This window comes from Panthera leo, chromosome E3, assembly GCF_018350215.1.
Source record: "Panthera leo isolate Ple1 chromosome E3, P.leo_Ple1_pat1.1, whole genome shotgun sequence".
In the NCBI taxonomy this organism is placed as follows: Eukaryota; Metazoa; Chordata; class Mammalia; order Carnivora; family Felidae; genus Panthera; species Panthera leo.
The window spans coordinates 30,291,232-30,867,947 of record NC_056694.1 but is presented as its reverse complement, the minus strand read 5'-3'; the positions used below and the strand labels follow the sequence as shown (position 1 = coordinate 30,867,947).

Here is a 576,716-nt window from a genome sequence, read left to right as displayed (position 1 = left end):
TCCCCTCCCCCAGAAGACAGGTACACACCTTGCCAACACCACGTCTGCCACACCGCGCTCTGCGGGGCCTCACCCGGGTAGCAGTGGGGGCAGGCCCTGTGGAGGCTGGAAGCAGACTTCGTTGACAGTGCACGCCATGCCCTGGGACCGAACAGCGCCCCCAGCAGGCCAGGAGAGCCTCTGCAGGTGACTGGACTGAAGGAGGCAGCAGCCCGGACAAAACCGGGTGCATGCAGCTCGCCGAGGAAACACCCCTCGGCGCGCTGGGTTCTGGGGGCCAGGGGACCCTGCACTGCAAGGCCTACAGCACCCCTTATTCCTAAGATCTTTACTTCTGAGAGCACGAGATGTAGCTGACATTCCAACACACGGGACACAGAGTTGGACCGGAGGAGACAGAAGACTACATCCCAGAGGAAAGCACAGCACACAGTCGCAGATGAGATGGATACAAGTCATATGTCGGTAGAGAATTTCATGGTCATAACGATGCTCATTAGACTTGAAAAAACTGGAGGATATCCGTGAGTCATAATGAGATAAAAAAAAAAAAAAAACCCAGTCACAGATAATACAGTAAGTGAAATTAAAAATGCTCCAGATGGAATAAACGGCCACAGCTTCAGCAGCAAACAGCTCGGCCCCACAAGTGCTCCAGGGTCCAGCGTGGCAGCGGGCAGCAGCCACGCGAAGCCATCCCCCAGCTATGGAAGGCAGCTCCCAGCAAATGGAATATTGACCGGGTCTCTACACTTGGTTTATAAGCGAAATGAAAAGCAAATCTCTCTCAGTGGCCATTTTTCACCGATGAGCGGCTGAGACCATCGGATCCATGGCACCCATGTGCTGGGGCCTAGGACGCCACGATGGAGCACCCCAGTGGCTTATTAAAAAGAACGGGCAATCCTAGGGCTCCCGGCAGGTGCTACTCACGCAGACGTGGATTCCTTTGGTGCCGCGACAGTAGCCAGCGGGAGCAGAAGAGGGAGTTTCTGAAAGGTTTGCCAAGCGGACACGTCAGGTCCAGAAGACCCTACAGGTCAAGGAGTACGTACGTGGGGGACATCTGGGCTGTGTCCTGGGTGACCAGCAGTACTCCCTTCCAGCTGAGGGCCTGGGCCAGGCTCCGGCTGAGCGCCAGGTACACAGTGTCCGTCACCGGGACGTGATGTCCCCACAGAGCTCCCCGTCTCCATGACAGTGCATCCCTATGGCCCGGGAAGTCCACGTTTTGCAGGCCGGGGGCAGGAAGCTTCTCCACCGTGTTCTCCCTGGTCTCCCACTCACTGGTTGGAACACTCCATCCCCGCGTGGACCCCAGAATGGCTCCACCAGGACCAGAAGGACGGGACTCCACTTGGACCTGGGAGCCGTCTTGTCCGAGGCGAGATGAGCCCTGCTGGAGGTGGCAGGAGGGGACTTTTATCAAGCACCCAGAACGGTGCCGTGCTCTGTCACACAGACCTGCCAGAGAGGGTCCTGCAGCATCCTTCCTTGAACTCTTTTGTGCCATTTTGTAAAACAGCCTTGAGATGTAGTTCATGTTCCATGCAATTCAGGCATTTCAAGCATGCACAAATTACATTTTTATCATGTCCTGAAGGAACCCCGTATCTCCCCGGCTCCTGGCAGCCACATGCTTCCTGTTTCTCCAGATCGCGCTATCTGGACAAATGGAGTCACCGAGTACGCGGACTTTGGAGGCCGGCATCCATCACAGCAAGCGTTTGCAAGGTTTGGCCCTGCTGCGTCCCGCATGGAGGCGGCCCCGTTCCCCTCTCCCCCCGAGGGGTTTTGTTTGGCCTGAGAGGTCAGTTAGCACGTGCCCCCTGCGCGGGGGGAAACACGGATTCCTAGGTGTTCCGTGACACGGGGGCATAAGGAAGTAAAGACCCCACACTGGCAAGACCCACGTGCTCTCCTGTTAGGTATAAGAGTGAACTGGGTCCTGTGGGGATGCAAAAGGAAGAGAAGAATTTTAACAAGATCTTTTTGTACAGAACACTCCGGGCCTCAGCTTCTCCTCCTTGATCACACTGTGACTTTACTTGCTAGTAGAGAGGGGACGTCGTTCACGGGGGAGTTTTATTTTCTGCTTTTAAGGAAAAGGAAGGTCAGAGTCCTTTCCTTGCATTTGCCGCTCTCCGAACCCGTGGCCGCAGCGGTGTTCTGGAGCGGAGTTCTCTGCCACTTGTCACTCAGAGTTTCATTACTGCTGCAGCTGAGTGACAACACTGCCTTGTACGGCTAGGCCACGTCCTCCATTCTGCTGATGTTTGGGTTGTTGACGCTTTTTGGCCATTCTGACTAACGCTCAACCTCCAGCTTTCTGCATCGGACGTGTTTTCATTTCTCTTCGGCAAGCGTCGAGAGCTGCCAGGTCCTGCGGTCACTGTAGTCACTTGAACTGCTGGACCGTCTTCCAAAGCAGCCACCACACTTAGCATTCGCGCCGACGGGTAGTGGGGTTCTGCTTTCTCCACATCCTCCCCAACATTTGTTGCAGCCATCTTGGGGCTGCAGAGTGCTACTTCATTACGGTTTGGATGTGCGCGTTCCGAAAGCTGATGCCGTTGAGCATCTTTTCGCGTGCTTCTGGGATATGTGGATATTGTCCTTGGAGAAATGTCTTTTCAGATTTTGGCTCCTTTTGTAATTCACTTGTCTGAATGGCAGTTTTTACTAAGATCCAGCTTATGGAGGGGACTCGGAATCCCAGGGTGCATCAGTGACCTGTCTAGGTAGTCCAGCTGGTAAATGATACAGTGCAAGATTTCTGTCCCCAGGTCCCCTGCTTTTTCTACCCGGGCAAGGGGACAAGGTCATGGTCTCCCAGGAGACGCAGAACAGAGGAGAGACGCCCCTTCGTGCTGAAGTAGATCTAAAAAGATTACCTTGGGGCACCTGGGTGGCTCAGTTGGTTAAGCATCTGGCTGTTGACTTCTGCTCAGGCCAAGATCTCATGATTCATAGGTTCCAGCCCTGCATCAGGCTCCACTCTCTCTGCTCCTCCCCCAGCTCATGTGCTCTGTCTCCCTCTCAAAATCAATCAATAAAGTAAAAACAACAGCAGCACCAGCAATAATCTGCCTTATTTCAGGGCGTCTCCATCAGTGTGAGGCTTCCCGCCTCCCTGGACTGGCCTGTGCAACAACCTTGGCCCCAGCACTCTCGAGGGAAAGGACCCAGGGAGTGGGCAGCTCTCCTTCCCTCTCAGAGGGGCTCTGCTGTGCTCCAGGCACCGCACCCCCTGCTCCTCCCGGGTGAAACAGACCCACCGTCTCCGGTCTTGCCATACTATTCAATTGCCAGTGTTCGACGTAAAAATAATTGTACGCTGGTAAGAACATGTGATCTACCCTGCTCCGTTTTAAGAGTACAGTACGTTCTCGGGGGTTCACAGGGACAGTGTTGCAGCTAAGGGCTCTAGAAAGGATCCGGGTTTGCTTCCTAACTCCGCACTCAGGAAACTGCTTTTCCACTCTTGATTCCAGGACTGTGACCGTTTTCCACACCACCTGTAAGTGGAATCCCGTGGAGTTTACCCTCTGCAGACTCCCCTCACTTAACATAATGTCCTCCGGGTCCGTCCGTGGGGTCGCATGGGTCAGAATTTCCTTTAAGGCTGAGTGACATCCCGTCATACGTGTACACATTTTCTTCATCCATTCATCAGCCGCGGGCACTTAGCTCGTTTGCAGGTCTTGGCTGTTGTGCGTAAGGCTGCCGCGAGCCCGGGGGTGCAGATACCTTTTCAGCATCCTGATTTCAGTTCCTTCGGGTACACACCCCGAGGGATGGCTGGACTATGCGGTGCTTCCCTCTATAATCGCTCGAGGAAGCTCCATGCCGTCTCCCGTAGCAGCTGTAGTGTTTGACACTCCCACCGACAGTGTGCAAGGCTTCCGGGCCCACACTTGCCCAGCGAAACTCGGTGTCTTGTGAGAATTGCCATTCTGACAGGTGTGAGGCGAGACCTTATTGTGGTTTTCATTTGCGTTTCCCCAGTGACAGGACCATCTTGGCACAAAGTGGACGTTTCTCCAGAGACAACATGCAAATGGCCAACGGGTATAGGAAACTATTTGGGACAGTTTTTGACCTACAAAAACCGTGGCCTTAGAGGCTGCCAGCTCTTATCCAACTGCTTCTCCATCTCCCCAGCCATTACTACGGCTTCCTGCTCCCCCTGGACTTTCTCCGGAGGTCACACACTCAGTATGAGGCCAGCCACCCTCCTCCAGTGGCCTCCATGGCCCTGGGTTTACGGAAGTCACTGCAAAAGCTTCTGCCCATCGCAACCAGCAGTGCGGCCAAGCTCATGGTCACTGCTTGCCGTGGCCTTGAGGATGGAGCTGTCCCTGGCCCCAGTCTGGCCCCTGTCCCACCTACATTCATGGTCAGGCTCTCAGCCCCAGCGGCAATTCTGAGAGGCCACACGCATCATCCCAGTGATACCTCACTGCAGCCCCGTGGAAAATCCTGCCTCCTGAGGAGAAGCAGCTGGCCGTGTCTGGCAGGCTCCCACCCCTCCCCTCCTGGCCCAGGGCCCTTTGCACCATGAACCACACAACTCTCTTCTCATCCTTTTCAGCTCTTCCTCCTCTACCCACTGCGATGACCCAGGCTGGTGCCCTGCTCAGAACACCCTGTGTTTACCCCTGCTGGGGCAACTTCTCTGGGGTCCGCCCTGCCTGTCCCACGTGGGGCTGGGGGGCCCCTTTCTGCCTAACACAGTATCTGGCAACATAACTCACGTGGTCAGAGTGGCTAACTGTCCCTGGAACTCTCAAAATAGCTCCACCTTTAGTGTATCCTGGGAGCTAAGGTTCGAGAACAAGGCACTTGCCTGAAGAAGTGCAGCCAGCCTGTGGCTTTCCATGTGGCCGACTCCCATTCCTGGGCACAGCATCCTGACGGCCACATGCTCATCCCCCTGTGACAGGTAGGGGAACAAGGCTCAGACAGCAAGGCACCCTGCCCGTGGGCCGCAGGACTGGGACCTGACTCCCAGCCCGGGCCCTAATGCCAAAGGCTGTGTCCCCACACAGCAGATGCCATTTGTCGACAGAATGATGTTCCTACTGACTTGCAACTCTCCCTCCCAAGAGCCACTTACCTCGGGGCCAACAGGCTCTGGTAGGACTCCCTCACATGTCGTGCCCAATAACCGTGGCCACAGAGCGAGGGGCAGCTACTTGGACCCTGGATCCTGAACGGGCGGGGGGGTGGGGGTAGTTTCAAATGACATTTATATCCAAGTCCTCCTGAACAGTGCCACGATTCCTTCCATCATCTTCTACCCATCATGTAAGGGGCCTTCCGGGATAAAGAGACCTTTTGGTAACTCAGGTAATACTGAGAGAGAAGGACAGGCTGCCCTTGGGCCTATGGCCATATGTCCTTCTGAAGGAGGGTCGTGCGGCTAAGCAGCTGGCCAGGCCACAGGAATGAGGAGTCACAGCTCACCCTTGTTCAAGGTGTGAACAAGGGTCCTCTCCCTCTGCATACAGAGCAGAGCATCACCCCCCCACCCCCCACCCAACTCCTGAGGGAGAAGGGAGACACTCAAAGGAAGTTTTCATTTTGTCCTGGAGATGTTGTCCTCAACAAGGGACTTCTCACTGAGCACAACGGCTATGTCCCTCAACAGGCATGACAATCCTATCATTGTAAGCAAGACCAGTGCCGAGTGGCAGGAAGGAATTGGGAGACTGCGCAGAACTCACCGGGACCCCCGGGGGCAGAGGCAGATTCTTTTTGAACGTGAGCCATCCCCTAAGCCATCTAGATGGGGCCTGGCTGACCGGGTCTGCCACCTACACCTGGGTGGCCTCGGTCCTGCCGAGCCTCTGTGCTCCTCGGTGGATGGGCGGTCTTCCCTTGCAGAGTCTGGGCCGACCCAGGTCACACATGTGAAAAGATGCTGGCACAGGGACGCTCATGACCTGAGTTTCATCTCAGCCTGTTTTTTTGCAAGTATTTTGCGCCAGTAAGATGTATACTGTAGAAGTTTTTTCTTCTCATTTTTGAGCAGCTTAAGCTCACCCTTCAGAGACCACTGCTGTTCATGTACCAACTCTTAATGATTCCACTATTCAGTTCTCAGTCTTTGCCAGACAGGGTGACCCCAAGAATGTCCACGTCCCAGTCCCCAGAACTTAGGACTGTGTCCCCTTACGTGGTGCAGGGGACTCTGCAGATGTCGTTAAGGGTCTGGAAAAAGGCAGATGGCTTAAGTGGGCCTCGTGTGATCGCAAAGGTCCTTTGAACAGGGAGAAAGAACTGGAAGCGCTGAGGAAGCACTCTCGGCCGGGGCCTCCGGAAGAAGCCAGCCGTGCCGCCGCTCTCTGCTGAGCTCTGTAAGACCATTTTGGACGTACAGCCTCCACAACCATAAGACGGTACATTTTGCATTAAAGCCACTAAGTAGGGGGTCACAGGTTACAAGAACCGTAGGAAATAAGACCGAGTTCTCCACCTCTGCATTCATGGCCGCAGCCTGGACCCCTCAAGTCCCCCCTCCACCTGGCAGACAGGGGTCACTTTAAGTGCATCCGGACCGTGGCCTCCCCCGGCGAGAGCCTGCAGGCGGGGCCCCCTCACAGCCCTCCACCCTGTCCCCGGGAGCCTCCCGCCTGGGCCCGCACACCCTCTCGGGCAGCTCCTGCCCTCCTGGGGGCCACAGCCTCCTGCCCATTGCTGCTCTGGCCACCTCTGTGACTTATCTTATGTGTAACATCCACCTCCCCTGGGGCCTGGGGGGTTTTGTCCACTGTTGTAGCTGCAGGGGCTCGAACAGGGTCCCACCCACATGGGTGCTCAACCACGGAACAGAGGGACAAAGCGACACATCCCACAGGTTCTTCCTGTGCCTGGTAGGTCACACGCCCTTCCTGTTGCGTCCTGGGTCCTCATGACCCGTCCTCCCCAGTCAGTCTGTAGCGCTCCTGCTGTCCTGCTGTCACGTAGACCATTTGAAACCAAGTAATCGTCTCAGTTGGACTCTGGTGGCTTGTTGGCTCTTCGACACAACGCCGTGAGGCGCGTCCTCATAATTAGACATTGGTCTAAATCCGGGTTATTCTCTCAGGATGAGTTCCACCAGAAGCGCCCATTTTTGCTACACCCTCCTTGACGTTAAATGCAATGTTCTCCAAAGCATTTTCTTTTTCTCTCGTCTCCCAGCCAGGGCACGCTTCAGTGACGACGGGGGAGGAAAGCCACGGCCGGCCTGTTCTTTCACAGCCTTCAAACTGGGGCCAGAGCTAACCCCCCCAAAGCTAGTTGGACGCACACCTAACGCTCGGGGGCTTTTGAAGACGGAAAATGCGCATGATCCGGGTTTTCCATTTCCCCTGTTGCACTCACCAGAGCTGGGTAGCGACTGTCCCCTCTGAGACCACTCCTGCCGTCCTCACACCCCGCTGGTTGGACGCCCCGCCTGGAGCCGTTTGCATTTGGAAGCCCTGACTTAATCAGATTCTCCCCTGCTCTGTCTTACAGCGACATTACTCCTCCCGGAGAACCACTGACCAAGAACAGCCGACCCAAAGCGGCTTCCCGCTTCCCCAAGCTGTCCCGAGGTCACCCCAGAGAGACACGCAACGTGGAGCCCCAGAGCGGCGACCTCTGACCTCAGCAGCATCCCAGACTCGGGCCCTATGTGCCACGCCAGCTGCCTCTCCCCAGCAGCTCTGCGTCCGGCCTGGCCGCAGCGGCTGGTCCCTTACTCCCTGGAGTGACAGCCACGTCCACCCGGTGACCCCCAGGGAGCTCACCCTCCCCACCGGCTCCAGGACCCTAATTAAACTGCTCAGTCTCAGAGGGCAAGGAGGCTCCTCGCTGGACGGCCACACACACACTCTCCCAGGGCCAGCGCTGGGCAGCCCAGGGGCAGCGGGAGGGTGGGCGCCAGGTCGAGCTCACAGCCCTCTGGGTGACGTGCACAACTCTGAGATTCCATTGGGTCAGAAACCTCGTCTTGACTCTTTCCCACGTGGGAATTAGAAGGACTGTTACCCTTTTTCCTTTAATGTCACTGCCTGCTGTAACCTTTGGACACGTGGGGTTCAGAGCGGGAGGTCTTCCCCCTTCCCCTTTCGCTCTCCACCAGTGGTCATCAGACAACCTGCTGTGGCCCCCGTGGCCAGCAGTGGCCGACGCGGCCTCCTTGTGAAGGAGCCCTTAGCGATGCTGAACTGGGGTGCTTGCAACACTTTCCCTGCCTTCCTGGGTTGGCTTCTGGACGTACCGGCCCACGTAGGAAGCCTGAGGCCGCCCCGGGCCCACGCGCACCTCCGTGGGCTTGGTGGCACCTCCATCATCTGGGCCAGCCCTCGGCAGCAACCTAGGGACCCTAGGCTGGGCAGAACCCAGGGCCTTGACCTCACTAGCCAAGAGGCCTCGAGGTCATGAGAGACATTCCGTTCTGCGAACCATCGTGGAAGAGGCCGTGGCCCCGGGGCCTTGCACACCTAGCACCTGGGCCCTGCGGTGCTCACCGTGGCTCCCTGCGAACTTGGACCGTGTCCACTCTGAACAGATCGTGGTCCTTCCCTAAAGACACGCTCGTGCTGGACTCTCTACCCCCCACGTGCTCTTGGTGCCCCCGGCCCGGATTCTTCGGTTCCCCCATCTCAGAGCAGGCCCCGTGGGCTGGGGCGGAGTGGGGAAGGGGCTGAAAAGGAGCAGCTCTGCCCGGCTCACGCTCCACTGCTCCCACATCCGATCACCTGAGAACCAGAGCCCTTTCACAGTGTCAACGTCCAGAATCACACAACTGTCATGCTCAGCCGGTGCATATCGTCACGCGGAACTTGCGCCTTCGGGGGGGAAATGCTGACATACTAGATCAGATGTGAGACGGAGCAGGAGGAAGATGGGGCTTGAGGTGTTTGTGAAAAGCGGCCAGTGGAAGGCTGACGACATCCGCCTTCTGGGGCTGCTCGAGTCAGCCTGAGACTTGGCAAGCCACCCGGTAAGCATCGAGCCTTTTCCCGGTGGAGGGGAACTCTGGAAGGTCTGCGTGCAACCCCCTGCTCTCCAGAAGGAAGCGGAGACCGGGGACGCACAGCTCTGCAGGGCAGCCGATGGGCCCGAACCGCTTGTGAGGGGACGTTCAGCCAGGTGAGCCAGGCCCCGGTCCAGAACGAACGCCCTGTTGACGGCGGTCGGAAGCCAGAGGGGCCCTGCTGTGAGCTCCTGGGGGTTCAGAGGCCCTGAGACGCCAAGTCCCCGAATGGCACCACGGGGTGTTGTTGGCCAAGGTGCCCACTGCACATGCCTTGCTGTCACCTCCAGCCCCCACGGTGCCAGGCGGCCCCCCTTGCTTGCTGTGCCATCGGAGTCCTCGTGGACTGAATCAGGGACCATCTGAAAGCTCAAGCGGCCCCAGGCCTGCCTCCACCTAGGTCACTTGGAGGCAGGTGTGTGGTGCCCACAGAGAGACGGTCCTGCACCGCCAGCCTGGGAGCAGAACCCACCCCTGCGCTGTCCCCTGTTTGCATCAGATGCGGAGTGGAGCCCCCTGTGTCTGACCCCCCCCCCCCGCACCCCACGCCGCCACCCCCACCCACGGGCAAAGGGTTCCGATCACCCAGCCTGGTGAGGACCTGGCCTGAAACCAGTCTGCGTGTAAATCTGACCTCACCTTCTCTAAAACCCCTCCCAGGAACCGGCTTTGACACTCTGTGCAGGGATCCAAGTGCCCCGAACTGTACAGACAGAGAGATGCCAGGCCTGGATAAACACTTACACACTCAACCTCTATTTACAAAAAGAGAATCCCTGTCTTTTAAAGCTTAACTATTCATGGAGCACGGGCCCTGCACACAGACCACTGCCTCTGATTTCGGTTCAGACACGCACGTGACACACGACAGCAGCTCCTCTGAGCCTTAACTCTGGAGTCACGGAGAAGGTTCGGCTGTGGTTCAGTCTATCCAGCTGCTTAGGACCCCCTGCCCTCCTGTCTGGTGAGGCGGGATGGATGGATGGAGAAGCAGTGGAATTCTGGTTCCTGGAGAAAGAACCAGAGACCCGGGTCCAGCCCGGTGCAGGCTGGGATCGGACGCACAAGCCCCCCTCAGCCCCGTGCCCTGTCAGAAGGAAAGAACCAGAAATCGTTCCTGTCTCCTGGATCCAGTAAGATCCTTTGGTGCCTCCAAAGGTGGCATCCGAGGAAGGGGCAGCAGTGTTCCCCTGGGAGAGGACATTCTGTCCCCTGTTACCTTTAGCACCAATAACGAGGCACATGTGAGGGCTTTCTGGGTACAGAGGGATCACCTGACTGAGGTGTAAAGACGGAAACCATCGTATTAGGAGACCTGGCACGAGATGGGAACAGAGGGAGGGGTATGGGCCATGGTCTGTGGACAGGGTGTGACTGCACACGCCGGGCTCTGCTCCGTGGCTTGGCCCCGTGGAGTTCTTGGAGAACCACTCGGGGTTGGCACCGAATGCCAGGTGTGGCTTCTGCCTTTCAAAACAAGAGGCCGCCGAACCTGTCCACACCTCAGGCTGCATACAGCAGCAGCGGCCCATGCTGAGAGCCGACAGGCATGGCCGACCTGGTAATTGATCCACTTTGGGGCCGAGAGTCAGGAAACAGGAACGAAGAGCCACCAGCCCAGTTGCTCAGAGAATACCCTGATTGCCCAGCTCCCAGAACCCGGGTCACACTAAGTGTCCCCTTTTTCTCTCAGCTCCACAGGGGACAGTTTGCACGCCTGAGGCCCAGGTCTCTAGGCCTTGAACCACACCCCACCCCCACTCCACCCACTCCCCTTCACGTGGGGCACCAGCTAGCCCCCCACACGGAGGCCAGGCCTTGTTCTCTGAGGTCCCGGCAGCCACCCTCCCCACCAGGCTCTTCCAGAAGCCGTTATGCTTCAGCCTCTGGCCCCTCTGCACCAGGGGCAGAGCCCGTTCCCGTGAGGGGCTCCGCCTCCCCGGGAACAACTCGCCTTGCCAGGGTGTGGACCTGACGCAGAGAACAGGCTCCCTTTTCCGCCCGGAGCCGCCAGAGAAAGACACTGCGAGGGCCCCGCCTGCGCAGGAACAGCAGGCTGGCCCGGAAGTGTCCCCAAAGGGTCACACCTCAGGCTCCCTCTCAACCCCACAGGCAGTAATTGTCTTGAGCTTTCCTCAGTGTTTCACTGGGGCCTGCCACGCGTGGAGGACTCTGGAGGGGCTGCCCGCAGGCAGGCATCTGCTCCTGAGCAAGGTCTCGCACGGCGATCATTCTTCCAAGTATTTTGCATTGTTTCATTAAAGCGAACATTAAATATTTGCTGTTCGGCTTGGCTTCTGTGCTAATTTTGCACAATTGTAGCACTGTATATTTTATCTAACACTTCTGTGCCAGAAAGTTCATTTCCATGTTTCTGTAACACGTGGTCTTGATTAGGTTTCTTAAATACAACTTCAGCTACGGGCTCAGGAGGCAAGAGGGGGGAACACCGGTCCCCCCACCCCCCAGCCCCTGCTCAGAGCAGACCAGCTACAGGCTCACCCTGCCGCTGCCCCGATGCCCCCTGACCCATTCCCCTCCGGGTTTTACCCCTTGCCGTCAGCCTTGAGCCATTGCTGGGTACGGACTGGATTTTTGATAGCTGGGAGTTAGGCCCAGGAGTCTTTACTTCTGTGTCTAAATCCCAATCCCCATCCTGAATCAGTTTCCTTAGCGGAAAAAAGAAATCCGCTTTCTCTACAAGACGGTTGAGCCTCCAGCATGGATGAGCACACCCACTGGTAGAACAGGCTGAACTAATATCCTGAGGCCCAGGGGGTCAGTTCTTGGGGGCACATGAATGCTTCATCATAACTGGAAAACCACTACCGACCTGTCCAGGTACCACCCTTCCCCTCGGAACCAGGGCCGGTCTGCTTCCCACCTCGATGAATTAAGTGGAGTGGCCACTCCTTCACCTTGAAGATTCTTGATCACCATCAAGAGAGGCCGTGCAGGGGGGAGGCCCTTGCAAAAACTGGGACTGGGCCATGGAAGGATACAAAATGGCAGATTGCACATTTGCACCCAGAGGGGCTGAAATCAGCCTGGAGAGCAGGAGTTTCCAGGAGTGAGGGGGTGTGGACCTCCTGAACAGCTTTTATGATCAAGGATTCATCCTAGGAAGGATGGCTTTACTCCACAGCCTTAGTGGCACCATCCCTGGTGTGGTCATTTGGTACAACACTCTGATTACCTTAGTAGACACGGATGTCGCGGAGGAGGGAGATCTCGGAATGCAGGAGCCGTCACATCCTGGGGGAAGGACCCCCAATGTCTGGGTCCCCGTGAGCCCTCTGCAGGGGGGTAAGACAGCAACGTATCTAGAGCCTCATGCACTGTCTGGACGTGAGTGGGGCTAGCAGGTCACAGGTTGGCTCTGAAACGTGTAATAGTATGTTAACTACCCTCTTCTGTTAAAGTTTACACAATAGAATTTTTAAACAAATGTGTTTAATTTTCTAAAATCTCTTATATTAAAGTTTTCTTTTGGAATAAGTTGTGGTAATTTTGTTACAATCTGGTTGAGACACACCTCTTTACAATGACAATAAAAATGATCACGTTTTATAAATTAGATGGCCCACTTACGGTTGGCTTCTCTGTGTTCTTTTTCAGCAGTTGGGGATTAGGTGAACTTTCAGTATACACGTCATGAATATTTCCAGAAAGGTCATTCCCCCATTTCATAGGAGAGCCTGGAACCAGAATTTTCTCAAACCAACCTCAGCTGAAATGGAGCAGAATCCCATTTTGAGTCGTTAGCCCTGTAGAATCAAAATACCATACACAAAATCCCTCATTGAAGGTTCCTATTCACCTAGACCATTACTGGGCACCCAGTGTATACCAGGCGTGGGCATAGAGCAGAGGACATGACAGAGGCACACCCCCCCCCGCCACCATCTTGCATTTGTGTTCAAGGTGACACCATGAAGAATGAAGATTTTCTAATTCAGCCATCCAGGTAAGTACAGCCTGTGTTAGGTACCACGAAGTAATAGCTGGGCCTGGGGAGCCAAGAACAGGACCCGGGACCTACTCTGAACCACACATGTGGGGGTAGGGTCTCCTCTGTGGCGCTGTTGACCCTGGGGGCTGGAGAAGGCTGTGCCGGGTAGGCCAATTCCAGTAAGGAATTGAAACGAAGCTGTCCTAGAAGGGAGAAGAATATGATTCGTGTGCTGTAGGCGGCTCTGAGGGACGTGGCGATCAAAACTATTAGTAGGGCTCAGGCATTGGTATATGATCGTAAGGGCTTAATACCGAAAATATGCAACCAATTCCTAACTTAATACTGGGTTAATTGAACATTAGAAGCAATAATGCTAGTATGAGTAACAAGAAATGTTTCTCCTTGCATAAGCTTATATCAGAGCTGATAACCACTGATAGTTAACAAGAAGATAAAAATAACTATAAACTAAGTATGAAACCAGTTGTTGACCAATACAGGTATGCAATCAAAGAAAGATTAAAAGAAGTAAAAGGGACTCCACAAACACAGACCCCGCCTGCTTACCAATAACATCACCTCTAGCATTTCTAGTATTGGAGGCACTGCCTGCCCAGGGACATTTGTTACACGGCCGTGGTATCCTGACCGTACAAAGGTCGCATAATCACTTGTTCCCTAAATAGGAACTCATATGGATGGCTACATGAGGGTTTTACTGTCTCTTACTTCCAATCCATGAAACTGCACCCTACAGAGCATTAATTCACTGGCCCAAAGAGACTACACCAGTACAACCAACAGGGACCACAGACCTCCCCATGGGCCAACAATTTAGGTTGGGGTGACCTCGGAGAATAAAATAACCTCCGAGGGATTTAGATTTAGACTTAGCAGTCAAAAGTGCAATATCACCTATTGATCCAAAATACTTGATCAACAGAACAAGTTACCCTAAAGATAATAGTGCAACCCTATTTTAGAGTCAGTATTCACAATACGGTTTATGACCTCGATGTTGGATCAGGACATCCCGATGGCTCAGCAAAGTTTCATTTGTTCAACAATTACAGTCCTGTGTGATCTGAGTTCAGACCAGAGCAATCCAGGTCGGTTTCTCTCAAACAACTTGGTACTAATTCTTACATCTCCATATCTGTGATACAGAGATTTAATTCTTACATATTTTTTTCCTTTTTTTTTCTATTTTTTTCTACTTTTCTTCAAGTATGCCTGGGTGCTGGACAAGCTGAAGGCAGAGCAGGAAACACTGACATCTCCCTGTGGAAGTTTGAGACCAAGAAATACTATGCCTCACCATCATCGATGCCCCAGGTCACCATGACTTTATCAAGAACATGATCAGTCACCTCACAGACTGCGCTGTGCTGATTGTGGCAAGTGGTGTAGCTGAGTTTGAGCCTGGCATCTCCAATAAAGGGCTGACCCGTGAGCATGTTCTGCTGGCCTATACACTGGGTGTGAAGCAGCTCATTGTGGCAGTCAGTACGATGGACATCACGAGCCTCCTTACAGTCATGCACGCTTTGAGGAGATCAGCAAGGAGACGAAGGCCTAAGTCAAGAAGATCAGTTTCAACTCTGAAGCTGTCGCCTTTGTGCCCATCTCGGGCTGGCATGGGGACAGCATGATAGAACCCAGCAACAAGATGTCCTGGTTCAGAGGCTGGAAGATCACCAGGAAGGAAGGAAACATGGTGGGTGTGACCCTGCTAGAAGCACTGGACTCCATCATGCCCCCTGCCCTCCCTGTGAACAAGCCCCTGTGGTTGTATATAAGATTGGGGGCATTGGCACCATGCCCATGGGCCGAGTAGAAACAGGCTTCCTCAGGCTAGGCATGGTGGTGACCACTTCCTCCTGTAACACTACCATGGAAGTCAAGTCTATAGAGATGCAACACGGGGCCCTGGCTGAGGCCCTGCCTGGTGACAATGTGGGCTTCAATGTGAAGCTATCTGCAGGGAAGGAAACAGACAAATCCAAGAGGCACAGAGAACTCCCTTCGGATGTAACTTGCATCCATCCTCTGCATGACATATCATAGTGAAACTAGCAAAATACAAAGATAAGGAGAGAATTCTGAAAGCAACTAGGGACAAACGGGCATTCACCTACGAGGAAAGACACATAAGGGTAGTAGCAGACCTATGCACAGAAACTTAGCAGGCCAGAAGGGAGTGATAGGAAATATTCAATGTGCTGAATAGGAAAAATATTCAGCCAAGAATCCTTTATCCAGCAGGCTGTCATTCAAAATAGAAGGAGATACACAGGTTTCCCCCCCGACCAAAAAAACTGAAGGAGTTCATCACCACTAAACTAGCCCTATAAGAGATCCGAAGGGGACTCTGTGAGTGCAATATTCCAAAGACCACAAAGGACCAGAAACATCACTACAAGCATGAAACCTACAGATAACACAGTGACACTAAATCCATATCTTTCAATAACACTGAATGTAAATGGACTCAATACTCCAATCAAAAGACAGAGGTTATCAGAATGCATAAAAAAAACAAGACCCATCTATTTTCTGTCCCGTTTTAGACCTGAGGACACCTTCAGATTGAAAGTGAGGGGATGGAGAACCATCTATCATGCCACTGGAAGCCAAAAGAAAGCTGGAGTAGCCATACCTATATCATACAAACTAGATTTTAAACTTAAGGCTGTAACAAGAAATGAAGAAGGGTATTATATCATCATTATGGGGTCTGTCCATCAAGAAAAGCTAACAATTATAAATGTTTATGAACGCAATTTGTAGCACCCAAATATATAAAATAATCACAAACATAAGCAATCTTATTGGTAAAAATGTGGTCATTGCCAGGTGACTTATACTCCACTTACAACAATGGACAGATCATCTAGGCAGAAAATCAATAAGGAAACAATGACCCTGAATGATACACTGGACCAGATGGACTTGACAGATATATTCACAACTTTTCATCCAAAAGTAGCAGAATACACATTCTTCTTGACTGCACATGGAACATTCTCCAAGAAAGATCACATACTGGGTGATCACAAAACAGCCCTCAATAAATATAAAAGAACTGAAATCATACTATGCACATTTTGAGATCACAATGCTTTGAAACTTGAAATCAACCACAGGAAAACCTCCAAATGCATGCAGGTTAAAGAACATCCTACTAAAGAATGAATGGGTCAACCAGGAAATTAAAGAACAAATTTAAAAATATGTGGAAAGAAACGAAACTGAAAACATGACAGTTCAAACCCTTTGGAATGCAACAAAATGCAGTCCTAAGAGGAAAATACATTGCAGTTCAGACCTGTCCCAAGAAAAATCCCAAATCCAAAATCTAATAGCACACCTAAAGGAATTAGAAGCAGAACACCAAAGAAACCCCAAGGCCAGCAGAAGAAGAGAAATAATAAAGATTAGAGCAGAGGGGCGTCCGGGTGGCTCAGTCAGTTGAGCATCCAACTTCGGCTCAGGTCATGATCTTGCAGTTTATGAGTTTGAGCCCCACGTCAGGCTCTGTGCTGACAGCTCAGAGCCTGCAGTCTGCTTCAGATTCTGTGTCTCCTTCTCTCTCTGCCCCTCGCCCTCTTGTGCTTTGTCTCTATCAAAAAATAAATAAATGTAAAAAATTTTATGAAGAAAAGATTAGAGCAGAAATAAACAATATAGAATCCAAAAAACAGTAAAACAGATCAATGAAACTAAGAGCTAGGTTTTTGAAAAAATAAAATTGATTAACCCCTAGCCAGACTTGTCAAAAAGAGAGAGGACCCAAATAGATAAAATCAAGAATGAAATTGGACTTATCACAACCAACCCCTCAGAAATACGGTTATCAAAGAATACTATGAAAAATTTTATGCCAACAAACTGGACAACCTGGAAGAAATGGACAAATTCCTAAACACCCGCACACTACCAAAACTCAAACTGGAGGAAATAGAAAATTTGAACAGACCCATAACTAGTGAAGAAATTAAATCCGTTATCAAAAATCTCCCAACAAATAAGAGTCCTGGGTCAGATGGCTTTCCAGGGGAATTCTACCAGTTAATACCAATCCTTCTCATGCTGTTCAAAAAAAAAAAATAGATATGTAAAGAAAACTTGTGGATTCATTCTATGAAGCCAGCATTACTTTGATTCCTAAACCAGACAGGGACCCCACAAAAAAGGAGAACTATAGGCCAATATCCCTAATGAACATGGATGCAAAAATTCTCAACAAGATACTAGCAAATCGAATTCAATGACATATAAAAAGAATTATTCACCATGATCGAGTGGGATTCATTCCTGGGCTGCAGGGCTGGTTCATTCCCAAACCGATCAATCTGATTCATCACATTAAAAAACAAAGGAGAAGAACCGTATGATCCTGTTAATCGATGCAGAAAAAGCGTTTGACAAAATATGGCACCCTTTCTTGATAAAAACCCTCAAGAAAGTTGGGATAGAAGGAATGTACTTAAACATCATAAAAGCCATACATGAAAAGCCCACAACTAATATCATCCTCAATGAGGAAATACTGAGAGCTTTCCCCCTGAGATGGGAACAAGACAGGGATGTCCACTCTCACCGCAGTTGTTTAACATAGTGTTGGAAGTCCTAGCATTGGCAGTCAGACAGCAAAAGGAAATAAAAGGCATCAAAATGAGCAAAGAAGAAGTCAAACCTCCACTTTTCACGGACGACATGATACTCTACATGGAAAACCTGAAAGACTCCACCAAAAGGCTGCTAGAACTGATACATGAATTCAGCAAAGTCATGGGGTAAAAATCATTGCACAGAATTTGGTTGCATTTTTATATACCAATAATGAAGTAACAGAAAGAGAAATAAAGAAACTTATCCCATTTACAATTGCAACCAAGACCATAAAATACCTAGGAACAAACCTAACCGATGATGTAAAAGATCTGTATGCTGAAAACTATAGAAACCTTATGAAGGAAATTGAAGAAAACACAAAAAAATGGAAAAACATTCCATGCTCATAGATTGGAAGAATAAATATTGTTAAAATGTCAATACTCCCCAAAGCAATCTACACATTCAATGCAATCCCAATCAAAATTCCATCAGCCTTCTTCTCAAAGCTAGAAAAAAACAATCCTAAAATTTGTATGGAACCACAAAAGACCCCGAATAGCCAAATTAATATTAAAGAAGAAAACCAAAGCAGGAGGCATCACAATCCCAGACTTTAGCCTCTACTACAAAGCTGTAATCATCAAGATAGCATGGTATTGGCACAAACACAGACACATAGACCAATGGAATAGAATAGAAACCCCAGAACTAGACCCACAAAAGTATGGCCAACTAATCTTTGACAAAGCAGGAAAGAGTATCCAATGGAAAAAAGTCTCTTTAGCAAATGGTGGTGGGAGATCTGGACAGCAAAATGCAGAAGAATGAAACTGGACCAGTTGCTTACACTAGACACAAAAATAAACTCAAAATGGATGAAAGACCTAAATGTGAGACAGGAAACCATCAAAACCCTGGAGGAGAAAACAGGCAACAACCTCTTTGACCTCAGCCGCAGGTATTTCTTGCTCATCACGTCTCCAAAGGCAAGGGAATTAAAAGCAAAAGTGAATTATTGGGACCTCATGAAGATAAAAAGCTTCTGCACTGCAAAGGAAACAACCAACAAAACTAAAAGGCAACTGACAGTATGGGAAAAGATATTTGCAAATGACATATCAGATAAAAAGTTAGTATTCAAAATCTATAAAGAACTTAGGAAATCCAACACCCAAAAAACAAATAATCCAGTGAAGAAATGGGCATAAGACATGAATAGCCACTTTGCCAAAGAAGACATCTAGATGGCCAACAGACACATGAAAAGATGCTCAACATCACTCATCATCAGGGAAATGCAAATCAAAACCACACTGAGATAACCTCTTCACACAGGTCAGAGTGGCTAAAATGAGCAAATCAGGAGACTATAGATGCTAGCGAGGATATAGAGAAACGAGAACCCCTTTGCACTGTTGGTGAGAATGCAAACTGGTGCAGCTGCTCTGGAAAACAGCATGGAGGTTCCTCAAAAAATTAAAAATAGATCTACCCTGTGACCCAACAATAGCACTACTAGGAATTTACCCAAGGGATGCAGGAGTGCTGATGCCTAGGGACACATGTGCCCCAATGTTTATAGCAATGCTTTCAACAATAGCCACATGGTGAAAAGAGCCTAAATGTCCATCAACTGATGAATGGATAAAGAAGATGTGGTTTATATATACAAAGGAATACTACTTAGCAATGAGAAAGAATGAAATCATGCCATTTGCAGCAATGTGGATGGAACTGGAAGGTATTATGCTGAGTGAAATAGTCAAAGGAAGACAGATACATGTTTTCACACATAGGTGGAACTTGAGAAACTTAACAGAAGACCATGGGGGAGGGGAAGGGGAAAAAAAAGTTACAGAGAGGGAGGGAGGCAAACATAAGAGACTCTTAAACAGAACAAACTGAGGGTTGATGGGGGTGGGGGAGAGGGATAATGGGGGTTGGGCACTGAGGAGGGCACCTGTTGGGATGAGCATTGGCTGTTGTATGGAAGCAATGAATCACGGGAATCTACCCCCAAAACCAAGAGCACACTGTACTCATTGTATGTTAGCCAGTTTGACAAGTTATATTAAAAAGAACTACTTTGAGCCAAATGAAAATACAAAATACTTAAACTTCCGGGGCAGCAAAACCAGTGCTATGGAGGAAATTCATAGCTATATGCTCACATTAAAAAATAAAATCTAAAATCAACCTAACTTTACACCTTTAAGGAACTAGAAAAAGGACAAACTGAACCCAAAGCTAAGGGGGTGGGGGGACACAAATTGCTCAAATCAGAAGTGAAAATGGGGAAGGTATTATGGATTCCTTAGAAATAAAAAGGATAATGAGAGTGCTGTCAACAACTGCATGCCAGATGCTGAATAACCTACATGTAACAGACAAATTCTTAGAAACACAAAACCCTGAATCACTAAATTCTACCCCTGAAACTAATGTTACAGTGTATGTTAACTAGAATTTAAGTAAAAACTTGGAAGAAAAAAAAACCTACGGAGACTGAATCAGTGACCAAGTCTGACAGTGGAAAGGCCTGTACTCAATAGCTTCACTAGTGAATTCTGGTGAAGTTTTAAGGGAAAATGCCAAATCTCCATCTTTTTCCCAAAAATTGAGAACACTTCCTAACTCATTCTATGAGGCTAGCATTGCCATGAAACCAAGATAAAGACACTATAAAACAAAACAAAACAAAAGACCACCATCCCTAGTGAACATCGATGTAAAATTCCTCAAGAAAATACTAGCAAACATTCAGCAGCATATTAAGAGAACTATATACCATGACCAAATAGTATTTATTCCTCGAATGCAGGAATGGTTCAGCATATAAAAACAGATCAACGCAATGTGCCACATCAACAGAATGAAAGGAAAAAAGCACTGGATCATCTCAACAGGTGCAGAAAAAATGTTTGACAAAATCCAACACACCTTTCTTGATATCAACACTCAATCGGAGCGCCTGGGTGGCTCATTTCCTTGAGAGTCAGGCTTCGGCTCAGCTCGTGATCTCAGTTTGTGAGTTCCAGCCCCGCGCCGGGCTCACTGCTGTCAATGCCGAGCCCACTTTGGATCCTCTGTCCCCGTCTCTCTCCGCCCTTCCCCCACTTGCCCTCTCCCAAAAATAAACATAAAAAACTCAATAAACTGAAAATAAAGGAAACTGCCTCCACATAATAAAAGCCATATATGCGAAATCCACAGTAAACCTCATATTTAATGGTGAAAGACTGACCACTTTCCCTCTAAGATGAGAAGCAAGACAAAAGTGCCTAATTTCGCCACTTGTCTTCAACATGGTCCTACGAACAGAAGTGCTCTGGCTAGCGCTTCTTGTACCTACGGTGAGACATGTAGTCAAAAATCAGAGACAGGAAGCACAAGGGTTGCCCCGGGCTGGGGGGAAGGGATGGGAGTCGTCCTCTAACAACACAGAGGACACTTTGTGCAGGGTGGGGAGCCTTTCGAGAGGGAAGGGTGGGACACTTTTACCTAACAGGTTTATTTAACACTACTGAACGGTATGCTTTAAAGTGGTTAAGGGGCACCTGGGTGGCTCAGTCAGTTAAGCGTCCCACTTTGGCTCAGGTCATGATCTCCTGGTTCGTGAGTTCGAGCCCCGCGTTGGGCTCTGTGCTGACCGCTCAGAGCCTGGAGCCTGCTACGGATTCTGTGTCTCCCCCTCCCTCTGCCCCTCCCCTACTTGCACTCTGTTGGCCTAAAAAGTAAGCATTAACAAAAGTGGCTAATAAAAAAGATGGGAGTTTGCAACAGATCAGCTATAGAGCCTCAGGTCAGGCACCCACACCCCAGCCTCTGTTTCCTCATCCTTTAAAGGGACACCGGAGCTCAATACACTCCAGGCTGTGACAGGGAAGACCCTGCCAGTAGTGGGGATCCAGCTCCTGGCCCCTTGAAGCAGCAGCAGCCCCAAGGGGTCTCACCCTTCAGTCCTGGGCATCAGGCCCTCAGCTTCCTGTCCCCCATCCGTCATGCGCAAAACCCCAGCACCCTGGTGTCAGGGCTGGAGAAACATCTCAAGTGGGCATTACCATCGCTCAGATGCCCGGGCCAGCCCCCAGCACCCTGACCCTGGCTGGCTGATCGAGCCTGACCATGTGCATCTCCAACCAGCTCCCTCGACACCCCTTCCCCAGACCTGGGCACACGCTGGAGAACACAGGCAGCAGAGATCCCAGCGGTGGGGAGGGAAGGACCGGCTTTGGGCACCAACATCCACTGCACACCTGGGAGATCCTGGCTGGGCACTGAGCCTCTGTGTAAAGCATTCAGTGCCCACCACGCCCCAGTAAGACAGGCACCATTACTACCCCCATCTCGCAGATGGACAAACTGAGGCACAGGGAGATTAAGTCCACAGTAAGTGGCACTGCTGCAGAGTCTAAGAATATTTGCATCAGGGAGACTGAGGCTGCGAGGGGGAGGGCTCTCATGACTCCTCCCCCAGAGGCACCTGTTCCAAGGCTGTGTGGCCACGTTTCCTAGAGGGGGGGTCCTCCTAAAGGTCCTGTGTGTTTCTATTCCCTATTCACATGCTCTTCTGGTCAGGGACCAGTAGGTTGCAAGACATCTGGGTCCCTGCAGGGGCAATGGGGGTTATGGGAAAGGGATTCTATTTGGTCTTGAACCTGAACAACTCCATCCAAGCACCATTTACATGAGATTGGCACGGGGTGGGGTGGGGGTGAAAAACACCCCAAGGCCAAGCGCTGCCTCGATGCCCACAGGCCATGCTCCCCGGGTACTGGGGCTGAACAGCTGGGATAGGAAGCAGGATTAGCGCACAGCTGGGTCCCAAACCTGCACATTTCTCCCCAGGTGCATGGTTGCTTTACACTCACGTGACACGGGGAGGATTTAAGCCAGGACACGGAAAGGCTCTTTGGTGGCAGTGTTTAAGCTGAGGCCCAAAGGGGAAGAAGCAGCAGCTAATCTAGCACAAATGAGGGGAAGAGTAGTCAGGACGAGGGAACAGCATGTGCACAACCAGAGGGCGAAAACTCAACAAGGACCAAGTCTGCTTGCAGATTTGAACTGACCATTCTTTTGTCCCCCCCAGCTGCAAGGTCTTCAGGGCTTCAAAAGATCTTGGCTTTTTTGTCTAGCTCACTCTAGTAACTGTACTATATTTGGGTGCTGTGTGCCACACCCCGTTCTTAGCATAGAATGTGGACTGTTTCATTTAATCCTCCCCAAAATAGCTGAGGTAGTCGCAATTATTCCCATTTTACAGACGAACACGTGAGGCTCAGATGGTTTGAGCACCTGTCCCAAGGTCGCACAGCTAGTGAGTGGGTCATCGGGGATTCCAGCCCTCGTCTTCCCGATTGCAAAGATCACTGTACCCCAGCTGTAATCTGCCTTACCAGCAGGCAGGGTCTGTTTCCTACTCTGAACAAAGCCTTTCTCTGCGCCTTCCCATTTAACGCTCTGAGCAGCCCCATATGGTGGGACTCAGCATCCTCAGCCTGAAAACCGAATCAAGCCCAGGAAGATTAAGCCACGAGGGGAGGGAGCCGGACTCTGATCCCCGAGGTCTCGCATGCCCCTGTGCAGGTGCAGGGGTCCTCAACAAATCCTTGCATCATCACAAGGCTTGGAGTAAAGACTTCTTCCACATGTGGTCACAGGGGATGCCTCAACCCTCCACCCCACACCCACCTGTAGGGAGGGGAGAGGGCCTGAGGGGCCAGAATGGGGGCGGCCACTGGGAGGAGTCTCCAGGTGAGCAGATACTCAGCCAAGGTGGCTGGAAACTCGCCAAGTTCAGTAGGCAAGTCACCTAGACAGAGCAGGTGTCCAGCAGATACTCTTCGGACGTTTCAGAAGGTGGGAGGGTGAACGGGTCAGGGTCAGGAGCTGCATGGGGCTAGGGTGGAACAGGAACACCAGGATAAGAGCCTGAAGAGCTGGTGACTGGGAGAAGAGATGTTCAGCACTTGGATTTGGCTGGCTCTCAGGCACGTGACGGAGGGGCTGGGCTCAGAAGCTAATGAACCCCGGGCTTCAGGGCCTGGGTGACCACCCCCCTCTGCCCTTGCCCCTTCCTTTCTGAGGACTCGGCCATGCCCCATGTGACAAGGACAGAGCAATCTCTCCATGCCAGGCACGTGCTATGCCCCTCACATTCATCTCCAAATACCTCCACATCCCCCCTCCCAGGCAAGATTCCTGTGATCAGACAGGTTAGGGGATCGCCCAAGGTCGCCCAGATGGCAAGGGGTGAGGCCAGGACTGAAACCTGGGCCTGGAAACTCGAGAGCCGTGTTGGCATCTGGGGGACCCTCTGAACCTGTGATCACCGTTCCTACAAATCCTCCCTGGTGCACGCACCCCTCTTCAGTCCCCTGTGTTCATACTCTGGCCCCAGCCTAGTTCTCTAAACACAATTGTGCATTTTTCTCCTCTTCTTCTCATGACTCAAGTATGCCAAGCCCTCACCTACCCCAGTCCCTTTGCACAGGTCAGTCCCACCACCTGGATCGCTCTTCCTGCCCGGCCCCTTCCTCCTTTGTATCTTCAACATCACTTTCCCAGAGAAGCCTTCCCCCACTTCCCGGCCCCCTCTCCATCGTTGTCTTATAAACCCTGTAGCATATATGTACTTTGACACCAATAAATCTGCTTACTTGTAATGGCAGCCACCACTGCTCTAGAAGGAAGGGACTGTGCTGGGGTTATGCACCACTGCATCCCCGTTGCTAGAACATAGTTGACCTTGAGATATGGGACCACGAGCCCTCATTCAGCTTCATGCCCAGACTCCTCCAGACGGCTCCCTGCATTTTGTTCCAAGAGCATTCTGTGTCGGATGCAGAATAACTTCTCCTGGGAAGTTAGGGGGTGACTACTGATGCTGGACGAGGAACACAAAACCTCCGTCAACCCGAGGCTGGAAATTTCCTGAGGCTAACGGAACAGCTTTTCCGTTCTTGGAAATACGGATGTGTTTCCTGGTCCCACATGAAATGAATTAGATGAATTGTTGATTTGTCAATGCACATGAATGCATGGAATATAATTCTGACTGATCTCAGGGCAACTGCAAGGTCTCATCATGCCCCTTTTCTTTATGATTACGCTCACTTGCGTTTCTGCTTCTGTATATTTGAAGGCTCACAAATTCTGCTGGTTCTCTTCTCTTCCCTCCCGGCATTAGAGACCCGAGGTCAGGTGGCCGCCTCTTCCCCAGGGGATCTGATCCAGTAATTGGGACACCGTCTACACTCTCGTGACTCCCCAGTTGACTCATTCAGAGCCTTCCATGGGAATGTCTGAGAGCCATCTCAAACTCACTATGCCCCAAACAAAACCCTGGGGACCACCTCCCCCTACCCCAGCCTCGCTTCTCCTCCAGTTGTCCCATGGCGTGGTGAAAGGCCCCCAGTTGTTCAAGCTAGAATTTGAGTCACACTTGACTTCTATTGCATTTGCTGTGTCAGCAAATCCCTTCAGCTCTGGCCTCCTAAAATCTAGCCATACGGGTTGATCAGCGTCCTCCTAAAACCCGGGTCCACCCAAGGCTCAGAGTGTGGCCTCATTTGGAAACAGATCTTTGCAGGTATAATGAAGTCCTACTGGACTAGGGGGGTCTAAATCCAATGGGTTGGTGTCCTTCTGAGTGAAGAGGACCCCCGGATAAGGCACAGGAAAACGGAGGCAGAGGTCCAAGCGAGGCAGCCCCATGCCAGGGAGCCCCAAGGACCGCCAGAAGCCACCTTCCGGAAGCTGGAGGGGGACAAGGGAGGAATTTCTTTCCCTGAGCCTTCAGAGGGAGCATGGGGCCTTTGCAGATTCCTCAGTTTGGGACCTCCAGCTTCCAGAATTGTTGGAGAAGGAATTTGTTCTTTTAAGCCATCAGATCTGTGGCGGTTACAGCAGCCCTAAGGAGAAAGGGGGGCGGTATCCAGACCCATCCACCTGTGCCAGTGTTGTCTTCCAAGTTCCCATCAGCCTCAAACAGAACAGCCCCAACAGCCTGCCAGCTGGTCCCCATGCCATTGCCCCTCAGGACCTTCTCCCCTCAGTCGCCAGATGATCGCGTCTGTCATTTACACGCTGAATCAGGTGCCGCAAGGTTTAAGAGGGCATGTTGGCTTGAGGCGCCATTCTATCCCTACCGCTGGGACATACACACTCAGATGTTTGTTAAGCAAACAAATCCACAGGTGAATGAATGACACACAGCCCCAGTTTATGTGCACGGCCCGTCCCGCTCCAATGAACGCCAGGCTTCTGTTTTCTTGTTTTGAATGTTTGAGAAAGACAGATGGTGAGTTGGGGAGGGGCAGAAAGAAGGGGACAGAGGAGCCAAAGAGGGCTCCACACTGCCATCAGTGAGCCCGGGGTGGGGCTCGAACTCACGAACCGTGAGACCATGACCTGAGCCAAAGTCGGATGCTCAACCGACTGAGCCACCCAGGGCCCCCAAGCTTGTGTTTCCATCTGCTCACTTGGCAACTCCACTTGGTGGCCCCTCGACATAGCAAACTTAACACATCCACACAGAGCTTCTGATCTTCCCCTCAGATGGGCTCCACCCCTGGTCTGTCCCCACTCGCTGTCCCCGAGTCCTCAAGACGAGCAGAGGCCAGAGACGCTGGAATCACCTCTCACTCCTTCCTGCCTTTCCTGCCTCACGCATCCCACTTGGGAGCAGTCGCCGCCGAGGTACCTCCAGGAGGCCACCACTTCTCACCGTCTCCTTGGTTACCTGCTTGCTCCAAGCCACCTGGACTCCCACCCGGATTAGTGGTCTTGCCTCCTAACCGGCCCTGCTTCCACCCATACCCGGTGATGATCATTTTCAACCCAGCAGCCTAAAAAAATCCATCGGAAAACGTCACTGGTTAGCTCCCTCTATTTCTCTCAGAGTAAAATCCAAAATTCTTAACTAAAGCACATAATGCAGGAAACATCCAGCCTGACAACCCCCTGGCCTGGTCTCCTGAGATGCTCCCTTCATTCCTGTAGCCACACTCACCTCCTGGGGTGGGGGTGGGGGGTCACAGTCGCACCTCAGGGCCTTTGCAGTTGGTGTATATTCTAAGGTTGCTTTGACCCCAATCTGACCAGTCTCAGTAATGTGGTGGGCAGACTGCTAAGACCCCAGTGACCTTCTAGAGTAGAAGGAACCTAGGAAATGATGGTCTGTCACTCCCGTGTTACATGAAGCCAAAAGGGGATTTTCGGATATAGTTATGGTTCCTAATTAGTTGACTTAGAGTCAATTAAAAATGGAGATTATCGGGTGGGTCTGGCCTTATGAGATAAGCCTCTTACATCTGGCTCTAGAGGTGGGGGACAGAGGAAGCCAGAAATTTGAAGCATGAGCAGGATTTGACGTACCATCCACTGGCTTTGCAGGTGGTGGTGGCCATGTGGGAGGGGTACACAAGCAGCTCCCTAATCACAGCCAGCGAGGAAATGGGTGCCCCAATCCTACAGCCAACAGGGTACCGAGTTACTCCAGTGGCAAGGAGGAGCTAGGAAAGAGATTCTCGCCCCTGCCATCTTCCAGAGGAGAATGCAACCCATGGGACACCGTGATTTGGCTGTGGGATCCCCTGAGCAGACACCCCGGCCAGACAATGCTAGACTCCTGATGTAGAAGTGAGCCGATACAGGAGTGCTGGTTTAAGCTGCCATAGTTTGTGCTAATTCTATGTGCAGCAACCGAAAAAAAATACAGATAATCTTCAAACCTCTGGAGAGGGAGAAGATATTTTCAGTTCATAGACCCTAGAAGCTCAGATCCATAATATAAAGAAATTCTAAAGAAACAAAGAATGAAAGAATGAAAGAAAGAAAGAAAAGAAAGAAAGAAAGAGAGAGAGAGAAAGAGACAGAGAGAAAGAAAGAAAGAGAGAAAGAAATTGGAAGAAAGAAAGAAATAGAGGGAAAGAAAGAAAGAAAGAAAGAAAGAAAGAAAGAAAGAAAAAAAAAAAAAAGAAAAAGAAAAAGAAAAATACAGGCAACTCCATAGAAAAGGACCAAAACACCTGAAAAGACACTTTACCAAAGCGGATACCCAAGGGGCTAACAAACATCAGGAAAAGATGAAAACTGAAACGAGTTAGGACTCCACACCCACCAAAACCCACCAGTGACAAAGCGAAGAAATACCCAGCGTTGGCCAGGATGAAGCACAGCTGAGCTCCTCCTACACTGCTGGAGGAGGTCAGCTTGGCAAACATACTCTCAAGACGGAACGATCTACTGAACTTGAACCCACGGGTAACCTGTGGCCCAGCAGTCTGGAATGTGTATACTCAACAGACACGACTACACAATCCCATATGCCACACGCACATCATTCACAGTGACGTACAATGGCCTGGCCATCCGAGGTCTCTCCAACATTCCCTGGTCCCCACGCCTCACTTGGCTGCACCCCCACTGGCTTCCCTGCTGTTTCTTGAACGCAGCAGAAACCCTCCTCCCTCCTGCCCTGGCACCTGCTCTGTCCTCCACACAGCGGTCTCCTGCCCCAGAGCACTTCTCGACTGTGGTGTCGCTCGACATCCTGGAAGACAGTTTGGGAAGGTCAGGAAAAAGCTTTGACTTCCACACCTGGGGATCTGCTGCTGTCATCTGGCGAGCAGGGACCACGGATGTCACCACACATCCTACGATGCACAGGACAGTCCCCCCTCCCCCAACAGAGCATCCACAGTGCCGAGGTGACTAAGTCCACCCTGTGGATCACAATGGCTCAGTCCCCAACTTCCTTCAAGTCTGCTGGACTGCCACTCTCCCAGGGAGCCCTTCCCAAACCACCCTGGTTAAGATTTTACATGAGCCTTCAAGAGGGCACGCCTTGCCCACACCCTTTGTTTCTCTATAATAGTTACCATCAGCTGACACACTGTTCTACTTGTTACAGCCTCCCCTTTACCCACTAGAATATACACTCACAAGGCAGTGAGTTGTGATCACTCTCCACATCCCTAGCCCCCTACAACAGGTGCTCAACCGACACTGGTTGGATGGAAGGAAACAGTAAATGAGGAGGGAAGTCACCAAACTTCACCGTGTGCCTGGCACTTTTATTCATTCTCAATTGAAAGGTGCGCGAATATTGTTAAGATGCCAATACCCACCCAAGTCTTTGGGAGGAAGGCCTCTCCTCTGCCTGTATCCTACTCGTTCTAAGTAGTTTGCTTCCAAGGTCTGTGTCTTCACGACTGAAATCTGACTGTATTTTTTGTTCCAGGCAGATTATTGCCCATAAACTTGGGGTGGGGGAGGGAAAGGCAGAGGTAAAGACCACGCACATTCAGGAAACAGACAGCACTCTTTGGATACAAAGCCCATGAAGGCCTAGAGAGAAACTTGGTGCGGGATGGTGAGACTTGACCACACAAATGCTTCTGTTTCTTACGCTAATCATCTGGACTCCCTGAAGTAGCCAAGTGGGCACTTTAACACTGGTGTGGAAGACAAATACACCCCCTCTGTGATGGTGACATCCGAGTTTTAGGAGGGGTCTTGGTGAGAACCTGGGCCATCTCTGAAGGTCAGGAGCATGGGAAGGGTACAAGGGGCCTCAACTTGAAGGGCAAGGCTCTGACGTCAGCCTCTTTGATGCACTGCTTGCTTCCCCATGTCCTGGCTCACAGGACTGGTCTGCAGATTTCTAAGCATGAACTTGCAAAAGTTTCTTAAATTTAGAAGCGATGAGATGTGTTCGAAAATACTGTGCTATTTATAATACATACCCCCAAAGAGGCATTTTCAAAGAATGAGATTTTCGGAAGTGGAACTTTTCTATTTGTTGTTCTTCCCAGTGAATTGTCTTAACCGCCCTCTGTGGACGCAGACTCCGTCCTGGCAACCGATGCATTAGATGGAGATTCTCCTCTACTGGTACCGTTAAGAGCAATCACAGCAAATGATGTGGAGCCCAAGCAACCCACGTTGTGTCCTAAGAGGGTCATCAGCCTCACAGCTGTCACCAACCACATTCGGTCACGACAGGGACTCTGGACCTAAGAACAAGAGAACCTGGCGGGAGGGATCTGGGACCATTTCCATCCTTTCTTTTCATCTGTACCTCCTTGGCCTCTTCTTCCACCCCCTTCTAGAGCTTTCTAGGTTCTTGCCAAGAGGGTATAAGCATCAGTGATGTTTACGGTTTTTAAGTTTGAGAGAAAGAGAGAGGGAGTGCAAGCACACGCAAATGAGGGAGGGGCAGAGATGGGGAGAGAGAGAGAATCCCAGGCAGGCTCCATGCTGTCAGCGCAGACACTGATGCAAGGCTCGAACTCATAAACCACGAAATCATGACGTGAGCTGAGATCGAGAATGTGACACTTAACCGAATGAGCCACCCAGGCACCCCATGTTTGCGATTTCTTTCAAGGGAGAGATACTTGTCCTCCTCTTTCCCCATCCTGCTGGCTAAAATGTGGCCAGGAGGGGACACTTTCTTGGGCCACAAGGACAAGAACAATACATCAGGGATGGCAGAGGAACAAGACAGGAAGAGCCCAGGCCCTCGAACAACCTGCAGAGCAGAGATGGTCTCAAGCTGGCTTAGGCTCCTGTTATTTGGTGATCTTGTTTGCAGGTGAAATTATGTAACAAGACATTATTATGCTAGAAAAAATCCTGGAAAGGTCCACCAGATAATGTGGGGTTGGGAGCCTATGTCTTGATGTCTGAAGGCATTAACAGAGGTTTAGCTCAGGGGAGAGAAGATTAAGGCAAAGCTTGGCAGCTAGCTTCAGACGCCCAGACAGCTGTCCCCAGGGAAAGGGTGGTCTTGCTCTGGTGAGTTCCAGGTTTTTGTTGAATGGGTTGATGAATGAGTGGATAAAACTTGACATGTACAAGTTTCAGGAAGGCATACTTTGATTCCACAAAGAAAAGTCCCTTTGAACAATCGAGGCTAATGGGGAAGAATGTAATGTTTGAGGAACTACTGAATGCCAGGAAAGGCATTAGGTGCTCAGCATCCTGCTTGCGAGGCCATCCCATCCAATATGAAGTCCAAACTACAAATTCATTCACCGTGTGCACCTTAATTCAAAATCCTCCCTTTCTCCAAAGTAGACTAAGGGTCATTAAGCACATGAGAAGATTCTCAACAGCATTCATCATTAGGGAAATGCAAATTGAAATCACAATGAAACACCACTCCACACTTACCAGGATGGCTAAATTAGAAGAGACGACAGCAAATGTTGGCAAGAATTTCGAGAATTAAGAAAGCTCATGCATTGCTGGTGGGGTTGTGAAACAGGCTGCTTGGAAAAATCTGGAAGTTCCTCACAAGATTAAACATAGTCTCTATACAACCCAACTATTCTTACCTAGGAATACACCCAGGAAAACTAAAAATAAACACTGGTACAAAATTTATACGCAAAGGCATGTAACATTCACACGAGCCAAAATAAAAAGTAGAAACAACTTACATGTCCATAAACTGATGAACGTTTAAACAAAACGTGGTCCATCCATACAGTGGAACACTAGTTGGCCAGGAGAAGAAATAAAGCACAGCCACGCTATACAAAATGGGTGAACCTTGAGAACAAGCTACATGGAAGAAGCCAGATGCTCAAGGACAAATACGGTACGATTCCATTTCCATGGAATGTCCATAAGAGGCAGTTTCATGGAGACAGAAAACAGATTGTTGGTTGCTAAGGGCAGTAATGAAGGGAACTTTTTAAAATTAGATACTGATGATAGTGATCACAAAAACTGTGTGTCAAACTACTGAAATATACTTTAAAGAGGTGAATTATAGGTTATGTAAATCTCTCAATAAAGTGGGTTTTTTTAATCCTTTAGCTGCCATGCTGCCTAATGCTGTATCCATGTACACCATTATTTACCTAATATTTTCCTTTAAAGCCACTTAATTTTTTTTAAATGAAATTTTACAGGTTTCTGGGAAGATAGCAAAATAGGAGCATCCTAAGTTCAATTCATTCCACGGACACACTGAGACAACACCCATGTCAATGCAGCTAACCCACAAAATGACTTGAGGACCAGCATTAACAAACTTCCCCAGTTAATTGCAGACAGGAGGCCGTGTCAAAAAGGGTAGAGGGGGAAGACACACACTTGGGACCTAAATCCCTGGGGAGATGAACCATGAACAGGAGGGATACCATAAGCAAAGAGAAGGGAGAAAACAGATCTAACACCAGGCATCCCAGACATGGAGACCTGGACTGAGGAGGGAAGTCCCTGTAATATTTGGCTTTGAGAACCAGTGGGGCTTAACTTGATGAATTTTTTTAATCAGGAGAGCTTACAACTCTGGGGACTTAAAAACTGGTGAGCTTAGCTCTTGGAGAGCTGGAAGACAATAGGAAACTGAGTCCCATCATTTAAGAGCCAGTTACAAAGAACTGGGCTGAGATACAACATAGAAACAGGTGCCTTGGGTAAGAAGGAGATTTATTAATCTCAGAACATATGCTGGAGGGGCAAGGATCTTGAGATTTCTCCAACAAGAGCTGGCAGGCCCCAGTTCTCCACCCTGCCCCCAACCTAGACAGCCTGACAGTTGCAGGAACCAGCATGAACACCTCCAACCCCGACCTTGCTAACACTGCAGACCCCCCACCTCTACATTTCCCTGCAGATCTGTCCCATCCAACCTACACCATTCAGGAGGAATCCCTCTAAAGTGGCTCCTTGTGCATTGCGTCCTGTAAGCATCCCTGGCAAGGACCACCCACTCCAAAGAGACTCCTGCCCCCAGGAAGAGGGGAAGATAAGCACATATGCCAGGGTACCCACAGTCCTAGCAGCGACACTGGAGAGCTGGCAGTACAGAGAAAGCATTCTGCTAACTAGGGACTGCAGCCTCAGCAGGTGGACTGGGGCCAGGTGTCTGGTCTGAGTGCTCACATCACCCAACTACAAGTCTAAAGCAGCCTCACACTGGCTCCTTAACAGCACAGGGGCCCAAGTCTGCCTGATGTGTCAACAAAAGGGGCCACTGCAGATGACTGGACTGAAGGTGGATGTGGTTCAGCCACAATAGTAGGGCACACATAAGCCCTGAAGTGCTTGGTTCTGGTGAGCAGGGTCGTTGTGCTAAGGGACACCACAGGATCTCTTCTTCATAAGGCTGTTACTTTCAAGATCAGGAGATGTAGCTGACTTTCCTCACACGTAGAAGCAAACATGGAGTTACAGAAATTGAGGAGACAGAGGAATAGATCCCAAATGACAGAAGACGACAAACCCACAGCAAGTGAGTTAAGTGAAACCGATTAACAATACACCTGATGAAAAATCCAAAGTTATGGTCATAAAGATAATAGACTTAAGGGTGGGGAGGATCTCAGTGAGAACTTCAACAAAAATATTTTTAAAAAGATCCAATCAGATGAAGAACTCAGTGACCGAAATTAAAAATACACTTGATGGAATCAATAGACTAGAGGAAGCACAACAATAGATCAGCAAGGTGGAAGACAGTAACAGAAAGTAACGGAGCTGAATATCACAAAGAAAACGGAGTAATAAATGAGAGTTAGTTAAGAGAACTCCATGAAATCTTCAAGTGTGATAACATTCACAGTACAGAGATCCTGGGAAGAGAGAAAAGTGGGAAATAGCAGCTGTAAACTTCCCTAACCTGGGGAAGGAAGCAGACATCAAGATCTAGGAGGCACAGAGAACCCCCAACAAAATGAACCTAAGAAAGTCCACAGGAAGAAATATACCCATTAAAATGCCCCCACCCAAAATAGTGATAGAGGATTTTAAGAGCAACAAAAGAAAACCATTACATATAAGGGAAATCCTATAAGGCTATCTGATGACTGTTCAGCAAAAACTTTGCAGGTGAGAGAAGAGTGGCAGGATATATACAAAGGGCTGAATGGGAAACACCTGCAACCAAGAATACTCTGTGCAGCAAGGCCACACTTCAGAATAGAAGTGGAGATCAACAGTTTCCCGGACAAAAATGAAAGGAGTTCATCATCATTAAACCAGCCTTACAAGAAACGTTAAAGGGAATTCTTTGTGTGGAAATTAAAGGCTTTACAGGGTAAGGAAATGAGAGGGAAAAAAATTCACACACAAATGCAAACACAACAGACTAATCACTTAGGAAACCAGTACAGAGGTTAAGCAAAAATGCAACTTTACCTGTAAAAATCACTCACGGGATTTATCAAATAAAAGCATGTGAAGTAGGACATCATATATATATACGATGTGCAGTGGTGCAGTGGTAAAAATGTGCTTTTAGAAGGGGTTCAAACTTAAGCAACCATCAACTTAACACAGACTGTTACAGGCAGATGTTATATATGAACCAAATGGTAACCACAAATCAAAAACCTGTCATACTTCCACAAAAAATAAAAAGGCATCTAAGCAGATCACTAAAGAAAGCCATCAAACCATGAGGGAAAGGAGCAAAAGCAAAGGAACAGAAGAACTACAAAACAGCCATAAAACAAGTCACAAAATGACGTTAAGTATATGCCAATCAATAACTAAACGTAAAGGGACTGAAAGTTCTAATCAAGAGACAGAAGGTGGCTGAAAGGATAAAAAAGAAAGACCCATCTATATGCAGACTACAAGAGATTTACTTCAGAAATAAAGACTCCTGCTGATTGAAAGTAAAGGAATGGAAACCCATTTATTAAGCAAACAGAAAGCTGGGGTAGCAATACTGATATCTGATAAAATAGACTTTAAAATGACTTTAACACGAGACAGAGAAAGACACTACATAATCAAACGGAACAATCCAACAAGAGAATATAACAACGTAAGTATACACCCAACATAGGAACACCTAAATACATAAAGCGACTATAACAAACAAAAGAAAAAATAATACAATAATACTAAGGCTCTTCAATCCCCCACTTACATCAATGGTTAGATCATCCAGATAGAAAACTCAACAAGGGAACAGGGACTTTGAACAACACACTGGACCAGATGGACGAAACAGACACATTTAGAACATTCCATCCCCAAACAGTGGCATACATTCTTTTTGAGTGCACATGGAACATTCTCCAGAATAGATCACATGCTAGGTCACAAAACAAATCTCAATTCATTCAAGAACACTGAAATCATATCCTGGATCTTTTCTGAGCACAACAGTATAAAACTAGCAAACAACCCCCCCCCCCAAAAAAAAACCCAAGAACACAAATACATGAAGCCTAAAGAACATGCTACCAAACAATGAATGGGTTGACCACCTTATGCTGTTAGTCTCAAACTATTCCAAAACAGAGGAAGCAAAGCTTTCAAATTCATTGTAGGTGGCCAGCATTACCCAGATAACAAGACCAGATAAGGACACTACACAAAAAGAAAACTATAGGCCAGTATCTCTGATGATCATAGATGGGAAAACCCTCAACAAAATGTTAGCCAAACAAATCTGAAAATATATTAAAGGGGGATTTCTTCCAAGGATGCAAGGGTGATTCAATATTCACAAATCAATGTGATATATCACGTCAATAAGAGAAAGAATGAAAAAAAAGTATGACCATTTTAATACATGTACCTGACATCTGTCAGAATGTCTATTATCAAAAAAACAACAAAGGGGCGCCTGGGTGGCTCAGTTTGTTAAGCGTCCAACTCTTGATTTCAGCTCAGGTCATGGTCTCATGGTCATGGGATGAAACCCTGCATTGGGCTCTATGTTGAGCATGGAACCTGCTTGGGATTCTCTCTCCCTCTCTCACTGCTCCTCCCCTTCTCAGGCTCACTCTCTCTCAAAATAGATAACTAATAAAACATTTTTAAACACACAAGTAATTATTGGGAGGATGTGGAGAAACCACACAATTACTGTTGGTGGGAATGCAAGCTGGCACAGCCACCGTGGAAGACAGTATGGAGGTTCTTCAAAAAGGTACAAATAAAACTACCTTATGATCCAATAATCCCCTACTGAGTGCCCCAAGAACACAAACAACACTAATTCAAAAAGATAAAGGCACCCCTATGTTTACTGCAGCATTATTTAAAGCAGCCAAGATACGGAAGTGATCCAAGCATCCATCCATCAGTAGACAGACGGGTAAAATATAGGATGAAACATCACTCAGCCGTAAAAAACTGAAATCTTGCCAATTGCAACATGGATAGACCCGTAAGGTGTAAAGTTAAGTGAGAGAAGTCAGAGAAAGAAATAGCAGAGGATTTCACTCCTATGTGGAATTTGAGAAACGAAACAAATGAACAGAGATGAGAAGAGAAACAAAACAGACTCATAAATAGAGACAAGGGATGGTCGCCAGAGGGGAGGTGGGTGGGGGCAGGGGTAAAATAGGTGAAGGGAATGAAGAGAACACTTACCGTGGTGAGAGCTGAGTCACGTACAGCAATGCTGAGTCATTGTACACCTGACACTAATCTAACACTAAGTAAATTACACTCGAATAAAAAAGAAATGATCCAAACTGAAGCAGAGAGACAACAGCTACCTGGGTGGCCTGTGGGGGTGGGGTGGTAATCAAGTCGTCTAATATCCGTGCAATGGGAACGTCAGAAGAACAAAGACATGGGCAGCTTCCCTTCTAAAGCAGGGAATGGAAATCAGTTACAGAGAAAACGTAACAGGGAAAGGTCTTTAGGTTGATTCTTTGAAAAAGTTAACGTTAATACGCTACTAGCTTAGAAGGATTAACAGTCTAAAGGTAATACTACAAGTGAAAACACATCACTACCGTCTTATAGACATTAAAAATAATTTTATGAACACTTGTTTCAATAAGTTCGACAAGTTTTTTTTTTTTTTTTTAAGTCCCTACATTCCTGGAATTAAACTAATTACCAAAACTGACCAGGAAGAAATGTAAAGTCTCAAGAGTCTTTTTTTTTTATGTATTAAAGTAATTGAATCCATAATTTAAAAGCATCCCGCAGGGGCGCCTGGGTGGCGCAGTCGGTTAAGCGTCCGACTTCAGCCAGGTCACGATCTCGCGGTCTGTGAGTTCGAGCCCCGCGTCAGGCTCTGGGCTGATGGCTCGGAGCCTGGAGCCTGTTTCCGATTCTGTGTCTCCCTCTCTCTCTGCCCCTCCCCCGTTCATGCTCTGTCTCTCTCTGTCCCAAAAATAAATAAAAAAAACGTTGAAAAAAAAAAAAAAAAAAAAAAAAAAAAAAAAAAAAAAAAAGCATCCCGCAAAGAAAACTCCATGCCAAGATGGCTCTACTGGTGAATTTTGTCCATCATTTAAGGAATTTTACCAGACAAAAATGATGCCATACCAACGTCTTCATGAAAGAATATTCCCAACGCATTTTTAAGAAGCCAGCATCGTTCCAACACAAAACCAAGCAGAGACATTGCAAGAAACAGCTGCTACTGACCACTATTGCTTGGGAACAGATACACAAACATTCTCAACAAAATATTCAGAAAATTGAATCTTGCAATCAGGTGAAGTTTGATCCTGGAATACAATATTGGTTTAACATCTGAAAATTACAAAATTCATCACCTTAAGAGATAAAGGAATAAGGCCACAGAATTATTTCAATAGATGCAGAAAAAGCTTCGAAAAACTATCAATATACACTTATGACAACTGTCAGAAAACCTGATAAAGTGTATCCACAAAAACCTACAGCTATCATAATTTGGTGAAAAGACTGTGTCCCCCCTAACATCGGGAACAAGGAAAAGAGGTCTGTTCTGGCCAGTTGGATTTAACATTTTACTAGAGAGCGTAGCTAATGCAATAGAAAGAGAAGTACATGCAAGTCACAAAAGTTAGCAAGAGCTAAAACTTTATTTATAAATTATGATCATTGTGTATGTAAAAACTCCTAAGCACCCTATCAAAAACAGAACAAAGCCTGACTAGATATAAGAATCAAATTTAGCAATACTGCAGGAAAAGAGGTCAAAAGATAAAAATCCATTTTTTCCTAGGATATCAGCAGTGAATAGTTGAAAAATGAAACTTAATACCATTTAAAATAGCATCAAAAAAAACCACTCAAATAAATTCCAAGAGCTAGAAGAAGCTTCACTGAAAATTATGTCCCATCCCTAGAGAAGATCTAAATGAAGATCTCTCTTCTGTCATGGGTTGGAGAATTCGCTGTTAAGAGGTCAATTTCTTCTTCAATTCCCCTGCAGATCTAAAACAATCTCAAAAAGTACGGCAAGATTTTATGGTAGAAACTGACAAGATGAATGTAAGTTTTATAGGAGAAGACAGGTGACCTAAAACAACCCAAACAGTTTTGGAAAGCAGAGTCCTGACATAAGGACCAGTAGACCAACAGAATGACAAGCTGTGAAATAGACCCACACTTACAAAATAAAGTTCCGAAAAGAAGTTGCCGGACAATTTAACACAGAAAGGACAATTAACGAGCAGTGCAGAAACAACTAGGTATTTCTATAGAACAGAAGGGAACTTTGAATTCATAGACCACTTCACACACAAGGGTTAGAACAAGATGGACCAAAGCCATCCACAGAGATTCTAGAAACATAGGAGCATAGGGGCGCCTGGGTGGCTCAGTCGGTTGAGCGGCCAACTTCGGCTCAGGTCACGATCTTGCGGTCCGTGAGTTCGAGCCCCGCGTCGGGCTCTGTGCTGACGGCTTGGAGCCTGAAGCCTGTTTCGGATTCTGTGTCTCCCTCTCTCTGACCCTCCCCCCTTCATGCTCTGTCTCTCTCTGTCTCAAAAATAAATAAACGTTAAAAAAAATTTAAAAAAAAGAAACATAGGAGCATAACTTCATGATCTTGAGATAAAGATTTCTTCACCAAGAGGCAAAAAGACCTAATCACTAAAGTTGTAAAACGTTAAACTATACTTCATCAAAAACATATATACATATCCATGCATCAAAGGACCCTGGTTAAAAAAATAAAGTAAGCCATTAACTGGAAAAGAAAGTCATAACACATATACCTGACAAAGGACTTACATCTATGGCATATAAACAAATATTAAATAGGAATAAAAAGACAAAGAAAGAAAGGAACAAAAGACCTGAAGGCCCCTTTACAGAGGAGGGTCTAGGACCGTAAATATCACATGTGGACAGACATGTGGAGCCATTCACCTCCCCCGCCACCAGTGGAGGTGTGGAAAATGAAAATAGGACCAGAGAGTCCCTCGAGAAATGAAGATCCGTATCCAAAACCAGTCTTGTACAAGAAAGGCGTAAAGGTTCTGTGTCCAAATAGCCCAAAGCTGAGCACAACCAAATGTCCAAGAAGCGGTAAATACATTATGTTCACACTGCAATACCCTTCGGCAATTAGAGGGGGCACCTGGGTGGCTCAGTCGGTTGAGCATCTGACTCCCGATTTTGGCTCAGGTCATGATCTCCTGAGACTGACCCTGCATCGGACTCTGCACTGACAGCACGAGGCCGCCTTGGGAGTCTCTCTGCCTGCCCCTCCCCCACTTGCGCTCGCTCACCCTCAAAATAAACTTTTCAGTGGAAGAAAACATACTGTTGTCACCTGTATGATTTCAGGTCGTCTCGAGCAGAGATTCCTATGCAGAGAGTGCACCAGATCCTAGGCTCCTCGTCACAGCAGGTCACCCTTACTGAGCACGATGTCCCGGGCACTATTCTAAGTGACTCAGGGAGATTAACCGCCCAAGACTGATGAAGAGTCCCTGCGACATTCACTTTCCTTTAACGGGTGGAAAAAGCTGACCCACACATTCACACTGAGGGCCTCACCTGGGAGTCGCTTAATGAAGGCATTCAGTTAGTGACAGTGACCTAGCTCCTGGGAGGAACGGCTTTGCCGCTGGCGAGGTGATGTCACGCTTCGTATTGTACATCAGGTTCAGGACTTACAAGCCCAGAGTGAAACACAGGTTTTGTGGAGCCCAGGCTGTGTGGCTCCCCTAGGGAGAGGCTCCCCTAGAGAGCAGGACCCCATGCTTGGTGAGACAGGCTCCTCCTTGCCCGGGGACCTCAGGGGACATGTTTGGGCCATAACAAGTCCTCCCACAGCCCCACCCAGCCCATGAGGGACAAACCCAACCCAGCAGGCTATGGTGGAAGGAAGTGAGGAGAACCCTCAGGTCTGGGGCTATCGGTATGTAAATTTCCCATTGCTCTTTGGAAATCAATTATAAACAGAGCCCATTATTTTGAAGCACACGAATGTCCGTGTCCATTGCTACATGTGGCCCAAAATATGAACCAAGCGCTTTACGGTCCCTGTCTGCGTAGACGTAGGGCAGGCTTGCTTTCCAGGTCTCTGTTGGAGACTGGGGGGAACCTTGCCATGCTACCCTACATGCGTGGAGAGCTTCAGTCGCCCGTAACATGGCTTTGCGCAAAGGAGAAAGAAGGCGGCCTTTCCCCTGGCAGAGGCAGCCCCATGCACCCATGCAGGACCCTCGCCAGGACGAGAGAAACAGGGCTTGGATGCCATCTCCCACCTGTCGCACTGACAAGGCATCCTAGAGCTGAAGGTCACCTCCCCAACCACATGTGGCAGGCTTTACAGAGGCCACAGATTTCCACCTGAGGGGAGCTAATAAAACCCTTCAGAATTCCGCCTTCCATGTAGAGCTTGGCTATGGCAAGCATGCCTCTGTGAAACTGTCCTTCGGATGAAAGCCCTATTGAGACAACAAAAAAATCCACTCCTGGCAGATGGCTAAGGGGTTGTTGCTGCGTGGAGAACACTAGTGATGCGTAACTGGCCCGGCTCCAAGGGTCGCAGCGTGTCATCCTTTCTGGGCAGAGGATCAACGTAGCACCAAGCCCAGGCAGAGAGCCGGGCCTTGGTTCTGCAGAGTTCTCAAAGGTGCGATGGCTTAGCTCAGGGACCTCCTGCACTCCTTCTCATGCACAAGACTCTCTGTTCCCTGGTTCAGCTACGTCAGGCAAAGACACGCTTCTTGAAAGCACTCTGAGGGGACAAGGGAGATTCAGTAAGCGTGGGGCCGGGGCCACACAGCCAATCGATCCAAATTCAAACGCAGGGCTTTCGACTGCACATGTGGTGTTTTTCCCACATGCTTCCCCCGCGTGGGATCCAAGCCAGGAGGACGCCCCCAACGTCAACAACCCTTAAGAGTGCGGTATTGCTGCCTCTAAGCCCAAAACATGCCTCCAGCAAATCCGAGGTAAGAGGACCCACTTCACGCACGCCACGCAGGCAAAAATTAAGTCAAGCAACAGACTGTGATAGGTGTAAAAACAGCTCCTCAAGATACCCGTGCCTCCATCCCCACATCGGGGGTGGGTGGTGGGTAGGTCCTGCACGTGGCGAGGGGGAAGGAAGTACGCAGATAGAATTGCTGTGCCCAACATAATCGCAGGGGCCCGTAGAACAGAAGGGGGAGGCTGAAGGGGACAGAGAGGCCCAGGGAGGATTCTACCTGCGGGTACGGGCTATGGGGGAGGAAAGACCAGAGCCAAGAAATACAGGTGGCTTCTAGAAGCAGGAAAGGGCCAAGAAATGAACCTTGAGAAGAGAACGCGGCCCTGCCAACACCTTCGTTTTGAGCACAGCGGGACCTCGTTTCAAGCTTGTGCCCAACAGAACTGGAAGAGAAGTTCGCGGAGTTTTTCAGCTGCTGTGAAGGTGGCAGTCTGCTCCTACAGCAACAGGACATGAACGCGCCCAGAACCTTCCCGGGCTCCCTGGTGCTGGGTGCTGTGGGAACACAAGACCCCAGATGGAGCGATGGAAGTGCTGGTGGTACCGGGGTCACCAAGCCCATATGCTGGTGGCAAGCAGACCACGGAGGAGGCTGCCACAGCATCCACGCAGAAGGGGACAGGCCAGGACAGGTGCCGGCAGAGGATGAGACTCACGGATGGACCAAGGGGACAGTCGTGGTGGCTGCTCACAAGGGCTGTGGGTGGGCGGGGCGATGAAAGAGGCAGGTGGGGTCTTGTTGGAGGTTCTTGGCACATCCCTTTTACCGCAGGGGCTTCACCGGGTCCTATTGGGAGTCTCCAAAAGCTGTTCTGTACTCCTTAAAGCTGCTGCATGTCCCTGTCCCCAGAGGCACATGTGCCAGGGCACAGGGGTTGTCATTTACCATCTGCGGGGTGAGGCACCAGTGAGGGAAGAGGTGTGTTAGTTAGGAGGGGTGCAGGCGAGGGAGGAAATGACCACCATCTGCTCTGGCGCTTTGGGGGAAGGGGCAGGACAAGGACGAGGACACGGGCTTGGTGACCCCAGTTTAGTTGGAAGAACAGTCTTGAGGATGGAGCTTAAGGGACCCTGGTGTCTGTGGCAATGCCCTTAGCTGTCAGTTTGTGGTCCCCACCTGGAAAGCCGCCTTGGGCCTGCTCACCAAGCGGGGCCACCTGCCATGGCCGGTCCACACTGGGAGGCCACGGGCAGGGTGCTTGTGTGGGGGACCTTGACCGAGGAGGGGTATGGCAGTGCAACAAGGGATTGGCTGCCTAGAGAAGACGGTCCATACAGGGAGGTGGAGAAGGGGAGGCTGGCCCCAGGACACAAGGATTCAGGAGGGGGAGCCTTCACTTTAGACAATGGATGCTATTTCCAGCCACAGTTGGGAGGAAAGGGCTTGTATATCTCCAACACCACAGAAGTTCATTTGTTTGAGGTTCTTGGCATGAGACACGAGGTAGCCCAGGCTGAACAAGTCCTGCTGAACAAGTCAGCCCAGTAAGACTGGGATAGAGGCTCAAGAATTAGAAGAGGTCATCATGAGCCCAGAGGAAAACTCTGAAGATATAGGGAAGTTTTGTAGGGTACATTTTCTGTTTTTAAATACAATTTATTGTCAGATTGCTTTACATATAACACCCAGTGCTCATCCCAACAAGTGCCCTCAATGCCCATCATCCATTTTCCCTCTCACTCACCCCTCCTTCTACCCTCAGTTTGTTCTCTGCATTTAAGAGTCTCTTATGGTTTGCCTCCCTCTCTCTCTGTTTGTAACTCTTTTTGTTCCCCTTCTCTTCCCCCATGATCTTCTGTTAAATTTCTCAAGATCCACATATGAGTGAAAACATAGGTTATCTGTCTTTCTTTGACTGACTTATTTCAGTCACCATAATACCTTCCAGTTCCATCCATGTTGCTACAAGTGGCATAGTTTCATGTTTTCTCATTGCCAAGTAGTATTCCTTTGTATATATAAACCACATCTTCTGTATCTATTCATCAGTTGATGGAAATTTAAGCTCTTTCCAGAATTTGGCTATTGTTGAAAGCGCTGCTATAAACATTGGGGCACATGTGCCCCTAAGCATCAGCACTCCTGTATCCCTTGGGTAAATTCCTAGTAGTGCTATTGCTGGGTCATAGGGTAGATCTATTTTTAATTTTTTGAGGAACCTCCACACTGTCTTCCAGAGCGGCTGTGCCAGTTTGCATTCCCACCAACAGTGCAAGAGGGTTGCCATTTCTCCACATTCTCCCCAGCATCTATAGTCTCCTGAGTTGTTCATTTTATCCATTCTGACCAGTGTGAGGAGGTATCTCAGTGTGGTTTTGATTTGTAGTTCCCTGATGATGAGTGACATTGAGCATCTTTTCATGTGTCTGTTGGCCATGTGGATGTCTTCTTTAGAGAACTGTCTATTCATGTTTTCTGCCCATTTCTTCACTGGATTATTTTTTTTTCGGGTGTTGAGTTTAAGTTCTTTACAGATTGTGGATACTAGCCCTTTATCCGATATGTAATTTGCAAATATCTTTTTCCATTCCATCGGTTGCCTTTTAGTTTTGTTGATTGTTTCCTTTGTAGTGCAGAAGATTTTTATCTTCATGAGGTCCGAATAGTTCATTTTTGCTTTTAATTCCCTTGCCTTTGGAGACATGTCGAGCAAGAAATTGCTGTGGCTGAGGTCAAAGAGGTTGTTGCCTGATTTCTCCTCCAGGGTTTGGATGGTTTCCTGTCTCACATTTAGGTCTTTCATACATTTTGAGTTTATTTTTGTGTTTGGTGTAAGAAAGTGGTCTAGTTTCATTCTTCTGCATGTTGATGTCCAGGTCTCCCCCACCACCATTTGCTAAACAGACTGTCTTTTTTTCCATTGGATGCTCTTTCCTGCTTTGTCAAAGATGAGGTGGCCATACATTCATGGGTCCAATTCTGGATTCTCTTCCATTGGTCTGTGTGTCCAATTCTATTCCATTGGTCTGTGTGTCTGTTTTTGGCCAATACCATACTATCTTGATGATTACAGCTTTGTAGTAGAGGCTAAAGTCTGGGATTGTGATGCCTCCTGCTTTGGTTTTTTTCTTCAATATTACTTTGGCTATTCGGGGTCTTTTGTGGTTCCATATAAATTTTAGGACTGTTTTTTCTAGCTTTGAGAAGAATGCCAATGGAATTCTGATTGGGATTGCATTGGCTGTGTAGATTGCTTTGGGTAGTATTGACATACCAACAATCTTCTTTCAATCCATAAACTTGGAATGTTTTTCAATTTTTTAATATTTCTTTTTGAGAGAGAGAGAGAGACAGAGCATGGGCCGGGGAGGGACTAAGAGTGAGGGAGACACAGAATCCAAAGCAAGCTCCAGGCTCTGAGCTGTAAGCAGAGTCTGATGTGGGGCTTGAACTCATGGACCATTAGATCATGGCCTGAACCGAAGTCAGATGCTTAACCAACTGAGCCACCCAGGCGCCCGTTTTTCCTTTTCTTTGTGTCTTCGTCAGTTTCCTTCATAAGCTTTCTGTAGTTTTCAGCATATAGGTCTATTATATCTTTGATAGGTTTATTCCTAGGTATTTTATGGTTCTTGGTGCAATTTTGAATGGGATCAGCTTATTTCTCTTTCTGTTGCTTCATTATTATTGTATAAAAATGCAACCGATTCTGTACATTTTTTACCCTGTGACCTCGCTGAATTCATGTATCAGTTTTAGCAGCCTTTTAGTGGACTCTTTCAGGTTTTCCATGTGGAGTATCATGTCGTCCATGAAAACTGAAGGTTTGACTTCTTCTTTGCCCATTTTGATGCCTTTTATTTCCTTTTGTTGTCTGACTGCCGATGCTAGGACTTCCAACACTATGTTAAACAACAGCGGTGAGAGTGGACATCCCTGTCTTGTTCCCATCTCAGGGGGAAAACTCTCAGTTCTTCCCCATTGAGGATTATATTAGTTGTGGGCTTTTCATGTATGGCTTTTATGATGTTTAAGTACGTTCCTTCTATCCCGACTTTCTTGAGGGCTTTTATTAAGAAAGAATGTTGTATTTTGTCAAGTGCTTTTTCTGCATCTATTGACAGGATCACATGGTTCTTCTCCTTTCTTTTATTAATGTGACGTATCACATTGACTGATTTGTGAATATTGAACCAGCCCTGCAACCCAGGAATGAATCCCACTTGATCATGGTGAATAATTCTTTTTATATGTTGTTGAATTTGATTTGCTAGTATCTTGTTGAGAATTTTTGCATCCATGTTCGTCAGGAATATTGGTCTATAATTCTCCTTTTTTGTGGGGTCTCTGTCTGGTTTGGGAATCAAAGGAATGTTGGCCTTATAGAATAAGTCCAGAAGTTTTCCTTCCATTTCTATTTTTGGAACAGGTTGTAAAGAATAGGTATTAACTCTGCTTTAAATGTCTGATAGAATTCCCCAGGGAAGCATCTGGCCCAGGACTCTCATCTGTTGGGAGATTTTCTATAACTCATTCCATTTCTTCACTAGTTATGGGTCTGTTCAAATTTTCTATTTCATCCTGTTTGAGTTCGGGTAGTGTGTGGGTGTCTAGGCATTTGTTCATTTCTTCCAGGTTATCCAGTTTGTTGGCATATAATTTTTCAGAGTATTATCTGATAAATGCTTGTATCACCAAGGAATTGGTCATGATAAATCCATTTTATTTTTTTTTAATTTTTTAAAAAAATGTTTTCATTTTTATTTTTGAGACAGGGAGAGACAGAGCGTGAGCAGGGGAGGGGCAGAGAGAGAGGGAGACACAGAATCTGAAGCAGGCTCCAGGCTCCGTGCTGTCAGCACAGAGCCTGATGCAGGGCTCGAACTCACAGACTATGAGATCATGACCTGAGCTGAAGTCAGACACTTAACTGATTGAGCCACCCAGGTGCCCCGATAAATCCATTTTAATTTGTGACTTTATCTATTTGGATCCTCTCTCTTTGCTTTTTGAGAAGCCTGGCTAGGGGGTTATCAGTTTTGTTCATTTTTTCAAAAAAACACAACTCTTACTTTCATTGATCTGTTCTTTTTTTCTGGATTCTAAATAGTTTGTTTCTGCTCTGATCTTTATCATTTCTCTTCTTCTGCTGGGGTTTCTTTGGTGTTCTGCTTCTAGTTCCTTTAGGTGTGCTGTCTGATTTTGTGTTTTGGATTTTTCTTGTTTCTTGAGATAGGTCTGGATGGCAATGCATTTTCCTCTTAGGACTGCCTCTGCTGCGTCCCAAAGGGTTTGGGTTGCTGTGTTTTCATTTTCATTTGTTTCCATATATTTTTTAAATTTCTTCTCTAATTGCCTGGTTGACCCATTCATTCTTTAGTAGGATGTTCTTTAACCTCCATGCTTTTGAAGGTTTTCCAGACTTTTTCCTGTGGTTGATTTCAAGTTTCATAGAGTTATGATCTGAAAGTGTGCATGGTATGATTAATTCTTTTATATTTATTGAGGGCTGTTTTGTGACCTAGTATGTGATCTATCTTGGAGAATGTTCCATGTACACTTGAGAAGAATGTGTGTTCTGCTGCTTTAGGATGACAAGTTATGACTGTATCTTTCAAGTCCATCTGGTCCCATGTATCATTCAGGGCCACTGTTTCTTTATTGATTTTCTGTCTATATGATATGTCCATTGTTGTAAGTGAAGTATTCAAGTCCCCTGCAATTACTGTATTCTTACCAGTAAGATTGCTTATGTTTGTAACTGTTTTACGTATTTGGGTGCCTCCAAATTTGGTGCACAAATATTTATGACTGTTAGGTATTCTTGATGGATAGACCCCATAATTATTATACAATGCCCTTCTTCATCTCTTGTTACAACCTTTAGTTTAAAATCTAGTCTGAGTATGGCCACTCTAGCTTTCTTTTGACTTTGCAGGGTACTTCCAGACGTGGAACAGGGGTTCAAAAAAAGCCATCTCGTCTGGATCTTAAGGGCAAGAAGAGTCCAGCTGACTTCAGGGTCCACACCACAATATTTAAAGTTGACAAGGGGGCTGCTGTAGTGGAGGTGGGAATGGAAAGACCCAAGGAGCTCCCCCAAAAGTCCCTGGCTAGATGGTGCTTGGGGTTCAAATCTCTTAACCTTAAGATTTGATCATTAGAGTACAAGTTGTACCTTAAGTGAACATCCCCCTCAAGCCAGAAGGACAAGATCGCTTCTGGGCCTTTTGGTGAAGATCAAGGGAAGCCAGAGAGGCAGGAAATAAGGAACGTTATTACTCCAAGGGGAACAGTGTAGACCAGGAGGGGTTAGTTCTGTAACCTAGCACACACTTGGGTGCCTGAGCCCTTGACCTCAAGGACAGACATATGGGACTGTTGCTCATGTTTTTCTACACCCCACACCACTGCTGGCTCACCAGAAAACTTTCTGTGGCTGCTGTGTCTAGTGTACATGATCTACAGAGAGACTTCAAAGCATCGTGGTGCCTCAGGAGTAAAGGTGCAGCCACACTCAGCAGTTTGCTTCTGGGGCACACACGTGGGTTGTGGCAAGCTCGTGAAATACCAGTCTGTAACCACAGATGCGCAAGAACCCCGATTCTGAAATCTCATGCATGTTTCACAGTGTGGACTGGGATCTGGGCATGCATGGCCCCCAGTTTCTCAGGGACACAGTTCACATTTCCTGGTCAACTGTGACTCCTTCCAACAGGAAACAGTCCATGACCACGGTCTGCATCTTCAACGACCCAAGTTTTCTAACACACACAAGTAACTTCATAGTCCATGTGGGAGGTTATCCAACAGGATATACTCAGATACTCAACAGAGAAGGACTGGCAAAAGGGGGTAAGTGGTCCAAATGCAATTTATTTATTTCTGGCCCCAAAGATGGAATAAATAACAACAAGAGCTAGAGTAACTAAAAGCGGCCCAAATGTATTGGGTGCATACAGTGGGCAGGTTCTCATTGACCTGGAGGCTGGAAGTCCAGGATCAAGGTGCCAGAGAGCTGCTTCCTAGAGAAGCACTGTGAGCTCACACAGCCCTTCCCTTGTGTGGTGTGGTCCTAGTCTCTTCTTAGAGGGACACCAGTTGTAGTGATTGGAGCCACACTTTCAGGACCTCATGTAACTCTAAGTACCTCCTTAAAGGTCTGTCTCCAAATATGGTCACATTGGGGGTTAGGAATTTGTGTCACTGAGAAGACTATTCAGTCCACAGCACATGGATTCATCTACTCCTCACCATCTCGCGGGAGGTACTATTACCTCACATAGAAATAGAGGCACGAGGTACACAGTGGGCATTCGGGGTCCAGAGCCTGTGCTCCTGACCACCAGGTGATCCTGCCTTCCCTGGACACCAGTGCACTTCCGATAAGCACACTGGAGGAACATTCCCCGGCAAGGATACTTTGAAACATCTGGGAACCTTCCTAAGTGATCAGCCAAGTTGAGAACCAGGAGTTAAGAAACCTAGCCTCTGCCTTCTCCTTGGAGTCATCACATCTCCAGATGCTACACACAATCCTTAGTTTGCCTTGTGTAAACGAGGCATTGAACGAGGAGGGGACTCCTTCAATGCAGGACCATGGTGACATGGCAGATGTGGCACAGAGCCCTCAAACCGTTAGAGACGTGCAAATAGATGCCACGGTCAGTCCTCAGTCTTAGTTTTTAAAGGTTCGTGGCACTGAGAAAGACCTTAAATCTTTCTTGTCTAAATACAGCCATGCCTGGAGAGTCCCTTATTACAGCAGAGGGGAGCTGATGGGGTTCAGTGAACCCACAGCATGGTGGTCACCATCAGAGTTGGTGTTAGTTCATTTATCCAACAAAGAGCAAAAGGCCAAAGGCCAGAAAGCAAAGGAGGCAACAAACAAGGAAGAGAAGAAGTAAGAATGGGTCCTAGAATGGATGGTTTTCCCAACAAACTGAAAAGCCCCAAGTTTCTAGGTTAGAAGGCACAATTCTGAGAACATCCAGAAAGATAAAATGAAGGTTAACCACAAGAGGCCACAGACTTTTCTCCAAGAAAAGTTAAGAGTAACACAAAATCTGAAGGAGTTTGAGAGAAGCCTTGAGTTAACAATTTACACCCAGCCAAGCTGTTATTTGTGCATAAAGCAGAGGAAAAGGCATTACTGGAAGATTAAGGCAATAGTCAAGAAAAACATTAACAAGTGCAGTCTAAACCATCATATTATAACACAATATAAGGCTGCAAAAGATAGAGCAGTGGGAGGACAACCTAAGAATTAACCCTCCAGTCAATGGAGCTGAATAGCTTTAAAATGGGTCCCCAATAGAATTTTGTACAAGTTAGGTACACAGATTCATGGGATCACTATTTTTCAGGCTTATACTGGAGGCTATAACACACATAACAACTCCAAGAATCAGAAACAAAGTCTACAACATAGAATACAATCCTAAGAAGAAATTTACATACCATTTATAAATGAGAACAAAGTGGGCAGATGATAGACACACCCAAAAAGACGATAGAAAATTTAAGAATTGGGTAGCAATGAAACTTTAAAAAAGAGGTTAAAGAGACCAGGATCAAGCTCTCCTGATTACCAAAAGCCTCATTAATGGGATGGTATGTGTTCATGAAGGAGAAGACGATCACAAGAATGCAAGTTCTTTCTTCCCAAGTCATTTCATAAATGTAATACAGTCCCTGTTAAAGTCCCAGGAACATTTTTCATGGAGTGTGACAAGATTATTCTGAAATTCAAAACAAGACCCGGGACCAGTTTTGGGAAAACATAAACAAATGACACTGCTCTCACCAGATACCAAAAAGAGATTACAAAGCAGAAATATACCTAACTATGAAAGACAACACAGACCCAGGTGTGTGGGGGGGTATTGTGTTAAAGGAGGGATTTCACAGAAGCAGAAAAAGATTCTACTGTAACTTGTGTAGAGACAATTGGGTGTACTTAATTTTTTTTTAACGTTTATTTATTTTTGAGATGGAGAGAGGCAGAGCATGAACAGCGGAGGGTCAGAGAGAGGGAGACACAGAATCTGAAACAGGCTCCAGGCTCTGAGCTGTCAGCACAGAGCCCGACGCGGGGCTCGAACTCACGGACCGCGAGATCATGACCTGAGCCGAAGTCGGCCGCTTAACCGACTGAGCCACCCAAGCGCCCCATGGGTGTACTTATTTAAAAAAAAAAAAAAAAAAAAAAAAAAAAAAAAAAAAAAAAAGGTTGGAGCCCTACCTCATGACCCACAGAACTAAGTTTTAATAAAAACGAAAACTATTACAATAAAATGAACAAATGTTGAGGACTTTAGGGTTTTAAAACCCTTTACAAATAAAAGGTTTTAAGAGCCATGGAAGAGAAGACTGGTATTTGTGAGCATATGAGGACATTAGGGTTCCACAGAAGAAAAGCACAGTTCAGGGGTCCCTGGCTGGCTCAGTCAGTACAAGGTGTGAATCTTGATCTCAAGGTGGTGGGTTCAAGCCCCATATTTGGCATAGAGATTACTCAAAAGTAAAATCTTCAAAAATTTAAAAACAAAAATTAAAAAAAAAAAAGAAAAAAAGAAAAGTTCAAAGGCAAGGAACATTCCCCAGAAGATATTAACACATGTGACAAGCAATCCAAAATAATTATATACATTTCATTTGAGGGGGAAAGGGGATAAAGCTTCTTATGTTGAAAAATTATTTCACTCAGGTGCACCTGGGTGGCTCAGTTGATTGAGCATCCCAACCTGTGATTTCGGTTCAGGTCATAATCTCACGATTTGTGAGCTTGAGCTCCACATCAGGCTATCTGCTGTCACTGCAGAGCCCTCTTTGAATCCTCTGTCCCCTTCTATCTGCCCCTCCTCCATTTGTGTTCTCTCTTGCTCACTCTAAAAAATAAACATTAAAAAAATGTTTTTCAAATAATTTCATGCATATATGGAATTTTAGAAAGAAAACAGTGTTGGAAAAGCACTCCTCCTCCCTGAAAAAGGAGCTGGACAGAAAGCAGAAAAGTGAAAACAGCTGCAGAGACCGAACTAAAAAGGAAGAAAGGAGAAATTCCATTAAGACTCTACAAACAGGGGATGGCAGAGTCTGAAACTCTGCAGCTTGTTACCTGGCGCGGCTCTGGTGGGAAGGGCGGATCCCCAGGAGCAGAGTGAAGGCCAGTTATCCTCAGGCCACATGGGGAGAGGTGGTACCCCTGCTGGGAGGACATCTGGTGGAGGTTGTGTGGCCACCCGGTCCCAGCAGACCCTGGAGAACAACCACATTTGCTGGTGCTGGAACAAGGTCATTAAAGGCAAAGACTGTGGCCAGATGCGTGTTGTGATTTTCCATGATCCCTGAAACACCAATGCTACACAACAGTGTGAACTTTTCCTGGGGTGAGCTGGTGCCCAGCCGCAGTCTCTGGGCATCAGCAGGTCCCCAGAACGTTTCTGGGTGAGGCCAGCACCCGGCCATTGCTTGGGGAGACCCTCCTGCAGAGGATCAGAGCAGGTCCGAGCTGCAGTCCCTCAGAAGTGAGGGGTCGGGAAACACAGCCGCAACGGAAATAAAACTCAGGAAGGAAGTGCCGCCTGGCAACCTGATGGCTTGGTAATAGTCAGTGTAAAAGCAGGAGCGGAAAAAGGCGGAGACAAAGGCCGGGTATGTGATTGCTGCTCGGGGAGAACAGAGTTCTGATACTAGAGACTGGGTAATCGGTTGATACCATTTTCACTGCTCCCGCGCATGTGCATACACACCTGCAAGCGCCACAACAATCCCCTCCAGTGAGCTGAGCAGCGCCATCGAGTGGAGAACGAAGTCATTACACTAAGCCCCGCCCTACTGGGCCAACCTTGCTCTTCAGGAACACAAGTCTCTCTGCCTGCCTAGTTTATGTACTGTTAAAGCCCTTCATAGTTTGACTTCTAGGGGAAAACCAGGTAATTTCAATCATATTTCAGTCTGTTCACTGGACCATCTATTCAATTTTTTTTTTCGTTTCTTTTTTCTTGAAAACAGAAAAAATTTTTATTTTCAATTTTTATTAAAAATATTTTAAATTTTTTTCTAATATATTTTTTACTTTCTTGTGAAATTTTCAAATTCTATTTTACTTCCATCATTTCATTTTATTCTATTTCACTGTATTCATTTTTTCAACTTTTCAAACGTTTTCCTTTTTATATATATATATTTCTTTTTTTCTCTCATCTGTCAAGCTCCTTTCAACACCCAGACCTAAACGCACCTAGGATCTAGCATCATTTATTTGATGTGTGTGTGTGTGTGTGTGTGCGCGCGCGCACGCATGTGCGCACGTGCATGTGCCTGTGGGCCAGTGTGTTTTTTTAATTGTTTTAATTTTAATTGTTTTACCTTATTAATTCCTTTTCTTCCCTCAAAATGATGCAATGAAGGAATTCACCCCAAAAGAAAGAGCGGGTAGAAACGACAGCCAGGGACTTAACACAGATACAAGCAAGGGGTCTGAACCAGAATTTAGAATCATGATAAGAATACTAGCTGGAGTCAAAAATAGATTATAATCCCTCTCTGAGGAGATAAAAAAAGTAAAACCTAGTCAGGATGAAATAAAAAATTCTATAACTGAGCTGCAACCTCGAATGGATGCCACAGCAGCAACGATGGGTGAGGCAGAACAGTGATAACAAAGCACAAACTTCTGGAGAATAATGACAGAAAAAAGAGGAACACTTAAGCAAAAGAGCATGATTTAAGAATTAGAGAAATCAGTGACTCATTAAAAAGGAACAACATCTGGCTCATAGGGGTCCCAGAAGATGAAGAGAGAGAAAAGGGGGTAGAAGGGTTATGTGAGCAAATCATAGTGGAAAACGTTCCTAACCTGGGGAAAGACACAGACATCAAAATCCAGGAAGCACAGATGACAAAAATCGACCATCAACAAGGTATATCATAGTCAAATTCACAAAATACTCAGACAAGGAGAGAACCATGAAAGCAGCAAGGGAAAAAAGTCCTTAACCTACAAGGGAAGACAGATCAGGTTTGCAGCAGACCTGTCCGCAGAAACTTGGCAGGCCAGAAAGGAGTGGCAGGATGTATTCAAGGTGCTGAATCAGAAAAATATGAAGCCAAGAATTCTTTATCCAGCAAGGCTGTTATTCAAAATAGGAGAGACTAAAAGTTTCCCAGACAAACAAAAATTAAAGGAGTTCATGACCACTAAACTAGCCCTGCAAGAAATTTTAAGGGGGAATCTCTGAGGGGGAGAAAAGACAAAAAAAAAAAAAAAAAAGACCAAAAGCAACAAAGACTAGAAAGGACCAGAGAACCCCACCAGAAACTCCAACTCTACAAGAAACATAATGGCTACAAATTCATATCTTTCAGTACTCACTCTAAACATCAACTGACTAACTCTAATCAAAAGACATAGGGTAACAGAATGGTTAAGAAAACAAGATCTATCTATATGCTGTTTACAAGAGACCCTCTTAAGACCTAAAGACGCCTTCAGATTGAAAGTAAGGGGATGGAGAACCATCTGTCATGCTAATGGTCAACAAAAGAAAGCCGGAGCAGCCATACTACATCAGACAATCTGGACTTTAAAATAAAGACTGTAACAAGAGATGAAGAAGGGCATTATATCATAATTAAGGAGTATATCCATCAACAAGACCTAACAATTGTAAACATTTATGCTCCAAATGTGAAAGCACCCAAATATATAAATCAATTCATCACAAACATAAAGAAACTCATTGATAATAATACCATAATAGTAGGGGACTTAAATAGCCCACTTACAACAATGGACACATCATCTAAACAGAAAATCAACAAGGAAACACCAGTGTGTGAATGACACACTGGAACAGATGGACTTAATAGATACATTCAGAACATTTCATGCTAAAGCAGAGGAATATACATTCTTCTCCAGTGCATGTAGAACATTCTCCACAATATATCATACACTGGGACACAAATCAACCCTCAACAAGTACAAAAAGATCAAGATCATACCGTGCGTATTTTCAGACCACACGCTATGAAACTCGAAATCAACCACAAGAAAAAATTTGGAAAAATAACAAATACTTGGAGACTAAAGAACAACCTACTAAAGAATGAATGGGCTAACCAAGAAGTTAAAGAGGAAATTGAAAAGTACATGGAAGCCAATGAAAATGATGACACCACAGCTAAAACCTCTGGGATGCAGCAAACGGGGTCATAAGAGGGAAGTATATAGCAATCCAGGCCTTCCTAAAGAATGAAGAAAGGTCTCATGTACACAACCTAACCTTACACCTTAAAGAGCTGGGAAAAGAACAGCAAATAAAACCCAAAACCAGCAGAAGACAGGAAATAATGAAGATTAGAGCAGAAACGAATCCTATTGAAACCAAAACCCAAAAACCAGACAAACAAAAAACCCCAGCAGAACAGATCAATGAAACCAGTAGCTGGTTCTTTGAAAGAATTAACCAAACTGATAAACCCCTAGCCAGTTTGATCAAAAAGGAAAGGACCCAAATAAATAAAATCAAGAATGAAAGAGGAGATCACAACCAACACAGAAGAAATAAAAACAATAATAAGAGAATATTATGAGCAATTATACACCAATAAAATGGGCAATCTGGAAGAAAAGGACAAATTCCTAGAAATGTATACATGACCAAAACTGAAAGAAGAAGAAATAGAAAACTTGAACAGACCCATAACCGGTATAGAAATTGATTTAGTAACCAAAAACCTCCCAAAAAACTAGAGTCCAGGGCCAGATGGCTTTCCAAGGGAATTCTACCAAACATTTAAGGAAGAGTTAATACCTATACTCTTGAAGGTGTTGCAAAAAATAGAAATGGAAGGAAAACTTCCAAACTCTTTCTATAAAGCCAGCATTACCTTGATTCCAAAACCAGGCAAAGACCCCATGAAAAAGAACTATAGACCAATATCTCTGATGAACATGGATGCAGAAATCCTCAACAAGATATTAGTGTGCCTGATTCAACAATACATTGAAAAAATTATTCACCACGACTGAGGGGATTTATACCTGGGAGGCAGGGCTGGTTCAATATCTACAAAACAAACAATGTGATTCATCACATCAATAAAAGAAAGGACAACGTTAAAAAATAAAAAATTAAAAATGGGGCGCCTGGGTGGCTCAGTCGGTTAAGCGGCCGACTTCAGCTCAGGTCGTGATCTCGCGGTCCGTGAGTTCGAGCCCCACATCGGGCTCTGTGCTGACAGCTCAGAGCCTAGAGCCTGTTTCAGATTCTGTGTCTCCCTCTCTCTGACCCTCCCCCGTTCATGCTCTGTCTCTCTCTGTCTCAAAAATAAATAAACGTTAAAAAAATTTTTTAAAAATAAATAAAAGAAAGGACAAGAACCACATGATTCCCTCAATAGATGCAAAGAAAGCATTTGACAAAATACAATATCCTTTCTTGACAATAACACTCAGGAAAGAAGGGATAGAAGGAGCATACCTCGAGATCATAAAAGCCATGTATGAAAGACCCAATGCTAATATCATCCTTGGGAAAAACTGAAAGCATTCCCCCTAAGGTCAAGAACAAGACAGGGGTGTCCACTCTCACCACTGCTATTCAACATAGTACTGGAAGTCTTAGCCTCAGCAATCAGACAACACAAATAAATAAAAGGCATCCAAATCGGCCAGGAGGAGGTCAAATTTTCACTCTTTGCAGGTGACATGATACTCTATATGGAAAACTCAAAAGATTCCACCAAAAAACTGCTAGAACGGATCCATGAATTCAGCAAAGTGGCAAGATATAAAATCAATGCACAGAAATCAGTTGCATCCCTATACACCAACAATGAAGCAACAGAAAGAGAAATCAAGGAATTGATCCCATTTACAATTGCACCAAAACCCGTAAAATAGCTAGGAATAACCTAACCAAAGAGGTGAAAAATCTATACACTGAAAACTATAGAAACCTTATGAAAGAAATTGAAGAAGACACACAAAAAAATGGAAAAATATTCCGTGCTCCTGGATAGGAAGAAAAAATATTGTTATAATATCAATACAACCCAAAGCAATATACATATTCAATGCAATCCCTATGAAAATAGCACCAGCATTCTTCAGAGCTAGAACAAACAATCCCAAAATTTGTATGGAACCAGAAAAGACCCTGAATAGCCAAAGCAATCTTGAAAAAGAAAACCAAAGCAGGAGGCATCACAATCCCAGACTTCAAGCTATATTACAAAGCTATAATCATCAAGACAGCATGGTACTGGCACAAAAACAGACACTCACATCAACGGAACAGAATAGAGAACCCAGAGTTGGACCCACAAACATATGGCCAACTAATCTTTGACAAAGCAGGAAAGAATATGCAATGGAATAAAGACAGTCTCTTCAGCCAATGATGCTGGGAAAACTGGACAACAACATGCAGAAAAATGAACCTGTACCACTTTCTTACACCAGACACAAAAATAAACTCAAAACGGATGAAAGACCTAAATGTAAGACAGGAAGCCATCAAAATCCTTGAGGAGAAAGCAGGCAAAAACCTCTTTGACCTTGCCCACAGCAACTTCTTACTTAACACATCTCTGGAGGCAAAGGAAACAAAAGCAAAAAGGAACTATTGGGACCTCATCAAGATAAAAAGCTTCTGCACAGTGAAGGAAACAATCAGCAAAACTAAAAGGCAACCGACAGAATGGGAGAAGATATTCGCAAATGACGTATCAGATAAAAGGTTGGTATCCAAAATCTATAAAGAACTTATCAAACTCAACACCCAAAAAACAAGTAATCCAATGAAGAAATTTGCAAAACACATGAATAGATACTTCTCCAAAGATGACATCCAGATGGCCAACTGACACATGAAAAAATGCTCAACATCACTCATCAGGGAAATACAAATCAAAATCACAATGAGATACCACCTCACACCTGTCAGAATGGCAACAACAGATGTTGGCGAGGATGTGGAAAGAGGATCTCTTTGGCATTGCTGGTGGGAATGCAAACTGGCACAGCCACTCTGGAAACCAGTATGGAGGTTCCTCAAAAAATTAAAAATAGAACTACCCTACAACCCAGCAATGGCACTATTAGGTATTTATCCAAGGGATGCAGGTGTGCTGTTTCAAAGAGACATAAGCACCCCAATGTTTATAGCAGCACTATCCACAATAGCCAAAGTATGGGAAGAGCCCAAATGTCCATCAATGGATGAATGGATAAAGAAGATGTGGTAAATATAGACAATGGAGTATTACTCGGCAATCAAAAAGAATGGTATCTTGCCATTTGCAACTACGTGGATGGAACTGGAGGATATTATGCTAAGCAAAATAAGTCAGTCAGAGAGAGACAAATACCATATGACTTCACTCATAGGAGGACTTTAAGATACAAAGCAGATGAACACAAGGGAAGGGAAGCAAAAATAATATAAAAACAGGAAGGGGGACAAAACATAAGAGACTCTTAAATATGGGGAGCAAACAGAGGGTTACTGGAGGGGGTGCGTGAGAGGGGATGGGCTAAATGGGTAAGGTGCATTAAGAAATCTATTCCTGAGGGGCGCCTGGGTGGCGCAGTCGGTTAAGCGTCCGACTTCAGCCAGGTCACGATCTCGCGGTCCGTGAGTTCGAGCCCCGCGTCAGGCTCTGGGCTGATGGCTCGGAGCCTGGAGCCTGTTTCCGATTCTGTGTCTCCCTCTCTCTGCCCCTCCCCCGTTCATGCTCTGTCTCTCTCTGTCCCAAAAATAAATAAAAAACGTTGAAAAAAAAAATTTATAAAAAAAAAAAAAAAAAAAAAAAAAAGAAATCTATTCCTGAAATCACTGTTGCAGTATATGCTAACTAATTTGGTTGTAAATTTGAAAAAATAAAATTAAAAAAATTCTTCAGATGCCTATAAAAAATAAAATAAAATAAAATAAAATAAAATAAAATAAAATAAAATAAAGGGAAAAAAGAAGAGAGGGAGGAAAACCCTAAGATCTTTTTTTTTTAATTTGTTTTTGAGAGCGCACAGGAAGGAGCAGAAAGAGGGAGGGGCAGAGAGAGGGTGACAGAGGATGCGAAGCAGGTTCTGCATGACAGGAGTGAGCCCGATGTGGGGCTCAAACTCTTGAACCGTGAGATCATGACCTGAGCTCAAGTCGGACGCTCAACCAACTGAGCCACCCAGGCACCCACGTAAATGACCCTTCAAATAGAGCAAACTGAGGGTTGTGGGACGGGGGGGTGGGGATGGGCTAAATGGTGATAGGCATTAAGGAGGGTTCTTGTTGGGATGAGCACTGGGTGTTAGAGGTGAGTGATGAATCACTTAATTCTACTCTTCAAGTCATTTCTACACTACGTGTAAACTTGGATTTAAAGATTTTAAAAATTAGAGGTACAAAAATGAGCCAAAATAGAAGTGGGCAGTAGTGATGAATGAGCAGTTCAAAGAGCAAATCCAAGAACCCAACCATCACACGAAGAGGCATTCACCCTACTTAGCCGACAGAGAAATGCGAATTTAAACGAAGTAACATTTCTACCCATTACATTGCCAAAACCTGAAATACAGTACTTTCACGCATGGCTGGCCGGCAATTGCTAGAACCACTCTGGAGACCATGTCAGCTGTAATGCTATGTGCCTACCTAGGATGGAGCCATTCTGTTTTTCACGGTCTCCCATGGAAGAACATTTGCCCGCGTCAGCCCAGAAAGCCTGAAACACGGTGGTCATCGTATCACGTATAAAAGCGAGTCAGAGGACAACCCAAAGGTCCAGTGCTGGGTGGATGGCTGGATCAACCTTGGTATATCTGTACCATCATGTACAGCACAGCAGTTGTGAAGAAGGAAATAAAGCATACCGGTATACTGGTATACCTCAGATACCAGAGGTGAAAGAAATTTACCAATACATTCAGGATGGTCCTGTTGATAACAGGATCCTGTGGACTTTTGCCCACAGGAAGATGTCTGGAAAGGCACACACTTAACCATGGACAGAGAAGAGAAAGGTGGGAAGTCTGGATGGTGGCTAGTGGTCAGAGAGGACTTTGGTTTTGCGAGAACTTTAGAACATCCAGGTTGTAAAGAATGTAGTTGTCAAAAAGATTAAGAACTCACACTTGGTCAGGAGAGTTAAGATCTTGACCGGCATCTTCAGAAATATCTGCTGGTCTACTACGAATTTTTCCAAAGGATATAGGAGTACTGATTCACAGGGGCACATTGTAACCCAAGGTTTATAGCAGTGTTATCAACAATAGCCAAAATTATGGGAAGAGCCCAAATGTGCATCAACTGATAAGTGGATAAAGAAGATGTGTTTTATATATACAATGGAATACTACTCGGCAAGAATGAAATCTTGCCGTTTGCAACAACGTAGATGGAGCTGGAAGGTATTATGCTAAGTGAAATACGTCAGAGAAAGGCAGAGATCACGTTTTCACTGTGGAATTTGAGAAACTTAACAGAAGACTACGGGGGAAGGGAAGGGAAAAATTAGTTTCCAACAGAGAGAGAGAGGCAAACCAAAAGACACTTTTAAATACAGAGAACAAACTGTGGCTTGATGGGAGGAGTGGGGGAGAGGGGAAAGTGGGTGATGAGCATTGAGGAGGGCACTTGTTGGGATGAGCACTGGATGTTGTATGTAAGCAATGAATCCTGGGCATCTACTCCCAAAACCAAGAGCACACCGTATACACTGCATGTTAGCTAACTTGACAATAAATTCGATTAAAAAAAAAAAAGTATCTGCTTGTGTCCTAGAAGAATGGGCAAGGCATGGGAGCAGGAAAGTAGACTTTGAGATGTGGGAGGTTGTGTCTGCTTCAGTCGAGTAAATCAAGGTCAGGAGTAAATCACGCTTCTTTTTCAAAGTCATTCTAAGACAGTGTCATTTCTTCCGGCCCCTGGTGACACAGCAGGTGTCCGTTTACAAAAATCAGAATCCCATATTCAAGTCCCAATGGCACTTCTAAATGGGTGATCTCTAGGTGAACCGTTCATATCGCAGGGTCTATCATTACTATATACATAAAAGGGCATTCCAGGCCACCCTGTCTTCTTTCTGGTCACTTGGAGTCAGCTACAACATATGAAGAAGTTCTCTGAAAGCTATAAAAAACTCAACACACAACAGTTGACTCCTTTCCAAACACACACCAGGATAATGTGTATACCCACTGAGTAATTAAAGACACAGTTAAACTAGTTTTTCCCCCTCAAATTTCCCAGAAGTTCAATACCTCACACCAGATTCTAAAAGAATGCCCAGAGGACATAATCAAACACTAAAAATGCAATCATAAAAAGATCCAAATCCAAACAGTATCTCCTTTACATCAAGTAATAGAGGCAAAATAAGACCGACAACAAACTTTGAAAGCAACAGACCGCACATGTAGTACAGAAAGGCCTTCCACAAACCAATGTGAAAAACAAATTCTCTAACAGAAAAAGAGTTGCCAGAATTCTAAGCCAATCAACCTCAAAAAAAAAAAAAAATGGAAAGTGAAAAATCAAGGAAAGAACAAATTAGATGCTTTTTTTGGCTACCATATTGGCCAAAGTCAAAATACCAGTAATATTTAATACTGCCCCCAAATCAAGCAGGATGGACGCCTACAGGCATGCCATCCCAGGAGTTACCTGCCAGCCAGATATGGGATTTAACACTATCCAGGATTCATGTTAAACGCAAAAATAACCAAGCGAAATTTTAATATCTTTAACCCGATATAGCAAAAGTGCTATTTTAACTTGCTACGAAATTAAGATTCTTACATTTCCCCGCCCCCCTTTTTTGGGAGAGTACTGCTTCTTTGAAATTTGTTATTTTAGACTTACAGCATCTCTCAATCCAGATGCTAGACTTTTGTTGGATAGGTTTTGAGTTTCCTAAGATTTTCTGTAGAAAAGGATTCACATACCCATTTTGTCCCAAATATATTTAAGTCTCCCAATAACAAGATTGAGTATCAAGTTTTAAAATTAATTCCAGATTAATTAAAATTCAAACCATTCCTCAGTCCCCCTAGCCACGTTTCAAGCACCTGAAAGGCACGCACTGCTGGTGGGTACCTTTCTAGCGGACATCGCTCTGTAGGAAATCTGCCCAACTACCTTCCTGTCCCACCCGGCAGTGGGAAAAGGCCATCATACTTTTCTGTTCCTGCTGGGATGGTTTTCTAGGGGTCCCCCCAGCCCAGTCCTTAGTTGGTGGGCACCTATTTGGTTCTCATGCTAGAAAGAGGAAATAATGATGGGAATAAGGAAGATAAGAATACAAAGTGGTAGGTTCCATCTACTGAGCGGCCCAAGGTACTCAAAGCTTTCTATTTATCAGCCATCTGCACCCCTCCAGTTTGCAGTCAGGAGACTGGCTCAGGAAAGCAGCATGTTCAGGTCATGCTGGAAAAGTCTCACCACTAGTGGAGCCACATGCAGTTGGAACCAGAGCTAATGGCCCCCAGGCCCTTCCCAGGCTGTTCCCTGTTCTATGTTCAAGCTCCCTCCCCCAGTCACCAACAAGGGCTCCCAAATCTCCATGCAGGGTCAAGGGCACCCGGAGGCCCTCTGGGGCACTGCTTCTTTCCAGAACAGCATTAGGCCCAAACAAAGATGAAAACTACCACGTGAGAACCTACTAGGTGTTGGGCACCGTGCCAAGCCCTTTACGCAGACAATGCTCACACCAACTTGTGAACTTGGGACGGTCATTTCTACCATTTTCCAGAGAAGAGACTTGCCCAAGGGCAATCAGCAAGCGGGAGGGGTGGGATTTCAGGGTGGCACATGAGTCCCACGCTCTCCCCAGGTGACCGGTGCTGTGTGCATGCAAGACCACCAGGGTAGGGGGCACTGGGTTCCCCACACCTCAGTCCCCACCTCCGAGATGATCAGATACTGATCCCTGGGGTCTGCAGTCATGGCTGAGTGAGACCTGTACTTTGTCAGATGAAAGCATTCATAGCAGTTTTCTGCGTACTGTACATGTGATGAGCCATTTCCAAGACAAGCAGGTTGGGGGCGGGTTATCCGGCACCCACTGTGTGCCGGCTCTCTGCTAAGTATTCACATGGCTTTCACATCTGAGTCTCTTCACAAGTCTGCAGGTTGGGTAACACATCCCACAGAAAACTCAGGTATGAAAGGCAAAGAGACACATCGACGATGACCGAGTAAATGGCAGAGTCAGGATACAGAACCACCTCCCAAAGTGGGAGGGGCTTTCTCCAGGCAAGCATCATTTATCCAGCCACCTGTGGGTCCGGCACTGACGAGGCACCCAGGACCCAGAAAGGTAGGGCAAACATGATACGCAGTCCCAGGGGCTTCAGTCCCCCAGGTGGGGACTGTTTCAGTGTCTTTTATGGATGTCAGAATTCCATGACCACCTCCCTCCCTGATTTCCCCAGCCCCTCCGGATTCAGGTGGCTGGGACACGAACACTGCTTCCAGCCTGTAAGCCCTCAGTGGCAGTGAGGGAGGTCCCCTCCAGGCAGAAGCACACAGGAGTCGGACACGACCCAAATTCTCCTCGGAAGTCAGGTACGGACTGGTGGAACCAGCCTCCCCATGTGGAGGGAGGGCGAGGCTCCCACATGCCAAGCCAGGGAGAGGAGAGGGAGTGGCTGCAGGAGGGCCAAACACAGGCTGCAACACGGGGAGACGGGATCAAGTTCTACACAAAGTTGCATCATACCTTACAGGAGAAACGAGCACGGTGAGATTGTCACAGACTGCTTTGGTCTTGCCGGGGAAGGCAAGCGTCGGTAATGGGAAGACGGGGAAGGGGTCAGACAGACGAGGACGATGGCAGGTCCTGTTGGTTAACATGCCAGGCATAGTGCAGCTTTGTGAACATCTGAGCCAAAGCCAGGCTCGAAGAGCCTCACGTTTGGGAGGGGGTGGGAGGCTAGGAGGTTGGCCCCGGGCGTGTGGTTCATCAGGCACAGGTCACGGTCCGCTTTCACGGGTTTCACACCATGGAACAAGGGGCGTAGTGGAGAGGGAACCTTCAAGGAAAGCCTCGCTGGAGAGGTAACAGCTGAAGGCTGGAGGGGAATAGTGAGCTCTGGACCCAGGGACAGTCGGAGGAGGACATTCCAGGGGATGCCTGGTGGGTTTGTGAACCAGCAAGGGGCAAACATCTGACAATGCCCAGAGATGCCACCAGCTTCTGTGAGGCTGGGGGTGCTGCCCCAGGTCCTGTGATGCACAGGACGGCCCCATAGCAGAGGATGACCCGGTCCCAAGCATGGTCAGGGCTTGCTAGAGACTAGAGTGCAGAGAGAGAGCAGAAGGAGCCCAGTCAGGCTACTGAGTAATTCAGACAAAGTAGTGGCTTGGGCCAGGGTGGCAAGAATGAAATTCCTGATGCTCTTAGAAGGAAGAGCCAACAGCATTTCTGCAGGAGAATTCCAAGGGGAACGAGAGAGGGAGAAGTCAAAGACAACATCAAGGTTTATCATCAGAGCCAGGAAAGAGGCATTTATATGGAAAAAGGGTTCGTTGAGCACCTAATAGGTGCCAGAGAAACAGGTATTAAAAAAACCCTTCCCTCACTGACACCACTGAATGGGAAGGAAGCTGGCAGATAAGCCAACACACAGTAACTTCTAGTAGCATTAAGCCCTCTTAACTACGATTTGATACAAGACTTTACCAAGGGTACTTGGGAAGTTTCTTTGAGGAGCTGCCATCTGAACTCCCATCAGCCAGGAGATCTGGGGTAAAGACAGGCCAGGCATGGGGTATGGTGGGTGCAAATGCCCGGGGGCAGGAACGTGCGCGTGTTTGCAGAGCTGAAGAACAGCGTGGCTAGATGGAGCGAGTGGGAAAAGGGGGCACCGGGCAGGTAGAAAGAGGGACACAATCCCCCCGTCTTCCGGCTACGTCAGATTTGCTTTTCAGTACAGCTCTTTGCCATTTGATGATTGAGCTGAGAACCATATTAACTCACTCCTTCAAGGAGGTCTCCAAGCTGCCACCAGGGAAGGGACCCAGAGGGCATCAGGGGAAGCAGGGGGATCCACCAGGAGACTGAGCCGATGTCAGGAGAGGGGACATTCTCTCGGCCTCAAAGCCTGGGAGTCAGAGGAGCTCACAGAAACTCAGAAAGTAAGATTCGGACACCGGGCCGGGGCCCTCCGCCTCAAGGTGACCCCAGGCCTCCTCTGCACCCTTGCTGGGATCACGTGGCATTCTTCAAACAGCGACCATTCTCAGCCACAAAGCCCTGCTGTAGGGGTGCTCCCAGCATCAGGGGCTCAGGAGGCCAGAGGCCTGGGTGTTGGGTCTTGACCACCAGACCCCAGCCAATTCCGTGAGTTCTAACAGCCAGGGTGCTTTGGTGGGACATTCCCAGAGGTGTGCCAGTCAGTCTCGGCGTAGAATCTGGACCCCACCAGCCTGTGCTCTGGCCGAAGCAAAAAAATGTTTGCACCTGCCACTTATTGAAGGCAGTAGAGTGCCCAACACATAGCAGGTGCGATCCTCTGGTGTGGGGATTCAGGTACTGACATGTGCAACCTGCCCACCCACTTTCAGTGAATAAGCTCGAGGCCATAAGGTGTTGGATGGGAAGTCAGCAGGTCAGTCTTGCTGGAGCCGGACCTCAATGGGGGCTCGGGTGGCTCCTTTGATTCTGCGGAACCTCTGGACTAATCTGTACAGTGGTGGTAACACAGCAACTGCCTCCAGGGCGGAGGGGTGCCCTCGACAGACGAGCACCCTGAAGCAGGTTAGCGTCAGACTGGAGCTGAGACTGGGGGTGGGGCGCAGCCAGGCGAGTTTGAAAAGCTGGACACAAACTACACGGGGAGACTGGCTGCCTATGGTAAGCAAGCAACAGGTCCCCCTCCCAGGCATCCACATACACCGCGTAGAATCTCTGCACTCAGGCAAAGCCACGGGCCAACCCTGCCGAGGGCGTGGGATGAACGGTCCTACACTTGCTGCTTCCGGCACCTGCTGTCCTTCTGCTAACAACACGGAGGGCTATGGGCCTGTAGGCAAACTTCACCCAAAGCTGAGGATGCCCCCCTCACTCGCAAGGGCCCTTTCTAAGACCCAGGAACTGATTATAGGTCTAGGTGCAATAATTTTTTAAGTTTTTAAGTTTATTTTTTAATTTAATTTTTAGTTTAATTTTTTAAGTTTATTTGAGAGCACGCACACGTGAGCAGGGGAGAGGGAGAGGAGAGAATCCCAAGCAGCCTCCACCCTGACGCGGGCCTTGATCTCATGAACTGTGAGATCACGACCTGAGCCGAAATCAAAAGCAGGATGCTGAATTGACTGAGTCACCCAGGTGCCCCTAGTTTAAAGGATTTTCAAAGAGACCCAGCAAATTGCACAAACTCCAGGCCCTGAAGCATGTCCACCTGCTGTGGTCTAGACAGGCGGGTGACATTACCCAAGCGCAGACATTTCCATGGTTAAATAACCATGGCCGTGTTCCCCAGACTTTTCCATGCATTAAGCATCCCCAGGGGCGTCTATTAAAATCTATTTCATTAAATGCCACCCTCAGCATTTGAGGCAGATCCAGACGGGACCTGAGGAGATAGATTTCCAACAAGCTCCATAAATGATGCTGATGGTGCAGGATTGCAGTCTGAGAACCCCCGCGCTGGGAGGGTTCTTCCTACCGCCACCGGTCCCAATGCCTCAGCTAGAGCTGCTCTGTCAACCAGTAAATGCCCTCGACTTCTGCCTCCAAGGAGCTAAGGCCTAGCTTGTCCACCCCCTCCAGGAAGCCCTCCCTGACCTCGCAGGCAGGTCCTGGGGGTCCCCTCTCCCCCGAGGTGAGCCAGAGGGGGACCCAGGTGCCGCCAGAGCTGGGACACAGGTGTCTGTGTCTCGAGAGTTGAGCTGTGACCTGGGAGGCGGTGGCTGCTCCCCGCAGGGCAGTCTCGGGACACAAGCCTCAGTCTTCGCTCTCCCAGAACAGCCCCTAGAATGTCGAGCTGGCAGTGCTGAGAAGACCTCATCCAGCACCGTCTGGGGGCCTACCTTCCTTACCTAGCCATGTGGTCTATCCCTGCAGCCTACACAGGGACCGGGGCTCCTGCTCACTTCACCCGGTCCCCCACCCAGCTTCTCTCAGCTAACCCCCTCTGCTCCCCAAACTCCAGCAGCAAGGCAAGTCCCCAGACCTAGGTGAGCCTCCGAGACCCAGTATGAGGCTGGGTCACTGGAGACAAGGACACCCACGTGAGGCCCACAGAAAAGAGAAGAAAAACACCACTAACCTCTTTAGCTTCCAGGGACGTCCTCCTAGGCCTACGGAAGATCTGGAAAGGGCCAGCCGGGAAGGATCGGATAAGCTCGGCTTGAAGCCCGACGGACTGATAGGACGACCCTGGTGCAGATTTGCAGCCGGCCCCTCGGGCCCCAGGGCGGAGCCCTGACCTTGAGCACCTGGTGGAACTCACCCCAGACAGCCCCGCCCAAGACCCATGAGTCACGTGGGCATCTGCTTTTCACAAGCAACTCCTAGCAGGTGCCAGTGTGTGTATACACCCATATCCGGGGTAAAGTTTGAGGACCACTGTTCCCGGATCTGGATTGCCAGGTGTGAATTTTCAAGGCTGTTTATCATTACGGCATCTGAGGGGCCTCAGGTGTGAGGGGTGTGCTTCTTTCTTCAGGTTTCGTTGACCTGCGTTCTCTCAATGAGCAAAGACGGTGGCAGTCGTTAGCTCTCCCTGAGACCCAGACACTTTACAGACAAGGAAGCCACGCTGTATGATTACAAATCACCCCATTTAAAAATAGTCTCCTCCATTTGTTCAAGTCGTGCGTGGCCATTATACAGCCACTACAAAAATATTACACATTATAAAAATACAAGTGATCATCGCCTTATAATCCCACCAGGTACAATACCAACGCTCGGTGATATCTTGATACATTTCCATCCAGTATTTCTTCTATATGTTTGACATAATTGGGAGCTTATCAAATGCGTTTTTTTTTAAACAAGAAGCTCAATTAAGATATAGTTAACATATAATAAGCTGCACATACTTAATGTGTATAATTTAATATGTTTTGACACATATACACTTATGAAACATCACCACAGTCAAGAAGATGAATATTTCCATCACTTCCAAGTCAGTATTTTAGGTGGAGTTTTTATTTTGGAATAGATTTGGGTTTACAGAAAAGTTGCAAAGAGAGAGTTCCGGTATACCCCAGGCCCAGTTTCCCCTGACATTAATATCTCACGTCCCACGTATGTTTATTAAAACCAAGATTTTGGGGCGCCTGGGTGGCTCAGTCGGTTAAGCGGCCGACTTCGGCTCAGGTCATGATCTCGCGGTCCGTGAGTTCGAGCCCCGCGTCGGGCTCTGTGCTGACAGCTCAGAGCCTGGAGCCTGTTTCAGATTCTGTGTCTCCCTCTCTCTGACCCTCCCCTGTTCATGCTCTGTCTCTCCCTGTCTCAAAAATAAATAAAACGTTAAAAAAAAAACACCAAGATTTTGATATTGGTACATTAGTATTAATTCAACTACAGACTTCATTTGGATTTCACCGCTGAATTTTCCACAGTGCCCTTTTACCTCTTCTAGGATCCAACTCAGGATACAAACTGCATTTTGTAAAATGTAATTTTATACCTTATCTTCTGTTACTTAACATTATCCAAAAAAAAAAAAAAAACTTTGAAAACATTGTCTTAAATGACTGCTTTGTATTTCTTGATAGCAATTTATCGTATTGCTTGACTTAGGTGATCTCTAAGTTTTGTTCTTATAAGTGATGTTGCCATGAAAATCTCTGCACCTAAATCTTTGTTCACATCTTGTATTGTTTCCTTGGGATATTTTCTCTCCCCGCTCCCCTGGGTTTATGGAGATATAATTGACAAATAAGATTATTTTCCTTGAAATACAACTAGTAGGTCAAAGTCGTTTGGTACATACTTGCTTCTAGTTTTCTCAAGAAGGCAGTAAGCTTTCACAACCATCATAATACTTGTTTCAGGGCAGAATCATCAGTGGAAACCAAAATTAAAGTGTGAAGGCTTGGGGCCCCTGGGTGACTCAGTTAAGTGTCCTGAGATTTCGGCTCAGGTCATGATCTTGAGTTCGTGGGTTGGAGCCCCTCGTTGGGCTCTGTGCTGACAGCTCACAGCCTGGAGCCTGCTTCGGATTTTGTGTCTCCCTCTCTCTCTCTTTCCCTTCTCTCTCTCAAAAGTAAATGAACATTAAAAAAATAAAATGTGAAGGCTTGATGACAAATGGGATATTCACATGGTCTCAGACTAACTCCCCACATATTATTCCTTGATTACAAAGGAAGGAGTAGCCACTTTAAGCAGAGAAACCCGGCAGGCACCATCATAACTGAGTGATCAGCGTTAAAGACCTTGGAATGACACAGGCCAACATCTGAGCCTCCCTGCCTGACATGCAAAGAAAACCATGAGATCGATCTGTGACATTTGTGCCAGAGTTGCATCACCTGAATCTAATAAAGAGAAAACTTCAGGCAAACCCAAACTGAGGAACATTCTACACAATAATTGGCTGTACTCTGCAAAAATGTCAAGGTCATGGAAGGCAAAGGGAAGCTGAGGAACATTCTAGATGAAAGGAGATTAAAGAGACATGACCACCGAATGCAATATGTAATCCTGGCTTGAATCTTGAACCATTAAAAGAGGAACTTTTTTGAAAAAAAATTTACATAGAAGACATTATTGGGAAAATTGATCCATAGATTAGATAATAATACCATATCAATGTTAATTTCCTGAGTTTGATATATATATATATTTTATGGAGGAGGCAGTGTGGACTTCCAACTGTAAGGTATTCCGAAGAGACCTGATATTAGACTTTTTTTTTTTTAAGTGCTAAGAGGCATATTCTGATGCTTTAGGATTCTAGCATCAGAAAAGTCTTACTATCCCACCAAGGTGATGGCAAGATGCTTCCACAAAGCCTTGAAGTTTCCAATTTCCAGGAGTTGCAAATTCCAACAAAGAACTCCCATCTGCTTCTTACCCAAAACTTATTCAAATTTTAATAATTGCCCAATGATGCTTTTTAGCGGAAAACATCAAGTCCATGATCACACGTGTTGTAACCAAGTTTTACGTCTCTCCTGCCTCCTTCAATCTGAGCTGAATCAGGAAGGAAGAAAGAAAGGAGGGAGGAGGGGTGGGAGGGTTGGTCTAGATGTTTACAGAACCCTTTGTTTTCTCGACATCAAAGTTTCTGAGTAGGAAAATCTGGGAAACATAGCAAAGACAGAGAAGAAACTTCTCTCAGATCCACTGCACCAGATAAGCATTCTTCACTCTTGGACGAATCCCTCATTTTTTGTTCTCTGAGCTGTGTTTGAGACTGGAGTGAATATACACCATTTCAGGGGTACATGGCATTTCTTGGTGAGCTTGCTTAAAGTACAGATCTTTGTCCTTGCTCTACCCCAAGTCCACTGAGTTGGCATCTGTGGGGTTGTTTTTGAGGGGGGGCAAGGGCAGAGAGAGAGGGACACAGAGAATCTGAAGCACGCTCCATGCTGTCAGCACAAAGCCCAACATGGGGCCTGAACCCCTGATCCGTGAGATCATGACCTGAGCCAAAGTCAGATGCTCAACTGACTGAGCCACTCAGGCGCCCCTGGCATGTAATTTTAACTGTTTGCAGGGATGCCAATGCAGTTTAAGAATTTGAGAATCATCTTGGCATTATGTATTTGTCATTTAATATTTATTATGTCATAAACATTTCCCGTGACCACGAGACAGTCTTTTCAATCACTTCTATGAGCAGATATTAGTTATTTTATCCTAATGATTTAAAAAAATCTTTTAAAGACCAGCCATCCCGGATTCCTGGTTTATAACTTGTGTTCTAAGGATTTACCTAGAGGTGGACACACAGCAGGGGCTGAGGGAGGGTCTATGGAATCCCAGTGACACGGGACAGACGCACATTATCAGGAAACGGAGTGAAGCGGCACCCGACCCACAGACTCACACATTTGGGCGTAACAGTGAGCTCTGATGCCATTGTGGGGCAGGATCTGTTGAAATTAAAACTACACTTAGCCATCGGCCAGCGTTTCCATCAACAGGAATTGGTTTCTTGTGGATATTCTGCACATAGAAAGGCAGATGATCTAGGAAGCTCACTGCAGCATTGCCGGTAAGAGCAGATGACTGGAGGTGACATAAATATCTCCAAGTTCGAGATGGAGACCACGCCACAGAGGGCCGGGCAGCCTTGATGGGAATGTGCCCGTTTGGCATGTAGGGACACTAGGAGTTGGCCCTCATCAGCTGGGCAAAAACCTTCTGTGGATGTGTTTTTTTTTTTTTTCTAACGTTTATTTATTTTTGAGACAGAGAGAGACAGAGCATGAACGGGGGAGGGTCAGAGAGAGGCAGACACAGAATCTGAAACAGGCTCCAGGCTCTGAGGTGTCAACACAGAGCCTGACGCGGGGCTCGAACTCACGGACTGCGAGATCATGACCTGAGCTGAAGTCGGCCGCTTAACCGACTGAGCCACCCAGGCGCCCCACTGTGGATGTGTTTTAAAGGATTAGATGGAGACCTTCGGTGGCTCAGTCAGTTAAGCGAATTCGGCTCAGGTCATGATCTCACAACTCGTGAGTTCGAGCCCCGCATCGGGCTTTGTGCTGACAGCTCGGAGCCTGGAGCCTGCTTCGGATTCGGTGTCTCCCTTTCTCGCTCTCAATCCCTCCCCGGCTCGTGCTCTGTCTGTCTGTCTCTCTTTCTCAAAAATAAATAAATATGAATAAAAAACTTTTAAAGGATTAGAGGTAACTGTCTGTTTGCAGGTTTGTATATACCTAAAACATTTCTGGAAGGACACACGAGAGACTGTTAAGATAGTCGGGGCTGATGGGGGAGTGGCCTCAGAAGTCTGGGGCAAAAAGATCTGGTTCTTTATCGTATATTTTCTTGTGCTGTTTGAAAATTTCACCTTGTGGTTGTATGATCTGCTTAGGGGGGAAAACAAACAAACTAGCAACAAACAAGTAAATAAATGCTAATGAAATGTCAGCTGGAGGTGGGGAGGCAGTGATTTGGGTTGCATGCGGTGTGGCACGTGCCCTGGCATGGTATTTCCAGGTGATCCTAATGGGTCCTGACTGCAGTGTGTTGGCCAGTCTGAGATGCCTCTGTCATGTGTCCCCGCTGCAGCGGGGGCAGGAGGGGGAGAAATCTGCGTGCTGAGCATGTGCAATGCAGAGCCTCTGTGCTACCGGCTGGGGAGCTCAAGTCCCATCGCCAGGTTTCCACATCAGCTCCCAGACCCCTGGGCTTCTTCCCGCTGCTCTCGTGTGATCGGACGGGCCCTGCTGTGGCCCCTTCCTCCTGGGTTTATGAAGCGGCTCCTGGGCCTGAAGCCCAGCCCGTGTCCTGCCTAATGTGGTGGTTGTGAGTGGCAGCACAGAGGGCAGGGTGCAGGGTTCACGGCCCACTTCCACCGCCTACTGTGTGGCCTTGGGAAACTTAGGCAACTTCTCTGAGCCTTCCTTCCTCATCTGTAAGATGAGGTTCATACACATATCCATCTAAGATGGGGTGCGTAATCATATCCATCTATCTCGCCGGGCTGTGTTAAATGAGACACTCTGTAGAAAGAGCTTGCCGCTCCTCAGCGATTTATTCCATTCACAAACATTTTTCAAGCCCCTAGTAAACGCTACATCCTTTGCCAAGAACTGGGAGTTAAAAATGTGTTTAAAGACCTTTATTGTTAAGTAACTCAGGAAAAGGGGTAATTCATCATATTTAACAGCTACTTTTCAAAATGCTTCCACATTTATCTTCTTTAACTTTTGCTATAAACTCTATGAGGTAGCTATTATTATCCAGGTTTTTTCTCATATGTTTATTTGTTTACTTTGTGGCAGGGGGAAAGGGGCAGAGACAGAGGATTTCAAGCAGGCCCCACGCCTTCAGCGTGGAGCCTGATCCGGGGCTTGATCTCCGAAACTGGGAGATCATGACCTGAGCTGAAATCCAGAGTCAGAGGCTTCACCGACTAAGCTACCCAGGAGCCCCTTACTTTGATTTTTTTTTAATTTTTTTAATGCTATTTATTTCTGAGACAGAGAGAAGCATGAGGGGGAGAGGGACAGACACAGAATTGGAAGCAGGCTCCAGGCTCTGAGCTGTCAGCACAGAGCCCGACGCGGGGCTCGAACCCACGAACTGTGAGATCATGACCTGAGCTGAAGTTGGTCGCTCAACCGACTGAGCCACCCAGGCGCCCCCTCTTACTTTGATTTTATAGATGAGGACACTGAGGTTCACAGAGGGACAGAGCGGTGAGTGGGGGTGAAAAGGATGATGGAAAACCCTTGCTGGGCTCCTCCCCGCCCTCACTACCACCGCACCCCACTTCTGACGCCAGATGCGTGGCTTTCCCACGCAAGCAGTTGTCTCCCACGGCAGCCGGGCGGCCCACAGTTCCGTTCTGGCACTAGTCAGACCCCAAAGGTGAGAGGCTGTGTCTGTCCCACGAGCCTGTCCCCTACTTCGGGTGCCAATCACAAGCCATAGGTCCCCAGGCACTCACAACTTCTGTCCTACTTGGCTGCAGATCGGAGGTTCCCACAAGCCTCTCCTTGGATGTGTTGTCATTTGCCAGACCAGTTCACAGAACCCAAGCAACGGGTGATGGGTGGCATGGGGCACAAGTCCGTTTGGCAGCCCCAGTGGTGCTGGAGCGTGCAGAGGACAGACACGCGTGCTGCTAAGATCCCCACAAGCCGTCCGTCTCCCTGCAGCAAGTTCGGGGGCAGGGCCCTCCTGAGTGGGGGTGGGGGGCTGCTGAGGGCACTCACTTGGTAGTCAGGTGCCACAGCTGTGTCCCTCGGCCCCCTGGCCAATCCTCCAGTTCCCTTCTAATGATGGTCAGCAGCTTGGGCTTGAACAGAGTGCCTGGCTGAGAGTGGCCGAAGCCACCTGGACCTTTACCATGCCCTTGAATAAGCAGCCCGGGGATAGGTGGGTCCAAAGTTGCTTAACTCAGCCCTTGATGATGTCAACACGGGCTCTGGGAACTGCTTCTCTGCAAAAATTTTTTAAACTTTGCCCCCTGGAAGCGCAACCTCATGATGCCGTAAAGCAGGCAGGCTCTCTCAGAACATGTCTCACTTTGAACCAGGAGGGAAAATCCTTCCCTAGAGCTCCGGCAGACTTCCCCTTACATCTCATTGGCCAGAACCGGGTCACGCGCCCTTGCCGAGACCAATCGCCAGTGTCATCTAGAAGGCTCTACAAGGTCTTGGGTGCCGCCGCCCTGACCAGCCTCGCCAGATGCCCCTCTCCCCACAGCGGCTCTTTTCAGTGCCTTGAATGACGTGGCCCCCTCCTGATCTCCCCTGTTAATTCCAATGCACCCTGCCTGTCTTCAGTTTTTAAAGGAAGTTACTAACCTTCTCTGCCTCAGTTTCCTTCTCAGCTAAAGGCATTCGTATCAGTTGCTTCTACATTCTGTGGGGACTGCTCAGGCGGGCGGTTCTTTGGTCCCCCTTGGGGTGTCATGCAGCTGTTGCCAGATGGTGGCTATGGCAGTTGTGCCCAAGATGGCTTCACTCATATGGCTGGTACCTTGGAGGGGCCTGGAAGGCCGGACCTCGTGGCCTCTTCATACCCCTTGGACTTCTTTACCATGGCGGCTGGATCCCCAAAGCACAAAAGTGAAAGATGCCAGGTCTTCTGAAGGCTTGGGTCCAGAGCTAGCACGCTGTCACGCCTATTCACTTCCATATTCACTTGATTAAAATGGGTCACAGGACCAGCCCAAATTCAAGGGGAAGGGGTGCATGCAGGGTCTGAACACTGAGAAGCACAGGTCCCTGGGAGCTATCTTTGAAGACTAGCTTACTGTACCATTTTAACGGGCTACCTAAAGAGAATCGGTAGCTTCCAGAACCGATAAAAAATAATCCCTCAAGTTCACTGGTATCAGAAGATACGCTTTGCCAAATGAACAAGTCTGCTAAAGCCACACTTCTTCTAACCCTAGACAAGGTTCTGTTTCCCCAAAGTCCGTCTGGCATAGGAAGACAGCTAAAATAATAACCTAACCTTTTCTTTACAAGGGCCCAACATCTAAAATCCTTACTCAAAGAACTGATTTCTCTCTCTCTCTTTCTTTTTGGGGGGTGGGGGACGCAGGGGGGATCTTGAGACACAGCACTGACATTGAAAGAGCACTGGGGCAAAAGTCAGGAATTGTACATTATAATCCCAACTGGGCAACTAAATAGCTAAAGCTTGGGGAAATCTCTTCCCCTGTCTGAGCACAAGCCATTCCTCTACGAGGCACGGCCACATGGGGGTAAATAATATTGTCACTAACTGAGACAGTTATCTCATCTCAAACTTTTTTTCAGTCCTTCTGCTTATACCAAGGTACGGTATGTCTTTAACCTCTAACACATGGGGAGTAATCAGAATAAGTAAGATTAGCTGCTGTAACAACTCCAGGATCTTACTGTCTTACACCCGGATGGCAAACAGACCCACGAACAGATGCTCCACATCACTCATCAGCAGGGACACGCAAATCAACACTACCATGAAATATCACCTCACACCTGTCAGAATGGCTAAAATCAACTACACAAGAAACAACGGGTGTTGGTGAGGATGTGAAGAAAGGGGAACCCTCTAGCGCTGTTGGTAGGAATGCAAACTGGTGTAGCCACTGTGGAAAACAGAATGGAGAATCTTCGAAAAGTTAAAAATAGAACTACCTTATGATCCAATAATTGCACTGCTATATCGTATCTACTCCCCAAAATACAAATACACTAATGCAAAGGGATACATGAACCCCTATGTTTATAGCAGCAATATTTACAATAGCCAAGTTATGGAAGCAGCCCCAGTGTCCATCGGTTGATGAATGGATAAAGAAGATGTGATATAGGTATATAGACATATAGATCATATATATATATATATATATATATATATATATATATATATATACGTGTATATATATAGCCACACAATGGAATATTACTCAGTCATAAAAAAATAATGAATGCTTGTCATTCGCAACAACACGGATGGAGCTAGAGGGTATTATGCTAAGTGAAACAGAGAAAGACAAATACCACATGATTTCACTCATATGTGGAATTTAAGAAACAAAACAGGAGTGCCTGGGTGGCTCAAGTGGTTAAGCATCCAACTCTTGATTTCAATTCAGGTCGTGATCTCACAGTCATGAGATTGAGCCCTGAGATTCTCTCCCTCTCTCTTCCTCTGTCCCTCCCCTACTTGCACACTCTCTCTCTAAAAATGAAAACAAATTTAAAAAAAAAGAAAGAAAAATGAGCAAAGGAGAGACAGAGAGAAAGAGAGAGAGAGAGAGAGAGAGTGAGAGACCAAGAAATAGACTCTTAACTACGCAGAACACACTGATGGTTACCATAGAGGAGGTGGACGGGGGGTAGGGGGGGGATGGGTGAATAGGTGATGGGGGTTAAGGAATGCACCTGTCGTGATGAGCACCAGGAGATATATGGAATTATTGAAAGCACTATATTGTGCTCCTGAGACTAATATAACCCTGTGTTAACTATGCTGGAATTAAAATTAATACTTAATAAAAAAAAAAAAGAAGAAGAAGAAGAGAAAAAAGTCTAATGGCCTTAACTCAATAAAGGCTTAATTCTTGCTCATGTTTTGCTCCACTCAGTGACTCAGGCATCCCACCTCCATCCACCTACGGGCTCCACCGAACGCCAGGCATGGGAATCTTACTTAAACCTCTGCATCCAACTGGTAGGCAGAGGAAGAAAGGTAGCTTGAGGGGAGGATTACTAGAGAATTTCTGAGCTGCCCCTGGAAATGGCCTGTGTTGCTTCCTCCCATATTCTACAGGTGCAGGCTGCCATGGGACTTCACCCAGGACTAAGAGGCCTGGGGGGTAAGGCCTAACACCGAACAGAAGAGAGAGATCCTTGATATACTGGTGAACTGTTAGCCACCCACTTCCATACTTGCTAGTCTTTAGGGCCAGAACATTCTGGAAGCAACAGTATCTCAGCAGGCATTGTTCGGCTTTCAGCGTGGCCGTGTACACTGTTACCATCTCCTTAGGGTAAACAATGCTTATTTTCCATTTCAGTTGGTAATGTGAAATTCCCGTATTAAATAATTACCTTTTTAAAAAGGGAGTCGATGTGGCCAAAGTATACCAATGCCCGACATTGGGGAAACAGTGGTGGAGGGCAGCATTGTGCAGTGGAACTTTCTGCAATGATCCACATGTTCTGTTCTGTGCTGTCCAATATGGTGGCCACCAGCCACACGTGGCTCTTGAGCACCTGAAATGTGCCGGGTGCAACTAAGAACTGTATTTTTCATTTAATTTTACCACATAAGACAATGCAGATCCAGGGTCATAACTAAGATTGACAACGAACGCCTGGAACATGTCTGAAGGAGAATTCAGAGGCCAGTGGATTTTTAGCGTCTAGGATGGGTGTGAGAGAAAGGTGATGGTGAGTGTGCCATTTACTAGTCATCCCTATGCTTGATTTTCTTAGAGGGTCTTTCTAGCTCTAACATCCCAGTATTACAGATCCTTCTCTAAACCTTCCACAGAATTTAGCACTTACTTAATGATCTGTCTAACCCAAGATATACTGGAAATATTTCTCTCTGGTCTCTCTGTTCCTATTTAAGGCGTCTTACCATCTGCTCCTTTCCCGATAAGTGTAGAGACTATTGATTAGGGGGATTAACTTGCAAGTTTTTACTCATATCTATATGCATTTGCCCTGGAACTCATGATTTCAGGCCTGTGAGATGTGAGTCACCTTCTCTTGTTCTCAAGAAAGACATCAAAAAGCCACCTCTTTAGAGGCAAGGGGTCATTACCAACGGAAAAGGGAAGGACCCCTTCCGCTTAATGTACGGCTAAAAGGAGAAGGCTGGAAATAACCTTTCACCATGTGACGGCAGAGGTGGGGCAGGCTGTCAACAGGCTCTCGTGGTCTTGGAGAGGAACCCACAGTTTCTGCTGTAGAGAAAGGAGGCAGGAGCAGAAGCTGAGTGTCGGAAAGACTGGCAGCTTTTCCACAGCTCTCCCCAGTGTCCCTGTCGCGGCTGGAGGGATGGGTCACGGGGCTGACCCTGGCCGGCATTTCATACAGCTTCATAATTACGCTCTCTGTTCAACTTACCGTAACCTTCTGATCGGGTCTGAACGCATGTGTGTTTCAGATGTGTCCTTCGTCTTAGCCTGATCTCCTGATCTCCTGATCATTTTCTTTTCAGTTCCTCTCTGGCCTCCTTTATCACTTGGACCACAACCCTGGGTTGTAGGGGTCAACTCAGTTTCTCTTTCCTTCCACTTATTCCTATTACTGAATTACTCTGAACGAGCCCCATCATCTCCTGACCTCAGTTTCCCATTTGTGAAATAACACATTTTGATGGGATCATAAGAATCGGTGACAGACTACTCTTGACGTGGCTCACCTTGTTTTTGTCACCTGCTGTCGTCACTGCCTCCGTCCAAGTCTTCATCCTCTGTCAAAGTTAGGACCATGGTCCTAACACACCGCACGAGCGTCCCCCCAGGCACCTGGGCTCCCCTCCAATCCATTCTCCAACCTGAGCTGGAGTGAATCTTTTCAACACGTAACCTGGGTGGTGATTAGGTCACAAGAGTAGAGCCTTCATGGGGTTAGTGCCCTTATAAAGAGATAAGAAAGAAAGCTTGCTTTGTCTTTCTCTTCTCTGCCACGAGAGACCATGAGCAGACGGCGAACTGCAAACCAGGAAGGAGAATCTCACCAGACACCAGATCTGACAGCACCTTGACCTCGGACTTCCAGGCCTCCAGAAATGTAAGAAATAAACCGTTTGTTGTTGAAGCCCCCTAGCCGATGGTAATCTGTTATGGCAGGTCAAGCGAAGCAAGTGAGGCAGCTGGTTCTCCTCCCATTTAGCCAGCTTCCAGTGCTGTTGACGGCAGGAGAGCAGAGAGGGGAGAAAGCTGGACTTTGGGGTTTAAATACTCACTCTGACATGTGCCATCTGTAGACTCTAGGCCAATTATCACCTACAGCCTCAGTTTCTGCCCCTGTGAACTGAGTGTAAAACCAGGGAAGGAGTTCATAGTGTTCTAGGGAGAATGGAATAGAGGTGTATGTAAAGCTCGGGGAACAGAGCCTGCTGCTCCACAGATGTCTATGCAGCTGTTAAGTTTCTTAAGGACAGTGCAAGTGGGGGAAGTGCACAGAGAGAAAGAGACAAATACATACCCACCACCTAGATGCTACCTTTTCTGTAGAATTTTCTGTATTTGCTTTATCACCTCTGTCCACCCATCCATCCTTTTATCCACCCCTTAACCCATCTAATTTTTGTTACATTTCAAAGTAAATTTAGGGCGTCCACACCTCATATATTTGATCCCTAAATACTTCTGCATGCATATCATTAACTAGAGTCCAATGTCTGCCTGCAGCCTCTTTTGATGCATAATCTATGTACAGCAAAAGGCAGATCGTGAGCGTACCTTCACTGAGTTCTGACCAATGTATACACCTGTGTGACCAACACCCCTATCAAGACATGGAACAGTATTATCCTCAGAAAATCCTCTCTTGCCCCATCCCCGTCAATTCCTGGCCTCACCCTCAGAAGCAACTATTGTTCTCATAGTCTCCATTCTAGATTGGTTTTGCCTGTCCTACAATTTCATATATATGAACTAATACGGTGTTTGTACAGTACCCTCCTTTGTCCAAGTCTTCTTCATTCCACATATTGTTTTCAGGATTCACATCAACAATTTTTTACCACGGCATAGAAGGGTCAACTTGGGCTGCCATCCATAATACCGTGGACTGAGTGACTTAAACAAGTTTAGTTCCTTATAGTTCTGGGGGCTAGAAGTCTGAGATCGGCATGCCAGCGTGGTTGGTTTCCTGGCGAGGACTCTCTTACTGGTTCCCAGATGACCTCATTGTATCCCCATCAGCCACCAAAGGCCCCACCTCCTACTGCCATTACATTGGGCATTGGAGCTTCAGCATATGAATTTTGGGGAGATACAAACATTCAGTTATGGACAAGGTTAAGGTTTTTCCTTTCCATATTTAGACATCTCTTTTTTTTTTTAAGTTTATATACGTATTTTGAGGGGGGGAGGGGCAGGAGAGAGGGAGATCTTGAGAGAGAATCCCAAGCAGGCTCCTCACTGACAGAGCAGAGCCCAATGTGGGGTTTGAACTCACGAACAGTGAGCTCATGACCTGAGCCGAAATCAAGAGTCGGACACTTAACCGACTGAGCCGTCCAGGCAGACATCTCTTGAAACTCAACTGGCCAGGCTAATCCAGCCAGATCTCCTCAGATGAAAGATATCAACAGAGAGGAATATTGTTGTGCTATTAGATAGCTTATCATGAATTCAAAAGCTGTAAATGGCATAGATTTTGAAAAACATAAGAGTGCCTATTGTATTTGGCAGAATAAAGGCCACCCAAGTGGCAATCTCATGGCACAATAAAAGTACCTGGGGATTTTCATCTGTTTTGATGCTCAAGTAGGGCAGGGAGGCCCTGTGGCAACTGTTGCATGACATGAGGGTTTTGACCAGACATACAAGCCAGTGGACTTAACAAACAAGCAGGGAAGGGATTCCATCTCAGTTTTCCACTGCTATTTCCCTGGACCCGGAAGGGGGTTTGGAGTAGATGCTCAGTAAATATCTGCAGAATTAGTTGAGGACCACAAATGTGCATCTATGAAGCACAGGTTCATCCTCCCCAGTAGGTTGGTCCTGACATTCTGACGACTGTCCCATGAGTCTGCGCTGCTCCTGATCAGTCAGGACGCATTACTCCCCCGCCATGCCTATAATCCCCTTCCCCCAGCCTCCAGCTCTGGCTTATGGGAATAAGTTGCAGAGGTAGGATGGAGAAGACAAAGTGAGTCAGGCCAACAAGTGGGATGGTACTTTGGTCAGGTCTCTTTTAGTTTGTAAACAACAGAACACTGACTGAAGCAAAGAAGGAAAGCTGTTGAATTGTTTCATTGAGCAGTCAGGCACTGACTCGCTTCAGGCACGGCTGGACCCATGAGCTCATTTTGGTTTCTGGGGTCTGCTTTCTTGTTCCCTCTACCCTTCCCCCCATCTCTCTGCCCTAGTTTCCTTCATGATGCGTCATTCCCGGCAGGTTCTGCCACAGGTGGAGCCCCCAGCAGAAAGAGAGCCTCTCCTCCCAGTAATTCCAGCAAGAGTCCTGGGACTGCATCTGCTTGATCTGACCTGGGGCCTGTGGCCTTGTCTGCCACACTGGTACCAGAACCGTGGCACTCTGATTGTCACAGGTGTTCCTGCTTCCTCCGTGGGCAAAGGCCAGGAATCGGACCAGTGCAACCTAACAACATAGACTAAAGCGGGGGAGGGGAGGCCTCGCAAAGTAAAATCAGAAGGGGCAAATGGCTGCTGCACAGATAACAACAGATGTTAGTGGCATGTGGGTGGTTCACATGGCCACTAAGTCATCCTGGTTGAAGGTTAGACTTGATGGGGGGACAGGAAGACTGTTAATAAGGTCCCAAAGCCTTCCAAAAAAGAGGGATGCGTTGCCAGAAGACTGGTAGATGATGTCAATGACCAGGAGCCACGAGGTGTATCCCCAGGGCAGAGGACATGGCCGAGAATTAGTGGAATGAGCACAAGTGAGCAAAAAGCAGTGTGGGCACCGGGGTTGGGGATACGAAGCGGGTAACTGGCAGCACACCAGTGTCACCTGTGTGAGACGCGGCGGGGACGCGGAAGGGAGGGGACAGCTTGCACTCAGAGTAGGCAAATTGGTCAGCCACGTAGGAGGGGATGAGGCTGTCCCGAGCCCAGAGAAGGGGCTGCAGAGGCAGGTGGATTTGTTCCAGAGAAACAAGAGCTCCAGGGGCTTCGACGGAAAATTTTGACAGAGGGAGAGGGTATTGCAAGAACTTGGAACGAGCCTCCGTGGCCCTCTGACGGCGCGTGGCTTCTCTCTCTCAGATTTCCTGGAACTGAATCATTTGAAGCAGGAAGACGGCATTGTTGCCAGACTGACATTTTCAGGCCGTAATTAATTTTGTTAAACGTCTTTACTTCTCCAGAGCTCAATGGAGTCCTGCCACCGGGGAGATCAAATTATTCCCCTACCCTTTTTCCTTTTGAAACAAAAGCATATTGTGAAATTTACCAGAATCAATTAATATTTGTATCTGCTCTAATCCTTTAGGTATTGAACCGTTTTCCTTTCTGCTGGGTTTGATTTCATGACAATAGATGGTACCCAGGGGCATGATGATTGCACTGACAGTTTAATCTGAATTTCTGATGCTTGGCAGAGTTCATCCCAATGCAGATGATTAGCTTCGGAGCCCATGAAGAACCCAACTGAAGCCAAGAATGGCAAGGTGTCCTGAGTTCCTAATTTCTAGTTCCCCAGGATCTAGCGTTATCACCTTCAGAAAAGCCCATCATGCACCGAAAGGGTGTTTCAATTATCAGCCCTGTTGGGAAGATGTTGCCGAACTGTCTTCACAACATCAGAAAGCTTGTTTTCTTGAATGATAATTAGAGCGTCTCCATGGGAGGGCTAGTTCATAAAGACGCTCTCTATGAAACTGCTCCATCCACACAAACAAGCCAGACGGGGTACGGCGACCAGGAGAGCAGAGGCCGCCACTAATTAGACATGACATCAGCATTTATACTCCACTGGCCAATTATGTCGGGAGAAGTAAATAAAGCACATGAAACTTTCTTTTCATCTGTGCCAGGAGCTAGAGTCTCCCTAGGTGAGTACGGTTGGCCCAGACACCCCCCCTGCTGGAGATCTCTTAGGGAGTGTGTGACTTTATTGCCAGAATTCCTTGGAGAGGGGAAAAAAAAAAAAGTACTTGATTGGATAATTAAATAGATAAACTGCGTTCCATTTGTCAAGGAGAGGTAATTTTAGGATGGAAAGAATTAGTGTTCCAGTCTGTGACTCCAGAGGGACCTCCATGTTGGATGGAGGACAGGCCGGGGTCCTGTTTGGTAACAGGGTCCAGCCTGTGCAGCTAAGGGGGTACCTGTGTTGTTCCCCGCCTTACACCACACGGGGGTTGGGGGCTGCCCCAGGGAGAGACCCCCTCAGGCCACTTTGAGGCTTGTTACAGTGTGTGAGTCCTAGACTCTAAGCGCACGGCTTGGGTACGAATTGGCCCTGCCACTCTTGAGCTGTGCTATCCTGGGCAAGTTCCTTAATGTCTCTGTGCTTCAGTTTCTTCATCTGTAAAATGGGGGTAATAAAAGCACTTACCTTGGTGGGGTTGTCGTCAGCATTCGGTGAGTTCGCGCACGGCCAGCCGTGTAGCTGACGTAGCTGACGTCCCTGAGCCCGTGCGACCCCTCTCTGGTGACCAGAGGGCAGTTTCTTGTTTCCTTTGGAGGGTGCATTAGAAAAGCACCAACTGCTGCTTTGCTGTTCATCACAACTGCCTTTTCCGCAGCCCCGTTGTTTCCCGTTTTTGCCACCTGTTGTGTTTATTGGCGGCCATGTCACCTTAGAAATTCCGGAATATAATTCCATGTTTGAGGAGCCAGTCTGGGAGGCAAAACACATGAGGGGCCCTGCGATGCACTGTTGGGCTCTGCGCTGGGGTAGGGGTGGGAAACCTGGCGTGTGGTTTGATGATGGTCAGCATGTTATTATGACATGTCACGTGCTTACTCTACACCTAACAGTACGCTAATGTATTCAGCAATCAGCTCATTTAAACCTTATGGAGAAAGGTACTATATTGCACCCATTTTATAGAGAAAGAAACCGAGTCCCCCAAACAGGACATGACCCGCTCAAGGCCTCTGGGTTACTGGACAACGTTTCCTCCCTGGCCTGGAAGGGGCAAGACATTTTAGAAGCAGAGAGGCGACGGGGAGGAGGCCGTGGCAACGATTCGGTGACCCGAATGGCAGCTGTGGCTGTGGGGGTGACACTGATCGCTCACTGCGTTGTGGCCTTAGGCTAATGGCTCAACCCACACTGTTTCACTCCATCCTCATCCAGGTACACTATTATCCTCCTTTCACAGATAAGAGTGTGGACAAGGTTTGCAGAGGTTAAAAATACCCCAAGTTAGACCACCATTGGAGGCCCAGAAGGGATTTCGGGCCGGGGTCTGCCTTTGAAGCCCCTGCTGTCACCGACTGCACCAAGGATCCAGGGGCCACTGAGGCATCAGCAGCTGTGAGAGGTGGAACATGGCACCTGGACAGAGGGAAGAGGTAGACGCTGGGTTTCTGATGCCGGGCAGACGAGTGAGTGGGGGACGTTGCCACCTGCCAAGGTGAGGAAGAGTAGACAAGGAAGTGTTTTTTAGAAGGATGAACTCGATTTTGGAAACGGCCGAGTTGTCTTGGGGACAATGTTTCACTGTCCACTTGGCCTTTACAGTATATAATACAGAGGCTTAGACGTTCATCTCATCTTAAAAATGGTTTCTGTAGGATTGCCATCACACAAGCAGTCATTAAGGCTATTGGTACTGATTGTTTCCTAAGGACAGAAGGGAGCAGAGACGGCTGTCTGGAACGTAAGAAAATCAATATTTAAATTGCCTCGCTGAAGTCGAAGGCTGCTTTCTGTTCACCGGTGCTTGGCGCAGGCTGTGTGTTTGGGATGGATGAATACTTGCCAAGAAGGTATGTCAACAGATATTTATAAGGAGTGCCAGGTCCTGGGCCAGGGGACAGGAACACAGTGGCCAACGAGACACTGTTCCTGTCCTCGGGATCTTGTGCTCTCGTCCGACAAACCCTGGAGATCAAGAGAGTACAGGACTACGTGACAAGTACAGTACGATTTCATTTAAATGGCTTTTCAAAATCTGTGACAGCTAAAATATGTGCTTAGGGACACAATGTTCCAGTTTGGTAGTGTTAAAAAAAGCAAATCCAGAGAGCCTTTCAAAGATGTTATAAGAGATGAAATCATCTAATTTCTTCCTGAAAGCTTGAAAGAACAGTTTCAAAGCCCGGGGAGAGACTTTTTCTACAGCCAGGGAGTAAGCCACACCTTGCGTTCGTTCACTCTTCCTCAGCGTCTAAAATGCATCCCATATGGCCCACCTGGAGGCAGAGCTTCAGTGAAAGCCAGATGGTCACCGGTTCTATGCAGATGGTGGCTTTTGCCTGACGAGACGAAGGTGAACTGTGCATCAGTCCAGAAAGCCTTACCTGTTTCACAGCGAAGCACAGACACGGAGCCCTTCTGAGAAAGGCATCAGCAGGAAGTGGGCTATACCTGCCAGCCGGCCAGTCACGCCATGGCTCTGCCCATGTTCTCAGCCTTATCACCCGTTTTGGCCTCTTCATTCTTACCTCATGCAAGGCTGTGCTCCCAAGCCCATTTCTTTCCCCTTCCAACGCCCTTGTCCCACTGGGTATTGTCCCTTTCCACATCCACTTTCAGCCTTGTTCTCACTCGAGGCTGCTCAACCTGCACTTTTCTCCACTTACTCTCAGTCTCCTCCCTTCCTGTGTTCCCGGGAAAGGCTGGTCTCTGCTGACAGACACTTTTTCTTTCTCACCACTTGCCACTTGAGCAGTTTATATGCAGTGTGGCTTTCATGGGCACAGCAAGGTGCTCTTTCACAATTACTGGAGGGCCTCATCCCTTATCCTAGGGTCTCTTTTCTGTGACTGTGATGGCTGTTGGGTTGTATTCGTGGCATTTCTGTTTCTGGACAATGGGACTTATGATGCAGAATCCATTGAGGGCCTCTGGGTGAAAACTTCCTCTTGGATAGAAAAAGTGACTCTGGAGGTAGAGACCCACCCCACCAGCCCTTTCTGTCTTGGACTTAATGATGCTTGGGGTTGGGCGGCCATGTTGTCAGTAGGAATCACGGAGTCATCTACACAAAGCTGACACGCTTCACTGCTCAGACATCCCAGAGCCACCATCGGACTCAGGACTGATGTTGTGGGAGAAAAACAACCCCCTTACTTATCAAGCCCCTTCTGATCTGATATTGTTACCATCGGCTGGAAGCATCCCAACCGATGGAGTGTGCAGATACTGAGGTATAGGGAGGTTAGCGAGTCTTGCGAGAGAAACCATGTGAGCATGGTTCACAATCTGAGAGCCTGGGTTCAAACCTGGGTCTGTCTTCAGAGGCACAGGAGCTCTGGAAACAGGTACCTCACATGACAAAATGCCTCCTTGGCTGCAAATGACGCTCCTTCTGAAAACACTGCCTTTCCCCAAGCCGGATAAATCTCTCTTCTTTTTAAATTATTTTAAAACAATTTTATTGAGATACATTTTACTAAGCTGCACACATTTATTTCTTTTTTAAGTTTATTTATTTATTTTAAGAGAGAGACAGAGAGCGTGAGCAGGAGAGGGGCAGAGAGAGAGGGAGAGAGAAAATCCCAAGCAGGCTCCGCACCGTCAGCACAGAGCCCGACGCAGCGTTCAAAATCAGGAACCGTGAGATCATGACCTGAGCCTAAGATGGATGCTTAATCCACTGAGCCACTCAGGAGCCCAAAAAATGACTTTTTAAAGAGAAGTATCAGAACACAATAATGAAAGGTAACTTGTGATTATTCATGTTCAATCCACTTTATTTATATAGGCTTTGTTTTTGTTTTTGTTTTTTAATCTACATGGGTCCTTTGTTTTTGTTTTTTTAATCTACATGGGTCCTTTAGGATTTAGCTAAAGGAAACATCCTCAGGGCACTTGGGTGGCTCGGTCAATTAAGCATCTGACTTTGGCTCAGGTCATGATCTCAGGGTTCATGAGTTCAAGCCCTGTGTCAGGCTCTGTGCTGACAGCTCAGAGCCTGGAGCCTGCTTCATTTGGATTCTGTGTCTCCCTCTGTCTCTGCCCCTCCCCTACGTGTGCTCTGTCTCTGTCTCTTTCTCTCTCTCAAAAATAAATAAACATTTAAAAAAATTTTTAAAGGAATCACCCAAACTGTATATATGTGTATATGTGTACGTGGTCACTAATGGTAAAGAAATAATGGAAATAAAAATCCATGGAAGGAAAAAGAGAATTTAGTCAGTAAAACCTTTCCTAGAAAGATGTTAGAAGTCATTATTATTCCAAGAAAAGAATCATATATATATATATCCCTAAGAGCTCTCTAATGACAGAAGACAGTATTTTATGAAGTTATAAAAAAAAAATCAATATTACCTGTCAAGTACTATCTCCTGCATGTGTAACCCAAACTACTAAGGTTATGTGAAAGCTTTTAATAGAACTTGCCTTGATGATTTATTCCTAAATCTTCCTTTTCCCCCCAGCTCAATACAATATCGCTACTTAATTCCACGACGGCGCGAAGCTGTTTTAGACACTACTCGGGGAATAAGTATTAAGAGTTCAAGTAAATGCAAATGATGTTTTTGCTACCTTTCCTCAACAGATTTCGATGAGAATATAGACTATACTATTAAACTGTATTATGTGTAATACAGTTTCCACAGTTATATGTAACTTGGTGTCTTTTGTACTACATAAGGGAAATGGTCGTAGCATTATTCAGGCTTAAAACTAGGGTTTGCCCTGTAACTCTCTATCAGGGCCTGACAACCAGGTAATGCTGAAAATAACACAATGGTATGAAATGTTCTGTTTGCTTGCTTCCATAAGGTTTACTATAGACCTTTCCCCCCTGTTCTCCAACCTGAGGGCAAACAGGACGGAGTTCTAGACATACACTTACTTATAAAAAGGTGAACACAGTTAGGTATCTCCCCAACCCGTCCGCAAGCCCGCTGGAGTCTTGAGAACCCCATTTTAGGTCTCCTTAAATAATCTTCTCCTTTTAGCAGCCCTTATTTCTGCTCCAACGACGCATTGGAAGGGGAGCGTTGGGTGGCATTGCTTGCCTTGAGAGAGCCATGGCTTTCCTACTCCTGGGGGCAGGAACCACGAGCAAGCAGTGAGCATCATCCCACGGAGTACTTTACTGTTGTGGGCAGAGGTGTGTCCTGTGGCCTCCCAGACAGGAGTTTTCCAGTATCCTCGGAGAAAATTCTCTGCCTGGGACAACCTGGACAGGCTTTGCCACCCTGGATCTGGTACAGTCAGAGAAGGGGTGTCCGGGCTTTGCAAACCCTGGGATCAAGCCCCATGGCTTCCCGCTAACACCGGGTCATTGTCCAGCAAAGGTGGTCAGAGGTGCTGAATGTTGTCGTGTTGCCACAGGCTGAGCTGCTGCAAACCTCTCACTGTGAGAAACGTTTTCTAAGAGAGATGATAGTGTTAATAAGGAGCACGGGCTGGGCCGTCAGACTGCCTGCATCTCAACCCTTCCTTCCCCACGGGTGAGCTGTGTGACAGTGGCCAAGTGAGCCCCACCTCTCTCAGTTAAAGCACTGAAAATGTACTTAGCACATAATAAACATTCAAAATCATAGCACTTAGGATCATGGAGTATTTTATTGTTTTCCAGAGTATAAGGCACTTATTTTGTAATGTGTTTTTTTCTTTAAAGAAAAAGCAATCATAAGTGAGTACATTGGTAATTATCTATTATCAGAATGATACACACTCATCTACAAAATCAGTTCCTAACTTCTTCTGAACCAACTACCATTAGGGAATATTGGTGGTTACTTAAAAAACGGTTAGAATTTCATAGGATTCCCTATTCTTAGCATATCTTTGCTGTATCTTGAATCAATTGTTTTACATATTAGGTTTCTGGGGAAGGAGACTTAGACGTTTCCTTTCCATTGCTTTTAATTTAATCCATATCCTCCCCCAAATAAAATGAAACAAAAAGTTACACCTTTTACTGAACTGCTGTTCCTGACCTCCTCAATCCACACCTGTTGTAAAGAAAAATGGAACACAAATCAAGACTGCAGCAAAGTCCTAAAATAAGGGCATTCTAATTTTGAAAAATTCTAATTTTCTTGTGCCACACAGTGAAGAGCTATGGTGTATCACGGATCTGTAGTATAATTAACTTCTCATCTTTTTTCCTTATGAATTTACATATCCAATTATCTTCCTATTTAATGTCTCACGGTTTTGCCACATTGACTAAAACTCTGTAACACGAAAGTCTTGTGGTTTAATGGACTTTGCAGCCCATCTGTATGCGTATGCCAGCATACTACTGCACGGCGTTGTGAAATATTCCCGGCAGGACAGACAGCCCAGGCTCCCCGTCTGCCAGGGTGACGGACGAGATCGCGCCATGGTCAGTGGCGGTGGCAAAGCAGCAGCAAAGGAGATCACGTAAAAATGACACTGATTTCAAACCGCCCATGCTCCTTCGTCAAGGGATACGGTGCATTTCCTCAAAGCCAGGGCTGATTTAGATGATGGGGCCAAAAGCTCCACTCCTGCCCCACCAGAGTCTCTGCTTTGCTCCCTTGGAGAACTCCGCAGCAACTCCCACTTGCTCTGTCCAAGCGGACACAGCGAAGAGTCTCATAAGCGGAGGGCCACTCCCATTCCACGAGGACGCCAATCTGCAGGGTCGCCACGCTGTCAGACGTGAATGTGAACGAAGCCAGGGTGTGGGGCTTCAGTTCTAGTCTCTGTGATGAGGTTTCTACAGATGGCCCGTTCATGTGCCAAGCAGGATTTTCTTGTTACCCAGAAGGCAAGTTCAACTTTGACTTGTACCGACCGCGTTGTCAACAATGCCAGGAGTCTCAAAATTTAGTAGCAGATGTGGTCTACCCAGCTCCTTGTAAAAGCAAGCCTGCGTAGCTCTAATGGGTTACAGTCATGTGCTTTGTTAGGAAGGAAAGGAGATGACCCGTGTTTTGCCTAGCACTTTGGGAGTCGTGACCACAATTTAGTACGATCGGATGCGACCTGATCACAGAATTTTCAAAGACCACACTTGGCTATCAAGGTAGGATGGAGGTCGACAGGTAGACATTTATCACATGCTAATTCACAAGCACTAATTCACAAGCAGAGCTGAGGGACACAGCACTCGGAGAATTTATTCAAGCATCCAAGCAGAGAGACGCTAGAATCATTTATTCTTTTATTTTCCAGTTCCCCCAACTCCTCTCTTTTTTAAAGGGAGGGAAGCTCTACTTTGAATACAATTTAGGATAGGAGGAGAGGACCCAGCTCTCTGATTTATGCAAAAGGACAAAAATCCACACATCGGCTTGGAGTACTTTTACGTTTCAACAAGGGACGGTGCGTACCTGCTGCTTCTGGTAAAGTAAAAAACCAGGGGAAGTGAAACACGAGATCGCCAGCCACCATCACTTTTCCTTCATCAGGCCCATGAGGTCATCTTCTATCCCCTTCTCACTCAGCTCATCCAAGCTGTAGTAGCGGTGAACGATTTTCTCGGCAGTGACCACGACGACTCGGAGCCCGTGGGTGTCCTGGCCCAGCTGGCATCCGATGGCAGATGACACCACCATGTCCAGGTTCTGGTAGGTGCCCCCGGCATTCCTATGGTAGTGGCCTGAGAACACAGCTGTGACACCTGCGGGGGGAGGGAACAAGACATTAGGGGGCCAAGGATTTCCATGTAGGGAACTTGGGGGGCTCCCCTGTTTTCTTCTGGGAACAACACGGTATGTTATTAAATTAAGTGTGTAATATTGACTCAATGCCTAAGAAATGAGAAAGCAGCCTCGTGACATCCACAATCCTTTCAGAGAATAATTCATCGATATAACATATTAACACGTTTGTTATAACCGGCGCAATAAAGTGCCAGGGAACAAAGGGAGAGAAGGAAGATAAAGTGAATGACTTTGGGAGAGATACAGGAAGCGGAAGGAAATATTCTGAGGCCTGTTATCAACAGCCACAGGAGACAAGTTAAATGTCTACAAAAAATCATGTTTATGGGGTTCTAATCAAGAGAGTAGAGCATGCTCAGCATTTAATGTACCTTCTCCTCCCCACACTCAAGAGTCATGGTGGGTAAGATAGAAAAAAAAAAAAAAAAGACCAAAGGACAGAAGTCGCCTCAGCGCCGAAATAAAGAGCTCTGTGGATGAGAAACTAGACAGAAACGCAGAGTAATGAGCGGGGTTGCAGTATTGCTGGGAATGAAGCTCCTGTAGGGTAACAGAGACTGAAAGCAGTTTCTGTGAGATGAGCAAATAAAGCCCGGCCCCTGTTTGGAGAAGGGGTGGCCTGGGGACCTCTGTCTATGGAAGGAGGATGCAGAAAACCGTCGCTGTCTGGGGCCCGGGCAGTGGTGTGCAGGTGTCTTTAACAAGTACTCCAGAAAATAAGAGAACCGATCTGTAATGCTCACTCATTTCTGTGGGTGAATGCTCTCGTCATGGCTGCTATCAAATCACCCGCGTGATGTCACTGACCCAGACGTGGGAAAACATGCGGTGAGCACATCACTCTGTGGCGCCTCTCGCCACACAGATACAAAAGCCGTGAGCAACCTGGCAGCATTGTAATAGCAATAGGTAGCAAGGTAATTAGAAAAGAGTCAGTTTTGAGTATTTACTACCTTTGCTTTTCAATAGAATTTATTCACTGGTGAGTTCAGAGAATTTAATTTTTAGTAATTGTTGTTTGACAATGAGCTCACAGAATTCCTTAAAATTTAATCACTGGTTTTCGTGAGCTGGATAGGAGGAGCTGTCTTGAGCACACCACTGGGCTGGGGCTTGTAGCGATCTACGGGTCTAGGAAGGAAGGACAGACATAGGCTCAAGTCTAGGAAATGAGACATGTTTTCTCAGTGTTACCGTGGGCAAGGGCCTTCCAGCTCTACTGTAAGACCTGGTTCCAAATGGGGCTGGAGTGGAGAAGCCCAAACCACCAGGCAGGAGGAAGCTATTCAAGAGAGAAAGTGAAGGAAAAACCAAAGAAAAAAAAATTATGACTTACTCAAATTGAACCTGGAAGAAAATCCCACCACCTGTGAAGAAATCTCATGCTAAGTAAGACAGTCTACAGACTCCTCAATCAGGAATATGAATTCACTCCAGATGAAATGAATGATATAAAACTGCCTGACAAATACTTAAAATGAGTATGTTTAAGGCATCAAAAGGTCCTCGATAAAGGACTAATATCTACGAAAAACAACATGTTAGGAAAGAAAATAGGCATGAAAGAAATGAGAATAATTGGTAACAAAAGCTCAGAGATAAAAGACAAGCCATTAAAATATAAAACAAAGACAACTCTCAATAAATGGGATAAATTCTAGACAGGAAACTGTTTAGAGAGGAAATCAGTGAATTAATAGGCAGAATGCAGGCAGTGAACCAAAGACAACACAGAGACCCATACACAAGCAATAAGAACACGCAGTTCAAAGAACCCACAGAATGGATTAAGAGGTATCAATGGACGCTTAAGAGGAGCTGGAACAGGAGAAAGGAGGAAATGATAATAAGAATAACTTACAAAGGAATGACAGACAGCAGACACCCCTAGCAATAACAGAATCAAAGAGTGATACCTTCCAATGCTGAGGGCAAGCAACTATGAACCTCAAATTTTATATCCAGCTAAACCATCATTCAGATTGAAGGGCAAAATAAATACATGCTGAGGCATATAAAGAGTTTACCACTTCCAAACCTTCACTGAAAGAATTATTAGGAGATCTGTTTCAGCAAGGAAGGGATGAAATTAAAAAATAGTGATGAGCAAACACTAATAAATATATTTTGGTAAATTTAATTAACTACTGATTTCCCTTGAAAAAACTATTTTTTAATGTGAAAGTGAAACTAAAACTCATGAATGTCAGGATGGGAAGTTCAATGGATAATTAAAGTGCATGAAAGTTATTGTCATGTTTGGAAGGAATGCGAAAATAATAAATAACTTTGTATTTGCTAGGAAAAATGCATAATTAACATGCTTCTTAAAAATGGGCACAAGCAACCAAACTAAAAATAGACAAAGTGTACCTTTCAAAACTTTAAGGTTTTGTGCTTCAAAGAACATTATCAACAACGTGAAAAGATAACCCGTGGAATGAGAGAAAATATTTGCAAATCATATATCTGATAAAGATCTAATATCCAGAAAATATGAAGAGAAGAATATGAAAACTATGAAAAGATGTTCAATGTCACTGATCATTAGAGAAATGCAAATCAAAACCATAATGAGGGGCGCCTGGGTGGCTCAGTTGGTTAAGGGTCTGACTTTAGCTCAGGTCATGATCTCACAGTTTGTGAGATTGAGTCCTGCATCGAGCTCTGTATGGACAGTGCAGAGCCTGCTTGGGGTTCTCTGTCAGCCCCTCTCTCTGCCCCTCCTCCACTCACATGTGTTCCTTCTGTGTCAAAAATAAATAAACTAAAAAAAAAAAACAACATAATGAGATACCCCTTCACATCTACTAGGATGGCTATAAACAAACATGGAAAATAACAAGTGTTCACAGGGATTTGGAGACATTAGAACCCTCATATAGTGCTGGTGGAAATGTAAAATGGTACAGCCATTCTAAAAAACACTTTGGCACCTCCTTATAATGTTAAACATGGAGCTATCACGTGGACCAGCAATTCCACTCCTAGGTATGTACTCAAGAGAAATGAAAACACACAGCCATGTACGAACGTGTGTGAATGTTCACAACATTACTCACAGTAGCCTAAAAAGGAGCCTACATGTCCATTAATCGATGAGTGGATAAACAAAATGTGGCACATCCATACAATGGAAGATTATTCAGCTGTAAAAAGCAATGAAGTGAAAGAAGATTCTTGTATGTCAGGGGCTGGGGGAAGAGGGAAAGAGGAAGGGAGAGTGACCACTAACAGGCACAGCATTTCTTTGTGGAATGGTAAAAACTGTCTAAAAACGGTCTGGAATCAGTGATGATGGCTGCACTATTAAAACCAATGAATTTAGGAGTGTCTGGGTGTCTCAGTCGGTTAAGTATCTGACTCCAACTCAGGTCATGATCTCACAGTTCGTGAGTTGCAAGCCCCATGTCAGGCTCTGTACTGAAGCCCTGAGCCTGGAGCCTGCTTCAGATTCTGTGTCTCCCTTTCTCTCTGCACCCTCCCCATGCCCCTTCCCCCTGCCCTCGTTCATGCTCTCTCTCTCTCTTTCAAAAATAAATGAATATTAAAAAACCCACTGAATTTGTACTTTAAAAGGGGAAATTTTATGGTATGTGAATTATATAATACCTCAATAAAAAATGCAAAAAATAAAATGTGTGGGATGAGGAGGAAGCTAGAATGAACCATGGCGTAGTGGATTGGAGGTGGAGACATCAACAGGAATTCATGTTTACCTTAATATCAGATGCTAAAAACAGACGAGGACACCCAGAAACGTTTATAGAGGTGTACAGACACAGGTTAGTAAACAGGATACGTCCTTCCCAGCCTAGAAACAAGGGTGCACACTAGCAATGAGCACACCTAGTGTCCAGATCTTGGTTTCTAACACCATTCTCCAGTAAAAGGAGATGCAGATCCTTGGAGAAGTGACTGACGTAGGGCTCGGGCAGGAAATACACAAAATGAGCCTGGAGCAGCTTGTCAGGCCAGAAAGTAAGGAAGTGCTGAAGTTCTTAAAAGCTCACAATAATGGGGCGGGGGAGGGGGTGTCAGAAGGGACAGAGGGGTCAACTGAAAGAGCTCCCCATAGCCAAAGCTTAACAATTTGAGCAACAGCTAGTGCTGAATTATAACCCAAAGTATAAGAAATAGAAATCCATGAGTCTGTGTTAATATAAATAAACATGTAAATGTGGGAAAAAGGGACGAATCTCCCATAGAGAATAACAAATAATTTACTTAGATATTCTGCCCTCAAGCAGGGGGAGCATAACTCCCCACCCGTAGGTGCGGACTGTGCATAGGGACTTCAGTCCAAGAGTAACTTTATGGTGGAGACACTGACCGAACATCAGCAGGGATGACAGAGTCAGGTTGACTGCACGCATGCCACGATGTACCTTGACGACGGTGATGAGAACGGCACTTTACATTCGTGTGATCTTCCCCAAACCCAGGGCTCCAGCCTGAGAAAACCATCAGACCCATCCCAAGAGAGGGACATTCTATAAAATACCTGACCAGTACTTCTCAAAACTGTCAAGGTCGTCAAAAACGGTCACAGCCAAGAGGAGACTAAGGAGGTGTGATACAGAAGCGAGGTGTGCTATGCTAGATGGGATCCTGGAGCAGAAAATGGGCATTAGGTAAAAAGTAAGGGAACCTGATTATGGACTTCATTAATAAAAGTGTTATCGATATCAGCTCATTAATTGTAGCAAATGTGCTACTGGTATAAGACATAAATAACGGGGGAATCGAGGTACAGGGCATGTGGGAAGTCTCTGTATTATCTTTGTAATTTTTATGCAGATTTGAAGGTGTTCTAAAATTTTAAAGTTATTTAAGGGGAGCCTGGGTGGCTCAGTTGGTTGAAAGCCTGACTCTTGATTTCAGCTCGGGTCATGATCCCAGGGTTGTGGGATCGAGCCATGCATGGAGCCTGCTTAAGATCTCTCTCTCTCTCTCTCTCTCTCTCTCTCTCTCTGCCCCTCTCCCCCACTTGCATGCTCTCTATAAAATTTAAATAAATTTAAATTCATTAAAAAAATACGGATAATTTCCAAAAGAAAAAAAAAATGGAATATGTGACTTTCAATCAGCAAAGAGGTGGGGGGAAAAAATCACAATAACTATAACAAACGAAAAAAAACCAAACACGAAATTTTAAAATGTTACAGACACCAAATGCTGGCTCTGGTGCAGAGACACTGGATCACTCCCACAGCGCTGGTGGGAATGTAAAGTGACACAGCAACTCTGGGAAACACTCTGGCAGTTTCTTACAAAACTAAATGTGCATTTACCATTATGACCCAGCAACAGAACTCTTTGGGATATTTATCCCAGAGAAGTGAAAACTTAGGTTCAAATATGTGTACACAGATGTGTTCTACAGCTTTATTTGTAATAGCCGGAAACGGGGAACAACCTAAATGTCCTTCAGTGGGTATACGGTTAAACTGTGGCACAACCACATCACGGAATACCACTCAGCAATAAAAAAAAAAAAAAAAAAAAAGGAATGATCGACTGATACACACAACAACTACAACAGATAGCGAGGCAATTATGCTGACTTTGAAAAGCCAAACTCAAAAGCTTCCATCCTGTGTGATTCCATTGACACAGCATTCTTGAAATGATGGAAGTGTAGACACGGCTGCTAGGAGTGAGGCACAGGGGTTGTAGGGGTTGGGAGTGGGTTTGGCTATAAGAGGGATCCTCGTGGTGATGGAACCGTTCGCACTTAACAAGGATTCGAAAGGGCTGAAGGAAACACGTTCAAAAATGTTGACAGCAGCTCCTTCCGCTTAAGAGGATTTTGGGAGAGTCTGCACAGAGCCCTGTGACAAGAGCCGCCGTGTGCTCACAGTAGGAACGGAGACCCACCTGTGGGCAGGTGCGGCTGTCTGCCCGCTGAGGTCCACGCCTCGGGATGGGAAGGAAGGGGACCCAGGTTCTTCTGTTTAGAACAGCCGAGGGTGGCGAGGATCAGCGAGTTCCATTTACTGTTATCAGGATGCAAACAGATACAACCCATCTCAGAGAGGTGCTATCTTCTCACGTTTCCTGATGTGTTCCCCTTGACCCAACACCAGCAATTCCATTGAAATGCCCGGAGAAGAGCCCACAGATGCAGATGAGTTGCGTCTGGAGGCATAAATACATAGTGCAGTGTTTGTGATGCTCATTTACAGGAGACGGGATGGATGACGGGTGTATTTTACACAAGAGGTAGATTTACATGTGCCGGCATTGACAGTCACCAAATAGGTTAAGTAGGAACAGCAAGATGTTAAAAAAAAAGCATCGTGTGATCCTGGTTTTGTCGAAGAGAGCACATGCGTAGGAGGGTTTGTGCGCACTGGTCTGTATCCCCCAACCCAATGGGGCTATGTTCCCACTGCTCCCACGGGTGATTTCATGGAGACGGTGCGGGCGGGGGGGGCATGCTGGGATTAGTGAGGGGGCATCACCTTCTACTCTTTATTTCTGTGGTACAACTTTACCAGTGATCATGAACACACACGTCCAGGTGACCTGAACAGCGTGGTGGTGGCATGCCAGGTGCCCCGGGGGGGAAGGGTGACAGTAGGGAAGGGTGGAGGGGCCACCACGCCAGGGCCTGAGCTTGTGGGTCAGAAGCTGCGGGTGAGACCCTGGGTTGGGCGCCCAAAGGGTCCTCGCCACAAACGGAGGTTTGGACAGTCCTGGCCACACAGACTGGAGGACCGTGGACAAGGACCGTGGACGTGAACCTCTTCCTCGCCTTCCTGGCCTTTCAAAGCTGTGGGGCCTGGGCCATCGGACCCACCTCAGGGAGTTCCTAATGGCCAGACAGAAACCACTCAGTGTCGTTCTTATTTGGTTGTGTACTAGATTGTGTGCATGGAATTTGGCTCTTTCTGCCTAATTCCTAGCTGCAAACTGTAATATTCTGGAAGGCATGTTTGGCAATTTTAAGAGTGGCTCGCATTGGCCGTAATTAGCTGTAAAGACTCACCAATGATCAAGTTTCACGCCATATTTATCGGCGCCCACAGAGACAAGAGCATTAATGGGGACCGTTCGAGTGACCGGAGGGACTTTCAGAGCGGATCTCTGAGGACAGCTGGGCTGGGGGGGGGGGGGGGGGAGCTGCAGTGAGTGTGCTATCCATCGTCCTGCTGCAAGCCCCTTAAGGCTCACCATTTATTGCTAATGTCCCAAGTCACAGCCAATGTGACTGAATGATGATTCTGGCATTAGCAAGGATGCCTAAGAGAGCTAGCGATAACGATGGGGGAGTCTGTCGGTGAGCAGGGCCATCGTGTTCAGGATGTTCTCCCCTCTGGCAAGAGATTGTCTCCACCCCCACCACTGCAGTTAGAAACTTCACATCTTGGAGGCCTGAATAAGAAGCTGTGAGATATGGCCACGGAATAAGGGCACAAAGGGACGGTCAAGCAGAAGGCTAAAGTCTGCATCAAAAAGGAGGAGGGTAGGCCTAACTGTCCTTCCTGCTGGGTTCTGGTGCAGAGTTTAAGGCTCTGGGACATTCCTGGCTGGCCCAGAGGCGCGTGAGAGACCCTCTTCTTGGGCTGGAACCAGAACCAGAAGCAGCCTGGTGGCCGACAGATGGAGCTTCTATTTCCCACCTCCTGGCAAGTTCAGCAGTTTTGAACCCAGATCATGTTCTCCCAGTCCTGCCTCAAGTCAGGGCAGTATTGAGGCAGGATGAGAGTGGCTCAGAAGCAAGGACAGCCACAGGACGCTAGGGCCCTTCCATCCATCATCTCACTGAATCGTCCCAACGGAGGCTCGAATCACCATTTTTCAGAGGAAAAACCCGAGGCCAGGACAAGGAACAAAGAGGCAAAGTTACACAGCTGGGAAATGGATGTCAGAGCCTAAGTTCTGAACTGACCTTGCAGACTCTGTTTCTGTTCTTTTTCTTTTTGTTTATTTGAGTGAGAGAGAGAGTGAGCATGGGAGGGGCAGAGACAGAGGAAGAGAGAGAGAGAATCCCAAGCAGGCTCCACGGTGTCAGCGGGGCTCAAACTCACAAACCCGTGAGATCACGACCTGAGCTGAGATCGAGTCGGAAGCCTGGTTCTGTTCTTTGGGGACCTCGGGCAGGGTATTACTGACCCTTGAGAGCCTCCGTTCCCTGGCTTGTGAGACGAATAATGAAGAGGACTCATGGGTGGCAGGGAGGTTTAAAGGAGAGCATGGAAACAGGTACCACAGTAGATACTCCTGAACCTTCGGGGCTCCGTCTCGGGTGGGGTTGGCGGCTGACAGAGGACACAGACACCACGTGCTGGCCCTGCCACGTGGTCTCCTGTCCGAGTTACAATCCCCTCTCATGCCGACAGGCCATGAGGACCCATTTCTGCTTTTCTATTAGCCTTTGATGGGGAAGCATTGATTCACAACTCAACGGAGGTAGGGGATGCATTAATAAATCACAGTTTCCTTGACGGGGGATTGATTCTAGTGGTGTTTTCAGGAGTTGGGCAGAGTTTCCATCCCGGCTATTCATTAGTCATCTGTGGCCAACATGCTCCTACAGTTCCTTAATTGACTGTTACGTATGGATTGTTTTTGAATTATGAACTGCTGTAAGGGGATGACAAGCATCTTCTTAAATTACCACCAGAGGAATTCCCAAGCAAAAGGCAGCCCCTGTGCATCAGGGGAGGACCACTTCTGTGGCATTCGCTTCACGCTTATTTCTCCATGGTATCAAGTCGCAGAGATGGTATAAAAGCTATTTTTAAGCTGTCTTGATTCAAATTCATGTCAAATCAATTGGGAAGGGAATGCAATCTCCATGTAATTTAATATTCGAATACTGGAAGTGTGCCTCAAATCAGTCAGGAAATCAGGAGGCTCCCCAGTACAATTCTAGTATTAAGAACCAGCTTCCTGAATGCCTTAGTGTTACTTAAGCCTGGAAAGAGTGAACAGATTTAAATTGGACGGCTTTTGCTTTTATCCTGAGTAGATACACTTTTATGAAAATGTTATGCATCCTTCACATCGCCGGCTGGAATAGTGAAAATTGTGTTGTAAATCATTAGTCACAATTCCCATTTTTCCTGCCTCAGTGGTAAGGAAAAAAATGCGCTGGAAGGAAGGAAGGAAAGAAAAGAAAGAATGAAGGAAAGAAGGAAGAAAAGAAAGGAAAGGAAGAAAAGGAAAAGAAAAAGAAAAGGAAGGAAGAGAAAGAAAGAAAGAAAGAGAAAGAAAGAAAGAAAGAGAAAAGAAAGGACAGAGAAAGAAAGAAAGAAAGAAAGAAAGAAAGAAAGAAAGAAAGAAAAGGAATGAAGAGAAAGAAAAGGAAGGAAGGAAGAAAAAGAAGAAAGAAAGAAAGAAAGAAAAGAAAGGACAGAGAAAGAAAAGGAAGGAAGGAAGAAAAAGAAGAAAGAAAGAAAGGAAGAAAGAAAGAAAGAAAGAAGGAAAAAGAAAGAAAAGGACAGAGAAAGAAAGAAAAGGAATGAAGAAAAAGAAGAAAGAAAGAAAGAAAGAAAGAAAGAAAGAAAGAAAGAAAGAATGAATCAGTAGGAACATACAGAAAACAGGTGCAAATAATCCCTGTAGCTGAGAGGCAGGCCTTGAGACAGTGATCCCTGCCAGCAATTGGCGGCCTGGGGTGGCCCACGTGGCAAAGGGGCAGAAATATGTTTCTTCAGCAGGGCTGGGAGGTGCAGCCACGAATCTGAAATCAGGGTACGGTCCACTACTGGGTCAGGGTTTTGAGTTGCCAATTTGGGAATTCTAGGTTCCTCTAGAATCACTTTCCTTACATTTCACTGGCACGCATCTCCCCAAATGCCCGAGAGCCTGTGGCCCAGGCCGGCGAGGGAATGTGCAGGAGGGGAAAGACCAGCTCCACAATCTCTGGGTGAAGCTGGAGGCTGTTTCTTCTGCCAGCTCGGGGCAATAAACACTTGTGGAGCTCCCCCTTGGTGGGAGGGTAGTGAGGCACACAGAATGACCATTCCTAGCAACTGAACGCTCAAGGCCTACAGCTGGATAGTAATATAAACAGCTATCCATAATAAAAGGCAGCAAGTGATAAGTGCACGGTTTGCAGTGTTTTATTTACTGAACGCCCACCCTGAGCCGAGAACTATGCTTATTATGTATCGTTTCAGTTAAGCTTCACAAAGACCCCCATGAAGACACTTGCTCCCTTTTGCAGGTGAGAAAAATGACACACAGAGAGGTTAAGGGACTTGCCTGGGGTCACAGAGCTAGGATTTGTGTGACCCCACACAAGGGTCAGGCTGACTCAGAAGATGTTCTGTCCATCACCTTCGAGGTACAAAGTGGCAAGGATCATGACACGGCAGGCCCAGTGAGAGGGCTTCCTGGAGGAGGTGGCTTTGACCTAAACACACCCTCCACTTCTGCCGGTTCTTTGTTCACATCTGTCCTGGGACTTGAGGTAGGATAATCATTATGGTGGTAATGACAGTGATAATAAGCGGTGTTTATGGAGCGCTCGCTATCAGACACTGTTCTGAAGAGCACTTTATGTGTTCTCAGAAGGCGTAATCCCCACAATTTCCCTACAAAGATGGCATGGCTAGTATCCCAGTTTGGCAGATGAGAGGACAGATGTAGACACACTTCACAGTTTGCCTAACTCAGCACGTCCCCGGCATGGCTGGGGTCAGAACCCAGGAGTCTGGTCCAAGTGGAGGGAAACTAAAAGCCTGTGAGAGACAGGGCACACGAGGGAAGGACAGGAGTTGGGGTGCTGGGAAGGCAGAGGCAGGATTCCCTCGCTATGCCTTTGAATGCTCCCCAGTTGTGCGATATAGAAGAAATTCTTTTTATTTCAAGCTTCTTTATTTTGAAAGAGAGAGAAAAGGCGGGGGAGGGGCAGATAGAGGGAGAGAGAGAATCCCAAGCAGGCTCCACGCTGTCAGCACAGAGCCCGACTCGGGGCTTGATCTCATTAACTGCGAGATCATGACCTGAGCCGAAATCAAGAGTTGGATGCTTAACTGACTGAGCCATGCAGGCGCCCCCATGGGGGAAATTCTCACGCACGTCCTCCAGGGGAGTGCATGGTGGCACCAGGATTCCAGGTCAGATCCCAGCTCAGCTGGAGGCGAGGGGGCTGCGCTGAGGGCTGGCCGAAATGGAGACGGGAGGTGCAGACTCACGTCTGCATCCTCCTCCTCCATGTGGGGAGCATCAAAGCACCCCGTCACTCCCAGTTTTGGCCTTGTGTGAATTCAAACCTTCCAATCCCCAAACTCCCATTGACCGAAGTGGGATCTTAAAGACATTTCCATGGAACGTCCTCTGGGGATCGCCTGTACTTAAGTGACCTGGGGTCCGCCAACATTTTCTGTAAAGGGTCACATAGTATTTTAGGGCCATGCAGTCTCTGTGTAACCACTACTCAGCTCTGCCCTTACTTCATCGCAGGGAAGCAGCCGCCATTCATAGTTATGTAAACACATGGGCATGGCTGTGATCCAATAAAGCTTTATTAACAAAAACGAGAGGAGGGTCAATTGGAGAAAAAAGCTTACCATCTTGAAAAACAAATAAATTTGGGTGATCAGCCATGGTTTCTCAAAATTCTCCAAAAATTAGAAGTTTCTTTCTGTACTTCTCACAAATCAAGAAAACAGTAATTTATAGTTTATAAAACTAAGAACGCCATTCTGGCCAGGGGAGACGATGTATTTGCCCTGCAGAGAACACTGCTTTAACGAACATAAAAGTTATTCTATTAGCAATTACTCAATTATTCAATAAACATGAGCATCTATCCTAATGGTCAGAAAGAGACTTCTATGTTTACTTGAAACTAAGAGTGTCTGCATCCTTCCATCTAAAACAGTAACTCAGACCTGAAACATTAAAAAGACTCTGTGTTGACAAGTTTTGCTTGAACTTAAATAGCTAATGGGCTGATACAGTAAGTGCATGAACCAGTAAGAGAAATTACAGAATTTAACCAGCATACAGCTCACACTCAAAAAATATAAGTATATGCTGCTGAATTAACTTTCCAGGTGTCCTTTATACAGACAGTGTGGGGTGGAAATAGCTCTAAAGTGGCCCTGCTTAAAGGAAGCATAACGTGAGCCTCTTGTGTAATTTTAAATTTTCTAGTAGCTGCATTTTAAAAAGTAAACAGTGACAGGTGAAATTAATTTTAGTTACGTATTTAACCCAATATTTAAAATGTTATTCAACATAGAATCGATATATAAAATGTTACCAATTTTACATTACTTTCATACCAAGTCTCGAAAATCCAGAGTGTATTTTACGCTTAGAGCCCACCTCAATCTGGACCAGCCACGTGCGGGTATGACACTGAACAGAGCAGTTCTGGAGGGGGACAGAGGTGGAAATCCAATCCCAGTGTTGGCGCTTTTTAACTGAATGGCTTTCGTTTCATCATCTGAAAGATGGAGATAATAAGAGCTACCCTGCAAAGCTGCTGCTGTGAGAAACAGCTATTTTGTGCCTTGCACACAGTAGGCTCCTGACAATTGAATGCCATTATTATATCAATTACTTAAATGACTGAATAGTTCAGTAATAGAAGCACTGAATTATTAATATCATACAAGGCCTTTTTGCAGAGCAAAAATAACCACACCACATACACAAACAGACAAAAAATTTTAAAAAGTAGCTCTAGGATCAATAGTTCTCAAATTTTACAAGGAAGGTGAACTGCTGGGTCCAAGCATAGCTCTACTTTTTTGGTTCAGCTTCAAATGTAATTGAAGAACCATAAACTTCACATATTCGATCAATTTGAACACACGTAAACACCTAGAAACCATCACCAAGATCAAGATCACGAACACACCCATCATTCCCAAAAGTTTCCTCGTGCTCCTCTGGAATCATTCCCTCCCAACGTCCTGCCCCAGGCCATGTGTGACCTGCTGTTTCTATAGATTAATATGGATTTTATATAATGGAATCACATAGTATGCACACATTTTTGGTCTGGCTTCTCTCATGCAGCATGATTTTGAAAGATTCATCCACATTATTGGATATATATATATATACACATATACACACATACACACACATATATATATACACACACACACATCCAATATATATACCAAGAGTTAGTCATGTATATAAATATATATGTATATGTATACACACACACACACACACATATATATACACACACACATATACATACACACACACACACCGAGAGTTCATCCTTTTTATTGCTAGGTACTATTTCATTGTATGGATATCCCATAATTTGTTTACCCATTCAAAACTTCTGATGGACCCTAGGGTTATTTCCAGAATTGCCTCAACATTTGATGAAAACGGATTAACCGTGTATGTTTGGGTTTATTTCTAAACTTACTTTTCTGTTCCACTAATCTGTTTTTCTTATACCAAATGCCAGTTTTGATCACTGTAGGTTTACAGGTAGTCTTGAAATCAGGTAGGGTAGGTCTTTCAACTTTGCTCTTTTCTTTCAAAACCATTTTGCTATTATAGGTAACTTGCACTTCCACAGAAATTTTAGAATCAGCCTGCAATTTCTATCCAAAATAAAACTACAGGAAGTTTGATTGGTATGCTGAATCTACAAATCAATTTGGGAAAAATGCCACATTAGCAACAGTCTTCCAATCCATGAACATGGTCTATCTTTCCATTGACTTACATCTTCTTTAATTAATCTCAGCAATGTTTTACAGTTTTTAGGGCTTAAGTCTTACAAGCCCTTTGTTATTCCTGAATATTTTATGTTTTTTTGGTACTATGGCAAATTGAATTATTTTTACAATTTCATGTGACAAGGGTTTGTTGCTGATATATAAAAATACAATTGATTTGTATTTCTATTAACCTAATATCCTGAGACCCTGCTAAATTCATTTGTTAGTTCTAGTAATTGTTTTGTAAAGTCCTGGGATTTTCTAAGTAAACAATCATGTCATCTGCAAATATGGATAGTTTTATTTCTTCTTTTCTGATTGTTATGCTTTTTCTTGCTTTTCATTATGACCAGAATCTCCAATATGGTGTTACATAGGAATGGTGAAAACAGGCAACTTTTCCTTATTCCTGATCTCAGGGGGAAAATTTAGTCTTCCATGTTCCCGTAGTTTTAGACTTTTGATATTACTGTCAAATTCTTCTTAAGGAAAGAAACCAACTTAAATTTCCACAAAGGGTGTGAGAGTCTGGTCACTGAGACTGCACTCCTTGGTGATAAGGCAGAGCCTTTCAAAGATTAAAAGGGAGGCTGCCCAGAACAACACTGTGTTTCCATTTATCCAGAAATTCTGAGTAACTGCTCTCCTCCCTGTTCCTCTAACACCCTGGATAATCCCTGTCATCTTACTCTTAACAGAGCCCTTTCACACGACTTACTCTGGTGGATGTTGTTGGTGTCCCTGCCAGGCCCCTTCACGGGCTGGTGCATCCATCCTTCAGCTGCAGGGAAGGCTGGCCGAGAATGGCTCACAGCTGCCCTTCCCCTGAGCCCTGAAGGAATAAACCAAAGGCCTGGCTGGGGGCACAGCCAATGACCGAATGACACGAGAGTGCAAAAGGCCGGCCCCCAGACCATGTGGTATAGGACTCCTCTTCTATGAAGCATCCAGAACAGGCACATGTATGGCAACAGAAAGTAGACTTGTAGGGCAGGGACAGAGGAATGGGTAGTGACGGCTGAAGGATGCGGGGTTTCTTTACAGGGCCATGCAAATGTTCTAAAACTGACTGTGGTGGCCAGTGCAAAACTCTGTGAATGAACTCAAAACTGCTTAAGTGTACGCTTTAAATAAGTGAACTGTGTGGTATGTTAATGGTAGGTTGTGTCAATAAAGCGGTTACGGTGCAGTGGGGGAGGGGAAAAGAGGGAATAATGACCACAATAGTATTTTTTTTTTGGAAGACCTACTATGGGCCAGGCATTGTAAACAAGTCTCATCGTGTATATTATTTTTAATGCTTCCACATCCCTAAAATGGATTACTGTACATGGGGATTGGGGGTCGTGGCCCCCTGCTTCAAGGTGGGTCCACCTCTGTGGGGTGACTCTTGCTCTGGAGCTCTGGCTGGATCAGGCTGAAATCCTGAGCACGTATCTTTGCTTAGCTTTGTCGTCAGCCCTGTCCTGTGTCGTCACTTCCCTGCTCCAGGGAGCCTCCCTCATATGTCTGACGAATCCGTGTCTCAGGCTCTGCTTCCACAGACACTAACCCAGGGAGGTCAGCTGCACCTCCTGACGCCTCTAGTACTCTCTCCGGGAGTCCTAGGGCCGCCCAAGGGCTCCCGCCACCCCCCCACCCCGCTTCTCCCACAGCCCCACCCACTTTAAAAATAACAAAGACTGGGGTGCCTGGGTGGCCCAGTTCGGTTAAGCGTCTGACTCTTGGCTTCTGGCTCGGGTCATAATCTCATGGTGTGCGGGTTTGAGCCCCGCAGAGGGCTCCATACTGATCATGTGGAGCCTGCTTGGGATTCTCTCTCTCCTCTCTCTCTCCCTCTCAAAATAAATAAATACACAAACTTTTAAAAAAATAAAATAAAAATAACGACTTTCTATTAAGAGCCTCAGCTTGCTCTGTTCAGTGGTTTTTAAACTTCCTTTCCACTGTTCATCTCTACTGTGCTCCCTGCCTTAGGAGAGCAGCTGAATAAGCTATGGCATACACACAGCGCGGCTGGAAGGAAGAATCAGGAAGATCCCCACGAGCTGATACGGATGACAGCCAAGAAAAATTATGTGAAGGAAGTGCAAAAAGCGTATACAGTAGGCTTTCGTTTGTGTCAGACGGGATAAACGAACAAACACACGTGATGCATGCAGCTTACCCTCAAATACATCAGAAAAAAAAGATACGTATTTGCCATACCTCTCACAAATAATAAACAAAAGAAAGCAACTGGGGTAAAATGCCAGATAAATCTGGGTGAAAGGAATACAGGTTTTCCTTTCACTTGCAACTCTTCTATAAGCCTTAAAATATTTCCGAATAAAAAGTCCGAAGAAAAAAAGCAAGGCATGTTAAAAAACACAATCAGATATTGTAAAAATACAAGCATGAAAAAAAAAAAGGAGGGTCAGGAAAATGTCAACTTTCTCTTCCCATGTGAGTTTAGTGTGTACTGTGCGGATAATGTGAATGTCTATATTAATAATACAGGTACCAGATACGGGTCTATGGCAATGCATATACACACAAATCCACGATTTCACAAAAATGAGATACTCTATGGGTTTGCAACTTGCTTTTATGCACTCAACACTGTATCTCTTAATTGTTTCACTCAGCACACACAGCTTGACCCTCCATAAAAGCCTGAAAGCTGTATTTCCAAGATGTAAACATCCAGGCTGTCAGCTGATCGTTGTGTATTTTAAAGCGGGAGGTCGGGCAGGTTCAGCGCCCTTCGGCCCTGCAGGTACGCGGAGGAACTGAGAGTTAGCACAGCTTCTCAGAGAGCCCCGGGAGGACCTGGGAGCACACCGCTCCTGGGAGGAAGAAGTCTCATCGCCCAGCCACTGTGGCGGGTCTCGGGGGAGAGCCCACCCGGCCCCATGTGCCGCAGGATCACCGGCACAGGGACAGACCCCCAGGCGAACAGAGCACCAAAGCCAAGCGGCGCTGCCAGGGGTGAGCGGTGCACCGTCTCCTACAGGAGCTGGGACCCAGCCTGCGGACAGATGGGGGTGAACGGCCACAGCCGGCGGGTGACGACTCCATTCGTGCCTCCCCCTCTCCTGGGGGCACTAGGTAACTCGCCGACATCTGGTTCGCTCAGGCGTTTGCCCAGATGTTTGCTCCACGTGACGTGAAACATGTGGCTCGGCTGACAGACCCACAGCCTCCTCTCCCCAGAGAGGACTGAGTGGGAATGAAGGGCCAGTTGTTGAAATGACCTTCACTCAAGGCCAACTCATCTCTGCCCTATAACCACAAGAGGTTTTTTCTTTCTTTTGGAAAAAACGTACTCCCGTAAAAAAAACAAAAAAAAACAAAAGTACACTTTCCTTGCCTCGCTTCAGTAATGATCAACAGAAGTGACAGTGTTCCCTGCCCAAGGCTTTTCTTCACTCAAACTACAGGAAGGTGAGAGAAGAGGCCCCGAGGACACCGAGGGCTGTGCATCTTCGGCAGAACCAGGCTGGCAGTGGATCCAAGAGCCCCGCAGAAGAGCAGCTGGGGAGAGAGCCGCTGGTCATCACGTGGACACCCACAGGGGCCCGGTTCCCGTCTGTGACATGACGTTTCCACTTCCACTGCTGCACCCGACCTGCCCACGCTTACGCAAGGACATGAGCCTTCCCGGCCTTTGCGGCACCTGAGCTACCACGACCCAGGCCGGAGAGCAGCCCGCTGTCTGCAGGTGCCGGGCGGCCCCCACACCCAAAGCCCAGGGAGGAGGGTCGCGGTGTAGCCCCACCTCCCGCCGTGAACTTGAGGATTCACGATACACCTCCAAAATTCAGGCTCACCTCCCGTTTACCCACATGGGAGGCTGTGCTCAGCTTTTCCATTTAATTTTTCCCCTTCCCGACGACACGGCAATTCAAAACCTGCATGGGATTCTCAAGAGGAGGGCTGCGTTTTATTAATACTAATATTCGGTTGCCAAAAAAAGCAGTGGCAGCTGGGGGTAGGGGCCAGGGGGATGTGGGCTTGAACCTCAGACTGCTATCACCAGGCTGTGTGAGTGGAGCCTGTCCACCGACCTCTCTGAGCCTCCCGTTTTGTCACTCGGAAGGCATAACCAGCGACCACCCCCAGGGCCACTTTGAAGATCAAGAGAGACTCACAGCCGTGTCCAAGGCTGCATGGCAGGAAGCTGCATGTGACGGACTCGGGCAGCGCTCAATAATTATACCTTCCTCTCATCCTTCTCGAAACATCTGATCAGAAGATCTTTTTTTCCATTTGCACAAATTACATCTTTTTTCGCTATTCATAATTTCCTCTTTATTTTTAAAAGAAGATGGTGGGCTGGTGAGATGGGAGTGTGGGGCACACATTAAGGTTTCAATCCAGAATGGACAATTTTCTAGATTTCCATTACCCGGCTTCCATGCCCTATCTTAAACACAGCTGTCAGGACAAATGGCTCATTAAAAAGATTGTTTTGACTGACGGCATGTTCATGTATCAAACTGGAAATCCATCCAAAAATACTCGGGGGAGGTAGACAGAGGTGGCAGCCAGCCGTGGAATGGAGAGGCTCTGCAGGGTGTCGAGCATGAAACTTGCTGGGGAAAAGGTGCTCCAGCCTGGACTCGAGACAGGGAGGTCTCGGAGGGGAGCGGCAGCCACTGAGATGGGAGGGGGCCTCAGGAAAGTCAGCTTCTGGGTCAATAACCAGAGAAAGAAAGGTGGCCATCAGGCAGATCGGCACGGCATGTGCCAGAAGAGTGAGCTTTTCCATGAGCCCTTTACCTGGTGGTCTTCCCTGGGGAACTGGCCGCGCCCTTGTCTTCCCTCGGGACGACCACTGCCTCCGTGTGACCTCGGCCACCCGACCCCGCTGCTGACGACTCCATGCCATTTCCCAGCCCAGACAGTTGTTGGACCGAGTGGAGGCTCCCTCTTCCCAAGGTCCCTGCAAGCAAAGGGCAAACTTGACTCACGCAATGCTTTCGCCCCCAACACCTGCTCCTCCTCTCGTGGGCTTCCCCGGACGGGCATGCAGTCACCTGCTCCATGGACACAGGCCATGTGTCCCACTGCTTTTCTGCTAGAGCCCGCTCACAGCGCTTTCGGCTCTGCACCCCCAGGACGGTCTCTGTGACTGCCGGTTCCCCTTGTCTTCCTGCCTTCCTGGCCGCCCTCCTCTCTGTCCCCAGATGTGTCAGGATGACAGCAGCTTGAAGAAGTAAAAGGTATGTTTGGACTTATGATGTATTTATCCATCTCACATAAAGAAAGGAGGCGGGTGGTCAGGGTGCATACAGTTTCGCTCAAGGATTTCACCAAATATGTTTTTGTGTTTGTGTTTTGTGTTTGCAGGTTCCTTCTGTTTTTCTGCTCTGCCATTCTCAGCTTATGGCTTTGTCCTCAAGACAGCATGAGGGCTGCAGGGCTTCCAGACCCTGTGTCCACATTCCAGGCAGGAAGAAGAGAGAAGGGCCAGCCAAAAGCTGTCCAGGAAGCCCCAGGGGCTAGATTCCAGGACAGAGACAAGCAGTCACACTAGGTGTTGAGGGGTCTGGCAAGGCGTATTTTCAGCCTGTCCCACTGGCATCCTGAACAAATCCAGGTTGGGAAAGAAAAAAGTGCATCGTGGACACACCGAGCAAGGCTGTTCTTTCTAAAATGCAAAACCGGACTGACATAAAACCTTTCCGTTTTTCTTTAACACCTGAGGGTCCGGATCTCGCTCCTGTTACACACCACCAAACATCTCGAGTCCTGCTCTACTCACCAGTGGTTTCAAGGCCAGCGTCCACACGCACCAGGCTGTTGTGGGGCTCTGGGCTCAGCTCACGCTCTGTCCTGTGGTTTGAATGCCCCCTTCCTGCCCACATCTGCCTGGTGAGCTCTTACCCTTCAAGCCCCTGCCTGCTCAGCTCCTTGAGGAAAGCATCCTGGCCCAGCTGAAACAAGCTGATTCTCCTTCCTCCTGATTCTTGCACATTCCCCTACTTGCATCCTGCGGGTTCTTGCTTCCCACCTTGGTATCCCCTACTGGTCTGTGAGGACAGAGGGCAAATCTATTTAACTGGATACCCATCCTCAGAAGGAAGAGAATAGAACTGCTGCTCTATAAATGACTGTTGGACAGATGGACGGTGAATGAGTATAGGAAACTTGAGGCAACTCATAAGCTGTGTGTTAGGAGGTGTCCTGGAGGAGAAATTCCAAACTCCCCATTTTGTCAGTGTTACCTACAGAGAAGTAGAGTTCCGGCATTTTCCGATCTTACAAAAGAATTACCGTGTTCCTCGTCAAAGAAGGCCTGATTATTACTAACAAGAGGGTGGAAGACAGAGACAGAGAAATGAGCACGGATTCGGAATCATGTCTTGTCACTTAAATGCCACGTGACAAGCTACTTTACCTCCCTGAATGTCCATTTCCTCCATTTTCAAAAAGGGATGCCAACAGATCCCCCATGGAGTCGCTGTGAGTTTCAGAGATGATGGGTTTAATCCTCAGCACAGGTTCACTGCACGCTGGAAACACAACGCTTTTCGGCACTGTCCCTGAAATAAGGTGTGAACGTGGGTTCTTTCTTCCTTGCCACAGGAGGCGCGGCTGGCCACTTTTAATACCATGCCCCTCCCTTTTTCTCTTTGATGGAAAAAAGTCCTGATTTTGTTCCGGGAAATATCCTCCTCCAGGAGGTCATGGGCTTCCTCCCAGAGCCAAGGTCACGGCCGTGGTGGTAAATGTCCTCCTATGGCCACTAAGTGATGAGCTTGGAATTGGTCTGTGGCCCAGGTCTGGGTATGAAGCTGTGGGAAGAGATCTGCCGGGGTCCTGGGAAAGGTTCTGCTTCTTCTCAGAAGCCCCCTCTCACTTCTGAATGTCAAGTCCAGAACTATGGCAGCCATCTGAGAAAGTTCAATCGGAGGAAAAGGCTGCGTGGAGTGGCGGGTGGGGGGCAGCAAGGAGAATCAAAGCAAGATCCTGGTCCCCGAGTTGGCCTGGCTGAGAGCCTGAACCATGCCCAACCTTCTACTGACATGAGATAAGAAACTTCCTTACTCTCTGCAATGGCGAGTTGGGACTTTCCCATAACAGCCAAAAGGAACTAACACTACACTACACATTTTAGGACAGTAACTCTCCTTTTGGGGTGACCAATAATCCACTTTCAAACACTATATCAACTGGCTTTTGGAAGCTCTTACAAAATAATAGACTTCACTTGTTCTCCAACAGGTCCCAGGATGGTTCCTTGATAGGGTGGGACTCCATTAGAGCACTATTTTGTCAGTGACCTTCCTGACATCCTTTCTCCGGCTCGCGAAATTGCTTTCTCAAGCATCATGCATTCAGTAGGACCGAGGCGTGGACCCAAGGCAGCTCAGTGGCACAGAGGAGGGGGAAGGTGGCTCAGTAACCTCAGGCCACGTCTGTATGACCACTCAGAGGCAATTTGGAAGTGAGAAACAGATAACACACATCAGAGGCAGAGTGTGTCAATAAAAGACTCAAAACACGGTCAGTCAAAAACAAAGGAAATCTTTTCCTCCCTCAGATCTTAAGCTTTTCACATTTAAGATTAAATGTGGAAAGTGCTAAGTGGCATAATTTTTTGAAACAAACTGATGGCTCTGTAACTATTCTCCTTATTAATGTAAGAGTCAATGGTGACTGATCTTACGTACCTGGACCAGGGGTTGTGAAACTACAGCTCAGGGACTGTTTTCTTATAAGGTGTGGGAATCAAGAATGCTTCTTAGCCTTTTAAATGCCTATAGGTAGGTTTATTTAACCATCTATGTAATACTCTTAATTTTGCCTGTTGGCCCACAAAGCCTAAAATATGTACTATCTGGCCATTTACAGAAACAGTCTGCTAACCCCGATCTAGATACCACTACAGGGAATCTTTTAATTCTCTTTTCATTTTTGGAAAAACTGAGAAAATTCAGATGAGTACAAAAAATAATGCAACCTTTATATTCCCACCACCCACAGATAACAAATATTAACATCTTGTAATACCCACTTGCACGGTTTTCAAGAATGAAAAAACTATAATTATATAATCTTCACACAATTATAGCCCAAGTCCCCTTTGATGGCCACAAGCTACACCAGAGGCACCTGCCTTTACCTTTAAGGAATGGGTACGTTTGGCCAGAGAGTCAGTGACTGTGACAAGGTTAAAACACCTTTTTTTTTTTTAACCTTGATCACAATGCTTCTAGGTGGATGGATCAAACACACAAAAAGCAGTCTTTGTCATGACACATGAGCTTGGCATACAGTAGGCAACCTCCAAAATCTTCTGAACTGAATGGATGTCCCCATCAAAGCAAACATTTGATGGAGCGATTTCATGAAGACACAGCCATGAAGTAAAGGTTGTTAGGAATGAAAAGAAGAAAGAAAGAGGGAAGAAATGTCCCTGATATGGAGGCTATCCAAGGCAACAGGGGTGACACAATTCTCACAGTGTCATGGGAAATCATGCCCCTATCCAATAATAGCAGCAAAGCATTTACACAGCTTCAAATGCAGTTTATGGAGAGAGGAATTTAAATATTAGAAACAAACGCCCAACGCGTCATGAAGTCCCCTCTAAGATGTCTACACTGACTGTAATTCTCTGCTTCCTTCCCTTTTCCCCTTAGACTGAGCTTTCCAATCTAGATGCCACTACAGGGAATCTTGTAATTCTTTTTTCATTTTTTGGAAAAACTTAGAAGATTCAGATGAGTACAAAAAATAATGTAACATTTATAATACCACCACCCACAGATAACAAATATTAACATCTTGTAATGTCTGCTTTCACAGTTTTTAAGAACGAACAAATTACAATTATATAATTACAGGGAGATCATGACCTAAGCCGAAACCAAGAATGGGACACTTAACCGACTGAGCCGCCCAGGAGCCCCAAGAAAGAATTTCTTAATAACAAGAAAATGCTAATGAATAGACTGTTTATGAACCAAGCCCCTACGAAAACAAAACAAACAATGCCCAAGCTGTGCACCCGGGCAGAGGCACCTCTGTGTTGAATCACCAATCATACTAAAGACAGGGGACTTCATAAAGCCAATGAAAGTGACACTTGGGGAACTGCCAGAATCGGGAGAGGGGAAGTCATCAACACGTAAGGCTGTGGCAGAAGAAACACACACACGTGTACACACGGGAGTTCCTGAGAAGGGCAATAATCAGATTACTGAGGATTCAGAATCAGACCCTTAGGAAAACTGATGACACCTGTAATTATTTTTCTCTCATGCAAAAAGGACCCTCTGCTGTCAAAAGCAGGATGCTGTCGAACAATTATTTTAGTCTATTCAGACCAAGGAAACCAAGTCTACACTTGATTCATTCCTTATGCATTCCAAGAGTTGGTGCATGTTTGCAACAACAAACAACAGTTTAGCAAACACAAGCTAAAGTAAAATGGATTGCCATGATTTGTCTCTTTTTGCAAAATAATGTCTCAAATCAACCTTTATCTTTATTTCATCACAATTTTCTAAGACCTACGTTCCCCACATTTTTAACAATTTTTTAAGTCTGCTTACTTATTTTGAGAGAGAATACATATGCGCACGAGGTAGGGAGGGGCAGAGGGAGAGAGAGAGAGAGAGACAGAGAGAGAACCCCAAGCAGATTCTACACTCAGTGTGGAGCCCAACTCGGGGCTCCATCTCACAACCATGAGATCATGACCTGAGCTAAAACCAAGTCAGATGCCTAACTGACTGAGCCACCCAGGCACCTACAGTCCCCATTTTTTAAGTGAGCTTTTTCTGGTACCCATGATCCTCAGCTAAGAGCCTCCCTGGACTTGTATCCCAAGGGAGCCAGCCAGGGTACAGGGGTGGCACGGACCCCTCCCTGTTTTGTCTGCAGAAGGCATAATTCACATGCTCAAGGTCAAAGGACGAGCTGAGAAGCTCACCCTGGAAGAACGACCGCTGGTTGCCGAGGCCAGAGGGGCATCTCACACCCGGATGGACTCCCCGGAACCTCGCTCCACGGACCCCTCAGACGGTACGGCTCCAAGCCTCCCTGTTGAGGCGGACCAGCTCCTTCCTGGGTTAGCCCCCGCAGAAGGGCAGGTGCAAAGTGGAAGTGCGGGTGAGCAGGTGGGCAGGCCCCAGCACAAGCTGGCCTGGCGCCTTGCTTTCCTGCCGTCAACACCTGTGCCCGATGCGCACTCTGCTCATTACGCCGACAGCAGCATGGCTAAGAGGTCAGAGCGCTGGGGCAGGTGCCCAGCTTGGCCACTTCCCAGCTGTGTCTCTCTCTTTTCTTGTCTATAAAATCAGAGCAGCGGGACCTGTACTGTTGACACGCACTCATAGAACTGTGCTGTAATATTTAGTGAGTGGTAATTACTATGACACGAATGTAATGTTAATTGTGCTGTAAATGGCTTATGAAATAAAACTAGTACTGAGGAGGTTGGTTACCCTGTGGTTTCTAGCACCCACTGGTGGCACATCAGGGGCTGTCGCGGGGACATGGGACTCCAGTGTGGTGGGCAGAGGAATAGCACGGTGCCTAACATGGTTAGGAAGTCTGGGGTCCTGACTCTGGCAATACTCCAGCAAGCCAGCAGTGGGCAGGGGTGTGACCTTGTGGAAAGGAGAAGATACATTCCCTACGCTTCTCTTTACCGAACGTGAAGTCACTCACAGTATCCTCAGGGTAATGATGTTAACGGCAGTAAGACGGATAACCCCAATGGCACTTTTGTGACTGAGCACCCGCCGGGAGCCAGACACTGTGTCAGGGAACTGGATTAGCTTATCTGATGCCCACAAAAACCTGACATAGTACTACCTGCTTCACAGCTCTGTGACCGGGACAGGTGATTCCACCTCCTGGACTCAAGTCTGCCCGTCAGTGGCAGAGACAGAACACGGACACCTTGCGGGGCTGTTGTGCGGGCAGTGGTGACAATGAGCATGGCCACTGACAATACCATCAGTGTAAAACTGAACGTGACCCAGGGTGCCTGGGTGGCTCAGTCGGTTAAGCGTCCGACTTCGGCTCAGGTCACGATCTCACCGTTCGTGGGTTCAAGCCCCGCACTGGGCTCTGTGCTGACAGCTCCGAGCCTGGAGCCTGCTTCCGATTTTGTGTCTCCCTGTCTGTCTGACCTTCCCCTGCTCATGCTCTCTCTCAAAAATAAAATAAAGATTAAAAAAAGAAAAAAGATGGAACATGACCCATGGCTCTCAGGAAGCTTGTTCATCCTCTCCCTTTCTCAGCAGAAAAGCTGCTCTACTAGGTGTCTTCACTGGCATCTGGGAGGGAGCGAGACTCCACCCCCCCAAGAGAGACACAAGCACAGGCCGCAAGGCCGCACCCAGGCAGGGTGACCCAGCAGGAGGTTCATGGCTAAGGTAGCATCGCACCTTCCCTGGACATGCCCCCTCCCACCTGGGCATCGTTACTGCAGGGAGCTCCTTTCCGAGGCTCCCAGTGCGGCACAGGGTAGTGCTCTGTGTAAGACAAACACCAGAGAGAAGGGCCTCTCCTTCTTCTCATGTGTCTGTAATTTAAATTTAAAGATGACTCAGAAGCCAGACAGCCTCTGTGTGTGCTCAGCTCGCCCACCTGTACTAAGGACAGGTCACAGGGTCCTCCGCGTTGTTATCCAAAGGGGTGCCATTCTTTCACCTCTAAATCAATCATCAACATGCCAATGTTTTTGTTAAGTAAAATGAGAACACAAAAACAAAAACAAAGCAATCTCTAGCTTATTTTAAATAACAGTATTCTAAATTCTAAATGTTCACTTATATTGTTGGCCACGGTGGGGGCAAATACCTCTTAAAGGAAAGTGAGTCCAGTACCTAAAAAGTACCTTCCCAGAACCAGTATGGGAAGTCAGAGTGTTTAGCTAAACTAGGGATATTTCAGTTTCACAAAGGAATCCCACTGCTCATGTGAAAATGACATTGCTATTTAAAAAAAAAAAAAAAAATGACCTAAAAAGAGAAGAGACAGTGTTTTGATTTCATAAACTTAAAACAGTCGCTGCTGCTTCCCATGCACTTGTGCGTTTCTGAAAGGCCACGATGGGGTTCTTCAATAGGATTTTATCATTTTTAGCTTGAGAGGGACCCACCATGCCGCAGAAGGAACCGCGGTCTGTCATGTTCATTACCCTCCACGGTGCCTAGCCCCGGGCCCCTGCTACTTGTTGAATGAGTAAATGTTGACTTAGCTCTGGAAACCAGCAGCACACAGTTACACACGCCAGATTCTCAATTTATAAATATTTACAGTCAGGACTTGATTTCGACTTTAATTAGCCCAACTGTTAAGGATACCTCCACAGTGAGAAATGAAACCCATCCCGTGGCACCAGATGCAGCTTCGGCAGTTGGGCTCTTATCTCGGTTTAGCGTGAACGACGTGCAGACATCCAGTGACTAAAGCATGATGGTTTAGGGTGAACTGATCAAAACAGAAAACAGATCCAACCTGGGAAAATGAATTCAAGACCAAATATAACTTAAAGAGGGTAAATTTCCTCAAGCTGCTAGGCCCCCAGAAACTCTGGATTCTACAGACGCTGAAAAAAGGATAGGTGATGCGTTCTCACTTGAGAGTTGGTGAAACTTTTTAAAAAATGTTCATTCATTTTTGAGAGAGAGAGAAAGTGCCAGTGGGGGGAGGGGCAAAGAGCGAGACAGACAGAATTTGAAGCAGGCTCCAGGCCCTGAACCGTCGGCAGGGACGTGGGGCTCAAACTCACGAACCGTGAGATCATGACTTAAACCGACTGAGACACCCAGGTGCCCCGAGAGTTGGTTACGAAAACAACCACTAGGATCCTTTTTTAAAATACATTTTATTTTTTTTTTAATTTTGTAAATGTTTATTTATTTTTGAGAGAGAAAGAGAGAGGGAGGGAGGGAGGGAGGGAGGGAGACAGAGAATCCAAAGCAGCTCCGTGCTACCAGCACAGAGCCGGACGCGGGGCTCAAACTCACGAACCGTGAAACCATGACCTGAGCCGAAGCTGGACGCTCAAACGATTGAGCCACCCAGGCGCCCCTTAAAATGCATTTTAAACAAAGGGCACTGTGAGATGGCTGCCATTGTCTTGTGGACACATTTGCTAGATTCAGAAAAACCTGCCTATGACAGCGTGTATTCACAGGTGTCTTCAGCAACGCATCAACTGGTTTAGAAAAAGTAATGGGGAGTCAAATTCTGTCACTAAATTCCAAAGGAATTTTTCCATCTAGTTGAGGGCTTCCCTGCCTCTGATAAAAGCAAACATAGCAAGTATTCCTTATCCGCACTGAAAAATCTCACAGTCCTTGAGACACTGTCCATCTTCCCGCACATCCCAGGAGCTAAGAAACTTTCTGTCTAGCTTCACTTCCCGTAGTTTGTATTAGAAGAAGAGTTGCTAATTGCTTTCTTTCGCCACTTACAAAGTCAGGTTGGCACGTGCCTCTCCTCGAGGGGAGATTCTCGCACACACGCCCTCTCGAGGAGACCCTGCCCCTCCCGCCGGCATCCCAGGGCGAGAGGCACCGCCTATGGATAAAGCCAGACCCTGCGTCAAGCAAATTTGCCGGCTGTGGGCTCGTGGTGGGGTCCAGGGTCATCTCATGACACACAGCCCTTCGTGGAGCACATACTGTGTCCCCGCGTCACTTCAATCTGGTGCTCACACCAACCCTATGAGGCTGGGACCAGAGCCCCCATTTGACAAGTGAGAAAACTAAGGCAGAAAGATGTTGGGCAGCTCATGTGAGGCCATGCAGCTGGGGAGGGCCACCAGAGGATCTGAATCCGGGTCTGTTTGAAACCCAAGCTTGCCTGCCGCCCTGTGCTGTGATATGGCCCCATTGCTCCCGCTGGTGCACACCTGCTCTCCCTACACCACCTCCACGAGTTCGGCCCTACCCGCATGGTAATGGTGCTACTACTGACGATTTTTACCTTGAAGAGCCACTTATGTATTTTTTCAAACACATGTTAAAATAAACACCCAAGTGCTGGACTTAAGTGCCCCCAGGTCACCTCCCACAGGGACCTCCAACGGGGCATGCTTCACCCGGGTGTGTCCTCCATGGAGGAACCTGAGGCTCGCTCTGGGCGGACCCTTCAGCGGGTCAGGCAGCTGCCGCGGTGGGGTCACCAGAAGCATGCTGGAGTTAGATGCACGCATGGTGTGGACACGGTCTGAGGGCAGGGCAGGAAGATTTCTCTGAGCCAAAGGCGGGGAAAAGTACGACCCGCCGGCTCACACCTGGCTTTTGTAAGTAGAGTTGTGCTGGAACAGGGCCACGCTCATTTGCTGATGTATGTCTGTTACTGCTACAAAGGCAGAGCTCTGCGGTTGCCACGGAGACCACAGCCCAAAGTGTTTGCTGTGTGCCCCTTGGCAGAAAAAGTTCACCAAGACCCCGCTTTACGTGATACATTTCCCATCCAAAGCTCAGTTCGCCAACACTGATCCACAGGTAGTATCGACATTATCTATGATTCTGCTGATAAGTATGTGAATCAAATCTAATTCCATTCCACTTAGCCAATATTTGTTTATTGACAGGGCAACCACATGACAGTTTTGGCCAGAGGCTGGGCTTACAGAGGTGAATAAAGCTGGGATTCCATTTTTGGAGGAATCAGGACATAAACAAATAATCTCAATACAACTCAGAAGGACATCAGAGTAGAATCAGACGTTTTATTTTTCCTACAAAGTGGACCCTGGAAACCCGACCATTTTGTTCTTTCAAACTTTGAAATTTTCAAATGATAATTATGGGCTAAGATCTCTTTCTCTCTCCAGTTTTTTTTTTTTAAAGGAATAAATACTGGAGATGAAACTATTTCTGTGAAATTACTCATTAACTTTTGCAGGAAAGATCAACTTATTGGAATGTTTTGTAATTGCCAAATTCGCTCTGGGCTCCCTACTACACAGTTCTCATCTCTATGTTGAGAATGGAAAAAAAAAAAAAAAAGGTATCGAGACATCAAGGGAGATGAGGTCAGTTAAAAGAGCCAGACTTTTGTTTTTTAAGATTGAGTTCTTAAATTGGAATCCGTATTAACTAGGTCACAAATTAACCTTTTGCTGAAAAAGGCATGAGGGACAGAGACAGTGGTTGCGTTCAACCACGATTTCATTATCTACTATCTGTCTTTGCAACTCAACTAGGTATCAGGTGAATTAAGGGAAAAACCAATTTCTACATCCCGTGGATGTGATGAAATTGATTATCCTCAGGCAGTACAAAGGAAGACCGAAAATAACGGGTGCAGCTCCCCATCTGTGCGTCTGTCCTGCCCTGATAACTGTTTATTTGCGCTGGCTGTTGACGACGCTTTTGTACCACACAAAGAAGGTTTTTCACTGAGCTTCAAAAGGAGAAACAGAATGCATCCGTTTCTAGGGAAACCTGAGCGGGGAGGCTCGCAGGCTTGGATTCATAGAACGCATCCCAACACACACGGTGGCCCATTGTATAGTAACACCCCTCCTCCTCATTTACCTCATCCCGTTTGAAAAATTAATGCAACAATGAGAGATGATTGTTGATGTTCGTTATTAAATCATTTATTCATCCCACACAATGATTCAGAATTATTCATTAAGCTTGCTGGAAGGAAGCTGGGTTTTACCTCCATGGTGGTTTGAGGAGGGATGTGCTCTTTAAAAGGATATTTTATAACAACACAATTATCATAATTAAAAGCTACCCTGATATTCTGATGAGCCTTTGACATATTTTTGAGTACCGGCATTTTAACTCAGGGAGATAAAGGAGACTGGAATAGCACGAGGGAATAATATTGCTGTGGGGGAAAAGCTGGAGGCAGCATTAAACAGCAGCATCACCCCCAATTTGATCACGGTCTTGAAGTTAATGAATCTTATGAAATGTCACTTGAACTCTGGCTTTCCCAAAGGAGTCCAAGAATTACAATGCTGTGAGCTGAGCGATCTCTGGGATCGTGAGTCATGGGTGCACACATTCCCTAGGAGAGACAACCTACTCATGCTTTCACCCTAAGCAGATCACTCAGCCTGCCACCGAGCTGGGTCCACATCCGGCATGGATCTCTTCTTTTTTTTTTTTTTTTTTTCAACGTTTTTTATTTATTTTTGGGACAGAGAGAGACAGAGCATGAACGGGGGAGGGGCAGAGAGAGAGGGAGACACAGAATCGGAAACAGGCTCCAGGCTCCGAGCCATCAGCCCAGAGCCTGACGCGGGGCTCGAACTCACGGACCGCGAGATCGTGACCTGGCTGAAGTCGGACGCTTAACCGACTGCGCCACCCAGGCGCCCCAGGCATGGATCTCTTCTTGACATTGCCCTTGGTTTGCTGTGTGTGTGGAAGGCCATAAAGGAAAGGGCCAGGCTTGGTAAGCCACTAAAACTGACAGGTGACAGCAGGAAGGACACCTGTCTCTGCTTTTCCCTGGTTAAGCAGGCTTAGGTGAAGTTCCTAACGCCAGTGGCCAACAGGACTCCGTCTCATACGTGAAGGTACCTGGTGTGAACAGTGGGGGGCCAGGTGGGAAGAGAGAAATTGGCTGCTCTATGAACCTGGAAAGCCAGCATCAAGGGAGGACATCACGCAGAAACGAAAGGCTTGGACGTATGCTCGATCCTTGGAACGCACCTTGAAAAGCTCTATGCCCAGGAGCTCCGTGACAGCACGACCCTGGTCTCTGTGGCCAGCATACAGTGGGTGCTAACCAAATAAATCGGCTGTGCCAGTCCTTCATTCACTCTACAAACACGGATGAGGCACTGACTAGGAACTGACCTGAGCCAGGCGTCCTGAATGCAGAGATGAGCACAAGAGCACCCCCACACTCAAGGAGCCGAGTCTAGCGGGTGACTGAGATAAGTCAACACAAACGAGTCTGCTGGGATCAAGGAGAGCTGAGGAAGAACCCAGGGCAGGGCTGGGGGCACCTCACGCAGAAGGTGCTGAAGGGGAGTAGCTGGCCAGTGAAACGGGAGAGTCAGAGACAATGGGGAAGAGTGGGGAGCTGGCTTTGCCCTGGGGCTGAGGGGGGCCAGAAGGGTGGGGGGCTGGAGAGCTGCCACTATGGCCCAGATGGTGGCCTCAAGAGGTGGACAGTCTAGAGAGATGTTAAGGCACTGGAAATACCGGAGTCTTCTGGGCCGGGAGGCCCTACCGGAGATGGACCCGGCAGCGTTCCAGAGCCTGACGCCATTAAGGCTGGAGTAAGACTAGTTCCTCTGCTCAGTCTCACACTTAGCAAGCGAGCTCCTGACTGGAACGTGGCTTCCCATGTCGTTCTGCCCACGGGAAGAGACTGTGCCGTCGGGGCGGAGGGGAGGGTGTCAGCCGGGCTTTGCATCAATCGATGGGCATTCTGGTGGTAGACCCCCACCTCTGTGAGCCGGGGCAAGTGGAGCCCACCTCCAAGACCCGGACCAGCTGGGGGTGTGCTGAGAGCTCGCGGGGCCGCAGGCCCGAGGGGGAGGCGGCTGGCGCATCCCAAGTACCCCGCCGCCTTCCGGGGCTCCTGGTGGGTGGGCAGGAGGCCTCCCCGGAGGCTGCCTGGTTAGAGCCGTGGGCTCTCTCTTTATAAATGCCTACAGGTCTCAACATCGGGGGTGCCGGTGGGCCGCACGTGCACACGCCACTCAAGAACGTGGTTGACAGGAACAGGGAACAAAGAGCGGCCACGGGGATGGCATTTACATCATTTAACATTTGATATGAAAGGAATCACTTCTCTGGCATTAAATGTTCTCTCTGACATTATTCTCTGTTACAAAATAGTCTCCACGGTGGTGCTGATGCCATCTTGACACTTCATTTCCTTGTCATCAAAATGGTTTTCTGCACCAACTCAAGCATGGCATGAAACTTCAAAGGCCTCAATAGAAGTTTTCCAACTTCATCTCCATGGAACAGTTGGATAATGTCTCCAATTATGCAAGCCTTTTGTAAAATGTCTCAAAAATACAGAAGGGCCTATTGTACATTTAACAAGTAAATGCGAACACATTTAAATGCTCGAAGATGAAAAGAAGAGTATAAGAAATTTTGTTTTTTTAAATGAACGTTTGCTATGGGGTCAGGCCGCCACCTCCCTCTCCCTATCTCCTAACAAACAAGTGATGTATTCAAATTTTAGAAGCATTTGACGAAGTACACTCTGGAAAGATCTGAAAGGAGGCATTAAAACCAAAACAAGAGACACAACAGTTGTCAAAACCGGAATCCTGCCGTCACTGGTCACGCAGGGAATCGGCTTGGGACGACCCATTTCACAGGACAGAAACACTACAGGTGCTGCGGGGAGGAGAGAAGGAGGTGTGCGGACCAGTACGCCGTCCGAGGGCTTCACGGTGTGTGTGTGTGCGTGTGTGTGCGTGCACACGCACGTGTTAAATACGTGATTCGCCAAACATTTACAGCAGGTTAAATCTGACTAAATACATTTCTGTCTCCTCAATCTGGGGGAGAGTTTAGTCCCTGTTCTAGGAAAAGTGATGAGGCTCCAGGACACCCACGTCCCAGGACTCCCCGGGGTTACATCCAACACTGGTAAAGCCTGGCTCTTGAAGATCACCTGCCGTTGGGCAAGTTGGTGCTTCACAGAGGTATGAGAAAAGATGACGCTGGCATCATCCCTTCTCCCTGGGTCGGTACAGCCACACTCAGACCCCGTCCAACCCCAATAACCCCACACCTGCGGGACCCCCAACCTCAGCTGCCAGCAGCTGCCACAACCTCACTACTTGGTAGGCCAGGGGCTACTGGAATGCTTTACAGGCCCCTTCTCCTTTAATCCTCACACCCACCCTGTGAGAGACCTCCTTCTGCTACTCCCACTTGACAGATGAGGACAACGAGGCTGGAAGGCCAGGCGGCTCGTCCAAGGCCACAAGGCCAGTGAGCAGTGGAGCTGGGGTCAGAACCCAGTTCTGTCCAAAGCCCCCTCCTCTCTCTGCCTTGCCAGGCTGCGGGGGGTAGGGGTGGGGGTGAGGCGGAAGAAGGATCTGGAAGCCTCCTCTCTAGATGGCCCTCCCCACCAGCCCCCGGGGTCCAGGGTGCTACCTGCTCGGACGAGCTTGTCAGCCACCTCCCTGCGCACAGACTTGGTGAGGTTGAAGTAGTCGTCGTCCTCGTCGATGTTCTGGAGGAAGAGCGGGATGTGCTGGAAGACGATGGCGTGCTGGCACTCGCGCTGGCCCGCGATGCTCAGCTGCTGGTCCAGCCACTGGTCCTGCGCCTGCTTCAAGGCGGGGCACCGGGAGGCATCGTACCAGAACTGGGAGTTGAGCACGAGGCACAGGACGCCCCCGACCCAGAAGCTGAAGTAGTCGTCCCCCCAGGTCTGCTGGAACTCTGCCACGGTCTCGGGCGTGGGGGCGTTGCCCAAGTCGTGGTTGCCACTGACCAGCACCAGCGGGATGTCGCTGTCGACGCGGGCCAGCACCCGCTGCAAGTCCGCGGTCTGCTCCTTCCGCCAGGGCGTCCCTGCAAGAGTGAGGGTCACGTCTGAAACGGCCGTGGCGGTTCATGCATTTACTGACACAAGAGAGTACGATCTAGAAATACACGCAACCAGGTGCGTGAAACTGCAAATGGTATGTTAGAAGCAAATCAACAAGTGAGGCGGGACCTCTGGCCCGCTTCCCTCAGGGCGCTGTGGAAATTCAGAGTCTAAGTGGCCGTCTGCCCCAATGTTGCTGACTGGGAGATGATACAGAGTTATTCTAATATTAAATATTAGTGAGGCTTAATTTCTTTTATTCAGATGAAAAACAGTTGTGGCTTTTCTGTCCTCTCTCAATGGATCATCACGTGTGCCCCTATCGTGTGTGCACGCTTTGAAAGCTAGTCCCAAACCAACTGCTACTTAAAGTTATTCTTATCGTACGCATGGCCTTGCAGACTGTGTGAGCACTTGTACCGGAAAAATTCTTACAAATCAACTGGCCTGTGCATTTGGCCAAACCCCGCTCCCCCATGCCCCATACAGGGGAAGAGGTACTTTATATCCTACTAGTAGTGTGAAAAAGGGCACGGGCTCAATGTCTTTTTAAAAATTTTTTGACGTTCGTTTATTTTTGAGAGACAGACAGAGTGCGTGCAGGGGCGGGGCAGAGAGAAAAGGGAGACACAGAATCCGAAGCAGGCTCCAGACTGTGAGCTGTCAGTACAGAGCTGGATGTGGGGCTTGAACTCACAAACTGTGAGATAGGACCTGGGCCGAAGTTGAACGTTTAGCCAACTGAGCCACCTGGGCACCCCTCGATGTCTTAAATATTGTGTCTCACTCCGTCCTACCCCAGACACACAGGATTCAGTATGGAGATGATGATTTGGACAGAGAGTTGTCAAGTAAGTGGGAACCCTCCTCCACATTCCTGGTTTTCCCACTTCCTGCCATAATGTATTAATACTTTAATGAACAGGATTTGAAATGACCAATGCCATTCTGGATCTGGTGTTGGTTGGTTTTGATAGGTTTGGTTTTCTGAGCCCCTCTGTGCTAATTCATGCAACAAATATTTATTGAGTACTATGTGTAAGGCACCGATTTCGTTACCGGGGCAGGCCGTGAGCCAAAGAGACACGAATCTTTCCCTCCCAACAGGGGAGTCAGACAAGCGATCCAGCAGATGATAGGCGCACACCATCCGTATCACATGTTGTGAAGCGTTACTGAGAAAGGCAAAGTGGGTGAACGACAGAATTCCTGTACCACATTCGTCCTGAGGAACACACTCAATACTATGCGTAAGGAAAACAATGAGAGAAAACAGCGGCCAGCTTCCCCAGGGATGGCGAAAATGCACCTGAAAAACCTTGCCACGAGCAGACAAAAACTATACCCGACATTCTGTGTCCGTGATGAATTTAAAAGCAGGCAAAAGGATCTCTACCAAGTGACTGCAGCTAAGAAGGAGGACCAAATGCAGAGAGGAATTCAGGCTAGAGGGCCATAAAATAGGCAGGCGTGACACAGGAATGGGAAGAAACAGACTCGGGAGAGAAATAGAGGCAAGAGAGAAAACCGTTTCAGAAGTTCCAACTACAAGAAATTAGCAGTACCAAGATTTCCTTTACAGCCGACTAGATGCCAGTTTTTCTCAGTCTCCCATGTGAGCTTGGAAAGAATGTGCACTCTCTAACTGTGGAATATGGGGCTCTGCGCATTGCCACCAAACTTGGTCAAGGTGTGATTCGAATCTCCGGTGCCATTCATGACTCCTTGCTTTTGGCCTGCTGATCCGTGTCACTTTCAGAGACTTGGTTAAGTCTCCACTGTAACTGTCACCTGTTCCGTTTCTCCTTGTGACTATGCCAAGTTTGGTGTGCATTTAATTTTAGCGATGTTGTTGGGATGGGTAAGAGTTCAGAATTTCCCTATCTCACTGAAATAGCTTTATAATTCATTCTAATAAAATAAATAAAAAGTAAATAAAGAGGCAGATCTACACTGACGCAACAGAAAGATCATTAATATATTAAGTAAACACATGGAGGAAAAAGTCACATGTCAATTTTTAAAAGGCTAACACATATTCACATATGGTGGACGAAACTTCTCCAAAGACGTAAAGAAAACTATTAACTCTGGTTAAATCTGGGAAACAAGTAGGGAGGGAGGGAGACTTCCACATTCAGTTTAAAATCCTTTATACTACATTTTAAAAGTTCCTTCCTTCCTTCCTTCCTTCCTTCCTTCCTTCCTTCCTTCCTTCCTTCCTTCCTTCCTTTTTCCAAGCTTACATATACTAGTTTCCATTTTTATTTAAAGAAAGAAAAGTGTTTTTTTGTTTTTTTGTTTTTTTTAAAGGTGATTTTAGTTCCAGGATCCTAAGGTTTAAAGAAGATCCAGGAGCTATATTTTGTCAGCTGCATCCCAGTCAAGCAGCTGCATTTTGAAGCAGTCCCAATTTCTGGGATGAGGGGAATTGGTTTGGGGAAGAGGTGAGCTGGCTGACTGCCACAGGAGGAGTTCTTCAGGGGAGAAGCAGGTCCTGCCTGGCACCAGGGACCAGGAAGGCCCTCCCTTGGTGGTGCTGGGCATTAGCTTACAACCAATGTCTGCCTCCTCGCTCTTCTGGACTGGCCCTGGGTCTCCTGGTTTAAAGGGACTGACATTGCTTGTTTGGCTAAACCTGGACTGTGGACATCTGTGTTGACTATATGTAACCCCCTCTAAGACCCCATTGTTCAGTTCTTTTCCTACCTCAACAAACAGGGAGGATGACTCCTTTATGATCTTGAACGTGATAAACCATTTCAAAGGAACTCCATAAACCAGCGCCAATCTTTCCTTAACCGGTTTCCTAAAAACCCCAAAGCCACCACGAATGTTCTCTTCTTTCCATTCATGCAGACTTGGGGATACTTATCTGGCACTTACTATATGCATCAGGCACTGTTTTAAGGGCTGTACTCACATTAATTTGGTTTGACAACCAGTGGGGGAGTCAGGATTTGAACTTGGGGCTCCAGCTCAGAGTGCTGCCTCTGATTACAGTCTCTTGGTCACAAACTAAGATCCTAGCTTCCAGGGTGACTTTTCTCAGCCGTCCTGATCCATAGGACAAGGACTTTATAAGGCACTGGGATGCAGAGAGTCTCCCATTCGTGATTTTCAAAAGGCATTTCATCACGACCCTTCACATACTGACACAAATGACGTTTGATCAGCTAATGACCATACACAAAAAAAGCACCTAAAAGAAAGGCTTAGTCAAAACGGGGAAAGGAGACCCTGCCTACAAGCCATCTATAGTGAAGAGCTGTGAATTAGACACAGTAATAGGATGTTTGTTTCCAAACTTCGGAGGGATCCTGCTTTAGAGGAAACCACAAATACCCCCAATAAACTGTTAAAAAAAACCCAAAAAACAAGAAACGCATCTTCCCTGGATCCCTTCAGTCAAATATGAGCCTCTCTCATGAAGCTTTTCCAGAACCTTCTATATTCCTCATGTGGAGGCACAGTATGAAGGTGGGGTCTAGGGCACCTCGGTTTGGTCCTTGACTCTTGCCTTTCACAAGCCATGTGGCCTTGGGTGACTCACTTGGTTCCTCTGAGCCTTGGTCTCATCATGTATGAAATGAAGATGGTGACCTCCATACCTCAGAGGGCAAGCGTAAGGATTCGTACCAAGACCACGATTTTCAGAGTTTGTACAAACAGGGATGCAAAAGCACTGGCTGTCTTCCCTCTACCCCAACACCCGAATGTACTGAATTCTCCATTTTTGAGTCGTGACTCAAAGTGTGCACACAGCAATCAATAAATCATTTCTGAAGGAAAGAAAACATTCCCCAGGGATAGAAAGAATTTTTAGGTAAGAATTTAGAAGCGATGAAGTAACTTCTCGATTACAAAAAGCCAACAAGCTTAAGGAAAACACTTGCATTATTTTCAACATGCTTTCTTCTGTGTGTACCAGAATGTCTTTAGGGTCAGGACATCAATAACCCCTTAGTATTATTAACATAGCTGCTAGTATATCTTAAAAGTAGGTAGTACTTCCTAAGAAGTCATATTATTAATAGCAAAGCCCAAAGCCAAACCTCACGAGCATCAGGAACAGAAAAAATGTTACTCTGGCCAAGGACACCGAGTTTCCATGAGTTTCTTACGTATCAAGCAGGGCTGTGCACGTCACAGGAAGGATAGAAAGGGTCGCAGGGAAAGGGAAGAAGAGACTTTGGAGAAGGAAGAAAAATCACAAGAAATGACGGAGAAGAAAGAAGGAAATCTCCATTAAAATTTTAGGATTATTTGGGCACCTGGGTGGCTCAGTCGGTTAAGTGGCTGACTTCAACTCAGGTCATGATCTCGCGGTCCGTGAGTTTGAGTCCCGCATCGGGCTCTGTGCTGACAGCTCAGAGCCTGGAGCCTGATTCACATTCTGTGTCTCCCTCTCTCTGCCCCTCCGCCATGCACACCGCTCTCTCTCTTTCTCTCAAAAGTAGAATTAAAAAAATGTTAGGATTATTTGTTCTAGTTCTGTGAAAAACGTTGCTATTTTGTTGGGGACTGCATCAAATCTGCAGATTGCTCTGAGTAGTATGGACGCTTTAACCATATTTATTATTCCAAACCATGGGAATGGAGTATCTTTCCATTTGGTTGTGTGAGCGTCACAGAACTAGAACAAATAATCTTAAAATTTCTATAGAACCACCAAAGACCCTGAAGAGCCAAAGCAATCTTGAGAAATAACAACAAAACTGAAGGTATCACAACCCCAAAGTGAAGTTATATTACAAAGCTGCAGTAATCAACACAGTATGGAACTGGCACAAAAACGGACATATAGATTAATGGAACAGAATAGAAAGCCTAGAAATAAGCCCACACTTATATGGTCAATTAATCTATGACAAAGGAGCAAAGAATATCCAGTGGGAAAAAGACAGTCTCTTCTACACCAGGTGTTGGGAAAACTGGACAGCTACGTGCAAAAGAATGAAACTGGACCACTTACACCAAATACAAAAATAAACCTCAAACGGATTAAAGAACTAAATGTAAGACCTGAAACCAGAAAAATCCTGGAAGAGAGCAAAGGTAGTAATTTCTTTGACATTCATTGGCCATAGAAACATTTTTCTAGATATGTCTTCTGAGGCAAGGGACACAGAAAGCAAAATTAAACTATTGGGACCACATGAAAATAAAAAAAACTTTTGCACAGTGAAGGAAACCATCAATAAAACAAAAAGGCAACCTACTGAATGGGAGAAAATAGCTGCAAATGATATATCTGATAAGGGGGTTAATGTCCAAATTATTCAACACCAAAAAACCCAGATAATCCAATTCAAAATGAGGAGAGGACCTGAACAGACACTCTTCCAAAGAAGACATACAGATGGCCAACACAGGAAAAGATGCTCAAGAGTACTCATCATCACAGAAATACAAACCAACCACAATGAAGCTACCACTTTATACTTGTCAGAAAGGCTAAAATCAAAAGATAAGAAATAACAAGTATTGGCAAGGATGTGGAGAAAAAGGAATCCCCTTACGGCACTGGTGGGAATGCAAACTGGTGTAGCCATTGTGGAAAACAGTATGCAGGTTCTTCAAAAAATAGAGGTTCTTAAAAATAGAAATACCACCTGATCCAGTCATTGTGCTACTGGGTTTTTATTCAAAGCAAACAGAAACACTAATTCAAAAAGATATACCGGAGAATTATTTAAATAACCAAGATATGAAAGCAATCATATGTATCAACTGACAAATGGACAAAGAAGATGTGGTATGTATATAAAAACGGAATATTAGCCATAAAAAACAATGAGATCTTGCCATTTGCAACAAGGTGGATGGAGCTGGAGAGTATTACGCTCAGTGAAATAAGTCAGAGAAAGACAAATACCGTATGATTTCACCCATTTGTGGGATTTAGGAAAACAAGTGAACAAACAAAGGAAAAAGAAACAAATCAAAACCAAGATCCTTAAATATAAAGAACCGATGGTTGTGGGGGAGAGGGGGCTGCAGGGCCGGGTGAAGGAGACGAAGGGACTGAAAGCACAGGTACCGCGATGAGCACCAAGGAACGCACGGAACTTTTGAATCATTATATTATACACTTGACACTGATATAACACAATGTCGATTATACTTGAAGAAAAAACAAAAAGAAGACAGGAGGAGGACTGTTCCAGACAAGTCTCCACGGCGGATGAGGGGCACCTGCTGAAAAGGGGGTACTGAGTGAACAGGGACCCCGATGTCAGCACACACCTGCTAACTGAGAACTCTGGATGGGACTGACGAGGGCAGCATGGAAACCTGTGATGTGCTTAAAATACATTTTTAAAAAAATTTTTAAATGCAAGTAGTTAAAATAAAACCAGGAGGTAGAAAACATTATAAAGATAATTATAAAGTATTTATGTCATTCATTACCTTTGAATTTTTTCAAGTTTACTTATTTATTTTGAGAGAGAGACAAAGAGAATCCCAAGCAGCCTCGGCACTGTCAGTGTGGAGCCTGACGGGGGGCTCGAACCCATAAACCATGAGATCATGACCTGAGCCAAAATCAAGAGTGGGACACGCACCAACTGAACCACCCAGGGGCCCCATTAACTTTGAATTTTTGATATGATGTGGCACCATGGAATGTGTAACTTTTACTGTCATTACTCATCAAGGCAGAGATCATTATCTTCTTTCTTTGCAAATAGCCTTAAAATACACTGTCTGATAAAATCTCTTGGCAGACTTGGAAGAGAAGTAAATGTCCTTAACTAGATAAAGCACAGCTACAAAAAACCTGTAGCTAATGCCATGCTTAAAGGTAAAAGACTGAACACTCTCCCCCTCTGACTGAGAACACAGCAAAGGTGTCTGGTCTTGCCATTTCTATACAACATCATGCTGGAAGTTCTAGCCAGGGCAGTAAAACCAGAAAAAAGAAATATTTTCTCTTTCCCAACAGACTGGAAAAGAGAAAATAAAACTGCCTATTTTCAGAAGACATGACTGTCTCTGTAGAAAACTCCAAAGAATCTATTGTTAAAAAAAGGTTTCTAGATTAATAAGGGGGGGGGGGATTAGCTTGGTTATTGGAATCAAGGTCAGTATACAAAAATTAATTACATATATACTAGCAATGAAGAATGAGAGGTATAAATAGAAATATTTGAAAGATATTTAGCGGGTAGAAACAATGGAAGTCCTTGTTGTATGAGTTACAAGAAGAAGAAGGACTTAAAAATAATTCCTGGCATTTCAGCAACTAGGAGGTCATATCATTTACTGATAGGAAAAAGACTGGGGAGGAAAAAGATTCAAGGTAAAAATCAAATGCTCTTTTTCAACATAAAACTTGAAGTACTAATATGGATACAGGCAACAAAAGGAAAAAAAATGGACTTCGTGACAATTTTTAAAACTCCTGTGCGTCATAAAGCAGGAGAAAATATTTGCCAATCATGTATCATACAAGACATTAATATCCGGAACATAGACAGAACTTCTAAAATTCAACAGTGGATGAGGGCTCCACCTTCTGAAGGGAAAATAACACTGTGCTCTACTGAGAGCACATCTCTACCAGAAGTGCAGGTCGACACCACAAACCTTGAGTGCTTACCTGCTCACCACAAAACACCACAATAAACATATTTTGTCTTCTCCTCTGGGGAGAAAGGAGAACAGAAGCTGCCTCAAAGCCCCAGAGAGGATAACCTGGCTACAGAAAAGAACAGAACAAGAAATGAACAGCCAACCTGTGTGTTTCTATTCCCCTTCAACCATCCCAAACCTGGCCAGCAAACGCAGTGATGGGAAAAATCCACCAGAAAACTACTGATGAAAACCATCCACCTCTGAGACCTTCAAAACGTTTCCTCTCCTCTGTGGAGGCTGTCTAAATAACAGATGCTGCGAATAGATTTCAACGGTGTTATGAATCTATTTACTGTTTTAGTAAGACGACTTTCTTCTTTTTTTTCAACAAGCAAACCAATGTTTTTCTCTGTAGCAAATCGACACGAAAGGGTGCTGCTTAAAGAAAATGAGACTTCTCTATTCCCTGGTCCCTGTAGGCACAAGAACTCAAACGAGAGCTGATGCTAATGTACTCAACCACCGTCAGGAAAATTTAAATTAAATAGCAGGACAACTTTAGCAAGCACAGAAACAGTACGATGATGAAATGGGCTATTCATTCGGCAGGATCCAGAGTGGACTTCCAGTTCAATACCAGCGGCGGTGAAAAGAACAAAATCAATATGGCGCTCGAATAAGCACACTCCGAGCAGTTACTTACAAACCAAATGATTTCCCCAGCCTAGGCCAGTGTAGGGGAGGCAGATGAACTAGTCCGTGATGGGCAAGAATTACCTATCTGGAAAATGGCTGCTGTATGCGGTCAGATCCCTTCACACCTGCACAGTCTTGTTGGCCTGCCCCAGCTCTCAGGGGCTTGAATCTGCCTAGTATTTCACATGGCACCAAGGCTGGGCAGTGCAGTGAGCAGCAGTCTCCAGTAGCATTTTCTTGGTGAAGACACTTGGGAGATATATGTGAATTTGGTCTAATTTGGGATCGGCTGAATGCAGAAATTAACAAGACAGTGGGATATGCACAGAACACCCCCCCTTCCTCCCTCCTCTCCCTAATCCCAGTGGTGGGTTCTTGGCTGAGCAACCTCAGAACCCTTCCTTTTCAGTCCAGGCTTTCTGAGAAGGAAAGAAGGTTCAGCAACTTCTCCATCCAGCTGCAATCCAACTTCTACACACACACACACACACACACACACACACGCACACACTCAAGCACGCACATGCACCATTCCTCTATCCCTAAAGTCTCTTTCCCTAACGGAGCTGTAGCAAACTTGAGGTAATTAAAGGCACAGCTTGCAGTGGACTCTGTGAAGCTGCATTGGGTAGCAGCATGTGCCTATTACAGGCTAAAATGCTTCCTCTCAAATTCTTATATGAAAATCCTAACCCCCAGTAACTGCATACAGTACACAGGCCCTTCCCAGGAGAGCTGACCCACTGCCCTCTTCTTAAATCCCTCTTTACCTATCGTTCCTGCATCATAGAAAAGGCAAGACCATGTTTCTTCTGCTCTGGTTGTAGCTTACCTCTCGGAGGCCTGCGATGGCCCATGGGTGCCTCTTTGCAATCCGTTCTCACAGCCAGGCCACGAGATTTCCCAGCCGGGTCACCAGCCCGTCAAATTGCTCACTTCACGGAATTGCAAACTACTCAAAGTTTCAGAGGCTTGGCCTCGTCTTCTTACTCCTCATCCCACCTGACCCTCACATCACCCTTGCGATGGTGCACCGGATGGATGTGGCATCCTACGCAAGAGGCACCTGCTGAAATCCCTGCCCAGTACAAAACTTGCCTGTTTCAAAACTACTCCTGAAACAGGATGGTGTTATTTGCTTACCAGCTCAAGTGCCCCTGACGCTTTGCAAGAGCATGAAAAGTTTTGCATTTTACTCACCACCCGCTTCACCAGCTCTGAAATGACATGATTCTTGACAAACGTTTAATTTGAAGGGAGCTGTATTACTTCAAAGGTAAAGCATAAAGAGGCTTTTCTTTCTTTCTTTCCTTTTTTTTTTTTTTTTTTTTTGGTACCATGCTATTTTGGGTTCACATAGCATCAATCCATTGTTCTATTCCCATGATTTAGAGATGAGCGAACCAGGACTTACTGTAGTCACAGTGGGGAGGGATTAGGGACCCACAGCCGAGCTGCATGGAGCCGGGGACTCAGCCACAGAGGGCTGGCCTGGGAACTGGCTCGTCTCCGGGGGGTTCGTCGGATTCGGGGAGTGGGGCGACGGGCGTTCTAAACCTCACTCTGTGACAAACCAGCTGTGCTCTTTTTTGGCAACAAGCAGTGATGAGTGTGCCCCCTTGCTATCATTAGTGAGTTTCTATATGCCAGGGCACCAAGGTCAGCACTTCCGACGTATTATTTCAACACGGCCACCATCCCGTCACCATGGCACCACTGCTTGCTTAACTGTGTGCTGCCTTAATTCATCCAGGTATAAAGCAGCAATCAAAACCCGCTATGTCTATGTTCAGTGAACGGAAAACAAAGTCAAGAGCAGTGACGCAACATGTACAGGGCTAGGCGCCCGGGGCAGTGTGAAGGAGACAGACGCGGTCCCTTCTTCAGGGATGCACACACAAGGCTTCTGATGGCGGTGGGTCAGGGAGAACACTCGCACTCGACGCTGGGGACCATCTTCAAAGGACCATCAACGAACCACTGACCAAGTGACGACAAAGAGCACACAACCCTCACAGCCTTTTGACAATAAACAACTTGACTCCTGGGTTCACGAGGTAGAGTCAGTACATCCAAAAGTGTGTCAAATAGAGGGACGCTCCAGACTTATTGACATGTATCCAGGCCAGTCAAGCAGACAGGCGTTCCAGCCAGTGGTAACAAGGAGCACACAGCAGCAAATTCTTGGACCAAATTGTCTAATCTGCCAAAGACATCGGGGAAATCGCTGGAATTGTAGAGGAGATTCTGGATGTCAAAGCCATTTTTATTTAAGCCTTCCATTTGGGCGGAGTAATGTCATCTCCTCAATAAAGATGAGGCTCTATACTTTCTGAATTCCCCATAATTCTGTACTTAAAAACATTAAAATACAGTTGTATTAACTTGCAAACATTTGGTGTTTGGTAAATTATCCCTCTTGGAGCAGCCGGCAGTATTTTTTTTTTTTTTAAAGGGGAAAGACTCTAGAATTATAAAAATCTGTAAACCTCTTAGAACAGTTTTCATTTCACAAATGTATTGTGTGCAAAAGTTTGTTCATAAACCGGCTGCTTGGAAAGCAACTAGGATTTGCCACAGAAATAACACTGCAACTGGTGATTCGATCTCAGGTTACCTCACAATAACCTAGTTATTCCACAACACTGATGCGTGTCCTCACGGAAGCACATGAGACCTACAACCACGCTTCTCTCCCCAGCTGCAATGTTTACCTTCCCAGCAATGTATTTGAGATTTCTGTCAGTGTTGCCAGATTTTGTCTTTCCTTCTTTTCAAAAATGCTCTTACCAGTTAGCATAAGAACCTAACTATTATTTATGCCCATAGGTAACAATACTTACAAGGGAATTTAATATAATATAGAAGAAAAATGTATTATGTGAACTAACGAGTACACTAAATGCATCTGATTAGAGGTTTGGTAAAGGTATAATTATGTGGTTATCTATACTTAGAAATATTATTTGTTACATTAACGGGAGGAAAATGTACTAAATTCGTGGTTTTAGGGTAACATATCTCTGATATAGGAAGAAGCAGGGGAAATAAAGATGAAGGGTCTTCAGGTTCTTCGGGTTGATTATATTCTTGGGACCCCAAAGAAAGAGTGAGGTGAGCCAAGGTCACAGGAGAATTAGACCAAGTGAAGCAAAGAACTCGCCTAGGATACTCAGACGCTCACTCTATACGAAGAAATCATACATGTGATGTCAGTTATCAGCCATGGCATTCTTACCGTGTGCTAAGCACCAGCCCGACTGCATCCTGAGGCATCTGCTACTGCACCGATACCGTGGTTACATGACCAGGTGACTGGGGCCCCTCCGCATGGTAACACTGTGCTAATCAGTAGAACCACATCAAATGATGTGAACTGAGGCCACGGGAAAAGAAATGTGGTCTTGCCGGTTCTATGATACAAGAAGGATTGGTAAAGGGGATAAGTTAGAGGACAAAGGGTCAGGTCTCCTGGGGAGGGGCCTGAGGGGTAAATGGATGGGACGTTCAGAACCTGGGAGCCCCGGAGCGCCTCAGGCATGAAGTGTGCCTGCCATCTTGTCTGCTGGCATGCTCACTACCTCTGTGAACAAAGAAGGTGTCTGGGACTCCTCGTTGCCATCCCCACCCTGCCTGCTGCCATCTCTGCACTGGAAGGAGGCCCCAGAAGGAGCCCTGGGGTGGGTGGGGGCCAACATGCACCCTCCGTTCTTTGGGGAAAACACGGTCTCATTTCCAAACCAGGGCTGCAGGAGTCCCACCGTGCCTCCTAGTCCTAATGTGCCCAAACCAAAGTGGGGAAGAAGTCCCAGGGGCGAGTGGAACACCTGGGACATACACGGGGGATGTTACAAGGTTAAATGTTAGGGTATTCAGATTTTCCTAGACTTGAACACTACAAGCTCAGGAAAAAAAACTTAGGGGAAAGAACCCCACAAACTATACCTTTAGTCTGTTCTTTACCAATTTTTATATCTGATAAAGATGTGGAAGCAGAATTGTCTTGTCACTTTGCTGACGGTGAGGAATGCAGAAAACAATGTCTGGAGTAGCTGTGAAAGGCTGAGAGCAACTAAGCCTTGTTTTTATAAAACCTTTAAGCAGAAATGACTCAGAGAAAACACGAGAGTGATCATGTTTGGTAAGACTGAGAGCTAAAAGCCATCTTCAAGTCCTAAGAGGCTTCCAGTTAAAGATGGCTGACTGGAAACACACACTTGGCTCTGTTCCTTGCCCACACCGTACTGCAAAGACAGTCTGCTCCCCGGGACAAAGAAGAGAGGAGAGAACAGCCACAGAAATGTGCAAACCGGAGAGCAGGGGAACAAGTGGACTTAGCTCACTCAGAAAGTCAAATAATCAGCTGAGGGGCGCCTGGGTGGCTCGGTCGGTCGGGCATCCGACTTTGGCTCAGGTCATGATCTCCTGGTCTGTGAGTTCGAGCCCCGTGTCGGGCTCTGTGCTGACGGCTCAGAGCCTGGAGCCTGCTTCTGATTCTGTGTCTCCCTCTCTCTGCCCCTCCCCCGCTCATGCTCTCTTTCTCTGTCAAAAATAAACATTAAAAAATTAAAAAAAAACATAATCAGCTGCAAGTGGGAGTAGATTAAGAAGCAACTGGCTTGGTACAACCCCTCTGTAGAACCCTCTGGAGAGATTTACCAAAGCTCAACCTCCATCGTCCCGATGACCCGGCCAATTCCACTCCCAGGACTGTCCCCAACAAAGGGAGTACACAGGTCTAATAAAAGACAGGAGTACGAAAATTCATAGCAGCATTATTCATAGGAGTCCCCAAACAGATATGACTCAGATAGCATCAGTAGTGGAATGGGTGTGATATAATCATGAGACAGATACTATACCGCAGTAACAAAGCACGAGGTGCCACAGCACGCGGTGACATGGATGGATCTCAGATATCACACACAGTACAAGAAGCCAGAAAGAGTACAAAGTGTACAATCCCATTGTTATAAATTTCAAGAACAGGCAACACCAACTGATAGTGACAGAAAGGTTATCGACAGAGAAGAAGCACGAGGGAGCTTTCTGGCAGGTGGCAAAGGTTCGCTCTCTTGATGTGAGTGGTGATTTAGGGTGAATGTGCACCCTAGAGCTCTTCACTTCAGATTAACAGCATCTTACTTTTTTAATATTAAACCTAAATTTTATTTTATTTTTTTAACCAAGCTAAATTTCCTTTATTGTGAATATTTGCATCATGTGTAATATACTCAACTATTTTAAAATCATGGAGAAATAAATGCCCCAAAATATTTTCAGAATGATATGTCAGACAAAACAACAGTTACAGTTACAAAACAACAGTTAGACAACTGTCTGCACAGGTTTAAACCTCAATTTTAAAAAGAAGTAAAGAAAGTGAATGAAAGGGGAAAAAATCTGATTTGTATTATAGATAACCCAAAGGTCTAAGAATGCGTGGGGACAGGTATCCTCAAAAATGGGAGTAAAGGGGCGCTAAAATGGAAAGATGTACTGAAATTCCTGGGAGCTGGACCACTGCCCTTTGTACTTTGGTAGATGGGGGCTTTAGTTTTTGTAAAGAGTAAATAGGGATTCTGAGAGCCAGCAGGTATGGTGGGGGATGGGGGTACCATAGTGAAGACAGGAAGATTAAAGTAAAAGGTTTTACCCTAATTTTGTGAGCACAGCCTTTTCCTCCATGTGCCTTCAGAATGAGAGCAGCCAGGTGGGCGCCCCCCCAGAAAGAGACAAGGAAAATCTGTCATGAGGCAGGCCTCTGAGAGCCAGAGAGAAAAGACCTACAAACACTGGTTTTAGGGAAGATGGGGAGGGGACTTCACTGCCCTGCGGTTAAGGGGACACGAGCCCCCACCCCCAAAAGGTCTAATCCAGTCTGCATTGTTGTGTGTGTGTGTGTGTGTGTGTGTGTGTGTGTGTGTGTCTGATGTAATCAAACAGGGATCATTATACACAACCAATACGAAAGACATACCCAAACAATCAAAATGGGGGGAAAGGGACTATTTGGAGAAGGAGAAATACTATCATCAATACTCTCAGGGAAGGAAAAGAAGATATAGCATCCATTAAACAATTACAGAAGTAATGACCAAAAAAGCTCTTGAAAATTAAAAGTATGGTAGCAGAAATGAAAATCTCAGCAAAAGGCTTAAACGATAAAGTTGAAGAAATATCTCATTAAGTAGAATAGGCAAGGAAATAGGATAAAAATGAGACAGTATCTGAGGGCCAGTATAGGGAGTTCAGCATCTAAAAAAAACACATGAGTACCAGAGAATATAGAGAACAAAATCACTGAGGGAAAATCATCACTGAAATAATTCAACAATATTTCAGAACTGAAGGTCATAGACTTAAATATTTTTTTAATGTTTATTTTTTGAGAGAGAGACAGAGACAGTCTGAGTGGGGGAGGCGCAGAGAGGGAGACAAAGAATCCGAAAAGCTCCAGGCTCTGATCTGTCAGCACAAAGCCCAACTAAGGGCTCAAACTCACAACCCATAAGATCATGACCTGAGCCAAAGTCTGATGCTTAACTGACTGAGCCACCCAGGCGCCCCCGTCATAGACTTTAAATAAATAGATAAAGCAGACCCATGCCATGGTATATTACACTATTATTTCAGAACCCTGAATACAGAGGGAAGATCCTACATGTTTCCACTTTCATATAAAGGATCAAGAATCAGAATGGAATTGAAAATCTGAAAATCCATACTGGATGGGCAAAGGCAAGGAAGCTGAGCTTTGAAATTATCAGAGAAAAATGACTCCTTACTTAACATTCTATACCCAGCTGAACTACCACAATCTCAATCTAATGTGAGGCTAGAATGAAGATGTTTCCAATATAAATTCTTCTCCAGAAGCTACAAGAGAATGTCATCCATCTGAAAAGGAAAGAAACAGGATCCAACAGGAAAGAGGTGAAGTTAGTCAGTTCCTCAAATGGGGATGGAAAACTCAAGACAATAGGTGTCAGCAGGCTTAGAGTAATCAGGCAGGAAACAAAGAACTTTCTCCTAGACAAAGCTCAAGAAGCTAAAGCTGACAGAATGCCCAAAAATTTTAAATTATTGACAGGAAATCTATGTACTTATGCTTTTGGAAGGAGAAAATGAGACTGAATTAGCACATTTACAAGATGAAGATGCTGTATTTAAAAAAACTTTTTTTAACGTTCATTTATTATTGAGAGACAGAGAGAGACAGAGCATGAGCATGGGAGGGACACAGAGAGGGGGAAACACAGAATCTGAAGCAGGCTCCAGGCTCTGAGCTGTCAGCACAGAGCCCGACGCAGGGCTTGAACTCACAAACCGCGAGATCATGACCCGAGCCGAAGTCAGACGCTTAACTGACTGAGTCACTCAGGCGCCCCATGAAGACAATATATTTTAAAACCACAAAAATACTCTACCAGAAAAAAACTCAAGGCATACAAACATGGCTCGGTTGTGAAAAATGTTTAAGATAATGTATACAAAGATGAACTATTATAAATATCAATATAACTAAAATCAAAATTTAATGAAAATGTAGATTCAACAAATAATAACGAGTGGATCCAGAAATAGCAATATAAGCAAGTTATTCAGAAGTATGGAAGTGATTATCTACATCATTAGCTGAAATCACTGATGGCGGCTGCTGCAGGGAGGAAGCCACGGCCAGGTGAGGAGTCGTGAGCTGCCCCTTCTCAGAACAGTCTCTGTGTAATAACTTGGCTCATTAATCTACATGCCTATATAATGTTGACAAAAATAGAAAACCAAATCAAAGAAGTAAGACCTTAAATCATCACACTGTTTGGGTTACCATAAAACAGTAATTCCATATCCTATATAAACTATTACAGGGGCGCCTAGGTGGCTCAGTCGGTTAAGTGGCCGACTTCGGCTCAGGTCATGATCTCGCAGTCCGTGAGTTCGAGCCCCGCGTCGGGCTCTGTGCTCACAGCTCAGAGCCTGGAGCCTGTTTCGGATTCTGTGTCTCCCTCTCTCTGACCCTCCCCCGTTCATGCTCTGTCTCTCTGTCTCAAAAATAAATAAACGTTAAAACATTTTTTTTAAATAAAAAAATAAAATAAACTATTACATAATAATTTTTGTAATTAAAAAAATCACTTTCCTGTCCCCATACGTATTTAAATGTCTAAGATATAGCTCGACTCTTCTGAGCGGCTATATGTTTCCCACTAGACCCCTCATCGGAGCAGATGAGAAGGGGAGTGGGGGCTGAACACAGGGGATCCCAAACCATGGCGTGAACCACATGAAGACCACTAAGCAAGTGCCAGCTTCAAAGCAGAGATTGGCCAGGGCCAGAGACTAAAGGGCTCTTCTGTCCTGCATCATGTCAACTGCTCTCCCACACCTGGCACCGACTTCAGACACCAGGCAATGTAGCAAGATGGCAGGACAGGAAATGGCATGAGCCTTGCCACCAGGCAGAGAAGAAGTGGGGAATGCGGTCCAGAGGGTTAGCTGGAAAGACTCGGGTCACTGCCGTCACAAGTACACAGGAGTCTGGAGGATCCTGGGTGCAACTCCTTTTCAAGGGCCTGAGAATCTGCCCCTCTGGTGCACTCTACCGAATGATTATGAATTTTCCCTTTCCGTCCCTTGGGCAAAGAGATAAAATAAGGCTATGACTATAAAGCAATTTGCACCAACACCCAGGTGCCCCTTCCCCAAAGATGAATTACACATGGTGCAACAACATGTATAATTATGCTGCCTGCTTTGTAGGATTGTTATGAAGATTAAGTGAGTTCATCTTTGCAAAGCACTTAGAACAGTGCCTGGCACATAGCAAGCCCTCCATAAATTTTAGTTATCTTAATAAAATAAAGGAAGAGAATGTGGTGTGTTGGCAAAGGCACAGTGGAAAGTCTCTCCCTACCCAGAAGTTATGCACATGTGCTGATGAAATGTTCCTACAAGAGACTTAAAGGGGGCTGCCCCCACAGGTGCCCCGGTGAGGAACCCCGGTGCTGGAAGACAGGTAGGCCTGGGTATCATTATGGGCCAGAGTTTTGGTCCCAGGGAAGGTTTAAGTGGTCACTCTGGCCCCAGGGCAGGTATAAATGGTCAGACCACCTGCCACCTGAGACACAAGACGCTCTGGGCCCCCGGAGCCTGAGTGAGCTCGCTGCCAACGTTCTGGCTTTGCCGCAGTGAGCTGGGCATACGGGGGGCGGGTCTCCCTTATGTCTAGGGTGACTTGGACCTTCAGAAAGCCAACCCCGATGCCAGCAATCATCTGAAAACTGGGTGCAGCACAACCAAATACCGCTTAGCACTATCCACAGATGAGAGAAGGTTTAAATACCTTTAGATTTTAGCTCTCGGGTGTCTGGAAACTTCTAGCTATTGTATTTAAAAGCAAGTGAATTCTAACCCAGAGAGAAGACTCCAAAGAAAACAGGGGAGTGACTTAGACTTAGTGGTCTTCCCACTGGCTTACCAAATATCTATTAAACACCCACTGTGTACCAGGCACTGTACTGGGCACTAAGAGCTGAGATGAAAACAAAGCAAACAAAACTCCCTGCCCTCGTGGAACTTACGCACCGGTGGAGAAAGCCTCAGTACAGTTACTAAGTACAGTGTGTTGGATGTTACGTGGCACTGAATGCTGTGGACAAAAATACAGTAGGAAGGTGCTGGGAAGAGCAGATAGGGGTGGAAGGAGCTGCAATTTTAGAATCAGGGACCATCTCAGTGAAAAGGTGACACACCAGCAAAGGCTTGAGCATGCCTGGATAGCAAGTACCTGGAGCACAGGCAGGAGCTCAGATGTGGGAAGAAGGGAAAGCAGGGAGGGGGAACAGTTTCCAGGAAGAGGAACAGTATATGTGAGAGCAGAACGTCAAAGGGACACAGGCCACTGAGGAACCGAATGACAGTCAGGATGGCCGGAGGCCACAGCACTCTGGGAAAGTGACAGGAGATGTGGCAGGAAGGGTCAGGTCCATCAGAGCCTGTGGCCCACCACAGGGACCTGTCTGGATTCTAAGAGCAATGGGCAGCCCCTGAAGGGTTTTGAGCAGGGATGGGCATGTTCAGGACCGAGGTTTCAGACAACCTCACTGGATGCAAGGCTTTTACTGCCCACAACTCTTTTGAAGAAGGAAAAGTAAACAGGCGGGGTCTGGGGAGTTTACCCTGGCCTTACCAAAGACTTCTATTAACCATGTAGGGCTGCAGGGGCTGGAGGGGCCAGCTGAGCCCTGAGAAGAAAAGGGACACTGGAGCTGTGCACCAAAGGGGCTCCAGGCCACCAGAATAGTGGCCACATATGGCACAGCAGAAGGGGAAGGCTGGCAGGAACGCCCGCTCTTTCTTCGTGGTTCTCATCCTTAGTACCAGGGGGCACCTGCCGCAAGACTGAAGGATCTGCTCATCATTCAAAATATAAAACTTGCCGTCATCTTGTTCTACCGCGGAAAAGTCATCATGACTGTAAGAGGGACTGATGCTCACCATTCTGAGGCAGGTAGAAGGCCCATTGGCAGATGTAGCAGGATCTGCATGATTCTTCCTTTAGAAAGTGTTAGCCATCCAAGGTTCACACCACAACAGCCGTGACACGATACAAACATCCACCAACAAAGGAGGGCGCTGGTTAGGGGCTGGTTCTTTAAGCCACGGATAAGGAAGGGCAGCCTTCCTTTATAAGTAATTTTCTATAAATAGCAAGATGTAGAATTAAAAACAGGAGTAGAGGAATGTGCAAGGCAAAGGCTGTGCTCGCTCTCAGTCAGAACAGCCGCAGACCAGGCTCACTGCCACATGGCCCTCTGCAGCCCCTTTGTCCCCAGACCCACGACCTCCTCCGCACAAGAGAGGAACACAAGGCTGACTGGTAATCGCACTGTGCTCTAAGAGACCAGTGTTGAGAAGCCTGGGCATCCTCACACCTCAAGGCACGACAGAGAGAAATACAGAGGGATCCTGAAGTTCCTGCCGATGTTTCATTAGCCATGGGCCTTCGGACCAGACGCCCATGCACAAAGCCGTTCTAAGACTCACAGGCTTTCTGTCCTCGGACAGGCAAGGTATCTGCAGAGAAACCGTTAGGCTAGAGTCTCTGTAAGGCAGCAACGATTTCTGTGCTGGGAACAGCCATTTATTTGCAAACTCTACAAGCACTGCAGGCTTTTTAACAGTAACGACTCAATCACATGCAGCTTCATACACGTATGGAGGAAGAAAATGAAAGGTCAAAGGCAAGGACTTGGGACTGGAAGAACACAGGGTACCAGTTCTTTAGTCTTCTTTATAACACAGAATTGGCTACGGCCTGCAAATGACTCCTTAAATGACGCATTTGACTTTACAGGAAATGATGTCTTTTGAAGGAAATACGTGAAATAATTTTTTTCCTAAAAATTAAAAAGAATCGCTGCTCTGATGGGTTATCCCATTTGTGGCATACATTACTTGATAGAGTAGAATAAATTATTTTTCAGGCCTTGAAACGCAAGGCCTGTCTCCAAATAAACTTGAGTGCTAGACCCGGCCATGGAAGAAATCCCAGTAACCCCTCCCTCCGCCTAGCGCCCACAGACATGTGTCGCAGTTGCTGGGAAGTCAGCTTGGCGCCCCGTGTCTCAGGGCCCCCGGTTCAGGTGTGCATGAGTCACTCCATGTGGATGGAGGCCGTGTGGACAGAGGGCTGGGAGGGCAAGAGGAGGAATGTGGGGGCTAAACAGAAGACATGACTTCCACACCGTTGTCTTGATAAATCTGCACTTGAGGTCAGCACCCTAGTGTCTGCTGGGCAGGAGGAAGTCAAGGCACACACGATGGGCCAGGGAGACAGGAACCAACCACGTGAGCCATAAGATGAGGAAGACACTGGACATTTAGAAAGAGAACAAACATGGCTGGAGTCAAGGGGAGATCAACAAAAAGGGGAATACACTTTGGTATGGGACGCCAAAGAAGACATTCACGCAATCTTCTTAAAATTCAGAGACAGATCCTGAAGGATGTCTACCTAGAAGATATCTCTGTCGTAAGGCGTGTGAAATAATATTGAAAATCTTTTTACTTAAGGGGCCCTATCCTTGTCTCACTTCGGCGCCTATTTAAAAAATACGAAAGATGGTGTGCGGTTAATGAAGGGACATTATGCAGCCATTCACCATGATGCCTGTAATAACAGAGAGGCTTATTTACGCTACGTGAAAACTCACGGCACAGAACACTGCAAATAATGTGTGAACTCGGCTATGCAAAAAACAAATTCTTTTTTTAAAGATTAGGAAGGAAATATGCCAAAAATGTTAATAGTTATTGCCTCTGGGTGGTATAAAATTATGAGTAATGTTTCTCATTATTCTTCTTTCCTAATTTCTCTCAATTGAGCATCTATTACTTTTACAATCACACAAAAAAGCCACACGCACTATTAAAAAGCATGTTGGGGGGATGAAATGTGTCCGAATATTTTAGTTCATAAAGGCATAGAAGCTGAGGACCTGAATATAGATGATGACTGTTTCTTTATTCTGAAATAAGAGTGCTGGGATTTTCAGGAATAATAAAGGGCAAAGTATCTTACCTACTTAAACAGCAGAAGATTATACAAATGATTTAGAATCCAACAGTATGCACTAACTGCTGGCTAAATGCTTATTAAGCAGGCTCCCATCCAAGGCCCCCGTGCGAAAAATTACAAACCTGCTCAGAGAATGAAAGTCACCTTATTAGACCCCAAAGATAAAATCACCCCAAATTACTGTTGCAATATTGTTAGCAAACTGTTTTTGCCAATACATGCTTCATGGAGCAGCTGAGTGGTGGCGGGCTAAAAGTCACTGGGCCCGCCCCCTTCCCCTCCCCAGTAGGAAAAGGTCAAAGAAAGAGATGGGCTGTAATCAGTGTAGGAAGCAGTGCCTCACTGTGGAAGGGAGAGGGGTCTGGGGGCGGGTTGGGGGGGTAGGGGGGGGTTGGGTCTGAGTCTTAGTTCTGCCCCTTACTGGGCTGCACAACCTTAGGCAAGTCGTTCATTCTTTCTGAGATTCCATTTCCAATCGCAAAATAAGGATAACAATGTCTGCCTCACCAGAATGGTCATGAGAATAAGAAAATGGGTGTGTAGGATATGAGGATGGACACAGGCCCACACTGGACAAGGGATGAATGAATGAAAAAATAATCACGGCAAGTGTCTCCTGCTTGTCCATTAATACCAAAATACTTGTGCAGATACATGCTGGGTTGACGGGTGGGGTAGACTGCTACTGGTGCGTTGACCTAACTCCCATTTTTCTTCCCTTTTTCTCTCGTTTGCCTCCAGTACAGAGGTTAGAGAAGCTATACACATGGTTTCCGGGCTCCTTTCTAGCTAGAAGTGGCAAAGTGACAAAATGACACAAGAATAAAGTGGCTGGGGGGATCCCAGGAAACTTTTGCTTTCTTGATGACAGGGTCAAGTGTCGGTGGTACTGCCTCCCTACCTTCCTTCTCCTCTTAAACATGGAGGGGACGGCTGGGCTGCAGCAGCCATCTTGCAACCATGAGGAAAGTCACAAGAACATGGCCAAGACACTGATTGTGACAGTGTTAAGCAACTTCATACCAGCAGCTGCCTACTTTTAGACTTGTTATTTTTAATTTTTTTAAACATTTTTTTTTGAGAGAGAGGGCATGAGCAGAGGAGGAGCAGAGAGAGAGGGAGACACAGATCAGAAGCAGGCTCCAAGCTCTGAGCTGTCAGCACAGAGCCTGACGTGGGGCTTGAACTCACGTGCTGTGAGAACATGACCTGAGCCAATGTCAAACACTTAACCAACTGAGTCACCCAAGAGCCCCAAACTTGTTACTGTGTAAGAAAAAATAAGCCTTACTTTAAACCACTTTTCTTAAAACCTGCAGCCAAAAGAATTCTTAAAGAATCAGTGTGATCATGTCTGGCCCTTGCTCTCAGGGAGCTTACCATCTACTAATGATAAGGACAATAAAGGGGACTCACACACAAAGGCAACATTAGAATGTATTATCAGTGTTATGAAGAAGGGGGTACGTGAAACTCTGTCCTCTGTAGATAACAGGATTTTGAGCCAGTGGAGAAGGTCAGGGGTGAGGGGGACTGAAGGAGAGGATTCTCAGCAGAGTGAACAGCAGACACACAGCCCCATGGCAGGAAATGAAGTGCAAAGCGTGCAGATGTTAAACAGGACAGTGGGCTGGTGCAGAGAGCACAGACAAGTACAGCGCAAGATGAGGCCATGGGAGGTGGGCAGGGCCAGGCCTCTGTGGACCTTGTATTTCTTTTAAGTAGATAGAGTTTTCCCTCTACGAGCAAAGGGAAGTGAGGTAAGTGAGTCTGGCAAAGAGGGGACACGTTCAGACTGAATTCTGATGGTTTTCTGGCAGCCACCTGTGGGCGTGGTGTCGCATATGAGAGAAAGAGACTGAAAATACGTACCTGTGGCATACTGTAGACACAGTACCCTTTCTCCCGTCTCCCTTGCCCACAGAAACCTAATCTTCCTCAGGGCAGCCCTGCGCTGTGCCCCGGCAAAGGACTCTAATTGGCCCATGCCAATAAGCCCTTTCTTCTTCCCTGTTCCCATTTTCTAACATTCCCTGGGGTCCAGCAATGGCCATGTGGCCCTGATCTGACTGAGGGGATGGGGGCCGGGTGGGGGTGGAGGTGTGCCCAGAGGGTGCCGTCCTAGGGCAGCATTTGCTTTCCTGGTAGGAGCCGAACCCTATGTGGCCAATGCAGCCAAGTGGAGACCACAGGAAACAAGTCGGAAAATGGAAGCCAGCATACTAAGGATGACGGGACCTGCGATGCCGAGGGCCCTGCTAGGCTGCTGGACTGCAGAACTGTTTGTTTATGCTGCCTACACCTGGGTGGCCGTTTCCTGCAGCCGAACACTTTCCTGAGTGATGTACCTGATAGCAAAAGAGAAAAGGCTGGGCGCCTGGGTGGCTCATTCGGTTGAGCATCCGACTGCGGCTCAGGTCATGATCTCACAGCTTGTGGGTTCAAGCCCCGCGTCAGATTCTGTGCCGACAGCGCGGAGCCTGGAGCCTGCCTCGGATTCTGCCTCCCTCCCTCTCTCTCTGCCCCTCCCCTGCTTGCACGCTCTCTCTCTCAAAAATAAATGAACGTTTTAAAAAAAGAGACAGAAATGGCTAAAGGTCCACACCGATTTAACATGCTTGATAAGTTGATTTGTTGGTGTCAAATGCCAGCATGGTACCCGGTAACATTCCCGTTTCTAAACCGGGAGAACTGCCTGACACAGGAATGTACGGGGACCCCATCATGACAAAGCACAACTGGCTGGATGACACTTAACAATAAAGTGGGCAGCAAAGCAGACAGGGTAAATCATCAGGAAGAACTGTTCTGCCCCATGGATGACACCAGAGACTTTCGGTTAGTTTTATACCCAAAAAATGAGCAAAAATAAATAAATAAATAAATCCCCTTAGGGTGTCTTTTTTTGTAGAATAAGTGAATCGAGACAGACCTGCTTATGGAGAGCTGCGGAGAAGCGTGCGGGAACGGAGAGAGACGGCAATCATTACGAGTGGTCAAGGGACCTCCTCTCGCTGTGGGTAAGGTTGAACACATGAAGCTCAATTTAGAGCAGTTTTTCAACTGGGCATGATTATCTGCTTCCCCTCGTTAGGGGAAAAAGTTAGTCGGCCACTATCGATCTGTTTGCACAAGCCACTAGAAAAATTCACTACCGCAAAGCTGGTCAGGCATGTGAATTTCTATGGGACAAAAAACACTGAATGGACAGATAAGACAACGGCTGGGAGTCTATGGGAGGGTTCGGTTAACCGTGCCACGGCTTACAACTTCTAGCACGTAATGCCGATCACTGTATGTGTGCTTTCGTTGTGTCTACGGTCAATGAAAGTCAGCAGTATGTAAGACAAAACAGAGACAGTCTTAGAAACACAGGAACAGAGAAATACATAGAGGTGATAATACCTGCAGGAAAAAAATACTTTATACTGTAGACAAGTCTTTCAAAACATTACAAAACGTGCAATCACTGCACCAATCACGAACTTCTGCCTAAAGAAACATTCTGTCAATAAAAGCAACTGGCTGAACAGGTGGCTTGCTAGGTGAGAAATCACACAGTGACATGCCTCATTTCGGGCCGCGCTAACAAAAGGGTCCTAGTCGGGTGACTTACACACGACAGAAATTTACTCCTCAGAGTTCTGGAGAATGGAAGTCCAAGACCAGGGTGCCGGCATGGCCGGGTCCTGGTGAGGCCCTCCTCTGGGTCACAGATGGCCCTGCATGGTGGTGAGAGGGGCCAGGGAACTCTCTGGGATCCCTTTTAGAAAGTGCTAATCCCACTGGCTTCCCAAACGGAATCTAACCACTTCCCAAAGGCCCCACCTTCTAATACCACTCCAGTGGGGGTTAGGACTTCAAAATTCACTTTCAAAATTTAAAACTCATTCATGACCAAAATTCAAAATATAAATTATGCAGGGGACACAAACATCCAGCCACAGCATGACAAAGACGTAGGCAAGTCAAACATGTTAAATGATCTTGGGATTTTAAATTCTCAGACGTGATTAGGAAGGGAGAAAATTCTTAACTGAAGAAAATAAAGGAATTATAAATATTCCAAGATGATAAAACATTTTTTCCCATATCTATTTAAGGCCGGCAGTCATAACTTATTTCACTAATTGAAAACACATAAAATATACCCACCTGAAAGATTTACTGCTGAATATTTAACACCTTCCTCCAAACTACCATAGCACTTTACCTGTTCCTTTCTTAGGGCTATTAATTATCACTTATTGAGTGGCACAGGGTATGTGCCAGGAATTGTATAAAACACCTGAAACCAGGGAAGGGGACTTAGATGCTTAGATGGAGAAACTCATGCTCAAGAGTAGTTAAGAACACTGCCCAATAACTCCTTCTCAGAATTATTGTAATATTGTCAGGGAAACCATGTTGGGGGTCCCCATGACCGGCCCAGGGAAAGCATGTTGGGGGTCCTCATGACCGGCCCCAGGTTTGATAACTCTATGAGGGCTCACGGGACAGAACTCTGCACACAGTCATGTTCATGGCTGTGATTTATCACAGCAAAGGATACAGAGCAAATCAGCAGATGGGGAAAGGATGCAGAAAATCAGGCACCAGCTTCCAAGAGTCCTCTCCCAGGGGAGGCACAGAGGACACACTCAACTCTTCCAGCAATGAGCTGTGACAACACGTATGACATGATGTCTATCAAGGAAACGCCTTAGAGACCCCGTGTCAGGTATTTTATTGGAGGCTGATCACGTAGACAGCCTCTGCCTAGCACACACAACATTCCGGACTCACAGAACAGAAGGGGATATTCCACATAAACCACATGGTCTGTACAATTCAGGCACAGTGAGGTCCTCGTCAGTTCTGGGAATGGTGGGGACCTCCCCCTGAAATCCAGGTTCCCAGATGCCAGCCAACTGTGTGGACAGGCCTTTCTAAGGGAGTCTCAGACCTGCCATGCTAACTCTTGTCTGCATAGATAATCATTAAATGGGGCAGGGCAAGTGGCAATCACAAGTAGGAAAAAATAAAATAAAATTGGATCCCTATTCCAACAACGCACTCAAGTCAATTCCAAATGAAGTAAAACAAACACCAAAATATAAGGACCTTTTTAAGCTTTCTGAATAAAATACAGTAGAATATCTCAATGACTTCAGGGTAAGGAATGATTTCCTTCTTTTTTTAAATTTTTATTTATTTTTTATTATTTTTTAATGTTTATTATTTATGTTTTGAGACAGAGAAAGAGAGAAAGAGACAGAGTGCAAGCATGGGAGGGGCAGAGAGGGAGATACAAAACCCAAACCAGGCTCCAGGCTCTAAGCTGTCAGTGCAGAGCCTGACACGGGGCTCACACCCACGAACTGTGAGATCATGACCTGAGCCAGAGTTGGATGCTTAACTGAAATAAGCCGCCGAGGCCCCTGGTTTTTTTTGTTGCTGTTGTTTAAATGTTGAAACATCCCAAACTTTAAAAACGTGGAGCCCAATACCTAATCCTCAGAAGGGTCTGAAGACTCACTGATAACGAGAAATGTCTTTTGAGGCAACTCAACAAAGAATACCGAATCGGAAATCAAAAGGAAGCTTCCTAGGGTCACCAAGCTGGTAGACAGAGAGGCCAGAATCCAAGGTCTGAGCGTTTCGTGCTCCACAGCTCTGCCCTGAAGATAAAGGCTTCTCATAAACCACTGGTTCCAGTTTAGGAGCTTGAACACAGCAGGAGCACAGGAGTACCGCAGAGGTTCAAGTTTCCAGAAAAGGCTCTTTCTCTAAGAAAACCCTAGTAAAAGAGCATCGTGGGCTGGAGCTGGAGTTTGGTGAGGAGCGTCCTGCAGGTCTTAGAGGACCCACCCGACGTCAGGGTACAACACAGACGAGCATCGTTGCTCGGGTTCGATGGGGCTGCCGTGCTTGAGGAGAAACTCTCATGTCACCGATCACCCTGCCACACACGTGGCCAAGCCCAGCTCAGTCCTGACAGCTCTTGCTGGATTCTCCCTGACTGCCTTCCGTTCAACCACAATTGGGTTCAGATAAGTGGGGAGAAGTCAATTTTGTCAGTATCGAGTACATCAAATTACTAAACTCTGAAAACGGGTTACTCGAGGCTTAGACTGGCAGGTAAATGAATGGGTGAGAGACTGTACGTAATGGTATGAAAAATTATATACGTATACGTAATTCTGCCCGTGTGGCAACTGCAACTCCAAACCCTCTCGCCCTTCAGCTGTACGAGGTAGCTTGCTTCCTCTCTCTGCTCTGCACCACGTGAGGACACGGCGAGAAGAAGTCCCTGTTGCGCACCAGGAAGTGCCCCTCACATACCAGATCTGCCCGCACTTCGATCTTGGACTTCCCGTGAGAAATAAATATGTGTTGCAAAAGCCTCCCCGGCTGTGGTGATGTGTTGCAGCGGCCTGAGCAGACTAATACACACCAGGGCTTTCAAAAATTCCACTAGACTAGAGTTCTCTTTCTCATGATAGAATCACCTTTCCTGAAGATCCTCATAAATCCCCCCTTCCTCCAGAATCCCTCTCCCCTATTACACATGCCAATGTCAGCCCACTTCCTACTTTTCACAAGAAGTCTGTGCTTCCTTCCTTTACCTGGACCACACTCCCAGAGGAGCCCACACCCTTTTGCGGTTATTCTGTCAGAGTTGAGCCTTCTAGAAATCCAGCCCTATTTGGTGACGGACCCAGGAAAGGAGGAAAATGCTCCTCCCCTGTGGGCTGTGAAGAACCTGGACAGGGATGACCCAAGACAGCCACGAATGAGGCTCTGGGTTCCTGAAAAGTTCATCATGCTCATTTCACTATAACGCAGGAAACCTCCCCGGGGTCCTTGGCAGCTTTCCTCCCTGGCTGCCCATCATTCCCGGCTCCAACCTTTTATTTCTTTGTGTGGCACAGTTTTGTCAGGTAGAAGATAGACATCGGGTCTGCAGACTGCGTCTCAATAACAAAGACCATACCCAGGTGCACTGTGGCCTTTGAACCCACCCATGTGACTTCCAGACTCTGCAGGAAGATAAATGAAACAATAAATATTGGTTTTGAAACTGGCTCTGTCCCTAGATCATTCTGACAGGATGTTTTCAAGCCAAACCCAAACCAGATGAAGCCCTCGTAGCTCAAGGCAACATCCACAAGCACCTGCTTGTTGGTTTGAGACTGCACACGCGTGTGCACGCACACACACACACACACACACACACACACACACGCACGTGCACAGAGGCCGCTCCTCCTCCCAAGAGAAGGTCCCCCCCCCCACGCTAACAGCATTGTTCCCAATATGCTGCAGGGATGGAGAGGGGGACACAACTTCTCAATCTGATCTGCACGCATATGATAGAACGAATTGAGGGGATGGGCGCACACACAGGCTCGTTCCTCCCCCTGCAGAAGGGTAAACTGTAGAGACCTCCAAGATCCTCTGCCGCACGCAGTCTATTCATAAAAATCTAATTTTCACAGGACCTTGTCTAGTGCTGGGAGGAAGAGGCCAACAGGGAGAATACCAGCTTTTCTCTGTACAGTGGACCAATTAGAGAGAGGCTGGGGTCAGACTCACTATAAAACTCCTGTGCATAGGAAGCTTCCAGGCAAGTGGCAGTTTTCTCTCTCTCAGGTGGGACGTAGCAAAAAACGGGGCCAAACGACTCTGAGGGGTGCTTCTTGGCAAAGGAACTGCATCATTTTGGACTACTGTCACAGTGAGCCTCGTGGGTTGACCACTGAAATTCTCTCAGGGTGACCGTTTTGCAAGCATTTCAATGTATCTCTTTCCACATCCACTAGCTAGGATGTTAGATCATTCTTACGATACAGATCAATATTTTAAGAAGGCTCATATCCATAGGATATTAGTTTGTTCTCTGTTGCTTCATCATATGAAAACAGGTGGACACCTTCAGCCAATGGGGAAGACATGTTTGAGGCGGTGTGAATAAAATCCCGGTTAAGTGACACACTTAAATCCCAGTTAAGTGACACACTTAAACAGCACAGTGGGCTCTGCAAGGTGCCTCCAAGAGGCAGAGGTCGGTTCAGCTACAGAGCCTCTGAAATGGTACAAGGATATGTCCACAGGACAGGCGACTGAGAGAGCACGCTGTCCACATGGACAGTCTGTGGACAGACAGGGGCCCCCGGAACGGAAGGTCACGAGGGCAGACACCGCAATGAGGGGGTGATTTGCAACAGTGTGGAACCACACGTGGCGGCTCTGTGCAAGCTGTTCCAGGGGAAGGAGCAGCAGAGACGGATTTAGTTAGCAACAGGGAGTGATCCTCCGGAGCGATACCAGGAAAGCAGATCAGCAAAATGATAAATCGGATAAAAGTAAGCAGTCAGAGGGTGTCTGGAGAAGTTTAGGGTTCAGCTTTATTTTGCTTTTTTTAAGTTTATTTATTTTGAAAGAGAGCAAAATAGAGTTGGGGAAGGGCAGACAGAGAGAGGAGGAGAGATATTCCAAACAGGCTCTGCACTGTCAGGGCAGAACCTGACATGGGGCTCTGTCTCAGACACCGCGAGATCATGACCTGAGCCGAGATAAAGAGTCAGATGCTTAGCCAACTGAACCACCCAGGGCCCCTAGGCTCCATCTGTAACCCTTGAGACCAAACTTGCAGACTTCGACGACACTGCTCTCCCAAAATATATCCCTGATGGGGGGGTTCTTCCTATGGAGTCGTGAGCATTTACATGAAGTGCATGAACCAACAATGCTCCATATCTCACTTCTATAATTTTTAGTTACAACGCCCAGAGAAATGTCTATCTTCACAAACTACATTCTGGGTATAGGAAGACCGTGTTATAGCACACGGAGGGTGACCAACCATCTCAGCTTGTCCAGAACTAAGGGGTTCCCCAGGATGTGAGACTTTTCAGTGCTGAAACCAGGACAGGCCCTCGCAAAGGAGGCTGGGTGGCCACCCTAATCTGGAGTAACACAGAACTCCACAGTCTAGCTACACACGTCGCTACAGATGCTAGGAGCCCCGTGCAATGCGGTCTTCCTAAAGGGTTTGCCTACCTGAACGGTACAGAAGGGCCAGGACATGCTTGTAAATAAAACCCATGAAACTGAATGCCTTCACTGGTTTCCCTTTGAGCACTTGGCATTACATAGACAGAGCCTCAGACTCTAGGTGCTGATATTCCACACAAGGAGTGGGGGTGTCCTAGCAGCACAGGTACCATGAGTAAATAACCATCTGCATCCATGACGTGCTTCATTCCTTCCAGATGATCTACCAAAACAATCCTAGTGGCAACCTTTTAAAGAAGGAGAAAAGGTCCTCTCAGCATGCTCTCGAATGGTACCAAATTAAAAACACTGTGTAATTATTTACAGGAGACGGCGGTGTGTCAGAGCATTTGGCTGAAAATACCATGTTTCCAAATACATTTCATCGGAAGCTAGGGTTGCTCTGAAACAGAACAAAATACATGGGAACGAAAGGCAGAGGAGGATCTAGTCACTTCGGTCTGGCACAGTGTCAAGTGAGGATAAAGGAAAACAAGTGAGGACATCACTCCATCACTGTCACCACCAAAGCCAGTCAGAGGGCCTGTAGTTTATGGCCTTGTTTCATCCCCCAGACGACCCGAGAGCACAGACGTCACCACCCCTGGCTTCCAGCTAAGGAAGCAGAGGCTCAGCGAGGTCTAGGCACTTGCCCACAAACAGCTCATAAATGACACTCAGTTTTCAACTCGGGTCTGTCTGTCTCCGAAAAGTGTAGATGCTGTCAACACCTACTATGTAGGGAGGTTCTGGGATACAAGTGGATAAATGGCAGAGAACCTATCTTCAGGAGGTTCCCAAGCTGGGAGGGAATTGTGCGAAACGGTCCCCAGTCACTGTGTCAGCCGGTTCTCCCGCGTGTCCACTGGCACAGCTAATGCTTTCCATTTTCATGATTTTCCAGCTGTACAGAGTCCGGGCTTAAAGACATTAAGTAACTAGCCCAAAGTCACAAGTTAATTAGTCATGTCTTCTGACTCCGAAATCCAGGCTCTTAACAAGACTGTGTGTGTCAGACAAACCAAGATGACAGACCGAGCCAGGCACCACAGGAATGAAACAGACCGACTACTGGGTTCCGAAGTAGAAGCGATCATTAGAAACTGGGGATTCTGGAGAGGTCTTCAAAAGACAGGAAGTGGAGCTGAGTTTCAAAGGAAGAGATGCTGACGATGATGAGGACAATGGCAACAGCAACAACAAAGATGGAGGACGATGAAGGGGGATGGGGAGGATGGCCCAGCACCATTTATTCCATGAGTATTTTGTGCCAGCCCTTTTACGTTCTTTATCTTGCGTCATCCCCACAAGAAGCCTCTGCACGGAGGTACCATCATTAGCCTCGTTTACAGAGGAGGCCCAAGGTCACGCGGCCATGACAGGATGCGGCTGGGACTGGTACCCAGGCAGGGAAGACGGATGTTGTGGCCTGTGCTCTTCATCACTGGCTCAGACCACCCCTCTGCAAACCAGAGGTGAAAGGAACATGACATACACCCTGCATCTCCCGAGGGGAGGAGCTGCAAAGTCACCCTGCAGGATGGGGGGCACAGAGGTGTGCCGGATGGAGGCAATCTATTGTAAGCACACCACACGGGTGACGGGAGGAGCACAGGACGCAGTGGAGGTGGACAATTTGATGAGAGGGCCACACTCTTGGTAGAGAGCTCAGTCAGGCAGCTGCAAAAGTCCTGGCATGAGTGTCGGGGCTAACACGGTGGAGGGGAGTCAAAGCTACAGAAGACGGGCTGCACTGGGCAGGGGTCGGGCGAGGAGGAAAAGTGGTTCAAGAATGAATCCAGAAAGTAAACATCCTTATGACTGAAGGAACAATGAGACGCCACCAGATGGAAAGGAAGCTCTAAGGACAGCGAGTCTGGGTTTCTCACGATGAAAGTGAGGCGTGAGTGGAACAAGGCAGATACCCACGGAGAAGCACAGAGTGAACTCTGGCCTGGGGACCGGGGTCAGGGGAGTAATTGGGAAGCACCTAAAAGAAACAGCGTGCAAGCTTCCAGCGGTCAGCCTCTTTCCTGCAAACAAGTGATTCTGGCTAGTTTAAGCAGAGTAGCAATTTACTAAAGGGTATCAGGTAGCTGGGATTCAAAGAAAGCTGGAGAACCAGGTTGCAAGGCTAAAAGGGCAGAAGCAGCACCTCAAATCACATGCAAAAGTGCTTCCAGGGAGAAACACTGGCCTGGACGCAGCCCCCAACCCCGGCCTGCCCACTGACACTGTGGATGGCCATGCTAGATGATAGTAATGTCATGACCCTGCCCACTGCTGCCCCTGGAATGTGGGTGTAGGTGCAACCCCTCACCAGGACGGACCCTACCTCTTCTGTGTCTACAGCTGAAGATCCACAACCTGCTTCAGGCGGATGTGAGTGGTTGAAACCAGGTCACGTGCCTGAGTCCTAGCTGCAAGGGAAGCCAGAAAGAGCATCAGGGCATCTGGCTCCAATCCCAGCAGGTGGTTTCTGCCTCCCTGGGGAGGGACAGTGGCACTCAAATGCACGGGGAGGTCAAGCGTAAGCATCTACTGCAAGCACCTGATTCTGTCTTTTCTAAATAATCGATGAAGTTCGCCTTTCACAGGTAGAAAAATCTTTACATGTCTCGGAACGAAAAGAGTTCCACATGGTGATTTTAAAAGTCTGAAGAAGACGGTGGCATTCATCACTGGTGAGTCTAGGGGCTGCTATGATGATATGGTCGCTTTTTTCTGCTGTTGGGGGCCCAGTGGTCCTGGCGTGGGCTGTCAGGAGGCCTGGTCACCAGGAACGAGAAAGCTGTCCCTTAAAGCCCCTCCTGGAGTCTCTGCGGTCAGTGCAGAGCCTGCTTTGGATCCTCTGACCCCCCTCCCCACTCTCCTTCTCTCTCTCAGAAATAAGTAAACATTAAAAAAGAAAGACAGACAGCTGTCTTCCATTCAGAATTGCTGCAAAGCTCCCACATCCCACAGCATGTATCAAGCGTTTGGAGATCCCTGGGTTATGGACTCTGGAGACCATTTTTAATTTACCGATAACTGAAATTTTAAAACCTAACATCTTTGAGTACTGCTGCCCTGGTCTATTAAGCAAAGAAAAGCAACTCCCATGACAATATCATCCTATTAACCTCAACTTGATAATGCTGATGTGGCCCAGGGTTGGCAGGATGGCCTAAATTGCAAATAAATGGCACCTGTTTCCACCTGCACAGACCTGCACGGCCTCACCCTTAAATGGACACAGAGACAGACCATTTTGTATTGTGTAGATTTAGATCCAAAAGAGTATGTTGGGGTGGGGGGGGGGTGGCACCTGGGTGGCTCAGTCAGTTGAGCGACCAGCTGCGGCTCAGGTCATGATCTCGCGGCCTGTGAGTTCAAGCCCCGCATCGGGCTCTGTGCTGACAGCTCAGAGCCTGGAGCCTGCTTCGGATTCTGTGTCGTGCCCCGCCCCCCACCCCTCTCCCACTCATGCTCTGTCTCTCTCTCTCTCTCTCTCTCTCTCTCTCTCTCTCTCTCTCTCAGAAATACACATTAAAAAAATTTTTTTTAAAAAACAAAAAAGCATGTGGGGGTGGCTGTCATCAAATTCAAGTCGGAAACACTTGTCCCCACCCGCCTTCACCCCGTTCCCCTAGTTTTCATGCAGTCTTGGCCCGTCGTGCCCTTCTCTCTAGGACGTCTGTGCTCTGTGAGGGTCCAGTAAAAGGGGGCTATGCTCTGAGTTCTGGGGCTGGGCTCGGCCCAGCATCCCATAACCAGCTGGGCAGTGCTGGGAGAGGCGTCAGACCTGACTGTTTGCTTGTTGGGAGGAAGGGACAAGAATACCATCATTTCATAATAACACAGCTACCTGCCTTGGTGGCTCTCCACTACCCCGAGTGCTACTATTTATGGTAACAATGTCTGTGGCCACTTCAGTTTACCTAATGATGAGGAACAAACCAGGAAATACTGTTTTTGAAGTAATTAAAAAGAAAGAAAAGGCGGCCACACATACCAGCAGCTGAACGCCACTCCGTGAACCTGCTAGTTAGTTTCCAACATTTTCAGACAAAATATCCTTAATGAAAACTGGGAAGGATGAAGAGTTAAGAGTCTTATGATAAAGAGACTGATTCTCAACTGCTGAGGACGGCAAACTGGGGTTTACCTGAGGCAAAGAGAGCGGCCACTCTCCACCGCCTCCCTTCTGTTTACTGCCCGGGACTGCCATTTCCACATTAACAACACCCTCTCCTTTATTTGTACTTCTTTCGCTCCGCGGGGGTGGGAGGGTGGGTGGGGGGCCAGTATAGGAGTGAGGTTCATACACAGAAGACAGTAAGTTTGATTTTGTGGGTCACAGGGATATTGTTTAGCAACAGGATAAAAATACTAAAATGTCCTAGTTGTGCCACATATTAGGACAAAGCCCCACTTTTCTTAGTATTGCCATTTGATTCAACAATCTACTTTTTTGGAATACATTATATATATATATTTTTTTAATGTTTATTTATTTTTGAGAGAGCACACGCACAAGCAGGGGCGAGGCAGGGAGAGACAGCGACACAGAATCCGAAGCAGGCTCCAGGCTCTGAGTTGTCAGCAAAGAGCCCAACATGGTGCTCCTACTCACAAACTGTGAGATCATGACCTGACCTGAGGTGAAGTCCAATGCTCAACCAACTGAGCCATCCAGGCGCCCCGATGTATTTTGTTTTATTTAAATGCAAGTTAGTTAACATATAATAAGTATAATAATGATTTCAGGGAGAGAATTTAGTGATTCATCACTTACATATAATACCCAGCGCTCATCCCAATAAGTGTCCTCCTTAATGCCCATCGTCCACTTAGCCCATCCCCTTACCCAACACCCCACCAGCAATCCTCAGTTTGTTCTCTGTATTTAAGAGTCTCCTATGGTTTGTCTCCCTCTCTGCTTTTTACCTTATTTTTGCTTCCCTTCCTTTATGTTCATCTGTTTTGTTAAATTCCACATGTGAGTGAAATCATCTGTTTATCTTTCTTTGTCTTATTTCGCTTAGAATAATAACCTCCAATTCCATCCACCTTGTTGCAAATGGCAAGATTTCATTTTTTGATGACAAAGTAATATTCCATTGTACATATATACCACATCTTCCTTAGCCATTCAACAGGCGATGACATCCGGGCTCTTTCCATAATTCAACAATCCACTAAGAGTTTATCTCACAGGCTAACAATAAAAAGCAGATAAATAGAACGTGGTCTATCCACATGCTGTGGTATTATTCATACATGAAAAAGAAGCAAGCACTGACACGTGCTGCAATGTGGACAAACCTTGAAAACATGGTGCCCAGTGAAAGACGCCAGTCCCAAAGGACTGCGTGTTACAGGATTCCATTCGTACGAAATGTCCAGAGCTGGTAAATCCACAGAGGCTCAGAGTATGCTAGTGGTTGAGGAGGGCCCGGGGATGAGGATGGGCTGGAGGGAAACAGGCAATGACTGCTAATGGGCACAAAGCTTCTTTTGGGATGGATGAAAACGTCTGAAGTGGACGGTGGATGGTCACACAACTCCGTGAATATAGATGAAACCACTGTTCTATACACTTTAAATGGGTGAAATACATGGTATGGGAATTCTATGTCAATAACAAGCTCTCATTTAAAAAACGCCACAAGGGGTGCCTGAGTGGCTCAGTTGATTAAGCGACCGACTTCCACTCAGGTCATGATCTCGTGGTTTGTGAGTTCAAGCCCCGCGTCGAGCTCTGTGCTGACAGCTCAGAGCCTGGAGCCCGCTTCGGATTCTGTGTCTCCCTCTCTCTCTGCCCCTCCCCTGCTCACGCTCTGTGTCTCAGTAACAAATAAACATTAAAAAAAAATTTTTTTAGGGGCACCTGGGTGGCTCAGTCAGTTAAGTGGCCGACTTCGGCTCAGGTCATGATCTCACGGTTCGTGAGTTCGAGCCCCGCGTCGGGCTCTGTGCTGACAGCTCAGAGCCTGGAGCCTGCTTCGGATTCTGTGTCTCCCTCTCTCTCTGCCCCTCCCCTGCTCACGCTCTCTCAGTAACAAATAAACATTAAAAAAAATTTTTTTAGGGGCACCTGGGTGGCTCAGTCGGTTGTGGCCGACTTCGGCTCAGGTCATGATCTCACGGTTCGTGAGTTCGAGCCCCGCGTCGGGCTCTGTGCTGACAGCTCAGAGCCTGGAGCCTGCTTCGGATTCTGTGTCTCCCTCTCTCTCTGCCCCTCCCCTGCTCATGCTCTGTCTCTGTCTCAAAAATAAAAAAAAAATAAAAAAAAATTTTTAAACGCCACTAGCAGGAATAATCGTGATTATTGTACAACAGTATTAAATTCCAGACCGCATTAACCATTATCTCTCAGTAACAAATAAACGTTAAAAAAATTTTTTTTAAACACCACTGGCAGGAATAATCGTGATTACTGTACAACAGTATTAAATTCCAGACCGCACTCTAAGCACTTTTTAAAGTTTTATGAGAAGTCTGCGAAGTACCGTTATCACCCGCATTTTACAGACAAGGAAACTCAGCCAGAGAGGGAAGTAATTTGCCCAAAGTTATCCGGCTGGTAAAGAAGAGGTCCAGGATTTGAATTTAAGCACGTGGACTTCACGGCCACACTCTTAACAGCTGCGCGTGTGCACAGAGGTGCAGGGTCACGCGGGGGCCCTACGGTACTGGTCATGACAGAACACGGGACACAACCAAATGCCCACCAGTCGGGGGCAGATGACGCACGCTCTGGTATCTCGTGCCCTGAAAACAGCAACGGGCACCTGCACACGCTGCCATGGAAGAGAACAGAAACAAGAGAAATAAATGCTGGCTCTTCTCTGCTCCCATTTGGTTGTTTTACAAAACACTGTGCACGCAGTGTATGTATGCTTGCTGCCCTTCTATCATTTTTCATGAAAAGCCAGTGTGGTGTTCTCAGAGGAGAAGTACACCAGGGGTGGTGGGGACACTGACTACTTCTCTGGATACCTTCTGGATTTGATGTCACCGTTGACACCGTGAGCACAGCGCGGCTACCAAGAGTGCTCTGGCTCCACGGAAGCCGCTCCGGCCCAGCACGCCTTCCCTCACAGCCGCGGGCACTCACGAAGGCCACTAGATTAGATTATGCCATTTGTGCGGCCTCTCGCTCCCTGCCTCCCTCCTTGGCCCGCTGGACGCCTCCTGAGGCTATACAGGCACTGGGCCTGCTTCTCGCTAAGCTGGACCAGGCAGACCCCCCCCACCCCCATACTTACCTGCTGTGACTGATCACACAAACGAGCCAACGAATTACAGCCGACTGGCCTGACTTGGACTACAGATGGTCAAGGCCAGAGCGGACCAGCGGAGGGGGAGGACGCTGCTCTGGGATACACGGGGGCTGGGGACCGCGCGGCAAAAGCAGCCTTGAGTGGAAACTTAAGAAAAGGATTTATTCCTTCCAATTAAAAACATTTAGTTTCATCTAGTGCCAGAGAATTTACAGAGCCGTAATCCCATCTCGCCATCTCGAATCTTTTCCATTATCTTCTCCTAATTAATTGAGCTATGCAAATTCATTGATCTAAAACTCTGCAAGCCTAAGCAGTACTCACGTAGTCATTTGGCGCCACACTGCCAACAGATCAAGCTTAATCAGGTTCTACTACTTCTTAAATTATACATGTTATTAGACAAAATTCATTTAGTTTTGCATCTAACAGCTACAGCTTATTACACTGGCTGCTCCCAGACGTTTCCTGCGACTCACTGCTGAATCTGTACTATGAGCCAACTTGGGGTGCAATTAATAAATGCTCGACACAACTGGGGGCTTCGGTAAGGTATGGAAAGCGCTTCACTGTGTTTTCGGGAGGCGGGGGTGGGGATGATGAAGCAAAATCTATTATCCAAGTGAAATGTCTAAAGTGCCTACCTTACAGATCAATATAGAATTTCTTCACAAGAATATTTATGGATTATGACAGCAGTGTTTCACCCAAACAATACATAAAGGAGGGAAGAGACAGTAAATTTTTTATACAACCCAAATAATATATATTCAAAAGAACTCGCCATGGTTTACCAATAAACTACTCAGGAACTAGAGGGGAACAATCTAGAATTCCAAACACGCAGGCGAGTCTCTAAATTCTGAGGGTTACAAAACAGGCACCTTCAGCAGTTCTGGCACTTAAATGTGCTGCATCCCAGCCTCTTGTTATATTTCTCATTTCACATTCTAATCACTTGACCAATTACCTGATAATTGAACCCCTTTGGGATCATGCTCCCTTTTTAGTATTTCATTTAGTGGCAGAAAATAGGCCCATCAAAAGTGGGAAATGTGCCAATTCCAGGAAATTAGTGTTTAGAGTGAAAAACAATGAGAGGAGAGGTATAAATGTTTCAATCAGCTAGGTGAGCGTGAGGAAGTCACGGGTTCTATATGATAATATCCATTTACCAGGGAACTCTACAAGCTTCCGCAGCATTCATCCGCTGTCCCTGGAAACTCCCCAGGGCAGGGCAGAAACTGGAACTGGGCTCAAGAGCAGACCCCCACAGGTTCTCTGCCCAATGGCCTCTAATGTTCACCTCCCCTCGAGGGAAAGTGCCCTCAGACGGAAGCCACAAGCAGGGGCGGTCAGCTCCTTGGTTGCTTAACCTTCTTTTGAGTCATGGAGTCCTTGAGGACTACAGTCCTTCTCCCCATTCCACTCCCCAAAGCATCTATGCAGATATGCTGGGGGTTTTTTGCCCGGTTTTATGGAGCTCACCGGTTGGACGCAGCCTATTCATGGACTTAACACCCAGTTTAAGAAACTGGACTCTAGCAGACCCCCTGCCGGACATTACATCACTTAGTGCCCCAGAAAGCAATCCTCATGAAATCTTTCTTTTAAATCTACGACACTCTAGAAAAAGCTGTGTCCCTCTTAGATATGGGTTTGATCTTCTTTCTCTGGCAATCGTCTTTATTGTCTCTGGCGAAACCAACATCTTATCAACCACGGGCCCTTAAGCTCTGCCTGTTTGTTTCTGCCTCCCTCCCTCTACTCTTGACTTCACACATGAACTTATATTTTCTTTGGTCTTGACTGGTCGTTTCTTACTTATATTTTTTCCTTGTGTGCTTCTATTTGTTTTAAGCCCTCCCAAACGCTTCATGGAACAAATAAACCAATGCGATAAGGCTTTCTCAATAGTATGTTTTTGAACCAAACACTGGAAACCAGAGAGAAAGAATACAGAACCCACCCCCTCCCTGCCACCCTTAATCAAAAGGAAATTGTTCGCTAGCTCCTGTCATGTCTTTTCACTGAATAATCACACATCCACACTTTCACAGCCATAATTAGGAAGCCTTTTAGCCTTTAGTTAAAGGTAGCGTTTCTGCCACTGAGTTTATACTTTGGTCAATTATAATATCCACAAGTTGACTACGACGAGACAGCTCCAGCTGGCAAACAACAGGGTGTCCATATGTGCACACGGATAAGGGCTCTGAATCTGGGGTCCACGGGGATCTGTGAATCTAGATGGGAAAAAACCTGCATTTCCACTAACCTCTGATATTTAGCATTTCCTCCTACTATTAAGTTAAGCAGAAAATCACAGAGGTCTTATCAAGGCTCCTGTGATTGTCACCAACAGAAACCACGAGGATTTTTCATATCCCATTACAGTTGTTGTGGACACCTCATGGCATTGTTTAAGCTCAGCACCACTTTGAAATTATGGTAGTCATTAGCCCTGCTGGACTGTGTTGTGTAACAGACCAACAAAGAAGTATGCGTTTTACTCTATCAAATAATTTTAAAATATTTTGATAAGTGTATTTCAATGTGATCGGTTTCCTTTGAAATCCTATGCATTTTATTCTATGCACTTAAAAATTTATTATTTTGGGGCGCCTGGGTGGCTCAGTCGGTTGAGCGTCTAACTTCGGCTCAGGTCATGATCTCACGGTCAGTGGGTTCGAGCCCTGCGTCGGGCTCTGTGCTAACAGCTCAGAGCCTGGAGCCTGCTTCGGATTCTGTGTCTCCCTCTCTCTCTGACCCTCCCCCGTTCATGCTCTGTCTCTCTCTGTCTCAAAAAATAAATAAACATTAAAAAAAAAATTAAAAATTTATTATTCTGAGTGGTGGTCCAGAGGTTGTTTGCTAACCTGCCAAAGGGGCCCAAGGCACACAGCAGGTTAAGAGGCCCTGACTGGGGACAAAGAGTTGACACAGCCTGCAAGGAGCACAGCCCCTCTGAGTGACACCACGTGCTGGGGGCTGGGGGAGGGGACAATCACGGCTGCCAGCAATGCTACTGCTGATCACACACCTAATCAGAAACAACTTTTCAAGTAATGCTCCAAGCTCCCTAATTAGTAATATTAGGTAAATTAGTTCAAACCACTTTCAATCAGCCTTGGCAGAAGGAAGGTATTGTCGCTGATTGCCTAGATGCTTTAACAGGCTCATAATGGATGTGAAGGATCTAGGGAGCCACGGGGCTGGCTGATTGCTCTGGGTTACCACTGCTCAGCATTCAGCCACACACAACCTGCTGGGAGGGCTGAGGCTCACAGCCATGCCCATGCCAGGGGCTGGGGACTTCCCATCCCAGGCAGAGCACTGCCTTGCTTTCATATGACCCCTTTTATGTTGCTGGCTGTTAAGCTGTTTGGTAAAGCGTCTTCAAATCTTAGCATTTCCTGGAGCCGGAGTAGGCACTTAAAATGAAAAACTCAAGGCTACTCACACAGGTGAGGAAACGCACCTAAGTTAACTGAGCTGTTTTTCAAAACACAGCAGCAACAAATCCTACTGTGATAGGGACAAGAGGGTTTTGGTCCAATGGAAACTTTCTGAGTAGCGATGGTGGGGTGGGCACTGCCGGGACTTACCGCTTGTATAAGAGGGACTGAGATGCTGGTGGCACAGAAGAGATAACGTGGAAGTATGGGTCAATCCCTGAGAGATGTCCTTCGGGGAAGCACGCAGCAACCCGGCCGGTGTTAAGGTCGTGCAAATGCCACAGCAGATCCCAAACCCGGCCAATCCACCCAACTTCAAGCCTGAAGGAAAACTGACCTGCAGTATAGGAGAATGTCCAATGGCAGCACTGTTTAGATTAGCTCCAACAGGAGGAGATTATCACTCCTAGTTCCAACCAGGGGAGAGGATTAACCAATTACAAGATCTCATCCATGGAAGGCAATGCCCTTATTAAAAGCCAGACATAAACCTCTATGTAGCAACATACAAGGATTTTCCAGGTAGACAGAAGGGGAAAAAGGAAATCACAGAACAACATGCACTGAATAAAGACATTTATAAGACAGATATATATATATATATATATATATATATCTTACATATGGTGACCCCAAAGGAAGGACTTGGGTGACGTTACACAGTTGATTCTAGACACAGATGCTAAATCTTTACAAAGGAATCATATTCACGTATCAGTTGTATCATTTAATAATCTAATGAAATAATAACACAGATCCATATCAACACGAGTTTGAATACTACAAAAGATCAGAATGAGAAGGAAAAAAGAAAAAAAAGAATGTCATGTGTCCATGTGTCCGTGCCCCTTATTTCTAGGTCAAGCAAGGACTTCTGTCTGTTGTATTCGCTGAGGCAGCACAAGCACCTAGAACACTGCCTGCACAAAGTAAGCACTCAGGAGAGACCTGGTAAATAAATGAACTGACTTTTCGTCTAATCCAGAAATTTGTACTGGGGGCCTCCCACGTGCTGACCACTTGCTAAGCACTATTGGAAACAGAGTGATTCGTTTGACCTGCATTCAGTGAACACCTTCGCCATGCTCAACAGCTTTGGGTACTGGATGAAAACACACAACCAACACAAACACACACCCCTCCCCGCCTGCAACTGCTCCGTAGGATCTCAGAATGAAGCTTGGAGGGAGGTGAACTGGTAGAGGTCGCAGGGATGTGATAAGGCCTCTTCCTGGCTTTGTTTCTCAATTCCTCTGAGGCTTTGCTTATCACAGTCTGTCTTGTACCAGAATTATGTTCATGTGTTTGGTGTCTGCCCAGTTGGGGGAAAAAGAACACCAACCCTCCTGGATTACGTGAACGCCAAAAGGACACACGGCTTATTCTCTGCCTGAAGCCCGGCCCACCAAAGCACTCCATCTTTGCTTCCTTTCCCAACTGTATCCATTCATCACAGAATTAAAATCTCCAACTGGGAAAGGTGTCTTGGGGGTCATTTGGCCGCGGTGACTCCTATCTGGACCTTGGCCTACCTGTTCACATCTCATTTAAGGCAAAGAGCTACCAAACTGAGTCCTTTTTCAGGTTTCACTTGGATCTTTTCAGAAAACCACAGTCCCGTCCACAATTCTACTTTACATTCCCACAGCATCTCCCCATTCCTAACCACCACTCTGCACATTCCCTTACGTTCTGGCCCTTTACAGCCGTATCTGCAGACATCCAGCCCTTTTCTGCCTTGAAGTTAAGACTTTTCCACCTAAGTGGATTATTCTGCACTTATCTATAGCAAACATCACCTCAGTGCACATATCCTCTCCTTCAATTTGTCAAAGTCATTTCTGAATTCAATTCCATTTTCATATTCAGTCCCTTTGGTCCCAACAAAAATAGTGCCCAAAATTTAAATAGGAGAGATCCTGGGATCATTTTAACTTAGAAACTGAGATGCTTACCGCGCAGTGGGTGTGCAGAAGTTACCTCGGGAGAAAGTTAAATTGGAGGGATGGAAAAAAGCCTTCGGTTTCTAGTGATGAAAGGCTTCTTCATCCATAAATCCAAACTTATCAATATTGCAGATTCATTATGTTCTTATCCTGAACCCGAGGGGCCAGATCTGCTTTGAAGGTTGGAGTTTTTCAAACTTTAAAAACAGCAATACTGGGCGTGGGGCACATATTAAATAACCCCTCGAGCTGGATCTCAGGCAACACCCCGTAATGGAGCATAGTAATATTTTGCTGGCAAAACACATGAATATTCCCACGAAGTAGGATAAAGAAAGACTATAAATATCCTCGTGTCAGTTCAGGTCGATTTTGCTGCCAATTGAGTTAGTTTTCAAACTTGAGAAAATCTCTTAGTTTCCAGAGCTCTCTGGACTTTGGAATAGCACATAAGGGATTATGCACACGGACATAACCCAAATCAAAGAACCCATCCTCACTCTCCCAACCATTCCGCATACAAATCCTTGTAAAGCATATATGGGTGACTGCTTTCCTGAATATTTTGGGCAAGTTCTGTTTTGTTGTAGTTGCTCAAAATGGTGTTTAGGAAGCCAAGCAAAACCCACCAACTTAAAACATTTGTCTGTGAAGGCTTAGCTTGGGAAGGCTAAAGTAGGGACAGCCCCCTTGTTAAGCACCATTGTCTTTAATAGTTGAAGGGAATGCCCACAAACCACGAATGTACACACAAAATTTGTACCTAGTGCAAAAAACACAGGGCATGGTGCATTTTTGTCCAGCAAATACGCCTCAAAACTTTATGGCCCATAAGTAATAAGACCTGGGGATCTCTTAAAAATGCCGATTCCATCTCATTAGATCTGGGTGGGGCAGAAATTCTACATTCCAAACAAGCTCTTGACTGCTATCCTGGGGACCACCCTTTGAGCAGGGAGGCTGCCGTGTGAAGTGCATGAGGTTCGAACACAGCTGGACTGGGGTCAGATCCTGACTCCACCACCTATAAGCTGAGAGACCCCAGGAAAAGTACTTAACTGCCCTGAGCCAGTTTTGACCACCAGTTCACATGGAAATAGCAATGACACCCTCCTTTCATGACTCCAATGGGTAGGTCAGCTAGCAGCACTGGTCCTGGCACATACCCTGAACTGCATCCCTTGTATGGTAGGCTGAACAGTGGCCCCCAAAGATGTCCACATCCCAATCCCCCAAACCTGTGAATGTGTTATCTTGCACGGAAAGAGGGGAATTTGCAGATGTGATAAAGTTTGAGCTTGACATCTTTATCAGATCTTGAGGTCCTGGGTTATTTGAGAAGGCCAATAACCACAAGGGTGTTTATAAGAAAGAAGCAGGAGGGTAGGTTTAAAGGAGAGAATATGACGGGCGCCTGGGTGGCTCAGAGCATCTGACTCTTGATTTCAGCTCAGGTCATGCTCAGAGGGTCATCGGATCAAGCCCCATGTCCAGCTCTGTGCTGAGCATGGAGTCTGCTTGAGATTTTCTCTCTCCCTCTCTCTCTCTCTCTGCCCTCCCTTGCTCTCTCTCTCTCTCTCTCTCTCAAATTAAAAAAAAAAAAAAATAGAAGAGGATGAATCAAAGGTCAGAGAAGAGAGAAAACGCTATGCTGCTGGCTGTGAAGATGGAAATGGCCATGACCCAAGAAAGGTGGGCAGCCTCCAGAAGCTGAAGCCTGTCGAAGGCCACAGCGCTGCAGACCGAGGGCTTCTAGACTTCGGACCTCCAGGACTGCAGGACAATCATTGTGTGTTGTTCCAAGCCACTGAGCTTGCAGGAGTTTGTTACAGCAGCCACACAAAACTCACACACCTCGTACTGGAATAAGGCTAGTGCGGGCTTGCCTCGCTTTACGTTTGCAGGATTTCCAGAGGCCGAATCATTCATGGACGTGAAATCACGTAACAGCTGCCCAAAGCAGAGGACCATATACAAAGAACCCTTCAAGGAGCCTTTATATCCAGGGAAGAATTTGTTCCACACTGTTTTGTTTGGTTGTGGCAATTTTTAATCAACAGGCCAGACACACACATTAAAAACAAACTGTTCTACAGGCTGAAAGGACCCCCTGTACTCGAATGGCATCATCACATTCCACCTGTCGATTCCTCACATGACTGCCGAAACCGAGCAAGGTTCCCACGGACAGCATCAGTGGGTCAGAGCCTCCACATCAGGGGGACCAAACAAAGTACCCTGGGCTTCAGTGTGATGGATTGAAAATCAGTGGTCTCAAGAGCACAAATGTCCATTTGCTATTGATAATGCGTTTACCACTGAGAAGCTTCATAAAATAAGAAAATACCAAGGTAACCAAAAAGACATCTGCAGAGTGAAAACATGTCTTTCAAAACTACCTGGACTTTGTCCTGCATTTCTTAGGCCTTCCCTGCAGGCCCTGGCACCATCCCTCCTTTTGCACTTCCTTTATCAGACTCTACGCTCCACAGAAGGGCTGCTCGCTCATCTCCAACCATTATACCCACAGCATCTGGCACTGTAACTGGCACTCAGTGTGTACACGCTGAGTATGTGTAGGTGAACAAATATTATGACGAATATTTATTTTTTTAACGTTTATTCATTTTTGAGAGACAGAGAGAGACAGAGCATGAGCGGGGGAGGGGTAGAGAGAGAGGGAGACACAGAATCCGAAACAGGCTCCAGGCTCCAGGCTCCGAGCTATCAGCACAGAGCCCGACACGGGGTTCGAACCCATGAACTGTGAGATTATGACCTGAGCAGAAGTCTGACGCTTAACCGACTGAGCCACTCAGATGCCCCATGATGAATATTTATAATGGAAAAGTGCATTATGACTTTCATTAGAACAAGCATTATTCATAAAGTTCTTTTGCTCCAGTTTGAACTTAAAACTACTTGGCCCAAGATATTATTTATGGTAGAATTAAAAGTATGCTTTCTGATTTTATTTGCCTATTAATATATGCATCTGATAATTAACAATGTGCTAAGCAGTCAAAGCAAATAATTACTTTTCTAGTGTCTGCCCCTGCATATGAGCTAAATGAGGAGGAAGCCACTAATTGCATATTAAAAAATGGTAACTAGCTTTAAAACGTTCCGCTTAATCTCAGACCACAATATTCAAAACAGTTACAGTCCCTCCACTGGCTCAGTTACAAGCATCCAAAACAGTCCAACTCTTCAGAACAGATACAAATTCTGCTCGGGTCACACTGCATATAAAATATGTGCTCAAAAGATTGCCAGTTCACGTTTACAAGGTCTTCCGACCAACGGGAAAAGTTGAGCATAAAAACCGTATCTTTTAATTTACTATGCTCAGTATATTTCATTGAAGCAGCAATGAGATTGCACGGAGAGCTTTTATTTTAAATCTTATTTTGAAATATGACTGAACACATTAATGTAATTCGGAACAAGTTGGTAAACATCTACGAAAACATGCTATATAATTCTAGTGAGTCCTGTAACATTTCTGTTTGCAAAGAAAAGAAATCACTGCACATAAAAACAGTAGATTTGGAATCTGACCTTCAACTGTCCAGGAAAAGCAGAACTTTGCTCACTAGATGGTCCAGAATGAGAGATCTAGCTGATGCTACAGTGCGCACGGGCCAAATGATGCCAAAGCACCCAGCTAACACCAAATCAGACAATCGGGAAGCATCATTAATCTGGTCAACTGGAATATTACCCTGATTTTACCTTGTCAACCAAGACTCTGGGTCCTACTCTGATTTCTAACTCCTTTAGAGACTGGGGCATCCTGTGGTCACCAAGGGTGACCGAGTGTGAATGTGCTTCTGCTCCAAGCTGCTGAGATGTCCACCCCCTGCACCTGCCCCCATGTGGTGAAGCCCTACAAGGTCGAGGTTTTGAATGCTTATTGCACTGATGGGCTCAGAAACGGAGACCCAGAGAAGGTAAGGGGACTGGTCCAAGTTTACCCAGCACATCAGTGGCAGGTGTGGAGCTGGCATCCACCCTAGTTCAGGTCTCTATCCACTGCCTTACTCTCCTTCTTTCCCACCTTGCCGCCTCTGTATAAGCCCAATAGCAGGACAGGCTGATTCTCCGGGGATGACCGCCCTTGGGTTCCATCCAATGACATGGGCATGTCCACATTCATGAGTTTGCATAAAATATGTGTAAACAGAGAATGAGGGGAGTTCTGAGGGTTCCTCCTGCTCATTTCACTCACTGGACTTGGGGAGAGGGATTCCGGGCAGCCCTTTTTCCATCCTCACATCTTTACTTTGGGATTGTTCTCGATAGGTTGGCTGCTAGACAAGGGAAGCTTGAAAAATGAATGCAACCCAGCCAATTGTAGAGTGCCTCAGCTTGTAAAGGCCCTGGAAATCACATCAGGACCCAGAGTCCTGGTTTACAAGATGGCATTAGCCAAAGCAAACGTGTGGCCACTGCAGTGTTTTCTGCAATGGTCTTCAAGCCACTGCTGCTCCAAAAGCAGAGACCGCTGTTCCACTAACAGTGGACATGGGAGTCCACGCTACCTCTCTGATGGGCAGGTGGAGGTTCCACCTGCTTGTACTTGCTCACTGGACTTTATTCTTGCCTGGGAGAGAAGGTATCAGAAGGAGAAACAAAACGCAAGAGACTTCTAGAAGGCACCTGTTGTTTCTTACATTTGATCTCACTTTTCTTGTGCGGAACGATCCTGCTCTTCAGACCACACTGCTGCAGTGGAAATGAGCCCATACCCTGGTTTCAAGGGGCCAGAAGAGCAGGATGAAAGATGAGTGCCGGTCTGGGACTTTGGACCACCAAGAATGAGGCATTTTCTTTCTCTTATGGTTTCTGGTAGGAGCTCCCAGGGACCACTACCTAAAGACAGCCTGCCTAAAAATGAAATCAACCCAGAGGAAAGCAGGGCTGAGCAACAGAAACCAAGTCCTGATCACAAACTCTAAGCTTCTGGATCCAGCCATACCTGAAGCCCAGGGAGGCCCCTGGACTTCACAGTCCCATAAAGGAACACACATGTTTAAAAACATAGGGGCACTGCCGGGGTGGCTCAGTCGGTTAAGCCTCTGATTTCAGCTCAGGTCACGATCTCACAGTTTGTGGGTTCGAGTCCCATGTCGGGCTCTGTGTTGACAGCGTGGAGCCTGGAGCCTGCTTCGGATTCTGTGTCTCCCACTGTCTGTGTCCCTGTCCCACTTCTGCTTGCTCTCTCTCAAAAAAAAAAATTAAAACATAAAAAAAGTTTTAATAAAAAATATAATAATAATAATAATAATAGTAATAATCCAGTTTATGTTAGATTTCTGTCACTTGCAAATGAAAAAGCACTAACAAATACAGGAGAAATTAAAGTGTCAGAAGAGGAGAAACAAGAGAAGAAGGTTACATTTATGGACATGGTATCTGGAAGCAGTTCAAGTTTGTCCCCTGGAAATAAAGGTGACACATGGGAATCTGTTCCATTTTTCATAGTAAGCTCAGATCATCAGAACTGTAGCTCTGCCTAATTACGGCGATCGATCTCGCCAAATTCTAAATATAAAATGAGCGTGCATTTTCTGATGTTCAAGGAGACTCCCTCCAATAGCCATGGAGGGAAGGAGTGGGTCATTCCCGAATAAAGACGTCTCTTCAAGAGAAATCTGTTCCTTTGCCCAAATGCACTCAGGACCAGAGGAAGCAGAGGAGGCCCCAGGCCCCGTGCAAGTCTTACCTGGCATGGCATGGATGAGGTCCCCGCAGAGAACAAAGAATCTGGGTCTGGGCTTCAACTTGTTGACGGCCTGAACAGCTTGCTCAGTTAGACGGATCTCCTGCCCCCACTCATCACCGCCGCTGTCACAGTTCCCGGTGGACCAGGCCTTCATGAGCCCGAACTGTGGGTCTGCGCCTTGGATGAAGTAGAATGGGCCTTTCCATTCCCTTTCCTTTTCTTGTAAAAACGAAGGGGGCGGGGGAAGGAGAGGGAAGAAATATTATAAAATCTGTCAGGGAAAGCATCCAGGTTATCATGCAAGTGGATACAATATTTTTCTTAAATTAAGTAGGTCATTTTAATAAGCTGCTGTTCAAACATACCATTTTCCTGTCATAGTCTAGAGGATTTTGATTTATACTAATTATGCCTGAGACCTGGTGATTCCCAAAGGCCAGGAAAAACCACGTGGGCAGCAACAGCCACCCAGCCAAGCTGTTTGTTTAAAACCAGCCGGCCAAGATGGAGCACAGAGGCACAACAGCATGCCGTATAGAGGATATTAACGTTCAATAATAGTTTTTTAATTAGAATTAAAAATACCAGAAATTGAAAGCTGCCAGAAGTATTATATTTAAATTACTAGGTGAAGTGCTTGCAAATCTTTTATGCCAGGCTTAATGGCACAATTTGCACTGTTTCGGGGGATGTGACAGAATTTTAATTATAAAACTTGGAGCTTGGAAGCTCTGGCGATCTGGCAGGAGATGCAGTGCCAGAAATGAAATCTCGAAATGAGTTAGTCAACGAGAAAAAAAGAAAAAAAAAATCGATGCTAACATTTCAAAGGCAGCACGATGCGGGCTTAAACGAGGTGTGAGGCTGGGGGGTGGGGGGGAAGCAGGGAGAAAGGAAGGAAGAGGGGATTCTTCATGTTCTTGGAAAGGGTGCTACGTCACCTGCACCAAAAGGATTAGGCTTGCCCTTCCTGCTGGTTCTGCTGATCCCGAGCTTCGTGGGCCACAGGTGCCCACCCTTATCAGACCAAAGAACTGCACTGGGCACCTGGTTTTGCGGAGCAGGAAGGGCCATTAGTGGGCATGGAATCCCTGTGGGTGTCCAGCTTTTCTTTTTCCTGGTGACAGCACCCTTTCCGCCCTTTCTTCGAACCAAACCTTACACGGTAGACCAGTGTTGAAAACCAGAGCTCCTGAGCCTGAGCTGGGTCCGAGCGCAGAGCAGCGTGAAGAGCCCCAATCTGCAGCCCCTGTTTTTATCCTCTGAGGAGGCTGCGGCCCAGAGACGTGCCACAGCTTGCCTAACAGCCACTAGCGATCCGTGGCAGGGACAAAACGACCCCACCACCTTCAGACTGTTTTCTTCTTTTTAACAAATTAGTGTATCTGGCATGTGAACTGAGTAAGTGGCATTTCCTGTGGAAGCCATGAAGATATTACAACTTCCAAAAAATTCCTTAGAGCCAGTTCACATCTGTGGGTTCGGCACATTCATTTATTCGGTAAGTGTTCACCGAGAGTCAACTGTTCGCCAGGCCCCACACGTGGTGGCGACAATACACGTCTGGACCCAGACAGCCGAGCCCCCTGCTCTCCCGGGGCTCAGTCCACACAAAGACGACGGACAAAGAAGTGAGCAGGGAAGGGAGCCAGAATGCCAGGACTAGGAAGGTGGCGTGAGAAGCAATGGCTAATTCCAACTGGGCACACAGGGAAGGCCTCTCTCTAACATGCCACACCCGGGCTGAGATCTCAGTGGCAAAGCGCCAGTCCAACCTTTCCGAATTCCGCAGCCACCCTCCAGCCCACCTCACTGGCCTGCTGTCATCATAGAGTAGACCTCCGGCGTTAGGCCACCCTTCCTCTTCAATTTCTTTACCAGAACTTAAAGATGCAAGCGTGCGAACTGCCCGCACTTACTTATAGAACAAACTGTGTGTGCAAAGTCACCCCACGAGTTCCGGACCTACAGCTCGGGTGGTTAACTGCTCGAGCAAGTCACAACCAACTTGAACTCCATCTGAACAAGGGCTGCATGAAGCCCTGGGGCATGCATCTCATTGCTAAGGACGGCTATCTGGCACTACAGCTGATGTGAACTTGTATTTATTGAGCCCTTACTACGTGCGGCAGAAAGACTCCAAGAAGGTCCCAAAGATCCCTGCGTTGTGACAGTCACGTCCCTGTGCAATCCCCTCGACTGTGACTTTGTTCTAATAAGCAGAACACAGTGATGGGATGTCCCTTCAGGGATTAGGTGATACCAAGATAGGGAAACAATCTAAATGTACCTCAATGGACGGACGGATAAATAAAATGTGGTATATATGTACGATGTGCTATTGTTCAGTCTTAAAAAAGAAGGAAATCCTGCCACTTGAAATAATATGGATGGACCTAGAGGGCATTATGCTAGCTGATATAAGTCAGCCAAAGAAAGACAAATACGGTCTGATCTCACTCATATGTGGCTTCTAATATAAACTCATAGAAGCAGAGAGTAGAATGGTGGACGCCAGGGGCTGAGGGTTAGGGGAAATGGGGGAGGTGATGGCCAAAGGGTACAAAGTTCTAGTTCGACAAGATAAAGAAGTTTTGTAGACATACTGCACAGCATCATGCCCTCAGCTAATAATACTGTACTATATACTTAAAATTTCCTACAAAGGTAGAATCTATGTGAAGTACTCTTAGCATACACACAAGTAATTAATAATAATAATAATAATAATAATAAAGGTAATAAAGCGGTTAAAGGTAATAAAAGGTAATAAAGGTAATAATAATAAAGGTAATAATAATAATAATAATAATAATAATAAAGATTATACAGGTTTTGGGAGGAGATGAGTATGTTTATGACCTTGATAGTAGTGATGGTTCCACAGATGTGTACTTATCCCCAAACTCTTGGGGACTGTTGTACACATTAAACATATACAGCTTTTTACAGGTCAACCATGCCTCAACAAAAATGGCTAAAAAGAGAGAGAGAGAGGGAGAGAGTGAGGGAGGGAGGGACAGAGAGAGGGAGGGAGAGACAGAGGGAGGGAGGCAGAGAGAGAAGGGGAGACAGAGGGAGGGAGAGAGAGGGAGGGAGGCAGAGAGAGAAGAGGAGAGAGAGAGAGGGAGGGAGAGAGAGGGAGGGAGGGAGGGAGGGAGGGAGTAGGCTAGAAAAAGACCATGACTTCCATCTTGCTCATTCTCTCTCGCTCTCTCTCAGAGCTCTCGCCCTGCATGAAAAAGGCGGTCACACAGTGACTCGCCCTATGGAGAAGCCAACATAGTAAGGAACTGAGGCAACAGCCCATGGAGAACAGAGGCCCCCCATGCAACAACCCAAAGGAGTGGAATCCTGCGAATAAGCAAGTGAGTGAACTGGGAAAAAGGGATTCTCCCTTAGTCGGGCCGTCAGATGAGACCACAGCCCCAGCTGACACCATGCGTGAACGCTGGGGGAGACCCTGCTGCAGATGGATCCATTCGGCCGGGCAGTGCTCCGATTCCACATGGAAACTGTGAGAGGACAATGAAAATTTGTGGTTTCAAGCTGCCAAGTTTCAGGGACATCTGCTACAAAGTAGTAATAGATCCTGAGGGATCAGGCATTAAAGACACAGAGTCAGCAAGACTTGTCTTCAAGAGGTGAAGGCTGGGGTCATGAAAAAAAAATGAGATTCCCATTTGTGTTTTAAAGTTAATTATTAGCATCAATCATTTATTTTCCTTGAAGAATAACCTTTTCACACCGAATGCTTTTAGCTACATTCCTGTTTCTGAGGCAGACTGCAGAGTTGTTTAAACTGGACAGATGAATCAGAACCAGATCAGGGAGGGGATCGTCACCCCAAGGCTGGTGCATAAACCAATATTCTGTAACCAACAGAATTTATAAACAGTTTTCTACAGCAAATGTCTTAACAAATATAGTTTCCTACAACAAAACAGTCATCATCTCAAAGGTCCTTGGAGATATTAGAACAAATCTTCCATTATTATTTGTTTATTTAGCAAAATCTTAGACTCTCAACTTTATGATGACAAGGTACAAAATAAATAGATCTGACCTGAAATGATGACAGCTCACTATGTAACAAGGTATAAATTTATAGCTCCCCCATCCCTCACCAGGGACAGGTTTTTATTACAAATCTGAATGCTTAACAACACTTGCCTTAAATGATGTGGCCGAAGTCCACAGTCACACCCAGGGGTGGGCACAGGTATCAGGTGACATCTACAAGAGCCAGAGAGAGCTTGCCACACCATCCCCTGCGGGGCAGAGGTCTGGCCCTGGCACAGTCCAGCTTCTCTCTTTAGACTCCCCGAAAACACTGTTCTGGCAGTTCGAGCCACAGAAGGTCAGATGTACTGAAATGCCTGATAGCCCCCCATGCCCCGAGAGGAGCACAAGTGCCGGAAGTGGAGGCTGAGGGAGAGAGAGAAGGTGCATATGACAGGAGAGCTCCATGAAGCATGCCACACTGGGCGTGAAAGGCAGGGCTGGGCCTACACCTCAGCATCAGCACCTGTGAACCTGCTGGAAAGACAGCCTCTCAAGCCCATCCCAGGCCTACTGACTACTGAGGCAGAGTGCATTTTAACAAATCTTCACGTGATCTGTATACAAATCCAACTTTGAGAAGCACTGACCTGTAACTAATAGGTTGAACTGCCTAAATGTGTTTGATCAGAAACAGGTGCAAAGTGATTTTTGTTTCCCTCTACTGAAATAATGGCTTGGGGGAATTATTATTGTTTTTGCATATTTTGCAATTCATTTTTAGGTCCCTGTCTGTGTCCAGCTCAGGTAATTTCCAAAATCGATAAAAGAATGCAGTCAGGGACCCTAATTGGGGAGTATGATAAGGCCAAGGTCAAATTTTGAGTATTTGTAGAATGAATGCATTAAAGAATAAAGCGACTTGATTAAACTAAGACCTCATACTTGACCTAGGTGGTACCAAACAAGACTATAATCTTCAGAAACATCTGACACAACCTTCTAGTAATGTCTATAGGGTACTTACTGTTAGTACATCATAAAACATGTATGTATTTAACTAAAACACCTGAATATAAATAAGAATGTCCATGGGAAACTGAATTTTTTCAATGTTAATTTGTGTAACAAATTCGAAAAGCTGGTGTAGAAGCTGATGCTATTGTAACAAATGAGCACAGATGTAGTAGTCTGAAACCACACATTCATTATCTCAGTTTCTGTGGGTTGGGGTTCTAAGGCGGGGCTTAGCTGGGTCCTCTGCTCAGGGTCTCTCACAAGCTGCAATTATAGTGTCAGCCAGCAGGGAGGTCTCATGGGGAGACTCACACGGGGCAGGATCTGCTTCCAAGTGCACTTATGGGGCTGTCGACTAGATTCCTTGCTGGCTGTGGACCAGAAGCTACCCTCGGTTCCCTGCCAGGTGGGCCTCTCCAAGCTGGCAGCTGGTAACATGGAAACTTGTTTCATAAAGCCAGCAAGGGAGAGGGTCTGCCAGCAAAGGAAGTTATGTAACCTGGTGATGGAAGCGATATTCCATCACTCTGCTGTGTTCTATTCATTATGATCAAGTTGCTAGGCCAGCCCACACTCAAGGACAGGGGATCACAGAGGCCACGAATACTAGCAGGTGGGGATCATTGGGACCATCTGAGAGTCTGTCTGCCACGGACGGTGATACTGTACAGGGCCTAGCCTCCCATGACCACACGTTTACATCTGACCCTCCTGCACTGAGCTGTGTGAGCCCATTTACTGGAGTCCATCCCCGGGAGGCTGAAGGCTTACCTTATAGAAGCCATCCTTTGCCCACTAAAGTACCGGGAATTTTCAGCGTGGGAAGGACTTGCAGAATTACCAACCCCCTCATTTAACCAACAGGGGATACTGAGGCCTGGCTAGGAGTCTCAGTCATGGTTCAAGTTCAAGACCACACGCTTAATGAGCAGCAGCTTCTATTATCCAGGATCTCAGTGCTGTGGGGCTGGCTTGGAGAGGACAGAGCCAAAAAGGAGATGGAATGTGTCCTGGGCTGCTGCAAGCTGTCCACCTCCATAAAGACATTTTTATCTCCAAAAAGTTTCCTTTGAATGGAACATCTTGGTAAATAAGAAAACTGTACACAGAGATGATGCTGGCAGGCTTTTCCCCAGTAGGCCGTGGTGCTCACAGTTCCTGCCAGCAGCAGAGGGCTGATTCAGGGTACAGGCTAGAGCCCGGAACATCCATCTTCTATGGGATGCTAATTGGTGATTTTCTCCAGAGATGACAAACCCCGGGTCTCTGGATGCGGTCTGGCTAGCACATGTGTTTTGTTTGGCCCACGTAGTAGTTATAAAATTCTGAATGTGTCGCCAACATTTTAAATTCAAGAGTTTCCGATAGATACCTGTTTTTCTGGATTCTCTTGGGAAATGTGGCCAAAGCAGGCCCAAGTGGCGTATGCTGACTGGCTGGGTGGAGCAGCAGTTGCCCATCAAAGGGGGTGTGTGCTCTGGAATTCACCATGGGCCACACTCAGTCCACACTTGGCCTGTATCTAGGGTAACTCTTCCATTTTGCTCAGAGGTACGGATGAGGAGACTCAGCAAGGTCAAGGTTAGGTAACTTAATCAAGCTCTAAGGAGGGCTGAGAGGCAGAACCGGGCCTATAGGGCCACAGAACCCTGACCTCGGGGCAGGTGGTCACACAGGTGAGATTATAGAGAAGACCTATGTAGCCAGAAGTGCCAAGGTCTGTCCAAACGATATGCCAGAAAAAAACAAGCTCTGAGTTACCATAATAAATAGGACCAGAGCCTAAACCAAATTAATTTTAAAATTTAGTTTTTAAAAATCTAAATTAATTTTTATTTTATATATACATATATTTTTAATGTTTACTTATTTTTGAGAGACAGAGAGAGAGCGCACAAGCAGGGAGGGGCAGAGAGAGAGGGAGAGAGAGAATCTGAAGCAGGCTCCAGGCTCTGAGCTGTCAGCACAGAGCTCAACGTGGGATTTGAACGCACAAACTGCGAGATCATGACCTGAGCTGAAGTCGGACACTTAACCGACTAAGCCGCCTAGGCGCCCCAAAAACATAAACTAATTTAAAAACACCTTCGTAAAGGAAAAATTGGCCTTAGGGAGTAATGTGCTTCAGCCGTTGTATACAAAGTATCAAGATTTGGCCACTTCCATGGGGGCGCCTGGGTGGCTCAGTGGGTTAAGCGTCTGACTTCAGCTCAGTTCATGATCTCACAGTCTGTGAGTTTGAGCCCCACATTGGTCTCTGTGCTGACAGCTCAGACCCTGGAGCCTGCCTCAGATTCTGTGTCTCCCTCTCTCTCTGCCCCTCCCCTGCTCACGCTCTGTCTCTCTCTGTCTCAAAAATAAATAAAAACATTAAAAAAAAAAAAAAAAGATTTGACCACTTCCTGATTTCTGCTAATTGATAGAGACTGTCACAGAAAACCGCCTTTCAACACTGAGGAATAAAAAGACAGTGGATTTGGGTGGTATTAAACTATAGACAGTAGAAGCCAGGGACTCTTCTCGAAGCATTACTGGGTGCAAAGCAACTGCACACATCGTAGAATCTTAAAGACCTTTAAAAACCCACACGATGCCTTACCCCTAATCCTTCCTCTGAGACTGTTTACACACCAGTATCCCACCAGAAAGGTACTCAGTCTGCAAATGCTCTTTGCAGTTGGCACTTTTAACACCAGGAACTAAATGTCATCTTGGGTTTGTCTCTGCCAATACGTTTCCGTTTCCCTGTCCCTCATTTTTACTATACCTTTCAGGCATATTTGTCAGCTGTTAATGAAAGCTGACTTTTTAACATACACCAAGAATTAGAAACTGCATTGATCCGTTCACCATTACCGGTTAATCAATGACTAACTGTAATAAATGCATCCCAAAAGCAAATGAATCACTATTTTCATCACCCTACCAGGAAAAGGCCTACACGAGGTGGTCATGCCGTTAATTAATAACCCAACACTGTAACAATCTGTGCTCTCCTGAGGTGCTACACCTGTTACTTCACAGGCAACTTAATTTTCATCAAGTGAAGTCTCATTTTCTAAATCTCGTTTGCTTTTTGGGAGATCCTGGTTAAGAAGTCTGATGATTGTGACACCACATCGCTACACTCTAAGACTATTTAAAAGTCTGATGTCTGGGCTCCTGTTAACTTCTCGGACTCAGTATCATACACGAACTGGGCCCAGAGGGGCCACATTTCTCCATTTGACGAGAAAGCCATAGAACTCGCCAAAAGAGTGAGTAGAAAGTAGTATGTCTGCTTTCCTGGATACGTCCAAGCTTCCGGCTCGTGCCATGAGCACCTTACAGCACTCCCACAAGCAAATTCATCACCTTCCCTTCAAGACTGGCCTCTTACCCTGATGGCCCCGAGTTTGCCACCATGGTCCCCAGTCCACCTATCTAAAGATGAGACGGTCGGGTGTTACTGGGCCCTTGCAGCTGCCGGGTGGATGCACCCACATCTGCAGCGCTCCGCAGCACGTCCTTGACCTCCGCAGCCCTAGCACCTTGGGTCAGGGTCCACCACTCCCCCCGGGGCCGCCAGGACAGCTCTACGCAGTGCTTCCCGCGCTGACTGCCACTGCGACTCTTCCTAAAACAGTAACACTGATCACCAAGCTCCCTTGCTGAAGGGTCACTATGCTCCAACCCCCACGAGAAAAGGCCCACATTCGTGTTCCCTTCCCAGCATACTGTCAGCATGTATCACTGGGTCGCTGGCATGTGAGGGGCACTCAGTAAACAAACATTCAGTGAGGGGATAAATGAAGAGGTCGATGGATCCTCGTGCATTCTGGCTCAGACACTTAGGCTCAGACACTTTGGGTCACAGTGTGAGAGTCTCCCAGCCAAACTGCCCACTGCTCCCACTACACGGGTGGCTCTCACCCAGGGATGATTTTGATCCCCTGGGGGCATTTGGCATTCGGTGGAGGGAGGCCAGGGACACTGCTTGACATCCCACATTACATCGGTAGTCCGGCCTTAAGGCCAACACGCGGACATCCAGAAACCCGACACCAAACATGCCACAGGGTCTCTCTCCCCCCACCCCCGCCCCCGACAGACCCTCATCTGCTCCTCAAACACACGCCACACTGTCCCACTCCCTCCTGGGGCGATGCTCCCCTTCTACTAACCTTTCCGGCTAAGACTCCACCTCCCCTCCTGGCCCAGACCAAAGCCTACCTCCCTCCGCTGCAAAAGCAGGCACAGCTCTTCCGTCCCCCCGCCTTCAGCAGGTTGTCCTAGCGCCCGCTACGTGACAGGGGCCACACGGGTCGCTGGACACTCAGCTGTGAGCAAAGTCGCAGGTCCCATTCCTTAAGACTAACTTACACAGTAGCGGGGAGGTGCGCGGTCACGGAGAAGAGTGACTGCTAGGTGGGAGGGCTGTGGCTGGATGAAGCAGTGAGGCCACATGACAGCTGAGGTGTGAATGACGACCAGAGCCAGACGCAGGGTAGCTCTAGGCACACACCCCAGGCAAGGACAGGCCCTGACACCAGGGGCAGATGTGAACGGAGGGCAGAGGACCGATCACACCAAGACATGTGGGCATGGGCAAGGGCGTAAAGCCTAGGTGCCACTCGGGCCTCCACCTCCCAAAGCCCTCACCTGGTGCCAGCATAGCCTAGACTCAGAGGCCTGTGTGCCAGGCTCAAACCTCTTTTCCACCCTCTACCACCCATGTCGCATGATGCAAGTTCTTAACCTCTCGGGGCCTTGGTTTCCTCACCCGTAAAGTAAGAATACCACTCCTACCTCAAAAGGGCTGTTATGAAGAATCAGGGAGTTAATACATGTAAAGCATTTGCGCTAGGCACACAGTAAGCAGTCAGCGGTGAGCTTGTGTTATCACGACTGTTATTCTTGGTAACTCCTACCCTTGTCTTAGTGGAGACAAAACCAACAAAATCCTACCCATCCCTTTACCCCCCACAGCACATAGTGGGGCACAGAAAATATCTGATGATACAGATACACACACACACACACACAATTACATGCTTTGGTCTTAACATCCTGTCCTCCACATACTGGAGATACTGCTTTGGTTATAAAACAGCAAAGATGGGCAGCTTTACAGCTGTCTGGAGGCTTTCTGGCTAAAGAGCAAATGCCAACGAAATGCAATTTTTACAGTTTCTCATGGTAGCCATCTGCACAGTGAATCACAACCTAAATGTCTTCAGCAACACCCCTCATCTTCTCTGAGGATTAATCTTATTTCAGCGGTTACAAACAACAACAACAACAACAACAACAACACAATAGGAGAAAAGCAATCTTTAGCACCTCGGGACTCTTTCTGGCTTAGCAACCCAAATGTCCCAACTGGAAGCCTGCCAGGACTTACACCCCATTTAATAGCGTCATCCCTCGGTGGTTGTCCGGGGCTGGAGTGGGGGGTTAGGGTGAGAGCTAAGGGGTGTGGGGTTTCTTTCTGGGGTGATAAAAGTGTTCCAAAATCGACTGTGGCGATGGTTACACAACTCTTTTGAACAGACTAAGAGCCATTGGATTGTACACTGTAGAAGGGTGAACCGTATGGTATGCGAAGCTATTAAAAATAATGGTGCCCTTCGGGGCTCCCTCTTCCCCCAAATAATTAACTGTGACAGCCACATCCTCAGAGTCTCCATATGACTTTTCCTAAGCAGCAAGGTGAATTTATCCAACCTCTCTTTGCTTTGCCTAAATGCATTCAAAGGTACTTTGTGAGACACACAAAAGCTTCTGAGTCATAGCTTGGCTGCCACATTTGCCATTTGGGGATAAAGGACCTGGCAAAATCTTTATCTGCAACCCTTCAGAGAAGTAAAAAGGCAGACAGGCCAGGACTCCTTGGCCAGGTGGCTTTCGGCATCACTGGCTTTGGCCGATACTGTTCCGGCCAACGGCTAAAGGGGGGAAAGGCATTTCCCGAACCTCCCCCCCTTTTCCAAAGCAGAACCCCATTTGGAGTTTGCCTTTTGGGGGTGGGTGTTTGCTAGGACTTGCTTCCTACCATCACCCATGTTCCCCTGCCAAGCGGGCAGGCGGCCGCTGGCCCGGGTGGTGCTTCGGGGAGAAGTGGCAGAAGGCGCTGTCTCTGGGCCGAAGTGCCCTGCGGGCACAAGGCTGGGCAAACAGAGGCTCTGGATGCAGAAGGCAAGCCTTCCTCAGGGCAGACGCAGCCCCGAGAGGGCGCCCACCGGTAACAAGAACCTCCTTTAACAGACACTTTTGAGCAGCACACAAACCTCAGGGCCACGTAGGGTGGTTTGCAAGGGATCCTCTTGATTTGGTTCTTTGGTTTCTACTTTGTCCAGAGGATACATGCTGGAAGCAATGGGTTAGGCAGACACAGGAACGTGATCAAAGGGATAGTGTATTCGTTCATATTTACTCATTTATTTATATAACAAACGGCCAGTAAGTGGCCACCACTCCTAACACTATCCTAGGTCTGGGCCTCCTGCCCTCCGGGAATTATCATCTAGAGGCATGAAAAGACATGAAAGTCACAGGAATAAATACACAACTATTAAGTTGTAATAAGTGTGGTAAAGGAAAAGAATGAGGGAAGGGGAGTAACAGGGCCCTAACTGAAAATGGTAGGATCAGCACGGGTTTCTTTTAAAATGGTACATGAAGAGGGGCACCTGGGTGGCTCAGTCAGTTGAGTGTCCAACTTTGGCTCAGGTCATGGTCTCACAGTTCATGAGTTCGAGCCCCACGGTGGGTCCTGGGCTGGCAACTCAGAGCCTGGAGCCTGCTTCCAATTCTGTGTCTCCCTCTCTCCCTGCCCCTCACCGACTCATGCTCTGTCTCTCTTTCTCTCTCTCAAAAATAAACATTAAAAAAACAAAAAATGGTACATGATGAACAAGAGGCCGGAGAGAGAGGAAGAGAGGGACAGGGAAAAGTCATGTCCAGGGATGATGGGCCCAATTTTTGTTTCAAAGAGATGGCTCCGAATGCTGTACAGGGAATGGACTATTGGGGCACGAGGGGAGGCAGAAGGCTGCTGGAGGCGTCCGGGGAGAGATGTGGGTGGCTGGGGGTCACAGTGCTGGGAGCTGGGAAGGGAACGGATGAACAAAACCAAGGTGAGCTCTGCAGGTTGCAGGGGCAGGGCTTTGAAAAGAAGGGGAGAAGGAGAGGTCAGCAATGACGCCTAGGCTTCTGACTGCAGGGGACTTGGGGGAAGACTGCAGAAGGAGCAGACTGGGCAGGAGACGGAGAGTTGTGGCCTATTCTAGTATGTTCTGGGGGCAAGGCCAAAGGGCCAGCAGCCAAAAGAGCTGTGTTCCCTTCTCGGACCTCCCACCTCCTAGTTTAGGACCTGAAATCACCAAAGCTTCTCAGCGCCCGCCCTCATGCAAACGAAGCCAATGCACATATCATCACAGCTGCATCTTAGACAGTTCTGGCCAACACTCTGCCTTCGTTTTACAAACGAGAACCTACAACATTAGTGTGACTAGGTTTTTGTTGTTGTTGTTCTTGTTCTTTTAAACAAGAGTACTCAGAGGCTTTGGGCATTCTTTCACTCAACCGGTATTTCCTGATTGGCTGGCTGCATATCCGACCGGGTTCTAAGAGCAGCTAATAGCAGTTCTCGGGCTCCTGGAGCCTCCGGATGCCAGGACCCCATGCTATTGCCTGTAACTAATTGCAGGGCTTGGCAAAGTTAAAAATCATATGCTTCACAAATATAAAAAGCTGCCAGTTAGTCCTCTCTGGGAAACAGACGCTCTCTTAACAAACCTCCAGATTTACCAACACTCTGCATGCCCTCTGCAAAGGCGTGGACTGTCAACCAATGTCCCTGAAGAAGCCGGCTCCATGTGTCCATCAGGCGCTTGTCCCCAAACCCGTTCATGCTAATGCTTATTTTTAAGTCACTCAACTAAACATGTAAACCAGAGAAGTATGAATCGTAAAAAGGGTTGTTTCTAATAAAGCTAAGACAGATGCTTTGGGAAGACCCAGTAAAAGGCAATCTGGTGAAAATAAAGCACTATTCAATTAGGTGTTGTGCAGAGAAGTCTAAAAGATTAGAGGGAAAAGAAAGTATAAACCTAGAAGAATTCTTCACTCAGAGTGCTTTCTTTCCAAGTGATTTTTAACTGACTACTCCACTGGAAAAAACCCAAACTGGAAAAGATTCATTATGGGTGTTGTTTATGCAAGAAAGGCTCCATGGCAGGCCCATCTGTAAACCCATACTCCAAGACAAGTCCTTGGCCCGACCTCAAAAGAATGGTAAATGGATGCACATTTATAGTTTACATTAAAAGGAAACGTTAAAAGAATGTATAATTTTTTTAATTCCCCTGTTTAGCTATTTTTTTCTATTCATTGACCAATTATGAGGTTTCTACTGTAGTAAAAAAAAAAAAATAAAAGGAAATTTTCTAATAATTAGACACTTCCCCACACCATACATAAAAATTAATTCAGTATGAACCCAGACATCATTGTACAAGCTTTAACTAGAATACTCTTAGAGAAAACACAGAAGTAAATCTTCATGATTTGGGCTTAGGCAAAGGTTTCTTAGGACATCAAAAACACAAGTGATAACAAAGGAGTTGATAATTTGGACTTCATCAAAATTAAAAATTCTGGTGCTGCACAGGATATCATAAAGCAAGTGAAAGGAGGATCCACAGAATGGGAGAAAATATTTGCAAATCATGGACTGGGTAAGGGGTCTGTATTCAGTATATATAAAGAATGCTTAGGGGCGCCTGGATGGCGCAGTCGGTTAAGCGTCCGACTTCAGCCAGGTCACGATCTCGCGGTCCGTGAGTTCGAGCCCCGCGTCAGGCTCTGGGCTGATGGCTCAGAGCCTGGAGCCTGTTTCCGATTCTGTGTCTCCCTCTCTCTCTGCCCCTCCCCCGTTCATGCTCTGTCTCTCTCTGTCCCAAAAATAAATTTAAAAAAAAGTTGAAAAAAAAAAAAAAAAAAAAAAAAGAATGCTTACAACTCAATAAAAACACAACCCAATTAAAACTGGGCCAAAGGGCGGGATGGGGGGCGTGGGAAATAGGGCAAAGGATCTGAAAAGATATTTCTTCAAAGAAAGACTGTGGCCAGTCAGCATGTGAAATGTTCAACATCATTAGCCATTAGGAAAATGCAAACCAACATCACAATGAAATACCAATTCATACCCATATGGTTGGTGACAATCAAAAACACAGATGATGACAAGTGTTGGCAAGGATATGGAGAATATGAACCCATATACCTTAGCGGTGGCAATGCAAAATGGTGCAGGTGCTTTGTAAAACAGTTTGGAAGTTCCTCAAAATGTCAAACGTAGTTACTTATATGACCCAGCAATTCCAATCTTCAGTATCTACCCAAGAGAAATGAAATCTATGTCCATACAAAGATTTATATGTGGATGTTCATATCAGCTGTATTTATAACAGCCAGCGGCCAAACTGGGGAATGTCAGTCAGTGTCCAAATGCTCATCAATGGGTGAATGGATAAACATGATGTGGTTTCTCCATACAACGGAATACCATTCAGTAAAAAGGAACAAAGTACTGATACGCTTGAAAAAATTATGCTAAGGGAAAGAAGCCAGTCACAAAAGACCACAGATTTTATGATGCCATTTATATGAAATGTCCAGAAAAGGCAAAGCGATGGAGGTAAATTAGTAGTTTCCGGTGCACCAAGTGGAAATAGGAAAAGACTGCAAACGGCCAAAAAGTTTTTTGGGGGTAGATACTAAACTCCTGACACCATACCACTCTACAGATTTATTAAAAACCGCTGAACTGTGAACTTAAAATGAGTGAATGTTATGGTACCTCAATAAAGTTATTACAAAAAATAGGAAGGCACTCAAAAATAAAAGTTCATTTATCTCTTGGAAGTGTCATGGTGTGAACATTTTATAAACTAATTTTGACTGATGATAATATCGAGGAGGGGATAATCAAAATTCTTCTTTTAGTCACAGGAGTCCTTCTCAAATAAGAGATAACTGGTTTGGCCTAACTGTGTGACATCGTTAAAAGCATTTATTTCAGGTTCTTCATTGATGTTAGAATTTTTCAAACCACAATATTTTCAGCCCCATTGAGACCTAGATAAACATGTTGTCCAGAGAGGAGTTCTTAGGTGAGATCTGCAAGGCATGGGGTACGTTATTTTTTGGGAGATTCCATTTATTTTCTGCCCCGTGAGAAAGGGACCGAGAAATATTCAGGATTAGTGAATACGGTCGGCTCCTCTGAAACAGCTACAAGTGTAAAATATGTAGGGACATGATCTTTCTAAGAAAACCACCAAACAGCCCTATTCTCTAAGAGGGAACATATTGTGGTGGTAAAATGAACTGGGGAAAAAAAGAAAAAACACTTTAGGACCTGAAAACAAATAGATATAGGTAATTTGTAAACCCATTTTATCTTGACAGTTCTCACTTTTAGAATTTTTTTCAACACAGATGTCGTAAATTTCTCAGAAAAACAATTATTTGCTAGGAGATAGTAGTCTTAATTAGGATGTGTCAAGGAAATATAATTATCAATTTGCCTAATCAAGATGAATACGTGAACGTGCCTGAGGAATGGGAACCTTCTGCAACGAGACATGTACAATTTACTTTTTACGAACATCTGTCGACCGAGCCTAGCAGATCACGAATGCCGCCACTCACAGAAACCACCAGGGAGGAAATGGTCTTAAGGTGCTTACCACAGACGTCATGTTCGTCTGTGGTTCGTCTGTGGTTCCCCCTGATTCTTATCTTGAATCCTAAACCCCAATGGGATGATACGCGGAGGTGGGGAGCCACAGGTCACCTTAGGGAGCCAGGAGGTCACCGCGATGAGATGAATGCCTTCTGAAAGAGACCCCGGAGTGCTCCTTCCCCACTTCCACCATGTGAGGGCACAAGAAGACGGCCTAGGAACCGGGTGGTTGGCCCCCACACTCGGATTCTGATCTCTGGACTTCCAGCCTCCAGAACCGTGGGGGAGTAAGTGTCTGTTGTTGACCAGCCGCCTAGTCTACGGGCTTTGTTATGACAGCCTGAATGGACTCAGCCGGCACTCTTCCACTTACCTGCCAGGTTCCACTAGAGAAATAAACTGTTTAGCTAATGCTGGAGGGGACTTCGAGGAGCGAGTATGAGGGTGATCAGGGCTGCGATTTCAGGCAGCGTGGCTCGAGTTAACCAAACTTCTTTCACAGGGACGGTATATTTTGGCAAGAGACCGGGAAAAGCCAGTTCCTTCCCTTTCTCTTCCCGGCCTGCCTCTGGAGCAACCCTACCAGCTTGAGGCTCTGTATTCCCACAGAGTCTGGAACGGCACGGGACCCACGAAAAGCATCTCTCGAAGTTGCTAGCAAGGCTAGCAGGAAATGAGGACTCGAGGAAAACTCAGTAAAAGCAATGGAGGCACCTTGGGGGTGGACTAGGGGTCCAGCACCCAGTGAAGTGAACCCACAAGACTGGGCGTTCCAAGCCCAACCCTCTAAGGCCAGGCCTCTGAAAGCCCTGCGCTAAATGGCCCACAATGAGCATGCCCACTGGTGCTCAGGGAAGCCCAGGGTCATTCTCCTTCTTCCTACCTCAGCAAGGTAAGTATCCTGTCATTTTCTCTTCTAAGGCTTTCTCTCCTCACCTCCCCATTCTTGTCCAGGTCAACGACTCTCTTGTTCTCCGTACCCACTATGGCAGCACCGGTGGGTCAGTCAGCTTTGACATCTGAGTATCCCCACAATCTCCGTCAGAAATCCACCCCCATCACATGCACCTCCAGCTACCACAATAAATCCAAAGTGAACAACGTGCTGCTATGGAAATGCTGCTGCGAGACGAGTTCTTGGGCTCCAGCTTGCAATCAGATTGCGCCCCAAGTTCCTCACAAACACAAATTCTTTTCAGACCCTTCTTTCCAAAATGGAAATCTGATCACGTGTGCTTGTTTCTGAAACACATGCAGCTGAAACCTCGTTGATGCGTTGTTAGGTAAAGACAAAACTCCTCAATTACTCACCACCCATCCTCCAGCCTCACGGACCACCGCATCCCCACCCCCACCCTTCCCTTTCCCCACCGGGCCAAGCCACAAACTTTCACACTTGTTCTACCCGTGATACACAGCGGTCTTTTCCTCCCTTTGTGGCCCTGCCGTCCCAAACTCATCCTTCTGCAGAGAACACACCCCTGCCTCAGGGGAGACACTCCACAATATGCCCAGCAGCAGAATGGATAAAATAGGCAATATACCCATTGGAATACTGCCCAGGAAGAAAACTGGAAGTGAACTGGAGCTACTTCTATCAAAACAGATAAGTCTCAAAACCCTCAAGCTGGGCGAAAAAAGGTATATTAAAATATTTAGAGAATGGGCACTATAGCAGATTGTATTTTCCCCAAATCCACCAAACTTCTATCTCTGGCCCCACACACCCTTCCAGAACCTTGCCACTCCCCACCAAGAGCTGCAAAGAAAGAAAAGAACAAGGTCTTAGGACAGAGAACTTCAGCAGGAACCTACTTTACGTAGGGTGGCCAGGGGAAAAAATCTGACTAGAGGAAGTGACTGAATTTTAAAACAGGGGCTGAAGGCTGAGAACAGACCAGGCCCAGCGGCCTGGCTATTCATCAGCTATGGGAGCGGAGGACAGAAAGGCCTTCAAGAAAACGAGTGAGGCAGGAGAAGCGGGCAAAAGGCCACACGACAAGCACGAATCAAGGAAGGGGAGCACAGGCTAAATCATGCAGGGCATCTGGGGTGACGTCCCCGGGGTTACAAAACTGGTGAGTGCCGTGGGAGGGATTCTTGACTGCGGGGCCGCAAAAAGCCAGAGAGGACCAAGACACCAGGAACAAACCTCCCTCTCGCCTTATGCCTCCAGGGCTCACATTCACTTAGCACCTAGGCTGTGTCAGGCACTGAGTTATAAAAATACTTTCAACTTATTAGCGCTTCCCCAAAAAAGTTTGTTTTTCGTAATCCATTTTTACAGCGAGGCTGATTATCTAAATCCAAACTCCAAGCACTTAATTTGACACGTCGCCGGGCTGCACTCCCGCTTTACAATGGGCGGGCGCAATACACAATCTGGTGGATGACCCCTATTGCAGGAAGAAACCGGGATTGTGGAGTATAAAATGCACCGTGGCGAACCACCACAATGAAAATAACCGCATCTGACACGCACCGGGCGCCTATGAGCGCCACACGTAAGATCACGGTTACGATTCCCGGCTTGCAGGTGGGGAAACTGAGGCCAAGGCTTGCGGAGTAACGTGGGCGAGGCAGGACTGAAACCCCCCCGCTCCTGTGAAGCACGCTTTGCCGCTTTACTCCATCTCCTCCTCTCTCAGGGAAGTCAGGTCAAGGCCAGCGGAGGCCCCAGCGCCCGGACACCCCGTCTCTCAACAGCGCCCCTCGAAGCCCCGAGGGCGGGCGGTGAGGCCGCTACTGCGGTCCCCAGCCTCCGGGTGCAGCCCCCGAAGCGGTCCGGCTGGAGGCGCGCGCGCCCAAACCGACGGTTCCCCCGACGCAAGGTTCCGCAGCCTTGAAGTCATCCCCTCCCTGGGCGAAAGGCCGGCAGTACCTGAGGGAAACGCGTCCAGGGTCCTGCCCCGGGCTCTGCGGAAAACACCCCCCGCCTCCGCAGCCGACATGGCGAGCGAGTTTCCGGCTTCCCCTGAGTACCCAGGGTGGGAGGCAGCGGCACCGCGCGGCACAGCCCAACCACCGGGCCCGTGGTGCCCCGCTGGGGGCGGCGCCCTTTGCTCAGTGCGGGGCGGGAGGGCGGTTGCGCTGGGCTCCGCCGCTCGGGGCGCCGCTAGTGCTGCCTGAGCGGGGCGGAAGCGTGAGCGGCCCCTCTGGGATCGACTGGGGCGCCTGGCGAGTGGGGGCGCCTAGACTGAGGCCTGCGTGCATGCGCAGAGGGGGTGCTCCTGGGCTCTGGCAGGAGGCAGTGGGGCGGGGAGTGGGAGAGGGGAAGGGGGTCCTTCCTTTCTGTAAACATTGCTCGGTTTCTCAAATAAAAGTACAGGGCGTCCAGTTAGTTGGGATTTCGGGCAAACAACGAATGATTGTTCAGTATAAGTATATCCCATGCAATATTTGGGAGATACTTACACTCACATTTTTTCGTGGTTTATCTGAAATTCCAGTTATCTGTGCTCCTGTATTTTATCCCGCAACTCTAGCTTGAGGCCGGAGGAGGTGGGCCCCGTCTGAGGACAGTCCTTCAAGCCACCAACTGTGATCTAGGACACCTGATCATGAGACATTCTAGGTTCCATGTCGTCTTCACTATCATCCTGTGAATGTCATCATCGCTCGTTTAATCTGAGCACCAGCGCCAGGAGATGGTGCTGCCTTTAGCTGCGTTTGTTGGAAGAGGAAACTGATGCTCAGAGAGGTGGAACAGTTGGCACAAGGTGACACATCTGGAAAAGTAGTGGAGCTGCCTCCGATTCAAAATAGGATCCGTCCGGCAAAAACAAAAAACAAAACAAAAAGAAAAGGCCTTTGCACTAAATACTTTAAGCCAGTGTTTGTGGAAGTTGCTGTAAACACATTCCAGGAGAATTTCCACCTACTGAATCCAAATCTCTAAGAGAAGGGTTTTTAACTCCCTGACAGTGTGGAGAACAAAGGCAAAAGAAATGGAGAAAAAACTTAAATCTCCCTGCAACTTGCAGCCCATTGACAAGTCCTTGGGACAGGCAGAGTGACCTTCCTTTATCCCTACCCGCCCCCCCCCCATCCCCCGCAAGATATATGTTATCAATCATCCTCCAAGCATATGACCCACTGACATACATGTGAAGGGTCTCATGACTAAGGTTTCACTAGACAGTAGTAAATGCCGTTATCTTAACAGCAGCTAGCCACTCAAGGTCCTGGAAGCCTTTCTGCCAAATTACTTAGAGACTCAGGCTATCCCTAAACCCCTTCCAACTTGAAAGTATATTAACAGTCACCCCTCACAACCCCAGTGCTGCTCTTTCTGCGCATGAGTCCTGTCCCGGTGCTTTAATAAAACCTCCTTTTTTGCACCAAAGATGTCTCAAGAATTCTTTATTGACTGTTCACTCCTGGACCCCAACATATCATATCACCTAAGGAGTTCTTTTCATTTGCCAAGTTTGGGAAATTCTTTTAACTAGCTGCCTACATCTGAAGCACTCTTTGGGTCACAAAACTGACCGGGACAACTTTTCCTCCAATCTCGGACAAAAGTTTTAATAGCAAATGGTAAGTACTCGATGTATGTTAGGCATTATCATAATCATTATTATTAATCGCCATGTCTCTACTGCCTGCATACAGTCTGGCCCAGCGGAGGATTTTCAGGAAGCATGCAAGAGGTTATGACTAGATGCAAATTAAAAGTCCCAGTGGTGGCCTCAAGGCCCTGCAAGTTCCAGCCCTTGCCTACCCCTCATCCACTAAGGGTCCTGTTTCAGTTCCTTACACATGCAAAACCAGTTCCTTTTTTGGCACATGCAATTCCTTCTGCTTAGAAGGCATGCGTCCATTTAAACATCAAGGCCTCTGCTTAAATCACACTTCCAAGAAGAAGCCTTACCCCCACGCATGCACACACTCTTCCTATCTAAACCAGGTCTCCCTCGTTCTTTTTAGTACCCTCCGTTATTGTCTCTCCTAGCCCTTGTCATAGTGGGTGCTGTCACCACGCATGATCATTAGTTGCCAATATAATGATTTGTTTCAGGTGTAATTATTTGTTCCCTGACGTTTTCCCCAGCTTGACTGTTAAGGTCCACCAGGGTGGCTACCTTGACAGTCTAGCTCACCAAGTGGGGGTGTTCTTGAGGCATAGACACTCTGATGGCGGCTGCATGAATAAATGGATTATAAATATCTTGGCAACATAACCCTGACTTGAACCTGGGCAGTGGTTGGGCGTAGCTCTGTTGGTAGTGATGAGTGACCTCAGAACTACATCGTCACGCCAGATAAGGGTAATGGCTACAACTAGGGTCACCCGGGTGGCTCAGTGGGTTAAGCTTCTGACTTCAGCTCAAGTCATGATCTCATGGTCTGTGAGTTTGAGCCCCGCGTCGGGCCCTGTGCTGACAGCGTGGAGCCTGGAAGCTGCTTTTGATTCCGTGTCTTCCTCTCTCTCTGCTCCTCCCCTGCTCGTGCTCTGTCTCTCAAAAATAAATAAACATTGGGGCGCCTGGGTGGCGCAGTTGGTTAAGCGTCCGACTTCACCCAGGTCACGATCTCGCGGTCCGTGAGTTCGAGCCCCGCGTCAGGCTCTGGGCTGATGGCTCGGAGCCTGGAGCCTGTTTCCGATTCTGTGTCTCCCTCTCTCTCTGACCCTCCCCCGTTCATGCTCTGTCTCTCTCTGTCCCAAAAATAAATAAATAAAAAAAAAAACGTTGAAAAAAAAAAAATAAATAAATAAACATTAAAAAAATAATAATAATGGTTACAAGTAAACCTGCCCACCGCTGAGTCCCAGTAGCCTCTTAGCTCATTGCCTGCCCAGTCCTCTCCTAATCACTATACTGGCCAGGGGTTCTATCTCTTCTGACCATGCTGCTCCAGCTCATACCCTCCTCTGTTCAGCTGTCTGCCTGGCAGGTGAGAGGAGGCAGAGAGGCAGCAAGAGAAGAGCATATTCCTGAGCAGCGGGACTTATTCTGCCGAACCTGTCCAGCCCACTTCCTGGCTCTGCAACCTTGAGCAAGTCATGTGATGCTTCTGAGCTTCAGCATCTGCATTTAAAATTATAATCATAGCACCAACCTCATATGCATTTGTGAGAAGTCAATGCAGCTCTGGGCAGTTTCTGGAACATACTAGGTGCTTCATACATTCTTTTTCTGAGTCGATATTTTTATTGTTGTTGTTAGACTACCCTTCAACTCATTCTGTTCTAGTTGAAATTCTCTTTGAGGACTGGGCATTCAGGAGTCACCTCTTATATCAGTCAGGTACCATGTCTTAGCAAATAACCAAAAATCAGTTCAAATTGGCTTAATCAGAAAAGAAATCCACTGGCATATATAAATAAAAACCCTACAGCAGCTTCAGATGAGGTTTGATCAAGCTGCTCATATGCTGTTATAAGAATCCAACTTCTCTCCACTTACCCTCTCTGCCTTTTGTAATTTTGGCTTTATCTGCAGTCCCCATGCAGAGAACTCTTTCCCATCCCTTGAAAGTTCCAGGCTCCCCCTTCACAGGAGCATAATGGTTACAACAGTTCCAGACCACACTCTCATGAGACACATCTAGGGAGAAGAAAAATCTCTTTTTCTCAGAAGCCCCCAGGAAACATCCCTTTGCATCGCTGCAGTGCCAGTGGGAATATGTATTCCTTTCTGAAAGTCAGAAGATAAATGGCAGGTTTAGAATGACTGAAGGCATAAGGGCCATCCTTATGGAGAAGGAGTTGTATCAATGTCACTCAAACCACCTGCCTGAGGATTAAGAGCATAATTCTCTTCAGATGAGATCTGGACACACCTATTGCCCTGATAAAGGTGGAGTGGCTAACTGTTTTTAAGCGCCAGTAGAGAATGCACTGGATTCCCCATGCACAAGTGAGGGGTGGGAGTGAGGGGAGGGAGAGCATGTCAGCTAGTGACTACCATGCCTCCTTCCTTCCCACCCTTTAAAAACTGCTCCATCATTGCCTCCCTCCATGAAGTAAGGAGAACAATTTGCCTTAACACTCAAAGGCCCGAGGCTGCTGAGCTTTTATATTTCTTCCCTCCACTTTTTAAAGATCCTCGGTCTCCTCCTCACTGTCAGGCTGTGAGCTGTCACTTCTCACTGTTTCTGGAATCTGCCGGTAGCCAAGTCCTCACTCTACCTCCTCCTCTTGTTTCTTGTCTGCCCAGGTGTGCGAATCCAGATGACAAAGGTTGTTAGGATTCAGAGCCGGACTGGTTTACAGATTTGAGCCGGTCGGCTTGCATCAGAGCTCAGTGCCTCATTTAGAGAAAAGTGCTCGGGGTTGACTTTAATGGATGTAGTCATTCCTGGTTGGACTGTGTGACAGTGTTATGTCACATTGGCTGGCCCCCAAACCTTATTCTGGACGGTTGGGGTTTTTTTGTTTGCTTGTTTGTTTGGTTGGTTGGTTTTTTGTTTTTTTGTGATACTCTTCTTTAGATAAGATTTACATTTAAATCGGTGGACTTTGAGGAATGCACGTTGGGCTCCATAATGTGGGTGGGCCTTGTCTAATCAGTTGAAGATCTGAATAGAACAAATGAATGATTCCTCAAGCATGAAGGTAGTCAGCCAGCAGATGGCCTTTGGATTTCAACTGTGGCACGGCTCTTCCTGGTTCTCCAGCTTGCCGGCTCACCTTGCAGATTTTGGCCTCCATAACTGTGTGAGCCAATTCCTTAAAATAAATCTCTTTCTATATATCTACACATCTTTGCTTCTGTTCCTCCAGAGAACCCTGACTCACACAGCTTGTCAGAGGCCTTTTTTGGAAGTGTTGAAGTCCCAGAGTGAGGCTTTAATTCAGGTTGGTATCATCATCCTAGAAGGAAGGATACTATCCTGATGCACCATTTTCGATACATGGAAACCTGAGACACAATATAATGACTCAGCAACGTGGGCGTCAGATGCCTCTCACCTTTACCCACTCCTGACCCTTCAGCTGGGACTCAGGAATGATGGACCAGGGATGGGGTCAAGGAAAAGGGCAGTCCAGGGGGATGTCAGTTTTTTACATTTGATTGTCTTTTAAGAACTGAAAATAAATAACTTGGACCAGGTCAACATGGCATGAGTACTTCAGACCCCAAAAGTCAGTGGTTTGGGTTTTTTATTTTTAATTTATTGACTTCACTGATATTGCCATAGGCTTGGTATTAATAGGACCTCCATAATCTCCCCCTTCCCAAGGCGTTAGAGGATTTCAGAAATGTTTCAGGCGTGCTCATGTTCTCCCGTGTCAAAGTTAAATCATGTCCTTGAGACCTTTTAGACATCGTTGCAATCTCTTGGGTGAGCTGCATAGCTTACAGATTGTGTTTTCATTATTAGAAACAAAATGTAACTGTTATGCATGATGCTGTGTATAATTGTCTTTTATGAGTGTCTGCCAAGCCCTTACACGTGTTTTCTCTATTATCCCTCAAACAAAATAAAGTTACACCTCATTAAAAATTTTTTTTAATGTTTTATTTTTGAGAGAGAGAGAGAGACAGGGGGTGAGCAGGGGAGAGTTGGGGGGGGGGGTAGATATAGACTATGAAGTAGGCTCCAGGCTCTAGGCTGTCACCACAGAGCCTGACGCAGGGCTCGAACTCATGAACCGCAAGATCATAACCTGAGCTGTAGTCAGAAGCTTAACTGACTGAGGCACCCAGGCGTCCCAAGTTTCACCTCGTTTTAAAATTGGGACTAGGGAGTCTCGAGGAAGCCAAGGAATTGTGCCTGAGTCACCGTGCCATTTACCAAACCAGCAAAGCCCACATCCCCTCTCTTCACCCTCTTTCTGCCTCTCCGGGCCAATTTCCAGGTTTGTTAGGTGCTGGGTCTCCTTGCTGCCTACCACCTGGTTTTAAGAGTTTCTTAAGTCTTTGAAAACGTGCCCCTTTGGATGCAATCATTTAGGCTATTCAGTGACATGACCTGAATTCAAGGTCCTTCTACTTACCAGCTCTGTGACCTTAGGCAAGTCACTTAACCTCTCTGAGCTACGTTTCCCTCACCTGCACGGTGAGCGTCATCATGTTTACCTACAGAGTGGTTGGCAGGATTCGGTGACGTAGCATATTTAATGTACGTCTCACCACACATAATAATTGCTCAATAAATAGCTTGTGGCTGTTATCCTCTCAGATTAGACTTCCCCGGGTGACGGGGCACGGAGGCGGGGCTTGTGCACGGAGGCGGGGCTTCCTGACGTTTAGAGCCTGGGGATGAAGAATGTGAGTTGTATCGCCAGCCCCAGTGAAGGCCCACCGGGCAGAACTCGTCACATACCCTGTTTCTTCAGATTGAGCTGACCATTACAGTAGCCACTAGCCACACACGACTACTTAAATTAACCAAAATTAAATACAATCAAAATGACAGTTCTTCAGTTCCACTAGTCACATTTCAAGTACTCAGTAGCCACATGGGACCAGGATGACCAGAGTTAGGGGGTGGAGGGGGGGTGGGGAAAGATACAGTACGGGCAGTTAAACCTGAATTTCAGATAAAGTAGGTCCCCACCCACTTACACTAAAAACCCATGTGTTGTTTATTCGAAATCCAAATCTACCTGGGCATCATACTTTACCTGGCTAGGACCACCAGACTGGAGAGCACAGAAGGGGAATGTTCCCATCACTGCAGAAATTTCTATTGGATGGCAGCACTCCAGAACATTAACGGGTGAGGGAAGCCAATGAAACTTACCCACTACCTAACTACTATAATAAAGTTGTTGGCCTTTGAAGCGGTTAATACTAATTATTCCAATTCTTTTTCATCCAAACATTTGGATTTTTTAAAAATTTTGAAATGTTTATTTACTTTTGAGAGAGAGCAAGAGCGGGGGGGGGGGGGGGCAGAGAGAGAGAATCTGAAGCAGGGTCCAGGCTCCGAGCTGTCAGCACAGAGCCCAACACGGGCATCAAACTCACAAACCGTGAGATCATGACCTGAGCTGAAGTCGGACACTTAACCAACCGAGCCACCCAGGCGCCCCCAAACGTTTGAATTTAATTTCCTCATTTCGGCTTTTGCTCCTCCATTTTATTTTCTTTTTTATCCCCCATGCATTGCCTAATACCCCTGGTAAATAATCATCTTCTGGCATGATTGTAGGGCCTTCCTCTTTGCCATTTTCATTTTCATCTGTATCACGAATTCAGCCTCCCAAGCCGTTTAAATATTTTGCAATCATTCACTTTGTGTCATGAAAAATCCTTTTTTCCCTTTCTCAGCAAGAATGAGTGTTCTCCTGAAAGCTCCAATCCTCTTGACTCAACTACACATCGAATGCACAGTCTGATCTCCTTGCAGTGTTGGGGAATCTTAACAAAATGACGAGACTGCCAGTTGACCCATGAGCCAGACCCGGGCACTGGAGTGTCCTCACCTGTTCCCCTGTCCTTGGAAGGTGACTTCTGCTTGCCTCGCCTGCTCTCAGAGGCTGCTCCAAGAACACAGCCTTGAGATAGTGATGTGGTATTGAGAACACCTGCATGGGACACATGACTGACCCCAGGGAGGGTCTGTTTATAAACTTTCAAGATTTGGCAGGTGGGTGTGGGGATCCATTCATCTTGCCACCCAAGGCAAGCCTTGAATGCAAGTTCCCTTTGCTTATTAAAACTTCGACCAAAAAATAAGTGAAGCTTCCAGATACCAGCCTGGAGTGGTCTGCCTTTTTTTTTTTCCCCTACCTCTCCCCACCCTCTGAGAAGAGGAACCAGTTTCAGGTTATACCCAGGAGGCTCCCAAAAGGATCCTGAACCAACTCAGGGATATACACTCCCCAAGGCACGTATATATCTCCAATGGAAGGAACCAAGTGTCCAGAACTGACCTGACACATAGGAAAACCTCAATCAATACGTGTTGAATTGTCTCCAATTTGCTTCTCGATTTAACTTACTAACGTCAACAGTCCAAAAGGCAGATTTCAAATTCTGTTATTCCTCCCCCTGCCTTAGCATTGGATCGGTTTGCAGTGAATGACAACCACAACAGAATTCTACGTGCTTCAACCCCTGCCTCTCCCACTGCTGCTTTTCTTTAATTTGTCGTGTGTCCATGAAAAGTCACTGCGATTGGTTCCTGGCCGTCTCTGGATAACATTTCTGCCAGCGGAGGCTCAGGACCAACTTGAAAGTCATTGGAAAACACTGCAGACACCTGTCCCTCCCTCTGCTTTCATTTTGTTTTTCCGTCTTCATCCTGCTGGGCACTGTTTGAGTCAAATCCTACGTGTGCTAAAGTCGGAACGAGGCTTTGTTTCCCACAGAAAGGAATGACTCCACACAAGTCTGAATCTAATGAGTCCAACTGGTTTTTGTCTTTCCAAAGCACTGGCCCAGTTTTTTTTACTGACCTCATGTCCTGGAGAAGTAAAGGCTGCGTCCAGAGCACTCCAACAGCACTGGATTTTATCTCTTGGGACCTCTGACCACACTCGTCTCAGGGAGTGCTTCTCAACCCTGGTTGCATGTCAAGATCAGTGGCCTGGAGGCCTTTTAAGCACACATTCCCGGCTTCGCCCTGGAGTGTCTGATTGGATGAGTCTCGGGTAAGGCCTGAGAATTAAACTTAAACGTGCCCCAGGTGATCCTGGCACGCAGCTGGGGTGACGGAATGCTTGTCTACACTCTAAGATGGGGCCAGCTACCAGAATCAGGTAGACAGCCAGTGAACATTACAGCCTATGGCTGCAGGTCGGATGAAAGAAGGACGGTAACATTCGCTGCATCGCTGGGCACTGGGCTATGTGCCTTTTTAACACAGGGTCCCATTTAAGTGTCTACAGAATCTTGAGAGCTTGTGTGTTGAAGGGTCCCCTGAAATTCGTGTCTACCCAGAACCTGTGTTATGTGACCTTATTTTGGAAACAGGGTCCTTGCAGATGTAATCAAGTTAAGATGAGGTTATTCTGGAGTAGGACGACCCTAATCTGATGGCCTGTGTCCTTCTAAGAAAAGGACACCCTGGGACAGGGAAGAAGGCCATGTGGTGAAAGTGACAGACACTGGAGTGATACATCTACAGGCCAAAGATCACGAAGGATTGCAGCCAACCGCCTGTAGCTTGGACAGCAGCAAGGAATGATTCTTCCCTAGAACCTTCTGAGGGAGCACAGCCTGCTGACACCTTGATTTTTGGCTTCTAGACTCCAGAGCTGAGAGAGAGTCTATTTCTGTTGTTTTAAGCCATCCACTTGGTGCTAATTTGTTGTGGCAGCCCCAGAAAATGAATACAGACTTGTATTATTGCCATTTGACAGATAGGAAAATTGAGGCGGTATGAAGGACACAGAGCAGTTAGACGTGGGCCCTGTCCCCATAACGTATACCAGGGCTCTCGGAAAGGACCACAGGCAGATGGAGAGCCTGGGCTCCGGAGGAGATAGACGCAGATAGCATCTCAGCTCCAAATCTCACTTCCATCTCACTTCAGGCAAACCCCCTTAGTGTCCACTGAGGCACAGTATCCTCGTTTTCAAAATGGAATATTTCTACAGAGTTTTGGGGAGACGTATATGAGAAATGGCAGGAAAAACACCTTCAGTGGTACATGGTCCCCTGTCCAAACACTGGTACCTGTTATGATTGTCCATATTATTGGTATTAATAGTAGATGGAGCTGGCCAGGAACCAAAATTTAATTCTGATTGTGTGCTAATGCGTCACCCTTTAACGTGGCCCTAGTGCCTTTGGTCAACAAAAGCAACTGGAGGTGAGGGAGGAGGGTCTTGAGCTCCCCCTAGAGGTGAGCGTGGGTTACAAACCATGTGAGGAGAGGAAGGGAAGGGAGGAAATCCATCTGTGGCACGTCAGGAAGAAAGCTGATTAGGTGGACCCGGAAGGGGCAAAACCTTGAACCCTAGGCAGACCAGTTGCTTTAAGACAGACAGATGGGCAGACTATGGTTTTGGTTGGAAGGAACTAGATGTGAAGAGAGCAAGAGAAAGCTGAAATGGCTAGGTGGAAAGTTCTGGCAGTCAGAGTGGAAAAGAAAAAAATGTAGGACAGAGCTACTATGAAACAGAGGACCTGGTGACAGAATGAATTCAGGCACTCTAAAGCAGGAATCCAAGGTTTGGGTTTCCAGCCTGAGAAAATAGAAGAAAAGCTGATTGTCCTCTCGGAAACAAGTTAGTTGCTCTCTCAGAAGCGAGAGCCAGTTCGGCAGTAGCAGGGAGATGATGAATTAGTTTTTCAGCAAGTGGAATTTGATGACATTTTTATCCTTGTATGACCCTTCTTTGCTAATGCTCTATTCATATGTTTTGCGGACCACCAGGGGAGTCCGGTATTATGGAAGATGGAAATGGTAACGTGTGAAATTTAAGGCACCTCTTGAATTTCCCAGGGAAAGTCTAACTACCTAATAAAGCTTTTTTTTTTTTAACGTTTATTTGTTTTTGAGAGAAGAGAGAGACAGAGCACAAGTGGGGAAGGGACAGAGAGAGAGAGAGAGAGAGAGAGAGAGAGAGAGAGAGAGAATCTGAAGCAGGCTCCAGGCTCTGAGCTGTTAGCACAGAGTCTCATGTGGGACTTGAACCCAGGAACTGTGAGATTGTGACTTGAGTTGAAGTCGGATGCTCAACCAACTGAGCCACCCAGGTGGCCCAATAAAGCTTGGATCTTTACAAAATGTTAAAGCAATGAAGAGAAGACGAGAGTGTTTTGTAATCCTATCCTTCCCAGACATCACTAAACAGTTTTAGATATACAGGTATCAATATAGACACATCTCAACTTTAGTATGCCTATATGAATGTGTTTGCGTGTACACATGCATGTGAGTGTGCATTAGGGATTTGGGGGGGGGGGTCCAAGAACCATCTTCTTAGCTCTGTAACGATACTTTATTAAATATATAGGAAGATCAATATATCTCTCATCTCTGATAAAAGCAAATTTGGAGGACATGGATGGTTTAGGTAACCAAGTGGCTTTTCTAATGCTTTCTGCCTCTAAATTAGACTTTTGCCAGTCATTGCCCAGCCAGACAATGATCAGCATCTCCCAACAGGGGCAGAAACTGCCCCCCTGAACGTGCCTGGCTGAGGGGAGAGCACATAACAGGAGACCAGCTCTGGAACCAGGCTGACCCAGTAAGAGGAAGTATGCATGCACAGTTCATCCTTGACAAGTGACCAATCAGAGAAGTTCGCCGTCCTCCCTCTGGATGGAGAAGGGTAGTAAAGGGAGGGATAGAGAAGAATCAGGAAGTCCCTGTCCAGAGAAACACAATGGAGTGGGGAGTAAGGGTGCAAAATATTAGAATTCATATGTTTGTTTCCCAGACTTTTTCATTACCCTCAGAGCTCCATGAAAATGCTCAGGGGGATAAAAGAATGCTGTTTTGTAAGCTGCTTTTTTCACTTACTGTGTTGATGCTGATGCCATTATACATAGGGCGCACGCATGCACACACTGTGTGTGTGTGTGTGTGTGTGTGTGTGTGTGTGTGTAAAATTTCATTGTTCCACAATGCCATTTGCATTTTATTCTGGGATTGTTTCAAATTCTCTTCTTCTCAATACAACTATTTGAAATTGCTGTTTTCATACACCAAAATGGTCAAATATCAGCAATTTTATATGTTCCAATCTAATATTTATAAGCAATGTCTCAATGAACAGTTTCAATCTATTGGTACACTTTTCCGATAATTTCTTCAGGATAAATTCCTAGAAATGGAGCCATTCGGCTAAAGAATATACACATGTGAAACGGTGATGGGGTGTCTCAGAGTGCCCTCTGTACCACCATCAACTATGAGACTCCCCACCTCCCCCAACAATTGCCAAACTAAGCCATGGGTAGATCAATTCATTCTTATCACATGTGTATGCATCCCTCTTCATTAGATTTTTCTGTGGAACTTTTGTTTCCACTTGTCTTCCTTTCGGGTCTTCTTTCCTCTGGCATTTGGATACCCAACTGCCTTCCCTGCCCCTCAATGCCGAAGGATCAGAAGGAAAAATCTGAACTATGCTTTCTTCCATGTCAATTGTAACAGAATTTCTTGAAGTGTGATTGCTACGAAAAAAATTGGCTTATCTATTTCCATCTCCTGTACATTGCACTAATTAACTTCTGAGATTGGTGTGCATTGTGAATACAAAATGTTATCAATAAAATAAAAGTAAAATTTAAACTATGCTTACAAGGCACGAGCTATAATGTTAAGCATTTAGCTTATGGAATTCTCCACGTGGCTCAGAGAGGTTTGGAGGCTCACCCAAGGTGCCAAAGCGCCTGTATTCAATACCTACTGCTCCATAACAAACTACCACATGCTTAGCAGCACAAGGCAGCAACTATTTATTATTTTTACAATTGCCGTGGGCCAGAAGTTTGGGCCTAGCTTACCTACAAACTCTGCTCATGAGCTGTCACAGGCTGCCACAAGATGCTAGCCAGGGCTGGGGTCTCATCTGAAGACTTGACTGGGGAAGGTGTGCCGCCAAGCTCCTACATGGTTGCTTGTTGGTCTGAGGGTCTCAGCTCCCTGCTGGCACTCGGCTGGAGGCTGGCCTCAGTCCTTAGGCACATGCCCTTTCCAACATAGCAACTCACAGTCTGAATACTTGCACCCATCAGAGCCAGTAAAGGAGAGAATCTTCTAGTGAGACAGAACTCCCTGTACATAGCCTCATCACAGAAGTGGCATTCTGTCACTTTTGCTATGGTCTATTGGGTAGAAGCAAGTGACCAGGCCAGCCCACACTCAAAGGGACAGGGTTACACAAGGGCATGAATAAGATAATAATAAGTGGGAAGAGTCCTTGTTGGACATTATGGACTCTGCCTGTCAGAGCAATTAAATAGCACAACGAAGATTTGATGTCAGCCTTTCCAAACTCTGAAGGTCCCAGTAGTGAACCACTCTGCTTTCTGCCTTCCCAAATTAACCAGATTACCTCTCAAAAGGATTAATCTGGTTACTCTACTGCAGACTCCAGCAGTTTTTCTGGAAGGTAATACCAGGGGCGCCTGGGTGGCTCAGTCGGTTAAGCGTCTGACTTCGGCTCAGGTCATGATCCCATGGTGTGTGAGTTCAAGTCCCATGTTGGGCTGTCTGCTGTCAGCACAGAGAATGCTTCAGATCTTCTGCTCCCCTCTCTCTCTCTGCCCTCCCCTGTGCTCTCTCCCCATCTCTCTCTCTCTCAAAAATAAATAGACATTTAAAAAAAAGTATTATAGGTATTATCCTTTCCAATTTAATCTCCTGAGTGGGAAGCAGAAAGATCCATCCAAAGTAGGTGAATTAACCAGTCCATTGGATTTTAATTAGGGGTAACATTATTCTTTTTAATATAATTTATTGTCAAATTGGCTAACATACAGTGTGTAAAGTGTGCTCTTGGTTTTGGGGATAGATTCCCGTGGTTCATCACTTACACAGTGCTCATCCCAACAAGTGCCCTCCTCAAGACTAAAAGGGGTGCCTGGGTGACTCAGTCAGTTGAGCGTTAGACTTCAGCTCAGGTTATGATCTCACGGCTCATGGGTTCAAGCTCTGAGTCAGGCTCTGTGCTCACAGCTTTGGATTCTGTGTCTCCCTCTCTCTCTCTGCCCTTCCCAGCTCATGCTTGTTCTCTCTCCTCTCTCGCTCTCTCTCAAAAATAAATAAACTTTAAAAAATTAAAAAAAAACGAGAAAGTAATACTAATGACCTCAAGACTTCCAAAGTTAAATCCTGACCCCTAGATATTAGACCTAGCTTTCTCATGTGAGTTTTAGAACATCCAGCCAATTTGCATAAGGATAAATACAAATAGGGCAGATGATTAGATTCAAGGCAGATAAAACAAAGCTTCCTTGGGAGAAGTCATTTATATCATTTGTCCAATCTTTTTTCCCTCCCATTTAGTGTCTTGATTCTGTAACTAAATTGAGAACTGAAATGAGTAGCTTTAATAAACATCTTCAGACATAGCCATACATCTGTGTGTAATTTGGTTTGGGGGAAAACAGGAGAACTGGTTCATGGGGGCATCTATGTGGGCAGAGAAATATCTTCATTTATTGAAACGTTCCTAGCAACCGAAGTTTGTTTTCCTTTTCGCCCCCAAATTCTCAAACCAGAAACAGGCAAAACGATGATAAGAAATCTAAAAAAAATATAGATTTATTTTAGTTTCTTTAGAGTGTAAGCGTGTGGTAAGAGTATCTCATTGCATTTGCCAATATAAAGTCAAACTCATTTTTTTTTTTTAATTTTAATGCCAAACTTGGGTTAATGTGGATTTTTTCCCCCAAAAGCTAACTTATACAATAGCAGGTATCATATTAAACTCCTTCAGGACTGGTTTGGGATTTCAATTGCCTTTCCCTTGCATGATGATTTTTCTTTGGCTGTTTTCATATTTTCCAACTCGGCACGCATTTAGAACTTAGCCAGCTCAATCCCTTCTGGGAACTAACAACAACAGTAATAACATGTATTAAAAAAAATTATATCCATCAATTACAGTGTTTCATACCATGCTCTGCATTTTCCACGTCTTCCTTCATTCTCTCTTAATAATAATCCTAAAAAGTGAGCACTTATCCTAATTTTACACAAGGGTAAAATGAGGTTTACAGCTTGAAAAACTTAAGCAGAATGTCTGAGGTCAGAGAGTTAGGAATTGGGGGAGCAGGATTTGAGACCAGCTCTTTAGAACTATGCTATACTGCCACCCCAACGTTTGGGCATACGGAATGAATGAATAAATGAATGAACGATCGATGAGCTCAATTACAGCAGGCCTTCCTTTAGAAATCATATTTTCTCAATTCTCCCACCCTCCCTTAGCAACATGTGGTCTATAATAAAACCTCCCACGGGAGGTAATATGCACTGTGATGTCAGACAGTGCTTTATTCCAATTCAGACTTGCAGCATTTTAGCTGGGTGATCTTGGCCAAATTATATAACCTTGCTGAGTCTAGTATTCTCCTACCACAAAACAGGAATCATAAGTGCACCCGCTTCTTACAGTCAATATCCATATCTATGAGGATATATAGATCTTTCTCAACTTATGATGGGGTTACATCTGGATAAACCTATCGTACGTTGAAAAGGTCATAAGCTGAAAATGGATTTAATGGACCTAGCCCACTGAGCATCATAGTTTAGCCTCGCCCACCTTACACGTGCTCAGAATGCTTCCATTAGCCTACAGTTGGGCAAAATCATCTGACAGAAAGCCTATTTTGTAACAAAGTGTTAAATACTATGTGTTACTGGATATGGTACCCAGAGTGAGAAACAGAATGGTAATATAGGTACAGAATGGTTGTCGGCCTCTGGATTGTTTACCCACGTGATGGTGTGGCCAACTGGGGGGCCACGGCTGCCGTCACTGCCCAGGTCACGAGAGAGGATCCTGTGGCATGTCACTACTCTGGGAAGAGATCCAAATCCAAAACTCGAAATACAGTTTCTACTGAAAGCGTATCAATTTCACGTGATCGCAAAGTCAAAAATTCGTGAGTCGAACCATCCTAAGTCCGTGAGTACTTGGACAAGTAAAGAGCTTAGCGCAATGCCTGACATGGGGAAATGTTTCTTCATAGGTAGTTAACATCATTACTGCATGGAGTCGTGGGGATCCGGATGTAAACCCTGGTTCCATTGCTTATTTGCTCTGCGTCCAGAAGCATGTACTGAACCTCTCTGTAAAATGGGCATCATATAATAACTCCTTTGTCATCAGGGATTTTTGTAAAGGTTGTATGGCGGTGTTTCTCAAAACGTCATCAAGTAGACATATGGCAATGTCTGGTCGTGACTCGGTGGGGGCATACCACTGGCATCCTGTGGGTAGAGGCCAGGGATACCAGTAAGCACCCTATTGTGCAGAGGACAGCACCCCCAACAAAGAACTATGTGGCCTCCAATATCTATAGTTCCAAGGGTGATAAATCCTGTTGTATGGACACTTCATAAACAGCAAGAGCCCAATAAATGCTAACTATTATTATCTCCTGCCCTTTGGAGCTTCCATTTCAATCAACCTGTTGTTTCCAGGAGCCCAGTTTTAAAATTCTCTGATTCAACATATGCGAGGTAGCTACACGCACATATATGAGACAAATAGGACACAAACATTGTTCCGAGGGTTCTCATGAAGACGAGTCGAAAACAGTGATCTATGGGTGGCAACAGGGAAAATTCATTTTTTTGGTTATTTGAAGTTTTGTAGGTACATGAATTCAGCACAGTCTCAGGATACAAAGTCAACATACAGAAATCGGTTGCATTTCTATACACCAATAATGAAGCAACAGAAAGAGAAGTCAAGAAATCGATCCCATTTACTATTACACCAAGAACCATAAAATACCTAGGAATAAACATAACCAAAGATGTAGAAGATCTGTATGCTGAAAACTATAGAAAACTTATGAAAGAAATTGATTGAAAAAGACACAAAGAAATGGATAAGCATTCCATGCTCATGGATTGGAAGAAGAAATATTGACAAAATGTCAATACTACCCAAAGAAATCTTACTTTAGAACAAAAGTTGAAGGTAGTTCTTCTAAAAGCTGGTTTTCTTCTTCCCATTTTATATTAAAAGAACAACCCAAGAGAGACTCTATTTGTGCTGTAATCCCATGCCTATTTCCAGGGCTTTTATAAAACTCAAGATTTCTTGACACAGGAAATGTCCAATTATTACGAATTGTTTTTCCTGAAAAATTATAGTTATGGGTATCTTTGTCATTTATATTTTAGGAGTTAAAGTTGACAAATCAGGTAATCCTTTCCCTAAAGATCAGCTTTTTTTTTTTTTTTTTAGTGTATGTTTTCTTCTTTTTATAATAGCAACATTAATCGTTGTGGAGAATTTGCAGAGTCTAAGGAAATACTATAAAGAAGGAGGAAGAAAAGAAGAAATAGGGATAATCTTATCACCCAAATATACCCAAAGTGTTACGAATATTTTGGCATATTTATTCCTAGTGTTCTTTCTCTAAGCATTTCTTAAAAAAATTTTTAAGAGCTTATTTATTTAAGTAATCTCTACACCCAATGTGAAACTCGAACTCATGACCCCGAGGTCAAGAGACAGGTGCTCTACCAACTGAACCAGCCAGGTGCCCCGCTAAGCTTTTCTTTAGACAAATGAAATGCAACTACATAAAGAAATGCTATCTTACCTTCCCCCTTAACATCACAGCACAAAAATTTCTGCGTGTTACAAAACTACGTCCTAATCATTTCTAGGGCAGTAGCCTATTTCATTATATTAGTGTATACTTTAAAAATGTATTACCCGCTTGTACAAACATTTCATCAGAGAACAAATTTGTTGCAAAATATCAAAAATACAGTATACAGAGTGAAAATTAAAAATTAACCCCTCGAACCTCCTCAAATTCCCTTTCTTCAGTTGTAACTATTTTAAACAATTCCATGTGTTTTTCCAATATGGTGTTTATGGCAGTCAGTAGTGCTGTCTTCCATAGTCCCAATTCTCCAGGCACAAACCTGCTGGCTAGTTTATGTTTTGGTTAGACCATGTGACTAGTTCTGGCCAATGAGCTGTTGGTATTTAGTTACTGCTGGTAAGACCCTCCAGGGCCTTTGTTCCCTCTGCTGTGACAACCATCAGCGTCCCAGTTAGTAGCTGCCTTATCAGCCAAGTCCTGAGAGAAGGTGACACAGAGCAGAGCTCCCCGACAACCATAGCGGACAGGTACAGTAAGTGAGGCATAGGGGCGCCTGGGTGACTCAGTCGGCTGAGCGTCGGACTTCGGCTCAAGTCATGATCTGGCGGTTTGTTGAGTTCGAGCCCCGTGTCGGGCTCTGTGCTGAGCGCTTGGAGCCTGGAGCCTGCTTCGGATTCTGTGTCTCCCGCTCTCTCTGCCCCTCCCCTGCTCATGCTCTGTCTCTCCCTTTCTCTCAAAAATAAATAAACATTAAAAAAAAGTAAGTGAGGAATAACACAGACTGTTTCATGAAGGGGTTGTCTGTTACAGCAGTATAACTATCCTATCCTTACTAATAGAACAGTAGTGTTAATACACATTCTTTTGTAGCCTTTTTTTTTTTTTTTTGCTAAGAAATACATTTAGATAGATAGATAGATGTTTATTGAACATCTACTATGTCTCGGTACCATTCTGGGTGTTGAAGCTATACTTGTGAACAAAACAGGGGGAAAAACCGAACTTTAATGGAATTTATTTACGTGGATATCTTTCCGTGTTTGTACATGTATACTGACCGTATTATCTTTTTAAGTTGTTTTAACATTTTTTTATTTTTGAGACACAGATAGCATGAGCGGAGGAGGGGCAGAGATAGAGGGAGACACAGAATCTGAAGCAGGCTCCAGGCTCTGAGCTGTCAGCACAGAGCGCAACGCGGGGCTTGAACTCACAGACCGTGAGATCACGACCTGAGGCCAAGTCGAATGCTCAACCAACTGAGCCACCCAGGCGCACCTATTCTTTTTTTTTTTTTTAAATAAGTTTATTTTACTTTTGAGAGAGACAGAGAAGGAGAGAGCAGGAGAGGGGCAGAGAGACAGGGAGACAGAGGATCCACAGTGAGCCCTGCATTGAGAGCAGTGAGTCCAATGTGGAGCTTGAACTCAGGAACCTCCACATCATGACTTGAGTTGATGTCGGCCGCTCAAGAGACTGAGACACCCAGGTGCCCTGACCTTATTATTCTGAACAGTTGGCTATTATTCTACTGTATGGATGTACCAAATTGGTTTGACCATACTTTTACTTACGAATATTCAGGTTATTCCCAGTTGGAAATTGTTGGAAAACAAGGCGACTAAAAATATCAACATATACGTGTATCACACACACACCTGAGTATCACAGCTGCACTTATGAATACATCTTAGTTTACTTAACTATCCTTTCCCAATTGGACGCACGAACCATTTTCAATTTTTGGTTATTATCGATGCAGTGGTTTTATAGTTAACGTCTGTCTGTCTGAAGATGTGGGGGGAGTACTACTGGATTAGAGGGTTTGGGCAGTTTCCAGGCTATGGACACATGTGGGCATGATCCTCTTTTACGGATTTTGGCAGGAACTATCCTGGCCTGTGTGGTTGTTTTGCACATAGCAAGTAGGGGGATTTGGACAGCCCATCATCAACCATTCCTTCTCCAGGCCATTTGAGACACCAAGAAAAATCAAGCCAGGGATGAAAAACTCAATTAATACTGGTGGACAGACTGTGTTAAGACTGCTTTTTAAGCCATTAGCGTTTTCCTTTAGTTTCTTTTCTAGGCATTAAGGGATTTGTTTGTAAACAAGGTTTCTACAATGGACACTTTACACAGATGACTTCACACCTGCATTGACCATGAGCCCAGGAGGGCACACCTCCTGGGCTTCCCTGTGAGCTTGCTTTTCTACTCTCCAAGACAATGACTCCTATCTTTTCCCCTCATCTTCCCACTGTCACACCTACCCTCTCCCTGTAGCTGTACCACTTTCCTGCTGCCCTCCCTCCAGTAATCATGTAGGGACAGACTGTGATACCCACGGAAGACACCCCTTACCTTGTGTATAACATCTTATTCCCTCAAACCTGCCCAGAAGATAATCATGCTCTCTCTTGCTCCTTTATCAGTCACTTTAGCACAGAATGGTGCATAGATGTTTGTTATAGGACCAGTGTAGCCATGAAAACTTCTGCTCTTCTTCTCTGGAAAGGGGATAAAAACAAGATGCCAATGGCAGCATCTTGTCAGGGTTTCTAACCAAATCAGAAGTCTTCTGAAAATGACGTGGGCTGCAGCTGTCCTATCCAGAAGGATTTGCCTGTGGGACATACCAGCTGCCGCCCACATCGCAGATTGTCCCAGGGAAGCTGTGAATTTTTAACTGCTCAGGGTTACTGTATTTCTAGCCCCTAGAGTTGCTGGTGGAATGACATTCAGGGTCCCTAGTACGCAGGCAATGAGCTGAGCAGATTAACTGGAAAAGTGAAATTCCATTGTCTGGCTCTTCATTCAGTATGGCTACAGGCTTTTCCAGCTCAACACATAAATATGCAGAAACCGAAGTTAGGCTGACGGGCAGGGGGAGTGTCCCTTCCTTGGGACTTCCGTTCATTTGTTCTGCAAATATTTCTTGTATGTCTCCTGTGTGCCAGGCACTTCTTTGGGAGCTTGGAATAACTGGGCAAATAAAACGAAGATATCTGTCCTCATGAAGGTTACATTCTAGCAAGGGAGTTCAGATGAGACATATAATAGATGGATGATAGAATGTAGCATGAATATCATCTTCTGTCACATTCTATCATCCATCTATTATATGTCTCATCTGAACTCCCTTGCTAGAATGTAAGCTTCATGAGGACAGATATCTTCGTTTTATTTTATATATATTATGTTTATTCATTTTTGAAAGACAGAAAGAGAGAGAGAGAGAGCACAAGCAGGGGTGGGGCGAAGAGAGAGGGGGGTTACACAGAATCTGAAGCAGGCTCCAGGCTCCAAGCTGTCAGCACAGAGCCCAATGCGGGGCTAGAACCCACGAACCATGAGATCATAACCTGAGCTGAAGTTGGACGCTCAACCAACTGAGCCATTCAGGTGCTCCATGCTACATATTTTTTTAAAAGGACACAGTTGACCAGAACAAGGGGAACTGAGCATGTTAGGGCAGAGAGAAGGAAGTTTGCATCATCAAGCCGAGTGGCCAGGGTGACTCTCACTGAGAAAGTAACATTTCAAAGATCTGAAGGAGGGAAGGGAGTTAGCCAAGTAGGTACCTGGGGGAAGTGCCTCAGTTGAGAAAAAAGCTAGAGCTAATTCTCCAGAAGGTGGGAGGGGGTGCCTGGGACATGAAGGGCCAGCAAGGAGACCACATTGTGCCAGGAATAGATGAACAAGGGGGCAAGAAAAGGAGAAGCAGTCAGGGAGGTGATGGGAGCACATCACACGGAGTCCTTTTATACCACCGTAAGAGCTTTGGGTGAAATGGGAGCCCGTGCAAGATTCTGAACAGAGGTGTGATGTGATCCAACTTATGTTTTTAAAGGAGCCCTCTGTCTGACATGTGGAGAATTGACCGGAGGGAGAGAGAGAAGCCAGGAGTCCTGCTAAAAGGCTATCCAGGCCAGAGTTGAGGAGGAACAGAGAACAGTGGGTGGACTCTGGGTGCATTCTGAGAATAAAGTAGAATAAAGTTAGCCTGATTTTCTGAAAGCTTGGATGAGAAGAGAAAGCAAGAATACTTTTCAGATTTTGTTCTGAACTACCAGAAGGATGGAGTTTTTAGGACATAGGCTGGGAGCATTTGTGGGCGAAATAGTTTTCCACGGGTGGGGGAATCAGGAGTTCATTTGGGGGCATGTTGAGTTTGAGACGCCTGCTACACATCCAAGTGGAGATGTTAGTAGGCAATTAGATAGATGCATCTAGAATACAGGAGAAAAGTCTGGGTTTGATACCTGCTAGGGCTCAACTTATTTTTTGGTCTATTTTTTATGAGTCAGAATTTCTGTTATGTGAAATCACATTGACCACTTTTTTGTTTTGGTTTGTTGATACTTCTACGTATCCATCATCAATAATATATTATGTTCCAAATGCTGAACCTGAGACCCGTAAGACCCTCAGATACCTTCTGATTCCCTGGTAGAATAATACAATCAAGTTGAGAAAGCCTTTTGGTTTAGTTCGTACTTGATCGTTGCTATCTTTTTGCTGCATGCCTGGTTGAATACCATCAAGATTATTCATTCGTGAAGCCTTTCTCCACTTCTGTCTATACAGAGAAGGGAATGTGGCAGGAGTGAAACAGCTTCAGAAAGAAATCTGAGTTAGATTCTTAGTGCTGGAACTTTTCTGCTGTGAGGAGTAATTAAAGTTTTTGGCATCCCCAAAGCTTCATTGTGAAACGAGAGTAACACCCATCTCGGAGGGCTGTCAGGGGAAATGCCGTGCCATGATCCCTGAGACTCATCAGTTTTGTGATTCATACCTTGCCCATCAGGTGGGTGTCCAGGAAACCTTTCTAGTTCCTCTACTCCTCCCCCAACCACCCACAAAAAGCGTAGCACATAGTAGGTGTTCAATAAATGCTTACTGATTCATCACTCAGGCTATTTTCATTTCTCCTGGCTCTCCTGCTACACGTTGATTTGTGTGTGTCCCATAGTGTATGTCACTGTGGGACATGGGATGATGTGTTTATCTCCTTAGTCTCCACCTCCCCCGGGAAACATAAGCTTCAAGAACGTAAGGACTTGCATTCATTCAATCAAGCCCTAGATCTCTACTCCCTACAACTGTGTCTGGTGCACAGGAGGGGCCCAATAAATACGTGTGGAATAAATGAGGAGATGCACGAATGATGTGAGCAAAAACCCAACTCGACTATTTCATAGACAAAGTGAAACTTCAAGGACCATAAGCCGAATCACCTTGAAAAATCCACTGCCCGGAAAAGGACGGACCTACGTTATTTCCAGCAGTAACGTTTTACAAATTAATTGATTTTTCTGACTCACTTAGTGTGGGCCTAAACCGTTTATCTGAAAGTGCTGTAATATATTCTTTGAATTACTCTAACAGTAAGAGACACAAAAGCTGAACTAATGAGTTCAACACTTAGCCGAGTCATCTTTATTAGTTCCTTGCGTCTACCGGTCTCCACATCACCTCTGCCGTGCTGGCTTCAATGCACATTTGGTTCTTCTGGGGACAGGTTCAGTGAGTTTTCCCTCCCAGATCATGGGAGAAATCTGCAGACCTGCCCTTTGGTGACATCACCTCTTTTCTGATCAGGAGGCTTTGTTAAGGGCCAGCCAGACATGCCCAAGGAAGCCACTGCCTTGTCCCAGCCCTGGTGTGTCCCCTACTTGGCCGGATGAGTCACCGTTGCGAGTAGCCGGCCAAATTGAAATCTCCTTCAATGAGAAGGGCCTTGAAATGCAGGAATAAAACACATTCTTTGACTTTCTACTTGTAATGGGCATATTACATATTTCCAGGGACGACACCGGCATTTTCTTCCTTCTCTTGGATATCCTAAAACCCCTCTGACTCTAAGTTAGGTTCAAAGCTCTTTCCTAACTCAGGGCTCTGTAAATGTTAAGCATTCCCACACCATTCCTCTCACTCTGCCCCGTCCGCAGACTGCCTCCCGGGTTGTTCGGTTTTGCTGTTGTTTTTTTACTATAACTCACCTTTACTACTGAAACATCTTTGCTTAAAAGAAGACTTATTTCATCTCATTCCTCAATGATTCTGGTGAGCCGGCATCTCCTGCCCCAAGTAGAAATGTGTAAAATTCAAGGGGAACAACCAAATCACCCCGATATGGGTTCGACAGCTTCAGCCATCGCTGAGGACGCCGAGGCTGGGATGGGTGGTGTCCCTGACAAAGAGGGAGAGCGGAAAGGGTTAGGTGTTGAGGAAACAGAGACCGCAGACGGGGGCTGTCCCCCTGGAAGTCGTGCAGTGATGTGAAAGAGAACACAGATGGGGGAGCTCCTCTGTGGTGATCTGTTCTGTGCCAGCAGGTGGTGGCTACAGGAAGCCGGACACGGGATGAGGTTGCAAGACACCCACACACGTGTACAAGCAAACACTAGTGAAATCTGAATGGGGTCTGTAGTCTAGATGACAATCCTGGATCAGGGTCAATTTCCGGGCTCGGACATAGCCCTGCAGCTATCTACGATGTCACCACTAGGGAAGCCAAGGGAGGAGTCCGTGGGACTCGATGTACTCTTCGTATAGCAACTTCCTGGGAGCCCACAATCATTTCAAAATAATTTTTTAGGGGCGCCTGGGTGGCTCAGTCATTTGAGTGTCTGACTCGTGATGTCAGCTCAGGTTGTGATCCCAGGGTCGTTGGATGGAGCCCGGTGTCAGACTGAGCATGGAGCTTGCTTGAGATTCTCAGGGTGCCTGGGTGGCTCAGTTGGTTGGGCGTCCGACCTCAGCTCAGGTCGTGATCTCACGGTCTTGAGTTCGAGCCCCTCGTCGGACTCTGTGCTGACAGCTCGGAGCCTGGAGCCTGCTTCGGATTCTGTCTCTCCCTCTCTCTCTGCCTCTCCCTTGTTTGTACTCTGTCTCTGTCTCTCTCTCTCTCTCAAAAATAAATAAACAATTTAAAAGAAAGATTCTCTCTGTCCCTCTCCCCAGTTCACACTCTCTCTCTAACGTTAAAAAAAAAATTGTTTTAAAAAGGAGTACTTCCTCCCTTACGTGGCCTGCATGCAGGTATCACCTGCACCAACATGTGTACCACCAGCTGTTACACGTCCCACTTTGGGCAAAAAGTGTTTTATCATTTTGTGGAGGTAAAATCTCCGAAGAAGATGCATTTATCAGACTTCAAAACCCTCGAGAGATTTAGGCATGTAGTAATGTAAGAAAAAAGCCAGAATTGCAGTAGGACCTTAGGCTTGGGGATCCCATCACAACTGGAGTGAACGTCAGGTTCATTCTACCAGTGGAGAGACTTTGGGCAACAGTCAACCTCTCAGAACCTGCGTCTCTTTGGCTGAAAAGTGGCGACAAGAATATGGCACCTTTCTCATAGGGTTTCTTTCTCTCTCCCTTTTTCTAATATTTATTTATTTATTTATTTATTTATTTATTTATTTATTTATTTATTTTTGAGACAGAGAGAGAGAGAGAGACAGAGAGAGAGAGAGTGCACACACAAGCAGGGCCAGGGGCAGAGACAAAGAGGGAGACACAGAATCCAAAGCAAGCTCCAGGCTCTGAGCTGCCAGCACAGAGCCCAAGGCGGGACTTGAACTCACCAACAGCGAGATCATGACCTGAGCCAAAGTCGGACGCTCATAACCAACTGAGCCACCAAGGTGCCCCTATCACAGGGTTTCTCAGTGGCTTATATGAAATAATCTGGGTAAAGCACTTAGCATACTGCATGGCAATTAATAAGTGCTCAATAATTATTTATTTTGTCTTATTATCTTCCTTCTCTTAATCTTTCTCTTCTTCCTATCATCATCATCATCATCATAGTGGGTTGAAGTGTATCCCCCAAAATGATGTATTCAAGTCTTAACCCCTAGTACCTACGAATGTGCCCTTATTTGGAAATGAGGTCTTTGCAGATATAATCGAGTTAAGAAGAGGTCATACTGGATTGGGATGGGCCCTAACACAGTGACTTGTGTCTTTATGAGAGAAAGAGGGAGATCTGGAAATAGGCATGCTGAGATCACACAGGGAAGAAGCCCATCTGAAAATGGAGACAGAGATTGGGATTTACTTTGACACGAAGTAAGGCATACCAAGGGTTGTCAGCAACCATGAGATGCTAGCAGAGGCAAGGACAGAATCTTCCCTAGAGACTTCAGAGGGAACATGGCCCTGACAATATCTTGATTTCTGGCACCTAGGACTCTGAGATGACGAACCTCTATGTTTGTTTGTTTTTTAATGTTTTATTTATTTTTGAGAGAGGGAGTGTGAGTGGGGGAGGGGCAGAGAGGGAGAAAGAGAGAGAGAGAGATCCAAAGTGGGCTCTGTACTGACAGCAGTGAACGGGATGGGATGCAGGGCTCGAACTCACAACCTGTGAGCTCACTGAGCTGAAGTTGGACGCTCCACCAACTGAGCCACTCAGGGGCCCCCAAACCTCTGTGTTTTAAAGTCACCCAGTTTGTGGTAATTTGTCAGGATGGCCCTAGAAAAAAAGTACAACCATCATCATCACTGGTCAATCATCTTAGGCCCAGTGTCTCAGTATCTATCATATTGTCATTTAAAAGACCCTGCGAAGTTCTAGAAAAGAAAAGCCCATTCAACTTTCTCTGCCCTGTGTTTCTAAACGTGTTTGTCCAGAAACTAGCATTTGCACGTAGAAAAACCAGGCATTTGGGAAATACTGACTTCATCTCATTTCACCATTAAGAAAACTCAGGACCAGCGAGAGGGGTTGACTTGCTCTAAGTCATACAGTGAAAGGAATAGAATTACAACTCAGACCTCCACTCTCCTCTCCCCCCTAATGACAACAAAAAATAATCATCATCCGGCCACAGAATTTTAACTCTCAGGGTCTCACAGCTCATCTAGTCCAAAGCCTTGGTGGGGAAACTGAGGCCCAACAGGAAGCGACTTCCCAAAGTCACAAAGCAGGCCCCTGTATCTTCCTGCACACAGAAAATGTACACCCCAAATAACCCAGGAATCCAGCTAACATACTAGATGCTGCTGCCCCTAGTGGCAGTGCTCTACTGTAGAAGCTATCACAGCACAGATGTTTTCAAAAGTAGTGTTTCTCAACAAACATGATAAAGCACAGACCACTCAGCTTACCAGAGGTAAAGTAAGGTTAAATCCTTAATATATTAGATTTAAGTTTATGATTACACTGACTTTGCTATAGAGCATTTATCATTGATACCAAAATATTCCTTTGAGATGATTTTATATCCTTTTTTTCCCCTAGGTTAGTACAATATTATGGCCCATCTAGGGCTAATCATTTTCTACTGGATTTTAATACATAGTAAAATGTACTTAAAACAATCAAAAGTAATGTGTTCCTTCCAACAAAAAGTACTTTAAAATCACGTTCCATACATATACAATGAAAAAAATTATATTTTGTCCCCCCATAATATAATGTAGAAATGGAGTATATTTTCTATAATTGCAGAGGTTATGTGCCAGGAAAAAGGGCAGTAATCTGGGTTTTTTATATTTATATCTCAATGGGGAATCTTTTTTTTTTTTTTAAATCTTTAATGTTTTTTTTTGAGAGAGAGAGAGAGAGAGAGAGAGAGCGTGCAGGGGGAGGGGCAGAGAGAGAGGGAGACACAGAATCCAAAGCAGGGTCCAGGCTCTGACCTGTCAGCAAAGAGCCCAATGCGGGGCCCGAACTCACAACCCATGAGATCATGACCTAAGCTGAAGTCGGACGCTTAACTGACTGAGCCATCCAGGCAGCCCTGTTTTTTCATCTTGCCCTTCGCTTCCGAGTCAGTAGTTATGTGAATTTCAGGAAAAAGTTCACTGGTAAACATTCCCGAACGTTACCCCCTTCCCCACTCATATGAGGAGTCAATCTAGACATATGGGCACGTGATCTATTGTTTTGAGGGCTGCAGTAAGGGAACAGGTCTGAGGAGTTGCTTTCCTGGAAAGATCAGGTTCAGCTTTCTCAACTGTAGACTGACAGGGTTAACCAAGGTTAGTCGATCAGGTATTTGGCAAATAGCTTCAAAAATGAGCACGGCCCTCACTCAGGTCTTGTGTTTTCTCAGAAACAGATCATGATGCCAGGCCAGAGGGAAGACAAGAACCAATTCATGTTGATGCTTCCTTGCATATCTTTCTCTGAGGAAAGCAGAAGAAAACCAAACATTTTTGTGCTAACTAAGCAGTGGAAATCCTTCATTTAAAAAAAAATCCTAGGGGCGCCTGGTTGGTTCAGTCGGTTCAGCATCCAACTTCAACTCAGGTCATTATCTCACTGTTCGTGAGTTTGAGCCCCACGTCGGGCTCTGTGCTGACAGCTCAGAGCTTGGAGCCTGCTTCGGATTCTGTATCTCCCTCTCTCTCTGCCCCTCCCCTGGTCACGCTCTGTCTCTCTGTCTCAAAAGGCCCTTGGTTTTATGTTATCAACTAGCATCTGCTGAGGACTCATCACCTGCCAGGATCTGCAAAAGTTGCTTCACAAGTATTATTTCCATTTAATCTTCAACATCGGTGTGGCATCGGCCATCCTTCTCAAAGAAAGAGACTGAGACTAGAGACTGTTCAGACTTGCACAGTCTTAGGGGGAGCCATCGATAAGGTTCCCTGGAACAAGTTGAGAAATGAGAGACAGGAGTCAGAAACAGGGAGATTAAAACACCATGTGGAAGACCAAGGGACAAGCCAATGGAGAGGCTTCCCCAATCTGTCACACGTCCAAACTCATATCTTTGTCAACAGAGGAGGTGGGATTTAAACTCTATTCTGTGTGGCTCCAAAGTCCAGAATCTTACCTCCCATGCTGTCCTGTCCTTATTCTTCCTCTTATTATTGAAATAATGGGATTAGAAGGACATCCCACGAAAACAAGTTTCATCCATTCAAATCTTGATTACCTACAGGCGATTCTAACTCCCGTCACTAATGGATTAACTATGGGCTCATGAACACTTCAATTCTTTTCATTATAATCCCTGGAATGAAAAACCTATTGAAAAATGGTCCTCTGCCTAATGGATCATATTCCAAAGAGCTTCAACAAAAGGGTACACTTGTTAAAAGGACACTTGGGAGTCACACAAAGAAGGAAAAAGTTGAATTGAACCAGGAGAAAGCATAGCTTCCACATAAGGATGACAAGAAGAATCTGCCAGAAGGACTGGCTCCTCCAGCAGCGAGGGACTATATTCGTGTCTTATCACTGCTGTAGCACGTGACCACGACCTTGGTGGCTTAAAACCACACCAATCTATCATCTTGCAGCTCTGGAGGTCACAAGTCTGACCCAGGTCTCAGTGGGCCGACATCAAGATCTTAACAGGGCTGCGTTCCTTTCCAGAGGCTCTGAGGGAGAATCCGTTTCCTTGTGTTTCCCAAGTGTCTAAAGAGGGCCTGTGTTCCTTGGCTCACGGACCCTTCGTCCATCTCCAGAGCCTGCAATGCTGGATCTCTCCCTAAATGTTCTTCTGTTTTTCTTACATCTCCCTCTGTCTCTCCTCACCTGCCTCCCCTCTTCCCTCCTTAAGCACCCTTATGATTACACTGTCCCACACCCCCCAATCCAGGATAATCTCCATATTTTACGGTTGTACGGTGAGCAACCTTAATTCCATTTAAAACTTTAATTATCCCTTGTCATATCCCATAATATATCCATGGGTTCTGAAGATTAGGACACGTGCATCTTTGGGGGACAAATCAGGACTCTGCCTGCCATAAAAGGGCATACACCTGGATTTACCAAATGGCAGTGCTGAACACCATGGGTGAGGGATGAATTTCCAAAAGGAAACTAGAATGTTGGCGGGGAGGGGGATAATTTACAAATGGGCAAAAGTGACAAAAGCCCTCCACTGATGGAGAGCTCGGTCATTTCCTAAAATGGAAGGGCTGCTAAGTGGACACAACCATAGTTCTCTACTGTAAAGCCACATTGTAATTAAAATCTCTCTTTGATGATTCATGCTCTCTCAGTGTCTCAAGATCATCCTTATGACCACCACCAACTGGACACGGTGCTAAACAGGACATACAAGCAAAGGTGGATTTGCATTGGCTTGCAAAGTATTCTGAAGTTTTGCTTTCTTTTTAGAAAATTCTTGCCTACGTTGGTTGGTTATTGTTTGTCCCTTTCTTATAAAAGTGAAATGTAGAATTCATAAAAATGATTATGTGAGGGCACTTGTGCATTGAAATCTTATTCTGCTGGGTTAAAGAAAAAAAAGCACCTTAAAAATAAATGGTAGTGAGACATTTTCTCAATTTAAGGCATACCCTTATTCTCATGTCTACTAAGTTGGAACCCTAACTTGGTGAATTTTCATGGTCAGATAAAACACTTCATTGAAATTCCAGATTGCCATGGAATACACCCATCTGGCTCCATTCCTGCTAGGGAACTATGATTTATAGTGTGGGATCTACATTCTTCCAGTGCATTTTCTATACATCCTATGTCTTCTAGTTCATTTTCTATACATTCTATTAAACATACTATAAAAAACTTTTATGCTATTTTTTTCTCAAGTAACAGTGCACTGTAGAAAACTCTGTAGGTCAGGCCACATAGTTCCACCTTGCTCTCTGAAGTAGATCATTGCGAGATCTCCAAACATTTTGAGAGAATCCATGGATGGAAATTTTTACGGGAAAAGTTCCAAACTTTTAAATGTTGGCAACGGATTTAGAAATGTAAAGAACCATGTGAAGTCTTAACTGCATACGCCTGTCGGCTTGATTCGTTCTGCAAATGGCTAGTCTTAGATGTCTGAATGGACGTGCTCTTCAATCTACCCCACGTGCACTGTATTGGTGGAATCTGCCAAGGTCCGGAAGTGAGGGGATAAAGGACAGCAGACTCAGAGGGTCATGGGTGAGATGAATATTGTTTGCCAGTAAAAGGGGATCATACTTCTCAGCCTCCTTGACATTGGGCAAAGCCATGCAACTACTTAATGCAACCAGTCAATGGCTTGTGTGCAAAGGGACATGAGCCATGGCGAGGCTGCTGTAAAACCCTCTTGCTCTGCTCTTCCCCCAGCAATCACGGAAGCACTTCCTAAAAGGGAGCCTCCACATCTTGGGTCCCTGGGTGACCTTTGTGAGAGGACTCCTTCCAATGACACATGTAGGATATTTGTGCTAGTAATAAACAAACCTTGACTATTGTAAGATTCTGCGAGTCTGTGGCTTCTAAAATACTTTTTTAACTGTAGTATAACTTAGTTGATCCTAATAAGGGGTAATTCACTTTATGTTGCTGTGTAACAAATTACCATAAATTTAGCACTTAAAAGAACACTCTTTTATTTGTCCCAAGTTCTGTAGGTCTGGAGTTCTCTGCTAAAGAGGCCTCAAGGTAGGGGCTCCCAGGTAGCTCAGTCGGTTAAGCGTCTGACTCTTCTTTTTAACGCTTGTTTGTTTGTTTGTTTAGAGAGAAAGAGCTGGGGTGGAGCAGAGAGAGAGAGAGAGAGAGAGAGAGAGAGAGAATCCTAAGCAGGCTCTGCACTAGCAGGGCAGAGCCCAATGCGGGGCTCAGACTCCTGAACCGTGAAATCATGACCTGCACTGAGACCAAGAGTCAGCCACCTAGCTGACTGAGCCACCCAGGCACGCTGTATCCAACTCTTGATTTGGGCTCAGGTTATGATCTCACGGCTCATGGGTTCGAGCTCGATGTGTGTTCTGCGCTGACAGGGCAGAGCCTGCTTGGGATTCTCTCTCTCCTCTCTCTTGCCCCCTCACCCTCCTCACACATGCATGCATGCTCTCTTTCAAAACAAATAAAGAAACATTAAAGAAAACTCTCTGAAGATGCCTCAAGGCTGAAATCAGGGTATCCACCAATCTGCATCCTAATCTAGAGGTTCAACTGCAGAAAGTTCTATTTCTGAACAACCTTGGGTTGTTGGCAGAATTCACATCCTTGGGGTTGTAAGACTGATGTCTTTGTTGTCTTGCTCCTTGTTGACCTGGGACCATTCTCAGCTTCTAGAGGCAGATCTTAGGTTCTTGACATGTGGCCCCTCCTTCAGCAGCAAAGAATCTCCCTGAAACTGGGTCCTTCTCATGCTTTAAGTCTCTTTGATGTCCCTTTTTATGGCCAGAGAAAACTCTCTACTTTTTAAAGGCTCATGTGATTAGATCATCCCCACTGGGATAATCTCTTTATCTTAAAGTCAACCATGCCACATAACATAACCTGATCATGAGAATAAAATCCATCATCTTTATAGTCCTGGGGATTATGCAGGACAATTTATGCCAAAAGGACAGCATACCTTGGGGTCTATATTAAGATTCTGTCCGACACATGTCAAGTGAGTAAGACTACTTGTTGGTCTATTTTCGCATGGGGTACAATCTATATACCTATCTCTTGTTGAATTACTTCAACTCATTCCTAAAAGCTTTGCTACCAAATAAAAAGCCATTGAATGGGAAAAAAAAAATTCCATTACTTTAAATGGGAAAATTATGATATATTCCATCTCAATCCAAAATATCCTCAAAATTTTCAAAGATAGAAAAATACATCAAGTGAACAATAAAAACAAGTTTACTGAAGTACTAAATAAAAAATAGAAAGTACATAAATATAGTGTGTACATAATATACAATGCAAAGAAGGGTTATTGTACTTGGCAAGGGAGGAAGGTAAGACTTAATTATGGAGGTGAGCAAGGTAATCATTTCTTTGAAAGGTGCATTTTTCCTTCCATGCCATTTTCTTCAGTAATTTCTGAACCATTTTGGGGGCTGGTGGGTAGGTTACCTTGCACTCAAACTGCTTGAAAGAATAACAGTAGAGCTCAGATAAACACCTTTAGGACAAAACAAGCTGAGATATGAGAGCACTCATGGAAATAGTACATGTGCAGAATGTACTAGAATGCTATAGAAGTCACTGCCTCCTTGCCCCTTTATCTTGGTGTATACATACAGGGAAAATCTTTTGGATTCATCCAAATATGGCTTCCAATTCAAATTTGTTCCACTTGATATTTTCTGACTTAAAACAGTTGTGTTGGGTAAATTGGAGAGAGTGTCTTTGCCTGAAACCATAGTGTCAAACTATTACTTCTCATAGCATATGTATTCAATGTGTTTTGGGGAAGTAATATTGGGTATTTAAAAAAAAGGTGGTTGTCAAAAAAAGTAGCATACTTTTCAAGAGCCATTATGACAGAAATGGACTGAACAGCAATCATGTGATCTAGTATTTAGATTGAGTTCAAAGGTACATGGTTTAGGGACTCTCTGAAATACACAGGCCCCATGCTAGTTTATATTTGTTACCTGCTGTTGAAAAATCACTCTTTTTCTCCCATGACTACACTGACAATTAACAAGTCAAATACCATAAAGGGAAAAAAAATTGAGATTGAATTTAAGCCAAAACGACCCATTTGGAGGTTACCACTAATCAGGAATCGCTAGGTGAGTCATTCTTAAAAAATGAGTGTAGAACGGAAAGCAGATAGTTACTGACTTTTGTAAATCTTTTCATTTAGGTTTTTAAAAAGGAAACTTCAAAGTTAAATGTTAACTTCATATTTCAATGTACTATTTCCTGTAGCACAAGGAAATGGACAAATAATGAAAGTACAATTTTAAAAAATCAGCACAAAAGCAAAAATAATGCAATTCTGTATCTTTCTTTACAACATTATAGTACAAACTGTCCATTTATGTTACGGTATTATATTTCTATTTTGTGAATGTCATGTAGGGTACTTTTTTAGGATTCTGAAAGAGGTAAAAAGGCCGGTAAGCCTTAGCTTTTCTCTTGCTATTTCTCTGAGTTAGTCTTACTTTAAAAATTCCTTGGAATAAGTTTATCTTTATCAAATATGGACACAAGAATATTTTTGGTAAAGTCCCTTGACAGTTCAAGAGGAGAAAATACAGTCTTCAGCAAATACTATATAAATATAATACACTTGAGATAATGTTTATAGAAGATGCTTTCTGTGTGTCCTCAATACATTTATAATCCAAAATGATTGACCCTGCTTCCATTCTAACATTTTTAAATAGGTTTTATTAAGAACTGACCCATACACTGCACTTAGGGACAAGAGGTAGAACACTCTCTCTTGACCTCTCTTCCCCATATTCTATATCCATTTATTGCCTGGAGCATAAATGTTGAGCAAAGTGAAGGGGAGGTCGACATATGATGTGGGGAGCAGTGAATCTCCATTGCCAATTGCTTCAGGAAGAATTACATCATGCAATCCCTCTCAATAAGCTATATATTTATCGGTATTGGCTTATGCAACCTGATTCTCTCAAGATTTTTTGAGGTGAAATTGTTACTGATAGTAGTTTCAGGGCTTTCTCCCACAAAATGATGACAGGTTGGAAGGCATTACGTTATAATAGTTGAATAGGATTAAGTTCAACTGCAGTAAAACCCTAATGATGCTGATTTAATGGAAATGTATTTCTTTTTCACATAAGTGACATCTAAAGGCAGGCAATCTGAAGCTGTACGGAAGCTGCATAGTTCTTGGGGATTCATGCTCTTTCTATATTCAATACATGATTTTTACCTCATTGTCCAAGATAGCTGCTGGTACTCCAGCCAGCAAGAAGAACAAAGGAAGGAAGTAGAGGCCAAAGATACATGGTAGCTACCTCTTAGGAAGTTTCCTAGAAGGCAAAACAGATTACTTCCTCTCCCACATGGAATTTATTTATACATCCATACCCAATTACAGGAAAGTCTGGGTTGTGTAATCTTTATTCTGGGTGGCTATATGTCTAGCTAAAAATTTGAGATTTTACTACGTTGACAAAAGGGGAGAAGGGATCTTGGTCTCTGACACTGGTAGAAAGAGCATGGTCTTTGAACTCAGACACATCTAGATTCTAAATCTAACACTTATCAATTGTGTGACCTTGTGAAAGTGACACAATTAAGTCTCCATTTTCAAACCTAAAACAAGGATGATATCACCCGCTCTTATGGTTATTATGGCCTGCCTTCCTAATTTCCACGAGTTATGTCCCCAAAACAATAAAACTCTGACTCCTGATATGTGCATCTCACACTATAACTTCCAACACACTCAATCATCTTTGGAAACAACTCTTTGAAAAACTTCATTCAAAGTCACATAAATCTCATTAAATCAGAATCCCCTGCTTAATACAGAGTGTTTGTACAGCAAATGTGAACTGAAAGAATAAATACATTTGAAGAAAACTCCCATGAACCACATCATACAATTGTATACTAAATACTGACTGGATGAAAAATTAAAGAAAAAAAACACTCCGATTCTTTCATTCTTTATTTCCACAATAATTTTAAGTAAAATTATGCAGGCTTTGGGTTAACCCTTCTCTGATTCCAGTCCTATTGTAAAGAGAGGGTCTACGAAAGTATATTTGTTAGGGTTCTCCAGGAGAGAACCAATATGAGATAGATAGATGGATGGATAGATAGAAAGACAGGATGGATGGGTACATGGGTAGATGGATGGATGGATGGATAGATGGATGGATAGATGGATGGATGGATCGATCGATGGATGGATCGATGGAGATAGACAGACAGGATGGATGGGTGCATGGATAGATGGATGGATGGATGGATGGATGGATGGATGGAAAGATAAGATACAGACATGTCTCTCTATATAGATACATAAATCTTTATATCTACATTGACATTTATATCTAAAATTAAATTTAATGATAAAGAACTGGTTTACTAGATTATGAAGGCTGAGAAATTGCACAATTTGTCACCTGCAAGCTATAGACCCAGGAAAGCCAGTGGAATAATTCAAAGACCTAAGGTCAGGAAAGTCAATGGTGTAGAATCCATTCTGAGTCTGAAGACCTGAGAACCAGGAGTCCCTGGGGCAGGGGAACAGTCAGGCAGAGAGTGAATTCCCCCTTCCTCTGCCATTTTGTTCTATTTGGCATATGAATGGATTGGATGATGACACGCATATCAAGGAGTGATACACACCTTACTCAGTTCACCAGTTCAAATGCTAACCTCCTCTGGAAACACCCTCAGAGAAACCCAGAAATAATGTTTAACCAGATAAATGGACACCCTACATCCCACTCAAGTTGACCCCTAAAGTTAATCATTATATAAAGTAACAAAAATATCGGTTGCAAACAATCTGGAGTACAGAAAGGGTTAAAATGAAATAGTAACTTTTTTAAATGTTTATTTTTGAAAGAGAGAGCATGTGCGCATGCACACACATAAGTGGGGGAGGGGCAGAGAGAGGGAGGCATAGAATCCAGAGCAGGCTCCAGGCTCTGAGCTGTCAGCACGGAGCCCGATGTGGGGCTCAAACCCACAAACTGTTGAGATCATGACCTGAGCCGAAGTCAGACACTTAACCTACTGAGCCACGTAGGCACACCTAAAATGAAATATTAAAGCCCATCATTGTCTTCATCCCCCAAGATAACTGCTATTTATTTATTTTAAAATGTTTATTTATTTTGAGAGAGAGAGTATGAGTGGGAGAGGGCCAGAGGGGTGGTAGAGAGAGAGAATCCCAAGCAGGCTCTGTGCCGTCAGTGCAGAGCCTGACGTGGGGCTTGAGCCCACGAACTGTGAGATCATGACCTGAGCTGAAATCAAGAGTCAAACACTTAACCGACTGAGCCACCCAGGCGCCCCAACTGCTATTCATAGAACAGGATTTTTCCTTCTTAACTTTTTTTACTCTCCATATTCAAGCAAACATTGGAATAATACTAAACCCGCTATTCTGCACCTTCTTTTTTTCCTTAACAAGACATCTTGGACATCGATCCACATCAGTTTATAAAAGCTGACCTCATTCTTTGTAACTGCTGCATAATTCCCCACACTATGGATCTTCCACGTGTTTCTTCAGTGCTGAATATGGATGTTCAGGCTGTATCCAGTTTTTCTCTATGACAGTGTTGTCAGGGATATCCTTGTACACATATATTTGCTTACATCTGTGGAGGGAAATGCCCAGAAATTATATCATTTGGTCTAAGGATCTGCTTGTTTGGCAGTGGAACACAGAGGGACAAAAATGCCAGAAGAAGCCATTTAGACATCTTTTGTTTGCCACTCTCTGACTGGTGTCTGAACTGAAACTCCCCACTAGGTACAGATCTAGATTTGTTCACAATTTCTTTTCTTTTAAAAAAATTTTTTAGGGGCACCTGGGTGGCTCCGTCGGTTAAGCGTCCGACTTCAGCTCAGATCATGATCTCACACCTGGTGAGTTTGAGCCACGCGTCGGGCTCTGTGCTGACAGCTCAGAGCCCGGAGCCTGTTTCAGGTGTCTCCATCTCTCTCTGACCCTCCCCCGTTCATGCTCTGTCTCTCTTTGTCTCAAAAATAAATAAACATTAAAAAATTTTATATAAATAAATAGTCGGGGGGAGAAAAACAAGGAATATCGGCGATGTAGGAAAATTATCTGAAATTCGAGTTTCATTTGCATCAGTAAAGTTTCATGAGAACACAAACCACACTTGCTTATTCACATATGGTCAGTGGCTGCTCTTCACAAACAAGGGTGGAGGTGAGCGGCTGCCATAGAAATTGTACGGCCCCAAAAGTTGAATGTTATTTACTATCTGGCCTTTTGCAGAAAATACTGTCTTACAGTTCCTTCATTTATTTTTTTATTAAAGTATAATTAACTACTGTGTTGTATTAGTTTCATACATACAATATGATTCAACAGTTCTATACATTTCTCAGTGCTCATCATAACAAGTGCACCCCTTAATCCCCATCACCAATTTAACCCATCCTCCCCACGTCCCCTGTGATAACCATCACTTTGTTCTCGTAAAACCTTTTTTTTGTCTCTTTTTTTCTTTGTTCGTCTATTTCTTAAATTCCACATGAGTGAAATCATATGGTACTTGTCTTTCTATGACTGACTTACTTCACTTAACATTACACCATCTCGATCCATCCGTGTTGTTGCAAATGGCAAGATTTCATTTTTTATGGTTGAGTAATATTCCTGTGTGTGTGTGTGTGTGTGTGTGTGTGTGTGTGTGTGTGTGTATCACATCTTTGTTATCCATCCATCTATGGAAGGACACTCCAGCTCCCCAAAACATATAATCCATTAAAAATGATCAGAGGACCTGAATAAACATTTTACCAAAGAAGACATCCAGATGGCCAACAGACACATGGGAGGATGCTCAACATCACTCATCATCAGGGAAATGGAAATTAAAACCACAATGAGATACCACTTGACTGTCAGTGACTGTCAGAATGCCTAACATCAAAAACACAAGAAGCAACAGGCGTTGGTGAGTGTATGTGGAAAAAGGAACCCTCGTGCACTGTTGGTGGGAATGCAAACTGGTGCAGCCACTGTGGAAAGCAGCATGGAGGGTGCTCAGAAAGTTAAAAATAGAACTACCCAATAACCCAGCAATCGCTGGATTTACCCCAAGACTATGAAAACACTAATTCGAAAAGATATCTGCACCCCCATGTTTATTACAGCATCAGTTACTACAACAGCCAAGATAGGGAATCTTCCTGTTCCTTTAGGTCTGAGTGGCTCTTTTCTTTTGCTCTAGTCTCGTGTTTTCTTCTCCAAATTCTTCCTTTGTGTTATTTCTTGTTTTCCTCCACAATTCTCTGAATACTGCAAATTAGCAGGCCTGTTTTAATAGTGAATTATATTTTCCCACTTGCCAAGTTTCTGAAGGTAAAATATATTTTAAGGAATATGTAGAATAATGCTTTGGCTCTGGTCTAAGATTAATTTTGGTCACAATATTAACACAAAGCTAATGAAATTCAGAATAAAAAGGAAAAAAATTTAATGAATAACGAAATATAGCTCTTAATCTTTCCAGTCCCACCGTTCCCTAGAAAGACTGATTTAATTTTAGGGTAGGAACCAGAAGAACTGCTACCCCTTCATATTTCGGGTCCATCAAAACAAAAATAGCATTAACCCTTTCCGAACCAGGACTGGCCAGAGGATGAACAGCTGCTAAAGTATTCCTGGAAAAGCCTATTTCTAGGCTCATAGATAGAGGGAAGGGCTTGGTCTTTTTAGATTAACTCCCTGGCCACATGGGATTCTTGCAAGATGACAGAGTGATTCTTTGCAAGATGACAGAGTAGCATTAAGCATCAAAAGAGAGGATGTGAGAAGGAATTCTGGCAGCCCCTTTCCAGGAAGACTGCCACATGGAGAAGTCTGTGTGGAGCAGTGAGGTGGGACCATGGTCAGTGGATGGCTCATGGAACCAGAGCGTGGACATGAGACGGCTCCTTGAGAATTAGACTATGACATGCATGTTCTGCGAACAAGCTTTGCCTGGGACTCATGCCTGGGTGGCTCGGTTGGTTGAGCAACAGACTCTTGGTTTTGGCTCAGGTCATGATCTCACAGTTTGTGGGTTAGAGCCCCGCGTCGGGCTCTATGCTGACAGCTTGGGGCCTGGAGCCTGCTTCGGACTCTGTGTCTCCCTCTCTTTCTGCCCCCCTCCCCTGCTCAAGCTCTGCCTCTCTCTCTCTCTCAAAAATAAGTGAACACTTAATAAATAAATAAACGTTTGAAAAAAAAATAATAAAAAGAAAGAACAGCTGCATTCAATCCATATCTAAGGGTTCAGACAGACTGGAGGCAACACTCGAGAACTCCCCAGAACCTGTAAGGTTTGATGTTTTCTGTTGGTGGGCTGGTTGTTTCTCCTCATCATGGCTACTCTTTATCTAGTTCTCACTATGTCTCAGGCACTCTGGCACATTTAAAGAATAAGAGCTGGCATTTACTGAATGTATTCCAAACACTGTTCTAAGTGCTTTACTCTTTTCATTTTGAGAGCAATCTAATGAGGTGGGTGGCATCATTATGCCCATAATACAGATGAGGAAACTGAGGTACAGAGTAGCCATGTCTTTGGCAAAGGCTCATGAGGTAGCAATGAGAAGACCCGGGATGTGAACCAGGTGGCCAGGCCCCAGAGCCACCACTTATGACCACTGTGCCCTGTTGCTAGTATCCTGAGATGGGTTACTTAATTTTAGGCATCATTGTATCCCCTTCGCCTTAGAAAGCGCAATGTGTAACATTTTATGGCTAAAGCGTCAGAGGCCTGGAGAGGGCAACTAACCTTCCTCAACTCACACAGCCTTTAGAGGCTCAGCTGGATTTAGCCCCTGGCCTGTCTTCTTCTGTGCTGGGTCCTTTGAGCTCTTAATCCCACGCTCCCTCCTCAGGTCTCCCGGGGCTCTGGCACATGGGATGGGTCATCGACACTGAACGCTGCCGGCCATTGGTTCAGAGAGCTTTCCCTGACCCTATACTAGCACAACCTGACCCATTCTAAAGGGAGTATTGGGAACTTCCAATTCGCCACCAAACGCAGCACCACCAGAAAGGACAGTCCCCAGGAGTCTCCTGGGAGCTTGCTGTAAAATGCAGGGAAGGTGAGACCTGATGCACGTAGGACTCACTTGAACAGCTTTCCTTAGTGCATAAATGGGGGTGGGGGAGACATCAGTTAAAATAGGTGGTTAAGTCATCACAAATATGCAGAAGATTCTAGGGCATCAAGGAGTTCAACATGTTCCATTAACACTAATTAAAAAACAGAATATCCCTTAGAGAATTGTTAAAAAACAAAACAATACAACCCCCCCCCCCCCCAAAAACACCACAGGTCCAAAATGGTGTCACTTAGATTAGGGTCCCAAGTCAGTCAACCAAGACTTAATACCTCACCTCATTACAGTTTCAACCCCTGCCCCCCAGGAATGTAAGCTTTATTTTTTTTAATGTTTATTTATTTTTGAAAGAGAGAGAGTGAGCGAGGGAGAGGCCGAGAGAGAGAGGGAGACATTGAATCTGAAACAGGCTCCAGGCTCTGAGCTGTCAACACAGAGCCTGACACGGGCCTTGAACTCACCAACCACAAGATCATGACCTGAGCTGAAGTTGGATGCTTAACTGACTGAGCCACCCAGGCACCCCAGGAATGTAAGCTTTAACCAGTCAACAAGGGAATTTTCTGGTCCACACTGGGAAGTTTACTGATAGACCCCTTCTGTTCCCTTTAGGATGGTGACCTTGCCTAAACCAATGGATGCATAGGTAATAATTTCCCTTTTCTCTGCTCCCTTTCTCCCTTTAGAACCCTTTTCTTTCTGCAGCCCTTTGGAGCACCCCTCTACCTGCTAGGTGGGTAGAATCATGAATCAATTAATAAAGCCAATTAGATCTTTACAACTTATTCGGTCGAATTTTTATTCACGAAAAGCGTGGTGGTGTAGGAAGTCTGGCCGCTTTCAAGTTTGAGAAATCTGGTCACTTCACGGTGTTGGGCTCAAATCGTCACCCTCCCATGTGTGTTGAGAAGGGTGCCTCAGTCCTGAAAGTTCGCTGGGGGCTGTCTTAGAGTCTGGCTATGACAACCAGCCTCTCCGGTTCTGTCTTTCATCAACTCACTATAGTCTCATCACACTGGCCTTCTGTCTGTTCTTCTAACATGCTAAGCTGGTTCCAAACTCAGGCCCTTGGCCTGCTCTTCCCTCCAAGCAGGATATTCCGTTCTCAGATCCCAGCTTCGGCATCTAGTTAGCTGGGATGCCAGGAGACCTTCCTCAAATAGGGGACTGAACGCTATTGGCAGAAGAGAGGAGGGGACAAAAGCAGGGAAGGTATATACGGGTCTCGTTCTGCAGAACCAACAGCCAAGGACACCCCAAAATAGGTGTTTTGCCTGAGAGTCCCCGTATGTGAGCCAGCTGGAGCCAGCCTGGAGCTGAGGGCTCACACAGAAGCCCCCCTTCCCCGAGCTGACCTAAAGTCACCTTTAGCTCATTATACTATTCAGAATTTCCTGCCATGTTTTGAACATACGATGTGTGCACTAGCATGGTGACATGCGAGGGGTGTGCCATTGGGACAGCAGTGTCTCTGCAAGCTCCCTGTCCCCGGCCCCTGACGCACTGAATAAGAGCTTCCTGGACTAACCCCGCTGGGAGCCGGTGCTTTGAGAACGATCTACTCATCTCCTCACTCGTAACGAGTAACGAAAAGTTCTTTGCTTTCAACTCTTACACGGGCCATGTCCAATCTGACGCACGCCAAGCACTGGACCTCTAGAGTTCCGGTTACAGCAACATTCAGGCTTTGGCTGGAGGGTCTTATCCTGAGAGAGGCCTTCCCTGGTCACTTTGCCTAATGGCACCCTTCTTCGTGGTCCCCACTCCAGGCCAAGCATCAGCACAAGATCCTACTTATTCTCTCCACTTTCTAATTTTATTTTTTATTATTTTCTTAAGTTTTTAACGTTTATTTTTGAGAGAGAGAGAGCATGAGCAGCGGAGGGGCAGAGAGAGGGGGGAAACACAGGATCCGCAGCAGGCTCCAGGCTCCGAGATGTCAGCACAGAGCCGGACACGGGGCTTGAACTCACAGACCGTGAGATCATGACCTGAGCCAAAGTCGGATGCTTAATCGACTGAGCCACGCAGGTGTCCCTCTAAAGTTATTTTAATTACTCACAGGTTTATGTGGCCTCTCTGTCCCCTCCTGGAAATCTATGCTCCCTGGGCGCAGGGCTACAGCATCCCTGGAGCCTGCCACACGGGCTGGTGCCCACCCAGGGAACCCTGCCTAACTGCCTGGGAGCCTCCCTGGGGGGAGATTCCAGATGCCTGGGATTTCTTCCCCTGTTCTGCTGTCAGGCTGGATCTGAAGTCGGATACTGGGTTTGCGCTAAGGGCCCTCCCCTATTGGGCATTCTTCACACTGCAAGGCGGGAGTCTGCAGAACCCTGCCATCTGCCTGCCAAAGGGCAGGTGAGCAGGTGCCTTGCTCCGGGCTTGCCCAGAAGGGCAGCCCGAGCTCACCTTTCCAGCCCAGGGGCCTTTTGGGTTCTGATGGTGATTATCTGAACGAGGCATTTTTAACTGCACGGTGGAGAGCTTCTCGGCAGGGGACCCATTAACACTGGCCTAAATGGGAGTCCCCTAGAGGGAGTGAAGCCCCAGGGAGCACTCTGAAAGCTTTGGCAGAGGGCGGGGCCTCCTCTGTCACTGCGGCTTCCGCAGGCAATTAAGTGGGCAGCAGATACGATGGCTCACTTAGCATCTCCAGCCTCTGGTCTCCGAGGCCACCGGGAACTGTCTGCCCCACAGCCTGCAAATCTGCCATCGACCTCCCAGGCTCCCTCCCACCCTTCTTCCTCCCTTCTTCCTCCCCTCCTCTCTCCCTTTCTTCCTTCTTCCTTTCCATCCTTCCTTCCTTCCTCCTTTCTCTCCTCCTTTCCTCTTCTCCCTTCTTCCAACCTTCCTTCCCTACCCCCCTACCCCTTTCCTGTCCAAGAACATTACAAAAGTCTCTTGGTCCCCCCGCTCTCTACCGCTCATCCCTGACAACTGGCTTCACCCGCTCCGGCCCTTTCTCATGCATCTGGCCTGCCTCTAAAATCTCGACTATTAAGGTGACCTACTTTCGCTTTGCAGGTGTTGGCCACGGCGCTGTGGCTGGATGGTTGAGAAACGGGCAGAGGCGTCCAGCAGACAGGAACAGTGGGCCCCAGAGGTTATTGGGCGGGACTGGCGGAGGCTGCCTGCAGGAGCAGATTTTCCAAGATCTCCTTGGGCAGCATCCGTGGACTTGGAGTTCTTCACCTGGACTGTTTCAGGGCATCTCTTTTGGCAACAAATCGAACGGAAGCTGGGATTTCTATAGCCAGGGTGCTTTGTTGGACCCAACATTTACTGAGTGTTAACACCGCTGTGCGAAGCAATGTGATCCATGTAGGAATAATCACAATCACTTCAGCAAAGCACTTTGCACACACCGTCCCACTGGAATGCTCCCCAAAGCCCTGCGAGAGGGGGAGGATTTGTGCCCATGTTTCAGACGAGGAAACTGAGGTGTAGAGAGGTTAAGTTGTACTCATGCCCAAATTACAACTCTGTGGGGTGAGAATTATAATCTCCATTTTATTCATGAAAACCCTGAGGCTCAGGGTCAAGATCACACAGTCAGTCAGTAGGAAATCCGGGGCTTAACAGCAGTCCCCAGGGCAGGCTCTGCCGGGTTGCAGGGCACAAATAAACAAATACCATTTGCCAAATTTTTAAATTCACTTGCTAAGAGAAACACTCATCCGGCGAGGGTTTCCTGCACAGCAGGTGGGTATTAGGCTCAGCTGTGGTTCCAGAGAGCGCAAACATGACTTTTCTCGACTTTCTCTCTAGCAATATCCCTTTGCAACCTGTCTGCCCTTCCCCCATCAGGAGGTGGAGTCTGTCTCTGCCTCTTGCATCTAGGAGAGAGATATGTCCTCCTCACGCCTGCCATCTCAGCTGGCAAACAGCAGTGTGGCTGGCCAGCGGCTGACCATGGATGCATGAGGGGAACACAGGTGAGAACGGAAGAACTTTCCAGCTGAACCCAACTCCAAATGCCAACCACGTGATCAAGAGCACACACTAAATTACTGGTGAAGTATGGAGTGTTATTTTAAGCCACTAAGCTTTGGGGCGGTTTGTTACCCACCAGATGCTGCTTGATACAGATGGAGAAGATGAACTCGCCCATGCCCTTGAGACGCTTAAATTTCATTAGCATTTCATTAAATTTCTTTTTTTAAATGTTCATTCATTTTTGGAGACACAGAGCATGAGTGGGAGAGGGGGAGAGAGAGAGAGGGAGACACAGAATCTGAAGTAGACTCCAGGCACCAAGCTGTCTGCACAGATCCTGACATGGGACTTGAACCCACGAACTGCGAGATCATGACCTGAGCTGAAGTCAGATGCTCAACCGACTGAGCCACCCAGATGCCCCAACGTATTCTTCAACTAAAAAGTCTGCAATGTATGAGGCCAGATGTTAAAATTACAAACCAATATCAGATTGCATGATCATAACGAGAACTAACATTTACTTACTTATTTATTTTTTGAGTATTTTTTTTTTTAAGCAATCTCTACACCCAACATGGGGCTCGAATTCACAACTCCAAGATCCAGAGTCATATGCTCCACCGACTGAGCCAGTCAGGGTCTCCTGAGAACTAATATTTAAAGGAACGCTTACTATACGCCTGGCTGTGAAGTGCTTTGTAGTTATTTTACTAAGTCCTTGGAGGAACTCTTTGGGGTTGGCGCTGTGTTTATGTCCATTTTATGGATGGAGAAACTGAGGCCTAAAGAAGATTAGAGCTTTGCCTGAGGTTACTTAACCAGGCAGTGGCAGTAAAGGAAGCTAATGTAGGGGTGTACCAGAGTTTTTTTTTTTTAATGTTTTATTTATTTTTGAGAGAGAGAGAGAGAGCACACAAGTAGGGCAGGGGCAGAGAGAAAGAGAGAGACAGAATCCCAAGCAGGCTCTGCACCATCAGTGCAGAGCCCGACACGGAGCTTGAACCCATGAACCACAAGGTCATGACCTGAGCTGAAGTCAGAGGCTTAACCAACTAAGCCACCCAGGCAACCGGCTGTGTAGTAAACGCTTAACTCCATGTTCTGAGGTGTAGTAGGATCCAAACCCTAAGTACACTGCAGAAAGCATCCTGTGGACTTCCAGAAGAAGAGACTTCCTTATCACTTATGTCAGAGGGAATCCCTGTGTTGACTTCAAAGGCCTGGCCTATGAAGACAGAAGGGAAGAAGGCTTTCAGACAGGGGACAAGCTAGGGCAAAGGTGAAGAAGAGGCAAGCCTTAGGCAGAGGCAGTCATTTCATTGACAGAAGAGAGTGTTCTGGGGAAGGACTGCAGCAGAATTTTAAGTTCAGAGAATTACAAAAATCCAGCATTAAGAATCTTGTTGGACACTGGGTGTGGGAAGGTTATTTGAAATATTAAATTATTATTTTTTTAAAATTTGTTTTAACATGTGTTTATTTTTGAGAGACAAAGTGAGACAGAGCCTAAGTGGGGGAGGAGCAGAGAGAGAAGGCACACAGAGAATCCAAAGCTGGCTCCAGGCTCTGAGCTGTCAGCACAGAGCCTGATGTGGGGCTCGAATTCACGGAGTGTGAGATCATCACCTGAGCTGAAGTCAGACGCTTAACTGACTGAGCCACCCAGGCTCCCTGAAATATTAAATTATTAAACTCAGCACTAACTGAATGTCTTCTGAATTCCTGGTAGTGTGGTCTCTGAATCGGTTTCCTTCCACCATTGGACTATACAGCGTTTGAAGGTGTGGCACTTGAAAGGGTAAGGAAAATATTTTGATCTTGTTTTGGTTTGTGCTCTCACCAAATTTTTTGTATAGATATTTTTTCCTTGAAACTTAAGGAGAGAGTAAGACCATTCTCTTCCTGCTTTCCTGTCCTTACATACCAACAATCGAAAGAGGGAATACTTAAGTGAGTATCTACTATGTGATCAGCATCCTGTCACGTTTACCACAAGTGAAGATACTGTTCCTGCTCCTAAGGAGTTTACCAATCTAATTGGAAACTAAACGGTTTGGCACAAATTCTAAAAAAAATTTTTTTTAACGTGTATTTATTTTTGAGACAGAGAGAGACAGAGCATGAATGGGGGGAGGGTCAGAGAGAGAGGGAGACACAGAATCGGAAGCAGGCTCCAGGCTCCGAGCTGTCAGCACAGAGCCCAACACAGGGCTCGAACTCGTGAACCACGAGATCATGACCTGAGCCGAAGTCGGACACCTAACCGACTGAGCCACCCAGGCGACCCGGTTTGGCACAAATTCTAAGGACCATTAACGATGACAGAAGAGGGGCGCCTGTGTGGCTCATCCGTTAAGCGTCCAGTTTCAGTTCAGGTCACAATCTCATGGTTTGTGAGTTCGAGGCCCTGCATCCAGCTCTGTGCTGACAGCTCAGAGCCCGTCACCCTCTCTTTCTGTTCCTCTCCCGCTTGCACTCTGTCTCTCTGTCTCTCTCTCTCAAAAATAAAAACTAAAAAAAAAAAAAAAATTAAAAAAAAAACGAAGACAGAAGAAAAATATCAGTGCAGGATGCAGAAACCAGAAAGACCTTCCTGGGAGAAGTCAATATTGATGCTGAAGGAAATTTCAATCCAATATTTGGTATGTTAGGGCCATCCTTAGTATGAATTAGAAAACACTCTTATCCAATTTAGAAAAACAAGAGACAACCTCTTGCCTAAAAACTTCTTGGCACTTTTCAGTCTGAAGTAGCAAATGTGTTTCTTTTTCTTTTTTTAATGTTTATTTTTGAGAGAGAGAGAGAGAGAGAGAGAGAGAGACAGAGCGTGAGTGGTGGAGGGCGGAGAGAGAGGGAGACAGAGAATCTGAAGAACGCTCCAGGCTTTGAGCTGTCAGCACAGAGCCTGACGCAGGGCTTGAACTCACGAACTGTGAGATCATGACCTGAGCCAAAGTCAGGCACTTAACTGACTGAGCCACCCAGGCGCCCCATAAAGTAGCAAATGTGTTTCACCTCTTAGATCTGTTGGAGCACTTGCTATTTCATAAAGGATATCAAGTCTCTGCCAGCCTCAGAGGAAATGAGTGCTGGAATCAATGGGTGATGTCTGGCACAGGTGTGGAGGGAGCCAGGGTGAACCTCCTACATGTACGACTTCTCTCTCACACACTTTCCTCTGTGAATTATAAGAAAATACCTGTTTTCATGAAAAAAAAATTTTTAAAATACCTTTTTTCATAGACCCAATGAGCTGAAATCTTTAACTAACTGGACTCCATGCCTTGCTTTTGACTTTTAGGACAAAGGCACATAAGAAAAATCAAACATAGCAAATATTTGAAGAGAATTTTCCCATACATTTCTGTTCATCTAGTTAAGTTTTAAACCTTTTTTTTTTATGTTTATTCACTCCTGAGCAGGAAAGAGAGACAGAGAGAGAGAGAGAGAGAGAGAGAGAGAGAGAGATTGAGCACATGCACGCACACAGGGGAGGGACAGAGAGACAGAGGGAGTTACAGAATTCGAAGTAGGTGCCAGGCTACAAGCTGTCAGCACAGAGCCCAACGTGGGGTTCGAACTCACGAACTGTGAGTTCATGACCTAAGCTGAAGTCAGATGTTTAACCAACTGAGCCACCCAGGAGCCCCATCTAGTTAAGTTTTAAATTGATATCCTGTACTTTACTTAGAGTATTATAAGCTGATTCCTTTATATTCTGAAAAATGAACATGAGGTAAAAAAAAAATCCTCTATTATTAAAGATAAAGTGTATATTTGTATAAACACCAAGCTGTGTTCATTGAAAACATGTATTCTTAGATGAATGTCTATTTGCATTAAGAAACACTCAATTTAAGGATGTGGTTACTGGCCACGGTGGTATTAGGGGATTCTAAAAGCGTTCGATTCTAATTAATGTTAGATAACAACCCTGTGTTTTGAGGCTAGAAATCAGGAATCGAAGTGGGTCACGAGAAGATGATTTTCTCTTGATTGGACAACACCATTAACACGAGGAATGGGGAGGGGGTTCGTAGGCCTTCCGTAGTGCACAGCTCTGGGAGAAGCTATTTGTAACACAGTTATTTGCAACACAGTGAATGGGGCTTCCTGGCTTTCCATCTAAGCCAAGCTCAAGTTCAAATGCCAAGTTCAGTTCAGCTCAACAAATATTTATTTAACATATACCAAGTATCTTAGTCAAGGTTTCCCAGAAAAAAAGGAACCAATAGAATACATATATGGGGTATATATAGGATGGATTCATTGATTGATTGATTAAAAAGAACTGACTTGATTGATTTTGGAGGCTGAGCAGGGGAGAGACCCAAGAAAGCCAATAATATAGTTCTAGGCCAAGTCTGAAATCCTGAGACTCAGCAGTGCCTATGGTATTAAGTCCTGGTCCAAGGGCAGGAGAAGATCAGGGTCTTGGCTCTAAGAGTCAGGCAGAGATAGCAAATTCTCTCTTCCTCTACCTTTTTGATCTCTCCAGGCCTTCAGAGGATTGGGTGATGCCCACCCACCTTGGGGAGGTTGGTCTGCTTCAGTCAGATGCTAATATCATCCAGAAATACCCTCAGGGACACATCCAGAAATAATGTTGAGCCAAATTATCTGAGCAACCCTGCAATTTGGTCAAGTTGATAAATAATACTACCCATCACACCATAGTGTTTGACCCTGAAAATACACAGGTAGATAAGGAAAGTTCTCTCATCTGGGGGGGGGGGGGGGGTGGAGAGCTCTCAGCACAGTGGGGAGGTGGGCTGACAATTATAATACAATGTAATGCAGATTAGTACAGAGAGAAGTGCCTGAGGATATGGCGGTACAGGCAAAGGGCACCCAGCCTGGCCAACAGTAAGGGAGCAGCAAGGAGTAGGATTTCCTGGAGGAGATGATGTTTAAGTGGAGTCTTAAAGGATGGGTAGGGGCTTCCTGGAAAACCGGATGTGGGAACGCTTCTCCAGGCAGAAACAACAATGTGGCGGAAGGCACGGGTGGGGCAGTAGAGGGAACAATAAGCCATTTGGTATAGTCTCCAAAAGGAAGTGTAGGACAGTGTGTGGCTGGCAATCAGGGAGCTCAGAGAAGACACTGATGCCTCACTAGGCAATTGGGACTTTATACCTAGGGAACCAGAGAGTCCACGAAAATTTCCAAGATGGGACGGGTTTTGTTTTTAGCTAAATCACTCTGGTAAACGGTGTGAACGAAGTGCAAGCAGGTGAAACAAAAGACCTCTTTCCTCCTTTGGGCGAAGAGATGGGGAAGAATGGAAGAAAGTTCAGGAGGGAGTCCCTGGGGCTTTGGTCTCAACCAGCACTGATGCTAAAACCTGGAACTGGGAGGAGGTTTAGGTACCTTTGAGAGTCTTTATGATTCTTGTTAACAAGAAACCCACAGGACCAAAATGGAGCCACTCAGGCTAAATCACCAGACCTGGGCTTAATACCTAACCTAACCGCGATTCCAACCTCCCTGGGATATGTCAGCAATTAGACCCTCTGCATCCCACCCCCCAAGGAGAGGTGCCCTTGAATGGAACAATCCTTCCTTCCTTTCTCTCTCTCTCTCTCTTCGGTAATAACTTCCTTGCCCTTGCCCCCTTCCTATAAAAACCCTTTTATCTTGTACAACTCCTTGGAGCTCCTCTCTACTTGCTATACGGGATGCTGGCCGATTCGTGAATTGCTTAATAAGGCCAATTAGATCTTCAAATTTACTCAGCTGAATTTTGTTCTTTAACATTCTGGTAAGAGATTCAGAAGCGTTGCTTTTACTCAACCTCAGGAGTAGATACAGAGTTAGATTGTGCAGAGATCTTTGATTTAAAATTTGGTAAGAATGTAGCCTAGAAAAACCTATGCACGTGAACTCAACCTTCAAATTCTAGGATGATGTTCATAAGCACCTTGTTCAAGAGAGCCCAAGTGAGGGGCACCTGGGGGGGCTCTGTCAGGTGAGTGTCCAACTTCTGCTCAGGTCATGATTTCACAGTTAGTGAGTTGGAGCCCTGCATTGGGCTCTGTACTGACAGCTCAGAGCTTGGAATCTGCTTGGAATTCTGTCTCTGTCTCTCTCTCTCTCTCTGACCCTTCCCCACTTGTGGTCTCTCTCAAAAATAAATAAACCTAAAAAAAATATTTTAAAAAAAAAGCCCCAAAGTGGAAACAGCCTAAATGTGCCCCTTCAGTAGCCTGGATAAACACTTTGCATGTTCAGGTAATAATATAGTATATACTATGTCACATGAAATTATTACCTGAATATAGTACTATACACGAATATTACATGAATATAGCAGTGAAAATAAACAGAGATAATGAAACTATAAAGATGAATCCAAAGAACATAATACTGAGCAAAAGAAGCAAGATACAAAGAATACACAGATGCATATGATTCTATTTACATAAAGCTCAAAATTGGACAAAATGAAACCATGCTATTGAGGGATGTATCTATACGTTGTAAAGCTACAAAAGAAGGCAAGAAATGCTTACCTGGGATAGTCTTGGTTTGTACATCGAGGGCACAGAGAGCTGAAGAAAAAGGCCGACCACTCCAGATGGGTGGGTGGCAGGGTTAATAAGCAAGGCAACTTACAGGTGGCCCTGAGCCAGTGGACCTTGCACCTGCCTGCCAGAATCTTACCAATTTATACAGAGGCTCTAATAAGGTTCATTCATGTATATTATCTGGACGGTCTCCACAACCCCTTACTCTCTCAAGGCTATGTCCTTGGACCGGCTGCTAGCTTGGGAATGGTGGCCAGAGAGTAGTACATGGCAAGGATAGGGGAGGGGGGTGGAGAAACTCTGATTGCCTGGGTCCAGCTTGTAGGTCAACCAGAGGTCATGTCCTCTCCATGACCTCCTCCAACAGGATCTCAGCTATTTAAACTGCAGAAAAATCTAGACATCACCTGGGGCATTTCCATAAATTCCAAGGTGTGATGCTGAAGAAAGACTCAAGCTTGTTTTCCCCATGTCTTGGGAATGGGTGCAAAATCATCCCCCATTTCAGAACCACTGCTCTAGAACAAGGCTATTCTGTAGAAATATACTTTGGGGCACCTGGGTGGCTCAGTCGGTTAAGTGTCCGACTCTTGGTTTCAGCTCAGGTCATGATCTCACCGTTTGAGGGTTCAAGCCTCACATTGGGCTCCACATTGATAACACAGAATCTGCTTGGAATTCTCTCTCTCCCTCTCTCTCTGCCCCTTCCCTACTCATGTGCACTCTCTGTCTCTCTTAAAATAAATAATTTAAAAAATAAATATTCTTCAAGCCACATACATAATTTTAAATTTTCTTGTAGCTATAAAGAAAAACAAGTGAAATATATTTTACTTGACTCAATATCCAAAGTATTGTCATTTTAACATGTATCAATATAAAAAAAAACTGACATACTTTCCATTCTTTTTTCAATGCTAAGTCTTTGAAATCCCATATTTTATACTTCTGACAACTCAATTTACACTAGCCACTTTTCAGGGCACCTGGCTGGCTCAGTAGAGCATACAACTCTTGATCTCGGGTCATGAGTTTGAGCCCCACATTGGGCATAGAGATTACTTAAAAAAAAAAGACAAACCAGCTGCTTTTCAAGTACTTAACAGCTCATGTGGTCCACGGCTGCCATGTTAGACAGTATACTGTATAGAGTATAGTAGAACACAAGCTCCAAGTGGGTGGGAAATCTTGTCTGTTTTTTTACATTGCCGTATCTTCCGTGCCTAATACCATACTTATCACAATGTGGACCCCAACAAATGTTTTTGAATAAATGATGAAATGAATCACCAAGTCTATTTGTAGGAGAGAGAAGGACATTCTTTTTTCCCCTAGTTCTCTTGAGATGTAATTGACATACAACACTCCAGAAGCTTGAGGTAGACAGCATAATGAATGACTTCATATATATATATGTGTGTGTGTGTGTATTTATATATATACACACACACATATATACATATATGTATATATATACACACACATATATACATATATGTGTGTATATATATATACATATATATATATATATATTAAAGGATTACCACAATCAGCTGAGTTAATATCCATCATAGAAGGGCATTCTTATACGGAGCGGGACACTTTAAGAGTAGTAAGGGCAAACCAAAGCAAGTCAGAATAATAAATTCCCATCTGGGGAGTGTTTAAACCTTGCACAACATGAAATTCATAAAACTACCAGTGAAGAGGCCAGTTTGCTGTCAGGTGGAGGAAGTGTGTGGGTGAGTTCATACACACACACACACACACACACACAAGTGCGCTGCTTTCCTGCTGTCTCCTGCACTTCCCACTGGGTTGCTGAGTTGCCCCCTTGGAAGCATCCGCCCCTTCCTGTGGTTTCAACATCCAAATCACTGTCATCTCTGCTGCAACACTATTTTACCAGTCCACATACTGTGTTAAGAACTACAGATTTCTTCTAGCTTTCTGGTCTCCAAAATACTGGCCTGCTGTACCTGCAATTGAGATTGAATTTTTTTAATTGGCGTACATCATGATCTCCTGTGTATGAGGAGGCAGTTAAATGTGTTATTAAAAAGGGACGGTGTTTTGTTCTTTACATATGACATGCTGATGCGAGCAAGCTGGTCGCAAAAGACACAACCAGGACCTTCTCCCAGCAGCTTCTCGACAACCCCCAGCCCCCACCTTCTCCCAACGTCCTAATGTACTTTTCACATTAGACCCCGAGTCCTTTTGGGTCTTGCCTCATTTTTTTTTTCCTCCAGCAGTAGGAGCATCACGGTTCTGGGCAAGCTAGTTGTGCAAGATGACACTGAGTTAATTTCACGGACATATCTTCCTCCCACCCTTCCCTGGCATTGATATAAACAAGCACATACAGATGGACTAGATTTTCTTTTTTTCAGTTCAAGAAAAAGATTCTCTCCTGTTAACAGATATCAGGGGAGAAATCTAACTGGACTAACTGAAGTACACTACTTTCTCATCAAGAAATCATCTGTATTACAATTGGGTTTTCCCTTTTCAACAAGTCTGCCATTTGCTCCCTGTTCCTGTCAGCACGTTGGCCGGGAAGATGTTACACGAACCTGTTGTCTCCCTGGAGGATAAGCAGACACATCTTTCCGAGAGCTCCTTCTAATGCCGACCTCTTTGCTCTCTGTTAAGTTGTGACAGTTTGGGTTTTGCATTCTCTGGCTGACATGGTTTACGGAAGATCAACCCCCAGCTGAAGCAGAAAGACCAGCATCCCACCCTAAGTCCCTCACTTTTGAATCTCCCCAGGCAGGAGAGGCAAGGCTTAAACTCCCCAGTGAGGACAGAACAGTGGTTCTGAGACTTTCCATGTCATTTCAAGGTAAATGCATCCCTGGGGGTCAGCACCACAAAATATTCGTGATCAGTGGAACCATTTGGAAGATTTTTAAAGAACACAGATTCCAGTTTTAGTGAACATGAGATCAATACTCTGGCAAGACTTCTGGCAGTATGGTACTTATTTCCCAAGGGAAACCAATTTATATGTTTTAGGTGGACTTGACATTGATAGCTTTGCTCCAGAGATGGACATATAACTCAGGCCTTACCTATCAAAGCACTGCATCCTTCTGGATACTGATTGGTTCAAAGATGGGCATGTGACCTAAGCTAGACCAATCAGATGTTACCCTGGGACTTTTGCTGAAACTACCTGGAAGGAAATACACTCCTGTCTTTGAGGATCACTAGCAGAAATATGGCCAACATAGAGCTATAAGTGGCTATCATTCTATCATTCTATCATGAATGAAATCAAATGGAGGAAGAAGAGAAACCTGAAGGCAGCAGTTGAGTCCCTGGATCTAGCAAGGCCTAAATCTAACTAAAGGCCTGGACTTTTTAATTTCGTGAATCAATCAATCTGTCTACTTTTTTTTCCTTAGCTTATGTTAGTTTCACTTGATTCCCTGTCATTTTCAGTTAAAACTATACCTATTAACGCACTCATATTCTCATGATCTCTCTAGTGGGAAGCCACTGAGTCAAAGATACTGATATTGGAACTTTAGAATGCATAAAATTCAAACAAGGGCTTTAAAAAATGCTGATCTCTGGGTCCTCCCCAGAGATTCTAATTCAGAAGGGTGGGGCCCAGGAATCTGCATGTGGTAAGCACTCCAGGTGTTTCTCATGTAGGGCCACACTTTTTGAATCACATAATTAGAATATCCTCAGGGGCCACAGCTTTGGAATGAAGGAAGGTGACTCACTGGGTGCCTGCCAGGAGCCATACGCCCGAGCTAGGTTCTATATTTCCCTCATTTCACCTCCAGAATAACCTAGCAAGGTCCCCAAAAAGAGAAATAAAATCTCTCGCCTTAGATTTGCAAAATCATCTTGCATAGAAATACAACAGCAATTCCGTTATTTGAACCCCGACAGAGAGGTGCAACATAGAAAAGAATCCACAGAGTTTTCATTGATTTTCCAGGTGTTAATAATTCCAGGGATATATGTAATTAGGAGAAGTTAATTAATTTCTGAAATAAAACCTTCTGGTCTTGTACACACGGGCACAAGAAGATAGTGCATCTTTCAACAGACCGAATCGTTAGCCCGTTACAGTCTGAATAGTAACTAGTTGAGCTGAGGCTTTGAGAAACTGTCATTACATCAGCCATGATTTGAATCATCCTGTTTTATGAAAACTCGAAACTGAGCTTTTCTGAAGCCAGTCTTGGATCAAGGATGTTCGTGCATTCTGTTTCCGGTTTTGAGCTTAAACATGCAAAGAAGATCTCCCGAGACTGAGTTCTTCAGGAGACCCAGTGATGAAGATTCGTGTGTAATTAATTCATTAAGGAAGCCCTTGCAGGAGACACCCACAGGGAAAAGACAAGAAACCAAGCAAAAGTGTCATTTAGGCAAAGCTCCACAGGGAGTAACTTCAGCCTAATCTCGCTGGGGACTCTGGAGGGTAAAGTATGCTTTTGACTTTGTTTGGACCCAAGCAGGAAAGCTGCAATTTCTTACTCCTGCACTCAGATGACATTGACCAAAGGCTTCTAGGAAGGATGTCAACCTGGGAGCACTTCCAGCTCAGAACATCCAGGCAGATTTGCACCACTGGCCTGAGACAGTTCCTCCCTTTAAAGACTTACTTGTGCATGCTCGTAGAAGCAAAGCGCATCTAATTAGGCAAGGGACCCAAGAGATGGTCAAAGGAATCCAAGGGAATCTGGGAGGAGCACCAACAGTACCCAACCCTGACTTTATTGCCACCTTGACAAATCTAGTAATTTGTATGCATTTTATGAATTCGCCAATGGACGACTAGTGGATGGCAGACATTCGTTTTATAACGCAGCTGTGATCTAATTTGAGAATTCAAGATTAGGAGGTATCTTTAGGTTGCCAGCTCTCGAACATGCTCAGCTTATAACATATTTTTGTGTGCCCCAAATGTGTATAAAATAGGCATAGACTTTGGGTTTTTTTTTTTTTTTTATTAACCTTGTTCCCTTCAATAAAGTGAGTAATCTTCCAGTTGAAGAATACACTTATTTTCCATGGAACTCAACAAAGCCATGTTTGATTAAAGAAAACTTGGGGATTTATTAAAATTGCAAAGTAAGGCATGCCACAAGAAATCAAATAAGAAGTGAGAAAATAGGGTCGCCTGCGTGGCTCAGTGGGTTAAGCATCCAACTCTTGATTTCTGCTCAGGTCATGATCTTGCTATTGGTGAGTTCGAGCCCTGTGTCAGGCTCTGTGCTGACAGTGCGGATCCTGCTTGGGATTCTCTCTCTCTCTCTGCCCCTTCCACCACTTGTGCTCTCCTTCTCTCTCTCTCTCAGAATAAATAAACTTAAAAAGAAAAAGAAAAAAGAAAATAGAAGTTCTCCCTTTTAAATAGCACTGCCTGGAGGTGATCACATTCTAGTGGTTTATTCTATTTATTTCCTCTTCTTTTTGTTTAGCTAGTTTTTCTGTTGCTGGACATTTAGGTTGTTTCCAATTTTTCACTAATATGATGTTGCAACACATTTTCTTTTTTTGTCTACAGTCTTGGGTAGGATATGAGTATCTTGTGCACAAGAAAACACCCTTCAAAGGAGAATGGCTGATACCAAGGTTCGGGCATTCAACATTTTATTTTTATTTATCTACTTTTAAAGTTTATTTATTTTCAGAGAGACAGAGACAGTGTAAGTGGGGGAGGGGCAGAGAGAGAGGGAGATGGAGAATTCCAAGCAGGCTCTACACTGACAGTGCGGAGCACAATGTGGGGCTTGAACACACGAAACCGTGAGATCATGACCTGAGCTGAAACTGAGAGCGGGATCCTTAACGGACAGAGCCACCCGGGCTTCAATATTTTCTTTTATTTTTTTTTAAATTTTAAAAATGTTTTTATTTATTTTTGAAGGAGAGAGAGAGAGACAGAGCATGAGCTGGGGAGGAGCAGAGAGAGAGAGGGAGACACAGAATCAGAAGCAGGCTCCAGGCTCTGAGCTATCAGCACAGTGCCCGATGTGGGGCTCGAACCCACGAACTGTGAGATGGTGACCTGAGCTGAAGTCGGACGATTAGCCGACTGAGCCACCCAGGCGCCCCTAGGCTTTAATATTTTAAAAAATGGAGTCAAATGATCACCCCACACTCCAGTCCCATAAATGCTTATACTAACATATACTCTTCACCTACAGGGATTAAGGCTCATTTCCTCGGTTATTTTAATTTTAAATGAGAAAAGGGTATATACATACATATATATGTATGTATGTATATAATCATAATTCCTAATTTGGGCCCTATATATAAAATGGCACTCACCCCCCAAGCCTTATCCTCATGGGTACAATCTGTCGCAGAAGATGACCTGGCTTAGGCTAAGGCTTGGGTCACTTTTACTCCAGCCACTTACTTAAAAGTGAATAGTTCATGGCTTTTAGTACACTCACAATGTTGTGCAATCATCACCACTTACTAGTTCCAGAACATTTCCATCACCTCAAAAAGATGATCATTTTTAATGACCTTTGTACAGAGTGAACAGTCACTGTTATGGGATGTTTGGGGGAGGAACAACACACATGTGAAGTAGAAAAAGTGCTCATCACTGAGATTAGAGTTCTGATCATCTTTCTTTTGTGTTGTAGAGTTTCTAGAACATCGAGGGTTCTTTTCAGTGCTTGGAGACTTGCCAAATGTGCTACTCTTAAATAAAAAAAAAATCCCTGTTGGCCTAAGTAATTTAAAACACTGAGCAGGGATCTTGGTAAAAACAAACAAACAAACAACAACAACAACAACAAAAAACCCAAAAAACCAATGGGGCTCACTCTCCTATTCTCATCTTGTTCTGCTAGCCTGGTCTTCTACATTATTCTACCATGTTGTTCATCGCTTGACCACACTAAGTACCAGTGTTCCTAGGCTCTGTGCCTATGTTCCAAGTGTTCTCTCTGCCCCAAATACCCTTTCCCTGAGACATCCTGCTCATTCTTCAAAACCCATCTTTAGGTCATCTCCTCCATGAGATCTTCCCAAATACTGATCTCTTTCTCCCACTTATACCTAGAGTGCATTGTTGAAACCTTCTCTTTCAGATAATCTGCTCTTTGAAGGACTTAACTGTATGTCTGCCTTTCTCCATCTGAATGTGATGCCCGGATGGCAGGGACTTGGCCCCATTCATCTTTCAGGTCTCACATAGTTTCTAGCTCAATACACGTTTGCTGAAGAGTTGAACCATGGAATATGTTACCATGAATTTTGATGGTATTTAATTAAAAGAAAGTAATCTCAGGGGAAAACAGGATTCGTATTTTGAGAGAACAAAGAATATTTGTCTTAGGGCTCTTTTGGATGAAAGAACCCAAAATCTGTTGAAATTAGCTTAGGTGTAAGTGGGCTTTTAAAGAGAGATCCAAATCCCACAAAATCCCAAGAAAATGTAGAAATCTAGATCTCTCAAAGGAAAAGGAACTGGGTGGTACCACGGAACCTACAGCTGTCAGAATTTATGAACTATTTCTCTGGTGATTACCTTTTCCTTCAATAAGTATATATACACACACATGTATATATATGTATATACACTATCTGTGTGTGTATATATATGCGTATATACATATATATAAAATACCTGAGAGAGAGAGTGCAGAGGAGAAAGGCAGAGGGTGAGAGGAGAGAATCCCAAGTAGGCTCCATGCTCAACGTGGGCCTCCATCCCATGACCCTGGGATCATGGCCTGAGCCAAAATCAAGAGTCAGAGGCTCAACTGACTGAGCCATCCTGGCACCCCTCAATGAATATTTATTGAGCACCTAGTATGTGCCAGAGTGGTGGTAAGCATTGGGCATACAGCACGAGGAAGACTGTATAATTCCTGCTCTCATGCAACTTTGTCTGGTTCCTAAGCGTTGAGGTAATGGGACTCCCTGTCCCCCATCTGTGTTTTCTTAGCCCAAGTTCTTGAGGACAAATATAATTCATTTTAGGCAGCATTATAATTGACTGGATCCTCCTGGGTCAGGCATCTGCATCCATCTCTGGCCAGGCTATGGAGGACTTTTCTCTGCAGAGGGTGCGCGGTTGATCAGGCGCCCAAATGTGCCTCTTGTAAAAAATCATCTCATTCTACATGATTTGCAAATACGTTATTTATGATTCATTTTATATCCTTTAAGGCGCCAGATTCCAAAGATAACTCTAATAAAGAAAAAGCCATTTCATATTATGATGGCAACATCATACGCTGCTGTGGGAAGCCAGGACAATTACTGCTTTAATTTGAAAGAAAGTTCTGCCCGAGCAATTAGCTCTGTCAGCGACTATTGCAGACGGTTTTTGGAGCCGGGACCTTAGAGAGCATTGAATTCTGCTGACCTATTTTCCAGATGAAAAAACCGAGGCCCAAGGAAGGAAAATGGTTTAGTCAAGGTCAAGGATCCATCACGGAGGTGCCAAGAGTGGAACTCAGGTGGTGGTTGTTGAGCTGTTTGAGGCTCTTTTCTTTTTCATCTACCCTTCAATTAGTGCACTTTCTTGTTTACTTTGCTTTTAAAAACACTTTTATCAATTACTTTGCTGGAAGCAAAGTAAAAAATTACTACGCTGAAGCATATAGATGGTTAAAAAACAGTACAGAGAAGCATTCTGGGAAGAGCAATGCGCCTCACCATGCTTCCTGTTCTGAGGGTCACTGCTTCTAGTACATCTTCCCAGAAATAGTCTGTGCATTCTAAAAGTAAGTGTGCTTGGGGCGCCTGGGTGGCTCAGTGGGTTGAGTGTCTGACTTCGGCTTAGGTCATCATCTCGCAGTTGACGAGTTGGAACCCTGCGTGGGGCTCTGTGCTGACAGCTCGGAGCCTGGAGCCTGCTTCTGATTCTGTCTCTCCCTCTCTCTCTCTGCCCCTCCCGGCTCATGCTCTGTCTCTCTCTCTCAAAAATAAATAAACATTAAAAAAAATTTTAAGTAAGTATGCTTGTATTTCTGCCTTACTTCTTAAAAAAAAAATTATATCTTGACTGAAGATCATTTCAGATATATATACATACACACACAGTATGTATTTATATGTATATTTTATGTATTATAAATACAAATTTACTTCTAAGTTTAATATTTGTATTATTTACATAAATAAATTCATATAATATACTTATGTATTTTTACATTTTAATAAATAAATATAAATATAAAAAAATAAATATATTTATTATATATTTTTATAAAATATATTTAGATGTATAATAATATGAAATATATGAATTTATTGTAATTTGTAACATGTCTAGAATATAAACATATTTATTAAACATATTCAATAAACATATTTATTAAATATATAAGTAAGGCAGTAATGCTTAAACTGAGTTCTGGATTTTTTTTTGATTGATTGATTTTGTAAGAGAGGTGGGCGAGGGGCAGAGAGAGAGGGACAGAGAAAGCCAAGCAGTCTTTGAGGTGTCAGCTCAGAGCCTTCACGGGGCTCGATCCCACGAATGGCCAAGATCATGACCTGAGGCAAAATCAAGAGTGGGATACTCAACTGACTGAGCCACCTAGGCACCCCTAGAATTTTTTTAACTGCTGTATAGTATTCCAATATGGAAGTACTGTCAATTATTTAGGCAATATCTCACCGATGGAGAGATCTCTCTGGGAGACTACCAGTTCTCTCACCGATGGAGGTTTTCAGTTCTTTGCTATTACAAACAATGCCATAAGGAACACTTTTCTACATCTTTGTGTGTGTGTGCAATGACACCTTTCTCTTTCCCTCTCCTCCTCCCCTCTTCTTGCCTCTTCTCCCCACCCCTGCCTTCCCCTGACCTCTCCTCCTCCTCTCCATCTGGCCAACTCATGGCTTCGGGGAGGAGAGACACAAAATGTAACACTTGGTGGTGATGTGACGAAGGCCTGAAGAGAGAAACTGGAGATAAAGTATCTCGGTCAGAATTATAACAGGAATCAACTTGAGCTAATTTAGGCAAAAACAGGAGGAAGGTAGGAGGACTTTATTGGAAGATCCAGGAGTGTCACACAGAACCCCAAAATCTCAGGATCCAGAAAGCCATCAACAAGGTAGTTAAGTTCCTTTTTGTCTTGTTTCTGCTTCTCTCTGGAATCATATCTATTTTCCCTTTCTGTTTCCCAGCACTGTTTGATCCTGTCTGTGCATGGAGGCCAATGGGATTCCCCACAGGACTCGGTATAGACGTTCTCAGCTCAGACTGGTTGGCTTTTTCTCAGTCCCAATGGGTGATGAGGACCAGATTGGCTGGCAAAGTGATCCGCATAAGGTGCAAATCTGAACGAACGTGTCTCTCTTTGCTTTACATTGTTAGACAAGGTACCATCATTATAGGAAGCAGTCTCGAGCCCCTTAGCAAGGCATTGAAACAAGCTGACCCCCTACGTGACCTTTATCTCCAGTCTTTTCTCCTCAGAAGCTCCAAGTTCTGGCCATGCCAAGCATCAAATCATTTTCTGTATACACCAAGAGTACATGACTTGGCCAGGACAGTGCAGGTTGGATTTCAGCCCCAGCTCATGCATCAGTTGGGGACATCTCTGTGGAGCACACATCAGCATAGGCATACAGGCAGAAGCAGGAAGTCAGAGTCAGAAGAGATTAGGAGAAATAGAAATCCCTTGATTGTGGCATGGGTGGTGATGACGGTTAATGCTGGGTTTCTCTTTATATGGGGATGGTGCTCCAAATATTTCATTCAATTTACAAAGGACATGATGGTCATGGCAACTACAGGATTTGGAAGAAGGCATCCAATGGATAACACCTGGTCTTCACAGGCACCCTCCCTGTTCCTTTAGACTTCCCTAGTTTGTCTCTATTCTGGATAGGTGGTAAGCAGGTTATGTCCTTTGCAGGTACCATCGACCATCAGAGTTGGTGCAGCTGATGTTGGTGATGGAGTGGATGTCTCTTATCAGAGGCGGGCCATCACCAAGTCCTGTTGATTCTACTACATACTGCCAGGACCCTGAATTATTGCCTTTCTACTTTTCTTCTGGAATAAAGCAAATGACTGTCTTCTGCCTCCAGCACTGGTTCCCCTGATGTGCTCTCCACAGAGCAGGTGGGGTCATCATGCAAAAATGCAGATCTTGGTCAGGTCACTCCTGCTTCAATGGCTTCCTGGTGCCCTCAGGCTTAAATTCACTGCCCCCCTCACCTCCCTCTCCTCCCTGCCAAATCCTGTTGGATCTGGACCTTACTACCCTTCAGCCTTAACTTCCACTTCTGACCCTGCCTTCCTGTCTTTTTGCCTAGCTCGCTAATGAGGGATCCTTATCTAGAACTCAGTGTAGGCATTACTGCTTGTATTAGTCTCCTCTTGCTGTTGTCACAAATGACCACAAATTCCATGTTTTAACGCAAGAAAGCTTTATTCTCTTATACTTGTGGAGGGTAAAAGTTCAAATTGAGCTTTAACAGGCTAAAATCAAGGTGTCAGCAGGCAGATTCCTTCTGGAGGCTCCAAGAGATTCGAATCTCTTCCTTGCCTTTCTCAGTGTTTCAGCTTCTGGGGCCTGTGGACTCTTCCTCTGTCTTCAGAGAACATCACTCCAATCTCTGCTTCTGTCATTCCGTCTCCTTTTTCTCTTCCCTGGTCAAATCTCACTCCATCTGCCTCTTAGAAGAACACTCATGATTCCACTTAGGGCCCCCTTGGATAATCCAGAGCAATTTCTGTCTCAAGATCCTTAACTTAATCACATCTACAAAGTCCTTTCTGCCAGGTACTAGGTTTGAGGTTCCAGGGATTAGGACTTAGATATCTTTGGGGGTCATTATTTAGCCCACTGCCCTGCATTCCTGAATCCAAGGATATGTTAAATATATTAGACCCTCCCCTGGTTCCCATAGGATGTCATACTTCCCAGTTACATGCATGACAAGCATCCATTGAGGAAAAGACTCGCTATACACTCACCAGCTCTCTGTCCTCCTCTGAGAACATAGGAACACTACACTTCCCAGACTCCTTCGTGCTTAAGTTGGGACCATGTGACCGAGTTCAGCCAATGGAATATGGTGGGAATGACGTATGCCACTTCCCAGGCATGGTCATAAACTACCTCACTCCATCCTTCTGCTCTTTGCTCTATGGCTCCATATGGCCTCCACACGGCTTCCACATGGCTGAAAGTAAAGGATTTTGTGATGGCGGTGCTGCATGATGGGAGGGACCTGGATTCCTAAGTCACCATTCACTGGGTTAAGCCACTGAGATTTTGTGGTTATGCAGTACCGCACATGACCTGCCCTGACGAATAAATTAAGTCTTTTTTGTTTCTTTCTTTAGCCAACGATGGGCTCTCTCTTATTTCCTCTTATGTCTGCCACCACAGCAGAGTGCTTGGCACGATGTGAGCATTCAGTAAAGGCTTGTTAAGTGAATGAAAGGCAACTGGATTCAGGATGAGGACATGGAAGTGGGGGTAGGCAAAATTAGGGAGAAGTGTCATCATCACCGCGAGAGATGATGAGGGCTGAACTGAAACAGGAGGAATGGGGATGACAGGAAGGAAGGATCTGATGTTTGTTCAGGAGGGAGAATTAACAGAACTTGGTGACCAACAGGCTGTGGAAGTTGAGACAAAGGGAGGCACCAAGGACATCCTGGTTTACCGGTTTGGAAACACGGCTGGCTGTTGGCGCACTGAACTTGCCAATGTACAGGGGTTGCTCTGATTATGCAGGTGAAAACACAGCTTGTGTAACTTCATGTGACTGTTGCTTCTGTGCTAACAGTAAAAAACATGAGTATCAGTTTCTCCTGGAATACTGTCGGTGGGGCAGTCTTGGAGACAGGGAGATTTTCATTCTACTGTGGTTAGTAGTAATGGCATTTGAACTGTTTGTAACTTGAAGCTATTCTCTGTGTGTCCTCTCAAAATTCCCATCTGGAAATCCTAATGACCAATATGATGATATTAGAAGGTGGGACCTGTGGGAGGTGGTTAGGTCATGAGGGTGGCGTCTTCACGAATGGAATCACTCTTCTTATAAAAGAGACCCCACTGTGCTCCATCACCCCTTCCCCCATGTGAGGACACAGTGAAAGGGTGCTGGCTATGAACCAGGAAGAGGGCTGTCACCAGAATGTGTCTATGCTTGTGTCTTGATCTTGCCAGCTTCCAGAACTGTGAGAAATAGATTTCTACTATTTACAAACCACCCAGTGTGTGACATTTTGTTACAGCAGCCCAAATGGACTAAGACAGTTGACATAAAATAGCTACAGTGATTCACACATCCCTGCATGCATGTCCCTTTTTTCTTTTGTTCTTTTCTTTTCTTTTCAGTTTATTTTGAGAGAGAGAGAGAGAGAGTTCAAGGGTCAAGGGGCAGAGAGTGGGAGAGACAGAGTCCCAAGCAGGCTCCACGCTGTCAGCACAGAGCCCAACTGAGGGCTCGAATTCACAAACTGTGAGATCATGCCCCAAGCTGAGATCAAGAGTCGGATGCTTAACTGACTGAGCCACCCAGGCACTGTGTGCATGTTCCTTTACAATGCAACTTTGCCACTCTTCCATATTCTCCTTGAATACGAACTGCCTTTGTAGCTTGTTTTGTGCCAACAGAATATGGCATAGGGATGATGTGCCTGTTCTGACTCTGGGTCTCAAGAAGTCTTATGTGCTTTATTTTAGTGAGTAGGAACCCTGCCCAGGCATCATGTGAAAAAGCCTGGGCTAGCCTAATGGCTTATGAGAAATCTCATGGAACAGAGAGGAGCTGTCCCACATGAAGGCTGTCCCAGACCAACCAGCACCCTGGTGACCTGGCAGTTAACAGCAAATGCATGAGTGAGTCCAACCAAGACCAGAGGAACCATCCAGTTGAGGCCAACCTAAGTTGCCAATCCCCAGGAGTATTAAATAAATAGTTGTTATCTTAAGCCACTAAGTTTTGGGATGATTTGTTACCTGGCAAAAACTAACTGATACAATCTGTATTTATAGGCATTTGTTGGAGCAGAGAGACACAGGTCTGGGGAGTTGTGTGGTTTGCATCCAGCCATAGCTGATTCCTGGGGATAAACCTCGTCATTTCAGCCAATGTATTTAGCTGGAAAATGCATGACCCTAAAACCTATTTTGGTTTCACAGTACAGTTGGAGGGACTTAAATTATTCAGAGAATTGCTTCAAACTACCACTTTACTTGTGAACAAAAGCTACTGTGAGATTCTTAAATTAGTCATCCCAGACTCTGGGATTTCATCTCTAGTAAAATGACCAAAAATTAGGGACGATAAGTCTACCATTTTTTCCCTGGTAAGAAATATTTAAACATGCATACGAGTGCATACACACACACACACACACACACACACACACACACACTGATAAAGATAAGACTAACATAATTGAGAAAGTGAATTATTATACAAATAGAGTACACAACCTTTAAAAGAGGTGCTTACAGAACATCTATTTCATCAACCATAATTTTTCTCCATTTTCTATGGACCAGTGGAAACTTAAGTATGGAAAACTTCAGTTTTGTTCTTCAGACTGACATTTGAGACACCAAATCGTTTCAAAGGCTATGGATGGTGAAATCAGTTATTCTTTTAACTTCTCTTCTTACCCCCTATGTTGTTCTTCATAATTGCATTTCAGCCTCCTCCTTTATCCAAGCCAATGACCCTACAGGGTACATATGTCTGTCTGTCTGTATTTTAAATATGTATTTAAGACCTTGGGTCCTAAATGGAGGCAGAGCTTTGGCTACTGGTCTCAGAAACAATTATTGCCTCTATTTCTATAGAACCACCTAAGTTCATAACTTTTGTCTCACTGCAGAACAAGGGGAGAACATGGGTCTTACGATGAAGGAATTGGTTTCTTTTTTTTTTTTTAAGTTTATTTATTTGTCTTGAGAGGGGGAGAGGCAGAAAGATGGGGAGAGAGAGAATCCCATGCAGGCTCCACCCTGTCAGCACAGAGCCCCATGTAGGGCTCGATCTCAGGAGCTGTGAGATCATACCCCCAGCGGAGATCAGGAGTTGGATACTTAACCGGCTGAATCACCCACGTGCCCTGAGAACTATTTGTAAAGACAATCTACCAGGAGGAGCCAAGATGGTGGAACAGCATGGAAATTTTTTTGCACATCACGTCCATGAAATACAGCCAGATCAACACTAAACCACCCTGCACACCTAGAAAACAGATTTGGGGATCAACACAACTATCTGCACAACCTGAACCACAGAAATCAGCAGGTACGCGGGGCAGAGAGGTGAACTGGGGGAAGGAGAAGCCACTGAGGGCAGGGAGCTGTTATTGCCTGCAGAGAGAGGATGGGGGTGGGGGGGGAAGCAAACCCCCCACCCCCAAAAGCAGCTGGAGAAAAGTGGAAACAGCCACAGGGACTGAACTAAAGGGGAGAAAGGAGAAAGGAGAGAGTTTAAATTCCATTAAGACTCTATAAACAGGTGATCGCAGAATCTGAAACTCCGCAGCTCGTTACCTGGTGCTGCTCTGGTGGGAAGGGTGAAGCCTTGGGCCAGATGCGTGTTGTGATTTTCCATGATCCCCGAAACGCTGCTGCTACACGATCGCGTGAACCTTCTCTGGGGCAGGCTGGCGCCCAGCCGCAGTCTCTGGCTACAGCAGCAGCAGAGTCCCGCGAACGTTCCCGGGTGAGGCCGGCACCCAGCCACTGCTCAGGGAGACCCTCCTGCAGAGGATCTGAGCGGGTCCAAGCCGCGGTCCCTCCGAAGTGAGGGGTCGGGAAACACAGCCGCGTAGGAAATAAAGCTCGGAGGTAAGTGCCGCCTGGCAACCTGATGGCTTGGACACGGACAGCGTAGAAGCGGGAGCAGAGGAAGCCAGAGACAAAGGATGGGTGCGCGATTGCTGGCCGGGGAGAGCACAGAGTTTCCATACTAGAGACTGGGCAGCTGGATGACGCCATTTTTACCGCTCCCGCGCATGCGCACACACACCTGCAAGCGCCACAACAATCCCTTCCAGTGAGCTGAGCAGCGCCATCTAGTGGAGAACGAAGTCATTACCCTAAGCCCCGCCCAACTGGGCCAACCTCGCTCTTCAGGAACACAAGTCTCTCCGCCTGCTTAGTTTACGACCTATAAAGTGTTTCATAGTTTGACTTCTAGGGGAAAACGAAGTGATTTCAATCATATTTCAGCCTGTTCACTGGTCCATCTATTCAGTTTTCTTTTTTTCTTTTTCACTTCTTTTTCTTGAATACAGAAAGACAAAAAATTTATTTTTATTTTCAATTTTTATTGAAAATATTTTTCTTTATTTTTTCTACTATATTTTTTACTTTTTTGTAAAGTTTTCAAATTCTATTTTACTTCATCATTTCATTTTATTCTATTTCATTGTATTCATTTTCTCAAATTTTCAAACATTTTCCTTTTTTATCTCCCCCCCCCCCCGCCCCCCGCTTTTTTCTCTAATCTATCAAGCTCCTTTCAATAACCAGACCAAAACACACCTACAGTCTGGCATCATTTATTTGATTTGTGTGTGTGTGTGTTGTTTTTAATTTTTTCATTTTAATTTTTTTTTTGCTTTATCAATTCCTTTTCTTCCTTCAAAATGACAAACTGAAGGATTTCACCCCAAAAGAAAGAGAAGAAAGAAATGACAGCCAAGGACTTAATCGACACAGATCCAAGCAAGATGTCTGAACCAGAATTTAGAATCACGATAATAAGAATACTAGCTGGGGTCGAAAATAGATTAGACTCCCTTTCTGCAGAGATAAAAGAAGTAAAAGCTAGTCTGGAGGAAATAAAAAATGTTATAACTGAGCTCCAACCTCGAATGGATACCCTGGCAGCAAGGATGGATGACGCAGAGCAGCAAATTAGCAATACAGAGGAAAAACTTATGGAGAATAATGAAGCAGAAAAGCAAACAGTGAAGGCAAAAGAGCACGATTCAAGGATTAGAGAAATCAGTGACTCATTAAAAAGGAACAACATCAGATCATAGGGGTCCAAGAAGATGAAGAGAGAGAAAAAGGGGCAGAAAGGTTATGTGAGCAAAGCATAGTGGAAAACATTCCTAACCTAGGGAAAGACACAGGCATCAAAATCCAGGAAGCACAGAGGACCCCCATTCAATTAAATAAAAACGGGCCATCAATAAGGCATATCATAGTCAAATTCACAAAATACTCAGGCAAGGAGAGAATCATGAAAGCAGCAAGGGAAAAAAAGTCCTTAACCTACAAGAGAAGACAGATCAGGTTTGCAGCAGACCTAGCCACAGAAACTTGGCAGGCCAGAAAGGAGTGGCAGGATATATTCAATGTGCTGAATTGGAAAAATATGCAGACAAGAATTCTTTACGCAGCAAGGCTGTCATTCAAAAGAGAAGGAGAGATTAAAAGTTTCCCAGACAAACAAAAATTAAAGGAGTTAGTGACCATCAAACCAGCCCTGCAAGCAATTTTAAGGGGGACTTGCTGAGGGGAGAAAAGACGGGAAAAAAATTATCAAAAGCAACAAAGACTAGAAAGTACCAAAGAACACCACCAGAAACTCCAACTCTACAAGAAACAAAATGCCAATAAACTCATATCTTTGAGTACTCACTCTAAACGTCAATGTACTAAATGCTCCAATCAAAAGACAGAGTGTAACAGAATGGATAAGAAAACAAGATCCAGGGGCTCAGTCGGTTAGGCATCTGACTTTGGCTCAGGTCATGATCTCACGGTCTGTGACCTTGAGCCCCACGTCGGCCTCTGTGCTGACAGCTCATAGCCTGGAGCCTGCTTTGGATTCTGTGTCTCCCTCTCTCTCTGCACCTCCCCTACTCGCACTCTGTCTCTCGCCATCTCTCAACAATGAATAAATGTTAAAAAAAGTTAAAAAAAGAAAAGAAAACAAGATCCATCTATATGCTGTTTACAAAAGACTCACTTTAGACCTAAAGACACCTTCAGATTGAAAGTAAGGGGATGGAGAACCATCTATCATGCTAATGGTTGACAAAAGAAAGCCTGAGTAGCCATACTTGTATCAGACAATTTAGACTTTAAAATAAAGACTGTAACAAGAGATGGAGAAGGGCATTATATCATAATTTAAGGGGTCTACCCACCAAGAAGACCTAACAATTGTAAACATTTATGCTCCAAATGTGAGAGCACCCAAATATATAAATCAATTAATCACAAACATAAAGAAACTCATTGATAATAATACCATAATAGTAGGGGACTTAAATACCCCACTTACAGCAATGGACACATCATCACAGCAGTGGACACATCCTGACACAGAAAACCAACCAGGAAACAATGGCTTTGAATGACACACTGGGCCAGATGGACTTAACAGATATATTCAGAACATTTCATCCTAAAGCAGAGGAATATACATTCTTCTCCAGTGCACATGGAACATTCTCCAGAATAGATCACATACTGGGACACAAATCAGCCCTCAAAAAGTATAAAAAGATCAAGATCATACAGTGCATATTTTCAGACCACAACGCTATGAAACTCGAAATCAACCACAAGAAAAAATTTGGAAAAATAACAAATACTTGGAGACTAAAGAACATCCTACTAAAGAATGAATGGGCTAACCAAGAAGTTAAAGAGGAAATTGAAAATTACATGGAAGCCAATGAAAATGATAACACCACAACCCGAAACCTCTGGGATGTAGCAAAGGCAGTCAAAAGAGGGAAGTATATAGCAATCCAGGCCTTCCTAAGAAGGAAGAAAGGTCTCAGATACACAACCTAACCTTACACCTTAAAGAACTGGAAAAAGAACAGCAAATAAAACCTAAAACTATCAGAAGACAGGAAATAATAAAGATTACAGCAGAAATCAATGGTATTGAAACTAAAAAACAAATACAGTAGAACAGATCAATAAAACCAGAAGCTGGTTCTTTGAAAGAATTAACAAAATTGATAAACCCCTAGCCAGTTTGATCAAAAAAGAGAAAGGAAAGGACCCAAATAAATGAAATCAAGAATGAAAGAGGAGAGATCACAACAAACACAGAAGAAATAAAAAAACAATAATAAGAGAATATTATGAGCAATTATATGCCAATAAAATGGGTAATCTGGAAGAAATGGACAAATTCCTACAAACATATAAACTACCAAACTGAAACAGGAAGAAATAGAACATTGAACAGACCCATAACCAGTAAAGAAATCAAATTAGTAATAAAAAATCTGCCAAAAAACAAGAGTCCAGAGCCAGATGGCTTTCCAGGGGCATTCTACCAAACATTTAAGGAAGAGTGAACACCTATTCTCTTGAAGCTGTTCCAAAAAATGGAAATGGAAGGAAAACTTCCAAACCCTTTCTATGATTCCAGAATTACCTTGATTCCAAAACCGGACAAAGACTCCACGAGAAAGCAGAACTATAGATGAATTTCCCTGATGAACATGGATGCAAAAATCCTCAACAAGATATTAGTGTACCTGATCCAACAATCCATGAAGAAAATTATTCACCACGACCAAGTGGGATTTATACTTGGGATGCAGGGCTGGTTCAATATCTGCAAAACAATCAATGTGATTCATCACATCAATAAAAGAAAGGACAGGAACCACATGATCCTGTCAGTAGAGGCAGAGAAAGCATTTGACAAAATACAGCATCCTTTTTTGATAAAAACCATTAAGAAAGAAGGGATAGAAGGATGATACCTCGAGATCATAAAAGCCATATATGAAAGACCCAACACTAATATCATCCTCAGTGGGGAAAAACTGACAGCTTTCCCCCTAAGGTCAGGAACAAGACAGGGATGTCCACTCTCAGCACTGTTATTCAACATATTATTGCAAGCCTTAGCCTCAGCAGACAACACAAAGAAATAAAAGACATACAAATGGGCCAGGAGTAGGTTAAACTTTCAGTCTTCGCAGATGACATGATACTCTATATGGAAAACCAAAAAGATTCCACCAAAACCTGCTAGAACTGATCCATGAATTCAGCAAAGTGGCAGGATAGAAAATCAATGCACAGAAATCAGTTGCATTCCTATACACCAACAATGAAGCAACAGAAATAGAAATCAAGGAATCGATCCCATTTACAATTGCCCCAAAACCCATGAAATACCTAGGAATAAACCTAACCAACGAGGTGAAAAATCTATACACTGAAAACTATAGAAAGCTTATGAAAGAAATTGAAGAATACACAAAAAAATGGAAAAGTATTCCATGCTTCTGGATAGGAAGAACAAATATTGTTAAAATGTCAATACTACTCAAAGCAATCTACATATTTAAGGCAATCCCTATCAAAATAACACCAGAATTCTTCACAGAGCTAGAACAAACAATCCTATAATTTGTTTGGAACCAGAAAAGACCCTGAAAAGCCAACGCAATCTTGAAAAAGATAACCAAAGCAGGAGGCATCACAATCCTGGACTGCAGGCTGTATTACAAAGCTGTAATTATGACGACAGTATGGTATTGGCATAAAAACAAACACTCAGATCAATGGAACAGAACAGAGTACCCAGAAATGGACCCACAAACGTAGGGCCAACTAATCTTTGACAAAGCAGGAAAGAATATCCATTGGAATAAAGACAGTCTCTTCAGCAAGTCATGCTGGGAAAACTGGAAAGTGACCTGTAGAAAATGAACCTGGACCACTTTCTTACACCATACACAAAAATAAACTCAAAATGGATGAAAGACCTCAATGTAAGACAGGAAGCCATCAAAATCCTTAAGGAGAAAGTAGGAAAAAACCTCTTTGACCTTGGCCACAGCAACTTCTTACTCAACATGTCTCTGGAGGCAAGGGAAACAAAAGCAAAAATGAACTATTGGGACCTCATCAAGATGAAAAGCTTCTGCACAGCAAAGAAAACAATCAGCAAAAGTAAAAGGCAACTGATAGAATGGGAGAAGATATTTGCAAATGACGTATAAGATAAAGGGCTAGTATCCAAAATCTATAAAGAAGTTATCAAACTCAACACCCAGAAAACAAAAAATCCAGTGAAGAAATGGGCAAAAGACATGAATAGACACTTTACCAAAGAAGACATTCAGATGGCCAACCGACACATGAAAACAATGCTCAATATCACTTATCAGGGAAACACAAATCAAAACCACAATGAGATACCACCTCACACCTGTCAAAATGGCTAACGTTAATAACTCAGGCAACAACAGATGTTGGCGAGGATGTGGAGAGAGGATCTCTTTGGCATTGCTGGTGGGAATGCAAACTGGTACAGCCACTCTGGAAAACAGTATGGAGTTTCCTCAAAAAATTAAAAATAGAACTACCCTACGACCTAGCAATGGCACTACTAGGTATTTATCCAAGGGATAGAGGTGTGCTGTTTCGAAGAGACATATGCACCCCAATGTTTGTAGCAGAACTATCGACAATAGCCAAAGTATGGAAAGAGCCCAAATGTCCATCGATGGACGAATGGATAAAGAAGATGTGGTGTATATACAATGGAGTATTACTCGGCAATCAAAAAGAATGAAATATTGCCATTTGCAACTACATGACTGGAACTAGAGGATATCATGCTAAGTGAAATTTGTCAGTCTGAGAGAGACATATATCACATGACTTCACTCATATGAGAACTTTAAGAGACAAAACAGATTAACACAAGGGAAGGGAAGCAAAAATAATAAAAAACAGGGAGGGGACAAAAACATAATAGACTCCTAAATATGAGAACAAACAGAGGGTTACTGGAGGGGTTGTGGGAGAAGGGATGGGCTAAATCAGCAAAAGGCATTAAGGAATCTACTCCTTAAATCATTGTTGCACTAACTTGGATGTAATTAAAAAAATAAATAAAATTAAAATTAAATAAAAGAGAATAGGGGTGCCTGGGTGGCTCAGTCGGTTAAGCGTCCGACCTCGGCTCAGGTCATGATCTCGCGGTCTGTGGGTTCGAGCCCTGCGGTGGGCTCTGTGCTGACAGCTCAGAGCCTGGAGTCTGTTTCAGATTCTATGTCTCCTTCTTCCTCTGACCCTCCCCTGTTCATGCTCTCTCTCTGTCTCAAAAATAAATAAATGTTAAAAAAAATTAAAATTAAAAAAGAGAGAATATACCAAAATTCTTCTTGCTATGGGAGTGTCTGGGTGGCTCCATTGGTAAAACTTGATCTCAAGTCAGGTCTTGATGTCATGGTTGTGAGTTCAAGACCAGCATTGGACTCCACACTACCCATAAAGCCTACTCAGACAAAAAATTCTTCTTTCTATGTTACTGAGAATGCTTACATGTTGCTGGGATGTCCCCTTTGAGAAGCCTTTGCCTGTGTAGGCTGAGCGAAACATCCTCCTGTAAGTTCCCACACGCTTGGCCTCTCGTTCTGCCAGAGTTGCATCCCCTACATAGCGGACAGGCTGCAGAATTGGTGAGGCCCTGTGTTCAGAAATCATTTGAGTTCCAAGGTAACGGCAGAGCAGCAAAGCATGGGGCCCTCCTGAGCATGGGTTGCTGCATGGAGAGCAAGGATCTTGTCTCAGCCTTTGGTCTCCCCAGGGCTCAGGGCAGTGCCTGACGCCTGCTAGCCTCCTTCAGGTTGGCTGTCATAAGAGTGACTCTTTACTAAGCACTGCCTAAGGTCTGTTTCACTGTGCCAAGCGCTCTACGCAAGATATGGGGTGTTTATAATATTAGAAGATATGGAGTGTTTGTAATATTCCTGGGGAAAGCACCACTCTTTTTTTTTAAGTTTTTATTTATTTATTTATTTATTTATTTATTTATTATTTATTGAGAGAGCGCACCTGTGCATGGCGGAAGGGCAGCGAGAGAGAGAGAGAGAGAGAGAGAGAGAGAGAGGGAGAGAGAAAGAATTCTAAGCAGGCTCTGCACACTGTCAGCATCGAGTCCAACACAGGGTTGAACTCATGAACCATGAGATCATGATTGGAGCTAAAATCAAGAGTCAGAGAGGCTTAACGGGCTGAGCCACCCAGCTGCCCCAGGAAAGCACCATTCATATCCACATCTTATAGATGGGGAAGCTCAGGCTTAGAAAGGTTAAGTGACTCATTTGAGGCCATAAACCTCATAGGAGAAAGAACTAGGATTTCAACACGGGGCAGTTCTCAATCGATTTCGCAGTGTCTGCTCATCCACAGTGTTCGTTTGTGGCAACTGGGAGGTGCTACTGGCATCTAGTGGGTAGAGTCCAGGGATGCTGCTGAACCTTCTACGATGCACAGGACAGCACCCCCCCCCCCCCGACACCAGCTCCCCACAGCACAGAATGATCCACTCTAAAATGTCAGTATCACTGGGGCACCTGGGTGGCTCCCCCCGGAAAGCGAGTACTTTGGCTCAGGTCACGATCTCATGGTCTGTAAGTGCGAACCACTCAACCGGGTCTGTGCTGACAGCTCAGAGCCCGGAGCCTGCTTCAGACTGTGTGTCTTCCTCTCTCTCTCTGCCCCTCCCCCACTCACTCTGTCTCAAAAATAAATGAACATTTAAACGATGTTAAATAAAAGGGGGTGCCTGGGTGGCACAGTCGGTTAAGCCTCCAGCTCTTGATCTCGGCTGAGGTCATGATCTCACAGTCTGTGGGTTCGAGTCGGGCTCTATGCTGACAGCTCAGAGCCCGGAGCCTGCTTCAGATTCTGTGTCTCCGTCTCTCCCTGCCCCTTCTCTGTTCATACTCTGTCTCAGTCTCAAAAATAAATAAATACTGAAAAAAGAATGTCAACAGCATTGACACTGAGGAACCCTGTCCTCATACCAAAATCCACCTTTCCTAAACACAAGACACTTCCTCTTATGTTCTTTATTTATATTTTATTAATAAATACTGTAATGTATTTATTATTCTTCTTAAATGTACTTTAAATTGACGTGCACCTGAAATGTTTCTGCCCATGAAGCCAAGTGTGGACGTGTCGTTATTTTTTTCTGACACACATTAAAAGTAAATAGAAAATTGTTAAAAAAAAAACATGTTTGGGTACCATCCAAAATCCTCTCACCTACTACTTGTAGTCTGGGGAAACCCAACTTTAGACCCGCTTCACTTCTCTTGTAGTTTATCTTTTATCTTCCTTTATCTTTTCAGAAAAAGAGAATAAAATACATCAAATCAGTGTGTTGCCCCCGCAAGGCAAGGAGCTGGCCACATTTTGGCTTCTGTTGGAGAAAGTCATCCAGGGGACATGGCCTCCAGTTGACCCCTGAGCTGGAGGTGGGCAATCAGAGGCTCGTCACCCCCTCCTCTGTCCTTGCAACGTATATTCCACCCACTGTTCTGGCACTAGGAGTCTGCTTCAAGGATGCAGCCTTGGGAGAGCAAAGTGCTGTTAAGACCATCTGGACAATTTACTACTGACCCCCATTGCGAGCTCTGTGTAATATAAACTTGTAAGATTCCGGCAGGCAGTTGCAGAGATCCACTCGCCTTGCAGGGCCCAGGGCAGGCCTTGTAAGTTCCCTAGCTTATTACCCCCACCACCCGCCCATCTGGAGACATCTGCCCCCTTCTTTGGTCTCTCCTTACGCTCTGTATATGGGAGTCCAGTTTTGATTCCCCGCCCCCCCTCCAGCCCCCAGGTAGCTCTTAAGGTTTCGAACCAACAGCTTCCGAGTCCTCTCATTTCTTTTTTCTCAAGGCTAACAGTTGCTAAGAAACCTTTTTGAAACCCTAAAAGCCACCTGATGAGGACTATTAACAATCAACGCCTTCAGGTGAGGGCCACAACACAAATAGTCTGATTTGTGGGGTTGCTTATAGAGGGACACTGGCTCCGAGTCCTGGTGAGCAGACTTCCTTTGTAACATCGCTCCTTCCCCCTTAATTGTTGGGAGTACGGTTGCAGGCTCCTTGCACATGGTGCTGCAGACTGACATAATTAAGCCTAGAGCAAACGAGATTCTTCTTTAGGTATTAAAAGTGCCTGTCTTGTAAATAATGTCATCATCTCTTTCATAGAAAGCACTTTCATTAAGAGCTGCGTTTTAATTTCAACACATTTGCATGAATTCATTTGGGTAGTGGTGGGGGGTGGTCTTTGATGATGATTTTTCATCTTCCATGAACTTGACAGGTGTTTCAATTAGGAAGTTAATAACCATCCCCCCCCCACACCGCACCCCTCCCCGTGAGGAACCCTGAAAGAAATGTTTTCTCAACCACGTGTTCTAAATGGGGACATGTTCTCAATAATCACACACCTATTAGGCGACAGTGACTCTATTTACTGAGTTGACATACCCAGAGGAAAGTGGCTTTCTTCCTTTAAAGAGTAAAATGAGCCTGATTCCCCCCTTCTTGTACATATTTTTCAAAGGCTTGGGAAACAGGTGTGGGCGATATTCCACAGGGGCAGGCGGGAACAGCAAGGGAATTCACTTTGGGTGAAGCTCACAGGGGGAGCAGGTTTAGAGTTTGGGATCTGGCAAATAAGCCGCGAAGGTCGGTCTATTAGGTCGGCTTCTTTCTGAAGCAGGCTCCCTGCACTCTCCTTGTGACAAACAGGGGGCAGTCTCTGTTAATTAAAGCCGGGAACAGCAGCCAGAGTGAGTCTCCTCTGAGAACCGGACTCAAATGTTCTGGTGACAGGCAATATTTTACAGAGATTGGAGACATTCTAAAATGGACTTTGCTGTCTAGATTTTGTCTCTTTTTGCGAAGGTGGTTTTTTTTTTTCTCCCTCTTTCTTAAAATCAAATTTAGAAGTATCTGAACACCCCCAACTCTTGTGGGAACGTGTCTGTGACCTATTCTTCTACCAGGCCACTGACCTAGGCTCCCAGCCCTATGCTTGCTGGGAGGTGCATTGGTGGGGTGCGGTGGGGGTGGGCAAGCAGGAAAGCAGAGGTTAGGAGTCTGGCATTCTGCACCCAGCCCTGGCTTTCCCATTTGCTGACCATGTGACCTTGGGACAAAGCCCTTAACCTCTTTGAGCCTCAGCTTCCTGGACCTCGGCAGGCCTGCTGGAACAGTCTTTTCCTATTCTGATTTAGTGCCTAGAAATATCCCAATCCCTCTGCGTGGTCCTGACAGCAGAAACTCCATTGTCTGTTCCTGTCGTACGGGTTCCTTTCCTCCCTTGGTTTAACACCAACGGTCTTGCGTAAGAGAGCTTAGTAAGTTAATCAAAACAGCCTCTAAGTATTTTTTGAGTGTTTGTCATGCTTCTCGCTGCTGTAGGTGCTGGGAGATGCTGCAGGAATCAAGGCCCCTTTCTGTCCTGGAGTTTACCAATCGACGTGCGGAGACAGGAGACAGGCAAAAACCAAATATATAACGTAATGTCAGATGGACAGGGAGTCTGGAGGCCTATTTTAGGAAGGCGCTACCTGGATGGTTAGAACACAGACCCAGGAGTCACATTTGTTGGGTCAAATGCCAACTGGGTAGCGTCCCTTGCTGCACTACTGTGGGCAATTGGTTTAATTGCTTTGGGCCTCAGTCTCTCCCTCTGTTGTGTGGGCCCGGTAATATTACCTAGAGATAGAGTTAAATAAGATCAGTCACTCAAGTGGTTTAGCAACTATTCCCAGATTGTCTGCGAGATGCCAGGCACTGCTTTGAGCATCTGTGAGGAGGTGATTTTAGAAAAGACAAGCTTAGTGGGTATGTTGTAAGCATCGAATAAATGTCAGCTATCATTAGCTCTCACACACCAATGCTTGTGTTTGTAGAGGCTCACACAGTGGTGGTGGGTGTGGGTCGACAGACATGTCACACTACCCTATTTCGGGAAGCTCATTCCGATGGCTCTGATGCATTTAGACTGAACAATCTCACACCTTGTCCAGGTGGGTTTGGGACAAAATACAGCCCATAATTCAGTGAGTCTCCGAGGGCTGGCATGCTTCCTGGATATGCTGGGTCAGGGTCGGCCTGGTTCGTTTTTTCCTGGAATAGGGTCATTCTATGCTAGTCTTTCGGAAGACAGTAGGTGACATTCTTCGAAGAGAAAACACAATTAGCTTAGCTCCCTGTCATTCTGAGAAAACTTGCAAGAGAGGCCAGTAACCACCTCTCTAGCATGCTTTTTCAGTTAAAGAGAACCCACTATGTCATTTTATATGTGGTCCAACTTTTTGGTGCTTTGAAAATGCCTGGAGAAGCCCCTGACTGAAGCCCAGGGCAGGGGGTGGGGTGGTTGGAGGCATCATTTCCCTGCAGATCGCCCAGCCGACTGCAAAGTGTATACTTAGTTAATGCAATTAAAAAAACAAAAACGCAGGGGCGTGTGGAGATCTAAATTCGGTGTGGCAGCTTTGGTGCAAATGCTGTTTGGGGGGCTATTGGAGTCAAATTCAAGCAGAGGACAGAAGTGGGAGAAATGAGACAGGGCCGACGGGTGGCTGGAATCTGCTGAGTGGAGAGGGCAGATTTGGAAATGCTGACGGGCGACGACCGGAGGCTGGAAGCCGAGGAAGCAAGGCCGGACTGCGCCACATCGGGTGAGGATGTCTGGGGGGCTCCGTGAGCACAGGCGCCAGCCGTCTCCGGAGACCCACGCGCGAACTCCAGGCGCGGGAGGGTGGCTGAGGCTAGGTGTCCAGGCCTTGCGTTGCACCGGATCTGGGCGCGCAGAGGAGGCGCGGCGGTGTGCCCTCCTGTGGAACGCAGGGAACGCCGCGAGGTCATAGAGGGACAGAAGTGGCAGGTCCTGGGGCCTAGGAGAGTCCCAGGAAAGACCTTCCAGGACGTGGGACGTGCTCCTGCCAGGTCTGCTCTCTCCCTACCCCCTGCGCTTCTTCGACTTCACTTCATCTCACGGCCTTCTCCCGGGGTTGCTGACCTCGGGGCCAGTGGCTTGCCACCCCGCCTTCCCAGCTGAGCCTTGGTCCTCGGCAAGTCCCAGGGAGTAGAACCATCCCGGATGCGCGCCTGGCTGGAGGGCGCATTCGGGGGAAAGGAAGGGCGAGGCGGCCCCGTGCACCATGGAGGGGCGATCCTGATCAGTCTGTACCCCAGTCCGCCTTGGAGTGGAAGCCACTTAGTCTGTCCCTAACCCCTCCGAGTCCCCTCTTCCCTGGAGGGCAGATTGGAGCCGCAGCTCCTCCGCACGCACGCCTGAAAAAGCCACGGGCGGAGCCGCCTCTTCGCCCGGAACAGGTCTGAGCCGTGCCTCCCTCCCCGAGAGGGCGCGGGAGGTCCCGCAGCCATCCTCCACCTGCCGGGAAACCCGAGCGGTGCCTTCAGCCCCGGTGGCTGCCGAAGCTCCCTCCTCCCCGCCCGCCAGCCTAGCTCAGCTCCGCACGCCCCCCAACTCGCTCCCGCCCCCCCGCCCGCCCGAGTCACCTCTTCCGCGCCCCCGCCCCTCTCGAGCTCGCGCCCGTTCCACCCCCCCTTCCCTCCTCTGCCCGCCCTCCTTCCCCTCCCCCTCCCCCTTTCCTCCTGCCCTCCCTTCATTCCACAAGTGTTGCTTCGCTCTCTCCAGCGCACTTGGCGAGCTGGAGAGGTGAGAGGGATCCTGCGAGCCGGCGCAGGGCGGCGAGTCCGGAGCCGCCGGCCAAGGCGAAGCGCGGACAGACCGACGCTCCCCTGCTCTCCGGCCCCCGCCTCTCCCCGCAGCCGGCCGGACCTGCACCCCGCGCTTGCCCCCGCTCATCCTCCCCCCGCCCGGTCAGGCGCGCTCCTCCCCGGCCGGCCCCTCGGCGCGCGGCGCGCTGGAGGCGAACGCGGGCTGAGCCGAGCGCAGTGGCCGCCGACCACCGAGCGCCCCGCGCCGCTCCCTGCATGTGCGGCCCGCGGCGGCTCGCAGCCCCCGGCAGCAGCCTCGGCAGCTTCGGCCGCGCCTCGAGAGGCGGCTGCAGCGGCTCCAGCGGCGGCCGAGCGGCCGAGCCCGGGCTGGGAGACACGATGCGCCGCGTCCTCCGGCTGCTCCTCGGCTGCTTCCTCACCGAGCTGTGCGCCCGCGTGTGCCGGGCGCAGGAGCGAGCGGGGCACGGGCAGCTGGCGCAGCTGGGCGGCGTGGTAGTGCTGGCGGGGGGCAACCGGTCCGGGGCCGCCTCGGGAGAGGCCGGCGAGGGCGCGGGGGCCTCGGACGCGCCCCCGACCCGGGCGCCCACGCCGGACTTCTGCCGGGGCTACTTCGATGTCATGGGCCAGTGGGACCCGCCGTTCAACTGCAGCTCGGGCGACTTCATCTTCTGCTGCGGGACTTGTGGCTTCCGGTTCTGCTGCACATTTAAGAAGCGGCGACTGAACCAGAGCACCTGCACCAACTACGACACTCCGCTGTGGCTCAACACCGGCAAGCCCCCCGCACGCAAGGACGACCCCCTGCACGACCCCACGAAGGACAAGACCAACCTGATCGTTTACATCATCTGCGGGGTGGTGGCCGTCATGGTGCTTGTAGGCATCTTCACCAAGCTGGGGCTGGAGAAAGCGCACCGGCCGCAAAGGGAGCACATGTCCAGGTGGGCTGCCTCCCCTCCCCCCGCCGCCTCCCCTCCAGGCGCCGCTCTCCCTCGTCTTCCCTCTCCACCTTTCCCTGGGCAATGGCGCTTCCCCCCCCCCCCCCGCCCCCCCGCGTCTCCGCTGGGGGAGGTCGCCCGGGAAGCCAACTTCGGCTCCCGGCGCGGAGAGGGGGCGCTGGGCTCCGCACAGGTGTGGACTGGAGCGCGTGTGTGTATGGGGGGGGGGGGTCCTCTGCACCCATCACCCTCCCGCCGCCCCCTCCCGCCTAGGATTGAAGCGGGTCTGAGACACACACAGCCCGGGAGCCCGCTGCCCCGGAGTCTTGGGTTTTGGGGAGGGGTCTACCCCTCGGATTCCAGACGCTAGCTTCTAGGTAAACAGGGCAGGCGGGCCCGAAAGGGAAGGGGGGCGTGTGTGAGTCCGCGCGCGCGCGCGTGTGTGAGGGAGGGAAGGAGTGTGTGCAGCCTGCAACTCGTAAGGCTCGCGAAAAAGAGGCGAGGGAGGTGGAGAGAGAGAGAGGGGAGGGAGGGCGAGAACAAAAGCCTTGCCTGGAGCGGCCGCCTCTCTCTCTCTCTCTGAGCTGCCAGGTCCCCGGAATCGGGACCTCGGTTGCCTCCCGGCCACCCGCACCCCTCGCCCTTTTCCGCCGTCGCCACCTCTCCCTGCTGGGGGCCGGGGCCTTCGCCGCGCGCTGCGCCCCTTGCAGGGGGTTGGCGCGGACTCCAAGGGCGGGAGCCCCCCTCCCGCCCCCCTGATTCGTCAACTTTCCTGGTTGCCTTATTCATTATGCAAGTCCCAGCGCCAGCAAGTCGCAGCAGATGGGAGAAGGCATTTGGGGATTAATGGAGCTATTTGCCTTTTGCTTTTTTTAAAAGTGTCTAAATTGATTCGCACAACCCAGTAACTTTGGAGGCCGAGAACGCAACCCCCAGGACTCAGCCCCCAGACCCGACGGAGGCCAGGGTTGGCGTGAGGTCTGGGCAGGCGGGGTTGGAGAGCGACTGGCGGTCTTGGAACGGCTGGATGGCTGGGCGCTAGGTAGCTCGATCTTCTTGCCGAGTTTAGGCAACGGGGGTCGCCATGGCCCCCCCCCCCCCGACACACACCCTCCCCACACCTCCGGCGGGGGCCCATGTGTGCTCGTGTGGATGCACGAGCTCCGTACGCCTGCCTAAAAAATCTGAACAAAGAGACCCACCAAAAATAGGCGAAGGAACATTACCACCTCACTAGTAATTATTTTCTATTTATACGCAGAGTATCCGATGATTCTTTCTTTTTTTTCCCCAGAGGGGAGGGATTTGGGGCAAGAGGTGAGGAAGTTCCTCTTGGTTTGGGTCAGCAGGGAGGGGTGGGTGGATGTTGGGGTCTTGAAGCACAAAAGTAAGCTTCCAGGGGATTCAGGAAACCCTGACCCACTGAGCGAGTAACACGCTGGCCCCGCCCACCTCCTGCACCCCCAAGAAGCCCTGTCGCCAGCCCCACAGGCCGGAGTTTCACTTCCCCGCAGTCCCCGCCAGTCCCTGTAGCTTCCCGGGGTCTGTGTTGAGGTGAAGGAAGAGTACCGAGGCAGGACTGCGGCAGGCGGCGGGTGTCGCCTTGGTAGGGAGAGAGTCCCCCAGGGATAGGTAGACTGCCTTGCAGATTCGGGTTAATTCCTCTGCTGAAGTATCCACTGAGCCTTTCCCTTGCAAACCAGCGCTTACAGAAGCCCTCCTGGGTGTTTGGGTGGGGGGTGGAGGAGGGGAGGAAAGGCGGGAGAAGGGGAGGTGGGAAGGTGCCAGCGGAGCTAAGGGTGGGCGGCTCCCTTTGGCCTGCGGCGGGAGAAGGTGATGTGTGATCTTCAGGCTCCGCGTGATCTGGGTATTCCTGTCGAGAGCGCTCCACCGCCAACCTGAGGGCCCAGGAGCGACTCCCATTCCTGTCCTGCCACCTTGCAGCTCTTGTCTGGAGAAAAAGAGTCCCCCCTCCCCCCCCCCCCCCCCCCAGCTTGGTCAGTTGTGGCCATTTCTGCAGGGACCACTAAAGGGCTGCTTGGGGGTGGCATCGCGGGGCACCCAGTCCTCTGATAACAGAGCCTGGCCACAGGACTCTCCGGGTACAGTTTGGAAATTCCAGAATGCGGTAGAAGTGCATTCTCTTGAAGAGAAAGGATAGTTGATTTTTATTGGCAGTTTCCACCCTGTGGTTTTCAACCCCAGCTGCTGTTTAGGACCACCTGGAGTGCTTTAAAAAAAATCATGTTGCTAGGGGCCCCGCCCTCGACAATTTCCATCAGAATCTCTAGGGTTGCTGAGTCTGTGTACTTTTGTAAAGCTCTCTAGGTTTTCCAGTGTGTGGACAGTTACCATTATGGAAAATGAAGGAACATTTGCCAAGCACCGTACTAGGGGTGTGTGTGTGTGTGTGTGTGTGTGTGTGTGTGTGTGTGTGTGTGCGCGCGCACGTGCATGTGTGTGTAAACACGCCTTTAGTGTGCACGGCTGCCCTAGGAGACAAGTGCTGTCAATTCCCACTGATGAGAAAATCACGGTTCAGGTTGGATGGCTTCTCCAAGGTCACACAGTTATAAAACTGCAGTCCCCAGGCCCCTGATTTCAAGGTGTTTTCAGTGCCAGTGAGCATTGGATGGGGGTGGGGGTGGGGGCTTCCTAAAATGCACATTCTTGTGTTCTGTCCGGAAAGGTTCTGGGTCAGTAAAGGTCTGGGATGAGCCCCAGAAATCCTCATGTAACAGTCTCCCTGAATGGCTCTTCAAAAGTGGCCTTGACGTTCTTGAGGAAGACTGTTCTTGAGTTTGGGACTATTTTTTACATTCTTGGGAATGGATGAATTAATCCAAGCCCACTCCCTTATTTGCATTTGGTTGTGTGTTTTCTGCACGCATTTCTGCTTTGTGTATTTGTGGTGCTGGGGGCTGCCCCAAGGACCGTCCAAATGCATGTTGCACTGTGTGTGTGCAGTTGTTCATTTCAAGTCCCAGCCACAGCCATGAGCTCATTGGGTTTTGCTTGTGGGGGCCAGGGGGTACCTGGGTGGGGTGCACCCAGCCACCTGAGAGCTCCTGGGTGAAATTAACGTCTCAGCCACAGCCTCTTAATTTGTCTTGGGCTGTGCGGGTCACTGAGATGAGGGGTTCATTCTCATTTCATCGGAAAGCACCCCTAGGTCACCAGTTGCTCCTGGTGGTATCCTGGAAGAGGCCTCCGTGATGTTGGTTTTCAGACCCAGAGTCCTGGGCATGTTGGCTGCTCCCTTCTGGGCCGACTGGGACCTGAAAACAGGAGAAAGTCGCTAATTCCAGGAGCTGTGGGGGTCTCACCCACGATATCAGAAGAGCTTCAGAGACCCTCATTCACCAGCCAGAGCAGCATTACATCCAGCCACTGTGGATCGGAACAAGTGACTGCAAACAGTGGCCGGCTGTGGTTACCCAACCATGCAGGCATGTTTTGTTTGGTCTGCAAGGTGTGGCTATTTATGTATTCTTACTTTTATTTTAAAGTTTCTCTCTCTCTCTCTCTTTTTTTTTTTTTTTCGGTGAAACATTTTGCACGTACAAAAGAAAAAACTTGAAACATAAAAATGTCTTTAGGGTTTGTCACTCCCGGTACGACTGCCATTTGGAGCCGGCTCATTCTCGGTAGTGGGGGGGGGGGCTGTTCTGTGCATCGTAGGGGGTCCGGCAGCACGCTTCGACTCCACCCACTATGCCAATAGCACCCCCCTTACAACCCAGCTGTGACAGTTAAAAAAAAAATGTCCTCAGTCATAGCCACATGTCATCCGGGGGTAGAATCACCCCCAGTTGAGAGTTACTAATCCAGGCCACACAATTATTAGTATTTTGTCATGTTTGCTTTAGTACACACTCTGTATTTTCTTTTCCTCTGTCCCTTTCTCCCTCCCTTTCCTTTTCCTGTGTTTCTTGGCTGAAACATTTGAAAACGAATTGCAGACATGGCACTTCATCCCTAGATACTTCAGCGTGGATTGCCTAAGAACAAGGACATTCTCCCCCACGACACGATCCTAGGATCACCCTCGAGAAGAAGGGCAGAAAGTCTGTCATACCATCAAGTAGCCAATCAGGGTAACATTTTCCTGGTCGTACCAAAGATGTCCTCTGGAGCTTGAGCTCCCAAACTCGGATCCGGTCAAGGCTCACTGCATCTGGCTGTAGAATTTCTTCAGTCTCTGTCATACATTGTGTTTTAAAACCAACTTAGAACTAAGGAGATTTCACGTAGAAATCCCGATTCCTGACTTCTCTTGAGAAACTGGTAGTTTGGACAACACTGACGTGCATTTTCCCAGGGAAGCTGTTGGTTGCCACCCAGTGGTGAGTTCCCTCTTTAGGAAGCTCTCAGGTCGGCCTCCGTCTCCACCCCCACTCTGGAGTCCCTGGAGACTCAGTGGAGCCTACCTCAAGTCAGATGTCTGGAGATTCCATCCAGCCTGGCCGCTTAGGAGCTGTGTGACCTTGGGAATGTGACTTCACCTCTCTGAGTTTTAGATTCTTGTCTGTAGAATGAGACCCTGGTGATCCCTATGTCCCAGGCTTGTGCGAGGTTTCACTGAGACTGGACTTGGGAGGCCCTTAGCACAGGACCTCTTTATGGTCACTGCTCAGCAAGTTTTACCCCTTTGCCATCACCCTTATTACTGGAATTTTCTACCCCTTACCTGCCAAAGGGGTAAATGTTGTAGTCTGAAACTCAGTACCTAGTCCTTGCCCTGTTCCATCTTTTCAGCTGTGTGTCTTTGGTCCAGTCTCCTAACTCCTTCAGAGTTAAGCAGCAGAGGGGGACAGGTTCAGAATAGGAGAGAAGACCCAGGAATGGCCTCATTAAATGCCTTGCAAAGTGTTGGCCTGGGTGATATGAAAGAAGCCTTGTCCAGCCTGCCATTTCACCACGAGCTTGTGTATAAGTGCTCATTTAATTCCAGGCCCTGCCCCAGTGAGGCAGGCCTTAGGACAGTGTGCCTCTGAAGAGGCACAGATTGCTTTCCGTGAGGATGAACGAGGCCCTGGGGAGTGGAGGAGTCAGACTTCCAACCCGGACAGTCTGAGGCCAGGGCACAGGTCCCTGACCACTAGACTGCACGGCCTTTGAGTGGACACGTGCTGGACTAACGTGCTCTCAGATCGCAAAGAAGTGCTTGCTGTTCTGCAAATGGCGACACGTGCAGGGGGGCCAGTTCAAGGAGCCCCTGTAAGATCAAGACCAGGAGTGTTTCCTGCATCCGCCCCTGGCAGGGCCAGCGCCCTTGGAAGGAGCAGTTGATGAGAAGCGACCTTGGGGGCAGGAATGTGTGTTTGAAGCTCCATACGCTTGAGGCCAGTAGGGAACACATGTCATTATTTTGCCCACCTTCAAACAGAATCAGAAATCCAACTGGCACATTGCACAGCACAGTGTCCCGGGTGCTTTTCAAACACGCTTCAGAAGAGCTGGAGTCCCTTTTAAAGAAGCAGCATCAACCGATAAACGTCTCGCCTCCTTTTGCCTTTTCTCTCTTCCGCTGCCCCTTTTTCCTGCATGTCTGTGGTTACCCTCTGGCTTTGACCAGCTCCTCAGCTTGGAGAAACCCTTGCAGGCAAATCTTGTTGCCCATGGAGAAGTCTCTATAAATTCTCACTCGTGGCAGGTTACTTTACTTCTCTTTGGGCGATGGAGTCCTTGCATTTTAGCAGTCACCTTCAGTGGGGTATATACTTTACACAGTAAAAGGCACACGTTTTAAGTTTAAGTGTGGTTTCAGGAGCTTTGCCTTTACCTGTGTAACCACCACTCCAGAAAGTTACCTCATGCCCACGGCCCTTGCGTTCTTGAAAAAGTAAAAGATGCTTCAGAGGAAATGTTGCGGAATCCTATTCAGGTGTTTAAATGTCAGAACATAGTTTAGACCTCGGGATTCCTGGAGCTTTGAAGCCAGATGAGGAGGTTCTGAGCTCTGTTTGGGAATGTTGGGGTCTTTTATTTGCTCGCTGTGATTGGAAAGTGAAGGAACACCGTATTCTCTTTTTGTTCCTCAAATATGCCAAGCTCATTGCTACCTTGGAACTGTCACGTTGGCTTGGCTCGAATCCTCTGTCAGACCTCATGCGCTGGCTCCCTCGCCATGGAGGTCTCCGCTCTGGTGTCGCCTTCTCCGAGAAGCTGTCCCTGACGACCCTGACGACTCAGTTACCATTGCCCGCCCCCCTCCGGCTCATCGCCTGGTGTTTCTTGCTTCATTTCACATTACAGCCTAAAATTAACTTATTAATTTCCTGGTTTGCTACTTGATTATCTGTATCTTTGCTTTACTGTCCAAAGTAAGGAGTGTGGGGACACCACATCTCTTCTGTCGTATCCTCAGTGTCTAGAACAGTATCTGGCACGGACAAAACCAGTATCTGGTTTCTGACATCATAATTTACAAAAGAAAGTATCTTGTCTTTTGTTCATTCATTCATTCATTCACCCATTCATGTATTCATTTCATAGGTATTTATTGAGCACCTATGGCATACCTAGTACTGTTTTGAGAGCTATAAGAGAATAGTGACAATACAGACACAATCCCTGCACTCAAAAGAGGTAACAGTCAAATGGCATGAGACAAATAACACACGAGTACATCTAGAAAGAAATTGACGCTAAATTGAAACTTAGGAAATTGCCAATATTCAATCATCTATGACCACAAAAATGGCAATGTTTCAAGGTAATTGTTCTGAGCTGGGACAAGAGATATCAAAGAAAAGTGTAGTTTCTTTAGTAAGGTTCCTGTATTAGTTATGGTTCTCCAGAGAAACAAAACCTGTAGGAGATATAGAGAGAGAGAGAGCAAGAGTGAGATACATGATGTGGACTTGCCATTAGGAAGTCTGAAATCTGCAGAGCTGACATCCCAGTTTGAAGGCTGTCAGGCAGGAAAATTCCCTTTTACTCAAGAGAGGGTGGGACTTTTGTCTCTGCATGCCTTCAACTGGTTAGATGAGGCCCACCCGAATGCTAGAGGGCAATGTACTCAGTCTGTTGAATGTCAGTGTTCATCTCATCCAAACGCACATTCTTAGATGCATCCATGATGACGTTTCACCAAATATTTGGGCACCCTGTGCCATAGTCAAGTGGACACTTAAAAGCTACCATTATAGTTCTTTTAGGGACTTAGTACTCAGAGTATGTCCTGTGGAGCCGCCTCATTTTCGTGACCTGGGAGCTTGAGTGGAAGAATCTCATGCCCTGCCTCAGACTTACTGAAATAGAATCTACATTTTTAACAAGACCCCGAGGTAGCACGAATGCACATGGTTTGAGAAGCACCCAAACTATGTGCCGCAAATAGATGGCAAATCCTTGGGAATTTGGTTTATAGCACATAGTTGGTGATGTCCATTGTCTTATTTATGAAGCTTTTTGGACACGTATTTTAACATGTTTTTTGGTCTGTACCCTAATCCATACACATTTATTGTACTAATAAGTATGTGCATGGACCAGTGAACAGTTGTTAGGTACATTATAAAGCACACATAAAAACAAATTTTAAGCTGAGCTGAAAGTGCAGTAAATATTAAAGTCTGTTGGTAAGCATGATGACGTCATGTAATCATTAGCTAATGTCAAATCATGATGTTTGTTGAGGATGAGACTTACCATTAATAAACAGTCCACATTTTGAATATTTTTCATGAGAATTTTGACTATTTTTGGCTGACTTGGCTTTGATCTGAATAGAACATTGTTGTTTTTAACCTTGTAACAAGCTAGCTGTTGAAGAAAAGTGGAGAGGCAACGCAATTGTTTTCTTTTTATGTGTATATATAAAATTTACTGGTTTCCATACAATACCCAGTGCTCATCCCAACAGGTGCCCTCCTCAATGCCTAGCACCCACAACGTGATTGTTTTCTTGTGCTTCCTCTATCAGAATTTTCTTCAGCCTGTGGTTTTGTTACGGTTGGGGGCGCGGTGGTGGTGGTTAAGCCATGCGCCTGCTCAGTGATGGTTAGCCTCGCTAAACCTAGATAATGTATCTGCCTATCCCCTTTAGGGGGGCATATAGCTGTAATATGGGCAATGTACCCCAGTCACCGTTCTTGGTCTGAGCTTCCTGATTCTCGCTGGCTGACGTGGGCATCTCAAGTGAGGGTGCCAGCATCCATACCCATATTGCATTGATTCCTCACTTGAATGACTAAAGACCGTACACAGAAGTTCTTGGATTTCCTGTCCTTATGCCAAATCATTTTTTTTTGTGGTGTGTAGAGTGAGTGGACTCTACTTTGAAGACTGCTTTTCCAGGATATGGAGGCCTCTTAAGAACTCTCCTCTCCATTGCATGCCCTGGGAAGGGCTGCCTTGGGGAAAAGCATCCTTGGCTTTTGGGCTGGGTTTTCAGGAACTTCAGCACACCGGAGAGGCCCAGGGAATGTGCAGATAGCCACGCTGACCGAGTTGGTGGTAGCTGTCCTGATAACTTACTTTGCTAACCTCTTGAAAGCCTGAATAACATGGAATTCCGGGGGGGACTCCTTAGAGGAACTGGTGAAAGCTATGGCTCCTTGCTTGAGAAAAATACACAAACAAAATTTCCATTCAATGCCCGAGGGGTCCAGGGACCCCCTGAAGTTCATGATGAAGATCCTGTTTAGAAGTGAAAAAGGCATATCAGGTTTGGAGCGCCTGCTTTACCTCAAACCTTCCGTTTCCTGCAGCCTCCTTGAGTTTCAGACTCCGCTTACAGCACAGAGCGAGGAAGGAGGCTGAACTCTAATTTCAGAGACACTCGGGTTTGTATCTCAATCCCTGCAGTGATGCGCCGGGTGAACTTGAACAGTTTTTTTTTTTTTTTTTTTGCTCCATAAAATGGGTAGGATAATCCTCACCTTGAAAGGTCCCTTCCTTATTGCCTATCCTCCAGCTTCATTGGACTTTTGGCTTGTACTTCAAATATATGAACTCTTTACTGCCCCAGGGCCTTTGCATTTGCTGCTCCAGCTGCCAGGAAGTTTCTTTCCATCACCTTTACGCGACCAACTCCTTCTTACAGTTCAGGGCTCACCTCAAATGTCAACTCCTCAGGAAAGCTTTTCCTGGTCACCTTATCTCTCTCTCTCTCTCTCTCTCTCTCTCTCTCTCTGTTTATGTAGAATTTTAGAAAAGTGTACAATTCAGTGGTTTTTGACATATTCATAAATTGAAGCAACTATCACTCCTGTCTGATCCCAGAACATTTTCATGGTTGAAAGTCCGTATACATTCCAGAGCCACTCCCCAGTCCTCCCTATCTCCAGCCCCTGGCCACCCCTGGTCTCCTTTTTATCTCTATGGATTAACCCCTTCTGAACACTTAATGGAAATAGAATCACGTACCCCGTGGCTTTTTGGGTCCTTTGCAAGGAGCTTCAAGTTTCCAGGTTCCATCCATGTTGTAGCAGGTGTCGATGTTTCCTCCCTTTTTGTGGCTGAATCATACTCCACTGCATATAACACATTCTGCGTGTCCATTCATCAGCTGATTTGGGTTGTTTCCACTTTGGGGCTGTTGCGAATAAGGCTGCCATGTGTCGGTGTCGCTTGATCGTGTTATACTTTTTATTTACTTTTTTTAAATTTTTTATTTATTTTTAATGTTTATTTATTTTTGAGACAGAGAGAGACAGAGCATGAACGGGGGAGGGGCAGGGAGAGAGGGAGACACAGAATCTGAAGCAGGCTCCAGGCTCTGAGCTGTCAGCACAGAGCCCGACGCGGGGCTCAAACCCACGGACCGCGAGATCATGACCTGAGCCGAAGTCAGACGCCTAACCGACTGAGCCACCCAGGCGCCCCACGTGTTATACTTTTTAAAAATGTATTTACCACGCATATATTTTTTTATCCTGTCCCCTAGAATACAAGCTTTGGTAAGACAGTGATCTTGTGCATCTTGCACACTGGCTGTGTTCCCAGAGCTTTGACTAGTGCCTGGCACATAGTAGGCAATGGATATTTGTTGAGTGAATGAGTGAATGATTGGGAGCTGTCGTTATTGTCTTGCGTCTTGGCACGCTCAGTCTGTTCCTCTAATGCGCGAGGGACTCTTGCTGTGTCCCCTGTAGTTCACATCTGACACTTCTCACCCGCTGTGGTTTTTGGGCCATTGTCTCCTTGCCCCCTGAGCAACCACTCAGTCCCCAAGCTTGGGGCCTCCGTGAGCCTAACACAGGCTCAGACTTGGATGTGCACCTGAAAACACGGGTGGCTGCCCCTGGAGTTTCTGAGTCAGTAGGTCTGGGTGGACCCGAGAATTTGCCTTTTAACGTGCTCCCAGGTGATGCCGGTGCCGCTCGTTGGCAGACATTGTTTGAGAATCGATGCTATGCGGGGTGGTGGGGGGGCTAAATTTCAGCCGGCAGGCTGACCTCTCTCAAACAGCTCTCCTTCCGTCTCTGTCTCCCTCGATGTGGGCTCAGAGGGTTCTGGTCGGTTAGGAGCATCTGGATGTATCCTAAACCATGGCAGTATGACTTGTGGGTGTGAACCCTGAGAAGCTCTCCCTGGTCCGAGAGGAGGCATGAATGAGGGTGCCTTTGGCTGTGCTGTGTTCAGAGGCAGGGAGGTGCTGAGCGTCTCGGTGCCCATACTTAGGGAAATATTGGGGAAATGGCTAAGCAGGGCTGATACTCGTCTGCTTCTCCACGAAACCACTGGGGAAAGGAGATTCACACTTAGCATCTTGGCTAGCTCTCCTGTCGCGCCAAGAGGAAGAAGCAGAATGAGGTTGGTGGTCAAAACACGGCTCGTGGGAGAGATGCACACCTGTGCAGTTATACCCACAATAGTACGTATGGTTCAAGGATAATCCTGTCTCAGGAAGAGGCAGACGTGGGGTGGTGAGGTCTGACCTTAGATGTGGTATCCGCTTGGCACTTACCTCTGTTCTGCTCTCTGTGCAAACGCTGAGCGGCTTTACTAAGGTTACATCTAACTGCGAAGGTCACCGTTCTGGGGGAACGGCGTACCCCCGCCCCCTAACAAAAGCTTTTTTAAAGTCCTGGTCTTGTGGTCCTCAGAATGTGACGTCATTGAGGAATGGGATTTTGCACATGTAATGACTTGAGATGAGCTTATCCTGGAGGAGGGTGCGCCCCAGCCCAGTATGACTGGTGTCCTTAAAAGCAGGTCTTCACGGGAAGACAGAGCCTCGTGAGACACACGGGGCAAAGATGGAGGAAGAGCCTGGGGGTGAGGCAGCTGCGAGCTAGCAGATGCCAGAGATTTCCACCAGAAATCTACCGGAAGCCAAGAGGAGGCGAGGGAGGAGTCCCCTAATATCCCGATTTTGGACTTCTGGCCTCCAGAACTGTGAGACAGTACATTTGTGTGGTTTGGGGCCACTTAGTGTGGGGCACTTTGTTACGGCAGCTGGGAGAAACTCACACAGTCACTTCACACCTCTCAACTAGTTTTCTTATTTGTCAAAGACAGCAGAAAGAATACTGACCCTTGGATGAGTGTCAAGGAGGCGAAACGTGATGATAAAACCCAGTTGGTGACTCAGGTTGTAAGCTTGCCCTATGTCCCAGCTACTGATTAAGAGGGGCACCCACCTTGGGGGGTATGGATAGATCGTGCCAAATCCTAACTACAGGAAACCCAATGCACTCAGCATACAGAGCTGTGAAAACGGACTCTTGTTCAAAGACCCGTGCAACGGGCTGTGTGACTTTCAGCAGGTTAATTCACTTCTCTGAGCCTTTGTCCGCTCATCTGCAAAGAAGGAGTAATAAACCTCATAAGGTGTTTGTAAGCCCCTTAGTTAAGGCTTAACGTGATTCACACGGTGCCCCACTTGTGGTAAGCACCCTATAAATGTTATTTGTGGCTAATAGTGGACCGCTGATGTACGTGGGGTGTGGTATCAGGTGTCAGCTATGAGGGGGGCTAAGTTTATGGGGTGCAGACGCATTCCATATATTCCATATCCTCTCCACAGCTCTCTGCAAGGCAGGTGATATTGCTAATTACACATCTCTTGTGGGGAACGCGTGTCCTGTTTTGCATGAAGTCCTTATGTAATCTGTAATTGCAGTGATCTTTTTAACTTCCTGATGTCTTTTTCTCCCTCCCACCTCTAACGAGCATGGCAACTCCGTGGAGTAAGGGGCCTCGTCCTCCTAAGCACAGTGCTCAGAACACAACAGGTGCCAGTCATTGCGTTTGGAATGAACAGATTTCAATTCTTTCTCCTTTCAGGGCCCTTGCAGATGTCATGAGGCCACAGGGCCACTGCAACACCGACCCCATGGAGAGGGACCTCAACATTGTGGTTCATGTCCAGCATTATGAAAACATGGATACCAGAACTCCCATAAATAATCTTCGTAAGTATAGCTGTGTGGTCCGTTTCCAGCCCCACGTGGTGACCCAGGCAGTGGTCACGTGTCCAGATTGCATGGGATGTGTTTGGATTCATTAAGAGCTTTTCTGTTTGTTGCCTAGTTGCAAGTTTTCTTCCATCTCTCCGGATGAAGCTAGCTAGCTGTGTTCGGCATCATCCGATTTCACTCGGTTGGTGTTTCTGTTACAGATTGATCCATTCGGTTGGCTTCTGATGGTTGGTTCTTCCGTTAACTAATGGCCCTCTTGGTTGGTTCATCATGAGGACTTAGTTAACCAATGGGTTACTTGGTTGTTTCATTTTACGTAATCTGTTTGGCATTAACCCATTTTATTCGTTCATCTTGATCGGAAAATCGTTTAACCAGTGGTCCATTGGCTTATTTGCTTCCCGAGGTGGACCAGTTGTGACCTTTAGGCTTCGTGCTGTTTTCAGTGAACGGATAGTAGTTCAGAAGAATTTGATCTCTTTTTCATAAAAAAGAGGGTTTCATAAAAATAATTGCAAACTACTCTGAGTATGTACACATGCACATACATGTGCATTTGTGTGTGTGGGGTCTTGACTGGTGGTTATGTTGCTTTGGGGTGCTTATTCCTTGCTATTATGTTTTCAAGTTACCCCCCCACATGAAAGTAATGTGGAGGGCTTCGTTTAAAATAACACAAGCCAGACAGTTTAAAGGATGTATTTAGTTGTGGCTGGAGGTTCTTAAAAACACGGCACATTTTATAGTCTGGGTCGCCTTTGCTGAAGCCCCGTTACAAAAGTTGCATTGGTAGCTTATTTGCTGAATCACCATTTCGGACTGTTTGGCTACAAATTCTGATGCTTGATGGGTAGAGGAATAAATCTGCCTTATGTGACACAGGTGATGTAGATTCTCTGATTCTGCATTGTGATAATTTTTCATAGGCTTGGAAATGTTGCCACATAGTTATCAAGCCAACGTTTACATGGTTCGGAAAAGGGCTACCAAATAGAATGTCTTAGGTTTCGCTGTATTCAATGATTTGGCATTATTTATTTATGAATCGGGTCATAGAACGGAGTGAGGAATGACCACATTTTAGAGCGAAATACATCAGCAGTTGGAAGTTTTATGACCAAACCTCACAGCCCTGAAAGATACGGTAAATTGCACCAACTCGGAAATGGCAGTTGCTGAGTTCCATTCTGTCTCTGATGGAAATGAGCACATTCCCTTTAAGGTGTCACTGGGAAAGAAGCAGAACCTAGTTGTATGTGGGTCCCAGACGTCACACGTGAGAGAATGTGGTCACGGAGTAGACAAAGGTGAAATGGTGCGGAGTCCGTGGCTCTCCAAGGAGAGTTAACAAGTTTCTCGTGTGAAGTTGTAAGTTTTGTGGTGATTTTTGAATCAACACTCAAACAGAATAACAACCTCACTGAAGTCACCCACGTTTCATCATTGCATTAGGCCAAAGGGCACGGAGCGTTAATGAACCTTGTTGAAATAAGGGACTTCTGTTAAAAGTTGTACTGGAGACAAATTACTGCTCAGAGATGGGTGTCCAGGCACTGAGGAATTCAGAAGTCTCTTGTGACAGACTAACTTGGTTTATTTATGATTCTTGCGTTTGGCCTATGTCTGAGTCTCAGTAATCAGAGATATTTATACCAATTAAAAAATGTCCTGTAATGTTCTCTTGGGTGGATGTACGCCAGAGCATTCCTGGTGGACTACAGAAGAGAATTTCAGGTCTACACAAACACTTACTGCATTCGTACAAGATGTTAATTTCCTATACTGCTGCTGGGATGATCCAGTCCTTATTTCCTAGAATTTTTGGGAAGGTCTGGAAAGATAAGAAGCATATAGCTATTCCTCCAATTTATATTAATCAGTTTAATTTTGTTTAAAATTTTGTTTAAAATGTATCTATTTTTGGGGCGCCTGGGTGGCTCAGTCGGTTGAGCGTCCGACTTCAGCTCAGGTCACGATCTCACGGTCCGTGAGTTAGAGCCCTGCGTCGGGCTCTGGGCTGATGGCTCAGAGCCTGGAGCCTGCTTCTGATTCTGTGTCTCCCTCTCTCTCTGACCCTCCCCTGTTCATGCTCTGTCTCTCTCTGTCTCAAAAATAAATAAACGTTAAAAATTAAAAAAAAAAATGTATCTATTTTTGAGAGAGAGATAGAGCGAGCATGGGAGGGGCAGAGAGAGAGTTAGAGAATCCGTAGCAGGCTCCTGACTGTCAGTACAGAGTCTGATATGGGGCTTGAACTCACAAACTGTGAGTGAGATCATGACCTGAGCCGAAACCAATAGTCAGAAGCTTAACCGATTAAGCTTAACTGATTAACCGATTAAGCCACCCAGGGGCCCCTTAATCAGTTTAATTTTCACAGTTAATTTAGTACTTGGTAGTAAAGATAGCCTTCCTTGTAGTGATTTTGTCTTTTTATTGATTCACAAGAGCTATTTACATATTGTAGACACAGGGAAAATTTACATGTTCAGAAGAGGGAATGATTTTGGAAGTTCATTGACAGGCTAGGCCTAAATGACTGATATTTATCAATTATTGAGGCTTCAAGAGGCCAGGCAGTCACCAGAGCCCATTTTGACCCATAGAGGACTAGGAAAGAAGGAATTCATTCCAACTGAGAAGTTAGACCAGCTCTTGGTGCCAGAATTAGAATGCACCTATTGAATTGAACCCTTCTCTGGACATTGTGAGCAGTGAAGATTTACCATTACCAAAAATGGAAAGAAAGGTGCATCCATTTGTGATATACCAAGAGGGGGCACATCATGCCATTGTTGCAGTATTCTTCACTAAACATGCAAGTTACCAGACTTGACTGGGAATTCTATAACCCAAACTTGAGTGTCATTTTCATCTCTATTCAGTGACCCGCTCAACATAGCTTTCAGAGAATACTCATCTCCAATCTATTTCTCTTTCCTCATTTTTTTTTAATGTTTATGTATTTTTGAGAGAGAGACACACAGACCATGAACGGGGGAGAGGCAGAGAGAGAGGGAGACACAGAATCCAAAGCAGGCTCCAGGCTCTGAGCTCTCAGCACAGAGCCTGACATGGGGCTTGAACCGACGAACCATGAGATCATGACCTGAACTGAAGTCGGACCCTTAACTGACTGAGCCACCCAGGCACCCCTCTTTCCTCATCTTGATACTAATGCTAGACCCCTTTCTGATCTTTCCATTATGCCTTGGTCAAGCTAAGAGAATCAAAAGTCTGCAGAAATCCGGATATTTAGAAGGAAGGGACTGGAGGACTAGGGTAAAGGCAAATCCGGGTGGTGGGGGGGAATCTTCAATGTGGGGAAATGTTGTCAACTTCCCTTTATACATTTCCTAGGGTTGATCTTTCCTGTGATATGCAAGACTTGCTTTTTTATCTGAAGATGAATTTTTCTTCAGCTGATGCTGTTCATGTTCTTTCCAGGCATTCAGTGATATTGCCTAAAAATATTTAGTCTGATAATCAAAAGGGCCTCGACCTCTTTGATGAACAGGATGTAGATTCAGATGAGATAGTGATTTTTCGCAAACGCTCCTCGGCTTCTGTATAATTATAGTTTGCTTTTGAAGGCACATTTTGTCCTCAAGTGCTATGAACGTGCTTCTGTCTCCCCCACCCCAGCTTCCCAGCCTGCCAGGGACACTCCCCATGCTTTTCGGGAGTGCGGAGTAAATATAGGCTCCCTTGTGTCTTAAGGATGGGAGTTGTGAGGAGACACCTGGGTGGCTCAGTCGGTTAAGCCTCCTACTTCGGCTCAGGTTGTGATCTCAGGGTTTGTGAGTTCAAGCCCCACGTCAGGCTCTGTGCTGACAGCTCAGAGCCTGGAGCCTGCTTCAGATTCTGTGTCTCTGTCTCTCTCCACCTCTCCCCTGCTCATGCTCTGTCTCTACCTCTCAAAAGTAAACATTAAAAAAAAAAAAGGATGGGAGATGTGAGTGAAGGCTGTGGGTGCAAGGAGAGAGACCAGGTTAATGTTTCTCAGCTCATTTGTGTTAACAGCACAATTTCTAAAAAATATATGTAATTTTAATCTGGAAATAATTTTATGTTTACAGAGAAGTAGCAGAGATAACACCCAGAGTTCTATATACTCCTCACCCACTTCCCCCTGATGTTAACATCGTTCATTACTGTGGTACACCTGTCAAAACTAAGACATTAACATTGGTACATTATTTTTAGCTAAACCGTGGATAGTGTTTGGGTTTCAGTAGTTCCTTTTCTTAGGTCCCTTTTCTGTTCCAGGATCCACAACAGGATGCTACATTGTATTTTGTACAGTCAGGCTGATAGTAGTATTTTGGTTGTGCAGTATTGTTTAATGATGTGGTAAAGACTGAAAACAGCACTAAATAAGTCAGCGGCAATTACAAAGCCTTTATTGCCACAGTAGAAAAAGTATCTCCCAGGGTCTATAAAAGCATCCACATAAAATTATTCCCCTGGTCAGTGTGGGAATAGAACCAGTTTATGTCTTCACTGTGCTCTCACAGAGGCTCGTGGGACAGAGTACCCTCTGAGTGTTCTATGCAAACACGTCATGCCTCTTTCGAATTGGGTTGATAGTACAATATTTACTTAGAAGGTGAGATCTCACCCCAGACTGAGGGGAAATGCTGGCTTGATGTTTCTGGACACAGAATCCATCAGAAAGACCAGAAATTCCAGCCTCAGCTCCCCACTGACCACCCTCCTCACCACCCCCCCCCCCCGCCCCGCCCCGACCTCCAGGACCATTTCCCAGTGGGTTTACAGGGAACCAGATGAAAAGCAGATCCATCATTTAGCTTCTGAAGATGTTGTGCAGCTCATATCTAGGGCCAAATGTGTTTCCATTCATTTCTCATATTTACCAAGACACCCAAATGTCCTATACTTGACTTTTAGAGACACTGGCAGGGATATTCCCAAATATCTTTTAAAAATCGGGGGAATTTCCTAATCGGGGCAGGTGTATAAGAGTAAAAATATATGTAAGATAGTGAAATATTAACAGTAACTTATATAGGCAGCATTCTACCCCCCACCTCCACACTGAATGTTCAAAACCTTATTAGGTTGGTACTGTTATTTCCACCATCATAAAGGTGGGGAAACTGGGGTTCAGAGAGGTTAAATGACTTATCCAAAGTTCATACAGCTACTAAATGGTAGAGCTGGGATTTAAACCGGGCCAGTGAGACCCCAAGGTCTGTTTTTCAACCACTATACTATGTGACCTCTCCTTTGGGTACAGGTGTTTTCAGAAGAGGGAAGTCTTCCCCCCCTAGGAGTTGAAGTAGTTGAAGGATTTGGGATGTGAACCCACAGATCCATTGGCCCTGTAGGAAAGAGAGCTGTTTCAAAAACACACTCCAGTGTAGGTCTTGTGATGAGTCCTTCCTTAGGAGGAACAGGAACTAACATTTATTGAGCACTTACTATGTGCCAGGCATTATGTTAAAGCTCTGGACGCATTAGCTCATTTTGTACTGAAAACAACCCGTGAACAGCCTTGCTCATCCCTGCCCCAAGATCTTTGCACTTGCTGTGCTCCCTGCCTGCAGAACCCTGCTCCTAGGCCTCTACCCTTTTACATCATACGCCTAAAGCTACCTCACTGGAGAAGACTTCCTTGTCTCCCTTTGGCCCCCAAGCTCCCTACTGTTCCTCATTCCCCCATTATTTTCTTAATAACTTTTGTTCTTTCTGAAGTTGTCTTCTTCCTTATTTATGCCTCTTCCACTACCATGTAAACTGCACGAGAGCACATGCTTTGTATTGTGACAGTGACCCCCATACCGTGGGAACCGGGCTGGCTGACAGAAGCAGCCCCATCCAGTTTTGTCTAGAGAATGAAAAAGTCGATGGACAGGGTATCATTATTCCTGTTTCAGTGGAACAGTGGAACAGAAGGGGGGAAATATTGCATATTGTTATTAATAAATATTACTATTATTGTTATTATTTGGTGGCCAAATACATGGGAGTCCATTCTATCTTTGTATTTGAAAATATCCATAATAAAATTAACCACGAAAGATCTTGTCCACGGTGTCGTAGTTAATAGATACAGGAACCAGGATTCGTCCCCAGGTCTGTCTGACTATATAGCCTGAACTTTGTTGGATACACATGGCGTATCTTCTGGGGACTATCCAGGCTCGGGAAGGATAGGAATCAGGGTTACCTTCAGGACTTTAGTAGGTGGAGTGAGTGAAGCATCACTTTTGTCTTTAAGGCAGTTCACTGCTGTGTCTTTTAGTTCCTATTATGCAGAGAGAGAAAACGTGATTAGCTTCTGACCAGCCCTTGGCCTGGCTTCCCCTGGATCAGCTGTCTGACCCGGGTGCAGTCAGTTGAGTGGGGTAGAGAGTATTTTAGCTCCTCTCATGGCTGTGGTGGAGCTGGTTCTCCAAGAAGGCCATCCTTGAGAAGTGGGGTGGAGATAGCTGTTTTAAGCCTTGTTGGGGTGGGGCAGGGGTTGTGTTTGTTTTAGTCACCCTTTTATCTTCAGTGAAATGACACACTGTTCAACAGGTGTTTGTTGGATGAAAGAACACATGCATGGAAGAATGAATCTCTCGTCAGTGGAACCTGTTAGTAGGACCCTTGGGACTTTGAGTTTTGAGGGAACTTGGCTAATTCTGATTCTTGTGAGGCTCTCACTCTTTTCAACGAAGCCATGGCTACCAACGCTCTTGTTTCTGAAATGTGAGCATTCTTTTCCCCAATCAGGCAGACTAAGACTGTTCCATCTGAAGATCTCTGACTGTTAGGGTTTTGGCACATGGGTCAGTAAGTGATGAAGTTAATAAGAGGTAGGGGTTGGGTCTGTAGTGGATTAACACATTTGTAGGTTCTGTGCAATGACTTGAATCAATTTTGTGTGATTTTAGATCAAGAGTTCCGGTTTTCTCTTGAAGTATTCAGTGTTATGGAAGGGTCTCTCACGTGTGGTCGATGTCCACTAAACATGTCCAATATGTCTTTGAGATAGTGCAGTGAGGCAGTGGGGTATGTGGGCTTGGGAGGTAGACGTAACTGGGTATCTGCTCTGTTGCCTGTTGGTTATGTAATCTTGGGAAAATTAATTTCTTTTTCTGAACCTCGGTTTCCCATTCTATAAAAGGAGCAAAATACAAGATTGTTTGGGAGGATTAAATGCATTCATTCAGATAGTGAACTTAACATAGTGGCTGGTAACCTAAATGTTGGCCGTTACTCTTACTTGTGGGACGAGGGAACCTTCGTGCTAATGTGGTCCATTAACGAGGGGGTGATGATACACACCAGCACGAATTCATCGTGCAGTTGCTATTTCAAAGTGAAAATGTTTGCCCTCCACAGTCTGCACGTGTGTGTGTGTGTGTGTGTGTGTGTGTTTGTTACTACTAATGTTTTTGATGCCAATGAGAACCGAAGAATCTGTCAATTTCTTCCCAAGGAAATAGTTCTGATGGAACAGCTGTCCTATTCTTAGCCATTTGTTCCTGTCTTATGTTTTTCTTCTATTCCCGTTGAAACACATGAGCTTTTGTTCTGTTAGGAATATTGGTTTTAATATTTTATTTACAGTGGCAGACCAGACCTGTAGAAATCTGTATGGTTTCAAACATGGCTTGTATTTTCACCCAGAAAATGGGATTATGCATTCATGAGGGTGTGTGTATCTGTGTGTGTGGGCAACACAGAAACGGAGCCCTTAAAAGAATAAAAAAAAAAAAACCACAAAAAACCCCCCAAACCCTACCACTTTCTGTAAGCCATCTCCTGGGCTGTTTTCAAAAATTGCTACTAACTCTGGCCACATGGCATTGCTTAATTAGATTTGCACTGCTTTTCCAAAGTGCTTCAAACCAGCTGTAGGACTATTTGTAAAGAAAGCCTAAGTGCCCATCACAGTGTCTGGTTAAAAGATGCCAAGCTCTGTTCCTGCCATACTAGGGGAAGCCTATTCTTGGACACAGGTATTTTTGGAAGAGTGTTTCTATTTATATATCAGGATTAAATGATGCAACATGCCTACTATGTTTTTGACACTTAGTGTGGATATAAAAGGAGTAATAAAACAGAATAATGTTTGTTGTGCACCTGTCACGTGCATGCATTTTACTTCTCACAATAACCCCATGAAATAATTGGAAAAGATCTTGCACCCACATATTAGAGATGAGAAAACCGTGTCTCAGAGAGTTTAAGCAGCCTGCCCAAGGCCACAGAAATATTTGGTAAGGCATTCACATCCTATATGTGGGTTCAAATATGAACTCAACTCTTGTCTGGCTTTATACTTTGTACTCTATTCATGACTTTTCTTGGGCCTTTTCCAAGGACCTACACTGGGTGATGCTCCAAATTATGTCTCTTCTCTTTCTTCTCCTTATGTTTTGGTTTCTGCTAATAATCACTGTTTTAGACTACACTAATCTTTGAAAATGGACCAATGGAGAGAAAGTCACCATTTCTGTTTTGGAGGACTCAGATTTTAGCCAATTTGTCTGATTTCTTGTCATTAATATTTCCATCGACTCAATCGATATTTAACTGATACTTATAAAATCCTGCCAGACAATGTGCTAGGAATGGGAGGTATACAGATGAATGAGACAAAAAATTGGAACTGTCCTCTTAGAGTTATGAGATAGTGGAGTAAACAGGTAATTACAAAGAAGCATGGTAGGCGTAAGGGCAGGATGCCGTGGGTGCAGGCAGGAGACCTTCTTGAAACACTTGGGGCCAAAGGAGAATGAAGAGATTAGCACATTTTCTTGAGAAATTGATATTTTGTTCTAAGAGAAATATGCCCTAACAACTTCCCAAGAATCATAGTGAAAGAAAGCAGAAAAATTTCATGTACTGATTTTCCTCACCTTCGATTGAGGGGAGATCTATCAGTTTTAGAATATAGGTCTTTCTTGCAGGTTTGATTAGTTTTATACAGATTGTCTAAAGGGAGAAGGGGATTTTGTTTGGTTGGGGTCACACTGCTTTTGGTAGGAAAATGAAAATGCCACACCTGACGTGGAAGGACCAAAATTTCAGGATTAGCTGTCAGGAGTTGAGTACAGATCCTTTTCAAAGTACTGTTTTCAGTTCAATCAGCTCACTGTTCTTCAAGATTAGTGTTGAATTTTTTCTTCTTTTAAAAATAACAGCCAATATAAAATTGAGCAACATAGTTTAATCCCATAATAAATATATTAAAATAACTTATAATAAGGTTTTAGGAAGCTGCATGAAAACCCCAGTAAGAATTCTCAACAAAGTTAATTACAAGTTGAAAGGGAAACCCCATCACATTATTCTGAGAATGCAGTTAATGAAACTAAGTGTAATCATAATCTGAATATTTTATTCCATGGAGACTTAAATTTATTAATTTAGGTATTAGGCCTTGAGTTGTGTGGTCACATGAAGACTGCCATGCTCAAAGCAGAGCCTGCACTGTCTTCTACTCATTTAAATTTTTTAAAATGTTTTATTTATTTTTAAGACAGAGAGAGACAGAGCATGAGTGGGGATGGGGCGCAGAGAGAGGGAGACACAGAATCTGAAGCAGGCTCCAGGCTCTGAGCTGTCAGCACAGAACCCGATGCGGGGCTCAAACTCACGAACCGTGAGATCATGACCTGAGCCAAAGTCGGACACTCAACCGACTGAGCCACCCAGGCGCCCCTCTTCTACTCATTTCAATCCAGCCCTTTGTCCCCCAAGACGGGCCCCATATTTGGAGATCTGTCCATGGTGCTGAATCACTCCGTGATGCAGTTAACGGTTCAAACCATCCAGCAAGAAAAGTTTATCTCCTAGAATGCTGGAGCTTGAGAGAACTTCAAGAATTATTCTTGCCTTTGGTTCACCACACTATTGGTTTCAAAGATGATTAAAAATTTTAAAGAAATTGGAGAACTGAGGGATCAACAGAGTATACTAACTTCCACTTTTGCCAAGAAAGGAAATTTCGTAACAAGTAACTATAAAATACTATCACCATCATTTCATAAATGATAGGGACATTTTAACACCAAACATGTAGGTAAGAAATACTTCTCAAAATAAAATACATTTCCTAAATCAAATGAAGTGTTGATTTTATGAAAAATGTGTTCCACTGTCCTTATTCTCGGTCTCTTTCTCTCTGCCTCCAATAAGCTGAGAATGAGAAAATGGATTTGGAGTTTTGAGAATAATTGATTATTCCTTAAATGGTTTGCTTTACTCAATGAGTCTTTATTGAATAAATACTGGGGCTTGGTGCTAGCGATGCAGATATTGACTGTGTGTGTGTGTGTGTGTGTGTGTGTGTGTGTGTGAGAGAGAGAGAGAGAGAGAGAGAGAGAGAGAGAGAGAGAGAGAATGTAGGTATATGTGTATATATCCATATATCACTTCATAGAGATTATGCTCAGTCCATTCTTTGCATTTTACAAGTAATGAAACTGAGGACCAGGAAAATGCATGGGTTTTCTTAAAGTCATACAACAATGAAACTTATCAGATTAATATTGTCTTAAAAATATTATTGAATATTTAGGACACAATAACTGATCACAGATACATATTTACTTGGCAGTTCTCTGAAATGGACTTAAAGATGTGAATGGTAGGGATAGACTATAGCTATTGGTACAGTACTAGTTTAGTTTGATGTCTTACCTCTAATCCAAAGGAGCTCTTTGAAATATTCAGATATTCTTAACGTTTTTAACAAAATATTGACTTGTCAAAAACCCACGAGTTGGAAGTTGTCTAAGAGCAGCACGTGGTATTTGACTTCGTTTATTGAGTAGTAACAAGGAATGGAGAAAGTGCCTCATTCTTCAGTGGCGTTACTTAAAAAATTTTAGAACGTGTATTCAAAGTCAAAGAAGGTCATCAGTCAAACAATTCTTTGATAATAGCCAACAAAGACATTGCACAAACATGTTTTTAAAAATTGTTCCTTGTGAACATTTTTGTTCTCTAATCAGCTTAGAGGTGGCCAGGTTCAGATTCTGGTATGTTTCTTTAAAACATGTATTTGTTTTGTTTTTTGTTTTTTTTTACTTATGACTGTTATGTACATATATATAATTATAGAAATTTTCATATAATGTGGTACTGAAAATTCTTGCTTCTGTCCTTCATAGTTCCTTTAGAGATACAAACAGGATCTTAAGTCATATAATTACCAATTCTTTGTAAACCAAACTAATCATTTTATTTCAACATGTATGTACCGTGTATGATATACATTCTTAAATTTCATCTCCTTTGTTCATTGTTTTGTCTTCTGTGCTTGTAGTAGGGTCTGCCGCATAGTATGTGCTCGATGTGTAATGCTAGATGAGTGAATGAATTTATAGAATTTTGGCACTTTATAGAAGGAAATTCAGAGATTAGTTAAGCTTGTCACCTCAGTTTAATTACAGTACTGAATAATCATCTGTAAATTTTACCTGCCTAAAATTGCCTCATTTTTGGGCAACACCAGCACCCTGACTTTTCTTTTGGGGGAACCATTTCTCATCTACATTTTGGGTGGAGCTCATTTCCTCCTATTCCATGGATGAGCTGTTGACTCAGTCATAAGCCAACAAATGTACTGTAGTCCCACAGTGTATTCTAACTTTTGGAATAATGTAATGTTGGTCATCCAACTTTGTTATTTTTCTTCAGAGTTGTTTTGAGCCCAACTGTGGGTTCAAGACTGGGCAGTTGACCCAGTAAGAACTGGGTTCACAATTTTGTTTGTGTACTGGAGAGAAAAATAACTTACTGATAGGGTTGTAATGAAGATAGGATGTACTCCTGGAGTTGATGGAAGCCATCTTGTCACTGCAAGGTGGAAAACCTTCCATGGAATAAAGCTATTGTGCAGGAAGGCAGAATGGAGAGAGTGAGTTTAGTTCTGATGATATTCGTTGAGTTCCTGGGTCCAGCCACCCCTGAAGTGAGATTTTTAGTGACCTAAGAGAATGAATTTCTTTCAAACTTAATTAGCTTGAGCTGGATTTCTGTCACTTTGAATGGAAAGAGTGCTGATTTCTGTAAGCAAAAGGTACCTTTCATAAATTAGTCACAGTTTTCAAAGCATATATCTCATTTAATTCCTACAAGAATCACCTGGGACTACAGCCTATTATCCAGGAATACCCAAATTTATGCATAAATGTGCTAATTCTGTTGTGATTTTATCCTACTAGACTGTGAACCCTTTGAGGTCTGGGATTAGGTCCCAACATTTGGACCTGAACACACAGTAGGCAGTTAGGAAATGGTTGGTAAAGACACTATTGAAGCCCTGCCTCTTAACTCGTTGTGACTGGTCGAAGCTCAGGGTCAGAACAAGGACTCCAACCCCAGTCTCCAAACCTCAGGTCTAGCACTTTGATTGCCCACCTTGCATGTGAGCCCTGGCCGCTTTGGGGGTATAGCGACATGTGGGTCTTCACCTTCACTTCATTACATCACAAACTCCATTACCTGCTTAACACTAACCACCTGAGATTTCCATTGCTTGTTTCCATTGCCATGCAAACAAAATACCAAACTCCTCACATGCCCACAAGGTCCTACATAACCTGCCCGAGCTCTTGCCCTCTACTCTTCATCTTGCTCGACCACGGCAACTTATCTTTTCTCTTCTTCGAACATGTCAGGATTGCTGTCACTTTAGGAGCTTCACTTTGAGTCTTCCATCTGCCCGTGACACTTTTCCCCAGATCTTTGCAAGTGGAGGCTCTTTCCTGCCATTCAGGGCTTGGCTAACCTGCTATGTCTTTGAGGAAGCATTCCCTATAGAAGGTAGCTCACCCTGTATACAGAATCCTACCACCATCCCTCTCGATCAGGTCACCATTTTCTTTACTTTTGTAGTGTGTGTGTGTGTTTTTTTTTTTTTTTGAGAGAGAGAGAGAGAGAGCACCTGTGCCCCGGTGTGCAGGCGAGCAGGGGAGGCTACAGAAGAGAGATGGAGAGAGAGAATTTTGTATCCTGTAATTGGAGAAGCAGGCTCCACACTATCAGTGCAGAGCCTGACACGGAACTCGATCCCACTAACTGTGAGATCATGACCTGAGCCAAAAATCAAGAGTTGGATTCTTAACCAACTTAGACCACCCAGGCGCCCCGCCATTTTATTTTCATCATAGCTCATTACCTAAAATTATCTCGTTTACTTGTTTTCTTTGTGTCTTCCCCACCAAAGTGTGAGGTCCATGGTATCAGGGACCTTGTCTGTTTTGCTCCCCACTTGTAGTATCCCCAGTGCCTAGCATAGCGCCTGGCACATGGTAGGTGCCCTCTAAAAATTAGTCAAGTGAATGCTGTCAAAACACAAGGCTGGGCACCTTTTCAAGTACTTGCTACTATTACTACTTCTTTGTCAGTTCTTTGGGGTTTTATTTCTTGTGGACTAAATCTTCAGTGTTGTTATCGGTTTAGTTTAGCAGATGCCAACTTACATGCCAAGAGAAGTTGCATACGTTTAAAAGATCGTGGACAGATATTCCAGCATTACCTGGAAATTATGAAATGTCACCCAGAGACAACGGTATCAGAATCCAGTCTACCGACTTAATCCCGGTAGATTTTTGTCATTGGCATTTCCTGCCATTTTATTTCATTCAGCTTCTTTGGGTCATAGATGTCGTGTTTTCATCAGCCCGAAAGCAAACTAAGGAAGGAGTTGGGTGTGTTTAATAGTTATGCAATCGCTTTGGTGTGTTGATATGGCTAATAATAAAAAAAAGACTTTGGTGGTGCAGGGTAACCTTAATCATCTCCTGCTTAGGATCACAATATTAATTTAAATGTATTGGCAAGCAGAGTATTATATCTCCAGCAGCTATGTTCCACATTTAATTATTGTATTTAAATGGAAGTCTTAACCACCCAGAGGGAGGAGGTGGTGAGTATGGGGGGGGGGGATCTCAGCAGACCCACAGATTCATTTTGTATCCTGTAATTGGGCAATCATCCAATGGCAGGCCCTAAGCCCTGACTTATCCACGGTTACGATCAACTGTTTACCCACCCTTTGAGTCCTCAAATGCTCCAATATGCCACCAGATCTTATAATGCTCACCTCTGGAGCAAAATCAGGTCAAGCTAAGAAAAGTGCTTAAGAACAAAACACGCATCCTTAGGATTTTCAATCACGAACTCTCTGAGCATCTCCTGCTGCCCAGGATACTTTTTAGTAAATGTAGGGAAAGAAAATGGATAGAATGTGTTGTGTGGATAGAGGGGATGGAGGGAGGAAGTTGGATTTTTTTGTTCCCTTTTCCTGATTTTCAGTCTTTGTGTCCCATTGTGCTAGCTTCTGGAAGGTTTCTGTTTATGCCAGCCCGTCTTATTAAGCCATCATTGTATGTGAAACCCTCTATGAGGCTTACTTGGGGGAAAACTAATAGCACCGGAAGATTTATTGGATACCTGCTGTGTGCAACATGTTTCAAATATATTATTTAATTCTCTTACCGAAGAGAAAGTGGGTAGGATTATCTATATCTGACAGAGTAACCAGGCACAGATTATCCTTCTGATACATGGATTCAAGCACAATGTGGTCTGACTCCAAAGCTGGGGCTCTTTCTTCCACCCAGAATAAACACCCCCTAGGGTTCCTTGTGGGTGCTATCACTCATGACCCCTAGAGTCGGCCTGAAGTGGAGTGTTTCAAGGGTCTCGAGGCTGTATTCAAGCCTGGTGGGCGTGAGGGGTGAGATTGAGTAGCCGCGGCTGCTGTTTGTGTGGTATTTATGTTTACCGCTATTTCTGAAACACATATGATAAAGGCATCTCAAAAGACTTACGATTTTGTAAATGAGGGAAGATAAATGTAATATAAAATGAGGGAATATGCACCAAACTGATGGGTTGGAATGGAAAGGCCTCACGTGTGTATTGCCTAACATGTGGCATTTGAACATATGGCAGCTGATGAAGCATATCTTTGTTGAATGAATGAATGAATGAATGAATGGATAGTTTGAGGCGTTTGATAGCTTTCTGTTCTCTTAGGTTCTCAAGCTATTTACATGCATCAAGTCATACCACCATGAAACTATGTATCAGAACTGCATTACTTTGTTTCCTATAGGCGTAGCCAATCCAGGACTGTATTCATAGTACCTCCTTGTGTTTGTTTTCCTTTTTTTAAATCATGGTTGATGTAACAAAGGGCAACGTGAAGAATGCATATGCATTCTTGCAAGTGTGCTGTTGAAAATGGGGCTTATTCTATTGTTTAATCCTTTCTACACAGAATAACTTCTGCATTACACAGATCTTTGTCTTGCATGATCTTGTTTAAAGATCGTGCTAGTGGAGCAAAAAGTAAGCCACATCTGTGACCTCTAGAGTCTACAAGTGATTGATGGAAAACTGTTCTTATATTCAATAGATAAAAGTGAGAATTATTATTTGTGATATGTATAGGATGAAGCAAGGAGGGTGGTGAGATAAGGAATAACAACGGTAGCATCATGAGGAGGTGACAATTCAAGTGAGGCCTAAGGATGAACGAGAAGGAATCGTCCACATAAAGAGTGGGGGAAAGTGGTATTCTTGGCAGAAAATAAAGAATGTGCAAAAGCCTTGTGGCAGGAAAATATTTCACCATGCCTGCGGACATAAAGGAAGCCCAGTAGGGCCAGAGTCTGGTGAAGGAAGGGAAGGAGTTAGAGAAGTAAATGTGGAGAAAGGCTATTCAGAAATGAGAAGGAACCAAGTGGGATACTAAGTATAAACTGTCGCTATAGTTTTTGAGAGCCTTCTGTAACTAGGCATTGTGTCACCTGCTTTACATCTGTTATGTTGTGTCTCAATGGTTGATATGTCCTTTTTTTATGTAACAAATTTTTTTTGAAAGAGAGAGCGAGAGCGAGAGTGAGCGAGTGCGCATAAGCGGGGAGGGGCAGAGAGAGAGAGGGAGACACAGAATCCGAGGCAGGCTCCAGGCTCCGAGCCATCAGCACAGAGCCTGACGCAGGGCTCGGACCCACGACCTGTGAGATCATGACCTGAGCCGAACTGACTGAGCCACCCAGGCGCCCCTGATGTCCTTCTAATAGTGCTTCCCAGTGGGTGTTTCCCTGAACACTAGTCCTCTGAGATGTTCTACAAAATGAGAGTTTCTTGGCCAAATAAATTTGGGAATACCTCCATGCTCTCCTGCCTCTTGGAGATTTTCAGAAACATAGTAACACGTTGAAGACAGGGAGAATACACACAATGAAGCCATTTTCGATGGCATTCAGGTCAATGCTTTTCAAACTGTTAGATCTAGGAGAAACATCTTTTCATCTGATGATTACGCATGTACAGAGGAGATAACATCTGGAGAGCTAACTTTGAAGAATGCCGCTGGATGAAAGTTAACTTGGCCCTACTTAATCACCCGCTTTGGTGGTAAGCTCTTTACCTCCCGAGGCGATCCCTTTTGCTTTCAGGCAGGCCTCCTTGATGGGAGCCATCACCGCAGCCTGGGAGTCCTCCTTCCAATCCTGCACCAAAGCGTTTGGAGGGTTGCTAGGAAACGGGATGCTTGAGCAGTTGAGATCTGAATATAACAATTCTCTAAGTTTCCATGGCTGGAGGAGGGGCAGGCCAGTCCATTGCCACGTTTTCTTACCTTACTCGGGAGGAGAGTCAGGCATAGGTACCTCTAAGCTGTGTGGATTCAATTCTGTGCTCTCAGGTCAGGGATGGGGAGAAGTGAATGGGAGAGGGGAGCCAGAGGGAGAGAGCGAGAGGGCGACTTAAATAATGTCGGTATTTCTGGTCATCACTCCACACAATGAGCATATGCCGAAAGTAGACGGGAGACGTGAGCCTGCTTTTGCCTCAGACAGACTCACTTCCCACGAGCTTCTCCTGAGTGTGATTCTAGCATTTAAAGATATGCATTTTTCATAGAACTTGGCCCCGAAACACAAACCAGTTCCTTCATCTGGTGCTCGATCCGAGAAACAGGCACGGTGGGTGATGCTGGCTAAACGTGACTTTAGCTGCTCCCTCTGGCCCCAGACCCCTGCCCCAGAAGGGACTCCAGTGTGTAGTTCGTTGAATCCAAGCTGATGCCATGTAAGTGCCTCTCTGCTGACCTGCCCTCCCCTTGGCACAGTGTGGACTGGCTGGAAAGTAGCGGGGCTCATTTATTTGTCCCGTAGCCCCAAAGACGTCTCTTCTAGGGTCACTATCATAAGCTGGAACAGGAAATACGGCCGGGTACCCTCATACAGTTAGCCGGGCCTCCCGTGAACCCCAGCCCCTCCCCGCCCCCTCCACTGCCCTTGCCTTGCGTATTTCTTGACATTTCAGGGATTGATTCTCAGATGGTTTGTGTAGCTGGGGATTTCCCAGAAGGACAGCTTCCCTAGGTCTCTGGGCAGTGTCCTCTGCCCGTTGACATAGAGTGCATTTTTTTGGATGTATGTATGTATTTATTTTTTAAATCTTATTTTAGAAAGAATGCGAGCCAACATGGGAGGGGAGGGGGGCGCGAGGGAGAAGGAGAGAGAGAATCTCAAGTGTCAGGCTTCATCTCACCAACCATGAGATCACCACTCGAGCCAAAATCAAGAGTCGGAGGCTTAACCAACTGAGCCACACAGGCGCCCGTACTTAGAATGCATTTGAAACATTAATGTCTTTCTCTGTCTGAATAGGTCAATACGTATACGGAGTAAAAAATCAAGCAGTAGAAAGGGTGTAAAGGAAGCACTAGGTGTCCCCTGTTCTCGTCAGAGGCCACCACTGTCACAGGTTTTACTGTCTGTTCTCTCAAAGATGCTCTACACATTTATTAACATTTATAAACAGCTTTGCACTTTGTTTATCTCACTTAATGGCACATGTCCGCTCAGGCCGCTCGGGCTACTGTAACAAAATACCGCAGACTCCCTGGCTTCAACAACAGAAAATTATTTATCCCTGTTTTGGAGGCTGGGAAGTCCAAGATCAAGGTCTAGTCCATTTGGCTCCTGCTGAGAATTCTCATCCCGGCTTGCCGATACCTGCCTGCTTGCCGTGTCTTCACTTGGAGGACAGCTGCCTGGCGTGTCTACTTCTTTTTAACAGGGTGTCAGTGCTATCCGATTAGGGCCCCACCCTTGTGGCCGCATTTAGCTTTTATCACCTCCTCATGGGCCCTGTGTCCCAATACAGTCACCTTGGGGGTTGGGGCTTTAACGTATGAGTTGTGGGGGTCAGGGGACACCCAAACAGCCTGTAACCGCGGATGTTGAAGAGTGTGTGGGGAAACAAGCTCAGGGAGGTAATGACTCCGTCTAAGTGGCTATGTTGGGATTTGAATCCCTAAATCTGGTTGGTGTTTTCCCCACTCCATCAACTTTTCTCACCCTGCCTCCCCCTTCTCCTGCCTCTCCCTGCCCTCTTGGTGGTATTGGATGAAGCATCACAGGAATGATAGAAATGATAAGGTTCCTAGCATATGCCCGGCGTGGAACATGGTCTTGTGCATACAGGGTCTGTCAGCGGAGCCTCATTCTCTCGGGGCAGAGATGCTGAGAGAGCAAGTCTGGGGGTGAGCCTGGGACGCATGGCCATTTAACAAGCTCGCCCTTCTGCCAGGTGATGCTGATATAGATGTTGCTGGGCCATATTTTGAGAAACACTGTCTTAAGAGCTCTAAGTATTCAGCTTACTGATTTGGACTCTGGTATAAGGGGTAGATACTCAACCAAAGGTTGACTCCTCCCAGATATCTTATTTTAATTTTTTTTAAGTTGTTTTATTTATTGACGAGGCGGGGAGTGAGCACAGCCAGCAGGGGAGGGGCAAAGAGAACCCCAAGCAGGCTCCGGGCCATCAGCGCAGAGCCTGACGTGGGGCTCCATCCCGTGAACTGTGAGATCATGACCTGAGCTGAAATCAAGAGTCGGATGCTTAACTGACTGAGCCGCCCAGGTGCCCCCCCACCCCCCCGCCAGATATCCTATTTTAACAGTGTGGCTCATACATGGCTCTGGTAAGGAAGGCATTTTTGGTTAATGAAGGCCTGGGGCAGGGGGTTCTTCTGCCCACTTGTGGTTCCATGGTGTCCACCTGTCAGGGTCTGAGGCAGAGACCGGAGCGTGGGCTTTGGGGTCCCTTAGACGTGGGTCCAGACTCGTGGGCTGTGCCTCTTATCTGTGCTGTGACCTGCGGCAAAGTGCGTATCCTCTCCCTCCTGCCACAGGAAGTGATGGTGTTACGGCTGGTTCCTTGGATTGCCATGAAGAGTAAACGAAATACCGTGTGTAAAACCATTGGCACAGTTCCAAGGCAGCAGCAACAACAGACAAGACAAACACACCTTGTCTTCCCGAGTGTTGTGTTGGGATACTCTGCTCCAGACCTGCCTTTGTCCATGGAGCTCGAGTATGGCACGTGGTCAGACTAGGCTTTGTCAAAGCATTACTGCTCCAGGACAAGTTTAGGGGCACGATGGCTTTTCTCCTTTTTCTTTGCAAGGACAAAGACTCTGGAACAATCTGTGACTTGGGCTGGAGCCATTTGAGATCCCCAGTGCAGTGACAGCCTGCTGGTAACGTGAGATCCTAACAGCTTGCGTTAATCCTGGGGACAGAAGGTGAGGACAAGGGAGGCTCTTGAGGGTGGCGCCCCTGACGTCTCCATGCCCCTTGCTGCCATCTTCCTTGGGGCTGAAGGACGGGAGATTTTAACTCTCTTGAGCTTCCCTTCTCAGTAGGGGAGGGCAGAACCTTCAGGAGCTGGTACAAGTAAGCTGATTTCCAAGCAGGAAAGGGCAGAACAGGCTGAGAATTGTTAGTGGCTACAGTGTTCTAGAATTGGCTCTAGGAACGTTCACCGGTGGAGAGAATCTTCAGGATTGTGCAGAGTTGGATCACGTTGCCTTTCTCCTGATCCCACAGAATCAAGCTGACCAACCCTGTAAGGCGGGTCGGAGGGTGGGTGGGGGGTGTTCCTCAGCATTTGCAACAGAGTCTGGGTAACAGCTTTGCAGATCCCATGATTATATTTGCTGAAGGGTGTGCACCGAAGGGGACGTCCTCTGTATCTCAGCATTTCCTCCTACAAAGCCCATTGTGTTTTGAGAAGCTGGTGCTAGGAGAAAGCTTTGGTGCTAGGAGAAAGCTTGGCGTCTCCTAAGGAGCTCGAATATTCTCATGCCAAACCTACGGAGAACGATGTACCTGGTCACCCTAACCTTCCTTGACCCAAAAAGGCAACCAAATTCAAACCTGCGTCGATTCTCATCTCCTGTTCTCTGGTTTCCATTTTGCCCTCATCTTGTTATGTGCCTGGACTGCATCAGGATCTTTTACATTCTAGTGACAGAAACTGAATGCAAGCAAACAGATTCAGTGGACCACGTCACTGACCTTCAGACATCACTGGGCTTCAACAGGTGTTCTCAGAGCCCTTTCTCTCCATCTGTAGACTTTGTGTGTTCCCTCATCTTAATTAAAAAAAAATTTTTTTAATGTTTATTTATTTTTGAGAGAGAAAGAGAGCATGAGCAGGCATGGGGCAGAGAGAGAGAGACAGAGAGACAGAGAGAGACAGAGAGACAGAGAGAGACCGAGAGAGAGAGAGAGAGAGACAGAATCTGAAGCAGGCTCCAGGCTCTGAGCTGTCAGCCCAGAGCTCGACGCAGGGCTTGAACTCACGAACCCTGAGATCATGACCTGAGCTGGAGTTGGGCGCTTAACCGACTGAGCCACCCAGGCTACCCTCCTCCCCTTTTTAATGTTTATTTATTTTTGAAGGCGAGAGAGAGAGAGAGAGAGAGAGAGGGAGGGAGAGAGAGAGACAGAACATGAGTAGGGGAGGGACAGAGAGAAGGAGACACAGAATCCAAATCAGGCTCCAGGCTCTGAGCTGTCAGCACAGAGCCCGATGTGGGACTCAAACCTGAGAACTGCGAGATCATGACTTAAGCCGAAGCCGGATGCTTAACCGACTGGGCCACCCACGTGCCCCCTTGTCTTAATTTTAAGACAGGCTCTTTTCCTGGGCTGGCAGTCCTAATGCAGCATTGTCCTTAACTTCCAGACCCCAGAGAATGGGACAGCTGGAGTTCTCCACAAAGTTGGAAAGAACCTTGGAGAGGTCTGTGATTAGTCTCTGGTAGCATGCCAGTCCCTGCACCAATCACGTTGACCAGGCAGAGCGGTGCTCTGACAGGTCACTCTGGGATCACGTGTTCACTCTGGCCGTGGGAAGAGTCAAGTACATCCAGATCTCACAGACGAACAGGATCCCCATGGAGCAGGTGTGTGTTTGTATACAGGGCGTGTTTGATGGGGAGTTCTTCAAGAAAAAAGTTTCCAAACAGACAACCACCTTAATGAAAAACCCTCCACACCCCTTATTCTAATCTGTATTGTTCCTGGTTTGGGTATATGATTGTTTGTTTATATCTACTTGGCTGCCTCAAACCCTTTGTGAAATGAGGTGGAATAAGTAAATGATAAGATGTGTAAAATGACTGAAAAGACACATCAACACATCTTTCCTTACAAAAAGGGGGTGGGCTTGGCAGAGAGAACAGTCGGCAAACCCAGCACCAAACTGAGCTGTGGAATGTGTTCGAGTGGAAAGCTTGTCTTCGACTTCCTTCAGACTTCCATTCTGTGATGGGCGTGCCTATTTAAGAAATGACCCCACTTCCTTTTGTGGATGTTGATGAGGGAGTCGTGATAAGGTCAAGACCATTTCCCAAGTGGAGAACCAAAGCAGAAGAGGAAGGCACTAGCCCAGGTTTCACATCTCAAAATTCTCGATTTGGTTTTTGCCATTCTCCCTTCTCCTTCCTCTCTTATAGGGTCTCTCAACCTTGATACTCTTGACTTTTTTTTCTTACTGTTTATTTATTTTTGAGAGAGAGAGAGTGTGGGGAGGGGCAGAGAGAGAGAGAGGGGAGACAGAGGATCCAAAGCAGGCTCTGAGCTGTCAGCACGGAGCCCAGAGCAGGGCTCGAACTCACAAAGCATGGATCATGACCTTAGCTGAAGTCAGATGCTTAACCAACTGAGCCACCCAGGCTCCCCTCACAAACATTATTTTAAACTGCCGTGTTATATTCCAGTGAGTACCATATTAGTTGTTTAATGCCGCGTAACAAATCACCCCGCTTGATGGCTTAAGACAATAACAGTCATTTATTATCTCCCATGGTTTCTGTGGGTCAGGAATTGGGGACTGGTGTGACCAGAAGGTTCTGGCCCAGGGCCTGTCCTGAGATCACGGTCAAGATGCTGGCTGGGGCTGCCATCATCTGATTAGCTCAGGAGGATCCAATTTCAAGATGGCGCACTCTTGATGATAGTGTGAATCTCAGGATGTGAGAATCACTGGAGGCCATCTTGGAAGCTGGCAGATACGTGGGCACTCATTAAATATCTGTTGGATACATTAGTGAGTAGATGTGATGCAGTCATCCTCTTATTGCAGCATATTCTGATTATTGGTGGGGGGCAAGAATCTTTGGTCCACAGGAGGGGGCCTGAGTGGGGAGGTTAGACTGCCTTGAAGCTCATGACAGAGCTTGATTTTCTCATGTTAGAGTTCCTCGTCCTATTAAAAATGGAAAGCTTGGGGTGTGGGGGGGGGGTGGTGGCGTGGGGTAAAAATGGGCAGAGCGAGGTGCTGGAAAAAGGATTAAGTCAGGTAAAAAAAAACCCATCAACTGTGGGCATACCAGCCAACTAATAACAAGACCTGATAATAAAGCGAAATGTTTTTGGAGAATCCACTGGTTACGGGGCACTTTGACCTTTGCGTTAATGATGAGAGCAGCTTTTCAAGGCAGCCATTGTTGTTCTCATCTGGGAAATGGGTGATGTGGGTACTCACTGAGCCTGGGTGTCCTCATTTACAAACGGGCTGACAACACAACCTCCGTAATAGTGTGTGTGTGCCTGTGTGGGTGCCAAAGTGACTAACATGACGCAGTCAGCATAGCACCTGCCATGCTGCTCAAGACCTGCTCCCTGCTCTCGCCACTGTTCTCACTGTGTTTGTTGTTATTCTGACTGTCGTACGTCCCAGGAAGGTGGCAGAGCCCACGTCTGTCAGATTCTGTATTCTTCATCCTCTACAAATGTGCCAAAGATCCATCCTCCTTGGCATTCGCCACCCTCCAAGGCTCTCAGGGTCTTGGGAAAGATGCACCTTGGGAGTGTAAGACAGCCAAGAGAAGAAGACGATACAGCTTGGGTTTTAATGTCTTATCTCAGGTTGATTTCCTAGAGGTAAAGCCCAAGACACAGATTTGGTTGGGAGTGTTTCCCTTACTGAGGAGAAGGGAGGTGAGGAATCAGAATAAGGCAGAGGAACAAAGCTAAGCGAGCATGTGGTCTTGGTGGGAGATGAGTTTCAGCCTGATCCCATAGGGAAATCTGGAGCATGAATTGTATCAAAGAGCGGGTGCTGCCTTGAGGCAAGTGGCTGGCGTTTTGTACCTTTACTTCAGTCAGCCCTTTGTTGGCTGTGGGTGCTCCCCTGAGTGGACGCAGGGCAAAGTAGCTTTCTAGGAGAGATGGTTCTGGTAGCCAAGGTGGAGAAGGGGCAGCCGTGAGCCATTAGCAGCCGGTAGAGATGATCCGAGTCAGGCACTAGCAATGGCCACTGTCCATAGACCGGGGCAGGAGTCCAGAGACTACAGCCCGTGGGCCAAATCCTGCTTGCCACTGTTTTTGTAAATAAAGTTTTATTAGAATACAGCCATGCTCATTCATTCCCATATTGTCTCCGGCTGTCAGTGCTACAACGGCAGAGTTGAGTCATTGTGACAGAGACCATACGGCCTTCAAAGCTAAAACATTTACTCTTCCCAGCACCTAGTCTAGGGGTTCAGAGAGGACTGAGGTGCTCAGAGTAATCTGGGGTGGCCCCATGGTGGAGGTCACTTTTCCCTGGGACTTAGGGGATGGGTGAGGTGTGGGGTAGTGGTCAGGAATCTGGAAGATCTGCAAGGGCTAGTAGGTGAATGCAGGTACAGGGGAAGCAAATACACCCTGAAAAAGGTGGAAGACTGCACCGGGGAGTGTGATATGGTCTAGAAACTTCTCTCCAAGGACCGCGTGGATATCTGGGACAGGAGCTTGTTTAAGTGAAGAAATCCACTTAAGGCTCATTTCCAGGGAAGAATTCCATTTAGAAACCCTTAATCAGAGGAGTGTGTGGTCTGGGGTGTGCTAAGCGCAAATGCATTCAGACGTAATTATTTGGAACAGCTATAAACAAGTCTGGTCACTTAAGATAAAGATGTAAAGCACACACATTGCCTTCATAGGAACAGCAAAAGAAGAGAAGGGTGTCTCAGTCCTTGATATTGGCGAACGCGTAGCAGGAATTCACTCAGCACCGGTAGACATCATGTGCTAGCTAACAGGGACATCAGGACAGCAGCTCTTGCAACCCACGGACTATTTTTGTCAAAGGAGAATTCAGTTTTAAATATTCGATGCCTTTAGGATAACTCATCTATCACTGGGCCAATTTAAGTCTCATTAATCACATAAAGGAAAGGGGAAAGAACTGTCTGCCCCTTGAAGGTATTAGTGCGCAGCTGTGGGATGGGAGCCCGGTTCCCCTGAGAAATGGGACTCGGTGGCCTCAATATGCAGATTGGAGCGACCGTGATCCCCCTGAGTGGGGACTGTTCCTGGACTCAAAATTGCCAATCGTGGCTTTTGCTGCAGATCCCGGGGCAACCAGATTTGAGAGGATTTGGAAGATCATGATGGGGATCTACAGAACCATGGGGCGTTTGGGGTTGGGCAGCCTCCATCTGTGCGTCTGCCATCCACCGAGACCTACTATGTGCCAGGCACTGCACTGAGCACTTTAAACCCCAAATCTCACTTGGTTATCACAACAACCCTATGGGATGTATATCATTGCCACCCTCTGCCCCTTTTACAGGTATGAAAATTGAGGTTTAGAGGCATTAACTCAAGTTCATAGGGCTTGATAGTGGCCGAGCTGGGATTTGAACCCTGGTTTGACTATTTCCCAAACTAAACCAAACGAAACGCTTTTACTGTTACACTGCCCTGCTCTCAAGGTAAGGCAGTCTCATCAGAGAAGAAGTACTCACCATGCACTTTGGAAAAAGTGGAAAGCACACAATGGTAGGAAGTTGAGAAAAAAATAAACAGCCATTAATTCTAATTGCTCGAAGTAAGATCGATAACACTGTGGTCTATTTCCTTTCAGGCTTTTCAAAAATGGTCCTATTTTAAAAACACTTGTATTCACACAGTGCCTTTTTATCTTATGTTTTCCAAATCAACATGATGCCATAAGTGTTTAAATATTACCACGTACCGTTGTAATGGTAATTTGAAAGAGCCCCCCAATATGTTATTGAGTGGCTGAACGTACTCCTCTACGTTAGGTCCCTTATCTTTAAAATGTGGCCAATATTTCCTACCTCATAGCTGTATAGTGAGATAAGATAACAGTTATTAAGTGTCTGGCATATGATGGGTACTCAATAAATATTGTCTATGTTAAGATAAGTTTTCTAGAATCAGAGCCTTAGATGGGGATGCTGGCATAAGCCTCTTTTTTTTTTTCTTTTTTTTTTTTTTTTTTGAGCTGCTCTCTGATGATAATCTCATCATCAGGATCATCATCTGGGTGATGTCTAGGGTGTCACCTGGCCTTCTGATTAACCAGTTATAAGTCAAGCTTCCCAGGACCCCCCTCCTTGAGTTTGATAATTTGCTGAAATGGCTTAGAGACCTCAGAGAAGCACTTACTTCTGTTTACCGGTTTATTATAAAAGGGTATGATAAAGGATACAGATGAGTATTCAGAGGGAAGAGATCCATAGGGCAGAGTATATGGGAAGGAGTATGGACTTTCTAGTACCTTCGTGTTCAGCAACAGTGTGAAGCTCTCTGAACCTTCTGTTTTTGCGGTTTGATCGCATGATCATGTAGGCACGATCGATACTTAGTTTTTAGTCCCTGCCCCCTTCCTGGAGGGTAGAGAATGGGGCTGAAAACTCCAAGCCTCTAGTCATGACTTGGTCTTTTTGGTGACCAGCTCCCGTCCAGAAGGCCACCAAGCATTGCCTCCTTAGAACAAAAGACACTCCTATCACATTTCAAGGGACTCAGGAGCTCTGTGTCAGGACCCAAGGTCACTGACCATATATTAGAATAAAAACATGCTCTTGGTGCCCGTATCATTTAGGAAAATATAAGGATTTCAGGAGCTCTCTGTCAGGAGCAGGGGCAGAGACCAATATATGTACTTTCTGTTATTTGATAGGTGTAGAATCTTTGAGTGAGGAGTCTCCTAGTCTCCCAGAGGAGACTTTCTAGAGCAGTCCTTCCCAACATGGTAGGGAAGGACTATGAAACGCTCGGAACGTGGCTGGTCTTACCTTGTGATGTACCTTGTGATAAAATACAGACCAGATTTTCGAAGGCTTCACATGAAAAAGTAGATGTCTATATCATAAATAGATTAAAACTCAATTACATGTTAAAATAACACCTTGAATACAGTGGGTTAAAGAAAATATATTATTAACATTAATTTCATTGGTTTGCTTTTATTTATGTTTTTAAATGTGGCTGTCAGAAAAAATGAAATTACATATATGGCTTGCATCTGTGGCTCTGTTGGATAACATTGCTCTGTAGTAGGCGTTGGCAAACTTTTTCCATAAAAGGCCAGAGAGTGACTATTTCAGACTTTGTCGGCTGCCCAGTCTGTGTTGTAACCACTTCAGCTCTGCACTTGTGGAGGGGGTGGGGGTGGGGTGGGGTGGGAAGGGGTCATAGAGACAAGGTAAATGTTGAATGGGCATGGCTGTGTTCCAATAAAACTTTATTGATGAAGGCAGGTGGTGGGCTGGACTTGGCCCATGGGCTGTGGTTTTCTGATTCCTGCTGTAAGAGAAAAGAATCAGCTGTGAGCTTTTAGCCAGTGTCCACACCAGTTGGGGATGGTGTGTATCAGTCTGTTAAAGACAATCTGGGTGGGACACCAACAGTGTGTTCTCCATAGTCCCATTTTTCCCCTGGTTAGGGAAGAATTCTCTGCCCACATGATTTCCACCCCCCGCCCCTGCCTTTGCTACTGACCTCTACTACTGTCTCTAAAGGAGTAAGCTTTAGCAGAAAACTTTAGGGAGCTTGGACCGTGAGGCTAAAAATGGAGAAATAGAGTTAAGACCAAACATTTCTTTCCTTGAGAATCAGAGGAGAGGAACACACGCCCATCAACCCCATCAACGCAGCATTTGAAGATGCCATTTGGTATTCTAAGGGTCTCTGTAACTGGTCTACCCTGGAAGGTCGGAGGCAGTGTCCTTTTGGGGATTTAAGTAATCTTTTTTTTTTTAATGACACAGCCTTCTTCCTTCCTCCCCCTAGCTTTTGCCAACACAAACAGAAACTTGGGGTTTTTCAATGGAGAGCAATTAACATAGAATGCCTTAGGCCAGGAAATAATTAACACACAATTGTGGGGAAATGGCAGCCCCTGCCTCCCCAAGGTGGACTTACTCAATTAAAATGATCCCTTGGCCTCCAGAGAACTAACAGTGACCTGTTTAGGCAGAACCTGCAAGTCTCCACTGGCTCTGTGAATGTCTCCTGGCAGCCCCACTGCCCAGCCCCTTCTTGCAAATGCTGAGAATCTTCCAGAGGTCCCTTTGGCTGGTTTGCAGCAGATCCTTCTTGATGTTTTACCCATTTATAGCTGAGGATGCCCTCCCAGGTCTCCTGTCCCCTCCAGTCAGGCTCCTTCAAGGCAGATTGACATCTTCCTCTTTCTAATTCTTTCTTACTTTCACAAATGTTTATTGAACACCTATTATGTGCCAAACCTGTTTTTTAAGGCACCATTTACTAGGTCAGGCTTCGTATGCTAGTGGAGAAGACTAATAATGAATATGTAAATCAATAAGCAAATAATACAACTCTAGGAAGTGATAAGGGCACGGGGACTGAGATGGGGGGGGACAAGAGATGTCTTCTCGAGAAGGTAGCATTTGAAAGGAGGCCTAAAAAAATAGAACGAGCATGGCCAGTGTTTATATCATGCCTCTTTGCTACCGCAGTGTTTCCCAGACATTGATTGATATCCATGAAGAGGCATTGCGATAGACCTAGGATGAGCCCCAGCTGGTAGAACCTGAGGTATAGACAGATGAAGTCATTGGTCTGAGGATGCCAAGTTCACCAGTGGTGGGATGGTTCCAAGCTCCCTGGCTCCAAGTTCTCTCAACTATCAGGAGGCATTAGGACATTGATTTATTGAATATCTGATTCATTGATTTATTCTAGACTCTCAGAGAGGACCTAATATGGGCCATGTAAACATAGGTAAGACCTATTCCTCACTCATTGCCTTGGGGAAGAGGCAGCCTTGGGGCTCAGGCTTGCTGAGAACTGTTTTCAACATGAGCTAGGATCTTTTCTCAGCCTGGGACAGTGGCGGAAGCACCATGGAGACCCCTTGAGAGAAAGTGACAAGATAAACTGATACTTGAAGGACGGATTTGCAGGAAGGCAGTGTTGGACTGGAAAAGCGGGAGAAGAGGGGTCAGGAAGGGCTGGCAGGCACAAGGGACCACACTTCGCAAGGACACGGAGCCATTGCAAGCTCAGGCAAGTAATGGTACCGACAGAGCACCCGTAGGGAGGCAGCAGCTCATGCAACAGGCAACGTGGGCAGAAGTTCAGATTGCTTGAGCAACTGGGGTTGGTAGGATCCCATGGGATGATTCTAAGTAAGAAGTGACTTGGTTGTATTTGTGCATTTAGAAGATCCCATGGGTTCCATTGTACGAGTACGTGGCGGTTTTACGGGGGAGACCCAGGTGTATTTGTGTATCACTTCTTATTCCTAAAGTAATATATATTCACCACCAAACATTTAGACTGTTTGGATAAGCAAAAAGAAGAAATCAGAAGTCACCTTTATTCTTTTAAAATTTTTGTTTTTATTTTTTAAAGTTTATTTACTTATTTTGAGAGAGAGTATGAACGGGGGGGGGGGGCAGAGAGAGAGAGAGATAGAGAGAGAGAATCCCAAGTAGGCTCCGTGCTGTCAATGTGGAGCCCTGTGCGGTGCTTGAGCTCACAGACCATGAGCTGAAACCAAGAATTGGACGCTTAACCACCTGGGCCACCCAGGCGCCCCCAGAAGTCACCTTCAATCTTACCATCTAGAGATAAATGCTGTTGATATTTTGGAGAGCGTTCATCTAGTTCTCTGTCTCTCTCTCTCTCCTATTTATTACAAAATGAAATCATATTGTAAAATGCTATTTTGTAATTGGTCATTTCCCGTCACCACTTGATGGAGGCACCTTGACATTCTTCTCCACGGATGGTCTTCAAACTGGTTGTAGCCTTCTGATCTGTTTCTACGAGCAATGGAAATGAAATTTATAAGACAGATTGCTTTTGTCTGCTGGGGCTGCTATAATGAAACCACAGCTTGGGGTGCTTAATCAACAGATATTTATTTCTCAGAGTTCTGGAGGCTGGGAAGCCCTCGATGAAGGTGCTCTGATTTCGTCCCTGGAGATCCCTTTCCTGGTTTGCTGTGAAGGGGATCTTTCTTGCTGTGTCCTCATGTGGTAGTAACAGAGAGAGAGAGACAGAGAATGCACTCGCGTGAGCGCTCAGGGGTCTCTTCTTCTTATAAGGATACTAATCCCATCATGGGGTCCCACCCTTATGACCGAATCCTCACCTAATCACCTCCCCAAAGCCCCACCTCCTACTGCCAGCACATGGAGAGTTAGGACTTCGACATACGGAGAGGGGGACACCAACATTCAATCCATAACACAGATAAAAGAGCCTCTCGGATTGAAGCAGAAGCGAAGGAACCCAAATTTCATGCATTTGTCCTCTGTTGGCTCCTAAGTCAGCTCTGTGGATCTTCTAGCTTCCCAAGGAGGACTTTTTGCAAAAGGAAAATCCTTCACTGGCATTATTTTAGGTGGTCTCACTGTATGCCATTGTACCCACGTATCCATTCTGTAGCATCAGACATCTAGATTGCTGTCCATTGTCTGCCATTAAGAACGACATGATAACGGACAGCTTTGTATGTCCAACCGTGTGTGTACCTGTGATCGTTTCCCTTGGATGTGTCTTAGAAGTGAAATGTCTTTTGATTTCTGGCTGGTGGAGATTTCCCTCTGAAGCCCAAATCTTTATTTGGCAGGCCAGGAGGGTAGGCCTGGGTTCTGAGTGTGTATGTGATGGACGCAATATGTCTTCATAAGAGACGGCTGGTGGTGGCCTGCTGAGTTGTGCCATGTTGTCAGGACAGCCACAGACTTACCCCTTGGTCCGGCCTGGCAAGACTAAAGCCTTTCATGCGATCTTGCATTTGCAACAGGCTTTGATAGTTTTCAAAGTCCTCTTCCTCTGTTGTCCCACAGTTACTCTATGAGGTAAATGGGGAGGAGACAGATGGATCTTTAAAACAATTTAAGTCATACTGAGGTCCAGAGAGGTTAAGTGACTTTCCTAAGATTATGCATCTTGTAAATGGTTGCACTCTGTATTAGTTATTATGGCAATAATGCTGCATAACAAATAATACCACCCCCCCCCAAAAAAAAAAACCCAGATCTCAATACCTTACATCTACGATTATTTTTCTTTCTTCCATGACAGCTGAGTGTGAGGGTTGGTTGTGGTTTGGCTGATCTCAGCTGGGGAGCTGTAGCTGGGTGCAGGGGACAAAGGGAAGGGGAGACCAGATAATGTCCTAGAGGAAGATTTTGGCAGGACCCGAAAGGCCACAGTGGGGACTTTGAATGTTACACTTACTGCAAGTTGGGAAGGTGTTGAAAGATTTTACGTGGTGGGGGGCAGTGTGAACTGATTTATGTCTTAAAGGATTATTTAGACTTGTTTATTCCACGTTGGATTTTCTGTTCGTGGTTCATAACTGATGCACCGTTGATATTTTGTTGGATTAATAATGAACCCGTTTCCCAGAGAAAGCAATGCTTGCCAGACCTGAGGAAATGAGTATTGTCCTGTCCTGTGCGAGACGCTGTCGAGCTGGTTGGCTTGTTTGGGCAGGATCTGTTAGTTTTTTCATTTCACTAATTCAGCAAGCATTTACTGGGTGCTTCCTCTGGGGTGTCCACCCCAGCTCAGGGAAGGCTGTGCATCTGCAGAACTCTGGAGACCTCAGCTAAGGTCCTGACCTCCCCTCTTCTGCTGATCTGCTTTTCTTCTAAGGAGGAAAATCTCAGAGCAGCTGGTGAATAAAAGGGGTTCAGACTCTTGAGAGACAGACTCCTTCTAGAACTATTGGAGGCAAGGAACCAGGGCAGAGGGTGACAGTCATTGGTAGTGCCAGAACACCCTTCATTCACTTCTTCACTCAGTTCAGTTGTGTGGAAACCAAGTCCCCGGATGGGGGAGAGGCAGGGAGGTGTCCTGATTGCTCAGGACAACCCAGCAGGACAACCCAGCAGATTAGCACACAGCCAGGTAGACCCAGGACAACCCAGCAGATTAGCACACAGCCAGGTAGATCCCGCCCCCCCCCTTGTTTTGCTCCTGGGGCTCCTTTGCACCACCCTGCCCGCCCCCCCTCCCCGTACCTTCCACCCCCGCATTCACCTTTAAGCCAACAGTTTCAATGCTGCAAATACAACCTTGGGGAAAGAAAATAATGGTGTTTATTTTGAATTAAAATGCTTTTTTGATTAAGGACCAACTCCGTAAAGATAGTTTACGTTTAAAATGGAATGTCAAAGTGCAAAGGTTGCCTTCAGGAATGGGAATTACGGTTTCTAATTATATAGTATTTGGGACTACGTATTTATGGAACCTTTGAAGAAATGCTTTTATAAATGGGTCAAAACGGGCCTCACAGTCCTTATGTGTTTATTCGCCTGGTACGCTCATTTGGCATCCGGCCCTGATCTTGTGCAGCCCTGACTTTGGTTACATATTCTTGTGTAAATGAATCCTCTCCAGCTAGACTGTAAGCAGGATTTTTTTTTCTTTCTGTTTATCCTTTCTTTCCCTCCGTCACAGTGCCTAGCATCATGGTACCTGGCACAGGGAGCTTACTTAATAAATGCATCTCATTCCTTCTCCCCCCCCCCCCACCCCTCCCCTACCTCTTGTCTTACCACCCTCCTCCTCCCTTCCACAAACACCTCTGGAATAAAACCATTCCAAACCCTTTATAGCCACTGGGGATTCAACGATGAGTACGGTGAACCGTTCCTGCTCTCAGAGTTTTGAGTCTGGCTGGGGAGGCCCAGACACTAAGCAGCTAGAAAGTGCGATCACTTGTAAAATTACATCTCTGATGTGAGCAGGGGAGAATGGGAGACAGGAGCGCATGAAATGGGGGCTTTGGTCAAGGGTTAGGGAATGCTGTTTGCCCAGGATTCGCTGCTGGAGCAGAAACCTGGAGGGCAGGTAGGAAACGCAGTAGGAAGGAACAGAGTAGAACAGCAACCCAGGCCCAGGGCACCACATGGCTCTGCTGGGGGAAGGCCTTGAAGTAGGCAGTGGCCTGGGCCTTTGGAGGAGAGGGCAGGAGTCCTGAGTGGCCAGAGCGGAGAAGGCAGAGGGGGTGTGGAGAGGTCAGTTCACCGACCGTGGGAGGTCTCAGAGGCCATGGGGCAGAGGGTGGCGTTTTTCTCGAGAGCAGTGGAGATCCACAGAAGCGGTTTAAGCAGGAGGAAATCAGTCTGAATTTCATTTCTGGAGGGTCCCTTTAGGCCCCATCAGTAGGGAGTGGGTTAAATAATCGGTGTTGGGTCTGCACTGTAGTGGTCTGCAGGTGTAAGAAAGAAAACAGAGGAGACAGAACGGTCCCCAGAAATGGGGAGAAACCAAGGTGCAGAACGTAAGAAGTAGAGGGAGTAAGACTGTGTATCTGAATTTATGTGTACTTGAAAAAGGAAGCATTGGAAGGCTGAAGACAAATGTAGCAAAAACGGCTGGATATCGTGTAGGGGGAAGACGGATGGGGACAGGGTGGCCGCTGCAGACTTCTCCACGCGTGCCTCTCGATGTCGTACTGCCTTTTGAGCCACGTGGATGGCTTCTGGTTCAGAGATTGCAGACAGATAGATGAGCTGAGCTGGGCCCTAGCAGCCGGGGGCTCTAAGTTTGGGGGTGGGGCGAGGGGAGTGCAGGCTGGCTGTCAGATCTCCACAGGAACCGCTCTTTTAACTTTGACTTTCCCTGCCGGTGCTTCCTGGTATGATGGCAATGTTTTAATCATTTATTGAACAGACGCTCCTCATCTCCTAGCTCCTTCTCTGCCAAGACTCTGGCTTTAATAACTAATTCATTGACATCTTACCTTTGACGGTTGTTGTAGGGTTGCCTCAGCTGGAGGGTGACGTTATCTAACTTTTACTGAGCACATACTATTCACCAGACACAGCGTGTTCCTCCTGCACGGTCATATTTAATTCTGACAGCCGTCTCTCGCCACTGCTTGGTGCAGGAGGAAACTGAGACATAGAAAGCTGAGGCGTTTTTGTCAAGAATCCCCCCCTTGGAGGTCACCCTGGGGAGGGTAAGAAAGCATCCCGTTACGGCCCGGGTCATGATCTCACAGTCCGTGGGTTTGAGCCCTGCGCTGACAGCTCAGGACCTGGAGCCTGCTTTGGATTCTCTGCCTCTCCCTCTGCCCCTCTGTCTCCCTCTCTCTGCCCCTCCCCTGCCTGTGCGCTCACTCACTCACTCTCTCTCTTTGCCAAAAATAAATAAAAAACATTAAAAAGAAAAAAAGAAGCGCTCTGAAACTGACATGGGGGAGGAGCTGGGTGGGGGCCAGGTCGTGCTGGGCCTTGATACTGTTCCTGGGCTTTATGCCATTTTCCCCGGCCAGCCCACCTCCGATGTACACCTTTCCAGGCTATCAGTAAGTCCTGTGGTCTTTAGAATAGGTCTGTAGTCAGCTCCCGAGAGTCCTTCCTTGCTCAGCTGAGCACTTGCTATGTGTCAGCCTCTGAGCTAGGGGTTCAGTGGTGAAAATTATGCGGTGCTGTCTTGGGTGAATCTGGCATGGAGACGGACAGTTTCCAGGTGTTAAGTGACATTATACAACGAAGCCCAGAGAAGGGGCATGTAGCTAGAGGCAGACGGTGGTCGGGGAGGGCTTCTTGGAGGAGGTGACCCTGGAGCTAAGTGCTGGTGGATGAGGGGGAATTGGGTGGGGGGTGAGCTGGCGGTGCCTCAGAGCGGAAGGGGCAGCAGAGGCAAAGAAGTGTGTCTGAAACAGCGGAGTGACCAGAGATAAAAACTAAAGGGCTAACCAAGGCCCTGGGAACCAAACCCTGAAGTTGAATACAGTATTTGCCAACTGAAGCGGGCAGGAGGAGGAAGGAGAAACAAGGGGAAGAAGGGAGGCATCCTCTATTTCAAAACCGTTTCCCACCCAGAGCAGCCTGTCAGTCAGTCCCCAGAGCACCTGGCACTGGCACTTTCCCCCGGGGGACAGTGAGCTCCTCACAAGAAGTCAGGTTTCGGCTGAGCCCTGCACACTGGGCAGCTGTCAGGTGTGATCGCACATACCTGCCAGAGCTGCCCTTTGTCCGCCAGGCAGTGAGGTCTTCCTGCGTGGCTGAGAGCAGGACCCCAGAGGGTCAGAACCTCCGGCCTGGTAAGAATAATTAAAATGGGATCAGTGGTCCCTGTGGCGACACGGACATCAGTGCTCCCAGCACGGAGGCCTCTGGCCACGGCCGGACTTAATTTCTGAGGGCTGGCCCCCCTGCCTGCCTTGCCTGCTTTGGCCAGGCTCACCCCAGCCGGGCGGGAAGGAAGCGCCTCCCTCCACCACCTGCCGTCACGTGCTGGCGCTGTGCTGTTGTCACATTATACGCGTGATCCGAATTGTCAGGACGGCAGCCTCAGGAGGCAGGAAGGGGAAACTGAGGCCCAGGGAGCCCCTCCCATGGACCGTGGGAGCCGAGTCAGGACGCGACCCCAGGTCTTCGGGCTGCTGCAGGTTCTGGGTTTTCCAGCCTCCCTCACCACCTCTTCTCAGCCCCTCCTCGTTCTAAGAAGGATGCTCACCGTGGTCCCTGTTGTGGACCGCGTGGGTGTGCCCTCCCTAGGTTCCTGTGCAGAAGTCCTCATCTCATGGTCTTTGCAGGGGGGTCTTGGGAGGGGCTTAGGGTTAGGTGAGCTCATGAGGGCGGACCCCGTTCCCCCCGCCCCCCATGGGAGTAGTGTCCTCAGAGGAAGAGGAAGAGATACCAGAGCTCTCTCTGCCTTGTAGAGACGCATGAGAAGGCGGCCGTCCACAAGCCAGGTTGCCCTCACGGTGACCTGAGTGGCGTAGCGCCTTGACCTTGGACTTCCCAGCCTCCACAGCTGTGGGAAATCAGCGTCTGCTGTTGAAGGGCCCTGGTCTGTGGTGTTTTGTTACGGCAGCCGGAGCAGATTTAGACAGCTGGCACCTATTGTCACTTCCTTAAGGCACCCCGATTTCCACTTGGAGGTTTACCTCGTCTCCCTAGCTACCTCGTGGTGGGCCTGACCATGGGCTGGTCATGCGACCACGCCAGGCCAGTCGGAACTTTCCCAGACCTGGCCTCTGCAGTAGATTCTCAAAAGTCCAGCAACTTCCTTCCAGGGGCGGCTTGGGGACATGGGGAGTGTGGCCTGACCCCAAGCCTACTTCCGTACCTGGTTCTCAGCCTCCCATCTGCTCTGTAATGTACCCGGGGTCCGTCTAATCTTGTCCCCACAGCTGGTTTCTGGTGCTTTCAGTCAGGGTGGCCCAGGGACAGCAGTAGCCTGGTTCTGGGCACTGTTTTATTTTGTTTTCCTTTCCTTTCCTTTCCTTTCCTTTCCTTTCCTTTCCTTTCCTTTCCTTTCCTTTCCTTTCTTTTCATTTTTCTGAAAAAAAAGTATTTATTTTTGAGAGAGAGAGAGAGAAGCAGAGAGAGAGGGGGACAGAGAATCCCAAGTAGGCTGTGCACTGACAGCACAGAGTCCGATGAGGGGCTCAGACTCATGGACCAGGAGATCATGACCTGAGCTGAAGTCAGAGGCTTAACTGACCGAGCCACCCAGGCGCCCCTGTTTTGTTTTAAACAGCTTTATCAATATATAATTTACATTTCCTCCTGCCCTCAGCCCTTGCAGTTACAAATCTACTTTCTAAACTCTGGCTTTGCCTATTACAGACTTTCCACATAAAAGAATTCACACTATATGCGGCCTTTCGGGTCTGGCTTTTTAGACTTACTGCATTTTCAAGGCTCATCTCTGTCGTAGCTTGTCTCAGTAATCCCTTGCTTTTTAACAAATCTATGGTAAAAAAGACACAGAACATGAGATATACCCTCTGAGCAAATGTTTAAGCGTCCCGCACAGTGTTATTCAGAACTTTTTCATCCTGCAAAACAGAAACTTGATACACATTAAATGCCATTTTTTAGAAAATATTTTCTTTAAAAATTTGGAGGGGGGGGGCACCGGGTGGCTTAGTCGGTCAAGCGTCCAACTCTGCTCAGGTCATGATCTCACTGTTCTTGAGTTCGAGCCCCGCGTCGGGCTCTGTGCAGACAGCTCAGAGCCTGGAGCCTGCTTCTGATTCTGTGTCTCCCTCTCTCTCTCCCCATGCCCCCACTCCCCCCCACCCCTGGCTCTCAGAAATAATAAATAAACATTAAAAAATAGTTAAAATTTTTTTTAAGTAAACGCTCTGCCCACGGTGGGGCTCAAACTTATGACCCCAAGATCAAGAGTCACCTGCTCTACTGACTGAGCCAGCCAGACGCCCCAAATGCTGTTTGTTTTTAATTGTACACTGGAAGTGTGTAACCACCAAACAAGTTGTTACAACCGAACATGTATCCTGTGAGAATGTGCTAGACCAGCAGGAAAGGCACTGAGCATGGAGTCTGTCTTTGCAGGGTGCAGTCCTGGGGGGTCCAGAGGACCCTAAGCAAGGTGACCGTCTGATCCATTCCTGCAGCTGGAGCAGGGCATGGGGGTCAAAGGTGCACCCATCACAGGCTTTGACCTTTGGGGGCTCCTATGTGGCAGGAGAGGTCGGCAGGGCCTAAAATAACCACATTGTGGTGAAAATAATCCGGAGTGGAGGAGACAAGGCAGTGGGTGTTCAGAGGACAGAGGTGGTTCTGTCTGTGGATGATTAATAATGATAACAGGAACAATGACAATAGGGCATTTGTTGAACTTTTATTATGTGCTGGGTGCCTTGCTTCATGTTGTATGTTTTTACATCATTCGATCTTCATAATAGCCCAAGGAGGCAGCCACTGTTCATTCTCCCATTTCCCAGTTGGGGAGACTGAGGCACAAAAGAGGTTATAAAAGGGGCTCACGGTTACAGGGTCAGAGCCGCATAGAAACCCTCCCCTTTCTGGCTCCGCAGACCTTGGTTTCCACAAGGTTTCACAGGGCTGGAGTTTTGGGAGTCGAGCTGTGAAGGCAGGCTGGGAACATTTAGCCCAGAGTCAGATAATACTCACCTCAGGCAGAAGGCATTAAAACAAGCTTTTTACATGTTCTGGGTGTTGTAGGTGAGAGAAAACCATTCATGTAATCCCTTCCCTCCAGTCCTCACTGAGGGGGCTTCTGCAACCCCCTCATGTTACAATTAAGTAAATGAAAAGCTCCCTGCAAATAGGGAATCTTCAAAGGGCTGCTGTTTGCAGACTAATAACACTGACACATCATGGTTTTCATTAGAACAAATTGCTGCCGAAGTCGGGCCAGGCACAGGGCTGCCCTGGTTATGTTACAAAGCAGTCCGTTTTCAGATCTGGCCTGAGATACTGACTTTGAAAAGAACTTGGAGCCAGGACACAGACTTGGCTGATCTGGAAGGAAGCAAGAATGTATCTCCTGTCTGCTGGCCCCAGATCTTGGCACATAGTGGGTACTCCATAAAAATCTGATGCCTGAACAAATAAAAAGAGTTCAGAAGTAATCGTGTGGAGCCTCACCGGCGTCACTTGACCCAAAGGGGTGATGGTGTATCAGTCAAACCTTTGTTTGGGGTTTTCTGCTTTTTGACGCAACAGAAATTGAAACTGATTTAAATAATAGAATATGTTGACTATATAACTAAAATGTCCAAAGGCATAGTGGCCTTCAGGAAAGATTTGATCCAGCAATGTCAGTGTCATCAAATTACTGTTTTGTTGTGAAAGCTCAGCTCCTGGGAAATTCAAGACAGGATGTGTTTGTACTACAGCCCTGTTTGAAATCTGATGTTGTGGCTCGGTCAAGGGTAGTATTTTACAGGCACATGATCTGGCCTGAAATGGAAAGAAATCGCCAGATTGCCAGGCTTTTGTGAAGTAGAGAGGAGCAAATCAGCAAAAGTCAAGAACACAACAGAGAGTGGAGGGAATTCCTAGCTCTGTTAACCTCAGAAAAGTTGCTTAGAGCTCCCCAAACCTTGTTTCTCTGCAATACAAATGAGTAGTAATTTTTGCCCTGTTTAATTCTTGGGGCTGTCCAAAGGCTCAATTGAGAAAATATATCTATTAGAATTCCACACAAATGAACAGCTATAACTAGTGATCATGGGAATTAACTGATTATTGATAATGGTAATTTCTTCTAGTAGGTGCTTAGGCTGATTCATTCATTTATCTATGCATTTTTTTTTTCTGTATAGTTTTCAGGAAATGTTTGATCTAGCGAGATCACCAGATGATTGTTTTTGTCTTGAAAACTCAGCCCCTAGGAAATTTGAGAGGTGATGTGCTTAAACTACAGCCCTGTTTGAAGTCTGTTTGAAATAGGCATGTGTGTGTGTGTGCACAATTCACACACCATACAGTTTCAGCCTTTTAAGGTATGCAGTTCAGCGGTTGTTTGCATGCTCACAAAGTTGTGCACCAGTCATCACTTTCATCTCCTCAGAAAGCAACCCCATGTTCATTAGCAATCATCTTCCCTTTCCCTCTTAGCCCAGCCCCTGGCAGACACTAATCTCCTTCCTGTCTCTCTTATTGAGCACCTACTGTGTGCAAAGCCCTCTACCAGGTGCTAGACAGATGATGATAAGAAAATCCTCCTAACTGATTTGGAATCAGATGAACAAACCCTGAATTATTCAGGCAAAACCCCAAAATAAGTGGACCTGCCTGATTGCTGGTGTCACTTAGGCAGGTGACTGCTTTTTCAGGAAGGGACAGCATAGGGTGGAGCAGAGCTGACTCCCTTCTGCCAGGAGTTGGCAGCCCTGTGGCCTTGGTCTTCCTGAGCCCATTTTCTTGTCTTTAAAATGTCATCCAGCTTCTAGTGTTGTTCTGAGGATAGAATGAGGTAATGCATGTTGAGTGCACCTAGGTGATGCATGTTGAGTGCTCCTAGGTGGTGCATGTTAAGTACTCCTAGGTGATGCATGTTAAGTGCTCCTAGGTGATGCATGTTAAGTACTCCTAGGTGATGCATGTTAACTGCTCCTAGGTGATGCATGTTAAGTGCACCTAGGTGATGCATGTTAAGTGCACCTAGGTGATGCATGTTAAGTGCTCCTAGGTGGTGCATGTTAACTGCTCCTAGGTGATGCATGTTAAGTACTCCTAGGTGATGCATGTTAACTGCTCCTAGGTGATGCATGTTAAGTGCACCTAGGTGATGCATGTTAAGTGCACCTAGGTGATGCATGTTAAGTGCTCCTAGGTGGTGCATGTTAACTGCTCCTAGGTGATGCATGTTAAGTGCACCTAGGTGATGCATGTTAAGTGCTCCTAGGTGGTGCATGTTAACTGCTCCTAGGTGATGCGTGTTAAGTGCTCCTAGGTGATGCGTGTTAAGTGCACCTAGGTGATGCATGTTAAGTGCTCCTAGGTGACACATGTCAAGTGCACCTAGGTGGTACATGTTGGGTACACAGCACCTAGTGCAGAGTAAAATAAGTGGTCAATAAATGGTACCAATATTACCCTTGAGATGAATGATGAGAAAGAAGTCATCTTTACCAAAAAAACAGTAAAGACAGTGCTTATCTCAGGAACGGAAGAATGGGGAACATTTTCTAAACCTACTACATTGAATCTGGGGTCCGACCCTGGCACTCTGGCCTGGATAAATCTCTGTCGGGGTCCAGGTCTATTGTGGGAAGCATAGCAGTGTCCCTGGACTCCAGCCACTGGGTGCCATTTGCATTTTTCAAAAAATAACAACCCAAACTGTCTCCTGACATTTTGCCCCATGTCCCCTGGAGGGAAGAATAGGGTGGCACTGGTCAAAACCGGATACTCAAGTACTTTCTGAAGAACCCTCCTTGGCTTTCTGGCCTCAGTGATTTTGTCCCTTGGGGGATTTCCAATGCCCCAGCCCCACTGTGTCCAAAGCCCCCCATTGACTTTCAAGGCCAAGCTCCAATGCCTCTTCCGTTTTGTACGTTTCCCGTTGTAAGAGCTTCCCCCATCTCAGATCCCACGTGTTTGACAGTCCTCATGGTAATTCCGCAAGGAGGGCATCTGTATCTTCATTTACCGGTGAGGAATCCGAGGCTTGGAAAAGCTGTGTCACTTGCTCAAGGTTGCATAGCTGGAAAGTGGCTGAACCAGAACCTGTGTGTGCCCTTTAGGGTGTATGCTTCTTCCTACACCCCCCGCGGTCTTTGTGAAAATCCCTTTCTTTGCATTGGCATGACCCACATACACAACTCTCTTCCTCTGAAGCCTGGGAAGCCGTTCTGCATTCATTTTCTAGTGCAGCCCCTGGCTCGTAGCAAGGGCTAAAGAGTATTTGTCAAGCGAGTACATGACAAGTAGAAGAAATCTCCGAGGAGGCTGCCAGGTACGGTCACTGAGATTTTGAACCTGGGAAAGACGCCGACCTATCTGAGGTGGTTAAATATTTATCTTCTGGAAGGAAGGCTGTTGTCTGGGTTATCTTTTGAATTCTTGCCTGCTTAGAGCCTTTCAGCAGAAGTTTCTGAGTGTCTCCTGCATGTGATAATTTCTAGGGGTCTAGAAATGAGTAAGACAGGACATTGCTTGGTGGAAATATTCTGGAAACCAATTTGGAAGCTTCTTGGAAAGGTGAAGATGCTGATACCATCTGAATGAGCAGTTTCTCTCCTAGGTGTAGATCCTAAGAAAGTGAGTGTCACGGGCACAGGGAAACCTGCAAAGAATAGTTATTGCAGTGTTAACAGTGAAAAAATTGTAGCCAACCTAATTCATTGGTTCCCAAATTTGTCTGCCTGTTAGAATCGCTGGAGATCTTTAAAAAATTCCAAACTTCGGGCTACGACCCATTTCAAGTAAATCGTAATCTCTGGGGGTGAGACACAGCTGTCACTGTGCTTTGAATCTCCCGGGTAACTCCAAGGTGCGGACGGGTTTGGAACCACTGATCCAAATATCCACTGTCAGATGAATGAATAAATAAATTATGGTATATTTATATAATGGATTACCTTCCTGTAATTACAATGAATGAACTACGCTACAAGATGTGTGCATGGATGTTTATAGCTGCACTCTTCATAATAGCCCTAAACTGGAAACAGCCCAAACATCCGTCAACAGTAAAATGGGTAAATAAATCGTGGTGTGATCATAAAACAGAATACCACACATCAGCAAGAATGAACAAACTGCAATTACATGTGTGAGTCTCTTAGGCTGTGAGTAAAAGAAGGCAAACCCAAAGGTATACAGACCATATGATTCCCTGGATGTGAGACTCTAGAAGAGGGGTCAGCAAAGTTTTCTGTAAAGACAGCAGTAAATATTTCAGGCTTGTGGGCAGTATGGTCTCGATTGCTCACCCGCTTTGCCATTCTCGTGCAAAAGCAACCATGCACCATACATAAATGAGCACGGCTGTGTTCTGATAAAACTTTATTTATAAAAACAGGTGGCAGAATGGATTTGGCCCACCATTTGTAGTTTGCCAATCCCTATTCTAGAGCAAGCAACATTAATTTATGGCGAAACTGCCATGAAATTTGTTACCCTAGGTGGAGACTGGTGAATGGAAAGGCAGCTGCTGGGACTTTTTTTTTTTTTTTCTTTCCGTTTGGCTGCTGATTATGCTGCTGTGTTCACTCTATGGAAATTCATCGTTCTGTGCACTTACGATGTGTACACTTTTCTGTGTGATATTATTCCTCGGTGTTAAGTTTGCATTGGAAGCAGCAAGTAAACAAATGAACTGAAACAATGTGCTTTAAATGATAGTGTAGGACAAAGTCAGTGTTGGAAGATATATACACAATTTGAAATAGGCAGAACAATGTAACAGACTATTGAGGGACCACGCACTAGATTAAGATGAAGAAGGGGTTCATGGGAATGGTAACCTCCACATCCAGGATAGTGGGTATCTTTTTTTTTGTTTTTTAACGTTTATTTATTTTTGAGACAGAGAGAGACAGAGCGTGAACGGGGGAGGGTCAGAGAGAGAGGGAGACACAGACTCTGAAGCAGGCTCCAGGCTCTGAGCTGTCAGCACAGAGCCCGACGCGGGGCTCGAACTCACGGACCGCGAGATCATGACCTGAGCCGAAGTCGGACACTTAACCGACTGAGCCACCCAGGCGCCCTGATAGTGGGTATCTTGCGAGGACGGAGGAAAATGGGATGGGCGGGGCTACAGAGGGGGCTTTTGGTGTAGTGCTAATTTCTTATTTTTTTTTATCTGAGTTTGAGTAAATCAGGTTGTCTTTTATTTCCTTTTATGTATCTAAATATGCAGTAATAATAGCAAAAAGAACAGCAGATGATATCCCTGCTTTTCAGGGGTATATGTTTTCAAGTGAGTTGAGAAGATGGTGAGCCCAGGAGGGCAATGGTTTTTAATCCTCTTAATTCATTTCTTTTTCTCCAGTGCCTAGAAAAGGTCCTGAGATAGAGTAATTAAGCACATGAAATACTCATTGAATGAATGAATGAATGAATGAATGAATGAATGAAGCGCTCATCACACAAGACTGAGATTGATTGGTAATTAGAGTTTGAAAGTGTAGGAATTTGGAGAGAAGGGGAACCAGGGACTCCCTGAAGACCCACACCTGGGACCTGGGCAGGAACAGTGGACACTGCCCAGTCTTCAAAGGTGCTCATTTTCCAGCCTAAATGACACGATCAAAATGTTGGGTCAAGCATTTAAAAGATGACACCGGCTGACCTTATTTCCCTTCCAGATCCTGAGTTTGTGCAGGGAAGGCATGAGGACCCCTTGGCTTGCCTGCTTTGTGGGCTGTCTAGTAAATTCTGCAGCCTTTGTTGGGAGCCAGGAAGCTCAGATCGCCAGTGCTCGCTGCTGGGGAGGGAGGCGGTGGGGGAGATACGGGCCGTGTCTGGCCGCGCTGGAGAGGCAGGCAGAAGCCCGCTTGTTTCTTGGCTGGCTGCCCGGTCTTGAATGGGAAAAAGGTCTTCCCATGAAGCATGAGTCAGCCTCTGAAGCTTGGGGAGGGGTGGGGGAACTGTGGCCTAATTTGGTGCATAATTGGGGAGGCAAGCACCCTCCCTGTGCTCTGCGGATGCTGTCGTTTAAAAAATTCATGAATCTCCTTACTCACCCTGTGCTGTTCTGTGGATCATCTCTCTTTAGGAGGATGAACACTGAGAGCCATGTGCCGTACCCGATTATTTCTGTGATCACCATTATTATTAATGCCATCACCGTTGTTCTTGGGGTGGATCTTTGAGGCAATTAATCAAAGCAGCCAGAGTAAAGAAAATCCTGTAAAAATGGAGAAAGCCGGTATTTGGCAGACTTTCCCAGCTCCTTTTCAGCTCAGTGTTCAGCTCAATCTTAGTGGTACCCACGGGGTTATTCATATTAGCTTTCTCTTTAGAGGATTGCCCCATGGATTCTGGCCTGTCTTTGCATTATAGTTAGTCTATTCATTCCATAGAAATTTCTCTTGAGCCCTTAGTCTATACCAGGCACCTTCTAGACGCTAGAGATGTGGTTGTAAATAAATTTGGTAAAATCCCTGCTGTCCCAGAGTTTATGTTCTAGTACGTGTGTGTATATGTAGGGCGGGGGCAGGCATGAGGACAGAACAAACATAAATAAATAGGAACATTTCCAGTAATTGTAAGCACTAAGATTATTATGGTAGCAGAATCCATTAGTTAGAGGAGATCAGGGAGGGTTCTTAGGAAGGGCAAAACCTGAACTAGGACCTGAAAGATCAGAAGAAACAGTAGGGCAGAATGGAAGAGTGTTCCAGCCAAAGAGAACCGTAGGTGCAAAGGTCCCGAGGCAGGAAATAATTTGGCAAGGTCTAAAACCAAACAAAAGTCCAGTGTGGTTGGAACCAAGTGGGCAAGAACATGGGTGACACTTGATGGGATGAGAGGAGATATTGGAATGAGTGAAGTCATATAGAATCTTTCGGACCCTGATAAGGAGTTGAGACCTCCTTCTAAGGCAGCACTCTCCAGTAGAGCTTTCTGTGATGATGAACCTCTCTGTTCAATATGGTAGCCACTCACCATGTGTGGCTACTGGGCAATTGACCTGTGGCTCATGCAACTGAGAAACTCTATTCTTAATTGTATCTAATTTTAATGAATTCAGAGTTATATTGGAATAGCTGCTTATAACTATCCGCTACCATATTGGACAGTGCAATTATAAATGACCCATATACCAGTGGGTGGTTTTGACCAGTGGAATGGTATGATTGGGCAATATTTTTCCTGCTAATGGACTTTTGGGGCAAGAGTAGAAGCAAGGGCCCACTTAGGAGGCTGTTACATCCTATTTTCTTTTCCTAAAGAGCCTGGCAGCTGAGTCCAATACAAAGAAAAATTTCCTTTTTTCCTTCTTCTATTCCTTCTCAAATGCCATCAGCTTCTCTGGAATGATATGGGATCATGCCTGAGCAGATCCTTTAGGAAAAGAGATAGTCATGGGGAGTAGGCTTTGTGTTTCGATAGACAGCTCTATTCTGGGGGTACTCAGGAAGAGATTCTTGATTCCCATAAAGATATGGACTATAGACCAAGCTAGTTAATGCCATTTGAACAATCACTGGGCAAATGGTACATCTTGATTTCTGAGCAGAAAGCTGTCAGGACACTGGGCAAGAGAAGGCCAGTTTCACATCAGTGGCTTCCCTGCAGAGAAAGCTCACATAATAAAACCGGGAGATGTTTTTTTTTCTTTTTTTTTTCAATATATGAAGTTTATTGTCAGATTGGTTTCCATACAACACCCAGTGCTCATCCCAAAAGGTGCCCTCCTCAGTACCCATCACCCACCCTCCCCTCCCTCCCACCCCCCATCAACCCTCAGTTTGTTCTCAGTTTTTAAGAGTCTCTTCTGCTTTGGCTCTCAAACCGGGAGATGTTAATGATAGCCTTTTTTGTTGTTGTTGAGTACCTATGAGCTAGGCCACTTATGATGTATATGTAACACATTGAATTTTGACAACCGCTCTCCCTGTGGATGATAGATCCCTAAGAAATTTCAAGATACAAATATTTGTATTAAGACTCCTCAAGGGAAGGATGGCATCGCTGATATGGAGACAGTGGAAAGAACAGAGGACCAGTGCTCCAGAGACCTGGGTTCTGGCCTCAGCTCTGCCACTAACTGGCTGTGTGGCCTTGGGAAAGGCTCTTCTCGTGTCAAGATATTATTTGGAGGGGATTAATGAAGTCTGCCCCAAGGCCCTTTCTGGACCCTGCATGTTTGCCCTTCTTATCACCCATAACTGGTGTTATTGAGAGTGAGGCTCAGGGAGGGAGCATGGCAGAGGGTCTCCAGCATTAGCACGGTCAGGGTCCTTGGGTGGCACGCAACAGAACCCAGTTCTGGTCATCCTGAAGAGCTGAAGATGAGGCCTTGGAAGGACAGGAAGCAGGACTTCCAGGGTATCTAGAGAATGGCTTTGAAGGCCTACCTAGGTTGAGCCCTTGTGTTCACATGCACATGATTCCAATTATGGGGAGAAGAGCATATGTTTGGACAAGCTTGGACCACTGCTTGGCCAGGAGAGGGCAGGCCGCCTTTACTGATAACTTCTCAAAAATTGAATCTGGTGGGAGAGAGACCTGTTCCCTAAAAGAAAACTGACACCCTCTTGCTGACAGAAGGGGGAAACCAGGCCAGGTTGGTGGAAATGACCAAGGTGTCTCCTAAAAACACAGACTATCATTTTGAAAGCGAAACATGTAATCCAACTGCCGTATACACATTGATGGTACCAGCCGTGATTCTAAGGGAAATGTGTCTATTAATTAGAATCCTCAATTCACTGTTTTGTTTTGTTGTTTTTTTTTTTTTTTAGGTGACTCAATGTGAAAATTATTCTGAACTTGGAACTATTTCTATCTACATCTGTATTATCTATATTTCTACTCATTTCTCTATATTTACATAATGTTTTGGGATTAATGCATAGTCAACTGAGATCCAAACTCTTGTACAATGTTAACCTATATGCATAAGACTCTGATCCCCCCATCCATCCACCCAGCAGGTGTTTGTTGAGTACCTTTTGTGGCTAAGCACTGTCTTTAGGTGCTGTGAACACAAAATTGTAGAAGATACATTCCTGGCTCTTCAAGGAATTTTTGGTTGGGTGTGGGTTGTTGTCAGGTGGTGGGTGGGGAGACACATAAGGTAACAAATGAATTGCCACGTATATTGTGGTCAAAGCTATTTTGATCTGGTGAACTAAGTATTGTGGGGAGGGATGGGGCTCAGAGATTGGAGCTATTAGCTCTGTCCAAGTAGTCGGGATTATGGAAGTTGGGTGTTTAAGGATGATTAGAAATATTTAAGTCATAGTGGTGCCTGGATGGCTCAGTCAGTTCAGCCTCTGACTCTTGATTTTGGCTCAGGTCATGATCTCATTGTTTGTGAGTTTGAGCCCCACATCAGGCTCGGCACTGACAGCTCGTAGCCTGCTTGGGATTCTCTGTCTCCCTCTCTCTCTGCTCCTCCCCTGCTTGCTCTCTCTCGTGTGCTCTCTCTCTCTCAAAAAAAATAAATAAACATTAAAAAAAGAAATATTTAAGTCATAGTGACCAGGGAAGGCCATTCAGGCCGTGATAACTGAGGAACAAAGGGGTAGCACTGTGAGTAGGCGTGGCCTAATCAGGAATTGTTTAAATTTCAGAGAAAATTTGTGGGTGAGGTCTGTGGCAGACATGGATGATGCCCCAGATATTTGACAAGATCCTCGGTCATCCTTGAGGGATTTGAAGTCATACTCAATAGCCTGGCTTATTAAGAAGGAGAATAGCTTCATTTGTTTGAGCAGGATTTTTGGCAGTGAGCATTAAACCGATAGAAATTTCTAGTGAAACATTAATTCATCAGAAAATCTGATGACCCAGAGCCTCCTGACTAATCAAAGTTTTACTGCGATTCTCAATTAGTTTTGTTTGGCAACATGTTTGAACCAATCCTGAGTTGCTTACCCCACTGATAGCTCTAGGAAAAGAAACTCATTAATTTTTGAAGAGGGTGGCCCTTTGGATTCTCTTCTGTCCTTTTGTGGTCACTGGCTTGCGTGCATCATCTCTGAGCTTGAAAGGTGGGAGATGCAGCCTCCCCTGCCGCTAATTCTCATTCTGCTACCGTCTCCGCAGCATTGCAGAGGTTTGGAAAGATGCTTTACTTTCTCCTGTATGTTTGGACCAAAGATATTTTCTCCTGAATCTTTGAATCATTGAATCTGAGAATCTTTGCCTCTCAGAATCTCTGAATCATTCCACGCTGTGGCTTTGCACTGCAATGTGACTTCCAGGGGCTAAATAACAAACGATTTTCAGGCGGGTGAGCGTTACAGTCAAACGCGGGTGACAGTCAAAACCTTGAGCCTGAGTCAGACCACCCTGGTTCCAGGCCTAGCTCTGACTGAAATGTCCCCCTCGACAGACGAAATGAAGTGGCATGGTAGAACTGGGGAGATGTGTCAGGGACCACAGAGGAGGCTGGCTGAAGGTAAGCCAGTGAAGACTTTCAGAAAGAGATGGGTCTTACAATGAATCAAAAGAACACGTAAGGTGGCTGAGAGTCTCGGGAGGAGACCATTATGAGCTTGAATGATGCGGGAAAAGGAGTCATGTGAGTGGAGAATATGTTGGGTATTTTTGTGGGAAGCAGGGCTTGGCAGGATGATTGTGCATCAGTCATCCTAGTTTGGGTTATGCTGCAGTAACAGATGGTCCCAACACTTCAGTGGCTTAACCCAAAAAGGCTGATTACTCCTGCCTCAAGACGGTTGCAAGTAGGCTCTATTCTGAGTCCTACCCACTCAGGAAGCCCACTTACCAGAACGTCCATTCTCTGGAACGTTGTCAGTCTCTGAGATGGGGCCGAACGGGCTACAGTAAGTCATGTGGTGGCTCTCACAGGCTTCTACTCACGTGTCACTGGCCAAAGCAAGCCACATGTCTCTGCCTGGCATCAGGGGCATTGCAAGGTCCAGTCCTACCCCATCGGAGGAGAATGGGAAATACCAGTGTACAGAAGGAATGACTACTAACAGAGTTATAAAATTGATTTGGAATCATTTACTATCCTTATGTGATAAGGAGATATTAAAGATTCTTGTGCTGGGCTGACTGAGGATAATTATAATCACTGCTGCAAACCATTGTGCACAGACTATCTGCTAGGCACTGGCTACATGTTTTACGTGCATTAAAAAATGGAGTCTTGGGGCACCTGGGTGGCTCAGTCGGTTACGCACGGGACTTCAGCTCAGGTCATGATCTCGCAGTTCACGAGTTCAAGCCCCGCATCGGGCTCTGGCTGACAGCTCAGAGCCTGGAGCCTGCTTCAGATTGTGTCTCCCTGTCTCTCTGCTCCTCCCCCCTTGTGCTCTGTCTCTCTCTCTCTCTCTCAAAAATAAATAAAAACAAAAAATGGAGTCTTAAAGAACCCCTGGGTGGCTCACTCAGTTGAGTGTCCCACTTCAGCTCAGGTCATGGTCTCATGGTTTGTGAGTTCAAGCCCCGCATCAGGCTCCTTGCTTCAGCGCAGAGCCCACTTCGGATCCTCTGTCCTCCCCCACCCCCCTTTTGCCCCTTCCCTGCTTGTGCTCTCTCTGTCTCTCTCTCTTTCTCACTCTCTCTTTAAAAAAAAAAAAAAAACATAAAAAAATCGAGTCTGTACAACCTACTCTGTAAGCTAGATTTTTAGTTATAAAAATGCATGCCCATTTAATGCATGAAGAAACTGGGGTTCTGAGAGGTTAATCTAAGTTTGCCCGAAGCTACCCATGTAGTGAATTCTAGGGTTCATAGCTTGAGCTCGGGTTTCTCTTGCATCAAAGCTCAGTCTTTCCAGCTGAAAAGGAGATGGAACCCTTATAGGAGCATGGCAGCTCCCGTCCTGGGTGTGTGTGTGTGCGAGCGCGCGTGCCTATGGGCGTGGCGTTCCCCCTGGATTGTAAGCTCCGTGAAGGTAGAGGACCTTTCCTGTCTCATTGACCCAAGTGCTCATTGTGTCCCAAGTGCCTAGAAGTTTCTAGTACTTGCTCAACAAGTAGCTGTTGAGTGAATGAGAAGGGATAGACCTTGGTGGGTTATCCTCTGGCAGGCACTGAGCATAGACATGAAAGAAATGGGCCCTCCCCTTAGGGGACTCACCACAGATGGGAGTAGGTGGTGCTGTGTGGAACGCAGTCCAATGGGGTGCTTGGGCGGGGAGGGAGGAATCGGGTAAAACTTCTTGGGCTTCCTGAGCAGAGCTGTGAAGAACGAGAGGAAGTTATTCGCTTGATGTGAATAAGGGTGGGGGTGGGGAGGAAGCTTGCCTAGGGACTAGCTGGTGCAGAGACAGAGGGGAGAGAGAGAAAGAGAGAGAGGGAGGGAGAGAGCGAGCATGGTAATGGGTAGATGGCACCTGGGATGGGGGTGCTGTTCACCAGCTCATAAAATGGAAACCCGAATTTGCCCCACCCTACTTTCATTAACCAAAATGGCACCGCTGACTCGGTGTCAGATAATGGGACCTCTCAGTGTTTCTTCCGGAAGAAACAAGCCTGACTTCTATTCCCCCTTGGGGAAGAATTTTCATAAATGTAGCCCTGTTTCATCCAATTACAATTGCTGATTTATATAAAGAAGGAGGAGTATTATGTAACCTAAGGAGTCAATTTTGATTGTAACTGACGTTTGAGTATTATTTGAAGCACTCAGAATTTAATTATGCTCCATGTAGATGGTAAATAATTTGAAATGTTAGGTGGTGAGTGTGTTTCCAAACCCCAGACCGAATGCCAGTGATGCAAATTGCCACCTCCATAAAACTCACATAAAGAACAATTAAGGACAATAGTGTTTGTTTCCAGAGTAATCTGTTTAATATCTAACGGGAATGACATTATCAAAGCCCCACAGGAGCGCAGCTACCTCGGGTGGGGTGGGAGACAGTTAGGGATCATCGCATATACTGTTTGGTCTCTGTGTGTAAGGAGGTGAGAAATTTCCTTCAACTTTGTTTCCCTCCCAGTGCATTGTGACGGAACTAGTAAGGGGACCCTCTCCTTAAAAACATAAACACTAGCAGGGTCACCTGGGTGGCTCAGTCGGTTAAGCGTCTGACTTCTGCTCGGGTCATGATCTTAGGGTTCGTGAGTCCGAGCCCCACGTCGGGCTCTGTGCTGACAGCTCAGAGCCTGGAGCCTGCTTTGGATTCTGTGTCGCCCTCTGTCTCTGCCCCTCCCCTGCTTGTGCTCTGTCTCTCTCTGTCTCTCAAATATAAATTAATGTTAAAAAAAAATACTAGTAAAAGAAGATGAGTTGAGGGGTGGCTGGAGAATGGATAGAATGAATGATAGAGCGTGTGAAAGAAAATCTATCCAAGTACTGACTGTAGCCTCTACATGGTGAGTACGTGGGTCTTCACCATACAATTCTTTCCAATTTTCTGTGTATTGGGAAGTTTCTGTAATAAAATGTTGGGGGGATGAAAAAGCCAGACACCAGTCTCTTCAAGTGATGGGATGGTTTCTAATCAGTTTGGGGGGTTCCAGAACCTGGTTGCCAGCCTTGATTCCTCTCCCCTCTCAGTCTCCCTGTCTAATCAGCCACTGAGTCCTGCGGATTGTGCGTTGGCATTAAATCTTCAGGTACTGCCCTGTCCTTTCCTGTCACCATGTCTTGTCTCACCACGTATCTTTGCCCGGGTTATACAGCCACCCCCTCTTTGCTGGTCTTTCTCCAATCCCTCTGTGATCCTGCACATTGCTGCCAAAGTAATTCTCTATCCATTAAGCACCTTTTGAGTATCTGCTCTATGCAAGACACATCTGCTATGTGCCGGGCACACAAGACTGGACTGATCATACTCCTTGGTTTAGAGCGGACTCTTATTGTTCCATGCAGGGCTTGCTTTTGTGTGGTTAGTTATGTCTAATAGTTGATCATTTTGGGTGATGTGATAAGCACCTGTGAGCTCATACCCCAGATTAAGGTAGAATATTGATAGTAATGTCCATCTAACCGTATGGTTCCCTGTCAGCCCACTCCCCTGGCTTGCTCCATCCAAGTCCAAATACCCCCCCCCCGCCTTTTTAAATGTTTATTTGTTTATTTAGAGAGAGAGAGAGAAAGAGAGCGTGCACATGTGGGAGGGGCAGAGAGAGATGAACAGAGAGAACCTCAAGCCGAGAGTTTGGATGACTTGGGGCTCTGGCTCATGACCATGAGAACATGACCTGAGCCAAAATCAAGAGTCAGATGATCAACTGACTGAGCCACCCAGGCGCCCCTCCTTGCTCTCCTTCTGATATACTTTTAAAAAAAAAAAATTTTTGGGGCGCCTGGGTGGCTCAGTCGGTTGGGCGGCCGACTTCGGCTCGGGTCATGATCTCGCGGTCCGTGAGTTCGAGCCCCGCGTCGGGCTCTGTGCTGACGGCTCGGAGCCTGGAGCCTGCTTCCGATTCTGTGTCTCCCTCTCTCTGACCTTCCCCCGTTCATACTCTGTCCTCTCTCTGTCTCAAAAATAAATAAACGTTAAAAATTTAAAAAAAAAAAAAATAAAAAAAAAAATTTTTTTTAACGTTTATTTATTTTTGAGACAGAGAGAGACAGAGCATGAACAGGGGAGGGTCAGAGAGCGGGAGACACAGAATCCAAAACAGGCTCCAGGCTCTGAACTGTCAGCACAGAGCCCAATGCAGGGCTCGAACTCACGGACCGCGAGATCATGACCTGAGCCGAAGTCGACCGCTTAACCGACTGAGCCACCCAGGCGCCCCTCCTTCTGATATACTTATTGTTTCTCCTTATATTCCTAAATGTTTGTATTTTTATTTTGACTGCTTTTTTTTTTTTTTTTTGTAAAAGGTGTATCATGTTATTTATCACCTTTTGGGTCTTCCCTTTTGTCCCTGATTTAATGAACATTCATCCATAACATTGCATGTTGCCGTCGTTCATTCGTTTTGACTGCTGTTTATCTGTTGTAATTTCTGTCAGTGTTTCTCACTTAAAAAATTTTAATCCTTGCTTTCTTTTCACAGATTGATGTCTCTAGGTCTCCTCTTGTAAGATGAGTACTTAACACACTTCCCCATCCCTTTGGCCCTTCCCTCTTTACCACTAACTACTGACTTCATTGGACTGGTGCCTCTCACATTCTTTAAATTTTTTTTAAGTGTTTTTGTTTATTTTTGAGACAGAGACAGAGCATGAGCAGGGGAGGGCCAGAGAGAGAGGGAGACACAGAATCCGAAGCAGATGTCTCTCACATTCTAATATGTATTTACATCACCTGCAGATCATATTAAAATGCAGATTCTGTTTCAGTAGGTTTGGATGGGGCCTCGATTCCTGCATTTTTAACAAGCCCAGGTGATGCCCCGGCTGCTGGTCCAGGGTCCACACTTTCAGTAGGATCTGGAGGCTTTTAATTCTGTGTTTTTATGGATACAATTTCTTTTTATTTGGTCTTAGCCATTCCTTAAAGACCGCATCAAGACAGTTGGTCAGCTATATCAGTCTATCTGCGATCTTCTGGATATGTCTTTCCCTTTATTTAGATAATTCATTCCAAATTGTTTTCCATTGTGGGGCTGGCTCTGTGTGACATTTTTGAGGTCTTCTGTGCCTGACAATACTTTTATCATATCTTCATATTTGGATGACAGCTTATTTGGATATAACATTCTAATTTCTACGTTTTTTCCCATTTAATTCTTTGAAAACGCTACTTTGTTCTCGCATACAGTGATGCTGATGAAAATTCTGATGTCAGTCTGACTCTTTGATTTTAGAAATGTGATCTCTTTCTCCTTGTAAGCTTTTAGAATTTCCTCTTTCGTTTTGATAATTTTAACTTGTACTCTAATATGTCAACATACATGTTTTTCCTCATTTCTCCTCTTTGGACCTTTAAAAAAAAAACTTCTGAGAACACCATATCCAGTGTTTTTTCAGATACTTAATCTTCTCTACTTTTATTTCTCTCTTTCTGGGATTCTTATTGTGAGATGTTAGGGGTTCTTTTCCATCCTCTGCATCAGTTGACTTAAAAAGTAATTTTTTGTTTTTTCTTCTTTCTAGAAGATTTCCTCAATCTTGTCCTCCAGTTGATTAATTCTTTCTTTAGCTGTGTTTGTTCTTTATTTCATTGTATTCTTCATTCACATTGTATTCTTTATTTCAATGATTACATTTTTCATGTCTGATATTCCAACATGGTTTATTTATTAAATTCGTTTTTTATGTTATGTTATGTTACTTATTTATTTATTTTTAAAAATGTATTCATTTTTGAGAGACAGACAGAACAGGAGCAGGGGAGAGGCAGAGAGAGAGGCAGACACAGAATCCAAAGCAGGTTCCAGGCTCTGAGCTGTTAGCACAGAGCCCATGCGGGGCTTGAGTCCACAAGCTGTGAGATTATGACCTGAGCTGAAGTCTGAAGCTTAACTGACTGAGCCACATAGACGCCCCTAAAGTTTATTTATTTATTTTTGAGAGAGAGAGGGGGGCGGCAGGTGGGTGGAGAGAGAGAATCCCAAGCAGGCTCCATGCTGTCAGTGCAGAGCCATAGGTCTGTGGGCCTTGATCTCCTGAGCCACAAGGTCATGGCCTGAGCTGAGATCAAGAGTTGGTCACTTAACCAAATGAGCCACTCAGGTAGCTCTCAACATGGTTGTTTTATATATTTTCTTGTTCTTTAAAAAAATTTTTTCATTTCATTTATTTTAGAGACCAAGAGTGTGCAAGAGCATGAATTGGGGAGGGGCATGGGGGGTGAGAGAGAGAGAGAGAGAGAGAGAGAGAGAGAATCTTAAGCAGGGTGCACGCTTAGCGTGGAGCCCAGCTTGGGGCTCCATCCCACGACCCTGGGATCATGACCTGGGCTGAAATCAAGAGTTGGTCTCCACCAACTGAACTACCCGGGCGCCCTGATAGTTTCTTGTTCTTATTTTTTATTGCTGATGTTTTCTTTTTATCTTTTTAATACGTTTAATGAAGGACTAATTTTAAATTCTGACTGCTCCGATATTTTTTCTTCTGTTGGAACCTGTAACCCAGTGTGTTGTTTTTCTTTTGAAAAGGTTGTATTCCTCAAATGTCTTGCTATTTGGGGTTGTAGGCTTGTTTTACCCTGAAGTATGGGTTATTGGGTTATGGTGATGGGCAGTGTAGACGGGTGAACGCCAGTCCCCAGTGTTAGCTCCAGTGGCCTCAGGGCTCAGAGGGTAGGTGGTGGGTGCCCTGGCATGAAGAACCCCAGGTGCCAGCAACCCGCAGCCAATCACTGCTCACCATTCCAGACAGCTTTTCAGGCATCACTGTGCCATCAGGGCAGCAACAGAGGAGGAGATGCTTTGGGGGTTTGAAGGGCGAGAAGTCCTCACCTTTCTTTGAGATCAACTAACTAACTTCCTTCCTTCCTTCCTTCCTTCCTTCCTTCCTTCCTTCCTTCCTTTTAAAAATTTTAATGTTCATTTAATTTTGAGGAAGAGAGAGACATAGCATAAGCAAGGGAGGGGCAGAGAGAGAGGGACACACAGAATCCCAAGCAGGGTCCAGGCTCTGAGCTGTCAGCACAGAGCCTGACACAGGGCTCGAACCCACAGACTGTGAGATCATGACCTCAGGCGAAGTCTGACGCTTAACAAGCTAAAGCCACCCAAGCGCCACAAGGTCCACTTCTTTTAGGTGACTTAGGTCCCACCTGCTTTTTTCAGCACCCTATAAGCACACAGCCTTCCCTTGCCCTGATTTTACCTCCGACAGCATCCGGATGGGAGGCCTGAGTTGGGCGACAAAGGGGCAGGTGCTGTTTGCCCCAGGGCAATGGTAGGGGAGCACTGAGGGCCAAATTCTTATAGCTGCCCTTCTGCTTTATCTTCTTACAGCCATGCTAAGCAGCTTCTGCCTCAGATCCCAGTCATTCCCCACTTTCCCCCGTCTAGATTAGCCCATAGCCGCTCCAGCAACTCCTGCCCAGTCCTCTGCTTTTCTCCCTGGTTCCTCCAGGGTGGATCCCCAGGGGAACGATCCAGCAGCCAGGCTAGCGCAGCCTGTGATCAGAATGGAATTGGCAATCTTGATCTGCCGCCTGCTGTAACTTTGTTAGAACATAAATTGTGTGCCCCCCCCATTCATATATTTAAGTCCTGACACCCATTACTTTACAGCATGACTGTATTTGGAAACTGAGTCTTTAGAGGGCTCACTGTGTTAAAATGGATCTTATGGGTGGGCTCTGATCCAGTGTGCCTGGCGTCCTTATAGGAAGAGGAGATTAGGACACAGTCATAAAGAGAGAAGGCCATATGGGGACACAGGGAGAAGATGGCCATCTGCAAGCCTCAGAAGAAAGCAGCTCTCCCTCCTGACACTTGACCTTGGACTTCCAGCCTCTGGAAGGGAGAGAGAATACATTTCTGTTGTTCATACTGCCCAGCCTATGGGACTCTGTCATGGCGGCCCTAGGCAACCGTCTGTTGCTATGGGACTCTACGGAGGCCACCCCACTCAACACTTCTCAGACTTCTGTCCATCTTCCTGCACTGATGCTTGTTCAGTGGTTCCTGTGTGCCAGGCACCGTTCTGACCGTTTCACATGCACCCACTCGCTTCATCCTCCGGTGCTCTGGGGAGACCTCAGCATCATTCCCATATGGTGAAGGAGAAAACTGAGGTACAGAGAGGTCATGGAACTCTGGTCAGGGTCGTGCAGCCAGTTGGAGGTGGAGTCAGCCTTAAGGGTGCCTCCAGACACCATTCGGGAACCGTTAAGTGTGGCTGCCTAATATGGCACTGTTAGTCACATGTAGCCATTTACGTTTAAATTAATTCAAATTCTGTAAAAAGGAAAATTAATTAAATCAACATAAAGAGCGGTGAAACCTTGAGGAATTTCTTTGGACCTCTTGGAGCCTCAGTTTCCCCCTCTGAAAAACGGGGATGTTTGCACCTCAGAGACTGTCTGTGTGGGTTAACTGCGAGAGACTGCAGGTCAAGCATTTGGCACAATGCCTGACATGTAGTAGGGCCTCAGAAAACATTATTTGCTTTCACTTGGTGTCACAGAGGACAAAGTACTTTTGAGTATTAACTTTCTGGTTATTTACCGTATTGAGCTCTGCTCTGTGCCCTCTGATTCTTCCAATTTAAATCCCCTTTAGTTCAAGCTGGTTTGACTGGGTTTCTGTTTCTTACAACCCAATGGTACATGATTAAGGTAATGAGTGCTTGTTGGCTCTTGGCGGTGGCTCCTGTTTATGACTCCATATTGGCATCCATTCTCTTTGGCTGTTGGTGTTATTTGCTTCAATACTTGGTAGGCAACGTTGATTTCCAAGCTCAAACCCACCTTGGACTCTCCATACGGGGATCTGGCATTCGTGTAATCCCAGCATTCCCAGCCTTCCTGCCACCTTGCCCTTGTCACTCCATTGCCAATACACTGATTCTTATCTCTTTAAGCTTCCTCAATATCGAAGCTTCAAGCATCAAGGAAATGAGCAGAGGTACTGAGTGGCAGAAAAAAAAAAATGAAAGGCATATTCAATATCTACCATGGTGAAAATTAAAGCCCTTGTAATGTATTCAATCATTTTCTTTGTGGAAGGATTTCATATTAAATCTTAGCGGCCTTTTATTTTGCCCCCAAATATGAGCTCATTTGCTGAGGTTCTGTGAACAGTCGAATTCTCTCTTATTTACTGATCCATGTATGAAGAGAGCTGAAGATCCAGGAGCAAGTTACTCAATTATGTCTCTCTCTCTATAGAGGTGTAAAATGCGATACTTTCCTTCGATCAGAGCCACGCTTAGGTAATCAGCTCTTGGAAACAGTCTCCGAGATGATCTTTATAACTTCAGGAAGGGAGCCTTCTTTCCACTAGACGGCAGGGAAGTTGGTTCTTGGGGTTTAAAGCCTAGGGCTTGGGAGAGTGCTACTGGGCTTGGGGAAGGATGATGGAGGCCAGTGTGTTGTCTGCCTCTCCTCCAGTTGCTTTGGCATGCCTCTGTGGGCTCTGCTTCCCCTGGACTCTTTGAAGGACCCCTTTGGGCAGTTAGCTGGATCCTTTCTGCCTGGAAGCCTGCATGCCCCCAGTGCCTGAGTGATGCAGGCCTGTGGGGCCCAGTTCTCTTACCTTGAGTTGGAACTAACTCTGAGGTCTCGTGTTCACATCAGAACTACAAAGAGGATCAGGATGAGGTTGGCACATTCCCTGAAATTGCCCCTTGCTCAACCTCTCCCCCTTCCCTGTCCTGTTTTGTCTGCTCCCTTACCAGTTTTTGCTGTGAGCACTTTCTGGAAAATGTGTTGCACATTACCTGAATTGCAAGTAAATCCTCCTCTCAGGGTCTGCTTCTGGATTATGTCTGCACCAAAACGAGGTAGTGCTGGTGGGGGTGGGGGTTAGAGAGAACGTAAGGTGTATTGTCTGGCGAACTTGAGATCCTGGACTTTCTCTGTTACCACTTACCGGTTGTGAAACTTTGTCCAAGTCTCTCAAACGTTCCTAGCCTCAGTGTGCTCCTCTGTAAAATGGGAAGAATATGATCACCTTGCAAAGTGTGGTGAGGTTGGACCCATGGTCTGCCCAATGGTGTTCTATAAGTTTTAACTCTTATCGCTCTTTAGTATTGAAGGGAGTGAGACTGGAGGCCAGGAGTTCATTTGGAAATGAATTGCCAGAGGGGCGCCTGGGTGGCTCAGTCGGTTAAGCATCCGACTTCAACGCAGGTCATGATCTCGCGGTTCGTGAGTTCGAGCCCCGCATCGGGCTCTGTGCTGACAGCTCGGAGGCTGGAGCCTGCTTCTGATTCTGTCTGTCTCTCTCTCTCTCTCTCTCTCTGCCCCTCTCCTGCTCTCTCTCTCTCTCTGTCAAAAATAAAAATAAACATTTAAAAACACAGAAATGAATTACCCGAGAGGAGAAATGTTAACCACCTGAGCAGGTACCGTCTGCCACCCTATATACCATTTATCTCCCATAGTCATCATTTATATGCATTCCCTCCCCACCTAAGGGCTTGGACTGACATCCAGCCGGTGTCATGGACAATGTCGGCACTCCACCCAGGTCTGCTAATTTTTCTTTTCAAACTGAAGATACTGGATTTTGTTCAAACATGTTTTTGCATGACTATTTCTATTTTTAAAAATTATAATTATCATCATTACTACCATTCTCGTGGGATCCGACCTTTGACTTTCCTGTGCTTTTGTTGGCAACAGCCAGTACCACTGATTCTTGTTCAGAGGACTTTCCCAGCTGCTCCTGGAGCTGTTTCGCTCACATGCAAGGAGCCGAAGACGCCTTACGGTTTGTATCCTGCTCCCAGGACAGCCCTGAACTCATGACTGCCAGGCGCAAGAATTGAGAGCCCAATTCTCTTGCCCTGGGTCAGGCCATCAGTGGGGCCAGTTTATACCCTAGACCCTGCCCCCCTTTCCTTTCTTTGTTCTGCTTCAGTTGCTTTCTTACTGGTTCATTGTTGTTATATGTTTGTTTGTCCGTTTTTATTTTCTCTGGGAGCAGTTTCTTGTTAGGTCACCCACGAGACACCCGGTCTAGGACAGCTGGTATACACGCGTGTGGCCATGAGCGGTATTTAAATATTGAAGTGCTTCCTTGCCATTTGGGAAATAGCCATTGCCCTGGTTCCCTAAGTGCCCACCTGCCACCTTGGCCCTTCCCGTAGATCCTCGAAACCTTCCCAAGATTTTTTTTTTTAACTAAAAGGGTAATGACAGTGTACTTCCAGAACCTTCTCCAATGCTATGGTCAGTGTCCATTCTGATTGGTCAGCAGATGCACTGTCAGGGTTATTAAATATTGTGTGTCAAGCAGGCACACACGGGGTTACCCAGAAGTGTGTGTGTGTGTGTGTGTGTGTGTGTGTGTGTGGAATTGAGAATGGCAGGCAGGCTGGCCCAAATTTGTCATCTTGTGGTGGCACTTCTCCCAGACATCACAAAGCCTCCCTTGTTTAACAAAACCCTCAAGCACTTCTATGTGCCCAAACGTCCCGACTCACGCCAGGGAAAGGAAGAATGGGCTTCTGTTGGAAGTCAGCAAGACACATGAGTCCATTCAGCTTGAGGCTCACCCGCAGTGACCCCAGGGGGCTTCGGGGCAAGCAGGTGTGATGGTGGCATAGTCGTAGGGAGACACCTGTCACCTGTCTGCTCTGGTGAGGCCAGGAGAGAGTGTGCTCAGGTGTGCAGTACCTGTTTGTCCTCAGACAGTCCTGCCCTGACCATGGTTATTCCCCATTCACCCTTTCCTGGTGGTGCTTAAGGACTCGCTTTCTCCATTCCTCTCTCCCTCCTTCTTTCCCTTTCTCTCCCTCTCTGCTTCCTTTTTCCTTCCTCCCTTCCTCCCTTCCTCCCTCTCCTCCCGTCCTTCTTTCCTTCCTGCCTCCCTCTCCTCCCTCCCTCCCTCCCTTCCCTCCCTCTCTCCCTCCCTCTCTCCCTCCCTCCCTCCCTCCCTCCTTCCCTCCTTTTCCTTTCTTTCTTTCTTTCTCTCTCTCTCTCTCTCTCTCTCTCTCTCTCTCTCTCTCTCACTCTCATTCTTTTGTGTGTATGTGTGGTAGGGTACAGTGTGGTATTGTCTTTACAATTGACTTAGAATTCCCTTTCCATGTAGTGAATGGATGAATTACTCTTTACAGCCATGAGTTGTTTGTGTTTGGGGGGGAGGTGGTGGAAACAATGAAAGTGTATATCGTAATTCCTGAGAAAGTTTCCTGTAGATCTGGGTGGCGAGATGGAGGGGGAGTTCAGATGTGTGAGGTCATGAGTCCCGAGGCCTTCCCAGACCGGATATTGGAAGGGGTGCCTGACTCCTGCTGAAAGGATCTCATTTCTCTGCAGGTCGGGGAATCGGGGAATCAGGGAATCAGACTGTCTTTCCAGGATCCATACATCTAGTCACCCAGATTTCAGGAGTGCTAGTTACTCACATTCATTAATCACTCACTTGTGTGCCAGGCACGATCCCAAGGGCTTCCCCTTATTCTGTCCTGCCGACGATCCTAAGTGGGAGACGCACTATTGTTATTCTCCCCATTTTACAGATGAAATACTGAGCCTTAGAGAGGTGAAGTTTCTTGTCCAGTTCACATGGCTGATCAGATCTGGAGTTAAAACCAGGGACTATGCCTTCAGGGCCCGAGTGCTAACCATGATCTGACCTTGTGTCATCCGCTCAATAGCTGCTACCACACTTGACTGACATGCGTCTTGCCTTCCATCTCTGTCTTGGCCACGGGACTCTGAGCCATCTGAGGCCAACGGGCTGTTTCTTGACCTTCTCAGGATCCCTCGCAGCTCTCCGGGACCCAGCACCGGTCAGTGGGTGCTGAAGGGAAGAGAGCATTGTGGGCAGAGACCATGTGACGATCCCCAGAGCAGGTGATGGGGCCAAGGAGCTGTTGTCTCTCATTCTTTGTGCATCTTCCCACTGATCTAGCCCGTGTTTGAAGTTTCAGAAGGACCATTTCCACGTTGAGGAAGGTTCTAAGTCTACGTTGGGAGGAAACAAAATGAGAGCTGCCATTTTAGTGAATACTTGCTAGGTGCTACCTCCAGTGTGCAAACCAGTTTACCCAGCATCAGTTCCAGCATCTGCCTCTTGTAGATGTGGAAATGAAGGGTTACTACCTGCATAAAGTAAGCAACTTGCTCAGAGGTACAAGAGCTAGTACATAGTGGACCCAGGATTCATCTCTAGGTGGTGGGTCCCCAGCTTTCCTATGCTCACACACAAAGCTATTCTACTTGTCTAATTACGTCAATAGTCAGAGACCCAAAGAGGAAAAGGAAGTTGTGGGACAGGCAGGAAGATCTTGAAGCCAAGTGTCCAGATTCTTTCAGGATGTCCCTATGGCCATGCCCATGGTCCTCTTAGATTTCCCTGCAATTACCTGGGACTCCCAACTCTCTAGGCTCTGTAGTCTCAAGGGACCACTGTATGCCCAGTAACATTCTCAGACTCGATTCCCCTGCCTCTTTGTAAGGCCTTTCATTGGCTGTTTTAACTGTTAGGTCAACTCTTCATGACCATTGACATTTCCATACTCTTGCTTTGAAGGTCTCTCTCTGCCCAATTCAGACAACATTTTCCTACAGGCCGTGCCCTTCTGCCAGGCAGATTTTTCATCCCTGTCTTTATTCTACTACTAAGAGTTCTGCCCAATGCCAAGTCCCCAAGCACCAGTGACCACTCACTGTCAGATAGCATCTTTCCCCCTGGAGAAATCAGATGAGCTCCTCCTGGCTTGGTGCCGTGTATTTGTTTTCTTTTTAAGAAAAAGGTTTTGGGGCGCCTGGATGGCTCAGCCGGTTAAACATCCAGCTTAGGCTGAGGTCTTGATCTCACAGTTCAAGCGTTCGAGCCCTGTGTTGGGCTGTGTATTTACAGTCTGAGCCTGGAGACTGCTGCATACTCTGTGTCTGTCTCTCTCTCTCTCTCTCTCTCTCTCTCTCTCTCTCTCTCTCTCTCTTTCTCTCTGCTCTTCCCCCACTCGCACTCGCTCACTCTCTCTCTCAAAAATAAATAAACACTAAAAACATTTAAAATAAAAAAAGAGAGGGGCGCCTGGGTGGCTCAGTCGGTTAAGCGTCCGACTTCAGCTCAGGTCACGATCTCGCGGTCCGTGAGTTCGAGCCCCGCGTCGGGCTCTGGGCTGATGGCTCAGAGCCTGGAGCCTGCTTCCGATTCTGTGTCTCCCTCTCTCTCTGCCCCTCCCCCGTTCATGCTCTGTCTCAAAAATAAATAAAACGTTAAAAAAATTTTTTTTTAAATAAAAAAAGAGAAAGTTGAATTAAAATGTAGTTCCTGTTAATGAGAACTAGCTTTTATCTGAATTCTTAACGACTTGCCAGCCACCTTCCTAGGCATTTACGTGCGTTACCACGCAGTTATCCCATGTGGTGGATGAGGTCACAGCAATTCGGAGCTTAAGAGTTAGTAAGAATAAGTGCTAGAAAGTGGCACTGCTGGGATTTAAAGCCAGGCTTTTCAGACTAGAAATCCATTCCCTGAGCTTATAGAACCTGTAGCTGTTTTGAAAAAAGAAACAAAAACTGCTTTTTCATCCTACTACCTAAAGAAAATGGACGTGGGCATTTGCTTTATTTCCACTTTGTCTGTTTTTTTTTTTTTTAATTTTTTAATGTTTATTTATTTTTGAAGGAGAGGGAGCAAGACATAGAGTGTGAGCGGGGGGAGGGGCAGAGAGAAAGGGAGACACAGAATGTGAAGCAGGCTCCAGGTTCTGAGCCATCAGCACAGAGCCCGACAACATGGGGCTCAAACCCACCAACTGTGAGATCCTGACCTGAGTGGAAGTCGGGTGCTTAACCGACTCAGCTACCCAGGTGCCCCACTCCACTTAGTCTGTTTTCCTAAGAATACACGTCTAATTAATTTTCTCTCCCCCCATGCCATTTTGTTATGATTAGTTTTCCATGCCATTAAATACCTCTTAAAAGCAACATTTTAAATGTCTCCGTAATATTCCATTGTATGAACAGACTATAAATTATTTGACCTTTTTGTTATAATTGGACAGGCAGGTGGCTTAAGTGGTTATTCTTAAATCAGTGGTTTTCCATGGGGATTTTGCACCCCAGAGAACATTTGGCAATGTCTCAAGACAGTTGTGCTTGTTGTGACTGGTGGTGGGTAGGCGAGTGGGTGTGCTCTTGGCCACTAGCAGGTGGAGGCCAGGAATGCTGCTAAGCATCCCAGGATGCACAGGGCGGCTCAGCAGCAGAGACCCCAAGTGTCATTTGTGCTGTGCATGACTGGCCTTGGTCGTAGACATTCTTCATGATGGCCATCCTGTCCATTAAACCAAGCACATTGGACTGACAGAGCTTCTGTGGTTTCTAGAAAGGGAATTGCTGAGTCAAAGATTACCCCCTCTCGGAGGGCCCTTGAAACACAGTGTCAAATTGCTGTCCAGAAATGCAGAAACACCATTCTTCCAACATGGGTACCCATGCCACCACACTCCACCTAGCTTGGAAAATGACGATGTTGTGACCCTTCGCTAATTTGTAACAACAACAAAAATGCTCCCCTGTTGTTTTAATTTGCATTTTCTTTGATTAGTAAGGAGTTGAGTACTTTTCATATGCTTCTTAGTTGTTCGTATTTCTTTTCCTATGAATTAGCAGCTCATGTCCTTAGTGCCTCCCCTTTTTTTTCCTACTCAAGTTTTAGGGGCTTTTAATTGGTGGGAAAGTGTTCCTTTTGAAACCTTTTTTTTGGATTTCAAAGGCAACTCAGAACATAACGTGTTTGGCTCCTTATGCATAACTTATTAAATATTGTTTGGTAAGAACCATCTAATAGGATGATGATGGGTTTTCTGGAGATTTTCGCCTGTCAGATATAGAGAAGTCTTTGAAAGTTGGCAATATTCTTTGAAGATGAAGACGTCTTTGCCTGGGTGTAAACTAACCTCCTATTGAACTGGAGAGAAGGAGATGAAGGGGCCTGAAGTTTCAAGTGTGAATTAAAAACAGAACCAGGACATTTAAGCATGTTCTCAGAGTGACAGAGCCCAAGTCTCCGGCTCGGAAGAAAAGTTCTTGTAATTGAGTAATTCCTCAATTAACGTCCCTCTGTTCATCGCTCCATCAGAGTGGGCTGGAGGAGAGGAAGGTAAGCTGTGTCATTCCTCCCTCCAGAGGCGTTCAGAACAGCACGCTTGGGAGAATTACATGGAACTCAGCTCTTTTCCGAGCCCAGGTATCCAGAAGCATCCACCTTGTATCACTGGGGGCACCTGAGATTTTATAGACGGATATTGATGGACCCTTCTAATAGTTACGTTTATTATTTTTGTGTTTTTAAAAATTTTTTTAAAAATGTTTATTTGTTTTTGAGAGAAAGAGAGAGAGACAGAGCACGAGTGAGAGAGGGGCAGAGAGAGAGGGAGACACAGAATCCGAAGCAGGCTCCAGGCTCCAAGCGGTCAGCCCAGAGCCCGACGCGGGGCTTGAACTCACGGACTGCGAGATCATGACCTGAGCCGAAGTCAATGCTTAGCCGACTGAGCCACCCAGGTTCCCCTGTTTTTTTTTTGTTTTGTTTTGTTTTGTTTTGTTTTGTTTTGTTTTGTTTTGTTTTGTTTTGTTATCTTAGAGAGATTGAGAACAGGGAAGGATTGGAAGGGGAAAGAGAGAAAGAATCTTAAGCAGGCTTCGTACTGGGCTCAATCCCATGACCCTGAGATCATGACCTGAGCTGAAATCAAGAGTTGGACACATTCAGCCGACCGAGCCACCCAGGCTCCCCAGTATGCATTTATTTTAATGTACTCTAGAGAAAATATCTCTAATTATCTGTATTCACGGATATCAGTGCTCAGGAGAAGGTAAAGTGGTATAATTAGGTAAAAAAACAAAAGTCATCTGGAGCAGTGCTCAGTACTCAGAACTGTCTGACACATATCAGGGCTCAACAGACATTTTTCGGATAAACAGAATATATTATTAAGTGGGTGATATGGGTAGTATGTAGGTACTTTATAGTAAATACTGCAAAAGTTGTAAAAGAATGGAAAGTTTGAAGAATAGTGTTACTAACATCCTTGACTTCACACAAGAACCCTGAGCCTCACTCACGGACAGGAAAAAGTTGCCCAAGGTCACATGATAAGACCCAGACTCTGGTCTCGATGCCAGTTTCTCTGTTGCGGAGACCCGTACGATTTCAGCCAGAGTAAAAGGTTGTTTCTCACAATGTTAGCATGGAATTTTCTTCTTCGCTCTTGTAACTGTAGAAGCCACTTCCCCTGTAGTTGTTGGTCTGGGACATGACAGGTGGTGGTGTGCATTTTGCCAAGGGCATGCTTTCCAGGGGCAGTAAACATTTACCGCGTGCCCATCGCACGTGGGGCGGAACTGAGCCCTTCACACGTTTCATCTCTCTGCTTTTCCTCCACATCTCTACCACGTAAGTGCTAGTCGTTTCCTCCCATTTCACAACTGGGAAAACCGAAGCCCAGAAAGATGACATCACACTTCTTGTGTCATCCGTTTGGCCCTTCTGCACGCACTGCCAGTGACATTTTCCTCGTCTTGGATTCTTAAGGAATTCATTTTTGTCTGTATGTATTTATAGCTCTTTCTCTGAAAGAGATGACATGTTTTATGGCGGGGATGGGGTGGAGAGGAGAATGGGGTAGCCTCAGTCCCTCCGGGAGCATCCCACTGTGTCTGCCCCCAGTTGTGGTTTCTAACGAAGAAACGAGTGAACTTTCTTCTTGTCTTTGAGGCTGAGTTAGGTGGCAAAGAACAGGAGCATGGCCGGCTGTCTCTGGTCCTGAAAAATTACTTTTGGGGTGCCGCTCGAGGAAGCAACAGACAAAGCACAACAGTTACTTGTGTGGACCCTGAAAGTGGACATAACTGGGTCTGTGTCTCAGTCTGGTTTTTCCTAGCGATAGGACGTTAGGCCCATTCCTCTGCCTTTCTGAACTTCCGTTTCCTGGGATTAATATACCTAGATCAGGCATGGTGATGAAATAAAACAATCTAGAAAGTACCTGCAGGCTTGGTGTTCATTCAAGAACCACTTATCAAGCACCTGCTCTGTATGCTGTGTCCAGCACTCATGACTTGGTGGGGTGAGTCGATACAGCCCCTTGCCCGCATGGAGTTTACCACGTAGTGGAGAGGCGGACATCAAGCCGACACTTGCCCACTTTGGAGTTTTCAACTTCCGATCATTTCAGTTCATAACAAATGTAGGTTATTTAAGGAACTAGTCTGAGGAGCCTGTTTAGCCCGGGCAACCCCTTGCCTTTCTGAGCAAGATATGTTAAGCTGAGATCTGCAAGGTGAGTAGGTGAAGGCTCAGATACCAAGGAGAATGGTGGTGGTCGGGGGGGGGGTTGGTTCCCGGTGGAGGGAATGACCAGGAAACGGACAAGAGGTTAGCCAAGTAGGGGGCCTGAAGGCAGGCCAGTGTGGCTGTAGCAGGAGTGAGGGTGGAAAGGGGAGGAAATGAAGCCCTGTATCCCAGGCTAAAAATAGCTAGAGATTTTTAGCTAGAGAAATAGTCAGTGCCCTAGAGGTCAGGATAGGGTATTTGGACTTTTCTGGAGTGCAGTGGGAAGCCATCGGAACATTCACCATGAGCTGATCAACGTGTAGCCAGAAATGCTGGCTCCTGTGTGAAAAACAGATTGGAGGGGCTGTAGAAAGCAGGCGATTGCAAGGCTGTGTGACACCCAGTTGAGAAATGACAGTGACTCGGCCCAGGGTGGGGGCAGCGGCCATGGAAGAAGTAGATGGATTCAGGATAGGTTTTGGAGGTCACCGAGGACTGCATCACTGGCTACACTTTCCTCCCACCATTGGAAGACGGTACTTCCTCAACCATTGATCCTGGGCTTGGCTGCGTGACATGCTTTGGTGAGTGGAATATGAGCAGAACTGACTGTGATCTGAGAAGAAACCCTACGAGGACTTGGACGTGTGTACCGAGCTCTTATGTTCTCTTGATTTGCTATGAGATCGTCAAGCCTGATTGGTGGTCGTGTTGGTGCTCCATCACCCTTGTTCTGGGATGAGGGGACGTGTGATATGGTCCTGCCCTTGCCCTGCATCTTGAGAAGAAGCCCAGCAGAGTCAGGCAGACCTCCTGTTGACTCCCTCTGGTCTCCAACCCCTAAGAGTTTGGAGTTGTTTGTTACTAGAGCAAAAAGTGAACCTTACGGAGGTAGAACGGATGTGATCACGGGCATGGATGTGATGTCAGGGTGAGGAACACAGTGATGTCAAGGTTGATACCTGCGATTCTGGTATAGGCAGCTGGATGGATGGTGGAGCCATTTACTAGGAAGGTCAAGGGTTCCGTTTTGTTATTGGTAATCTGAGATAACTGTCAGGTGCCCAGGTAGAAATATCAAGTCTATAGATGGACAAACGTGTCTTGGGCTCACAAGAGGGTTTTGGGTTAAAGATAGGCTTTTCTTTTTCTTTTTCTCGATTAGCCTCTAAACAGTGCTCCAAGGCACGGGAATGGGTAAGGTCATTTGGGCCAGTGTTTCTTGAACGTTGGTGTGTGCCCAAATCTCTTAATGGTGCTTGCTGAGAAAGCAGGTGTCTTGGCCGCACCCATGGAGATTCCAACTCATTAGGCATTGGCTAGGATCCGGGTTATTGAATTTTTAAGAAATCTCCCCAGGTGATTCTCTGGTCAAGGGTCTGTGGACCATACTTTGAGAAACACTGGACTGCGGAGAGGTACCTCGAATGCAAACACGAGGGTCTTGCGAATCTTCACTTGGCATTCAGCCCAGCAACAACAATGTGCTCGATTTCCAAATTTAATCCTGCTCTTGATTGCTCCTTCACTTGGCTTCCACCTTCCCACCACCAGAACTCCTAAGCCTCCAAGGATTTCTCAAAGTAATCAGCTTTAAGAGATGTTTGCATTCCTTTTTACTTACTTGTTTGTTTGTTTGTTTATTTATGGACAAAAGTCTACCATTAGATGACCTAATAGGCATTTTTAATTAGGCATTTAATTGTGTTTATTAATTTGTTTTATTTTTTTTATATTTATTTTTGAGAGAGAGAGAGCGTGTGCGTGTGTGCATGAGTCAGGGAGGGGCAGAGTGAGGGGGACAGAGGATTCAAAGCACAGAGCCCAATGTGGGGCTGGAACTCAGGCACCACAAGATCATGACCTGAATTGAAGTCAGATGCTTAACCGACTGAGTCACCCAAGTGCTCCCATCATGTTTATTCGTTAAAAAAAAATTTTTTTTTAATGTTTACTTATTTTTGAGAGAGAGAGAGAGAGAGAGAGAGCGCGCGCAGGGGAGGGGCAGAGAGAGAGGGAGACACAGAAGCCAAAGCAGGATTTGAGCTGTCAGCACAGAGCCTGATGTGGGGCTCAAACTCACAAATTGCAAGATCATGACCTGAGCCTAAGTCCGATGCTTAACCGACGGAGCCACCCAGGCGCCCTATGTGTATTCATTTAAGTGGTACCTTCGCTCAGCTGCTTGAGCCTGGGATCTGTGTAACCACAGTCTTGTAATTCCTGCCTTCCCAGTGGCTGTCACTCAGGTGTGTCACTGGCCAAGGGATGGATAGACATACAGGAAGCAGTACCCATGGCACTCATGGTGCTTCCAGACTTGAGTTTGGTGCTCCTGTCTCTGGTAATGCCAATTACATAATTCCCTGGAAATTGCAGGAAGGTGTGACTAAAATCTCCTGCCTCTCAGAAGGCAGACAGCGAAAATTCCTAAATGTATCCAGGACGCAATGGGATAACGTGCACCTGCCTCTTCTCATTTGTTGCCAAGAACGCAGATGATTTTTGATTAAAGTCTTCCGCCCAAAGTTGCAAACTGGTGACCAGGAAGGCTCTGGAGTTGTCTGGCAGATATGTTTGATTTGGGCTGCACCGTGGGTTTTTTTTTAAATCAATTTTATTCCCAGCATTTAAAAACTGGGAAGCTGCATATAAAATGCAGATTTTTGGCTCTCTTGAAAAAATTCAGATCTGGCAGCACTGAGCGCATTTTCCCACATAGCAACCGTCAGTTGGAGGTGAGTAGCTGCCGTCCTGTTTTAAGGGGGTTGGGTTCTCCCATTTGCCACAAGCCCCACCACACCCTCCTGAGCCTGGTATTCTGGCTGAGGGCTGGTTGCCATTTGTCATCTCTTCCAGGCCTCCTTGACTTGCTTCGGTTACCGGCATGGCGCCCACGGCTGCCACAACTAATACCTCAAGCGATGCTATTCACATCATAGTCTGGAGGTGTGCCTGTGTTCTGTGCAACTGTACTCAGCAGCCCTGCGAATTCCCTTGGATCCGTGGTTCTAAACCTGGGATCCCTGAGCCCTTAGCATCTTTTGACGTGTCTCAGGGGCCTTGGAGGTGAAAAGGGAGTTCCTGAGGGTGGGACCTTATGAAGGACTTTACGTTGCCTGTCTCTGGTTCCAACAGAAAAGCTTCCTTTGGGTCTGTGATTGTGGAATGCCAAATAATATTTTCATTTTGAAAAAAATAAAAAGTTTTGTGGCTAAGAAAATTTGGAAAAGACGACTGCTCAAATTAGCTTTTCTATACGGCGCCCAGTGCTGAGCTCTCTGGGGATAATGCCCCTCAGCATGCCTGTAATTGGCATTTGCAGCCCTCCAGTCACCAGATCCTTAGCCTAGAATTTGTTTTAGGCAGTGTGATGTACATACAGTGAGCTGCACATAGCTTAGGTGAACAGTTCGGTGAGTTCTGACAGCTGCATTAACTCTTGTAACCAAGCCCCCAGTCAAGATGAGGAGCCCATCCCTCACCCTCAAAATTCCCTCATGCCCCTTCTCATTCAGCCCGCCCATCCCCTAGAGGAAACCACTATTCCGATTTGTCTCGCCATAGACTAGTTTTGTATGCTCCTGAGTATTGAGTAAATGGAATCATCACTTAATGCTGTCCTTTGTGTTAGCTCTTCTAGTGGGCCAATCCCTGAGGCCCACTGACTAGGTGTCAGAAGGTCTTTCTGCTGTTCCTGAGTTTTCTCCCCTTTCCTGAGATCCCTAGGGTGGATGTATTTACCTAAGCCTTTGGTTCTGAATCTTGGCTGCACAAAGAATCTCCTCGAGAGTATTTAAGATTGTAATGCCCCAATGTAAAGAGAAAGAAATCAAACAGTGGTTGATTCTGGGGAAGGGAGGTGTGGATTGACTGAGGAGTGGTATGGAGGAACTTTCTGGGGCAATGTATCATATCTTGATAGAGATTGGGAATATGCATAGGAATAGGCAGTGTTAAATCCATAAAATGGTATGTGGCAGATTTGTGGGTTACATTCTAAATAAATATTATCTCAAAAGATAAAAGCATAAACAGATTGAACTTCAGTTAATGACATGTTAGGCATGCCAACATATTTAGGGGGAAATACTCTGATGTCTAAAATTTACTCTGAAATTCATAAAAAGTAGTATGGAGTGACGGGTGGATAAAGGGATGGATGGATGGATGGATGGATGGATGGAGGAATGCAAGGAAGGATAGAAGGAAGGAAGGAGGGAAGAATGTAAGGAAGAAAGGATGGTTAGACAGATGGAAGGAAGGATGGATGAATGGATGGATGGAAAGAAGGATGGATAGAGGGATGGGTAGGTGGAAGGATGGATGTATGGATGGATAAATATACAAGAAAGCAAGAATAGTAAAATGTTAAATGTAGAAGTCAGGTTGTGGGTAATGAGGGTTCACTGTAAAAATCTTTCAACTGAAAAAAAAAATCTTTCAACCATTGTGTATGCTTCAAATTTTTCATAAGAAAAATTTTGGGGAAAGCGCCAATGCCCAGGACCCTCCCCCAGATAAATGGATTTAATTGGTCTGGAATGGGGCCTGGTTGTCCGTACTTTCTAAAGCTCCCTGTGGTGGAAAACCCTGACCCTTTTACCTAGGGTAGTAGCATTTCTCTTTTATCATGTGCCTATTATATGCCAGGACCTCTACATACAAGATTTCATTTAATCCCTTGTAACAGCTCTGCGTGACCAGAGAGGGGTCATGTGTTCATCGTCACACAGCTGCTAAGTGGAAAAAACAGGTTTGGAAACACCATGCTCCCTATCCTTGATGTGTGACCTTTCGTGCAACCTTTCTCATGGGCCAGGCATGATGATAGCATGCAGAATTTCACTGCTTCCCCATGCAGTCGTCCTAGGAGGAGGTCATGATTATCCTCACTGTGGAAAGGCAGAGCCTGAATTGCTCAAGCAGTCGTTCGTTTGGTTGATAAAAAGAGATGTACCAGGCACTGTGACAGTCAGCTGGCTCCTGTGTTCATAGAATTTACTGTCCAGTAGGAAGGGAGGCTCCAAAACGCATTCTGAGCCACACACCTTATGACAGTGGTGTGGGTGCTGCACAAGTCCAATTAGAGGGCGCTATGAGTTTATCTAAGAAGGACATTGGACTGAGCCTTGGACATGAAGAGGCCATAAGCAAAGCACCATAAGAGAATACTATTGAGCTGAAATCTGAAGAAATAGTTGGTCTTGGCAAGGGGGCGAGCACATTCCAGGTAGAGGGAACAGCATGTGCAAAAACTTGGAAGTGGGAAAGAGCAAGAAAGAGCAAGAAGGCCAGGGTGGTTGAAGCAGATCAAGAATTGGACAGGGTGGTGCAAGCTGAGAGTAGGGTGGTAGCCTGTGGCCGGATCCTGCATGGCCTCATGCACCAAGTGGGTGACTTGGGACTTTAGCCCCAAGTCCTAGGGAAACAAGGAGGGGCTTTCAGACCTGAGAAGAATGTGACCCATTTTGTTCCAGACTCCATAAGTGAGAAAATGGCCAAATGCAGATTTAGACTGGCATCTCTCTGTCCACAACCTGTGTTCATCTCCCCTAAGCGGTCACTCTAAGCTTGATGGGATTCCACACATTTTTTTATGTTTATTTATTTATTTTGGGGAGAGAGAGAGGGAGGGAGAGAGAGATAAAGTGCATGCATATGCACGAGCCAGAAAGGGGCAGAGAGAGGGAGAGAGAATCTTAAGCAGGCTCCACCCTGTCAGCCCAGGGTCCAATGTGGGGCTCAGTCTTACGAATAGTGAAATCATGACCTGAGCTGCGATCCAGAGTCAGACGCTTAAGCCACTGAGCCACTCAGGCGCCCTGGGTTTCCAGGACTTCGAACGCTGGTGTGTTTCCAAGAATTAGTTGTCTTGGCCGTATGTGAAGACCCGATCTGCTCTGACGGCAAGGAAAATTCTCTCTGTTCTAAGGCAGGGGGCATGAAAGCAACCTGTAAACACCACTCACGACAACAAATAATAATCAGAAGTTACAATATCCATAATATTCTGTGCGGCAGGAATAATGAGTGGGTGTTGGATATGCAGGGTGCTGGCCACGCATTCTTTATGATTTCTGTTCCAGAGGTGTCCTGGGAGGACAGCGTGTTGGGCTGTGGTGGGAAATAAAGCAGGAAGGGGAGGACAGCGTGGGGATGCTTTGCATATTCTGAGCATTCTGCTTAATAAGTGCTCAGAAGTTGTCTGAGAAGGGGGACTGTAGATCTCTTCCTTAAGCCTGCCTCAAACGAGGTATAGGAAGGAGCCTACCTTTTGACAGTTCTGGAAGGAAACCTGGGGCCCAATGTGTCCATTTTAAGGAAACCCAGAGGAGCGATGTTACGCAGTCAAGGTTCAGCAGGAAGCCTGTGGTAATTCAGGAGCTGGAAACCGGGTTGCTTGATGGACGGGTCAGCATGTTAAGTATCTCCAAAATCAGGGCCAAAGACATGGTCAACAGCAAGGCCGGAGGGTTGGGCTGGCCCAGTTGCTGCTTTTGGGGGAGGGTCCTAAGGTGAGGATTTTGGTCTTCTTCTCAGAGCCCCAGGAAGCCACTGGAAGACTTGAAGTAGTGGACTGACTTGACCAGATTTACATTTTATGGAGAGATCGCTAGATGCTTGGTCTAGAGCAGATTGGCAGAGTCATTCAGGTGGCAGATGATGGTGATTGAGCCTAGTGTGGGGTGGGGGAGGTGTTGACTGGGGATAGATTCAAGAAATATACAGGAGATACAATTGGACACGACCCTTTTGATGGTTCATGTATGAGGGTGGGAGAGAGGTGTTGAGGATGCTTCCTAGATCTCTAGGTTGGGCCGTTGAGACCAATGGAAGTACCATTCCTGAGGCAAAGGTGACTAGTTTGTGCAGTTGGTGGGCAAAGGGTGGCTTGCTCGCTTGATCTGAGGCACTGAATCCGGGACGCTTGTGAGACAGCCAGTCACAGATGCCACGTCAGCTGTTGGATAAATGAATCTGGAGTTCAGAAGAGAGATCAGTGCTGGAGATTTAAATTTGGGAGTTTTGGAAGGGCTGCAGGACAGATGAGATCAGCTGCTAAGGAAGCATCGAGGGAGAGGAGGCTGGGAGTGTGGGCGAAGGACAGCCAGCACTTATGAAGCACCTACTGTGCACCAGGCCCTCTTGCACCATGCTAGCACCCTGGGGGTGCATGCCTGTTGTGCCAGTGAGGAAAGTGAGGCTCAGGGAAGTTAAGTCATTTTCCCAAGGGCACACAGCTCGTAAGTGGTGGCAGAGTTGGAATTGAAATCCCGGTCTTTCCCTCTCCTAGAAAGAAAGCTCTTCCTGCTCAGTGGATCTCAGAGATGCCATTCATAAGGGTCCTGGGACTGACTTCTGCAGGACAGATATGATACATTCTCATCCCTGTGTCTATCACTCGGGCCAGCGGGACCTCTTGATTGGCCTGGCCTGGGACACGTGCCAACCCCTGAGACTAGACACAGACCACATGGCTGGAGAGTGGGGGGAGGGGAGAGCTGTTACCAGAAGAAGGGGGACAGGATGCTGGCAGGGACAAAGAGCAGGTGCTCAATGCAGGCAGACACTTAGCCTCTTGGGCACCAGCATTCCAGAGACCGCAGCCTGTTTGGAAAAGCATTGCTGCCACATGGTGGCTCTTGGGTGACCTCGGCTTATGAGCAGGGGAAGGTCTGAAGCAGTGGGAGGCTCTTATTTCAGACAGCTGAGCGCAGAATGCTGGAGTCCTTTTAGATTGTAAAGTCACCCACAAAGGCATATGTCTCCCTGCAACTCAGGATGCAGATGGGCAGTGAAGCCACACACACACACACACACACACACACACACTCTGAGAGACTGATTTCAGACGAGCTTTTATTAGCTAGCATATCGTCTGTGTGAAGAAGAGACTCACATTTGAGCATTTGCATCATTGGAAGGAAAGGAAAATAAACCTGCCAGACTCTTTCCTTCCTCCCCCAAAGGAAGGGACGAGAGTGACCTCAGCAGCCTGGTGGGTGTGTCTGGTCTGAGCACCTGTCCTCTGGCTTGTTTTCTCAGCCTAGAATGGGAGAGGTCAAACCACAAGCCATCAGCAGTGACAGAGAGTCTGGTGCGGGTGGGGGTGGGGGTGGGGGGAGGAGAAAGTTCTCGCTCCCTGTTACCTATCAACATCACAGTCAGCCCGTGACACTGGGTCAATATTTATCGAGCACTTTCTCTGTCTTTCCAACTTGTGGCTGAGGGCAGAGACGATGCCAGTGAAGCATGACTCAGAGTTCTGTCCTCAAGGACTTTGCAAGTCACTAGGGGACTTGATTCATTCGTTCGTTCATTCATTCATTTATTCATTCATCATTTTTATCTGTCTTGTCCATTATTGTATTGCCAGCACCTTGCACATTGCCTGGTTCGTGAGAGCTGTTCCGTGAATACTTGTGGGGTGCACACAGGAGGGAAGAAATGAGGAAATGAGTGGTAGGAGACCCTTGGTGAAGGGATCAAGAACCTGCCTTCATTAGGGGGACGTAGGCACCCATCACCACATCTGAGGCACCTCCACTGGCCGCTCTCTGATCTTTGAAACTCACCCCTCCCTTGCTTTTCACGCTCCACTTTCTCCTCTGCTTCCTTTCCTTCCACCACCCAGCCCACACAGCTCAGGCTACCCTTCTCCCACCTGTCCCAATCTGTAGATGGATGTCTTTAGCTCTCTTTTTCTCACCTTCCATGCCTTCTGCACATCTGCTGTCTCAGGATCCTGTCCACACCACTGAGCACTACCTGGCTTCATTCTGCCATTCAATCAACAGGGACCCACGGGGAACTGTTCATGAGCCAGGCCCTTCTAGATGCCGGAGAGAATGTGATGAACAGCACAGACCCAGTTCTTGCCCTTGGAGAATGTCTGTCTTCCACCCTGCAGTCCCTCTTGAGTTCTAGACTCATGCAGCCAGATGTGTTCTTGATTAGACGTCCAAAAGGAAATTCATCCTCTTTGCTACAGACCAGCCCATCCTCCTGCGTGAGGGATCTCAGCAGGTGGCTCTTCCCACTACCTGGTTCTCCAAACCAGAGAAGGGAGGCTCACCCTAGGCTCTGCCCTCTTCCCGTACCCCCTGCACCCAACAGGTCTCCAGTCCAGTGGGTCCCACATCTGGCATATCTCTTGTTTTCCACCTGCCCAGCAGAAGTGCTCTGTAGCTCTGGCCTGTATATACTGCTGTGGCCACCATATGGGTCTCCCTGTCTTTGTTCTTGCCTCCTTCCAATTTATATCCCCACTGCTGCCAGAGGGATCTATCCCAATAACATCACACGTCTTCATGGCTCAAAACTTTGAAAGCCTTACATTGCCTTAGGGTGAGAGCCCAAGCTTTTAAATATGGCACTAGGGCCCATCATCTTGACTCTCCCCCCTCTGGATGCTTCCCCACTCTCAGCTCTTCCCCACTCACACTGATCTACCCACCGAAACTCCAACCCTTTGCTCATGCATATCTTCTCTGTAGCTGTGTCTTACACCCCTGCAGAGACCTGGCTTCTCCTTCCTTCAAACGCCACTGGTGCCCTGCAGCCTACCTATCTGTAATTCTTATTACACAGGATTATTTACACAGCTTTTAAATATTTTTAAGTTTATTTACTTAGAGAGAGAGAGAGAGAGAGAGCGAGCGAGAGAGCACACAAGTTGGGGAGGAGCAGAGAACAAGGGAGACAGAGAATCTCAAGCAGGTTCTGAGCTGTCCACTCAGAGCCCACCGCGGGGCTCGAACTCATGAACCATGAGATCCCAGTCTGAGCTGAAGTCGGAAGCCTAACCACTGAGCCACCCAGGTGCCCCTAAACGTCTTTCTTTTTAAATCCCACAATGGAAAGAGCAGGGTCTTAGTTTCCTCAGTGCCTTGCACTTGTAGGTGACTGTCCCAGACACTTTTGGTGACTGCTTTCCTCTTTCCTGCTGGCTTCTTACCTGCAGGTACCTGGGACTCTGCCTGAGCAGTCTCGACGGCCACAGGAGCAGGCCTGGGATGTGAGAGGGGCAGGGTGGAGGTTAGGGCTGTAGGGAGCATTGGTGGGTAAATAATAATTTAAAATATATGTTAAATTAGGATTGGCATTGGAGGATTAATAGCCCCGCTTCCTTCCTCCTTGGGTGCAACAACCGTGAGATGGTTTCCCCGCCCTCTCTGAGACGTCCCCGTTGTGATGTGCCCCAGTTATGTCTGTGGTAACCTGCTCGTTAACACACCCTTCCCCCATATCATGTCCTCACTCCTCTGCTGCGACTTCCTGGGATCATTGTGTGAAATAAGCCACTGTACCCGAAATCTTTGTCTCAATAATGCCTGCTTCTGTGGAACCCCACTAAGACAGTGCCATAAGGAACCCCGTAAGAAATGTTTGATGACTGACCACACAAATGTTATACAATAACTATAGAGTATCCTTAAAACAGTAAGTGAGAGTCCCGAGACAGCTTTTAAGCAACCATCAACAGTTGCAAAGCTTTCTAAGTCAGAGGAGAAGGACCCCAGTGAGGATGAGGAGTGATGAAAGCTAACACTGAATGGGCATCGAGTATGTCTCAGGCTCTATTCTAAGGGTGTGTCCGTGTGTATTTTTTTCCTCATTTAACTGTCACAACAAGTCCTGGTGCTGTTGTAACCGCGCTTTACACGCGGGGAAGTAAACTGGGGCACAGAAGGGCTGAACGTAAGACTTCCCAGCTGTAGGTGAAGGAGCTGGGAGTCTGCTCCAAACGGTCTGGTCTCCAGCTGGATTCTAAGCCGCTGTGCCTTGACAAAGCGATGGGATTTGTTCTGGGTCTGGAATGGCTGGAAGGGATTGGGGGGACGGCTAGGAAGGCAGGTCAGCAGGAGCAGAGCAAAGAGTGTGCACAGCTTTGCTCAAGGTCTCACGCCTTGAGCGAGTCTTTATTTGCAGGAAGGTCTGCGTTTTGCAGCTATCTCCTGTCGTCTTCCGTTTTCCCTGCCCCTCCCCTCCCCCAGTGTTTTTAGCACTGGAGGGTGTGGGGACGTCTGAAGGGCCAAAACCTGGAATCAGAAGCCTCTGAGGAGACTGGCTGCAGACCCAGCTTTATGCATTTGTAGTCAGAGTCTTGCAAGAGTCTGAAATGCACACGGGAACTGAGATCCAAAATCACAGGATCCCCGAGCATCATATCCAAGGTCACAAACTGAAATGCCTTTAAAGGCCAGGCAGTCTGGGCACACAGTGGAACGCCCTGATGTAAGATGGTAAATGCCAGGGCACCTGGGTGGCTCAGTTGGTTAAGTGTCCGACTCTTGATTTTGGCTCAGGTCATGATGTCACAGTTCGTGGGATCGAGCCCTGCGTTGGGCTCTGTGCTGACAGTGCAGAGCCTGCTTGGGCTTCTCTCTGTCTGTCTGTCTGTCTGTCTCTCTCTCTCTCTCTCTCTCTGCCCCTCCCCTACTCATGCGCTCACCCTCTCTCTCTCTCTCAAAATAAATAAGTAAACTTAAAAAGAAAAGATGGTCACTGCAGCCTGTATCTTGCCTGGAGAAGCCAGGCAACACCCAGCTGCAGCCTATCATTGCCTGCTGGAAATGCTAAATATTGACAATAAATTAAGAAAACAGTTTTCAGGCTGACATTGAGGAGGTCAGACAAAATGTGTTGGTGGGTTAGGTTTGGCTCACAAGCCCCCATGTCTAGACTTCCTACTGTAGACAACAGAATACTGTACTCAGATCCACAGAATCCTGGATGTAGAGAATCTTAGCTTCAGAATCATTAGTGTTATAGATGCTCGGACTTAAAACTCTTCTGGATGCTTGGCACATTAGAATAACAGATATAGAATTTTAGCTGAGACCTCGGGTATATAGAATCGTAACCAGAAAATCAGAATCGTTAACCTGATAGAGTTTTCTGAGTCCGAATCTTTATTGTTTAACTTAAAATCTCACAATCGAGTATCATTCGAATCAGATGCATCTGGCCTTTAATGTATTTAAAGTTAGTAAAGATGTTTAGCTGAAAAAGTAGAGTTGCTAAATCTCTTCCTGAATGAATCTCCCTCCCCACCACCCGATATTCTTGTTCATGTCTTCCAAAAATTTTTTACTCAGCACCTGATAGAGGTATCAGTGAACCGAGAGAGACAAGGTGCTGCTGTAACGTAGCTTAAATTCTTGTGCAGGTAGGCAGGCAGTAAACACATACACAAGATGATTTTAGGTGGTGATGATTTCTTTTTTTTTTAAGTGTATTTTCTTTATTTATTTTAAGAGAAAACTTGACCAGGGGAGGGGCAGAGAGAGAGAGAGAGAGAGAGAGAGAGAGAGATGGAGAGAGAGAATCCCAAGCAGGTCCTGCACAGTCAGCCCAGAGGCTGGATGCAAGGCTCAATCTCACAAATGGTGAGATCATGACTTGAACTGAAATCAAGAGTCAGATGCTTAATCAGCTGAGCCACCCAGGCGCCCGGCAGTGATCGTTTCTAAGGAGAAGCGAAACAGAATAATATTACAGAAAAGGAGCTGGTGGGATGAAAACATTGGGGTTCAGGTGGCCCTCTTTGACAAGGTGACCTTTGAGAGGAGACTCGAATGATGAGGAGTCAGCCATGGGAAGATTCGGGGAAAGAGAGTTCTGGGTAGGCAGAACACCATGTGCAAAGGCCCTGGGGTAGGGACAAGTTTGTGTGATTGAGGTGTAGGAGAATACTAGTGTGGTCATAGCACGGTGAGTGGGTTGGAAAATGGGGGGAGGTGAGGCCAGATTGCTGGGCAGGAGTGCACCCTCTTTTCAAGTCAAATAAACAAACTTTCAGCACACTTGTGTTGAACCCCCTGTGTACTCTATGTCACACGTAAGTGCCTGCTAGGGGGTTTTGCATACAGAATTCAGGTCACAGAGAATGAGGTGGGGCTTAGCCCTGCTCTGGGCCACAGTGTCGTGCAAAGGTCCACAGTCAATTTTGCTCAGTGCTCTTGTAAGCATCCTCCTCTGTACTTAAACCACTTGCTGTCATCACTGCTTTGTGATATCCCCTCCTCCCTGGTCCTGCAGTGCTGGGGTCCTGTGTCTCTATCAGCAACGGCCAGACAGGGAGGAGAGGCAACTTTCAGAAGGGTGTGTGAGAGCTGTCACAGCCTCTGTGCCTGCTATCTCCATGGTACCCAGGCAGGGGGACAATCTAATTAGGCTATTTTCAGCATCCCAGAGGGAGGGGGGAGTGGAGGGAGACAGGGAGAAGGGGACCTGCCTTTCCTGCTGCCTGTCTCTCCCTCCCTCCCTCTCTGAAGTTCTTATTGATTAAGGAGTCAGGGGCCAGGGAGGCAGGACCTTTGCATGCTCCGTGCTGGGATCAGAGGAGGCTTTCTGACAATGTGGTGGGCCTTGTAAGTCACATCAGGGACCCCAGGGCTGGCAGGCTCCCAGGCCCCCATTACTAATGAGCTCTGAAGCTTATAGCATTGTCCAGAAACATGTCCCCTGCGGGCTATTTGTCCTGTGCTGGGGCCAGCTGCCACCAGCTTCCTCTGGAATGATGGGCCCAGGGATAAGGAGGCTGGCAACCCTGTGTTTCTTAGCCCGGGGCTTGTGTTGGCCTTCAAGGCTTTTGCCTGTGATATTCAGAGCCTTGGAAGGGAGCCGGGCTTTCATCTGCCTGGAACACGTGGCCAGAGGCTTCTGGAGGTGACTCATGGGCTGTAGACTCAATGGAAACCTACCGGACTCTTAAGTTCTGAGTGGCCAGGGATCACAGCCAGTTTGGTCCCCCATGCCCCGGCGTCTAGCACTTACAGGCGCTAAACATTTATTCATCAAGTGTCCTTCTACGGACCTGTAAGAAGGCGGGCTCTGTACGGTTTTTCTTTAAACCACAAGACACCCCTTTTCACATCTGCCCATTTGCTCCTGCTTTGTTCAAACTTTGCCCAGGTCTACTGGATCTGGATGTTAATATGGTCAAATCAGGTTGCAAAATAAAGCCATTACTCTGTGTAGGAAACTGTGCCAGATGGGCCCCGTGCATCGTCTTATTTAACCCTCAGAACGACTCAGCAAAGCAGGTATTTTTATTAGCCCCATTGCACAGATGAGAACGCGGAGCCACAGAGCGGGTAAAGGAAGATGCCCAAGACAACACAGCTGGTGTCAGGTTTGGGATTGAAACCCAGTTTTGCCTGACTCCAGAGCCAGCTTTCCAAGGCAACAAATTTAAATGGGATTCACGGTTTCAGGACTCAAAGGTGTCTTTAAAAGGTTAATATGAGTTGTGAGTCTCAAAGAAGGGGCATCTCCTGAAATTATTTGATCCTTTTTTGTTTTTTTTTGTTTTTTTTTTTGTTTTCTGGGCACACTTGTTAACGTCTTCTGACAGCATTTTGGGAAGGGCTGCTAGGAGGTAATTAAACAGAGCAAATGATAATGTCCTTAATTAATCCAATTCACTCTCTTTCATTTGTGCTTATTTCCTTATATTGGCAATAGCTCCAACAGGAGGTCTTTAACAGTCAAACCCCTGGTTATTCCATCTGACTCCAGAAAGAGCATGAACACCAGAGGGGGCGCTTTCAGAGAGAGGCTCATCTTGGGTTACTGCTTTGCACCAATTGGAGAGGTGATGCTGTCTGTCATAGCAGAGGGCGGCGCATGAATTCTGAGCCGAGGTTAAGGCTGTTACAGAGCCATACATACACCCTTTGACACACTCACACGCGTGCCCTGATGAATCGGAGCTGACCTTGGGACTTTGTCCTTTTGTTTAAAGTATTACAGAGTCACAGGACTTCAAAGACATCCTTCTGATATTTTTTTTTTATTGCTGGATTCCCTTTTACCCATTATTTACTTATTTGCTCTGTGACACTGCCCCGATGGTGGGTCTCACTAGTATGCCTTCTACTTCTCCCTTTCAGTGTCTAGCAGAGGGCTGGCTATGCAGAAAGTCTCAACAAATGACTGGTTGGTGGATCTTCACTCAGCGTTGCTGTTAGCGTCGTCAAAGCTCCCCCTGGTTGATTGTCTTCTGTGAGTAGACGTCGGGCTTTACGCTTCATAGTCCAGAGTCAATATATTGCAGCCCATCGGCCAAATTCAGCTGGCTGCTTGGTTTTTGTCAAGTAAATTGTTAGTGGAACACAGCCACGCTTTGTCATGTAGGTATTGTCTAGGGCTGCTTTTGTGCTGCAATGGCCGAGGTGAATAGTTTAGGCAAAGCCCTTTGCAGAAAATGTTTGCTGACCCCTGCTTCGTACAACACACGCAGTCTCTTTTAATTCTTGTAACAACCTTGAAAGCAATGTTCCCATCTCACAGAGAAGGAGATCGAGGTTCAAGAAGGTTAAACAGGGGCGGCTGGGTGGCTCCGTCAGTTAAGTGTCTGACCTGGGCTCAGGTCATGATCTCACGGTTCGTGAGTTCGAGCCCTGCGTTGGGCTCTGTGCCGACAGCTCAGAGCCTGGAGCTTGTTTCAGATTCTGTGTCTCCCGCTTTCTCTCCTCCCCCGCTCACACTCTGTCTCTGTCTCAAAAATAAATAAACATTAAAAAAGTAGAAAAAAAGAAGGTTAAACCATTCGCTCAGATGTTAAGTGGTAGACCCAGAGTTTGGGCTCAGGTCTGTGCCTCCAAAGCCAACTCTCTGTACTTTGCCCTGTGTCCCCTGTTCCTCAGCAGCACAGAAAACTGAGAACAGCCTGAATAGTTTGGAACTAGGTTTTCAGAGCATCTGGGGTTGGTGCTATTGGTGGTGGAGGGGGCAGTGCCTACCTAAAATCACCCGAGAAGGCAGGCGGGATGCCTGGGTAATTGGAGCTGGAGGGGACTGTTACCCTCTGCTTAGAGACACAGATTCCCTCCTGGAGATCAAAGGTGTCGGGAGCTGTGGATTCATCAACACTTTTGAAGTCTGGTGCCAATTTCGCAAAGACAAATGAATTTCCTTAGCCTCCCAGCCTCTGATGGCTTCAACACTTCCAGTGCTTTTCCTCTAAAAAAGTCTTGCAGTATTTCTGCACGCCATGGATTCCTAGAGCTGGCCGAGTCTTTGGTGGCTTAGAGTAGAGCCCAGTCCACAGGTGTTAGGTCTGGCTGGTTGGCTGTGCATGGGTGGTGGTGAGGGCAGAGAAATTCTGTGTCTCTGGAAAGAATACTCAGACGAATTAATCTCCCGGTCGTCGGTGGAGTTTTTATCACTTACATTTTCGTTAGGCAAGCCTAACAACCTGACCCAAATGCAGCGCATCTCATTTTGTTCATTGATTTCATTTGGACCTATGGTTATCTTGATGTCAAGGTGCTACAAATTCATGACATCATGTGTCAAGGGAATAGACTTTGTGGAAAACGTGAAGTGACAGGAGTCAAGACCATCTTGCAAAGGCAGGGGCATGTTGGTTTGGTACTTTCTAGGCACTTTTCAGGGACATTGCAAAACACAATCCCCAAGAGAGGCAGTTTTGACCTAGTGAGCTTTTTGTGGTATTAGGAATTTGAAAGTGCTCACCTGTGTGCTGGGGGGGACACAGAAACCTTTGCTTTTCTGGAGGGATGAGATTTGGGATTCTGTGCAAGGCACTTTGCTGTACATTATCTTCACACGGTAGCTACATAAAAAGCCTTCCATGGTGTGTAATCATTATCCCCGTTTTGTTAAAGCAAAAAAAAAAAAAAAAAAAAAAAGAAAAGAAAAGAAAACAAAACTAAAACTCAAATCTATTAAGCAAGTTGTTGAAAGTCTCACAGTTCCTGGCTAAGCAGGGATTCCCATTTAGATCTGTCTTACTGAAAGTCCTTTTTCTTTGAAAATAATGGTATCATCATCATCAACAATAACCATGAATAGTTGATGGCATTGAGTGCCAGCTACGTGTCAGGCCCGCAGTAAGCGCTGCCCGTGAATTACCTCATTTAATCCTCATGATAACCTCACGAGGCAGGTCTTACATTATCCTCATGTTACAAATTCGAGAAAGTGAGATTCGGGGCAGTTAAGTAACTGTCTCAAGTCTCCCCAAGACTTTGCAAGTACCAAAGACAGCGCTTGAGTGCATCTTGCCTGATGCCAGTGCTGGAGGAACAGGAGTTCTGCTGCCTTCTATTCAAGTCACACCCATTCATGTGCTCAACCAGGGATATCCTTGCTTAGGGGTCATCTTATCCCAATCTCATCCAACAGTGAATCCACTGGGACTTCAGGAAACTCCCTCATGTCCCTCTTCCCCTCTCAATGGAGATTTTTGGCTACTTAAAGGTGAAAGGTCTAGACTCAGCCTTCTTCCATATACCACCCAACACCATTCACTCGCCCCAATCCTATGTTGTCCCCCACTGAGGGGCTAGCTCAGAGCCCCAACCCTCTGCTGGACAGAAGCAGCCACAGCTAGATACTCACGCAGCCCACCCTTTATGCCCCTAGTGGAAACATTCACCGTCCGCAGACATCAATGTGGGGACGGTTATTGAGGCACTGCTGGCCTGGCTTCCCCTGATCATGCATGCCCTACACCCAAAGCCTTGGCCCCAATCTCGCAAGACGGGTCTGGTCTGCTCTTTGAATTTAGTCTCTTGTCTGTTGGCTCCACCCCTGGGGAAAGCCATTGGCACTGGTCAGTTAAGACCAGATTCTCTGCGTTTCCTGTTTCCTTCCTGGTCTCTCCTCTTCGATCCTCCATCCGCCTACCCTACCGCCAAGCATTTTCCTGGCACCCACATCTTGCACCTCGTGGGTCATTCATTACAAGCTATGCTTTTGAGCAAGGCAAGGGAAGAGGAGAGGGTTCCATGGGGATGCAGGCAGTGCTCAGCATAGCAGAGAGAAGAGTCACAGGCAGGACATGCGGAGACATCTCAATTTTCTCTCTGCCTCCATCACCGTCATTTCCAGCCCAGGAGAGGCAGTGCAGCTGGTATTTCCAAAATAGAAATCTGCTTCAAATCCCTTACTGATTCCCAGCCACCTATCAGCTTTGGTTATACAATTTTAATGTGCATGAACATCACCTTGTGAGTTTGTAACAATGCAGAGGTCCTGATTCAGTAGAGGTGGGTTGTCTGTATTTGGAAGAACCTCTGGGGAATTCTATGCAGATGGTCCAGGAACTGAACAGTGGAAAGCTTTGACCTACAGTCCAGACTCCTTCGTATATGTCTTAGTCTGCTTGGGCTACAATTACAAAATGCTCTAGACAATAGGCTCCAACAGCGTGAATTTATGGTCTCCCAGGTTTGGAGGCTGTACACCCAAGATCAAGGGCCTAGCTGACTCAGATCTCTCTGCCTGGCTTGCAGATGGTACCTTCTTGCTGTGTTTTCTCATGGCCTTTCCTTGGTGTGTGTGCAAGGAGAGGGAGAGGGAGAGGGAGAGGGAGAGGGAGAGGGAGAGGGAGAGGGAGAGAGAGAGAGAGAGAGAACTGGCATCTTATAAAGACATGAACTGTATAGGATCAAGGCCCCATCCTGATGTTCTGACTTAACTTTAATTACTTCCTTTAAAGGCCCCATTTCCACATACAGTCACACTAGTAGGTTAGGGCTTCAAAATAGGAGGCTTTTGGGGGGGCGAGTAGGGGGACACAAACATTCCGTCCATAACAGTATTGCACTCAGGGTAGGGGGACACAAACAGTCCGTTATAGTATTACACTCAAGACTCTTTGAGACCTGACCCTCCACATCCTTTGTGTCTCCACTGCCCCTTCTGCTTGGCATTGTCCGGTCCAAAGGTACCAAACTACACTAGGCCTGTGATATTTTGGAGGGATGGGTTCCCAGACCTTTGCAGCTCTAAGCATCAAGGCATTCAGAGTGAATGTGATGCTCGCTCCTCTTTGGAGGAATGATACACAAGGGCACAAAGTCTTGATTTCATTCTTGACTGCAGGCCTCTGACAGCTCCCCACCCCCGCGCTTCCGTGGGGATTGGTGCTGGAGCACGAAGCCCAGACGTTAGAATCCCCGTCTTGGTTCTCCTGAATCTGGAAGAGCTGGGTGTGCCGAGCTGAACTTGTTCGTGCAGCCTCATGGACAAAGAGGGGGTGTTCCTGTCTTCCCCATGACCGGATGTATGTGTGCTGGGTTCTGCTCTAGAGCAGGGATGAATCAACCCGGGGTTACCCTGCCTTTCTTCCTTCTCCCCCAGGCGTATTGAGCAATATCTGGAGACACTGCTGATCATCACCCATGGGGGAGGGCGGTGGCTCTCGGCACGTAGTGAGTGCAAGCCAGGGCTGCAATACACAGGACCCTCTTCCCTCCACACACACAAAGAATTACCCAGTCCACATGAGGGCAATGGGGTTGGGAAACTCAGCTCTAGAGGTCCTGCTGAGGGTATGCTGGCAGAGGGCGTGTGTGTAGAACAGTCTTCCATGTATGGAGGCAAGAAGTGACACAGGAGGGGGGCTTCGCATCTGATATTTACCAGCTTGCTCATCATGCCCACTAGCAAAATGTGTCTCAGTCAATGTAGCTACTTCCAGATGTTCAGATGAGCAACTCCTCTGCCCAGGGGACACTGGAAGACTGGGAGCTGGGATACGGGAGAAGGGGACAGAGAAGTGACCCACTCTCTGGGTGGAGGGGGCATGGGTGGGGGTGGGGGGGGAGGGAGAAGGTGCACCAGGCTCCTGTGACTGCAGCACCACCATCACCACACGCAGCCTGGCTGTAACACACTACAAACCAGTTTTCCTAAAGCTTGGGAGGCCAGAGGTCTGAAATCAAGGTGTTGGTAGGGCCACACTGTGTCCAGAGTCTTGAGGGAGGGTCCTTCCTTGCATCATCCAGCTTCTGGTGGCTCCGGGTGTTCGTTGGCCGGTGGCCAACCTCATCCCCGTCTTCACGTGACCTCTTCTCTGTGTTGCAAATCTCCTGCCTTTTCTCTTATAAGGACACCTCTCCCTGGATTTAGGGCCCACCTGGGTAATCCAGGATGATCTCATCTTGAGATCCTTAATTGGATTACATCTGCAAAGAGCATTTTGCTAAATAAGGGCACGTTCACGGTTCTGGGGATTAGGAGTTGGACAGTCCTTTTGCGGGGGGGGGGGGGGGGCTGTTATCTAACTCACCCGAGAATGGGATAAACCACGGAGATGGAAGAGGATAAAGACACTCCATGGAATATGATTTACCACCTAAAAATTCAGGGCAAGAGGCTGACGAAGGAGACAGAAGCATTAACAGGGCACCCACCATGTGCCAGGAACCGGGCCAAAGTGCTCCATTCCTCAGACCCGTTAATCCTCACGGATACTTGGTGGATTGGTTATCTCCATCTTCAGGATGGAAATAGAAGCTTGGAGAAGGCAAACAAGGAGCTCAAGCACCTACAGAAATTGAACACAGGTCTGCTGTTTCCAGAGCCTGTGCTCTTTCTAGGATAAAGGAAGCATTTGCAGCCTCTTACTAGCAGCTGCGGGGAGAGGCCAACTCCAGAACATCTATTTTGCAACAGAGAAGCTGTCACTGCTCGTCCTAGGCCTCCCCCAGCCTGGCGTTCACCTGCTTCCTTTGGCAGCCGGGACCCAGGTGCTGGACAGCCCAGCTGGCCCGGAGCCTCCTGAGGCTGGGGGACGGAGGCAGATTCTGGCTGGTTCAGAGGCAACGCCCCTTTTGGCGCCCTTGCCCACTTGGCACGGCAGAGGAGCCAGTCCCACAGATAAATATTAGTGGGTTTGGATTCCCTACTCCCACTGGTGCTGGGATCAGAGCAACCCAGGCTGGATTTTCTGAGAGAGGCTGGGCAGAGTGAGAGAAAGAGGAGGTTGCAGGGGGACAGACCTCGGTTCAAATCTCATTTTTCCGACTAATGGGCTGTGTGACCAGAGGCGAGTTATTTCAGTCCTCTGAGCCTCCGCTTCCTCGACATTAGACTAAGGGTGATAGGGTGCCTGGGTGGCTCAGTCGGTTAAGACTCAGGGTGATAATCACCACCTTCGCCGGACACGCACATCATACATCTTGAACGGTGCCCGCTGCATAACAGACTCTCGAAGTTCCTAGGTTGGCTGAATCTGCAGATTCCTGAGATGCTTCCCTACACCAGGTTAGCCTCACTCCGTAGGTCCTGGTCGCTGCTGAACTCTGCAGTTGTAAAGCTGGGATCTCACTGTCGGGTACCTTCTGTCAAATGCAAATGTGTGCATCAATGCTAATGAACGGGGCAGATCAAAAGAGGTTGTTAAAACTCTGCCTTTTGTTCCTTATAAAGGGAACCGTAAACTTCCAACACGGAGCTTGCAGCCCAGAAATTCCACTCCTATGTATCTACCCAAGAGAACTGAAAATTACATCCACACAAAGGAATCTACACTAATATTCATAGAAGCTTTATTCAGATTAGCCCGAAACTGGAGACAACCCAATTGCCCAATAAACAAACTGTGGTACATCCACACAATGGAATAATTCTCAGCAATAAAAAAGAATGAATATGGATACATGCAAAAAAAAAAAAAAAAAAAACCACGCTTGAATCTCAAAAGCATTCTGGGGGGTGAAAGAAGCCAGGTATGAATCTATTCATGAGATTCAAAAAAAGGTAAAACTATAGTGATAGCAGACCAGGGGTTGCCTGGGGTTGGGATGGAGTAATTGACTTCAAACAGACCTTCCTGAGGTGATGAAAATGTCCTCTCTCCATTGTCATGGGCGTTACCTGACTAATACGCCACAACTGATCGAATTGTACCCTTAAGACGGGTGCATTTTATTATGTGTCAATTATACCTCAATAGCGTTTATTTTTTAAAAATCCACCTCCGTCTCTAGGCCCTGCTTACCTCTCTGTGCCTTCACTGTCAGGTAGCCTCTCTCCAGGTGGTGGCAGGGACGGACCTCAGTCACTGTCGCCCTTCAACTTAGCAACCCTAAGGGAAGAGAACTTGTTCCTATTTAAAGCTAGCGTATGCGTTGTTATTGGTCTAGCTGGGTCATATGACCTTCCCTGAACCAATCACTGTCTGGGAGTGGTAGTGGAATTGTCTCATTGGTCAGGCCCGGGTCATGTGCTAGATCCCGGAAGTGGGGTCAGTCCTCCAAGGCCACGGCGCACCAAGGCAGGAGAAGAGAACAGAGGAGCTCTTACCGGAAGGTGGAGGAATGGACGGGCTGCATAGACCTTACCTAGCTATGACCTTTCTGGGACCCTGTCTCTCTTGCAGACCCCTCGTCTTCCAGATTTAGAGAGATCCACCTCCGTCTCGCCTTCTGCCGGCTTGAGGTCGGAGAAAGAGGTGTTGCTGTCAGAAACACGTGGGTTTGAATCTTAGCCCGGCTTCTTCTTAGCCCCTTGACCTCGTGCAGTTTTATTGAAGTTCTCCAAGAATCCCTTTTCTCACCTCTGAAGGGAGCATAATCGCAAGGCCCGCACCGAGCCGCTGTCGTATTAAGTGAGATGATTCACGTCAAGTGTTTGCATAATGGCTGGCACCCAGTAAGCGCTTAAATGTCCTCTATAACTATTGGTTCTGCGATTTCAGATTTCTTTTAAGAGCTGAACATTTTTGTTTATGACCGGGTGGAGCAGATGTATTGGGGCCCTGCCATACACCCTGGGCGCTTGCATTCCCATCTACCCTCGTGGAATCCTCCTTACTACGGGAACCTCCTACTCCTTCTGCTGGAGGGCTTTCTCTGGCGTGTTCTCTTGCATGCGAGGTGGGCTACAAGTGCTGAGTGTTGGCGCCCGTGGGAGGAGCCCTCCGCTAGTGATGGGTACCCAACTTTCTCATCTCTTGGGTGAGACAGTTCTGGGGCACATTCTATAGCGTCTGACAGGGCTCCCCCCTCCCCCACCGGTTGTTCCTGGTAGTAATATGACCTTTAACAAGGGATGGGCTTACATTCCTTTCTTGTCTATCTTCCCTGTTCCTTCCTACCTACTAAACAAACTATTTGCATCCAAACTTTATTTCAGAACCTGCATCTGAGGGAACCCAGCCTGAGATCCAGACCCTATGAGTGAGTTGAAATATCCTTTTTTTTTTTTTTTCTCTCTTGGCTGGAATCACACGATTGTCTAGTGTTATAGTGTAGGGTACTTATCTCCTGCAGGCCAGAGGCATTGAGTGGCAGCTCTTTAAGGTTTTGATGAATAAAATATGGTAAAAAATAATGAATTATTCCCTAGTAAATGCAGGTTGATGGATAGGTAGACCCTATAAAAACATTTATAGCGAGGAATGCAAAGGGGGATGTGAATCCCAAAAGGCAAAAAAGAGAGGGAGTCACTGACGGGGGAGTTCTCAGTAAATATTGGTTGAGTGATTGATTAGCCTGGCTCCTTGCACCGGGCTATGACTCAGTGTCAGAATAGTGAGCTGCGGGCTTGTGTGCATCCTAGTGGCTTTGCAGAACTGCAAGGCTTAGAAGGCTGAGCACACAGCCTCAGGCCACTCCTGTAGCCCTGTGCTGTTGCCAGAGAGGGCCTCATCTGAGAAGACATTGGCTAAACAAAGTGCCACTGGGCACCCTGGCTATGGTGGGTCTTACCCCATGCTTTTTGGAAATGATTTCGCTAAGGGTCCGCAGCCTCCAATTTTAATCCCTCTCTTGCCATTGTTTTCCTGAGTGACCTTGGTGAGTCCCCTGCTCTCTCTGGCCTTCAGTTTCTTCCTCTGTCCAGTGGAATGGTTTGGATGAAGAGGTCCCAGTGTGTTTTGTGAGCGGTAGGAGCGCTGTTGCCTTGTCCATGGTGTATCCATCCACTGTGCCCTCTCTTGTGATGCGTGTGGGTAGCAAATGGACACTGGCCCATTTTACAGATGGGATAACTTAGGCAGAGTGAGCAATCTGATGCAGTCACCACATACTGTGCCACGTTTAAAAAGTTTCAGTGCAGAAACTTGTGTCATTCCTGAGACTTGACAGTCAGAGGTAGGGCAACTTAGACATGTATCATAGGAAATAGCGGCGTTTAGGTGAAGCATGCCTGCGTGGAAAGCAGGTGAGTGCTACGGTCTGATAAACACGGGTTTGAATCGTAGGTTGGCCACTCACTGGCTCTCTGAACCTCAGTGTCTTCCCTTGTAAAATGGGGAGAAATCCTATCTATGTCCCAAGGTTAGAGGTTGGGCTCACGTGAGAGAGTTCTGCTGCCACACTGGCCCCCAACACATGCATTTGTTCCCATGCGATTAATCTGTTAGGAAATGGTTTTGACTATAATGCGGATTTCACACTTGCTTGCGTGCAGTTTCATCAGCGAGAGACAATAGGTGAATGAAGAAAACTGCACTCACCCGAACTGAGCCATGCAGGACTACCCCCAGGGCACACATGTGCACACCTCAGATGTCTCCCAGGTGAACTATGAGCCCTACCCATTCACGCCTGCTGGTAAAGCTTCCCATCTGATTTTGGATAGCCCACAGGAGTCCCACGTCTTCACAACCCCAGTTGCAGCCCTTACAACACACACCTCCAGCAGCCACCTTCGGGTCATTTCCAAGGTAAACCGTCACGTTTATTGTCAGGTGCATGCATTTTAAGACCGCAGACTCCATGTGAAACTGTGCTACCATTTTGATGAGGTTCCTGTGTTTTTTTTCCTTTCACATGCCTCGCTGGTGAGGTTTTTGAGTGCTGTCCCCCAGCCTCGCTTTCCCAGAAGCTCTGTGATGTTTGCTGCGTGATTTTGCCCGGTGCGTTGACGGTTAGGGATGCACGTGCTGTACTGTGGCAGAACTGAGTGCAGGGGAGTGCCTAGGATAGTGCACGGCACAGAGTGAAGGTTAGAGTGTCCTCCTACCTTCGTTCTTCATCCTCATGTGATACAAGGTAGAAAGGCACGGTTGTGACTCTTGATTGTTGGTAAGAGGAACCCCTCAAGATTTATAGGTGAAAAAAGAGGGATTGATAGAATTCTCTAGGGATCTTTCATGGACAGGAATGGAAGTTGGCTTCAGGGAAGTCACGCTGATGCCCTTTGGTTGTAAGAAACAGAAAACCCAGCTCACTTCCTAAGACAAAAAAAAAAAAAACAAACCAAAACCAAACTTATTGGCTTGTATCTAAAAAGTTCGCGGAAGATTTGTTTCTGTCACAGATGGATCCAGGAACTCAAGCCACAGCCATGTCCCTGGGACTTCGTTTCTGTCTCTCAGCCCTGCCTTCTGCCACGTTGGCTCTATTTTCGGGCAGGCTTTATCCTAGCGGTACCACGATGGTAGCCAGCAATGATTGGCTTACATCCATACAGCTTCGAGCCAGTGGGAAAGAGGGTGCTCTTTCTTCTAGCCTCAGCTGCCTAAATCCTGAGATTTGCTGGCTCTCATTGGGTCATATTCCCATCCTTGAAATTACAACTGTGGGCGGAGGGACACCATGTTCTTATTTGGCCAGGCTTGGGGGCCACACCATGCCCTGGAATTAGGGTGTGGTCAGCCCTTATGGAAATGACTGGCACTGAGGCTGGGGAAAGAATGTTTCTCCAAAGGAAATTCAAAGTATTAGTACCCACGTTAAGAAGAATGAATATTGGGCAGGTAAACACAACAGAATTTCATTATACGAAGTTACTCAAACCAGGGATTTGGAAGCCATTTAGATTTTCTTTCCTACTCTGTGCTTCATCCTTTTCTTTGCTGAAAACTTTTCTTTCTCTGCTCGTCTGATTCACATGGTCTTCATAATGGGCGGAATCTGCCAACCCCCACGCTTGCCCCACACCATTACAGAGCCAGCCACCAGAAGGGGGTGACTATCCAATTCAAAATTCTAAAGGAAGGAGTCTATCCCAGCTTGGATCAGGGGCCCGCTTGTATTCATATGGCCTGACTCAGGCATGGGGGTGTTGCTGTTCCGTCGTACAAAGACATGCCAGGAGCCCACTGTTATGTCTGTAGATGGGGAGAATGAGAGGAATAGTCAGCGTGAGTTGGTCAGTTCATAACAAGGCAGGTGTTTTCCACCTGCTCCTACCTTTACTGCTTTCAGGATTCCAGTCCAAGATGGCTTAGCCCATCACTGACAAAGTGGAGGAGGCTAATTATGAGATACCACCGTCTGAGGCCAAAATCTTCCCTTCCCGCAAGCAAAGAAGGAGCCTGTTTGGTCCTTGGAATCTAGCCTATTAGGAAGGATAGAGGGGAACACAGAGGAATGGAGTTGGTGGGGGTAGAGGCAGTGAACAGTACCATCACCTCTTTGCCAGTGACCCGACTTCGCAGCTTCCCTTTCACCTCCTGGCCCTGCTAGACTTGGTAATGAACAGTAACGCTGACTCATGTCTTAAAGAAGTCAGGTCGTCGCGATGTTCTTTTTTTCCTCAGATGAGGGAAATTGGATCATAGGCATTTAGCCTCACTCCAGAATTAGTGAGATACGAGAGCAGGAAGTAATTTCAGTTTATCGTTTTGGTCCACTTGGGCATTGTTTGGTCCGCTGGCAGATGGTCATGGCAGACCCAATTCTTCAGCCCTCTTCCGCACACACAATCTTTTCTGTGTGACGTTGCAGTTGTCATCGCAAAGAGGCAGAGCTGGTTCCCCAACCTCTTAAGTTTGGTGTGGCCTGCGATGTGCTTTGACAAGTTTGACAGAGGTGACCATGTACCGGTTCTGAGCCTAGAGCTGAAGAGACCCTGTGTGTCTCTCCTTGGACTTATTGCACCTCCATCACTGCCCAGACCGGCCTGCTGGAGGATGACAGACATGTGAAGCCTCCCTGGGACCCCCGGTATCCCCGTCTGAGATTTTCGACAGTCAGCCCGTCCTGACGTGTCAGTGAGCTTAGCTGAAGATCTTGGTGGCCGATCCTTGCCTCAGCCACTGGTCCTAGACTTAGGAGCTAAATACATTTTGTTTTAATGTTTATTCATTTATTTATTTTGGGAGAGAGAAAGTGAGCGAGCAGGGGTGGTACAGAGAGAAGGAGAAAGAGAGTCCCAAGCAGGCTCTACGCTGTCAGTGCAGAGCCCGATGCGGGACTCGAACCCATAAACCGTGCCAGCTGAAACCAAGTGTCAGATGCTTAGCAGACAGAGCCACAGCATTTTTTTTTGAAGCTTCAGTATTTTTTTTGAGGGGGGGGGGAGCTGATTTCTAAAGTAGTGTTCTGTGACACATCACTGATGTATGTTTGGGATAGAACTAATAGTTCTATATCTGAGTATCTATTATGCAACAGACATTTTATGTACCATGGCTTTAGTCTTCCCAGTGCATTTAGGTAGGTTACGTTTGGTAGACAACTGGGATGGGGATCAAAGAAACAAGTGACTTACATGGGGCCAACCAGCTAGCAAGGGGGTGGTTTGAAATAACACAGCAGATAATTGCCAGTCTATCATTCTGCCTACTTCTCTGTTGTGCATCCACACCCATGTTGGTGATACCTATTAGTCCAAAGAGCTCAGTAATTCAGAATGAAGGTGTGTGTATTTGTGTGTGTGTGTGTGTGTGTGTGTGTGTGTGTGTAGGCAGGGTGGAGGGGCATTCTCATGGATGGTGTCATCCTGAGGTTGATTTTGTCTTCCTGTAACTCCGTTTTAATAATTTCTACCCATAAAGGTCTTGGATTTGTTGGTGGTATTAAAATCATATGTAAAAGAGCAAAAAATTTGAGCAGACAGTTCACCAAAGAAGACATACTAATGGCTGATCAGGTCCTGAAAAGATGCTCAACATCATTAGCCCCCGGGGAAATGCAAATTAAAACCGTAATAAGATACCACCCTATAGAATGACTGCATTAAATAGAGTATCCAGCGATGACAAAAATGCGGAGGCCACTAGAATTTTCATATATGGCAGGTGTCGAAGTCTACAACCAAAAGGAGTTTGGCACTTCTTCTGTAAAGTTAAATCTGCACTGGACCATATGACTCATCAGTTGCACTCTAGGTATTTACTCAAGATACATGTAAACATGTCAGTGGAACGACTTGTACGCTGATGTTCATAGCAGCTTTATTCATAATAGTTCTGGAAGCAACCCAAAAATCCATGTATAGGTTAATAGGTAAACTACTCGTGGGATGTTACTTAACAATGAAAATGAGTTAACTAATGATATATGCATTAATATGGATGAATTCCAAAGAAATTGTGTGGTGGGAAAGACAGCAGATATAAATGAGAACATACCATGTAATTCCATTAATGCGAAGTCTAGAACTGACAAATCACATCTATAGTGACTGAAGGGAAATAAGTGGGTTTTTTTTCTTCTTGTGGCTGAAGGTGTAGTATTTAATTCATATAAGGCCCAAGGGGGCTTTTGAGGATGACAGAGATGTTCTGTAGTTTGGTGGTGGTGATGGTTAAACGAGTATATAAATTTGTCAAAAGCCTTCAAAATGTACAATTAAAATGAGTGCATTTAATTGTACATAAATTCTACCCAATAAAGTTGATTTTCAAAAAGACCTAAAATTAGGTCTTTTGAAAGTCACATGGTTAGGAATTCTTGGGAGATGGTGGATGATGAGGTATAAAACCAGCTTCCAAGAATTAGGGGGGGAAAAAGTCCCTGAGTTGCCCAAGGTAATTCAGGACCACAGACAGCCCCTAAGTGTTCAATGATGTATCTAATGCAGGTAAAGCCAGTAGCACAGAGCCTGGCAAGAGAGTTAAGCTCTTACTAAAAAGGCAGTTCAAAAAACCCTTTAATGAATGCCTACTATGTGCCAAGTATCACGTAAGACCCTATTTATATGCATTATTTCATTTTATTCTCACCAGCCACTATTATTATCGTCACTTTGCATTTGAGAAATCAAGCATTTTCCTTAGTGCAATTTTGTAAGGAAAAGGAAAGTGTGGAGAAACACACACACACACACACACAACTTTACCATGTTTCCTGAAAGGGGAAAGGGCATTCTTGCTTCTCTTGTGTAATCATGTTCTGCTTCCAGGATGTCTGAAGGCAGGGTAGTCATCAGGCAAAGCAGCTGTATGTGCCAGTGTGGAGGAACCACAGGTACATTTCCCCTAGCCTCTGGCAGATTGTTTTTTACATACAAAATTACTTGTCAGGCAGACTTTTTTTTCCTCCCTTAGTTCTCATAGGATAGAAACAACAGTGTTATATAACATGCATCAGCAGCGTTGGTTTTGCAGAGCCTCTGACCAAGATTGGGGGGTGGGCAGCAGCAAGGGAGAAGGTAGTTGTAGCTAAGGGAGCTTTGAAGGCTGGAGTTCAGGGCAGACTGCCGGGTGAGAGCACGGGGCGGAGACGAACCCTTCGCCTTGGAGATTGGGCAAAGGGACAAGCTGGGGAGCTCGAACCCGGGGTCCTTGCCCACCCGCTTCTCCTCCAGTTCACACTGTTGCCCTGTGGTTCCACACCCATCTCTTGCCTGAACTTTAGAAGTGACTTCCTAAGTCCTCTCCGTTCCAGCCTTTCCTTGGCTTAACCCTAGAGCTTTGTACACGTGTATCAGATTTTTTTTTTTTACTCCGTTCTAGCAAATGTATGAAACATTCTTCCAAACTAAACTTCCTCGTGTAGAGTCAGTCCTTCATAAGCCTAAGGTGTCGTTGAGGATCAGGGTCCTGAGTTCTTCACCGGCCTCCTTCCTTGCTTCTGTGCACCCTTGATCCTCCTTCCACTGAACTGTTTGCAGATCTCTGAATACATCATGTTGTGCTGTATTTTGCCTGCATATTTCCCTCCACCTGCGGATCCACCTCTTTAACTCCTAAATGTCCTCAAAAAGCAAGAGGTGAGTTGTCAGTTTGTCCCAGAATCTTCCTCATCTCCCTTCCCCCATTACCATTCTGGCTGGATGAGAGATCCCTTTGTTGTGCTCCGACAGTATCCCTATTCCAGTCCCTTATGCAAACTTGTACTTGGTAATATACACATCTGTTTAATCATTCTGTACTTTGCTCTCTTTTCTCTAGTTCTCTTCCCTTCCTCCACTTCCTGCAGAGCAACTAGGGATAATTGTTTTAGGAACCCACTCTTACTAACACTGTTCCAGCTACCATGGGTTTTGGGGTTGGAGAGGAGGCTTCTCCCACATGCACCATACTCCTCCTGCCTCAGGGCCTTTGCATGTGCTGTTCCTACTACCTGGGATACTCTTATCCTTCCCCATAGTTTCCCATCTCATAGCTAACTCCCATGCTTCCTTCAGAATTCAGCTCAAGCATTTCCCTCAGGACCCCCTCTTTGTGCTTTAATGTCACCTTGCATGTTTCTTTAAACACATGTCCTAACCCTGTGAAATTATGTATTTGCTGATGTGATCGTTTGCGAATTCTCTTCCAGGCTAGGCTGTCATAAGCTCCGCAGAGGTGGAGACCACATGTCATATCTGTGTTGCCTACCACTGAATTACTAGCATCTGGCACATAGTAGAGGCTCAAGAAATTTTTATTGAATCGCTCAATGGCTCTCTCTACGTCATCCTCTCACGTTAGAGTAAAAAGTTCCTAATAGTAATCGTAATGTCACATAATTCAGTTCACAAATGACTTTGACGTGCAATGCCTTCTATATTTCTACTCGAACTCTCTGAGATTGACAGCATAGGGTTATTACCCCATTTTTCAGAAGAGAAGCTTAAGGCTCAGAGAGGTTAAGTGACTCAAGAAGGACACCCAGCTATTCAGGAGCCTCTCTCTGTCTCCTGCTCTTTCCATGCTCCCGACTCCAGCTTCTGTAAATGGAAAAGATATGCCTGACCGATTTGTCAGTGCCGTGGGTTCATTTCCGTGACTCATAGAGGAGGTTGCGAGGCTAAGGAGGGTGGTGTGTCTAGATCCCGGGGAAAGCTACAGTATAATAATGCAGGCCCTTATTACATTACCCTTTGGAAGATGAATTGGAGCCACCAGGCATTTGCCTAAATCAATAAGCAGCATGGCATTAACTAGAGCGAGGTCCACTTCTCGTCCCCAAAAGAGGAGCAGTTGGCTAGAGGGACTATGCACTAATCCCGCACACCTGTTCTTTGCCAGTGACCATAAGCACAAAAGCTCCATAAAAACAAGGCAGACTGGAAAGAATGTGCTGGGCTCTGGAGCCACACAGACCTGGTTTCATATCCTGGCCCTGACGGTTTCTGGCCCGGTGGCCTGGACCTCAGTCTTCCTAGTTGAGCAAATGGGGATCATAAGCCATTCCTCATCCATCATCCCCCACGGTTGTTGGCCTGCTTGATTCTTTTCTCTCTTGAGTCCTATTTTTTTTTTTTCAACTCCATCTATACAGTGTGCCCTGCATCCCCCTGCTTCTGGGCACCACCTTGGTCCAGGCCACCATCATCTCCCTGCTGGTGGCCTGCATTGGCCTCCTCCCAGGTTTCCTGATTCCAGTCAGACCATCCACCCGCAGAGTCCTCACTATGCCCTGCGAGGCGTGCGTCATCTGGTCTGTGCCTCCCTTTCTTGCTCATGTACACCTCCCTGTGCCTTTCCTACTCAGTCACAAGTGCACTGGCCTCCTTTCCTTCCTCCAACACTTGACGCTTGTTCCCCACCCCAGTGCCTTTGCACTTGCTGCTACCACTGCTTGGTGTGCTATTCGCTGTAGTGTTTGCACGCCTCCTTGTCATTCATATTTCAGCTCAAATGCCACTTCTACAAATGGTCTCTTTTTCTAAAAAAACTTCCTGCCTGGCCAGTTTGTTTCTTCTGCATCTGCCTGTTTAAAATTTTTTTTATAGCATTGATCACATTCCAAATGATCTCATTCATTTGCATGTTTTCATGTTTATGGCCTGACTCCCTCATTAGAACATAAACTTCAAGAGAGAGGGATCTGGCCTATTTTTTTTTCCTGCTCTATCACCAGTGCCTTACACAGTGTCTGATGCATAAAACATCCCCATAGAATTTTTGAATTAAAAATAGCAAACAGTCACTGAGTAAAGAAAAGCTTCTTTTCCTTCTTCCTATCATGCTAAGGTCTGAGGATGCTTAGAGGTACGTTTCTGGTGCAGGTGAACACTGACCATAGGAGTTTTAGAGTCATAAGCAAACATTGCTTGTCTTAAGCTGCCCCACTGGACTTCACAGGCCCACTTTCTAGAGCCGGCTTGATTTTTCCACCACTTGGAGTGGGGAGCAGGTATGGAATACTGAACATCACTTCCAGGGACCCTCCAGCCTAGAAATGGGCACCTTTGCTTCACAATGAGCAACAAGGGGCTTGTAGCAGATATAGGCCCTCCCTCCATCCGTGTATCCATCCCGCCCTCTATCCATCCAGCCAACAGATACAGTAAAACCTTGGTTTGCAAGCATAATTCGTTCCAGAAACATGCTTGTAATCCAAAGCACTTGTATATCGAAGCGAATTTCCCATAAGAAATAATGGAAATTGAGATGATTCGTTCCACAACCCAAAAATATACAAATATACTATATAATATACACTAATCTATATAAATATATACTAACATAATACAAAATAATAACAAAAATACAAAGTAAAAAAGGTAAATAGATTAACCTGCACTCACCTTTGAAAACCTCTGTGGCTGGTGTGAGGGAGGCAAGAGAACAAGAGAGAGGAGGGTTATTGTGTAGGACGACTTTCATTATCACTAATGGAATCACTGCTGTCTGTTGGCTTAATGGAACCTTTTTCTGCATGGGGGTCATTGTATACACTCGCACGGGTGTTGACTACAGTGCAGTATTAATAAACTCTTGTCATATACTATATTTAATGTAACTGGCAGTAAGGCATCGGAGGAAAGGGTCTATATCCTCAGGCAGCCCGACCTAGAATGAAGCAAAACATTCCTAGGCTTACTCTTGTCTGGAAAAGCAAAGGACTGTCCGGAGGTGCTTGGAAGTGACAAAAGATACACCAGTGCCAGTTGTGGGTACCTTCCCGCGTTCTGAAAAATCACTGATTTCTGCCAAATACCGCAGCCTGAGACTGAACATCCGAGCATGGGACACGATCACCCACAGTCCCGCAGCGAGAGAGAGAAGAACCACTGACTCATTCGCGATCACGTGATGTTCGGCATCATGTACTACTCCTCTTGCAAGACATCGCTTGCTTATTAAGTTAAAATGTATTAGAAATGTTTGCCCGTGTCACAAACACTCGCAGAACAAGTTACTCGCAGAGAACAGTTTCTCTGCAAGTCCTGGGCTCCGTATCCAGGATGCAACGTTGAACAAAACTTGCATTTTTCCTCTCAGCAGCTCACAGCTGGGTGTGAGGTCTCCGTGATGGACATTATAGCTGTCCCCAGGAGCACTGCTGCCCCCTCAAAAGCTCCCCTTTCCTTACCAGTTCCTCCCTGGCCAGATAGAGCCTATCTCTTTGGCCAAGTTGATCTCTTGTTTGCCTCTCTGTGCCCCATAGCTGATCTCTCTTTGTATGTTGGGCTCCAGTCTCATTGTGGCTGATCCATATTTAGGATGCCTGTCTTTGTCCCCAGCCTGGGCTTGGCCAATCCCTGACTCCCTGCTCTAGCTCTTATCAGGCTTTGCAACCTGCCTGGCTCCTCCCCCACATCCAAGGTCCGACCGTACCCTCCTCTCTTTGGCTATTCTGTTCCTTGTCAGGGCCAGGTAACCCCTGATACGGCTTCTGTGGTGCACCCTCTACCCTCCTCAGCCATCTTGAGGCTTGCAAATCAGGGGCTGGGTGCAGTTCTACCCAGATGATTTTGTGTTCTGAAATCCTCACGAAGAACTTATTTTAAGGAAGGGTTCTGTGGCTCTGATCAAGTTTCACAAACACTGATCAGATCAAATGAAGGCACAAACCGGTTTCTTCCCCTTTTTAGCAAAACGTCAAGGTAGCGCCTAGGTTCACAGTTCTCAAATTTTCGAGTACCCGAGGCTCGTTGAGGAAATTGATAAAATACCAATTCCCTTGGCTTCACCTCCACGAATTCTAATTCCGTGTGTGGTAGAACTCTGGAATCCGCCATTTGAAAGAACTCCCCGGGAATTCTGATGTAGGTCCAGGGGTAATATCAAGAATGTTTAGGGGCTCTTGGGTGGCTCAGTCGGTTAAGCGTCCGACTTCAGCTCAGGTCATGATCTCGCAGGTTTGTGAGCTCAAGCCCTGCATTGGGCTCTGTGCTGAGAGCTTAGAGCCTGGAGCCTGCTTCAGATTCTTTGTCTCCCTCTCTCTCTCTCTCTGCCCCTCTCCCACTCACACACACTCTCTCTCTCTCTCAAAAATAAATAAACATTAAAAAAAAGAATATTTAACAAATGTTATGACATAAGCACCATCCTGTCGACAAAATCTTGTAGGTCCCCCTCAACCTTTCACCAAATGCCTGGCTTGCCTTTTTGGTTTCTGGATTGGAAGGAGATTTAGGGGAGGTTGAGGGGGTTGTGTCGCATTTGGATGATCCAGTGGATATTTTGGGTTCCCAGGGCAGTGCTAGTAGCAACAAATATGGATGTGTTTCTGTATTTTAATAACTGGTATGAGTTCCAAGCTCTTCTGTGATCTGCTGGGTAGAAGGTCTGCCGGAATGCAGCCCATAAGGAAGACTGGAAGTCTTGGACCAGTTCCCACCTCACCCTACAACTGTGCGTTCCCGTTTACTAGCATCTAGAAGAGGCTTCTTCCTTGCTGCTCGGCAAAGTTCTAGCACCATGCTCGTTATTGCCTTTGGCTCACTGGCAGAATTTGTTCCTTTGGGGACTGATCTATAGGATTAATGAAGTCAAAGCGGATTTGCTTTGACTGTCTTTTGTGAGAAATACAATAGCAATTTATAGCAGAAAACAGAGCTGCGTCAAACTCACCAAACACTTTTTGCAAGCGTGTGATCAGGGTCGGAGCAAACGCTTCCCTTGTTCTCGTCAAACTCTTCCCAAGCTCAGATCGTTCGGCTAGATGTCCACTGAGCCAGATGTCCAGTTTTTTGATGAAGGGGGTCAACGATGGCCCGTTTCTTTGACAGCTCTCTGGTCCTCTACTGTGTAGAATGCTAGATACTGAAACAGACTTTTTTGTTTTGTTTTGTTTCAGAAGAAAAGTGGAGGCAAGTGACTCCCTGATTCAGGGTCAGTGCCCTGCTCCCTATTCCTCTCTTCATGTCACCTTGTTTTATTTCCAGTACAGCTCCTTTTGCAGTCTAAAATGCTGTTTTGTGCTTAGTTGCAATGTATCTCCCTTTACTAAAGTTGCATAACAGCAGGGCCCTTTTCCTTGTCTGTTGCTGTGTCCCCGATGCCTAGAAGCATCCCTGGGACAGACTTGACTCTTTGCGGAACGAACTAACTCAAGGAGGATGTTGGTTAAAGTAATGCTAGCTTCCGGAACAGATAAACTCCAGCATCTCAGCGGCTTTAATGCAACAAATGTATTGTGCACAGGAAGTCCGATCGTATATTCCCGGACAGCATTTGGGGACTGGAGATGGCGATAGCACGCACTGCCTCATGCAGTCCCTCAGGGACCCAGGATGATGGAGGAAGGTCCCGCTTTATTTATTTTTTTAAAGTGTATTTATTTATTTTGAGAGGGAGAGACAGTGCAAGCAGAGTAGAGGCAGAGAGACAGAGAGAGGGAGACAGAGAATCCCAAGCAGGCTCCACACTGTCAGCGCAGAGCCCGACGTGGGGCTCAAACTCGCAAAACCGTGAGATCATGACCTGAGCCCAAAGCAAGAATCAGACGCTTAACCTCCTGAGCCACCCAGGCGCCCCAAAGGTCCCCCCCTTTATCATATGGCTCTCAGGGTTGGTCTAGGTATCATTTTTAGCAGGGAATGCTGTGGACACAGGAGGGAAGGATCCCCTGGGAGTTTTTAATGGGCTCGACCTGGAAGTAGGCATGTCAGTTCTGTCCGTAGTCTTTTGGCCAGAACTCAGTCCCATGGTTACATCCAACTGCAAGGGGGAGCCTGAGAAATGTCTAGCTGTGGGCCTGGGAGGAAAGAGAAACAGGTGTGGTCGTTAGCTAAGCACTCCCTTTTGTGGGGGCTTTCGTGGTTGCTTTGTGATTCCAGAGCTGGACTTTGAGGTGCTTTACTTAGTTTCTGAAAGGACCCCAAATGACATCTCTCCTCCTCCTCACTGGCCCAACAGGCTCCACGAACATTGAATCCCACCTTTCTTAAGTACTCTGTCTGCTTTTTTGACATGTTTACAATTTTCCTTCAGGGTGGGGTGAAATAGGTGTAGGGGATGAAGGGGGACAGACATCCAGTTATAAAACAGATAAGTCACAGAGATGAAAAGTACAGCACATGGAATATAGTCCGTAATACTGCACTCATGGCATAATGACCACACCTTCAAGGTGAGCATTGTGTGGCATATCACACTGAGTCACTTTTTTGTATGCCTGAAACTAGCCTCAGGTTGTATGTCACCTATACATCAGCAATAAAAATTAAATTTTTTTCCATTGTAGAAAGGCAAATAAAGTTAACATTTATGTTGACACAGTCTCTCCTTGAAAAGCCACGTGAGTATTTCACAAGGCTGCCCAGTGTGGCAGTGTTTAACGTAGCTTCCGGAACCCTGCTTCCTGTTTGAATCCCTTCCCTGCAGTTCCTAGCCCCGTGACCTTGTGCCGATTCCCTGTGCCTCAGTTTCCTGATCTGTAAGACCCGATATCAACAGTACCCGCCTTATAAGCTTCTTCTAGAGATTCAATGTGTTTGTTCTTTTTAGTGGGAGAAATTGAAGGTTTTAAAGTGTTTTTAAGGCAAAAGTGTGAGTCAATGTAAAAAACGTGTAAGTTTTTCACGGGTAACTTTGATTCCTTACTGGGTATTATTCTAAGTGTCTTACCTGTATCATCTCGTTGAATGCTTACTATGAGGTGGGTGTTAGAAAACCATTTTACAGGTGTGGACAGATAAGTGGTTTGCCCAGGGTCACATTGTTAATGACAGAGCAAGGATTTCTGCTGGAATTCTGCCTCTAGAGCCCACACCACTAATCATGATGCCCTGTCTTGGTTTAAGTAACACAAGATAGTCCATGGATATGGCAGAAGTAATGAAATGTGTTCATTCACTTACAAACTCAAGAAATACTTATTTTTTTTTTCAACGTTTTTTATTTATTTTTGGGACAGAGAGAGACAGAGCATGAACGGGGGAGGGGCAGAGAGAGAGGGAGACACAGAATCGGAAACAGGCTCCAGGCTCCGAGCCATCAGCCCAGAGCCTGACGTGGGGCTCGAACTCACGGACCGCGAGATCGTGACCTGGCTGAAGTCGGACGCTTAACCGACTGCGCCACCCAGGCGCCCCAAGAAATACTTATTGAACATCTACTATGTGCCTGGCTTGCTTGAAAATGCCGGGATCGGTAAATCTCCTGGGGAGTTTCAGTGTACTGGTGATGAATCCATAAGCAAAGACATACACCAGATAATTTCATACCCAGATAAGTCCTGGGAAGAAAATAAAGCCGGAAAATGGGATAGAGTGTCCGGAGAGATCTTGTGTGGCTGCCCCAATGGAAGAGGCCACAAGGGGCTGGGAAAGGAAGGTTTTTGTCATTTCCCCGGCTGCGGCTTGTCCTTGCTGATAAGCCGGGCCATGTCACTGTTATGAATTCAATCCAAATTTCAAGACGGTCAGGCCTATTAAGTCAGACCTTCCGTCCAGTGTGCTGAGCACAGATTTATTATATGTCAATGTTTGTTTAAATCCGTAACTCTCTCACAGCGGAATTGAGAAGGCAGGCTCCAAATAACCATCAGAGCCCATTAATTTTCTCCAAATGCAACAGCATATTAATCAGACCATCACCAAGAAGCTGTGGTCTGGAGGTGACGCTGATGCTAGACAGATAATCTCATCTGCTCCCCTCCTTCAGCCCCTTTCCTGGGGAGACTCAAGTTTCCCTCCGTGCCTGTGTATTCTATGTGTGCAAGATGAATGTCGCGTCACAGCCTATCTGTGCCAGAAGAGACCTTAGTGAGGGAGGCTGTTTTTTTCTTGAACCTCAATTCAAGTCCTGTCTGGGCCGACACAGGATTTTTGAGCTGCTTCTAAATGTGAGAGACATTCTGGATACGGGATCCAGGCTCCCAGAGAGCAGGGTTCCCAGGTCTTTGTGGGGGGGCTGCCGTGACACAGAGGATTTCCTGGGCCTGCCGCTGGGGGAGCCAGGATGCATTCCTGCCCTGATCTCTACTATCAGCTCTCTTGTCTCATCTTCCAGGAGATAGAGCTCAGAGAAGGTGTAAATGACCCCTAAACACACAGCAAGTTATTGAGAGAACGAGTATTCACTGTAAAGCAGCCGGGGCATGCTCATAAGTTTGATGGGGCTTCCTCCTGCCTCAAGCCCTCCGTGGCTCCCCATTGCTCTAACAAGGGAAGTTAAACTCCTTACCTGAGTCTCCTGTTCACCTCCCAGGTGTCTGATAGCTTGGTTTCCTCTGCCTAAAGCACACTACCTCTACTCCACCTGGCTAGTTTCCCCTCATCCTTCAAGCTTCGGTTGTAAAGCCATTTCTCCTGGGATGTCTTTCTGGAAGCTCTCACATGGAGCAGCCGCTCCTGCTCTGTGTCCTCCTCCCCCCCCCCCCCCCCCCCCCCCGGCCCTAGTCCCTCCCCGCCACAGCACTCTGCCTGGTGCTGGCCACAGGAAAGAGACCTGACTAAAGGTGCTCACATTGAAGATGATGCGCGGGAGTGCGGGTCTCTCTCCAGGGGACCTGGTTTGCTATTTTCTAGGACGGGCAAACAGGAAGGCTGGAAGTGTATTCATGCCCGAGGTCTGCCCCACTCCAAACTCTTCAGCTCTGCCCCTGACACCCATGTTTCAAGGGTTCCTTTCTGGCAGTTCCCCCAGAGCGTTAATGCGTCCCTTTCCGCCCTTCCTGCCCACCCCGCGAGAAGGGAGGCAGCCAGCTCACTCCCTGCTCACGACCCTCAGGCTGTCTGTCCCTCCGTTAATCAGACCACCAGCCCATGGTGCCTCACCCATCCTGGGGAAAATCAGAAACCTTTCTCGGAGCCTTTGGGGACAGGGCCAGGGCCTCCAGCTGTGGCTTCCGATGCTGGCACCCATCCAGCCCCAGACTGTGGCAGATTTGCTGTTCTTATTTTAAACAAACTTTCTTAGGCAGCCGAGAGGAGTTTGCCCAGGGCGTAGGAATTGGCTTTCTGATTGTGGCTTTCTGGAGGGGGGGGCTGGGTGTTTACCACGTAATGGTTCTGCCCTTCGTAAAGAGAATGCCTTCAGAAAACCCCCAATAGGGCCATCTGGAAAAAGTGACAAGAAATAAACATATATCAAGTTCCTCCCGAGTGCCAGAATCTGTGCTAGTTTCTTTGCGGCTTTTATCTCACTTGAGGCTCTCACAACCCTATGGGCCTAATACCACTGATGATATTCAATAATAAGGTCGCTAAAGCATGGCAAGCAATTACCGTGTCCCAGACCGTATGCCGCGGGCTTAAGATGCATCATCTCATTGGATCATCACCACCGCCCTGTGAGGTCGTGGCTGTTAATGTATGTTCCTTCCCGTAAAAGTGACGTGGAGACTCGGAGAAGCCAAGTGTACTTAGGTTTACCCTGTTCAAAAGTGGGATTCAGATCCTGTCCAGCAAACCGCAAGGCTGGTTCATTTTTAACGCCTGGCATTCCGACTTAATTGTTAGCTGAGCTGATCGTGCAGCCTGTTGAGGCTTTCTGAAAGGACACTGCCCCAGGAGACACCCTCCCACCCCTGCCCTCGCCCCAGGAATTTCTTGAGATGGATTCGGAAGGCTCAGCTTTGAGGTAGCAGTCTCCAAAATTTGCATACCAAACAACTCATTTGTTACTTGTTTTCCCACATCAACTCTGTTGTTATGATAAATGGCATCTCTCACACCACTGGTGTTGAGGAAGTAAACAAGTCACTTCTCTGATGTTTCATTTTGTCAAACTCAAAATCTGGTGGGGTCCTCAAGACTTCTGATCAGTGTGGTAAGGAGGGCAAGCATTCATGGAACCCAAAGCAAATCCAGGCCGGTCTTGAAGGTGCAATTTCTCAGAAGTCTTTTGAGCCACTGAGCATGGCTTATGGACCCACAGCATTTTTAAGAAGCACTTTGTGCATCTAGGAGTCTAGAGAGGAAGCTGGATTGTAAGGTCAGCTTTGGACTTTAAGAGAACTCCATAGTCGTTAGAAGGCATGGGACCTGCTTGTCGAGTATACGTGGGTTTCACTGAGTAGATGATTCAGTCATGAATTAATTATTCAATTAGATACATTTGCTCATTTAATATTTCATTTCTCCTATTATTTATTGATTGATTATGTCATTCAATTCATTAAATCCTTTGAGCCATCGTTTCTGGTCCAGTGTGTGAGGTGTTGGAATGTCTAACAAGGGAAAGTAACCTTAAAAGAAATCTACTTTTTGCTCCTGGCCCTTCAAGGCACATCCAGGAATTATTGGCAAATCCAAAGCTTTGAGCAGCCGTTCTAATTTTGGTGTGTGTGTGTGTGTGTGTGTGTGAGAGAGAGAGAGAGAGAGAGAGAGAGTGTGTGTGTGTGTGTGTGTGTGTGTGAGAGAGAGAGAGAGAGAGAGAGAGAGAGAGAGAGAGAGAGAGAGAGTGTGTGTGTGTGTGTGTGTGTGTTGAGTCTTCAGGCTTGCTTGGTATTTTTCCAGATAGGTGTCAGGACTCATGGAGGTATTTCATGGCTTCGGGGAAGAAAACAACACTGATGAACGGTCCCAAAGTGCTCTCTGTTAGAAGGTAGCATACCTGGGCCCTGGGGTGGTTCTGTTCCTTAACAGTTATGTCGTTTCTGGTGAGTTGAGGAACATTTCCAAATCCAGCGCCCGCGTCTGTAAAATAAGCTGGTTGACCAGGTGACCCGAGATTCCTTTTATGATTGCTTGTGAAGGGCCCTGCCTGGTGCTCCGTGGGCAGTCAGCTCTTGGTAGGTCATCACTTCCTTTGCTTCTCTTGCTCCAGGTTTGAAATGAGGATTCATGGAGAAATGACCAAGTGTGGTTTTGTTCCTTACCCTCTGGGGAGGAAAGTGTGTCCTCTGTGTTGTTTTCCCCCGCGGGATCATTGATAGTGGCCAGGGAGCTGGAGATCAGAGACCAGCCCGTGTTGTAACTAAAATGAGCAGCTATGGACAGCACAGATTTCTTCTCTCTGTGTGCCTTAAATCTTCCCTGTCAAGAGGGGAGAATTACACAAAGGAAAAGTTCTCCTTTCTTCTGCTGCTTTTCCTCCCGGTGAGGTCAAAGTGTCCTGGCTTCGCCCTGCCGGCCCCAACTCAGCTCATGCTGCCAGATGATTCTGCCCTCGTGAAATGCTCAAATTGGAGAGGTGATGGTATGGGGGTCCGCCTTTCCCTGTCTGTGGGTGGTTCCGCACCCGGAGCCCCACTGCTGATACTTTTTTCCCCTCGATGTTTGTTTTGTCATGTGCCTCTACACGTGTCTATTCAAGGTTTCGAGGACAGAGGGCTATACATCTCCTGAAAAGGAGAAACGACTTCTAGGAATTTATCCCAAGAAAATCAGCGTGGAGGGGTCAACCTGAATGCCCATAAAAGGGGATGTTACATAAACGAAGTATTGTGACATCACATCATGGGGATGTAGAGTAAGTATTCGCATGGAAAGGTGTCTAGGATGTCTTTGGTAAATTTATAAAAAGCATGGTTACCAAATTGTATGAATAATATGACAATGTGATCGGGAGAGGGATATGGAAAGAGTTCTAGATACATCGGTATATAACAAAATATTAAAGTTAATCACTGGGGAGGTATTTCCTGTCTTGCCTTAGTCCCTTAACAAACTAGCAACAGAATAGGCTTAAGCTCTTTTCCTGGGACATCCCATCTCCTAAAGATTCATCAAGAAGGGTGCACCAGGAAAACCCCAAATATTTTGCCATGAGTAAATATCTGTGTATGGAAGCGGGGTAGCTTTGTGTGCTTCTGTTTTACCACTCCTTCGCTGGGTGACTTTGGGTCTCAGTTTTATCCTCTGAAGATGGGGTTAATAATGATCCCATGGTGGGGCGCCGGAGTGGCTTAGTCGATTAAGCACCTGACTTTAGCTCACGTCATGATCTCACAGAGTGAGTTTGAGCCCCGCATCGGGCCCTGTGCTGACAGCTCAGAGCCTGGAGCCTGCTTCGGATTCTGTGTCTCCCTCTCTCTCTCTGCTCCTTCCCAGCTCAAGCTCTGCCTCTCTCTCTCAAAAATAAATAAACATAAAAAACTGATCCCATGAGACTAGGCTTCCAAACAAGCTTAACACAGACTATGTTTGTTCCAAGTACACATCAGCTCCGGCTGGTTTGGGGTTTGGAATTCATGTTCCCTCTCTGCCATTGGTTCTTACTACCCATCTACTTATCTACGTTCTGTTTTTTTTTTCTTCTTCCTCTCCTTCTTCTTCTTCTTTCCCAGTTTCTCCTCCCAACTCTACTGCCTGTCTTCCTCCTTCTCCTCCTCTTCCCAGCTTGAGCAGCATTTTTGTATACCTGGGGCCACATGGTTTAGATAAACAAGTGAGCAGGTAACAGTCAATGTTGGAAGCTAGTCCGTATTTCCAGAGGAAGTACCACTTTGTTTTTTTTATTATTAATTATAACTTATTGTCAAATTGGTTTCCATACAACACCCAGTGCTCATCCCAACAGGTGCCCTCCTCAATACCCATCACCCACCCTCCCCTCCCTCCCACCCCCCATCAACCCTCAGTTTATTCTCAGTATTTAAGAGTCTCTTATGGTTTGCCTCCTTCCCTCTCTGTAACTTTTTTCCCCCTTCCCCTCCCCCAGGGTCTTCTGTTAAGTTTCTCCAGATCCACATGGGAGTGAAAACATATGGTATCTTTCTCTGCCTGACTTATTTCACTTAGCATAATACCCTCCAGTTCTATCCACATTGCTACAAGTGGCCAGATTTCATTCTTTCTCATTGCCAAGTAGTATTCCATTGTGTATATAAACCACATCTTCTGTATCCATTCGTCAGTTGATGGACATTTAGGCTCATTTCATAATTCGGCTATTGTTGAAAGCGCTGCTGTAAACATTGGGGCACAAGTGCCCCTCTGCATCAGCACTCCTGTATCCCCTGGGTAAATTCCTAGCAGTGCTATTGCTGGGTCATAGGGGTAGGTCTATTTTTAATTTTCTGAGGAACCTCCGCACTGTTTTCCAGAGCGGCTGCACCAGTTTGCATTCACACCAACAGTGCAAGAGGGTTCCCGTTTCTTCACATCCTCTCCAGTATCTATAGTCTCCTGATTTATTCATTTTAGCCACTCTGACCAGCGTGAGGGGATATCTCAGTGTGGTTTTGATTTGTAGTTCCCTGATGAAGAATGACGTTGAGCATTGTTTCATGTATCTGTTGGCCGTCTGGATGTCTTCTTTGGAGAAGTGTCTATTCATGTCTTCTGCCCATTTCTTCACTGGATTATTTGTTTTTCAGGTGTTAAGTTTGGTGAGTTCTTTATAGATTTTGGATACTAACCCTTTATCTTATATGTCATTTGCAAATATTTTTATCCATTCCATCGGTTGGCTTTTAGTTTTGTTTAGATTGTTTCCTTTGCAGTGCCGAAGCTTTTTATCTTGATGAGGTCCCAGTAGTTCATTTTTGCTTTTAATTCCCTTGCCTTTGGAGATGTGTCAAGTAAGAAAATGCTGCGGCTGAGGTCAGAGACGTTTTTCACTGCTTTCTCCTCTGGGGTTTTGATGGTTTCCTGTCTCACATTCACGTCCTTCATCCATTTTGAGTTTATTTTTGTGAATGGTGTAAGACAGTGGTCTAGTTTCATTCTTCTGCATGTTGCTGTCCAGTTCTGAGGGAGTACCACTTTGAATTAGAGTCCATTGTGCCCTCAGTCATGCCCCCATACAGTGTTTGTGTTTTTAAGGCATTTTTAGACTTTGAATACTCCTCATTGCAACCCTTAAAGCCTTGAGGAAGGCCCAAACTTAGCTTACCCACAGATGCTAGAAAACCCCAGCCATTAGAAAAATAACACACCAAGAAAAGAAGAGAAAAGAAAAGCAATATTGTGTGAAAGTCCAAATTAGAACCTGATCGCCAAAAGGCTTTATGCTCCCATTAGTGATTTAGAGATCTTCCCCCCTTTTCCTGAATAGGCTTCTGGGCTTTGGAAATAAGCTCGTTTTTCTGATAACTCCTAGGGAACATGTCACCTGAACTGTTTGGGTCTAAGGATGATTAAGGGCTGTGCGTGGGAGAGCGAAGAAATAAGACCAGGGAGCTGCATCATTGGGCTCTGTCTTCTGAGAGCTCCACAAACAGCCTTATCTGGAGAGCTTCGTCCGTTGTCCCACTGCTGTGGATGAGGAGTGAATCAACCCCATCTTTTAAATACTCAGAGCTGCCAGTCGCACAGAAATTATGGAGTCTTGAACCCACTGTGGCGAGAGTACAACTGACTGGCGGACTCTGTGCCCAAACCCTATTCAGGTGAGTTCACCGAGCTGCGAAGGCCCTATGGCTCCAAGTTGCTGGAGAGTCACTTGTGTTTTCCTGGATTAAGTTAAATTTCTTTAACCAAACCTGCAAGACACTACTGGAAAACTTTTTTTTTTTTTTTTTTTTTTTTTTTTTTTTTTTTTATAATGCTACCTGGGCTGTGCCCTGCGCAGGGCACCTCCCAGCAACTGTCAATGTGGGCCTGGCTGTTCTCGCTTACGGCTGGGGAAACTGAGGCTCACAATTTTAGGGCGTGGCTTGATGTGGTTGTTAGACACGAGGAAATCCTTTAGGACTCCCTTCCGTCTCTCCTCCCTGTCTCCCACCCTTCCCCTGGGCTGGCGTCCTGTCTGCCTTACGTGGTATACACCAGATCACTTCCTCTGTCCCAGTGCTTGGACCCTGGCCCGAGTCTCCACCACATGTCACCCGTGCTAAACAGGCCTGCTTGCTGCCTTGCTGGCCTCTTGAGATCCATTTTCCATCTGCCGTCCAAGTGTTTGTTTTAAAACGGTAAATCGGATTGTGTCGTTTCACCCCGGCACCCGTCCACAGGTTTCTCATCCGCCGGGCTCAAACTCTACACCCTTCCGCATGAGCTCCCCCTCTGAACTCACCTTTCTTGGTCCCTCTCCTCCCTGAGCTCAGCGATCCGAACCTTTCCCCGTGCACCTGACACCTGCCAGCCATGCTCCTGTCTGCCTCAGTGACGGCACATTTGCGCTTGTCTGGAACGCTCTGCCTCCAGATGCTGGACACAGCTTCTCGGTCCAGATCTCAGGTCCGTGTCCCCTCCCCAAGAGGTGCTTGTGACCATACCAGCCAGAGAGATCCCCGCCCTTTCCCCCCCAGTCTGTGCCTTCTACATCGCGTACTTGTCAAAGCCCACGTCAGTCAGAAGTACTTTGGCTTAATTTTACGTCTTTCCCATTAGAATACAATGTCCGCAAGGGCAGAAATGATGTCTGCGTGTCCCTTGCATGTAGAACCATGTCGGGCACTTAATGCGAGTTCAACAGTCCTCTGATCACGGAGTAGATGACTCCATCCTTGGGTTTGGAAAACGTGGCCTCAGCTCTTCAATTCCCTTAGGCTCATGCGTTCTTATTTATTGTAAGTTTACGGGGGCTTCGGGTGTGAGCAGCCTTGCCAGGAAACAAGGTGCCTCCTTACTCAATCCGGAATTTGCTCAGGGGGCTCCGGTACCCCGGGAGCCGTGCCACTTGGCCTGGGACTAGGGGGTTTCCTGGCAGGCCTTTCACTGTTAAAAACTGGGAGAGTCCCAGGCAAATTGGCAAGGTAGGTCACTCTGATGAGCGGGGACCAGCTAACCTACGGCTAGCCCTTTGACCATCGCTTTGTCTTTCTTCCTCACCTTGACCATTAATCAAGGGTAGCAGGCCCACAATAGATCCAGGCTTTGCTTGAGACACTGGCCTCAGACCATCAAAGGAGACTTAGTTCAGTCATCTGTAAAAAGTCGGGGTACTAAAGATCTTTAGCTTTACAGCGGGGTGTGGGGGTGGAATTAGAAATACCAGGGTGGAGCCCATCGCCGGCTCGGCCCCCTCTCCCATGCACACTTGGCCTTGACTAACGTTACTCTCTTTCTTCTTCTGCCTTTTTGTGTAACACTGAAGTTTCCTCAGCAGCAAATGATGACTGTTCTATTTTAAACTCCCCGATATTTCTGGGAGCCAAGGAGCCTTGTAAGTCATTTGACTACACACACAGCCACAGCAATTCTTATTGGCGAATCAAGGAGAATGCCTTTAACTTTCCATCATAACCTCCTTTTAAAAATAGCTGACAAATTTGACTTATTTTCAGGGCAACAGTAGGATTTTGCTAAGGGGGTTTGTGAAACTCCTCTGGAGATGGCTGATGAAATGGCAAAGAATAAATTGCCCCATGTGGGGAGGGTTTAGACTTGCCTTCAGGCAGAGGCATGCTTACATTAGAGGGAAATCTTCAACATGCGCTGCCTCTCTCTGGCCTCTGCCTGCACCTCCAGCCCCCTTTCAACCTATGTCCCCTTCACTTTCTGCATTCCATTTACACCGACCTCCTTTTAGTGCTTGGAAACGTCCATGTGCCCTCTGGCCACAGGGCCTTTGTACATACTGCTTTGTGCTCGCTCTCTGACTCACTGTTCTCTCTAGTCCAACCCGAGTTGGACTTGGCCTTTAAGTTTCCACTCAAATAGTGGAACTTCCTCTGTTCTTCGAGAACTTTCTCTGACCTTTCCAAATCAAATCCCTTTGCCTCACCCTGTCAGAATGTCCCCGTGATCACAGATGCAAGTTTGTATTCACACACATCATTGTTAAATGAATAATCCTGTTAAATTTGTCCATCGACATCATCGCCATAGCTTACCTGTTTCAAACCTCTTCTCTGTGCCAGGTGCTGTTCTAAGCACTGCACACATGTTAGTTTATATAATTCACACAACAGCCTCGTGAGGGAAGTACTACGATTATGCCCATTTTTCAGGTGGGGAAACTGAGCCACATAGTGGGTAAGTGATTTATGGAAGACCACACAGCAAGTAAGTAGGGCCAGGATTAGAACTCAGGCATCCTTGTTCTAGAGTCTGTGCTTTGAGCACAGTGGGAGCAATGACCGTGGTGATTTTTTTTCTGTTCACCGTCTTTCTGGTTCTATTACAGGGCCCAACACTCAGTGGGCTCCACCTAAGTATTTGGGGGATGATTAATGGCTTGCTCTCTCTAATTCTGTGCTCCACACCCACTATTTCCTTAGTCTTGGTGATAGTCACCGGAAGAAGGTGTCTTGATTCTCTGCTCGAATCCCAGTTTCATGAGAGCTATCCTGGGGCTTCATTGGACTCACTGGGGAATGAGTCGCTCTCCTTCTCTGGTTTACAACACCCGAGCAGAAGTTGATAGCACCCTCCTCGTCCACCTACCCTTGCTTCCATCACGGAGCTCTGGAGGTCGTGGCCACCCAGAGAAATCCTGAAAATACAGAGAAATTCTGGAATTGCTGAGGGAGTAGCAAAGTTGATATCGTCCTATTCGTTACTCAACCAAGGTGTATTTTATTTTATTTTATTTTATTTTATTTATTTAAAAAAATTTTAAATGTTTATTTCTTTGGAGAGAGAGAGAGAGAGAGAGGCAGACAGAGGCAGAGAGAGAGGGAGAGATAGCATCCCTAGCAGGCTCCACGCTATCAGCGCAGAGCCTGATGCGGGGCTCGATCTCACAAACTGGGAGATCTCACAAACTGGGAGATCACAAACTGGGAGCCCATATCAAGAGTCGGATGCTTAACCACCTGCCACCACCCACGTGCCCCAGTCAACCAAGGTGTATTTTAGAAAAACCTTTCTTGCGCTCAGGTGAGAGTGGATGAAAACCACCAACTGTCCTTGGTAGCAGCCTGTGAGCCCTTGTTAAACAGAGTTCGTGCGTTGCTGTCCGGATCTCCGGACCCTAGTCAGTGCTGTCATCCGTGGTTTTCGTGATGCTGGGGGCACAGATGTGCTTTGTGGGTCCCACACCTCTCTCCCTCAGTAGGCTGTGAGCTTTGGTGGTGGGAGGAGAGTCAAGGGCTCACCAAGGACTCCCCAGGGCACACTTCAGGGCCAGACACATAGCAGGAGCTCAGGAAATACTGGCTGAATGGATGCATGAGTTTTGGGGGCTGTATGTGCAAATGGGCTGTGGTCTGATTCTTTATACAGGGCATCAGAAGGCATGGAAAGCACGTGTGTGCTGCCTCAGCACACGAAATGATGGGAGACGTGCTGGGGGACGTTCACGGTGATGGAAGACGTGTCGGTAGAGGCAGGAGAGAAGTGTATTTTTCAGGGTGGAGGCAAACCAGGCTTTGTCCGAGGAAGGGTGCAGTCACCTAATAGGGGCTGGAACGCAAGGAGGTAACAGCCAGCTCTCCGAGTCAACTTCTCCGGGCCAACAGGATCTGTGTTGGCCCACCTATGGTGGACTCACCTATTGGCATCAAGGTCAGACGTGTAGACCAACATTAGGTCTGGGGAGGGACTCATATTCAGTGGGAGCTTGTTAAAAATGCAGATTTTGGGGCCTTACCACAGACCCAAGAATCCGAGTGGAGGGAGTAAGGGCCTCAGAGCCTGTATCTTAAATACGCACCAAAGGGGATCTGATACATTACGCAGTGTGGGAACTGCGGCTCTAAACCGGGGATTCTTCATCAAGAGTCTACCGCAAAATTGCCTGGGGAGCTGTTTCCACATATACATGTGCAGGGCTTGCCCTCTGGAGATTCCGATTAGGTAGGGCTAGAGGTGGATTTAAAAATAAATGCTTTGCCAACAATTGGGTGAATACCAACTTGAGTCGCTTTTCGCCTGGCGGTAACAACACCTGCACACTTGTTTAAAATGCCACATCCCAGGCTGGCCCCAGTGTTGCTGGATTTGCCTCTATGGGAAGCGGTGATTCTCAGCATCTGCTAACGTTTGGGACACGGGGTCCCTTCCTGTGCCTGTTTCTCAAGGGCTCCCTGGTGGCCACAAGCAAGGGAGGTCATGTTGACAAGTATCTGCTCTTTGGCCCCAAGCCAGGAGACACTTTTGTGCCCCTCCTTTTTTTTATTCTCACACCTCTCATAATAGGTGTTCATTATCTTCCCCATTTACACATGAGCAAAGTCGAGGCCTAGGGAGGGAGCCGTGGTGCTGGGAAATGGTGAAGCTGGGTGTAAAATGCTACAGCCTAAAAGGTTCTCCTCCAACCTTTCGCTCCAAGCTTAAAATAGCTGCATGTATCAGCTTGTCGGGGTGGGTCATTGAAAGTTTTGCATGTGCTCAGGGCTACCATGCACCATGCGGGCACCTTGGCATTGGCCTGCTGTTGGCTGGTGTTTGTGTTGTGGGGGAGATATCTCTGGCTGGTGAGGGTCCAACTTCGGGCCAACACACATTAACACCATCAAGTAGCTCACCAAAGAGCAATCCATAATCCTAGACCATTTGGCCAAGATATGCATTGGCTTTGTGTTGGGGATGGACATTTGGAAAGGTGTTTCCATGTATATTTTCTGTAGTAATCAATAAAACATTCTCATGAGGTCATATTATGGGTTGAGCTGTGTCCCTCCCCACCCCCACGTTTCATATGTTGAAGTCCTAAACCTCAGAACCTCAGAATATGACCTTCTTTAGAGATGGGGTCTCTACAGAGGGAGTCAAGTTCAAGTGGGACCATTAGAGTGGGCCCTGATGCAATAGGACTGGTATCCTTGTAACAGGGGAGGTTTGGACACAGGGACATGCATGGAGAGAAGACAAGGGAAGACACAGGAGAAGGCAGACATGTCCAAGCCAAGGAGAGGCCTGGAACAAGTCTCCCTCACAGCCTGTGGACACCTTGATTTAAAAAAAATTTTTTTTTTGATGTTTGTTTATTTTTGAGAGAGAGGGAGAGACAGAGCACACATGGGTGGGGCAGAGAGAGAGGGAGACACAGAATCCAATGCAGCCTCCAGGCTCTGAGCCGTCAGCACAGAGCCTGACATGGGCTTCAAACTCACAAACTGCGAGATCATGACCTGAGCTAAGTCGGTCGCTTAATGCACTGAGCCACCCAGGCAACTCTGGACACCTTGACTTTAGACCTCTAGCCTCCAGATCTGTGAGACTGTTGTCTAAGCCACCAGTTTTTGGTGCCCTGTTACTGTCTCCTGAGCAGACCGATGTAGGAAGTAATTACTGTTGTTTACCCCCATTCTACAGGTGAGGTAACTGGGATTCACAAAGGTCATGACCTTGGTCCAGGGTCTCGCCCTGCCGAACCCCAATTGGACCCAACCCCAGTGTCCTGGCTTTCTCCCTTCCCTTGCTGTGCTCCACCCTGCCACATTATTTAGGCTGTCCAGTCATCATCCTGGGAAAACCATTTGGATTCCTTCCCCTCCTTCGTCTGATGGGGGCTGCTGGTGAGGACGGTGAGGGTATTAACTGAGCTGTCTCCAGACCTCATGTCTGCCTTCGGAAGCAACAGACTGAGGTTGAATTCCCCTGCTCTGTGTCTTGTCATCTGGAGGACATGGGACCGTTTTTTTTGTTTTTGTTTTTGTTTTTGTTTTTGTTTTTGTTTTTGTTTTTGTTTTTAACCTCTCTCTGGGCCTCTGTTTCCCTCTCTGAGAAGTGGGGAGAAGGGAACTTATCACAGAGGGCGACGTTGATGATCAGAAGAAATAAGGCCCGGAAGCAGCCTAAGCCCAGCACTGGGCCCACCAGGCTCTGGGTGGTTGGTAGCCACCTCTGTGATTCCTTGGAATCAGACGATGTGCCTTTCAAGTCAAGGTGCTCGTTTCCGGAGAGGTGAGCCTTTTGGCTCTAATCTTCCTATCTCCACTGGGACCAAAGGAACTGGCATATAGGAACAGCAAGCCTTGGCTATCACTCTGCCACTTGGATGCTAATCCCCATTAACCATAGTAAACAGTAGGGATGCTTTTTCCGGCCTCCACACGGGGCCTGCTACGGCTACAGGCAAGACCTACTAGAATAGGCTTCCAAAGCCTTTGCATATGCTCTGTGCTACAGCCGGAGATATAAATATGCCTCACACACAGTGTTAAAAGAATCATTCCCCAGCCTACACAGATGTCAAAATAATAACAGGATGATGTTAGGCAGGGAAATATTTTTGATGACTATTCCCCCATCTAGAGTTATATAATATACATATATTTTTGGTTGTTATTGTTGTTAAGAGAAGTAACGTGACGGTTGGTGAGTCCAAAGGTCTAAGACTGTTGCAGAGCGGCAAAGCCGTTGAACTTTGCAGTTTTGCACATTGCCCGGGTTAAAGGGAACGTGGGCATGAGGTCACGTGGGAGGGTGCTTTGAGGACAGGCAGGGTGCTGCTGGCCTGGGGCTGCCCAGTGGTTCTTTCGACTCCACACATTTGTTGAGTGCTTTCTAAATGCTGGACACTGTGCGGGAAGCTGGGCGCGGAGACAGGACCCGCCAGGCGCGGCGGCTGCCCTGTGGAGGGACAGCCCCAAACCAAGTGACCAGCCATGTAAGAAAACCATTGCAAGTTATGACTCCTGCTGTAAAAGAAGCAAAGAGGCAGAGAGACAGGGAAATAGGACGTGAAGTAACGGGAAGGCTTCTCTGAGGAGGAAGCGTTTAAGCCAAGGCTTGGAGGACAGAAGAGAGCCGTTGAATGGTGGGAGAAGGAATATCACAAGCTGACCGAAGGACCTGTACAGGGTCCTTCCAGTTGGCAACAGCTCCCTGTGCCTGCTGAAAGGAGAGAAGGCCAGTGGGGCTGGACTTGAGTGAGGGAGGGCACAAGCGGGGGCAGGTAAGTGCCCGCTCAGGCGATTCTTTTTATTATCCGATTATTTTTGTTATTCCAAATCTGTTGCAGCTAGGGTTGCTAACGGCAATCCAGGATGCCCAGAGAAACTCAAGGGTCAGATGAACAGCAGGTAACTTTGACTGTGTGTCCCAAATATTACATGGGGCTTACTCTAAAATATTATCCTTTGTTCATCTGAAATTCAAATGCACCTGGGTGTCCTGCATGGCTAAATCTGTCCACCCTGGCTGGAGGGATCCACCAATATTCCATGCAGACCGCGAAGGCAGACCGCGAAGATAGAGGGAGGCGTTCCAATCAATCTAACGGGCAAAGACTCTGGAGTAGAAATAAGGACTGAGTCTGGGTATTGGGATCCCGCCGTGGGGCCTGGAGCAGGTTGCTTAACCCCGCTGGGCCCCAGCCGCCACGGCGGAAAAATAGAGTTCCTCTTTGGGTCTCACGGGCCTCAACAGGTTTTACTGAGGCTTCAGTGGCAGAATATTTGCTAAAGCGCCACAAAGGGTATTGAGCGTTTTATAACCTGAGGGCACGAGATACGATGCCGCCCCTTATGAGTCCCTGGCACTAGGTACACAGCCGTTTCCTGGACTCATGTGAGCAGGGTATTTACTGGTTGTTGGCCTCGGGCTCTAATTTGGCTTGGCACAGCAGTACTGATTCTGTATTTTATTTTATTTTTTTAAGTTTTTAATGTTTATTTTTGAGAGACAGAGAGAGAGAGAGAGAGAGAGAGCTGGGGAGGGGCAGAGACAGAAGGAGACACAGAATCGGAAGCAGGCTCCAGGCTCCGAGCTGTCAGTGCAGAACCCGACGCGGGGCTCAAACTCACGAACGCGAGATCATGACCTGAGCCGAAGTCGGACGCTCAACTGACTGAGCCACCCAGGCGCCCCTTTTTGGGCATTTCTAGTTACACCTTCCACTTGCCAGTAAGCAGTGGGGGAAGCCTTCTTTTTTTTCTTAATGTTTATTTATTTTTGAGAGAGAGAGACAGAGTGCGAGCCAGGGAGGGGTAGAGAGAGAGAGAGAGAGAGAGAGAATGAGAGAGCGAATGAGAGAGAGAGAGAGAGAATGAATGAATGAATCTGAAGCAGCCTCCAAGCTCTGGGCTGTCAGCACAGACCCCGGTACAAGGCTCGAACTCACAAACCCTGAGATCGTGACCTGAGCCGAAGTTGGTCGCTTAACCTACTGAGCCACCCAGGTGCCCCGCAGGCTTCTAATCAAGGGCACATATGTGATAGAGGCGCACAGTCAGGACCCTGAAACAGAAATGTGAAATGTGCGTGCTGGGGGAGTGGGTGTGGTGACGATGAACCTGAAAAAATGGGGGTCCTGAGCGTTCACGCACTGGGAAAAGCCGGGGTTTCCCCATGGCCCACTCTTTGGTTCTCTCCCACCCTTGGGCCCCTGCGTCTGCCTCCCATTGTACCGGAGTCTGCCCTGCCCCGGCCATGCTCTCCAGGCTTCCTGGCCGAGGCAGGCTTTGTGCTGGGTCCCGAGGCTCCTGGCTCCCCTGCACCTCTCCGTGTCTGGGTCCCTGCACTTGGATTCACCTCCCGTTTCCTAGATCGTGACTTTGGAGTCTCCACTCCCCTGGGAGCTGAGACTCAAACAGATGTAGTGGCAGGCTACAGTCCTTCATTTATTCAGTCCACAGATACTGATCCGGAACGTCTGTGCTTGGCACGTCTGTAGATGCTGGGGATACAGCAGTACAGTCACAGAGACGGGTCTCCACGCTGAGGGAGAGCACATGAATGAGCAAGACGACTTCCAGTGGGGGGAAGGAAACCAAGCAGGGCCAAGGGACAGGGCTCGGGGAGGACGTACACTGAGATGTGATGTTGGAGCAGAGGCCCGGTAGACTACAGTCTGCATCCTTCCTTTGAGCTTTGTGTCTTTATCTGTGCAACAGGGGTGAGAATCCCACCTCCCGGGGTGACATTAGGAGTAGACACAGCTGGCATTTGACCGCTGCCCTTCAATCTGGCCTGAGTGTCAGAAACCTTGCCTTGATCTCCCCCAGGGGTCCCAGACCACAGTCCTAGTCTAAGAAGGCATCACTTAAGTCTGGGCCTCCCCCTGCTGCCTTCTTCTTCTGTCCTCAGTTTCCATCCATGACAGTGAACACAGCCCATTAACAGTGGAAGTCTCTCTCTCTCTCTCTCTCTCTCTCTCTCTTCTTGTCTCCTGTCTTTTCCTTCTTTCTCTGTCTCCTCCCTCTCACAAACCCAGCCTCTCACCACTCCGTGAGTTGGGCCCCCATCTGGACACCACCTCATCGTTCAGGTCCAGACCAGATGTACATAAGCAAAGGACCAGTGATGCTTTCAGAGAGAATAGGATGGAATTTTCACGGTTGCCAAACCATGTCCAGGGTACAGCCACTGTTCGCGCAAAAAAGACACATCTGTTTATCGACTAGATATAAAAATGATAATGATAATCCAGATGGCCTTTCATGCTTCTAGGTGAGATTCCTCCCCACCTCTTTCTAATGCTCTTAACATTCTTTGCCTACGTGAATAATCCTGTCGCCGTGGAAGGGTTACAAGGTTTGCCATGGTTTCCATGCTGTGGCTCTCTGTGGAAAGGAATAGAGAAAGAAAAAGTTCCTAAAGCAAAACGGAAGTCCTTTGAATTTGCCAAGGGAGGTCAAAGCAGTGAGTCTTGTCTGCAGCTCCTAGAATCTCTGCTTGTCAGGAAGACTGGGCAGGTCGTCATCTCCCTGAACTTTGACCTTCAGCATGCACTCCCTGCCATAGTTCACTTGGCAAGGGCTTCTCTCGGGTACCTGTGCTGCATGAACTGTCTCATGTCAGCGTCCATTGATAAGTCATCCTAGTAGCCTGGCCGAGTGAGCAGGTGCAGGCTTGTGAAAGACCGGCGTTCACATGTCCGTTTTCTATGATCTTTCTACCCTGAGCAGCTCCCGCCTCCTGCCCCCACTGCTCTGAGGGAGGCTCAGGTTCAGGAGGGCTGAACACAGTAATGTCTCTCCCCCTTCCAGGGGCAAAGTAGGGTCATGCTTGTCTTCATTTTAAGCTAGGAGTGGCCATGCGACTTGCTTTGGCCAGTGAATCATGAGCAGAAGTGACACGTGTGTATCGCTTCTTGTGGAAGCTGTAATAGCCAGTACGTAATTTCCCGTGTCCTCTTTCCCTTGCCTTGGAGATCACGCTGAGATCAAACACACATTGAGATGGAGTCTCCATCAGCCTGGGTCCCTGAGTGACTATGGTGAACACATCCCTCTGCCGGCTGGTACTTGGCATGAAGTGTGAGTGACAGACCAGCCACTGGCTCTTCAGGATTGTGTGTTACTGTAACACAGCCTAATGATTCCTGACGGATACGATATCCCCTTTATGTTTTCTTTTTCCTTTATAGCTTGTATCACCCCCACCAAGCTTATTTATCCTTACTTATTTTTTTTTCTAATTTTTTTTAAACGTTTATTTATTTTTGAGACAGGGAGAGACACAGCATGAACAGGGGAGGGTCAGAGAGAGGGAGACACAGAATCTGAAGCAGGCTCCAGGCTCTGAGCCGTCAGCCCAGAGCCCGACGCGGGGCTAGAACTCACGGACCGCGAGATCATGACCTGAGCCGAGGTCAGCCACTTAACCAACTGAGTCACCCAGGCACCCCTATCCTTACTTACTTTTTATCTCCTTTCTCTAGAACACAAGTTCCATGAGAACCATCTTTTTTGTTTTTTTGAAGTTAAAATTTTTTTAATGTTTATTTTTAAGAGAGAGAGAGAGAGAGAGAGAGAGGGAGGAAGGGGCAGAGAGAGAGGGAGACACAGAATCCAAGTCAGGCTCTAGGCTCTGAGCCATCAGCACATATCCCAATGTGGCTCAAACCCACGAACCATGAGATCATGACCTGAGCTAAAGTCTGACGCTTAATGGGCTGAGCCACCCAGGTGCCCCGAGAACCATCTTTTTTGTTAATGTTTACTGGAGTAATTCTAGTATCTTGAAAAGTGCTTAGTACACAGTAGGCACCCAACGAATATGTATCGAGTTGATTAATAATTTGATTAATGTGGGCAGGTCACTTAAGTCCCACAAGCCTCACACTGCTCATCAGTAAAACGGGAGTACTAGCCATACCTGTGTCACAGAAATGTTTTGAGAATTGAAGTGTCAAGAATATAAAGCACCTTGCACTATGCCTGGCACATAGTAGGTGTGCAGTAGATATGTGCTGTTGTTTTGTAACCGTGAACCAAAAACAGAGCCCCTGTTGTCAGTTACACTGGGCAGATATAGTTCACACAGTTCCCCAGACTTATAAAAGGTCCCTCTGCAAATGGGTGGCATCGTTATACTGGAATCCCAGGTCCTCACTCAGAGAGACTCTGCGAGACTTGTTCTAAGTGTCTGCTTTTAGGTTCACAAGCAGGAAATGGAATGTGGGGAAAGAAGGTGGTCTACCTTAGGCTGGTGCGCAGTCGAGCCCCCAGGGAGCTTTAAGTGCTTTGGGTCTTGGGATGGATGTTCAAATAGGAAGGGATACCTCGTGCCTGTGCAGTTTCCAGGGATTCTACATGGAGAATTAAACTTTTCAAACCCTCAGAAGAGCCGGGGTGCTTACACTTAACTTTCTTTCTCATTGCTCGGTGTGGAATCTGGTTCTGATGTCGGGGATAGGGCCACAGTGGAATCTTCCAGATTCCTCTTGGCCAAGAGATGGATGAGTCTGTAAGAAACACCTGATGGGCAGGGGCTCGTGTTGGTGCTGAAGTGTTGGGCTCTGGGGTTGTATGAACTCAAGCTTGAATCTGGGCTCCACAAGTTTATAGACTCTGGGCAAATGGCTTCTCCTCCCTGTGTGTTGGTTTCCTTTATCTGCCCTTCTGGGGAGAAGCAGGTGAGATTCTCTGTGTCTCCAGCTGGACTTAACCTCAGTCAATCTGTTCTCTTGGCTGAGGCTGATGTGTTCTTCCTAAGAGGCAAATTTGATCATGTGACTCGTCACCTAAAGAACAAATCTTCAGCGGGTGTGTGGCATTTCCCTCAGGGAAGGGTCTCAACTCTGCCTTCCACAAGGGTCCTGCCTTCACTGGGCTTTGCCTCCCTTCCCGATTCCACCTGTTTCTCACCCTGCGTGGCTCACCCCACATGCTTGCCTTCCATTCTGACTTCCCTCTTCCTGCTAATTCCTCCTTGACCTTCAGATCTCTCTGTCGGTGTCACCTCCTCGAACCCCAGGCCCTGGCATTTCACTAACAGGACTCAGTCTGTAACGCATAGGCCGTTTTCAGGCTGGCTGGGATGGGGCGATCATCCTGGGAGGGCTGAGGAGCTGAGTGGTTCAGCACCTTGGACAGCACACCGGGCCTTCCTGTGCCTTGGTTTCCTCACCCGTCAAACAGGCCGACAGCCATATGCCGCGTAGCTGAAATGAGATCACACATGTTAAGTGGTGCCTGGCACATAGAGAATGGTTTTCTAAGTTGTTTTCAGCCTGTCGTTTTGTGGACCTGAAAAGTAAACAGGTTCCTAAAAGGGTGTGTGACACCCACGTAGTCATTCTCTCTCTCTCTCCCTGTCACTAGGGGACATTGGGGACAGTCCCCTCAAAGTACCAGACCTTGTGGTGCAGTCGGGCAGGTTTGGGAGTGGCCTTACTTTTCGATGGAAGCCAGGACCTGTCTTCTCAGGGGTCATCCTCCGTCCCATACTGGTAGCTCAGTAAGTTGATTTGGAGGTATGGCTTTGGCAGGCGTCCCGGATGCCAATGAACACAGCAGCTGTGCCATTAGGAAGCCCAGCTTCCCCGTGATTTGCAGATGGAAGAGGGTGCTAGGGGTGTGTGTGTGTGTGTGTGTGTGTGAGATCATATATGCGCGCGTGTATACGTGTATGTGTGCATGTGTGTGGATGTGCACGCGTGTGCGTATATGTGTGAAAATAGCAGAAGAGATGGAATTTCTTTTTTTCTTTCTTTCCAGCATTCTGCATTTCTTCCCTGCGTTCCTGCTCGTGTCACTTGGTCTCCGTGCCTGTCTCTGTCCTCTGTTTCCTCCCCCCCCCCCCCCCGTCTCTGACCCTCACTCTGTCAGTCTACACTCCTGGGTCCCTCTCTGTGTCTTCCCTCAGCGCCCCCTCACCCAGCATCCAGTCTCTCTGTTGGCACAGAGTACTGGTTACCTAGGAAACCACTGCAGGGTGAGCACATGTGATTGGCCAGATTGGGGCTCGACTCTGGGTTGGCGGGCAGATTTTGGGGGTGATTCTTGTCCTCAGTCCCCTTTGGGGGAAGGGCCATTGTCCAGGACACGAAAGGAACCTCAGTGTGCTGCGATGAGCAGGGCTTCTCAGCCGGGGAAGGGATTCCTGTCCTAATGAGTCCTAATGAGAACTCAGAGTTACAGAATGAGGTCGCACTAAGAAATTTCTAAAAGGGCATGCTTGCAGGAGGCTTTGGGAGGGGCTATAATAGTAATAGCTAACACCTACTTACTCAGTCGCTCTTTTCTGAGCTCTTTATATCTATCAGCTCCTTGGCAAACCTATGCAATAGGTGATCTTTTTCTCCCCATTTTACAGATGAGGAGAGGGAGGCTGAGAGAGAACTATCTTGGCTAAGGCGACAGTGCTGGTAAAGCAGAGCCAGGATTTGAACACAGGCACGTCCTGTATTTAAGCCACTTTGCCTGGTATCTATAGGGAAGGGATGGAACATGTGGGATCACTGCTCATGGAGGCAGGGGCATGGATGAGATGGCTTTCCAAAACCCTTTTGCCCATTCCCCCAGCCCTGTCCTTTGATCTGCTGTTCTCGCTGCCTCTCCCTCTGTCTCTCTCTCTCTCTCTTTTTTTTTAATTTTTTAACGTTTATTTATTTTTGAGACAGAGAGAGACAGAGCATGAACAGGGGAGGGGCAGAGAGAGGGAGACACAGAATCTGAAACAGGCTCCAGGCTCTGAGCTGTCAGCACAGAGCCTGACGTGGGGCTCGAACTCACGGACCATGAGATCATGACCTGAGCCGAAGTTGGCCGTTTAACCGACTGAGCCACCCAGGCGCCCCTCTCTGTCTCTCTTAAATGTTTATTTATTCTTGAGAGAGGAGACAGAGCCCGAGCGAGGGAGGCTCAGAGAGGGAGACACAGAATCCAAAGCAGGCTCCAGGCTCTGAGCTGTCAGCACAGAGTCCGACGTGGGGCTTGAACTCATGAACCATGAGACCATGACCTGAGCTGAAGTCAGATGCTCAACTGACTGAGCCACCCAGGCACCCTTCTCTCTCTTTTTTTTTTCAATGTTTGTTTTTTTTTTTTTTTTTTTTTTTTTAATTTATTTGTGGGACAGAGAGAGACAGAGCATGAACGGGGGAGGGACAGAGAGCCCTTCTCTCTCTTTTTATTTAAGTTTATTTATTTATTTTGAGAGACAGAGAGAGAGGGGGGCAGGTAGGCAGAGGGGCAGAGAGAGAGGGAGAGAGAATCCCAAGCAGATTCCGTGCCATCAGAGCAGAGCCGGATTGTAGGGCTCGAACTCACGAACTGTAAGATCAGGACCTGAGATCAAGAGTCAGATGCTTAACCCACGGAGCCACTCAGACACCCCAGTCTTTCTTGAGTAGCCCACTGCTTCATGCAGGCCTGGGGTGCTCAGGAACTAATGTATCACACCTGCTTCCTCATCTTTCAAGAATGACAAGGGCTTCTGGAAATGGATGGTTGGTGATGGTCCTCTAACGACGTGAAGGTACCTAATGCTGCAGATGAGTGGTAAATTGTATGTTCTGTGTATTAAAAGAGTGACCAGAGTCCTGTATGCATCCACTTGGGGTCTTGGGGGCCTATAATTCTGGCCCTGTGCCTGTCCCGTGGGAGAGAGAGGAGTCGGCTGGCAGGGTGCTTCAGAGTGCTTTCTCTCTGCTAGTGGGCCATCTGCTAAACCCTTCAACGTCGATTATTTCACTGACTTCTCTCAACACCCCGTGAGGCACTTTCCCTCGTGATCTCCATTTTACTGATAGAGTAGTTGAGGCTTTGCGAGGCTGAAGAAGTTCTGGAGTTCACACAGCTAGCTAGCGATGCCTTCTGGTTTGAAACCCAAGCCTTTCTGACACCAGAACACCTCCTGAATTGCTGAAGGCCTCCTTGCTACCTTATCATTCTGAGGATGCCACTCCTCTGTGGTCCCGGGAGATTAGATGATCCCTTGTCCCTGATTCCAGCTCAGTCCCTTCTCAGGGCCTTGGTGCCCATCTGTCTCCTAGCGGGCAGCTGGCTGGCCCAAGCCATCACCCTAGTGTCCTGAAAGTGTCAAAGCCAGTTCAGTGATGTTGCAAAGTGGTGGCTGGAAATAAACCAGGGACCCAGCGCAAGTAAGCCGGCCAGATCAAAGCTAACGAGGCACATCTTTGGGAAACGCAGTGGAGGTGGGCAACCTCGAGCGATTGCCTGCCACTGTCCATTCTGGAGATGTGGCCGGGCAGTAAATTGGCCAGAGGGGAAGAATCTGGGGCTCTGCAGGGCCGGGAGAGGAAGGGAGGGGGCAGGACACATTCCCTTGCAGTCACGTGGCAAAATTAGAGCCAAGAGTCCTTCCAGCCACCATGTGCCCGTCACACATCAGGACTGCTGGCTTGCTGAGAGTTTTAGCCGTGGCAATGGCTTCATTTATACACACAGTCCATTAAGCCTTTCAAGAACTATGACTGGGCCAGTCACGATTCTTCTCCCCAGGTGCCAGGGTGGCTCAGTCGGTTAAGTGCCCAACTCTTGCTTTTAGCTCAGGTCACGCTCTCATGGTTTGTGAGTTCGAGCCCTGTGTCAAGCCCTGCACTGACATTGTGGAGGCTGCTTGGGACTCTCTCTCTCTCATCCTCTCTCTCTGTCCCTCCCCCACTCTCTCTCCTTCTAAATAAATAAATAAATAAACAAACTTAAAAAAAAATGATTCTTCTCCCCATGTTACAAAGGAGGAAGCAGGCTCAGGGAGATGAAATGATTCATCCAAACTCACACACCTGGCAAGATGCAAAGTTGGGTCTGGCTTAAGCCCAACCTCTCTTTTTTTGTACTGCAGGTCTTCCTGCCTCCTGAAGATTAATTGGGGTCACTAGGGAGTCAGGGCAGGGACTTACGAGGTGGTCAAGGATGAAAGATGGGGGCAAAAGTCTACCATCTGTCATAGTCTGTTCAGTGCACACATCTGACATTAGTGCTTAAATACCAGAACATCTGATCACGTGGGCGTGGAGTGTTTTGCCTGGGGCACTGGTCTTCCAAGTGCGGGCACTGGTCTTCCAAGTGCGGACCCTGGTCCAGAGCATCCGCATCTCCTGAGAACTTGTTAGAAATACAAATTCTGCAGATGGAGCCCAGAAACCATCAATCTGTGTTGACTGGTCGCCCCTCAAAAGGTATGTCCACCTGCAACCTGTGTGTGTGACCTTATTTGGGAAAGGGGCCTCTGCAGATCTAATTCAGGTAAGGATTTTGAGAAGAGATCTTCTGGAGTTAGGATGAACCCCAAATCCAATGACAAGTATCCTTACAAGGGCAGAAAAGGGGAAAAGGACACGACGTGAAAGCCACTTGAAGACGGAGAAAGAGATTGGAGTGGTGGCGGAGAAGCCAACGACCCCCCAAATCTAGGAGAGAAGCATGCAGTGGGTTCTCCCTGAGAGCCTCCAGAAGGAAGCCAGCCTGCAGGCACTTGGATTTCGGACTTGTAGCCTCTGGAACTGTCGGAGAACAGGTTTCTGTTTTAAACCACCTTGTTTGTGGCCATTTGTTGAGACCGCCAAGGGAAACCGACACAAAACCTGCTAGGTGATCTTGGTGTATAGTAAGCCCTGGCTTAGAGCGGGACCTGTCCGGGTGTGCAGATACATAGGCCCCAGTACTTGCCCACCCAAACAAACCAAGTCAACCCAAGGATGTTTAAGTTTTAACAAGCGTCTATGGTGATTTTCAGGCATAGTCAAATTTGGGAGAATTTAGCACTCGTGAGTATTGCAGGTAAACACCTTTGTCTCTCCTCCCCTGCCTGCCCATGCCAGGCCAGCTGAGGGACACCCTACTTTAGCCAGCTCCCTATGCTTGCAGGAGCATTGTTATTTTTTACCATTATCGTCGTTACTGTTCTTTTTTTGCTCGGTATCTCTGCTTCTCCGCTCTTGGCAAGGGAAGGAGGTGAACGTGGTTTGTGGTAGAGACCCATGTACCCACTTAGGACTCCACACCTGCCCTGCACTGTAAATGCATTCTGGCACACTGCACACAACTACCAGGATGGGCATGACGCTTGACTCCCTAATCCATATCTGGGGGCCGGACCCCTGAGAAAGCAGAGCAGGAATGTGGAAATTTCCTGATCATCTGCTTGGATGGTGTAATGAAGTCAACATGCCACGTACTTACATACTTGAGAAGGTTTCCATTATTCACTGTGTTCTCATCTCCAACACCTGGTGTTGTTGGCCCCTCCGGAGACAGAGGGCCTGGGTGGCCAGAGACGCTTGCCTGGCCTTTCAGGCCCTAAAGCCAACAGCTCCTGAGCACATCCTTCATGATTTGAACCTTTGGAACCATCTTTTGAATCCAAGGTGCTCTGCTCTGCCTGCCTCTTGCAAGAGATAGGAAGATGGGAAGAAGGTGTCTAACCATGAAAATCTCCAGACTGGGCTAGGAAGAGCATCACCTGTGGCTGTGGGCCCCCCCCCCCCCCCCCCCAGGGATCCTTCTGGTTCTGAAAATTCAGCCATGGCTGACCAGGAATGGCCCATTCAGTTAAGAATATCTATTGATGGTCTCCTGTATGCATAGTGCTTCCTATACGTTATCTTTTGACCCTCATAAAAGCTCTACCCTGAAGGTATTATTGATTCCTGTCCTATAGAAGACAAAATAAGGCCCAAGGAAAAAGTACCCTGCCAAAGGTCACACAGCTCCTAAGGTACCATGAAGATTTGTTTCCCATGGCATTTCTCATCCTTGGTGCTGTTGATATTTTGGACCAGACTGTTTTGTAGGGGGGAGGGGGGGAGGGGGGGACTTGCTGCCCTGTGCATTGTGGGATGTTTAGCAACATCCTTGGCCTCTACCCATTAGAAACCAGTAGTGCCCTGCCCCCAGCATTGTGACAACCAAAAGTGTGCCCAGACATTGCCAACTGTCTCCTGGGAGCAAAATCATCTCCCGCTGAGAACCGCTGGTCTAGCTTCGGATACTGTGTTATTTCTGCAATGCCAGTTTGTCTCAGCAAACGTTCCGAATCTGAGCACCTTTGTGTGAGGCACCAAGGTATAAATTACATATGATACAAGTCATTAACTTCATTACCTTCTAGTTGACTCCTTTTCCACACACACACACACACACACACACACACACATTTTTGAGGTATGGAACAACAGAGAGTTTTGTCCACTTGTTTCAAGGTCTGTTTGACCTTACAAATAACTGAATTCAGGAGAAAGTCCTGTTTGCAGGCCCTCATCTAGTCCTTTCTCTGCCTCTGCCTTCTCTTCCCACTACCTCCCTGCAGCTCCAAGGCCTGTGTGTTGCTCCTGCAGAAGGCTGGGCGGGCTTCTTGAAGATTCATTATGTTGCGTCAGCCATAGCATCTTGGAATAATTGGTTTCCTTACTTCCCCTCCATTCTTTCCCAAGAACTATCATCTCCACAGAGTCATAGATGTCTGTAGTGTGTTCGGTACTATATCCTTCCTCAATGCCATCATGGCACTGGCTCATAGTAGGCCCTCAGTACATATTTGTTGAATTGATGAAGAAATCACTGTTAGGGCTGTTTCCATGAATGAAAATCACAGGGGCATTCGTTACCTCTTGGTATCAGCAACACCTTGGTAACGACTGGTTTTGAGACAAGAAGCAGAAACCCACTTAAGGTGGATAAAGCAAAAAGACGTCCTTTATTGGGAAGCCCCAGGGACATTGCACAGACTTCAGGGGCAGGACAGCCCAGCATCAGCAGGCATCTGGGCCAGGAACTGGACCACTAAGGCTAGGGGTCCGCCTTCTCTCTGCATGAACAGCTTCAGATCTTAGGGTTCCATCTCTCTCTTACTCCTCTCTCTCTGCTCCTCCACCCCCTCATTTTCTTTTTCATTCCCTCTCCATGTCCAGACCGGCTTTCCCTACCTTACCCCCACGGCAGAAGATGACCTTGAAAAATCAAATTCTGGACCTCCAAACTTACTTGACCCCTTAGTTTGAACACAGACTCAGATCAAGGGAGGTCTCTTACTATCAATTTCAGATTTTCAGCAGGGAGAATCTGATTGGCCTAGTTTGGATCAGGTGGTCCTGTCTGGTCCAATCCGGAATGGCCAGGAAGCAGGTCGGGCTTGCTTAGTATAAAAATGACCCCAGTGGTCCGTTTCCATGTGTTCGGGGGCAGTCCTGAGAAAGGTGGGGGTTGGGGAAACACTTCCAAGGGCATCCACTACACTTTTGTTGCCCAGATGAGAAGTGGCAGCTCTCCCTAGCTTGGGTGAAAGGCAGGTACTCAGTGCAAATCTTCTGAAGGTCGGAGTGGGTGGGAGAATTGGGTGAGGCATGCTGTCCCCAGTTGCTAATTACAGCCAGTTTTAGTTCATCGGGATTAATTGGGAGGCAGAAGTCCAGTTTACATTAACGAAAAGCCAGATACATATATATTCCTCTGTTTTGATTACTTGTAAGGACACGCGAGGAGTTACACTACAGTCGTAAAAATGTGGTGGCAAAAACAAGTAAAAAGAAGCCAAGAAGGATGAATAGAAACTTAAGCGATAAAAATCCCAGGGGGACCTGCTTTATTCAATAAAACCATAATGGTTGTAATAAACACATAAACAGTTGAAATGGAAACAGGTGCTCGTTTGATTCTCTTAAGTAATAACAATGATAAGAAAGAAAAGAAGCAAGTGTGTGTATAGCATTTACTTTGTGTCAGGCACCGTTCTAAGTGTTTGGTAGATTATAAAAGCAATTCTCTTAGTCCTGCAGCAACTCACTGAAGGAGATTCCTAAAGGATGTGAAGCCCAGTACTAGACCCTGAAGCTGGGGGCTGCAAAAATGCTTTGACGATACTTTGGGGATTAGTTAGGGGGAGAAAGGGAAGGGTATGTCTAACCTCCTCTAGAGGAGGCCTAACGGAGTGGTTAAGAGGTGGGAGTCCGCAGGAGCCAAGCAGCCTGTGTTTGAAACGAGCTGAGCAACGTTGTGTGAGTTACTTAACCTCTCTGAGCCTCAGCTTCCTCTTCTGTAAAATGGGGATAAAGAACACCTGCCCTGATCGGGGTGAGGGTTAAATGCGACAGAGAGCCTCTGTAAATGCCTAGCACAGCGCCTGGCACATAGTAGATGCTGAGTAAATGCCGTGACCTAGTACTTGAGGACACGCTAGATCCCGGCTGTGTGCCTTACAAGCTTTACCCACTGGGAGTTACTTCTCGCTAATCTTCCGTTTTCTCATGGTCGCTGATAGATCCTACTTCGTGGCGTCTGGTGAGGAAGAATTCAGGGAATTCAGGGAACGTACTTAGTCCTGTATCTCGAGTAATGTAAACTTTGCTGCATATTGTTATTACTGTGATCAGCATTCTAGGGGAATGGACTAAAGAAGTGCAGAAAAAAAGATGGTGGGCTATTAAGAATGACAATGTGAAAACCGTTCCACTGTTAACCAGTTTGTGCTGTGCAGTTAGAAAGTTACACTTTTCTTTTCTTTTTTTTTTTTTTTCCCAAAAGTGCTTTAACAAAAGGAAGGCATTTGTGCCAATCACGACAGCCTGTAAACAATTTTTTGCCCCCGGATGATCCATTTTCTCCTGACAGTGCTGGCTCAGCTTGATGGCATGCACATTCCCCTTGATTTGCCTAATTTTAACGAGACATTAGATAAACATCACAAAAGTAATTTCAGATGACTGTGGTTCCTTGACAGGATTCTGTTACCATGGCAAGACTTGGTTTATACCTGGAGAATCTGTGCCGTTGATTCCCAGGCCCAAACTCTTTTGGACTGCCAACACAAAATGTCAAATGCTGATTGTTTAAACTATGTTATTAAGGTTTTTAAATGTTTGTTGATGCATGCTGCAGAACCCGACCTTGGCTGGCATACGTGAAATGGAAATGTAATTAATGTGTAAGAGAAGGGAAGGCTAGGGAACCAGGACCTGGGGCAACTCCAAGTGTGTGGGAAGCAGGACAGCCGGGACAGTCTTGTCTGGATACCACCACATGGTCAGCTCCACCTTTCTCTCAACCTTCTTTCCTTCCAGGTGAGGATTGAGGTCCCGGGAAGAATCCTATTGGTCTAGCTTGGTCTAGCTTGGATCTTTTGTCTGCTCTTTGGCCGGTTAAAACATGATGACTCAGTCTCGCTGAGACCACAGACATTGAAGAAATTTCCTGAGAGCAGGTGTGACAGGAGCGGGGTCATGGCGTGTGTATGCATGGGGCCTCCTTTTCTCTAGTTGTCATTTACCAGAATCCCGGCTTCCGCTTTGCAGTGACTGATTAACGTCCAGACTTAGCCATGCATTAACTGCTATTGGAGATGTAAAATAGGCATGCTGTGAAAGAAGGGGGTTGTTACTTCACGGAGGATTGGGGTTTTCGAAACCATTCTTAGTCTCCTCTGATTCTTAGTCCAGGGAGTTTTTGCTGTATCCAAGAATGGATAGAAAAACGTGAGACACAGAGTCAGAGCCTGTTAGTGATCTGGGCTTTGTGGTCATTTTACACAGAGAGGGAGGGCCACATTTGGATTTAGACGCAGAACTATGGGAAGGGGTCATCATTTAGTCCCCGGAAGAAGAAGAGATGAGCAAGACAACTTCATAACACTCTTTATCAGGAACGTAACCGGGTCAGACGAGGCTGCCAAGCCGGTCCTCAACGGCCACTGTGAATAGGCGAATTCCTTAGCTGGACCGAAATTGCCATGTGAATTATTTAAGTGGGACACGAGGAAGGACTCTGTAGCTGCCAGGAAAGTCAGACATTGTAGCAGGACTTCAAGGTATGGTTTTGATTCAAGGTGGTCAGCTAGTGCCCCTTCTCTCCCCCTCCCTCCTGCTTTTAAATCCTGTGTCTGTGATGTGTATCATCGGGTAATCACCGCCTTTCTTCCAGGCAGGATCAGATTTCAGAATATTTCTCAACTCAGCTTCTGAGATGGCCTCTACCTCTCAACAGGATCAACTCGCAAGTGGGGGAGGGGGAGATGAACAATTTACGGCCCAGAATCTAGATTCAAAATTGAAATTATGAGTGGAATCAGGGGACTGCACTAAATATCTTCTCAGTGTTGTGCCGTACTTAGGAGTCACTGAACAACTCATTAGGTAATTGCCGAGCCAACAATGACAACAACAGGAAACCCCCATGGGGAGGAAAAAAGGACAGGGGATTTTGTCAGGGTGAATTCACTGAGGGCAAGTAAGGCATTAACCAGAAGTGTTTGACTCCTTTGAGAACACACAGAGTAGATACATACCATTTAAGAACTTTTGCGTTGTATGCAAAAAAACCCCAAACTGCAAATCCCTCTGACTTAAAAATCAATGCAACTTATTGACTAACACAACAGGAAAATCAAGAGATGATCTTGATTTAGTTCAGGTAGGGCTTGATCTAGTGGTTTAAAGACCCGATTTCCTCTTACTTTGTCTTTCCATGGTCATAGCCCCATCCTCGGGACGCCTCTCTGTGGGTCATCAAGAGTTCCATACTGTCTTCTTCTGGTTCCCCAAATGGCTACAACAGCTGCAGACTTGGCATCTTCAGCCCACGGCATTCATAGAAGAGTGTCTCTTCAGATACTTCCTACTCAAGTCCTGGCATCTTTTCTTTCTCATTGGTCCAAATTGGCCAGTGTGCCATACCCTGAACCAGTCACTGGGTGGGGGCTGGTATGAAGGTCAATCCTTGGAATTGAGGGATGGCTCACTCTGCCAAAACCATGTGGCTGAGATTGGAGTGGAGGTAAATTCCCCGAATGAGAAGCCGGGTCAGATTGAAAGGAGAGGGGAGACTGGACACTGAGGAGGTCCTAAAAGCTATTGTCTGCAGTTGTAGATTTTATATGTGTGAGTGGATGGGTAAGGGGTGGAAGTCTGTTTCTTACAAGCCCTCCTTTAAATAAAATGGGAATAAGGAAAAGATGGAAAGTTTATCCTGTCCGTAGGTTCTCAAGGTGCACATTTTAGAGAAAATCTTTGGCTCCCCAAGAGAGTCCATCACCTTCTTTACCGCCTCTTCGTGCAGAAATTGGTTTGGGTCATCTTTGCCAGTGGTTTGCTCCACCAGCTTGGTCTGAAGCTTCCCCTCCCTAACAGCTCTGCCACATGTGTGCCTGGTTCAGAACCGGTGTGCCGGGTGGACCTGGGCTTTCTCAGCCCCTAAAGGTTGGGGCGCGAGCAGCCAACCGTGGGACCCCCCTGTTGGCTGGTAAAGGAGTCACCTGAGAAGTAGATGCTATTTCTCTTGCTCTGTCTCTTCTCGCCCCCACTGGGCCTCATGCTGGCTGCTCCGTGGGTCTGGTGAGGGAATGGGATGGGGATGTGCTAAGACTTGGCCTTGGACAAGTTGCCCAGTCTCTTCTCGGCCTTATGCTTTCCCACTGCAGTGGTGTTATGAGTGAGTTATTCTGAGGATTACCATAGGCATTACATGAGATGATGTAGGCGAAGCAAGAGTGCCTCCTTTTGAGTCTTGGATTGGGTTTTATAGAAGCGGACTCTGAGACGGGGGTTCTTGCACGAGTGGTTTATTGAGGGAGGCTTTCCGGAGAAGGGTGGTGAGAAAAGCAAATAGTTCAGGGGAAGGAGCTCAGCAAGACTGTGGTGGTCTCAGCTGGTCTTCAGCCTGACCCCATGGGAGACTCTGGGATATCAATTGCTGGTCCCACTTTAAGGCAAAGGGTCTGGATTTCTGTGCCCCTGTGTTATTCAGTCATCGTTTGTGGGTGGCTCCAAGGGGCTGCGGGGGCATAACCTCGCTGGTGAGGCAACTCCCATTCAGTTGGAGCCAATTTTCCATGGAAGAGGGTGGCTGTGAGTCATTAGCAATCATCATTCATAGCATCTGGGAATGCCCCCCCCCCCTCCCGGTGAAAGGAATCTGGGCAGGGCACCAATGGCACCCACTACACCATGCTGGATACAATCTGGTGGCAAATGGGGGAGGGACATAAGGCTTGTGATTAACTCTGATTTATAGATTTGGGAGCTGATGTAAAGAGACCATGTTTCTTACTCAAGCTCATGTTGGCGCTAGGGCTTTAGGGGGGCGGGTGAAGGTATAAAGTTCTTTCTGCCTTTTGCGGTGAGGTTTTTAGTGTTGTCAGCTTTCTGAAAAAAAACCCAGAGCAGTCTCTTGTAGATTATCTAGACCGGCCCTTTTATTGTACAAACCAGGAAACTGAGGCCCAGAAAAGACCAAGTGACCCAAATTCATAAAGAGAGTAGGGCAGACTCAAGATCAAACCTGCCCAAACATACCCATCAAACAAACCCAGCAAGGCTCCTCCTGCTGCTGCTTTTTGAAAACAGACAGCTCAGAAAGTGGCTGTTGGTTTGTGGCAATAAGTTCCCATGAACTCAATGACCCCCTGCCACTTAGAAGAAAATTTTGATCATGTGGTGAACACACCTCCCAGACAACAGCATTCTTGGTTCAGAAGAGGCTTGTGGGAAAGTGCAGTGAGCTCAGGTGCACGTTTGTGAGGGTGCCAGAGAGGGCTGGCACCAGGGGGCTTGCATTTCTGTAGCAAGTTTTTATTGTGCTAGACAGTGGGGGGTGTGGCGGTACACAATCCAGATGGGTTCCTTTTTCTGGAGGTTACAGTCCGGTGGGAAAGACAAAAAATTAAACTACTCTTTGTGCGATTGAAATGACAGTCATGGTAAGTGCTATGAAGATGTTCAGGGTATTGTGTGAACATAGAACCAAATGACCTGACCTAGTTTGGGGCCAGGAAGCTTTCTCTGTGGGAGTGATGTTCTAATTGAGATCTAAAGAATGAAGAGAAATTAACCAGGGGTGAGGGTTGAGCAGATGGAAGAACATTCTAGGCAGAGGAAACAGCTTGTGCACCATCTCCAAGGTGGGAAGGTCTTTTGGAGACCTACTTGTTGGGGGAAGGCCAGGGTGGCTGGAGGTAGACAGGGGAGGAGTTTTATAAGAGATGAGGATAGAGAGTTGGCTCTTTAGTTGAGGGAAAGACATTAAGTGGAGGTAGGCAGGAGTGGGTATGAGGAATGAGGGTGTGTGTGTGTGTGTGTGTGTGTGTGTGTGTGTGTGTGTGTAGGGTACAGGATAAGATTTGTGCTTTCGAACTATCATTATGTTAGTGATGGTGTAGGGAGAATAGACTTGGCAATATGGCAGACTCAACTGGCATAGCTATTTCCCTTCTTAAAACATATAGAACTATTTGATATATATATTATTATATATTAATTTGTATATATCTATTGTTTTCTCTTTTTGGTACTTTCATCTCTGGAGTCTTGGCTTCATGGTTACCTCTTGCTGGTCACTTCTTAATTAAACTCAATACTAGATTTGTCTTTCCTCTATGACTCTGCAAAGGATAGTTGGGTGTGCATTCTTCTAGCTCTCCTTTTCCTGTTGGCCTTTTGATCATTTGTTTAAGCTGGCCATGAGCACCTATAGAAGATATCATTTCTTTAGTTTAATTGAACTACAGTAAGTTAACATACAGTGTTATATTAGCTTCAGGTGTACAATAGAATGAATCAGCAATTCTCGGTGCTCATCATGATAAGTGTTCTCTTAATCTTTTTTATTTACCCTGGGCCCTCTTTGTCCCCTGTGACAATATATTATTAGTCAATTAATATGTTATTAACTGGCACTCCTATATAAGGCTAGGACTTGTCCTCTTTTGTTAATGGGCTAGAGAAACTCTGTCCACATGTCCAAGGGAGGTCCTTGGCTGCCCAGGATTCAAGGTTGGGAAAAGATTTCTGGTGAGAAAGTGAAAGGCTGAATCTGTGTTACGTGTGGATGTACACACCTGGGTTAGAAATTCCATCCTGGGCAATGAAAGCATTAACTAATCTAGGGCCCAGGAAACCTGAGATCAAGATCTCTTTGTAGGGTAACCTCTGTATCCCTAGGCTCACAGGAGTTTTACAGAATAAAGAACCTATGTTGAAGGTGAGCTCACAATTAAAATATTACAGACTGCATGATTAGGCATATTACATAAAGGAAAGTTAACAGGCAGGATATGTAGAAATAGCATCTCAAGAACTTGAGACTATAGAACCATCCGGAAAAGACTATAAAATAAGTTTGTTGAAAATGACCACAGAGATAAAAGAAGGATGAGAGATCATAATGAAAGCAGAAGATGTTATAAAAAAAGAGAGAAACATTTTTTTAAGCCAACTAAAATTTATAGAAATCAAGAATCTCCCTATTGAAATGAAAAACGCTATTTCAGAGTTAAACAGCAGATTAGACACAGCTTCAGAGAGAGGCTGTGAATTGAAAGACAGACTGGAGGAAATTAGCCACAGGGCAGCAAAGTGGTATTGCTAGATTGGAAGAAGTCAAGAGTAGATTCAGAGACTCTTGGGTTATGTAGATAAGAGACGGTTGTTGTGTTCTGGGAAAAAGTGGTGCCAGTGAAAATGGAGAATAAAATGGAATTTAGGAGACTTTGTATTTCAGGATTGAGCCAAAGAATGTGCTTAGGCCGATAGTAGGGTGCTTGTCCTCTGAGGGGAAAACAAAGAGTAATGCATGGAAGTTGGAAGGAGGCTGGTTTTTGTGCATTCTTATTTTTCTAAGAACCAGGCTTGGAGACATTATGAATTCTTATTCTGAATACTACTGGTGGAAACATGATTCCAGTTCTTGTTGGCACCAAAGCCCATTTGTGGAAATACTGAGCCGGGGTCTAAAGGGATGCAGCTTTGAGGTTTCCTGCATCTGGCGGGCAATAGCAGAGGCGGAGTGGTTGGGGAACATGGAGGGCACGAACTCTGTTCTTCTGGGTCTTGGCCTAGGACTTACTCAAGCTCAGGCGATTAGGAGGAAATTCTTTGTTTTTTTTCTTAAGTTTATTTATTTATTTTGAGAGAGAGAGGGAGAGAGCGAGTGTGGGCACGAGCAAGTTGGGGAGGAGCAGAGAGAGACAATCCCAAGCAGGCTCCACAGTGTCAGCACAGAGTCTGTCCTGGGGCTCCAACCCACAAACTGCGAGATCATGACCTGAGTCAAAGTCAGACGCACCCCCCCACCTTTCCCCAGGTCTCTCCTGCTCTTATCCTCCCCGCCTTCCCCACTTATCCCCCGCTCCTGCACCTATTCCCCCCTCCTGCTTTTATCCATAGCAAAGGGGTTAAGAAAACCCCAACTCCCAACTCTGCCACTAACTATGTGATCCTGGTCTGGTTGCTTTCTGTGTCTGGGTCTCTGTTCCTTCATCTGTAAAGCTGGGATGCTAATAGGACTCACCTTGCAGGGCTTTAGACACGATTAACTGAGCAACGCGTAAAACGGCAGGTTTGCTTTAAACTTGGTAATAAACGTTGCAGAAAGGTAGTTACTCATGACTATTTCTGGACACAGTTCACAACTTGGGATGGGAGGGGTCCACTGTGAGGAGATCCCTGACCCTCAGCCTTCACGGATCCCAGGTAAGGACTGAAGTGCCTTAACCGTGAAAATTCCAGGTATGGTGTGTGCATACGGGAGAGGGCGGGGCGCAGACATTATAAATTCCCTCTGGGGAACCTCGTGTTTCCCTTTGGGCAGTTCTTTTGCTCCTTTTCAGCCCTGAATTTTTTTTTTCCCCAGGTGCTCAGGTGTGTTTTGAGAATTTCCTTGGGAGTTTGGGTATTTTTTTTCCTTGGCCTTCCCCTTCCCTCTGCAGCCTGTGCATCTCCACTGTGGCAGGCCTTTGCTTACACACCACATGGTGCTGTGAGGGATATATATAGTTGGGAGGGCAATCTAGTTCAGATGAAATTGTCACTGACTCAGATGTTCACTCCTCTGGCAGAAGGGACAGGCAGGCAGGATTTAGTGGGTGTGGCTTGCCCTCCTGTCTGTCTCCTTTCTCCTCTGCCTTTCCCTGTGGCCTACTCTGCTCCAGGCCACACCCCAAGAAGGAATGCCCCAGGGGCGGGCCCATTCACAAACCTCACGTCCCAAGGAGGCTGCCCAGGTCCTGCCCCTTGGTACTTTTCCATTCTGCCTTTGTCCTTTGCCAAGGCGGCAGTGGAAGGGATTCTGGGAGAGAAAAATTTATCGTTGTCACAGGAAAGGAGAAAAGGTGACATGACAAACTCCCCAAGCGTGCTTCTCTGGTTCAGGATGGGGGTAGAAGATGCATTCCACATCCCCCCCCCCCCCCACCACCAAGGGCCCGAAACCATGGGCAAAACATGAAACTGAACTTACCATCCTTGGAAGATGACTTTAAAATAGGCCATTAGACAAAAGTAAGCTAAGAGCCAATTTGGTGCTAAATATACCCATTCTTATAAAATCTGCTATTTTTGAGTTAAATGTTGCAGAAATTACCGAATTTGCATTTAATTATTTTAATAGATCTTGTTTACAGATGACTAGGCAAAAATGAAAAAAAAAATAAATATATCCCCCAAACTAATTCACTTTGACTGTTCTGGTTGTAACTGTGCCTAAAATAGAAAAACATTCTCAGAATCTCTCTCAAAGTCGGAGGGAAAGACAACCTTAATTCCATTTTGTCTTGGTGCCTCGACACCACACATGCTGTTTCCCCTCTTAAGTGAAATTCATACCTTTGAGAATGGGGATGAAATATATTTTCCCTGGTGAAGGACTTTTCTTGATCTATCTCCTAATGGGCTTGCAGGCTTTGTATGGGGTGTGATGAGGACTGACATTTTATATAATCCACAAGACCCTGTCTTTGTGGTCCAGCTTGGCTGGGACTGAATTCAAGTTTTGCTGCGTACTAGCTGTTTGTCCTTGGGAGAGTCACATAACCTCTCCGAGTCTTGGTTTCTTCTTCTAAAATAGAGATATTAATTTAACTGTGTAAGGGTGTCAGGAAAATTAATGGTAATATACGCGGAAAGCAGCTAGTATCGTGCCCGACATAATAGGTGCTCAGTAAATACATTTTCCTTCCTTTCTTCCCCTCTCTAGATGTGATCAGTCCCTCCCCCTCCCACCTTTTGACAGAGCCAACTTGATGGGTTCAGTGATTTGTCAAACAGTTCCTGGGCCCCAGGGATAACTGTGAGAGAGAAGAGCAGAATTCCCTGAGCAATCAGTTATGACCATGTGTGCAGGCACCTTGTATTTGGAACATGCTTCTTGGGAGGCTGGCAGGCATCTAGTTGCAAGGGTTTTCACTTCTTATCTCTACTTCGGGGATGACCAGCCTCATTAGCCCACAACGTGCAATTTGTCTTGGTGTTTTCACACCGAGCTAAGGATGCCAGGAAGTGGTCAGCTTTGCTGCATTGGCTGACTCCCTACCTTTATAGGGCTAATGGGTAGAAGAGGCAAATTATAACTTCTCAGATCTGAGTGTGGCTACCCCATTGGGCCAGGGAAGGGAAACCAAAAAAAGAAAGTGCTGGGGGGCTGCCAGCTTCCTCCTCGGGACTGTTCTAGCTCACATGGACACAATATTTGCCATGTGTTAAGGAAAAAAGATTGTGTTCCAGGCAGTCTTCATTTTACAGAGCCCTAGCCTTGGGATTCCAAGTACGATAGAGTATAACGTTCTCTCGGCAAGCCCTAAACAGTTAGCTTCATACACACAGGAGCTGGTGATGGTCTTTTCTTGCCACGGTATTCCCAGCATTCCACATACTATCTGGCACATGGTGAATACTCTGTAAGTTGTGAGTGAGTTTACACTGCCAGATAGTAAGCCCTGTGCAGTGGTTGTCAAAGTTGAGCATGCATCAGAATTACTGGGAAGGCTGGTGAGGACAGATTGCTGCCCCTTCGTTAGGTCCTGGGTGGGGCCAGAGACTTTACATTTTGCGAGCCACTGCTCAGGTGGTCAAGAGTGAAAGCTTTGGAGGCAGGAACACTTGATCTGGAATCCGTGTTTCACTAGATGTTAGGCGGGTAACTTTGAGCAAGTCACGTCACTGCTCTGAGCCTCAGTTTCCGTTTTTATATAATGGGACTAACACCAGCTATGTCATAAGGTAGTTGAGAAAATTAGATGTGAGGATGCATGTAAGGTGTTAAACGTAAGCCCGTCCCAGAGTAGCTGTTCGATAAATGGAAGCTAGTTTGATGATATGCTGAGCACCTGCTGTCTACAAGGCTCCGTGCTATGCAGTGGGGAAGGCAGAGACAAGTAAGCTATGGTCCCTGTTTCCACGAACTGTATAGATTAGTTGGGAAGGCAAAGGGCTAAAAATGGTTATCTACCGTGACCACATGTGAGAGATGCAGGCTTCTATGGGGGCACAGTGGGAGGCACCCAACCTAGCCGGGGCTAGGGGCTTAAGGAGGGTCCCCGGGCAAGGCTGATGCCCCTGTGGAACCTTAAGAAACATAGTGAAGATGGGGAAAGTTGTTCTAGGTGAAGAAAATGTTTGGGTAGACTTGGGATCTCCCATTTGGTGTCCTTGTAGAGAACCAAAGGCCATTCACGGTGCTGAGTCTTACCATAATTTTGGGGGGTTGAGGCAAGTCTTGGAAGTTTAATTCACTGAGCCCTTATCAGGCATAGACTCCCTGACTCACTCGCTCACTTCTGCCTTCTTTGACCCTTTGAGCTTTCATGAAGACCCCAAGTGGTTTTTCCGCTGGGCTTTCGTACCTGCTGTCCCTTCCACCTAGAACTCTCTTCCCCCAGACCTTCTCATGGAGGACTCTCTCCCTTCATGTCATCCTCAGGCCATTCCTGATACCTGTCTTAAAGTAGCTACTCTGTCCTCTTCACCATATTCTTAACCTGCTTTATTTTTCTTCAAGACACATATCACCCCATGAACTTATGTATTTATTTTCTCATTTATTATCTCTCTTCCCCACTAGATGATCGTCTCCCTTAAGACACATACCGTGCCTTGTACCATAGGTGCTTAGGGCATAGCAAGCACTTGATAAGCATTTGTTGACATAATGTATGAGTAACTGAGACAGTGGCTAAGTGACTGAATCCCTGTGTAGACCCCTACAGTACTCCTTGGAGATTATCTAGTTCTGTTCTTTTGTTGTATTGGAAGAAGCCCAGGAAGGGGAAGGGAGTTGCCCAAAGCCATGTAGTGAGTTGCTATAAGGTCTGGCTTTGAACCCAGGACCTCGAGTCCTAGAACGGAGCTCTTTCCTCTTCTAGCCCAAACAGAGAACAGGTACTTTATGGGGTGGGCCATGAGATGGTAGAAAGTCTTGCATTATAGTGGCATTGTCTGGGTCATGCAGTCTTCAGGGGCTTTGACTTTATTATTTCCTATACAGAATACAGCTTAATAGCACTGGGTGACTGGGGGTGGGCTGGAAAGGCGTTTCAAAGTGGGTAGAATATCAAGGTAGACAGCATCCTGCTTCACCAGGTTGCCCCTGGCCAGTGATGGGAACCTTGTAAGGCTCAGAGTCAGAGCTTCGTGGCTTTGGTAGTGACAGTAGTGCTAGGTCTGGGTCTGGTACTTGTAGTTCTAATGATAGTTGTTGTCATTAACTGACTTTATTAACTTCCTATGTGTGAGCCACTGTTTAACGTCTTACATGCAGATTCCTCTCAACAACCTGCAGATCAGATACTATAGTTATCCCATTTCGCAGAAGAAACTGAGGCCCAGGGACAGGAGGTCCCCTGTCCAAAGTTTTGAACACAGGTTGGTTGACTCCAGAGCATGTGCGCCTAACGTTATTGCTGAAGAGTCACAGAAACCTGGGCTCAAATCCGGACTGTGATTTTACGGAGCTGTGTGATCTCAGGCAGATGACAACCTGTCTGAACGTGGCTTTCTTCTGTCGAATTGGAGTAAAACTACACCCCCTGTCAGATTGTTTTAAGATTTAGACATAACGCTTATTCGGTACTGAAGAAATCCCTGGTGCATAATTGGCATCCTTAAATGCCGGCTCTTGTAATTAATGACCACTGGGAGGGGGGCTTTTCTCTTGGCAGAGCCTGGGAGCCACTTCCAGCCTCTAGCAAGAAACGAAAAGAGGCTCGGAGAAAGGGGCATGTGAAATTAACGCAAATGACTTGAGTGGTTTCTGGAGGATGCACAGGGCAGAATGTCCAGATTCTCTTCAAGGACTGGCCATGGGCTCCCGTGCACTCTGTGCATGTGGCCCTTGCTGCCTCAGGGATGGAGCTCGGTGCTGAGATAATGGGCTTGCAGAGGCTGGGTGGTTCTGGAGTCGGGCACACCCCTGGCTCTGCCTCTCCAGACCCCATGACCTTGGACAGCTCCCTTTGTCTCTCCATGCTGGTTTCATCTGCGTGGTTGGTGTGGTTGTTAAAGAGAGTGCTGTCTATATGAGAGGGACATTAAAGCTCTGAGTCTGTTCAGCAAATCTTTTTTGAGTGCTCAGTGTCTGCTAGGCATGTCCTGGATGTGGGGTTGGCAAACAGCCCGCGTGTCAAATGCTGCCTATTTTTGTAAGTAAAGCATCGTTGGAACACTTCCACATTCATTCGTTTACGTATCCTCTGGCTGATTTGCTGCCACGGTGGCAGAGTTGAGTCGCCGTGACAGAGACCACATGGCTCATAAGGCTTAAAATCTTTGCCATCTTACCCTTTCCAGAACACTTGTAGGTGAGGAGATAGGGAATAAACAAAACATGCACACACCTCTTCACTAATTTGAGGAGAGAGAGGAAGCAGGTAAGAAACCAAATAAATAACTGAATTTTATAATATATTAGAAAGTGGAGAAAAATAAAACAGGGGAGGGTGACAGGGCCTGCTGGGGAGGGAATGTAGTTGTAATTTTGTATATGTGGACCGGGACCAGCTTCACTGAGAAGGTGACGTTTCAGCCCTGACTTGGAGGAGGTCAGGGAATGAGCAGTGAGGTACCTGGGGGAAGAGTGTTCCAGGTAAAGGGCATGGCAAGTGCAAAAGCCCTGAGGCAGGGGCATGTGTGGTGTGTCCTAAAAGCCTCATGAGTGTGGTGTGGCTGGAGCAGCATGGGTGGGGACAGAGAAGTGGGGAGAAGGAGGAGACTGAGAATCCTCATCTCAGAGTGGTCTTCTGAGACCTTGTGTGTTTTCCGTTTTCCCCCTGAGTGAGCCGGGAGCATGGACGGTGTCGAGCTTGTACTTCACGAGTGTCACTCTGGCTGCTGTGTTTGAGCGGGGCAGAATCTAGGAGATTGGAGAGCCTGGGGTCTCCACATGGACCTCCAAGCCTTCCATCCTTGACCTTCTCCCTTGGCACCTGAAGGCAGTGTTCAGAAACCACGTACCCACGGGGCGTGTGATCCCACAGGAAAGCAGGGACTGTAGCAAAGTGGGCACGTGGCCCTTTAAGAGATAGCTGCTGATTAGCTCCCGCAGGTTGTCACCATATGGGAATGTGAGCTCCACGTCCCCAGAGCTGATTCCTCAAGAGAACCCAGAAATGCAGATTTTAATATCAAGTCTTCCAGCCTTTGTATGTTTGCTAGTGATTCAGCTTGTCTTTCTAAATACCACGTACAACAAAACATATCTGCAGTATCTTGCCAGCACAAATACAAATATTCCCAGCTTTACCGAAGCTCCACCAGGATTTGGACTGTGGGCTTGTAAATTTTTGAAAATTTTTTTCCGAGAGGGCCGATTGGACCTGGCATTAGCAAATTGTTGTTTCTAATAATGTGCCCTGGTGAACTGTGACATAAACCAGAGTACAAATAGTGCTCTGGGTGGGGCTGCTCATGCCAAGTGGGTTATAGCCTCACATGCGCACCAGGACTGGGGTCTGCATGGCCCTATCTGGCTTCTAAAACCTTGAGGGTGTAACTAGCCCAGCAGTGATGGTTGTTTGCCCGGCTCTTTCATACTCCAGGCTTGGCTCTGTGCTCTGGACTTTCCAAGGGGCAGAGTTGGCAGTCTTGTTCTTGCCCTCCTGAAGTTTCCACTCTAGAAGAAAAGGTGGCACAAATGTCCTGAAAAACAGAGAAATACTGGCTAGTACCGGGTTGCAAACTGGAGTCCTCAGGTGCACCTAGCCAACAATCATGTGTTGTTTGGGTTGCGTGTGTGTGTGTGTGTGTGTGTGTGTGTCTGTTTTAAGCTAGGTACTGGCTTTTGTTTTGTTTTGTTTTTTAATATTTTTAAAATCCTTGTTTATTTTTGAGAGAGAGAGAGAGAGAGACACAGAGTGCAAGCTGGGGTGTTGGACAGAGAGAGAGAGAGGGAGACCCAGAATCTGAAGGAGGCTCCAGGCTCCAAGCTGTCAGCACAGAGCCCGACGCAGGACTCGAACCCATGAACCACGCGATCATGACCTGAGCTGAAGCCAGATGCTTAACCCACTGAGGCACCCAGGTGCCCCTAGGTACTGGCTTTTGAAAATGGAAACATTTCACAGTAAATTCCAGATTTGTGCTTCTCTTGAAACGTCAGGAGAATCCAGTCACATTCTGCTCAAATTCCGGTCCAGACAATTGAATGGTGCTGAGAATGGCTGCCTCCTTGAGATGGGGTATGTGCTAGCAACTCACACCTTGTCCGGGTCTACTTTGTTAATTTGTGGTCCCTGCCTGTCCCCCTTTTCCCTGCAGGCTTTGGAGTCTGAATCTTGAAATTAGGGCTTCAGATCTGAGTGAGACCCACTGGCGGCCGTATCCTGTCTCTAGGGACTTCCATGGACTTGCATTCATTCCCAGGACTCAGTCCCTCATGTGTCTGCCATGACCAGTGACCAGTTAGGATCCCTCCTATTTATTGTGTATCCCCAAGCTTCTGGCACAGTGCTCTGGGCTCAACCTCTGGGGCCGAGCAGCCTCCAGAACGAGCTACCAACAGGCCGAGTGCTGCTGTTTTGGTAGATGTCTGACCTGCCCTGGTGTCTTCACCTCTGCCAGGTTCCTGTGTCCTCACCTGATGGCCCAGATCATCATTTTTCAGAGTGTGCCCATGGTAGCCATTGCTGCCTCTCTGAAATACTGAGGGGTAAGAGAGAGAGGACAGGTTTTCCCTCCACCCCTTCTGGTGCCCTGGTGCAGCATTCTCAGGCAAATTGATCATACAGCAATGTCAGGGTCGCAGCTGGCCCTTGGGAAACATTTCATCCATGATGTCATAATTGATTTTCCATGTCCTGACTCCCCCCCGCCCCCCCCCCCCCCATTTCCCTGCATCTCTGCTTCTATGATGCTTTACTGATTCCCCTTGATGTTTGGGGGAAAATTCACTCTCCGTGACTTGTTTTGTCCCTGTTAATCCCCAATCAATATGTGGCATCCAGTGCAGTCACTGTTCAGGGGAAAATAATAATTATTCTCCCTGGGCCAAAAGTCATCTTAATTTCAAGGATAAATGGCTAAGTCAACTTTCAGGTTTTTCATTCTTAAAGTGACAGGTCATGGGTTGGCAGAGGGAGGCAACGCTTCCTCCTATCAATTCCAATATGATAGTTTATTCATATAATAATAATACCCTTTTTATCTTTAAAAAAGTGCCTTCTTATTTCTGCTTTGACGGAGCACCTACAGTATGCGGATCTCTTTGAGCACATCATCTCTGGGCCTCTCAATTGCCCATAAGGTGGTTTACTCCTTTTGGAACAGGAGGAAACTGAGGCAAAGAGATTGCATGACTTATCCAAGGTCATATAACTAGTCGGGGTGGTGGAGGTATGTTATGCTCCAAAGCTCACAAGTACATTGAGCAAGAGCCCCACTGGTATCTTCATTCCCTGCCCTTTCATCCTTGTCCATCTCCTGGGACAGCCTGAAAGCCCCCTTCTCAAAACTCCTTTTCGGTAGGAGTGTGATGATTTATCTTTCTCTTTCATCCTTGGTTTGTAGAGTTTGGGATATGCCTGGGGGATGTGATCATGTTTCTGGGGTGAATTACTGCACATTCCAGGTCACAGAGTGTCTTTAATGTTCCGTGAGCAGGTGAGTGGGAGCAGCAGGGGCTGATGGGAAGGAAGCCAGGGTGGCATCTGCAGAGCAAGAAGGGTCTCCGGTGAGATCAGCTCTGCTCTTGAACACTCTCTTCCAGCCTGTGGGGAACAGGGAGTCACAGGGTCAGGGACTGGCCCCGTTTTCGGGCACTGATCATCTCGCACACATGTAGAACTCCTGCCTGTGCAAAGTCTCCTCTGTTATGTCTGAGGATTGTGCAGTGGGTCCGTTGTGTTTTTGCTTTGGTCTGGCTGTATTCTTCTTACAGTGTCCGCCACTTTTTTTTTTTTCTACTTTGGCCTCATTGTCAATGTCTGCAGCTTGAGATGCTCTTGTGGGTGCTTCATGGTGCTGGCACCCATGTATTACCACACCATAGGCTCTGTCTTAGGACGTTTGCAAAGATGCCAACTCTTAAGTTTCCAGAGCAGTGAGAAGTCATGTCTCCTGAACTCTGGGATACACTCTACCATTTGAGCTCCAAATCCATCCATCTTGTGCTTTGCACTTAAAGTGTCTCATAAAAACACAGGCTTCAGTTTATCCATTCATATTCTCTCTAGATTGCACCAGGGACCACGCCCTTGGTTCTTACTCTTCCCCCATCTCTGTCTCTTGGGACATCAAAGCCTCTTGTTTCTTCTTCATCCCCAACCAGTGCCCTTATGCAGTGGGCTCGTGGAAAAGCACTGTTCCAGGGGGCCCAGCGCACCTCTCAGACATGTTGGGATTCCAATTTGGCTTCAAGGTAGGGCCTGGTAATATTTAATAGTATGGGCTTGGATGAGAATGTAAAATGGTGCACGGGGCTTGGAAAACAGGTTGCCGATTCCTTAAAAAAACTAAATGTAGACTTACTCTATGACCCATCAGTTTCACTCCCAGGAAGTTACTCAAGATACAGCCATGAGGATTCTGAAAAGTATTATTCATAATAGCCCCAAAGTGGAAACAAGCCAAGTGGACATCCATCAGTGAATAGATATACAAGATGTGGTAGTTCCATACAGTGGAATACAATTCAGCAATAAGAAAGCAATGAAATACTGATAACTGCTAGCAAATTCGCTTTTGACCCTCAAACACATGCTGGATGAAGACATCCAGATGTATGGGCACGTTGCACGATTCCATTATGAAATGTCCAGAGAAGGCAACTCTATAGAGACAGGAAGTAGCTTAGTGGTTGCCTGAGGGAAGTAGGAGTAGGGATTAATAGAAAATAGGCATGGGGGGAAATTGGGGGCATGCTGGGAATGTGGAAGACTGGAGGGTGTTGATGGTGGACATTCTATAACTTTACTAAAAACATCATAGAATTGCATACATACAACGGATGAATTTCATGATATGTAAATTATACCTCAATAAAACTTAAAAAAAAAAAAAAAACCCACAACTATGTGGGCCCTGATTCAGACAGACCTTGATTTGAGTCTCCACTCTATTGCTTACTAGCTGTGCCATTGTGGGTTACTTCGTTTATTTTATTATTTTTTTAAGTTTATTTATTTTGAGAGAGACAGTGTACATGTGAGAAAGCAGGGCAGGGGCGGGTGTGGGGGGAGGGAGAGAAAGAGAAAGAGAGAGGGACAGAATCCCAAGCAGGCTCTGCGTGCTGTCTGAGCAGATCCCGACCTGGGGCCTGATCCCACCCCCTGGGATCATGAGCCTGAGCCAAATCAAGAGTCAGACACTTAACCCACTGAGCCACTCAGGTGCCCTGAGCGTTACTTCATTTAACTGAACCTCTGTTTCCTTATCCATAAAATGGGCATAAGCACTGCTTCCTAGGGTTGTTGGCAGGGTTAAAATTGGTCAAAGCACTGTTAGCATCAGGAAAATATAGTAACAATAAAAGTTAACATGTATTAAAAAAATGAACATTGATACACTCTGTGCTCCATGCAAGTTAATTTTTTCATTGTCTTTCCTCCATGCTGAGATACTTTTATATTATTAACTTTTTGGTTTTTTTGGAATGGACCTCAGGAGTGCACAGCTAGTGAAGTAATTCCATTTCTGTATCTTGGAAAGAATTTTCGGACATGTGGTGCCCTGCTTACCACAACGGTCTTTCAGGCTTCCTGGGCTATCAGGCTCCTGCTTCTTATTTTTGCAAAGCTTCTTGTAGAGAGGCTTAGATGGAGGATGGGCAGGATGGCCCCACGGGGCTTCCCGCAGCCTCCCAATTAGACTAGTTGTGGGGAGACTCTGGAGGAGGGAGGTCTGGGCCCGTGCCAGCAGGATGGCTGGGAGTCTGGGGAGAGAACACAGAGCACAGAAAGGGAACTGTCGAAGCAGCCAGTTTCATTCTGGGCCTGGCAATTGCTTGTGCTGTCAGGAGGAATTGAGCTACTCTGCCGAGGAGAGCTGCCAGGGGCTGAGAAACTCTATCCTTCCGGGTCTCCCAGCACCTCTTGGGCTTCCTGAAAACCTGGCACTGCATGGTGGGAGACAGAGCTTTGAGGTTGGGAAATGTTGAAATGACATTGAGAGCGCCATCTTGGATGATAGTGGCATTCGAAGTCTTCATCATTTGGCTTCTAGTCTGCATCTCCCCCCGAGGCTTGGCTCCTCTGAATGTCCTGGGCTCCCTTTGTCCATAGGTACCATTCCCCCTCTGCCTCTTTGCCTTCATCCCTGCAGCTCCCCCGCCACCTTTTTTTTTTTTTTTTTTTTTTTTTGCAGAGGGGGACTTTGAACCTTGAGAGGTCAAGCACTTCATTCAAGGTCACACAGCCAGTAAGTGGCAGAGGTGAAATTAGAATCTGGGTTTCGATGATTCAAGAGCCCTTGGCTACTAAGCTCTGTTACCTCCCAAATTTTGGTGTCAATAATAGCACATGTGAATAATTTAGTGTGAATAATTATCACATTATATCGTGACTTGATGATGTCACATCTGTCTCCCCTCTGCAGGGATTGCACATTTTCCACCTCTGTATCTTCTGGGCTCAGCACAGAGCCTGATGTACAGGAGTGACCTTGGGTTCTACCACTTGCTAGTTCTCTGGCTTTGGGTGACTCATTTAAACTTTCTGAGCCTTGGTGAATAATACCTACCCAGGCCATTTGCGAAGATTTGGTGAAGTGATCTATGCATGGTGCTCCATGCCAACTAAGTTTGGGGCCCCCACTCAGTTTGGATGGAGTTTACCTTAATCTCAGCTCCAGGGACTCTGACAGACCCCCGGCTGGCCTGGCCAGATTGCCAGGCCACAGGATTCCTTTGCCACAGGGATTGGTTCAGAGGTGGACATGGGATCTGGATGGGCCAATCTATGCCCTCTCTGGGACCTTGGCTAGAAATACCAGGAAGAGACACATTCCATCCTTCTAAGATAGCGGGTGCTAAGGGCCATATAGACAGTGAGGTATTGCTTTCACCAGGCAGGAAAATACTTTCCTGAGAGCCCAGAGGAAACAGAACCAAGAGGAGAGTGAAAGAGATTTCTGGTCATATTATTTGAGTTTCTGGATCCAGCCACGTCTGGACTTTCTCAGCTACGAACCAATAAATCCTCTCCCTTTCTCGAAACTTTTGGCTCGAGTTAGCTTCTCTGGGCTTTGTCACTTGCAAGTGAAACTACATTTCACACAGCAGGCATCTGAAAGTGATGAGTCTTATTTTAATTTATGTGGTCAGTGCTTGAAGGAATGAATGAAATCATACGTGCGTATGAAGTGATCAGAGTTGAACTTCAGATTTAGCGAATATCACATATTGAGATAGGCAGGCAAGGTGAAGACATGGGACAGGGTCTAGAATTCACGGGGCAGGAGGTTCTTCAGCAGGGTGCAGGACATCGAGACCTAGCTGTTTTCTGGTATAAAAGCCACCATGGGGTTGGGGAATAATGACGGCAGGTTGAGGCCCGGTGACGAAGAACTTTAAATGTCATGATGATGCATTGGAGGGTAAGCAGTGGATAGTGAAACCAAAGGCCAGTAGGTCATATGGAATGGGCACGAAGGAGGACAGTACTGGCAAGTATGGGGCACAGCTAGTTCTCAGTCTTGAGTCAGTGAAAGCCAGGTTGGCAAGGGGATGTGGGTAGGGGTCTAACCACGCACAGCATAAGCCCTGCCCGTGGTAGGTGTGACAGGTATGTTTTGATTTGATTTGATTATTTTTTAAGGAACTGAGCTTGTTGACTGTAGTTTTACACTATCCTAGGTTTCATTCATTTAAACCATCCATTTAGCAGGTATTTATGCAGCACCTATCACAGACCAAGCACCCTTGGGGGCCCAGCTGGTAAAAAAAAAAAAAAAAAAAGAGGGATTCCCAGACATCTTAGAGTGTACTTCTCATGGGGTAGTGCATGTGGGGTATGTTAGGTGGTGATCAGAGCTAAGGAGAAAAGACATTTGGGTTTTGGGGGGGACGGGGAGACCGAATGGAGGAGCACATGCTGTTTAGGGAAAGTGGGCAAGGGGAGCTGATAAGGAAGTCTGCCTCAAATTCAAGGCTCATGGCAGGGGATGCTTATTAATTTTTGGGAGGTTGTTTATGGTGTAATACTAAATGGGGAGAATCAGCATAGGAACTACAGACCATTTGGGGCTAGAGTAGGATTGCTTTTACCAGTGGGAAAATCTTGAATCTGAGCCAATCTTTTTTCTTTTTCCTTAAGCAACTTTGGTAATTTTTTTTTTCATGGTTGGAAAGGACTCTCATTGCAATTGATACTAATATCAGAGACCGTCATGAGACCGAGGGGGAGAACAGCCTCCCCCAGGTAAAGTCAAGTTATCCACCTTCCTCCCACAAATGTTGTATCCTCAATTGACTAAAACCTCCCAGAGTGCCCTGAAATGGGACAGGCAAGGCTGTTGTCTCCAGGCCTGTGACAGGTACAAGCTCCAGGAATCCGGGGCAGGGTGGGGGGCAGAGTGTCTTGACCTGGCTCTCTTGGGACCACAGTCAAGCTTGGTATTTCCAAGCTTGTCAGGATTCTAAAAATCCAATCATTGTCTCATTGATTGATTGATTGATTGATTCATTCATTCATTGAGTTCCCAAGTATTGTGGGCATCAGATGCCCATGTCCCTCATTTCTTACTCATTCTCTCCTTTTGCTCAGGGATATGGAAGAATGGTGGCAGCCTCAAAAAAAAAAAAAAAAAGTCTGATACATGCATCCTTCACTAATTCAGAAAAATCTGCACGTTTGATGATTAAAACAAAAGACCCCACCGTATGCAGGTACAATTTACATAGCATAGCATTCACCCATTTTAAGTGTACAATTTGGGGGATATTTAGTAAATTCAGTGCCTGGTGCTACCATCACTGCTTATCCAATTTTAGAACATTTTCATCGCCCCAATAACATCGTTGTTCTCGTGCCCATTCCTACCCCCAGGCCACACCAGTCTATTTTCTGTTTTTGTAAATTGGCCTATTCTGGCTGTTTAATATCAACGGAAGCATACAATATGTGACCCTTGGTGTCTGGCTTCTTGCGCGTAAGCGCACTGTTTTTGAGGCTCATCTGTGTTGTAGGTGGTATTGAGATTTCATTTCTTTTCATTGCTGAATAATATTCCATTATATGCAGGGACCACTCTATGTATCCATTCTGGCTCTTTTCTGTTTGGAATCTATTGTGAACAATGCTGCTCTGAATATTCTCACACACGTCTGTGTGGATGTCCGTTTTCATTTGTCTTGGGTAGATACCAAGGTGGGGAATTGTTGGGTCATACAGGAAGACTACTTTTAAGTTTTCAGGAAACTCATAGCTTAGGGGTTTTTTTTTAATGCTTTTCTTTTTCGTTTTGTTTTTGAGAGAGAGAGAGAGACAGAGTGAGAGCACGAGAGGGGCAGAGAGAGAGGGAGACACAGGATCCGAAGCAGGCTCCAGGCTCTGAGCTGTCAGCATAGAGCCTAATGTGGGGTTGGAACCCATGAACCGCAGGATCATGATGTGAGCAGAAGTCAGACGCTTAACCCACTGAGCCACCCAGGCTTATAGCTTAGTTTTTAAGCCATGTTAAAATGTCCTCCCAGCTGCTTGCAAAGGGCCTTTGGTGGCGCTGGATGCCCTTCCCACGTGACTATCCCAGGACTTACAATGGGATTTTCAGTACCTTCTGCCACGTGCCAGAGTAGATCCCCACTGCCACCCCCAGCCACTTGTCCATGCAGCCCCCTCCCAGCTCCGAGGAAGAGGGAACCCGAAGAGGGCCATGACTGTCTGAACTGGGCTTTCTCCCTGGACCAGACCGGTGCAGTCCTGTAAAAGCAGCTGCAAGGTTTCCCTGCTGCAAAGGGTTTTTCATGCAAGGGACAAAGGAGCTGAATGTCGTGTTGGAAAGGTGAACCCAGGTAGCTGGGATGAAAACAGCTGGGCACTATTTGCTCTGCATTTCCCTGGGAGGAATCAGCTGCGTTTGAGGAGCGGTCCGGTCCATTTTTCAGCTTCAGCTGCGGCTTGGGTCTTGTCAACTTTCAGAAGCATAGAGAGGGGAGGGGACTGAGACTGTAGCAGGAATCAAAGGTCTCTGGAGACTTGGAGACAGCCTCCAGATGGTGTGACAGGTCAGGGAGGCCAGTCAGCCAGCTGAGCAGCTGTGATGGGGAGCCTGTGATCAGAGAGCCACACGTGGCTTCGTTCATCCCGTGGGAACCTGGGGAATTTGGGCTCAACCACACGGTGCCCAATGGAATCTTCACTTGTCTAAGACACAGGAGGTCAGTGTAAGTTGAACAGATGCCAACGGTACCAGTCTTCTTACTGGTAACTGATCCTCCCCTAATGGGGCCGAAGGTGATTTTAGAAAAAGACTCAAAACCAGGTTCCCAAGATGGAATTGTTGGTCGCTGAGAAGGTGCTGTTAAGAAGGCGACCTCAGGGGACACCTGGGTGGCTCAGTCAGTTAAGCATCCAATTCTTGATCTCGGCTGAGGTCATGAGAGATGACCCGTTCGTGAGATTGAGCCTTCCTGTCGGGCTCTGCGCTCAGCCTGGTGCCTGCTTGGGATTCTCTCCCTCCCTCTCTCTCTGCTCCTCCCCTGCTTACATGCACATGCACTCTCCCTCTCTCTCAAAATAAATCAACTTTTAGAAAAAAGAAGGTGATCTCAGGCATCAGATTAGTTATACAAAATCATCGGATAATTTATTTAACTTCTCTGTGCCTTGGCTTCTTCATCTGTTAAATGGAACTGAAAAGAATATCTCCTTGTTTTGAGGATTAACTGGGATTATTTTTGTATAAGCTTTAGCAAAGTGATGGGTTCATAGAAAGACAATAGTAAATCCTACCTATCATTATTTTTATTTTTAAATTTATGCTTTATTTATTACTAAGGTGAGTTTTTAAGTCTCCATTCAACAGGTGAATCTGGTAGATTCTCCCATTCAGTTCTACCAATTGAATCTTGATGTATTCCAAGTAGCCCCTGGTGATTCAGTCTTGCCTCTCCTCACAGATTTTGTGTCTGTAAATGTCGTAGGGTTGTAGGTGAAGCACATGGAGAGAGTGTGGTCATCCTTGCCTGGGCGAGGGACCATCCTGTCTTGAGTTATCATCTGTCCAGGCTGATATCTATGGAGGCTCATTTTATCGTGTTACTTGCAGCTGTAGGAACTGAAGCCCAGAGAGATTAGGAAACGTGCCTAAAGAAACACAGCTGAAAAATGGAGCCAAGATTGAAAACCAGATGTGTCTGACTTCAGGGGCTTGCTCTTTACTCTGTGTCTTCCAGATGTGACCTGAAGGCCTGTGCACCTTAAGTCCAGATGGTCCCATCATTAAAAAACCAAGGGGAAAAAGGGTTTTTTTGAGGAATGGACTAGGATTGCCTTGTGACCGGGCAGAGAGGACCTTGGGTACTTACTTGAGTCATCTGCCAGATAAAAGGTTTTTGTTAAGTTTAGAAAGCAATGGTGTTTCAGTTAACAAGGTATATTCAGTGCATATCTGTTGAACTGAAGGAAGTGGAAAGGGAGAAGAGAAAGAAAAAAGAGGGAAGAACGTAAGAAAAAGAAAGGAAGGTTGGAAAGGAGGAAGGGAGGGAGTGAGGGCAGAAAAGGTTTTTGTCTTCCTTCATGAGGCATGCCTTTGGTTTTTTATTTTGTTGTTTTTTTAATATAAATTTTTTTTAAATGTGTATTTTTGAAAGAGAAAGGCAAAGCATGAACAGAGGAGGGGCTGAGAGAGGGAGACACGGAATGCAAAGCAGGCTCCAGGCTCTGGGCTGTGAGCACAGAGCCTGACACGGGGCTTGAACCCTTGAACCGCGAGATCATGACTTGAGTAGAAATGGGACACTAAACCAACCGAGCCACCCAATGTAATACATTATGGGACTTCACTAGGTTATGCCTTAGTGTCTCCAGCAGAACATTTTCAAAATTTGTATTCTCGGTTTACACCCCACACGTACTGATATGGAATCCCCGGGGTCATTCCTGGGCAGGTAAACACAGGTAAATCGACATTGTAACTGTCATCGAGAACTGTGAGTTTGTAGTTTTTTGATTTGGTTTGGTTGGTTGGTTGTTTTGAAGCAAATTTAGGATTGATTGAGATTTAGCAAATGATTTGTTACAGGTTGTGAGTCTGGGTTGATTGGGTCTCTTATTTAGACACTTCGGACTGATTTCCCTGTCGGAGGTGTGCTCAGTGATGCACTGAGGGACCATTAAAAGGCACCGCTGGGTCAAGGCCCCCTTTGCCTTTGTGAGGGCCAAGGAGTGTGCGGGGTTGACATTTTCCCTTTAAGCAAACCCTGTGTCACTTGGAACCAGAGTCTCTTTTTGTACCTTTATCTCGCTTTAGCTCGCTGATGGTAGAGTAACAGATTTGTACACATCTTGCTGATTTTCAGGAGTAAAGATTTTCAGGTCTAAATGGACCTAAATCAAAAACGTTTTCACTAATTGTAGCGATGGTGGCCATGGCAGAGGTTCCCAAGGGACCAGTGAGACAGCATCTCCTGTGTGTTTGCATGAGGATGTTCTCCCTGCCTGTTAGCATTAGGTTAGGGTTAGAGTGATCTGTTTTTCCAGGCAGTGCCCATCGTGACCTAGCTGGTGATTGCCTGATTTGAATTTCCCGTCACCAGAGTAGAGGATGGTCATCCTTGCTTGGTACAGCATCTCTGAATTAATTGGCTGCCTTCAGGACTTGTAGGTGACAGCCATTGGACAGGAATAGATATTGAAACCTTGGGAAAATTGTCTTGCCTGAGAGGCTCATTACTGCATCCAATACAAAGGAATTTGGGCAGGGAGGTCAGAGCTAATGTGCTTAATATTCAGTTGCTGCAGGGACCTAGCCAAGGAATTGAGAATGTCCTGAAAATTACTGGCTCATTTGTTTGCATTCTCTGGCTGTGTTCTTGGAACCCATGGAGGAGGGAGGGCTGAACACAATGGAAACTGGGAAAAGGCCCAGGCCAGTATCTTAGGGATGAGAGGGGTTTTGTGGCCATAGCCAAGAGGTCGTTTAATCTGACTCTGGGTCAATGTAGGCTTCTACCCTAAACTAGCAGCGATCATTCATTCATTCACCACATACTTACCTAGGACCTGCTATAAGCCTGGAATTATGCCTGGAAATTTTTCAGAGATTACCTGTGTTGGTTAAAATATTCCTAGAAACAAGTGACTGTTTTCCCAGAACACAAAGATTTAACAATTTAGCCAAGTCATAATATCGAAGTGTCCCTTCCACTCGCAATGTTTTTTTCTTCTTCGACTACAGTTTTTATTTCGAAGAAGTTAAAAAGGGTACAGAAAAGTACAGAGAACGAGGTAAAAATCACCCGGCCTTCCACCACCCAGACTCTATGATTGTTAACTTTTGGTCCCATTTCTTCGGGATGTATTTTGTTTTGACATCAGAACCAGTAAGTGACAGATCATGTTGAAATTGCCCCTTCTCTGTCACCATCTGTCTTACCCTCTTTCAGGCATGGGGTTAAGGGTCATGAATTTTGGTTAGTTCCTTTTTATATCTAACCCGGATAACATTTAAGTATTTAAAATTTATTTCTTTTTTAATTGTGGTGACATTTATGTAACACAAAATTTGCCATTTTACTACTTTTAAGCGCACAGTTCTGTGGCATGAATTGTGCAACCAATTCTACGACCATCCATCTCCAGATTTCTTTTCATCTTGCAAGACTTAAACTCTGTACCCATTAAACACTAGCTTGCCAATTCCCCCTACCCAGCTCCTGGCAACCACCCTTCTACTTTTTTTTTTTCTACTCTCTACCTCTATAAATTTGAGTACTCTCTGTACCTCATAGAAATGGCATCCTAGAGTATTTGTCCGTTTGTGAATGACATTTCACTCAGCACAATGTCCTCAAGGTTCAACCACGTTGTAGCCTGTGTCAAGATTTCTTCCCTTTTTAAGGCTGAGTAAGGATTCTGTTGTATGTATATACCACATTGTGTTTGTTCATCCGTCCGTGAATACTTGGATGTCTTCTACCTTTTGGTCATTGTGAATCATGTGGCTCGTAACATGGGTGCTCAAATACCTGGTTGAGACCCTGTTATCCGTTCTTTTGGGTGTATCCCCAGAAGTAGAATTGCTGGATCATAGGGAAATTCTATGGTGAATTTTTTGAGGAACCACCATTCTGTTTTCCACAGTTTCATTTTATAGTCCCATCGCTTCTCGGCCTTTTGGCTAAGATCAAGTATAGTCCCACCAGCAGTGCATAAGAGTTCCAATTTCGCCACATCGTTACTGACAATTGTTATTTTCTGTTTTTTTTTCCTATCTTTTTTTTTAATAGCATCCATTCTAATGGGTGTGAGGTAGTGTCTCACTATGGTCCAGATTTGTGTTTTGCTGATGATGATTGATAATTGAGCTTCATTTCATGAGCTTATTGGCCATCTGTATATCTTCTTTGGAACAGTGTACCTGCAGGTCCTTTGCCCATTTTTGAATTTGGTTGTTCATTTCTTTTTTAGTGTTGAGTTTAGGAGTCCTTTATGCATTCTGGATATCAACCTCTTATCACATAAATAATTTGCAAATATTTTCTCCCATTCTGTGGCTTGCCATTTCACTCTGTTGATTGTGTCCTTTGGTGCGCACAAGTTTTTGATCTCGATGTGGTTCAATTTGCCTGTTTTCTTTTGCTGTCCCTGCTTTTGGTGTCATATCCCATGAGTGTCAAATCCATGAGATCATTGACCAATCCATTGTCATGAAGGTTTTTACATCTGTTGTTTTTTAAGAGTGATGGCTTTGACTCTTACGTGGAGGTCCTCTTGTTAACTTTTACATATAGATTTATGTTTTGGTAAGTAATATATAGTATTTTATGTTTCAGTTTTTGTTCATTATATAATATTTGACATTGCATTCTCCACCTGCCTTTTCCCCCCCTCACTCAACATTATGTTCTGGGGCTTTATATATGTTACTGTCTAGCTAGGTATTCCATCTAGCTCCATCCATCCATTATCCATTCAGTCAGCCATTTCTGTTTTTTCCTTCCTTCCTTCCTTCCTTCCTTCCTTCCTATCCATCTGTATCATTTTTCTTCTTTGCCTCCTTCTTTTCTATCATCATCGTCATCATCATCATTTACGTATCTACTTACTTATTCATCTGTCTGGCTGGCTGTACCTACTTTACACTTATTCTGCATTACTCACTCATTATTCTTGCCTCATCAAGTAACAGGGGTGATACTCAAAATATCTAATAACCCATATGCTCCGTAATAAAACTTTGTAACGGCCCCATCAGACTCCATTTGGCTATGAACAACTGGCACATCTGTCGTATTGGTTCGCACCAGCTGACCAGTCTGCCTGCTTGTAGGCACTTGGACTTGTAAACCCCACACTAGCAATACTGCCGTTCCTTCCAGGGGTGATGTTCTTAGAAACAAAATCATCTGAATGTCTTCCTCAGGAAGACTTTCTCCTTTGACTGCTGACTCTCTCACATCATCTCTCCTTGTAGAAGTTTAAGCAGCCTCTTTGGCCTATTTCAAATAGCACTCCCTGCATGGATAACTCTCGGACCTCCAAGGCAAATGTTTGCTTTGATTCTCTACTCTTATAGTTGGGGGTGTATCTGTAGCATTGTCCATCGGTGGCCTGTTCCAATGGACTGTAGGTTCTTTGGACCCGGTAGTGTACCTTACTGGTCCATCTGACTTTATTTTGTACCCACCTCTCACTGAAACATGCATGTCAGCTGGTCTCTGGGGCACACCACAAACTCTTGTCAGGTTGGCAAAGGATCAGTGGTGGTGTCTACTTGCAATGCGACGTCAGGAGTATGTCTGGGACAACACGAAGATATCTGGTTTTCATGTTCTCATTCACAGGAACTTCCCAAGGTGTTCTTGGCCCTACGGGTCCTTGCCTTTGACAGAGCTTGTCAGAGTAACATGGCTCATGGTATGGCACAGTGACACTGCTGAAGGTATCAGGAAGGAGCTGAAGCCCCAGATAAAAGACTTGCTTTGAGAAGATGGAGGCGAGATGGTGGTTGACAGCCGGGCGGTGTGGACCAGTGAGCAGAGTGCTGGCTTTGGAGCTAGACACTCACCTCTGTGGGGCTGTGCCTAGAGAAGCCTGGGAAAGTGTGCGTCTTAAACACAGTCATTCCTGGCATGCGGTAGGCACTCAGTAAATATTTGCTGAGTGTGTGCATGGAGCCACATAGCCCCGGGTTCAAATCCTGGCTCTGATGCTGGCTGCCACCTGTGAGATTTTGGACACATTTCTCACCTGAACTGAATTTCAGTTTCCCTACCTGAAAACTGGTGACAGGAATATCCACCTTCATGGTTGTTGGAGAAAGGAGGCATCCTGGATGTGTAATGCCTAACACAACTACCTACACAAAGTGTGTGTGCCGTAAACACATTGCACTTAATATAGGTTAGGGCTTTTGTGTATGTTCAGGACAAGCCCTTGGGAGATGGACACATGTATTTGTCCCAGTGCTAGTCTAGTTGTGATCCCGGGAAGGTTTGACGCTGTTGCTGTTTGTTTGTGTTTAAACCCTATGAGAGAATGAATTTCTGTGAAGCCACCAAGTGTGTGGTCATTCGTTAACAGCAGCCGCCGTAAACTAACTAATTTCTGTGCCGAATTCCGCTTACGCAAGAACGTTTTCTGCGCATTGCAGGTGCTTATTGAAATGCCCTTAAAAAGTTTACCGTACAGTGCTGGGAGAGGACACAGAAGCCAGCAGTTCCACAGCGCAGCAGGTGAGGGTTTGATAGAGAGGAGCCCAGAAAGGACAGGTAACCCCTTGGCAAGGTGGTGCGTGGGTGTTTCCAGGAATACTTCCTGGAGTTCATGGAAGCTGTGTCCCAGAGATCAAGGAGGAGGCAGCTAGACAAGGATGTGGGAGGGCGTTTCAGGAGAGGGCGCCACACACAGAGGCATGAGACAGCAAGAACAGGCAATAATTCTTGTCTTGCCAAGTCTCTCGGGAAGGTCAGAGAGCCGTCTGGGGCGGTGCTTCTCAAACATTGAGGTGCACGCGGATCACCTGTGGGATCTTGTTAAAATGCAGACTCCGATTCGGTGGCTCCGGGGCGGACTCGGAGATTCTGCATTTCTTATGAGCCCCCGGAGGCTGCTGGTGTCGCTGGTCTGCAGAGGCACAAAGCCTTAGGATTCTGAGGTTCCTAACACTATTTGAACCTGCCCGGGAGAGAGCCCGCTGAGAAGAAGGGCCCTGCCTGAGGTCACGCAGCCTCAGATGACATTGTTGATCTTAGAACCTAGGTTTTCTGACTTTGAATCCAGTGCTCGTTTTAAACAAGGCATCGTGCGATTTCTTATGATATGCAAATGAAGACTGGATTTTGATTTAGACCCAGCCTGAGAGTCTTTTTTCTTTTCCTGCGTACCTTGCATGCTTATTATCAATTCTGTCTTCATTTTTTGGCGATGCTTTTATTCCTTACGTGTCCTTGCAATTTTCTTTACCCTCCCACTTGTGTCTTTTCCTCTAGATTGGTGCTTCCCAGCAATAGACACATATAGGAATCCTGTACGGAGCTTTAACAAATTCTGCTGTCTGGCTCCCGCCTGAGATTTGGATTTATTTGCTCTGGCATGTGGCTTAGGTATCAGGATTTTTAAGACTAGCCCCACGTATTCTTTTTTTTTTTTTTTAATTAAAAAAATTTTTTTTTTAATGTTTATTTATTTTTGAGACAGAGAGAGACAGAGCATGAACGGGGGAAGGGCAGAGAGAGAGGGAGACACAGAATCCGAAGCAGGCTCCAGGCTCTGAGCCATCAGCCCAGAGCCCGACGCGGGGCTCGAACTCACGGACCGTGAGATCATGACCTGAGCCGAAGTCAGACGCTCAACCGACTGAGTCACCCAGGCACCCCTAGCCCCACGTATTCTAATGAATACACCCGAGGTTGGGAATCACTGATCTAGTTTTTTTGGCCTTAGTTTTCGCTCCCTTCCTGCTACTTGCCTAATTTTTGGGGGTTTTTGTTGGTTTCATTTTTGGTTTTTTAATTTTTTTTTAAATTCTTAATTTTTTAATTTTTAAAGTTCTTCAGTTGATCATCTATATATTTAAAAAAATTTTTTTAATGTTTATTTATTTCTGAGACAGAGAGAGACAGAGCACGAGTGGGGGAGGGGCAGAGAGAGAGGGAGACACAGAATTCGAAGCAGGCTCCAGGCTCCGAGCTGTCAGCACAGAGCCTGACGCGGGGCTCGAACTCACAGACCGTGTGATCATGACCTGAGCCGAAGTTGGTCGTTCAACCGACTGAGCCACCCAGGCACCCCATCACCTATATATTTTTAACTAGTACATTCAGTTCTTTTCCTTCATTTGTTATCAATCCCTTTGAAGTGGAATCTTTTAATTCGTTATTGTGAAAACATTTGAGACAAATGTGGATATTCACTCCCACATGCCTCTTCCTGTTAGCCCTCTTTATTCCAGCAAATCCCGATTCCAGTGTAATTGGTAAGCTCTGGGTGTATGTCTCTGTGGCCTGTGGGTTTCTTTCACTTCTGTTGGTGTTGTTTATTTTGTACTATTTGACTTTTCCATCGACACTTGTAAGAGCCACATTCTTTTCCCAAGGTTGCTCAGCTTTTAGTTCTGTATTTCCATGGTTTCCTTTGTTAAAACAATTTGAAGAAGTTGGAGGGGCTAGAGGGATGGAAACAAAATTACTGTTTCTAAGATAATAATTAATAGTAATAATAAGTCCTTCTTATCTGGTAAGTCATGACATCTTACTAATCAGGGCTAATTAGGGAGCAGGTTCCAGGCCTTAAGGGGCATTCATTCAGCTGGGTTTTTTTTGTTTTTTGTTTTTTTGGTGGGGGAGGATTTTGTTTTGCATCCATGTGTATAATGGAGACTGGTTTTCTTGTGTGGCCTTTGTTGAGGAAGGCAGACTGGGTTGGATTCAATCCTTATGGTCTTTGTCCAGTCTTGGTACTGATATTATATACTTGTGTCATAAAATGATTGGGGTAACTTACCTCTTTCCTATGTTCTAGAACAGTCTGACTAAACCGGGAATTCTCTGTTTCTCAAAGGTCTGCTACACTTTGGCTATAAAAGTAATTGGGATATTTGCTTTTGTGGGAGTGTATTTTTTTTTTAACACTGGCTTTTATTTTGAAAATTTGAAACATGTTCAACTTACAGAAACATTGAAAGAAAGTACAACAGCAATGACTTTGGTTTAAAAAATTTTTTTAATGTTTATTTTTTAGAGGGGAGGATGTAGAGAGAGGGGTCTGGCACAGAGGATCCAAAGCAGGCTCTGAACAGTCAGCACGGAGCCCGATGTGGGGCTCGAACTCGTGAGATCATGACCTGAGCTGAAGTTAGCTGCTCAACTGGCTGAGCCACCCCGGCGCCCCAGAAATGACTTGAATTTTTATATGGCTTTTGGTCTACTATGGTTTTCTACTTTCTCTCGGGCCAGTTGGGCAATGTATGTTTTGCTTGAAAACGTGGCCATTTCAACGAGATTTCTATTTTAGGGTGAAAATTTTAAATAACATTCTCTCATTTTCCTAATCTCGGCCGTATCTGCAGTTGTAGCAACTTTATCATTTCTGACAGGTTTTATGTTATCTCTAATCCTCATAGCGACTCTATGAGGCAGATACGACAGACGTACCAGTACCATCCGTAGTTTACAGATAAGGACATTGAGAGAGGGAGAAATTCAGTGACTTCCCAGGGCCGAACAGCCGGTAAGCGAGAATACCAGGTTCTAGCCGCAGCTTTCCAGAACAGAGTCCAGCTTCCCTCAGCTGTGTCTTCACGGCCTGCTGCTCTGCCACCCACACTTGGGACAGCAAGACCTCCGTGTTCCGAAGTGTCCAGCACTGTTTGCCCATTTCTTACCACATGTGGGCCTCCCTTGGGAATGGCGGGTTCCCCATTTGCAGCTGGGAAACCAGAAGCTTTCAGAGAAGAGCGGCCTTGCCCAAGGTCACCTGGCCTCCACTGGCACCATTGATTTTCGAACCCAGGTTTTCTGATTCTGATGACAGTACACTTGTTAATAATTCACCATGCCATTTTGTCGTGGCATACGAATAAGGGTTAGGTTTCTATTTTCTGACCCGGTCCGAGAGGCGTTTTCTACTAACAGATTGTTTATATCCTATATCCACTTACTGATGTAGCAGGCACGTTTATTGGCCATTAATAATAATTATTATGTTTCCTATTATTAAATAGTTACATAATCAAGTAACAATTATCAGTGGGTTATTAATAATCATCATTAATTACAACTAATTAAATTAATTCTTATTAAGCTGCCTCTCTTCACAGTCTCCCGAAAGGTGTGGACAGAAGTCTCTCCTTGTGTTGTTACCTTTAGGAGAAGTGACCTAGTGGGGTCTGGGGTGAACTGGGCTACACCCAAATCAGCTTTCCCCCGACCAGAGCCCTAGACGACTATAGTGTGGGGCTTAGGCTTAGTTCAGGCAAACACTGAGTTCTTGGCCACCTGCTTCTATCGGGTAGGTACTGACTATTAAAAGGGGGCTGATATTTTGTTGTTGCTGCTGTCGCTATTATAGATTGCATGAGATCTAAGCTACTGTGCAAACCCATGTGCAGTCAGTAGTTTGGAGGTACATTTTTTGGAAGAAGGATGATGGGCGACCTCAGAAAGAGCCGAGTGCACTCCAAGGCAGATGAGAATGTGATCTGAAGACAGTGTCCTCCTAGACGTCCGGTGGGAATGGGTGATGGCAGCTGGCATGGCCGTAAAAATGGGATGATGGTAGTTGGCTACAGGAGGGGACAGGTAGTGCAGCCCTGAGGACGAATCAAAGGAAGGAAGGTTGTAACTAGATATATCTAGATATGTCTACAGTATTTCTTAGCTTTGGCCACATGAGTTGGGTTGCAGAGTTACTCCCACTGCTGAGGGAGCTCCCACTATAGTAAAGCAGTGAGAGCTGATAAATTCCACTCCAGAGCTTTGGAGCCCTTTGACCTATTACCTGGGGTCACGTGACCAGGGGACCTGTTCACAGAAGGGTCACACATCAAACATCTCCTCCCCACGACCCAGGATAGAGTTGGTGGCCTGGGCCTGCTCCAGGCTACAGGGCGTTGTTGTGTTAGCCGTGCCCTGATTTCCCCGCAGTGGTATATAGGGCGGAGAACCCCGAGGACTGGAGAACATATTTTTACACATAAATATTTATGTCAAATCAGCTCTGGTAAGAAGGTGGCAAAACAAGGCGTGAAAACACAATGAGACAGAGCAGCCCGACTTTCTGCAAATATTTATGAGAGAGGAAAATGCTGGGAGAGAAATAGCCCTGGAAGAGAATAGCAGAAGAGGAGAACAGAACCGTCAAGGGTGCCCCGAGCTGTGACAAGGCTGCCTTGTTGGAAGAAGAGGGTACAGAGGGCAGGGCTGATCACATAATGCTGTTAGGGAGGGGAGGGGTTGACACTGTTTATCTGTGTCTTGAATACCTATGTGACAGGCACTTTGCTAAAGCACATGAAATCCTTTTAACATTTTTGTCCACTTCTGTTCAGAAGTGTTAAAAGGAGCATTATCACTAAATTGTGCGCGCATGCACACACACACACACACACACACACACACACACACACGCAGAGGACGGGTCTATATAACAGGCATATCTGGCATCCTTCTCTTTGGTAGAGCGATGACAGCGAACGCCCTATTTCATGGGATCCTCTGAGGACTGAGCGAGATGGTCCACATAAAATACCACAGTGCCCAGCACACTGGAAGCTCTCCATCCATGTCAGATGTCACGGTCCTCTTTTCAGCATATGGCTCCTTGGAGAAAGGCACAGAGTGGTGGTCGATGGAGCGTGCATGTGCCATGCTCATAGTAGGGGCTCAGTGCTTCTGTTGTTGTTGAAGAAGAAGATAGAAAGAAATACGCTGGGGCTGACCCTGGTTTTGAGAGAAGGAGGTCCGGCCTCCGTGTACAGTACCGCTGTAGGCGGTGACCGGCCACTGCGGAATTTTCCTCCAAGGGTCTTCCACTGTCCCTTTAAGATGTGGCCATTTCTTGCCAGGCCACCAGCAACTGTTTCTGCCTGTGGCAAGCAGTTATCCTCAGATTGACTTGACAGTCCTGTCCTTCCTAAATGCTGGAGGGAGCAGAACTGTAAAACCTCTGTCCCATAGGAAACCAGCCAAGCGGTGGTGGTGGTGGTGGAGAAACAGATGCCCCTATGATGTTTGAGTGTTTTCTCAGTTCAGCTTTGATGGACTGTCCATTTTCCAGGCATTGTGTTTGGTGCTGCCTGGGTGTTTTCTCTTTGGATCTTCACACAATGCTGCGGGGGTGAAATTAGCATTCCTGCTTTATAGATGGAGAAGCCAGCTCGCCTAAGGTCCTGTAATTCAAACAAATGGGATAGGACTAGGGTTTGGGAGCTAGACTACCCGTCTGGGTTTTAACCCTTTGGGAGGGTGTGTGGGGATCGAAAAAGCAAAGAGGTGTGAGAGTAAATGCGCGTTAGCATGTAGTCGGTTCGGTTTTGTGCCCTTGAGAAGTGGGGCAGGAAAGGGGAGATCTTGTTACTCAAAAGGATACATGCCCTTGTTCACCTGGGAGCTGTGTGTGGCCCCGCTCATGGCTGGCAACCAGAGTCAATCTTGAGCGTCTCATCTGATCTGTTTGGTAGTGGTGCTTGGTGGGAAGTTGACGGATGGGGCCCCTTATGCACGTGGGATAAGGAATCAGTGGCCTGTTTGCTAGATCTCTGTTGCTACTCCTGGAGCAGAGAGGTGACCCTTCTGAGTCATACAGGAAAGGCATAAATAAGGGTGGCTGGATTGTACCATCGTGACAACAGAGGTATGAGGTGAATGGTGAGCACACCTGGCAGAGACAGAATCCAGTGAAAATGGGCAAAAAAGGCCTCATTTTGTGTTATAACGAGAGATCATGAACTTGACAACTCTCCAACTGCCCTGAAGGGAGGCAGCCCAGTCTGGGCAAAAGAGAGACATTCGGAAGAATCCAGAAAGCAAGGGCCTCTTCCAGTAAAGTGGCTACTAACAGTGGGACTTTTGGAGCTGGGCAGGTCACATTTCAAATCCTGGCACCACCACTCAAGAGCTGTGTCACCGGGCTTTTACCTCTATGTTCTCATCCAGAGTGTGTGAGTACTGCTCCTGACGCTCGGTGTTATTCTGAGAATGACGTGACATAACATCAAAGTGCTTTGCATACAGCAGGTGCTCTGTGATCCATAGATCATTCCCTTCCTCTCCACCCACTGTCTTGTACCCTGCATCTGGGGATTCTCTCCTTGTTGAGGAAGGGCCTCATCGGGGAGCACCGAATCCTGACTCAGACTCAGTCCAGCCCTTGGTATACAGGTGTCTCTAATGCCTGCCCCTTTCCATGACCAAACTTCAGGGCCCACTTGGCTTACCCTATTACTATTAATGGAAACTGTGTTCCTAATTCCCCTCCCCGCTGCGCAGTCAATTTACCTCTTAATGCCTGGTAGAGGCAGCATGCATAAAGATTGACAACATTGTTCACACTGTTTAAAGGTTCCACTGTGCGCTGAAAATTGTCTAAATGGGGGGATAATGAACAATCACCAAATTGGAGCTTTCTCAAGCTGAGAGGAAAGAAAGGCTTCAGAGAGCAGTGGCCACATGACCGAAGTTATTAGCAGGGGTGGGGAGGGGGAGAGAGATAGTTTCAGTTCCCCAAGCCCAAGAAAGATTGGATCTGTTGGAGCATGAAGCGTTTGGAGCCTTACACTATTTGCAGTTTGCCTGGTAACTTTCCAGGGGATGCTGGGACAAGAAGGGTTGGCACACCTTGTATTCTCCTAGCTCCAGACAGGTGAATAAAACTGTAAATCCATTGGCGTCCACCACAATCTGGACCTACTTGAGATATGAATTCACCATCGATTTCCTGACCGCAACTTCCCCGATGGGATATGCTGGATGGAAGGATTGTATCTTAAATCCCATCTCTCTTTTAGTAGGGGTGTGTCTTAAGATAGTTGGCTTCACTTTAAGTCTCCACTTTTTGCCTGATAAATGAAGGGATCTCACAGAACCATTAGGAGGAATTATAGTTGTAATATTTAGAAATAAGTATCATTTGCTGTGCTGCCCTTTTATGGTGGAGAAAGACACTGTGCTCTGTTTTGATCAGCAGCCCTGTGACATAGATTATTATCCACATTATAAAAATGAGATGCTGAGCCTCGTAAAGTTGAGATTTGTCATCCAGGACCTCACAATTAGGAACCAAAATCTGCTTAACTCCAAATATGCTACCTCATCCATCTATGTAAGAATAATACCTCCACATGAGTCACTTGCTGGTTCCAGAACCACCCAGTCCGGGGCAGGAATGCTGCTCAGGAAGTATTCATGTTGAGCAACCTGCCAATAGTCTCATGGGTGTTTCCTTGTATGTAACCCCTCTCTTTTCTCTTGCTGCTTTGACTTTTGCCAGTTTACTTAGAATGTGTCGGGTATGGCCCTAATTGAGTTCAGCCCACTTGGGATCCTTCAAGCCTCATGGATTTGGATGTCCATTTCTCTTCCTAGGTTCAGGGCCTTTTCAGCTATTATTGTTCTAAATATACTTTGTCCCTTTCTCTTTCTTTTTTCCTTCTAGAATTCTCATAATGTGAATATTGGGGGGTTGTTTGTTTGTTTTTTTACATTGTCTCCCATGTCTGCTAGGTTTTCTTCAGTATTTTTTGATCTTTTTTCTTTTTTCTTCTTTCACTGGACAATTTCTTCCTCATCTTTTTTTTAAAAATCTGCACCTTTATTTATTTACCTTTCAGTAAGTTTAAGTCCTCGAGGGGGTACAGCATTACACAGATTCTGTGGCCCATGGCTTTGGCGGGAAGGTTGTTTTGGAATTTGGCACGAGCCATATGCCACTGTGTCCATGAGCACGAATTACTTTTCCCAAGATCCCTCTGGTTTTGTTCAGTTTGCCACCAGGAGTCACTGTGTTGTTCTTTGCTTTGTATACATGAGCACATCACTTGCCTAGATAGAATTTAGTTTCATCTCGAGCATAAACACCTTCAGTTTTAAGAAGAGCCAAGCCCTCCCTCTGTTTCCAGAGACCCCACTTTAACCTGCAAAAATGACTTTGGACCACAGCTTTCTAGACATATCTGTTGTTTTAGGAGTCCTGTTCCCAGCAGGCCTCCCCAGGTTCCAAGGTGGCGGAAAGAGCTGGGTAATTTCTAATGTTCTGTCCTCCAGGTCACTGATTCTTTCTTCAGGAGATCAGATTTGTGGTTACCAGAGGCAGAGGGTGAGGGGAGGGTGAATTGGTGAAAGTGGCCAAAAGCTACAAACTTCTAGTTTTAAGTTCTGGGGATGTAATGTACAACATGGTGACTGTAGTTAGTGCTGGTATATGACATATAGGAAAGTTAAGAGAGTGGATCTTAGGAATTCTCATCACAAGAAGAAATTTTTCCTTTCTTTTTACTGTATCTGTATGAGATGATGGATGGTATCTGAACCTATTGTGATCATTTCACAGTCTACGTAAATCAAACCACTATGCTATATGCCTGACACTTACACAGTGGTGCATGCCAATTATTTCTCAGTATTACCTGGAACAAAAGAAATATTTATGTGTTTATTGTTCATTAATCTGTCCTCAGCCCTGAGCACTGATCAGCTCTGAGGTTAGTGTTGGACGTCCGCTGGTTCATAACTAATATTACCAGTCTTGTTGATCCTTACCTGGCATAAAGAATGGGTAGGCAGTCGGGGTGCCTGGGTGGCTCAGTCGGTTAAGCGTTGACTTTGGCTCGGGTCATGATCTCACGGATCATGAGTTTGAGCCCCGCGTTGGGCTCTGTGACATCAGCTCAGAGCCTGGAGCCTGCTTTAGATTCCGTGTCTCCCTCTCTCTCTGCCTTTCCCCTGCTCGCACTCTTCTCTCTCTCTCTCTCTCTCAAAATTAAATAAAACATTAAAAAAATTTTTTTGTTAAGAATAGGTAGGCAATAGACTACCTTCTTTGGCTACTACAGCAATGGTGGGCCCTCTTCGAAATTGACAGGAAGTGAGGAAGGGTCCAATTCAATGACATATCCTAGCTAGTGGCAAGTCCTTAGGTGTCTTATGGCACAGGTTGAGAACTCCGTGATTGGCAGAGGCTGACAAAGTGTTCGCAGCCCTGTGTGGGTGGATGGTGACATCTTGAGCTTGGACGGAAGTTTAGACAGTGATGAAGAGGCTGCCTGGAAGTGAAAGCCTTCCCTGGGGCCCTCATCCACACTCACAGCCAACTCTGTTTTCCCTATCGTAATACTTAACCTCACTACTGTGGGGTCTGTTTTGCTCTCTGTCCCCCTACCCCACCTGAATGTGAATTCCTTGAGAAGACAGATATGTCTAATGGATCTGAGTGTTCCCAACGTGTTGCATAAGGCCAGGCAAAGAGTAGGTAGTTAATCAATACTGTGAGAGCCTGAGGGTGCATGAGGGAGGGAGGAAAGGAGGGATGTAGAGAGAAATTGAGGGAAAGGAAGGAGGGAAGGAGAGAGGGAGACGATCAAAGTAAGGAGGGAAGGAAAGAGAGAAAACAAAGGCAGAGAATGGAGGGAGAAAATAAAAGGAATTTAAGTAGGGAGGGAAGGAGGAAGAAGGAAGAGACGAAGGGGAAAGAAAGGATCGAAGAAAAGACTCCACAGGCCAACTCTTGAAGGGTTTCTCTTTGGCTCTCTTGCAAGTCACGAACTCAAGCTGTCTATGTGACTGGTTTCCCAGGACACCAGGCTGCAGGGTGAGCTTAGGAATTTTATTCCAGAAGACCCACCTTTCTCTAGGGCTCAGTCCTCTTGTCTGTGAAACAGGCTTAGCCATGTCTACCTCGCACGATTGTGAGAATGAAGTCACATAGTCACGAAAAAGAGTCATGGCCCCTGAAGCGTGGAGACCCAAGCCAGGAGGTGGACCTATTCCAAGAATCTTGGACCGGAGGAGGGAATCTCAGGGAGGGCCCAGCTTCCCATGGTGACCTGTCAGCCTTTCCCCTTCTAAGTACTCCAATTGTTAACATTCTTTTATTAGACTCTTTTCTCTGGTTTAATAGGCCCATGTCTGCGATCAGGACCTTTCCTGGGGTGCTCACAGACTGTGCTATTTTGAATTCTGCATCATTAAGATAATTAGGTGCCCAGACGGAGTTTAAATACTATGAAGGGTTTGATGCACACTGCCTGGCCCTGGTGGCAGAGTCATTTGGGGACACAGCCTCTGCTTGCTGCTGGTGTTGGGAGCTCAGACCCTTGCCTAGGACATAATGTCTCTCCTGGGCAAATGAAGGGAAGAGAAGGGGAAGAAGGTGGCATATTTCCCAGCTCCTTCTCAGTGCCAGGTGATCGGCAGGGAATTCTACATGCCTTGTCTGATATACTTTTATCCCCTGAACAGACTTGTTAGGTGTGCATTATTGCTCCCATTTTACAGATGAAGACAGACTAGTGGAGGGGTGAAGGCATGTGCCTCAGATCAGCATCTGGGAAGCCCCTCTGGCTGGGTAGCTCTGAGACCTCTCCTTCACCTCTCTAAAGCTGGATATGCTGAATTTGTAAAATGAAAATAGCAGTAACACCTACCATGTAGGGTCGAGAAGCAAATTCAGCACCATGGGACATATATAACACTCTTATCACAGTGCCAGGTGGCTACAAAGAACTTGATAGTGGTGTGTTAGCATTCTCATTCATTCCCACATTATCTGGGCCCAGAGCCTAAGCTCAGTGTATGAATCTGTGAGCTTTGCTTGTGACCCACCGGGAGACAGACATGGGCCCCACGTGGACAGCAAGAAGTCGCTCTTCCGTTTAGTATGTAATCATTTCCGGTTCCCATCGTGCTCTAGGAATTGAGCTGTACCATGGCTGTGTACTTGTGTCTACACCACAGTGCTGTAAGAACTCACTGTGTCCATGCCTGTATGCCTACTCTGTGCCTGTGTGGCCACAAACCCACTTCTGCAGTGACGGAAAAAGCAAATATCTTCACAGAACTTTACTGTTCACAGAAGAGCCGTGTTGTGTGTCAGATTTTTTTTTTTTTAATGTTTTTATTTATTTTTAAGATAGAGACAGAGCATGAGCAGGGGAGGGGCAGAGAGAGAGCAGACACAGAATCCGAAGCAGGCTCCAGGCTCCGAGCTGTCTGCACAGAGCCCAACGCAGGGCTCGAATTCATGGACTGTGAGATCATGACCTGAGCTGATGTCAGATGCTTAACCGACTGAGACACCCAGGCGCCCCATGTGTCAGCTTTTATCTCTTCCCAGTGACCCTCGGTCACTGATTGACATTCATCTCGTCCTCAACCTACCAATAGTTGTGTCTACAAATGTGTTTCTGAGCATCTTGTTTGTCGGACTGTTTTAGACAGAGGAGCAAATGAGAAGACAGGGTTCTTGTCTTCATGAAGCTTCTGTTCTAGTGGCAGTAGGTGTATAAAGGGAAAATAAAATATTTGTATATATTTTTTAAAAAAATTTTAACATTTAGGGGCACCTGGGTGGCTCAGTCGGTTGAGCGTCCGACTTCGGCTCAGGTCATGATCTCACGGTTCGTGGGTTCGAGCCCCGCATCAGGGTCTGTGCTGGCAGCTCAGAGCCTGGAGCCTGCTTCAGATTCTGTGTCTCCCTCTCTCTCTGACCCTCCCCCATTCATGCTCTGTCTCTCTGTGTCTCAAAAATAAATAAACATTAAAAAAAAAAACTAAAAAAAAAAAAATTTTAACATTTATTTATTTTTGAGAGAGAGAGAGAGACGGAGTGTGAATGGGGGAGGGGCAGACAGAGGGAGACACAGCATCCGAAGCAGGCTCCAGGCTCCCAGCTGTCACCACAGAGCCCTACGTGGAGCTCTAACTCACAAACTGAGATCATGATCTGAGCCAAAGTTGGCCACTTAACCGACTGAGTCACCCAGGTGCCCCAAAAGACTCGTATGTATTAATTAGGTCTACGAAGGAAAACCAGAAACTTCAAACACCCAGTGCATGAATATGACCCGTGTTCACTTCTTGTTCCCATGCCAGTGAGCGCTGCTACACGCAATCATTCAGGGCCTCAGGACCCTACGTTCTGCTGGCTCTGCCGTTTTCTTAGGGCCCTGAAGTCCTCCAGTGGGCCCCTAGCAGACCAGGGGACAGTGTAAGACGGGGGACAAGAGGCTTTTACTAAATAGACCTTGAGGGGCAAACATAACTTCTACTTAGGTTGCATTATCCAGAACTATTGTTTGGCTGTACCTTGTTACGAGGGAGACTGGTAAATACGGTGTGGCCAGTTTCTCAGGAAGAAAAGGGAACCAGTTTAGTAAAACATGCCTATGTCCTCTGCCACCACGTTCATGAGTGTGGTTGTGCTCTGCTGGGTGTTTGCAGCTGTATGGGCTTCTTTGGAGGAGCCTGGGGGGGGCCACTTTCTGCAAGGGAAGGAGGCATCCCTGGTGGGTGTGTGATGACCATTCCCCCCCCCCCCCCCCCCCCGCCGCCTCGCCCCTGGTGCCATGATGCTCTGTAGAGGAAAATCTGACCTCTGAGCCTGCCTTTTTCACATTCTCTTTCTCTCCCTTTTCTGTCTCTTACCCCATGTCCTATCCTTTGCTCAGGCCTAGACAGTGCTCTGTTTCCCTTCTCCCTTGCCTGAGTTCAGATCTTCTGGCCTTGTGAATCCCCCACCACTCCTCAAAGGCATCTCACAACTGGGAACCCAGATCATTTCTTGTACCTTTGAAAAATTCTCAATTCTTCGTGGCAGTCACACTAATGTCACTGCTTCGTTTGAATGGCCTTCAGAGTCTTTAGTGAACTTCGGTGTGCTGGGACTTCAGGCTCAAGGTCTGTATCCCAACTAGACTGTGGGTGCCAGGGTGCAGGGACCATGGCTGTCTGAGCACAGCTGTACATCTGGTGATTGGCACAGTCCCGGGTACAAAGTGGAGCATCCGTACGGCATGTTCAGTGGGCACATGCATACATGATTGAATATATCTTATTTCACCCTCCCAGCAACTTTAGGAATTAAGTGTAATTATCCCATTATGCATAATTTCTCTTCCCCAGTTTAATATTACCCTCAGGTTAGAAAACTGACTCTCAAGGAATTTAATAACTACTTTAAATCACAAGAATAATAATTGGGTGGGCTTGGATTCATACTCAGGTGTGCTTGATTCCCAATTCCATGCCTTTTGGCTTTTTTATTTTAAGTTTGTTTATTTATTTTGAGAGAGAGTGAGTGAGCATGCAAGCAGGGAGGCCCAGGGAGAGAGAGAGAGAGAGAGAGAGAGAGAGAGAGAGAGAATCCCAAACAGGCTCCATATGAATTTCTGCATCATATTTCTCCTGTATCATTTCTCCTTTATCATATCCCATCATCTAATACTAATACTGATATATAACAAATATATAATACATATTTTACATAATTTTAAATATAATTGTTACATAATTTATAAATGATTATATACCACATAATAAATATATAAATAATAATAGTATGGCTCACATTTTTTTAGTACTTTTTGAAAGTACTTTTACATAGGTGATTTCATCAGAATATCATGATAATTCAGTTCAGTGTAGTTTGTATCAGAGGCTTATTTTTATTTTCCTATTGCACAGATTTGGAAAGAAAGTCTATAAAGAGACTTCTACACTAAGGGTCAACAAACTTTTTCTGTAAAAGACTAGACAATAAATATTTAAGGCTTTGTGGATCATACAATCTTTCTTGCAACTACCCAGCTCTTTCCTGGTAGCACAAATACAGCCATAGACAGTATGTAAAAGATGGGTGTGACCACGTCCCCATAAAACTTTATTGACAAAAACAAGGGACAGCTACATTTGGGCTGCGTGCCACAGTTTGTCAACTCCTGATCTACACAATCATGGAAAGAGTTAAAATGGAAAATACCAGAAAGGAAAAATCAGGCTTGAGAGTTTCAGTAACTCGCCCAAAGTCCCACAACATATTCGTGTCACAGCTGGCCCCCAAATCTGTGTGTCTTGCTTCCTGACATAATGTTCCTTCCAGTACACCAGTCTTCCTCCTTAGCCCCTACGGCGGGGAGAGAACCTGATCTCAGACTCAGAGATTTGCCATTTGTTCCCTTCCACTACAAACACTAGTCATTGCTCAGTCTTTAGTGCTGCTAGCTTCCTTCCACAAAAACCCAGAGAAGGGCAAACACTTTGCTGTCTTGCGTTCTCTTTCCTAAAGAAATGAACCTAGAAGCCAGAACAGAAATCCTCTCTTGATTTTCAGTTCACCAGAGTAGTCAAGAATCCTTATTTAGGGCCAGGCAGTGGTGGAACAGCAGCTCTGATGCTTACCAGCTGGGTGACTTTGGGAGCCTCAGTTTCCTTATTAGTAAAATGGGGTTAGTAACAGTCCCTGCCTCAAAGGGTGGTTGGATGAGGACCAGAACAGTGAGAAGTGTATACGCATTTAGGCGAACGTCTGCCATCCAGTAGAGGTTTACTGCTGATGCCGCTGTTTATCACGATCTTCATTATCATTAGTCCCAAATTTAGGGAACGCGTGACTGCTTATCTTGACTGCTTCTAACCGCCAGTGCCGGTGATGCAGAGTTTCTTGCTTTTGGCGTTAGTGACATTTTGGGCTGGTAACTCCCTGGGCGGAGAGGGAAGTCCCATGCATTTGGGGATGTTTAGCGGCATCCCTGGCCTCTCCCCACTAGATTGAGGAGCATCCTCTCCCTCTTTTGGTTGTAATAACCCAAAATGTGCCCAGACATTGCCACGTGTCCCTTGGGTTGAGAGAAATAAACCAGGCTGAAGAATGAGTATTTAAAGCAATGATCGTTCCTTTGGGTTTGTTTCTTCAGGATTTTGTGTTCCTGGGGTAAATATTCCAGGCCACGATCAGGTCCTTTGTGATCCATCAGAAGCTGAAATCTGCATCCCAGGCCCTCTGACACTCCGAGATTCTGGGCTAAGATAGGCCCTTTAAGAGAATCCACAGGCTCTTTTAAGGGTTAGAGCTACCTGGAAATAACTGTCCTGAAGCCCTTGCGCTTCTGTGGTCTTGTTTTTTTTTTTAATCAACCGTATCAGCGATGCCTCTGTGTATTAGACTGTACAAGCAAAAGACCCGTGTTTCAAGCCAGAAAGACCTGGGCTTGAATTCGAACTCTTTATTAGCAGCTGCTTGACCGCAGACAACTTACATAACTTTCCTGAAACTCTGAGGTTTCTGAGACAAGGGCTGGGTTAAGCAAGAAAGAGAACAGGGATTGATTAATGATGTCTGTCACAGGAACAGAATGAGCATATGGGGCCACACATGGCACACACTTGCCGTCTTTGTGGCAACATCAGCAGGATGTATCCTTTCCCATCCAGGAGTTTTCAAGCCTGTCTCAGTTTGTGGGAAATCAGGTAGAGTTTTGCTTTCGCAAGGATGTCTGTCTTTTGTAACTAGCCAAGTGAATGAGAAATATTTGTTGGAACTGCACTTGGAGGCATGCTAGATGCTGTTGGGTGGAGTTCTTAACCTGGCAGTCTTACCTCTTTCTTTAGGACTCAGTTTATGTACATGCACAAGGGTGCTGCTTCTCATGTTAGCATGTATAAAAATCACCTGGAGAATTTGATAGAGCACAGCTTTCTGGGCTTTATCGTCAGAGATTCTGATTTAGTTGGTCTGTAGTAAAGCCTGAGAGTTTGCATTTATGCATACTCATAAATGGCTGTGATGCTGCTATTTCATGGACCGTGTTTTGAGTGGCCCTGTTCCAGAACCTTCTCTCTGCAAACAGCAGCATAAGCATCAGCTGGGTCCATCTGACATGCATAATCTGAGACCCCATCCCAGAGCTGCTGAATCAGAACCCGCACTTGAACAAGATCCCCTGGTAATCCATATGCCAGTTAAAGTTGAGAACCTCTGGTCCAGGAACTGTTGTCTACTCTGCTGTGCTGGGAGAGGTGGGTTAGGTTCTCATCATCCCTCCCTCACATCCCTCCCTTATCACATGATTATAATCAGAGTAATCTACCTTTTGAGAACACGGCCCCACATCTTCACTTCTGTATATCCATCTCCTAGGCCAGTACTTGTGTAGAGGAGGCCCTCAGAGAAGTGTACGTTGAATGAACAAATATGGTAGCCTCCAGACCTTGGACTCCACTAACCATCCCTCCAGGTCTTATTCAAGTTCTCTCTTGGATGATCTTTGAAGAGGGATTTTAGTTTTTCAGTGATTCAGGAATATGGACGCCTCACAAAGGGAGCATTTGAGCCATTTAGGAGGACAAGGGATTTCCAGACACATCAGCTCTTATTTCCCTGCAAACAATTGCTGTTGTAATTATGAATCATTTTCCCCCATTCATGGGAGCAGGTCATGAGGATTCCCTATTTGGCAATATCTTTTTGCAGGATTAGTGCCTCATGAGATGGCTGGAGTGTCTGATCGTCTATCTGAAGTTTTTAATTCTATTACACCTACCTTCACCTTTGGTTCATTGGCACCTTGGGCTAGGAGCTTTTTTTTTATATATATTATTTTGGAGAGAGAGCATGAGCAGGGGAGAAGGGCAGAGAGAGAGGGAGAGACAGAATCTTTAGCAGGCTCCACACTCAGTGTGGAGCCCCAATACGGGACTTAATCCCACGACTCTGGGATAATGACCTGAGCTGAAATCAAGAGTCGGTCGCTTAACCAAATGAGCCACCCAGGTGCCCCTCAGGCTGGGAGCTTTAATTAGGGTACCTTGCTGCATTGCAGGGTAAGGGGAGTGGGGGTGGGGTGGATGGAACTAATGGAACTTCTGTTCTCAAACAAATGCACTGAGTTTGAATTAGAAGACTAGAGTCATCATTGTGAAAGTAATGTTTCCTTCCAGAGTGACCTCAGAAATTCTCCTCTCCTGACTTCATTTTCTTGTGATAGGTTTGGATGTTATTAGTAATTTGTTTTCTTCCTTATTTTGTTTCTCTTCCTTAACTTTGTTCCCTCCATCAACCTCCTCCCTTCCTCCCCCCTTCCTGCTTCCTTCCCTTCCCTTCCCTTCCCTTCCCTTCCCTTCCCTTCCCTTCCCTTCCCTTCCCTTTCCCTTTCCCTTTCCCTTTCCCTTTCCCTTTCCCTTCCTTTCTCCTTCTCTCCCTCCCTCTTTCCTTCATTCTTTCCTCCTTTCCTTCCTTTCCTTTCTAGTTTCCTCTCTCCCTCCCTCCTTTTTTGGTTTTGTTCCTTCCTCCCTTCATCTCCCTGTCTGTCTCCTCTCTTCCTTTCCCTTCCTTCTCAACCTTCATCTCCCCGCTCCCAAGCTTCCCCCTCTCTCTTTTTCTTTCCTTCCTTCCTTCTTTCCTTCCTTCCTTCCTTCCTTCCTTCCTTCTCTTTCCCCCTTCCCCTCCCCACCCCACTTCCCTTTGCATTATCAGCATAACCATTTCTTCAGGAATCTTGTGTGGGTGCCACTTTGTAAGCCAGTCACGAATGGAGCTGCCCCACTTGGTGTGCCTGCACCACCAGCCTCTTCCACTTTCTCTGTCTTTGAAACAATTCTGTAGAATCCCAAATTCCTGTGAAGTGCAGTTTACAGACCACTGGATTTGATGATCTCTGATGAACATTTTGTTCCCAATAATTTAAAGATCATATGAGTAAACAAGACAAGTCAGGTTAGAATGTCTTGTTTGGCACCTCACAGCAAGACAACTTTAAAGCTCTTACCCCAGGGCCTCAGAAAGGACAACCCTTGAGGCTCAGACTCACTCATATTGGCTCTGATTCAGATGAGTGAGGCTCCTGGTCGTCTGTATCCTTGTACCCTTTGTCATGGTTCTGTCCATTTCTCACCCTACTTCCCAGCTTGGCTCTGTCTTTCTGTTTTGGCTCTTGGCTGTCGGTCAAGCTTTTTTCTTTTATAGGTCAATAATGCTCTCTTCTGGGGGTAAGCAAACATCTCATGGGTCCATTCACTATCCACCCAACAAAGATTCATTACAGTGAGTTCCATATGCCAGACGCTGTAATAGCCATGGGACTGTAGTAATACATCACACGCTATCTTGCCCTCAGTGATGTTGTAGTCAGGCTGAACATGCAAACGCATCAATACCTATCAGTGTCAGCAGTGCAATGACAGAAACCTGTGCATGGCAGTGAGGGGAGAGCATGAACGCTGTAGGGAGGCTTGTTGGGATTGGGGAGGCTTTCCCAAGAAAGGTCATAGCTAGGTTTTGAAGGAAACCTCCCAAAATTGGACTGGGGAGGAGGTGAGGTATTTGAAGTTGTAGGATTAGATGTATGAAGATTCCGAGTTGTGAGGCCACAGGACATGTGTGTTACACGTATGGGCATTTAGAACTATCGAAAAATAACTGTCATCTCCAGAAGGAGGTGGAGTTGTGGATGATGAAATCACAGGAGCAGGACCAGCCCCTGAGGCTCTGGTATATTACACTGAGAAGCTTTACTTTGTAGATGACTGGGCAACAGTGAAGCCTATGTGCAAATCTGATTTCCCTCAAAAGTCATGGTGGAAATTTTAGGAGACAGAAATCAAAGAGATGCAAAAACAAAACAAAACATCTTACCTATGGAAGCCCATGGTCCAAAGGCAGCAACTGCTTATTTTCTAGTCTTTTTACTATGCATTTTTTGATATAGTGGAAACAATACCAACAGTGAGTTTTCAACAGGATAGTCAAATCCAGACTTGCCCACGAGAGCAATCATTTTGTGGGCCACATGACATCTGGAACCCTAAGCAAAATCTCAATGGACCGGAAATTATGTGATAGTCTTTTGTTTCCAAGTGTTTACTTAAGAATAGTTTAGACTTATAGAAAAGTTGCAGAGATACTACAGAGAGCTTCTATGTACCTCTCTCCCCAGTTTCCCATTTCATAGTCTTAATTAATTGAGGTTTATTGCCATCACTTGTTAGTCAGATAAGACAATAGGCAAGTCATGGGGATTTGTCTAAAAATGTGGTGGCTGGTTGGTACTTCCCCATGACTGCCCTCTCCTTGTAGCTATAATACTGGACATTGAGGATGACAGTTCACATTGATAACTGTGCAGGGACCTGTCCGTAGGTCATCTTTGCCGAAGCAGGAAATTAACTCAGATGGTAGAATGATTCCCCACCATACCAGTTGAAATAAACATGGCTTTCTATTCTACCTGAAATAAAGTTCCAGCATCCCCATGCTGGAAACGTTTCTGAGCCTCATCCTTGAACCCATAGCCAGTTGGAGAAAGCTATGCTGGGTCTGGCTCTAGGTCTTTCCTCTCTGGATGTGGACTGGGTGAAATGGGAGTCCAAGGTTCATTATAATTGTGATAGATAATGGGGTGTCTAGCACGGCCAGGCCGAGTGGCATAGCCACAAGTACTTGTTAGGTCTTCCCTGAGTCCACGTCAGTAACAGCCTACACATTCCCTTCTGTAGCTAGAGAATTTGAGTCTCCCAAACCATACTGCCTGAGCCAGGCAGTTTAACTGCAGCTTCTGAGCTCCTCTTGGCTCCACTTGGTTTTCACAGTCCAGGTAAATACATGTAATCATAACCCAATTTATGACTATAACTCTTTGGCCAGCTGCAGTGGAAACTTTGCAAATAGAGACCATTAGTCTATAATACTCAGGCTCCAAGTCTTGATATTAGAGCTGTGCATAGTTATCTTGCCCTGCCTATGAAGACTGCAGACGATGCATTATCAAATCATCCTTTTGATGGTCCATCACCTGGCTCACCTCTGCCTTTTTTTGACCCCAGATTTAATGCTGTTTTTTATCATGTCATTATTTCACCGAGGGAGGGACATTTCCATGGCAATGCAGAGACCTTACTATTTTGAAGCAAGTTAAAGCATGTTAGTATACTGTTTAGGAATTTTTTTTTAGAGGGAACATTATTCAGGATGCTATACAGTATGTCACAGGGGCTGTAAGGCTTTTCCCTAATTCCCCATTTTATATTTTTTAAGGGAGAAGATATAGTCAAGTTAGTGGGGATGAACTTAAGAGCATATGGAGCTGAGGAAAGGTCCTCAGTAGATGTTTCTTCTATTCCAATTAGCCTACTCACTTAATGTATTAGTGGACATTTTCAGCCTAACAGCACAGTGTGCTTAGGATAAATATGTTTCCATACTTCTCCTTCTGGAATTCAAACTGTTACAACAGAGGGTGATAAGAACTTCACACACGACACAGGGAAGACCAGTAAGCAGCTGCACTGGTCCCCAGTGGGCCAGCTCTGGTCTGGTCACCGTGCTCTAGCTGTGCTCCCCAGCCTTATTGGCTGTCTCTCTTGATGTGACCTGGCTCCAGCAATTGACTCCCACTAGATTGATGTATAAACCATCATAAAAATATATCTATTGCCACTGAAAGAGAGAGTTGGTCATCAAGCAGACAGCGTTGGGGTAGATGAATGAAATCTCTTCTGTGGGTCACACCACATGGGAAGCTAAATTATAGTCAAAATATTCCTTCAGTGGTACCACCAGGGATGCTGGAGCGTGCTTGTTTTGACCTACAAGGATCAATTGTACATGTCTTTTCCCAAATCCAACATTCCTGTTGGTTGCTTGCAGTTGGGCATGCTGAGAATATTTACACTGTGATAATTGGCAAATGTTACAAATTACTGCTTTTTTTTTCTCTCCCAGAAATCTGATTGTTAAACATTTATCAGTATATCAGTTGACTTACTACATGTATCAGAAAACATATTTAAGTTGGTAGCATAGTCCTGGACATGTCTTGCACAGACCATGGAGGGCCATGACGGATGTCTTCTTCCTTTACTCTTCTTGTGGCTGGACAGGAATTCTGCTAATGGATGGATCTACTGTTATGTCCCAGCATGGGAGACTGTTTTCTCCTTACTACTCCTTTAAGTTGATGTTATTTACCTCTACTCTGGTGTCCATCTTATATTCAGCGGATAACCTAGTTTCTTGATTCCAGGTTCTCTGGGGCCACATCACTGTTGGCCTTGCATACACTACTGGGGGTGAGAGTGGCAAGATAAACAAAAAACAAGAGGCAAGTGCTGCCATCATTTTAGTGACTGTTAACCATCTGTCATTAAATGCCCTTGGTGAAACAATAGATTTAATGGAAGCTCAGATTGCATGTGAAAACTGGCCTTCTACTGATCTTGGGCCTTGGTTTGGACAAATGGGAGGAAGCAGAACCCTCACTAAGTAGATTTTGCTCTTCTTAATGAGGGATATAGTGTTGAAAAAATTACGTTTCTTTCATTAGTGAAAATGAGGCTCCTTCATCAACTTTCACATTACACAAAGAATGAAAGAAAAAACACAGGCAGAAGAGAAGGCAGGGAGCCTAGACAAAGTAAACAATTATTTTTGATTTATTGATCCCTGCAAGAAGATAGAGCTTTTGGCAGAACAAGGAGCATCTTTCTTAATTAGTGCCATGATTTTTCAGCAGTTATTGACCATGCAGTGTCTTCAGCTCTATTGTTTCCTTAATGCCAGTCTCTTTGTCTGTGTTCTTCACTGTCTAGTTTGGATTCTTCATCAGAGGGATGAGAGGGAAAGGAGATTCTCTGCTTCTCCCCAAGAAACCAAAGGGGTGCCTGGATTGCAGCATAGTCCACTATTGGAACCAACCTTGAGTTCAAATTCCACTTGTGTCACTTAGCAATTACGTGGACTTGGGCAAGTTTTAACTTCGCCAAGTCTAAGATTACTTAGCTTGCACGACTATAAAATGGAATAATCAGACCCGCTTCATGATTTTATTGAGAGAATTAAAGGTGCAGTGTGGAACGCATTTCATGGTTTAGGTGTAAAGTGGCAGTTGTCAATAATAGTAATGATTGGACAGATCGATTTCTGCAATCTGCTGACAGGCACAGTATTCATTTTCCTAACAAATAACTTATTGAAAATAACCTACTCTGTGTCAGAAGCTGTTCTAGACACTGAAGTTTTATCAGCACACACAACATACAAAACATTGCTGATCTTACAGAGTTACATCCTAGTACATCTTGAGAAATTTACAGTTCCTTGACTTGAGAAGACACTGGAAACCTCAGCCCAATGGACAAGGCTCTTAACTGAAGTCAAAATTGCTGCATTCAGGAAATGAAAGGGTTATTATCCAAGTCCTCTGGGAGGAAGTTAGGTATGTACTTCTTAAAGCCAACATTTTTTGAGCTCTTACAATGAGACAGCGTGTCAGAGTCAAAATTTAAGCATAGGTGTGCCTAATCTTGAACTCATGCTCTTAGCCATTACTATTGAGATACCAACTTGATGGGTGGGATCTTTCCCTGAAACTTCCTTTCACTTCAGATTCACGTGCAGGTAATGGGACCAACTTTCTGGACAAAAGTCTGATTTCTGTCAATTTTAATATATAAGCTTTACAAGGGCAAAGTATGTGTCTTTTTGGCTGGCTACTGCATTTTAGAAGCTAGTTGAGTTTCTGGAATTTATTAATTGCCCCCAAATATTTTGAATTAATAATGAATGAATGAATGAATATGGTAAGATACGTCCTTCCTGGTCCTTGATGTGTCTACAGAGGGAAGACAGCCGAGTTGGACTTACTCAGCACAAAGGACAGCAACCTGTGTTTCTTTGAGGAGGTTATATTGCCTCTGAGGAACAGTCAGAGCCTAGAAGATATGGTGAGAAGAAGCAGGGAATGAGAAACTAGTACAGTCAGATCATCGAGTGTCTTGAATGGCATGCTAAGGAAGTTGGATACTATCTGGGGGCTATAGGAAGTCAGTGAAAAGTTGTTGAACACATTAAAAAGGGTTGGAATAGTTAAAAATTAAGATGATTCTAGAACCAAGAAGAGGAAAGGTTTGCCTAAGGCCAGACCCCAGAATAGTGACAGAGCAGAAACTAGAAACCCTAAAGCCAGAGAATTTCTTCTGAGCCACACTATGTCTTAATTTTTGTGGGAATATGTGAACTGTGCTTTAACTATATGTTATTTCTGCTCAGGGCACGTTTGGCATTGCTTTTGTTTTGACCGTCTCCATTAGGTGGGAAAATCTTTGCCTACAGACTAGAGTTTGAGAGAAGCCCATATGTACCAAGAAATGCTAATTTCTCCAAATACTTCATGCCTAGTCAAAGGGGGTAATCAAGAGTTGGAGTCCCAGAGGGACAAAGGAGAGCAGTGAGTTAGCCTTCTGGAGAGCACCTTCAAATAGGTCTCTGGAAATATGTTGGAGGAGGACCTAGAATGTTCTGAACATTAGAAGGGTGTGCTCAAGAGTCTGTAACCATCTTTTCCTATGTCAGCAGCTGTCATGTGCATGCGCGCATGCACACACACACACACACACACACACACACACACACACACAGTTACACACCCCTTCCAGCACCCACCTGCGTGCTCAACTTAGAGTTCTGGTGCTGCCCACACATGCACACTGTCAACACACATTTCCCACCCATCCCCACACTATCTGAATACACACAAACACACATTCCCCACACTCACTGAAATATATGCACCATACACTCACATAGGCTAGAACAGATGTAATGCCTTATGCTCACACACCCTTACACACCCCTGCAAGCACACATACCATGTCGTTTCTGCAACACACCCATACAACTCGTGCTTTCAGCCACAGAAATACACTACACACCTGCATCAAAACCTTCCCACTCCCCAAACACACACATTTCATACTCACCTTCTCACCCAAGTTACATATACCTTCCTCTACCACCTCTCCATAGCAAACACAGCCCATATTGTATTTATACCTATATCTATGTTTCTATGTGCATCCACAGCCACATTTCTAGCTATATTTACCCACACGTACATATCCCATACACACACACACGCATGCACCCTCGTTTGCTCACATATATGCATATATACTTATGCCATGATTTTACCATGTGTATGTACCATACTTATTTCCTAGGAATCCTAAGTCAACAGTGAAAACATTGCCCAGGGCTGAGTGCAATCTTTGTCTAGGATCACTAAAAAAATATTATTTAAAGTTTAAAATTTTTATGGGAAAATAAAATTCTATTTGCCTATTTTTAGCTCCCCTGAGGTTAAATATGGCCTTATTCCATGCTCAGGCAGCTTCCGGGATTATGTAACTCAAACAGCTCTGACTTCTGACGTCAGTGCCTGTCTACCCTTGGTAATGGGAGTGTAAGGCCCTTTCATCCACCAGCAGCAGCAGCAGGTGTTCTAGGCAAAGGGATATTTACTGTTCTGGTTAAGGGATAGAATATTTGGGGGAAAGTGATGCCCTCAGCCCATTCGATGAGCTTCCTGAACACAGTAAAGCCCAGACCACAACATGAAAAATGGTCTGTTGTTGCCACATACTGCTTCCCAAGCTCTCTTGATGTGAGTCAGATATCTGGGGGAAAGAGTGTGGACTCCAGGTGATCAGGCTCAAGTTCCAAACATGAGTGTCGAAGGGCAGTTGGGAATAGAGATGAGGGGCCCATGGGGAGAGACTGTGGTTCAACGCCTTGGGCTCTGCTGTTCATACTCACTGGGCATGGGGTCACAGAGGGTTTCCAGAGTCTACTTACTGGCAGGGATGATGTGGCCGCTGCATCACCAGGTGAGGGGCAGTATTGCAGGGTGGTTAAGTATATGGTGCCTAGAATCAGGTTACAGTGAGTCACATCCCAGCTCCTTCATCTTTTAGCTCTTTGGCCTTGGAGAAGTTCCTTGGCTTCTCTAAGCCTCACTTTCCCCAACTCTAAAATGGGGATTGTTGTGATGTCCAAAAGATAGAGTCATGAAAAGAGCATAGCATGTAGAAAACACTCAGTAGTCTTCAGAATATCTTTTTTTTCCCCAAACCAGACCTATTTTTCTGGTGTCAACTGTGGCCAAGATTGAATTCGGAAGAAGCCCTGCTCTTTGGTTTTTCCTTTGAAGGTAGAACTTTACTCTTCCCCCACATTGGCCCTTCAGTAGTTCTTCAAATATGCTACATTTGTTATAGCTCCATGTCTTTGCTCATGCTGACTCCTCTCCATGTACTGCCATCCCCTTCCTTGTTGGCTTGGCAAACTTTTACTCATCCTTCAAGTGTGAGCTTGTCCCGGTTAGTGTTCCTAGATACCCCAAGAAAGACTCAGGATTCTTCCACTCTGTCACTGCTTCTTGTGCATGGTGACCGTTGTTCCCATCCTTCACTTTTGTGGCAGACTTGACCCTGTTTGGCAGCAGCAAGAGACAGCAGGAGTAGCTAAGAAGGAGGGCTGACGACAGTCTTTAGAATAATGAGTTCAGTCTACTCCAAGCTTTGCTGCTCAACGTATGTTCTGTGGAGTCATCGTCACCTGGGAGCTTGTTAGAGATGCGCGATTTCTACCCTGCCCCAGACCTACTGAGCTGGAATATAAATTTTAATAATGAGGTGATTCATTTGCATAATGACATTTGAGAAGCTCTGTCTAGGACTCCCCCTATGCAATGATGGTGACAAGCAGGGCAGGTGAAATATTGTGCATCTGTGAGCATTTGGTTTATTTTGGCTGCTTTCATCCATGACCATGGGGAAAACACAGGTAGTTACCATATGTATGCAAGATGCAATCAAGAATATGATCTCGGTCTGTCCTGTTTATTGAATCCCCAAATCTTTCTCCATATTATTTTCATCTTGCCCTCATCTTAACCCTTTCCCAAGATCTAGCCCAGTGTTGCCAAGGTGGAACCAGCAGACTATGGTTTTCTCTGCCCTTAATTATTGCATATTTACTTGCACGTAGATTTTTTAATATTATAATTAACAAGGGAAAAATGCTCCAAAAATGGAAAAACCAAGAACGGTACCCAGTCTCTTTGGTTTTCAGTAGACTCTATCTTCCCTTCATTTGACTGAACAGCAAGAAGTTTAGTTTCCTCTTATGTTCACAAGAATATAAAGGCTCTGTAGCTATATCCTCTTTATGTATCCTACCCACCAATACATGCTCCCTCAACTCTCTTCAATTAGGATCTATCTCTACTGTTGTTGTATAAAGAATATTTCCAAATTTACATGACTGCATAATTAAACCCTTACAAATTCTTGAACTAAATATATTTTATAAGCTTATCAATTAGCCAAATGTACTTCCCTCCTTCAGAAAAAAAATAGATTTCCTTGCTGATCATTCTGTACACCAGCACATGCCTCCTTTGTCTTTATACCCTAATCTTCATGAGTACAGGACCATGGATTAGCTGACACCCAGTAGGTATGCTTAGGACATTTTTCTTAGGTGAGTCACTGAGTAGGACCTTTGGGCCCAGGGAGTCTGACTTTTTCATCTGTACATTCCCAAGTTTGCTGGCACAGAGTAGGTGCCATAATTAATTCTGAATGAATGAATGGACAACAGGAGCAGTCACTTCTGCAGCCTCTGCCTGTAGGGATCAGAATGGCTCCCTAGATGAAATTACATGAGAAAAAGATCAGGGAAGAAAACAATATGCAGAAACCTTATTTCATGTGTATTATCATACTGCTCTTTTCATTCAGTGTAAATAAATAAAAGGGGCTCGTTCCAACAATGGAGCTGTGAAAATACCCAGAGATGCATATAACAAGTCTACCACTACCACTCCCTAGAAATAAATTCATCTGGTTGAGCTATTTATTTCAGACTCACTTTTTTTTTTTCTTCAAAATAAGTCTGCTGTCCTCCATGCAAGTCAGGAGAGTGTATCTGCATGCTGGCTTTATCTTTAAGTTCTGTGAGTTTCTCTCCTTGTCTCTGTGTCTCTCCTTTTGCCTGATCTTCCAGGGCTTGTGGGTTGCAAGCAACAGAAACTAATTCTGGATGATGTAAATAAATGATCAACTGGACGAAATAGGGGATGGCTTGTGGATTCAGAGGAAATGCTAGAGAATCGCACTTCCGAAAGGAAAGAGACCAGGGAAGTTTCAGAGAACTGGAACCCAAGGGGTCTTTTCAGCATGCTCTGTCATTGAGATGGTTGAACCTCAACCATTTTTCATTGGTGAGTCGCTCAAGATTTAAATCCCAGCAACGGGGTGGGTGATGGGCCTACCTTGGGCCCCATGTGCAGTCCTTGTCCAGGCAAGGAGAGAACACCCAGTTTGCTGGATTGACCAAGACGCATCAGAAGAATAGACGATGTGGTAGGAAGAATAACAATCCCAAACATGTCCACATTCTAATCCTAGAAACCGTGATTATGTTATGGAACATGGCAGGGAAGAATTAAGATTGCGGGTGGAATTGAAATTGCTAATCAGTGGACTGACTTTAAGACAAGGAGATCGGTTGTCTAGGTAAGCCACTGTAATCACAAGGGTCCTTTAAATGTGGATGAGGCAGTCAGAGTGATGTCTCATAATAAAAAGTCAACCAGCCAATGCTGACTTTAGAGATGGAAGAGAGCCATGAGCCAAAGAATGAGGACAGTTTCTAGAAGCTATAAAAGGTAAGAAAATGATTCTCCCATTGAAAAGAACGCAGCTTTGTTGACACCTGGATTTTGGCCCCATGAAACCCATTTGGACTTCTGACCTCAAGAAACATAACATAATAGATTTGTGTTGTGTTAAGTAAGCCACACATTTGTGTGGTCGTTTGCCCCAGTAGTAATAGGATGTAGATACAGATTATCAGTCAGAAAAAAAACAACACTGTCTAAAACAGGGGTAGCCTGTAAGTGTTTGTTTCCACGTTGAGCTTTTAATGGAAAGCTTGGTGTCAGCAGTCCTCAGAGGCGGACAGTCGTAGTTTTGTTCCAAGACCCAGCACAAAGGAGGTGCTTGGTGAATGGTGGCTTCCTGAATTGAGAGACAGTGGAGGTTTCTTGCTTTCGGTCTCTTCCTGTTCTGGTGTTCTTTGGGATCTATAGTGAATGTTCTTTGCCCGCTGTTCTAGAAGTTTGTGTGTTCTGAAACTTCGTTGTGTGACTTCACACCAGAAAAGGGCTTCTCCATCTCTGCTTTCTGCAGGGCCTTTAGATAAGGCATAAAAATGTGCCCTGGAGTACCACTTGCACCCATCACGAGCTCCAGAAAACAGAGAGACGCAGCCCTCTGGAGGGGCCCAAACCTGATGTTCCGGGGTGTTTGCCAGTCTTCTCTGGAGCATGAGAAAATATTGTACTTGATGATCGTTCATTTTGATTACACTTCTGCTCCGGGGAGTATGGTACTTTTTTCCTGCAATGTTTGGGAACGGAGCATCTCTGGGTATTGGTCTATGCCCATCAGAAATCAGTGTTGTGATATAATTACATTTTTACATTTGCAAAGCAGATGGATCATCAACGAGCAGGTGGCTGAAGCTCCTGTTTCAAAGAGAAGCAACAGATATGAGGGCTGGGCTGGGGGTGGGGGATTGAAATCTCTCCTCTGTTCCCAGATAAGAGCTGTCTAGTTTGTGCCTCTGATGCTTTTGTAAGGAGGTTGGCAGGGAAACCCATGCAGGGGCTCAGGGAGGGGAACTCATATTTATTAAGCACCTACTATGTGCGGGTTCTTTCCATACCTATCTCACTTAGCGTCTGTAGCAGACCTAAGTAGTTGGTGTTAATTGTCTGCCTTTTACAAGCCAGGAAACTGAGGCTCCGGGAAGTTAAGTTAGGGCCCTATAGATGACATACCCAGCAGGTGTAGCAGCCCTTAGCACTGTCCAGCAAATAGTTCCAGTTCTGTTCCTAAGCATGTGAGAATTTGCCTGGTCTCTGACTTTCTCAAAGTGTGATTTCTCTGCTCTGACCTTCGACTATGGGCATGTGACTTGGTTAGGACAGGGGCATGTGAGTAGAAATGAGGTGTATCTCTTCTGGTTAGGAAGCTGATGCATTTAGAGGCCACTCCATTACTTGCCATGTGCTTTTGGCCTCCATCGTGGTGAGTGTTCCAGATAGAGGCTGCTCCGACAGGAGGCTCTTGGCAGTAAGGATACCACAGAGCAGCACCCCCAGCCAGTGCTTGTGAGACATGAATCACAAGTGAGAAATAAATCTTTGTCTTAAGCCCCTGAGATTTTTGAGGCTATTTGGTATATCAGACAGGCTAACCCTGTCTGATATAGCTGCGAAGGAGAATATCTGGAATTTGACCCCTTCTTAGTCTGGCTTTCCCTCTGCATGGCACCAGAGGAGGCTTGGCTTCTTATTCATGATCTGTATATAGAGAGGCCTTTGGGTTTTGACTTGGTTTTGGTTTTGGTTTAGTTTTGGGTTTTGCCCATGATCTGGGTTCAACTGAGTCTTTGAAGGCAGAGAGGGTTATGTGTTCCTCTGTTGTTTTGGAAGGGTTGTCTCTGCCCACCCCCCCAAGAAGGGTGCATTGATGGGGACTCTGTCTCTCTCTCCATATCCCTCATGGTACTCAGAATGGCTCACAGGGTAGTTGACAAAATACTTACGGCAGCGGTTACTGGAACAGATCGAAATGGTTAAGAAGACAACGAAATAATGGAACAGGATGAAATGGAAGGGAATGGATTGGGACACAGTGGCTTGAAATGGAAGAGGTTGAGATGCCCTGGACGTAGATGAGGGACAATTGTATTGAACTGGAATCCAGTGGAATGAGTTGCAGTTGAAATGGCATGGAATGGGCTGAGCACGGAATAGCTTGGAGTGGACTTCGTGGAATGACATGGAGGGACACGTTTGGATAGGATGGAATGGAATGAACTGGATTGAACAGAGTGACTTACTGGATTAAAGGCATAGATGGTGCTGGAAAGCGTTCTTTGTTTCCAGTCTCCTGTTCCCACCCCACCCCACCCCACCTTTGCCTCTGCCCCAGGAACGATTTTTGCTGCTATAAGTTGTCAACATGCTGTTGAGAAAGTGCCATTGTTGGGGCGCCTGGGTGGATCAGTCGGTTAAGCGCCCGACTTCAGCTCAGGTCATGATCTCGTGGCTTATGAGTTCTGGTCCCACGTCGGGCTCTGTGCTGACAGCTCGGAGCCTGGAGCCTGCTTCGGATTCTGTCTCCCTCTCTCTCCACTCCTCCCCTGTTCACGCTCTGTCTCTCCCTCTCTCTCAAAAATAAATAAACATTAAAAAAAATTAAAAAAAAAAAAAAGCAAGTGCCATTGTTAAAAAGATGTCCCTTCTGTGAGGGAAATAATTTCGATCTCTTTAGCTATACGAGGCTGCTCCAGGGATGACCTCTGGCCTTTGATGGTGCATATGTGTGTGTCTGTGTGCACGTGTGAGTGTGTAACATGCACACACACACACACACACACACACCCTGGAGTAGAATATGATCCCAACTGGCATATCCACACTGCAGGCTTCGAACCAACTAGCTATTTCTGGGCCTGGGGGAAATAGTGCTGGGTCAGGGGGCATATGGCTGGTTCTCTTCTGGGAAAGTGCATCTTACTACATACCCTCAGCTTCAGCTTCTCTCCCTCTTCCCCACGTCTGCTCTCCCCCTGCCCCTGCTCTGTGTTCCCTGTATAGTAACAAGAGGCTCGCTCTGCTTTTCCCTTCCCTCTCCCAGAACGAGGGAATGTGCTTGGAAACAGTTGCCGAGGGAGCAATCTTGTTTTTGAAAAAGAAACTGTAAAAAAAATGTGTTTGCGGGGATGCCAAAGTGGAGTGAGCCTTATTTAAGTGAGTGGGGTGGTGGGAATGTGTTTACCCAGCAAGAAAACGCAGGCTGGCTGTCTGCTATTTCTTAAGTGGATGGTATTTTGAAAGGACTTTATGATCTATCTTTTAATTCATTGTTACTGCCTCCAGCCCAGGAAAGTGTGCCTTCCTGGTGGTATTCACGTAGCTTGGGTTAAGCAGCAGAAAATTGACAGCCAGTCTGAGCCTGTGATTACCTAACAGAAATGTGTGTACGGGCAGCTCAGACAGAGCCAGGCACGCATGCGTGACTGGGCACACCCATCACCACCGCCGGGAGCATTAAGTGGAGTTCACATTTGCAACATGCTTAGGACAGAGCCTGGCACATAGTAAGCCCAAGTTAGTGCTAGCCCATTACTTAGTAACTTTGTGCAGGTGTGTATGTACCCAGTGCTGCAAACACTCATTGATGGGTCCTGTGGTATGTCCGTACACAGCCGTGCACATCAAATGCCGGGCACACCTGCGGGATTCCGTTTGTGCACAGAACTCCATGCACACCTCTGCCTGCACATGTGTACAGCCAGATGTGCCCTTATCTGTGCGCTCGACCCCGTGATGTGTGCACCATCAAAACATGAAAACACAAAGGAACTGAACGCCGAGGGGCTGTAGACGATATATAGAAGCAGTTTGTGAATTTCCTTTGGAAACCTGGCTGAAGGCTTTTCAAGCATGCTTCAGAGGATCCCCTTTTAGAAACTGGTTTCCACGTTCCATTCTTTCTCACTTCCAGATGGCAAGATTCCATCTCCTTGCTCCCATCTGAATCCTCATCTTATGTCTTCTTCCCTCCCCTTCCTTCCTCCCTCCCTCCCTCCCTCCCTCCCTTCATTCCTCTTCCTCCCTCCCTTCCTTCCTTCCTTCCTTCCTTCCTTCCTTCCTTCCTTCCTTCTCCTCCCTCCCTCCTTTCCTCTTCTTCCCTCCCTCCCTTCCTCACTCCCTCCCTTCCTTCCTCTTCCTCCCTTCCTCTTCCTTCCTTCCTTCCTTCCTTCCTTCCTTCCTTCCTTCCTTCCTTCCCTTTCCTCCCTCCCTTCCTTCCTTTTTCTTCCTCCCTCCCATCCTGTCTTTCCTAATGTACTTTATGTGCTCATTATTGGCTAAACATGTTGGCTTATAAGACAGTCCTGCACCTCCTTTCTCGGAGCTTCTACTCTATCCTAGCATCAAGTAAAATTCTTGCTGATGTGTGAAACAACTTACAGTCCCAAAGCTCCGCTGCATACATTATAATACTTGGTTAGCCCAGTACTGGAGCTCTACTGGTTTTGGAGCTAGACTACCTGGGCTCACGTCCTAGCTGTGCCAATTTCTTGCTGTAATGGATGAGTTGCTTCACTTTTCTGTGTCCCATTTTCTCATCTGCGAGACCGAGACGACAGCAGCAGGACCCAGTTCATAAGATTTTGGTGAGGATTGAAAGAATTTATGTATGAAAGCCCTTAAAACGGTGTGCAGTGCACATCACGTGCTATTGGTTGTTTCTAAAATTGCTGTCGTCGATTTCTCTCAGGCAGGCCCGTGCAGCTCATGGCACTGTCCACATTTTGCACACAGGAAAACAGGATCCAAGTGGCTCAGTGTTACCCTTGGCTGACGGTCACTGCCTCTCAGCTGTCCTCCCTGCTTTACTCTCCATCCCTGTTCCCCAAAGGACGGGGAGGCCACCCCTAAGTCCCCCAAACAGTCGTTCATCCCCTCTTCCAGTTTCCCCGGACCTGGCGGTGATCGCAGATTTGAACCTTGTTCGGAGATGAGACTTTGAGACATCGCTGCACAGGGTCCAGCGGGCCCTCACCTGTCTCCTTGTCTGGTCTCACTGTGCCTCTGCTTCTACTCATCTCCAGGGCCTCGTTTCCTCTGACGTGGGCTCCTCAGTTAGTCTGAAACAAGATCCTTATGTCAGGAAGTGGTGCTGTTGGGGATGACTTTGGTACACTAGAAAGAACCAGGGGTTTGTGGCCCAAACCCAGGCTCCAGTCCCTTCTAGGCTTACCTCTCTCCTCTCTGCCTCAGCTATAAAACAGGATCAGAGTTCTTCCTGTGTTTCCCCTCAGAGCCACGTGGACGTAGTGGGGAATGCCTGGGCTCTGCCGTCAGGCTGACCGGCATCCAGATCCCGGCTCTGCTTCTCCCCGACTGGAACTTGCTCATCTTCTCCAAGGCTGTTGAATCGGCCCGAGTCCTTAGTCACAAGCAAAGGGACCCTCCTCTGAATGATTCCAGCAGAAAAGGAATTTATTGGAAGGATATTAGGTTGCTCATAGAATTTCCAGGAGACTAGCTTGGAAAATGAGCAGAGACAAAGGGAACCACAGTAGCCAGAACCACTGTGTCACGGAAGGTGTCCTATGAGGACCCTGCTGTAGCCACCCCAGGACACTGGATGTCGTCACAGTGTTTCTCCTCCTAGGATGGCTTCTTCACCATCCCTGTTTCTTGTGCCATGAGCTCCCAAATCAGGAGGCTGAAGGCTGTGAGTGGCCAAGCCTAGGTCACACGCTCTTGCCTGAGCAGCAGGGGAGGCTAGGAAAGGCAGTCTTTCCAGCTGCAGGGAGCCACACTCCATGTCTCTCCAAGATTCATAAGATGGGGAGCCCCCCCCCAAACATAGGAAGAGGGGGGTGAAGATGATTGAAAAAACAGTAAGACAAAAACTCAGCCAAACACCGTCAACTACAATACTGATTCCTCCTCTGTAGATTTGGGGAAACAACACCCATCTCTAAGAATTCTTGTGATGGTTACATGAGTTAACCCCTGCGGAGTGCTTAGACATCATATCTAGCGTGTCATATGCACTCAACGAGTACCTGTATCCTTTCGCTTTTTCTAGAATCTGCTTCAAGAATTTAGGCTCATGGAGATGTCCACACCATTTGTCCTTTCTCCACGTCCTAGGTTCGGGTCTGTCCCTTCGGTGAAGCTGTCTATAACCAGTCCCCAGAATTCTCTCTTCCATGAATATGTCTGTAGCCCATTATCTTCTTTTTTTTCTTACGCCTGTTCTTCCTCCTCCAGTTATTCACCGAGGGCCTACTAGGTGCCAGACACTGGAGATAAAGTGGATATGAAGACAAACATGCTATCTCCTCTAGGAGAATGTCCATTCTAGTAGAGGAGAGAGAAAATAAACAAGGAATAAAATAATTCCATATTGTAGTGGGTGAGGGCTAGGGAGACTCTGAAACAGTGGCCCTAGGGAAGCTTAGGAAACTTTGTGTGGATATCAGTGGGAGGTTCCTCGGAGGGGAGAGAGTTCCAGGTAAAGAGAACAATGTGTCCCAAGGCCCTGGGTAAATGTGAGCTGAGGTGTTCTGGGTACAAGTACAGGATGAGCACAGCTAGAGAACAGTAAAGGGAGGAGACAATGGCATACAGGGTTCAGTTAATAGTACTTTTTATCTTGGCTTGTAAACTTGGGTTTTCTGTAATCAAGCGTGCGTCTTCTACTTCTTAATGTCTTCCTGTTATTAATTGTGCCCAGAATGTACTGTTCACTGGAGGAGGTACTTAAGTTGACATTTGTTGATTGACATCCCTATCTCATTTGTGTATTATGTTGCATAGGTGGTCCTGACCCCTTCAAATGTTATTTCCCGCAAAATTGTGAAGCCAAAAGCAGAAGACCATTGAGTCCTACATGGCTTCAGTAGGGTGCATCTAATGCAAGTTGGGTCACGTAGCCCAACCCCAAGCAGTGGATATGAGGAACAAAGTCTGATAAGAAAATTCTAGTATGTGCTCTTTGAAGATGGTTTTCACACCTCCTTGGGCTCAGTTTAATGATACGGCCCTCTGAACCTAATATTTAATAAGCTCCTACATATGCACGTAGATCTGTTAGAATACTTCCGTTGAGAACATTCTGACAGTAGGGAAATGATGATGTCTCCCTGAAGCCTCCTAATTCCGATGCCTCTGGCTGAGACAGGGGAGGCGAGAAATCAACACTCTCCTTTTCAGACTGGCTGGCTTCAAGGGAACAAGTGGATTCAAGTGGATTCTCAGCCTCAGGGCAGAGGTTGGGTTGAAATGACCCTGGTGTCTTTCCCTAGTCCTGGTTCCCATGGCAAGAGGCATTGAAAGGTTGGCATTGGAGCCAAAACTTTAAAATTTCCTGGAAAAGGCAGATCCTGGTTAGAGCCAAAGACCTGTGTATTTCAAAGGAGCCATAGAAATTCTTAGACTTTTCTGTCCTGTATGTCTCCAGGGAGTTGTGAGCAGAGAAAATTATAGGCTGTGGGGGCCTCTAGGATACCTAGGACTTTCTGAGATACCCATGGAAAAGGAGACCATCCAAGGATTATCAGAAGTCAAGAGAGGAGGGGTTTTGCTACGTTGGTGGTCAATCTTTGTGACATCACTGAGGATGTCTCCCCTCGCTGTTCAGGCCTTTATGTCATCAGATTAAGCTGCCCATGTGGACAACCCCACATAGACCTGGACCCTACCACCTTCTCAGTGTTCTTTTTTTAAAACTTCTAAGGAAATTCTCTCTCTCTTTTAGTCAAGTGTAATTTTTTAACATACAATGTTGTATTAGTTTCAGGTGTACAGTATAATGATTCAACAATTCTGTATATGACTCAGTGTTCATCATGATAAGTACTCCCAACTTCACTTAACCTATCTTGAGACATCTTTATAACCAGCTCCTGAAGCAGTTAATTAATCTTTTTCATTTGAGCCCTTTGGGTACTTTTCCCATCTCAACTTTGACTGTCTCTCTATAGCTAAGATGCCACCTCCATATGAACTCAAAGGCGTTTTTTAAAAAATATAATTTATTGTCAAGTTAGCTAACATACAGCGTATACATTGTGCTCATGGCTTTGGGAATAGATTTCCATGATTCATCACTTACATACAACATCCAGTGCTCATCCCAAGTGCCCTCCTCAATGCCCATCTCCCATTTTCCCTCTCTCCAACCCCATCAACCCTGTTTATTTTCTGTATTTAAGAGTCTCTTACGGTTTGCCTCATTCTCTGAAACTATTTTTCCCCTTCCCATCACCCACGGTCTTCTGTTAAGTTTCTCAAATTCCACATAAGAGTGAAAACGTATGATATCTGTCTTTTTCTGACTGACTTATTTCACTTAGCATAATACCCTCCATTTCCATCCACATTGTTGCAAAAGGCAAGATTACATTCTTTCTCATGGCCAAGTAGTATTCCATTGTATATCTAGACCACATCTTCTTTATCCATTCGTCATTTGATAGACATTTGGGCTCTTTCCATAATTTGGCTATTGTTGACAGTGTTGCTATAAACATTGAGGTACATGTGCCCATATGAATCATCACTCCTGTATTCAAAGGCATTTTTATGTCCCAGCATTCTTGGGTCTGTGTTGGCCCAGACCCTTGACCAGGACCCAGGCAGTGATGAACCAATTTTTTCTTATCTTTGCATATTCCAGCCTCTTTTATAGACAGTGGTCTTTTGGGTGCCAGCCATGTACAAGACAAAGTTTTGGGTTGGGTGGGGTGGGAGAGTTGAGTCTCCCTTATAGGCAAAGTCCATTTCTGTGAATTTTTCTTACCAGTGCAAGAAATGGGAAGTTTCTAAAGATTTGTTTCCTTGGAGGCTTTATATTGGGGAAGGGGAAAATGTGATGGCACAGGTGGATTTCAGATGTGCCTGGCAGTAGATGAATTAGCCCATATGACCCCCAACATTCTCAAGTAGGTAATATAAGGTTTGGTAAAAGCCAGAAGAGTGGGTGTTTGGAAGGCGGTGGGAGTGAGCTTTTCCTTGGAGATGTGGAATACATGTGTCAGTCTTGGGTTCCTGGTGGACCTAGAATAAGGGGAATAAGTATGAATTTTTAAGACTTATGAGTTAGTGCAGAACAGTATACTTCCTTCATGGTAGACAGCGAAAGTAGTTATTTGTTCGGATATAGAAGTCATTAAGGAACAAATTAAATAAGATTTGCTGGTTCCTATAGCGCTGTCAAGGAAACCGAGAGGCCAGGATGTTCCTTTATACCTTACATTAGCATCCATCACAGTGCACATTGTTAATACATGGAACTGATTACTGGAATGATACACCAAATTCCATTAAAACAAATTCAAGGCTTGTCCAAATTCTTTTCTGTGATAGAATCAATACATAGCAAATGAGTAATTAGGCCACTCCTGGGCCTTGACAATGTACCGTACAGGATTTTGTTGTAATTCTCTTGGTATAGAAGGTGGCTATTACCATGTAGGTATGGGATCACTCTGCTAAGAGAAAACAGGAGAGAATGTTAGCAAAGTAGATGTCAGAATGCTTGAAAAAGACTTCAGTTTCTAGTGCCCTGGAAAGCAAATTAAGTTCTTCATTTACATGAAAACAAATACTGATAAGAGGAAGTAGTTTTGAATAGATACTGTTTTATTGCCTCAGAGTAGTTGTTGTATCAAAAGATGGCTCTCCTCAACCTTAATTCTTTTTTTAAAAAAAAAGTTTATTTTTGAGAGAGAGAGCCTGAACGTGATCAGGGGAGGGGCCGAGAGAGCTAGGAGACACAGAATCTGAAGCAGGCCCCAGGCTCTGAGCTGTCAGCAAAGAGCCCAACAGCAGGGCTCACTCTCATGAGTAGTGAGATCATGATCTGAGTTGAAGTCGGACACTTAGCCGACTGAGCCACCCAGGTGCCCCTCAACTTTAATTCTTAATGTGTTAATTTAAAACGTTTTCTAAACCAGCCCACATCCTTCTCTTAAAGAACATGCTTTAAAAGAATGTGGACAGAACTTGAGCGGCCTTGAACAATTCACTTAATTGACCTGAGTCTCAGTTTCATAGTCTGCAAAGAAAGCTAAGAGTGGTGAGTGGACATCCTTGTCTTGCTTCTGATTCTAGAGCAAAAGCTCTCCATTTCTGACCACGGAGTGCGGTGTTAGCTGAGGGCCTTCATTATGTCGAAGTATGTTTCCTCTAAACCCCCTTTGCTGAGAGTTGTTATCATGAACAGATGTTGAAGTTTGTCAGATGTTCAGTGCAGCATTATTTATAATAGCCAAGGTATGGAAGCAACCTAAGTGTCCACTGATAGGTGAATGGATAAAGAAGAAGTCATTCATATATAATATATATAATATATATATATATAACATATATATATAATATGTGTATTGTAATGGAATATTACTCAGCCATAAAAATAATGAGATCTTGCCTTTTGTGACAATATGATGGACCTCGGGGGTATTATGCTAAGTGAAAGAAGTCAGAGAGAGACAAATACCATATGATTTCACTTATGTGTGGAATCTAAAAAAACAAAACGAGCAAAAAGCAGAAACAGACTCATAAATGCAGAGAACAAACTTATGGTTGCCAGAAGGGATTGGGCAAAATGAGTGAAGGGGAGTGGGAGGTACAGGCTTCCAGTTATGGAACGCATAAGTCATAGGCATGGAAGGTAGAGAAAGCATAGGGAATATAGTTAATGATATTGTACTGGTGTTGTATGGTGACAGATGGTGAAGATACTTGTGGTGAGCGTAGCATAATGTCTTGTCTGATAGGCTTGTTACATGTCTGGAACTCATGTAACATTGTGTGTCAACTGTACTTTAATAAAAAATGGTAATAAAAATGGAAATAAAATGAAAGAAAGCTAATAGTGCTTAACCTCTAGGGTCATACTAAGAGTTAAATGAGAAGATGTGTTTGGAAGTACCTACCTAGAACATGTCCCAAGTTCTAGGGAAAGAGGCAGCCTTGTTTGGGACAATTCCTAGGGAGAGAGGCAATAAATCCCAAATGTCATTTAAGGGAGGAGAAAGGCATGATCTTCCCTTGACCTTAGGAAAATTATTTAATATCTCTGAGCCAACTTTATTTAAAAATAACTTTTGAAAGTTGCTTCGGTTATTATAGATCTTTTGAATTTCCATATGAATTTTATTTTATTTTATTTTTAAATTTTTTGAGAGAGAGGAGAGAGAGAGCATGCGCACGGTGGGGAGGGGCAGAGAGAGAAAGAGACTCTGAAGCAGGCTCCATGCTCAGCTTGGAGCCCAACGTGGGGCTTGATCTTGTGACTGAGGTCGTGACCTAAACTGACACCAAGAGTGGGATGCTTAACTGCATAAGCCACCCAGGGGCCCCTCCATATGAATTTTAGAATCAGCTGGTTATTTCTGCAAACAGGTCTGCTTGGATTTTGATTGGGATTGCATTGAATCTATATATCAATTTGGGTCAATTGACAACAGCCTTGAGCCTTCCAAACTATGAATAGAGTGTACCATTCCATTCATTTAGGTCCTTTAAATTTTTTCTCAGTAAGATTTTGTAGTTTTCGTGTACAGGACTTGCACGTCTTTTGTCAGATTTTTCTCTAAGTATTTAATACTGTTATGCAATTCCATGTGATATTTTTCTTCACATTCTATTTCTCATAGTTCATTACTATTCTGTAGAAAAACAGTTGAGTTTTGTATATTGATCTTATGTCCTGCAACCTTGCTGAATAATGTATTAGTTGTAATAGTGTTTGCTTGTGTTTTGTTTTGTTTTTTGGTAGATCCCAAAGAACTTTTACATAGATGATGAAGTTACCTGAAAATAAAGACAAATTTAAGTTTTTCTTTCCAAAATGCATTTTTTTCTTGCTTTATTGTGCTTTCTGGAACCTCCGGTAACATCCTGACTTAAATAGTGTAAATGGATAGTCTCACCTTACTCCTGACCTTAGGGGAAAGTTTTGGGTATCTCAACATTAAATATGATGTCCATTATCAATTTGGAGAATTCTTCTCTATTCCAAGTCTGTTGAAATAGGATTAGTAGATGTTGGATTTTATAATATAACTTTTCTGCATCCATTGAAGTAATCATATGGCTTCTTTCTTATATTGTTAATATTATGAATTACATTGATTGGTTTTCAAATGGTAAACTAACCTTAGATTCCTGGGATCATTAACACCTGGTCGTAATATTTTATTTTTATGTATTGTTGAATTTGGTTTGCTAAAATTTGGTGAGAAATGTTTCAGCTATGTTTATGATGGACATTGGTCTATAGTTTTATTTCATGTGTTTGGTTTGGTAATGCTGGCCTCACAGAATGAGTTGCAAAATATTCCCTCCTCTTCGGTTTTTTTTTTTTTTGAAAATATTTTGTGTAATTCATATTATTTCTTCCTTAAATGTTTCTTAAAATAGAAACTGAAGCCGTTCATTGGAGATCTTCTACCGTGAGCATTTATATTATAAAGTATCCTCTAAATACTACTTTAGCTACATCCCACACATTTGGTTTGCTGTTTTCACTTCAGTTCAAATTACATTCTCCTTTCCTTTTGATCTTTTCTTTGATTCTTAGATTATTTATTTATTTATTTATTTTTTTTAAATTTTTTTTTTCAACGTTTTTTATTTATTTTTTTGGGGACAGAGAGAGACAGACAGAGCATGAACGGGGGAGGGGCAGAGAGAGGGAGACACAGAATCGGAAACAGGCTCCAGGCTCTGAGCCATCAGCCCAGAGCCTGACGCGGGGCTCGAACTCACGGACCGCGAGATCGTGACCTGGCTGAAGTCGGACGCTTAACCGACTGCGCCACCCAGGCGCCCCTGATTCTTAGATTATTTAAAAGTGTATTTTAGTTACCAAATGTTTGGGTATTTTGATAATTTTCTGTTACCAGTTCCTATTTTAATTCCATGTGGTCACAGAATATACTTTGTATATGAATCCTTTTAAAATAGTTGAGATTTATCTCATGGCCCAGAATATGTTCTGTCTATGGATTGTCTTCTGGAGTGCATCGTACCTGCTAAGAAATCTGCCATTATTCTTGTCTGATTCCTCTGTATGTAATGTGTCCTTTTTTCCTACTGTTCTTAAGATTTTCTGTATATCATTGGTTTTCAGCAATTTGGTGATGATATGCCTTTAGTATAGTTTTCTTCATGTTTCTTGTGCTTGTGATTTGTTAGCCATCTTGGTTTTTTATAATATTTGGAAAATATTTGGCCATTGATTATTCAAACACTTGTTTTTTCTCTGCCTTTCTCCTCTCCCTCAGGGACTCAGATTCCACATATAATAGGCTGCTTAATGTTATCCGCATCTTGCAAATGTTCTCTTCATATATTTGCTGTCTTTAAAAAAAAAAAAACTCTGTCTTCCTTCCTTCCTTCCTTCCTTCCTTCCTTCCTTCCTTCCTTTCTTTCTTTGTTTCTTTCTTTCTTTTGGAGAAAGGGAGAGAGATTTGAATTAAGTCTTATCGTCTGTATGTCTTTGAAACGAGTCAACTGAGTCTCAGAAGTTAAAATGGCATGTTTCGAATCACCGAGAACCAGGACAAGAATTCAGGCAGTCAGATTTCACAGTCTGGAATCGTATCTTCTACAACTTGCTGTCTCTCTAGTACAGTGGCTCAGTGTAATATACATATCCCTAGCTGTACTTAAGAGGATTTCAGGCTGGGGCAAGTGGGTGGCTGAGCCAGTTAAGCGTTCAACTCTCCATCTCAGCTCAGATCATGATCTCACAGTTTGTGAGTTTGAGCCCCATGTTGGGCTGTGCGTTGACAGCACAGAGCTTGCTTGGGATTTCTCTCTCCCTCGTTCTCTCTGCCCCTCACCTGCTCACCCTCTCTCTATCTCAAAAACAAAGAAATAAACATTTTAAAAATAATAAAAAAAGAGGACTTCAGGGAGTACATAATTGAATTTATTGTAACTTCAGTAATTTATTAGAAAAATATAACTAACACATCGAATTTGCAATTTTATAGGTGCTACTGCTTAGAATGAAGCAAAGGTAGTGATATCAGACCTGAGTTTAAGAAGAACTATTTAATAAACACTATTTAATTAGTTAAGTATGTAGTAAATAGATAGGCAAATTTGGCAAAAACCATACAAGTGTCATAAGCTTAGGAAACTTTCTGTTAGATTTCCTATCCCACTGCATGGATGGGGAACCTGAGGCTGAGGCAGAGAGTCCTCTGAACATAAGTAGAGAAGGCACTTTGCCCTGTCTTTCTTCTCTGTCTTCAGGAGGTTCACAGCTTCACATACAACGTCCCTTTCCATAACGGGCAGGAGACTGGACACATTATCGTATGCTGATAGGCAAGCAGAGTGCTTTCTGCTGTGAATTTATTAAGATTAATTTGCGAGGGTAGTCGGGGGACCTATTGAGCCCTTAAAAATGTTAATGGACAGAATTCCCAATAAATCATGTCAACAGATCTTTATAAAAACAGTAGGGAGCTTTTAAATTGGGCCCAAGAAACAGCTTTGGCCCCACAAGGTGGGCTCCGTATAGCCTTTAAAAGAAAATGGCAGATATTATCCGCCACTCAGAGTCTGGAGTCCGTGATTCCCCAGCCACAGAATTCTCAGTGGGAAGTCATTCGCGTAATCATAGCGATCATTTGTTAATGCCTGCTGTTTATCAGGAGACCGTGCTTGGGATTTTATATATGCTGTCTTTGATCTTGCAACTGTCAGTTTTCTGATCTCTCATTGCATAACCTTGCGACATTCCAGGTCCTGAGGCATGAAGGGACTTGTCCAGGATTGTGGGTTTTCTCCAAGCCCTCCTCCCAACTGCAGCTGTCAGATTACTAACAGTGCTTTCATGCTTCTGGGCTTCTGATCTGCTTGTTCCTTTCTGGCCAGAGCACCCTCCAGCTCTGTCTCTGTGACAGTAGCCAACGTATCCTTCACGTCACAGCCCTCTTGATAAAACATATGGTCAAGGCACCTACGTCCCTGCTTAACGGTCTTAGAACATCCCCTTTGCCATGGGATCAGGGGCATGCTCTTTAGCATGGCTGACAAGGCAGGATTGGAGAGGACTTTCCTGGCCACTTCTTCTAGGAAATCCCCTTTCCCCTCTCCCTCCCCATTTCCTGTCTCTTTTCTTCCTTTACTTTCTCCATAGCCCCCGTAACTGACATTATACACTTGTCCCTTGTGCTGCCTTTCTCCTACACTAGCATGTCAGCCCCACAAGGGCAGGTCTTTTTGTCTCTTTTATCTAGTGCTCTGTCCCCAACATGTCCCCCAAATGTTGCAGAAAAGCTGTCAAAATGAGGGCAAAGGAAAGGTCATTGGATGCGATGAGTGGAAAAGCCCCTGGTGAGCCAGATCATGACGGAGGGAATAGGGAAGCAGAGAAAGTTGTGGGTAGAATATTCTACCAAGACTTTTGTTGTTGTCAGAAGAATGTTTCCCTGTTCTTATTTTACTCTACTTCTGAGGATTTGGCACAGTTGCCTACTCCCTTTGTTCCTGGACACTCTTTATTTAATTTCATAGATTTCCTGTGCTGCTCTGTCTGCTTTGAGTATGACTTCTGGCTCTTCCATGGCTGTTGGCTTGCCATCACTCAGGTCTCATTCACCTGTCTGTAATGACCGTGTTTTCTGATTTCTATACTTGATGCTTTGACATCTGTGGTCTTGCTGGACCCTGGTGGGACTGCCCATCCCAGGGTTAGCCAGTTCCTACAGATGGTAAGGCCTTTCATATGCACACCATCCAACCCAGAGCTCATACCCCCAGCTACCTTTCTTATCCAGTTCTGACACCCCAGGCCAATGACTGTTATTCCACCTGAATCACCCAGGTTTAGGTATTGGACAACTAGGATGGCTTGTGGGTTCCAGAGCCTACCAGAATCATTCAAAGTAACAATTCCCACCCCTGCTGACCATAGAAACCACCACTCTTGTCCATATTCCCTCCCCTTGCATGTCCCTCTGCCTCCTGACTCACCCTGATCCTTCCCCTTGTGACCCCCCGCCCCCCCATGGCATGGGGTGCCTCGTCCTCTTGGGATCTGTGAGTAAGCTATCATTTCAATGGTAAAGGGTTTTCTGATCTCCTGATCTGTTGGCCATGCCATACCTAATAACAAAACCTATACTTTAAAACAATGTTATCTCCCCAGAGAGCCCTTTCCTCACCCCCCTATATTTCTGTGTAAACACACTTGTTGACTTCCTTCATGGGAAGTACCAGAGATTATAATTATTTAATTTGTGTGTTCATTTGTCTTGTTATCTGTCTTCCCCCACCTGATTCTTTGAAGGTGTTTTAGAGAACTAAAAACAATAGGAGATATATCAACTATACATATATATAAGACACACACACACACACATATATGTAAGATATCTATGTATTATCTATCTAGTGGAAGTTCTAGTTCAAAAGCCAGTAAGTGCAAGACCCAAGAAGGGTTGATTTTCCTGTTTGAGTCTGAAGGCCGAAAAATAGAAATGTCTCAGCTCAAGTATCAGGCAGATGAAGTCCCATCTTAACTCTGCCTTTTGTCCTTTACAAGTCTTCGGTCAGTTGGATGAGGCTCACTACACTGGGAAGGATGATCTGCTTTATACTGAGTTTACAGATTCAAATGTTAGTCTCATCTACTAACACCCTCACAGAAACACTTAGGATAATGTTTGACCAGATATCTGGGAAGCTTGGGGTCCAGTCTAGTTGACACATCAAATTAACCATCTGGTGCCTTGCATACAGGAGGTGTTTAATAAAGTCTGTTGATTGAATGCAGAAAGGTGACCTAGAGACATATGGTCACTCTCTGAGAAGGGCTCTAGTTAAGTGAGGCTAGGCTGTGCAACAGTGATGAATAAACCTGGAAACTCAGCAGCTTAACTTTATTTTATATTTACACAACTCTGCAGCATATTGGGCAGGCCACTTCCATTTTGCGGCAACCCACCCACACATATGGCATTTAAAATTGCCACAGCAGTGGCCTGGAAGTGGCTTACATCACTTCTGCCAGCATTCTGTTGGTCAGCGTTTCATCACATGGTCCTAATCTTACCTGCAAAGGAGTCTGGGAAACATAGTCTTCCTGTGTGCCCAGGTGTGGTAAACTGCCAAGCACCTCCTGTCCACGTGACGCCATGAAAGAGAAGAGGGAGCCTTTGGAGAGGCCATGGTCCGCTGCCGTGGAGAAAGCTGTCCCGGAAACATTGACAGCTTAGAAGCTGCTAGTGGTCTTGGGTTTGCTCTGGATCTCATCAGCATCAGGTTTCTGGGTTTTTTTTTTCCAGCATCTCCTGAGAACCTTGGAGCTCAAGTTATGAAATTAGAAGGGCATGATTCCCATCCCCTTGTGCCATTGACTGGCTGTGTGGCTTTGGGCACATCCCATCACCTGTCTGGGCCCCAGGTTCTTCACCAGTAAGAGTGAGCATCGATACCTGCCTATAGAGTTGACGTGAAATTGGCATTTGTATGTGCGTTGTGCCTGGCACTAACACCATGCTTAATGAGTGATGGTCACCATTGTAGTTGTCATTTTGTCACCTTATTAATTACACGGAAACCTACTGAGGCACAGACCCTACCTAGCAAAGTGGAAGCATCTTCCAGGTTCTGGGTTTCCAACTCCTCGCCTATGGTGACCCCACGGAGGACCTCATACTTGTTTCGGAGAAGAGAGGCACACTGTGAGGGGTTCGGCCATTTCTCTGTCTTACAGGTGCCGTGACCCTCACCGCACCCAACTCTAGTTGGAAGGTCAATTGCAGGGCAGCCCTTTTCCAGGGTAATAAGTTTCTAATGTAGATGCAATTAGTGAATAAGCAGTTGATTAGTTCATTATGAAAATGCCGAAAACAACCCCATTTGCTGTGGCAGAAGCTCTGGGAAGACAGATGTACTCCTTTTCATTTCATCAGTTGGGTCATAGTGCCAGGAAAGTTAACATATTTTACCATAATATTAAAGCCCTGTTTAACACTGGAAGGCCATTATGTTAGGAAAAATGTCCCTCTCTGGGGTATTAATTAGAGAGAGAAAGTTTAAAAAAAATCATAATCTCATTAAATTCCTCTCTTATAAAGCCATTTTCATAAAGAATCCTTAATGTGAAATGTGGATGGAAAAACGCAACTCTGGATGAAGAATTTATGAAAAATGCTGAGCAGCTGATCCATCCTTTTTAAAGGGGGGGGAAACACAAAAACAAAACCAAAACATTTCATCAGATTCCTGGCTTTGGATTTCTGAAATAATTACGAGCGGCCTGGGCCAGAAGTCAGAGAGTAATGTAGTCTTTGTAGCCCAGTCTCCAGCCTCCCCCCCAAAACTAATGATGACGGATGATCGCTCTGGGTGGAAACTTATGCTCTGCGTCCCAGCCCTGAATCACCCTGTTCTCTCAGGGCTTTCCTGAGATGCACTGGGTCTCTGGCTGGCATTATAATCTGGTTCTGATTCTTGCCCATGTGCTTAAAAATATAGCCGCTTAAATATACTCATTCATATTCACATTTATCATCAGTATATATTCAGCCCTATAGTAAATATCTATCGAGCTACTGGCCACGCCATAAACCGGGCAGGGGCTATAGTGGCGGATGGAGCAGTCCTGAACTCAGATGCTTCTAGCGTAACAGAGGGGCTCTGTGCTCATCAGTAAATCTCTGAGGCTGGTGAGAAATTGCAAATGGGGCAGATGTAATGGATGAAGGAGGTATGCAGTGCCGAGAGAGGGAATGACCCTCCAAGATGTTGTCAGGGAGCGGCAGGCAAGGCTCCCTCTGAAGGTGAAAGGCAGGAAGGGAGGGGGCTTTACCAGGTGAATGGGGGGGGTGTTCCTTGATGAGGAAACGGGATTGGCAAAGGTCCTGCTGTAGGAGCAAAAGAACAAACGTGGAGAATGGAAAAGAGGCCAGGTGGCTGAAAGGGGGGTGTGGGAGGAGGGGTGGAAGGGGGGACAGAAGGGTGGAGCTGTGCAGGACTGTCACCTTTTACCCTAAGAGACTAGAAAACTATAGGAGCATTTTAGGAGGTGACGTGATCATTTTATGAATATGTGTGCACACAGACACAGACAGTGCAGTAATTAAAGATGCAACATTAACTCCGTGCCGCTGAACGAATGGTTTTCTCTCTCTGACCCATTCCACGTGGATTAAATGAAGCTAGTAATGGGACCCGCCTCTAGTTTTACAGTAACTATTATGTGGAGTAATCCCAGTGCATATGCTTCTGTTAGTGGTTGGTAGGTCTCAGGGAAGATACTTTCCTTTCTTGATCTCTTTCTCTTTTTCTTCCTTCCAGCCTGCCTCCCTCCCTTCCTTCCTTCCTTCCTCCTCCCCCCACTCCACCTTCCTCTTCCTCCTCTTCTGTGTCCCTTGTTCCCTCCATTCTTCTGCCTTCATCAAGCTAATACCTCCAGTGGGGGGGGGGTGCGGGAAACAACCTACTAACCAAAAGATATATTCTGCTTCTTTTAAATATTAGGACACTTAAGGCTCTTTAAAAACAACAACACACTAAGTACTCTGCTTATTGCAATTTTTTAAAGTTTATTTATTTAGAGAGAAAGAGAGAGACTTCTGAGTGGGCTCTGAGCTGATACCGTGCGGAGCCTGACGTGGGGCTCGAACTCACGAACTGTGATCATGACCTCAGTGTAAATCAAGAGTCAGATGCGTAACCGACTCAGCCAACTGGGCATCCAGCTTACTGCACTTATTAAATCGATTAATCAATGGGTGTGAAATGGGGGCTAGCCTTATGCCTGGTTCTACGGAGATAACCCGCGAGTGTGGGAAGCCCCAGTTGTCACACCTGTGCCTCTGTATGGCCGGATGTGCGTAAGGGGCCCTTGATTAAACATGCAGGTGGCTTCAAGGAAGCCGGGTAACTTGCTGATTGGGGAATTTGTTACCAAGCCCAGCCATTAGTTATGGTGTCAAATCATTGTGCGGAACCTCTGTGTAGATGCACCATCATCTTGTTTATGGTTTTGACTGTTTTCCCTTCTTGTGGCACCGTCCATGGCCCCTCCGTCCTCTTTTTCTTCCTTTTTGTGAAATAATAATGAAAACACCGTCACCTCACTATCACCTTCATGCTGGCAAGAACAGCGATCATCCAGCCTGCCAGCGACAATCTGAGCCTGTTTTCTCCTGTCTCTTCAGACTCATAGACAAGTGTTAAAAACAATCCTACGACTTAATCACAATTCACTAATCCTGATGGTTTCTTTTTCTTTTTCCTCTTCTCTTTCTTTTTCTTTTTCTTCTTTCTTTACTTTTTTTTTTTTTTGGTAAATAATCTTGATATAAATTCCTGGTGGGCCCATTAGAGAGGAGGCGGGTTTTAATGAATGGGAGATGCAGTGGAAATATTTTGAAATGCTGAATAATATATTTTGCTTGTCACCTAATTACTTATCTGCCACCTAATGGCACGTTCCATAATATCTTACTTCCCGATCTGTTCATCTGGCAGTAAGTAAAAATTCTTCCTTGTGATTGCCATGTGCTCCAGAGTAAAGACCAGTACATTAGCAACTGAACAGAGAGCCACGCTTTAATGACCCAATAATGTCTTTATTCGGGAATGGAGAAAGGGTTTTCTTGTTTCACTGAAAATTCATTTTCTTCTCCAAGGGTCTTTTGTTTGAGAGGGAACGTTAGTCAAGATCGATCTCTCTCTCTCTCTCTCTCTCTCACACACACACACACACACACACACACACACACAAACACACACACACACAATTACCAATCCAGAAACAAAACATTATATTCCGATTAGCGCCAACAGTTTCTCTTACTCTTATTGTAACAAGGCAGTATAAACACAGCAGTGTTGAGCGCATCCCAAAAGAGCAAAAAATGTTGCAGTTTTGGACAGTTTATTTTGGAAACGACAATATGGGGATGGCATGTACATGTGTGTGCGCACACACGTACACACAGTCACGCCCCGCATATGCATGTCCTAAGTATAGATGCAGTTTATTGTATGTTCGCCGTGTTTCAGGCCCTGTGCTGCACGGTAGGAGTGTAATGTAGAGAACGGGAGGACATGGCCTCTGCCTTCACACATGTCACAGCCTAGATCACTCCTCTCATCTGGAGGTGTTTTTACTGTTCCGCCCCTGCTCCTCAACCCCAGGGAAAGTTGGTAAGTTCTGGAGACATTTTGGTTGTCACAACTTTAAGGGGATGGGTGATGGGCGTCTAGTGGGTAGAGGCCAGGGATGCCGCTAAACATCCCACAGTACACAGGACAGCCACCCGCCCCCGCCCCCCGCCCTGCACCCGAGCAAAGAATGATCCAGCCCAAGATGGGATCTCGTTGTGCCGAGACAAAGAAGCTGTGGTCTAGCATAAAAGGTGAATGAAATGTTCAGCAAGTACAATTGAGTTTGCTAAGTGGATTCTATGCCAGAGGAAGCTTAGAAGGCTGTCAGGGCAAAGGGAGTAGGGCATTTAACCCAGCTAGGGAGTTGAGGGAAGACTTCCTGGAGGAGGTGATGGCCGTACTGAGTCTTAAAAGGCAAAAAGACATAGACGAGAAAAGGAAATGGGAAAAAGATATTCGGGGAGACAACGCACTGAGGGGGGAGCCAGAGTCATGGCAGAGCCCAAAAGCTGGCTCACGGTGTGGCCCTAAGTATGTCATGTCACCTCACTGGGCCTCTCCCCTCCACCGTAAAACAAGAGACTGGAGTGGGTGATTTCCAAAGTCCTTTCTAGCTCTACGTTTGTGATTCTGTGCCTCCAGCCTGTATCCGTTTGCAAAACGCAGTATTCGATTCCTGCCTGGTTTCATTTTTGTTGTTTTCATTGTGGGGCCTTCTCCTGTGACAACTTGCAGCCTCCTATTTGTTTACCAACAACAAATGACTTCCTTTGGGCTCCGCGTCATGCTAGGTTCTGAGTAGACAGAAATTCTCTTCTTCTTTCACCTCCTCCTCCTCCTCCTGCAACTGAAAATCTCCTAGAAGCTCCCCTCCATCATTGCCATGATCCTGGAGCAGCCCCTGGGAGTCAAAGGGCTGTGAGTCTACGGGAGCTGTTACTCTTAACTGGGCGGTGGTCCTAGGAAAGGTGCTGGTGGCCTGGATCGGGGCAGGGGATGTGGAAATAGAACTGACGCAGGGATGGGTGCGATGAAACTTGAGGGATGTTTATAAGAAAGAATTAGTAGGACTCAGTCAGTTATCGGGGCATATGGTGATGGTGTCCAGGAGGAAGCCTGGGGCTTTGATCGGAGCAGTAGGTGGATGGCGGGCCCTTGGAGGAGGAAAGGCGTGGAAAGGAGAAGCTGTTTTTATATGAACATGGTGCTCCGGGTCCTTCTTTCTTCCTGCTCATGGAGCCAGGAAGCCCTGTGGGAATGTGAGAGGTACCAAGCAGTCGAGTAGATTCGCTTACCACTTGTGGATGGAGGCAGCTCTGACTCAGGGAAACAAAGAGCCCTCCTGTGGGGAGAAAGCTTGCCCCACTGTCCTTGGCTTCCTGACACTGGTGACAGACCTAGATGAAGACCCGGGAAATCCACGACTGGCTGCTCAGGCTGGGGCACCCAGTGGGACTCAGATTTGGAGTGACATGATCTGAGCTTGGGTTCCAGATCTTTCTGTGGCATTCTGTCTGTGTCGGGGCTCCACTTTTCCCCTGCCCAAGAGGGAGGCGATTCTTCCCATGTCTGGGGATGCCGTGAGCAGTGAAGGAGAGAATGGGGGGTAAAAGTACTTAGGAGACTCTTGGAATGTTCTGGGATCTGCATGGGACATGCTGAGGGGCAGACTCTGAGAGAGGCATGGACTCTGGCTCCCTCACATTGCCTGCCAGGAGGAAGGTGAGGGTTCAACATAACCCATGAGAGAGGCAGGGCTGCTTACAGGTAACTCCCCTGCTGGTCTTAAAGGGACTTGGGGAGTTGCGGTGTTTCTCAGCAGGGGCTTTGTCAGCATGTTGGGGGGATGAGTACCCGTGTTGGGACCCCACACACCGCAGGGCATTTAGCTACAGTGCTGGCAGCTTTCCCTGTATCACCTGACCATTAGAAAATGGCCTCTCCCAGGGGCGCCTGGCTGGCTTACTTGATTAAGCGGCCTCCTTCGTCTCAGGTCATGATCTCACAGTTCTTGGATTCGAGCCCCACGTCAGGCTCTGTGCTGTCAGCTCACACCCTGGAGCCTGCTTTGGATTCTGTGTGTGTCTCTCTCTCTGCCCCTCCCCCATTTGTCCTCCCTCTTGCCTCTCAAAAAGATGAATAAACGTTAAAAAAAAAAAAAAGACAATGGGCTGTCCCAGACTTGCTCACCTTTCCAAGGGTGGTAGGCAGCCCCACTCGGGTTAGAACATCACATATGAGGAGACCAAGCCAGAGGGAGCAAATAACCAGGCCCAGAGCATGTGGCTATCAAGGGCATAACTGGGATTTGAACCTACGTATATTCTCGTTCTTGCCCTCTCTGAATGTAAGCTTATATATGTGTGTGTGTGTGTGTGTGTATAAATATAGATTTATATATGGATATATAAATATATGTTATATTTATATATGTTATATAAATCTATATATATGTTATATAAATATATATTTATATTTATAATATATATTTATATATGTTTAATTTTTATATTTGTAACTTGTATATTTATGTTTCTATTATATGTTACATATATTGTTTATAAGTATGTTTATTTGTTTACAGATTTGTAACTTACATATACTTATTGTGCATATATAACATTTATATGATATGTATTTACATTTATCTTTATCACATGTTTGTATTTATGTATTAATATTTGTTTTCATATATATATGTAAAATGTTATTTATAATTTGGCTTAGTCTCTGCTTTATGTTCATATTTGGCCTAATGTTAAAGACTTATATCGGCCAAGCAAGATTTCCTTACTCAACTTATTCTGCCTCCCTGTTCGTGCCCACGACTGCATCTAAATTCACAGGGGCTGGCCCAGGGTCCAGGCACTTTGGAGGCACAGGTCTGGCCTGCACTTGTCACCTGCTTTGGTCCGTGGCCCACATAAGGCGCCTGTCCTCACATTAGCACAGGTGCCTGTGTTCTCCTTCCGTCTCTGGTCCTACGGTTCGTGCCAGGCCCGCTGCTCTGTGCCTGTTTGTCGTCTTGACCTCACGGTCTGTCCAGAGTGCCACAGTCTCCCTTCAGGACCCAGATCTCGACCGGTACCCCCTGTGTCTGGTGGTCCCACGTCTTCCCAGGGCCAGGTGCTACTCACAGGCGCAGGGAGTGTCGCCTTGGGCAGCCAGGCAGGCTTATGAACGTGGACCCACAGCGGGGGTTCTCAATTTAGCCGAAGACTTGGCCCCCTCCTACTGACATAACTAGTGGTACCCGTTACATCTGCGAGCTGGTGTTTGACTCACCATTATTTTTTTTTTCACAAGTAAAATATAATTGCAGGCTTATTGTTATACTATAACCTCACACGGAGGAGTGGGTGGTAGGGTGGGCTGAAGGCTCAAGACAGATAATGGCCTTCTAGGGCTGCAGCTCTTGGATCACCCACATCTCCTCTCTTCTCCCCGATTTTAATCTCTTTTAGAGACAATAGCTAAGCCCTGATGTTGACTCGGTGTTATTCATCCATGTAGTTACTCCGAGGCTGGGGGGGACTCACAACTCCATTTATAGACTGCTTGCCAGCCTTTGATCTTTGAGGACCCGGGGCTGGGAGCCTCCTCATTTGCTGACGGGGGAAAACCTGATTCTTTCTGCATTTCCTTTTCCCTGCTCAGTCACCAGCCAGGAGGATCTCTGATCTGGGGCCAAACTCTAGATCTGCTTGGAGGTCTGAGTTGTAGAGATCCGTATTTTATTTCCACCACGAGCAGCGTACAGGACCCCACCCCACACCAATGACAGCTCACTCAAATTATTCTCTTACCTAGCTTTATCCTCTCCTGCGACCCGGGATTCCTCTTAGCTTCTGCACCAGAGACAACACAGCTCAGCAAATGCTCGTCCTTATCAACACCATGTTTCGAAGCTCAAAAACCTGGCATCTGACTCTTTGGTTGTCTGAGTCCATTGTGCAAACTCTCCATCGAGACTCTGGCTGCACTGTGGCCATCTGACCAATGGGGAAGGGTCACTGTATTAAAAGAAGTATCGGGGCGGGGGGGACAGGGACATGGCCATCAGTTCTGCATACCATCCCACGGCACATGCATTGGCACAACTCGTGCCCAATTCTTTTCCTTAAAAGAACTGATGTAACTTGTACCTATATTCATGTGATTTTCTTCTGCCTACTCTCTCTCTTTCCCACTAGAGTATGAGTTCCCAGAGGCAGGAATGAGGTCCATTTTTTTTTTCACTGATAAATTCCCGATGCCTTGCATATAGATGCACTCCAAAAATATCTATCGAATGGATGAATCAATGTGATCAGGTCTATTCTGAGGTTCTAGAGGTCCAAAGAGACTCTTGAAGAAGAAATGTGAGCACAGAGAGGAGAACTGGGATATTTTATCCTCAAGTGGCTCAGAGCATCTCCTCCCCCTGTGGACTGGGTGTGAGTTGGGTCAGGTGTGTCTATGTGGGGAGGGATGCGGTCTAAAATTCCGGAGCATTGACTCTCATCCGGCACTGATGCGTATTTGCTGAGTGATGGTGGCCAAGCCTACCCCCTCTTCAGGTCTTGTTTTTGTTTTTCATCCAGAACACTTTGAAGGGGCTGATAGAGTCTTCAAGGTCCCCCGTTCTACAGTCTTCTGAGGAAGTTTCTCCCTTCCCATCTTGGGCCTCACGCTTACAAGTTGCTTCCTCCAATCGCCCTCCAGGCTCCTGACACAGCAGATGGAGCCTCTGCCCGCCCACGGCTGACAGATGAGCCTCATTTACAGCCCTCAACATTTAACCACTTGGCTATTTGGCAGAGTCATAGAGCTCTGAGACGCTGGGGGAGCCCTCCTTGTCCTGAGCAACACAGACAACTTCCCGCCCCCATGCCTTGGTCTGTGCCAGGGACCTGGGAATGCGGAGCCTAGAAGCCAGCCTCCTGCCATGGGTCTATGGGGCCTTACAGAGCAGCCACATTTGAGCCTAGCAACACTGCCCAGGGAACAGAAGATGATGAGGCAGTGTCCAGACAAGCATGAGCTAGCTTGACCTATTTCCAGGCCACGGAAGTTTGGACCAGGGTTGCAGGACACCTAACCTAGAGGCAGCCTGTCCATAGGCTGATCTGTGTTCTCAGAGTAAAAAAGATGAACTGACCAGAGGAGACCCCCGACAACCAAATGTTTGGAAATGGAAAACAGACTGAGCCATCCTTACGGATTCAAAATCACGAGCATGGCACAGAGCACTGTCTAGAATGCAAAATTCAACATCTCAGGAAGCAGGTTTGGGGACCAGGTTCCTTTTCACATGCAAAGTTATTCCTGTTTCAGGAGACACCCAGTGGAGTTGCAGAGTCCATCAGAGTAACATTTAGCTTTTTTTTTTCCATCCAGAAACATGTCCTGAGCGGTTACTGTGGGCCGGGCATTGTGCTGGGCACTGGCATTGACCCAGTAAGCAAATTAGATTTGGTCACTGCATGTTTAGGGGAGGACATGGGCATCGGTTAAATAATCATTCAAGGAAATATATTTTTATAAAGTGCGATTACAGAGAGAAAGGTTGTTGTTACTGTTATAATAGTCATCTTTACTATTTGGGGAGGGCCAGATTTATGCAGGGGAGGAGGCTCAAGAAAGTCTTTCCTAGAAAAATAGCTATGAGTCCCCAAAGATCAACCAGAAATCAGGAGACAAGAGAGCATTCTAAGCAAAAGGGGAGAATATGTGTGAAGGCTCTGAGTAGGGACATGACTTGTGTGTGAGAAGGTCCCAATATGGGCTAGTGTGGCTGGACGGAGTGTGGGTGGCGGAGAGTGACAGGGAACCAGGGGCTGGCGAGGTGGGCAACTGTTGGTCGTGCGTGACCGCATCGTACATGGTGTGCATTTTGAGTTTACCTGAAAGTGACACTGGGAACTGATTATAGGAATTCAAACAGGGAGTGTTGTGATAGCAGGTGTATAATAAAGATTGCTCAAACTTGTGAGTGCTTAAATGGGTTAGAAGTGGGGGGAGGACATGAAGCATCTTGGTAGGAGGACCCAGATAGGAGACAATGGTGGCTTGGTCTAGAGAGGTGCTGGGGTGCGTATTTCATGTAGAACTACTCTAAGGGAACCAGCAGGAATGAAGCATGTTATGAGTTAGGAGTTCCCACAAAACCTTTGCCCCAAACTCTGAGTAGTAAGTATGGTGTGTAACTGCTATGGGGCCTTAGGTGTTTGGGATGGGGATTCAGGAATCATCACCAGGGGTAGTGGCAGCTGGACGCATGTAGCAGTGGGGTGCCCAGCAAGCTCAGAGAGAGGCATGTCCAAAAGGAGTCAGTCTGAGACATCCCAAGTTCTCATCCATCCTGAGATAAAACAAAAGGTTTGCCACCCACCTTGGCCTAATCTCTCTAATTTCTCTATCCTTGCGAGTTCATTTTCCCCAGATATTTTTGATGGTGGGCACTCTCTGTGAAATAACTATTATTCCCCTCACTTTTTAGTTGGGAAAGGGAAGGCCAGGGAGGTTAAATTACTTACCCAGGATCACACAGCCAGAACTCCAAGTCCAGAAATCCCCATACAAAACCTTCTTCTTGCCCAGTGGTTTAGAAATATTCAGCTGAAAGAAGAACCCACCATTCCTTGTTGGTTCTGTGTCCACATCCCTTGCCCTGTCCCCTTTTTTTCTCGGCACGTCTCAGCCTACCCACTACTGGTGGTGGTGATGGGGTGGGATAATAACACTGAGTCAAGGGGTGAGAATCCTATTTTTCTTCTCGTGGTTCCAGCTGTCGCACATGTTAGGGACTGAAGATTAAATTTCATCTCATTTAATTTCCCGTGAAGTTGAAAACGGATGTTATTTTAAAGAAATGCAAATCTCATATTTTCAGATCTACAAACTAAGATGTTTTTTAATGTGTTGCTGTGTACTGAATTAGCCTCACAAGTCAGCAGCTTGAAACAAAAACAAGCATTTTATTGTCACCCGTAGTTCTAGAGGTTGACTCTTCCCAGCTGGGTGATACTCACTGGGGATTTCTTATGCAGTTACAGTCAGACAGTGGCTGGGGCAGATGTCATCTTGAACTTTCTTTACTCACATATCTGGTAGTTGATTGGGGCCACCAGCTAGACTCTCAGCTGGGACGGTCAGGTGGAACATCTACACATGGCCTCTGTCTGTAGATTGGGCTTCCCCACAACATGGCAGCTGAGTTCCAAGAGCTGGCATTCCAAAAAAGCCAGCAGAATTGCCTGGCAGCTTCTGATCTAGCCATGAAATTCACAAAGCATCATTTCTGCCCTACTGTGTTGGTGAGAGCAGTCACAAAGATCTGCGAGGGCTCTGCAATACAGGACACAGATACCACCACCAGATGGGAGAATTGTCAACATCATATTATAAAAAGAGCAAATGAGTTGGGGAGGTATTGTGACGACCATCTTTGGAAAATGCAATCTGCCACAGATGATAGGAGATAAAGAGTAAAATGAAACATATTAGTTGCTAATGCCCACCTTATGTATTTGTACTCATAGGTGGACACTTCCACTGCATTGTGATTCATGGCTGGTGGTTGTGAGCACTTTCATTGCAATGCATTTCATGGCTACTGCCATAACGAAAAGCAGAATAAAAAGAAGCCTTCCCTGTGTATTGTCTGCTGTAGCTACTCTGAGTTTATTATGGTTCCTTAAAAACCACAAAATACTTTCTGTGGTTCTTTACTTTCATCCTTACTGTTTCTCCTGCCAGGAATGATCTCACAACTAAGAGCTGGCAGAGTCTAAGAAGGCTGCCCTGAATCCTCCAGAGTTAAATCTCTATGAAGTTCTTCATCTTGGTTTCAACAACTGTGCTTTTCTTTTTGGAAGAACTCTATTTGACTCTTTTTTCATGAATACCTGTTCTTCTTTCATGTATGCAATAGCTCTGAGAATATTAATTACACTCGTTTTAAAGTCCTGAGCTAACGGTTCTGTTGGTTCTGTATCTTTAGATTTACATTCTTCCACTTTTTGAGATTATCTTTTCTATTTCATGGTGTTGGTATCTCCATGGGTTCAGTGAATCTGGATTGGGTACTCATCTTGGTGTGTGAGATTACTTGTTAGATTGTCTACAGATTTGTTAGCACTGTCGTCTTGAGGGAGGGAAGGGAAGGAACTTTTGTTACTTGTAGTTCCTTAACCATATCCACATTCTATGCAGAGAGAGTGAGGGGAGGGTGGGATGTGTCACTCTTTGGGATGCTCAAGCAGGTGGTCTTCTTGGTGGTAGTGATTTTTCCTGAGCACCCCCATCCACCTTGGGCATTCCTCTGTCTGTCTGACCTAAGATGTCTCAATCATGGCGGCTGACTTGCTAAACTGGGAAGCCAGAGGGTTTGGAAAGATGCATGATGGCTTGGGTTCTACTTCCCTAGCAACCTCCACTGCAGCACAAAACCAATAACCTGTCAGTGTCCTCAGCCCCTCACATTTCTATCCCCTCTGGGATGTTCGAACACATCTTCTGCAGCTCTGTTCTCCGGTTCAGATCCTGCCCTATGAATCCTTTTTTAAATATAATCCCATTTTGGCCTCACATTTCAGAGATTCCTCACAGTTTCTGCTCTGCCAGCAGAACTCTTTGTTGCTAAGCAGGGTAATGTCTTTACATATTTTTAAAAAATTATTTAAATGTACTTTATAATTTATATACAGTGAAATTGATTCTTTTTGGGGAACAGTTCTGTGAATTTCAACAAATGCATGGAGTCACGTAATCATTACCGCAGTCAAGACCCGAAATGTCTCCATCCTTCTACCCCACCTCCAGATTCCTTGGGCTGCCCCTTTGTAGCTGGTTACTCACCTGAACCATCACAACCACAGACCTGATTTCTGTCCCTCTGGTTTTGCCTTGTCTAAAATGTCATATAAATGGAATCATATCCTGTCTGGCATTTTGAGTCTTCCTTCTTTCACTTAACATAATGTGTGTATTCATAGTCTTTTCCTTTTTACTTCTCAGTGGTATTCCACTGGCTGAATGTGCCGAAGCTTATTTACCAATTTTTCAGTTGAAGGACATTTGGTTTGTTCTTAGTTTTGGGTGATTATGAATGCATCCACTTTAAACATCAAGCAGGTTTTTATGTGAGCCTAAGTTTTCATTTCTTTTGGTTAAATACCTAGGAGTGGGATTGTAGAGTCTGATTGTAAGTACAGTAAAACCTTGATTTGTGAGCATAATTCATTCTGGAAACATGCTTGTAGTCCAAAGCACTTGTATATCAAAGCGAATTTCCCCATAAGAAATAATGGAAACTCAGATGATTTGTTCCACAACCCCAAAATAACCATATAAAAGTGATTACAATACTGTAATATAATATAAAATAATAAGGAAAATACAAAATATGAAAAAAAATAAATTAACCTACGCTTATCTTTGAAAACCTTCGTGGCTAGTGTGAGGGTGACGAGAGAGAAGGCTTATTGTGTAGGACAACTTTCACTGTCACTAATGGAATCACTGCTATCTCTTGGCTCAATGGCATCTTTTTCTTTTTGTGCAGCTTTAACAAGGAACCTATCCAATGACCTAGAATGAAGCACAGCATTCCTAAGCTTACTCTTGTATGGAAAAGCAAAGGACTGTCCATAGGGGCTTTGAAGTGACAAAAAATACACTAGCGCTAGTTGTGGGCACTGTCCATTGTTCTGAAAAATCACTGACTTCTGCCAAACACCATAGCTTGAGGCGGAGCATGCAAGCATGGGAGATTATCACCCACAATCCTGCGGGGGGTGGGTGGCGGGAACCATGGCTCAGTTGTGATCATGTGACATTCAGCATCATGTACTACTCATATTGCAAGACATCACTCATTTATCAGGTTAAAATTTATTGGAAATGTTTGCTTGTCTTGCATAACGCTAGCAGAACAAGTTGCTTGCAATCCCAGGTTTTCTGTATATGTTGAACTTTTTAAGAAACCGCTACATTTATTTTTCCAAAGGGGCTGTATCATTTTGCATTCCTACAAGCAGTGAATGAGAGTTTCTTTTGCTTCATATCCTCACCAGGACTTGGCATTGTGAGATGTTTTATTTTGTTTTTGTTTTTGTTATTCTTTTAGATAGGTAGTGATATATTATCGTGGTTTCATTTTGCATTTTTAAGAGTTTTTTTATGCCTTGATAATCATTTTTAGGAATTTGATATAGGAAGGATTACTATCAGGTAATTTTTATCTTGAAACATAGGTTGCCTCAGATCTTTGTGTCTACTTTTTAAAAATGTTTATTTATTTATTTTGAGAGTGAGCAAGAGAGCAGGGGCAGAATAGAGTGAGAGAAGGAGAGAATGAGAATCCCAAGCAGGCTCTGCACTGTCCCTGCAGATCCCAGTGCAGGGCTCGATCCTATGAACCATGAGATCATGATCTGAGCGGAAATCAAGAGTCATACACTTAACCGACTGAGCCACCCAGGCGCCCCAGATCTTTGTACCTACTTTTACTATCACATGTGTTACCAGGAGTGGTTTACCTTTCAGTTCCCCCTTCATTGGACTGTGAACTTTTCAGAGGCAGGAGTGGGTCTTAGGCATTTCTCCTTCCCCAGTACCCAGAAAGACACCTGGCCTAGGATTAGCACGTTGTGATTATTTGATAAGTGGGTTATTCAGTGAATGAATTTGCTCATCCGGCAATTAGAAAGGATTTGGTTTAAGCAATAATCACCCCTTGGAACATTCTCAGAGACAAGAAGAAATGGTTAGATTGAATGTTTTTAAAATGTGGAAATATTATGGGGAGAAAGGTTTACCATTACAGATTCTTACATGTGCCAGATATTAAGGTCTGTGCTTTCAGGACATATCTTGCTTGATCTTTTCTGGACTCTGTCGAAGATAATCAGTTAGAATGGAGAAGGAAGCATTGGGTTGGGATCAAGCTGACTTCGTCTCTGCTGCCTGTGACCTCACATATATGGTCCACAGCCCTTTCTTTTTGCCTCATTTTTTCCCATCTGCCTGTTGTGCACAATAATGTCTAACTTACAGAATGGCTTCACGTATAATGAGGGGTGTGTGGATAGAGCACTTGGCACATGCATCTTGGTTTCAAAATTTGGCAATGAATGCATAACATAAAATTCACTATCTTAACCGTTTCTAGGTGTACAGTTCAGTAACATTAAGTATATTTACATTGTCGTGCGACTGACTTATGGAACTTTGTGTCTTGCAAAACTGAAACTACCCGTTGAACACCAACTCCCCATTCCGGTCTCTGCCTACCCCTGGAAACCACCATTCTGCTTTCTGTATGACCATGGATCTGACTACTGTAGCTACCTCATGTAAGTGGAATCATAGAGTAGAAGTCTTTTTATAACTGGCTTATTTCACTTAGCATAATGTCCTTGAGGTCCATCCATGTTGTAGCATGTATCAGAATTTCCTTCCTTTTTGAAGCTGAATAATAGTCCATTGTACGCATACGGCACGTTTTCTTTATCCCTTCATCCATCGGTGGACACCTGTTGCCTCCACCTCTTGGCTATTGTGAACAGTGCTGCAGTATAGACGGGCAAGCAAACGGCTGTTTAAGAACCTGCTTCCACTTCTTTTGTTGGCATTCCCATCTCGCCCATTTCATATGCAGTGAACCAGAGGCACCAGAGCTCAGTAATTTTCTTAGGACCTCACAGCTAATACATGGCTGGAGCAGGATTTAAACCCTTGTCTCCCATCTCTAAAGGACCTATTCTCTCTGTGTTCTCACTCTGCTCTCAGATAACTCCTCACAGAGGAAGCTGTTTGGAGAATTTTGGAAGGTATGGAAAATGGGGAGAGACATGATTGTGTCTATCACTGTGAATCTCAACCACTCTCTGTGTGGTAAGTCCTTAAAAATGGACTCTCCAGGGGCGCTTGGTTGGTCAGTTGAATGTCCAACTCATGTTTTCTGCTCGGGTCATGATCTCAGGGTCATGGGATGGAGTCCCGTGTCAAGCTCCATGCTGAGCATGGAGACTGCTTTGGATCCTCCTTCCCTCCCTCTCTCTCTTGCTCTTTTTCTGTCTCTCTCTCGCCCTCAGCCCTTCTCCCCTGCTCAGGCTCTCCTTATGTCTCTGTCAAAAAAGTGTGTGTGTGGGGGGGGTGCCTGGATGACTCATTTGTTTAAGCATCCAACTTTGGTTTAGGTCATGATCTCACGGTTTTTGGGATTGAGCCCCTCATGGGGCTCCATGCTAATGGTGCAGAGCCTGCTTGGGATTCTCTCTCTCTGCCCCTTCCCTGTGCACACTTGCTCTCGCTCTTGCTCTCTCTCTCTCTCTCTCTCCCTCAAAAAATAATAAATAAATACACTTACAAAATGGACTCTACAAGCTAAGTGGAGGAGATTTGCACCCAATTCAAGTGGGCTCTTTAAGACAGAAAATATACGGGTGATAGGAAATCAGTCTGTACTCTGCATCCGTGCATTGGCTCTGTGAAGCTTCAATGAAAGCTGGAACTAAAGGCCTTCTTGGTGCACACTGGAAAATTCCTTAAGCAACAGGTCCGTTGCAGCCCTGCATAGAATCGTTTCTGCTGGAGACTTGGTATAGGATATACTTCGTCCTCTGTCTGTGGGGCATCTGTGTTGTGTTACCGCCTGGAGGACACATACCTAAGGAGCGTACCATCCCTGGTGTTTGGTTGAGCTGAGCCCAGTTCCCTTATTTGTTTCATCCCTTTGCTTTTTTGTCGTTATCGTTTGCTGTCCCAGGTGTCAGATTGTCCATACACAAAATACTTACCTGATGCACGTACAGTCCAAAAAGAAAAAACTAATTTCAGAGCAACCGAAATGGCTGTTGCTAAGCCGATACATCCAATGCCTTTTTCTTAGTGAAAAAGCTGACTTTTAGGTAAAGCTCCTTGCACACTGCCTGCCACCTAGCAGGTGCCTGAAAAATGGTCTTTTTCCCTCTCATCCTTTCCTGTGTTAGTTAGAACTCAGTTCCATGGAGGGAGCCAGGAGAGGCACTGGGAACGGAGGGGTGGAGGAAACTGAACACATTCCCTGGCCTCAGTGGTATGGGAAAACAGACACTGGAAATAAATAGAAGTATTTATGTGGCTAAAGAAGTCAAGTTAAGGAAGTGTTACACATTGAATTGTGCCCCTCTCAAATTGAAGTGTTGAAGTCCTAACGCTCAGTACCTCAGGATGTGACCTTATTTGGGGATAGCGTCATGGCAGATGGAATTAGTTAAGGTCATACTGGAGAAGGATGGGCCCCAATTCAATAGAATGGATGTCTAAAAAAAAGGATGAAAAAAAAAGGGGGAATTTGGACACAGACGTGCACACAAAGGGAACACTATGTAAGGGTGAAGGCAGATATTGGGTGATGCTTCTATAAGCCCAGGAGTGCCCAAGATTGCCAGAAAACCACCAGAGACCAGGAAAGAGGCTTAGAACAGACCCTCCCTCATCACCTCAGAAGGAACCAGGCTTGCTGACACCTTGAACTTAGACTTTCAGCCCCTAGAACTGCAAGACGTTACATTTTTCTTGTTAAAGCCCTACTCTGTGGTTATGGTGGCCCTAGCAGACGAGAGGTGCAGGAGTATTTACGATTGGATGGGGTCAGGAAGGTCCCCTGGAAGCTGTGATGTATAAGCTGACCCTGGAAAGATGATTCACAGTCACCTTGGGAAAGATGTAGGGAAAAAGGAGAGCATTTTGCAGAAGCAAATAGTATTTTTACATACGGTTGTTATTTTACCATCCATTCTAACAAGCTTGGGTATCTAGTTTCTCTCTTTTTTTAAATTTTTTAAAATGTTTCTTCATTTTTGAGAGAGAGACAGAAGGTGAGTGGGGGAGGGGCAGAGAGAGAGAGGGAGACACAGAATCTGAAGAAGACTCCAGGCTCTGAGCTGTTAGCACAGAGCCCGACAGGGGGCTCAAACCTACAAACTGTGAGATCATGACCTGAGCCAAAGGCGGAACTTAACCAACTGAGCCACCCAGATGCCCCTCTAGTTTCTTTTGTTTTTTAATGCTTATTTATTTATTTTTGAGAGGGAGACAGAGAGAGAGAGAGCGAGAGTGAGAGCGCACAAGCAGGGGAGGGGCAGAGAGAGAGAATCCCAAGCAGATTCCATGCTCATTGTGGAGCCCAGCATGGGGCTCCATCTCACGAACCATGAAATCATGACCTGAGTTGAAACCAGGTCAACTGAGCCACCCAGGCACCCTTTGGGATTAGTTTCTAATCCCACAACACATTTGGACTAGAAATAATGAAGTCCAAGAGGACAGGCCACAGCTCACCATGCAGCTGGTCAAAGACTAGCCATGGTGGAAGGGAAAAGAAAAGTACTAAATAGAGGTGGAATTGGAAGGAGAAGGATGCCGGGGGAGGAGAAGAGTACAAGGAGCAAAAAAGAAGCAACTATGGCTCCCTGGGCTATTGAAGGAAGGGGCATATACACCATTAGATGGGCTCATGAACTTGACCTTGGGGAATGGCTGCTGTTCACATAAGCAGATGTTGGTATTATAATGATGCTAAGCTATTGGTGGTGAGTTAACCCACCTTGGAGATGTCCCATTGCAGAAGCAATACCAGTAAATGGTAGTTTCTAGATTGTGCTCCTGATGCTATTTCCAACATGGTCCTCTAGTTACTGTCTTTGACAATCTCTCTTTCTCAAAGTGTAGATGAAGGTCTTCTTCCTTCTAAAACTGAGCGAGGTACCCTGTCCCTTGCGCTGTCATGGGACTCTGTGTTTTGCTGTATTATGGCACTGTACTGGTCTATAAAGACCATACTAGTCTTTATGCATATATGTGTGTGTGTGTGTGTGTGTGTGTGTATAAAGTTTATTTATTATATTTATATAATTATATATGTAAAGAGAGAGAGCAGGGGAGGGGCAGAGAGAGAGAATCCCAAGCAGGCTCCACACTGTCAGCACAGAGCCCTACATGGGGGGTGATCTCCCAAACCCTGAGATCATGACCTGAGCTGAAATCAAGAGTCAGATGCTCAACCGAGTGACCCAGGCGCACCTAACCATGCTGGTCTTAACGGTCCTCTGTGTCCCTTGCGTTGTTCTTGTTCTGCCTCCTATCCTAGACTGTCATCTCCTTGGGGCACAACCTGAGATTTGAAATGAATCTCTGCTGTCCCCTCCCCCGCCAGGGCCTGCATAAAAACTGGCAAAAGGAACATTAAACAAATATTTAACAACTCCACTTTTAAAATAGTCCCATCCCAAATGGTCAAAATAAGAAAAAAATGTTTTGCATGCTTAGAGGTATAAACCCATGGGCACCACAAATGCCTCATTTACCAAAGGTTTTACAATGATATATGTGCATTTTTTTCCCTCCATTGCAAATCCCTGCTGGTCTCTCTGCCACCGAATTTCAATAAGATGGATTTAATTCTCGTTCTACATAAACCTTTTCTGGTGAGAGGCTCACCTGCTATGTTCTTTTTTGGCAAATTCGGGGTAATTTTGAGTTGGATTTGATTTGATTTTTTTTTTTTTTTTTTTTTTTTTTTTTTTGCTTGCTTACGGCCATAGAAAAATCTACATGGTGTTTCAAACTGTAATTTTCGGGTTTTTCTCTTTAAAAGGATACTGGGCATAAAGGTTTGGGAATGATAGAAAGGAAAACAGAGCTAAAAGCCAGAGCTCTGCTATGATTTATGAACATGCATTCTCTTTTTTGTTGTTGTTAAGAGAATTACCGGTGCAACTGGCCCCCCGCAGGAACATCTCTTGCCTATTCTCTCTCATTTGTCCTTTTCCGAGTCAACTGAATGATCGGGAACATGTCCAGGAATCCTGAGTCAAGAGAGGACCACTCTCTTTCTGTGGCCACCCCATCATGTTTTCTTTGTTTACTGGACAATTGGAGGCAATAAAGCTTTGGCTAGAATATGTGGGATGGTTACTCTATTTCAGGGGCAATGCTGAGGATTGTGTACATGCAGTCTCCATGAAGTCCCCCGCGCCCAAGAGGATGCTTTTATGTCCCTATTATAGAGCTGAGAAGACTGAGGCTCAGACAGGCATGATAACATACCCAGTGATGCTATTGGGAAAGGGAAGAGCCAGAATTTGAGCCAAGAGCTGACTGAGTCAGAATTCCATTCCTTTTTCATTATGTCGAGTCATTATGAGGAGGCACAGAGAATGTGTTGGGGAGCATGGGGTTCATCTGAAGTACAATGCTGGTCAGGACCAACATGGCCTCGCAGGCCAGGCAACCTCATGGGTGTTGAAAAAACCTTGGGAAATGTTTCCCTAATTAGTTCCTCTATTTAGTAAGTGGTACAAGAGCTAGGACTTGTCTGCCAAGTTCAATGCCTGGCCCACCGCAGACACTCAAATATATGAGGGGGGATGGATGGGTGAGCAAGTTGGAGAGGTCAGAGCACAGGCACATTCCACAAGGCAGTAAGGGATTCTCAGGATGGGCAGGGGGTGGGGAGGCCTGCTCACTCCTTGGGTATAACACAAGTTCCATTCTCTGGTAGAAAGGGAAGCAAAAAGACACAAGATCTGGCTAGTGGTTTACGGGTCTGAGTGGGAAATTTTACAAGAGGGAAGATACTTGTGATGCCTGGGTAGCTCAGTTGGTTAAGTGTCCGACTTCATTTAAGGTAATGATCTCACAGTTAATGGGTTCAAGCCCTGCGTTGGGCTCTGTTCTGAGAACTCAGAGCCTGGAGCCTACTTTGGATTCTGTGTCTCCCTCTCTCTGCATCCCCCCCTCTTATGCTCTGTCTCTCAAAAATAGATAAATGTTAAAATTTTTTTCTTTAAAAAAGAGGGAAGATACTTAAGACCCAAGAGTCTCTCCCCATAGAGGAGGCTCCATGCTGAGACAGTAGTTTCTTCTAGTCCCAGCTAGGGGCAGCCTAACTTAATGGAGGAAACACCTGTTCTGCCATCTGACAAAGCTGGGATCAAATCCTGATAGTTACTAACATACTGTGTGACTCTGGGCAAGCACCTCAATCTCTCTGGGCTTTGATTTCCTTGTATGTAAAACAGGATTGTGATAGGCAGAGAAATCTGTTTTTTATGTGGTTAACGTGCTTTTCTATGTGGCCTTTGTGGGTGTGTGACTTCTGTCTGAGTTGGCCCGTGCTAACTATCTTGCTTGGGAGAGAAAGGAGAGTAGAATCAAGTGGAAGGAAACGATCTATGTGTGGAACCCCCCTGCCCTACAATGAGAGGTTCTCTGGCGAGATTCCTGCCCTCAAGCACTATGGGATGTGAGGGTCATTGAGGAAGGTCAGTTTAGGCATCTGGTAGTCAGATCATACCACTCCATTTCTTAACTGGCTCAGCTACCCCCTGACAGCTTAGCGCTTCTTCCCTGTGAGATCCTCCCAGAGTGAGACAAGAGATCCCTGCCGTCAGCATTTTCCTCATCCATCATTCTCCATCCCAACCTGGGTCTGAAGACCAAAGAGAGAAAGTTGAGTGACATTCTTTCATCTCTCTCTCTCTCCTTTTCATTTTCTCAATTCCCTAGAATCAGAGAAGGCAGGCTTCTTATCCCATTTCTTCCCTGGTCTACCCTTGACAAAAACTCTGTGGTCTTATCTACCAAGTCCAGACCTCCATATGCTGAAGAGCAGAGAGAAAGGTATGGAAGTTCCTCAAAATGTTAGACATAGAACTACCCTACAATCCAATAATTGCACTATTGGCTATTTCAAAGGGATACACTGATTTACAGGCATACATGGTCCCCTATGTTTATTGCAGCATTATTTACAGTGCCCAAATTATGGAAGCAGCCCAAGTGCCCATTGATAGATGAATGGATAAAGAAGAAGTGAGGTGTGTGAATGTGTGTAATGGGATATTATTCAGCCATTAGAAAGAATGAAATCTTGTCATTTGTGACAATATAAATGGACCTAGAGTATATTATGCTAAATGAACTAAGTTAGCCTAGAGAAAGACAAATGCCATATGATTTCACTCATGTGGCATTTAAGAAACCAACAAAAACAATCAAAGGCAGGGGAAAAAAGAGAAAGAGAGAGCCAAACCAAGAAACAGAGTCTTAACCATAGAGTACAAACTGATGGTTACCAGAGGGACAGTGTCTAGGGGGATGGGTGAAACAGGTCACAGGGATTAAGGAGTGCACTTGTGATGGGCATTGGGTGATATATGGAAGGGTTGAATCACTGTATTGCACACCTGAAACTAATATACATCAACTGTCCGGAATTCAAAATAAAACTTTAAAAACTAAGAAAAAAAAAAAAGAAAGAAAAACAAAGAGTGGTGAGAAAGGAATAAAAACCTACCACTTTCCAAAGTCAGTCACATGACTTAAAATTGTATTGTTGTCTGGCTACGAAATAATTTTTTGAATGTCAAACATTTGAATTTAACTCCCTTAAAGCCAAAAGGAAGTGGTCAAGAACGCAGATTCTAGAGGCAGATGGCCAGGAACACAGCATAGCTCTGCTGTATATAAATGGTATAACTTTGGGCAAGTTACAAAGCCTCTCTCTGTCTTGGTTTCCTCCTCTGCAAAGTGGGGTTAATAATAGTATCTCACAGAGATTCTTGGAGTGACTGGATTAGTTCGTATACAGAATAGTGCCTCGTACCTAATAACACCTCTGTGCGTATCATGTATGTAAGTGTATCTTCACCATCTCCATCATTGATTGATGCCATCCATAATGATTATTTTTCTTTGTGGTCCTTCTGTAATAAATCCCAATTCCCCAGCATTACCCAGGCATGTGGATGCCATGGGCCATGATGCTCTTAGGAAGACAAAAAGAGAAAAACACTTTAATAACTTGAAAAATCCATTGTCCTTAGACTGTGCTGTAATTGATAAAGTTGTTTCCCATGGGGATATGGGATAATGATTCTGGTATTGCTAGACATGGATATTGGACTTAACAACTCAGTCAATGGATGGCGGATGATGGGAGCCATGTTTCTCGTTGAGGTGAAAGATTACAAATAAAGAAGGGGAGGAGCCTAGAATGATCCATGGATCATGGATTAGAGCTGGAGAGAGCAGGATGCATGTGTTTGGCTTAAGGTAGATACAGATGGTTACATATATAAATATTTGTAGATCCCGGAGTTTATGAGTTAGGACATACACATAGTTTTCCTTACTCTGTCCGCAGAGTTTTCCTTACTCTGTCCGCAGAGAGAGAGAGAGAGAGAGAGAGAGAGAGAGAGACCAGAAGCACCCAGATCTTGGTTGCTAACACCATTCTACAATGAAAAGAACCAGGGCTCCTTGGAGAGATGGCTGATTCTAGCCCTAGACAGGGAATATACAAGATGAACGTGGAGCATCTCATATTGCTAGAGAGCAGGGGGTGGGGGTCTGAAAAAGGAGACACAGGAGCCAACTGAAAGAGTTTCCAATGACTGGACCTGGAACAGTTTGAGCAAAAAACAACATGGTATTGGTTTATAACCCAAAGTAATAACATACATATCTATGTGTCCACACTGATATAAATAAATGGTTGAATAATCAAGTGTGGGAAAAGAGACAAATCTCCTACATTGAAGAATTCTAAATAATTTATGTAGATACTCTTTACTCGAGGAGGTCAAATGTAACTCCCCACTCCTGAAATGTGGGTTGTGCAAAGTGGCTTATAGAGGATAGCATGGAAAAAGAAAAAAGTAGAACAACTTTACAGTGGACAAGCTTGATGGACGCTACCTCAGGCAGGTGATCAAGGTTAACATCAACAGTGGTAAGGCATCATAGTATGTATCCTTGATAGGTTATGATGAGAATGTCACTTTATCTCTACAGTTCCCTTCCCCCAAACCCACAGCCTCAGTCTGGTCATGAGAAAAGCATCAGACAGATTCCTCTCAAGGGCCATTCTACAAAATACCTGGCTGGTACTCCTCAAAACTGTCACAGTCATCAAAAACAAGGAAAGTCAAAGAAACTAACCGCCACGAGATACCTAAGGAAACATGAGGGACTCACTTTAATGTGGTAATTGGATGAGATTCTGGAACAGAAAAAGGACATTAGGTAAAAACTGAGGACATGTGAAGAAAGTGTGGACTTGTGTTGATGGTAATTCATCAAATCAGTTCATTATTTGTAACACACGCACTACACGACACACGCTGTTACTATCAGGGGAAACTGGATCTGGGGTATATGTGGGACCTCCTGATGGCATCTCTGCAATAGTTTTATAATTCTTAAGATTGTTCTACAACAAAAACTTTATTTTTTTTAACTTTTCACACGTTTATTTGAGAGAGAGAAAGAGAGAGAGACAGAGAGAGAATGAGCAGGGAAGGGTTAGAGAGAGAGAGAGAGAGGGAGACACAGAATCCAAAGCAGTCTCCAGGCTCCGAGCTGGCAGCACAGAGCCTGATGCAGGGCTTGAACTCACGAACCATAAGATCCTGACCTGAGCTGAAGTTGGACTTTTAACCGACCGAGCCAACCAGGCACGCCTCAAAAACCTTATTTTAAAAGATATTTTGTCCGCAGCTCTCTACCTCATAGGGTTGATATGGGAATTAAAGTGCATGAGAAATTCTTTACCAATGACTGGCATATAATGCATGCTCCACAAAACAACACCATTTGACTGTCTTGTGCCTTTCTCAGCTGTTTCCTTGTGATGTGCCATGAAAGACTGGCTTGTGTCGCTTTGCTTCCAATAGGAGCCACATTGGTCCAGTTTCTGATAGTTGTTATTTGTCTGTTCTACACTGAGAAACCCACAGCATCATCCTAGCGTTTGCCGCGGAGCGTTTTTACCTTAAATGACCCTGTCTGAATGACATCTATCTCCTTTCTGTTTAGTGGCTAAGATATACCACGTATAATGGTATTTCCACAGCGGTTACCTGGGGGCAAGTCAGCCAGAGGTTTCCAATTAGAGTAGCTCTATCTTACCCTTCTTTGAAAACGGTTGTTTAATACATAAGGCCCCTCTTCTGTCTCAGGAAGGAGAGCACAGGGACATCATCAGCTTCTTGTTTGTTGACCGAGGGTCTTGACTGAAAACAGCATCCCAGAACAGAAAGTTCTCGTTGGCTGTTTATAAGGGTCAGGATGAGTTGCAAAACTGTAATGCGGCAAAGAGTTTTTCTTACGGCACGGGGTATGAAGTACTTAGAACGGTATCTCTGGGGCCAAAGTTGGTCTATAAAAGAAACCATCTGGCTGAGAGCAAGACAGAGTTGGTTCAACTGGATTCTCTCTATGGTTATGACTATGCAAATCAAATGAGATAGACATATCAACATATATATCATAAGTAATATATATGTATGCGTACATATACCTACGTACATAAAATACATACATATGTATGGGGTGCCTGGGTAGCTTGGTCAGTTAGGTATCTGACTCTTGATTTCAGCTCAGGTCATGATCCCACAGTTCATGAGATCAAGCCCCACGTCGATCTCAGCACAGAGCCTGCTTGGAATTCTCTCTCTCTCCCTCTCTCTCTGCCCTTCCATGCCCCACCCCCCGCCATCTCTTTCTCAAAATAAATGAATATTTAAAAAGCGCATACATATGCATATACATGTATACCTACATTCTGTCTATCTATCTGTCTATGTATCTATGTCTTTTATTTTTCTTCTCTCTCTTGTCAAGGACAGGATTTGCAGATTATAACCCAGATCTCACTCTTTGTGCTTCCCTCACCCTATTGTTCTATTTTGGTTGGATGCCAAACTGGGCTTCCTTCGCATCTACACTTAGGTATCTCCTCCTTAGCTGGATATATTTGTAGAAAACTCCCAGGGAACCTAGGTGGCCAGCTCTTTTCCATCTTCCTGTTCAGTAAAATGAAAATAACATTTAAAAAAAATCCAGTCACACCTGCGTTTAATAATTTTTTGTTGCTGCCCTGAGACCAGATTTCTTTTTTTAAGTATGTGCCTTTTATTTTTAGGTTGGTTGGTTTGTTTGTTTATTTATTTATTTATTTATTTGTTTATTTATTTATTTTTGAGAGAGAGAGACTGAGTGCAAGTGAGGGGGGTGCGATCGAAGGGCCAGAGAGAGAGGGAGACACAGAATCTGAAGAAGGCTCCAGGCTCTGAGCTGTCAGCACAGAGCCTGATGCGGGGCTTGAACTCAAGGACGGACTATGAGGAGATTGTGACCTGAGCTGAAGTCAGATGCATAACCAACTGAGCCACCCCGGCTCCCCCTAGATTTCAATATGTCTGAATATTTGATGCCTGGAAGCAGGCACAAAATGGCTGTCTTCCCAGGGTTCTACATGGGATAGCAGGAATGTGACTTTGGGCTGGTGAGGGATCCCTTTGGTGGGCCATCTAGGTCATGCCCACTTACGTTAAGTAACTACTCACTGTCCTTGAGGTAGCTCAGGACTTGGGAGATATCATCCAGCAGCAAATACTTTATAATGACATATTAAATATTCTGTTGGATAACATAAAAGGCTGTCGCAAGTGATGAGGAACATCTCTACAGATTTTTTTTTCCTTTAATGACATGTTTTGCATCTCTCCTGGCAGGCCTGGGAACAGAAGTTGAGCATAGTGGGTGGGATCTAGAACCAAGGGAGCAAGGAGATGGGAGAAAGGGCCCACTGGACGGTGGGCTGGGGAGAGGCCAGCTCTTTAACTACACAGGCTCATGTTTGGGATCTACTTCCAGGGGTTAAAAAAAAAAAAAGGCGACCACCATAAAGACATTAGTTAATTAGCTTATGAATAGCTTTGGGCATTCTCTATGTACTGGTAAGGGCACTTGCGGTTTGAAATTTCTACTATATTTCTGTAGAATACCCAGGAACAATGCCTTTATCATCTTAACACCAGCCCCAGGCCTTGCTTTATATCCACATGGGCAACTTCCCCTCTGGTTGGTTCCATTTCCCAGAGGAAATCCAGACATCTACACTAGTCCAAACTATACAGTGCAAGAGATACACCCCAAAGCATACTAGCTTATTAGAAAGAGGCTTCCCTGGGGCATCTGGGTGGCTCACTCGGTTAAGCATCAACTTCAGTTCAGGTCGTGATCTCACAGTTCATGAGTTTGAGCCCCGAGTCGGGCTCTGTGCTGATAGTTCATAGCCTGGAGCTTGCTTCAGATTCTGTGTCTCCCTCTCTCTCTGCAGCCCTCCTCCGCGCTTGTGTGTGCTCTCTCTCTCTCTTTCTCAAGAATAAACATAAAAAAAGGGGAGGGCCTTCCCTATCTTCGCTGCTTCGCTCCTGTTGTCCTTATTCCTTCACAGTAAAGAGATTCTCCTTCTCCACTTGGTAGGTTCAAACTCGAATCCATGGCTTCCTGGATTTTTGAATCCAAAGGTTCCAAATAGAAAAATTCAGGGAAGTATTCTGATTGGTCCAGCCTAGATCACGTGCCTGCTTCTGGCCCAATCACTGTGGGAAGAAGGAGGTATTGTGATTTGTCAGATTTGGTCACGTGCTCACTTCTGTGGCCAGAAGTGAGAGTTACTGGCCTGATATCCAACTGCCAGCCCTTACATGTCTGAATAAGAGTTTTTTTGCCTGCTAGAGCACACTCTGACCATGAACATGGTGGGTTGCAAATGCTGAGGCATTGCTGTCTTCCAGAAGCAGCCCTCAACTGATGACTCATGGGAATTGGTATATAAATACTAAGGGTCTTGCTTAATGATAGAATTCTCAGACAGGCATTCCACATCATTTACCAGCATTCCAAAGTGGGATTAAACTCCATTTACTAGAATCGCCCCTTGCTTGGCATTGTGCTCTTTGTCTGTTTTCCCGTCCCTTTCTTGCTTCCTTACTCCTTTTCTTTTTTTTTTCTTTTTTTCTTTATTTTATTTCATTTTTTAAATTTATATCCAAGTTAGTTAGCATATAGTGCAACAATGATTTCAGGGGTAGTTTCCTTAATGCCCCTTACCCATTTAGCCCATCCCCCCCACACCCCCTCCAGTTACCCTCTGTTTGTTCTCCATATTTATGAGTCTCTTCTGTTTTGTCCCCCTCCCTTTTTAAAAAAAATTTTTCCCCTTCCCTTATGTTCATCTGTTTTGTCTCTTAAAGACCTCATATGAGTCAAGTCATATGATTTTTGTCTTTCTATGACTAATTTTGCTTAGCATAATACCCTCTAGTTCCATTCATGTTGTTGCAATTGGCAAGAATTCATTTTTTTTGATTGCCGAGTAATACTCCATAGTATGTATATACCACATCTTCTTTATCCATTCATCCATTTATGGATATTTGGGCTCTTTCCATACTTTGCCTATTGTAGATAGTGCTGCTATAAACATAGGGGTGCATGTGTCCCTTCGAAACAGCATACCTGTATCCCTGGGATGAATTCCTAGTAGTGTAATTGCTGGGTCATAGGGTAGTTCTATTTTTAATTTTTTGAGGAACCTCCATACTGTTTTCCAGAGTGGCTGCACCGGTTTGCATTCCACCAACAATGCAAAAGAGATCATCTTTCTCCACATCCTCACCAACATCTGTTGTTGCCTGAGTTGTTAACGTTAGCTGTTCTGACAGGTGTGAGGAGGTATCTCATTGTGGTTTTGATTTGTGTTTCCCTGGTGATGACTGAGGTTGAGCATGTTTTCATATGTCAGTTGGCCATCTGGATGTCTTCTTTGGAAAAATGTCTGTTCATGTCTTTTGCCCATTTCTTCACTGGATTATTTGTTTTTTGGGTGTTGATTTTGATAAGTTCTTTAGAGATTTTGGTTACTAGCCCTTTATCTGATATGTCGTTTGCAAATATCTTCTCCCATTCTGTTGGTTGCCTTTTAGTTTTGCTGATTGTTTCCTTTGCTGTGCAGAATATTTTATTTTGATGAGGTCCCAGTAGTTCATTTTTGCTTTTGTTTCCCTTGCCTCCAGAGACATGTTGAGTAAGAAGTTGCTGTGGCCAAGGTCAAAGAGGTTTTTGCCTGCTTTCTCATCGAGGATTCAGATGGCTTCATGTCTTACATTTAGGTCTTTCATCCATTTTGAGTTTATTTTTGTGTATGGTGTAAGAAAGTGGTCCAGGTTCATTCTTCTGCATGTCGCAGTTCAGTGTTGCCAGCACCACTTGCTGCAAAGACAGTCTTTATTTCATTGGATATTCTTTCCTGCTTTGTCAAAGATTAGTTGTCCATACGTTTGTGAGTCCATTTCTGGGTCCTCTCTTCTGTTCCATTGATCTGAGTGTCTGTTTTTGTGTCACCCTTACTCCTTTTCTACGGTGTTCCTGAGAGCAGCCCCCAGATATGCTCATACTTGGATCCTTATTTCAGTGACTTCTGGGAAAACCCAGACTAAGACAATCACTGTAATTGGCAGCTCATCACATGACCCAAATTCAGATGAAGCAGGATGTAGAAGGAAGTGGCAGTTCTGAAGACACAAAAATAGTAGCTGTCCATTAAAAAAGATACAGTGTGAGCCGCCCCCCCCCCCCCAAAACAGCAAACATTGAGAGTTTATAGTAAGTGCTCCCACCAGACCAGCATTTGGGCACAAAACATGTCTGGCCTGACGTGCCGAGATGAAGTTGACCTCCCTAGCAGGTGGCTCTGGAGAGGAAGATGTCAGACGATCTCGGGGTCCACACCATAACAAACGCTATGCCTTATGCAGCCCTATTTCCATTATTTTGTTATCTGGAGCCTTCCGGACCCAGCTGAATCACAGCCAAAATGCTATTATGGCAGAAGGATACACCCACTTTCTCACATGCCAGCAGAGGCTGGGCGACGTGGCATATGTTTGGTCACATCCCCATTACGCATTTGGGGTTGTGTGCTTGTGCAGTGATAAAAATGTTCTTATCTCTGTGTCTCAGCTGTGGTATCACTGCCTCTTTCCATTTGGGTTTATTGGTTTCTAAAGGCAAGCATTCCATACACGTCATGGGGTATAACGTGTAGAGAAGTCATGGGTTGACTTGTCTAGAAGCAGCACTTCAGAGAGGGGGTTCAGGTGTATAATACTCTGAGGGAGTGCTCTTCAACACACACACACACACACACACACACACACACACACACACGCCCCTCTCAGGTTGTGAGAGAAACAAAATAGGTAAGATGAAGGAGTCTCACACGGATGGGGGTGTCAGTCTCAGGTAAAGTCTGGACCAGGGTTAGTCAAATTATGTCCCTTGAATCGAATCTAGCAGCTACCTGTTTTGATAAATTAAGTTTTATTGACATACAACCACACCCATTATTTGACATAATGTCTGTGTCTGCTTTCTTGATACAAGGGTGGAGTTGAGAGTATTCCTAATGAGACTGTGTGGCCCATAAAGACTGAATTATTTACAGTCTTGTCCCTTTACCCAAAAAAATGCTGTCCCCTGTTCCAAACCCTGGGAGCTCTGGAGCATATCCATTGGTCCATAAAGCTATCCACACCTTGAGGCAAGGGGCTGGTCTGCGCACCTTAGTGTCAGCCAGCCAGACACTGGTGGGCAGCCACCTCAGGTGTTGAGGGTGAGGTTCATGAAGCACCCGAAACCCAGGGTGGTGGTTCCTGAGAATAACTTAGTGGGTGCTAGGGCCAGCTCTGAGCTGTGAGTCCCCTCCAGAGCAGCTGGGAAATGGGCACATATGCCAGGTAAAGGGGATCTTTCAAAGCAGCACCAGCATCCACCGCCATGTTTATCTGGATCTGCATGAGTGCTTCATGTACCTGGAGAGAATCTCCACTTCCTGCCTGAAACTGAACAATAACCCCCCTCTTCTGGACTCCGTGCCTCATCTGAGTTTGCCCCTTCCCTCCCACTGCTCTCAGGGTGACACAGAAACCCTTCACAAGGCATCGTGAGCCCTGCAGGCCTGTTCAGCCCCACCTCCTCCCTCTCCCCTCTTCTGCACGTGCCCGGAACACGCTTCTACTGCCCTCCACCTCCTCCCACATTTAACTCACATCTGGATTTCTGGGTCTCAGCTCAGAGAATATTCCTTCGGAGCCGACTTCTTGAACCTCTCCAGGTGAATTCCATTTCCTGTACGTAGTCAGTATTCTGCTCATGTGTCTTTACATATTTTTTTTCTGTCTTTGCAAATTACAACACGCAGATTTTCTTTACCAAAAATGCTGTATTATTTGCATTGCTTTCTCATTTTCTTTTTTCTTCCTTAACAGTATAAGCCCCAAGGAACTATCCAGGTTGACGTGTAGAGTTAACACATCTTTCTGTAAGATTTTTTTTTAAGTTTATTTATTTATTTTGAGAGAGACAGAGACAGTGCGAGTGTGGGATGGGCAGAAAGAGGGAGAGAGAGAGAATCCCAAGTTGCCAGCGCAGAGCCTGATACAGGGCTTGAACTCGTGAAACTGTGAGGTCATGACCTGAGCTGAATCCAAGAGCTGGACTTAACTGGCTGAGCCACCCTGGTGCCCCAGAGTTTAACTCGATTTTAAACACTTTTTTTTAAGCTGCATGATATCCCATTGTATGCATGTACATATTGTGTATGTAATATGAATGTACAATAATTTAATAATTCCCATATGTATTTTTTTTGAGAAAGATAAGAGAGAAAGTGGGGGAGAGGGGCAGAGGGGGAGAGAGAGAGGGAAGGAGAATCTTAAGCAGGGTCCATACTCTAAGCAGAGCCCAACTCAGGGCTCGATCCCATGACCCTGGGATCATGAGCTGAGCTGAAATCAAGAGTCACATGGGCCATCCAGGTGCCCCCAAGAATTCCTGTAATTTTAGGAGCTCATGTTGTTTCTGTGTGTGTGCATATATTTCATCTTATAGACAATGGTGCAGAGAACATCTCTGAACAAATATCCATGTATTCTGATGTCATTTCTGTAGGCTCATTCCCTAGAAGTGGTATTGTTTGGTCAAAATATGCACTCACTTTACATTCTAAGACACACTGTCATGTTCCTTTCCGCAAATATGGCAAATTGCGTGCCCACTGTGAGTTGATGAGACCACACAACTTCCCACATCTTTACGACTATCGGTGTACCTCCCCCCTCTTACTCAATGTTTGCCAATTTCTTGGCGAAGGAACGGCTTCTCGTCATTGTTCTGACTTGCATTTCCTTGACTGTTACTGAAGTTAATCATCTGTATATAGTTTATTTTTTAATGTTTCTTCATTTTTGAGCGAGAGCACGAGATTGGGGGAGGGGCAGACAGAGAGGGGGACAGAGGATCTAAAGCGGGCTCTGCGAACCTGATGTGGAGCTCCAACTCACGAACCGTGAGAGCGTGACCTGAGCCAAAGTTGGACGTTCAACCAGCTGAGCCACCCGGGGAACCCCTATAGTTTTAATAACAGAAATAGCCCCTGCAATGGTAGGGACCTTAACACATCTATTTCAGGGGGAGATGAAAAGTTCTAGGCCCACCCATTGCCCTTTATTCACCCATCCCCTGCTGCTCTTGCTCTCATGTCCCCAGGAGGGTGGGGCATTTGGGACCCTGCGAGGGTAGGTTGCTTTGCATGGGAGGAAGGTCCCGCCCCGTCTGTGACCACCCCCTGTTATCTTGCTTGCAGATGCTACGCAGATGAACAACGCGGTGCCCACCTCCCCTTTGCTCCAGCAGATGGGCCATCCGCATTCGTACCCCAGCCTGGGCCAGATCTCTAACCCCTACGAGCAGCAGCCGCCGGGCAAAGAGCTCAACAAATATGCCTCCCTGAAGGCGGTTGGTAAGTGCTGTTCTCTTTCTCCCCTGCTTTTCTGTACTTTTCTCTCCCCCCACCAAACTGTTTTTTCTGCTCCTCTCTTTCGTTCTACTTCTCGTTTTCTTTTCCTTCTTCTCGTCTCTTGAACTCTGTGTCTCCGTCTGTCCATCTCTTTCTCCATCTCCCTCTCTGTCTCTCTCACACATATTCTTGATGTCTCTACCTGGGGCCCAGGTTACTGTGAAACAGTTGCTTTCCCTATGACAAGCCAGGGTGGGGGTTGGGCAAGGGACACGTGTGGGGGCTGTTTCCTGGGACAGAGGGCGCCTGGAGGCTTATCTGGACCCACAGACACCTCAGCCCCTTCGTCGTCCACCATCTGCCCTAGTGAATCCCCAGGACATAGAATCCAGGACACCCGGTGTCCGAGTGTCTTGCCCTGTAGGAGGTAGCATCCATCACCCCGCAGTCACCCTGTCTCTTTGAAGTCAGTAAGTGGAACGCTTCTGCTCTTCCGGATTGGGCACGCAGCCTGGAGCTTGTGCTAAGTTCTGATCAAGTTCTTATCGATTGCACGGGACATTTTATACATCCTGCCTCTTTTTCTCACAGCGGTCCAAAGAGGAGGGCACAATTATTATCCCAGTTTTCAGATCAGGAAACTAAGACTCAAGGGGTCTCCTTTACCTTGGTCCAAATCAAGCAGCCTGTGGATTTTTATTACTCCAGAGCCTATCCTCCCGCTGCTAGCTTCCCCCGGCCTTGCTCCTCCATTAGTCCCTTTCCCCAGCTCACACATGAGGGAGCGTCACGTATGATGGTGTCCCGGGCTTCCGAACGAACCGTGTGGGCAGGAGTTCTATCGGATGGAAGCAGCAGCCACAGCAAAGTCACACTTTGGGCAGATGGACTCACAGGCCACCTGCTTGCTTTTATTATCAGCTACTTGTCTTCATTCCTTCCCTCGCAACCACGCCCCTCATCAGAGATGGGATGGGAGGTGTTTGCTGATTGATTCCTGTGTCCAATATCTTAATTCCATTACAAACGGACACCAGAAACCAAAGCCCAGACGCTGTGACGTGTCTGTGATGCTGGAGGTGACCATGGTCTCCAAACATCGGAGGCACAGAGCATCTTGGTGGCTCGGCAGAGGGCCAGGAACATACTAGGAGCTCTGTAAGCGTTTGAATCACAAATATCTTTAGGAATTCATGTCTCCCCGTCTCCTAGGGCTTCCAGATGGAGTCCCTCAAAGATGGGCAGACCAGATTTCTAACCCCAAGGACGCAGGCTGAGCAGACTGACACAGGCTTTTCCAAATCCCAAGCCCTGCGAGAACTCATATACCAGTTCCTGTGTTGCATGTTGAGTTTCTGCACCGAACTCAGCCCTTATACACACCCCGTGACCACAGATTCCCCCCATTCCAGATCACGTGTTTGCACAGCATATGCATCCTGAGCGTGTTTAAGTAGACTCAAATATTAGGAGGAAGAGCTGCAGGCTGTTGCCTAGGAGAGAAGGAGTCAGGGCATCTACACCAATGTAGCTGTGGAAGCCTTCATACACTGTGTGGTGCCCTGCCCCTCCCCGCCCCCTTCCTGAGCCTTGCCTTTAGGTGACAAGTGGCATCTGCCAGTTCCATTTGATTCTTCTTTTGGCATTAAAAAAAAAATCAACCCAGACATCCTTTTCCCTTTGAACTGGTTACATTCCCCTAAACAACTTATTTCTTCAGCTTAGGCCTGGTGTCTTGTTCCCCCTCCAAACCCAGTAGTTATTTGGGTGAATCATAGATGGATATTCCCACAATGCTCCTTGATTTTTCCCCCAGATTTGTACAGAGATCCTGCCCATAGCACATGTCTACAGTGCATTTAGAATTCCATTTGCAGTTTTGCCCTCCTTAAGTAACCCTTTCTTCCATAAAGGATGGAGTTCTGTAGTGTTTACTGAATGAATGATTGCGCTTGTCTTTGGCATGAGTCCAATCATAGCTCAGTTGTAAGGAAGTACCCCTAATCTTCTAGAAAACTCTGAAGGATCTTACATAAAGAACCCTCCTCCATCCTGGATATAGTTGATGTGCCCCTCTTCTTCTCTGTCCTTCCTCTCTGGTTGTTGTGGGAGTTCACAGACTTTACCTGAGTGGCCGATGGTCTTGTGACTCTCCAGGGAGGAGCAAATTAAAGGACTGCCTGACCCAATGGGTTACCCACGTGTCCAGCATCTGCCTGCACAAATGAAATGCAGATCCTGGGCTAAGTGCTGTTCGAAAGGTTTTTTATTAAGGCATAATTCACACTATGATGTGTGTGCGGATGATGAAATGCATTTCATTAGCAAAATCATTACCACCCAGGAGAGAAGTTGTTTAAAAATTTTTTTCCTTTGAGAGTTCTGCAGCCTTCGATAAGCAGATGCATTTTCTAAAAATTCCCAGTAAAGAAGGAAGGACTTGGACAGCCTTTAGGGTTAACTGCCAGGTTCAAAAATACCCCTGGAAAATAAATTTCTCTTGGTGGCTTTAATATCCATAACATGGGGTAGTTTCATGCAGTCACTGAAACTCTCTGACCTCAGCTTTTTCATGTGAAAAATGAGGAATGAAAAGCGAGGAAATTTTAAAATAGAAAATGAAACAATTCTACTCATTCTAGTTATTAGAATACTGTGGGCCATTAAATATGTCCCATCCATTCACTGCCAACTCCAGAGAGAAAAGAGTGGTAACTGTTGGTACATTTATTTTATTTTATTTTATTTTATTTTATTTTATTTTATTTTATTTTATATTTTATTTTACTTTATTTGCTTGTTGAAATCACACTCATTAGTGTTAAAAAATTTTTTTAGTGTTTATTTATTTTTGAGAAAGAGAGTGTGAAAGGAGGAGGCGCAGAGAGAGAGGGAGACACAGAATCCAAAGCAGGCTCCAGGCTCTGAGCCGTCAGCACAGAGCCTGATGCAGGGCTCGAACCTGCGAACCATGAGATCATGAGCCAAAGTCAGACGCTTGATTGACTGAGCCACCCAGGCACCCCAACACACTCATTAATGTTTAAAGAGAGCTCTTTTTTTCTACAATTCAGGGATATAGCATGTGAGTACACAATGTTCTCTGTTCCCAAGGGGTTCACTGCCCAAGTGTCAGCAAAAGATTAGCACACATTAGGGAAATGTTAGCAGCTAAACTTCATCAGATTTTGTACAAGGAGGTATGATGGGGTTGGATTATCATTTGTTTCATTCATTCATTCATTCATTCATTCATTCATTCATTTATTTTAGACATTTAATCTGGTGTCCCTTGATTGTAGGTCCCATTGAGGCATGAACCAAGTCTGTCCCATTCATCAATGCATCCCCAGCACCTAATACCATGCTGGGAACTTAAAAGTGCTCCCAATAAGTTTTTGTAAAATTAGTGAATTAGAGCGTATGGTGAGTACCACATCAAGTCAGGAGCATGAGATGATCAGCAAGATGGTGGAACATGGCATGGCCTCTGCCGCTGGTCAGGACGGAGTTTAAGATCTCTCTAGATATTTTCAGGCTCTTTCTGAAATTACTTAACCTCCTCAGGTCTCAGTTTCACCCCTCTGTAAAATGGAGATAATAACAATACGGAGCTGATGGTTTGTTGGGTAGATTCAGTGATACATTGCACAGAATGTGTTTAGCCTGACATACAGTCAACCTCAGTAATACTGGAACATATTAAAGTCTCCAGACCAGAGTTGTTTCTTGGCCATATTTTTCCTCAGATCTCCAAGATATACTGATGCCTTGATTAACATGCAGTGGCTCAGGTGTCATTTTGAGGGAGGGAGAGTTTATTCCAGTTTGATGGGAAAGACATACAAGGAAGCTAACTCACACTGAGGATCTGATAAAACAAACAAGCAAGCAAAACAGCAAATGACGTTTTTGAGCCGTTCTAAGGACCAGCAGTCAGCCAAACCTCTTTACTGCCCCATGTCTCCTGAATGACAAAGATCCAGACATATGGCTACTACAGTCCATTAAAAAAAGATTCCTAGTCTCCTCCAACTGACTCTCCTTCCTAAGTTACAACTGCGGATTTAAACATTGTAGTTACATCCTCCACCAAGACTGAAGACAAAAAGTGTGTCTTGTGGTAGATTGAGTCGAAATGTAACCTGAAGTCTCCGTTAAGCACACGAGTTCCCTGGCTTGAGCCTCCAGTTTGATGGGTAGTTACGATGTGAAGAACCCACTTTATGGTTCTTCATAGGCAATGTTGATAGGACAGAGGTGTTTGGGAAAATGTCCAGAAGACTTACCTGCTGGTTCAGAGAGGGGTGGTTCCTGCCTCCAGAGCTGGAAAAAGACCATACTTTCACATAATTTCTGATGGACCTTGCATACAGAAAATTGACTACGCATTAGCATTTATCGCCTCTTGGCCCCATGTCCAGTTTTTTCCTCTAGGCACGTAAGACTTAAACTCCTGACCACATTTATTTTATTTTATTATTTTATAATTTTATCTACTTATTTATTTATTTAATATAATTTATTGTCAAGTTGGCTAACATACAGTGTATACAGTGTGCTCTTGGTTGTGGGAGTAGATTCCCATGATTTATCGTTTACATACAACACCCCGTGCTCGTCCCAACAAGTGCCCTCCTCAGTGCCCATCCCCCATTTTCTCCTCTCCCCCACTCCCCCACCCTCATCAACCTCAGTTTGTGCTCTGTATTTAAGAGTCTCATATGGTTTGTCTCCCTCCCTCTCTGTAACAATTTTTCCCCCTTCCCCTCTCCCATGGTCTTCTGTTAAGTTTCTCCAGTTCCACATATGAGTAATGAAGACATATGATATCTGTCTTTCTCTGCCTGACTTATGTCACTTAGCATAATACCCTCCAGTTCCATCCACATTGCTGCAGATGGCAGGATTTCATTCTTTCTCATTGACCTACATGCCCTTTAGATGCTTCATTGCAACCCTGGCTTCTCAGTGAGAGAAAGAGACAGGGCATACCAGCATTATTGATAAAGTGCCATGGTGCCTTCATTTTTACATTAAAATTTTATTAAGAAGATATCTTCTTTGTTGCTATTTGACAGACAAGGGGCTCTTGCCAGAATCCTGTTCCATTTTCCAATGGCACTGTTTAAAACCACAACAATGCACTTCAACATGGCAGCAATTTCCTCTTTCATCTTGCTGTATGAGTCATGCATGAGAAACCTACCTGATGCATGAGACCTCAGCCATGGATTGACCTCTACGTGTTTAATTTTTTTTTTTTTAAGTTATGGCAAGAAGAGGGCTAACATCATTGAACTCTCAAAACACTATACCTCTGAGGGAGGTATTGTTCCCAATCTTTGGCAGATGAAATTAAGCAATTTTGGCAGGTGAAATTAAGCAATTTTCCCAGCGTCTTCCAGTAAATGGCAGAGGCAAGAATCACATTCAGGATTACCTGATTCAGAATCCTGTGTTCTTTCCATGACATGATTTCATCTTCCAGAGGGCAATTTCTGGCATCAGAAGGCTATAACCAGACCAAAAAAAAAAAAAAAAAAAAAATGGGGAAGCACCTTTCCCTCTTTTTTGGAGGGAGGATTATTTATATTGAGTTATCTTTCTTTGTTTGAAGTTTAAAGTTTTCCCATGGTGCTGAGTATAATTGAGGTATAATATATTTAAGGTATACTGCAGATAAGGTAAAATTTATATGTAGTGAAATCTGCAGATCATAATTTTACAGTGGCATGATTGTTGAAAGGCACATACTCAAGGATAACAAACATCCCAGTAAGGATAAGAAATATTTCATCACCCAGAAAGTTACCTCACGTTTGTTTCCTCTCACCGCCTTTGATTCATCCCCCTTTAATAAGTGTTGAAGTTTTTCCACCCAATAAATATTTATCTAATGTCAGGGGTAGTAGCACCAAGCATGTAGTGGGACCTTACGTGTATATTTGGAAGCCTGTGTGCCACCTGATTAAGTGTCCTTATTTTCAGTGGATTTATGAAAGAGAACTTGTTACCACCTTGCCAGAGCTAAGCCCTGCCTTAGGTGGGGATAGGGGTGACCATGGCATGGTTCCTGTCTTCAAGTGATGAACTTGGCTTAGGGGTAATGACCTGTTTGGCGTCCGTGACTCAGTGACTCAGGCAGTCTTGTGTCCACCCACACAGGAAGATTTGGGGCCACATCACTATTTCCAGATGTCAATGAACCTGGGCGGGTCTCAACTTAATTTTAACTTCTTCACCCTCCTGTCCCTTCGTTTCCCCTCTGTTGTGAATAATGAGGGTGTTGAGTTCATATCGGCAGGGGGAATGTGGCAATCTGAGCGTCCTTTGGCATGCCTACGAGGCCAACCAGAAATGTTTAAATGAGACCGGATCTGTGCCCTGTAATCTTTCACATCACACAGAATGTTCCCTGCAACTCCTCTCAGCTGGCAGCCTGATGTCTGTCTGGAAATTGTGCAAAAATGCTGAGAACTTGGGCTTTTCAGGTAGATTCTTAAGAAAGGAAAGGGGAGCCAATGGCACACACTGATTGGTGAGGCCTCTGGCCAATGGACAGAGGCTGCTGCACAGACACGTGAGCAGGTTTACCCCCCTTTGAGTAAAATCCAATCTTACAGAGAAAGTCTAACAAAGACAGGCTTAGGGTGTGGCCATTGCCCTTCTTAACATTCTTTACTTTACACAAGAGGTTACCAGGGAGTTTTCTTAATAAAGTACCATCACCCAGGGCTCATTCAGCACACCTGAAATGAAATTCAACTTAGAGAAACTGATTTCTAAACAAAATTCCAAGCATTATGTGATGCTTAAATAACAAACTTGAATCCTGTAGCATTTAGGGGAATTTCCCTCCCTTAGGAAGAGTGACTCACAGAGAAACTTGAATTTGTTCGTTCATTCATTCATTCATTCATTCAACAGTATTTTTCTTTCTTTTTTCTTTTTTCTTTTAATGTTTTTATTTTTGAGAGGGGGAGGGTCAGAGGAGGGACAGAGAGAGAGAGGGAGACAGAGGATCCAAAGCAGGCTCCATGCTGAGGGCAGAGAGCCCCATGTGGGGCTCAAACTCACAAACCCTGAGATCATGACCTGAACCAAAGTCGGACGCTTAACCGACTGAGCCACCCAGGCGCCCCATCAGTATTTTCAAACACAGATTATGCGCATGGACAGTCCCTACCCCTTGGGTGCCTGCCACCCAGCCTGTAAAGTTGCAGTCACTGCAGAGCCTGGCCCAACCTTGGATTTCCCTCTAACTTTTTCAGGAGAGGGATTGCAGTAAAACAGGATCCAAATGTATCTTGTCAACCAAGTGTTGTCATTAGCCAAAGTGACCTCATGCAACTCACATTTCCCTTTCTTTCTTAGAGGGTTGAGATTTAGAGCCAGATTCACTGCCTGAGAAATCTCTCTCTCCCTGACGTAACTGAAAGCATCTAGGCCTTTTTCAAGGGACTTCTTCTGACCCTCTGTTAGGTGTTATCTTGATGCTGCAGAAGGAAGTGCCTACAGAATCACATTTGCCCGTTTGGTCTCTCGCCCTGTTCCCGGGGCCCCTGAGGCCTGCTCCCCACCTGCCTTGGAGGCTGCGGCTGGGGCCGGCAGCAGGTGAGGGCAGCGAACACGAGAAGCCGGCCAGCAGATCAGCATCTCTCGATTGTTATTTTTTTAGGAAGTTCTGATGGTGACTGGGCAGTGGCGACGCTTAAGTCACCAAAAGGTACTGTACGGCTCTTTCTAGCTCTTTTGTCTAGGTCTTGTCACATTTGACATTAATCATTGGAAGCACAAAGTGTCCTGGTGTCTGTGTGTGACCCAGTGCCACACGTGTGTCCCCATTGGGTGGACCTGAAATCCGTCTAAGTTCCAGCATGTAGGTGTTCGTGTGTGTGTGTGTGTGTGTGTGTGTGTGTGTGTGTGTGTGTGATGTATCTGTGCTCTGGGCTGTTGGAGAATGTGCTACCCGCCCCCCTTCTCAATATTCATTGCCTGAAGGAAAATGTCCCTATCAGACACCATCCAGGTAAGACATCCAGGAAATGTTTTATTTTATTTTTTTTTCAGAAAGCAGCCCAAGCAAACTAGCAAAACACAAGGTGAATTAATGCAGGGGAGAAAACACACCTTGTGAGGCAGAGATAAACACAGTCAGGTTCTTGGCTCCAGGTCTTGGGGATGATTTAGCCTTTTTGCTCTGTTCAGCTTTCCTGAGGCGGTCTGGGGAGAATCAGGAGTCCTTTACATGGAGTCTGTGAGTTTAACCAGCTGGGTGGCTGGACCAGGAGGTAGCTAGCATCTCCTCACTCCCTACCATGTGCCAGACAGGGTGCTGGCCCTTTGCATCATGTTGTCACTAAATTCCCTGATGACCCAGCCGTGCAGGCAGTGTCCTTCCCCTTTAGCGATGAGGACATGGGCATCTGAGGGAGGGTGTCTCGCTTACGTCCACAGCTGCTAAGTGCTGGCGTTGTAGTTTGGACCCGCATCCGTCTGACTCACATGCCTAGGTTATTTCCCACCTGAGTGTGATGGGAGTAGCTCTTTTCAGAACAGATGAGAAACTCTGTTCCCTTCTGCTTTCACTCCATTTGCTTTGTTGGATTTGGCGGTGGGGAGGATGTCACTGACCCAAGGCGGTGGAGGCAGAACTGTTTAGTGACCTTGGACTGGGGAAATTAGAAGGCCTCACAGGGCTCTAGACAGGATACTGGCAGTACCATTTTTGCATTCTTGAACGATAGTTTTGGTTTTCAAGTGGAGCTGGGATTAGGGGCAAATGGCCTGGAGGTAGCCCCCCCTCCCCCCCCCCGCCCCCGGAGGCTCCTACGATTACCCAGGTGGGCGGTGGCCTGGGCCAGGTGCATAGAGAACACAGAAGACAATGAAGTGGGAGACAAGGGACTGTAGAAGGTCATGAGTATGTGCCTGTGAGCAGGAAGGAGGGAACAGTGGGCCCTCACTGGTTCTCACATTTCAGCTCCTTGAGCAGCATCAGCCTCCCCCAGAGGATTGTTAAAACCCAAATCCCTGGGCTCCATCCTAGAGCTTCTGATTCACTGGGCTTTGGGCTGGGCTCGAGGAGTTACATTGCCACCAGGTTCCCAGGGGATGCTGCTGGCCTGGAGACCACACTTTGAAAACCACCACAGTAGAGAAATCTTGCTGGGAACTAGCACCCTCTGGTTAGGTCTCTAAAGATCTTTCTGTGGGCTGAGGGTTCTGATGAGGGGAGTTTGACTAGTTCTCAGTGGCTCAGAAACAACCTGAGCTCTGGGGGGAGCATGGAAGGGAAGGGGATGCACTGTATTCCCATATCCACAGAGAGAGCCTTAGACCCACGAGTCTGCTAAGGATCCCTTGACTACACAGTTGTTGCTTTTAGAGAGGCAGATTTTTGGGTCTTGCATTAGGTAATAACTGTTTACATGTCAACATCCATTTTTAGAAAGGCAAACAATTTGGAACATGACAGACCTACTAATTTGAGGCATAAACTTTTTTTTTCTCTCCCGTGTGAAAAACAAAGCCATTATGATTCCCGTGACAGCATTTAGAGGCAGTCAGCACCCCTGTCTTTATATCAGCTTATTGTTGTCTGATGCATTTAGGAAATATTTCAGGATGGGTCAAAAGCAAGGGCTTGGAAGCTGTTTTTCCACCCAAACTGGGCTAATTTCACCTGTCCTGTTAAATGCATCTTTATTTATCCTGCCTTGTCTTGGGGGTGGAGGGGGGGGGGGAAGGGGTCTCAGAGTTGGCCAGGCCCAAGTTCCTCTAGAGTCACTGATCTTTCTCTAGTGTTCTCTACTCAGTCTCTAGACCCTGAGTCTACATGAGGAAAGGGGTCTCAGAGTTGGCCAGGCCCAAGTTCATCTAGCGTCACTGATCTTTCTCTAGTGTTCTCTACTCAGTCTCCAGACCCTGAGTCTACAGGAGGCATGATAACAAGGTTGGGGAATTTGGATGGCCCCTACCTCCCACATGCCGCTCCCTTCTCAAAAGGGAGACACATGCAGGGTGTGATGGGTTTAGCCCCAGACACTCCTGGGTTACAATCAGGCTCATCATTCAATACTCTTGTGACCCTCAGCAAGTCAGCCAACCCCTCTGAGTCCCTGTTTTCTGATCCGCACAACAGAGACCAGACTGTCACCCACTGCCTAGGTTGCTGTGAAGATAAGGTAACGTGTACAACACGTGGTGCGGTGCCTGGCATACGGAAAGTGGTAACCACATGAAGGCTATTACTGGCATCATTATGACTATTTCCAGGTGAACAAATTAAAGGCTCTGGAAAATCTCGTGGTAACAAAAACTGTCAGACTCTACCACGTCATTTCCCAAACACTTTTGATGTCTGGTCTCTCTCCTCTTCAGGAAACGCAGTTAACCTCTTCATAAACAGGGGCATGAATGTGGCTAGAAACCCACTCTGGGAACGTAGGGCAAGAAGGAACAGAGGAGTAGGAGGAGGGGTGCGTGCCATGTGGGGAGGTTGGTGAAGGAAGGGATAGCTGCCTAGAAGAAAAGACAAGGTCCCTAAAGATGCAAGTGTCCTGCTTCCACCTGCATGATCTATAATTCCCTTGGGAGGTGAACCATATCTGCCAGGATTGAATATGGCAAACAGATCACACCGGTTCGCGCCATTCATTTTTCTCTGAGGTTTCTCATGCACACCACCCCCTAGTGGTCCCTGCTGTTACTCCACCCGTGTCCAGCCCTGGGAACTCCTGGCATAATTGTTGACAGTGCACCTGGGAAGACACTACCCCCTCAAGCCCAGTGGACTTTCCTTATCAGCACAAAGCCATGTCTTTTGAAACCTGGTTATTTGCAAAATGAATATTTGAACCTGACCTATCGCTTAGTCCAGTGCTACATTGGAGCACTGAACTTGGGGAAAATGCCAGCATGGTGCTGTGTACTGTGATATAGTCACTCTGGCTCTGATCAGAAGCGGACCATATGCTTTTGCACAAGCCACTCACATGCTCTGAACACCCATTTCTACCATTTCCAAAGCAGAGGCAATGAAAATCCACACCCTGTTGTGTTTGGGGCGGGGGGATGTTATGAGGTAATACAGGTAATACACGGCAATGGTGACAATGAAGAAAATGCACCTGATTCAACCTTTCTGCTTTTATGGATGAGGGAACCAAGTCCCCTGAGATAAATGAGGTTGCCCGAAGTCACATGGGAAAATTCCATCATACCCAGGACACGGACCCAGTCTTCAAAGAATGGCTTAAAACCTGGACTCAGAATCACTGGAGATGCTTGTTACAAATGAAAATCCTTTGGACACATTGCAAAGAAGCTGGAACCACTGGATGTGGGACCTCAACATCTTTTCATCATGTTTCTTTTTTTTTTTTTTTTTTTTTTTTTTTTACATTTTGTAACTGCACCTTCTGGATAATTCTCTATATACTAAAGTGTGGACCTACCTTTCCTAAGACCCAATCCCTAGATGCAGTTTGCCCTACAACGCCAATTCCACATGCCAGCATTCTTCCAAACATGAGTATTTTTGGTGTTTGCTGAAATAAAACTGTTTTCTTAATTGAGGGTTTGAGCTGGAGCCCCAGCTGGAAAGTAGGAACATTAGAGGTGACAGTCTTGGATTTGGTGTCCTGCCCTGACACTCATCAGCTGTGGCACAGAAATTTGGTGGCCTAATTACTCAGTATCTCTGGGCCTTAGTTCCCATTGTCACATGGAAAAGATGATATTGCCTTTTCGTCCGTCTTTAAGAGGGTTTAAGTGAGATAGTGTCAGTGAAATGGCTGAGAGCGTGTCCAGCACAGAGTAGGTGCTCAGTAAATTCCAGTTCTTTCTTTTTTTTGAAGAATATTGATGTAGCTCAATAAATATTCATCCAAGAGATGCTACAGAAGGCACAAAGCAGTAGAAAACATGTAATTTGGGTTGCAGTTCTGTCGGGGTGCGCACATCTTGGGTAAGGACCCACGGAAAAGCAACCTTAGAACATTACTTCATGAAATGCAGCCTTTTGCAATTTTCTGATTTGGGTTATTGGTTTGCTGGTGAGCTGGAGGGTGCAGAGCAGGTGGAGGATAGGGAGGGGATTTTTTTTTAATAAAAATCAAATCCCACCAGCTCCTAAGTATGGCCTCTTTTAAAAGCACACAGTGAGCACTGGAGTTTTGATGAGCTTTCCTGGGAACCCATAGGGCATGGGGGAAATTCTCTGCTTTGCAGAAAAGGCCGCCGTGGTAAGATTGCAGTAAACATTTTATGCTAGTTTGAGAATATGCCCCTCAGAGGCTAAGCCAGCTAGATCTTATTCATTCCAAACTTCGCTGGCATCTTGCATGGTACCCATGGCAGATAACAGACACTCAGTATGCATTTTATTAACAAATTATTAAGTGAAGTGAGGCATAGCATTTGCAGGGAATCCTGCAGTCTTTTCTGAAGAGGTGCTGGGACACGGATAAATTAAGCAGATGGAAGTCCAGGAGACCTGTGTTCCAGATCCATTGCTGCTTCCACCTAGTTTGGTATCCTTGAGCCCTTCAGTTTCTCTCCTATAGAATGGAAGGTTGGGGGTCATTGATCTCTTTAGCCCTTCTGTCTCTGTAACCACAGATCCCAGGCTTTGCTCTCATTGGCTTGCCTTGTCACGTGCCCACCTCTGAACAAATTGCTATAGTAAGGGCAACGAAATGGGTTGATTGTAGTCACTGGGGAATAGCTGGGGGTGGGAGAGTGGAGAGGTATGTCATCTAAACCATGTGGATCAACAGTAGGAGACAGGTGGATTCCCCACCTGAAAAGAGCCACCTACGGGGGTCTTCCTAGAAGTAGGATGAGTAAATGATTGGTATTTATATCAGTAGTCTTGCCATAATAATGCTGCATAACAAGTGGCCCCAAACCTTGTGGTTTAACATTTATTTAGCAGCATTTACTGAGACTAGGTGTCTGTGTACCAGTGACTTATATTGACGTGGGAGTTTCTTCACAGCTCAGCTGAGTTGACCCATCTACCTGGGAGGTGGCTGGATGTTGGCTGATCTAGGCTGGTTTTAGCTGGAGTGACTGGGGTGACTTGGCTCTGCTCTAGGTGTCTCATCCTCAGAGAGGGTAGCCTAGACATCTCATGACGATGACATAGGTGCAAAAGAGAAACACAAAGAACTTTATCAAACTTCTGTTATGTCATGTCTTCTACCATTCATTAATCACATGGATGAACTCCGAATCCGCTGGTGGGAAAAAAAGATCTTCCTCTTTTGGGGTGAGTTTCAAAGTCACATAAAAAGAGCATGGATAGAGGGAAGGGTGAGGAATTGAAGCCATTCATGCGTCAATTTAACATAGGATCCCAAACCTTACGATTATCTTTGAGATGGCCCTTTGCCTATAGCATTTTGGAAGGAGGTGCATTGTATTAAGGATAATAACCTGTATTTGTTTCATTAAGAAAAAAAAAAAAACTTGGGGCTTCTGGGTGGCTCAGTCGGTTGAGCATCCGACTTCGGCTCCAGTCATGATCTCACGCTTCATGATTTCGAGCCCCTTGTCGGGCTTTGTGCTGACAGCTCAGGGCCTGGAGCCTGCTTCTGATTCTGCGTCTGCCTCTGTCTCTGCCCCTCCCCAGCTCATGCTCTGTCTCTCTCTCAAAAATATATAAAGATTAAAAAAAATTAAAAAAAAACCCAGTTGCATAAAATTTCACCAGAGGGGAGGTTGATCACAAGATAAACCACACAAAGGAATTTCTGAAAAGAAGTATCTCCATCTCTGGAGCAGCAGTGTGAGATGCATGGAAGGGTGATGAATGAATGAATGAAGTTTCCATCCAGGACCATTCTGTGCAGGGGGCTCTGTGGGCAGCCATGGCTGGACCCCATCTTTATTCAACAGCCTTTCAGAAAGAGGTGACTGCATAGCAGGCCTGCCTAAGGACAAGACAAAAGACCTGTAGGGTTCGAGGCCTGGAGTTCACAACAGAGGGGCTCATGGCATAGCCTGGACACCTTTGGTGCACAGCCCAAGCCAGGCGCTGTTTCAGAATCTTCTCCAGCAAAGGCAGTGGGAGCCCTCAGGGTTAAGACCAAAAAAAAAAAAAAAAAAAGGTCCAGGCTCCTGGACTCCCCTTGACAATTTTCTTTCTTAGAGAGACACAGGACTTCAAGAAAGCTGGGAGCCCTGAGCTTTATTAGGACCTGGTTCAAATGCGACTTTTCTTCCTTGTGCCTCTTTAGCAAGGCCCAGAACCAGGTGAAACAGGGCTAATTCACCATAAAGACAGTCCTTCTCATCTCCTCCCTGGCCCTCTCCTGTCTGAGAAGCTAGGCTTTTTTCCTGCCTTTCTTGTTTCTGCCTGCTGAGACAGTTTCAGGAACCTGCACAGATTTATAGAATGCATTTTAAAAGAAGAGAGAAATACCTGGGTATTTTTTAAACATGAACTGTCCCCGCTTTTGCTTTTTAATTTAGCTTGTGAGGGAGGAAAAAGAAGTAGAGACCCAGAAAATATTCCTGTATAAGTAAAAAGCAAATATTGTCCTACTGAGCCAAAGGTCCCTACAGATACAGTGGCTTGAGGGAAAGAAGTATATCTCTGTTATAGACCCGAGGGGTGGTGGTTGGTGGGGCAGCTTGACTCCAAACTGTCCCACGGGGACCCAGGTTCCTCCAACACCGTTTCTCTACCACCCTCTACCGGATTGTCCTCGGCTGCAGTGTTGTAGCTGGTGGCTGTCATAGGCTATGAGAAGGCGGAAGAGAGGACACCCAGGGGAAATGATTTTCTTGCAAGCAAGTAAGGTGAAGTGGAAAATTGGGTGCATCCCTTTTGCTAACTTCACGTGGGCAAGAGATGAACTACATGGCCAAATTGAGCTTCCGAGAAGGGTGAGGAAATGTAGCTCAGAGCTGGGTGGCCATGTGCCCAAGAGAAAAGGGTAGAAAGAGACCCGAGAGACAAATGACCACGTGCTACACCTTCCCAGGAGATGTGCATTTAAGGAGGCCTGCCTTGTGCCATGCGTAATGGTTTGTGCTTTAACCTGCCTTGTCTCCTTTATTCCTGTACTGCACCCTTCAAAGTCAGTCTTAGTATCCCCATGTGAGTTTCTTTTCCTTTCGAACAATGACAGCAACAGCAGCTACTGTCTGTTGAATACCTACTTACGAGGCAAGGACATTGCTATTGTATATGATTCCCTTTGGTACCCTCACACTCCTGCCACGTAACCCTGGTTGTTTTATTTTCAATTTTGTTGGTGACCTTAAGAGAGATCAGGTTATTTGCTCAACGTCTCCAGCTTGTAAGTGGAAAACCTGGGATTTGAACCCAGATCCATCTTCTTTCAAAGGGTAGGCTCTTTCCGCCATATTGTAAGGAAGAATTTACGGTCCCAAAAAATCAGGTGGGCTTTCTTCCAGACATCGTTAGATTCTTCCAGACCTGATGCACTGCATCCTTCAAGGTGTAGCCTCATTAATACTTCTTTCTTTTGCTCATTAATCCTTCTGATTCCTGAAGTTTAATGCTGAAGCCTTGCCTTTTGAGTCTCAGGCTCTGCTATGGCTGTCAAGAGCCCGGTGTAGGATTCAAAACCAACACTTTGGCTCTCTGTCATCACTGAAATTGATTGCTGCTCTCTGGGTGATGGGGAGGGGATGCTAGAACCACAAGAAAAGGAAATATTGGGTAATATCTGAAAATATCCCACTACATTGAGGGAATCAGCATGATGTAGCGTGAAGAGCCCAGGCAAGCACATCTGCCTCATTGGCTTGGGATGGGGTGGGAGCCAGATACATGACATAGTATGGAGAGTGCCTGGCCCTGAGTGATGAGGAAGGAACTTCCGTCTTCTCTCAGTTCTGTGAGAAGTGAATGGTTCTTTCCAGCCCAGCTCTGGGACAGCTGGTCTGCTTTTGGTCAGTGCCCCTCAGAGATGCACAAGACCTGTGCACTAGCCAATGTGAATGCTGGAAGAGTCACAACCTGGCAGGGAGAGTCTCATGTCACCCTCAGCTCCCTCCTCACCTCAAAGAAGAAGATAAACATAGTTTATCTTCTTAAGAGGGAATTTGGGGCTTTGTTAAACTTCCCATGGTGACATGGGAATATGTCTTGAGAATATGATAACTTACCTGTACACCCCCACCCCTGATGTCTGGAGAGGAGGAATCGAGAAAAGTGATTTTTCTGCATAATTCTCATTCTGCCCTCCATTTTCTTTAGTTTAGGGGGATGTTTTCCCACATATAAAACCTTCAAAAGGAAACAAGACTATTCTCCATAAGGCAGGCAGCCTAACCAGGGAAGTGGTGAGTGCTGTAGCCACAAATTCACAAATTCCAGGATACCTGGTATTCAGCCAGGTGTCCTGGGTTCAAATCCCAGTACCGTCGCTTGGACAAGTTGCCAAAGCTCTATAGCCTCAGTTTCCACATTTATAAAATGGGACTGATGATGGCACCTACCTTAGTACTGTATTGAGAGTATTACACGGGTTAACAAATTCCCTAGCCAAGTATCTAGAACAGAGCACACACTTAATAAAGATGAGCTTTTACTCAGTTTACCACTGGGGGAGCTGGGAGGGAGGCCAGATTTCTGCTCTAATGAAGCAGTCTCTAACCAGCCCATGCCTCCTTCACCCACCTTCATCTTGCTTCCTTGAACGAACTGCTCCTCTGCAGTCATGCCTCTGCAAGACTATGGCCAGGGATATGGAGCTGGGCAGCACCAGGTTCTCCTGCCCCAGAAATAAAGGAACTTAACCACTGCTTATTCCTTAAGTTTCTGTAAAGCACAGGGCACAGGTCAGTCTTCCATGATGCGGACTATGTATTAGGGTTCTCCAGAGAAATTGAACTACAGACACACAGATATATCCTATTATTTATATATATTTGTATATATCACACATGAATTTAATATATATATATATATATATATATATATATATATATATATATATATATATATTATCAGTTTGATTGAGGCAATTCCCCATAATAAATCTCATATATATGTATGTATCTATATGAATATTATAAATATTCATATATATGAAAAATAGGATATCTATATATATGAAAGGAGATTTATTATGGGGAGTCGGTTCATGTGATTATGGAGTCTGAGAAGTCCCATGATCTATTGTCTGCAAGCTAGAAACTCAGGAAAGCCAGTGGGGTGATTTCAGTCCAAGTCCGAAAGCTTGAAAACCCGGGGAGCCTATGGGGTAACTCCCAGTCCAGGAGCAGAAAAGCAATGCCTCTCCTAGTCCAGGGGCAGAAAACCAATGCCAGGCAGTCAGGAAGGACATGGATCTTCCCTTCCTCTGATTTTTGTTGTATTTCATCCCCAAACACATTAGGTAATTCCTACCTACAATGGGGAGGGCAATCTACTTTACTGAGTACATCCGGAAATACCTTCATAGGCACATCCAGAAATAAAAATTAATCCAGACACCCTGTGGACCCATCCTAGTTGATGCATAAAATTAACATGACACACTAGATGGCCTGAACAGGAGACATTCTGCCCATTTCTAATATTCTGGAGAATGCTGTTGGTATGTGAACTATTTCCAGCGCTTCCTTGCCTTCATCGGCATGAATCATTGTACCCCTATTATATGCCAGGCACTGGGCTAGGTGTTGGAGATACAGTAGTGAGCAGAGCTGATAATGGCCTCTACCCTAATTGGAACTTATATTCTAGCCAAGGTAGACAGACAATACCCAAGTAACTAAGAAAGATAACTTGACAAAATGACACAGGGTTAAGAATATACAAGATGGGGAGAAGTGACAAGGGCAACTGGGGGTGGAGAGGGCTCTCTTTTGACTGGGTCATCAAGAGGAATTTTAGGAGGAAGTCGCCTTTGATCAGAGAACCAAATGACAAGAGGGATCCAGATACGCAACCAAGAAGAGCCTTTGGGCAGCTAGGACACAATTCAGTGGCTCTGACATGTGGAAAAGCTTGGTGTGTTCAGAAACAGAAAGGACTCCTGTGCGAACTGGGTTGAAGAGTATCCCTCCAAATCTGTACCACTCAGAAATTAGAACGTCTCCCCACCCTGGGAAATAGGGGCTTTGCAGATGTAATAAGTGAAGGTGAGGTCATACTGGATTCAAGTGGATCCTAATGCAGTGACTGATGTCCTTATAAGAAGAGGGAAATTTGGACACATGGACCCACGCACAGGGGATGGCCAGGTGGAGTTCGAGGCACAGATTGGAATGAGGCAAAAGGCAAGGAACACCAAGGATTGTGGTGACTACCAGAGGCTAGAAGAGGTGAGGAAGGATCCTCCCCTAGAGCCTGCAGAGGGAACATGGCCTGCTGAGACTTTTTTCAGACTTCTGGAATCTGTGAAAGAATAAATTTCTGTTGTTTTAAGCCACCCAATTTGTGGTAATTTGTTATGGCAGCCCTGGAAAATGAATACACTTTGTGACGGGTTCATAATAAGTGTGGAAGAGACAAGGGTGGACAAGTAGCCAGAGATCAGGTCACACAGACCTTGGGGCCACTGCAAATAACTTGGATTTTATTCTTAAGTGTAATGGGAAGGTTTATCACTTGCTTTCAGCCTATTCTTGGACCAAAGACCGAGGCCAGTGAGGAATAGCAAAAGCTTAGGTTGGTTGGGGCATTGCTTACCAGGTTAAATTCATCACCTGAGACCCAAGAATATCACCGAGTGGTCATGAGCTGTAGGAAGCTCTCCTTAAGACATCTTTGGCTCTGGGAAAGAAGGTAGGTGGGAGGCCACCTGTTGAGACCCCCAGATGTGTGGCATGTTGTGGAAACTGGTTCTTACTTTGACTCTCTCCATCCCCACTGAAGTGAGGCTCTATCCCACCCTGCACCTGTACAAGTGTCTGCTGCTAATTAAGGGAGAGACAGATGGAGGAAGGTACAGTTTAATATTACAGCCTTGGTTCCTTCAAGGCAATGAGGCTTATTGGAAGGAAAGCACCTTTTTCATTCTTTCTTCCTCTTTTTAAATGAAGAAAAATTGAACTAGAGAGGGCCAATGTTGTTGAAAGGCTCACACATCTTTTTCTTGGTTGGCTTGTCAGCCATCTGCCCATAAGGTATCGGGGCTGATTAGGTTAATGCATTTATTAATGGGGCTTTCAAGGCTGTTCAATGAATCTGTTATTTCTTTCACAAGAGGAGTTTTGATAGACTGACAGGGACCATACGGCACAAAGCCAGGAGAGGCCAGGTAGGCATTTCTTCCCCCTCCGGAGCCAAGTTAGAGCATACCAAAAGCACTGGAAGGAAAGCGTCCCGAAAATTGCATTTCCTGGTTATGGGAACAGTTCATCCACCACCATCCACATTCTTGTTATTGAAATACTCTTGAAAATCACTGTTTGAGGAACAGTGTCATGCCCCAGGCAACAAATCTGTGCCATCTCTGTACTTCTCTCAAACACCTCAGAGTCTAGTGGAGGGAAGATGGTCAGACAAATGAATAGCTGTGAATGATACAGTGTTGCCTGCAAGACGTCAGATGGTCTGGTGAGCCCCTGCCTTCTTCGCTCTACCAAATAAGGCATCCTGTCTGTTTCTTGAAGCTGCCACACTCCTTCCCACCTCAGGGCTTTTGCAAATGCTGTTCTGTATCAGTCATATACTGCTGCCTAACAAAGTATCCCAAAGGGCAGTGGCTTCATATAGCCACCACTTATTGGACTCGTAATTCTGGGTCAGCTGGCATTTCTTCTGGTTTGGGCTGGAGTGGCTGTTCTCAGCCAGTTTTACAGTTTGGGCTTCCTTCTGCACATGGAGGCAGGAATCCAAAAGCCTGATAGCAGAAACTGTAGAACTCTTTAAAAAGCCCCAGTTCAGCACATGAGTGACATCACCCGGTCATGCTACTGGTCAAAGCCAGCCATACGGGCAGGCCAACTTCAAAGGATGGGGAAAGACATTGCACCTCTTGATGGAACCACAAAGTACTGTGGCCGTGTTTGCTATAAGAACCACATGTGCCCTGGCCTGGAATTCTGCTTCTGCTACTCTTTACCTCCAGCTGGCAGCTAAAGGCACGTCCCCGAGGGGGCCTTCCCTAATCATCCCAAATAGATCAAGTCCCCTTCTTAGGCCACTTCATAGGGCAAACGAGGCCAACACACAGGGTAGGTGGAGGGAAGTGAAGGGGGAAGGAAGAAAGGAAAGAAGGATGGTTGGTTTGGATCAATGCCCCCTTTGTACTTAGCAAGTTGCCTGGCACAGAGTGAGTGCTCAATAAATGTCTGTTGGATTTAATCCAGTTCTTTCATAAGCCAGGAGACAGATGAAATATATGTATCGAATAGTTCCTGCATTCCAGAACTATGCTATGTAGCTTATAGATCCCATATAATTTATTCCTCATAACAAACCTGATTTATCCCCATTTCACACAAAAGGAAATAAAGCTGTAAGAGGTTAAGTAACATTCCTGAGATCTAAACACAGGTCTGTCTGATTCCAGAACCCCCAGATTCGTCTGCCCACCCCCCTCTTTCCCCAAGTACCAAACACTTTCTGTGGTCAGGGGCTCCCCAGTGCCAGGCTCACCAAGAGACCAAGTCAGGGTTGATTATGGAGAAGGTTGTAGATTCTCCATGTGGGACTCCATGACTCCTCTTAATGGAGGACTCTCCCCATCCCTGCACTGATCTGGCAAGAGTTGAATGTCTTTGTGACTTCTTCTCTTTAGAACTTTTTGAGAAAACATCACCTATCCCAGCTGTCGGGACACTTAGTGCATAATCAATTTTCTCGGTTTGTCAGACATGGGAAACCTTGAATACATTCCCTTCTCTGAGCAGAACTTAGACCACTCCATTGTGTGGAAAGAGGAACTGGGGAATGAACAATTCCAAATCATGACTGGGGACATAACGAGGGTGAGCGAGACTTTCATAAGAGACTTCTGGGAGGAATGGGGGAAGGAAGCTTCCACTCCCACGACTGCCCTGATATTCTATGTGCATTCATGATATTTTGCTCCTACATCGACTCACTGAATATTGGTTGGGTACCTAATATCTTCCAGGAGGTAGGCTGGACAGTGCTTATGAAGTATTGGGCAGGAATCTGACCTGGACTTGTCCTCTTGGAACTGCAGTGGGAGAGATAAATAGTAACGAATGAAGTACATTAACAAGGGCAGAATGGTAACTATGATGCATGCCATGGAGAAGAGCCTATCATGGTGGGATCTGACCTTGTTAGACATCCTAGAAGGGAAGGTGGTGGGAGGCGGCTGGAGAGAACAGGAGTGAGGTCAGAGGCCACTTCCCTTGAGTTCTCTAGGAAAAGCTATGTGCCAGCACTGTGCTAGACCCCAGGGCTGTGCCTGTGGTTTCATCTCTGGCTGCACCTTTAGAATCACCTGGGTGGAGGGGCCTTAACAAAAAAAGAAAATCTGTGTCTGGGCCAGACCTGCCCAGAGATTCTAATCGAATGGTTTGGGGTAGCTATCCAGGGATCTGAATGCTTGAAAAGCTCTCCCCTGTGATTTGCATGTACTGCCAGGATTGAGAGCCCCACAGATGCAAAGATAAAGTCCCTGCCTTCAAAGCTCCAACATCTGGTTCCCAGACCAGACTTTATTGTAAATATTCATAATACTGAATAGTTCTTCATAGCACTTACCATATGTATACTTTTATGCAATTTCTGAGATTATTTAGTCATTATCTGTCTCTGCCTACTAGATGCCCAGCTCATGAGGCCAGGGACCACATCTGTTTCTGATTCCTCCTTAGATTTCCACTGCCTAGCACATGACCCATGCCACTGTGTTGAATGGCTGCATGAGCAAATTGCTTGAGGAGGTTTTGGTAGATGAGGGACATGGTCACTTTGGCATTTTAGAATTAGGCCTCTGGCTTCAGTGTGGAGAATGGACTGGGTGGAGGCACGACACTCAAGGAATGGAGGCCAGTTTGGTGGCTGAAGTGGAACAATGTTCAAAGTTGGGGGTCAGGTGGACCGTGTTACAAGAGAAGCATTTGCATGTGTAGCTGGAAGGACTTGGTGATTTATTAGTGGTAATAGAGGAGAGGAGGAGAGTGGAAGTCAGTGAATGCCACCGTGCTTCTGGCTTGAGTGACAAGCTAGTTGGCATCCCCACTGGAGAGATAAGGAAGAGCCTGAAGAAGAACAGTACTTGTAATGATGATGTGTTCAGGTTTGGGCACTTGGAGTGGGAGATACCTGTGAATCTGTCCTAGAGGTACCTGGATACATGTTCCCCGACTAAGTCCAAGGGGGAATATCAGAGCATCCTTCTGTTGAAACTTTATGGCATTGGAAACCTAGCACTTTCTTCTGGAAGGCAGAAAGATAGAGATCTAACACTGACTTGAGTTTAACTCTTGCCACTTCAATGCCTGGTATGGTGAGAATGTATATTCTTGTCTTTAGTAGCAGATTCCTTTTGACAGTGACATTCCGTATCTTCAGACACCTCTAGAATTTATGGGAAAGGGGGACTTTCTCTTGAAAGACCACATCAGCCAGGAGTACTTATATTAACGAGGACAGAAACCCAACATAAACTGTATTAAGCCTGAAAGGTTAACATGTGGCTTCCTGGGGTACTGTGTTGAGTCTGAGTGGAGGCCAGGCTGCCAGGACAGCACAAGTGTGATCCATGAGGGACATCTGCCACGGACACGGAGGGAGCAAGGAGGGCATACTTTTGTCCCCTTGGTCCTAAAACTGAAGCTTTCCCTCTACGGCCTTTCAAACGCATAAAATAATGTCTGTCGGACTTCGGTTCTCCCCTGGATTAGTCACTAGCTGTGGGTAACTTTTGTTCATCACTTCATATGTCTGAGTTTGACAATTTCCTAATCTATCAAACAGGGGTTAAAGCCCCCATCTTTCCTACTCCTGAGAGTTCTTGAAAGAAGCCAATGGGAAAATAAATCTGGAACTATAGTGGCTTCCGTGAATTTACATAAATTCACATATCACAGTGTGAGATGTTGTAAGTGTGGATGAAAAAGCAGCAAATATCTTTCATCCCCCAAGAGATGGAAGTTCAAAGGTTTATTGCTAATAAATACATTTTATGTTATTTATCTTATCTATTTTAAGTAATCGCTACACCCAGCATGGGGCCCAAATTGACATCCCCAAGATCAAGACTTGCACACTCCACCGATGGAGCTAGCCGGGCATCGCCACTAAGAAATAAATTTTCAAAGTGTAGAGCACCTTATAGTAAAAGAATTGGAAGAGAACATAAAATAAAAGATCTCATAAAGTTATCAAATAGATAAATAAAGAGGAAGGAAGGAAAGAAAGAAAGGGGGAAGGAGGGGAGGAAAAGGGAGGGAGGAAGGAAGGGAAAAAAAAGAAAAAAAAGGAAGAAAGAAATCATGCTGGAGATAGTGTGGTGAAATGGTGTGGAAGTTGGTGTAACAATTTTGTGGCGTAGCTAGCAATATGTATCAAGACCCTACATAATATTTACACCCCGTGGTCATGTAATTCCACTTCAGGTAATTCATTTCAGGGCCGGCTAGTAGAGATTTCAGGCTTTGCGGGGCCACACGGTCTCTGTCACATGTACCCAAACCCACTACCCTAGTAGAGCAACAGCAAACACAGACGGTAGGTAAGCAAGTGGGTGTGACTGTGTTCTTGTAACACTTTATGTACAAAAATAGGCAGCACCCACATCTGGTCCAGGGGCTATAGCTTGCCGTCATCGGATGTAGATTAAGAAAATATTTTTAGAATTACTCTAAATGCAAAATTCTAAATACAAAGAGAGCTTGAGTCTTAAAGATTCTTATTTCAGCTTTATTTATGTTAACAACAGAGTAGCAAACTTCACTGTTCATCAATGGGAGGATCGATTGATTTTAGTAGTTCTACCCAATGAAATATTATGTACGCATTAAAATGTTCATTAGTGGTTTGTAGCAACACGGAGAAATGCTTGATAGAAAGTTATGTGGAAATTAAGCCATGATTTATAATGATAATTAGCTTGGAAGGGGCTAATATGTAAATGCTTCATGCACATCATATCATTTAACCCTCTGAACAACCCTATGAAATATATATACACATGCACACACTTCTAGGAGATGGTGGAGTTGGGGTTTGAACACAGGCCTGCTTAACTGCTAAAAGGCATCAAACACGCTAATAGAAATCCCAAATTAAACCGCGTTTACTGAGAAAACCAGAGGAAAAAAACAGCCAAGTGTTGATTTCAGCGGTCTTGCATGGTGGGTGACAGACACGAATATTTTTCAAGATGTTCACTAATTCTCCTAATGAGAATGCATGATTTTAATAATGAAACAACACTTGAATTTTGTAAAAAAGCCAGGGATGTACAATGCTAGGTGCGCCGTGGTGGAGAAGTGTTTATCTGGGGGAGATCCAGAGTTTCCGTTGGAGATGCCCTTACCTTGTTGGTCCTGATCTTGATTGTGAAAGAAACATGAGCCTCTTTCCTTCTGTCCTCCTTCCTTCTGTCTGTTCCAGATGGAGATTCTAGTGTGTGTCTCGTTTGGACTGTTGGCCCACTTTGATGCTGTGCTCTGGTACCCTTGCCAATCCCTAACTCTCTTTCTCTCTCCTTTCTCTCCCTCTCTCTTGCTCTCTCCTCCCCTTCCATGTCCGCCTTGGACAGCCGACAAGGTCAATGATGACTTCTACTCCAAGCGACGGCACCTGGCCGAGCTGGCCACCAAGGGGAACCTACCTCTGCACCCGGTAAGAGTGGAAGATGAGCCGCGGGCCTTCAGCCCTGAGCATGGGCCCGCCAAGCAAAATGGACAGAAGTCACGCACCAACAAGACGCCCCCACATCCCCTGGCCTACAACTCCACCACCAACTTCAAGGGCTGGGACCCCAACGAGCAGTCTCTCCGGCGGCAGGCTTACGGTAACAAGGGCAAACTTGGCGTAGCCGAGTCGGGCTCCAGCGACCCCTTGGGGACTCGCACCCAGCACTACCCACCCCCACAGCCATACTTCATCACCAACAGCAAAACAGAAGTGACTGTCTGAGCTTTCACTACAGGAAGCATCCTGGAGACCATACTCAACTGAGAGGCAAAAAATATCCCTGGCCCACACCCTTCCTGCCCTCCCCGACATGCTCCCTCACGCCCTGACTCCCCATACCAACCGACCATAAACCTGCTGGCGACGCGGAATCATGCTTTTCTTGGGTCATGCCTAACACGTGTCGGCGGGCAGCTGAGCAAGGCCGAAGCAGGGATGTTCAGCAATACAGCAGAGGGGAAACTGAGGCACGGTTCTTTCGACTTCGGGCCAAGGTGGCCGACTCACACGCCCAAATCGTGGGGCTGATTTTTTCTTTTCCTCCTGACTTAAGACTGAAATCCATGATGACGAATTAAAAGTAGCACAACTTAGAAAAATTGTCCATTCGAGCACATATTCCATTTACCACGTGCTGTCTGTTTCCAGGTGAAAGAGCCGGGGGTGTGGGGAGAGGAAAGCGTGGAGGGTACGACAAGAGTGTACTTGAGAATATGAGCTGTTTGGGGAGGAATCTGTGTGCATTATAAGTGTTTTCTAATCCCGAGAAGTAGTGACGTGGAAACACGCTTTTGACGAGCGTGAGACAGTCCAACCCTTCTATTTATAGTACTTTTCATATTGTCAATGTTGGAAGCAAAAAACAACAGACACTTGAACTCACAAGGAATAAATAAGACCCTGAACCCACCAATAGTGATGAGAAAGAACGTTGTAGAGAAGTCCCGTAAAGACCATGACCATGGACATGGGAAGGATAGGCTTCTATGGCTGGGAGAGGGTCCAGAGAGTGTTAAATAACTTTTTTCTTAAAAAAAACAAAAACAAAAACAAAAAACAAAACAAAACAAAAGAACAAAGATAAACGAATACAAGCCCACTACAAAACAGACAAAACGGCAAATCAATTTTTGTCCCAAATCCTCGCGACTTAGGAAACAAACAATGGCATCAAGAACAATGACACCAAAATTCACGGTTGAAAAGTCGACAAGAGGTGAAAAGGGGGCCCCCTATTTCCTGCCTTGCCTCCGAGACAAGAAACACAGAAACCAGTCCTCCATTAACTGTCTCTCCCTGACTCCCCTCAGCCCTTGCCACCACCGCTGCCAAATTTCAGCTGCTTTGGACTGAAAATGTCATAAGCGTGGGTGGTGCCTTCAATGTGTTACTGTTTAATGACAGTCTTGTTACCCAAGTGCAACCTGTGTTCTCTTGGCCCCCCTCCCTCCTGTTTCCTGCGATAATAGAAGATGTTTCTATCCCCCCAACCCTTTGTCGGTGAGCCCACCCATAACACACTTTGAGGGGGCTGCTGTGATGTCAGGGGTACCTAAAGACGAAGACACCCCCCCCTTTCCTCCCACCCTGTCACCACTAGTCCTCCCTTTATCTAGCCCCCCCAGACCTATCAAGCATTTCTGCATCTCGTAATTCCAATGGTCCTTCCAAACCACCTCCCCAGATACTTCCATGAATTCAGCTCCCACCCAGAATTCCCTGAGGTGGTTTTTCAGATGGGTTCTCATAGCCAGTGGCCCTTGGGTATCCCAACAAAGCCAATGTCCCTGCTAGTTTTGTTTAGTGGAAGCCCAAAGAGGAGAGTGGAGACACAAGAGATTTTGATTTTAGGTGAGAAGTTTTCAACCAGTCCCTAATGGCCTTAGCCAGTTAATAGGAACCTCCAAGTGACAGCCCCCTGGCCATCCACCCCCACCCCCAGCTCTTCTGGTGTCAGACTCAGAGAATTCCCCAGGATGGCCACGTGCAGAGTTCTGCCTCACCCGTTTGTCATCTCGGGCATCATGGAAGCAGGGAAATCCGGTGTTTATTCGCCTTCTCATTCCCAGCTGATCTGGGGACATTGACAACGCATGGTATCTCTCTGGGCCTTGGCCTCCCATCTGAAACACAGGCAGTTGGGGCTAGATCAAGCTTTTCAAGGTTCTTGGATAGCAAAACCTCTGCCAGTTAAAAAAAAAAAAAAAAAGAAAAGAAAAATCATCCACAGATACCAGTATCGAAGATCCTCATTTATAAAGTGGTTCTGTGCTGAACAAAGCAGGGCTGTCAGTGGCGGGGCGGGGGGCAGATACAGTGCCCACCTTCTCAGCCTCTTTGCCAGGATCCCAGCACACCCCAGCGTGGAGTAAACACCGCCAAGCTTGGTCAGTGTTTTCTTGATGTTAGTTCCAGGTACTGCAGTGTGCTTTGGCATCCCTGTGTGTCTCCATCGCTGTATCTAAAGGGATTCATTCTTAATACCTCGAATTTCTAAAAGGAAAACTCCCTCTCATGATTCCAAATAGAAGAGCGGTATCGATCACCCTAATAGAAAAGAAGGAAGAAAATAAGTACAAAGGCAGCAAAGCAACAGTTGTTAAGCTCTAGGTAAATCGTGTTGCTTGTGGAAGGGTATGACTCTAGAGCCAGGCTTTGGGATTGCGCACATGCGCGCTCTCTCTCTCTCTCTCTCTTCCCTCCTCACACTCCTCTCTTTTCTTTTCTCTTCTCTTCTCTTCTCTTCTCTTCTCTTCTCTTCTCTTCTCTTCTCTTCTCTTAAAAAGATGAGCATGTTAAAAAGTTCTTGAAGATCTACCGGCACCCAGTGGAGACATTGCACTCCCAAGGGACTCCATCGGAGTCTAAATGGAAAGGAGCCGATTCCCTCTGTGACTGGGTGTTAGCCAGTCCTCTGTCCACATGCTACGATGAATCATTTTGCATTCGTGAGTGGCGCACGGCGCATACTTCAGGAAATGCTGGTGGGCTTCTCTGGGAGGGTCCCCCCAGCTCCAAAGTGCTGGGGGTCTGGTTTCCCTTTTATAGCTCATCTTGCCCCCTGCCCTCAACTCACTTGGTGTCACCTTTATCCTGATCCCAATTAAGGGCCTTTCTTGGTCTCTGCAACTACAGAATTTCCTTTTTCCTCCGTGTTCCTTCTCTTCTGAGTCAACTGCATCCAGCAAATTGTGTTATTTGGGGGTCTGGGCAGGAAGGTGGCCGTGTGGTCAGTAAGATGTGGCAGCGGATGACTGAGAACATATCTTTTAGGTCTCATTACCTTTCAGGAGGCTTTGTGAGCAGGGACTGTTGGACAGGGAGGTTTATTCTTTGGCATCCTCTAGGGAGGGTGGATCAAACTCGTGGTACTGAGGGAACTGTGGCTGCCATGTGTCAGCAAGAATCCTGTAGCTAACAGTGGGGACCTTAGAAGAGAGAAGCCAGAACAAAGCAGAGAGTCGCTCCCTGCCTCAGCCCATGCCCTGGCATCAGCCTCTATTTCTTGCCTTTAGTTTATGCCCAACCCCCAACCCAACAGGACCAGAGTCTGACTTCCCCTTGCCCTCCCAGAGTATCTCAGCCTCCATCCACCTTGGGCTCTGCCTGGCACCCCCACCTAAGTCCCCCAGTTTTCCGTGTAAATGGAGCATATTTTATGTGCGAATATTTTAGTAACCTTATGTTCTGCAAGTAAACCTGTGTTAATATTCGTCCACAACTGCAGAGTTTATGATACCAATAACACTTCCTACAATGAAGAAGAAGAAAAAAAAAACATTTGTTTGTTTTCTAAGAATGTTTATTTGTAAACATGTATTCACTATATTAATATGAATTTCTTACCTGGCAATAAAACTGATTATATGTGATGCTGTTGGGGTTGCCCTGTATGTTTTGTCCAAAGTTCAGGAAAACAAACAAACAACAGAGGTTAAGACTAATGCATCACCAAAGTGGTAATTTTACTAAGAGTTTCTTGTGCACACACCAAAAACTTTGCAGACGGGGAGCACTCAAACCAAAACGTGGAATAAGGCTGAGAGGTATATTGTTGGAAAGCAGCTAAGTAGTGTGGAGACAGTGATTGTTTATTTTTCACAGTGACTGGTTCACAGAATTTTCTTAACTGAAAGAGAACTGGTTAGTGGTTACCTCGTATCAATCTTGGGGAACAGCAGGTTTGGCTTGGGATTTTCAGAGGTATCAGCAAGAAGCAACCCAGGTCAAGTGAGCCTTGGTTGTCTTGCAAAAGAAGGTAAATTAAGCTTTGCCTGTGTGACTAAGCTGGTTTTGCCTGCTCAGGGAATTTTCAACTCGGATCTCCGTTTGTGTTTAACACTTTTTAGGATCCCACATCCTAATCTGAACGGGATCCCACCAGGGACTACCAGTGTTACCACAGAGAGCTAAATCTTTCATACGTACTCAGGATGCATGGGTAATTGTTACAGGTAAAGGATGCTTTTGCTTAGTAGCAACTTACACAAATTTTCCTGAGACTTTTTTGTTTGAAACCTTTTTGGTAAGAGTCTCTGTCTCTTAGGTTCACTTCCTGCCTTCAAAAAATACACCATTGCTAGGTCTCTTTATAATAGGGGATTCTTCCCCTATTTGTTAAATTTTACTTCCTGCCTGGCTTCTGTTAAAAGAACAGAATAGTGTTAAGAGCATTATTTCAGTTGGAAATGTTCAGGTAGAAACTTGCCTTAATATGGCCCCACTGGAAAGGGGGTCTGAGAAAAGTTGATTTGAGAGATGAAGGGGATACCAGTAGGTGGGCAGGTGAGGCAGGAAATGGGAAAGAGCCAATAGAGGATACTTTCTCATGCCAGCTCCCACTATGAATGACTGGAGTTTAATGCTGCAGGGAAATGTGGGGGTGGGGTGGAGAGGGTGTAGAACACACACTCAGAATCATCCCACCCAAATGCAGATGGAGCTGGGCTGTATACACACCAACTCCCATCTGACACCATTTGAGCATTGCTTTCAGGGACTGTTAATAATTGGACACTCGCGGGCTCTCCTGAGTGGTGGCAGAGAGATTTTCGAGTCCTGGAGAAAGGCCCAGGCGCAGAGATGCCCCTGTTGGTAACTGGAAGTCAGCCAGCCACTGGGGGAAGACAGAGGGAAGAGGCTGGAGCTCTCTGTAGGGGGCTGCTCAGAGCCAAAGCTCTGAGGTCTGCTGGCATGAAGCTTCTCTCTGGATGCCTAGAGGAGTCGCCTGTAGGGGACGGGACCACAGTCTGCAGTCTGAGCTAGGGTTCTTGCCTTGGGAGGCAGACAGCCTTCATTGGTCACAGGGTCACTTGGCGTCTCCCAAAGTAGATCTCATGGGCTCTCTCTCTCTTTCTCTCTGGGGCATAGCTGTGGATACCAGAGAAGTCTGGATGGCAGAGGGTGCTTGCCTCCCCAGTGCTCAGGAACTCTTCGGAGGTGGAGTCACGGACAGCACGCTTCACAGCCCCACGGATGCGGTGGTAGGACAGAGATCATGCCTCTGTGGAGGGCGGGGAGGGGGGACAGTGACAGACTCTCCCACTAGTGAAGCTGCTTGGTCACAACTCAAAAACAACACCACATAAAATATATTTGTAGAACTCTCATCACATGCCAAACAGTGTTGAGGACTTTGCGTGCGTTGCCACATATGATCCTCACGACTGAATAAGGTGGGCAGTGTTGGCTTTGGAGGTAAGTTCTACTTAGGACTTGAGTAATTTTGCCCCAAGGGATTTAATTAGTAAGCAGCGGAACTGGGCTTTGAATTCCAGAACTCATATGATGCTTTGATTCCTATAGAGTAGTTGTCACTGGGTTGAGCAAGTGAGTCAGTGGGGAAACTTGATAAAAAAGCTGATTCCCAAGCTCCTCCAACCAAGATGAAGTGGGTCTGAATGGGGACCCAGGATTCACTGTAACAGGTGTTCTGTCATCACAATGCAGTAGCCCCCTGGACCTGAAAGGTGTTGCACCACATTTGCCAATCATCCAACATCTGTGGGCTCATTCTCTGGGACCCGGGATGCGGAAGGAAATGGGATGGAGGTGTGTGCTTCCAAGGAGAGGGCCCCTAACTAACCCCTTGGCTTCATATCCAATGTTGGAAGACTGTGTCCCATACAAGACGAAGGACTGACTCCGGAAGAACTGGTTGCTGGTATTAATTCTCACACTCATTTGCCATGTGCCCTGGGGCCTGAAACTAGTGCTCTTCGGGACTCTTTCTTCATCCCAAGAAGGAGGAGGTTGGGATAGAAAAATCTCCAATCCTACTCTCTCACTTGATTGGGTTGTTTCCCCCTACTTCTCACTATGGCATTTGATATAGTCAACGGGATTAAGTCCTTTATCATTTCCAAAAGTTTGCTCCTGGATGAACAGGATTTTGCTGCGTGTAATGATAATTATTATTGTAGAGGCTTCTATGCCATGAGCACTTGCTAGGTACTTGGCTTTATGCTTAGGGATTTCCATTGCTTTAACAGCTATGGACTTAATGACAATAGTTCTTTTTCATGCCATGGATTCCTTTGGCATTCTGGGGAAGCCTGCAGATCCTTTCTCAGAATAATGATTTTAAATGCATAAAATGGGGGTGCCAGGTTGGCTCAGTGGGTTAAGCCTCTGACTTTGGCTCAGGTCATGATCTCTCAGTTTGTGGGTTCGAGCCTTGCATCAGGCTCTATGCTGACAGCTTGGAGCCTGGAGCCTACTTCAGATTCTGTGTCTCCCGCTCTCTCTGCCCCTCCCCCCCATCAAAATTAATAAATAAACATTAAAATTTTTTTAAAAAATAAATGCACAAAATGAAATACATGGAATTACAAAATAAGCCCATCATCTGGAAATGCAACATGAAAATATTTTAAGGACCTACATGTGTGATACAGTAATATATGTGATTTGTAACTATTGCATTAAATGACAAGATCTAATGACAGGTGTCAATGTAGTGACGAGTACAAACAACCCTTTGAGCTGTTACAAGTGCACATTGAAGTGACAGCATCCGTGATTCTATAGGTGACATAGTCCCAGGTCCGTGCTAATATCATGATGGTTTTTTGCCTATGTTTATAACTGAGGGACATACAACATTTCAGTTAGAGCCTAGTGAAAATAAAGATGTTAGTTTTTACCATCCAAGTCCCCAAACCCACGGAATTCTACCCACAACTCCCCTTGAGGGTCTGTGGGTCTAGGTGAAGCACCCAAGGACTAGAAAGACTCAGAGCTCCTTGCTTTTCTCACCATGCTTCGATTTTCTCATCCTTCAAGTAGAGATAATCATAGTATCTCTTTCATTGGCTGTTGTGAGAAATAAAGTAATAGATTCAAAGACATTAATGAGCTCCTAGTAAACCTCAGGAGTTAGCTTTTGTTGTCCTAATTATTATTTCAGCTCATTCTATGACAATCCTATGAATGGTTTTTTATTATCCCCCACTCCCAGAAGAAGAGACTGAGGCTCCGAGAGGTTACACTTGCATAGAGAAATAGCAAGTCAGTGACAGAGTGTACTGAACCCCAGATCTTTCTGGTTCACCCTCAAGCTGTTGATCACATACTGTGTTGTATACATATTTGTGTTGCAAATATGTTAAATGTTCTTACAACTCCCTGGAGTCAGCTCAAACCCTGGGGTAGTGACAGTGAAACCCCTAGTTCTTTCCCCCTCCCTGAGGAGAAAGGTAGATGTCTGAGGTTAGGGAACCTTTTATCAGACATGTTTGGGGACTTTTGTTTTTAAGATTTTATTTTTTAAGTAATCTCTCCACCCAATGTGGTGCTTGAACCTACAACCCTGAGATCAAGAGCCACATGCTCTCCTGACTGAGCCAGCCAGGCGCCCTGTCTGGGGACTATTTTTAAAGGAATGTTGGAGACAGTTAATAATAATATCTTTCCATTCAAGGTAAGCTCTCCAAGCCCAGTGCTTAGAAGATCCTGACTACAAAGACTTCACTGTCCCAGAAATTTTCAGATTCTGGTTTTTTTTTAAACCCAGTTAGAAATATATTCATCACCTAAAACTAAAATAAATCTTCCTCATAAATTCAGACAGTCTCAGCCTTAAAAGATAATAATCATAATGATAATAATAGCAACACATCTTTCTGTTACCAGTTATTGAACTTTTATTATGGGCCAGGCACCAGGTTAAGTACTTTCTATGCATTGCCTCATTTTCTCCTCTCAACAGTGCTCTGAGGAAGAGCTGAGACTCGGAGAGGTGAAATGACTCTTACAAGAACATACCTCTAGCGAGTGGCAGGGTTGGGAATCCAAACCCAGTCCGTATGATTCCAAAGCCAACCCTACCACAATGAGTCAGTTCGTACTCAGACGATCCATGCCTGCACTTGCTTCCACTGAACTAAATAATTGGGAACTGTAAGGGTGCCTGGCTGGCTCAGTCTGTTGGGCGTCCGACTTCAGCTCAGGTCATGATCTCGCAGTCAGTGAGTTCAAGCCCCACATCGGGCTCTGTGCTGACAGCTCAGAGCTTGAGCCTGCTTCAGATTCTCTCTCTGTCTCTCTCTCTCTGTCTCTCTCTCTCTCTCTCTGTCTCTCTCTCTCTCTCTCTGCTTCTCCCCTACTCATGCTCTGTCTCTCAAAAATGAATAAACGTTAACAATTTTTTTTAAAAATAATTGGGAACCATAATGTGTCCCAAAATTGCTCTAAGGATGTTCAGTTAAGTGCAGGGAGAAGTATATTCCTCTGGGACAGGTAGTATCCACTGGTCAGTATCCATTCCTACCAAATGTCACTGACCTGGAGGCACTCAACTGGCCTGAGGCTGCCTCCATTGATGTTTCCATCCTTCATGTTCTTCAGACCTGTCCTGCAAACTGCTTATGTCACCAGCAAAACAGTACTTGGTCTCCAGAATGGGTTAGTGTCTGGGGAGTGGGAAAGAAAGCACCAGAGGAGCCCTCTGAGGCCAGCAGACAGGAAACCAGGAATTTTAACTAGGTGTCCCTTAATTTTGTCTGACTCTGGGAAAGTCATTTCCCCTCTCTCGGAGGTTGTGCTTTCTTTTGGATAAGAGTCGGGTCTCTGGAGTCAGAGGACCTATGTCTGCTTCCAAGTGGGCATAATAATAGCACCTATGAAAGGGTTGGTATGAGAATGGAATAATATAATCTATGTAAAGCTCTGAGCACAGTTTCCAGATAGTACTTTCAGTATTTTAAACCTCCGTTCAGGATCATCACATACCCTAGGCCCCACAGAAGGGATTAGAAGAAACCTCAAGCTCATTAAGCTTCTTCACCTTGGCTTTGGGTAAGACAATTCTGAACTTTGTGTAGGACCTTTTCTTCCATCTCCCTGGCTGTTGGGGATGTCATGAGCATGTCAAGGACCTGATTTTACTACAAACCCTCTTGTAGTTTTGATACAATTTTTAAAACTAGAAAGAAGCTAAATTCTTGCCCAATGAATGTGGTTTGCTGGATAGAAGGAATTTTTCAGATCTGGAGGTCTACAGGGGATAAAATCATCATTAAGGAGATCATGGTAGTAAAAAATGTTGGATTTAGATGGTTTGTTAGTTATGTATTGTTTATTGTTGCTTATTATAAGAGATCAGGAATCTGAGCGTGGCTTAACTGGGTTCTGTGCTTCAGGGATCTCTTGTGAGCCTGCAGTCAAAGTGTAAGTCAGGGTTGTAGTACCGTTTGAAGGCTCAAGTGGGGTAGATCTGCTTGCAAGCTCCCTCATGTAGTTGTTGGCAGGATTCGGTTCCTAAGGGATTGTTGGACTGATGGTGTTGGTTCTTCCCTGGCTCTTGGCCTTAGGCCACCTTCAGTTTCTTTCCATGGGGTACTCTCTAATATGTTAGCTTACTCCATCAAAGACGGCAAAAGAGAGCATTTGCTAGCAAGACAGAAGTCACAATCTCTTGGTCATCTAATGATAGAGGTGACAACATCACCATAGTCTATTGGTTAGAAGCACATTGCTCAAGGGGAAAGGACTGCATAAGGCTGTGAAGACCAGAAGATGGGGATCATTTGGGGCCATCTTAGAGGCTGCCTGACAGCTTTTGCCCCCCAGTGCAAAAGTCTAAGCTATAATGTCTTTTGGGAGTATTGAGTATCTGAGCACAATTATGACATCTCTATCACTTTCAGAGAGATAACTAACTAACCTGGAATCAATTCTTAGCTCCACCACCTTCTGTGCCTCAGTTTCTCCGTCTTCAATAATAGAAGTAATAAGAGCCCCCATACCTCACGTTTTTTGTGTGAGGCCTTTATATGGAATGTATGAGTGGCAAAACAGCTAATTACCCAGTAAAGATGTAACATAGAGTTATGGCAGGCCAGACAAGATCTATGCTTCCCAATCCTTCTCCTTTTGCATCTGGATGGGAGTCATGTGACTGGGTTTGGGACGATATGAGTGGAATTGATGTAGTCAACTTTCAGACATGGTCCATAAAACCTCTGGCATAATCCTCCCACTGCCTCCCCCACCTGCTGAATAGATGCCAATACTCAGCACAACCTCAGAAACCACATATTGAAGATGGCAGAGACTTGGTGAGCCCCAGTCTCTGAATGATTTTGTGGAGCAGTGACTTCCTCCACCACTGTTCCTATCACTAATTGAACTTTATATGAGTGAGAAGTACTCTTACTATTGTGTTAAGCCCTGAGATTTCAGGGTTTATCTGTTAGAGTAGTTAGAATTTCCTTAACAAATCCAATAGATGAAACATCTTCAACAGTGTCTGGCACATAAAAGACACTTAATAGATGTCGTCTCTTATCATCGTCATCATCACCATCTTGACTAACCTACTCATGCTAAGAAATTCCCCAATGTCTTACCTCCCAGGAACTCTATTTAATAGGGCTAGTAATGCCATTTAATAGCTAAGGGTTTTGTGAAGTTAAGTGACTTCCTTATGATCACAGAGCATGTGCTGGTTCCACCAATTCTAGTACCCTCCTCAGCCCTCTCCAAGTTGCTGGCACAATCTGGATCCAGTTATGGAGGTGAAATCTTTGTAGGAGAAGAATGTCTACACTGTCAACTTGGCATCTTGCTTATTTTCTTGTCAGAATCCAAATCCTAACTCGTGCTGTGTTGTACAGTTCAAAGAAAGCACTTCACATCAAGAAATGTCATGGTTGCTGGAAATAATTTTTTCACATCATCTTGAATTTTTCCTTTTTGCAAGTTCAGAGGGTTCACTTAGATTCAAATCTTATGATGCCTCCTTTTAAAACATTATAAAAAGGCACCTCGTTTTTAAGAATCTCAACATCCAAATAGAACACTTCATTGTCTTCATCTTAAAAGCTACAAAATAAGGAAATCCTAAAGAGGCAATTTATAACATGCAGGTGCCTTATTTTCTGGTAATTGGAAGCTGGTTTTGATACTCTAATTTTGGTTTTGCGTTTTGCTGCCCACTTATCGAAGGCAGTTGAGCTGAATGTACAGGGTTTCTACAAGCTGTCAGTCGAGCCCCCAGGTTCAGGTCCCAAATGTTAATACCATGTAGGTCTTAAAGCTTTTATTGTTGGTCTCCTTATTTGCTGTGGGAATCTGCCTCAGGGGGGTATTTAGTACTTTCTCAAGCAGAGTCAATGGAATTTTGGAGAAAATTTAGAGACACTTCTAAGTGTTTTGTTCCTCTCAAGCACCTCATTTAATCACTCAACAAATACAGAGTACCTACTCTGTTCCAGGTGTTGTACAGGACCTTGAGGATACAAGGATCTCTGTGCCACTATCCCTCCCTCCCTCCCTGTGAAAAAAACAAATGAAAATGTAAGGTGAACAATGGATAAGCAAGTGCTATAAAGAGAGCATGGGTAGGGGAAAGCCTCGATGACAGCTAGTCTGGGGTTCAAATCCCCTCCCTAGCACTTCTAGCTAGGTGACCTTGGGGAGATTACTGAGTTGTCTCAGAGCCTAGGTTTTCTCATCGCCAGGATGGACACAATCATACCTAACTTGTCATGTTGTTGGAGCATTTGAGGTAAAGTGTGTGAAACGTTGAATCATGGTGGATGCTCAATAAAGGGGAGCTGTTATTAATAGGAAGCCCATGGATTCCCAGGCTAATGGCGTAGCTTGGTGTTTCTCTTTTGTTTATATTGGAATCCCCAGAAACAGATCCCAAGACAGAGATTCATGTGCAAGGAAGAAAGGGATCCAAGGAGGAACAGGTAAGGGAAAGGTGGGAGTCCGACAGAAGGGAAAGAAGCCACACGAGGGTACAGTCTCAGGCGATGTCCCGTGAAGGGTCATCGGTGTATAGTGTTCCTCAGAATTTGCAGCTAATCCAAGGAAGGAAGCTGGTCTTTATCAAAAGGGATGGGAACCCCCAGGAACACTGGCTTGCTGTGTGGGAGGGGAACACAGTGCCAGTAGCCCAAGGGAAGAGCTCCAGAATCTCGGGTGCTGGTAGTTAGAATCAAAGGCACACAGAGTCTGAAAGATTGGTGCCTGAAAGTAGGAAGAGGGATATGAGGGCATCTGGGTGAAGCACCAACTCTTGGTCATACCTCCCTTTTCTGACTTCTGGAGGACATTAGTCCTGGCCCAACTAGCCCCAAGAAGTAGGAAAAGTTTTCCTTGGTTCATAAGCATAGAAAGTTTGGGAGAATTTACCTATCCAAATAGGGCTAATGGGAGGCTTTGGGTTCACCCTGGCTTACCATGACGTCTTAGCTTACCTTTCTATTGCCTGTGGCCCTTTGGGCAACTGCTTTAGCCTCTCTGACTTAAATGTTCTCATTCGTAGAAGAGGAATAACAATATGCTTTTTTGCAGGTTTGCTCTACAAGGATGTCCTTCTGTTCACTGATTTATCTGACAAATACATACTGAACTTCTGCTATATGTCAGGCTCAGGGCTAAGCATTGGTACACGGAAATGAATCAGACACAGGTCCTGCGATCCAAGACCTTGGCAGCTAGTGGAGGAGGCAGACGTATGAATTACAGACTCCGTGTCCTTCCTCATACGTGATCTCTCTCTCTGTCTTCCTCTCTATCTATGTCTTATTTTCGATGCTGTGCCTTCTCCTCTGTCTCCTTCCGCCCCATGTCCTCCCTCCTTCTCTTCCTCTCTACATTTCTGTCCTGCATCCTCCTACCCTACCCAGAGACTAGTTTTCTTATCAACTGGACACTCTACCACCTTCTGCCCTAGCCAGTTCCTGCCTCCCGCTGCTGTTTTCCAAGGGCCCTTCTGAAGGCTGCAGAGTCTCTGATGTTCTGGACAATTCACTTCATCCTAGGCCCTCTGGTATGACCGTGGGTGATCTGAAGATAACAGGAAACCATCCAGAGCTGCAGTTAAAGCTTGGAGGCTAGAGTAAGGGGGGGGTGTGGGTGTACATGTGCAAGTAGCAGTCCTGAATCCTGGAGAAGAGCAAATTAGAATACATGGCTAATTGTTTGGGGGCAAGGGGTGGGTGGTGGTGCAGGAAGGTCTGGAAAGCAGAAGTGATTTCCGTGCTTTTTTGCATATAGGTGGATTCCCAAGTGCACTGGGATGGGCCCCAGGAAATTCGTACCAGGAACAAGCTGCATGATATTGGACATTGTTTTCCTCATCCGTAGGATAGGGATAGAGACTGTGACCTTTGAGGACTCTTCTGGTCCTCTTGGCCAGGACCTCTGCATTCAAAAATCTCTTGATTTCTCCCCTTGATGCTTCTCAGTCTTGGAATGACACTGACTAGGGGTTCCTAATAATAGTAACCAGCCTTTGTTTTTCATTCAGGATTCTGGGAGATGATTAGCTTTGGGCTTGGGAAAGACTTAGACGCAAGGCCCTGTTGGCTGGAGCCCGGTTACCCTTGTGTTGTGAAGTCAAGGGCAACTGCTGCACATAGAGAGAGCACTCTGGTGACTTGTATGAAACAGCACTCGGACTTGAACACCACAATCCAATAGCTCTAGGGGCCCAGAAATCAGCATTTTCACAAACATATCAGAGATTCTGATGTGGGTAGTTGGTGGACCCCCGAGAATCACTTCTAGGCACTCGGGCTTGGCTCTACCTCAAATACTCCAAGTTGGTTGTGGAAGGTCTCTGAGCATCTTTCTTTGTCTGCACAGTAGGGCTCTTCACCCCTGCCCTGTCTTTCTGCAGGATTTCTGTGAGAAACAGATGAGATGGCAGATGGGAAGACTCTCAGAGGCTCCACAGAATCAAAGATGATGCCCTTTGTGTGTGAAGCTGCACCACCTCCCAGGTCCCTTGTCTCTGGACTCAAAGAGACTGCAGACAGAGAATATTCCAGCGAACACTTCAGCCCCTCACCCCACCCCCAGTATCACCTCCTCTTGACCAGTGGTTTTTACTCTAGCTGTTGCTGTGGTCTACCCAGGTGGCACCTGGCCTATGTGTGCTCCAGAGCTCTGCCATATGCCTTAGTGCCTTTCTGCCTCTACCGTGTCACGTCAGGACCCTGTGCCGCCATTTTGAAGCATGTGCAAAGCTGGAAGTGTGAGGAGCTTACCACCCCATGGGCTAAACGTTGCCCAATGGGGGTTGGGGATTAGTGGTGCACAGTCCCCATTTCCCTCTCTTGGGAAGACAATTCTGAGGGCATTCCATCAATTCCTCACAGGTCCTGGTGGGCTGGAGCTCCCTTCCTCACAGTGGTAATCAGCTCCATAGAGCCCTCTGAGATCAGCTTTTCCTCCTTTCCTGTTTCACTCTTCCCAGACTTTCCTCCTGTGCCTTAGGACCACTTCCCCAAACAACTCCCTTAAAGCTTCTATGTTGTACTGGGGTCACTTGGCAAACCTCATACACAGGGGTCCTCTAGAACAGTTCTGCCAGTTACATCCTTAATCTCGAAACTCCTTTCCAAACCCACCTGCTCACACCTTGCTCCAGCCTATAATTTCCTCAGGTATTTGGAGGGTCCACCCAGTTCTTGAGCTGGGGGGGAAATCTGTCCTCTGGGGTACTAGTCCTCCTTAGGCAAGAGTGTGATGGGACAACCCCATTAGGTCAAAAGGTGAGCACAGAAGGAACATTTCACGTCATTTCTCTTAACACTCAGATTAAGAAGACAAAAATGAGATGTCACCGAAAGTTACTTTTCTTTGCCTTTTTTTTTTTTAAATCCTCCCACTTCCTGTTTTCTCTTGGGAGATTGAAAAGTGTCTTCTCACACATTTCTTATTATCAGAACTTAAAGAGAACTCTAATTAGGACTACTGCACATTTCACCGGTAGTTTCCGAAATGTAGCTCTGGCTTCTGGTTTGTCAGACTGCCAGTCTTTTGCATCCTCGCCAAAGATACCCTCTATCATAATAACACGAATAGCTGTCATTTATTGAAAGTTTACTATGTGCCAGGCAATTTGCATATATTAGTCCTAGTCCTCATAAAAAATCCTACGAGGCAGGAGCTATTCACCCTAAGTGTAGATGAGAAAAGTGGGGTGCGGCTGGTGAAGTGATGGGTCTCAACGCATGCGTCTAGGAGCTGGCGGAGCTGGGATCCAAACGCAGGTGTGCTCTCTGCTCAAAGACTTCTCATGTCCTGCCTGCCCAGGGGATCATGGGGAGGGAGAAGATAAGACAAAAAATAACTTATCACAGCTTCCAGAATGGCCATCAGTTCCCATCATCATGTTTGTTATGAGTTATTTGGTCTCCAGCCTCAGTATCTTGGTCTCTCGGGGAAGAGTGCTGTAGTTTAGGGAATCCCAGGAGACTCTGAAACACCCAATTAGAAGGGCAGTAATAGGCCCCAGAATAGACTGATTGCTTATTCATTATTCTTGTTATTTCTGAACTCTTCCATCCATCGTAGGGAAGGCTGTCAGCAATTACCACGATGTTCTTTCCGGAAAAGGGCCTCGTAGCCTGGCTCATCACCTCGCCCAGAACTGAATAGAGTCTCAGGGCAAATTCTCCTGATGTGACATCAAACTTCTGCTGTCTCTGGGGCTTCCCAGTGAACCTTCAGTGGACACCTTGGGGTAAAATGAGGACTTTTTGCAAAGGAAGGAGCGGGTCCCTCTCAGGCTTGTTGAGCGCTAGTCGTTTTGTTAAACAGGTGTGCCTAGAGGCAATGTGGTCTTGTAATGGATCAGCAGATTAATACCAGGTAATGGAGGGTCAGGTGTGAGCCAGGGTCATCTGCATAGCAAGAGACACGCTGTATCTGTTACTTTCTCCTCTCCTCTCTGCTGATCCTTTTGAGCACCTACTTAATAGCACCGCACACCTCATCATACCTGACTTTACCAGGTAGAAAGTGTCACTGGCACCACGCTGTCATCACTGCTCAGCCCCTAAAGCCTGTGTGCCCCCAAAACACACTCTCTCGTTTTGACCCTTTCTGTTTCTCCTCTCTTGCTCTCCATCTTTGGGACTCCTTGTCTCTCTCTTCTCTGTCTGTTTCACTCTCTCCCTCTTTTTCATAAAGGATTAATTCTGTCTTGAGCTCAGTCCATGTTAAACCATCACCACCATCTTCCATTCCTACTTGTTTCAGTCAAGGACCATTCAAGCTCAGAAGACAGAAGTTAGGACCCAGATCTGGCTGGCTCCAAAGCTTGTGTTGTGAGAAGCTGCCTCAATCTCCCCTTTTCTCACTTTCCATGTTCACTCTCTTTCCAGTTCCGGCCATGTTAATACTCAAAATATTTCTGAAACATGAAATGCAACTTCTTGTCCTTACTCTTAATTTATTCATCCAACATAAACTACTGAGCACCTGCTATATGTTGATATCGTGTAATAGGTCTGGACCAAGTGACAGAAAAGTCAGAATTAAGGCAAGAATTCAGTCTACAGGGGAAGGAAATGACCACTATCATTGTATAAGTTTTCATCACATCAGGCCTGGGTTAATGTAACAGAATTTTCTCATAGATTACCTAATACCCTCCATAACCTATCCTGCAACCTTCCTAGACTCATCTTTTACCTTTCTGTACCTTTTTGTGTCCTAGGAAAATTAGGCTGTTGGAAGTTCCCCCATATATCTACCATGCTGTTTCCTGCCACCTGGCTTGGTTTTTTCCTCTGCCTGGAATGACTTTCTTTCGACATCTTGTTAACTCTGCTTATTCTTGAATCTTGAAGACTCATATCAGAATCTTCCCAACCCTCTCAGCCTCGATTAGATGTTCCTCTTTATGACCTATAAATATCCGTTATTGAGATTATTACATATTGTTCTATAATTACCTCCTTAGGTGTCTTTCTCCCTATTAGACTGGGAGCTCACAGGAATAATTTGTCTCTGAATTCCCATGCCTAGAATAGCATGTAAAATAAGGCAATTGATAAATACTTGAATGAATGACTAAGTGAAGAGATTAGTAAGTGAAAGAATGCTATTTTTACTATACCTTGGTGGCTTTCTGAGCATTGAGAGGCCAAGGCTTATTGAGCACAAGAGATAAATTGTAGCTTAAAAGATCTGAGGACTGAAAACCTTCCTTTGGTTGTGTTAGGGTGGGGGTGTCTCAGACTCCTTTGAGCATCTGATGTGACCTTTATGCGAAAAATACACGTACACATAACACATTTGCTATAATTGTGGTGAACTGGTGGATTCCCAATGCTTATATATGTTGACCTCTGGCTCACTTGAACACAGTATTAAAAACTCCATCTCTGGAAATGAAGCCAGGGTACAAATGATCTGCCAGAGAGTCTCTGTCCATTTAGGAAGTTTTGTAGAAGTAGAGATAGGGTTAGAATTCTGTGCCTTCTCTGTTTCCCTGGGACATCACATTTCCTCTTGGCTGAAGTATTTGGCCATCGGTATGGAAACCTTCCCTGGACAAGGTTTTCTTTCTTTGGTGCTATTGATACGAGGTACTTTGCTATAACCCTGAAAAGTGACTTGGTTGATTCTTGGAGATACTATGTAGGTTAATTAAATGTAATTAAGCTAGTCTCAGTTGCATCTGGCTTCTTAATTATGTGGCAAGTGACTTCTGGGACTCTCTTTCCTCTTCCCTAAGATTGCACTAATAATAACAAAGCCATAAGGTGTTGAATAGATAACATTCAAAGGGTGTTGACTGGGACAGTATCTTGTACACGATACACACTCAACAATCACACATCACCACTATGATAAACCCCCGCATTCAGGTCTCTCGATCTGATCTATGTGATGCTTTATCTGTACAATATCACCATATTTTGATGACTCCTTTTTGCAAAGCAGAGGGATGCTGGCAGATAGCATTTCCTTCAAGGGTCATCCCACCAGTTTAAATATTGTGGTTCTGAGGAACAATTCAAATGTCTTTGCAAATGTTGTCACCTCTTTATGAATGTCCACCTGGAATCCAGCATTTATATAAAAGCCCTTAAACTGACCTTTAGAGGTGGAATGTTCTCTCTTCCCTTAATGTTTTAGACTCCCTTCTGTGCTTAGAAGCTGATGAAATTGGAAATCTGCCCATTTTGTGCTTTTTGGAGGAAAACCCAGTTTAAACACTTAATTTTATTGGTGACTTAAACCCGTGTTTGCCATTTTCTTTGCAAGGAACTCTGAGAATTTGAAAGCAGCTCTCTGCAAATAAAAACATCATGACCAGACTTCTCAGCACTCCCTGTGTGGATGGGTGGTTTTGCAAGTGGGGGGAAAAAATTGTGCATTTTCTTGATTCCAAGGAGCTGAAATTTGACTAGAAAATCTTAGCAGCCCTGAGGCCATGTAATTTAGTGTTGCTGACACTATTCAGCCATCTGCCATCCACGTCTCCAACCTTACTGCCCCTCCTCTACAACCCCATTTGGAGACAGTAAAACTTTGATTACCTAACATAGAGAGAGGAAGATTCTGAATAAATAAACTTTCTGGTTCATTAGGTAATCATCTTCGTAGAAGAAGATTATTGGGCAGGACTGTCTTTGAGTATTGTCACTGCTACTTATTAAGGGTGTCCTTGGCCAAGTCACTTAACTTTCCAGGGTCTTTATTACTACAGCCAGGACATGGGAATGGAAGTGGAACCATTTCAAGGTTACTTTGAGGATTAGAAACAAATTTGTAAAGCATATGGCACGTAATAGGTGCTCGGCAAAAATTGGTTCTCTTACCTTCTACTTTTTCTTTCATTCAACAATTTATTGAATAGTTCCTGGGTGCCCAGCACATTCCTAGGAACTGGGGGTAGAATGTCAAACAAAACTATATTGCCTGTGTCCTTAAGGAGTCTAGTAGTAAAATATGATTATGTTCTATGGTAGGGATGTTTAAGGTGCTTTCAGAGTCCATAGGAGAGGAATCTAACCCAACCTGCATATGTTTAGGTTATAGCTGGGATCATAGATGATGATTATCATCGTCATGGCAATAGTGATGGTGATGGTGCTCATGACTTTGGTGATGACGATGACAGCATCATTCCCATTTTGTGCTGAACACTGACATTAAGTGAGATCACAAAGTCTGCACAGCTGATCAGTGTCAGAGTCCTTTTCATACGGAAGTTCTTCCTAATTCCAGAGCCCAGGACTGTCACCAGCTCTTTCCAAGCTCATGGAGCTTGAGAATTTACTCCAAAGTGGACCAAGAATGAAATTTTGAGCATCCATTATCCTCACAGTGTGATGATATTCACTATACCCTTTAAAAAAAAATAATCCGAGTCCACTGTATTCAATATTTTATAAATTCATACAGGAAAAAGCTGGTGGGTCAACAGTGCCACCTGGCCTGACATGGATATGAGCAGGTGACCAGACTTTCATGAGCCCAAGAGGACTTTGAGGAAGAATCCGTGAAATGGGGGTTCGTGAGATTCAAACTGAGATGTGGCCGACTTTCTCTGGATATGAACATGCTCAGGAATCAAAACATCTCTTGCCTCAACTATAAATTCTGTGGCTGAGGATGATAGTAAATGGGAGTTTGCTGGCAGGGGTAGCCTACAGGTGTGTTACTGTGAAACTTAAGCATCAACAGCATGACAACAGCTTCAAACATGGCAGAGAGATAATACAGACATTAATTAAATCAGCCAGCCCAGGTGGGTTCCCTCTACAGAGGCTCAGAAACTGGAGATAAGAGCCAGGAGTTCCCTTTGAGGTTCAGCCTGAGGGGAAACCAACATTCCACCACCCTTGAGTGCCCTCAAACAGTCTGGCAAAACAACAGGCTGTCAATCATCCAGTGAGAAAAACTGGTCCTGATATGCTCAGTGCTTGAAAAGAATGGGGTTGATAACAGCCACAAATTGATGAGAAGCAGCCTGAACACCTCCAGAGGTGATCACAGCCTGAATGTAGTGGTTTTCATTCAGTGGAAACTTAAAAGCCCCAATTCCTGATCTTGGCATCTGCAGCCCTCTGATGAATTTCAGCTTCATTTCTCAGCTCCCTCCTTCCTCAAACACACCAGTCCCTATGGCACTCACTGCTCTATCTGTAAGAGGGGTCTTATCAGATTGTATCACACTGTTGACCTGCTGCATTGCCTGCCTGCCTGGAAGATCCTTAAAGGTAGAAACTCTTATCTTATTAATCATTTTAACTTGAGCCATTAAGACCAATGGAGCTTCCCTATTTTGGCCCAGGTAGCAGGTTCTCAATACTTTTTTGTTGAAGGAAGGGAGGGAGGGAGGGAGGGAGGGAGGAAGGAAGGAAGGAAGGAAGGAAGGAAGGAAGGAAGGAATGCCAGCTGTTTCTGCCATGTAATGGGCCACCCACCATGAAGCGTGGTGGTCACCTCGACCATGGAATGCACTCCATTCACTAAGATCACCCAACTGAGAGATGTAAAACCAGTCCCTCTTCATTTAGCCTTAAGTTTCAGAAGAGGACATGAACTGTCTCTCTATTCCTTCTAAATCACTTCCCCTAGGTGCAGCCATGCCTTTCACTGCTGCCTCCCTGCATAGCCATGGCCAGTGTTGGGCGGGCATTGGGGGGTGGGGGGGGGGTGGGGAGGTCTCTTCTGTATTACTCATCCCAATCTCAGTACCAAAAAGACTCTATTTCCTTACCTTAAGTTGCCTTACAACATGACTAACCTTTGTTTGGATTCAAAATTTTTCTCAAATATTAAACCACATTTCCAGGGTCTTTACCCTGCACTCCTCATCTCAATCTAAACACACTACCCTCTCTCATGAACATCTCTCTCGGCTACTGCCTTTGGTGAGGGTAGCTGTGGTAAACTAAGGCAAGGGCTTTTAGCTTTGCGAACCCATGGTCATGCATGGCCTGTGGATAGCCTTCAGAGACCTATAATCCCTCTGAAATGGAATATGAAATCTTTATGAAATTGTGCTAATATCAGTTTCCTGGTTTTGATGAGGTACTTTGGTTCTGTATGATGCTGCCACTGGGGGAAGCTGGATGAAGGGTACTTGGCACTTGTCTGTATTATTTCCAAAACTTCTCATGAGTCTATAAATAAGCCAAAATAATAAAAAGTCTTTAAAAATTGTGCCAAGGAGCACCTGGGTGGCTCAGTCAATTAAACGTCCGACTCCTGATTTTGGCTCAGTTAGTGATCTCCTGGTTTGTGAGTACGAGTCCTGAGTCACGAGGTTGAGCCCTGAGTTGGGGTCTGGCTGACAGCAGCTCTGTGCCCGCAATGAGGAGCCTGCTTTGGAGATTCCGTCTCCCTCTCTGTCTGCCCCTTCCTTGCTCATACTCTCTTTCTCTCTCTCAATAATAAAAAGAAACATTTTCAAGAAACATTGCGTGAAGCAACCAGATACATAAAATGGTGGGGTGGGAGGGGCCGGGGCGGGGGAGACTCTTATGCATGTACCTGTTTACTTTTCAAGAAGATTTGTATCTTTTCTCTATTTCTTAGAGTGGAATTTGATCCACAGAATGTTATAAACACCAATATAACTATTTACACAGTTCTGAGGCTTAGTGCCTTTATCCCTCCCATTGTATGTTCTCCGGTGGGCTGTCATGTGTCATCACTATTGTCTCCTTCTGCACTAAATGGGGGCGGAGGCGAGAGAAGGATTATTTCAAATCTTGAGAATGGAGAAAACCAGGGGCAGCATTCCTCTTGGTTGACAGACTTCGGGACGAAGTACCTGAATACAGGAAAATTCTTTGTACTACAAAGATTCACTCCATCCTAGTATCTCTCTTATACGTAGTTTATTTAATGGAATGTCTCTCTTGTCTCTAGCCCTGAGCTGGGTTTCTGAAGATCCTCCTTTTTAAAAAAAAAATTTTTTTAACATTTATTTATTTTTGAGACAGAGAGAGACAGAGCATGAACGGGGGAGGGGCAGAGAGAGAGGGAGACACAGAATCAGAAGCAGGCTCCAGGCTCTGAGCTGTCAGCCCAGAGCCTGACGCGGGGCTCAAAGTCATGGACCACGAGATCGTGACCTGAGCCGAAGTCAGACGCTCAACTGACTGAGCCACCCAGGCGCCCCTGAAGATCCTCCTTTTAATAGCTTAGATTTGAGTTGCTAATGAGCCCTGGTTTAGGAGTCAGAATGAAAGTGGGGCGAAAAGAGGACTCACTTTTAGTGCTAGCCTTTCCAGTGTTAGTCCCAGAAGCTCTGGGCAACTTATAACCCAACCATGGTGTTCAGTATCAGAGCTGCCCAGAGTCCCCCGGTCTCTTCCTCCAGTTGGAAACATGGCAGCTCATGGCTCCACCCCACGAAAGAGGCTGTGTGGCAGCTATGTTACATTCAGAAATTGTCTGGACCTGGAGACACAGGGACTAAGTTTGAATTCTGGTTCCACCAGTTATTAGCTAGGGCACTTTGCACAAGCCTCCAGGCCTCAATCTTCTGTCTTCCGACCGGGAAAGGTAACATTACCCTCATGACACAGTCATGGGAAGTGCATAAAACAGGCATGTGAAAGCACTCTGAAGACTCCAAAATAAGACACAGGTGTGAGAGATTATTAGTAAGGAGTAATATGGGGAAAGAAATGACCTGGACATGGGGTCAGGATACAGGCCAGACCTGGGCTGTGTACTTTACAAACGTTACCTAAATTAAAAACACTGACTGCCAGAATCCTAAGCAAAGGTAAGAAATATCTCTGCTGTGGAAGGTTTTAATGTATTCCCACGTGGAGGAAAGTGAGTGAACATACTGACTTCCTTAGACCCAAGGAATCATATTCTGTCCTGTCCTAGTCCTAGTCCTGTCCTACCCTACCCTACCCTACCCTATCCTATCCTATCCTGTCCTGTCCTGTCCTGTCCTGTCCTGTCCTATCCTATCCTGTCCTGTCCTATCCTATCCTATCCTATCCTATCCTATCCTGTCCTATCCTGTCCTATCCTGTCCTATCCTATCCTATCCTGTCCTATCCTGTCCTATCCTGTCCTGTCCTATCCTATCCTATCTTGTCCTATCCTATCCTATCCTGTCCTGTCCTGTCCTGTCCTATCCTATCCTATCCTATCCTGTCCTGTCCTGTCCTATCCTGTCCTATCCTGTCCTATCCTATCCTATCCTGTCCTGTCCTATCCTATCCTGTCCTATCCTGTCCTATCCTGTCCTGTCCTATCCTATCCTGTCCTATCCTGTCCTATCCTGTCCTATCCTGTCCTGTCCTATCCTATCCTATCCTATCCTATCCTATCCTATCCTATCCTATCCTGTCCTGTCCTATCCTATCTTGTCCTATCCTATCCTGTCCTGTCCTATCCTGTCCTATCCTATCCTATCCTATCCTGTCCTGTCCTGTCCTGTCCTATCCTATCCTATCCTATCCTGTCCTGTCCTGTCCTGTCCTATCCTGTCCTATCCTGTCCTATCCTATCCTATCCTGTCCTGTCCTATCCTATCCTGTCCTATCCTGTCCTATCCTGTCCTGTCCTATCCTATCCTGTCCTATCCTGTCCTATCCTGTCCTATCCTGTCCTGTCCTATCCTATCCTATCCTATCCTATCCTATCCTATCCTATCCTGTCCTATCCTGTCCTATCCTATCCTATCCTGTCCTATCCTGTCCTGTCCTGTCCTGTCCTATCGTGTCCTATCCTGTCCTATCCTGTCCTATCCTGTCCTATCCTATCCTGTCCTGTCCTATCCTGTCCTATCCTATCCTATCCTATCCTATCCTATCCTATGCTGTCCTGTCCTATCCTGTCCTGTCCTATCCTGTCCTGTCCTATCCTGTCCTGTCCTATCCTGTCCTATCCTGTCCTATCCTATCCTATCCTATCCTATCCTATCCTATCCTGTCCTGTCCTGTCCTGTCCTATCCTATCCTATCCTGTCCTGTCCTGTCCTATCCTATCCTGTCCTGTCCTATCCTGTCCTGTCCTATCCTGTCCTATCCTGTCCTATCCTATCCTATCCTGTCCTATCCTGTCCTATCCTGTCCTATCCTATCCTATACTGTCCTGTCCTATCCTGTCCTGTCCTATCCTATCCTGTCCTGTCCTATCCTGTCCTATCCTGTCCTATCCTGTCCTGTCCTGTCCTGTCCTGTCCTATCCTGTCCTGTCCTATCCTGTCCTATCCTGTCCTATCCTATCCTATCCTGTCCTGTCCTGTCCTATCCTGTCCTATCCTGTCCTATCCTATCCTATCCATTAATTCAACATTCACAGAGCATCAAACCATGCCATACATGCTGAGATATGGAAACCAATGAGACACCGGTCCCTTCTCTCCAAGAGTAGAGAGTTTAGTGTGGGACATAGAAACTACTCCTTTCTAGGGAAAGAGGCAAAACAGAATCAAAGAAAAGCAAACAGCTTTAGGGGATTTTGTTTTTAAAAGCATCATTACCAACCTCCAGAGTGTTCTGGCCAACAGTTCACACTGCAATCAATCTTCTAAACTCTAATTCATCTCTGTCTGCAGGCTTGGATGCTGAGAATTTCTGTTAAGATGTAAGAAAAGTTCAGTTCTGCACACCAGACATCAGATAAGAAGTAGGTGCGTAGTTTGTTTTATTTTGCATTGTCATGTTCAGTGGGTGCTTTTTCAGGTATGTTCTTTTTTATAGCAAAGCAACTTCATGCACAGAGTTAAATGTATCAGCTTTATAAGGACAAGTAGGGGTTCCCTCTCCCCATGTCTGCTCATCTCCCGTCTTTGATGCCTTCCCAAAGGCAGAGATTTTTAAGGGTTAGCTCTTCTTCCACAAAGTTAGTGCTATATTTCTTTTTGTTTTTAAAGAATTTTTTACGTTTTTTTTTCAATGTTTATTTTTTTTGAGAGAGAGAGAGAGAGTGTGTGTGTGTGTGTAGGGGAATGGCAGAGAGAGAGAGTTGGGGGGAGTGGGGAGACACAGAATCCGAAGCAGGCTCCATGCTCTGAGCTGTCCGTACAGAGCCCAACGCAGGGCTTGAATTCACAGACCGCGAGATCATGACCTGAGCCGAAGTAGGACGCTCAACCGACTGAGCCACCCAGGTGCCCCAGTGCTACATTTCTAAATCTGCCCATGTTGCTGTCTCACAATTAATTTCCCCCAGACATTATCAATGGTTTCCCTCTTTGGGAAGATAAGCATTTCATTCTCTTCTATGGGGGTGAGTTCTTTCCCCAGTCTTGGACTAGAATGAGCTTTCTATAGGTCTCAGAGCCTACAGTGCATCTTGGGAACCCCATACAGACTGTTCCTATCTTGAGGCTTGTCCAGGCGAGAGAAAGGAGAGCTTTGAGGGAGTCATTGTTGGCAGGTTCTGACACACAAGCAACCTTCCCACAGGCACTGGCTCTTGCCATTTTCCAGTTGGAATTACTCAGGCACCAAGCCTCCTGGAATGTAGGCTGGCAATGCAAATGCAAAAGAACTTTCAAGATGGGAAACTGTTTGGCTGGAAGTCCAAGGATAGCTCTGGGGACTCTGGTGAAGGAGGAACTGAGTGGGTGGTAGTGGGAGGAATAGAGAGGAGGAAAGACATCTGCACAGGCCCGGGCATGGCTCAGAGAGGAGAGGGCTGAGAAACAGTCACTCTCAGGAATGAGACCTTAATATATGATAACAAGCCACGGGGAAGCCGAGGGATTATTCAGCACATGCTGCTGGGACAAATGTTGGTTAGCAATTTGGCAAAGGCTCGGGTTGATCCTCACGTCAGATTTAATACTGAACAAAAAGAAAAAAAAACCTTCCAGATCGAGTAAAAGAGTTTAGATTTTTAGTAAAAATAAACACCAGAAAAAAAATAAAAGTATACATTTATTGGGTTGCTGAAAGAGGGAGAACTATGAGTGGATAAAATCACAAAATAAAAGATTTAATTATACATGTGATATATATTTCAAAATAAATAATATATTATAATATATTGTATCTATCCTATCTAATACATTATTTATATATCATATATAACAATGTCTTATTATAATATATTAGATTTATTATGTCCAATAGATTATCTGTATACTTTATATATTATATCTATATCTAATAGATTATATATTATATATAACAATATATTCATTATATCTAATAGATTATATTAGATATATATTGTTATAATAAATCTATTATATTTAATGGATGTATTCCCACATAGAGGGATATATAATCTCTAGCTTTGTATATCTTATATATATCTAATATATATCTATCCAATATATATCTAACATATATTATGTCATTATATCATATCATATACATATATGTGTACCTTTGGTTTAAAAAATGTTGAAAGAGAGCATAGCAGGACAATATTCTAAGCAAAGATGAAAAACCAAGCCTTGATATTCTTAACATAAAAGAGCTTATAAAACCATTATGAAAATCACTAAGCTCCTGAAAGCCAAAATAGACAGAAAATGAAAATCACAAAGAGGAAACAAAACGGCTTTAAAAACATATGTGAAAATGTTCAACCTTACTAGTAATCACAGAAATGCAAATGAAAAATGGAGATGCTATTTGCAGCCAGCAAATGTGTAACATGTGCAAAAAAACAAGAATACCCAAACTGATGGGGGTGTGGTAAAATTGATACTTCTCATGCACCGCTGGAGGCGATGTGAGCTTGCACAGCCCTTTTCGAAGGCAATTTGTAAGTGTGCATCAAGATCCTTAAAAGTATCCGTGCTTCTTAATTCAACAATTCTACCTCCAAGGGGGCAATCCTAAATGAAGCCAAGGTTTTTTGTTAAAAAACAAACAAACAAACAAACAAACAAACAAACAAAAACCAAGAAAACAAACTTCATCGCAGTGTTGTTTACAGTGGTGAAAAGGAGAATGCAATCTAAGTGCCTAACGAGAGGAGGAATGGTTAAGTAGCTGATGGAGTCCATTGGTCGCGTTATTATAAACCATTAGTAATGAGTCAGACCAACCTGGGACTGTTCTGGCTTCTCTTCTCTGAGCCCCAGGGAATGCTGCTTGCATTTCTCCTCCTGCTTCCTTGTCTGTAAAATTGAACTAATGGGCCCCTGCAGGGTGGTTGTGAGAATTTGGCTGGGTATTTGGTACATTGACTGGGGGTGCTTTTCTTGTTTCTCAGTCTTTCCTGATTTAGCACCTGGCACTGTTGCTCCAAGTGGTGGGATAGATATTCCTGTGCCTCAAAGGATTCCTGGTCAAGGGATTTCACCAGGAAAGCATCAGCAGAGAGGAAAAAAAGGCAAAAGGATTTGGGGGCCACAGGGTGCAGGCAGATGCTGCATAAATGCACATGGGGGGCTTCAGGAACCCTGCCTGCCACCCCTCGTTCCTCTCAGATGGATGGTTTGGTGAGAGTGGGAGCAGAGGTTCATAGTGATGTTTGGGATGTTGAGATGAATAAGACTTTCCTTACGCTCAATAAAGAGTTATCTTTTTAATAGTCAGGCTTTGCAAGATGCTCAGCGGCACATAATGTTCTCCATGTATATGAGAAAGTGAAGATACTATCTTCCATGCTGTTAATGGTCCTGTTTCCATCCTCATTGTTGGCATGTTTTCCCCTTTTCTATGGTGGGCACACTTCCTTATGATGTTTCCTTCCTGTTGAGCTAAAGTGTCTTCAAACCAATCCTGGGATCTCTTTGATTAAAAAAAAAATCAACATGCAGCCTGAATAAATAAGAATTCTTGCAGGAACTACCATCACTAGCTTTGTAATACATTCAGCAGGTATTTGCTGAAAACCTATTAAGAGCCCAACTAGACTCATAATACCAGTTACATCCATCACTTCTCTGTACCTCAGTTTCCTCATCTATAATATAAGCAAGGTAAGCAATATGGCCCCTTTCAGCTATAAAGTTCTGTGCATGTTTTAGGCAGAGGAACCAGTATTACATAGGTCCTGGGGGATAATATATTTGAGGCAGAATAGATGAAGAGATGGAATAAAGGAGGCTATAGTTGAAATAAGTCTGTAGATGTAGGTCAGAATCTGTGACTCTTTCTGGGTTCCAAAGCCATGTACCTTGTAAAGAGGGGAATCTAGGATTTGATCCTAGGTCCAGGTAACCAAATCCCATGCCCCTTCAATCACCATAGACCTGATGAGACTTCACCTCTAGAAGGCTCTCCCCTCTCCAATAACAAGGCTGACATTTGTCAAAAGTTAGGTATAGTTGGATGCAAGGGCATTGGAACCAGGCCCTGAGAGGCTGACCCAATTATCATCACTCTACCTGCCACAGAAAATTTAAAACCAGCCACATTGGGAGGAAGTGTTTGCTGGGCTCTGATAAGGCCTTATTCACCAGACTCCAACAAAATCCAACTGTTTATTCGTTGAAAAATAGTTTGCCTTTCATTTACATTTCCCCTGATGGTGTGGGTCTGCAGGCTAAGCCAAGGAGTAGGACTTTATAGCATTGGGCTGATGTGTTCCTCACTGTATAGGATTGTACAGACTTAACAGGGGGGTGTGAGGACACCATCGCATTTCTCCAGGGCACCTCCATCATGTTTTTGGAAAGAGAACTTTTGTACAAGGCAAAGCAGACTTAGAAACAGAATGTACCTTCCTAATGACTTTCTCTTAGGAGGCTGAGGAAGGAAAGGAGAAAATGAGGGAGATAGAATGAACTTTGCAAGAATGTATTTACAGTTAAATTGCATTTTAAAAGGAATGTGGGAATCCTTGTTCTGCAAAGATGCAAGGTAGAGAGAAGCCAGAAAATTGTAGTAGGAAGTTAGAAAGTGACACAGGCGTTGGAGTCAAGAAGACTTGAGTTGAAGTGTTGATCTGCAATTATCAGCTGTATGACCTTAGCCAATTAACCTAGCTGGGAATCAGTGTCTGAAAATCAGGATAATATACTTGCATGTTACAAAGGTTGTGACACAGAAGTCATTGAATGTATTTTTTTCTCTGTCTCATTAACCAAGAAATATGTACAGTAAACAGAAATCAGTAGCGACAGAGCACCTTGGAGTCATAAAAGTAGTCTCTAATTAGAAGCATGGGTAGTTGGCACCTTGGAATCACCTGGAGCCTTCCTTAGAGAAGAAATCAGTTTTGAGTCACTGGAAGTAGCATCAGAGAGAGAGAGAAAGAAGAAGGAGAGGAGAAGGAGGAGAAGGAGAAAGGAGGAAGAGGAAGGAGGAGGGAGGTGGTTGTTCTGGAGCCTCAGTGGGGAAGTAGATCATATGGTCTCATTCTCTTGGAAAAGGAATGTATATAAGGCATTTGGATCCATTCTCAGGGTTTAAGAAAGAGTGAACTGACCACTGATCTCAGACCCTGAGATGGGAAATTGATGGGACTGTGTGGTTTTGTTGGTAACAGGGATATGTCCTAAGTCTGACAGCCAAATGAAATGCTTTGTAATAGAGCTCATGTTTGGACATCCTTGGCCAAGCTTAATCACAAGGAATGAGATAAAAAAAAAACAAAAAAAACATAGTCGTGGGACGCCTGGGTGGCTCAGTTGGTTGGGTATCTGACTCTCAATTTCAGCTCAGGTCATGATGTCACAGTTTGTGGGATTGAGTCCCCCATTGGGCTTTGCACTGACAGCTCAGAGCCTACTTGGGATTCTCTCTCCCTTCCTTTCTGCCCCTCTCCCCTCAAAACAAACAAACAAACAAACAAACAAACAAAAAACCATACCGGTGATCCAGGAACTGCAGTGCCAACATAGACACAGAGGACAAACATTCTCTGTTAGATTCTGTAATATACTGATTCTCTTGGCCTGTAGAATCATCTGGAAAGCTCTGGAAACAGTTGTTGTGAGCTCTACCACAGGCCCACTCAGTCAAAATCACCATGTGTAGCCAGGCTTGAGAACCACAGGTGTAGACCAACTTTAAAAAGCATGTGGGTTGTTTCAGTTTGGGGCTGTCCTGAATAGTGTTGCTGTGAATATCTGTGCGCAAATCTGTGTGGACACTGGTAAATAGATACAAAAATGTGGTCTGTCTGTACAATGGGATACTTTTCAATGGTACAAAGGAGTCAACTACTGACACCTACTGCATCATGGATGAGCCTCAAATACATGATGTGAAATGAAAAAGAAAAGCAGACACAGAGACACCAGATTGTGCAGTTCTATTTATATGACATGTTCAGAAAAGATAGAAAGGAGAGTACATTAGTGGTTGCCTGGGGCTGGAGGTAGGAATAGCGATTACCTTCAAATGGGCATGGGGGGAGAGCCTTAGGAGGGGTGTGTATTTGTGTGTGCATATGAAAGTGCTCCCAAACTGATTTCTGATGATAGCTGCACCACTTGGGTAACGTTACTAAGAATCATCAAAGTGTGTAATTGTAAAGGATGAATTTCATGATATGTAAACCGTACCTCCATAAAGTTGTCTTTAAAAGCAATTCAGTGAGAAGAAGCATTGCAAGAAGAAGCAATGATGGTTGTGGACTGTTTAAAAGCCATGGATTTTCCTTTCCTGCTTGAGTGTGGAGGCTGAATAAGGATCTTACTCCCTTCACTCTCCTTCCTGTACCACATGTCGATTGCATTAAACCTTAGTTTCTTCTGCTGTATGTGAAATTGGTGGGGAGACCCATGAGAGGGCTACCAGATTTTTTTGGCCAATCTAGTAGGTAAGGACTCTAAGATTTCCTGGAAAAATAAAAATAAACAGATTGGCACATGGAAGATGTACAATAAGTATTAGCCCTTCTTTTCTTCTGCATCAGGCAAAGCATATTGTCTTTCTTCTTCCCTAGGATCTACTCTCGTCCCATTGTTTACACTAGAACTGTGCATGTATCATAGGGGATTTTCATTTTCTCCACAGCCCTTAGGATCACTTCTTACCTTTGTCACTACTGAAGACTTCCCAGATTGACTCGGTGATATTCTCTCCCCTTCTCTCTCTCACTCTGTTTTTCTTCAGGATTTTAAACCCTCAGAAAAACCAAACCTACTGCTTTCTGTCTCGTTTTCTGGGACAGCCATGGAATCAGAGAAGTGATGGTGATTTGGCCATGTCCCCAGTTGCCTGCTATCAGAATTGGTACTTTTCACTGCATCACACCAACTCAGCCATCATCAGCTGCAAAAACAGTCTACAGAAGTATTATTAAGGACCCAGTTCCCAACGATGTAGCTTTCTCATGACAGTGCAAAGAGACCTCAGGCTACTGGTGAGACATCTCCATGGCATGGCCTGATGGAAGCATTGTGAAATCTCAGGGGTGCTATTGAGCAGCTATGTGACCCTGGGCAAGTTGTTTGACTCATAGGGTTTTTATTGGTATGTTACATGGGAATGCTTATTTAAAAGGTAGATAGAAAAACTCAACAAGATCATTTATACAAAGAGGCCACAGGGCCAGGCACAGGGTAGAGGCTCGGTGAATTCTCATTCTCTCCCCCAAGCCTCAGAAGATTAAGATACTACAGGACTGTTATCCATTGGGCATCTGATGTCCATGGGCATCTTTGTCTCTGAAATCAGAAAGCATTTGCACATCTGGCAGTCTCAGTGCCCATCATTCAGAGCATCAGTTTTGAGTGGGTTGGAACTGAAAATACCAATGTTGAAAGTGAATCTAGGCTCTTCCAGTGAGACTGTTTACAGGAATGAGTCACTTGCTGTGTGACCTTGAGAAAGTCAATTTAGTGACTTTGAGAAAGCTATCTTAGTTTTCTCACCTAGGCAAAAGTAACAGATTTGGCTAGACAAAAATATATAACACATGCCATTAGCTTGCTAACTTCTTATTTGAAGCCTCATAAAACCAAAACATAAAAATGTATTTTTCTCCCATCAGTTATTGGGCCATTCCAGAGATGTTGGGGCATCTGATGAAGGGGAAGATAGGCCATCATTTTGAATTGCCACTTGCATTCATGGATGTTTGTGATTCAGTATCCCGTCTCACAACTTCCCCACGTGAATCCATTTTGATGCTCTGGATAAATTTCCAATTGTTAGACACAACAAGATTGTCCTGCTTTGATGTCAGCTTGTACAGTTTAATTGCTTATATATATGCTCATAAAATATACTTTACACTGATAATATCCTCTTGAAAAGTTTTCTTTTCCTTGTTCATCAATTGAAATGCCTTGAAGAAGTTACCTACTCTTATAGTTTCAATTGCAAAGGCCTGTAAATGGTTTTATCTTAGATTTTAACTGATGATTCCAGCCTCTAGAAGCTGTGCATGGAAGTGGTTGTTAATTCCCCATTGTAGAGGTAATGTGGGTAGACAGAAGGGAGTCAAATCACTGCTGGCTGACCCTGAAAGGAGGAGGGAGGAGAGAGTCCCCAAATATGACAAGTGGCCTGAATTCCATGACATGCTGACTCTTTGTGGGATCTGAATGCTTGAAAAAGTCATTCATGTTGCCTTGAAGCTAGAGAAGCCACTGAACGTTGATAGCCATCTCTTTGGAGGAAACCCAGTGGA

The 576,716-nt window shown here is 46.0% G+C and overlaps 3 protein-coding genes and 1 pseudogene across 18 annotated transcripts in view; 3 read left to right on the top strand and 1 right to left on the bottom strand.

The window, feature by feature from the left end:
* The window catches only part of SNX29 (sorting nexin 29), a 500,159-nt gene extending 487,565 nt beyond the window's left edge, over window positions 1-12,594 (top strand). For 2 of the 5 annotated variants that reach the window (XM_042923016.1, XM_042923020.1), the window contains one exon: window positions 7,507-12,594. In XM_042923016.1, the coding sequence (XP_042778950.1) occupies window positions 7,507-7,636 (130 nt within the window). In that variant the 3' untranslated portion in view covers window positions 7,637-12,594. Of the gene's footprint in view, window positions 1-4,008; window positions 4,917-7,188 lie in introns of those variants that run through there. The other 3 variants (XR_006198016.1, XM_042923018.1, XM_042923017.1) reach the window with 3 other exon arrangements.
* LOC122209462 lies at window positions 8,882-15,171 on the top strand (annotated as a pseudogene).
* Window positions 15,172-88,769: 73,598 nt separating this feature from the next.
* On the bottom strand, window positions 88,770-189,553 carry CPPED1 (calcineurin like phosphoesterase domain containing 1). Of its 11 annotated transcripts, none has more exons than XM_042921592.1 (6): window positions 176,083-176,254; window positions 170,752-170,965; window positions 122,017-122,439; window positions 109,335-109,479; window positions 107,714-107,876; window positions 88,770-89,242 (listed from the first exon to the last, which is right to left on the bottom strand). In XM_042921592.1, exons 1-6 carry the CDS (start codon window positions 176,221-176,223, stop codon window positions 89,063-89,065), a joined length of 1,266 nt encoding a protein of 421 aa, XP_042777526.1. In that variant the 5' UTR covers window positions 176,224-176,254; the 3' UTR covers window positions 88,770-89,062. The 11 variants fall into 11 exon arrangements, with proteins under 11 accessions (XP_042777526.1, XP_042777534.1, XP_042777529.1 ...); XM_042921594.1 differs by lacking the exon at window positions 88,770-89,242 and adding an exon at window positions 101,656-101,697 and having other exon boundaries at window positions 176,083-176,263; XM_042921590.1 differs by lacking the exon at window positions 88,770-89,242 and adding an exon at window positions 107,227-107,623 and having other exon boundaries at window positions 176,083-176,270.
* A 78,894-nt stretch (window positions 189,554-268,447) lies between these two features.
* On the top strand, window positions 268,448-546,113 carry SHISA9 (shisa family member 9). 2 transcript variants are annotated; one of them, XM_042922258.1, is made up of 5 exons: window positions 268,448-269,010; window positions 281,248-281,375; window positions 518,978-519,133; window positions 526,812-526,859; window positions 543,820-546,113. In XM_042922258.1, exons 1-5 carry the CDS (start codon window positions 268,448-268,450, stop codon window positions 544,197-544,199), a joined length of 1,275 nt encoding a protein of 424 aa, XP_042778192.1. In that variant the 3' UTR covers window positions 544,200-546,113. The 2 variants fall into 2 exon arrangements, with proteins under 2 accessions (XP_042778192.1, XP_042778191.1); XM_042922257.1 differs by having other exon boundaries at window positions 518,978-519,137; window positions 526,816-526,859.
* Window positions 546,114-576,716: the final 30,603 nt, after the last annotated feature.

Coding starts and splice junctions, on each gene's coding strand:
- CPPED1 (XM_042921590.1), bottom strand. CDS start 176,223: ATGAAACAAGTTTCCATGTTACCAGCTGCCAGCTTGGAGAGGCCCACC. Junction 109,480..122,016: donor TGACAAGCTCGTCCGAGCAG/GTAGCACCCTGG, acceptor ACCTTATTTCAG/GGACAGTGCCGAAAAGCGTT. Junction 107,624..107,713: donor TCCCCAGGGAAGACCACCAG/GTAAAGGGCTCA, acceptor TTATTGACCCAG/AAGCTGACTTTCCTGAGGCC.
- SHISA9 (XM_042922258.1), top strand. CDS start 268,448: ATGCGCCGCGTCCTCCGGCTGCTCCTCGGCTGCTTCCTCACCGAGCTG. Junction 281,376..518,977: donor AACTCCCATAAATAATCTTC/GTAAGTATAGCT, acceptor TCTTGCTTGCAG/ATGCTACGCAGATGAACAAC. Junction 519,134..526,811: donor TGCCTCCCTGAAGGCGGTTG/GTAAGTGCTGTT, acceptor TTATTTTTTTAG/GAAGTTCTGATGGTGACTGG.